General features: G+C 43.0%; 8 protein-coding genes and 2 long non-coding RNA genes across 36 annotated transcripts; 5 read left to right on the forward strand and 5 right to left on the reverse strand.

Moving 5' to 3' along the window:
- Positions 1 to 3906: 3906 nt before the first annotated feature.
- Positions 3907 to 49597, reverse strand: ESR2 (estrogen receptor 2). Of its 7 annotated transcripts, none has more exons than XM_065062974.1 (9): positions 49458 to 49597; positions 34956 to 35425; positions 28316 to 28491; positions 25492 to 25608; positions 18695 to 18994; positions 13036 to 13174; positions 10537 to 10670; positions 8087 to 8261; positions 3907 to 6099 (listed from the first exon to the last, which is right to left on the reverse strand). In XM_065062974.1, exons 2-9 carry the CDS (start codon positions 35384 to 35386, stop codon positions 5910 to 5912), a joined length of 1662 nt encoding a protein of 553 aa, XP_064919046.1. In that variant the 5' UTR covers positions 35387 to 35425; positions 49458 to 49597; the 3' UTR covers positions 3907 to 5909.
- A 40165-nt stretch (positions 49598 to 89762) lies between these two features.
- Positions 89763 to 134386, forward strand: MTHFD1 (methylenetetrahydrofolate dehydrogenase, cyclohydrolase and formyltetrahydrofolate synthetase 1). The gene is made up of 28 exons (XM_005506370.3): positions 89763 to 90153; positions 98842 to 98926; positions 101198 to 101257; positions 101777 to 101830; positions 102203 to 102339; positions 102459 to 102559; positions 102901 to 103037; positions 104454 to 104565; positions 108761 to 108888; positions 109521 to 109618; positions 110316 to 110489; positions 111019 to 111155; positions 111446 to 111492; positions 113536 to 113643; positions 113744 to 113818; positions 115545 to 115647; positions 116818 to 116894; positions 118324 to 118464; positions 121505 to 121573; positions 122152 to 122263; positions 122441 to 122580; positions 123013 to 123054; positions 124100 to 124200; positions 124893 to 125070; positions 126071 to 126178; positions 127376 to 127528; positions 133181 to 133289; positions 133465 to 134386. The coding sequence occupies exons 1-27, from the start codon at positions 90113 to 90115 to the stop codon at positions 133268 to 133270; spliced, it is 2808 nt and encodes a 935-aa protein (XP_005506427.2). The 5' UTR covers positions 89763 to 90112; the 3' UTR covers positions 133271 to 133289; positions 133465 to 134386.
- A 4047-nt stretch (positions 134387 to 138433) lies between these two features.
- On the forward strand, positions 138434 to 144578 carry AKAP5 (A-kinase anchoring protein 5). Its single transcript, XM_065063282.1, has 2 exons — positions 138434 to 138586; positions 139707 to 144578. Exon 2 carries the CDS (start codon positions 140369 to 140371, stop codon positions 141758 to 141760), a length of 1392 nt encoding a protein of 463 aa, XP_064919354.1. The 5' UTR covers positions 138434 to 138586; positions 139707 to 140368; the 3' UTR covers positions 141761 to 144578.
- Positions 144579 to 153138: 8560 nt separating this feature from the next.
- On the reverse strand, positions 153139 to 157063 carry ZBTB25 (zinc finger and BTB domain containing 25). Of its 3 annotated transcripts, none has more exons than XM_065063286.1 (3): positions 156819 to 157063; positions 155995 to 156174; positions 153139 to 154789 (listed from the first exon to the last, which is right to left on the reverse strand). In XM_065063286.1, the coding sequence occupies exons 2-3, from the start codon at positions 156165 to 156167 to the stop codon at positions 153652 to 153654; spliced, it is 1311 nt and encodes a 436-aa protein (XP_064919358.1). In that variant the 5' UTR covers positions 156168 to 156174; positions 156819 to 157063; the 3' UTR covers positions 153139 to 153651. The 3 variants fall into 3 exon arrangements, with proteins under 3 accessions (XP_064919358.1, XP_064919356.1, XP_064919357.1); XM_065063284.1 differs by lacking the exon at positions 156819 to 157063 and adding an exon at positions 156374 to 156782; XM_065063285.1 differs by lacking the exons at positions 155995 to 156174; positions 156819 to 157063 and adding exons at positions 155457 to 155625; positions 155729 to 155988.
- Positions 157064 to 157154: 91 nt separating this feature from the next.
- ZBTB1 (zinc finger and BTB domain containing 1) lies at positions 157155 to 222269 on the forward strand. Of its 17 annotated transcripts, none has more exons than XM_065063271.1 (11): positions 160676 to 160715; positions 170288 to 170646; positions 171095 to 173006; positions 208210 to 208331; positions 208450 to 208516; positions 209326 to 209424; positions 213261 to 213401; positions 218069 to 218108; positions 219387 to 219583; positions 219671 to 219859; positions 221089 to 222269. In XM_065063271.1, the coding sequence occupies exons 3-11, from the start codon at positions 171115 to 171117 to the stop codon at positions 221333 to 221335; spliced, it is 2994 nt and encodes a 997-aa protein (XP_064919343.1). In that variant the 5' UTR covers positions 160676 to 160715; positions 170288 to 170646; positions 171095 to 171114; the 3' UTR covers positions 221336 to 222269. The 17 variants fall into 17 exon arrangements, 16 of the variants coding, with proteins under 16 accessions (XP_064919347.1, XP_064919344.1, XP_064919346.1 ...); XM_065063270.1 differs by lacking the exon at positions 160676 to 160715 and adding an exon at positions 160819 to 161413; XM_013368308.3 differs by lacking the exons at positions 160676 to 160715; positions 170288 to 170646; positions 171095 to 173006 and adding exons at positions 194697 to 195552; positions 206113 to 206177; positions 207415 to 207495.
- LOC110361580 (uncharacterized) lies at positions 184369 to 191956 on the reverse strand. 2 transcript variants are annotated; one of them, XR_010472718.1, is made up of 3 exons: positions 190721 to 191956; positions 190519 to 190631; positions 184369 to 185956 (listed from the first exon to the last, which is right to left on the reverse strand). It is a non-coding gene; the product is annotated as an uncharacterized LOC110361580 (long non-coding RNA). The 2 variants fall into 2 exon arrangements; XR_010472717.1 differs by having other exon boundaries at positions 190519 to 191956.
- Positions 192024 to 194646, forward strand: HSPA2 (heat shock protein family A (Hsp70) member 2). The gene has a single exon (XM_005506375.2). The coding sequence runs from the start codon at positions 192356 to 192358 to the stop codon at positions 194258 to 194260; it is 1905 nt and encodes a 634-aa protein (XP_005506432.1). The 5' UTR covers positions 192024 to 192355; the 3' UTR covers positions 194261 to 194646.
- A 2116-nt stretch (positions 222270 to 224385) lies between the features above and the next one.
- Positions 224386 to 225829, reverse strand: LOC110361573 (uncharacterized). The gene is made up of 3 exons (XR_002418264.2): positions 225734 to 225829; positions 225145 to 225293; positions 224386 to 224940 (listed from the first exon to the last, which is right to left on the reverse strand). It is a non-coding gene; the product is annotated as an uncharacterized LOC110361573 (long non-coding RNA).
- A 16572-nt stretch (positions 225830 to 242401) lies between these two features.
- Positions 242402 to 423134, forward strand: BRF1 (BRF1 RNA polymerase III transcription initiation factor subunit). Its single transcript, XM_065063287.1, has 18 exons — positions 242402 to 242753; positions 256908 to 256988; positions 288350 to 288523; positions 314551 to 314582; positions 324705 to 324777; positions 333031 to 333180; positions 334849 to 334942; positions 345546 to 345672; positions 347645 to 347684; positions 347769 to 347861; positions 348561 to 348839; positions 374416 to 374477; positions 376889 to 376970; positions 377062 to 377117; positions 378989 to 379245; positions 414203 to 414263; positions 417342 to 417510; positions 419568 to 423134. Exons 1-18 carry the CDS (start codon positions 242567 to 242569, stop codon positions 419603 to 419605), a joined length of 2055 nt encoding a protein of 684 aa, XP_064919359.1. The 5' UTR covers positions 242402 to 242566; the 3' UTR covers positions 419606 to 423134.
- Positions 326670 to 330085, reverse strand: BTBD6 (BTB domain containing 6). 2 transcript variants are annotated; one of them, XM_065063288.1, is made up of 5 exons: positions 329536 to 330085; positions 328988 to 329282; positions 328681 to 328771; positions 328281 to 328399; positions 326670 to 328058 (listed from the first exon to the last, which is right to left on the reverse strand). In XM_065063288.1, exons 2-5 carry the CDS (start codon positions 329191 to 329193, stop codon positions 327026 to 327028), a joined length of 1449 nt encoding a protein of 482 aa, XP_064919360.1. In that variant the 5' UTR covers positions 329194 to 329282; positions 329536 to 330085; the 3' UTR covers positions 326670 to 327025. The 2 variants fall into 2 exon arrangements, with proteins under 2 accessions (XP_064919360.1, XP_005506433.1); XM_005506376.3 differs by having other exon boundaries at positions 328988 to 330085.
- Positions 423135 to 574514: the final 151380 nt, after the last annotated feature.

Consider the following 574514-nt stretch of genomic DNA (forward strand, 5'->3'; position numbering starts at 1 on the left):
GTAGAAAATAGGATTTGTGATCAGCCTGTGATAGTTCTCCCACCTTTTCTACAGTTGTCACCACTGCTGACTGTGTACACCCCATTCAGAACATGCCAGGCTGGACGGGGCTCTGAGCAACCCGGTCTGGGTGAAGATGTCCCTGCTCATGGCAGGGGTGGCACTGGATGGGCTTGGAAGGTCCCTTCCAACCCAATCTGTTCTGTGATTTATGATGATCTGGCAGGGGGATTTATGAGGTGAGTTGCTTCCCAACCTGGAGCCCTGGTAGCCCACACACCACGCCAGGTACCTCTGTCCCTGGAACCAAACTTGTGCTCCCCGTTGCACAGCTGCAGCTCTGCCAGCAGTGCTGGATCCAGAGATAAACGATGGATCCTCCTCGCCACACACAGACACACTCTCCTCTCTCCCTCTGCCATCATTTTGTATTTTGAAAGCAATTACTTTTAGATAGAGCTCATTTAACTATCTGTCTCTCGAGAAGTCAGCCAACTCTAACCATTATTTCATTGCCAAGTTGTCACAAATGCCCATGCAAACCTTTCTGCCAAGAACTAATAGTCAGTTGCTGACATGATATTCAGTTCTTCTGCTGTTAAAGAACCTATGCAGGGGAAAAAAAAATTGAACAATGTTAAAAGGTCTAAAGAAAATTTCATAGCCTGCAATTTCCTTGCATTATGTACAGTTATATCAAATTGTTGAGCTGATGTAATATATAAAAATGAGGAGCTTTCATGAAATTATCTCAAAATGTCACAAAAAAAAAAAGTCTGGGAAAATAGCTTAATTTTTTTTTCCCCCAAAACCCCTATTTTAAATAGTTTTACTTCCAATTGATTATAACCACTGCACTGTAGGCTGACACTGAAGGCTGCTTCAAACAAGTCATTATATATACTCACCAATTTCTTAGTGTCAGCCTCTGGGTTGGTAGCATTCAGTGAAGGAAAAAAAAAGGAGTAAGAGTGATAGTGAAAGCAAGTACACGTGTGCATGCTTTAGTGTGTGCAGTGTATGTAGGAGTGGAACCAGAGCAAAACCAGGTTTGAGTTAAAGTCTTATCTGTTTGGCAGAGAGATGAGGCCTCAATCTTTTTTCAGCTCTGCCTGCATCCACCCAACATAGTCAGCAGCGATTCCGAGAGCATGGGCAGCAGAGGACGGTTCGTTTATCATGCCTTGCTCCTCCTCTCCTTAAATTTGCCAGTCCCTGAAACAGCAAAGCACAACCTGCATCTTCTGCAGTCACTTCGTGCTGGAAAATGTCTGAAGAACTCAAGTACCTGATGAAGACAGTCAACCTACCGTTCGTGGAGTGGCTGCCGAGGTGGATGAGACACTCACAGCCACCCTGAGCATGCACATTAAATGCTCGTGAAACCAGGCTGAGCTCAGCTACAGGAAAGAAATAACTTAAAAAGCTTATTTTAGTTTTCACAATACCAGTTTATTCAGCCACAACAATCTACAGCTGAATGAAATGCACAACACTAGAGCAAAACTGAAAATCCACACAACTGAAGAGCAGCTGAGTAGAAGGGAGGCATTGGGCAGGTTTTGTGTTAATATAACATACATAAAGTACTTTAAAAGGCACCAACTTCAGTCCTAAACCCATTTCCATTACAAACTTGCACTGAGGAACTAAAACCACATACAAAGTAGGAGTCAGAACACAAAATTCTGGGGAAAACAGATATAGGAAATGTGTGGTAACCACTGTTAATGACTATGCCAGCTCCTTAGTAAGTGACATTGTGAGGAATGCAGGTTTTGCCTGTTGAGGTTCTACCAGCAGAAGTTGGCATTTTTAGGCCATAGCAATATTTTTTTCTTCATGTGCCTTCTGAAATTCAAATTGCTGACACTCAACAGTGCATGAGGAGTGCAGGTGACTCCTATGTATGAAGATGGAAAGAGTTTAAAAAACAAGTCCAGATCATAACTAAAATGAAGTCCTAGCTATGAAACAGTGTGCCATTTAACTCACCACACTTCAGTAGTAAAACACTGAAAAACTGAATGTAAATAACATTTCCATATTTTAGCAAACCACTTGCTTTGTATATTCCTGTTTCCAACACTCTTTTTAGTATTGGTTTGGGCACTGGGTCAGCACAACAGACAACCACATCCCTAACTGCTTTGCTGAATGTCGATCTCACAGGACATATTGTCGAAACAATTTTTTCTGAGATGCATGGTGATGATATCAAAGGCGTTTCCATGACTTCCAGCCCCGAATATATGGAGGGAGCACAGGACTGTGCACCTTTGTAAGAAATGGTGCAGAATTCAGCTGGGCTGAGACTAAAAGCAGCTGCCTTGGTGGTGACCGTCCTTGCTTACAGCGGCCAGGAACAGGGAGTGTAGCCTGCCATCCAAACAACTGGACAGAATATGTTGATATATATATATATTCAATACATATTCATCCCTATAAAACAGTAATTCCTCTGACAGCCTTAGGCTGTGCTCACCTCAGGACACCTCAGGCAAAGCCAGACAAATCCATGCTTTAAGTTCATCTCTCAAGGTAAGAGCAGCCTGTCTCCCACGGACACTTGTCTGGGTGGGGAAGGGCAGGAAGGCAGTGAGTGGCGTCTGTCTTTGCCGTGTGCTGGCTGGGCTGAGATCGATATAGACCACATTTTTGATACCTGTGGGTTAAAGCACATCCTAGCAAAGAGCAACTATTTCATCAGGGCACAACTATTTTCTATTATTCGGACAAAGGAACAGCCTTGGCTGCACAAAAGCAGGCTCTCTGGGCCAGCTTTGAAAAGTCATTTGGGTCCAGCTTAATGGGTAAAGCTCAGGCTTGTTTTCCATACAGTTAGGCTCCAAAGCCATCAGAGCAGACAATGTTCCAACACATCTTTTCCCAATATTCTCCTCTCTGACTGGCAACACAACAGCACTAAAACCAGGTAATTTACAAGAAGACAGAGGTGTGGAAAAGGTCTCATATTCCTGGAACCAAAGCATTTCACCCGCCTGTAGTGCTCCAAGATTCATCACGTTCCTTTGAAAACAAAAATCAATATTCTAGTTGCAGACTTGAGAGGATGTTTTAACAATACATGTAAGGAAAAGTTTGTTTCTTTTTCTCTTTTTGTTTTAAATCCATGGCAACTTCATGAACCACGTTCGCTCACCTCTGCGAATGTCCCATAGCTGCAGCACCATTTTCTCAAGCAGAAACAGCCGCCTCTGGGCAGGTCCCGGCTCGGCTGATGTTCAGGTGAGCGGTGAAGGGAAGCGATGACCAGTACACTCTCCTCCCCACCTCACAGCTCCTCAGCCCTCAGTTCTTTCATGCTGAAACTAGAAAAGCCCCCAAATAGCTCAACTGAACCACAGCATCCGCTCTGCTCAGCCTGGCAGGGACATGGACGTGCTCCACACCAGGTCTGCAGCCTCGGAGTCTGTGTGACACAGACGCAGGACAAACCCGACATCTCTCTGAAGAGACAAAGACACCTCGTGTTCATTTTATCACACAGCTCCCTATTTATAAACTGTGCTGTTTTAGACACGCACCTTCTCTTTATCCAAAGATGAACGCAGCTACACGAATCCAGAGAGTCGACAGCTATTGGCTTTTGCCCGGTTTAAAACACCAGTAATAACTTTTAATAAAATTACGTTCAACAAGACAAAAAGTATCTGTCAAAACCACACCATTTTCCTAGTTGCACTGTGCTAGTAACAGCATATATGAAACACAACACGTGGCACAAATCCGCAGCATTGCCCTTTTACAGAGTCAATCCAGAGCAAATTTCCATTTATAAGTTAATGTTAACGATTTACACCCATTCTTTCCCATTTTCGGAGAGGCTTGTTTCAACATTGCACATAAATTCATCACTTCTGAAGCAAAAACGAAACAAATCACTTTTAACCATTTCTTTGAAAAACTGTATTAAACAAAAAGATTACACAGGATAAGGAAAAATCAGAGAAAGAACAACACAACAGACACTGAGGCCGGAATGTGATCAAGCCCAAGAAACACTGAAAAACGTCTGTTTCACAGCAAAACTTCCCTCAAAATAAATGTACCAATGAATTCCAAACTGTACTCCCATTTTCCCCTTCTTTGTAGTACATATTACACTTATTTCAAAGGGCACTGCTATATTACAGTTTCTTAAAAACAATAAAAAGGTAGCTAGTAAAAATTTAGACCATCAGCAGCATCTGGTATAGTATAAGATCAAAACAGGACAATAGATTTGTGTAACTCACTGAAAACTCTTCATGTCCCTCCTATAAAAAATATTGTCCTTGGCTTTAAAAAAACATCAAGATCAAAAGTTTGACTAATATTCAAAATATGTAAGTGGCACACTAATCAAAGTCCCTAATCCAAAAGACTTACTGGCTCAAAATAGACTTTTGGTGTGATCCCAGTTAAATTTCACAGTAGCTGGAACGCCCAGCACGTGCATGTATCATATTTAAACATATCTATTTAGAGTAACTGCAGATCTAGCTGACACCAAAATGCAATATTGGCAGTTGCCAGAATGAATGGTGTCATCCTGCTCCTCACTGGGGTCATCAGCCAGAGTAATGCCTCTGGTTTTGTTGGGGATTTCTGTTGTTGGTTTTTTTCACTCCGTGCAGCTTAAACACATGCAGAGCTCAGCACAACATTGGGGTTTAAACCTGCATCTTCAGTGAAATTCAAACAAATCAGCCAACTTGCAAAGCAAAGGAAGTGCCGGAGCCATCACCCACCCTGCTCTTTGGGGGACCCTACGCAAGATTTGAGGACCACAGCAGAAGGTGCCATGCGCTTCGAAAACAAAACAGCAGCAAACCTGAGGGCAGCCGAGAAAAGCAGGTCCAGGCTCAGGTCCTCGTCCCCTGCAAGACGGCAGCAAGTGGTTTTGGGTGGACAGGATGTAATTCTACACTTGAGTCAAAAAGGGAGGGAAAGTGGTTTGTTTGTAGCTGATTTCACAAGCCCTGATTAGCAGATCATATACAAATGCAAACAGTTAATACTCACGGAGCAACCTCTTGTACCTAAATATGATAACAGATTTAACATCGTTAATAAATATATAAAACAACGTTGATCTCACAGACAAAAACACGTTTCAAAGGTCAGCATTGACTGAAATATCCAGGCAGTTTGGTCATTGTTTAAAGCACTGAAGAGTTATACACAGATAATTATGTGAGTGTTAAGAACAGACTCACAAAATACAAACTTTAAGCTCGATTTAACATTTCTGAAGAGGTTCTGAATGGTCCCTACAAGCTATTCTGAGTGGTCTCCAAATGGAGGCCCTTGCAGCCATTGCATATTTGAGAAAAGAACAAACTCCTTTACACTGTACATATCTCGGCACTTTATCTAGACCAGCTGCAGAGCGGGTGTTCCCCATGGACCAGCACACACAGGTTAGCAGATCAGTCCCAAATGATGCTGCTCTACCTTTTGAACAATCTCACTCTGAAAGAGGAGGTTGCTTAGTCGGGGCTTAAAAGCCTTGGTCCAGGAGAAGACGACCAAGGTGCTCACTCCTAGACCTGACACAGATGACTTTGTCACCTTAAACCAGGCCACTGATCTCTCCTTCTCAGTCCACCTGCCTCTAAACCAGGAGAGGCAGCAATTCCCGTCTCGCAGTACTGCTCTGAGGCTGAGTTTCATAAGGTGCTTTTGAAGAGTCTTGGAAAAGGCACTACGAAAGTGCAGCTGTTGTAACATCAGAAACACGGACTGAGACATGTGTCCCACCAGCCTTTCCCAAGATGCCCATGTGCAAATCAAGACAGGATGAGGCCTCGCACTCGGTCACACTTCAGCAGTCCCATCAGAGTAGCTTTGATTTTTCTCCCTGTAGCTTTGAACAAGTTTCACATTTCCAGGTCTCGGCAGAATTACTGAGCTGCCCCGGCTCGCAGGCTGTCTCCAGTCTCCATTTGTTCGAATGGGCCAAATTCGGGATGTGTGATCGGGGACTTCCTTTGCCCCCGCAGAGTGTGGGCGTTCAGCATCTCCAGCAGCAAGTCATACACTGGGACCACATTTTTACACTTCATGCTGAGGAGATGCTCCATTCCCTTGTTGCTGCAAAGAAGAACAGAAAATAAGTCAGCGATCTGGGTCTGACAATGCAGAGAAAGAAGACACGCTCGTGGCTTCAAGAGCATCCTTTGTTATTAGGAGTTAAGAGGATTTAGCTGCTGTAGTCCCTGAGATCACTTACCACTATCAACAGTAACGACATCCCAATACTTTAAAGCTGAGTGTTTTACTATTTAGAGAACCAAGGTTTGTTTTACACCACACAAACTGACTTCAGAAAATAAGTCAGATGTACTGACCCTATTGAAATAAAAGAGAAACAGGGATTTTTTTATGCCGAAAATGCAGGAGGTGGACACTTTATACAAAAGGGGAATATACAATGTGCAGCGCTAGTGGCCACCTGCCTCTCCTGCCTGGCGGAGTGGGAAGACCAAACTACCCTGGCTGACTTCAAGCAGTGTGTTTCCTCCCTGTATGTCCGGTGTCAGATCCTGCAGACGGCTACAGGCTTTAAAGGTGATTTTTTTTGTTATGCAAAGCACTCCATGGCTGTATTGTGATCTGCTATTGCCATTGCAGTTGCACATACAGATACTTCAGATACATTTAATGTTTTGGGGTTGAAATCAAAGTGTGGTTGCTCAACATCAAATTTATCACAGTGGAAATAGCAGCAGACAGACAGCACATAGATGACCTGCTGGATTGGGCTGGAAGGGAAGCAATGCTTCCATAAAAATGAGGTTCTGCTACAATTCAAGAGTTATAAATACATTAATGGCACAGAAGAAATGTCCCCCCTCCTACAGCCAGCTCTTGAGAGTCCTGCATCATTTGGTGATCAAAACTGAGAGCATCAATTATTTCCAGTACTAAGTATAATTGACTGACTAGTGCTAAGCAACGTAAAGGAGACAGCTCACAAGTAGCCTCCAGACTTAGGCTGACGCAGGCACAGCATAAAAGCTCTTGTTTTAATAAGAAAATACAAAAAATTTGCAAGTATCACAGTGTTTATTCATGCCATGCCAGAACAAGGTGTCCTGCAATGCTGTGATGTGGTGTCACACCATAGTGGGCAACCCAGGTGACAGCAGTGCTTCAGAGCCATGAGTTGGGTTCAGCTCTGGCTGGTGCTGTAGGGCCAGCTTTCAAACTCACCCCCAGTTCACAAGCTGGTTGTTAAAAGTTGCTTTTTGGCACAACTGGGTCCCTGCTGCTGCCACCTGCTCTCCCAGGAAACTCACTGCAAAGGTGGCCATCCCTCTTCCAGGGTCCCTACACAAAGTGAGATATGCCCATCTTTCCTTTGCCTGGTCCCAGGACCATCTTCCCGGGACACATACTCCACAGCCAAGACATAAAACAGCTTTATGAATAGCTGGTCTCTGGGTAATAATTTTAAATTGCAAGCAACCTGAAAATAAAACCACCTGTTCACAGGGCCTTGCATTTGAGTCTGATATACCACAAGCAAAGAGGAACAGCTCAAGTTGGTCCAGGAACTGTCCAGGAGCTGAGGAGCTGCTTCCCATGGGGAAAGAAGGAGCTGTAGCACAAGTCACTTGGCAAAAATGCTGTGGTTCCAAATAAAAGACCTACTAGTTGTTCCTGGGACACACAATAAATTTGTCCTGGTGCAAACATGGCACCCAAAGTACAATTTGCCCCACCAAAGCCCATACTGCAGATCGGTTTTGGAAGAGGTTTTACTTTGGACAGAAGAGTTGTGGTGGCTTGTGGTTTGTTGGTTTTGTTGTTGTTGTTTTTTGGGCATAATGAGCATATTTAATGTAATAACAGTTCAGACAGCTTTTTAACATCAACACAAGGTTTTTGAGTGCCAGCAAGCACTTGAGTCCATTGCTGATTTAGTTGTGCTAGGCAAGAAAGCCTCACAATGAACAGAGATGAGAAGCAGTACCAGGATTCCCTCAGGAGTGCTCCAGAGTTCAAGCCTTGCTTTGTTGCTATAATAAACAAACACTGAACACCTCACGCCTTACATACATTCTGTAAAATTTACCTTGCGTGTCTGATGTGAGAGAGGAGCATCAGCAAATTGGCCAGACGAGTTGTCTGCTGCTGCGAGGGGATTCCGCTCTTGGCAATGACCCACACCAGAGCATCGGTGACTATGTTCAGCAGGTGATGCAGTTTCCTGTTGCTTTCAGGTTCTTCTGCTGACAAGGGAAACATGCCTAGCCAGAGAAGAGAAATAAATACTCCCTGCTCATGTGGAAGATAAAAAAAAAGCAATGACTGGACTTTTTTCTGACATAATATTTTCAAGAGGATTAGAGAAGATGCCCACACCCCGAGATGGTACAAATGTGCCACACCAAGCTTCAACTTACATTCCTTTGTCAAAATTTGATGACCACATCATTTGCAAACTGAGTAATTCTCCCAGATTCTCTCAAGGCAACACACTGAACACTTCAGTTCAGAGAATGGACATGCTCTCCATTGTCCAAGTGTTTTTTTTCCTTTGAAAAACTCTCTACCTTGCAGTTTAGTGACTATTATGAATTATAGCGTTATGCTTGCTCTAATCCCTTCTTGCTGAAAAAAACCTTTTTTTCTCTCTGAGTATATCATATTGGGCACAGAGTGGCTGGAGAGCAGTCAGGCAGAAAGGGACCTGGGGGTACTAACTGACAGGAAGCTCAACATGAGCCAACAGTGTGCCCAGGTGGCCAAGAAGGCCAATGGTATCCTGTCCTGTACCAAAAATAGCATGGTCAGCAGGACAAGGGAAGTGATCCTTCCCCTGTACTCTGCATTGGTGAGGCCACAGCTGGAGTATTGTGTTCAGTTCTGGGCCCCTCAGTTCAGGAAAGACATTGAGGTGCTGGAGCGGGTCCAGAGAAGAGCAACAAGACTGGTGAAGGGACTTGAGCACAAGACCTATGTGGAGAGGCTGAGGGAGCTGGGGTTGTTTAGTCTGGAGAAGAGGAGGCTTAGAGGTGACCTCATCAGTCCCTGGAACTACCTGAAGGGAAGTTCTAGCCAGGTGGGGATTGGTCTCTTCTCCCAGGCAGTCAGCAATAGGACAAGGGGGCATGGGCTTAAACTCTGCCAGGGGAAATTTAGGCTGGATATTAGAAAGAAATGCTTTACAGAGAGAGTGGTCAGGCATTGGAATGGCTGCCCAGGGAGGTGGTGGACTCACCGTCCCTAGAGGTTTTTAAACTGATATTGGACATGGCACTTAGTGCCATGATCTAGTAAATGGACTGGAGTTGGACCAAGGGTTGGACTTGATGATCTCTGAGGTCTTTTCCAACCCAGTCGATTCTGTGGTTCTGTATGGAGGGAGGAGAACATGGTGAGAGACACCACTACTGGCAGTCCCAGCCTGCCATGGTCTCCTTGCAGCTCACTAAAGGTGTCATTATACAGCACTTGCCTACACTGAGAAACCTTAAAAGTCAGCAAAGGCAAAAAACATGAGGTTGGGAGTACGGAGAGGGAAGAGAAGAAATCACCACTAGGAAGGCCTGGAAACACACAATACCATTATTGATGGAGCAGAAGAGACACGGGGAAAAAAAATTATATCCTCCCAAAGATACTTATGGAAGGACAGAGCTCCAGAACACTGAAAATTAAAAGATTAACTTTGATACGAAAGGATAGCAGGGAGAAGTGAGAGATTTTTTGAGAGGCAAGGCATTGAAGAAAATATGACTGGTGAACATATTTTTTTGTTGGGTATTTTGGTTGGTTGGTTGTTCTTTTTTAAGAAAAAAAAAAACCAACAACTTTTGTAGTCTGTTGCAATAATTGTATCCACCTATAAACATGTAGGATAAGAGCTGGACACTCCCCTTCAGAACTGGGCTGAGAATTATGCAGCAGCTCCTTGCTGAAAGCACTAGATGTAAATGGTTCACTTATTTTGTTGCGGGATTTTTTTTATAACATTAATTACAAAATGTTCTGGGGAATAAAATTATTTTACCACAGACTATCCTGAAATTCATCGTGCAGAGCTGTTGAGTACTTTCAATAATTTCTACCAATTAACTACCGTTAAATAGGAACATTTAAGCCAAATCAATCATCACGCAGTAGAGTAACTAGTTTTACTAGAATTAAGATTTAAGGAAGGGTTTGTAAAGCTGTTCAGCAAGTTGACACATGACCAGTATCCACAGAGACAGGAGCAAAGGTTCTCACTGAAAAGGACATACCCACAGCCTGGGCCATGAGCCCCAACTTGTGAGAGGCTTTCAGACTTTGGGTCTTTCATGCAGTTCTTACAACAGGACATAGACCCTAAATCCAACAAATTATACAGCTCAGAAGTTTTTTTGAGCACAAATCCTCACAATCTGACAGTTAGGAGACTTTTTATATTCTTTTGTTTCAACGACATCATTGTCTCATTTGACATTGTGCCGTTTTTATAGGCTGATGTCCCAGCCACCCTCGAAATAAAAAGTGCAATTTGGTCGACTTCAGACTCACTGGAATTGAGGAGAATCATTGCCTTGACACACAGATACTCCTTGTGCTGCAGCTTCAGCTCTCGGAACCTCGAGGTCATGGCCAGGAGCATATCAAAGATCTCCAAAATTCCCTCTACGCATTTCCCCTCGTCCCTATGGAAACACATTTAAAATGTTACCAAAAAAGTAGAATTAAGGAACTCTGACTTAGCCAGATGGAAGTCAAGGCACAAAGGAGGCCGTAAAAGGCCTATCCTCTCATCTTTGGGAGAATTCAAAAGGTTCTATCATGAAATCTAAATTGAAAATTACACTGGTATAAAAGCAACTCTATGAAACTGATTTTCTCTTTAAAACGCATGCAGGATTGACCACGGGTAAGTAGGATCACATTTCTGTAAGAGGTTTTAACATCACAGCCAGTATAATTCTGGATAATCAGTTTGAAATTTTACTGCAGGACACAGTACCATCTTGAATCATTTTCCAGATTTGTTTCATAAGAAGTTAATACCACAACTGGTAGCATCACTATTTTTACCAGACATAGGACTTGTTAAATAAGATTGATCCCCTAAAGGAAGCTTATTGGAACAAAAAGACATTTTTAAAGAATAAAACCACTTCTACCCCAATCCCACAACCCTTTTTCTTTGATTTTAATGTAAAAATTTTTACATTTTAATGTGTTTTAATGCAAAAAAAAATTTGTTGTGGTTTTATGATATGATTCTTTTTATGTTTGCAAGTGTTAACTGAATGCAACTTCATCCATCTGGGATATTAGAAACGCTCCCATTTGATCTGAAGAAAAAGCCCAAGCAATCCTAAGCCATTTCAATGGGTTTAATATAAAGCAGCTGCAAACTTCAAACCACTGAAGTTATGATCCAGGGCTTTTTTGTTTGGTTGTTTTGGTTTTGTTATAGTTTTTGTTGTTGGGGGGGGTGAGGGGCCCTTGGCTGGTTATTTTTTGGTTGGTTGGTTGGGTTTTTTTTGATTGTACTGGACTAAAAACGCAATTAAGCTCTATGACACAATATCCAAAGGGATGCTTCTTATGCTAACTGTACTATGAGACTGTTTTCTCTGCAGTGTTTTTAAGATGAGACAGCCCTAAGCAGAGCAGTGCAGGAGGATTAAAGAACTTTGCTCCTCTACTGGATCCCAGGAGGAAGGTGCTGAGCCTTCAGGCTGCAAGGCAGGCACAGACAGACAACACTAACAATATTCAGCTGCTTGAATATTGCCTAGTTTCCCATGTTCCTCATAGCAAAGGAGAATTTTAAGCTTTGGAGGACAGGCAGCTGCCTGTTTCAAAACAAAGACACAAGTCTGCAAAGATTATGTAGGAAATGTATCTGAAGTTCAGCTAAGGTAAAAACAATCACGTTGCAGACCAGTTTCATATATGCATGTCTTAAATAAAATTACAGCATGCCCGGGTGTTTGCTGGCTCCCACTCTGCTGTGTCTCACAGAGATGAAGGCATCAAATAAGCTCACTCTATCCAGCACGTATCAGCTCCTGAGGAACTAAATGTATCATACAATTTCAGCAATTTTTTATCATTGCACTGAACAACACGGTGTGTCCTTGCATTGAATTTTAGATGGTCAAATAATTTTTTTCATATCTCTTATAAATTTAATTTATTTCTCTTACTAACTCATTTTGCTTTCCATATCTACGATGATGACTATTATTGAGCTCAAGCCACAGAACTGGTACAGATCTGAATTTCCCCAGGTCAAGAAGGTTAAGAGGCATTTTAAACCTACCCAAGTGAATAGATTGTTTCCCTGACTTTCTACCAATGTGAAGCCCAGGTCAAATTCTTCTAAGGTCCTATAGAAAAACACCATTACTAATCCATATTCTTCCCTGCTGGTACAAGATGTTACGGAGAAATAACTTTTAATCATGCAAACACTCTGCTGTAGCTTGAAAAAAATACTTTCAGTATTAAACAACAAGCTAGGGGGTTTTTAATCCCTTTTGCCCTAGGGCTGCAATATTCTTTATTATAGCTATTTAGGAAGTCTGCACTACGGGCAGGAAGAAAAACAGGTAGGAAAGCTACTTAGAATAATTAAAATACAACCTGATATTATGTCTGCTTTTTTTTGAGTGGTGAGGGGAAAAGAAAAATATCTATCAGCTGGAAGAAGCTGATTGACAATGTAGTGCATTATGTTGATGTATCTACAGTTTCAGCACCTAGAAACACAGACCAAAAGGAACAAAACCAACAAAAGATGTTGAAAAATACAGAGAAACTTCACACTGTCACATGCTACAGGAATTAAGGAACCGGCAAGTTCAACAACAGTGTTCATGCTTCGCATTCCTTAAACCCCTATGGAACCTCAAGACATCATTGTTACAAATACAAGTAAATGATATTGTTAGATAAACTATTAATAGCATTTCCTGTACTTAATCCTCGTCTTCTTACCATTCACCCACCTCCAAACACACTAATGTGAAGTGTTCTCAGGAAGGCTATTTCTCCTACCTGTCTAGTACAAGGTCTGGTGCAAATATTAATTTCCCGGGATGGTCGATTGATCTCCACATCAAACCAATCATTAAAACTTCCATCCAGCAGCTCTCCAAGAGTCTCACTTGGTCATAGAGGCTGAGATCAATGAAGCCTAAAATGATGAAAATATCACAAAATAAATCCATCTGTTTTTTTCCTCTGTTTTGGTAAAGAAGACTGAGTACATGGAAACAAAAAGAAGTAATTATGGGTTGTGAAGAAAGCCAGAAAAGGGAGCACTGCCCTCAGAAGGACTATGCAGCCATCTCAAATAGGAACATAAATATTTGTTATTATAGTTGCCAAATCTTCCACATAACATTTGAAATAAAGCAGAGTGATGTTGAAGTGCAATTACTCCCATACAGCTGGTGAAACTCAAGTGCATGCACTTATGCTTGGCCATCTCTTTCAATAATAGTCCCACAGCCTCTAAGAGGCACCAGGGAATCACTTGGGAAATTCACATTTCTTGGAGATTACTGTGTTTCACTGAAAAGGATTCCTAAGAAAATACCCTGTTCTTTGCCCAGAACGCATACGGTTGTTCCTTGCAGGGTTTTTTATCTCATAAGACAGGCACGTTTCTGGGTTTGTTGGGTAACTGCAAAAGAACCCACATCTTGATGCCTCCGTGTCATCATTCCCTTTGTAAATGACATGTTGACCCCAGCCCATCCTTTTTCTGCCAACCCCTACCCCAAAACTGAGATAAATCAGAAAAAGGACAATGGTAGTTGGTGAAGGTATTAGTGTCTCCATTGCCTACACTCACAGCATCCTAGAACCAAGACCAAAATTAATGTAATCATGCATAAACGTGACCCAGCATTTAATTGCCTCCAGAAGTTATAGCAAGGCATCAGATAGCATTGCAACACAGCCAGAAGAGAGAGAGAATCATTCTCTCCCCTTTCCCTTCCCCTGAAAAAGGGCTAGGGGAAAGACAGACACATAGAATCAAATTAAAAAAAGAAATAAAATTAACCCACATGCAAAAAAAAACCAAACCAACAATTAAAAATATAACAAACAAATAATAATGAAAGGCAAACAACAAAAACCCATACAACCATCAACAAACCCCACAAAACACAGAAAACAGCACGAATGTGAATTATCAAACTAGAAGTAGGAAAGCAGACTGCTCAGTCAAGGAGTAAAATGTGGATGATGACCAGTTCAGTGGTCAAACCACACCTGTGTGCAAAACCAAGATCAGCTCACAGTTTTCAAAGCTGAGCTGCTTTAGACCAGGCTCTTAGCAAAGGCGCTTTATTTTCAGATGGGCTGGCATCTACAGCTCTGCACAGTGGAAGGACATTACAGAGCCTGGCCATGGGAAACGAGGTTTCCCTACACTCTTGCCAGTTGTCTGAGGTCTTAAACTAGATACACTATGTTCATGCTGTCAGAGAGTCTTCTGTCAGTAATTTATACAAATGCTGCATGTATTTTAACCTTATTAAACTACTAGGCTGGGAGACAGTTGGTGACAGCCCTGGGTTCATATAAACTGGGTAAAGCGCATTCTCTCTCATCATGGCTAAAAGTGCTGCTTCTCAAATTCGCTAGCTTTGCTCCTCAGTTAGTAAGAAGGGTAAACAGGAGCCTGGGAGTGGTGCCTTCCCTCCTGGATTTCTCTGTCACTGAATTTACTACAGAATTTACAGCCAACAACAGATTACCTGCCACACACCCATAATTTTGAAAGTGCTTTTAGAAAAATAATCATGAAAGTGTGAATAGTATAAACTGACCATGGCAGTTTCCTGGGAAACAACAGCCCAAAGACATTCCAGAAGTTTATTTAAATAATCACGTACACCAAAGTGCACTGATTTCTCTAACATAAACAACCAGTTATTTGGTTTTAAAACTATCTCAGTTGAGCAAGATGTCAGACAAAGTCCCAGTGTTCAATGCATAGATCCAGATTTATCCCAGACATCATCTGCTAAACTCACATTATCAGTATGAGCAATATGAATTATGGCCATTGAGCACACTTATTAGGAGGACTATACTTCTCCTTTTCCTAACGATCTTACGCTTCAATGATTGAGGACAGCACAGCTTCCATTACAGTGTCACAAGTCCCATTTCATTTGTTGCAGACTACATCAAGCTGCTTATTTTTCTATGGCTGTACTACACATCCTTTAAATCTTATGCTCTATACCTAATCATTTAATTATAAGTTACTAAGAAAGACAAGAAAAAACTTGTGCTGGATGTGTAGTAACTTGCAAAAGACACACAGCCCTGGCCAGCAACACGCCAGGTTGCATAATAAATCCAAATTTCAATATTATGACATTCTATTGATTAGCATTACAGGTTAAGCTATGAACCACATTGAACTCTCTTAGACTAGGTCAACAAAGTAAAAAGCAATTATGGAAGTTACTTTCTAACGTCTGACAACTTAGAATTAAAATACTTGGGATTCAGAAGGAAAAATATCCAGCTGTCAGCTTCTATTTTACTGAGCAACATAAAAAATACAATCCATAAAGCTGAAAGTGCAGACAAAAATACAGTCACAGAGTAAAACCCATGAAAAAATGTCATTAAATATTAACTACGAAAAAATATATAAATATTTATATTTCCTATTTAGGCAAAAAGTTACTGCTAACATAAGCATCTATAAAGAAAAATAAAAATATTTTCTTTCACTTTTCATGTCAAAGTAATATCCAATAATAACTTAGAGGTGAAAACAGGCTTCTAACCCAGGCACACAAACGCAAATATTCAGCTTAATGAAAAGTAAAACTACCGGGGCTCTTTAGCTTGGAGGAGACTGAGGGGTGACCTCATTAATGTTTGTAAATATATAAAGGGTGGGTGAGCGTCATGAGGATGGAGCCAGGCTCTTCTCGGTGACAACCAATGATAGGACAAGGGGCAATGGGTGCAAACTGGAACACAAAAGGTTCTACTTAAACTTGAGAAGAAACTTCTTCTCAGTGCGGGTGACAGAGCACTGGAACAGGCTGCCCAGGGAGGTTGTGGAGTCTCATCTGGACACCTTCATGTGTAACCTCATCTGGGTGTTCCTGCTCCGGCAGGGGGATTGGACTGGATCATCTTTCGAGGTCCCTTCCAATCCCTGACATTCTGTGACTCTGTGATACTGTTCACTTGGTCAAGAACCCTGTATTTTTTTTCCTAAGACCCTACCTCCAGAAAGCAGGCATGGATCTAGATTATAAAATTCAGGCAAGAATTCTTGCAAACTGAAATTCTATATCTTGAGCTTTAGTTATCACAGTTAATTCAATGGAAAAAAAGTAAATAAATCCACATTGAAGTAAATGCTCTAGCTGCCATGTGATATGACAATATTACTGATAATTAGGTACATATTAAACATCACATCTATTTTTGGCATTCTTCTAAAATGGTGTTTGTTTCTGTTCTGGGTAACAGAAGTGAACAGAAAAAGTAAGAAACAAAACACAAAAACCAAACACACATGATAAAGTGTCAGCATTCCCAGGAACTGTTTGGAAGGGGTTTGATTGCTTCAGTGGGTTTTCTTCATATAGTTCTCTTATTACCAAGAAAAAGTCTTAATTTCTCACATATGTTAAAAGTAAACTAAAAGTTATCAATGTCAAAAGTGGGGTTGGTTCAGAAACCCCAATCAAATATTGCTCAAAATGAGGTTGTTTTCCAAGATTTCCCCGGTTTTCTTTCACAATTCACTTCCTACCAGAATAATATAACTATATGGAGTCCTCTGAAATGATACCTTTTAATCAAGTTTTTCTGATTAGACAAGAAATTATAGCAATAGACACTACTTAACCCTTTACAGTTCCTTACTTTACAGTTATTTTCAGAGTTTCTTAAATCAGAGAAAATAAGGATTAAGGATTTGGACTCTCTTTTTAAAAAGTGCCACATGAACAGCAAAAACACCATCACTTTGCAAAAGCCCAGCAAGGCTGGAGATGCTGATGCTGTGCAAGTGTCTCCTCCCCAGCAGCTCAGCAGCTGACCTGGAATTTTCACACCCTAAAACCATCACACCTGAACCCTCCAACATAGCGGCAGAGCTGTGGAGACCATAACCTGCAACTCGGAGATGTGGTCCAGCAGATGGAGCTGGGAACACCTTCAGCCCCTCCACCTAGTTCTGAAATAGGATACGCTTCCCTTCCTTAGCCTAAATTCTCACTTTAAGGATTGTACAAAATATTGTCCACCAACATTGTTTCCTGTACTGTCTCCACAGTTTATTTCTAGAGGTAAGGATTACAGTCCTGCCTTCCTCCGTGTGTATTCAAGCAGCAGCAATTGCTATTTATAGTGCAGAAGCATGTCAAGACCAGGACCTGCACCACCATGCTCTGGTTACCTTCAGCACAAAACCCAAGAGAGGAGCCGTGTGTGCTGGCTCCTTGGTCCTGATAGACCTGGGGTCAGGACTACCAGATTCAGTAGCCATGTGAGGTAAGCAGAGCATGATATATGAAGGACAAAGGATTAAGCCCCATGCTGCTAGACACAGAATCATAGAATCATTTCAATTGGAAGAGACTCTTCAGATCATCAAGTTCATTCTTAACCTAACTCTGGCACTATACCACATCCCTAAGAACATAATCTATACATCTTTTAAATACCTCCAGAGATGGTGACTCCACCACTTTCCTGGACATCCTGTTCCAGCCCTTCACAAGACTTTCCACGAATAAATTTTTCCTAATATCTGATCTGAACCTTCCCTCACACAACTATCTATCAAAACATTTATCAACGATTCAATACTTCTTTCAGCTCACTATTATTTGTTGGTCAACTTAAGCTCTCACTAAAAGGCCACAGTCTGAGGCTTAAGCTGTGCCAGACAGCAGGTTTTTCTGCACAACTTTGCCAACTATCTTCTCCACATGCTGGCTGCTTTTATTCTGTCTTAATTATGGGCACTTCATGGAGAAGGAGTTGCAAATGCTCACCGTTTCTAGTGTTCAAGAAGTGAAATGGTACATTAGCACAATACTGTCGTTGCACTTGAGACATTCAAGGCAATAATGCATGTAGTCATACTTCAGTGCACGTTCTTTGTGTTGCCAACAACCAAAAGCACCCTTATTGATTTTTGTTTTGAAGGAGAGCGCATGATTATTCCGGTGTCAATACTATGTGCCACTTGTGTAGTAACTATGTCAAATGAAGCAATTGCAGACACTCAACACTTGGACACACTTCAGTGTTCATCAATGTTATTGGAAACCTTCCATCAGGATTCAAGGGAAGAATTTGGTCTTAAACTCTTTTTATAGCTGCCTAGTTAATCCTCCTAAATCAGATTAGTCAGGTATTTATAGTAGATGAGGCAGAAATTACATGCAACACCAACTATGTTTTTTAGCAAAATGAGCAAGTATTTGAGTAACAACAGATAGCAAATTATAGGCTAGGTCATTGTCTAAATCAAAATACATCCAGGTGAATTACTGAGAGCAATAAATTGTCCATTACTTTATAGGATAAAAAGCTTAAGATGTTGATACCACACATTTACTGTGCTGTGCTATTATTTCAAAGTAGAGAACAATACATTGATGGTAAAACCATTGAATGAAATAAACAAAAACAAGATTGAAATTCTTACCAGGAATTTTTTTGGCCCAACCAATCATGTGAACCAGCTCTTTGTCTGCCAGTTTTGTCAAGGACATCATCATGGAGGCCTCCGTGAATGGTTTGCTGGGCCGACTCACCAACACATTGGGAGGCTCTGCTTCGAGTAGCATTAAAACAAACTGCTCTGGGCTGACTGTGCTGAGCAGGATCTCTTTTACGCGGGTTGCCGTCTCAATGTATTTCTTAGCTTTGCCAATGCAATGCACCTGATCTTCTGAATTACGGTGGCGACGCAGGATCCGATATCCACAACGTTCTCTTCTTGAGCCTGGCACAAGAGGCACATGATTGCATTGAAGTATTTTTCTCTCAGTGTTGCATTATGTAAATCCAAATGTCTGGGGATAAGGGCAAAAACCCTTTAATATTGGAGACATTCAAAACCTGCCTGGATACATTCCTGTGTGATCTGCTCTGGTGAACCTGCTTCAGCAGGTGGGTTGGACTGGATGATCTCCAGAGGTCCCTTCCAACCCCAACCATTCTGTGATCCTGTGATTGGATGCTCTAATGTTGAACATCAAGTTTCAGAATTTTTAGAGCCTTCACCATTAACTTCGTTCCCACTGACTTCAACTGAAGCTTTTGTTTATTCTACTAAACAAAAAATAACATTAAAAGTTTATTTGCTTTTGAAGTCCATGGGAAAAGACCCATTTACATAAAAAACAGATAAATTAGATTTTTTCAATGTAAATAAGGATAGCTATTTGTAAGTTTTAGCTGTGAACTGGGGGAAGAAAAGACTTCTGGAAGTCTGGGCCATGATACAGAGTAAAAAGCCCATCTGGGCCTCACTGCTGGGTGTTCAGCTCCTGACTTACTGGGATGCAACCCTTTCTGTCCTCACATCCCATTTAGTCAGCAGGAGTTTCCTCGAAGTGGATTCAGATATCTGCAACTAGAAGGAGCAAGTTCCCTGTTTGGAGTTCTGCATGCAGAAGAGCATGTCCTTTAAATCTCTGGAATTAATCTATTGTTTATCTGACAACTCTGAACATTCTCTAGTTCTCTGTCAGTGTTATTGATGAGACCCACTGTTATCTGTTCTCGTGTAGCTGCCATGAAAAGAGTCTAAACAGTGTGCTGAGCCTCTAGAACACAAGTACAACTGGAAACAGGTGAGGAAATGCCCAGATGTCAGGGTGGTCTACCCACGGAGAGATCCACGACTCTGATTTCCCTTTGAATGTGCGTGGTAGAGACCGTAAGCATCGGGAGATAACTGAACTGAAGCAAGAAGCAACATCTTGCATCACTTCCACTATTTAGAAAGCTGAAGCACATTGAGCATGGGCATCTTGAAGGACAGAATAAGAAAAATAGCACAGAGTAATCAAAAGCCATAGGGAGATGCAGGAGACGTATTCTTAGGCTAAAATATATATAGTTGGTGACAAAGAAAGATTAGGAAAAACATACAAACAAGACACCAAACCAACCAGATTCTGAATTATTGTTTGTATTTTTTTAATCACTATATTTTGCCAAAGCAGGTGAAGGCTGATTCACCGAGCAGTGTGCATAAAACACAGCTCGTCAGTGATTAAAAGAGATACCATTAATTTCTACACTAAAACTTATTCTGCTTATATTGAAAAAAATGTAAATAATAAATGAAAGAGCGCGTTGTAAGATCACACAATTAAGAAAACAACATTGAAGCTTTCTAGTCAATTGACACATCAGAAGTAGCAGCCTTTCCAATTAATACAACCTTTCAATACATAAAGGAACATACGTACTTTTTATTCAAATCCAAAGTTTAGGCAGGACTGAGAAATTTTACCTGCACATCTATTAGCATCCAACAGGAATCTGTAAGTGCTTATAAAATGATATAAATAATTATAGACCAATTTGATGTTTGGCTTAACTAGACACAGATATGTGGATCAATCTGTGTAAAGGGACAGCATTAAAATACTTACAGCTTCCCAGGTTAGGGACTATTTCCAACTTTACCACAAACTCCCTGACTGTACTTAATAGCTAATATTCATTCATATAAAGGTAATTTGGGCAACTGAAGAAGTGCACAAGATGATCAAATCCCTCATTTTTCATACAGCACTTTCCTTACTTAAAGCTATTCTTTGCAGAAGAAAATAGCTATGTTCAGCTGAAAATGCTGGACCGATGGCAGGACCCTACAGGTAAATGATCTCAAGAACATAAGAAATAAAACACATTGAAAAACTCATTAAAATGAGCCTGTTCACTCACCCATGAACCAGACACAACAGGTATTCTTGGAAGTGAGACCCTTCATTTTTAAAGCAACTCCTGCTTTATAAGTTCTTTGAAAATTGCAGATGAGTCTGCTGCCTGATATGGTGAGCAGTTATATGGCATATGGCTCTCAATATTGATTTTGGACCCCGGCAACTGCTTATGTAAGTAACCAGTTCAGCAGCAACTGCAGATTCTACCATTAAATATATTATAACCAGTTTTTGTAAGTGTTGGAGCTTAAAACTTGCTCAAGTATTCCTTAGTAAATTATTAGCACTCCAGTCACCTTTGAAAGTAAACGCAAATGTTCTGGCGAGTACTCCTGTATTCACAGAACAGACCTGCTGACAAAGAAGCTGCCGTCTGCCATACACACGAGAACATGAGCTGAAATTACAGTAATTTCTATAATAGCTAGAATACAATTAATACATCTGGTGTCCAAAGAATACCGTAAAACATTTTTCCCCACTTACTTTCTGTGCAAAAAGTAATTTTACAGTATTTCAAAGTGCTATCTAGAAACCTAACGCAGCAGCCAAGCACGGGGAAAGAAGAGAGACAAACCCTGAACCGTACCAGCCCCAGAGAACTCTGGTTTTCTTTCTGCAAACTTGCTGAATGATGCCAGTATTCAAGGGCAGTATCTCTCCATCACTTTTTAGTATGGCCCCGCAGCCTTCCCATTTGGGACTGGGAGGGGGTCTAAAGAAGATTTATCTCTGGAACATTTTCAGCATGTTGAGAACTGACACACGGGGAAAAAGATACAGGAGCAGCCCAGGGAGGGGGTGAAATAAAAGGTAAGTCTAACCCTACAGGGAAACTGAAAACTCCTTATGGGAGAAGGTCTATTTGAGCCTCAGGAAGCAAAACAGAAAAGATTGAGCATAGCTGCTCCCAGAGTGGCTATAGCTGAGTGATGGAGCAACTCCCCTCTTCTCCACTGCCTTTGGCAAATGGCACAGCCCCTTTCAGGCTCCCCAGGTAAACAAAGCTCCAAGAGAAGATCACTTTTATCCTGATCTGTTTAATTCAAGTTTGCTGGGTAGAGTTTACTGCAGTATTTCTGTTTTCCTTGTTCCCGGTGACAGCGCTTTGCAATTATTTTTCTGTCATTGCTGGTAGTTCCAGTGCCAAAATTTAGCAGCAGCTTTCTTGGTTGGAACAGGAGGCACTGCAGATTTCCTGCAGAGCAATTTGCAGACACTGTGTCTCAGACCCTCATTGTGCTTTTGGCAACGATGGTATATTTTGTAACAAAATCCATTGTCACCTTAATACTAAGCACCCCCAAGCTAGTCTCCACTGAAATACCTGTGGCTTGCTGGGTTGACTTCTCAACATTTATGAATGTAATGACATCCAAGAGGATTTCAGACCGGGAAACTACAAAGCAACACTTTCCTACTGCCTCCTACTCTTTTAAAGGTGGCATGTACTGCCCAGTCACATTTACATACAGAAATGAATGCTATAGATACACACACATATATATGTGTATTTTTTCTCAAGGTGTCAACTGATAATATACAAAATGAGGATTTAAAAATTTGGCACAAATAGTGCAGAGCTTTTGTGAGGAGCCTTCGTAAACTACAAAGTGGTAATCAAGGTTATTTTATTACTTCTGCTGGAAAACAACTCTCCAAGGAGCAAAAATGCACTTACAAACCATTCTATCCTATCCAGGGTTTTAGCAGATGCGAACCAATGCATTCACTACGTGACCTGGGAAAGGAGCAGAGATGGGGAAAACCTTACATTAAAAAGAAAACTTAGTCTTTTATGGTTTTCTACAGTAAAAAAATGGCATTAAAGCATCGCTCTAACAAGAAAACATTTGAAAGATAATCACTTTGGTCTGCAGGAAATGGCATTTGTGTTTCATGCAAGGAATAGTCTTAAAATCTGTCTGGTTTAAATGTCTGTCACTATGTGTCCATGAATCAGCTTTACTCACAGGTGCCTCAACTCAGACAATTCTGAGTAATTTTCATACTCCTTTTCCTCCAATTAAGTTGTTAAGATTCTGAAATTAAATTCTCAAGAGTCCTGAATTTCATTGTTGCTATGTAAAAAACTAATAAAATATAAACTAAAAAAAATACAAATTCTGTTATTTTACAGTTATAGTTTCAAAGTGTCATTTTTGTTCTGGCACAGTTGTTGTTGTCCTATAAACATTCATTATTGTTGAAAAATATATTTACGAATATGTGACAAGATTAAAAGGAACACAGGCTAAGACACAAGTACATATTATTGTTTATTATTTGTAATACCATAGTGCCTATGAGGTCTAATCACAAACCAGGACTTTCTGGACAATTAGAACACAAGGATTCATTTAAGTATTGTGGAATACCACCTTATAATCTCATAGTGGAAATAATCTTTACAAAAACTCTCCAACCCCAGAATGGGGGCTTGATAAAAACCACTGTTGGAAACACTTCGAGTAAAATTCTCAGTCATAAAGATGAGCAAAAGACAGTGACACCATTCAGAAAGTAAGGTTTAAAAGGATTCTCATTTGCAAGTGTAAGGTTTTCCTCTTCAGAGGCCAGGAGGTAGCCAAGACCATATTAATGAAAAACACTAATGAAGTTGAGATGTATCAGTAGTGCCGAAGAAGACAGGAGATTCATATAGAAAGAGCTAGCTGGTTTGAGCAACAGAAACCAAATGTACTTCAGGAGTACAAAAATAATAGAAGGAACAATTGAAATTGTAGCTCTAATCTGGGAGTTATCAGCTAGAAATGAACAGGGAGTCTGTAGTCGTAACAGATTTGGAATGACGATGAACTGCCTGCGTGAGGCAACTACAAAAGAGACAAATCGGACCCTTGGTTGTATGCAGAGAAAAGCTCCAGCAGAAAGAGAAATGTATTAGTGCTGCTATAGTGAGGAGAGTTCGTAGGAACAACCATCCATAATTCTGGTCACACAAGTACAAAACGGATTATTTCTACCTGGAGCAGATTGAGGGACAAGCTATGCTGATGGCTTCTAGATTCCATTTACTTTCCTGTTTTGTAAGAGGAGATTTTTTGGTTTATTTAGTCTAATAGAGCAAAGGTTGTGAGGGGATATGATGTCATCCATAAATACAAACAGACTGTTAACAATAAAGAGAAACCTCTAAGCTACAAGACAATGTTGCCACAAGAACAAATGGGCATTAATTGCCCAGCAATAAATGCAGGCTGGAATTCTAAAGAATATCCCTAATGAAAGAAATTATGTTCTGCAAACAGGCTTCAGATCAAAGAAGTGGGAGGACTAAAACACTGTCTAGCCTTGAAATAGAATAGAAATATGTATCTGCACTAAATGGGATGAACCAAAGTGCATGCCTGCAAATCACAGAGGACCAAGCACAGTGACCTGATTTCCACTCTAATGTTCCTTTGTGTTGTTTTCCGAGCCTCTTTCTGTCATGTACATTGGGGAATATATAAGAAGCAACAAGAAACCCTGACTGTGCAAGTACATTAGATATCAAAATACCTTTAAAGTTATTTTCTTCTTAAAAGTAGCCTTTAAAATACCATTTATAAATGTACAACTACAGTGAAGTCACATCACTGTAGGTATTATACAAAACAGGAATAAGTGAAAAGGCTGGATAATTCTGAGTGGCAAGGTGACAAACAGTGGTTGTTCACTACTTCTTCTGATGAAAAAGCTGGAGGGTACCATCTGAAAACAGCCTGTTCAATAAAAGAACAGCCCACCCACCACCTTCCCCACCAAAGCCCCACAAAAAAGCGTGGCAGCCAGAGAGCTGGTTCTTCCCATGGTAGGTGGTCAAGCTGCAGAACTCCTTGCTATGGGATGATGTAGATGCTAAGACTTTACAGGATTAAAAAGAGAAACAATGGAAAAGTTGCCCTTCTATTAATATATTAAGACCTATCAAATGGAAGAAACCTCTTCTAGACCAGAAGTCCCCAACTGCTAATTTCTGGAAGCTGAGAGCTGTCAGGAATAGTTTCATTTATGCGCTAGTCTCACTCTTAGGCTCCTCCTGAGGCATTCACTCTCGGCATTGCTGGAGGCAGGATACTGGGTTAATTAACTGTTTTGATGTGGCCCTGCTGGTCTTGCATTGCATCCCACCAGCAGAGCACAGCACAGGCTCATTTACCCTGTATTAGAGGGGATTTCAGTTTGGTTTGCCTCTCAGGCAGCAGCAGGTCTTGGGTTCCCATTCTGCAGAACACAGCATGTGAGTGAACTGCCTTCCTGGAGCTCTGTGGAGGTACCGTGGTTTTCACATGCTCAACACACACTTTACTCCTCCCCACAGGTTTTCATTTGAAAATGACAAGTTTCTTCTGCTTTAAAATTTGGTACATTCCTTCCTTTAAAACCAGCTTAAACCTTGCTAGAATTGCTTGATGTGCCTTTTTAGAATTAAGGGGCGGGGGGTGGGAGGTGGGAAAAAGCACTATACCGAATTGAGTTAAGAAAAAGAAAGTCACCAAAACCCAAGCAAACAGCACAGAGCTGTAAAACTCACCACATTTCATCATTCCCACTTCATAACATTTCCGTAGCCGGCATGCCTGGCAGCTTTTGCGCCTGTTTTTGTCTATCGTGCATTGATTGGTAGCTGGGCAGATGTAATCATTATGTCCTGCAGCAGAGTAAGAAGAGAATATTTAACATCTCCAACAGTCTCTCTTGGTCATTTCCCAAATCACGACCTTCTTATTTTAAGCAACTCAATTTTTTACTATGCGTATACCTAAGCTCCATTAATTTAACTGATGCAAAAATGCATATTTATCCTACACTGAAAACATCAACCCATGGCCTCAAAATGTAACCAGACAACACAGACCAGATTTTACTGATGACTGTTAGATAATCAACTCATTTTTGAAAATGGGACATATGCTCTTGTGGAAATTTGGTCCCAACCTCCAGCTTCTTACTGTACATTGGGAGTCTAGAGATGGCAGATAGTAGATTTTGGTTTTTCCTCAGCAGAGTGGGAAACAGCAATACACACACAGTCCTGAAATGTTTTAAGTAAATTACATCCCTGTTTACTGAACTCTCTGATGTGGTGAGTTCCAGGAATGAAGAAACCTTAGGAGGATTGACCCTGGACCAAAGTTAATAAAAAAAAACAGCCCAAGAGAGAAAGAAAACCTAGTATAAAATAACGCATACTGTAGAGTACAAAGAAAAGCACAAGCAGAAGGTATAACTCTTAGATATTGTGGACAAGTGGTTCTCTTATTTTCATCAGTTTCCACCATAGCCTCTTCTACTGTCTTCTCTTTCCCACTTCACCTCACCCAAGCCCATTTACATAATTGCATTTCATTAATCAACAATCTGGTCCAAAGGTTTATTACTATCAACTGGACTTGAGTATGCTCTTGGTGTAAATACAGTCAAACAATCTCCTGTTTAACACTCAAACTCTCTTGCAGTAGTTACCAATGGATGCAAAAAATATTCACTTGTTTACATTTCTTAATGTCTGTTCTCTCATGTTGTTTTTTAAGATATTTTTTCAAACTTTCAGAATAGGTCAGGTAAAGATACAGCTACTAGAGGTTTGTTTGGTTTCTTTTATACTTGGTGCAAGTCCAAGAGTTCATGTCCCCAAGAGTAATTATTTAACTGAACCATTGTGACTATTTCCTTGCAAAATTAAAATAATTTTAACCTTGAATTTTTGAACTGATGATTTTAAAAAGAAGAAATCAGGTTACAGTTTGTCCCATTTCCTACTGGCAGATATGACTGAAAAACAAATTACTGTTTATCACTCTTCACACAACATGGGGGGAAAGGAGGAGGAAGCTCTCTGCTGCACTATAACCCAAGCACACAGAAGTATAAAGTGGTTTAAAACTCCGGTGGCCTTGGGATAATTTAGCTTCCAGGCAGATGTTCAGCAATGTGGGAAGAATACTCCACATTACAAATTTGGACAAGCAGAGGAGACCACACACAGTTGCTCAGTCATACCATTTAATTTTAATTAGATATTAGCCCAACATTTTGGTCTATGTTAGGCCTAGCTTTCTATTTTTATAAATAATATCCTTCATAACAACAGTTGCAACTGAGTGCTTGATAAAGTTTTATTCCAAGAACTCACTTCCATTTATTTGAATTAGAAATGTTACCTGACAGGATACATTAAGGTGTACAAAAGCCCACAATGGGTAATTTGTTCATGGCCAAAGCACATGCGAGCAATGCAGAACAGACAATTTCCCTGACAGAAAACACTTTGAGATCAAATTCAGTCTCCATTTATGACAAATGTAAAGTTCTCTTCAGTTACTTTAGAAATCAAAAGACCTTGCACCAGTTTATAGAAATTGTTACTCGCCCATGAAGAACTTGCAAAATAAATTGAAAAGGCAAACAAGTTTTGAATTAAATTTGATTCTAACAGTGACACCAACTCTGCCATATTGATCCAAAAGAAAATATCTCAAGGTCGCTAAAGGCTTTGTGGGCAGAAGAGGAAGGGAACATTACAGACTGAAAGATGACAGGATTTTCTTTGTTAGTACCCACATGTAGTATCCAATGTCAATTCAATTGAGGCCAAAGAACATGATAACTAGAGCCAAGGTTAAAGAAATGAAGTGGTCCAACGCTGCAATATGATGTATAAGTCACTGCCCATAGGCTGTGATAACAAATATGGAGACCTACATTTACTTCACAATGCAGCCACTCAGCAAATTTGAACTAAATACCAAACATTTAAGAATTTAAAAACTGAAGTGGAAGTCTTAGATAGAGAGATCTGGCAGAGTAAAAAATACTGCAATATAGCCTCTGGGGGGTGGAGAGCTCAGAAATAACAATAAACAGGTTTGTATGTAATACTTGCTAAACACGTTTTTATATCATATAGACTGCATAGATATTATATGCGATGACTCCACAGCTCCAGGCAATATACTCTTGTCAAGAATAGCTCCTGGCAAGCAAAGTCTCCAGACAATTACCTACTCTGACTGTATTTATTCTAACGAATTCACAATTACTGTGTCTACTTTGGGACACAAACGGCAAGCAGATCCGCAGGTCGCAGTGCCACCCCACCGAGGCCTTTGCTGCAGGCCCTTGCCATACTATGTATTCCACTTCTTCTCTAAAGAAATCAATTGCTCAGTGGTAATGTTTCCAGATCTTGATAACATAAGAGCCAAAAGATAAAGCAGTCATGTTTTGCTTTGTTTTCAGCACACAGCACCATACACCAGGATTTTAAATCTACTCATCGCTAGATCAACCGCTGCAGCTGCTGACCATAGGTAACAACTTATTTGAGCAGAGTTATCAAAAGCTGATTCTCCTACCTTGAATGCTCCTTTTAAAGAACGCTTTGCAGCCTTCACACGACCAGACCCCATAGTGGTATCCTGAAGCATAGTCACTGCAGACTGCACAGAAGTGGGCATCCCTTTTTGAGCCAGGATTATTTGCAATGGGGCTTGTACAGTCGTTGCCGTGAGTTTTTCTTTTTAACGTTTCTCTGATAGAAAAGAAAAACATTTTTTATAAAAGCGGGAAAAAAAATATACATTGCAAAGAGTTTCATTATTTTCAATTGTCTTCTATTCTCTCTCTACGGAGTCTTCTTATTACTGAACACAGGATAGTGTGAAACACTGTTAAGCTTTTTTTCTGATAAGGTTTCTTAAAGCATATAATCTGATCACAGAGCTTCCAGTGATGACAGACTATGAAGTTTTACTCAAAGGCATAAACTGGACTGCTGATGTGTTATTCACACAAACTCCGGGAAAATCATGTGGATGCTGATAGACCTTGAAGAATTCTTGGCAATGTACAAGTCCATGAATTTGTGAACCAAGCGGACTTTGTCTTTGGGAGGTTTTGCGTGGAAAATGTGAACTCAGATAGCTCAGACTGACATGATAAACACCACCACAAACAGAGCTGCAGTTGCTTTGTGGTGTTTGCAAGGTAAAATTCCAGATGGAGCAATACACATCTAGTCTCAAGTGTTTCATCCTTTAAACAAGGCTTTATTCATTCAATGAGACACTGGAGACAAATATCTTGAGATGTGAATCTCAGCCTACATAACCAACTCACAATATTAGACAAAGTTTTCTGTTCAAGGTGACAATCCATGTTTATCACCCTAATGCTAAATAAAAGGAAGTCTGAATGCAAGAAGATATACACATCCCTGAAGTGCTGCAAATAGCTCCAGCTTGCTGAAACTAGTCTTAGTGACCGGATTAAAATGAAAATTACAACAGGATAAAACTATGAAATAGCGGCCAATTGCTGACACCAAGATCCTGTAAACAAACAGCAAGAGGAAAGGAACTTAGATTATCAGTAAAGTGGTTTTTAGGTATAGGAAGCACATCCATTGTGCACTTTTTCTCTGAACCTCATTTTCTTGGTGGTTTTAGCATGTGTTATCTTCCATGGTCAATACCATTTCTAGGCATAGAGAATATAGTGTCACATGCAAACTCCCAGCAGCAGTTTGACAAAAGGAAACCTGTACAGTCAGCTTATAGATATAAACTTAAGCACAGAGGCAGAAGTTAGAAACTGTAGAATGTTCCTCATTCCACCTTTCAGAAGGATTAGGGAAGAAAAGAAATATCGGTTGGGACAAGACAGCATGCAGCATGGTGTATGACTTCTAAAGAACAAGGGTACACTGCCAGGGCAGAAGAAACCTGTTCAGGAATGAGAGCAGGTTTAAACAGAACAGTAGAAACATGCTGAAATTGCTGTCAGAGAGGTTCTAACTAACATATTAAAGGTAGACTTTGTGCTGGTCTCATGACAGGAGGTAAGGACAAACACACCCACATGCCAACTAGAAATCATCAAGTTTTAAGTATTTGAGGAGAACGTGCTTCAATTTCCTAGTAGAAAATTTGGAAAGGAAAAAAGGTGGTTCTTTGAGCAAATTGCAAAACAGAAAGATTAAGCTATTTGTTGTACAATTAAGTTACTGCAAGCTTTAAAAAAAAAGTTAATTCATTCATATACCGCAGGGCATAAGGGTGTTTAGATGAGCCCAGTCTTTGACTACACACATACCCCCATTAATGCATTGCAGAATCACTAATTCCCCTTCTGACATGCTGGGAAGACCAGTGTGGGGAACTCTCCCTTAGAATGAAGGGACTGTATCATACACACCTAATATGCTGCTAACACAAGGAGGAGAAAGCAGTGGTGTTCCTTCCTGTTTCCCTGTATTTGGAAAAAAAAGTTAATTTGGTATTTCACATTAGTAGAAGAGGTATATTTTAAATCTCTGCTTGGGAGATCCAATTGTAAGAGTCAGAAGAGAATAAAAAAAATCAGCTAGAGAGTATCTCAGTGAGTGATTGATTTGCTGTAGAGAGTGATTTTATTGCCCTCATTAAAGCACCAAGGTGTTATGGACTAAAATAAAGGAAAAGCACACACTGTGACATCTCACTGAGTGTTGTTTTTTACCTTCCGGCCATGATGTGTGTTTTAAAAAACACTTCTTCTTTCCCTGCTTAAAAGTTTAACGACAGCTGCCCTGCCCGAATTCCGCAGGCTGTGGCGGACAACTCCCACACGGAGCCACAATCTGGAACAAATCCCTCCTGCGAGATCAACGGGCACCAAATCTGCTCATCTGCGATAGCTGCAGCAGTGCCGCAGGAGGTTTAAACAGTGTGATACTGTTGTCTTTAAGGACAACAGGACTGGGGAATAGTGAAGAGCTTTAAGGTGCACGTTCCTCACCCTGAGAGCCTCACCAGCAGACGGTGCATCTGCGCAAAGAGCAAACGGGAGCAGGCAGCCCCACGTGTGGTTAGAAACCACCTCCCAGGTCTCTGGTGCTCTCCAGCAGGCTTGGGAGATAAATGAGCTGCCAGGTGCTCCAGAAGAACTGGCTGGGTGCCCACAAAGCTCCCGCACTGAAGGATGCAGGAAAATGGGGGATGTTCTCTGGCTGCTGCCGAGAAACCACACAGACAAAGATTTATCGCTTTACAACATCTAATACTCCTCTATTTTTATGATCATGGTTTCTACACAGAGATATTATGTCTCCATAAAAAGAACAAAGATTTTTTTCAAAGTAACAAATCAGTGATTTCCTACTAGTCATCAACAGTGACAAGATGATTATCCTACAGGAGAAGGAATTAGCAAGACTATTTAAGTTATTCAACACCTATCGTGTCTCCCAATTACCTCTAGCTTTGCCATAGAGAGTGTTTGATGCATATGTCACGCCTGGAAAACTTGAATCCAAATTCAATTTTTTATTAAAAATGAAGGTGGCAAGGATTTGACCTAGAAACCAGTAAGATTTGCTCATGGCATTTGTTGTCTGACAGATGTTTTTAGAACCTAAACTATTGTACATTTTAAAAAGAAAGAGAGAGAAAGAAAAAAGGGGGAGCTGGGGAGGAGAATCCATTAAGTCGAAAATTAACTATCCAGATTTTATAATTTCTTATATTAATATCTCTTCCTCCCACAGGCCACTGTCTCATTCAGTGTCTGAAGATAATTCAATCCCATACAAGCCGAAGATGTAGGAAGAAGAAAACTCTTCTCTCCCAGAATGTGTTCTCTTCCATGACTTCTGGAATTGTTAATACCACACAACTGTCAAGGTTTATAATGCCAAAGCACAGGTTATGCTATGCTCCAAACATTGAATAATCTGCTGAAAACCATGTCACAGATATCTCAAAATTTAAAGACATATTTTTGCCTGATCTCTGTAACTATTCCATCATAAAATGGAGATGCCAACCCATTACCTCAAAAATATTTCAAGATATGCTAAAGTGCTCTACAGAATGAGCACAACGAAAAAGTGTAGGTGAATAATGCAAATAATTATGGCTTCAGAGCAGAGTTTCAGCAATGTATAAATATGATATTAGTGCAGAGTGAACAAGACAATGTTACTAAATAACTTCTAATCAAGCAAGCATTGCTAGCCTGTGCACCCAAAAACCTTTACGTACATATTGCACCTGCAATTAGTCAGAAGGACATGGAAAATAATAGAAAAAGATAATAAGTTAAGTTCCAGAAACATCACTCTGGCAACTTCATTAAAGTTTCATGGTGCTTTTTAAAAAGTAATATATCTGTTCATTTTGAAAATAAGCCTCTTGGGTTTTTTTAATTAAAATCCTTTTATTTAGAGGATGAAGATGGAAATCTATTTCAGATTACTTAAAAATATAACTACATGGTCACATTCCTTTTCTCTTCATGCCATTTTAATATAACTTGAGTGAACCTGCACCAACAACATTTATTGAGACTATTTCTGTTGTCTTCACGAGGTACAGGACTTATAATACAAATAGATATAGCAGAGTCTTTATCACCAAATTATTGTCATTTTTGTACCGAAAAATGGAACTCTAAAAATTCACATCTTTTTTACATAGAATACAATTAATTTTTGTTGAACTGCTGGTGCAAAGTAACACTATGCTGCATAACATTCGAATTTAACAAAGTTAAATTTCTTCTGTATTCATTTAACGAACGTATTTGTGAGGAAAAGTAATGCCAAGAATTCAGGCTCCTTATTTTAAGCTGATCTACAAGGAGATCCAAATTACAGCTTTATCAAAGTGGACCACATTAGTTTAGCTAATTTACACCCAGGGAAAATAAACTCTCGCTGTGAGACTCTAGCTTTATTTTGAAAGGTAAAATAAACTGTGCAACATGCCTAAATATGTACTAATTCTTTCTCACTCGTCTTTCAAACAAAATCCCTTTTATCAAACTACAATGGTGTTTAAAATTACTTGTACTTCACAACATTAGTCTCTCCCTTCCCCTAGATCTACTCCTTTAAGTTTAAATCCCAAGAACTCTTCCTTCAAGGTATAATCTGTGAAGCTGTAGTGTCACAGGCATTGTTCCCATGGCAATAAATATAATGTTCATGACATTAATTCAAGACCTCACCAAAGGATAAAGCAAAAGGAAACAACAAGGCTTTTTTTTTTTTCTTTACAGCTTTATTTCAGGACCGATATCCACAATAAGGAAATTACAGCTCTTTCCTTTTGTGTTTCTGTATCAAATTATTATTTTTTTCTTTTTTACAACTTGTGCACACAAAGGAGGGGTTGCAATGCATCACGCTGAGACAAATGAAACAGTGAGAAGGTCCAGCTACCAAGCAACCCAGTAGTTACTCATTGCTGAACAATAAAGATCATCCATAAATTTACACTCCAGATTTCATTTCTCCTCTTTAAGTTAGGTTGTAATCAACTACAAGAGCAATAGTCTGAATGAATCTATACAAACGGCAGAAGACTCATTTACTTAAACTCCAGTATCACAGGTTTGGCTTCCCTTTTGTATACGCAGAGAGCCCCCAGTAGAGCATCCAATGGAGGGGAGAAGGGGAGGCTTAGATTGGATATTAGGAAAATTTTCTTCATGGAAAGGATTATCAAGCACTGAAACAGGCTGCCCAGGGAAGTGGTTGAGTCACCATCCCTGGAGGTGTTTAAAAGACATATAGATGAAGTTCTTAGGGACATGATTTAGTGCCAGAGTTAGATTATGGTTGGACTTGATGATCTTGACAGTCTCTTCCAGCCAAAATGATTCTATGGGGTGCTCCTGCTCTTGGGTTATTCCAGCTGCTGTCCTATCACCTGGAGAGCTTCCAACACTGACCTACAGCAGCCTTCAGCATACATCAGGGCTGTCAAAGCCTTGAAACATTAACCAAAGCGGGAAGAGTTTGGATGTTAGCCCTATTCACATTAGACCTGCTTGACAAATTCTGTATGTAAGCGCTACCCAAACAGCCTCTCCCAATCCACATTCTTACACTTAAAGTAGATTTGTGCTCCAGGACTGCCTGCTACTCACTGCCACCTCCAAAAAGAGACCTGCCAGGTTGTGGGGTGAAGATCTGCACAGCCCACAAGCCAGAAGCAGATGTAGATCTCATGCCTTAGCCCTGCACAGTCAACATAAGGTGCACCCATTGCAGAAGGAGCGTGGGTAATCTCAAAAATAGCACAAATCCTTTATTAACAATTGAACTAAAACTGTTGCCAGGACACACTATTTTTCATACTGACAATGACTGCTGAAGTTAAATGAGGAGCCCTATGAATAAACATACAGCTGCTAAAACAGGAACAGCACCTGCAATGCCCTGAGCTTTTATCCATCCAACAGCTGTCATGCCCATGAATGGAGTAATTTCATCAGCTGACAATCTACACACTCACTGTGGTTTGCAATATGAGTAAACATACAGAATGGATACATGTTTTTGCACATACATTTTCTTTAAAGCTGAAAATTTAGCCCATGAACCTGCTGTTCACAATGCCTTTGTAAAGTCAGTTGAGAACAGCAACAGGAAACTGTATCAGACTTTTCAGTGGCAGCACCCTTTTGAACGTGATGTATGCTGTTAATATTAAAACCAAAGAAAATATTTCCCTTGAATTCTAAGTTCACAAAAAGCCTTCACAACTATCAGATGCAGTTAAAAAATACAGATAAAATGGAATTCAAACAACACTGGATGAAAAGGAAAAAGGAATGAACATTTAATTCTTTCACTCAAAGGACTTAATTAGCTAGCACAAAATGAATTTTGTTGCACAAAGTAATACCTAGGAGCCTCGAACTTTTATTTATACATAGTAAACATTTCCTACACTGAAGGCATTCATAGTGCTTTGTGTTGGTGTATAGCTCTTTAAGGAGCTATTAAAAAAAAAATCCTATTTCAGAAGTTCCATTTAAAAAAATACAAAACCCAGAGCTGGTTTGGTGGAGGTTTTTTAGGTTTGTTTTTGGGTTTTTTTTGTTTGTTTGTTTGTTTTCAGACACACCAACCAATAGAAGTCAAACGTAAAAAAAGAAGAAAAGACTTAGAAGAACCAAAGCAGCTGCAATTTTCAGCAAAGTTTTAAAGAAATGAGTAGTACTGACCTGGTGACAGGCAGCACGGGCTCCATGGGTCTTGCTTCGCACCACGGACTCTTTGGCTGCTCGGTGTACAGAAGCGACGACTGACAGTGCAGCGTCAGAGGGGAAAGGTGGCCAGGGGCAGACCAGATCACACTGGGGCTCGACGTTTGCCTCACGGACGCACTCTCCGAATCACCAAAATTGCTGGTAATGTTGTAATTCATCATAGCAGGGCTGCAGAAAGCCATTGCAGAATATTCATGTCTGTTCTCCATGTATGAGGAGGGGATATAGACTGGACTGTGTTCTGCTGTCAACGTGGGCTGATTACAACTGGGAACTGGAGAGACGATACTAGCAGGTGAGTTTTTGATTTCTGTTTTATTACATCCAATATCTTGAAGTGGCAGCAACTGAGAAAAGTCCTTGTGAGAAGATGCACACAGAGACATTTTGAAGCAAGACTGAAGATTGTTGTTCAAATATTCATCCTAAGATGGTAAGGTATAAAAAGGGTTGAATTAAAAAGAAAGTTCTGTACTAAGTCTTTTCTATTAAAGAAAAAATGAATTGGCTAAACAGAAAATTAAAGAACATATCCTGTTGAAACAGATTCCACACCAAATGCACTTAAAGTCAGTGTACAAATTTAAGAAAAAGAAAGCTCTGTAAATCTTCCTTAAAAATAAAGGCTAAGACATGTTGAGTTCAAACTCTCTTCAAAAATAATAACAAAAGAAAAAAAAAATCACTTGAAGTCTGAAACAAAGCTGCACGTGACAACATGGATCCTCGCAAAAGTAACTCATTACAAACAGGGTAAAACCGCTTTGTGTCAAAGGCAAAATGGGTCACAACTTCAGAATGAGTGCCCTGAAAAAATCAATTCTCTTTATAAAAACTCACCACCTCTCGCTCCTGCTGTAGTGTGCTACTCCAGCCTTCCCTCTAGCAACACAAACATGTATCAGCAGATATTTTGAACACACACACACACACCCCCACACACACACTCAGAGAGACATCTCCAAAGCCAGAACTCCACTGCACATCCCTCTCTCCAGACCAGGCAGATGTAACAAATGTCAGTAGCAGTGCAGCTTCATCACTGAGAGGCCACTGGATACAGCACCTCTGTAGAAGGTAGTCACAAAATGCAGAAGTCACAAAATGCAGATATTTGCAAAGCTGACATGACAGAACTTGAGCCATTTCATAAGGTCTGGAAGTTTTATAATTTCCTGCCTCTCTCCATCCCATTGCAACTATTCTTTGTTCTTCCTCCTATCTGAATCAACTATCAAAACAGAAAGCTTAATTTGCCCACAGTAAAAGCTCTTTGTTAGATTTTGGTATATCCAAATTATTTGAGAAAAAAAAATCTGAAAATAAAAGCCCACCGAAACCATTCTCCTAAGATGTAACCTCTGTCCTGGAAGCTTTACTTTTACAGTAGCATTTAAACCTATTTCTTTTTTATTCTTTACTGAGACTTTCATCTGCAATTAATTCCAGCTTTGAAGATAGACATGCAGCCCTCTTATAGCTTGCAATCCAAAACAATTAGGTTTCCAAAATAACAAGTTGCAGCCCCTAGAATGGATATCGTAGTGTACTTTTAGAGATTGTAATAAGATCTTCACATGAAAAATCACAGGACAATTAAAAACTCACCCACAGCTTCTCTGTTCCAGAAGTGGCCAAAGTATTGATGCTTAATATTCTTACCTTTTTTCACCTCACATGACCACAAAGCAAGATGAGGAAGATTCAAACACAGGTTTGCTAAAGTACCAGCAACCTCCCTGTCCCAAAAATTCTCAGCCAAACGGCATTTCTATTATGCCATCTTGGGGCACTGAGCCATTTTTTTTCCTCTAGGGCCAGAACTGAAAGTAGAAGCATTAATGAAAAATGTAAGAAATAGTTTTCTTGTATAAAATGGATAGTTTAAGGTCTGTCCTTCCTTCTCAGTTTGCATTCTGTTGATGAAACTGAAGATATCTGTAGAAATAACCAGGAACTCACTTAAATCATCTCGGGCATTTCAGTCCCAGCTGCTGTTTTTTCCTTTGTGGGAAACAGGAAAATGAGCTATCTCAGCAGCTGTTTATGTCCAGCAGTTCTTGTCCTGGAACTCTGATGCAGCCAAAGCAGGAGAATCTGACCTCCCTCCTCACACAAGCCACACGCTTCATTTGCCCCAGCCAGACACTTCGCTCTCCTCTATGAGAAACCCAGCATCTTTCAATTTATACTGCAAAAAACATTGAAAATCTCAAAGGTGTTTTCACTCCCAGATTATGGCGTATCCCAAATAAATTTTAAGCAGCGAATAATGGAACTAAAATTATTTTAACCCTGTTTTCACTGGTTACTGTGAATGGGCCAGGTGAGTACACTGAAATCGATGTGCATGTAAAGCTTCTGTGCAGGTAGATATAATAAAGCTGTATACCATTTGCCATCTCAGAGGCTGCAGGTATTCACGGTAAGTGTGAACACTCTGTAGGAGCACCTGGAATGTCCAGCAAGCACTGATGGCACTAACTGCATCCTTCTGCTTCCCTGCAAAGGGCACATGGTGCAGGGTAACCCCAAACCCTGCTGACCTGAAAGGCATTACAGTGATATTTCTGTTCTAGTCGGCTAGAGACATTTTGGTATGATACTTCTGTATTTTTTTTTCAGCAGGCAGCTGGTTGTGTAGTTTCCCTCAGACATTTGGAAAATATAGGCACGTATGCTATAGAGGCAGAGAGAACACTGAGCTGGTAATACACAATTTCACGAACTGAATTCAGCTGAGCTTAAAATCCCAGAATGTTAGGGACTGGTTTTTCTGGAGAGGTTATCATCTTCTAGAGTAGTATGCAGGAAAACTCTCTGTTTAGCAGAAGGACATATTATCTCCAAATGGCAGCACACAGTCTTTAGAAACATGCACAGAAGTCACGAGAAGCAAGAGTGAAGTTTGTTTTAGAAGGAGGAGTCCACAGAAGCATGAAAAGTCAGTACAGCCTTCCTCAAAAACAGACTGCTTATGACTTATTTACAAGAGAAGGGACTCTGGGTTCCAGAAGGTTAAAGAAAACTGTACTCACAGTCTTCAGAAGACTGCAATATAGTGAAAAAATAACAGCAGTGGCTTAAGATTATTAACTTGGGTCATAGAAACAGTTTAGGCACAGTAGACTATGGATCTACGTGAGATCACGTTGTTCACATTTTTGTATACCTAGAGAATTTTGAATGGGAAGCCCAGAGCTTCACAAATAAAGAGAAGCTGCTGAAATCATCCAGTATTCCTCAGAAGGCCGTAAAAGCTGACTGTGAAGTTCTCAGGGCTGTGAAGCTGAAGAAGGACTGCAGATTCAGGGAACCAGATCTTAAGATTTAAGGCTAGAGAAAACAAACTCTACTAACACCATTACCTCAGAAGGAAGCATGACCATACTTAAGCCAAGGATTCCAGTAAGTAGTGCAACAGGCTAATTAATTTGTTCCATCCTGGTATAATGTCCTCATACCTTAAGCACTATGCATTAAACAGCAAACTCCTATGTAAAGTGAACTCCCATTCCAACATCTCCTCATTCTCTGAAGAAAGATTTCAAAAGCGTGATTCAATATTAAAGTACCTTATTTAGATCTAATCTATCAGCACTGTACTAGATCTGTACCAAACACAGAAACAAAACAGGTATCTGTTATTTTTACCCTACAGTCTTCTAGGAGACTGAAAATGTTTCAGTCCGTCTAAGTCAGCAAAGCTTAGCAAGTTACCCAACAACTGAAATGATGTTATTAAGTAAATAGCCATTTTGTCCAGTTCCTTGAGTAACACTTACCATTCACAAATGTAAGTCACTAAGGGCAGGTTTCACATCTGGCATAAGAGAAAAAAGTTCCATTGGCTCAAGTACACGGAGAATGACACTGCCATCCATGGGGACGTAGAAAATAAATGTGATGTTATCAACGTCCTCCACAAAACAACAACAAAAAAGTATCTGGTCGTCAAACAGCTCTACATATTGAACACGATCTAACCTGAGAGTCACCATGCAAGACACGCCAGATCAGGCACAGAAATTGGTTTAGATGTCATAGTCAAACAGATACGTGGGTAAATAATTAAGCCATCTGACCTGTTTGAACAAACTCAAAAGCCAGTTATTGCACATTACTTATACCAAGTATATTTTTTAAGTCTTGTATGAAACATATATTTTTTTGTTTGTTTAGTTTTGGAAAGAGGAAAAATTAGGTAGAGAGGGCAGGATGCCACATTTTAGCCCCTTAGAAATATAATACAATACCTTTTCTTGGAAAAATGCAACAGTCTGCAAAAAGCAATAGAGTGATGGATGATCTCAGGCACCATTCCATCAACATACACTACAATATGCTTAGAATTTTATAGACAAGTCATATATTTGAGCAAAGGTTTTTTTTTGCAATAGAGAATTAAGGTAACCTTTTTCTCTGCTAGGCTTAAAGTGCAATCATTCTTCCTTTCATTTTAATAGAGATGAATCAGCAAGCATGCATTCCACTACCCCACAGCCTAAACCCCTCAGTCATCTCGCAAAGTGTTCTATTAATATTCTGCTAAGTTAAACTTTACACAGCTCACCACAACAATGAACTGAATCATTTTCTCAAAAACTGATCATTAAAGGAAAGTCATTCCTGATGCATAAAATGGCACTTGTGCTTCATGTTTTGTGAAAAACTGATTACCCATTAAACACAGCAGTGCCGGATACTGCCAACAGAAGACATGTAAGTAAACAAGTTTATTATTACCTGAGAAGAACTACATGCAACAAGTAGGTGACAGATATGGAAGCAAAATGAAAATAAAGCTATTTGTCCAAATCTCGGGTGTTGTACTCATTCCTACAAAATTAATAGCTTGTTCTCAACAAGATCACAACCTCTTCTGAAGAAAATATTTCAGATTAAAAGCACACAGGCAGGAATACTTCAAAACGCTTCAGCAAAATAAGCACTGTCTTTGGCATATCTTAGCCTTTCTGCTACTGAAGACACTAACAACTTCTAGGTTGTTCTAAACATTCATAAATACATTTCAGAGCTCAATGCATATTGACACTCATGGAGGCACCACAGGAAACAGGTTCGTTCCACCAGAGGAACACAAGGCTGCAGAAGGGTCTAACCGTGGTCTTCTACTCCGTGGAGTTACAAAGACAACAAAGCCAGATTCTTCTCTGAATAAGTGTACAAGCCAGGACAAGAGATTACAGTCACAAGTCAGTACAAGGGAAATTCCAGATGGACATGTGAAAAAATTCACCACAGCGAGAATTAAGTACAGGAGCAGGATATCCAGAAAGGCTGGGAAACCTCCAGCTTTGCAGATACATGAAAAAAAAGACTGAAATAGGTCCTAATCAACCTCACCTGACCTTGAGCATGATGCTGGATTAATTGCTTTTCAGATGCCCCTTCCCACCAGAACTTTTTTATGAGTATGTCCATCCCCTACTGGAGGCATTCATAGCAGAGGAAATTCCATTTTACCTGTGCTGGAAAGAGTGAAGCATATCAAAAGGAGCATTGACCATCCCAGACACTGGACACCGTGTCAGCTTTGTTCAAGAAGGTAAGAGCTGTGGGTCTTGTCCGAAGATGACCAGCATTAAACACTTCATGGCACATAAAAAACAGCTGTCTTGCATATATTTCAATAGGATTAATTCACTGCAATGTATGCAGACAATTGAACTGAGATCTGAAAATCTTTTCCAAAGTACAGTTAATATTGTCTACAGTAGTTTTTAGCCTTTCAATTTGTATAGCCTTTAAGTGCTACCAGACATCAGACTGGATTTAAGCTTTCTATGATTTGCATTTCTTACATATATTTCATTGACTTAAGCATCCAAGGCCAGAAATGGAAAGCCACTGTGCTGCTCAAGAATACAAATGCAAACAGAGAATCCAGCTCCTTTACTCTCCATGTCATTACTTCAAAGTACAGTGTGGACACTCAATACGCATTCCATCAAAAAGAACATTTGAATTTCAGTGTGAAAATTTCAGCATGTTCCATTAGAAAAGAAACATCAATTAAAACTATGACACAAGTAGCAATTACAAGGATCTATTAGAATATTTTGTAATCGCACTTCTATCCACAGCAGTATTGTGGCAGAAGCCAGTACACGGAATATCACTTTTGTCCAATAAGAACTTTATTATGAAAAGAAAGCATCTGCCTCTGATGCAAGGAAGAGCAGGGCAGAGGGGTACAGGCTGGTATACACCTGGGATTTAGATTTTCATGGAGCTGGAATGTGCATCTGCATCCAGCATCTCTGAAGCACACTTGGGTCTCTCAGCAAATGCTAATTAATTAAGCTAATTCTTAAGAAGTTAATTCTGAGAAGTTAATTCTTGGATTGATGAACAGAACACAGCTCCGTGCCAACAGCAGGGAATATACCAGTTCCTTGGATCCAGGAGGAATTAATTCCTTCAGCCACCGTTTCCTCACTTAATGACAGTGCCCTAGAATGAGCATATAGGAGCCTTCCTCCACCCCATTACTTTTTAGTCATTAGAAGAGCCTATATTGAGGGACATCTTCAATTTGTATGACTCTGCTGAGAAACAGAGTCCCACGCTCAATCATCTGGCATCAAAAATGGCAAATATAAATGGATAAATACCTCATTTTGCCCAGTAGGACTTTTACACAGCTTGGGGGGCTACTGAATAACTGTCTCTTAGCTACTGGCATGGTGTAGACATGAGCTGGCACAGGGGCTGCGATTCTTTGACTCAAGTCAACTTCTGTTTAGTGTTATAACAATTCAACATCTCCCGTATTAGAAATAAACAAACTTGGGACTGAAAACCCCACTGTTTATTTATGTGTATTTGTTCCCTGTTCCCACAGCAGCTCCCCCAGTCAAGTCTGTGAGGATATACAGCAGGCACACACAGAGCACTGCCAGCAGCAATGCACTCGTGTCAGACAGAAATTTAAGAGAGAAAAGGGAGCGGAAAAAAAGTCAATATTTTAAAAAATAAAAGGTAAATCAGGCAATAGGACTAGGGAAGGAACTGAAACTTCCTGTTTTCTCAGGTAGACTGTCTGTCTCACTTTCTGAAGAAACCAAAGATGAGAGATTCTTCCCTGGCAGCAGCTGTCCATCACTAGCCATAAAAACCTGTGATGAGACCGAGAGTCCTTTGGCCAACGGACAGTAAAGTCATAACTACCCCTAAAACCCAGACCCCCTGGAAAACTATAGGAAACAAGATTAGACAGGTGGGTAGACAAACAGGACACACCCCCAAATGACAAGAAGTAATTTATTTCCGCAACACATGCTATACCACCTGTGGAGCTGACCTGCCCACAGCTCCAAATCACAGAGAGGGAGTTTCTGTTTGACCTGTATGTCAGTGAATGCAGAGTTTAATTTCTCCTGGCTAAGCAGACATGATGCTTTAGTTGTGTGTTCCCCTGAGCACCCCATGCCTCAGGGTCCTCAGATGACCTCTTGCTTTATGAGGCTGAGAAGGAACAGTGATAACCATAGTTGCCTGTGGCATAAGAAAATCCTCCTTGAAAACACACTGTCAGGGAATCGTTTTTTCAGATCTAGATGACCTGAAGAGCGGAGAAAAAGCAGCAGATTTTCTCCTGTCAGGCCAATGTGCAATATCCCTTATTTCACTCTCTTCTCCCCCAAATAAAACTATCTTATTTACTGTGGTTTTTCCAGACAGACTCTTTACTATGCAAATTATTTATATTGTAGGATTAATTTACAAAATGAAAGAGGCTGTTTCACCAGCGGTCCTATTAAGTGATGAGCCCAAAGCATCTTCAACTAACAGCACTTGTCAGCATCGTTTTCAAGACAGCCCATTGTGCCTGACCAAGAAAAACACGCCACATGCAAGATGCCTTTTTCATCCCCACCACTCCGGCAGCCACTAAAGCCTCAGAGTTGGAGTGTGCTTTGGGAGACACAGAGAGACCGGCTTCGTTTGTGTGGCTGTAAGAGCACCGAGTGTCCAGTTTACATCTTGCTCTACTCACCATTCAAACAGTGCACTTTTTAAATATGTAGCTGCCTTCTCTAATACATGGGTGACTTAGGTTTACTGCACAAAGCAAATTTTTGTGGTTTTAGTCATAACACTTGAACAAACAACCTTCTCTATAATTGGATATAAAATAAAAATCTATGTACAGATATGTGGGAAACGACAGCTAGAACTGTACTGCAATGTTTTTTCCTTATTGGAATTTTGTAAACCACTATTTCACCTCTATTCATGTTGCTATGCATCTCCACATTAACAGAAAATTCAAGACAGAATATTTTTGCCCCTGCAATTTTATTCTAACATCTGTAAAAAAAAGAGGCTTTGCAATGTAGTTGTTTGATACCTGATTTTGATGAGTTACGAGTCTTACAACTGCCTGACAAATTTGTAATTATGCTGTAACTTTTCCCTTATTGTCAGTAATTGACTGAAATAACACAGAAAGCAAGGTATTGCTTATTCTTGCCTTTCACACTGTTCTTCACTGTCATAATGCTGCATGAAATCCCAGGTAAGAGATGTTTAACGTCATACACAGGTAACAAAAGTTTGTGTGTAAGTTTTAGCCCCATAAATAAAAAAAGCCATTCTAGATTTATCTCATCATTAACCTGATCATGGAAACCTGCCTTTTACTGTGGGGAAAATCCTGTCTCATCTGAGTTAGTTAGATTTTTGTTGTTGATTCACACAAGTGGAGATTTGTCTAATATATTAATCGAGACAAAATTTGAATGTCCTCCTCGTCTTATTAAAATGAAATCTGAGCAATTTTTCTGGGATGTCTGTTCTCTGAGCTTCATATTTCCTATCTCTGGAGGAATGGACCAGCAAACTCATCTGTGTGGATGTTTCTTGCTGCTAGCAAAAGCATGTTGCAGATAACTGAAGACGAGCACAATAACAGTGGATATAAAATCTATTCAGCTCCCTGGATCACTATCCCTTTTCACTCTAAGTTCTTTACTACTTGTACCTTTAGGTCAATATTCAAGAACAAGAACTAAAGCTAAGAGCATTTAAAGAGATCATATATTTACACGGCTTTGCAGTAGTTTTAATTAATACATTTTAATCCATTCATTATCAGAATATCATCACAGACAGTGACTTACTCTTACTGAAGGCAATTCTGCAATTGCAACATTTCAAGATCATTTCTAAAACTATGCATATTTTCTTCCTGTGATATTTTATGTTTATCAGGTTACCAACAAATTCACTGGGAAATAGAATAATCTTTGTGATTCCTTTTTCTCCAGCAATACTTGAAGCTCTGTTAACTGATTCTCATAATCTACAGCACTTAAGAGATCAACTGTAAAGAAGCGTCAGATTTAGTCCATCCCTTCAGGTCTAAGATTTATATTGTTATTTTTCCTTTGAAAGTCTGAGGAAGCTGAACTGTTCCCTCACACATACACAGTCACCAGGCTGAGAAAGGAGACACTACAGCCGTCTTTCCCTACCAGCGTGTTACAGTCACTGTGCCTGCAAAATGTAAGTTACATCTTATTTAAAAGATATAGGAAAGTTAAGAAAGGAAAGCAAAAATGAGGACAGATGCAGGGGTGACTCTATGTTTAAACTTTGTTCACAAACATGAAGAGGAATTTTGATCAAGTTATGAAATAGCAAATGAAAGTTCTAAAGCTTTAAATTAGAAATACAAAATGTATTTGTAGCTTCAGTAAAGGCACTACACTTTGGTCTTAGAATTCTGCCCCTCTTGGAGGGACAACACAGAGCAAGGAATTTCAAGGATACAGATGAGGAAACAGATTGCTGGTAATACTCAGCACAGTCAATCCTAAATGACTTTATGTTCAAAAGCAGTTTCTCATGCAACTCATAACCATATCAAAACTCTCGGCACATAAATAGTAATTGTGCATCATTCTCCATATGACAAAGCTGAACCCTTTCACAAAAAGAAATAGCACATTTGCCACCCATTCCAAGGTCTAAATTGCATAATTTGCTGTGCTCTCTCCAGATTGAAATTTATTTTCTCTAATAAAACCTCACTTATAAAACCTCTGAGATAAGAAGACTAGATCATTCTTGTCAATGCTAGCCAAAAATCTTTACTAGCATTCAGGCAGAGGTCCTGAGGCATTCGAGGAAGATTTATGCATATGCTGTCCAACCTTCAGTTATTGTTAAATATACCTTTTAGCATTGCCAAACACAGATTTAAGAAACAGGCTTGCATCTTCTTGTCTAATTAGGAAGAGCCTTTTCAAAACTAAAGTTCTCATTAAAAGAATGTAAACCTATATCACTGACTTGAATATGGGAAAACTACCTAGGTAGACACAGCAACTGCAAGAACAAAGCACCGAAACATTTATCAGCATGAGACCTGGAATTCGAAAAGACAGATCCAAAGTCCAGTCAAGTCAATGAGGAAACTTCCAGTAACTCCAATTTGCTTTCGATCGGGTCCTAAAAAAACACTATGTTGCTAAGATGTGGCTTTCACCTTTTATTAGCATATTCATTTATGCAGTTTTCAAAAAACCTTAAAAAAGCCAAACCCCTAATGTATGCCCAAAAACACCCCTTCTGCTTCTAGTGCAGCAATCCTGTTCTAATTAGATTCTTAAGCCAAAGTCCTAAAATATAGCAAACTTCCACAATTTTCTCTGAATCCTCAAAGACTTTTTAAAACACAAACCTGTTGAAAGATCATTCCATCTCCATAAACTGTTAGACTTTAAGAACAAATTTGCATTGGAACCAAAACAAAAACTCACAATAATTTAACTATCTCATTTCATTTATAGAGGTCATTGTTCGTAAATCCGGAGACTATCAATTGCAGAGCTCTGGCAACATTTAAAATAATAAATATTTCATTCAATACAGCACGTACCTGATTGACACTGAATAGGGTTTCTGTTCTTTATAAACGTTCTGACAGCATTACATGTCAGCAAGGTTTTCACATAGCAATTCTGGATTTGTTTTCCTTCTTTCCTTTATCTCTGATTCTAAAGCAGCTGTGCCCACCACCACTTAGTCATCAGATCTCAAATATGAATATTTTCAAAGCAACGTGATGCCCGCTCACCAGTGCAAGATTACACAGATACTATCAGTGTTTCCTTTCCCTGTGAAGGCAAGACCTAAACAGAAGTTCCTCCTCCTCCTTTCTGACATAACAAGCTTCTGAGTTAGTCGTTCACTGCAGTTAAAGCTCTTACATGATTGAATCATTTTATAAGCCAAGCATTCTCCTATTTAGCACAGAAATATGAATGACTAACTAACCAGCAATTCTGGAAAGCAAATACTGAGATTTTAAAAAGCTAAATCAAACTTTTGCTATCTTTGTCACAGGAAAACCTGAAACATAATTACCATTTGCTCTGAACCAGCAATGTACTCATTTTAGATATTTTGGGCAACATAATTAATAAACTACTTTGGCACTGTTTTTAAACACCAGATGCATAAACACAGGCAAGGAGGTTTTTGGTTTTTTTAATGTAACTACATGTTTTAAAAAACAAAGCAAATTAGTTGGAAGCCATTTAAGGTAATATCTTTATTTTACTGAGTTAATATTTATTTTTCAAAAAACGAAGACATGCAGCAAGGTCCAATCCTCAATTATACATTAGGATTGCTTTCAAACTGCTTGATTAGTTGCACAGCGTTAACCTAATTTACTCAGGGAAGCTGTCATGCTTGGGTAAAATCTCCTGTTATTCATTCTTGCATTTTAGACCCCAAAATACCTCCAAGTCTACACTTTCTCTGGAAATTTCTTGTCTGAATTAGGAGATATGACTGTTGTCAACCCATGCAGCTGAAGCAGTTCTGCCCCCTTTGCTACCAAAAGCTTCACTGCAAGCACAGCCAAGACCAAACCAAAGCACTATTACTATCCACCCATTCAGCCAGTCCTATCATTACTTGATGCTAATGCAATTTCGCTCAGCATCAGATCTGCCTTTCTACCTTGTTTCTATGTTTTTTTCCTCGAGCCTCCCCATCTCCTCTCATTACTGTTTTGTAGGTCCAAACACCACTGCTTTTTAAGCTGAAATTCCTTTTGTTTTAACAGACAGAGCCTTCTGCAAGTTACAGGGAATTAAGTCCCTACTGCCAGCACTTTTTGGTGGTTAGTTCTTAAATGGGGTTGAACCCGCATCTATCCAACCCTATTTATGCCTGTGGTAACCCTTAAACACTGTTTAAGGGCAAGGTCACATACCCTACCATCCTCAATAATAGTGGGATAAGAATGTAAAGATTTACTGCTACATATTACAGAAGTGCACCTTAGCTGTTTGCATATGTAAGGTTCCTTTCCCTTCACATCCTGGTATAGCCCTAAACCATCTGTACCAGCCCTTGATCCTGAAAGTACCGTTACTACAGGAAGGACAGAGGAGATAGTACCCATAGCCATCAGCAGAAGTTAGACTTGGGAGGACATCAGCGGGACCAAGAGATCCTTATGGTTGTCTTCTCTCCATGAAATCTGGGGGAAGTCAACTAGCAAAAGAGACACCTGCCATTTTGGGGGTAAATTAATCAGAAACTACAACAGCCCATGTCAACAGTCACATTACAGCACACTGGTTTCTACAGAAGAAAACTGTTCTTCATTTCATCTTCAATAAGTTCAAGATATTTGACCTTAAATAACTTCAAGATGTGTTGCCACAGGCATATCTGAGAGCTAATGTACATGTTCCTCCTGCGAGACTGCCCTGACTGAGATTAGAATAATACATGTGCGCCTTCTCAGAAGTGTCCACAAAATGCCGATCTAAGAGTGGAAGGGGGAACAAGGACAATACCAAACAAGCATTAGGAGCAGCAGTAAGTAGTTACCTGTGAATTGTATCTTTCCATTCAGATCTTCTCTCAGTTCAGAGGCACAGCTATTTTGGGTAATATAAGCAAAAACCTTCAATCAAGGCAAATTAAGATTGTATTAAAGATTTTATGTGCTAGATAGCCAGATGGAATAAACAGTAACCAGATAAACGATCAGGAACAGGTTGGCAGTAGACAAAGAAAAATAAGTCAAGTTCACTTCTCTTTCTTTTATGTGTGTGCATACACATATATATATAAAATACATAGTAATGTTTCCTAAAACAATATAAAATGAAGCAGCCTTTAATTAATTTATTTTCTTCATAGGTTTTTTTGAGGGGTGAGCATCAAGACAGGAGTTTCCGTGCATAGAAAAGGATGATTAGAGTCCAAGCTACAGCAGTTTGTAGCTGGAGCAGCACCTGTCTAACAGATATGGGAAACAGCTACAAGGAACCTTGAGACAATACACAAGACAAAAATAATCCAGATAAGATGTAGCTCAGTATTGTACACTCCCCTGTGTGTACAAGTGCATGAAGAAGAATATATTAGTGTCAATAGACTGAAAAAGCATTTCCTTCAGACAAAAGTGTTGGAGTGAATAAAATAAGTAAATTTACCTACTTGACAACCCAGGCCCATCACTGATGAACGGATAAATTTTGTCTTGTCCCAGAGACAAAGACTTATTTATATCCTTATTACCTAAAATTATTCAAGGCTGAGCAGCTCCTGGGACCACGGGATTCACCATGCCATTTGTATGGTGCATACTCTCTATATACCCCCTGAGTAAAGCACCAAGTTTTCTCCTCAGCATTCCCACTACATTTAGCACCCCAGGTCTCACAGTCATGACATGGCTTTCTAGCAGATACACACTATATAAGCAACTCAAAGAGTGGTTTAACTTGAGGATTCACCTAACAAATAACCTTTTTAACACCTCCCACAAAATTTAAAGGTGTTATAGTTAAAGGAGCACACTGAAGGAAGAATGAAGAAAAAGGGTCAGAACAGAACTGAAGAGGGAAACTTTTTGGACAATGTTCTTGAGTGGTTACATTATCTTGCAACCCTGTTATTAAATTGCTGTGAAATTACATAATTTCATCCCAGTATACCACATATCCATAAAAAGAACTAAACTTTAAGTGAAAGAATTTTATGCTTGAAAGAATAGGAAACTACCCATCCCTGTATTATCTTGGGCAAAGGCATATCCTCCTCATCACCTGTGAATATCCTGTGGGTGAATACCTTAATTTGTTACCACAGCTTCCACTCCAGCACCATACACTTTATTCCCTAGCTATTGCCAAAATAAAACATCAGTATCACAAAGGCAGGCTTATTCCCACTCCACACAGAAAAGCTTCTGTGAGAAATTACCAGCTTTAAATGTAGCCACCTGGTTCACAGCACCTCTAAATCTGATAAAGTTTTCAGCCACCACAGTACACCCTCTCCTTCACACTCATAGTTTCAAGCTGAGCATGGACACATCTGAATGCTGCAACAAATTTAGATTTCATGCAATGCTAAATGCAGGTCCTGCAGGTCCACCCTTTTGAAGCTCACCTGTAGTCATAAGCAGCTCTGCCACCGCAGGGAGAAAACAATAAACACATGGTATTCACACTGCTAAGGATTCATTCTTGCTTGCATTCCAAAGAGTTCCTATCTTTCCATTTTTATCCAGGTCTCTTGTCTGGCAGGCTGGAATTAAAGAAAACCATTTCTTTAAATGTTAAGTATTAAATTATTGCAGCTTACGTGAGGATTCAAGGTTACTGTAATATTTCATTCTGTTTTCAGTTAGTTGCAGTCTTGGCAGCAGGCAACTGAGGTCAAAGGCTGAAAGTCACTGGCTGAGCACGCGGAACTTGTGTCTCTTGATTCCGTGCAAGAGAGATTTCTTTCTTCTTCTAAGTTACCCCATCCAATACAGGTTCAACAAAAGCAATTTTGAATTTGATTTCACTTCTGAATGTAGGAAACCTGGGTTTCCAGATACTCAACATCGACCCAAGACTTTTATATAAATCATACATGAAAAAACAAGCATTCTCCACATTACACATACAGTGTAAGATATCACTATAATAAATAGGAGATTGGGTCTACTGAGTCTGAAGGATTCCCTCTGCTGCCACAGCTCAAACTCCCTTCTACCCTCGTTTAAGTCATTCCAGATAGAGCTCTCAGCCATGGCTCATAGTTTTGCAGCATGTTCTTGTATCTTCCCTCTGACCTCTTGATCTTGAATATGCTGCTATAGTAGAACATGTCCTTTAGCACTCATATGTCCTGAAGTAGCAATTAAGCTATTATAAATAAATATTATAAATACCAATTATTACCAACTTACTGTCTACTCCCCCAAATTCAAAAATAGAGCTTGTTTCTCAAGCCTTCCTGCTTCCAGAGAAGTTGGCCTCTAGAGATGACAGAAACAAAGTCCTTTCCATAGCCTGAGCTCTTCCTTCCCAATACACAACCACGCTCAGCTCACAGGGGAGGATTTTATTTCTTGCTGTCCTGAATGTAAATGTCTATTTCCCCCTTCTCCTTTTCATCCACCTCCTATGCTCTCCAGGGCCCCAACCTGCCACTTTTTCCCTAAAGGAATTCTTCCCTATGCACTGCAAGGCTAAAGGCAATGGATTCATTTTCCATCTACTCTACAGTTATACTAAAAATTATCTTTTGAGGAGGGTCTTAGCAATTCCTCTTCATTTAGTCTACTAGACAAGTTCAGAAAACAAACAAACAAACCAGCCAACAACAAAAACCAGACATACAATCATTATAGTGTGGGAACCCTCAGAGAAAGCTGCTTCTATGAAGCCAGAAAGAATCAGCATGGTTACCTACCTTACGTACAGTGAGCAGCTAATATAAAACATGAACCATGCAGTTACAGAATATAACAACTGCTATGAAGGGCATGACTGATGTCATACACCTGTTTATTAGTTCTACTCAACCTAAGCTTGCAAGTGATTGCTTCCTCCTTTTTTTTGCTACAATTTTCTGAGAAAGGAGGCAATGGGAGAGGGAAGAATAGATGGGCAAGATAGAGAAGGCCTGCCAGCTCCAATCAGTCGCTAATGAAGTGGCTTTGGTATGGAGATGACATGTAATTGGTCACACCCACTGCTCTTCAATAGTTTTTCAACAGACATCAAGAGCAGCTGATCTCAATTCGGAGTCTCTCTTACAATAGAACTAATATACTCAAACAAGCTGAAATATAGTTTCTTTCCTCAGCAGACAACCTGAATCTAACTAGCAAAGCAAAGTTCAAGATGCAGAAGATAATGCCAACAGAAGAACAAGAGAAGAGAGACAGTTACAAAGACACCTGAAGTGGCTGAAAGATTCCTAAAGTATTTACAACAATTGAAGCAACTGAGCTTTATTCTTTGATCTATGCAGACACTTAAAAACAACTTGCCCTTTAAGGAGCTTATTTAAAAAGAAATCAAACCACCACGAACACAACAGTGGTGAAAACTCCTGTTTCTCTTTTCAATGTCACCACAAAGAAGTAGATACAAAGAAAAAACCCAGTGACTCTTCCCACATAACTTTCTAATTCACAGCTTTGTGAATCAGACCTCATTTTGCAGCAAGTTTAGTTCAGCTTCCCCTTCAAAAGTAATCAGTCTCCAATGACAGCGGCTAAGGTCAAATTGGGTCTTCTCTGTCTGACTGCTCACTGCCATCACCAGCAGTGCTTCTCCAAGGACCCTGTGGTCCCTCCCTGTTCCTTGTGCTGGCTTTGGAGCTCACCTGACCCAGGAGAAGTCACCTCAGCCTGCAAAATTTGAAGAAAACTATTGCAGCAAAAGGAGAGAGGGAGTTTGGGTTCTTTTCTTTCCTTTTTACCTCACTGGTGGGCTAGTAAGGTGAATCTGCTCCTTGAGAGGTCAGACAACAGGGAAACCCAGAGAAAGGCAGGGCTGAGCAAGTTGGGATGGGGAGGAAAGACTGTTCCTTTGGCTGACTGCAAATTCTTAGACCAGATCATTTCTTTTCTTCCTGCAAGAAGGACTTCTACTTACAGCTGTGGCACTGACTAGATAAAATTAGAGGATAAAATTAGATTCAAGTCAGGCCACACGTCCTGTATGCACTCCTCTTACTCCATCCTTCCACACTGCGGAGGAGTCAGCGCCCCGTCCAAACTCAGCGAGAACCATCAGGTACCCCTCTTCCCCTTGCTCCCCAAGCAAACCTTCCTCTGCCTCCCGGAGAAGTAAAGCTACAAATAAGATCCAGCAAGCGAGCAGGATGACGGGTGACATCAACAGCCTGAGGTGTCACAAAACCACCATGAGGGTGTTCTCTGGAGGTTGGAAGGTCCTGTTGCCACACTGTGCTGGTGGGTTGTTCTCCCGCAGCATGGTCCTGTACTCACTTCAATTTCACTCTATACCAGCCTTCTCCCACTTCTCAGGCCACATCACTTTCCTACCTTTCTAGCCATCTGATCCATGACCTACATCTACCCTCCCACAAGAAGTGCCTGCATCCTTTTGTTCCCATCATCTCATAGCACAGAGAAGAAATCCAGATTAAAATTTACATGGTGGGACAAAATCAAACCAAATAAACCAGAAAAGCCACCACTTTCTCAACAAAACCAACAAATAGAAGAATTCTAACCTAAACCAATTCTCCATAATAGACACATAGTAACATATAAACACAATATTCAGTGGAATCTTGAAACAGCAGCATCTTATGCACATTGCTGTTTTACTGAGAAGCTTTAGAGCCGAGGTGCCCTGATACAGACACGGAACATTTTAGGGACATGACTTCTGCATTCTCCCAGGACAGCAGCTCCAGATTTTCAACCAGGACAACTCTTGAGGGATGGAGGACCTAGTATGTTCCAAAACTGCTCTTCATCCAGAATCACTAGGGATTTGGGCAACATCTCATATACAAATAGGCTTTAAATGTAAAAGAAGTTTAAAGAAAATCTACTGCCAGTATATTGGCACGGAATGTGTTATTTTCACCCATTACCTTGCTAAAGCAAATGTGGTGGGGGAAAGAGAAGTAGCAGAGTCTGATTTGCTTGAACTGCTGAAAAAATAAACCCTCAAAAAAATAAAAGCTATAATCTCAAAGCTGTCTGGCTATCCAGTTGAGAGGATCAACACAGATAATCAGCAGGGTGACTCGCTGGGGTTTCACGCTTGCTCTGTTGAACTCTGCCCTGTCTGTTGTCTGGTTTCTCAAAGCTCAAAGAACTGGACTTACATTCCCTACTAGAGCAGGGATAGCAATGTGGAAAAAGAGTAGCAGATAAGCAACTGGGCCACTCCATTTTTAAGAATTGCCTAGCACTACAAAATACTTTGGCAGAATGAAATCCAATCTTAGGAGTAATTTGTTTTAACTCTTATCCTTTTTTTTTTTCTCCTCTAGAAGTAGCCCGTTTCTTATGCTTCAGCCCATTAACTCAGTAAGGTGTGAGGCCAGACGTGCAAGGGAACTGCATCTTTCAGCTCTCCTCCTGTGTTCAGCCCTGGAGCACAGCTCAGAGAGAAGGCTGTGTGGCTCAGTACAGCATTAGGGAGTTAAATACAGAAAACACAGAGCACCTGAGTGAAGATTGTCATGGTGAGCTCAGCTGCAGGACTTCCAAACTACCACGTGCCTCATATTTTTAATCTAAATGCTAATTAAACTATTTTGTTGCGTTTGTGGTCAACCTCTCTTCTAAACCCATGCTTTCATACGTTGTGGGGTCTGCAGTCATTTCTCTTTGACTATTTTTTTTGCAGAATACGTATAAAACACTGCTTCTCCAATCGGGGGAGCCATCAAACAGAAGTTCTTTTTACTCTTCTTGAAATATTCTCCGCAAAAAGCTCCAAGCAATTTTTGTTTTTCTCACAAGTTTGTACTAGAAGCGTTTGTCATTTCAGTTGCTTCTTTCCTTGCTTACTTTTAAACACACCCACCCACGAGCAGATCAAAACCTCCCAGCTCATACTTGCATTCAGAATGGTCTCAGAAGTAGCTTCCCATGTTCCAATTATTGCTAAACAAAGCAGCATATCATTGTTCCCTCTTTCAGCCAGAATAGAAAATAACTAGCACACCCATGAGCTTCACAGAGATTTTTACCCAGCCTTGAAGGATGTGAAAAGCAAGAAGCAACAATGGTTAGTTTTCAAAGGGCAGTTTCCATCTAGAAGTCCAATAATGCAGAGTGCACTTGAAAGGGTCAGGGCCTGGACACATAAAATCAGCACCCAAAATTGAGAGAAACCTGACATTTTAACCTTAATCTCTCTTTGTCCATTTCCTCATCTACAAGATGAAGTACAGAGCACTGAGAGATCCTCACATGAAACCAGGAGGCAGGAAGAAAGACAGGAATGGACATTCACAAAATCCACAGGATTGTGAGCGCTGAGAACAGCAGAGACAGAAATAATTTACTTCTGCGTTCAGTTATGAATGTAATAAAGAGGGTGTTAGAGACTAGCAACAGTGACTGTAGTTGAGCGCAAACAGCATTTTTATTTCTCAAAGCTACATTATCTTGGATAGCCAAAAAATTCATGTACATTAGAGACATTTCACCGATCAATTTCCTATTTTATCAATCACTGCTTGGGCAGCATTATGAAGAATTGTTGTAATAGTGATAGTAGGAATTAGGAAAGAACAGAACAGGCCTCTCAATAGAGGTCCATGCCTGAACAAATTTAACACATAAAATAATGCCTATTCAATTATTGCATACAGGTGAAACCTTTGTAACATGCGAACATTTGGCTAGTTCATCTCTTCCCAGAAGTTTAGACAAGAAAGTCAGAAGTATTTGTATATACAAAGACATATCCAAAGGAAACAAGATACAAGATCCAGTCTAGGGCTAACAGGAAAATTGCCAAGAAGACAATACCAGAGTCCACTGCCCGAAGAAGAAAGAAAAACATCAGAAATGGATTAGGAAGAGAAATATAGGGATGAAAGGCACAGATATTCAGCAAGTTGCTTTTATTTATTTATTTGTTTGTGACTCGGTGCATGAACTAGAGAACAAAACTGTCTTTACTTCTCCTGTCTCCCTCCTTCCAACCTGCAGCGTCTTCAAATTTGTTCCAAAATCTCTAGTTATATATATGGATTTTGAATGGTTGCTGGCAACATTTCAATCTAGTGAGCACTGAACACACTCAAAAGAGCCCCACAACCATTAATTGTCCAAGTATATTTAGAATTTAGCACACAATCCAAGCTTGTTTTACATTAGAAAAGACCTTTAGGCTTCTGCTCAGGTCACCCAACTTCCTTATTCCACTGACAAAAAATGATTTCATGCAATTGCAGTCCCACTGGAGGAGAGCACACCACCAAGCAGATGAAAGCTTCAACCGTCCTCACAAGGATGGTCCATGTGAGATGGGAGCAAAGGAAAATTTTATCTTCCCAGCAAGAAGAAAAGGCACAGAAGGATCTGCATTTCACGATCTTTCCCCTCAGTTTCTCATCACATCTCTCATAGGATGACACTAGTGGGGCACCATTTAGCAAAGCTGAACAGGGATCAATATTTATAAGGGCTCATAAGTTTTTTTGAGAAGTTGAACTTGAATACAGTAGGTCTTTTAACTATTGGAAGTTCATATGCTAAACAGAGCTCCTAGTAGCTGTAAAGCTTTAAAAGTGACGACATTTAGGACAACTGAAGCAGATTTACAGAGAAGGAGACTGGAGGGAAACTATTCTCTCCTATGCTCTGCAGTACGTTTCATGGTATAGAACTCAAGAGCAGAGCAGCTACCTTTGTGTCTCTAAGTGACAGTCACCCGTCTCCTGGAACCACAAATAAAATCTAGAAATAACAGTAGTCTATGTCTTGCTGCATCTTTACCATGCTGGTTTCTATTTCAAGCAAACAGCATCTGCTGGAGGATCATGATGTTTAGCGAGTTGCTGAGGCGCGAACACAAGAGTGCTTTATTCCATCTCTGTTTTGCCTCTGTGTTCACTACTGAAAATTCAGCAGGTGCATGAACCAGGAGATCTTCCTGGGGCACTTGTTGAATTGCTGTTGTTGCTGGGTAATACACTAATCACAAATCCCAACATGAATCCACAGCAGGGCTGGCGTGCCTCAAGGAGACTCTCACAGGCCAAGGCAGCAGACCTGGCCTAGGATGCTTTGGAAGACATAAGCCTGTCTTTGTCAGCCACCCCTCCAGGTCGATGACTGTTGCAGAAGTACCAGGAGGAACTGACTGCATATTGCTGGTTTTTAAGTGTGTTCAGCACTAAAAGAAGAGCCCATAATTCTGAAGTAGACAGATTTCTGTACAACGTATTTGCGACATTCAAATTATTTCTACCAATGCCTTCTGCAGTCTTGGAAGAAAGAGAAAGCCAGCACAATGAAGGATGCTTTTGTATAATTTACATAGTTAGTTTCTGGTTGATATTTAAACTATTTCTTGCACATGCATTGTATGTTCTGCATTGCTGATCAGCAAATTGCATTCAGCATCTAATTTGTTAAATGGTTTCCTCTGTCAGGAGAATGTTCCCACTGTAATAGTGATATTTCATCCTGTCAAAAGAATGATTAGGCTAAAACATCTTAGTAAATACCATAAACTACCCAATAACATCAAAAATTGAAGGTGTACAAAGGCTATTCAATTACTCAAGAAACTTTTAAATTTCCAGGTAACAGAACTCATTTTCTGCTTGAATGAGTAATCAAGGAAATATAATTTTCTTTTATATTGATCATGGTACAAGGTACAGTCTAAGGACAGGAGCATAAAATTGTCTATTACATTTTCTTTATTAGTGTTAGAAAATCATTTTCAAAACTATTTCACCAATTTTTTTTCTGGGAAAGGAACCTCCTTTCTTGATATTTTTTTGCCTTGTCTCCAAATCCTTATCTGTATGAAACTGCCACTGGCAGAATGGCATGGTCTCTCTGAGCAGTTCCGTCCTTGCTGAAGTCAGTGGAAGTTCTGCCATTTAATTCACCAGGGCCAGGATCTGTACTTTCATATCAGATTAAACTGCAGGAATTATCTCCTGACTCTAAATTGCACTTATTTTGATTTTGACTTCAGTTTACTTCCTGTCAGTTCCTCATACTGTGAAAAGTAGATAGAGCTACTAATACAATTCATACAAACTCCATTGGAAAAACACACTGTAAATACTTTCCATGAGATGAAATGTTTAATCTAGATACAAGTTTGTTTAAACAACTTTCTAAACTGTAGTGTGTTGGCTTGCTTAATCCTAAAATATTCTACACAATTCGTAATCCCTAGGTTTCTCTCACGAGAAGCCAAAGGCATGTTACTTAATATAAATGCATTTCCAGTGGACAAGAAGGTAATAGGTGTCATAATGAGAATCTGCCCATAGTCTAATACTCCCGCTCACTCTTTCTTTCCTTCCTTCCTCTTTCTTTTTCTTTCTCTTCCTTCCTTCCTTCCTTCTTCCTCTCTTTCTCTTTCTCTTTCTCTTTCTCTTTCTCTTTCTCTTTCTCTTTCTTTCTCTTTCTCTTTCTCTTTCCTCTTTCTTTCTATTCTTTCTTTTCCTTCCTTCCTTCCTTCCTTCCTCCCTTCCTTCCTTCCTTCTTTTCTTTCTCTCTTTCTTTCTCTCTTTCTCTTTCTCTCTTTCTCTCTTTCTCTCTTTCTCTCTCTTTCTCTCTCTTTCTCTCTCTTTCTCCTTTCCTTCCTTCCTTCCTTCCTTCCTTCCTTCCTTCCTTCCTTCCTTCCTTCCTTCCTTCCTTCCTTCCTTCCTTCCTTCCTTCCTTCCTTCCTCCCTTCCCTCCTTCCTCCCTTCCTCCTTTCCTTCCTTTTTCTTCTACTAGTAATAAATTTGAAGTTCTTTGGTACATTTACAATTACAGTAACTGGATGTTTTTCATCCAACAGGTCAAGTTCCCAGAAGTAGCATGAAGATCAGTGAAGCAGAGATAACAAAGATGTTGAACATTTTATTTCTTATAATGAGAAAGAAAATATTGCTCCTGAACACTCATAACAACTTTGCATCTCTTACAATCATTATCCAGATGCACCTCAACATGCACCCAGCTTAACAATAACACTGCTTAAAGCATAAAACTAAACATACATATTATGCACAAATATATACATATATATATATACGTATTTTTTACTTTCTTCTACATACAGTTCAATATATAATTCTAAGTATAGTTCTGCAAAAACAAAAGACATCCACCCAGATGCTTCTCAGAGTTGTTGGATTGGCAACTGGCAGCTTTGTGATAATTTCTTCTTCCTTTACCTCCTGTTCAGACACAGTGGACTGGGAGTCATGAAAAGGTGCAGATAAATAGGCAAGAGGAGGAAAGCTTTTTTTCTGAATACTGCTTACTTTTTTAAACAACCAGCCTCCCAAAGGGAGGATGGTAGTGTAGGAACTCAATTAGGGGACAAAATGCAATGATCAAGTAAGTAAAAGGAGTGCACTTCAAAATAAATCTCTGAATCTACATCTAGATGACATTAGCTTTGCAATTGTAAAAGTGCTATCAGGCAAGCAACCATCCCTTTTACATGTTGTACTTCAAATGGCTTAAGGAAAATAAATATTCTGATTTTGTAATATGCTTTGAATTAGATATTTTTTAATTTGCACACATGGAAAGAATGCAAATATTAATGAATATTTTACATTAAGCCAGAGTACCGGACTAAGTCTATCAGGAACTGCTAAAAGTCCAAAGGTTATCCATTAATTAAATTCAAAGCATGAGAAAAATACATGTAGTTCTTCACCACTTATATGACGGAAAGCTTACCAAGCATGATGAAATTTGGTATTCACTTGTTTGTACTACCCTGGCTCAAAATAATTCAATCATAAAAATACACAAGAAGGACTAACAAATAGATCCTATAGTATGATTTATGTTAACCAGCATTGAAGATATTATTGGCATATACCCCGACACCTCAGAAATGCCTGATTTGGTCCAAGTACTTGAGCCAGAGACCAAAGAACTGAGTGCACCTAAAATATGTCTCTAAGATGGGCGTGCAGCAGAACTGTAGGATATCTTCAAGATAACTGCTCAGTGAAGGATAGTGTCAGAAAGTCAATTGAAATGTAATCAGAATTCAGAGTTCCTGATGTTAATTTCTCACTTTAGGGCTTACATACATTCTTCACCAGCTTTAAACAATAAGAACATATGGGATTAAATTAACCACTTTCAAAGATGTTCTGACATATACTCTTCTTTTTTTTCCCCTCTGTGAGGTATGCAGCTTCAACTGCAATAGTAATGAACCCCACTGACTCCCCAGCAATTTTAAAGAAAGCTGTTAGACTTTGAGAAGATGTTGATGGGGATCATAATATCACTGCTGGTGGTACCTGCGGCTTAAGGTCTTTCTCAAAAATTAGACCTCGTCATTCAGACAGAAGGAAAAGCGTAGCACAAAAAAAGGTGGCACAATTACTTCATTTCCTGGCTTTTCAGTTAGCTTCTCTGTTTTATTCCCTAGAACATTTCCTCTGACCAGATCCACAACTGCACCTATTTGTTTTATTGTATCTTTTTCTGTAGGTTTACTTTCTTGACCGTGTTCACAAGCTATTTTAATTCCCCTATATGTTGTGAGAAGGATGAATGTTAGAAATAGGTCATAGCAATAGGTGCTGGTATAAAAAAAATCATAAGACTGAAGTGGGGCAGAACAATGAGAATTAGAGAGTTGTTTAAGATAAAGAAACATCATTTATAGAGACATTCTAATAATCCTGCTCATAAGATCTACCTATTTAATGAACGTTTCGTCAGGCTTAATCTCTCCACACTCCATAGGAAAAGAACCTGTTTTCTCTTTAGCTTAAAATGTCCACAATATTTTGAACATCTGCAGTCTCAACATAAATAAATAGAAAGGCAACGAGAGAGCTGCTCTGTGTATTGCAAATAAGAGTAAGGTCAGATACAGAATCCAACCTCATCTTTTGATCACTCGAAACTAGTGCCCATATCACCCCACTTCTGATTTTACTGAACATATTTCCTGACATCCATGTTGCTCTGATGTTAAAACAAAAAGAACAACAAAACCAAACCAAAACCAAACCCAAACAAAAAAACTACAAACAAAAGGCCACAACCAACAGTTTCAACAGTTTGAAAGTTCTAATTCATTCTTTAAGTAACCTCAACAGTTACTCTACTTATCTAACATTTACATTTGATAAAACCAATGCATTTATATTAAAGCACATTATCTGCAAGACATATTCAGTGAAGCCAGCAAGCTGTAGTGAACCAGTGAATGTGATTACTTTCACAGCAATGTGCTTATATTGAAATGTATGAAAGCAATAAGACTGTTACTGGAATGATTTTTAGGAGAAAAGATCAAGATTGTTTTTAATTAGATGCCTAAAATTGTTCTTAGTTCATTTTTTAAAACTCTGGATAAACCAACTCCTGATTGCCTTTTAAAGGAAGAATGCAGTTCTTGTGGCTCCTTTCTTACAAACAATACTTTTCTTCTGCAATATGTTGTATCTCTCTTTGTGACAAAAACCATTTTTTCAGGTTGGTGAAGAAGTCTCTTAAAACCTCCTTAAGCTGCCATCACATGAACAGAGAGTCGACTTGTATTAGCTAGAGCACCCAAAACCCATTTAATAACATCTAAAGAGTCTCTTAAGAGACCTTAATGATTTGCTTTAATAGCAATCTTGCTATTTCTTCAAGTGCTCTTTTGGCTGAGTGCAGCTCATTAGTGACTACTTCCACCTTACACGGTCTTCATCTTTCTCTATTTCATAGTCTGTGGAAACTTGTTCTGTTTTCAAACTGACCACCTTTCCAGACACTTCTTTTTCTTTAGTCTTCTAAATTCCTTCCAAAACATTTGAAGTTCTGTTGTGATTTTTTTTCCCCCAGAATATATTCCATAAAGACAGGAAATAAATCAGAAATTGCACTCAAACATTCAAATTGTGAACAAGGAGCTGAATTCCCCAAACTAGCAGCTTTGTCAGACACATCTTTGGTGTAATTAATCCAATAAACAGTTTAAAGTGGGAAGAATAAGATGGGGCAAATCTTCAAATTGTTATCTATATTCTGAGAAATATGGAGCTGCTAGAAGAAACAGTCATTTGCATGAAGCACCTGTAGTCAAATGGAGACTTCTTGTTCCAGCAGATACAGACTTGGGTTGAAACATTAAAATTGCTTTTGCTCGCTGCTATAACTTGGGTAACATTGTGCTCACTCCTCTGACTTGAAAAGTGCTGCCTAAAATTGTCTGCCTTGGTCTTCTACCTGGTCGGTAAAATAGGATCACTGTACTTGATGTTCAGATTGCAAATTGAGCCTGTAGCTGTTGATTTGGCATCTTCCTTTCACTGAGCTATTCCTAAAGTTTCTCAGCACCATTGTGAGTTTTGTGGTTCTGAGAAACCTTCAGCATTCAAACAAACTTGTTGCTCCTTGTCTTTCTCAGAGTGCTTAAATCTCCTCTTGTATTTGTTTATCTGCTGTTCTGTGCAATGATTTCCCCTCCTTTAAAAACCATATCCGTATTAAAGGAATAAATTTTATACAGCATATGGTATGAAAAACTTGAATTCTTCCTGTTAACATTTCACATCTCTAAAACAAAGACAACCTGATGAAGAGGTTTAAATGAAAGGGCAGGATGAAACACTTGCTTCTCAACCTACTTATATTATTATTCCGAAGCATTTTCATGTATTTATGAATTTACTCTTTCAGTAACAGTTAATGGCTTATATGATATTTGGGAAGCAAACTAGAACTGTTTCTAAGCACTGAAATTGTCCTAGTGCTCCACCAGTCTCTGAGGGAGAAAAGCAGACTGTTCCTTTTGTAAAAGAGTAGGAAGACTCAACTTTCCTCCATGATGAGGCTCACCAGGAAAACCATTGCCAAAGGTGAGATTCATGTATCATGTGCTCCCTGTCTACTCTCAGATTAGCAAAGACAGAGTCTTTTTTCAGCCTTACCGATCAGATCTTTAATATGAAATTTGCTTCAAGAAAACTTACCTTAATCATAGAATGGTTTGGGTTGGAAGGACCTTCAAAGCTCATCCAGTCCAACCCCTGCCAAGAGCAGGGACATCTTCACCAGATCAGGTTGCTCAGAGCCCCGTCCAGCCTGGCCTGAGATGTCTCCAGAACATATTGTTTCCTTTTTAGTAGTCATTTGAAGTATTGCAGATTAAAGTTACAGTTTTCTATACCCTGTATGAAGGGTTTGTTGTTGAAAGGAAAATATATTTTTGTGGTTTTTATTTTAACTAAGGAGTATTCATTACATTCATAATCCAGTTCTCAATCTCATCCAGTTCCTACATGGTTTCCCATGGAATCACAGCAACAGACACAAGACTACTGCAGCCTGGCAATACTGATTCACCACCCTAACACAGGAGGCAGGAATCAGACTGGTCTTGTTCATTGAGCTGCTCCGCTTTTCCCAAGAATGCAATAGCAATCCAGATTTCTGTTAAACTAAACTCCTGTGTCTTCAGCATCCACCACCTTTCTTGGTAAGATGTCAGAGTGGCTATTGACAAAATTAGACAGTGGCTTTAATAAGGTCCACTATCCTTTTTTTGAATCTTGTTCTCTCTGTATGTAAACTTTCCTACTCAAGTTTTCTTTTCCAAGTGTTTTAAAATGTTAAAGTACATCTCTGTAAAAGTTTTCCTCAGAGCCTTGTGATAGGGATCTCACTGGTATTCTAAACAAAATGTTAGTGATGGAATTTTTTTTAGGATAACTGAATAATTCAGATCATCCTGTCCAACTCCACTGCTCAAAACAGTGTCCTCTGTACTTAAATTATGTTCCTCTGGGAAGTCAAATTCTGAGTATCTCCAAGGACTAAGGTTCCAGAACCCTTCTGTGCCACTTGTACCAGTACTGGTTCAGTCTCATAGTGAAGATTTTTTTCTCCTTGTATCTCACTGGGATTTTCCTTGCTGCAATTTGCTTCTATTGCTTCTTGTCCATGCATTATTCACATGAATGGAGAGTCTAGCTCTGTTTTCTAATGGGTGTTTATAGAGGTATTTGAATTAGAATAATTAGATCATCCCTTTCTCTTTTTCAAGCCACCTTCTCCTTGTGTGTCATTTGCTCCATCTCTCTAATAATCTTGGTGGCCATTTTCTGGGCTCAATGTAAGGTGGCTAAAAGGCTACCACAATTAACCTGTTCTTTCTGGTAATTAACACAATGCTTCCTTCTTGGCATCTCTCATTCAGGCTGTTCACCTCTAAGAGCACTGGCAGACCATCTTCTTTGAAACAAATCCATGCAGGAGGAGCAGAGGGCAGCAAGAGCTATCATGGCAGGTCTCTGACACCAGAGAAAATGTTCCAACAGGGTTGTGCAGTGTACAGTCTGCAGAAGGGTATGCCCATGTGTCTTACACAATTAGAGAGCTCAGTGACCAAGGAACTGCAACACTTGCCAGTTAATTAATCATTCCCCACTTGAGACAGTATCACATCATGGGTAGTCATTTGCTTCCAGGCTCTCAGTTAACAGCAAAGTCAGAATGCTGCCCTGCAAATACACTAGATAAAAGAGCTGTGCTCTGCCTTCATTAATCTGCATTTGCTGTGCTGGGAAGTAAATATCCAGAGTACTCCTATGTTGCTCCTGAAGTCAAGGAGCTCAGGAACAGTGGACTGCAGTAACCAGGGAAATCAATGACCCATTTTGTTACTTATTCTGACTCCTTTCAAAACACTCATCACTATCAAATAGTACGCCTGTACGGTAGAGATATTCACAAATAGCTTTATGAAGTGCAAGTGCTGGGAGCATCTAACTGTGACAATTTGGTGTTTCATATGGTCTTCATTTCTCTACCAAGAAGTTCTTACCTCTGATGCCATGGCTAGTTGACTTCCAGTAAGTCTACGTGAAGCTGTCATCTGCCATGTAGACAAACACTGAGGAAAATAAAAGCATTCAGAATGTTTCAGCCTAGGTGTCCAATATTCAAGAGTATGGCCAGTATCTTCCTGATTACCAGCAGCTTACATTGTGAATTCTGAACATTGCATCATTCTTTTTAATTAATTGACAGCAGATGCTATGTTAATTTGTGTAGGAGTGCATTTTGTTTTAAAATTTCACATAAAACTGGACATGAGTTTGTTTTTAATTTGAAATTTTTGAGGAGAGTAAATGTAATAGATTAAATGTCAAAAATACTGCTAAGTGTCTTACTAGCTCTAGTACAGTTCCACCAAAATTATATTACATAATTGCTCATCTCCTTCTTTTATAATAAAATGGAGAAGAGTAGGAAAAAAAAAACAACCTCCAAAAATCATTGAGAAAAATGTTATTTAAGTACTCTCAGGAACAATATACCTAATGAAGAGATCTTTTCACAATCTAATAGAACTAAAATAAAATCCATGATAGTTTAATATCGTTTAAAAAACACATTTGTAATTTAAAGCAAAGTGATCCCATTACATGCTTATGTCTATTGCTTCCCTTATGTAGGGAATTGGTTATTTTGAGAGCAAACATTGAAAACGTACTGACCCTATGATCACATCCCACAAACTGTTTGTAGTCCAAGAACTACAAGGAAAGGGGATAAGATTTTTTTTGGAGGATGCTACAGGAAAGGCTGATGGTGGGAAGGGAGAGAAAGGAAATTTCCTGACTTCCAGGAAGAAGTAGGAATATAAATTGGCTTCCTGTGCAGGAGCAAAGTGATGAAATTCAGAAGTTCGTGGGCAGGACCATGAAGAAATGTGTATTATGACTTGAGTTGGCGGTGTACCTTGCTACTACACCGGCCATAGTGATCAGCATTCTTTCTTGGGAAGCAGGCCTGTTGCAGGTGGTATAAGGGTGGGAAAAGGAATAAGCATCCTTCCAGCCAGAAAACCCGTAGTGCCCTGGCAACTAGGCAAGGGCAAAAGCTAGATTTTCAGCCCTTTAATTCCTCACTCCCTCCAGGAATGAGTGCCCCTGGGACTGGTCTTTGCCATCAGGATGAAGCTGGTTGCTCATACAGGCCTATCCATGCAAATGGTGTGCAAGACAGAAGGGCCTGGCAAGAAGTAGCGTTGTAACTGTGTGGGACAGCAGGCTTGTGGGACACAGTCCTGTCAAAGCACAGTGTGGGGACAACCAATGGTAAGACAAGGGGTAATAGGTACAAACTGGAAAACAAAAGGTTCCACTTAAACTTGAGAAGAAACTTCTTCTCAGTGAGGGTGACAGACACAGGAACAGGCTGCCCAAGGAGGTTGTGGAGTCTCCTTCCCTGGAGACATTCAAAACCCACCTGGACGCCTTCCTGTGTAACCTGATCTAGGTGTTCCTGCTCCGGCAGGGGGATTGGACTGGATGAGCTTTCAAGGTCACTTCCAATCACTGACATTCGTTGATTCTGCGATTCTGTGACCACAGGCAAGGAATAGAATGGACACAGCTGGGTGAACTATTTGTTTCTGTGAACCTGTAGCCAAGTTTGGGCTCAGTTACTGAAGACAGTAGAAAGGGATCCTACAGTTCTCCAGTGCAGATCAAAACCATACTTGGGCTCAGAAAAATACTCTCACTCCTCTGTCTGCTGGAAGCACCTACCAATGAAAAGAGAACATCTTTAAAACAAGACCTCTCCCCATAACACAGCTAACTTACACAAAAATAATAATTGGTAGAGGCCACACATGTCTGTGGACAATTTGTTTAACACTTTGCTATAAATTGCATTGGTTTGGGTTTTTTTGGCTATTTCTAAAATAGAGATAGTGGAGGTATATGTCCAAATAACACTGATTTATTGTAACAATTTTAGTAAGAGTTTTTCAGGGAAAATTCATCCCTGTTACCTTCTCTTCATAATCTGTGAAGTTTCACTATAGATGAATTTAGCCCATTGTCATTCTGGGTTATTCCAAAAACTAACAGAGCAGACATTTGGAGACCAAGCATTTTTCAACACAGTCATAGATCACACAGGATAATTGCTTTCACATTTATCAGAAAGGCTGAAAATCAGCAGGGATGTCTGCCACATCTATGCCAAGTCATTATGTTCAATCTGAATCTCACATGTGAAGAAAAAGTAAATAACAGAAGTGCTGTAGCAGGTATAAGGGAAGACTGAAAAGGAAGAAAGCTTCACTGAAATAAATCTCACATATCTATTCAAACCCTCCCTTTGGTTTTGCTGAAAAGCACAGGGCTATGAAACAGCCTCAATCTGCCCAAACTGTGGATTTCCGTGCTGAGGGAGTGAAGCAGAAAACAGAAACAAGGACTTTTTTTGAAAAATACGTGTGGTTCTCTATGCCATATTTTGCCAACTGATATAACTGCAGTATTTCAAATCCTTCTAGTGGAAATAATACGAACTGCAGAATTGCAGGAAAGTAATGTACCCACTGTTAAAATGGAAGATACAAAGCTCTGTATTTGAAGACCTACTACAAAGCCTAAAGAAAAAAGCTATTTAAATTAGATCTATCTTGCACATTTCTGGAGTCCTCATTGCCACAGATTTATGATATCATTCTTTGGCTGGTTTTGCCGCAGTTGGTCGTGCAGCTGTTGCTCAGGAGTGCAGCCAGCCGAGGTAGGCGCTGGGTAGTTTTGCTCTTGTCCTTGGAGGCAAACAGAGTTTGAACGTAGTGCTTTTTTTCCCTCTTTATGCGGAAGTTTGTGGAATTAGACCTTGGCAAGTATTTTAGCTGTCTTTATGAAAATATAATTGTTCTTTCTAGTATTTTGCATGGTCAGTATAGCCTCACCTCTCTCAACAGTACCAAATTACATCAAGGCATTTCTTCTCAGACTGTAAAGATGGTCACAATCAACTAACAACAACCTTGCTCAGAAAATCAGTAATCATTTTCTTCAGCCTATTAAACAGTGTATGTTACTGCTGTTTTCTAAGAGAAAAACTGTGATTTTGTTGCTGAGAGTCAACTGCATCCAGTGACACAGAAATATGCTCCACACATGCCAGAGTTTCTGAGCTGGACACAAAAGCTTCCTCACCACCTCCTATTAGATCAGTGCTGATGAATCTGACCAGAGACAAAAACAAAAGCAAGTGTCTCCTCCAGAGAGAGTTTGATAACGGACAAAAGATTCTTTCCTTTGGCAGCATGGAGGAGTGTAGCCATGAAATCTGTACCATGGCAAGTCACTGCGATGATTCTCCCCATAATCTCTGCAAATGAAGAGGGAGCTGAATACCCTCACCTTTATTAGAAGAAATCCCAGCAGATCCTCTTGCCATTGATGTCATATATGAGGACAACCTGTCTCTGGCCTCTCAGATTCTTCTCTAGGCTGTTGTTGCTCTTCTTTCTCACCCTTTATAGAGACATATGGAATAAAATATTAATGAGCTCTCTTCAGAACAAAATTGTCTGAAACTGGTATCTAGGGATAAGCAAATATCAAGCAAGTTAAGACTTTACATATCTCTTGGATGCTTCTTGGCTTCTCGGGGGTAAGAAAGCTGGTTTAAGTTAGGAAAACTTTTCAAAGAATAGTTACTTTTGTTTATAAGAAGCTGCAGTGTAGCCTATGTGTGAAAGCTGGACTATCTTTCCAGCTAGATTTTCAATAAGACAATGAATGCTCTTACATATGGGATACAGGACTACATAAGACAGTCCACAATAGTTTGTTTTTTAATTAAAATATTTGAAAATGCATTTTAAGACATAGCTTCAGCGTAGTGTCAGGATTTTAACATTGTTGTTCTAATTGCATCTCCTTAGAGGAAGCAGTAAATTACATCATTCACACACTGTCCTCACAGTCATTACTACTAGGGAGAGGTAATATAATATTTGGTAGCATCACACTTCTTAAATGCACATGATAGCAATCAATACCAAAAATTATGAGGTATCCATACATTGATGGTATTTGATGGAGTATTCATGTATACCACTTGTGCTGCCTTCCATTGCTTGGCCTGACTCTAGACACAGAATGACAGAATGAATCACAGAATGGCTGGGATTTGGAAGGGACCTCTGGAGATCATCCAGTTCAACCCACCTGCTAAAGCAGGTTCACCAGAGCAGATCACACAGGAATGTGTCCAGGTGGGTTCTGAATGTCTCCAGAGAAGGAGGCTCCACAGCCTCTCTGGGCAGCCTGTTCCAGGGCTCTGGCACCTCAAAGTAAAGAAGTTTCTCCTCATATTCAGATGGAACCTCCTTTGCTTCAGCCTGTGTCTGTTGCCCCTCATCCTGTCATTGGGCACCACTGAAAGGAGTCTGGTCCCATCCTCTTGACACCCATCCTTGAGATATTTATAAGCATTGATAAGATCCCTTCTCAGCTTCTCTTCTCCAGGCTGAACAGACCCAGTCAGTACTGCCCTGTCATACCGTCTCTTCATGTGTCCTGCTGTGCAGAGGATGCCAGCATTATTGGTGTTGACCCATCACTCCAGGATAGAGAAGTGAGAAGAGTGGCTGTGATCAGGTAAAGAATTCTGTACCATGAGGAGAATGGGAGAGTTAGAGTGCTCCTACCATGAGGTCCTACCTCATGGTGCAACCTCCAATGCAAAATGAAGTCCCCAAGAAGAGTCCCAGATTCCTACTGAAAAACACCCTCCAGCCCACCTTCATCTGCTCTGAAACCCAACTGAAACCTGCCTAGTGCCACTGTGACACTGTTGATCATGAAACAATAAAAACGTCACTGATTATAATTATTACTCATAGCATTCAAGTCAGTAATCACAGGAAAAGTCTGGATGATCCACATCTCCTGGGGTAACAATACTCCAAATCCCACCGCTCTGCACATCCCTTAGCCACACTGTGCAGTCCCGTAACAAATGCACTGCGGCTGAGTGATGCCTGAACTCTGTCCTAACTCCTGGCAGCAACACACCACGGGTGTGCTGGATTCAGACAGGCTATCACGATTCCCTTTCATTTACAGCATCACATGTCACCACTGTTACAGTCAAATTGTTAACGACTGTAATAGCTGTAAAACTGACAATTTTGAAAAGGATTTGGAATTCTGCTTCAGACACTTCTTCAATTCTCAGATTCTTTCACTTAGTTCTCCCTACTGAGTATATAAATACTGATATTTGACTGTGACTCTATAGTGGTTACAGAGGCAGCAATTTCTTTCAGCTACTTGACATGAGCTTTCAAGGATGAGCTCTCAAGGACTGAATGTGAGATGATTGCCAAGAATGATCTTTTTTTGTAGATTCCTAATTCTGACTTCATTCCTTGCAAAGGTGACTCTTTGGTTACCAGCTGGCTTTGGAGAAGCCACACCACAGAAACAAAGTGACAGAAAAAGAGAAGAAGGACCTGTACTTGCAAGAGGCAGAATCACAGAATGGTTGAGACTGGAAGGGACCTCTGGAGATCACCTAATCCAGCCCCCCTGCTCGAAGTAAGATCAGCTAGAGCAGGTTGCTCAGAGCAGTGGCCAGCTGGGTTTTGAGTATCTCCAGGGACAGTGACTCTACCAGCTCTCTGAGTGACCTTTTCCAGTGTTTGACCACCTTCACAGTGAAAAAGGTTTTTCTTATGTTTAAGTGGAATTGCCTGTATTTCAGGTTGCGCCCATTGTCTCTTGTCTTTCCACAGGGCACCACTGCGAAGTGTCTGGCTCTGCCATTACATCCTCCCATCTGGTATTTATATACATTGATAAGATTCCCCTTGAGCCTTTTCTTGACAATGCTAAACAGTCCCAGCTCTCTCATCCTTCCCTCGTGTGGCAGATGCTCCATTCCCCTACAGTGGACTCAGTCCATTATGTCCATGTCTCTCCAGTGCTAGGGTGCCCAGCACTGGCTCAAAACTCCAGATGTTGCCTCACCATTGCTGAGGGGAAGGGTCACCTTCCTTGACCTGCTGGCAGCAGACATCCTAAGGCAGGCCAGAGTGCTGTTGGCCTTCTTTGCTTCAGGAGCACATTTCTGACTCATGGTCAACTTATTGCCCACCAGGACCAGTGGGGCTTCTCCTGTAAAGCTGCTTTCCAGCCAGGTGGCCCCTGGATTGTACTGGTGTGTGGGTTTTATCTTCACCAGGTGCAGGACTTTGCATTGTCCTTTTTTGAATTTCATGAGGTTGCTGTTTGCCCATTTCTCCAGTCTGTTGAGATCCCTTTCAATGGTGGCACAACCACCTCCCAGTTTTTAACAACTGCAAATTTGCTGAGGATGCACTCTGTCCCATCATCCAGGTCATTAGCAAAGATGTTACACAGAACTAGGCCCAGTTATTGACTCTTGGAATACACCAGCAGTCACTGGTCCAGCTGGACTTTGTGTCATTGTTCACAATTTTTGAGACCAGAAGTTCAGTCCGCAATCTACTTTACAGTCTATTTATCTAACCTGTATTTCATCAGTTTGTCTATGAGGATCTTATGGAAGACAATGTCAAAAGCCTTGCTAAAGTCCAAATAAACAACATTCACTGCTCTCCTCTTATTCACCAAGCTTCTCATTTCACCATAGAAGGTTATCATGTTGGCCAGCCCTTTGCCGTACCTGTAGAAGTCCTTCTTGTTATCTTTCACTTCCCCAAACAAATTCAATTTCAGGTGGGCTTTCTTAACCCTATTTCTGTACTACTTGACAGTGTCACTATATTCCTCCCAGGTCACCCGTCTCTGCTTCCACCTCTTTATGTACCCTTTCTATGTCTGAGTTTACTCAGGAGCTCCTTGTTCAGCTGTGCTGGGCTCCTGCCACCTTTGTTTGATTCCCTGCACATGTGGATGGACCATTTTTGGCATTTTTGAAAATCAGCCAGTTCTTCTGGGTCCTTCTTCTTTCCAGGATCAAATGCTATGGGAGTCTTTCAAGCAAGTCCACTGAACAGGGCAAAATCTGCCTTTCTGAAGCCCAGGCTATGATCCCCCTATTTGCCTTGTTCACAGAATCACAGAATCACAGAATCGACTGGGTTGGAAAAGACCTCAGAGATCATCGAGTCCAACCCTTGGTCCAACTCTAGTCCGTTTACTAGATCATGGCACTAAGTGCCTTCAGAATGCTGAGCTCCATCATCTTATGGTCAACTCCACGCAATATCTGTAATCTGAAAAGGAAGCTCAAAAATGAGAAACTTATTATTTTGGATATTGCTGTGTTTGTATGATGCTAACTGAAAGAACGGCAGCAAAATTACACCCTGATTGTATGTGATAGCTACAAAACTCAGTAACTTTTTAATAACTTCTGTAGTGGCTAAAGTAAAGTGGTCTGAAAGAACTTGTAGACAAAACTTAGAAGTTCAGTTGCCTTCCAATGCTACAGCACTCTTAAAGTCCAATACTTCCCAAATCCTCAAATGTAAGTAGGAACTATTTTAGAACACAGTGCAAAAGTAAGTAAATCAATTGTTTAGTTCTCTGCATAATCATTGCCCAAGTTCTGGCTCAAGCCAAAGAATTTATGTTTGGAATAAAGCTGTTTTAGCTTGCTCACAGCCATCTGCTTCTTTTGGTGTGAGGAGTCCACAGGACACATGCCACAATCTAAGCAGAAAAGCAAGATCCTCTGATAAAACTTAATGTGTTGATCTCCCAGGTGGAAAGGAAGCACAGAGTAGGAATGACATCCCTCATGAGGCACTGTGTCTTTCTTCCTCCTCTCTCCTCTGACCTCTGCCCATTGCCAAGCTCTCTTCTACTGAAACTGAGGACTTGGTCCTTAGGGTTATATCTTGCAAAGCTGTGCTTTGCTTAACTGGAATCCCCAGGTGCAAATAACCAGAATAAAGTACTTAATTCTTGAAATTATGGTATCATTTCTTAACAGGATACTTAGTGTTCGTTGCGGGATATGCCTGGCAGTTAACACAAGGAATTAATGTGAACCATTTCCTATGTCCTTAGTTTGCAAAAATCTCCCTGCATCAAAACATTATGTTCTTCAATGATGTGTTGACAGGTCCCTTGCTCTCACACACATACATACATGTTCTAATTGCTCGTAAAGATGAAAAATACTGAAATAGGAAAATTCAGATAACTGTTTGGTGGCCATTAAGGTCTTCAAATCATTCAAATCATTCTGTACTAATCTACTTATTTTGAATTTCTTATTAAGCAGCCTAGTATATGACACCATCCTTGAGAACCAGTAGGAGAAAAATAGGAGCGATATTTCATTTTACTTGACATACTAAAAGTGCATTTGCTTTGTGATCAACAGAAGGGCAGGAACATTTTATTATTGCAAGAAATTGCATCAATTACAAGCTGTCCAACCTCTCCCTGCAAAAGCAACATGCACATGAGTTACCTGCAGCCTCCAGGCATTGTTCCTTGTTTTCTTATGGGTTTTTCCTTTGGGGGAAAAAAAAAAGATGCCTTTAGTAGGCTCAGCAGAGTTAACTAAATACTGTTGAACATGGAATGCAACAGCTTATTGAAGAAAGAGCTTAAGAAAACATTGCACAATTAAGTACCTGTATCCAGATTCAAGAAAAAGGGTTTTATACCTTCACACTTAGATTACTGATTGCCAGTAGTCATATCAAAGAAGGATCACTCCATACATGAGCCTTACCTTATACTTTTCCCTAGACATAATTACTGAGTATCAGAAACGAGATATTGTTCTAAGTAGAACTTTTTTCTAAACTATATATCAATAAATAGGTGTTACTAATCATCATTTATGTTTTTTAATACACTTTTTGGATGAAGGAACGGTCTTGCATTTCTTCAGAGAGAAAGTCAATTTGTGCAAGAAGTAGGAAGTTGTCATAACTTGGTCCAGGGCTGCTCACAGTTACATTTTTGCAAATATTTTGAGATTTTGCAGTTTATAATTGAAGTTGAAATCAGGTGAGTTTAATGGTTTGATGCAGTACCTATAGCTGTAGTCACTGAGGTTTCACCTGCCTCTTAGGTTTATGGTTTTTTCTGCCCATGAATAAAACAGTAGATTTTAAAAAAACGACTGCACAAATGGCCACACCTCCATTTTACATAAAAGACATCTGAACAACAGCTTCCCCAGAAGTATAAGACTCCATCATGCTTGTTATGTTCCTTTACAGATTTTTTACAGTATTGCCCAACTAAGTAGGAATTCATGCCTGAGTTTTTCATTGCAAAACAATTCTGGTCCAAGAAAATATTTAGGCAAATCACACGGAAAACTAAGACTGTTCTTTGTAACTCACTCCAAATAAATATGTGATTCAGCAACACATATAAAGACATTTTGTTAGCACATATTAAAATTAGATGTAATGGCATGCCATTGAGGAAAGGATGTGATAAAAGGCAAATAAGTGCTTATCAGACAGCTTTGCAGGCACAGAATAATACATTCATGTGGTTACACTTAGTTTCTCTTTTTCAAGCCTCATGTTATTAGCTGCTTAAGAAGTGCAGTTTTTCAAAGCAAAATTTACTTCTTACTAATCATTTTAGCTTTAAATTGAAAATAGCCTTTTTGTTTAAAAACAGCAGTAATACAAGCTGTAAGGAATTCCCAAAAGTATATTTAGGGATTTTAAAACACCATAAAACCTTCCTCTTCTGACAACACTATGCTGACTGGTCCTAATGCTTGTAAATGTGATATCTGCAGGTTCCTGCAACGCTACAACGAACAAGAACTCTGATGACGTGATTTCTAGCTGCTGCTCCTGTTCTCATGGAAACAGGTGTCAGAAGTAGGTACTTTAAACTAATCACAGTTTCATTTTTAAAAGTCCTTTGAGAAACTGTGATTAGGCATGAGTGTCCCCCTTTTTTTTTTTTAATATGATCTTTGATAGATGTTTTCCCTACCATCAATTATTTGCTGTTCTCTTAGTGCAGCCATTGGAGTGAGTGTTAACGAGTTCCAATCTGTGCATATTTGTGGTGCCTGGTGTAGTCTCCAGGTAACAAAGTACCAGTTGTTATCACATCTATTTTACAACTAATGTAGTATGAATCTGCTAGCACTACTGCAATTATTTTGAAATGTTAATCTATTTTAGCACATTGCTGAATCCAAAATCCAATCAGTCACTCCCAGTTATTTCCAGGCTGCTTTTTCGAATAAAGTTGACCAGTGTCATACCACAACAGAGTGGCTTTCATAATTTCCTAAGTATCCAAAAGTTATTACTATTTTTGTATCAGGTCTGGCTGAGTTGCACCGGCCTGGTAACATCCTTCAGGAAGCACTTGCCAGTGGAAAGAAGAGCAGCTGCAGATGATCCATGACCTTTTTCGTCTAGAAAGCAACATCGGTCTCTCAGCTTACAAAAGCTCTTAGTTTCAAAAAATAAACTGATCTGACAGAAGAGCCAACCAACTAGCCAGAAAGAAAACCAGTGACATTCTGACCTAAGCAATGATATACAGATTTCATCTGGGAGACTGGGGATTTTAGGTTGTCCATCTGACCTTAATGTATCTACGTACCTCTCAAGAGCATTATCAGATTGCAGAACAGCCAAAATCATAAGGTGAAACGAAGCATCTGACTTAGTAGACAGGGGCAATACATGTAACAGGAACAAACAATCATGGCTTAACATCAGAAACAAGAGGTGTGTTACTAGAAATGCAGGAGATCTAAAACAGAGAGGACACAAGCAACTTTATTCAAATGTAGAATCCTTCTTTGCCAGAAGAACTAACCAGGTTTTAATGCAGATACCACTGTCTCCCTACCTGCTACCACAATACCTGCCAGATCACAAAATTGGACCTGACAAATTGTGAGGATTTTCAGACCCACAGGAAAATGTCAGTGACGCATCTGTGATGAAGACAGTTCTAACCAAACAAGAAACCATCATGTCTTGTTGATTACAGGCTCTAGACTTGTCTTTCACAGACAAAACTCTTTGGTGACCCCAAAGATGGTGACACCCTTATACTGAGCAGCATCTTCCGAAACAACCTGGACAGTTAAAGAAGTGCCACTGGGCAAACTGGAGCACTGTAACATAGAAGATAACAGCAATTGTGTAAGTTCGCAGCCAAAATTGAAACTGGGATGATTATAAGATTTGGACAGAAAATGCAGAACAAGAAAAGTTGTTGGGATTTTTGGTTTGTTGTTGTTGTTTGAGTTTGTTTTGGGGCTGGTTGGTTTGTTTGTTTGTTTTTTCTCAAGCTCAAGCCAGTCCATGGTGCAAATGTATAGCACAGGAGCAGCCAACAAAAGATCTGTCATACCAAGAGGTAAAACAGATAATATCTTGCTCAGAAAAACTTCTCCAGGTGCTGGACAGTGCAAACGTATCATAAATAAAATAAACTGCCTTCTGTGAAAGAACTAAGTGCTCCTCTTTCAGAAAGTATATGAGTTTGTTTCTCCTTAATTGTGATGTTCAGGTTAAAAGCAAATAGGAAGTATTAAACAAACTATCTTTTGGGAAAGGCTGCAATGCAGGTTGTAGAGTTTTAAAAACCCTTGTTATGCCATGACAAAAATCCAGATGAGCCATGATTAATAATCAGAGTTTTCACTTACAGAAGTCCCAACTGATATTCTTTTCATCTACTTCATCATGTCTCTGAACAATCTATAATCCACAATGTAGCATAACAATATTTATTTTATATATCTCAGTATGAAGGCAGTATGTTTGCACCTGCAGGGCTGACTGTTCATTCCATGCTGTGTTAGTGGCTTTTCTGCAGTGAAGGCAGGACCCTGTCCCCATGGGGAAGCTGCTGTCAGTGCACTAAAGCCTTAACAGCCCTGACCATCAAATACTTCAGCCCCTGCCTCAGCTGTGTTGTATACAAATCTGTCTCCAGTCCTGCCTCAGGCCCTGCCTTGGGTTGCTGGTCTCCTGGATGGACCCAGCGGATGTACATTGTAGCGTGTCTCCAGCCTGTCTTTGTCCCTGTCTCCTGGATGGACTTCGGACCCATGTAGTAGCCCTGTCTATGGTCCTGTCTCCATTTGCTTCTGACTCCCTGTTTGGACCCTGGATCTGGTTCATCGCTTGTCTGGTCTGGGACTGTTGATAGCCCCTGTTACCACCATCCAGCTCTGGCCACCATGTTCAGATGGGTCACAGCCATCCACCAGTGAGGGCGCTGCCCAAGCTGGGGTCACTCTCAGCTCTTGGCTCATCTTCCCTTAGGGAGCGACCAGCCCTTGCTGCTCCCTGGCAATTATTTTACAACCCTCCCAAAATTTATGCTTAGTCTTAATTTCCTCTGCCTTTATCCTGCCCAGAAGAAAACAGAAAAGGATTAATAAAATAATAGAATTTTGTTTCCTTTGTTAATAATAGAACAGACTTTTTAGAAGGGTGTGTTGTGACAGGACAAGGGGTGATGGTTTTAAACTAAAGGAGCAGAGATTCAGGTTAGACATGAGGAAGAAATTTTTTACAATGTGGGTGGTGAAAACTTGGCCCAGGTTGCCCAGAGAGGTGGTGGATGCTCCGTCCCTGGAGACATCCCAGGCCAGGTTGGACGGGGCTCTGAGCAACCTGATCTGGGTGAAGATGTCCCTGCTCATGGCAGGGGTGGACTCGATGAGCTTTGAAAGTTCCTTCCAACCCAACCTATTCTATTAAAATATCGGGTGCAATACATATGAGATCATCTTACAACAGAAGATCTTTCTTTCAGATAAAGCATATAGCTATTTTTTTATACTAGGCACAAACCAAGGGGTCATATGGAATGAACTGATTTGTAGCCAGTAGAACTGTGGCTGAAACCTAAAAGATTAGAAAGGCAAAAGGAAAGCTTTTGTCTTCAGCCAGACAAGCAGGAGCTCAGTAACACAGCGGCACATGCAATTATATCACTGGCTGTATGAGCTGTAGCTGCCTGCATAAAAAGAGCCCAACGCTACAAGCAGCCTTACATCATCTTTTCCTGTTCAGTGTCCATAACACATGCTCGGCAAGTTTCTCTTCTCTGTTACAAGCGCTCCGCTTAGTGTCAAATTTTTGAATTACAGCTTCAGCTGCACAATGTATTTGCCCTCTATGTTGAGTCCGGTCTTCCAGATTCTGGAACCCAAGAGCCATATGGTCACTGAACTCAGTGTACAGTGGAGCGTATTTATTACATATTGGAATGAAAATGCAGTACCAAAATATTCAGCTGGAAATGTGTGTAACCTATTCCAGGAGGAGTTCCGAGGGGAAAACCAGGGGCAGGTCACTTTTAGCAAGAAAAAGCACTCTACTATCTGTTCTCACCCTACCGATCCCACACCAGGTGCTACAAAACTGCTTCGTCTTTTAGTATTTTCTATTTTAGCAGATTTATTCCAGGAATGGCTTTGGTACTAGGAAAAATGGCAGTATACACAACTAAATCCGCAAAGTTCTTGTTCAAGTTGATGATAACTGTGAACATTCACAAAACAGACCTGAGTGGTCAGTCTGTGCCTCATTCACAGGCTGCTGAGTTCAGAGGACTCTCCAACAAAGCCGTAGCATATCTGAGCTTTTCCAAGAGAGACTTCTGGCTATATCACCACTTGCAGGACACGGCACTGCCTATACATTTATTGAAAAGGCAGTGGTTTCCAGGGAAGAGACTGATCTAGGAGAACTCACATTGCTTTTCTATAAATAACTGGCTCCCTCCAACTAGAACTGGGAGCATGGAAAGGCCTTGGGCGAAATGCTGCCTGGCCCAGTCAGCTCTGCTCCTGAAGCTCAGGGGAACATGTGCTTCCCTGGGGACATTGCCACCCTCTGAATGGGTTCAGCATGTTCTGTCTCTGCTGCTCATCAGGAGAGGGTGGGGGAAATGTTCAGTTCATACCAAGTCCTTCAGGATTATTTGAACACAGCTCTTGGGGTTTTGTGCAGCTTAAAATGTCCCTTCTGCTCTGTGCAGTGTTTCATCTTGGCCTCTCCTCCACTGATAGAGGATGCAGTAGCTGCCATAGCTGGTACAGAGTAAGGGTCGTATCCAGAAAACCTAAAAACACATATGAAGTGATCGCTTTTGGTTGGCCCCTTGGCTTTCAGAGGGCTCAGCCCACAGGGAGCAGCATGTCTAAGGACATAGCTGACAGATAACCTAATCTAGACCTCACAAAGTAATATTAAAGAATTTCTTTGTGAAATCATATTTCTACAGCACTGAGGAAAGAAGAACTGATTTCTACTCTTGCTGTGTGAGGAGAACTTACTTTAAACTTCTGCTATAGCCACAATGTTTCTCATTGCTTAAGAAATGTTGACTAATTCTTCTTCAGAGCTAATGAACAACAAGAACAGAAATTTTGTGTGTATCCAGAACACTTTGTAAAAGTTAAAAAAAAACCACAAGAGCAACTCATCGTCCGCCAGTTCTTTATTTGCATTGGCTGGCTGCTACTGTTACTGTTTGTTTGCCTTTTTTGCCACAAGGCCGACATTGTGACGTTTGTATCATTGTACCACAGGTATTGCATCACCTGTGATAACAGAGGTCTGACGTTGTCAAGGAACCAATGGCAAGATTCCCACTGACTTTGGTGGGCTGGGATTGCAGTGTGGGCCACGGCAGCAGCACAGCAGGAACAGCACTGCACAAACGAGGGACTTTTTAGCCCATTATCTTGGGCAGATCCAGTTTGAATGGGTCTGCCCAAGTATGGATTTTAGTATGGGCACTCTTCATATCACTCAACTCTCTATTTGTTCGCTTCTTAATCCTGCTGTAAAGAAGTATTTGAGGTCTACCAATTCTGGTGTATGGGACATAATTTTGCGACTTCAGCACTCTAAGGAGTAGTGTTTTATGCCTGTTTCTTCAGGAAAATCCCTCTTCCTCCCATCGGAGATACTGGTTCCTGTTTGTATGCTCGTCCTTCCACCCTGGAGTATTCTGACTGATTAAGGAAGGGGCATGCAGAAGACAGCTGGAAGATCTGTTCCCATAAAAATCTGGGAAGTACTCCAGACAACAACGCTTTGAACACCTTAAATTTTAGATCAAAGAAAGCCCAATGCCAAAGGTGGCAGCTATTAGAGCAAATTGTTTTCACATCTTCTATTAACCCAGAATATACTCATCACTGAGTCAATGGAAGAACACGTCCTCCTCATCACTGTCACCTTTTGCAAGAACTAGCATTATGCAACCTAAAAGCTGAGGAAAAGTACCTTTTCCTTTTTTTCCCCTTTTCCGTTTGGTTCCATTTTAAAGTGTCACTTCACAAAGTGCTTTCCATAAATGTCTTCCACCTTGTATGAATTTTATTTTTCTTCCCCCATCATAACTTCCTTGGCTGCAAAGATGCAACAAAGCTTGGACACAAGAGTGGCCATTTGCACCCAGCCTTTGTGTTCTTCTGATATGAAAATTACAATAAAGAAACTTTAAATGTATTTGTTATGCCAGTTTTACAAAATTACTCGGAACTCAAGCAGTGGAGAGCTGAAATAAACTAGACAGAAATGACTATGTACATGGATAGGAAGGTGGGGTCTTCACCCTAATCCCTTAAACCCATGGCTCTAACACTGGCTCTGCCCATTGGGGATACTGATTCACCCACGAGGATGTCAGCAATTTGAGATTGCATGCATATATTTGACTGCATCCTATCACCCAAACATAAAATGCTGGAAATCTTGCTGCCATGAGCACAATAACGGACAGAGTAACATGAGGTACATTTTCTCTGTCTGCATGTGCTATATCTGCAGTAATGAGCAAAAGAGACCACAAGCTGGGAGGCTTGGGATGCACTTGTGTCCTGCTGTTGACTCACTCTAAATTGGCCCATTCAAAGCCCTAATTCATCTTGCAGTCAAGCTGCCTGCTTACAAGTCCAAGCTCTGAAGCACATGTTTATGTCATGGTGGGATTTGGGACAGTTAGAGGGAAAGCCTGAGCTCATCCAGACGCCCAGCACAGGCTCTGCCACATCTACCCTGCAGTGCGGTTTGGCAGAACACCAGCCGCCCACCAGGCTCCATCCCCTCCTTCCCAGGGCCTCCAAGGGACGTTCCATGGCCAACGGCAAGCAGGCAAATTGGCCAGGCTACTCCACAGAAGTTCTCTGTTATAACACGATATAAATCTTCCTAGTCTAAGCCTGCATAATCTGTAAGAAGGGTACTGTTGGGAAACAGCCAGGACAAAAGCCAAGCTCCATATCCCAACTGCTTTTCCTGCTCACTGAGCAGTGCTGAAGCAATTGGAAATGGCAAATCACAGAGACTAAAGCAAAGTGTGAGTGTATGTTTGTGCTTGTAAGCAATTTTAGGCAATAACATGAATGTTCTTCCTCTTGTAACAATCCCACTTAAATGAGATCTCATAAACATTATACTAAGAGCTACCAGCATCAGATGTTACATTTAAAAGGTAATTGTGAAACGCCTCACACAGGATGCAGTAAGGTGGGGAAGGAGTTGCTGCTGAGATCCGAGCCAAGGGCAAAGAAGATGCACATGCAGCTCCCCATGCCCAGACTCACATCTACAACCACACAGAGCTGTAACCTCTCAGGATTCACACCGCGTTCCACCCTACAGCTTTGCCGTGTGCACCAGGAGAATCTATATTACCTACCACATGGTGGTTTCATTTTGTCAGTCACACCAAGAGCTGCCCTCAGATCCCTCCGTTTGTCCCTTCCTCTCAGCAGTGGCCATGATACCTGCCTGTCCGCCTTGCCAGACCCCACTGTTTCACTTACAGACACCGTGTGCCTTACTTCATTTCAGTTTTCCTGTAAGGTCTGTCTGTGGAGAGACGTTGTTGTTAAACTAAAGAAAGCCCTGGCTTGTACAACTGGATCATGAGTGCTTCTGTCAGGGTGTTCTCCTGCAGGCAAAGAAAAGACCACTCATAAAATGTCGCCTGGAAGTAAAGTGGAAAGCTCCAACAAGGCATCCCTTGGCACCTACCTAACATCGACTGAAAAGGACTGCAGGAAGTGCAGAATTTGAAAGCACCCAATATATATCCTTTCCTGTGTTATTAGCATCTTAAATTATTGACAGATTAGTCAATTCTGTTCCAGCATAGAGTCACTTTAGGTTTGAATTTATCGTTCTTTTGCTGTGGCTGTGGGAGATACTGATGCCACCCCCTGCTCTGGGTAATCCTTTCCCCTACTCCAGGTAATCCAGCCCTGATGTACAGCAATAGCACAGTCACATATGCTGAGTTTAAAAAGCTTAACTCTTCGTTCTTGCCAATAAAAAGTTATCCATAGAAAATCAGGTAAAATATTTCTGTTAATAAGGTCATTGACAGCATCATTTTTTACAAAATCTAAAGTCTTGGCCTAGATGAGAATGGTGGTTTCTTTTTATAGGACAACAAATGTTTACCCTTTTTAGTCTTAATAATGCCATTAATGTTGCTAATGTTGGTAATGGTGAACAACGTCAGACCTGGAGACAAATCCACTGGCCATGGACTATTTCCTTGATACTCAGGATTCTCCTAGTTCCAGGAGCAAGTCCATGTGTACACTATATGTGTGGTACATGGAGTTCAGAGTCTTTTGATCAACACTACCAGGTAACAGACCAAAAGCATAATGCGAGGTGGGGAACCCCAGCAAACCATTGCTCCTCCTCTCCACCTGTGTGCAAGCAGGTGATATCTGAACCTCTCTTCTCCCTGGAACAGGCAAAAATGGTTGGATACTGATCAATATAAATGCTATAAAACCGTTACGCTCTTCTCTTTGAAAAATAAATTCACTTATTTACTTGCCTACTTGTCACCCTATTTCCCCAGCAGTGAATGCAATTTAAGACAACTCTTCAGGCTTTAGAAATCACCCCTCATGTGAAGCCATAGCACTTCTCTGTCATGAGCACTCATGCTGTGCCTGAGTGAAGGGCACCTTCCTGAGTGAAGGACATCATGTGTGCTGCACCAAAATCTGACTTGTTTAAAGAAAAAATCCAAATTGCCATGGAGTCCTGTGTGAAAATGTTCCTGCTTAAAATGTCAAGGCAGCCCTTTTCAGATCCCAGGACAGCTGGAAAAAGCAGCTTCTCACCATCCCTCTGAAAGACACACAGGCTGCCTGTCATGCAAAAGCTCCATTATCCTGTACCTTGTAAATATTATAGGAAACAAGAGGGACTGGGAATAAAAAAATGTCCACAAAGGGGAAAAATTCTTCAACCCATTCACCAGATCCTTTCACAAGCTCCAGGAACGCCACTGAATCCTCAAAGGAAAAGGGAAGGAAGACTCGAGCCCAAAATGTGTTCCTGTGGCAGCAACTCAGACCATATTAATTATCTTGTCCTATACAGACATCTCACCACGTACATCCATAGGGTCAACCTCTACACTAGTATCAATGTTGTATCAGGAAAGGCCTTAGGGCCAAATCTGCTCCCTGTCTCACTGACTCATTGCTACAGTATCTTCCTTGTTGATCCTGTATGGCCTCAGGTTGCACCAGGGAAGGCTCAGATTGGATATTAGGAAAAAATTCTTCACAGAAAGGGTTGTGAAGCATTGGAACAGGCTGCCCAGGGAAGTGGTTGAGTCACCATCCCTGGAGGGGTTTAAAAGATGTATAGATGAGGCTCTTAGGGACATGGTTTAGTGGTAGATTTAGGTTATGGTTGGACTCAATGATCTTGAGAGTCTCTTCCAATTGAAATGATTCTATGATTCTATGGATGACTCTCATACAGGGACTCAGTCTCCTTCAGAACCCACCTGCCAATCCTGTGCTGCTACGATGGGCACAAGAGACATAAATAACATCATAGCTCAGCACAGCTCCTCTTGGAAGGATTATTCATTTTCTTCTCCAGGTTCCTAGGCCATAAAAAGGAACCACAGGCCAAGCAGACTTCCTCCTACTGATCTCACCATATTCCTGTTCCACATCAATTCTGCAGGCTCTTAACCTTCCTGTGTCCCAGGCAAGCATCAATCACCGTCTCTTCCCTAGTCCCAGTTTGTAAGCTCAGAGTTTGCTCTGCAAAGCAGCAGGGCTCCAAAGCAGAGCTGCTCCACATGCAACCGCAGCAACTGCACCAAGGTGCGCAGGCTGGAGATGTCAAAATGCTTTGCTTCAAAATGATGGTTGGAAGGGACCAGAAGGGCCCTTAATGTACTTTTTGCCAGCTACAGCTGACACAGGCCATAGGACACAATATTATACTGTCCTGCTGAATTATTTAAAGCTGCCGCAGACAGCAGCAAAAGATGGGCCATCTCATGGCACAGACTTCCTAATCAGATCTCAATCTGCTTTATGACTAGAAAAGCTCAGAGAGAGCTCACAGTTGCAGACAAGAGCAAGCTTTGCTGTTCTTTCGAGAAATCTTTCTCCCAGAGATACATATGACAGACGATGGAGCTCTGCAGACTTGCAAGGTTAATTTACTGCTTTTCTTCTCTGATGTCACTGAGGGAACAGACACACTCCGCAGCTTCAGGGCAAACACCAGCAATGTGTCTCTGAATCCAGTGCCTCTGTCAGGCTCTGCCTCACTTATAAATGGAACATTTATTGCTTTAAATACCAGAAAAATCACAAAGGACAGGGCAGAAATGTGATAGCTCTGACTAGAAGCTGACCAAGTTTTGGGACACAAAGGTTTGTAGTATACGGCACATAAACTGGGAGAGATACATGCCCACAAATATAGGCTTGTACACAAATGAGTGTGGAACAAGCTTGCAGCGAGCTTGCTTATGTTCACACAGAGGGAAAAAGAATGAGATACTTGAATAGCTTGTGCACTCAACACTTTTTAACTCCTTTGAAGCTCTGTTCACAAGAAGCTGAAACTCAGTTCCAAATACCTAAGAGACCTCCAAGAAAAGGAAAACCTTTTTGTTTCATATATGTGTGTGCATGTGCTTGTTTAAACAGCACATCACACAAAGGTCTGCTTTTCCAGGGCAGGTAAATCAGGTCCCTTCCTTCTTCACTTTGCTGTTCCTTTCTAATTACAAACAGCAGTCATCAAACACGAGTAATGGGGGAGAAATATGTATTTTTATTTCTAATGCTAAGAAGTTAAAGTCTAATTATGAACAACCCCAACAGGGATCTAATGAAGCACAGTGGGTAAATATATCCATACTTCAGAGATAGAAAAAAAATATGTACATGTCAAATACAGAAAAAATCATTCACTAGAGCAAGCGTAAGTACCTTATAAATCCTGTTTCCACTAAAACTAACTAACTAGCAGACACACACGGTCAAGAAGTGTTATTCAAAAAGGGAAGCACACAAAGATCCCCTGTGTTAAGAAAAAATTGAGGCATTTTATATATTATATACCATAAGGGAGTTATCTGTGTGTCTCATGAACAACATAGGACAGGAGGTGTGGGACTTCAAACCGTTCTGCCTGTCGCTAACTTTACCCTATTTTCTCCCCCACTTCCATTATCCTGTTTGTCTTGCAAATTCTTTCAGCTGTAAATGGTTGGAGACCAGGAATATCATGTGTGCCCTGTTCTTATAGTCTTCCTTACATGTTTGCAGATAGGCACCATCAGAGCCATGACCCTGGGTGGGACAACCTTTTGTCTGACCTCATACAAAGTCCTGTGATCTAGAGGCAATCCCACAGAAAGAAGGACATGTATGGGAATCAGGAATGCTAGAAGTAAAAGTACATTGAAGGTAGAATTGGTATAATGAGTATTTCTATAGAAAATATTGGAAATTTATTTTTCATAATCTTCTAGTGAAATTTAACAGTTGGGAAAAAAGTGGGAAAGTCCTATGTAGCCACAAGCCATTAACTTAAAATTATTAACCCAAGAGAATAAGGAGGAGTTGGAAATTACAAGCTGGTTATCACAGCTCCATTGCTTATGTTTATATTTTGCTTCAGGCAATCTTTCTTTCTCAGTTACCTTATCTGGAAAATGTGGTAATATGTTACTCACAAGCGGACTGGGATAGTGAATTAGGCCATTGTTTATTAGAGGGAGCACCACGACATGCTGTAAAAGTATTAGGAATGGTTATTATGTGAGAGAGAGGACTACTTAGAAAATGGTTTCTTTGCTCTGAATTATCTCTTAATATCCAAGAGTCAGGACAACCCAGGGCCTATATTTTTCAACACTGGTACTGTTCTCAATGGAATCCAGTGTGACACAAAATTCTTCAAACTGTTAACAAGACATCTTGCTTCTGCAGGATGCCTAAGAGGTCAATGAGAAGTGCTGGAAGATTTCTGTGTGAAGGTAAGGTGGTGTTTCTGAAGGAAGTCAGCTAAAAGAGCAACAAGAAATGCAGCCAATGGAAAATGCACTCAAGTATGTACAAATCTGTGTCACTGGCATAGTGACGCAACTGGAAGTTCAGAGACAGTCCAACCTGGCTGTTCCTGTCTTAGAGTGACAGATAGAATCACAGAATAGAATCACTGAATCATTTCAGTTGGAAGAGACCCTCAAGATCATCGCATCCAACCACAACCTAACTCTAACACTAAACCATGTCCCTAAGAACCTCGTCTAAACACCTTTTAAACCCCTCCAGGGATGGTAACTCCACCACTTCCCTGGGCAGCCTGTTCGAATGCCTGACAACCCTTTCCATGGAGAAAATTTCCCTAATATCTGATCTGAACCTTCCCTGATGCAACTTGAGGCCATTCCTTCTTGTCCTATCAACTAAACTATGGCCAATACAAAACTCCTGCATGGTAGGTAAGTGAATGGCAAGCTTGAGACAGGGGTCAGAAAAGCACTTCAGAGGCCTGTTTTTACTGCCACTCTGTTGGACAGAACCAGCTTTACCTCCCTGCCACAAAAACCTATGATGAAAAGTACCCTTCACTTGCTTCATAGAAAATAACTTCCTTGCAGTCAAAATCGCTCTTGGAAGTGATTTGATTATTCCATCTGCCTTTGCACTGAAGGGGATGAGGAACACTCCAAGTCCCTGTTCTGCTAGTTCAGCCATCGGAACAGGAACCTTGAGGAGACGGCCAGAGAGCAAATACCACCTTAACCCAGGACAGCTGCTTTTGCAGTGACTGTCCAGCAGCTGGCTGTGTTGTCTCCATGACATGTCTAATATGGATGGGGCACATGAGACAGCTAAACAGATCAGGGGATAACTAGACTCAGGAAACACTTTATGATGGAACAAGTATTAGATCATGCTATCCAGTACTAAATTAACACAGCTTAGCTACAAAGGCAATTTCAAAGCATGTACATTGAGGTTAATCTCAAGCCTTACACCAAAGTTCTGCCATCTTCTGATCAAAGGGAGACTTGACCAGTAGCATGTATTTAAATGTGTCCCTGTTACCCCATTAGAAGTTGTGCTCTCTATTACAGTATATAAGTTACATTCTAGAGTAAGGTCATTTATTTAACCAGCCCTGCTTTGTTCAGTGCATGATCTTTAAGCAGGACATGTTCCCTGTAAGTATTTGAAAAATCAAAGTCTAATACTGTTTTTCTGGTGTGCTCCTGCAAACAGGCTTTTTAAAAATCTCTTTTCTGACCAAGGTTTATGATGCTAATCCAAGTTTTCTGTTCCTTCTCATTTCCTGGAGACAATGTCCTATCCTAACTGGTCCGCTTAATGGATGAAGCAAAGCCTAATGTTTTTCATTAGTTTGCTGATTTGGGGTCAGTTTCTCATAACAAATTGCAGCTTCTGGGGCCCTGTGCCATCAGAGGCACGGCTGCTAGCTCACCAGTAACACCAAAAGTCTTTCTTGTACGCACTTTGCAGCCTTTGTGGCTCTTTTAAAGAACAAGCTCCATGACTTCTGACATGTTGGGTAAGAGGGGGTGGATGCAAAGGTAACCAATCAAGCTGTGGGAGTTGCCAAATCAAACGCAGGGATGCCTGGCAGGGAGGTGAGCAGGGCAGAACAACTGGCTGCGGCAATACTCGGAACACAGAGATCCCTTTTCCTCTGTGGCTTCAGCCTGTCCTGAAATAATTGCTTTTATCCTCTTCAAGAAAAAAAAAAGGCCACTTTGGTACAAAACAGACTATGCTCAGAGCTAACTGTTATCATGGCATGAGCTTTTCTCCCCTTTTGCATCAATTGGGTCAGAAGAATTGTACTGAAAGCATAAAACATTGATCACTGCTGTCAACTTTGAAAACATTTTCACAGTGTTTGTCTCCTTTGCCACTGTGTTTCTTCTCTGAGATTTCCTATACACGAAGAGAAGCTTTTTTATTGCATTTCGGGGCTGGATTTTATTCTGATATGAACTGAGCAGAAGGGTCTGTTCAGCCATTTCTCATCACATCATAATCCCTTTCCTGTTTCTTTCCCAGCCCCTTTCCAGTATTTCAACCTCAGGGTGACAATCAAGAATAAATATGTTAAAGAACACATTCTTACACAAAGGCATAACACACACAACTTCTGAGTAACAATCTCAGCTTTAGTACTTGACCGCCACATGAGACAAGCCAGAAATACTAAAGAACTTCCTGCTAGGATAAAAGGAGGTTAGCTAGTCTGATTTTATGGCATAAACATTTAAAATTCATGAGTCTGTCCCTTCACAAAAATGAGAATCTGGCTCAAAAATAATGAAATAATAGATGAAGCTCTTGGGCATTATTTTTACTTCCTTTCCTATTTTTTAGACTCTACAACAAACTCAGGTAATTTTCAGAGTTTTACCTGCAATCATGAGACATAATTTATTTAGGAGCTGGGGCATTATGAAAAGCAGCACTTGATATTAATCACACATACAAATCATGCAAGTTACCAACTCTGGGTAGGAACCCACAGCTTTTTTGGGAAACACTGTTTCTGGGAGTTTACCGTGTCCTTAACTGAAGGAGTCCATCTTTTGCATTTTTTTAAAAAACACGGTTTTTGTTTTGTTTTTTTCCCCAAGAGTTCATTCAGGCCTCAGATAAAAGCAAGAGAGGAAACAAGCAAGGCACAGAATTTTAAGCAGCCTAGAAAAATCCCTTCTCTCATTTAATTGAATAATCTCAGTTTTGATTGTGTAAAACTGCAACTGCCTGTTGGAATGTTCCAGGAAATACAAGGAATACACAATGAAAAAGTAGTTATTTTTAGCTTTTTAAAACTTAGCATATAAAAATCTCGTAATGCAAAGTTTTCCCTCTTTTCCAAGGCACTTTTAAAGATAAATTTCTGACCTTCTGACCTACAATTACAACATGTTGTTAACTTAAAGTGGTTTAACTACTTGAGGTAAGAAGCTTTCCTCTGAACAGAAAAGAAAGCAGAAAAGACATCCCTTGTTAAGCTATGAAAGGAAACACAAAGAAAAGCATTATCCTCAGAGAAGTTTTGAATTGGTTATAATATATACTGCCCTCCTAGAACACTGAAGAAGCAACCCTAAGGCTTCTGAGCTTCTGAAACAGAAGGGCCCATATATTTCTGTCCTCACAGTTTGTGCCCTCAGCAGAAGCTACGAGGCCTACACTTCTGCCTTCTCAAAATCTGACAGTTCCCCAAATCCCTTTGTGAACTGATTACATTATGGAGGAGAAGGATTGAATTCTTTCTTAGCAAACTCTTTGGAACAGGCACTTCCAAACCTTTGCATTCTATGTCAAGCAAATATCTACATGAAAACACTTCACACAGGCCTTTTAAGTCTCAAATTCTCAGTGAGAGCACTGCTGTGGTAGCACCCAGCTCCTGTTCTCCATCACTTGTAGACTTGCAGTGGCGTTATCCTGTTTCTTTGCTGTACGGCATTTCTTTGCTGTACATCCCAGAACAGTAAGTAATGATTTATTACAGGCACAGGAACGTGCTGCTACTCCCCAATAACAACCTGATGCTGCAGGTCCACCCCATCATCAGCTTCCCAGTTCCCTGTCCCTAATCTTTGTATCACTGGTTTCTTGAATCATGGACCCGTTCTCTAGCCATGTGCTGGATAACAGGTAACACTGATGAGTTCCTTAACTTCGCTGGGTCGTGGCACTATCTTACCTGAGCAAGTCTGTCTCAGTGACATTTAACAGCTTTTCTCCAGCTCTGGCTGGACCCTAATCACTACTTTGCTGGATCTGTGAGAAAACCAATGAATGCTGACTCTCTAAGCAAGGTCCTAAAATGTCTGTGTTAGCCTGCAGAGTAAGGAAAAGCCTTGGTCATGAAAAAAAATGGGACATATGGAGGACTCAGTTGACCTGAGCAGCTTCCTGACAGGAATCCACACTTCATCATAGAATGTCCTCAGTCGGAAGGGAACTACAAGGATCATTGAGTCCAACTCCTGTCCCTGCATGGGACAACCCCACAGTTCACACCATGTGTCTGAGGGTGTTGTCCAGTCTCTTCCAGAACACTGTGAGGTTTGAGGCCACAACACCTCCCTGGGGAGACTGTTCCAGTGTCCAGCACCCTCTGGGTGAAAAGCCTTTTCTTAATGTCCAACCTAAACCTCCTCTGCACATCTTCCTGCCATTCCAATGCATGGCTGCATTCTCTCTGTCATTGGTCACTAAAGAGAAGAGTAAGTCCTAACTGGATTACCTACTTCTAGTAGATCCCTCCCAGGTGACTGTTAAGAACCTGTTTCTCACTCCTGACAACTTCTATGGACTTCAAGCCACAATCCCACCCTCTCCTTCACTGCCCTCATTCTACACTGACTATCCAGTGGTTGGGTGACTTTATATTGGACAAATGTGTTGAAACGTGGAAGAATTAATCTCTCAATGGCACTGCAGTGCTACCCCAGGACACAAAACACACAAATTATTCTTACACTGATTTGCAATTTTCATAAAGACACGGCCGGTAAGCGCCCCAGCAGCCGAGCACTGCCAGCCGCCCGCACCGGCGGCCAGCACACCCAGCTCCGCAGGCAACTTTCGCCCTGCCCTCCCCTCCCTCCGCCTGCAGCCAACCCTGCCCGCCCAGTCCCCTCCTCCGCAGAGCGGCGCGCCAGGAAAGCCCGGGGCTGCAGCCTATGAAGCGTTTCGGCGCCATTTCGCCGCTCCGCCGCTTTCCCCTCAGCAGGCGGGCGCCTCGGGGCGGCGGGAAGAACACGGGATGAAGCGCCGTACAGCCGCTGCCAAGCCGCTGCAGTGAGGGGAGCCCCTGCCCTCCCCTCCGTGCCCCTCTCCTCCCTCCTCCGGGGCGGGGGCAGCGCTTGCGCGGTGTGGCCGGCGCCCGCCGAAAGTTTGGGGCCACGTGTGGCGTGGAGCGGGCCAGCTGGGGGTCAGTCCGTCCCGCAGACGCGCCGGGAGCCCAGCTGTGCTCCGCTGCCTGCCCGCCCTCGCCATGGCCCCCGCCGAGATCCTCAGCGGCAAGATAGTCTCCGAGTACGTACCCCAGGGCCGGCCTTCCCGGCGGGGCTTTCCTCGGGCGGGGAAAGGCTGTGGGCAGCCGCGGGGCGGACGCGATCGGGAGGGAACCCGGTGCGGCTGGGGGGTGCCCCGGGGAGCCCCGTCCTGGCCGGGGCATGGGCCTGTGGTGGCCTTTGCTCTGGTTCGGTCGCCTTTATGAGGTGATTTGAAAACAGCCTAAAGCTTTTTCACTGCGTTGAGTTCGAAGTTCACCCCCTCCTGGCTGGAAACTGTGGGAGTTATTAAAGGTAGTTATTAGAGGTAGAATTAAAGACCTCCAGACAAAGTGCTGTCATGGCTGCATCGCTCCCCAGCAGCCCACGCAGTGTGTGTGCATCCAGCATCTGCCCCATAGAGTGGTTTGTGATCCTTCACCGTCGCTGTGCTAAGTGCCCAGGCAGGTGTGAAGAGGCTGCCTGGCTTAGAGTTTTGGCGTATTTGTGCCGTGCTCTGGGGATGCTTTACGAGCAGGAGTTGGGAACCTGTGCTTTAGGTATGGTCTGTGTGTTCATGCTGTACAGGCATTGGTCATTCCTTTTTAAAACAAGATAAATTAACCCACGTGCTGGGTAATGTCAAGATGAATGATCACAGCTGTCCTGCTGAGGGTATTTAAAAGATTTGGCAGACCTTAAAGGAAAAGATTTTCTTGTGCTTTTCAGTTTCTGTGTATCCGGCAAGCTCTGAGTGTAGGTGACCCTGCATTGTGTCTTTCAGTTTGCCGATTTTTCCTGCTGCTGTTATATATACATATCCTGAAGAAAGCTAGAAACCCTAGAAAAATGCAGTGTTTAGCAAAGAGTAACATTTCTGTTCTATTCAGTGCAAACAGGGTTTGCTTAGGTATGTTTGTTGGGTACCTCCTCTCTACAACCAGGGAATTTGGACAGCAAGTGTAAGTTTGAATTCATGTATGACATATGTACATCTGTTTATCAGTGGAGCAGTTTTAAAAAGCAGGCCTAATGCGTCTTGGATCTGAATAGCCATGATGAAAGGCTGCTTGCATGTTTTTTACCTGGTGATTTTTGCACCAGTACCACTTGAGTATTGCAGTCTCTCAGTCTTGTGTGCTTCCTTACACCTGCTTTTGGCAGTCTTGAAGCCAGCATGCTCGTCAATGCCTGTGTGTGGTGCTGGTGGTATTTACATGATTTGCCTCTTGCAGGTTTCCTTTTTTCTGGTATAAAAAGTGCCCCTCAAGTGTAGTAGTTCCTATCAAGCTACACGTTATTGCAATTTTAGAGTGACTAAAAATCTGGAAAGATGCTAGCTTGTCTACAGTGAGTGTGTTTTGGAGGTATTGTGAGCATTCACCTTAAAACTTCTAGCTACCTTGGCAGTGCATATTGCGTTACTTGCTTTCTATAAATTTATAGATACAGTAGTGATTTTTTAAAAAATTCTGTTTGTTTTCTGTGTTATAGTAGCCGTGGTTTTCAGAGATGAGGACCATCATGATGTGCAAATGCCTGTGAAGCTTTTCATAGGCACACACAGGAGAAAGAATTGCTTCATTTCCAGCACAGCTCCGAGGTGTTTGGCTGAAGCCTGTCTTCTAAAGGCATCAGGTGTTGACGTGAAGACAACACAAAATGGAAATATAATTGCAGCTGTACAGCTGTGCTCCTTCAGTTCCTTTATTTCTGCTGTATTAATGTCCGGTATAACAAAACCATTGTGTGCTCCACAAGAATGAGCCTTAAGGAATTCTGCTTTTTCCTAGTGGAATACTTGAAGGAGGCATGAGAAAATGGGGTATCCACCCTGCAGATACCCATCCCTTCCTTCCAGACCCTCTAGAGAAGTGCTGGTCCAGAGAATTCTCATTGTCCAGAGTTCATCTCGAGGCCAAGAGTCTGGTAGCAGCCAGTGAAGTGATAGGCATGTGGTTTTTCTAGGAATTTTCAACTGAATTACCTATTGTAGAGGGGGAGTGTTTCTGACTAAACATCAACTGCAAAATGTTTTCAGTTACTATCTTGTAGAGGGCATTTTTTGAGACTTTATCCTTTAAATAAGAGAAGTATTTTTAAGTCAGTCAAATATTAACAAATGAGGTGAATCAATCAAGTATTGTTCCAACTACATAATTCTGGGCTTCTGTGTGTTTTAAACCAGAACTCCTCAGTATTGTGAACTTGATTCTCCTGCCACCAAGCACCCCTTCCCCAAAGAGAGATGAAAAAAATACTTAATTCAGAGCTGTACCAGTTACTTAAACAAAAATCAGGTAGACAGTGGCATTCTTATTTTTGTGAAACGTGTAAAAACAATAAATATTTTCAGAGAGAGGAGAGAGCTTCCTTGTCTCTATAAATAAACTTGAGATAAAGCTAGTTCACACCTAGAAGGTCTTGGAAGGCTCAGAAAGGTACGAAGGAACATAGACATTTTTAGTGGCTTTGAATATTACCTGTGAGGATAGAAATGTGGTTATGTCGCGGATGGGAAGGAGAATATACAGGGCAGCAGGGATCATGATGCATGTTGGATTTTTGTGTTAACGCTTCTCTCGCTAAGGCTGCTTCTTTCTGTAGAAACGACCTGTTATACCTGGACAATCTGTGAAAGATACTGTTGGGTGGGTTATGCATCACCCTGAGCTGTCTGGTTATCTCTGAGTGCCTTTCCTCTGCTTCTCTGAGTGGCGGTTTAGTAATTCAGCCTTAGATCTTGCTGCAAATTAAATTTCCCTTATTGGCAAATGAGTTGCGAAAGGTGAGTTATTGTGTAATGGTACAATAAATGACTAATAAGAGGCACAGAAATAGCGGTTTATGTATGCAGAATATGGAGGGTTGGGGAGGAATCAAAATACAGTATTCTCAGCCCTTTTTTGTTACTATTATTCCCTTAAAATAAAAGTACTTTGTTTCTGTATCTGAAATAGATACTTGGGGCAAAACTTCTTAGTGGCTCTTCTTTACAGCTTATGTCTGCTGCAGTGACCAGTGTTATCACTTGAAGTGGCTCAGGTTTGGAAACCCTTGGCTTGGTTTGGATTGGTTGTTAGCACCAGGAATGGACCATCATTCCTGGTCTGGATGAGTTGGCTGATGAGTTGTGACGGCAGGGAGGACTCAACACCTCCCCGCCCCTAGGGATGGGCCAGGTAGTGCTTTGAGTTTAAAGTACCTCTGAAGTACTGGATATAGTGATGATGGGCCTAAACTTAAAACTGGAGTCAACAGTGCAGTAAAGACAACTCTTATGCTTTTTCAGACTGGGCCTCAAAAGTTTTTTGGAGTTCCTGTGGAAAGTGAACTTTAAAAATTCCCTGGTCCATGAGATGTCATTTACGGGGTCCTACCCGGAATGTTTCAGGCAGACGCTGAAGGTACCACACTGCAGCTGTGCAAAGTTAAAGTGTTCTGTGTGGTCCAGTACAGCTCAGTGCCACCAAGCAGCCCCAAATATAAGCAAGAACCCCCTGTGTCAGGTGCTGTACAGACACTGAATTTGAAAATGGAACCCTGCTCCAAAGAGGTTACAAGCTAGGAGAAAGCGTCTGATGGACAACAGGGCCACATTGCTGTGATCCAGCACCAGGTAACATGGAAATGGGGGGTCCAAAGGGAAAGAATGTGCAGGGGACTGCCATATCCCCTTTGTGGAAAGAAGGAATCTTGATATCACTCTTTGTGAAGACAGACCATTGCAGAGATGGACTAGAGTACTGTCTGGAGTGCCCCACAAACGTGGATCGAGTCCTTATCTATTTCTCTTGTATTGTCCTCTGATTAAATCCCCTGATAGCTGGGTGTGGTATCTGTTTTGAGATGCAGACCTGGTTGGTGTGATTGTTGTTGCAGCATGGGAAGCTGGTTGTGACAGTTTGTGGTATTGTAACTCATATTTGGGGCAAATTCTCCTATGGAAGTTTTGAAGACTCAGCTTTGTGTGAAACTTAAGCTCTGTTTTTCTGTTGGCAGCCTACCACATTTGAGAAGTTCCTAAAATGCTGCCTGTCCTGTCCCCTATGGATGATTGCTTCTTCAGCTCAACTGTTCTGTGGCCCTTATTGGACTAGTGTTCTGGACATCATGAAAAAGCCTATTAAAAAAAAAAAAAAGCATCTATCTGTCCTGAAGAGTGCTCAGATGAGTATTTGAGCTGAACCAACCAAGAGAGTGGTTAAAAATCATGGGAGTGTGGAAGTGATAGAAGGAAACAGGCAGTTCCACCATGAGGCAATGGTGGTGTGTCAGGATCATGCCGTGGTAGGGCAGGAGACTCATGAACAGATTCCAGCACTGTTCTCTAAACAGTGGCTTCCCTCAACTGGAACCATCCATTGAATGTCCAGCAGCATCCAGGCAGTCATTCCCAAGTCATTTCCCATGCCAGGGCCACTCCACTGGGACAGCCAACCCGTGACTCCCACCAGGAGAGATCCCTTTCTGTCTCTTATTTGGGGCGCCAGGAGAATGTTTTGTGGCACGTTTGCAGCTTCTTCACAGTCTGCTACCACAGACATGGTGCCATGGTGGTTTGGAGAAGGAGAAGCTTGTCTCTCCACACCGCAGCTGTTTGTCATGGGGACAACAGAAGGTGAGCAGTGGCAGAGCAGCAGGCTGCCAGGAGGAATGGCTGTAGGGACAACAGCTCTGACCAAGGTGGTGCAGGACCTGGGGAAGGTAACCAGACTTGTATGGCCATTTCTGTAGAGCTGCAGCAAGAGCATTTCTAATGCATGTTCCTGAGACCTTGGGGAAATTTGTGATCCAGGCAGTGACACTGAACCCTTGGAGACAGGCCTATTCTAGAGCATCCTTGTCACTGAAGAATGTATTTACCAGGTCATACATTTAGCAATATTTATGTACACCCTGAGCTCTGGTACTCACAGAAGGGACAGAAACACAGCTTGGGGTCATCTTCATTTGAGACCCCACCTGGAGTCCTGCATCCAGCTCTGGAGCCCTCAGCACAGGAGAGACATGGACCTGTTGGAGAGGGGCCAGAGGAGCCACAGAAATGATCAGAGGCTGGAACAGCTCTGCTGTGAAGACAGGCTGAGAGAGTTGGGGTGTTCAGCCTGGAGAAGAGAAGGCTCTGGGAAGACCTTATTGCAGCCTTTCAGTGCTTCAAAGGGGCCCATAAGGAAGATGGGGACAGAGATTTTAGAAGGGCCTGTTATGATAGGACAAGGCGTAATGGTTTTAAACTAGAAGAGATGCAAATTAGACCTGAGGAAGACATTTTTTGCAATGAGGGTAGTGAAACACTGGCCCAAGTTGCCCAGAGAGGTGGTCGATGCCCCATCCCTGGAAACACTCAAGGCCGGGCTGGAGTGGGCTCTGAGCAACCTGATCTGGGTGAAGATGTCCCTGCTCATGGCAGGAGGTTGGACTGGGTGAGCTTTGAGGGTCTCTTCCAGCCCAGACCATTCTATGATTCAGTATGGCGATGTGTCCTCTGTCCACCTGAGCCATTGCATGTTCAGAATCCCATAGGTGTGACACTGCCATGGGAGCCATGCTTCCCTTTCCTTTCACAGCAGAGCTGAAGGAGTGTGGTTTGTCCTTTGCTGTTCTGGGAAACTAACTTAATAAATTTAAATTTAGGTCACTGTTGCAGCCTAGAGAAAGAAAGGCTAATAGTTTTTTTTTATAATCTTTATAGCTGGCTTTTGGACTGTGTGCTTAGAGCCATGTGCTGTCCTTGACCTGTATGGACCCTGGGCTTCTGTTTGCAGTGTGAATTTGTGGAACAATGTAGGCTCAGGAGGGGTCTTAGCGTCAGAGGGAAGGCTTTTGGAGCAACAGCCATGTACAATTGCAAATTTACATTTGAAGGCATACAGCTAATAAAAAGTGGTGTTGGTTTATCAATGTGAACTTTTGTCACTGTGAAGAACTAAAGTCCACAATAGAAGTTTGCAAACTGTTGCTAAATAGTTGCTGGCTTGCAAAGTTTATTGAGTAATGTGTATGTAAGACTGAAGGGTTAAAGCAAGGGTTTAACTATTTTTTTTTCCTTAAGTTTTCTCTCAAACTGTGGCTTTTCTGGTAGCTAGAAAGCAGTGGTACTTAACACTAGGTGGCTGTCTAACAAGTGATTTCTTGATTCAAGTCTCTAAAGCAAATCAGCGCTGGCAGCACCACGACTTTGTGCATGTTACCTTTCTTCTGTAGCTGAAGGGGAAGTGAGCTAGTGCCTAATTACAGAAAATGACAGCAATATAATGTGTGGACAATCACGGCTGCTGGGGGTGAAAGTGCCACAGCCCTGCCTTGCAGAGGAGGGAGGGAAGCTGGACCCTTAGCTGGGCTGTTTTCTCCTCCACTGAGAAGACTGGATTATAAGTAAAACCCAGACATGAGACCTGTTCCAGTTGATTGTCCCTTATGAAGGGTTTTCTAGGTCATAACTTATGATACATTTCACATTTGCTTGCATGTCTTTTGTTTGCAGGCCACATACCAGTGCTGTGCCTTCCTTAATGGACCTGAGGAGGCTGATCTCAGAAATAGCTCCCTCGCAGAGCTGGCTTGCAGCACTGGCTCAGGCCACGTACAGCGGGTTTCTGACCCTCTCTGAGATTGCTGTGCTGTTGTTACAAGCTGCTTGTGAGCTCAGGCCCTGTTGTGTCTGCAGCTGCACATTTGGTGCCTTCCCTTGGGGCTTACAGCTGGAGCGTAAGGAGATGCAGTTGGTGATTTTGCTACATGGCAGATGAACTTGTCACTTGAGCATGAGGAATTGCTAGGACAAGGCTTGCTGTGACACTGTTTTCTGAACTCCTCAGCCAGTCTTAGTGTCAAGGCTTTTACAGAGGTGATAGCCAAAGGAAGCCTAGGAACTTTTTAGCCTAGGAGCTTTTTAAGTAAGGGTGAAAACAACCTCTTTTAGCAAAGCTTGTTAACAGACTTTGAACAGCTTGGCCAGACACAAACACCTCTAAATACTCTCAACCTGCTCTTCAAGTGCAGCATTTATCTGACCACATGGTTTGGGATCACAGAATCGACTGTATTGGAAGAGACCTCAGAGATCATCGAGTCCAACTCTTGGTCCAACTCTAGTCCGTTTACTAGATCATGGCACTAAGTGCCATGTCCAGTCTCAGTTTAAAAACCTCCAGGGACGGCGAGTCCAGCACCTCCCTGGGCAGCCATTCCAATGCCTGACCACTCTCTCTGTAAAGAATTTCTTTCTAATATCCAGCCTAAATTTCCCCTGGCAGAGTTGAAGACCATGCTCCCTTGTCCTGTTGCTGACTGCCTGGGAGAAGAGACCAATCCCCACCTGGCTAGAACTTCCCTTCAGGTAGTTATAGAGAATGATGAGGATGCAGCAGTACAGATGCAGGATTTGGGATGAAGCAGGAGTCGGTGTCATTCCCCCGAGATGGGACTTGGGACAGCCTCAGGGCTGCTTCTGGCTGGGCCAGTTGCAGTGTCCCCTGGGATCAGTGCTGCTGGGTTGCAGCAGAGCCATGTTCCCTTCTTGCCTCTGGCGTTTCTGATTTGGAGCTCATAGTCACAGGGCAGAGTTGGCTTCACTGTCATGCTGGAATTTCCCTGTATGGAAGGAATTGCAGCCTCCCAGCTGGCATCAGCTTCCTGCTCTGTCCCCGTACCCTTGGTGTTTGTGATTTTGATGAACTGGCACAAACAACATCTTCTCCAGTTTGGGAAGTCTGTTTCCACCTGAGAAGCAGCAGACCTTGTGATATTGATTTGAGGGTAAATGAGCACAAGGAGAACATCTGTGTTTTAAGTTATAGGGTGTTTGGAGCAGGGCAAATTTGCAAAGCATGATGGTAGCACCTTCTCTTCTCTTTGAGAATAGCGGGTGGGATGCGGGCTGGAAATCACGTGGAGGAGGACAGACCTGTCAAGCCTCTACTGTCCTGCAAGTTTTGCTTTCCTGGCTTTTGCCTCTGAGTATCTCTTGCATTTACAGTGAAGAGCCACAGTGTCCTTCCAGCATCATGAGCCCATGAGATGAGCACAACTGATCAATTCTTCTCTCTGAGTCCCGACTGCCTCTGGCGGGGAGACAGAGCAATTGGTGCTGGGTCTGCACCCAGCAGAGCTTCACATTCAAAAGAGAACACTGGGCCTGTCACAAGGACCTCTTCCCCACCGCCTTCCCTGATGAAAGATCATGCACATTGGGCCAGACGGTGGCTGAGAAATTGGAGAGGAGTGCAAGGCTGGGGAGGGAGGTGTCAGTGGCCTTTGAGCTGTATTTATCAGTGATGGGTACCTGTTATCTCTAAAACATGGCATAGTAAACTGGATATGAGTTGACATCTGAGCTAGATTAACTAATCAGTAAATCGTCTTGTGCTCCCATTTCAAAATTGTATTTTAGTAATTATATCCTTAAACTTGTCTTCACTGAAGACTTGACCTGAGTTTTGTACCATTGCTTAACTGAGACCATGGAGAGGAGGGTGAAGAAGCACAATGTGGACTCTAAAAAAAAGAAAAAAAAAAAGTTGGAATGAAACTTTCAAAGTGTCTTAGTGTTTTAGGGATGTTAATCTTATCTGGAGATTGCTGGGACTTGTGTACTCAAAGCATAAGCATGTGTTTGTCAGTCTTTTCATCTTTTCAATCCCTGAGTTATCAGTGTGTGAGAATTCAGCTCCTTGGTTAACTTCTACCTTTAATTTTTTTTTTTTAAATTTTTTTTTCCCCTCTTCAGGCAAGTGAGAGAGAGACTAAAGCAGCAAGTAGTTGAGATGAAACAGAAATTTCCAGGCTTCACACCAGGACTCGCGATTTTGCAGGTATTGTTTTCTTTAATGACAACTAGAGAAAAATCTGTGTTGCTTTGCAATGGTAAGCACAGCTGATGGTAACTTTTTATAAGGGACAGAAGAGCGGAGCCCAATATGGGATAGTAACACAGTTCTGTGATGTCTTTTCCCAAGTACTGGGGCGCAGAAGCATTTTGGGGTTGGTTGGTTTTGTTGGCTTGTTTGGGGTTTTTTTTGTTTGTTTCATTTCATCAGACCCTTGCAGTTCTCTGTTTGAACATCATGGTGAAAGCAGGCTTCTTGCCTTTTAAAAGGAAGCCAGTGCTTGTAGACTCTAGTCAAAGTCTCTGCGTTTATGTGAGCCCCAAATTCTGTCAGCTTTTGGAGATGTGTTTGTACCAGAAGCCTTGGGAATGAGGTGTTTATTACACAGAACATGGAGAGAGATGCAGGGCAGGAAAGGGGGGAAACCAAGCAAAACCACCTTGTGCCAAGAAGACTGTGAGTGGAGGGGATGGAACAAAATCCCATGGCTGAATTTGATGTCTGGCAGAAGTCTAAGTGCTGGAGTCTACACAGAAACATTTGTGAAGGGGAAAAAGCTCTCATCAGTACAGGGGTTTGGCCTGTGTTTGGCAGAATTAAGGTGATTTTTTTTTTTTCCTTGCAGCTGTAAAAAATGGAAACTCTTTGTGCTGAGATTAGAAGGTGACCATCAGTAGCAAGTGTCATGTAATGGGAAGGAACAGTGTGGCTGCAAAGGGTTGATGGACTGTAGGCAGCTGCTTAGAGAAGTGGATTCTATGTTTTGGGCTCCTGAAGAGCTCTTGATGCCTGTCTCTGTATTCCAGTTCTGAGACCACTATAGTACGCAAAGGCCACATTCCTCTTCAATGCCAAGAACAAATTTATTTGTGGTCTGGGTTGGGCTTTTTTTGCCTAGTTTTCTTTTCCATTAGCTTTAAAAAGATTATCTCTACAGAAGACTTGTCTTCGGGCATTTAGAAGGAAGGACGAAGGTCTTTTATTTAAATTTAGTAAGGGATGCTTTGATGGAAGTTGCTGAACTGCTGACCTTGTAAACTGTCTTCAAAAATTGCTGCCTTGTAGTGTAACTGGAGTTTTTTCTTGGTTGGCCTGTTTTCAGTCTTGGGTTGCCTTAGAGTCCTTACAACCTCCTTGCTCTTTGGCTCTCTTATGCTTTGGTGAGCTACCAAACACTCTGGGCTTGGAGCTCATCTCCCAATACTGATATTCTCAGCTGTCTGTTTTTCATTTAAGTCAGGACAATTAGCTGTTTCTGATACGTAGCACCCTGCACAACAGGTGCTGTTTTCTTGGGAGGTATCTGGTGTATTCTGAGCTCAAAGAATACATCATTAAATCCTTATTTTTTGTCCCGTAGTCAGGAATATCCTCTTCTGCACAATATATATGGTCTGTTTGCCGACATCTCCTGATGCCCACTCTCTTCTTTCTTTCCTGCCCTGTATAAGGCATACATTGTCCTAAACCCAGCAGACTTTAAAGGGGAGACAGTGCCTTTGTCTAACCCTAGAGAAGAAGAACCGGTGTGTGCTGGGTGATCAGGTAACACTGTCACACCTGCAGCTTTTCATCTGTGTGGGAACCAGGCGTAGCTCCCAAATATGGGGGAACAGGGTTTCAAGAATTTACTTATCAGCTTTTTCTTATTTGTCCCTCATTTTCTTATGGTTACTAGGAATATTACCTTTAACAAAACATTCTGGATGATGCAAGCAGCCTTCTGAAATGCCGTTGTACTGTAAGCACCCAACACCGTTCCACTTGCTGCTCTCTGTGCGTCACATTGTTCTTGTTTAGCTGGTTTTTGTTGTGCAGAAAAATTCTCAGGGTTCAAACCAGTAGTGGAAGAAATCTCTCCATCAAGGCACAAATATGTGCTTAAAATTAAGATTCCTGGGTATCAGAGGCCCAACTTTTCTGAAAGCCTTAATCAGATAATTGAATGTTATCAGCACCTGCTGATCATGGTAATTAGCTAGAGATTTAACTTCCTCAGATGAGATGGCAGGCAGTGTTTTCTGCTTTGGAGAGCACTGTGTTTCTAAGGTTTTCAACAGGTGTAAATAGTGCTTATGCAGCAGATCAGACAACTTGTCTTCTTGAAAGAACACTTTCCTGGTAGCTCCAGCTACTTATAGCCTCTGTCAGTGTGTTTTAAAATACCGCTGTCTCCTTGGTGTAGTGCCAAGGAAACTAAGGGTTAAACCCATCTCAGCCTGTGACTGGATCTCTATTCTGTCTTTTCATCCTTAGGTTGGAAATCGGGATGATTCGAACCTCTACATTAAAGTGAAGCTGAAAACTGCTGCTGAGGTGATGCCCAAACTCTATATATTTCTTTTTACCCTCCTACAGTAGGTTAAATCTGAATATGAAGAAACAGATGCAAATCGAGTAGGTCTGTCTAAGCTTTGCCCATATTGGAGAAACCAACATTGGCCTGAATTCTTTGTTGCAAGGAAACAGTAGAGGTGTATAACCTGGCACATAGCCAAGTGGGGTACCAAGGTAACACAGCGTGGTTGGTGCCACTTTTTGTGTCATCATCTCTTAGATTACTTGTGTCTGAAGTGCTGGTGCTCTGGCTTTCCTGTTATTGTTCAAGTCAAAAGGTGAATAGGACAGGTGAAGTATGGGCCAGTCTAAGTACGCAAAGCACCCTCTTTCATTTATGGTACTTCCAAATAACAGGACTGTAGCAACAGCAACAGGAGACAAGCCTAGGAAATATGACAGAGTGTAGATATTGCTGGGGTGGACTGAGAGAATAGCCAGATCAATCTCTGATGTCAATTCAGAAATTAGATAATTTGTTGGTATTCTCATTTGCAGATTGGGATCAGTGCCAATCACATAAAACTGCCCAACACAGCAACAGAAGCTGACGTAAGTAATGCAGCCAGTAAGGAAAAAATACATAATTTTGGTTTTGAGCTCAAGAGATGAATTTATATTTGCCCTCTTATTTTGTTAAAAAAGACTGCTTGCCCATAGATATTAACGAATGAAAAAAGAACTGAAACCTGCTGAGATTTTTTGGTTTTACTTTTAAAAGAAAGCTAGAATACTACAATGTAAAATATAGAGACTTTAACAGGTATTTTTCTGAAAATAAAAAATGTGAGTTGTTTATACTCTTGGGTGGAAAAACTAAACATATTGCGAGTGTCTGTTAATCCAGAGAGGATGGTGCCTTTTGCTTTGCATCGCTTATTTTGGTTTATCAGCCATTAGGTTTTCGGTCTTTATTTGTTGTAGGTCCTCAAGCACATTGATGCTTTGAATGGAGACCCGGCTGTTCATGGCTTTATAGTGCAGCTGCCTCTTGACTCTGATAAACCCATCAATACAGAAAAAATAACCAATGCTGTTGCACCTGAGAAGGATGTAGATGGGTAAACTGACCTCAGCCCTGGAGAGCATGACAGCTTCTCCAGAAAGAAACTTTTTTTTCTTTTGAATGGTGATCATGAGGCTGGGAATCTTACTTGGCCTTTATTCTTTCAAAATACAGTTTAAGTAGCATCAATGCTGGGAAACTCTCTAGAGGGGACCTTGGAGACTGCTTTATTCCCTGTACACCAAAAGGATGCATGGAACTTATCAGGCAGACAGGTAAGGAGGTTTCCATCCATTATTCATGAGTGCAGTAGTCTTCTATAAGAGGAGAAATTATGCACCTTGCAAGGCTATGTTTCATGTTGAAACTTCTGTTTCAATGTGAGATGCCACATTTCATCCCTGCCTTTCCAGGTGGGACAAGGACTCGTTTTAAAGCGGTCTTTCCTTCCTCCCTCCCAAATCTGGTTCCCCATCACACACAACCCAGAAGAAAAATAGTGTCCTGAAGGACCAGGGCCAGACTTAAACTGACCAAAAGACTCCAGAGTGGTCTGAGTTTGTGCTAAAATGCACAATGACCTGTTTTTACTTTCTCCTGACTTTCTGTGTTGCAGGCATCCAGGTTGCAGGGAAAAGAGCTGTCGTGGTTGGTCGCAGTAAGATTGTTGGTGCTCCCATGCATGACCTGCTGCTCTGGAATCATGCAACAGTAACCACTTGCCATTCAAAGACCTCGACGCTGGCTGAGGAGGTGAGGACAGGGTAGATGCATGAGGCCATAGTTATCTGCTGTAAGACAGTGCTGCCTGCTGCATGTTGCTACTCAGTGTATTGCTACTCTAAGTCATTAGGTCTGGGTTGTCTTTAATTTGAAATGGTTTCAAGTCCTGCTCATTGGATGGTTTTGTAAATACTTCTGCTGGAAAAAGATCCTGATTATTTTTGACCCTTGATTAGAGGCTTTTAATTATAACAACAAAATTACCATTTTTGTTTTCTTTAAGCATGTGCTGACAACTTAATCTTCCCTTCCTATCTCCAAGTAGTGGCCTGCAAGGCAGCATATATTTTTGTTTTTTCCCAAAAAGACCAAGTAGTCTTTTGCTTTAATGGCTGGGAAATGCTAGATCAAATGTTTTCTCCAGGTTGATTGGGTTGGGTTTTTTTTCAGCCTATTTTCTATGACTGGGAGTTTGTACCATTTTCCTCTTCAGCACTGAGAGTGACAGAAATAGTGTGTTACTGTGCTGCCACCTACTTGGATTTCGTAGAGCAATCAACACTGCCAGGCTCTGTAGGAAAGTATTACAGCTGAAGAGAGGGTAGGTGTATTTGAATATAGCTCACAAGGAAGATCAAACACACTGCAGTGCTTTGTGCCATTAAGTTGCTGTTCAATAAGACTGTCATTAGGTTGATTAACAATTGAAGTGCTAATTCTTAATGAAATATTAAAAATAGTTTATCTCCCTTGAAAATTAAAAGAAAAAATTTCAAGGGATAGCAGCTTCTTTAGCAAACATGAATGAAGCAGTGCAAGAAGTGACAGCAAGCTTTAGTTGGAGTCTTTAGCGCCAGCTTTGTGACCAGCCCTGTGACATGTACCGAGTACTGTCTGAACAAATATTAGTGTTGAATTGTAATCAGCTTTCCCTGGAGTCGCGTGCAGTCCTGGACTTAAAAACCACAAGGCAGCGCTGCCACAAGCGAGGTGCTGCTTTGAGTTCTGCGCAGGGGTTGTTCTTGGCTGCTGTCCGATGGGTGCTGGGTGTATTTCTAGCGTTGAAAAGAGCAGCTGAATATGCAGGGATATTCGAAGGGAGGAAGATAAGAATATGCAGAAGGCTTTAATTTAATCTAAAAGTAGTCTGTGTGATCCACTTAGGAATCACGGAGGAGTTCAAAGGAGTTTGTGAAGTGTTGACTAGCAACAGTTCAGGGTAGGAGTGTGAAAATAGGCCATAATTTCTGGCTGCAGGAATCAATGTGTTCCAAGGAACTGCTAGTTACCTTCAACTGCTGCTAATGCCCTTCCATCCCTCCTATGGCAATGGGTGAGCACACAGTTTCGCTGCCACTGAAGCTGATCTGAGTTGCTGCTGAAGCAGCTCTGTGTGTTTTCCAGTGCTGGTGTGATACAGAATTTTTTTATTGGCTTTTTTTATAGGTTGGTAAAGCTGATATCCTGGTGGTTGCAGCTGGTAAAGCTGAAATGGTAAAAGGTGAATGGATCAAACCTGGTGCAATCGTAATAGACTGCGGAATTAACCATGTGCCAGGTGCGTGGGTAATGTATAGAGTGGGGATATGTTTATTTGTATATAAATACAGTTGCTAAGTAAGCACATGGATACTGTTTCCTTGGTGTTTCTACTTAATGCAGGCTTCTATCTCTTTTAAGTCTGTCTTGGGTAATGATGGCAACCTCTGAAGATGCCAGAATGAAAAAAAAGGTTGATCTGAAGTGCTGTCCTAAGGCAGATCAGTGGCAGTTCTATTTTTGCCTTCAGTGAGACTGATGATCAGTAGAGAGGAGACTTAGAAACTATTACAACAGAATATCCATGTAATTTGCCACAACTACATAGTGAGGTCTTGCTGCTGTTGTCACTTGTGAGCGTGCAGCTTTGCTGTCATTACTTTGCAGTTACATCTGATTAAGCTGTTCTATTTGAAATATATAGATGGCAAGCAGTCTCTTCAAGTACTTCTCTTGAATGGCTGTTGTCTTGAAACAAAGCAGCTTCTGCAAGAATATTGGTGACAATGGCTCTGGCATAGAATAAAGTGCTTGAACATAATGGATTTTAGGATAAGCTTTCACTTAGCTGTTTCTTCCTTATAAAGGAGGAACAGACAGTCTGGCAATTTCTGTTTTCATCTCATTTTAAATCCAAATTACAGATATTGAATGATATGGAAAATTAGTCACCATCTAACTATCTCTGTGCTACACCCACAAGGCTTTTAAAAGGTAGTTTTCATAATTAATCAGTCGTTTTGTTGCCATTATTTAATGGAATGTAAAGAAATTTCTGTTCAGCAGTCTTGTTCCTCAAAGATGACCCTGAGTTGCGTTTAAAAACGTTAGCCCTCCGTTTAATTAAAATTAAAAAGTCATCTGCTGTTGCTCTTTGTTGCTTGATGTATTTGTGCTGAGCTTCCCAAACTTAGGCAGTTTGCCAAAACCCACAGGGTCACTGCCGATTTCCGTGAAGCACAATGGCTTGAAGTCTCCCCTACTTACATGTTGCAAGCAAAACTACCATTGTGTTTCTGCTGTATGATGGTATGACCATTTTTCAGGCTTGATGTGAACTGCATCTCTGAGGACGCATCCCTGTTTCTTTGCGATCAGTCCACCTGGGGCAGTGGACTGAGATCTGAGCTTCTTGTACACCCAGTTTTGCGTGCCAATACGCTTAATGGTGTTGTAGGACTTTATGGTAATAAGGGCTTGACAGAGGACCATGGAAATTGTGAGATTTCAAAATGATGGATGCCACAGGCTTTTCTGTAACTTTTCTGGAGCTGCTGACTTTTCCTGCCTCTTCCCTTTTGATAGGTTGCAAAAAAGTTTTCAGGTGAATCTTCTGGGAAATCAGTGCCAGAATTGTGGGAACTGCAGAAAGAACAGCAGCTAGTTTGCCAGCTTCTCTGGATACATCGCTGTACAGATAGAATATTGTTGGTAGCTGTGATGATGCTTTGAATGTAGCAGGGGAGAAGTAGCACAGTTGTCGTACATCTTGCCATAGCCGTAAGTGCATCCAGCTGGGTGGCTCCTAGGTGGAGGTGTGAGCTACAGTCAGAGGACCTGGCAGCCTCTGGATATGCTTGTACTTTGCAAGTCAGGGTGCGTTTGTCTTTTTCTGCAGCTGGAGGGCTAGTCCAGCAAATATTCCGAATGCCTTATTCCAGGCCTGTAGAAATTGCCTTCCTACAGGCAGCGAGAGCAGTGTGGGCAGGGGATATTCCCAGAGGTTGTGTGGTCTCTGGAGTTTCCCTGAGTCCTGGTGGAGGGAAGGACCCTGTACCAAGTCCTCCTCTGCTGGGGGGTTTTGCAGCTCTAGCCAGCAGGGAACCTTGAACAGTGGGTTATGAGAGTGGCAAAGGAGGATCAGCCTCTGCGGATCTTGGTGCCGTGCTCTTCAAACACCAGAGGAACTGGGAAGATATAGAGAGCCTTGACTTGATGCTGTGTTTATATCTGGAAATCAAGCTGGCATCACAGGCCTATAAGATCAGATTGTGTTGGATCCCTCTCGAAACACCTTTCCCAGTGGTGCCTGGAAAAAGAAGCAGACTGCAAGTAGATGAGGGTCATGTATGGTCTTGTGTGTTTGCAGTCAGATATCAACCAGAACGTGTTACAGTTACATGTACATTAGCACAAGTTTGCTTGGAAGTCATGGGGATAATCCCAGCCCTTGTCTGGCGAGAATAGGATTGAATTAGCTCTGCTCCAGAAGCTGCACTTGGGTTGTCTGTCAGGCAGCTGTCTCTGGAGATAGATGGAAATTGTTGTACCTGTTCATTCCGTATGTGTAGGCATGTCCTTTGCTTCTTTGATCTCAAAGTCCTTGGATGCTCTCCCTGATGAGTTCCAGCTGGCTAGAGAACCCACTGGACCAAAGAAGACACAGGCACTAGGAATGGTTATAGTGTCTCTGATACTCTTTGTAACTAGTATATATATTTTTAAAGAGTGGGATGATGAATATTGAGAAGTTGAAATGATGGGGAGAGGCGGAAAGTGTTGTGTGTGAGCTTTCTTTCTAAAGAATATTTTAAAGGTAATTGAATAGCTCTCAGGTTGTGCTCAGCGGTGCTTGGCGGGAGGGGCGAATGCAGAGGCAGGAACGGGCGTTTGTTTGGCTCCTGCTCATCGCTGTGTCTGTCTAACAGATTAGGCTGTTTGTCTTTGGATCGTCTAATTTAGTGCTTGTTTTCATCATTCTGGGGCCTGGAGTCTCCCTGGCCAGAGTGGCTGATAAGCCTGTTTGGCATCCTTGGAAGAAAATATGATTATGTTATTTGCCTTTTGCAAACTTAATTAAACTGGTCTCCAGCCTGGAAGGCCAGACTGGTCTGCAGTTCAGACAGCAAAGCTGACAGAGGCTGTAGAAACACTGTTTAACAGCTGTGGTGTTGTTCAAGCTTTGAACTCTAGCAAAAATAAGTGTTGCTTAAAACACAAACACAGCAAAATATCCAAGCTGCTAATTGTCAGTAACAATGCAACTAAAAATCAATGTTGGCAGAAGCTGCTTTTGTTCCCTCTTTGGTTTTTATACAATCAGCTGTTCGGGAGTTTGGTTTCTCTTCCACTCCTCCCCCTTACCAAATGTATGTTAAAGTTATTGACTGTATTCTGTTCACACATGTGCTTATATATTTCAATGTAGCAACATTAAAATCTGTCTTCAGGTTTTTCCACTGCTTAAAAGTTCCCTGGAGTCTTCATATCTGAAACACGGATCTGCTACTCCAAGGAAACTTAAATTTACTTTTTTTTTTTTTTTTTTAATATGTTATCTCTATGATCAGCGAATTCCTTAAGTGACTGTGCTAGTTTACTGATGCATTTTGTCTCTTTATGGCTAAACTTAGAAGTCACCACTGGAAAAAAGTGCTATATCTGCTTCTGAATTGTCAGGTCATGTGCAGCAGGATATAGCAATTTTTTTTTGCCAGAGAGACAGGTGATTATTCTACTGGAGCTCTCTTAAGCACCTGTGAGGTTTGTTTTGACAAGACTCTGATCTCTGGGAACTGCAGTATTTGCTTGTCCATCATTAGAATGGCAATGAGTAATTGAAAAGCTCAGCACTTTCTGTCTGCAGTTTCTGTAAAGGCAGGTGATTTTATTTAATAGTAAGGTCTAGATTTCCTCCAAAATGGAACAGAGCAAATGTAAAGCCTTTTTTTTTTTAAACAAGTCAACTGTGTTTCTTCTCTCACTTCTTCTAGACCATTGGCTTATTTCTCCTCCAAATTGGAAACTCTGCTAATCCTTCAGAGCAATACAGCTTGAGCTGTGAGAGATGGTTCAGGTGACATCTCTATTGAATGTCCCATTAGTGTTGTACTAGTGCAGATACAACACTTGGTGTGTGCTTTGGTCCCCATGCCTTTGTTTTGGAGTCAACCTCAGACTGCCCTGTGGGCCACGTGCCACCATGGAAATCGTTGGATCCTCAAGGAAGGGGAGATCGAGCTGGCTAAGGATAAATCACACTTAACGGGAAGATACGTTGCGTGAGCTGTTGACGCTCTCTGAGCAAAGTATGATGATAACATCTTATCTTGTGATGTTATTTTAACTTTTTATCTTTATTTACGGCTTCGTGGGTGCTCAGCTTTTGTTTTGTTTCCCCCAACAGGGGAAAAGACTTCAGCTTCAGTCAGTGCTGCCTCCTCTGTTGTTTTGGTGAAATGTGATGCCTAACTTAATTTTCCTTAAATCCCCAGACAGCACAAAGGCCAGTGGAAAAAGGGTTGTAGGAGATGTGGAGTACAGTACAGCAAAGGAAAAAGCTTCCTACATCACCCCAGTTCCTGGTGGTGTTGGGCCCATGACTGTGGCCATGTTAATGCAGGTACGTGGACACACTGAGGGGTTGCTACGTTTGCCGTCAGGTTATGTTGCTGCTGACCATCAGCAACCTACCAAAGCAATTGGTGCTTCCTTCTTGCTCTTACAGTGATCAGGTTAGGATTTCCAACCTCCAGTCCAAACAATTTGGATTCAGTTAACTGAGGAAGAAGATGAACCTTAAGGAAATGTTAGGACAGAGTTTTTTTGATTGTTTTTTGAGTGTGGTCTCTCAAAACAGTGATAAACAAGCTTGTCTTGCAATTCTCTGGCTGTCATTCTAAAATTATATGTAGGGTGATTGGATAAAAAAGAGGAGAGTAAGAGTATAAGACAGCTCCCTCTGCTTCCTGCTTTGCTTAAGAAACCTCGCTGGCACAGAACACCCCAAAAACTCCAGCACACTGGAAGATAGAGAGGTAGATGGATAGGTAGACATGGTGAATGTATCTTATTTTTAAGAAAACTATGAGCAGAATTCCATTCTGGATTGTTAGCGAATGCTTTAATCAAAACACTTTGTGTCAATCCCAAACTGAGACAGATGGGAGGGGAAAACCTTTCTGAGTCTCTTTGTTATCCAGCATGGTTCATACAGTGATCGTTGCTGTAATGCTTTTCTCATGCTCTTTTTAGAGCACAGTGGAGAGTGCACAGCGCTTTCTGGAGAAGTTCCAGCCTGGAAAATGGAACATCCAATATAACCAGCTTACCCTAAAGGTGCCTGTTCCAAGGTAATGCTTTCAAGTGAAGCCCCTGGCAGTCTTAATGCGGCAAAGTGTTCACTTCTATTTCCAAGCTTTGTGTAATACAGGGTGTACATGTATGTAGACTGTAGTTGGCATTGAAATTTGGAGAGAAGCAGAGTGAAAACACCGTGAGGCCTTCCTAAGGGAGCAGAGCTGACCTGCAGTGGTGCAGGGACATAGGTTGAAGGGTGGGCTTGGGTCATCCTGATAATATTGAGATGTAAACATGGATTTCCACAGTATTTTTAGACCAGGTAGATAGTTGCTGATTTAGCAAATAGCAAGACACTTGTATTTTGGGAAATTTTCAGTTTGACATGGCAATAATCTGCCATCTTGAAGTAGGAGCAGTTTGTGTCACGTCCCCAAGGAGCAGCTGAAAATATACAAATTCCTATAAGAGAGCATAACTTATTGCTTACAAAAAGGCATTCATGGGGTGGGAGGGGTGAGGGGAAGATTGGTGGGAGTGTTGTTTGGTTTGGGTTTTTTTAAAAACACAACTCTGGGGATGTGTCTATTCTAATGCAGCCGATATCGGTGGGATTGATTTGTTTAACTAGGAGGGGTTAAAGGTCCCTTTTAAAATATAGATTAGGTGTTTGTAGTTTATGCTGTCCAAAAATGGGGAATTTGTGAGAAGTCTTTGACTTATAAATTGACTTTGCTTTCTTTCTTTAAGTGATATTGAAATATCGCAGTCATGCATACCCAAGCCCATTGATCAAGTTGCAAGAGAAATTGGGCTGCTCCCTGATGAGGTGGAGCTCTATGGCCAAACTAAAGCCAAAGTTCTTCTTTCTGCTCTGAAACGGCTGAAGAATCAGCCAGATGGCAAATACGTTGTTGTTACGGGGTAGGTACTTCTTTAACTGAGGCATCACTTACATGATCTCAAGGTGAAAAGAAATTTTATTAGCATGGCTTGTCATTTTATTGCCTTCCGGTAAGGTGACTGTGTTGGGGTGTTCTGGGTTTTAGTAAATCACACTGTGAAAATCCAGGGGTTTGGGAAATAGATTTATCTCCTGTGGAAAATAGTGGGAACGTAGTTTCACATTTCCCTCCTGGAGTTGAATTGGTTTGGTCTGCAGGTCAGGGTTAGGAAGGGCAGACAGGATCACAGTCAAAATTCTCCTTGTCTAGCAGCCTTCTTTCAACAGTAACTAGTAAGTTGTTTCAGAGAAAAGTCTTTGGCAGTTATGTGATAATTTGCCACTCTCATTCCAGTTTCAAACTGATGAAGATTAGCTGAAGTCTGAGCCAATCCAGAATTTGAGTTGGCATTAGCTGCACTCACTGGGTGACTGTTTTATCCCTGAAAGTGTTTTGAGTCTCACCCACTACAAGGGTTTAATAATGTCTGTTCTGCTTTTCCACTGCAGGATAACTCCTACTCCCCTGGGAGAGGGGAAAAGCACCACCACTGTTGGTCTTGTTCAGGCCTTAGGAGCACACCTTCACCAGAATGTCTTTGCCTGTGTTCGGCAGCCTTCTCAGGGGCCAACCTTTGGTATAAAAGGTATGAGCTGTTTTGTTGCTTGCAGCTGGACTAAATGGGGAAAGATGGCATTCAGAGATTTTACTCTGCTTCATTGTAGCTTTAAATAATTCCCAGTTACTATTGCATTTCTTTGAAGAACTAACACAAGGTTTTTCTTTCTTAAGTGTTGTCTTCAAGTGCTGTGCTGGGATTTAAACTAAGCTGCTCGGCAGTAGCGACGTTCTTAAAGCCATTAAGCACACACATGTAATACCACTCTGGGCTAGAGAGACCTTTGTTTGCATAATTTGACTGTTGTCTCTCTGTAGGTGGAGCTGCAGGTGGTGGCTATTGTCAAGTTATCCCCATGGAAGAGGTAATTCTTTATACAAAGTCTCATTGCACATATAAGCTCATAGACCTTGAAGAGATACTCCAGTCAGACAACTTATAAAATCTTTTTTGTTTATGGCCTGATGTGGCACTCCCAGGAACTGGATACTTGATTTCAGCAAAGCTTTAAAAAACAAATAAAGAAAACAAATCTTTGGTTGTTTCGAAAGTGCCTGCATGGTCAGCGAACTGGGAATTCCCAGTTCCTCTGTTCCCTCCCGTTCTCTGCCTTGAATTGCTGCATGCCCTTGAGCAAAGTACATCCTGTACCTCTTTTTCCCAGCACTGAAATGAAGATGATAACGATTTAATAAGTTTTGGAAGCATATTAAGTAGTTCTGTCAGCAGTGGTGGTCACCAACTTTTTCTATTTTGGTGTACTTATGTTTTAGATTACTGACATGAAATGGGAAAAGGGAAGTTGGGAATCAGTAAATGCCAAGACCTCAGCCTGTGGGGCTCTGGCACCGCAGTGTATTTCTGCCGTGACTTGGCAACAAGTAAAATCCTGTGTCTGGTGGCAGAGAATTGAAAGGCACGTGTAGCACGTGCTTTCGTGCTTCTCTCAACTCTCAAAGTAATTGCCTGTGTAATTCTACCTTTGTCTTGTGCGCTATAGATTGATACGGGGTGATTTTTAGGAAGAAAAGAAGAAATTATCAAAAGGGCTGTTCATTCCAATTGATACAGCAAGTCCGTAAAAGATAAAAATGTTAAGGAGGCAGAATATTGATTTAGTCAGGTGCTAAGAACATGTGAATGATGGATGTGACAGGAAAAATAATCTCCTCCCGTTTGGGAGTGTTAATAAGATGAGCCAAAATCCTTGACTGTGTGCAGCAGTGGGAAACAGCCACATTTTTGGAACCAGACTGGATCAAAGGACTCCCTTGAAGTATGACCCACATAGTATAAATACATGTCATTTTGTGGGAGTGTTTTAATTGATGCATATCTCATAAAATCAACGCATCTGGAGTCACTGATTGCAGTAATGACCTTGATACATCATTGGATGCTTCTGTGTGCAGCTTTCATCCTAGGAAATGATTAGCAAGTGAAAAACTTTCGAGTTCATGTTGCAGAACCAAGGTGGCAATAATTGCTTCTTTTTACATGGTGGTAGAAGGAGACAACAATTACCATTTACTGATAAGGATTTATAGTCAGTGTGTGACTAGCTGTATTCTCCTTTTAGCTATCTGGTTTTATAGACCACGGTAGAACAGCTTCAGCAAAATGGTATTGGAAAGTCTTCTGCCATGTCACCTTGTATAATATCCCCTTTACATCTTCCTCCTTTGCTGCTACAGAGGAAAGGGATTGTTTTAACCACACCTTTTACTCCCCTGCCATAATGCAAGTTTGTCATGTAAGCTATATATCCCAAGCAATTTGTCAGTATAGCTACAGTGCAGCCAGATAACTCACGCAGACAAACCCACTCAAACTACCTTTTAATGAGGCAGAACCAAGAAAACTACGAGCACTGTCACTGTGTAGTATGTGGTCTACAAGTTCTGCCTACGATATGGTGTGTTTGAGCAGTTAGCTTGTGCAGAGCTCGGTGCAACCGCAGCTCTACTGCGTGCACTGCACAAGGCTGTTAGTTTCAATTTAGCTCAGATATATTTGTGGGAGCAGCAGCAGTTTCAGCTAATGGATGTGTGAAACCTCTTGTGCAAGTGATGAGAGTGGGTCAGAAGGAAGGTGAAGGAGCAAGGCAGATGTGCCACACCATGATCTTCTCAGGTGTCAAGGAGCTTGTGAAAACTGTTCTCATGGGGAAAAAAACCCAATCTTTTTATTTGGAAATTGCGTTCTGGAAGTTTGTAAAATGACATAAATGTGGGGGAGGCATTTTTCTTTCCTCTCTTCCACATACTGCACTGAGCAATCTCTCCCTCTCCACCCTCACCCACTTTAACATTGCTATTAATAATTCTCTTTCCATCTGTCTACAATGAATTGAAATAAATGAAAATTGCAGCAGGATGAGGTAACTTGTATGTTTTATGTCCTCTAGTTTAACCTTCACCTCACCGGTGACATCCATGCTATCACTGCAGCCAACAACCTCGTCGCTGCTGCTGTCGATGCGCGTATATTCCATGAGCTAACTCAGACTGACCAGGTATGATCCTTACTTCTGATGTATTTGGGCACAGCCCACTTTGCCAAGATGTGTTGGGTGTGCCAGCAGTGCTAACTCCCTACCTGTTCCGTTCTGCAAGGCTCTCTACAGCCGTCTGGTCCCTTCTGTCAATGGTGTCCGGAAATTCTCAAACATTCAGATTCGAAGACTACAGGTAAGTTGACTGGTTTCACATTGGCTTCCGGTTCTATTCCACTTACTCATCATTTATGTAGGCAGTGCCAGGTTACAGAAACCCTCGTGTTGTCCTGTAGGTCGTTCTCCTTGCATTTGTTTTTTACATAAAGTGTGTGAAAGTGTGGTAGCCCTTCTTACAGTCCAGAAAACAGAGATGCAGCCCCAAGGGGAAGAAGCGTTGAAGTAACTGTCTTTATACTGTGCTGTATGAGTAATACAGTGGAAAGAGGCAAAGGGATTAGTGCCCTTTATTAATAGCATCAATTCAGGGTCCTTAATGCAGTTTAAGAAAGGACCAGAATCAGTCTCTGTGCCTTACACCCAATTACGGACAGAGATTAATAGTTCCCATGTGACAGCTGTATAGATAATGCAGCACCAAAAAAAAAGCAATTTATAAAATTGAGCAAAAAGAGAACATAGGGAGTTTTTTATTGAGAAAACAGGGGAAAACTGAAAAAATACCTGTCCCCTACATTGCCCACTCTTCCTCTCCCTAAAAATGAATTTCCAGTTAGATGAGTAGCCCTGTCATTGAGTGGCAGTCCCTGAGCAGATCACAGCTCCTGATCTATAGAAATTAATGTGAACCAGCATGTGTCCCTGACTTGTACAAAAATGAGGATTAACAGAGGAATAGTTTTGCACTGGGCTGGGGCGTTCTGGCTAGGAGGACAGCTCAGGGCCTGCTAAGCTCATTCAAAGTACAAACATGTTTATACAATATTCGGGCTGGATCAGTCGCCCATTTGGAGGTCAGGAACTATAGTCAGACTACTTAGGAAGCTAAAACTCTGATTTATTAATTGGCTATAATGTCTCAAGCGTTAGAGAGTGTGTGGTTTGCTTCCACTGCTGAGCAAAGCAGCTATGTCATATTGCTTGATGTTCCTCACGGACTGCTGAGGGAACTCTACCGTAACCGTTCCTCTGGTTATTAAATGTCGAGATGTTAATAGCATGCTAATGTTCCAGAAAGTGGATTTTCTTTATTTTTATTATTTATTTACTTATTTATTTTTTCAAAATTATGTGCTTGAAAGGGAAGAGAACAGATTTTCTGCTTCCCTGCTGTTCTTCTGGAGAAAAATATGATTTAGCTGTCTAGTTAATTAAAAAAAGCTTGCTCGTTCATAAATCAACTCAATCGTTCTCCCCATTCCTCAGCTTGTGCTTGTATCAGGCTTCTCAAGATAATTCTTCTCTCAATTAAGCAACCTGGCAAACTGCCCATTCTCTCAGTATGTTCAAGACCAGCTTTCTGGGATGCCAACGGCCTTGTGACTGAATTCTTTAATTCCTCCTCCTTTGTGCTGCTGCTGAAAGCGGCGTCTCTAAATACAGATGGCTGTGTGCAGTGACCCTGGGCAGACTCAGGAGAAATGGATGTAAGCATGGGAGACTAACGATTAGAACAAGGAACTGCAGAGCTTTCTCTCTCTTTCTGTAGATGCTCTGCACAAAGTGTGGTGACAACCTGCCCTAACGAGCTCTGTTGTCTGCCTTGCCCTTTTCGAGCTGGCCAGCTGAGAATGGATCATCTTACGGTGTGGTGGGGTCTAGGAGAAGGGGCACCAAAAAGGCAGCCCTCCTTATTTCTGAATATGCAGGTGCTGCTGCTGGAGGCTCATTGCTCTAGTGAAAGGTTAATTTCAGTGAATCTTTTCATTAACCCTTTTTTTTCTTTTCCTTTCCTCCCGTAGAAACTGGGCATTAATAAAACTGATCCTACAGCTTTGACGAAGGAAGAAATAAACTTATTTGTGAGATTGGACATTGACCCAGACACCATAACATGGCAAAGAGGTACAAGAGCATTTAAAGGAAAGAATTATCAAGAAACAAAGTATGTGTCAAAACAGAGGTTTACAAGTGCAGCAGGAACTCTGTTTCCTGGGAAAATGGCAAAGAGTGCAGAGCTGCCTTCTCCCGAGTGTTTGGTGGGATAGAAGCCTGCAGGCAGGATGCCATTTCTAGAGGGTCTGACACAGGGGCTTCAATCTTAATCTTTCAAATGCAGAGCAAACTTCACTAATCGGTACAAGTCTGTGGTTTTGGATTTATCAGGCACTGAGAGAGTTGAGTTTGGCAGCTGGAGCCAACAGCTTTTTTACCTGAGTGAGAAGGCACTGTGAGCACGGAGAACGTTCTGCTCTGGGATAAAGCTTAGTTTTAATCTGCTCGCTGGCTCTGTTGGGGACTGACAGCAAATAAAAGCCAGATTTTTTTAAACATTTTTTTAAGATACCAGAAGGTAAGATAAATCTTGAGTCTGGCATATAACAGAAGAAATTTCAAATAAAGGCATTTTTTCTGAATTAGAGCCCAAGAGTATTGCTTTTTCTTCTTTTTATTAAAACATAGTGTGAATTGTATTCTCCAAAATTTGCTTCATAACCTGTAATGGGGCTAAAGTAGTCTGCCTCATGGGAAATATTTTATAAAGTACTTAGAATTTTTCAAGCAGGTAGTAAGAAACAGCAAATTTAAGCCAGTATTTGGTAGTTTGTGTTTCCCAGGTAATTTGAGGTAATGGGACTGCGTGAAATTATTCTCACTAAATGGCAAAATCTGACCATTTTATCACTTAACTTATAAAATGGTATTTTTTTTTTCTCTGTGGGTATAGTAATTTCCTGATTTCAAATTGACTAATGATGGGGGGAAGCAGCAATCAGAATGATACCAGCAGCTCTGCTCTTCAGAGAGGCTTTGGAGCTTGGGGTTAGTGCACACAAAGGGAAGTAGACTCAGTGTGGGGTTTGCATGGGACGGTGGGCATCTTCACTTTGTTGCAGTTTGGTTTTGGGGAGATCATGTGGAGTAGCACTTCTTATCCTTTAAGAGAGGATGGTATCTCAAACTGCCATCCTCTCTTCATAGGTGGTCCAGCTGAGTGTCTCTAATAGAACATAGATGTGACATAATTATGACTTGCAATGTGACTTCTCATCATTTTCTCTGCGTTCCTTGCAGTACTGGATACAAATGACAGGTTCCTCAGGAAAATCACTATTGGACAGTCTGTGACAGAAAAAGGCTTCTCACGAACGGTAATTGTTCCCTTGTCTTGCATGTTTTAAAAAGTACTTTGAAAATGTGGTCTTAAATGATCTATTAGATCCCATAAGGGAAAGATATAATTTTGAGAAAACATTAACTATTGTGTTTCCAATTCCTTGTAACACATAAAGAGCCAGAGCATTTGGAGAATGTGGAGTATTTGGAGAACCTACTAGTTAAAGTAACACGTCTTTTTTGAACCTAGGGATGACAGCTTAAAGGTGTCCATTTACAGGTAAAGAGCACTTTCTGTAGGTAAAGAGCACTACAAATTAAATGTGAAAGGCCAGCTAACATCTCTGTGCAGAGAAAATACAGAAGATTGTATTTTATTGCCCACTCTTTGCAAAGAGAATGTGGAGTTCCCATCGAGGGTGGAAATGGGCTGACTTCACTGACCTGTTTAACTTGGTGCTTAGAATTTTGTTTCCTCTTTAGTATGCTAAGCTTCACAAGACTTTTGTGTGTCAGCATTTCTTCCCCTGCTGGTAGAAGAGATGGGCATAGAGAAAGTGTGGAAATGTGCTTGGCTCTTCTCAAGAGCAACTTTCCGTTGCTCCTGATATTCCCGTCTTTTAGCAGTACCTTGTTAGAGAGGAAGCACAAAGTCCCTTCAGCCAAGCAGTTAAGTTTACTGCCAGTGCAGTGTTTAGTTTTGTTGTCTGTTCCCTCCTTCCCTGTTCTTTCCTGAACGTTGGCTTCCCAAACTGGGATAACCGTGGCATACAAACAGTGGTCCACAAATGGCCTCTGTAAATATGATGCGTGGCAATGGCTGATCTTCGCCACTGCACGTACTTCGGGTGGGATGTATCTGACCAAAACTAGACATGATGTCTGAGCTTGTTGTCTAGATTAATTATATAATCAATACAGTAAAATAGGCTCTGACTCCTCTCATCCCTTAAGTAACTGTCAAACTGATACTTCAGATGAATCGTGCTCAGAAAAGCCTCTTTCGATTGGCTTGAAATGTCCCTAGGGTGCTTAGCTTCCATGGAGGTGTCTGTTATGTCAGATGAATTCTACCCTTCATTTCCTATAGAATCTGATGTTTTTTTTCTGTCATTTACTGTACTATTTAGTGGTAGTCAGATGAGTTAGTAAGCTCAGTCTTCAAAAATATAATTTGTTAGTGTTAAGTGTTCTTACATGAATCACCAATGTATGTACTAGAAGAGAGTCATATAATAGCAATGGAATAAGTAGCTTTTACTTACTTTTGCAGGGAAAAAAATCTAGTTTAAAATGGCTGTTGTGTGTTCAGAGAGTAATGCTTTGATTTTCTTTTATATTTGTATATCTGTATTTTTTTAATTATTATTTTGATGGTGGTGATTGTCCTTGTTTGAATAACAGAGGTAAGGGTTGCTGCTGGGGAATCTTGACGAGTTCATGTTCTTTACTCATCTCTTGCAGGCTCAGTTTGACATCACGGTGAGCAGCGAAATCATGGCAGTTTTAGCACTCTCTGATGGGTTGGATGATATGAAAGAGCGACTGGGCAGGATGGTCGTAGCTTCCAGCAAGAAAGGAGAACCAGTTACAACAGATGACCTTGTAAGAGTGTCCTTCAGTTCTTAAATGCCAACTCTTTCCTATTACTTCTGAAAGTCCTTGGATTGAAAAGCACAGAGGCATTTCTGTACAGAGGAGACCTTAGCATATAGAAGATTAAAGATGAAATCTTAGCCCCTGGGGTTAGTGAAGGTTATTGACTTCAGTGTGGCTGTCTCCTTACCCAGAGACTGTGTGTGTGCGTGTGACCTGGGCAGGGACAGAGGGTCCTGTGTGGTGATGTGTGTGTCAGGCTGAAGCCAGCACATGTATTCCCCTGGGGATTAATGGGGAAATACATGGTGGCTTCTAGATAAAAAGTGTATTTACAACTCAGAAGAACTCAAAATGCATCCTGCTGGCTATCCTGTTTCTCAGGCTCCCTGGAGTGAAGAAAACATTGAGCAGGAACAAAGCCTCGTGCAAATTTAATTACAGGCAATGAAATATCATATTCTGGGAGACGGTGAATGCTGTAAAAGCCAAACCCTTTGCAACAAATGCAAGGTTTCCATAACCAGCCTTTGGTGGGGGACACAAATCCTTTATTTCCACTGCATGTAGTAGCACTGGTGATGTCTATTACCAGTATGTAAAGCAGTGCTAAGCAGCAGTTGCAAGCTGCAGTGGTGTCTTGTGGCTGTCCATACAATTAGTGCAGTTCTTGGCGTGTTTGTGGAGCACGTCAAACAGCACTCTTCCAAATGATGCTTCAGTGGGGTTTCAGGAGAATAGTCTGTGCCCCAGACAGTTCTTCCAATAAATGCTTTGAAGATGGCAGCCTTGTTTGGAGGAGGAAAGGGGAATTGAGTCCTGTATGTGCACTGTGCCCTGTGTGTGAACTGTGCCCTGCCGCTTGGCCTCAAAACAGAGAACAGGCTCAGAACCATTGCACTAGTTGACAGAAATATGATAGGGGTGCTTACTGCCATCCTGTATAGTGGGTTTTTCACAGCTTGCTTTGCAAAAGACAGGAGTATTAGAAATTCACATGATGTCATGTTAATGAGGTTTGTCTTGCATTTTCTGAATGAACCTTTTAGGTGGGATAGAAGAATGCACAGGGTGGGTATCGTGACCTGTGTTTCCAGGAAGGCAGGACACAGCACTAAGGCTTACCCAGCTATTGCTGTCATGCTGTGTTGTGGGGGGTTTTTTTGTTTATTTTCTTGTGCTTTGGGTGGGTTGTTTTTTTTTTGCTTTGTTTTGTTGCCTCCTGGGATAAACCTGAGAAACAGTAGGTTACCAATGTGGCCTGATTCTTGCCTTGCAGGAAAAGGGCTAGACTGGGAATCATTTATCTGTACATTTCCTTATGCAAAACATTTATTGGGATTGAGGAGAGGGCACGTGCCAAAGCTTTGAGACTTAAATTCCTACTGCTAGCAATGAATGCTGCCAGTTTAACCTTAAGCATCTGAGTTAACCCTTATTCTGGAAAACAGGAGTCTTTCCTGCTGCCCATCAGCAGTAGAAGCAGATGGTGCTTCGGTAGGGATTTGCTTTGAGTTTTATGCAGAGTCCAGGTGACAGAAGTCTTTCATCTGAAGACTTTTTTTTACTTTTTTCTTAATCTAATCATATTTAATTTTGTCCATTGCACCTGCAGAATGGTGGATGGTATCAGGCACGTCCAACAGCTTCTCTTGAACCTTATATGTTTGTGCTGATGGCGATCATTGGCTTGCAGTGCTAGGTCTGTGTTACCTACTCCTCGTGCAGGCAGAAATGTGGTGATTGCAGAGACCAGACTGGCACAATAGGAGTCTGGGTCCTTCTGCTGTGACATTACCAGTGTCATGGGTGGGCCACCAGGAAGCACAAAGAAGCTGGGAAAAAATGTGGAATCAAAAACTGGCAGCAGGTTTTTAGAGATGGGATGTATTGAAGTGGCACTGAGCGACACAGGCCTGAAATGTCGTCATGGAAATCTTGCTCTGTAGCTTTCATTATTCTGGAGATGACAGAAGTTTAAAGCTTATCCGTTAAATGTTAAATAAGCTTTCATGTGGCAAGATTGAAACTAATGAAACAAAGCAGTGAATGTCTTAAAAAAAAATCTTTCCTATAATTGAGTGCTGCAATCCGATTGAAATTAAAAGGGAAGAAAAAGAAATAATGATTCAAGGTTTTCATAACTGCTGTGAACATTTGGCCCAGTACCCAGGGAGAGCAATTCTAGTTACTTTTGCAAGTGCTGGGTAACAGCCGGTTTAGTTTCTACCGGACTGTGTCAGTCACAAGAATGACTGAACCCTCATTTTCTCTTCCCAAAGCAGATGTGGATGAAATTACAAGCTTTCACTTTGCAGGGAGCAGCATTGCAGCAGAGTATATTCTTATACCTCAGAGGAACCATGGACTTCAGTGTCTGCCTTTTGTGACATCGGCCTGGTCTTGCCCACAAGCACAAAAGTTCACTTTAAAAGTTATTTCTTCACAAGAGACTTGGCAGAGTTGTAGCAGCTTGTTATGACATTTTTAAGGCCAGTGTGTAGAGCCCAGCTGCTCAAATGAGGAAGGCAAAAGGTCCAAGACAAATCTGCCTGCAAAACCCAAGTACACTGACATGTGTGTAACTTTAAATTGCTTAGCGTGTTTAGATACTGCAAAGGAAAGACAGTAATGCTACAGTTGAGGTATCAGGGTGGTGAGAGTGGTCCAGTATTTCAACATGTGTAACAAGTGTCCTGAAAAACTCCCTCCTTTGTGCCAGTGAATGGGCTACAGTAACCCATACGTACCTAGGAGTTACTCTCTCACTGCTATTTTTTTATTAACATAACTATAGCATTGAAACAGCAATTGTTCTTCATGCCTTCATGACAAAGTGATGGCCAAGCAAGGCCCCAGCCAAGAGGCTGCACCCAGCAGAAGTCACAGATCCTCTTACAAGGATGTCAGGGTCCTCTTGTGCCTCATTAGCATGGGTCATCACTGGAGCAACTGCTGCTTCTGGCCCTGAAAGCTCCCAGGGACAAAAGCCGAGCGGTGACACTGCATAGGAACCGTCTCGAGGTCTTTTTGCTCTTTTTTCTTTCAGGGAGTGAGCGGTGCTCTGGCTGTCTTGATGAAAGATGCTATTAAGCCAAACCTCATGCAGACACTAGAGGTGAGCACAGATGATTTGCTACACGTGCGTTCTCACAGCCAAGAAGCCACCGGTCTAGTGGATTCATCACAATCAGCGTGGACTTAATCAGCTTAGAGTTGGAGACTTCTGGGGGTTTCCTACCCAGGGTTTGGGGCTCGAGGGCAAGAGTAGAGCTTTCTGGGTCTGCCATGGCATGTGGGGTGACCCCAAGGAAATGCACTAAACTTTGCTGTGTCTCTGTTCCGTTGTCTTTAATACTAGGAAGTGTTTTGGGAATCTAAATGGTGTGAGTGCAGGAGTTGCTGGTATTTAGCCATCCTTTTCCTAAGCGGATTAATATCTCCACTTGTTCAGATTATTATAATCTGGTTTGCCATGTAGTCCTTATTACTGGTAACAAGGGTTTGATCAGAGGGTTTTAAGATCTGTCTTCTTAAAGTGTAATTCTGTACCGTCACGTACAGTAGTTCTTAACTTAATTTCTTCTGAAATTAAGTTCTTCTGAATTAAGTTCTTCTTAATTTCTCCAGAAATGTGTGCAGATTTGCTAAATTTTACCCTCTGATTTTCTCTCTCCCACACCTCTTATTTTCTAGGGAACACCAGTGTTTGTTCATGCTGGACCTTTTGCCAATATTGCACACGGGAATTCTTCAGTGTTGGCAGACAAAATAGCACTGAAGCTTGTGGGTAAAGAGGGATTTGTTGGTAAGTGTGTGAGGTGTTTTTTTGCTTGTTTTGCAGGGAGGGATCTGCCTTTTTTTTTTTTGTGACCGTCTTAATTTGTTTTTGTCTAAGAAGCAGCTTCTGATTTATATTATCAGAGCATGATTTCTCCACCCAGCAGCTTCTCGCAAGCTTATTTTCTCTTAATTCCTACTCTAGTTACAGAAGCAGGATTTGGTGCAGACATAGGCATGGAGAAGTTCTTCAATATTAAGTGCCGCTACTCCGGTCTCCGACCTCATGTGGTGGTGTTGGTTGCTACTATCCGAGCTCTGAAAATGCACGGAGGAGGACCTGCAGTAAGTACTAGGCAAGGTTTTCTTTAAGCCTGAGGGGCTGTTACAGTTCTTCTGATCCAGTCACTTGAAGCCCTGTAGGATTTGATCTGCTTGTCATTGGCCTTGAGATTTGCAGTTGTAAAGGGAATCCATATGTCCTTGTTGCTTCTAAGCTACCTCATTGTAAGTGTGTTACAGGGACATACTTGCTTGTTTTATTGCCCTAAGGAAGTGCTTGTGTGCCGGGCACTTGTGATATTAGTGTAGTCAGTCATTTGTTGTATTGTGAGCCCATCTTGCAGTCTTTTTATTTTTCCTTTTATTTTTTTCTTAGAAAAAATATCAGCCTGCAGTAGATTGTTGTATCTTGGTGCCATTTAATAAGTGTCAAACACAATTTGCTGTTGTGGATAAAAATCTTATGGGGTTCTATCTTTTTCTTTTTTTTCCCAGGTCACTGCTGGGGTACCTTTACCAAAGGAGTACATGGAAGAGGTAACTTTCTATAGCTGTTGTGACACTTGACCAACTAACTGTGGTCATGACATGATATTTTCATGCAGTGCATGCCTGGATAGCTAGTGTGTGTCATTCCTTTAGCTGCCAAGGAAGTGCTTCCTCATAGAAGCTGTAATGTTGTTCTTTTTTTATTATTATTTTTAATGATGTTATTTTGGCTCTGCTCTTTCAAGCATTTATTGTACGTGACCTTGCCATTATTCAGAGCCTTTTCATTTCTTCTGAGCTCATGCAGTTGTCTGTGTGCTCAGTTTTTCATAGTAATTTCTACTCTGTGTCTCCTGACCCTCTCAGTATGGAGTAATTTCTTGCTGAAATATTGTCTTTGGAAATATTCAGAGTGCCTCTCTAATTATTCTCTTCTTAGCAGCAGTTTCTGTTTTCATTTCCCCCCTTCCTTTGCAAGCAGAAAGTGAACTGAAGTCTCAGCTTCTGTCCTTGTGCTTGGAATGGTTGTGTACACTTGGATAATTGGTCTGGCTCTCTATACACTGCGACAGCTTTTTCACTCGTGGAGCTTCTGTATGGATTATTCTTTGCTTAGGAAGGGATGAAATGTCTGGATTTCTGTGAATAGTCTCTGATGTTGCAAAATGTAAATATGTGTAAACTGAAAGCTGTTGCCACAGACTTCAAACAAGTGTCATGAAATTCACTGCTAATGATATTTAATACATAAAGAGGAATGTGTCAGAGAGGAAAAAGAGGCTTTGCTGTAGGAAGTTAATGAGCATGGTATTAACTTACTAAGAATAACAAAAAAATCCTGCAAAAAGTGATTTATCTTACCTTGATTGACAGCTGAAACCAGTGATCATAAGAAGCAGTCATTCCTTTTCCTGTCTTCCATCCAAACCCGTGCACTGGTCTGGACTGTTCAGAAAGCAGCACTGGGGATTTGTCTTTGTGGTTTCATTCCCGTTTTGACGTTTTTATCATTAGCTGTGGACGTAGTGGCTTTGGAACAAAAGTTTCACTGCCCCAAATAAAATGTGCTTCCTGCTTGCTGTCTTCTTAACAGAATCTTCAGCTGTTGGCAAAGGGCTGTAGTAACCTAAACAAGCAAATCCAAAATGCACGAATGTTTGGTGTCCCAGTAGTAGTGGCTGTCAATGCTTTCAAGTAAGTGGGCTGGGACATGGGAGTAATGCATGGGGATAAAATTGTGGCACTTTATGTGCTATGTCTAACACACATTCTTCTTTTCAGTACTGTTGATGTATTATTTGCAGCATTTTGCATTGTTGGAAGATGGTGAATAAATAAGAGAGCTCTGCTTAGTCATTTCTATTGCATTCCTTAGTTTAAATTAGCTTAGGATTTCATGATCCGTGACTATTATCTGCCATCACTTGCACCCTGAGTGGCCAAATTACTCTGGACAAAAGATGCCTGTGATGATGTGGAGTCTAAGCTCATAATAGATGGTGAGTTGCATGTGCTGTGGACCACGCTGTGTTCCGTGGTCTGCTGTATGCAGTAATTATGCCCCGCTAAGAACCATTTTGGGCTCTGCATGCTGTACTGCACAGGAAATCCAACCTCTGTGTGGTCTTTTTATGCAAGCAGGAAGGCTTTGACCTGATGCATTAAAGCTGATGCCAGTTGGAGTGGAGTAGCCAGCTAAGGATTCTTCGTCTGACGTAAATGCATATTGGCTGATTTAGAGAAATTATGTTTTTTTAGCTTGCTATGTGCATATGATTTGGCACCTCTAAATCAGCAATAATAAAGAGCGAAAAATGGTTAGAACAAAGGGTTAAATTTACCATATCTGCATTCTGGTACAAATGCGCAAACTTTTCTCCTTACAGAACAGACACAAAGGCTGAACTGGCCCTTGTAGTACAACAGGCAAAGGCAGCGGGAGCGTTCGATGCTGTGGAGTGCACGCACTGGGCAGAGGGAGGTAAAGGAGCACTCGCGCTGGCCCAGGCTGTTCAGAGAGCATCGCAGACACCCAGCAACTTCAAGTTCCTCTATAACGTGGAGGTAGGAACTTGCAGTGCTACAGGGTACTTTGTTTTCAAGGAGGAGATCGGTTGGTTTCACTGCCTTAAGCTGCTAAAGGCTGTCTGAAAGGCTGCTCTGAGAAACTGAGAAGAAACTTGGTTTTAGAACATAGCATTTATTCCACCAGTCCCAAAGACCTAGTTGATCAGTTCTTATTGTTTTGACCTTGAGATGTGCGTTCCTCTTAGAGCATGGACTGGAACAGGCCTGACCAAACCTGTTACCTGCAGAGATTCTGGGTGCAATTTTTGCTCATAATGGAAATCTATACAACAGGCTATGGCACAGAATTTGTCCTTTTTAACTTTTTTTTTTCTCTGCAAGTAAGGCTTATGGAGTCACACTACAGGTCAGGGTGGAAGAGAATGTGTATGTGTGTGTTTCTAATTACTTTGTACTTAAGCAAATTTGACAGATGACTTGAAGGTAATGAAGTCATCACAGTTAGTTCCCAGGTTATGGCCTGAATCCTCCTTTATTAGCAAGGACCTATTCAAGAACCTAATGAGGTACAGAGCTCCGTCATTATATCCATTTTAGCTCTTTAACAGATGCTTTCAGTTTCCTTCTTTAACCTGTTTCATTTGTGCTTTTATTTAACTATTAACTTGTGTTCCCTCAAATTATTTTTACTTGCTTTTTGACTTAGACTTGAGAAAGAATAAAGACATCTCTTTTGCAGCAAGGGTAATTAACACGCAGGCACAGCTTTTAAGAAATACTATTGCGTATAGTTTTGTTTCTGACTGTAGTAAACTAGTTTTGCCCTCTTACCAAGAGAAACAACCGCAACAAAGATAAATGAAACCTGTTCTGAAAACCCTCATGTTACCGTCTAGCTTTGTGCTACAGCAAATGGAAACAGCTCTGGTATCTGCAGGTGGACATTGCACAACATGTATGAAGGACTGTGAAGCTGCTGTGGTGTTACGGCTCTTTGTGGTTTGACCACACTGACTTGCCTGTCTTTTTTCTCTAGCTGCCTATTATAGAGAAGATCAGGCTTATTGCACAGCAGGTCTACGGGGCAAGTGACATCGAGCTACTTCCAGAAGCACAGGAGAAAGTCACTTTGTACACTAAGCAAGTGAGTTTTCCACGTCGCCTGATGCCAGTGGTGCTTTTCATTGAAAACTTCTGTATTGAACAGGGGTGTTCAAGTTGTGTGTGAAGGGAATCGTCACTCTAATCGTGTCCTTGTCCAGGACTCGCCAGATGCTGCTGTGGCAGAGGAGGACGAGGACGTGATATGGGCAGGGAGAAACTGGCCCTGGCTTCTAGTGAAGACAGAACTCATCTGGCCCAGTAGCACGTCTGTAACAGTGTGTGGGAAGAGAAGAGCAGGGGGATTCAGTGGTCCTTCTCTACTGTACTCTCCAGTCCTTCAGATATTTGGGACTTAGGGAACTACAAGTGGTCAGACTGGTGCTAAATAGTCTCTGGTGATTTTTTTAGACGTTGTTCCATTGAGCTATCTAATCAGTTTTTGAACCCATATGGATTTTTGGCAGTCACAACTATGTTGGGGAAAGAGTTCCACAGTATTTCCTGTGGAAAAAAAGTCTATTTTAAAAGTTTTGAACCTGGCATCTGGTTGTTGAATTAGATGCTTTCTGGTTGTTGTGTTACTTTTCTCTTGCATGGTGTTCTTGTGCTTCTGTATTAATGAAGGTCTATTGAGGGCTTTGAAGAGAAGAGCAATGGGAGAACTACCCATTCTTTCTATAGTGTGCTCAAATAATTTTGCTTTTACAGTCCATTTACTACAGCATATGTAGTTTCTTGCTTTCTTGTTTCTTGTATGTTTCTCTACAAGTCTATCAAAATACTGTAGGCATGTAACTGTCAATTCCTCTTGAGCTGAAATGATATTGATCAACATTTTTAATTAACTGACCTCAGCTGAACAAGAACTTTAGTTCTGAGCTGTTTAGATTAATGTTTTGTGAAGAGAGAGTAAAAAGTAAGTGGGCTATCAAGATTGTATATCTAACACTTCCATATCATTAATTTTTTTCCTCGGTTGGATGTGTTGGGGTCCGTGGTGGTTCATTCTTTAATATTTAGCAGGAAGCAAGGAGAGAGTTTGAGAGAGAAGGAATAGGGATGCAGAATGGTCAACAGATGTGACAAGCTGTGGATGGAGTAGTTGGTGAGGAGTAAAGCACACTGAGAAAATGGCTGCAGAGAACAGCAGAGCGGAGCAATTACTTTTGCATACAGGAAGAGTTACTGGTTTCGCACTTATTTCTCTCCTCTTTCTCTCTTTTCTTTGCCTTCCCAGGGATTTGGAAACCTGCCAATCTGCATGGCTAAAACTCACTTATCGTTGTCTCATGACCCTGAACAAAAAGGAGCACCTACGGGTTTTATTCTGCCAATCCGAGACATTCGGGCCAGTGTCGGTGCTGGATTCCTGTATCCACTAGTAGGAACGGTATGTGATTGAATGAAACCCTCTACTGCAGGGTGAGGAAAAGCTTCACGTGCGTTCTAGTAAGCACTTACAAGGTACCTTAAATTAGGAGAGTCCTTGTTGTTTACAGTTGGTGTTTTAATAGTCTAGTGTGTTAGATGCCCTTAATAGTTTTTATTCAGGGGGAAGAGGGAAGCTAAAATAGACCGTCTGACCATTGGATTACTTAGCAAGCCCCCAGCATACTCCTCAGGTCCCACATCTCTGTCTTGCTGGATTTTGAGGAAAGGGTGAGCTCTGTAGCTAACAAATTCTGGGCACTGCGGTCTGGTGGAGACGATGGGAGAAATCCTTGGCCCACCTAATCACCGTTGTGACTTTGCATTCCCAATGAAAGCACTTTGCAGGGTTGCAGGTGAAGTCTGTACACCTGCAGATCAAGGTAGAACCAGACAACTCCTCCAAAGCTTACGAAGCTTGGGTTGCAAACTGGCTTAAGGAGAGAAGCCAGAGAGTGGTAGTCAATGGTGCGGAGTCTAGTTGGAGGCCAGTATCTAGTGGAGTGCCTCAGGGGTCAGTACTGGGGCCAATATTATTCAATATATTCATTAACGATTTAGACGAGGGAATAGAGTGCACTATCAGCAAGTTTGCTGATGACACTAAGCTGGGAGGAGTGGCTGACACGCCAGAAGGCTGTGCTGCCATCCAGAGACCTGGACAGGCTGGAGAGTTGGGCGGGGAATAACCTGATGAAATTTAACAAGGGAAAGTGTAGAGTCCTGCATCTGGGCAGGAACAACCCCAGGTTCCAGTATAGGTTGGGAAATTACATATTAGAGAGCAGTGTAGGGGAAAGGGACCTGGGGGTCCTGGTGGACAACAGGATGACCATGAGCCAGCACTGTGCCCTTGTGGCCAGGAAGGCCAGTGGCATCCTGGGGTGGATTAGAAGGGGGGTGGCTAGTAGATCGAGAGAGGTCCTCCTTCCCCTCTACTCCGCCCTGGTGAGACCACATCTGGAATATTGTGTCCAGTTCTGGGCCCCTCAGTTCCAGAAGGACAGGGAACTGCTGGAGAGGGTCCAGCGTAGGGCAACGAAGATGATGAAGGGAGTGGAGCATCTCCCTTATGAAGAAAGGCTGAGGGAGCTGGGTCTCTTTAGTTTGGAGAAGAGGAGACTAAGGGGGGACCTCATTAATGTTTATAAATATATAAAGGGTGAGTGCCATGAAGATGGCGCCAGGCTCTTCTCGGTGGCAAACAATGATAGGACAAGGGGTAATGGGATCAAACTGGAACACAAGAGGTTCCGCTTAAATTTGAGAAAAAACTTCTTCTCGGTAAGGGTGACAGACACTGGAACAGGCTGCCCAGGGGGGTTGTGGAGTCTCCTTCTCTGGAGACATTCAAAACCCACCTGGACATGTTCCTGTGCGACCTCACCCAGGCATTCCTGCTCCAGCAGGGGGATTGGACTAGATGATCTTTTGAGGTCCCTTCCAATCCCAAACATACTGTGATCCTGTGATACTGTGAAAGCTTCTGATGAGATACCTCTGAAGTGAAGCTGACCTGTACTGTTAATCATTTGTCAGTCTCCCCTCCTGTTTGGTTCTCGTGGTTTTGCTGACCATCTGTTAGCTGTTCAGCCTACGTCCGTTCCAAGAATTCATTTTACTATGCCCTTGAGTTTTTAGTTTCTGTTCTTTGACATTATTGGCATAATGTCAGCTGAGAAATGAGAGAGAAGCTACAATGGAAACAGGATCCTGGAATAGCTTTGATACAAATTACCGGGCAGAAAGAGGAGCTACCTGCAAAATGGACTAATGTTCAGGTCTGCATCCAAAGCAAGAATGTTAGGGTGGAAGGTTCCACTGGAAATCTTACCTGGGGGATCTCTTCTGTCAAGTAACTTGTTAGATTATTTAAAGGGATGGAGCAGTTGGAGCATGCATCTCTGTCTTTTTCTTATTGTTTTGGATGGGAACCTTTTTCTGAAGTCTTCATGGCAACATATTTCTTTCAATAAGTCTTCAAAAGCATTAGGGGTGCATGGCTCCGATGATGAAATTTGCTGATTTAAGAGCTGGGTCCCTTCTTTCTTCAAATGCTAGCTAGAGCCAAATATTGGATATCTTTTTTTCTTTTAATTAAAGTAAGGGTTTCCAGATTACCCAGCATAAATAAAATAACCACAGTCTGGCTCATCCATCTTTTTAAAGAGTAATGCATGTTTTGGGGTAAATTGAAAGGCAGTATGCTTGTTTCTGTTATTAATGACATTTTTTTGCAAGCCAAGTTTTAGTCCAAACAATGTATTTTGGTCTTTTCATAAGCACTGGAGAAGGAAAGGGTACACAGCATTAATGAGCTACACGAGAGAAGGATGTTTTCAGACATTAAAACTAACATTTTGGCTCTTTTTCTGATGTCTTCATTTTCTGTGGAGTTGGGCTCTTTCCACTCCCTTCCCGGATTCCTAATGGTTTCTTGGACATGTAGTAAATCATGATGTTGCTTCTGCCAGAATTAACCGTTTTGCTTAGAGACACGAAGATCACTCTTCTGTGGTGTCTGCCCAGCCAGGGAAGGGATGTCCTTTTGAGAAGCAATCCAGGGCATTTTGAATCAGATCGCTATTTTAAACCCATTCAGCAGGAGCTGTATTAGCCTCAGAATAAATTTTTGGCAGCAGCCGTTGAACTGTGAGCTGAAAATGCAGTAAATATGTAGCTCTATGCACAAGCTTTTATGAGAAATTGGAGGTGAAATTAATCACCAGTGCATGCATATTGTTATTATCTGAAGTTAATCACAGAGGTATGACACACTTGATTTTTTTCTCAGCTTCTTAGCTTTTGCTTTTTCCCTTTCTGGCTCAGAGTTGAAGCTGTTGCACTTTAATGGAATACTTTGAGATTTTAAAGGAAATATAATTTCAATTATTATCTAGATTTAACTTTGAGCATGGAAGATAATGGATGTGAAATGAATCATTGGGCTGAAATTGGATGGGTTTATTTTCTAGTGCTGCTGATGAATTGAAAATAAATTATTTATTCAGCTCTGTATTTTTCGTTCCTAGATGGCAATTTTTGTAAGTTCCACAAGTGCAATAAATAATACATTCTTAGTTCGTATTTGGTTTCTTAGATTGATGATATCCATGTGGTCTAATTTTTTCATCCAAGTAAACAGTGAATTGCCCTGTGTTCTTTTTCAGCACATGCGGTATTGCAGGGGAGGAGGATAATGGAGGAAGAGTTCATTTCTTTGGCTCTGAAAATAATTGAGTGCGTTAAGCATTGTAGACACCTATACAGAAAATTAGTAGCCTGGTTGGAAATTATCCTGTACTACGTAGAAATTGAAGGTTTAAGCAGACTGCCTTTAAATAATGAATAGCAGAGTAGCCACTGTGGGTTGCCCTGTGGATGGGAAAGGGGGAAAATTGACCATTTATTTCAAAAGAGAAAGTGCAAGAAATAGTGAAGTCAGGCCAGTCTATGGCAGTTTGGGACCTTCTGCTCTGTTGTCACTGTCTCAGCTCCTGCTGTGACCATCTGAATCTGCAGGTGGAGGTCTGTAATTCTCTGTGATTGTTCAGTGTTACAGAAATAAATAGGAGGTTTCTTGCTCTCCATGACTGGAGACTGGGACTATGGTGAGAACAGGAAAACCCCTCCAGGCACTTTGGATCTCTTAATACCTTGGCTCTTTAGAGCAAAATATTCATACAGCTAAACACAAAGACAAGGGATGAGGGTCTTCTTTATAGTCCCCCTATTCTCGGTCTCAGAAACCAGGAGCTCTGACAAAGAATTCATTACAAAGAGCGGACTTGAAGTGATTTTTAGCTCCACATAAACCATGCAAGACCTGCAGTGGTATGATACATATGGGATTGGTGTTAGCACTTGTAAATGGCTCAGGAAAATGGGCTGGCACTCCAGGAGCTCCCCGAACAGTTTTGAGAACTGCAGAAAGCACCTAACCCATAGAGCTTTGCCTCTTTGCTGCTTAGCTTATTAGCAAAAAGGAAGATTGGGAGGTAATTTGATTAGAGTGCAGAATGCTTGATCAGGGAGAAAACAACGGGTTGCCAAAGAGATCTTTAATCTAATGGAGACAAGCATAACAATGCTGATTGTGAAAAGTGAGCCTAGATGATGCAGATAGAAAATGAGACCTTGAATTTTTTTATTAAAGGGGTTAATGACCAGTGGCGCAAACAAAGCGTGGTCACGAGTTGCCCCTGTCTGTAGGGCATCCGTGTTTAATCTACACGTGCTGCTGAGCTCAACGCTGAGTTAGGGAAGGGGAAATCCTGTCAGCTGCATTAGTAAATTAGGCCAAGTGTGGAGCCCGCCAGCCTTGTGTTCTGCAGCTCTGAAACTGGGAACTGAGCAGTGGGACAACTGGAGAGGACTGGCCTGAGGCAGGCGGAGCGCTGGCAGCTGTTTCGCTGGCCTCAGTTCTGCCACTGCTCAGCCCTTCCGACTTGAAGCACTGCGCCCTTGTTGAGCCAGCACTGTGCCCTTGTGGCCAGGAAGGCCCATGGCATCCTGGGGTGTATTAGAAGGGGGGTGGTCAGTAGGTCAGAGAGGTTCTCCTGCCCCTCTACTCTGCCCTGGGGAGACCACACCTGGAATATTGTGTCCAGTTCTGGGCCCCTCAGTTCCAGAAGGACAGGGAACTGCTGGAGAGAGTCCAGCGCGGGGCAACGAAGACGATGGAGGGAGTGGAGCATCTCCTGTGTGAGGAAAGGCTGAGGGAGCTGGGGCTCTTTAGCTTGGACAACAGGAGACTATGGGGTGACCTCATTAATGTTTATAAATATGTAAAGGGTGAGTGTCATGAGGATGGAGCCAGGCTCTTCTCGGTGACAACCAATGATAAGGGGCATTGAGTCCAAACTGGAACACAGGAGGTTCCGCTTAAATATGAGAAGAAACTTCTCAGTGAGAATAACAGAGCACTGGAACAGGCTGCCCAGGGAGCTTGTGGAGTCTCCTTCTCTGGAGACATTCAAACCTGCCTGGACACATTCCTGTATAACGTTATCTGGGTGTTCCTGCTCTGGCAGAGGATTGGACTGGATGAGCTTTTGAGGTCCCTTCCAACCCCTGACATTCTGTGATTCTGTAAATGCCTCAGAAATGTTCCAGTCAGGAGACCTGACCTCTCCGTTGCTATTTAAGTTTTATCCCAGTTTAAAAAAAATAAAATAGCCACAAACTGTTTAAACTTTCTTCTCAACAATAATTATTCCTAATTATTTAATACTTCTAGTTCTAGACTCTTAAAGAATGGTAATCAGCTGAGACTTTACAGTTGGCAAAGCTGTATTAAAACATGTATCCTCATTTTAATAACCAGGAAACTGCCACAAGTAATTGTTGTCTCACCACAGCAAAGTCCATGAACATTCCTCTAACAGTTAGCTGGTCAGCTGGATATCTAAATACTTTGCCAAAGCTTGGGTTCGGTCACTGACAGAGACAGAAGCCAAACTAAATCCTCATCGTAACGAAACAAAACCACTAACGAACAAAACAAAACAAAGATCTGCCTACTGAGCGGTAGTCTTCAGCAGTGATTTAGTGTTCTATCTTCTGCATGAACCTATGCTGCTTCCATTTTAACATCTTATCTCTTGTTGTCCAGATGAGCACTATGCCAGGACTTCCTACAAGACCCTGTTTCTATGATATAGACTTGGATCCAGTGTCAGGAGAAGTAACTGGGCTCTTCTGAAAGGAATTATTGGCCAAAGGTAGGTGCCTTCCTGAAGGCTTTCAATATTTGGGCTGCATTTCTCATGTTGAGATAATGGAGTTAAGCCAATCTCATATTAAGCCATACGTTTCCAAATGGCATTTGATTATAATTCAGCCTGAAAGTTGCCTTCAGTACTGTATAATAGTAATCAAATTTATTTTTCTTTCTAGCTCCCAGAAGAACACCTGATGAGTCATGTAAATGGAACTATGCCCTGATCTTTTCTTTTAAGTCAAAACAAGATATGACTGAGAATATAGAGCACGAAGTGACTGGAAAGAGAACTGCTAAAGAATCAACCACTTACTTTTAATCTGTAATAATTTCTAAATGACTCTGTGCCAGGTTAGTTGACACTGAGCATATCAAGCACGCTTCCTCTACAGCCCTCCTGCTTCATAATTATAGCTGAAGCGGAATACAGAACCTTGGGTTTAGTGACCTCTTTTGATTCAGTGACATGATTTTAATAATTAAAAATCCTAAAGCTGGAGCTGTTTGAAACAGTCTTGGGACTTAATTGTCTTAACCATAGGGTTTTTGTAGCGTACATTATCTTTGAAAGTCTTGTACGCTGCATATTCCTGTTTGCCATACTGAATTTTATATCCTGCTTTTCACACTATGGGAGAAATGGCTGTGCTGAGGAACTGCACCCATGTCATTTAAGAGAGGGAGCAAGGAGGAATCCCCTTTGCTTCTGGTCTCCCTCCAGCAGCGCTTACGCTGCCTTTTGCTGTGAACTATTCCTGCAGGCACCTGAGCCACATCAAATTTCCCTTCTACAAAACCCAGCTGTGCCTACCATGTTCTACTGCTGATGGAAATCCAACCTCTGGATATTCTGTAGGGTCTGGATCTCTGGCTTCTGCCACATGTCTTTTGAACCATTCTATGCTCAACAATAAGCACAGTTAAACTGTTGACGAGCCTTGTTTCCTAAGGTACCTTTTTGCTGAACACAGACAACATAAGTAGTGATCAAGTGACTTGTAGCAGGTTTTGTCCGCAGGCCAAAAAATCGTTTTGTAACATAAAAATATCATTGCTGCCAATTTTTTAACTAATACAAATAAACTGGTAAATACTCAACTGCTTTTGGGGTTTTAATGTATGCACTGAGATTATTGAAGTAGAACTTATTTCTGTGATTAGAGGTACACAGCAGCAATCCTTGTATTGACAAGTGCAAGTGATTATTGCGGTAATAAGTTCCCTGCAATGCACCACTGTGTGTGTGTTTAATCTTGTTTCCTTCCCTAGATGATGTGTGTCATCCATAGGAAATAAACTACCTGAATTATTCCGTGAATTTTAGATACTCACAGCTGACTGCAAAAGATCTGAGTTGAGACTTGCAGAGCCCATCTGCTTGCATCAGAACTGAATCTAAAAACATCCCGATTTGGGTGAGAACTGAGAGAATCAGGCTGTAGGTGTGCACCAATGTAAGGGCGCATCTGTAGTACACAGATCCTGTGTATATTTATGGAGAGATCTATATCGCTCAAGTTATTCAAGAGGGGAGAATAATTGTATAAAAACTACCTGGTTGTCACAGGAGCAGACAGAACAGCTTAAATCATCATAAGAGCATTTGAGATGCGTTCACAGCCTGTTAAAATTCTCTTTTCCGTGGTGTTCAGCTGAGGAGTTACTGGCAGCCGGCTTTGCCGGAGCACACAGAAGCCACTTAGAAGGGGTCAGGGTGCTCCCCAGTTGCTGCCTCAGACCCCGTGCCCAGCTGAAAGCACCTTGTCACCTGTGTCACCTCGTCTCAGCCTCCCCATGGAGCACATTGCCAGAGCTGCCGCTGCCAAGTCTGCTGTCAGCTCCTACGTTTCATCTTCCCTGCCACACTGCTTTCCTGCGAGCGCTCTGTGTTCCACCTTCATTTTATGCTTATGAAAGATGGGATAAGTGCAAATTTATGCTAAGATTAGCCTCCTTTTAGTTTAGCATGAGCTCATCGACATGTGCTTGAGAGAGATGGTTCAAGAGGTCGCTCGTCCACCTCCTGCAGCAAGGCAAAGCAGCGGCTCAGGCGTGTGGCTGTGCAGGGGTTTGCTACACACAGCGGGACTGGCGGTAACAAAGCGTAAGGGCCAAAAACCAGCCCCAAGGGTACTAGAGCTTAGTGGGGAAGCTTTCCTAACCTGCCCTTTCAACCTAGGGGGATGTGAGCTCTCCAGCAACCTTACTTTGGTCTTCTGATACATAAACAGGTTGTTTTTTTCTTAATTCTCTCCTTTGCAACTAAGTATGCTGGCTAGTTCTTGCCCTATCAAATAGGACACAAATGACACTTTGTTTCTTCTAACTAAATATAGGAAGGTTGTCTTCCTGTTGCCTAGAGAAAAAACTAATTATGCGCAAATTTGTTCTTTGTGGGCTGTTTGTGAGCCCAGAGATGTTACGGACATCCGTTCCCCCAGCTGTGCTGTAATGAGAGTCCTACATCACGTCATACAAGAAACAAATCTGTGTTTTCAACTAGTGATAGGGACAAAAGGAAAAGGAGAAATTGTTGCTTGGCTGGTTTGCTGGATGTCACCAGCACTTCAGTGTGGGCCCAGAAAGAAAACCAGAGCCTACGGCTGGGCCAGGGTGGGCCTACATTGAATCACAGAATCACAGAATGTCAGGGATTAGAAGGGAACTCAAAAGCTCATCCAGTCCAATCCCCCCATGGAGCAGGAACACCCAGATGAGGTTACACAGGAAGGTGTCCAGGTGGGTTTTGAATGTCTCCAGAGAAGGAGACTCCACAACCTCCCTGGGCAGCCTGGGCCAGTGTCTGTTACCCTCACTGAGAAGAAGTTTCTTCTCAAATTTAAGTGGAACCTCCTGTGTTCCAGTTTGAACCCATTACCCCTTGTCCTACCATTGGTTGTCACCGAGAAGAGCCTGGCTCCATCCTCCTGACACTCACCCTTTACACATTTATAAACATTAATGAGGTCACCCCTCAGTCTCCTCCAAGCTAGAGAGCCCCAGCTCCCTCAGCCTTTCCTCACACGGGAGATGCTCCACTCCCTTCATCATCTCCGTTGCTCTGTGCTGGACTCTCTCCAGCAGTTCCCTGTCCTTCTGGAACTGAGGGGCCCAGAACTGGACACAACATTCCAGGTGTGGTCTCACCAGGGCAGAGTAGAGGGGAAGGAGAACCTCTCTGACCTACTGACCACCCCCCTTCTAATACACCCCAGGTACCATTGGCCTTCCTGGCCACAAGGGCCCAGTGCTGGCTCATGGTCATCCTGCTGTCCACCAGGACCCCCAGGTCCCTTTCCCCTACACTGCTCTCTAATACGTCATTTCCCAACTTACACTGGAACCTGGGGTTGTTCCTACCCAGATGCAGGACTCTACACTTTCCCTCATTATATTTCATTAAATTTTTCCCTGCCCAACTCTCCAGCCTGTCCAGGTCTCTGGATGGCAGCACAGCCTTCTGGCGTGTCAGCCACTCCTCCCATCTTCTTTCAGGCTTATCCATCTTCCAAGCAGATCCTCTGCTTGCTACAGACCCTGCCATTTATTTCCCTTGCACCACAGCCTTCGGTGCTGCCATCTTCCCCTGGAGCAGCAGGAGTAATTGAATTCTGTGCGAGGTGTTTTGGAAGGGGGTTGATGGGGCCTGCCGCTGTCACGCTGCCCCCGAGGCAGCACGCTGCCCATCCTCGCATTCACCGTCCTCGTTAGCCATCCTCGTTACCGCTGCCCGCTTTCCTGCCTCCAGCTGCCATGAGGGACAATCTCCTCTTGCTGAGGGGCCTTGCTCAGCTTTAATGGAGAACCGGATCGTAATTATAACCACTGCCCACCCCGAGAGAGAAGCCATTTCTACATGAAGATTATTATCCTGAGTGAACACGAGCAGACACATAGAGGAGCTTTTTTAAAAAGTGATTCCTTATTGTTGCTTGATCCACATTTCAGCCCAACAAACCCATTTTGTACCTTTTTTTCCACGATGAAACTAGAGCGGGAGGCCATGTGTACATTTCTAAGGCTGGTGTGCACTGGAAAGCACTTGCAGGTTCGAGTGTGCTGCTTGCCTGATTTCTTACGTGCAAGCACGCTGTGAAGTAGTTAACGTCCTTAGAACGTTTGTGGGTGTCAGTCAGCTCCCTGTGGAGATGAATGGGGACATTCAGGCATCTCAGACTATAGCTCCATGTAGCTCAGCAGCTGCACTTGGTAGTCCTTTTTCCAGAGGCCCTCCCATCAATCATAACAGCTGGAGATGCAATTTTTTAAAGTCAGATCTCAGCTGCTATGGAGGAAAAAAAAAAGGCCTATATGAAAGTGGTACTTTCTCTGGTGTGTTGGACGAAGATTAGCTTAAACCCAAGAACAGGCTGTCCTTGCCATCAGCTCTGAAGGTGTAGCTCCTGTGGTGACCCAAACTGTGTGTGTTTAAAGCTACAAAGGTATCAGGTAGGACAAAACAAAAACAGCTGCCAAGAGTGAGACCCCTCGGTTCCCCCACAGCCAGGCAATCGCCGGATTCCCAAATGCCAGCAGTCCCTCTGGAGCGTGCATGGGGATCCAAAGTGAAAACCAGAGCTCAGTCCCTGGGAAGAACTTTTGCCTCATGTGTGGTTTTTGTGTGTGCTGCTGCTGTGCACAGCCTGAGAGGGGAGGAAAGGTTCTTCTGCGAGAGGGAGAGGGATCCTGCCCCACAAGCACAGAAAGATCATAGGATCATAGAATCATATTGGTTGGAAGAGACCCTCAGGATCATCGAGTCCAACCATCACCTACCTCTAGTACTAAACCATGTCCCTAAGAATCTCGTCTAAACACCTTTTAAACCCCTCCAGGGGTGGCGACACCACTGCTTCCCTGGTCAGCTGTTCAGTAATGCTGCCTTGCAAAGAGGGCTCCTGCCCCACAAGCAGAGAAAGACGCTGCCTTGCACAGAGGGGTGCTGCCCCGCCAGAAGTGGGAGTGCTGTCCCATACGAGGGCGAGACGCCACCTTGCACAAAGCACGGGATGCTGCCCTGCAAACGGGGAGAGACGCTTCCCTGCAGGAGGAGGGGGGATGCCCCCCATGCGGAGCCGGGGTCCCGGGCCGCCCTTCCTTCCCCAGCCCCGCTGCTCTCCGGAGCTGCGAGCAGCTTCCCGCAGCGCCGCCCGGTGCCGGGGGGCGGGCCGGGGGCTGGCGGCGGGGGGCGGGGGGCTGCCGGCAGCGCCCTCCCCGCCGGCCCGGGGGGCGCGGCTGCGGCGGGAGGCGGTGGCGGCGGTGCGGAGCGGTGCGGTGCGGTGCGGAGCGGAGCCGCAGGTGAGGACGCGGGGAAGGCGAGGGGCACGGCGGGGGCGGGCAGCGCCTCGGGATTCCGCGGGGGAGGCGACACGCGTGGGGTTCCCGGCCCGGCCCCTGCAGCCGCGGTCGCTGCCCGAAGAGCCCCCCTCCCCACTCACCAGCACCCCCCAGGAGGGGTTCGGCTCTCGGGGTTGCCCGTTGCCCGGGGCGGGGGGGACTCGTGGGGCGGCTCCCGCGGACGCCCCCGAAACTTCCCGGGCTGGGGTCTCCGCTCGGGGCAGCTCCGGCTTCTCTCCCTCACACCCGCCTCTGTCAGCTCATTTTCCCCCTGCTCCGCGGGGGAGCACGCCCCGCCAGAGCCCCCTTTTTAATCATCTTACTACTTAAAAGCAGAGTACAAAACCCTGGGTAAAGATTTGCCTGGAGTCACTGAGCCAGTCCCAGAGAAGTTGGACCGTTTGCAGTAACACGTTTTTGCATCTTTATACCAAAAAATGTTCCGATGATGTTTAAGGCAGCGCTTTTTAAATTTTTTTTAAAGGTGACATATATCTTACAATGTCATTTGTTTGATGAACACATGCAGTGTTAATTGAGGTTGCCATGGAAGGCATGCACGTAGTATCAATAAGCTCCCTTCTTGCCATGTGATTTCGCTTTTGTATTCCGCAAGCCTCCTTTCTGTATTCTGTGTTTTTGCATATTGTCATATGGTGCATTAAAGATAAAAATATCTGCTGTCTCAGGGTGTAATTTCCCTAGCTGGAACTATGAGTGCATATGGAGCAGTGGGGAAAAGATTGAGCTAACTGTACAAGAAAATATATGCGTGTGCGTGTGTAATATATGTTAGCCATAATATGGGCAGTTAAAAAAAAAAAGTCCCCTTTTACCACACAAAATAGCAAAATAGCATTTTTTTGCTGTGGAACATCACTGAGTTGACATCTTGGTGGCCTTATTTTGCCTTTGGATAATGATGCTAATTAGTGGAAAAAGCTGCCATGGTGCATCCAGGCGTAGAACTGCTTTTCCAGCCCTGGTCTGCCTCCCAAAATGAAATATTTTTAAAAAGAACTTGTTAATTCTTTAAAAAAAAATGCTCTGCAGGTCTTATCATTTGTTCGTTGTGTTACAGATAAGAGATGGAAGTGTTGGCCGCGCTTTGCAGCAAACCTCACACAACCTGCGAGGGGAACTGAAGCAGAAAGCAAAGCTGAGACAAAGCAGCGTCTGACCTTGTCACTGGGGGGCAGAAAACAGCCACTGGCTGCCGCTGGTTTTACTGGTGCTTCAATCAAACTCCCTGTGCAATGTGGAATTACAGAGAGCTGAGAAACTGCAAGTTCTTTCCAGGTCCGTGGGGTGAATAAAAACTGTTACTCTTGGCTTGATTTGTCATCCTTTGGGGAACAAAAAAAAACCCAACAATAATGTCAGACTGGCAATTAAATAGTTGTGTTGTTAGACCAAGCGCAACTTAAGTGGGTTGTCCTGGAGGTGAGAGTGACTCTGGCCAGCAAAGCCAAGGAGAAGCGGGTTCAGCTTCACGTCTACCCAGGATTCCTTGGAGAAGTGATAAAGTGAGTAATAAGACAAAGTGGGAGTTACAAAGCGGATGCAATAGCTTCAGCAGAACTTCTCTTCACTGCCACATCCGCTCGTTAAAAAGCAACTAACATTGTTTTGAAAACAATTTTGGGGAAACAAAATGCAGTTTGAGCGTCTCTGCAGTTCCTGTGTCTGATACATTAATCAAGAAAATTAGTGATATAACACAAACGAAGGAAAGGAGTGAGTATGGCGAAGGCAGCTAAGGAAATTCAAATGGAGAACCCAAGAGAGGTAGAGACTCACAGCACAGGGGCAACGTGTTCCCCGTCAGAGGAACGGGCAGAAAAACCCTCCATGCTCTGTTTTAAGAAGCGGAAGAAGTCCTGTAAGAAAGGGCAGAGCGTGAAGGATGCGTGTGAAGGAGCCTCGGAGGAGAAAAGCCAAAGTATCAGCACCGACCAAGGGGAGGCCAAAGTTTCTAATCAATCGCGATCCTCCAAAGGAGCCTGGGCAGCCATCAAAAACCTCGCAAGACCTCGGAGAAGGCAAAAATCCTCCTCGTGGAAGAAGGTGCCCTCTGATTCCCGAGTGCAGCTGGAGGTGGATGCTGAGGAGGGCCGTGCACAAGGCGTCCCAAAGAAACGGGTCAGCTCTGGGGTGAAGATGCCCTGTGTACGGTTCTCCAGAAGCAAGAAAAAGCTCAGCCCCTCTGAAGCCGTGGAGGATTCGGAGGGCAGCGTGCAAGCAAATGAGGTGATGGGCATTTCGAATAAAGCTAGTGAAGAGATGGAGGATTTGGCCCCACCGGATAAGTCTGAATCCTTCAGCCCAGTCTCTGCGGAGGAGGACCAGGAGACGGTGAAGGAAAGCGTCAACTCTGTTGGGAAGAGCGAGCCCTTAGAGCCCACACCTGATGCAGAGGAACATACAGAGTGCCCTGCTCAGTCGGAGGTAACTGAGTCAGAGACAGTTAATGAAACAGCCCGGGAGGCACCGCCGGAGGGGACCCTGCCCCAAAACACAGTCCATGCGGAATGTGGGGAAGCTGCTCCCGAAGCGCCTGTTTCCAAGGATCAACCCGACAGCACCCCTGAAACCACGGAGCTGCAGGAAATCCCTGATGCCTGCAGAGAGCTGCCTGAAGGGGATGAATCAGAAAAGAGTGTAAATCTTCCCGAGGAGTGCAAAGCCGAAGAAACTGTAATGGATTTCAGTCAGTCGGCATTTAAAGATGATGTGAGCGTGCAGGGCTGCTCCAGCCAGCAGGTGAGTTTAGCAGCAAGCATGGGCACTGGAGTTGGCATCGTCATCACTGTCACCGAAGCCGAGGACTCTGACAACACTGACTCTGACCAGGCCTACGAGCCATCCCCGGTTTTGCACCACAAGAAGCAAAGAGGGAATAAAAAATCAAGCGAGAGCTTTGATTTTGGTACAAAAGAGGGCCCCGAGGCCGGTGGTGGTCCCCAGGCAGAGGAGAAAGGTCCAGGTGACCATGGGCACAGAACTGGGGAGCAGTACGAATTGCTCCTCATTGAAACGGCATCTTCCCTCGTGAAGGCAGCCATTCAGTCATCCATCGAGCAGCTAGTCAGTGAAATGGCTCTGGAACAGAATAAACACAACAGTTTTCTGTGATGGCAGTGATGACCCCAAAAGAAAGAGTACAGGGAGTGATTTAAAACTCCATTTGGCCTGGGGGGGAGAAAGCTTGGAGGGCTTCCGGGGCCGAGGTGTAGTTAATTCTGCATGCCCATTCAGTTGTGTGTCTATGTGAAATGGATCCTGGGCTGTGGGACAGACCCTGCTACGCACAGCCTGTCCCCTGGGGCTGGGGCTTCAGGCAGTGCCATCAGCCGCAGCTGCGGGAAGATGAAGGTGTTGCAGCAACTGTGTTTTCATCTAGTGGCATTTTTACATTAAGGCCACGTCTCTGACACCGTCCATGCCAGGTATCCCTCTTGTTCATGCTGTAGATCTGTATGCACCACGTGTCTAGCGAAAGGTCCCGAGAGGTGCTGAGCACCCGACCTGCTGCTGGGCTGGATTCGGGGCACGTCGGACGGGGCTGGAGGTTTGCCCTGGGCTTCGGTGGAGACAAGGGAGGATGAAGTGACTGCAATGTTAACACAAAAACATCAATGCCTGACATGCTCAGGCCAGCGTTTAGTATTGCAAACAGGTACTTGCTATGTACAGATGCCAGAAGCTGCATCGCCCCTGCTGTCACGTCGCATGAAGCTGGATGGTTGCAGTGAGCGACGTTTTCCATTTGGCCTCTTCCCCTGTCACAAGCAGCCTGTGCATTTCCAGACACGTTAAGGCACAGCATCAGCCGCTCGCCTTGCTGACCCCAAGCTGCGCGAATGCCAAGAAAACGACATCGCTTCGTTTGCTGGGGGCTCGTTCTCGCACCATTAAACTCAATGGGCAGAATTCCCAGCGGCATTGGTGGCGCGGGCTGGGCAGGAACGTGCCTGCTGTGGCCAGCCCCTCTGCGTCCTTCGCCTCGCTCCACCCCAGTCACGATGTCGTGGTGAAGCTCTCCTCAGATGGAGCATATTTTTGATATAAGGCATGTGATATAAATAGCAGTGAGCTGCATGCATGTTAGCAGTCAGCTAGGCTGAGACATTGGGGTTGTTCAGTCTGAAGAAGAAAAGGCTCCAGGGAGACCTTATTGTGGCCTTTCCATACTTCAAAGGGGCTGATAAGAAAGATGGGGACAGACTTTTTAGCAGGGCCTGTTGCAATAGGACAATGGGTGATGGTTTTAAACTAAAATAGGGGAGAGTCAGGCTAAGCATAAGGAATAGATTTTTTACAAGAGGATGGTGAAACCCTGGCCCAGGTTGCCCAGAGAGGTGGTGGATGCCCCATCCCTGGAGACATCCCAGGCCAGGCTGGACAGGGCCCTGAGCAACCTGATCTGGTGAAGATGTCCCTGCTCATGGCAGGGAGGTTTGACTAGATGAGCTTTGAAGGTCCCTTCCAACCCAAACTGTTCTATGATTCTGTGATTCTATGATTCTCTTGCCTCCATCTTTACATAGTTTGGGCAGCTGTGATGTTCTGCTGGTGCTGGGATGGCTGTAAGTGGGGAGGAGAGTTGGTCTGAGCACTGCCAGTGTCCCTGGGTGCTGGGGGCAGCCTGTTCCGCAAGGTTCCCCCCGCACAGCAAAGCCCACTCGGCTTCAGTGAGTCTGGGCATCCCCTGGGAAACGTGCATTGCTCCAGCGGGCTCTGGCTGGCTCCAGCACGCCATGTAGCCTGCTCTGAAACACGCAGGGAAATGCCAGAGAGATCTTACCAAAGTCCTCAGGGAAAACATCTAGACGTGAGAGCCTGGGGACATGGCTGTAAAATGCCTGGACAGACCAATTGCCATCAAAACCCCACCAACTGCCCTTCTCTGATGGGGTTTGCACCAGCATAGTGTGTGTGTGTGTGTGTGAGCGTCGCCTCTAACTACCAGCTCTCCAAGAGAAAAGAGCCTTTTAATAATTTGGGATTGCATCTGAGCAGCTGGGATTTATGTACAGCTGCGGGCAAGTCAGCCTGTTCTGAGAAAATTCTCCTGTGTATTTCTCAGCCGATACAGAAATAGCAGCCTCGCTTGGCAATTGCTCACTGACCATAGGCGGTTCACTGAGATTTCCCTTCCCAGCCTAGGATTTGGATTTCTGTTCAAATATAAGGGCTGTAAACTTTCCTGGTACCTGGTGCGCAACCACATTTTAAAGTTTGATAAAGCCTCTCTGTTGTTACGAGAGGACTGCGAGCAGCGAGTGCCACGGCTTGTTTCTGTGCAAGTAAAACTTAAGGAAAAATCAGAGGATGTAAAAAAAGCAACAAAAAAGGTGTCTTTTTCTGTGAATTTATTTGATAAGTTATCAGATATTGATACTTCAGTGTGTACAATTTTCATGGCTCTGTACTTCACACTGGTTCTTCCAAGTATTTCGCCGTGGTTTTGAGAGGCACTCTTTGAAGAGTTTGGTATGTACTTTGGAGCTGCCGCAGCACTGTGGAGGAGCCGTGCTGGTGCTGGAGGCTGCTGACGGGATCGCACGGGATCACACCGGGCACCGCGGCCAGTTGGTGCCAAGCAAAGGGCTGCAGCATCTCTGTGGGACCCACTGGCGTCAGCTGCGGAGGACAATGTCTGGGGTTCTGGTGAAGAAACCCAAAATGACCCCACGGGGCCAGGCTGTCATCTTCTGTCAGCCCGCTAAGCAGTTTTGAGAAGATTTCTTGTATTTCAGTATTGCCTTTTAGGAGAAACATGTCTTCAAAAGTAGGAGAACGGCAGAAATGCTTTGGTCCAGCGTGGCCCCTGTACCTGTTGCTCCGCATCCAGGGTTGTGTTTGCACCCTTTCTGTAGCTCTTTTTTCCCCTCGGTTATAGCTGTACATATAACTGATGATTATTTCATTAAAGCTGAATGTACCTGTTGTTTTCTTGCCTTGTGATTGAGTGGGCAGCTTTGGAGAGATTTTATATATGAAAGGATAAACTTACAGTGGTGCTCTGATGTGCCCAGCTTTTCAGGCAGCCGTTCGGTGAGCAGAAAGAAATCTTAAAGCTGCTAGCAGACCTGAATTGTTTGGACACTTGCTCCTCCTGTGCTCCTTTTATAAGGTTTCCTTTTGTTTGCTGGTCAGTAATTTCCACCGCAGATTCCTGCCTGCCCAGGGACTGCTATAAGGTATTTGTGAAGGATCACAGATCTCCAGTGGCCAAGAAAAGCCGACCTGCTGCCCAACAGTTCAATGCCCTATTGCACACCCTGGAAAGTGTTGAGGCTCTGCAGACAGACCAGGATCAAACCCCACTGCTCATGAAGTGACACAGGTCTTGCCCATCCCATGGGGTTGGGTTGGGTTTTCTCCACAAGCTGCTGGTTCAGGCTTTCTGCTCCCAAGGCTCCAGGTTGCTATTTCCAGATGTGGTTTGGTGGTGACCGGGACCGCGGTGGGGCCAGCACCTCGGGATGGGGAGCAGCGAGTTCGGTGCTTTGGCACTTTCTGTTACAGCGCAAAAAGGTCCCACAACCTATTTATTTTTTCTTCATAACATCTTTCACTTTATAACATACAGAAAAAAAATATATACCTTTTTAGTAGTATTAATACTATTTATTCTTTCACTTTTACAGAACAAAATACAAACTCATAACAGCTGCTAATTACTTAATTAAGACTGTCTACTCCTTCATTATGATTAGAGAGTTGAGCATTAATAAAACATTTATTCTTTCAGAGGAGGAATGATAAATTTACTATCACAAGAGAGTATCAGGCCAGGAAACCTGTGAGAACACGAGTGATTGTGCCAGAGCACCAAAGGGTGACCTGGCTTTAGGACATTCCTCACCAACAGCTGAAAGAAACTGGAATAATACATAAACTTGGTTTCTTATAACCTCATTCAGATTGCTTTTGGGGCATCTGGCTCCTCGTCCAGGAGTTCTTTTCTTGCTGCCCCTCGGAATTATGGAAGTGGTTGCTTTGCAGCAGCATCTTAAATTATTTGGTTCTTCTGCTCACCCCGCAGCCTGTGCTGCTGCTTTTCTCCCAGATGTTTCCAGCACCCTCCTCGGCAGGGACAATCCGGCTTTATATTCAGCAAGTCCCTTATCCCTGCTTTGCCGTGTCATTCAATATTTTCATTTCCCACAGCTGTTTTATATTAATAGCAAAGAAAAGAGTGCTTAAATAGTATAACTTGTGCCCAGGGAGGCTTCCAGGGAGATAAAAAGCTTTCCTGTTATGTCAACACTGAGCCCAGCAGAAAACAAGTGTATCCCCTGAAAAGTTCCTTGTGGAAATTGCTGGCAGACAATGGTGGAATGAACAAATACTGCATTTTCTTTCCTGCCCTGGGACGCCAAAAATGCATTAAAAATGTGCAGACCGCTTAGGGCCAGATCTCCAGCTGCTGAAGGTCACGGCAGCTCCGTAGACTTCAAAGGACCAAATCCACAGCAGCCGGGAATCCGGCGTTCGAGTTGAATGTGCTGTCTCTGCATAAATGATGAGCATTTTCTTATGTGTGCTTCTGTATAAAAATTAAAATATAATATTTTGGTGGGGTTTTTTTGTTTGCTTGCTTTGTTTTGTCTTCACAAATGCATATAAGAAACTGAGTAGGTTTGTGAAATACACAGGAACCCCGTTCTGTGCTTGGGATGGGTGGATGGAAGCTGGTCCCTGCTGATTACCCCGTGTGTTAGGAGCAGCAAAGCCCTAACATTGCCTGTCTCATACATGAGGAGTTTCAACATGAATGACTCAAAATGAAGAAATGCTCCCAGAGAGCAGATTGATTTAAATAATTTGCTTTAATATTGTTCTACATCTACAGTTTTATTTGCCAGAGAAATGGTTCTCATTAGCTCTTGTTGGGTGGTATTAGAGTCATGAAATACTTTCATTTGCAACCAGATAAAATCTTTCTATAATATTAAATATGATTTTAAAAAACCCATATAATCAGAGGATGTTATTTCTTATACAGTTATTTCAGCAACAATATAGGTTAACTATTTTAGCAGGCACAACTTTCACGTTTCTTCTTCTTTGCAGAGAGTTGTGACGGGTGCAGTTCTGTGCTAAATGACGGGATTTTCTTGCAATGGGGTGAAAGTCCATTTAGCTGGAAAGTGGATTTCAGCAAGAATACCCAAACCCAGCATTTTAAAATAGGTTTTGTTACATAAAAACTGACAAACAGGCTGGATACAAAAGGGAGGGAGACATTAAGTAAACACGTTTTGCAATTCAGATTGCTGAGATGAAAGTATCATCTGTCGCTACAGCTGACTGGCAGTCACCCCATCAGCCCATGAGTTACATTTAGCTGAGATCATCCTTTCTAATCTCTTCATTCTGGAAGAGGAGACACCCCCTTGCTAAGGTGGGTGACCCAGCAGAGTCCCTTCTGCAGGTACCGGTGTCCTTTTGGGAGGTGCCCTCCCAGCTCCTAGGCCTTTCCAGTGCACGGACACCCCGAGAATCACTTTGCCATTGTCCCAGCGGGCAAATTTTAATCTTGAGAGGCATGTCATCTCCGCGAGCTAACGACAGTCATTCATGTCACGTTTGCTCTCACTGTTTGCCATTTTAACGAAGACACGAGACCGAGGTACCGATGCGTCAAGGCTCCGTGCCGTGACAGCTCTGCACGATGTGCGACTGGTGCGATGGCAGCTGGGTGGGAAGTGCAAGCACTCCGACTCCTACGGTGCTGCTGAGCATCCCCAGCGGGGAGGAGGAGCGATGCGTCCCCGTGCTCCTGCCAGCAGCCTCTCCGCCTGCCAAAACCTCCCCAGACTGCCGCTGCGCAAAGGCGCTGGGCGTTCTCCTTGAAGCGCGGGCGGGCGCTGAACAGCGCTTCATTGCAGCCCAGCCAGCCTGCAGCTGAATTTGCATTTAGTTTGCGAGCCCGAGCAAAGCAGGGAAGGCCAAAGTGCTGAAAGTCTCTCGTCCCGAGTCTCCCTGAAGTTTGTAGAGCAGCTGTGAGCCCGCGGGCACGACACCGCAGGCTGGGGGACCGGCTGGCTCAGCCGTGCGGGGCCGGCAGGCGTGTGCAACAGGCACAACAGGAATGCACACCTGCACCCTGCACATCAAAGCGATGAGTAAGCGGCTCACAACCGCACCGTCGGGGTAAACAGAGGCTGGTAAGGGATGCTTGGCCCCTAATGACAGGTTTGGTGCCTGCTCTGCTGGGTCTGGTGTTGCTGCGGGGTGGTGGAGGCGATGGTTGCCGGAGCGTGTCCCTCCTGGGATGGCTGCGGGGAAAGGGGGGGTGACACTGAGCATCAGCCTCCACCCCCGGCACAGCGGCACTTTCACCTGGAGCTTGGCAGGGCTGCACCCCCAGCGCTGGCACCATAGGGAGGCCTAGCTCAATGGGTGACACTGTGCTTGTCCCTGTCATAAAGTCTCTCCCCTGCATCACCCTGGTGGTTCGTGGCCCTGGTTTGCCTGGCACAGTGCCTATAGCCAGCTTTACAATGACAGAACCCGAGGGAATGGCAGGAAGATGTCCCAGGGGAGGTTTAGGTTGGACGTTAGGAAAGGTTGTTCACCCAGAGGGTGCTGGACACTGGAACAGGCTCCCCAGGGAGGTGTCATGGCCCCAAACCTGACAGTGTTCAAGAAGAGACTGGACAACACCCTCAAACACACAGTGTGAACTGTGGGGTTGTCCTGTGCAGGGACAGGAATTGGACTCAATGATGCTTGTGGTTCCCTTCCAACTCAGGACATTCCATGATTCTATGATTCTAAGCTCCTAGGGGTGAGTGGCAAATCCAGTGCCAGGAGGGACAGAGGGCTTTATACTACATTTTATGCTGTTTGTCCCAGTAACAGGTGGGTTAGCGTGGACTAGAATTCACCTGACTGCTGCTGGAAGCCTTTAGCAGCATTGGCCTCTGCATCCCAAGCTCTGCAAAGCTTCCCAGGGTGGCTTGGCTTGGGTCAAAACCAACCTAATTCAGCAGATGAGGTTTTGAGCGTTGCTCTGCCTTGGTTCTGAGGGTTCACTGTCTTATTTAGAATAGTTAGTGGAAATATTTCCTCTCTTAAGCTGCTTTTGAAGTCATGTCATTATTTTTTCTTAATGAAATATGCAAATCCAATAAATGCTGCAATTGCAATTCAAGGAATTCAGTCCTGACACAACCCTGGTTGTAAATATCTAACTGGCATGTAATTTAGGGCAGATCCATCCTCTTTACCTTTTTTCTCCCAGTTTCTTATTGCTCAGAATGTATTTGCTGGGGAGCCCACTCGGTAGCAGTCCTTGGCATACAAGAGGGGAAAGAAAAGGCTGGGTTTTGTGAAACAGCAAAGCTGAAGGTGATCGCAGCAGAATGGCACAACCTGCAGATTGCCGTGGGAGTGTTTTGATAAGCCAAGAAAAGAACCTCCCATCTTGGCCACTGATAGTTCGTGGTCCCATTCAATGATGCTGAGTCGCGTCTGCTGAGATCACTTGTCACCACACTCCCGAAGGCTTTGCTTACGTGGGATTTATACCTTTTGCCTCCAAAACAGTAGAAAACTATTCAGTATCAGAATTACACTCTTTCTGGAAAGGTTATGATAGTAGTATTTCATCACAGAATGTCAGGGATTGGAAGGGACCTCAAAAGCTCATCCAGTCCAATCCCCCCACCGGAACACGAACACCCAGATGAGGTTACACAGGAAGGTGTCCAGGCAGGTCTTGAATGCCTCCGGAGTAGGAGACTCCACAACCTCCCTGGGCAGCCCTTCATGGGTTTATTTTTAACTGCAATGCTCACTGCTTCAGGTTTACATCCTCTTAGCAAACTTATTTTCATTTTTTAACCTTGTATTGTGCAGAGCTGTCCCAGACCCCTCTGGTGAGGGGCACTGCACCCATGGATGGGCTGTGACAGCCCTTCTGCACCCCCCATGGTGCCACCACCCCATTTCACAGTGATATGGCAGATGTCATGCAAGCAAAGAGCCTGCTCGAGTGGCTGGTGTAGCCAGATGTCTGAAGACACGTGTGGTAACCACAGCCGGCGCAGAAGATAAAATGGGCTGAAAGGGGTTTTTTTACCCTGTGTAGAGATGGGGTGAGCACGGCCTGGCCCTCAGCATCACCTCCTGGGCAGCCAGCACTGCTTTCCCCCAGCTGCCCAAGAATTCAAGGTGGAAGAAGTAAGATCTATCAATTTGCAGGTGAACACTGATGGGACAGGTTACCCTTTAGGGACGACTTGTGCAAGTAACAGGGATTGAGGTTTCACTGCTATGGCACTGGTAATGCAGGAGAACTTCAGTCTAAGGCTTTCATTGCACAAGTGCTACCAAATGGCACTTCCAGCCAGCACTGCAGGTGGTTAAAAGCAAATTTCTCAGTAAAAATAGCCCCATGCTAGAAGGGGAGATAAATACCCTTCATTCTACACACTTTACTGCACCCTAAGCAGCCCAGGAACCGTGGCCCCTGTTAGCCCCAGACTGTTCAGCATCAGAGAACTAAAAATGTTTCAAAATGCCTATCTCAAAATTGTTTAGCGCGCTTCAGTTGAGAAGCCACCTAACCTACAGGTGGCACATTCAGGCCAGTACCCAGATACATATGAAAGTGATGGCAGCTGCTGTAGCACTTACTGGCATTTCAGAGGTTAACTTGAGCTGGCCCAGGAGTCTGCTCATGCTACAGGGCTTTGACAGGGGTCTGAGCCCCAAATCTTCCCGTGTTTTCACAAAACATGAGCTGCAGAGCCCACAGACAAGGCACTGCAATGCCTGTGGTTTGTCAGCTCCATGTCCTTAACGCCAGGACCGCTTTGCAGCACAAGGCAAAGCTCTGGGGGTCCCCCAGAGCTTTGAGAGACTTTCAGCCTTCAAGCAGCAGCACCCTGGGTCTTTCTTTCCCTACACCCATGTGCATTTATCAACCAATCGCAGATATCTGCAAGGAATTATCAGTATCAGTATTCTGCATGCTGTGATGTATTATTTTATATTTTCATTAAAAATAGACACAAGAAATTAATATTTGCCAAGCCCAGCTGTGCAAGTCAGGCAGACTTTCAAGCACGCACCAGCATAAAGGTGAAGCACGTAGTAATTCAAGTGTCTTCTACATACAGTAATAAAACTTCTTATGATGTATCCAGGAGCAGCTGCTGCCCTTGCTCAGCAAATGTAGCTGTCTTCTAAAATAGTTTTCTATTCACAAGACTTAAAGAGAATGATGATTTCGAGTTAACGTAACTCAGAGCTGATGACTTTGGTCTTGCAAGCTCTTTCTTGCTTTAATTATAACAGCACCTTAACGCTTGCAGTAGAAAACTGCTGAAAATGCGTTTATTTTATTGCAAATGGTGCAAAACCCGCCTTTGTCAGATGTTTGATGTCACAGGTGTTCAGTACTGCAAAGCTTAATCAAAGTACACCCTAAAAAGGAGTATAACAATAGGAAAAAATTGCTTATGCTTGTAAATTTTCGAAGACATACTAAACACGTCCATGAACACAGTGTTGATTGCAGTCTGATGTCAGCTTTACTGTTTGCAGTCAGTACAACACAGTCACTCCTACAACATATATATGCACATGTAGTTTATACGCATTTGGCTCATCTACCTGACTTCTGAGTTTTTATTAAAGCTCCCTTTTAATGGCCAAAAAGTGAAGAAAACAATCCCACAAACCCAAAGACAAGCAGTGTGTCCCAGCGGTGCCGTTGGGCACTGCTGCTTCTGTCCCCCCCGCTGTCCCCAACACTCTATTACCATTGCTCAGTTATCTCTGCAGAGACATGGAGGGTCGTTTGACTTTCGGTATCAATTAGTTCAGGCAAGTTAGACATCTAGATGAAGTTACCAAGATGCCCATCTCCCACTGAATAGTCTAAAAGCTCATTTTTAGCTCTTCGCTACAGCTATGCCCCAACCCAGCAGATGCTCTAGCAGGGCTTAAAATTAAATGCAGGAACCCGAGCAAAGCAAGCAGCACCCAGAGAAGCCAGCCTACTGGGTAAAGTGTCACACAGAAATAGGGAATGACTATAAAATACCTTTTTTCTTTAACCATCATGTAGAAATAGAGCTCAGTGGAAGCCAGAGGCCATTTGCTCCAGTTAAAAGCAGCCTGTGCTGGACGTGATTTAGCTGATGCTATCAGCCCAGGAGACCCAGAAGGCTCTCTTCTAGGAAATGCTCCGTGAGAATCGCTCTGTGCTCAGACACAGTATCTGCAGGCCTGGATATCCGCAGGGTTTTGTTTGTTTCCTTGTTTTAAAGAAAGGCTTTTTAAGCACAGTTAAAATGCCTTCACACCAGGGCAGCTTTAACGGGCACACACAGCGAGAGGAGCGCTCAGTCTAGCAGGCAAGCACACCCCAAACCGCAATGTGCGTTTCGTAACATCATCCAGGCAGGCTCAGAGGCTGCTTGTTTTTTCCCTTTGTCTTAAAACACAATTTGGCAGCCCTCAGTGGCCCATCCATCCCCTGGAGTGTGCAGCTCCCTGCCCAGGAGTAGCAGCAGCCACCCTTACAAAGACCTCAGATGGTCTTTTAATTCAGCAGCGATTTAATTGCAGCTCTTGCTCCAGGACAGTTTCAAAGAACAGCTCAAGGGTCCGGACTACAAAGAGCTTTGGAGCGGGCGTTTTGACAGTGAACTGTTCTCACCATTGTTCAGGCTCCCCTTTCCGAAGGCAATGACTCAACTCCACCGGGACTGGCAGGGAGCCTCCAGCTTCTCAAAAACTGGGTAATGAGATTACGGGAACAGCTTGCAAGGCTTCTGCTCTTCGCTGCAAAAGAAACCTCTGCGCTGTAGGAACGCTGTGTGGCTCTTCAGGGCCTTCTGGTCAAGAGCATCTCTCGAGGGATAGGCTGGAGCCTGTCTGGTAGGAAGCCTGGGGTATCTCAGCTGAAAAACTACATAGGGACAAAATATGACTCCAAGAGGAATACATACAGTTTTAAACCTCTCTTGGGTAAGTTATTATTCTTTGGATATTAAGTAATGACAAATGAAAGGCAAAAAGCTTACATTTTACCATTTTATGGTGGCTCTGCAAGCACAGAAGAAATAACACACTATATGCTTGTTCTTAGTAAATATACAGAATGTAATATTTAAGAATGTGCTTGCTTCAAGTACAGAGTCAGAAATCATTTTCACCAAGAAAATCCATGTGTGGTTTTTAATCTTGTAAAGACTTAGGTTAGGATGTGCCTCCTCTCCGAGAGGAGAGGACATCTCCTTCTTTGCAGCTCCTTGCAGAGAAGATGGACAGTAATGGGACATGTCCTAGAGGGGCATCAAAATTTGTCTCTGCTCATGCAGGAGCAGTTGATGAGCGAGGAATAGGAATGAGGAGAAAGTTTAAAAGTGAATTTAAAACATTGTACTGATGAGGACTCCAGGTCTTGTCAAAGTGAAGGCTTCCACCCTTACATCAACACCACCAGCGCCCTTGAAAAGACCAGCCTTATGGCTCCCACGTGTATTTTATGCAGAGATTTATTAACTGCAGTTATACAACACAAACATCAAGATTCATCTCCTTGAGATGTTTATTTTAATTAAAAACAAACTATTTGGGAAACACAATACATATTTCCCTCTACATTTCCCTCCATCTAGTTTCAGAGGGCAATTCTATGGGATACAAACAGTACTAGGCACCTCGCAGCTTATTAGACAATGTTTAAACCTCACACCCAGGAATACAGTCTTAACTCTGGTAAAGCAGAGCAGGAGTAAGTTCACATTTATGAAAAATGTAACTGAGTTACATGGAGCTTCCAAGGACTTAGATGGGAATTAACTTGAGTTTAATAGTTAGAGAAGTAAAAAAGCAAGTACACAAATCAAAGTAAGCAGTTCTTCACAGTTATCTTGGAGGTGATGGGAATGGTGGTTGAAGAAAATCAGCTGCAGGGAGGAGCTGCTGACTAGGTGGAAAATGCCAAAATATCCAGAGTTTCAGCATCTGAAGGCTACACAGGGGAAGAACTACTCTACCAGGATCGTATCGACGCTTTCTTGGATGAGATCCGACTCCAGTATACATTCATCTAAGTGTTCCTGGGATAAACTGGAGCTCTTCCCCACGCTCTCACTGTCACAGTAAGGATGAAACCTGGGCGTCGCGGGGCTCTCCAGCCGCTGGCAGCGGCTGTACTTGTGCTGCTTCCCTCTGTGCATGTACATGTGTTCCAGCAGCTGGCTCTTCCGGAAGAACGTGCGGCCGCAGACGGTGCAACTGATTTTTCTCTTCCTTGAGAAAGAAAAGTTACAGTTCAACTCCACCGGTTCGTGGTCCTTGGAGATGAGGGAGAGCTGGCCAATCTGCAGAGGCTCCAGGTCGCTGCAGCTCGGATGCTCCAGCTGAAGCTCATCCTCCTTGAGGAGGAAGGCCCCGAGCCGGGGGCCATCCCCAGCCTCCCTGTCCTCAGCCAGGGGCTGCACCTCGCCCAGGTCGCTGCTCTCCAGGATGGAGGCCGGCACGCCGAAGGGCAGCGAGCCCGACACGTGGGTGTGCAAGTGCTGCCGCAGCCCAACCCGGGAGTCAAAACGCTCCCCGCAGTAGTGACACAGGTGCACCTTGAGGCTGGCCTTAGCAAAAACGGGGCTTGCTACCTCCGGGGAAGGAGGGGTGCAGCTCTGGGACACCACCGGCTCCGAGTCACACCTCTCCTGCTTTATGGAGACCGACAGCTTCGGACGCTCTTCTGCCGGCTTGGCGAGAGCAGCGGGCTGAGCAGAGGGGCGAGCGCCCTGCTGGTCGAGGGAGCTGTCGTCCAGGCCGATGGCCAGAGAGAGCTGCAGCTGCGGGTGCTCGCCCTGGGCAGCGGCCCTGCCGCCCGCCTTGGGCAGGCTCTCCTTCGCTCCCACGCGTTCCTTCACTGGTTTGTGCGCGGTCGAGATCTGGATCCCATACAAGTTGGAAGACTGGACCGGCTCTGGGGAGAACACTTGGTTCATCTCGGTGGCGATATGGGAGAGGTGGTCTGCGTGGAGAAAGCGGATGCCCTCCTCCAGCCGGCTCTGGCTGACCATCTGCTTTGGCCCTTTCCCAGTGTACATGATATGCAACAAGTAACTAAATATGTCAGGCTGGATGTCTGCAGGCTGAATCTTTATGCATTCGCTGAAACAAGACAAATGATTAAATACATACAGGGCTACAAATCACAATCCTGATCCGTTACCTGCCCCTTCATTTGCTCTGTGTGCTGTCAGAGTGTGTGTGCTGCTGCCGGTCTGTGATTCACAACAAGTAGCGCTCCCTGCCAAGACCTGCAAACGTGCATGTGTCCCGTTTGCACAGCAAAGCGCCCCAGCGTGTATTTACCCCTGTGATTACAAAGGCTGTGAGCACAACTGCAGCCAGGGACAGCAAGTGGCCTGGTCACCCCATCACTCACAGGCACAATTGCCACCGCACAGCACCGCAGTGATGCCATGCGAGCTACACATCCCCCGTGTGTGCCGCTCCAGTAATACAAGGCAAGGAATATTTGTGTGTTTAAGTAATAAATTCAGCTGCTGATACTGTGTAATCTTTATGAGCTTTGCACTTAAGTGTCAGTAAACAATTTATATTGGAATGGAAGTACACTGATCTCCTCACTTCCAGCCGAAGGGTTACACAGCCCATGGCTAATGATGATCTTGCAAAAGTGCTGAGGGGCACGACCCTCAAAAAGGAAGGAGACTGGAGAAGGGTTTAACTAATTATGAGCAGCAAGCGCCAGCTCAGAGGTGAGATTAGACCTTGGCACCGCTGTTGTTATACCTGCAGAACCACTCCTGACCTGGCTGGGTGAAGCATCTGAACAACAGCTTGAAAGAAATCGATGATCTCAGTCTCGGCCCTTATCTTCAAGTGTCTGAAGCGCAGAACTGTGATAAGGCTTCTTGATTGCTTCAAGCCCATGGATCCTGACAGAAGGGACAGTCCGACCCAGCAAGCTTGCCTACACGCTAACGCAAAATAGTGGACACGCTGCGTATGGGCAGGAGGTACCCAAACATCCCTAGACTGTCAACTTGGGAAGTCTCACTGCAGGAGGACTGTGGTACTTACGTGTTTATTTTCTCTGATCATGCAAAAATCTCATCTTCAAAATGCAGGACCTGATGTTGGCATATGCTGACTAAGAGGGCGAGTTTAAAGGACAGCACATTCTGGACTGGGGATGTTTATAGAGTCGGGGTGTGTGCTGGGTTAGGAAAATAATCTCAGGCCATCTGACATCCCCACTTACACGTTTAGACGGTTACACCTTAAGGAAGGGGAAAAAGCAGAAAGCTGAACAGAGTGGTTAAAAGGTGAGAGCTGTGTGTCCTTACCTTGTCTGATGAATAAATATCATCTTAAAATAGTTCGAAAAAGCAGCGAGCACCGCTCTGTGGGCTTTGAAGTAAACATCTCCAATGGCAACTGTGCAGTCACACAAAAAGCCAAACTCCCGCTGCATGTTCAGCTGCTGGAGGAGGAGGACGCTGTGGCCGATGGTATCCATGGCGTGTCTGAGAGCAAGAGAGCAAGATGTTCACCCCTTAAAGAAATCACAGAGCTCCCAAAGCCTCAAGTGTGGGTTTCTCACCACCCTTAATGCAGAGAGCATGGCCTCGCAGAGCCCATTCCCTCCTCCAGATGGTCCCTACACCCTGATTTAATAACCTACGGATACCGGTGCCCAAACCGTTCAATGAGCTCAAAACCTACCCGGGACTTTTCGACGTGCCAGATACAAGCAGAGCTCGTTCTCCTACAAATTAACAACGCTCCGCGGTGCATCGGCACTAACTTTTGCTCTGAGCTCGGTCCGTGCTTTCCACCGCTCCGCTCCCCATCGCTCCCCGGCCCTGGAGCCGCCGCAGCAGAGGCGCGGGGAGCGGCGGGGACCGGGCGGCTGCCGCTCACAGCGGGAGCCCTGTGCCGCCCGACAAAGCCCCTATTGTGCCGGGCTGAGCCGCCCGCCCTCGCCAGCGGCCCCTTCGCAAATAAACGCTGATATTTGCTATTGTTTCCGCTGAAAATTATTGCGCGGGAGGGTGGGGGAACAGCGGGGGAGGCGCTCAGCCCAGCCTCCCCTGGGAGCGCAACCAGCGCCCTGTCCTCCCGCCCCCACCCCCTCCCGCGGCTCCTCCGCGCCCGCGCAGCCGCTTACCCGCGCGGAAGCGCAGCGCTGGCCCCGCTGCGGCGCCGCCCGCCCCCGCTGCCAGCCCGGCGGATGGGGTGGGCGCTGCCCCCCCGCGCTTCCTGCCGCCGCCCCCGCCGCGCCGCGCCGCTCTGCCTGGAAAAAGTGACCGCGGCCCTTTGCGCGGCTGCTGCGCGGCCCCGGCGGTGGGATGGGATGGGCGCGGCGCGCAGCGGGGGAGCGCGGGCTCCCCCGGGAGGGGTTTCTGCGGGGGGGGGTTTCTCTGGGCTGCGGAGGCGCTTCCAAGAGACCTCGCCCTGGGCTGGGGGACTTTGCTGCTTCAGTCGCCCCGTGACAGTATCATGTGCTGAGCTCCTTCACTCTTGGTATAAGTGTTTCTTTTTTTGTTTGTTTGGTTGGTTTTTTGTTTGTTTGTTTTTGTTTGTTTTTTGTTTTATGTTTTTTTGCTTTTTTGTTTTGTTTTTTTTTCTGACATAGAAAGCCCCTCTGTTACAGGCACCTCCCCGGGTTGCATGAAAATGGACGTGAAGATACGATCTGGCTTTTCACCCATGTCTGTGGCCCAAGTGCTTTGTTTAACCACCGGTGAGTCCCGTGGACGCACCATTTCTCTCTCAGGCCTCCTCCAATCTCTTATTAATGTATAAACCAGGGGTTATTTTGGCTGAGAGCAGCCGTGCTGGGTCTGGCCGCAGGCGGTTGCAGCAGCGCCTGGCACAGGGGGCTGCAGGCAGTGCCACCCCCACCCTGATCTCCAGCTACCCCCCAGCTCCTCCCGGAGCATCGCCCTGAGCCACAGCCCGCGCTTTGGTGTGCAACGCAATCTTGGAAGCATCTTTCCCATGAATTTTATCGTGCAACACAATCTTGGAGTCATCTTTCCCACGAATTTTATCAAATTGCTTTTTGAACCTGTTTAAACTTCCAGTCCTCGCGGCGTCCTGCTGCCACCAGGTTAATTGTCTTTTGGGTGGAAAAGGCAGTGAAAATCGCTGATTGTATGCCTTCCCCATGTTTTTGGTGCAGTTTCATAGATCTGGTAACACCTACCTGTTCAGTGGCTACCCTCTTGGCTTGGGCCCTCTGCAGAAGACGTTCGGTGCCTTGGATCGTCCTTCATGGTTTTCTCTCATCCTTTGCTACTTTGCGGCTCATGTTCCTATTGCATTCCTGTAATGGCCATTTTTTTAAATTGGGTTGTTCCCAAAACTTCAGGGCAAATAGTGCCCCCAGCTCCCCAAATCCAGCAGTTTATGGGGCTGTTTCCAGCAGTGCCTCAAGGCAAGATGAGAGATGGGCTGAGAAGATGAAGCGTAGGCTCCAAAGTGTTTTGTGCCATGCAGTTTTCTGCTTATCCCACTGGCCAGAACAGCTTTCTCTTTTCCATTGGTCTTTGTATTATTTATTCTGTTTTAAATAGAAAACTCACTGGGCTCAAGGACTGTTTTTCCCTCCTGTGTTTGTGCAGCAGCAGGATTGACAGTCAATGGCGCTATAATCCTGCTGCTCCTATAAATATCAGTAGCTGCATTTCTTCCCCAAAAAGGCTGGCATTAAGTGGCTCAAGGTTTTGTACTCCATTCCGAGTTATTTAATGTATCTATTAACCCATGTACAGAGTGAGTCACTATTTGTAGATAGCATGTTATTTATTTAAATGATTAATTATTTACATATTATTTTGTTGACTGTGGTCCAAAGAGGACATTGAAGAGCTTCAGCAAAACCGAAGCCAAAATGATGGAAGCAACAGTGAGAGATGAAATTCGATGTTTCACTGTAAAACACAGGTGATGATAACGTACGCCTCGGCAGATATCAACTGATACAGCCTACGCCGCTGGGTCAAATAAGAGAGCAGGACATAATCACAGCTCTCTTGATGAGCGCTTCTGCTCGCTCCTCCTCTGTGGTCAGAAAGTGATAATAAAATAAAGACATTAGAATGGCGAGTGTAGTAGGAGGGTGCTGGGAGAATGGGGACAGAGTGAAATACAGGGCCTGGCCTGTGCCCCATCTTGCAGGAGGTGGCAGAAGCTGCTGGTGACACTCAAGGGAGGGCCGGGATGGAGTGGGAGGCTGCATAAGCCCCACATGGATGGTTTTTGCTTGTGTTGCCCTGAGATAGATGAGGAACTGGAGAGAAAAAGCCCACTGAACCATGAAAAATACCCCTTTCAGTGTGATTTGAAACTCACAACCACGTCAGCATATGGAGGCCATTTATTTAACTTCCTATAAAACAGGAAAACCTACAAAGAAGAAGTTGTACGGTGGGGGTCCCTCCACCTTTTGTGGGGACTGGTGCCTTACAGCCACAGAGGTTTTCTCCTTCGGCGCTGCTACAGTCATCGCACCCCTGAGCCAAGGGCGTGAAAAGAGGGGATTTTTGAGACACATTTTGAAAGCTCCACTTTTATTCAGTAGCGGTCAGAAAATCCCCAGAATGATCCAGAAGGAAGGGGAGATGTCCCATTTAGAAACTAGAATTCTATTGATTGGGTTTGTCCCATTTGCTTTCACAATGGAGGGATGCCTAGGAAAACCTGGAGGGTCATTGAAGCGGGGATTGATGCTGGTACATTTAAACACCATGGCTTTTTTGTTGTTACTTTTGTAATTTTCAAATTTGTAAGAAAATATTTTAACTTTGGTACCATTAAATTTTTCCCTTCAGCTTGTCTGGAGCTAAGAGGGATCTTGGATTGTTGCGGGAAACAAAAATGACGGTATCTCTAGAATCTGCATCCAAATGAAGGAGCTGTGCAGATTAAACACTTTCGATGCTTGTGCTGAATGACGAATGTCACTTTGGGGTGGAAAAGTCAAGTGGTAAGACCGGGAGGAAAGCTGGACCTGGCAGATGTTTTCTCGCAGCCCCATGGCAGGTAGCAGAGGGGCTGCTTGCAGCTTCAGGAAATCCTATTTGCTCACATGGGCCAGTTCAAGAGGAGCTGGATGTTGTTAGACGTGAGAGGTCCAGAAAGTGATGGGAAGAGGGCCTGGGAAACCTCCTAGAAAAAAGAAGAGCTGTCCTCGGGATCTGTGATAAAGCACGGCAGCGGCTGCCCTGCATCATTGTCAAACTCCAAGAGGAAAGGTGGTGATATTAACGCGTGAAATTGCAGGAAAAGCCTTTCTCACGCAACTTGCGGTTGTTCTTTTCGCGACTGAAGTCACACGGAGGAGGCCGTGAGGCTGCGAGTGCAAACGGCACACGCTGGACACGCACACGGGTTAGCAAGACTCCCCCGTTACCGCCAGGCACGGCTGGTTTGAGGGAAAAGGAGAGGACGGTCTCCCCCTGCGCCCCGAGGGTTTGTTGCGGGGGGAGCGGAGCGGCGGCCGGGCTTGCGGCACATGGGGAGGGGGCGCCGGCAGCGCCCGAACGGGCGCTGCCGGCGCCCCCTCCCCATGTGCCGCAAGCCCGGCCGCCTCCCCGGCGGCATGGGAGGAGAGGGGAGCGCGGCAGGGAGCCGCCCGCCGGGCCCCGGCATTGGCGGCGGCGCAGCAGCGCTGGCAGCGGCGGGGCCGGGAGCCGCCGGCCGCCGAGGGGAGGGGTCCGGCTCCGTGCGGTCGCGGCGGAGCCGGCGCTGCGGCAGCAGCAGGCGCGGCGGGGCGGAAGTCCTTTGTTGCAGCCGCGGCAGCAGCAGCAGCGGCGCGGGCAGCTCCTCTTCGGCGGCCGCCGCTTCTCCCCGCGCCGCGGGTAAGCGGGGCCGTGCGCCCCTCCGTGCCCGTCCCCGGGGACCGCCGCCGGGCGCTGGGGAGGGGGGGAAGGCGGGAGGCGGTGCGCGGCGGCGCGGCGGCCGCAGCTCCGCCGGCGGCAGGAGGTGGGAAGTGCCGAGCGGCGCCGGCCGCGGCATGGCCCGGCCCGCCATGGTGGGGCGGGGGGAGCGGCGCTGCCAGGTAGGGGCTTTCCAGCCGTGGCCGTTCCCCGGCGAGCGGACGCCGGGGTGACCTTGCGCCCGGCGGCCTGGCACGGCGCGGCACGGCGCCGCCCGGGGTGCGCGGGGGCCGAGCGGCGGCGCCGCGGCGGCGGGTCCGGCGCGGTTCTCCCGGGGCGCTGCGCGGGGGCCGCGCTCCACCTGCGGGGCGGGCGGCGGAGACGGGGCCCGGCGGAAGCGGGCGCGGCGCGGGCGGGCGATGCTGCGCCGCTCGGCGGGGCTGAGGAGCGGGAAGCGGCCTAGAGAGGTGCAGCGGCGTGAGGCGGGGAAGGGCACCGCGCTGCCCTATTTACTCTGGCGCTTGGAGTCGCGTTAAACATCTCGAGTGCCGTTGTCGCCGCCCGGCCGTCTCCTTCCCGCCAGCAGGCCAGCGGATCCGAGCGCTGCCCTCTAGTTCTTTTTTTTCTTTAAAAAAAACCTACAAAAACTTCGAGTGAGTTGCGGTAGTTCAGCGAAAAACGGAGCGGAGCTGCAGCCCGGCGGGAATGCTCCACCCTGCCAGGCTGGAGACTTGGGTTTCACTGGGCTGGCAGCGCACAGATCGCCTCCGAGGCGGCTGGGAAAGAAGGGGAATCGTTTTGTCACATAAAAACAAGCCCTGTGTTGCTCTCTGAGCGGTGTTGAAAGTCTCGTTCCTCAAAGGACTCCTCGGATAGAAAGGTAGTAAAAAGAGTAGAGGAAAGGGGAATGAAAACACTGTGGGTTTGGGGCTGGGGTTTTATTCCATTGCTTTCATGTTTTTTCGTTGCGCGGAGTTTCAACTTTGGCATATTTGTTGGCCGATAGACTAGTGCTGGTTCCTTTTGACACGTAGGCATTGGTAAATGGAGAGCATAGGCTGGATGCTGTCTAATATTTGGATATTTACTGCCAGATCCTGTCACTTGCTTGCATTATTCCCCTTGCGCTAGAGTATCACAAGGTACAGCACATACTGCAAAACTGTCCTGGACTGCAACAGTGAGCGTGGTGTTCCTTAGGTATTTAATTACATTAAACAAACATTCCTTTAATTAAAGGTGTTTGTTTAACATTCCTCATTACAGCTCTTGGAAAAACCCACATAGCAGCCGTGAGCAGGGGGGATGCGGGCTTCTCATTTTTGCTGAATTACAACTTAAGGTTTCGTGGCGAGCGGGGGAGAGGCGTTGGGACCATATGGCCGTGGGGAAAACCGGCCAAACGCGAACGGTTGCAGCGCTGGCAGAGATTTTCCTAGTCAGCAGCGTAGCGAGTTGACAGGATTGTGGAGAGATTTTTGGATGACTGGCCAGAAAATCCGAGGGGTAACAAGCTGGTGTTCGTTGCGCTCTGTTGCTGTTTGAGGCAGCAGGGGACCAGCAGGCACCAGGGGATAAGCGGGGGCTGCAGGAGGATGTAGGGCATGAAGACGTGGGTTGGTGCAGCGTGGGAAGCTCAGAGGAGTAATAGAAGCCCCTTCTTCCTGGTAGCCGCAAAGTTTTGTGTGCAATAAGATCACAGACTTAACAGATGCTTCAGCTCTGCTTGCACAAGGCATCTCTTCGTGCCATGTCACTGGCACAGGAATTTGCAGCAATTATGTTGAGCGTGCTCAACCAGTGATTTGGGTTTTTAGATGCTTTCTTACTTGAAAGTATGAGGTTAAATTCTTCTTTCATAGATTTCCATTGCTGCTGACAGCAGAGAGCCCTGAAAGCTGGGGATTGACAAAGCCTTACTAGTTATTTATTCTGCTGTATGGAAACAGAATCACTGCTCAGAATTGGGATAATGGAAGTTTCCTGATAAAAATCATGGTGTCCTTTCTGGACCTCTCACTAGAGTCCTCCCGGACCTCACGCAGGTAGCGTGAGAAGCCCCATGTGCGTTTCTCAGTTTGACCAGTGGCTCCCCAGCGGTTGGGTTCTCCTGCCCTGCCTCTGCGTGGGCACGGTTAAACTGTCACCCAAGGAGTTCTGCTGCAGCCACAGCACGTGGGCACAGCAGCTGACATTATTTGCATGAAGACCATTTATATCCTCGAATTTGTCTGGTATTTCTTTTCTTTGTGCATGTTCTGCCATTGCAAAACTCTCTAGAATTAGCTGGCTGTTGCCTTTTTCCCCCCCATATTAAACCTGTTTCATTGGTTGGAGACCTTAGTGGCTTTATTTATTTATTTTTTTTAATGTGCTGCAAGTAAAATGTGAAGCGTTTAAGAGCAGAAAGAGTAAACAAAATCTGTAGTCTGATCTGTGTGTCACAAGTTTCATTTGTGTGCACCCAGCAAGTTGTTAAGCCAAAGTACGACTTGCATTTAGCCAAAGATGCTTTCAAGGAAGGCAAAGGTGCGTTCATTTGAGAGTCTCAAGAGATGGCTAAGCCACCAAGATGTCTCTTGAAGTTGAAAGTTAGGGTAACTGGGAGAGCGTAGATTAAAACATTCATCTTTCTGCTACAAGGCATAAATGGGCGTCATATTTTTTTTTCACCACTAATTGCTTCTCTTAAATTTATTATTTACCGTGTTGCCTGACACCTTTTTACAACTGTAAAGGTGTCAGATAAAAGATAACTGTGACTTGCTAGAGTAATCCTTTGTGGCTAGCAAGTTATTTTAAAGGACAGTGTAAGCTCCCTCTACTACTTTTACTCCATAGATCTGATCTAAAGTTGTTTGAAGTTGAGATCGGGCTTTACAGTAAACTCAGTTTTCTTAATGTATTCACTTACGCTTTTCTGACACCTTATTCCTTGTCTTCCAAGGAGTGGTCTTACCTAAGAACATGTAATACATCTGAACTAATTCTCAGGTAGCAGTTGAGAATCATAACTTGCTAAATTTTGATGCCTGTTCTTCATTTGTGGACATGGATGCTGCTCAGTGGAGAACTGCTGAGGAGGGATTGGGTGGCTCTGGCATCTCGTGGTTGGGGGCTTTGGAGCATCTTACCTTTCCCTGGTTCAGATCTTGCCCAGGTGTCAGCTGAAACCTCTTTCTATGTCTTAGCCACGAGTTTGTTTAAAATGAGTTGATTCAGCCATCAGGATGTGTCTGAAGATGAGTATCTACATCACTGGAAATGGCTTCACAGCTAGCACGCCTGAAGGCAGCTGATTGGAAGGCCTATGGGAGGAGGATAAATTATACCTTCGGTTCATTGTAGCCTGGGTAATGGAGCTTAATTAGATTTTACCTGGCAGTACATGGAATTCCCATAATTGTTTTCATTTATGATCAAGGCTACACTTGCAATGCAAACTGCATCTTATCCATACCTGCTGTTGAGGTGGATGGTGGTCACCTGGCCCCAAGTTCTTTGCTGTTTTCACTATGTTTGTGTAAACTGAGGCAACTTCGTGGACTCTATAGTACCAGAGGAGTCTTGGTGGCTTCCTCCTGAGTACGTCTAGATAAAAGCTGTATCCTGTCAGCAGCTCTGTGGTCAGTGCACCGGCTGAACGTGTAAGGTTCTTGGGCATCATGCGGAGAATTTAGACATATCATGTAGGATTTTCTCCTCAGCATCTAGATGTTGTCATTTGGGAAATCCAGATTCTTTGGTGGGTCTGACCTACAGATACAAAATAACTCTTCAGGGAGGAGAGCTCTTGGGAACCCATGCCAGGGTGGGATATGGTATCAGACTGTGATGGGGAATTTGCTTTCTGCTGCCCACGCGCTTGTTTCTTTGGATAGCTGGGCGTTGTTTTCTTGAGGTTTTCCAGCCTCATTTTCTATTAGCACCGAATTCTCCACTCTGTTATGCTTTTGTCCAGCCCGCTCTTGGTTTCCAAAGAAAAGCAGCCAGTAACTAAGCATGTAAGCACTCTGGTTTTGCCTGCTCAGCAGTGGAAATGCTGGGTTTTGAAAACCACCTACTAATTTTAGGAGCTGAAAGGCTCCTGAATTCTGAACCTTGTGGTACATCTTTTTTAAAAACAGACAAGTTAGCAAAAGAACTTTGGCAATTTCGTGCTTGAGGACTTTTTTTACGTCTTTAGTTGTTTTAAAACATTTCAGGAAATTTTAAATGTGAGGAAATGACAAAAAGCGTGTAGCTATAGTAAATATCTGTTCTTTCTTGTTAGCAGACTTACAAAAAACATATTTGATTAGTGTAATAGTGTAACTTACCTTGTTCATGGTAATGTCAGAATAGTAATAGTACCTGAGTGGTGACTTAAAAAAATCTGGTGGCAGACGAGCAGCTTGAATCAAAGCATGGCAGTGTAAAACCAAACATGTACTGGGGAAATAAGATGCATTTAGAGACTTTGAGTTTGCAAATTGGAGTGAAATTACCTGACTCAAGTATCTTCACTTTTCCTTTTCATGTCAGGTACTTTGTTAGCATATTTTTTTCAGAACACCACTGCATCATTCAGTATTGCTTATGGTGTGGCCTCTTGCTGTTTACTGCACAAATTGATCGTTGCTGGAGATGGAGTTACTTGTGTTCCTTGTGGACTCTCAAGCGATGGTTGTGACTACAGTATTTGTGTGCTGTACAAAGGCAGCGTGCTAGTCTGTCCAGAATATGCCTGGCTTTTCTCCTCTTTTTGAAATAGGAAAGAGTCAGAGGGCATCAGAAATACTGAAAAAATTTGGATTGACAAGGTTGCCTGCATAAAACTTTAATCTTCCCAAGATACTCGGGGATTAATACATACAGAAAATAGCTCCCATTGGCCTTAGATGCTGCTGATAGTGCCCCCCTGTGTGAAGAAATTGGACATCCAAAAAATGCAAGCCAGACTTAAAATAAAAAAGCTTGAACTGATGGCGAGGGAATGCAGATCTCCAAGGCAGTGTTTGTTGCTGTGACATTGTCCTTTTTGTCCGCTGGTCTCGTTCCCATCCCCTAAATGCTGTGCTGAATGGGCAGGGATCTTGTGTTGTTGCTGCTTAGATCCATCCCTGGGCAGATCCCAGGATGTGCTGAGTAAGGAAGGGAGGTAAGAGGGAGGCTGGAAGAATGTACTGCAATACATACAGAAATGGCAGCTGAATTAATCCTGCATTAATGATGGCATTTCTTGTGTATACACTTAACTTTGATACCTTGGGTTTTTTGTAAAAAGGACTCATTTTTATTCTATTGCCTGTTTTTGTTTTTCAAAACAAACTTCAAAAATAGTTTGCAGCACTGAGCCGCCCACATGGGTGATAAATTCAGATCTCTGCCATTTTAGCAATTAAAATCACAAAATAATGGTAAATTATCGTTTTCTGAGAGCTTGCTCTTCATGGGAAGGAGTTTTTCAGCAAGCCTGTGATATTTGGTGATGGGCAAAGGGATGGCAAAATTGGGAACTCAGGGTTCAGTTTCACCTGTTTTCCACCCATTCCCCAGCAAAAACATATGTGGCCCCTGAAATTTGGCTCTTTCCAGCCCCCTGCCCAAGAACCTTGCCTCCACCATTTAGACCCTCATTGCACCCATTTTTAATTCCTTCTGCTGCGTCCAAATCTAAGTCCCCTCCTCTCAGCTCAGCACTCCACTCCCAGCCTGTCTTTCCCTGCCCTCCCGATTTCCAGAGGTTTTCCCTCTTACAGTTCCCAATCTCCCCGTGTTTGCACTAAATCCTCTTCTGGATCTGGCTTTCATCAGCCAGCACCAGGCGTCTCCATCCAGCTACAAGGAGGGATGCTGAAACCCAGTGGTGAGTTGTGGTGTGGAGCCATCTCCTGCTGCTGGTTTGTGACTTTCTGGAGGTGGCACATAGAATTATAGCATAGTTTGGGTTGGAAGGGACCTCCTAAGCTCATCCAGTGCCACCCCTGCCATGAGCAGGGACATCTTCACCAGATCAGGTTGCTCAGAGCCCCGTCCAGCCTGGCCTGGGATGTCTCCAGGGATGGGGCATCCACCACCTCTCCGGGCAACCTGGGACAGTGCAAAGGAGCTGCAGGAGGATGAAGTGTTCTCAGCAAGGCTGTAATCTGAGATTTTGGGCTCAGGACAGTTCAAAAATTATTCCAAGAGTGAGATTAAGACACAAATGAGGTCAGATGCTGCTACACAATCTTATTTTTATGCCTAAAGACAGAATAAATATTTTTCATTTTCACACCTAAACCCAGAGCAACGAAGGAAAAGAGGGGGAGAAATTAGGAGGAAAATTAAGCAAGCATGCAAGAAGATAAGCAAGAGATATTCACTGCCAGGGATCCAAACGCCGTCTCCTGTTGGGCAGCTCACAGGCTTCAGGCCTTGGTAGCACTGGCAGGTTGCAGGGCAGGTCTCAGGTCCTGGTAACGCTTGTCAGTTTGCAGATCTCGGGTCCTGCTGGTATTGGGATCCAGGTCCCGGTATCAGAGTCCAGGTCTCAGCAGCGCTCAGGTCTTGGGTCCACTGGTCCCAGGTGACAGGTTTGGTCCCGGTGGTGAATGGCCACACTTGCAAGTCGTAACTTGGTCATTTGATGGCCGTTGGTGGCGGGTGTTCCCTGAGCACACTGCAGGCCTGGGCGCAGACGTTGGCGGCTGGTATCGCTGGAGCTTCAATGGAGTTTACACAAGCTTCAAGCATTCTTTGAGTTTTAGCGATTCACAGTGATCATGCATTTTGCACTTTCATTCACTGCATTTAGGCCTTTACAGCAGGCCCAATTCAGCAAGCAGCGTGAACAAGCATTTTTGTGTAACAAGCAGGCCTCAAGCATATTATTTTAGCAAGCAAGCTTTGAGACAAATAATTCACAATATCTCAGCCTTCCACACTTACGCCGTGTGTTAAGGACCACCGTCTTTCACACACACTCAAACGGTATGCTGAGAGCTATCGTCTCTCACACTAGCAAAAGTCTTTAAGTGTGAACAAACTGATAATTTTTATCTTCTTCTCCCTGTCAAGGTGATAGCTTGGCCAAATTCAGGCAGGTTTTTGTATTGTGACAACATATACAAGACATAGCACTTTCTCCCTTATGAAGTCTGTCTTCAAAGATTTTGGAAGATAAACTTTTTTTTTTTCTTTTTAAAAGAAAAAGTAGTAATCTATATATATGAAACCTTTTTTTAGCCTCATTTTTGGAACCATTTTGGCTGAAATTTTCTGTGGAGGGAAAAAAAAATCAATCCAAAGCAGACAATTCAGAAGAAAAGCTTTACCTTTGCAGGTTGAAATGTGTCAAAGTTTTAAATAGCCCAACATAGGCTTTCATTGTGAGAAGTTTTGGTAGCTGCAAATACATACATACAGCAGGACAATACAGATTCCAGAGGGAGGATGTCAATACTTTCATTAACTCTAAACGCTCTGTGTTTTAATGCCTACATACCACGACAGAGGCCAGGTTGGTACCTGAGCACCTCGCCATCCTGGTGAAGTGACCTCATATTGGGGCTTTTTTTCCCAGAGTGGTGGTAGGAGGTTGGCATTGCCAGTAGGTCATTGTTGTGTATCAGAACAGTGCTGGAAGCTCTGCAAGAGGATCCTGTCTACTGTCTCTGAGGAGACCTTATAGCAGCGTTCCAGTACCTAAATGAGACCTACAAGAAAGCTGGAAAGGGACTTTTTGCAAGGGCATGTAGTGATAGAACAAGGGCTGATGGCTTTAAACTGAAAGAGGGTAGATTTAGTTTAGATATAAGGAAGAAATTCTTCACCCTGAGGGTGGTGAGGCAGAGGAGCAGGCTGTCCGGAGGAGCTGTGGATGCCCCATCACTGGGAGTGTTCGGGGCCAGGCTGGACGGGGCTCTGAGCAGCCTGGTCTAGTGTAAGGTGTCGCTGCCCATGGCAGGGGGTTGGAACTAGATGATCTCTAAGGTCTCTTCCAACCCAAACCATTCTATCATTCTATGAGAAGGGGAAATATATTTCATCTTTTCAAAAAAAGGAGGAAGCTTAGAAACGATGACTTTGTGTGCTGCCACTCCAGTGGCTGCCAGGTCATTCCCACCGGGTGGAAATGCCCCCGTCTGTGGGTGTGTGCAGATGGTTTGTGATCTTCTTTTTCGGTACAGGCTTGCTGCTTGCACTGCTCTTCTGCTACAGGAAGATGCAATGGAGTACTTCTAGTGTACAAAAAAATTTAAATGAAAAAATTAAAACTTGCCACTTTATGAAGATGAGATTAAAACCAGCTGTCTTCAGCCTTTTCTTGTCTCGGTGGCAGTTCACACCAAGAGGCCAGTGGTGCCTTAGACTGAATCTTCTCACTTTCTTCTTGGTTTTCACTCTTGCAGTGAGGAAGTTAAGTTAATTCTTTGTCACCATACAGCTGCTGTTTTTAATACTTGATCCCAGTATACTGAATTATGTTTAAGTGTCTACTAAATTACCTCAAATCCAAAACACTTTAGCACTTGGAAGAAAATGAAGTGCCCTTTTATTATTATTTGATGTTGAGAGCTTTGCTGTTTTTCACAGAAACATCTGAATTCACCCAGTGACTTAGACAATAATCAGTCTTCTGCAGGAGAGACATTAAGTTGTTCCAGAGATTTTCCTACTTTCAAAACCACCCTTTTGCAAGTTAGTAAAAAATACTTCAATTTCATGTCATGAGTTGTATTTCTAAGTGGACATTGCTGGGCCAAACTAGCCAGAGAATTATTACAGCAGGGTGCTCTCCTTGAGTTTTGGGTTTGGAGGACTGGGTTGAGAGGGGAGGAGCATCTGCCATTGGGATGCTCTTCATCAGTGTAGTTCGACCCAAATCACAAGGTTCCTGTTGCCAGACAAGGTTTTGTGCTGGTGGGGATCCATAGGTACTGCTATAGCAGCTGGCAGTAGGAAATATTGCTGGGTGGGGTACACATGTTCTTGTCTCGAGAGTTTGTGTTTCACCCTGGCAGCCCTTCCTGAAATGAAGGAGGACTGTGACTAATGTTAGGTTTGCTTCTTAAGGGGCCAGGCAACACCTATGACTTGTGAATTCAATAGTAATTGTGGAATTCAATTTCTCTGCCCATTTCCCAGCCTCAGGGAGATGATGGGGAGGGAATGAGAATAAATCAGGGAGCATTCTTGTGTGTATTTTGTTTAGATATTGGACACTTGAAAGAATGGATGCAAATCAATCCATGCATTTCATCGAGTCATAAAATGCCTTTTAATATATGTTGTTCTCTAACCTGTACTTCTACAAATCTCTTAAGTTACTTGCGTTGTTTGCAATAACCTTTCAAAATGCTTGTTATTGCTTTAGGTTTTTCATTTCAGTTAGGGCGTTCTTTATACCTTATTTTGGTTTCTCACCATCCTCCCTGTTCAGTTGGTACAGGCAATGTGTATCAGTAACGGTTTTCCAAAGTGAGTAGTGACTAGCTGTTGGATCTGGCCGTATTTGGTTATCTTCTGTAAATCAAATGCATGCCTCCTATGTAAAATACTTTTTTTTTTAAATGTTTTTGTTAACATAAATCATTCTTTTCTTCCTCTTTGCTCTTTAAGACAAACTCATCCTTTCACTTACATCAACTTTCAGCGCTCTCAGACTTTTCTCTGTAGTCTTTGTCAAGTCTTTATTTCACCATGGCTCCAGTTCTGGCTTTTGCAGCTCTCTGTTGCTGAGTTTTTTCTTTGTCCAGTCTCCCATCTACATGTTTTGGTTGTGTTGCAGCGCTCTGAACGCGTGGTTTTGGAGCGGTTGGCGGCACGGCGTGCACCACTTCCTGCCTCACTGCAGCCTTAGCCTGGTCACCATCTGCAGCAGCGGGCTTGTACGTGGGACGTGCCATCGCAGCTGTCCTGTGCTTCTGAGAATGCACTTGAGTTTGCAGTTCCTGGTTCGCAAGATGCCTTGCAGATAAGGTTGAGACTCTCCCTGAGCTGCCCTGAAGAGTAAAAAGTGTGTGGATGTATGTTCCACTGATGTATCTTCTTGGTTTCCTTTAATGGGGAGCGAAAGACCAGTTTGAGCCTGGCCCGGTTGCCAGTATGTGTTGCATCATATGTCCGTTGGACTGACAGGTGAAGAAGGCAAGTTGAGACTGAAGAGTGGTTTCTTGCAGTCAGCTTACCTTGTATATAGATGTTATCCTGGGGCCATCTGACAGAAGTGTACCCTGTGAAGTTTTTGAAGTTCTGCATTCAGAATTCATATCTGAAAATCTTGCCTGTAGGACTTTGAGATGTATTTGCTAATTTATATTCTAGAAGCATTTCTCTGATTGACATGCGTGGTTGTTAAGTTTATTAGTTTACTGGTCTTGTAAGTCTAGTGGTGAGAACATGGAATTATGGATGTTTTCACTGGCGTCAATATTCGTAGCAGTTACCAGCAAAGATCTCCAGACGGGAAGCTGTACCACAAACAGTCTGAGAATAGAAAGATCTAGAGAAGAAAACAATGGCAGCTCCTCCCTACGTTTAAGTACGTTTTGCTTGTTGTGCTCGAGATTTAACAGATGTCTTCTTCTTTATGCAGGGCTGTAACTGAAGTACAAGATGGCAAGAACCAGCCACAGCAACTATGTCCTTCAGCAGCTAAACAACCAAAGAGAGTGGGGCTTTCTGTGCGACTGCTGTATCGCTATCGATGATATTTATTTCCAAGCACATAAAGCAGTTCTTGCTGCTTGCAGCTCTTATTTTAGGATGTTTTTTATGAACCATCAACACACTACAGCCCAGCTGAATCTAAGCAACATGAAGATAAGCGCTGAATGCTTTGATCTTATTTTACAGTTCATGTATTTAGGAAAAATTATGACAGCCCCTGCCAATTTTGAGCAATTTAAAGTGGCCATGAACTATTTACAGCTATACAATGTACCTGAATGTCTAGAAGATATACAGGATACAGACTCATCTAGTTTAAAATGTTCATCTTCTGCTTCTAGCACCCAGAATAGTAAAATGATATTTGGCGTGAGAATGTATGAAGACACACTTGCTAGAAATGGCAGTGAAGCAAACAGGTGGGGCATGGAGCCGCCAAGTTCAACAGTAAATACATCCCATAACAAAGAGCCTGACGAAGAAGCTTTGCAGCTGAACAGCTTCCCCGAACAACTGTTTGATGTCTGCAAAAAAACCACCACGTCCAAATTCTCTCACACAAAAGAGCGCGTGTCCCACTCGCGCCGCTTTGGAAGAAGCTTCACCTGCGACAGCTGTGGGTTTAGTTTTAGCTGTGAAAAGCTACTGGATGAGCACGTGTTAACGTGCACTAACAGGCATTCTTACCAAAGTGCCAGGTACTACAGCGCTGAAAAAATAGACTTTAATGAAAAGGACTCTATTTCTAAAATAATCTCCACGCAAACTGAAAAGTACAAGGGGGACTCGAGCCAAACTGCGGATGGTTCTTCCTCTCCCGCATCAAACGTCACAAGCAGAAAAAGCAGCACGGTTGCCTCCGAGACATCAGGTGAAGAAGGAAGTAGAGCCTCTGAGAGGAAGAGGATTATCATCAAGATGGAACCAGAGGACAATCCTGCAGATGAGCTGAAGGATTTTAATATTATTAAGGTGACAGATAAAGACTGCAATGAGTCTTCCGACAACGACGACCTAGATGATGAACAGGAAGAGCCGCTTTACAGGTACTATGTTGAAGAAGAGATCAGAGAGAAGAGAAATGGTCGGAAGGCTTTAAAACCCCGTTTATCCATGGATGAGGATGAAAGAAAATGTTTGAAAAGTCCGCGGCACCTTAACAGGAAGGCTCCTTCGGTGCAGGAAGATGTGGAGAATGCTCCCTGTGAACTTTGTGGGCTAACAATCACCGAGGAAGATTTGTCTTCTCATTATTTATCCAAACACATAGAAAATATATGTGCTTGTGGCAAGTGTGGTCAAATACTGGTCAAAGGCAAGCAGTTACAGGATCATGCGCAGACCTGTGGAGAGCCCCAGGATCTGACCATGAATGGTATCAGAAATGCTGAGGAGAAAATGGACTTAGAAGAGAACCCGGAGGAGCAGTCAGAAATAAGGGACATGATGTTTGCAGAGATGCTGGAGGACTTCAGGGACAGTCATTTCCAAATGAACAGCCTTCAAAAAAAACAATTATACAAGCATTCTGCCTGTCCTTTCCGATGCCCTAATTGCGGTCAGCGTTTTGAAACTGAAAACCTAGTGGTTGAACATATGTCAAACTGCCTGGAGCAAGATCTGTTCAAGAACTCCATGATGGAAGAGAACGAGAGGGATCACAGACGTAAGCATTTCTGCAATCTTTGTGGGAAAGGATTTTATCAGCGTTGCCACTTGCGGGAACACTATACTGTTCATACCAAGGAAAAACAGTTTGTTTGTCAGACATGTGGGAAGCAGTTCTTAAGAGAGCGCCAGTTGCGGCTCCACAATGATATGCACAAAGGCATGGCCAGGTATGTCTGTTCCATTTGTGATCAAGGAAACTTCCGAAAACATGACCATGTACGGCATATGATATCTCATTTATCAGCTGGAGAGACTATATGCCAGGTCTGCTTTCAGATATTCCCAAATAATGAGCAACTGGAGCAGCACATGGATGTTCACCTGTATACATGTGGAGTATGTGGAGCAAAATTTAATTTGAGGAAAGATATGAGATCTCACTATAATGCCAAGCATTTGAAAAGAACGTAAGCGTAAACATACTGTTAAAGCATTGAGTTGGCAGCAGAAAGAACACCAAAGCAAGGCATACAGTGTAGTAGACAAAAATTGAAAAGACAAAAAAAATTGAAATTAAGTCTCTTTTTTATTATTTTTTTTTAAGACCCTCCTAACTGTAGGTGTCTATTTAGGCTCATTAAGTATATAGCTTTGAAGAGCATCATGTGTTTATTATTACATTTTCACTGTTTCCTAATATCAGTTTCTGTTCTTAATTTTATTGTTTTACTAAGTAGATATACAAATCATTATTTTTAAACTGTAGATTAAAAGCACAATGTTACCCCTTCACTGACTGCTATTAAACAGTTCTCGGATCCACATCCGTAAGATGAGTGCTTTAATATTTCCATGTGTTGTTTCTTCATGTGAAAATTTTAGATCACAGTGATTAATGTGCAAGAGCATAATCCCCAAAATTAATTTTCAAAATGAAAAACAAAAAAAACAAAACAACCCCAAAACAAAGAAACAATGCCAAGAAATAATCCTGACTCTGCTGTAAGGGCAGAGCTGGCTGTCTTGGTCCTCTGCTTCTTGGCTTTGCTGGAACGTGCATCCCAGGGGTAAGAGCACGTAGGCTCAGTTAAACCCGGCAGCCTTGGACTGGTGTGCGCAAGAGAAAGGGAGTTAATTAATGACTCTTTGGAAAACCCAGCAGAGTGGTCATTTCCCAGACTTGAAGTCCTAGCAGAACTGTTCAACTGACGTTTATCTGTACCTGCGTGGGTATATATAACCTGCTTATCCTAATATACACGGGACGAGTGGCTGTGGTGGATTGCTAGGGACGCAGAATGGCGATGGGTGCTGAAGAGGGTGTGTTTCAGCTTAGCTGTAAATGGTGCCTTGCTGCTTGTGTTGGAAAGTTAGAAGCGGGATGGGTGTGCAGATATAGTCCTGTTGCTGGGGCGGGGAGGGGAAGGGGGAGTCTGGCTCATGTGAACCTCAGTTTGTTTCTTGTTTTCATGGTACTTTCTGAATGTTCTGTTTTTTTCAACAATATAACAAGAAAAGACTGCAGAGTTTGCTTAATAAATGTAAAGACATTTTATGCCTTAAGATTTCTTTCTGATTCTAGTATAGCCCTAATCTCTGTAGCTTGTCTCTTAATTTAATTGAATTTTAAAATCCTACTAAGTGTCAGCTGACATGATTTGGCCTTTGAGAGAACAACTGGCTTTGACTCTTAGGCACCAGCTGTCTAAATGTTTGTTAAGTGCATGATTTTTGATGGGGGGAGGAAAGGATCCTAATCTGTAATGGTGGAGGAAACTATTAAAAATAAAACCCAGCAGTACTTTCTCCCAGATTTCAGTTTTATCAATGCAATTTCCCACTGAGCTGTGGAGGGAGGAAGGCAATTTAGATCAGAAATTAAGGCAGTCGGAACTAGGTGATCACTGTAGGTCCCTTTTAACTAAAATACTCTTATCACCTCGCATGCCAGTGGTGGGGTTGAGGAATAGAAACCAGGAGCTGAGGGTCTAGCCCAGGGATTTCACATACATGTTGCTGTCGGAGTTTAGTTTTGATCCCTTGTTGTTTCTTGGTGATTACAAGGGGAATCGAGCTTTCATGTTAGATTCTTTAGAGAAATGAATACAGTTCAGGATTTCCACTATAACTACTAAAATTAGTAGGAGTTGCCTTGAATTTATTCAGTTTGAAATGTGCATTAGAATTTCTCTTGGTTGTTAGATGTGTGTGTTTCTTCAGTGATGGAGGACCCACCACCAGACTGCAGTCCTGAGCTGGCAGTTGGCTCCCTGGGCACTGGCTGATTTAAGTGCAGTTTGCGCCATTAGCGTTTTGCCATAACTGCTCAGTCCGACATTCTCCTGTGTGATGCTGAAGCCAACTAAGTCCTGAAGAACACTGGGGGCCAAAAAGCCCACAGACATGAATGCACTCCAGCATTTCAGTTAATTCGGAGTTTCCCCCTTCTTAGGATTTATTCCATGTTCCCCATCCCAACCCAGACTGAAGCTCAGTGTGTAAGCGTTCAACGAATAAGCAGGATGGGTATTTTAAACAGTTTTTAGTACAACGATAAGGCGATTATAAGACTCTTCAAATGATTGCCTCAGAGATGAAGTAGTCTAAGTGCTGTAGTGGAAGAGTTGCAGGGGTTAATACACTGCACAGCAATTCTCCAACATGCAGGTTAGTCCTTCCAGTGTTGGCTATGGCTGAACTGGGAAAAGCAGCCAGGGGAGGTGGGGGAGAACTGGAGGGCACTGGGGGAGTTGGCAGAAGAGTCTTGTGGTGCTGAGGAGGCAGGAAGGCTGAGTTGGAGAGGAGGCATGGATGAAGGTTGGGAGGGCAGGGTTAGAGCCGTGCAGTGAGAAGCAAATTCCAGAGGTGGCACAGAGGGGGAGGCTGGAGGAGTGGATAAAATGTCCTGTAGACGCCTGTGAGACCGGTGTGAGAATGACTCAGCTTGGCTGGGAGAGCTGCGGGGATGAGCTCACTGTGGCACAGCCCGGGAGCTGGGGCTGCGCACAGTACAGCCAGCCTGCGCTGGAAGGGCTGCAGGGCCACGGCAGAGCTTAGATTAAAGACCTCTTGAAAGGGAGGAGGTGACCTCTGCAAACCAGGAGACTCCTGCAAAGGGTCAGGAGCCCGTTTTTACAATGTGTTGGTCTGAACTTGACCCCAAAAAAAGTTTCACAAAAAAAGGTACGTCCTAGTGTAAGCAGACCTGCCAACTACAGAAGTTAAATGGAGGAACTGGGAATGAGGGGTTTTATGTGTACTATCTAACTTTATAAACACTCTGGAGTATCTTTGGTTTTCAATTACAAGCTGTATTGTAGTAGCCTCTGAAAGGAAAGTTTGTTAAACCTTTCCAACTGAACTTGAAATAATGTTTTTTCCTGTTCTTGCGAAACAAACCCTACTGTCTTGGAGTTCACGTGTGTGAATGTCCAGACTAAGGCTCAAAATGAGCACGAACTGCACTGCGGCGGAGATTAAGAGTGGATCTACTTGTATGTAGGCAGAGAAAACCAGAATGATTAAAGTAGCCTGAAAAGTGATCAGGGAGAGTATAGGAGAACAAATCGAAGGTACTAAGGCATGAACAAGACAGCCTGGCTTGAGAGTAGATGGCAAGAGTGTTTATGGTCACATGTAAAAGCGTGCAGGGAACAGCATGGGACTGTTGAAGAAAAGGCCTGGAGTGACAGGAGAGATTTGGCTGCTGTGAATGGGGAGAAGGGGGGTACTGAGGCAGCCTGGGGCTGGTCAGTCCTGGGGACAGGGCTGTTCTCCCCAGAATGGGACGACATCCACAGGAGAGTGAAATGATGCCGTTTCAGCCCTCCTACCATGATAAAATTATTTACTGTGGAGACAGAATGAAAGCAGGCCTGAAAAAAAAGCAATTGCAGTTATGATATCCTAGAAGTCTTGCTGTTACTTGAAAGATAGTCAAGGTGAAGCAAACATACTTCATTTAGAGTTCTCTTTCCTCTAACAAAGAGGAAAGACTTCTCAGTCATCATAACATAGTTCCTTTGCATCTCCTTCTTGCGCCACACAGACTGTTAGAGTGGAAAACCCTTAAAGCACTTAAGGATCCTTGAGAGAGGAGGTGTAATTGTGTTACATTGCACAGGGCGTAGCCAGAAAGAAAAAGATGAGCTGGATGCTCTGACTTATATTTTTAAACGATTTGCTATTCTTATTTTTGGAGGACCTCTCTCTTTTCTGTTGTTTTCCTCATTTTGGCGGTGGTGTGGGCTGCGACCCTGAAAATAATTTATAAGTAGGCAGCCTAGCTCTTAGCTTTTAGGATTTGCTGAAAGTTAAAAAGAGGGAATTCACGAGGACCCGGAATAAGCTTTAAAATGCCACAAAAACTGTCAAGCTTCTTTTTCAGTTTCAGAGGAGACGTTTCAAATATTAAAATATATATATACGCACTTGTAAATGCTTATTGGCAACTTGTCAATTCAAAGAGTATTTGCATATGTGTATAATGATATTTATAGCCAACGGGTCCATGGAGAAATCTGGATTTGAATAGATTAAATATAACAGAATTCTAAGAATTTATGCTTTTATTAGGGGACTTCTCCAATTTTTGCAGTTTATGGAGAAAATACAATTCAGCTTGCTTTTTTTTTTTTTCCAAAGTGTAATATAGAAAATATACTTCCCTGGAGAATATATTAAAAATATATTGTTATAAAAGTGAATACCTTGGCTACAGTGTTGTATTTGAACACACTAGTGCTAAATCATCAAGAGTATCTCAGCTATTGGTGAGGATGTAAGTTTGCTCCTTGAGGCAGTGCCACCTCCAGCCCTGGCAGCCCCTTCCCCCTCCCCACCAAGAGTCAGCTCGTATCCCACGCGTGCCACCCTCTCCACTGTCAAGCACATATTTATGTAGCTTTACAATGAACTGAATCAAACAACAGCCTTTTTTTTATTCCCCCTGTGGGGCTATTTTTTGGCTGGATCAGTTTCCCGCTGTGTTTCCCTCTCCAGCTCTATGTCAAATCTTGTGCTAGCACAATAGAAGGGGTGGCACGAGGGGAGAACTGAGTAGCTGGGGGGAGCTCCTTTGGTTACACAGGCTGTGCCAGGACTCAAGCAACTTAGTTCAATGTCCTGAGCTTCACTCACTCTCTGTCTTCCCCAAGTATCCTTGTGGAAGTTGAACTCTTATGTTCCACTCCTGTTTACTGATAAGAAGAAAAGGGAGCCCGGCCTCTTAGGTACAAATGAGACCTATCTATGCTATCTGTGCCCTTTGTGAGAACTGGAAACCTTCCTCTGTTCAGCTCCCCCCTCAAATATGCTCTGGAGCTTTCTTAGTCTTTCTTAAAATAGACTATGTAGCACCCCAGGCCACTGGCTTTGTGTGGTTGGCCTGGCCTGAGGCCAGGAATGAGCTGAGCCCCTTGCCTGACCAAACACCAGGAATGGCTCCCACCTTCTCCGGTCTTCATGCCCTCCAGCTGTGGGTCCAGCTGTGCTGCCCACATGCTCAACAGCTGGGCCCCGCTCCCCTGCTGCCCTCTGCCCCTTGCCACACACTAAGTGTGCTTGTTTGGGTGTTGTGACAATGGGAAACAGTCGTCTCATTTTTGATCTAACACCGAAAGCTTGGGATGATTCCTTGTGTAAGGGAAGGAGATGCTGGCGCTCTTTGTTAGTGTCCCCATGTGCCTGCTTCTGGCTTTTATGTGCTTCCTAATCTGAAAGGGTTAAAAGTCAAATATTCTCACTTCCCTAATTCTCAATTTGATGCTTGCCACAGACTTAAAGACCTACAAGATGAAGCATGACTAATTTAACTTTATAAAAGTCTGCTGAAGGCTAGAAATTAGGAACATGTTTTTAAAAGTTGACATTTCTGTAGTTCTCGGCTATAAATCACTTTTTTGTATTTTGTTCCAACTTCTAAAAAGCTTCTAAAATATTGCTGTGCAGGGTATTCTTGAGACATGTTAATAGGCTGAGATTTTGAAGGGGGAACATGGCAAAAAACAGGACACATTTTATAAATTAAGCGTCTTCTTCCACTGTTATAGTCACTTCTACAACTCTGGAATTAATTGTGATTTTATTTTATTTTTTCATGCAGAAAAACCTTAATTTGTTGCAGGGCAACAGAGCTCATGACTTGGGAGTCAGTTCATCATGACTATAAGTGTTCAGCCCTGAAACAAACAACCCATGTTCCTTTTCGTGTACTTTTATGACTAGTGCCAGCTTTAATAGAGAAATGCTTTCGGATCTTTTTTTGGGTCATTTTACCTCTACCTGTCTTGTAGGTTTTGTGCTTTTTTAATTGTTATTTAAGTCATAGGAAAACAATATTGTACATCATGCTTTCAGAGAAACTATTTCCAGCCATTTCTGCACATTCCATGTCTAAAAGTAGTTGAAAATATCTATTTAAGTTTCATATTCATGTATTCAAGGAAACGTAACAGAATTATGAAATTAGTAATCAGCAGATAGTCCAGGACCAGATTTTAACTGTCCATTGGTTTTGCATAGCTAGTGAGGCACACCTTACCCCAAGAACCTAGAATTTCAGGAGTGGTCAGTATCTTTGATTCTCTTGCAAGAAAACAAAAAGGTTTAATCCTTTCCTGTGCCTTCTGGAATACTAAAATTATAGTAAATCTTCTTGCAGCTGCAACCACAAAAACAATGCTGCATCTAGCATTTCCTATGGGAGAAAAAAAATATCCCTTTCAGAGCTGTTTAAGAATTACCCTCTCTGACAAAGTCCTGATGCTATTGTTTTTACTCAAACTCGGCTGTGATTTGCATCCATGAGATTTTGGGGTGTATTTTATTTTTGGTTGCAGAAAAGAGATGATCGCAGATAAGTATGTCTTGTGGTTCTCTAGACATCCCAAGACTCCTGACAATGAATGAGAAGAGGGCATTCCTTAAAGGCCTCTGAATCCTGGAAATCATGTGGATTGTGGGAAATCCACTGGAAATCAGGACTGTCTGCAGTTCCTTGGTTTCTCAACCTGTCAGGCAAATTGCCACCAGTGTCAGCAATTGCCAGGGTCTCTGCAGCAGCAGCGCTGCCAACATGAAAGATGCAAAAATCAGTCTTCCCCATCTCTTGTCCCGCATCTTCTCTTGTGACAAGGTTGCTATTTTAAAAATTCATCCTTTTGGCTCTCCTGTTTGCCTCTTGTTTTTTTGAAATGGGAAGATACACTTTCTTTCTGTTTTAGAGCAATGACAAGGGCTAAGAACATGCCTCTTTTAATACTTCTCACATGCTCAGCTGAACCTACACAACTTGGTAATACTAATTATCTCCTTTTTTAGGTAACCATCCCACTACATTGGGGGTGGTCACCAGAGGGACTTCTGCCTCTGACTCCCCAGAAAACAAATGGGAGAAATAATATTATGTTCTTCTCTCTGTGGCAAAAGCTCCGAAACTGTGAAAGTTTGTGGAAATGCAGATACTCTGGCTAAAAATAGAGTTTGCTGAACACCATAGATTACTTTTGGTTTTGCAAATAGATACCCCAGACTTCTGGTATAGGTTATTCCTCTTCCTTTTATACAAGTCATCGTTAGAGCATTTATTCAGGATTCTAAAGATGGTACCTGTTTCCTCCCTGCTTATGGGGTTCCTACTGGTACCTACTGGCAGAGAGTTCCAGTTACCAAACTACTGAGGTTCTGGTTTCTAGCCATTGATATTTTATTATTTATACAAAGTGGAAACATTTTAAGAGATGAAATCTAGAATATCCCTCCTTCAGGAAAAGGATAGGTACAGTAGTATTGCAGAAGGAGGAGATGCAGGGTAGGATCCCTTGGAACTGATACAGAAAATGTCTTAATATGTCCCACAGCCCAGGAGAGAGCTCATATCTCTGAGCTGCATTGTTATCAGATGGATTAAATATAATGTAATTTGTGTACACTTACATATGCTGTAAAACATGACACTGGCACAGTCGGCATGCCTGGAAGTGTTGAGGGTTAGCCCCACCTAGTCTGCTTTCAGACAGGGTTGTGTTTCTCTTAGATTTTACTGGCTGGTGCTAACATGGTTAGGTGTGCTAGAGAAGACACACGTCCTGGTGAACAGTAAGTTAAAAACTGAAAAATAAGTCAAGACACAAGGAATCTCACAGTAATTGTTACAGTTCTTTGAGCTTTAGTTTGCTGGGCAAATGAAGAGTTAAATAGTTCAAAGGCAGTTTCCTTTGGAGAATGTTTATTTGATCAAGCTCAGTGTGGCTTAGACCCCAAATAGAAATATTAACTTCAAACAGAGCATTACTATGAAAGTAGGAATAGTCTGTGGCCTTCCAGACCTCACAAGCTATGTGGGTTTGTTACTCAGAGTCAAAACAAAGACGTCCCTTAAAACACATACACATTAACTCAGTGTATTTCACACACCACGATGTTTTATCTCAGACCTGCTTTTCTTCCCAGTCACTGAGGCTGCTACAAAGTCACTGGGATCCTGAATGAACTGTGGACTTCTCAGTAAAAAACATATATGGTCTGCTTGGACCATCCAAGCTACTTAGATCATTAGAGAACAAGTTTTGAGCGTTACCGTTCCTATTTATTAAGCTTGAAGCACAAAATCCTTCAGATTTTGGAACAGTGCTTATCTTTGCTTCTGGAGTCCCCTTACATTGCAGAAAGCAGGGTGAGGAAGAACCCAGTGGGTGCTTCTCTTTTAAATGGACCCTGGAAGATCTTACTAGCTCGGGGGGGGTGTTGCTGTTTTGTTTTTGTTTTTTCAGGTCCTTAGCTGCATGAATCTTCAGACTTCTAATAAATGCTCTAAGCATTAAAAAAGCATTATTAATACTTGATGAGTTACACCGAGTTCAACCACTTAATCTAACAGTCAAACCCATGCAGATGCTATTAGTACAGGAACCTGATCTCATGCCAAATCTGGAGAATTATCTTTGATCTGTCTCCAGATCCTCCTTTCATTTGTAAACATCCAGCTAATCACAGACTTCCTCTGACTTTTATTAAGTGGAAAAAACCTGCATCCTTTCTAACATCTCTGAAGTGCTTTGACTCTGCAGATGTTCGTGGATGGATTTGTGTGCTGGGGGGGTATGAGCTCCATCTGGTGGCTAGCTGGAAAAAATATGTATTTCTATTTTAAAAGCTCCAACGTTTCTACAGTTGAGCAGAGTTTACTGTGTGAAGAGTGAAGCAGATCCCCTTGCAGCTGTGTATTCCAAAAACAACTTCTGGTTTTAGGGTAGCTAGGGGATTTTAGAGTCTGGGAGGAGGGCACAACATTTTTACCTCTTATCTGGCTTACTGTGGGCTAAAAGCTATTAGCAATGCTGGCAGTTCTCTAGTGTTCAGAGTTCTGCATGTACACGACACCACCACAGTTGGTACTGATGAACAGTATTTTTGCAGTCTCATCAGAAAAATCTGATTTAATATTCACAGGCAACCCACCTTCCCACACTCAGGTGGTCCCACGCAGCGTAGTCAGTGTATTTGAGGGAGGTGGTGTAAAGATGCTCAGTCATTCCACATAACCTGTGTATAATCTGCAAATAGCAGACATCTTTAACTGTAAAATGCAGGCTGGCATCTTAATAAACACCAACGTTAAACACTGATGTTGCCTGGGGAAAAATAATGTTCACATGTATACTGCAGTTAGAATACCTTTTTTTCTCCTTTTTTAGTTTACAAACAAAAAAGCCCTTTCCTGACCTTTGAGCTTGTCATATAAGAGCTGCTTTGAGATAACAGCATCAGTCCAATGAATTCTCCTCCAAGATTCACAGAGCATATTAAGTAGTTACATGGACCATGTGTGTACTTGCTGCCAAAACCAGCAGCACTTTGAAGCCAGCAGTTTGCCCAAGACCTTCTTCCCCATGTTCACATCACCCTTCTGGCATGAAACAAAAGCCATTTGTAATTTGTCCCAGATTGCTTTTTTTTTCATTTTTGCCCACCATCAAGTATGTGACTTGTGGCACAGAGGGCAGACACAACATGCAAACAATTCTGGGCCTGGCCTGTGCTGTGAGGGCCTGGCCGCGTGTCACATGGGGCGCCTTGTAATGCTCACTGGAGTGCGGAGCACGGCTCCCAAGGCTTTCTGCTCAAAGGTGTGCCAGGAAATTCAGCCCTGAGCTGAGCTTGAGGACGCTCTAGCAGGTAAGTAATGCAGACGGCTGATCAACCTGGCTTCACGTGCAGCCTTCAAACCTTTCCTGCTCTGCCATATAGACACAACCACTCGGTCCAGGGCTGCCTTGGTGTACATAGGAACTTCAAGTGTAGATTAGCCAGAATCAGGACAATCATATACTTTGCACAATGTGATTTACATATCCAGAGTAAGAAGTCAGCGTACTAAGTAAAAAAAAACCCTGAAGATTGTCTTTAAAAGTTACATCCACATATTTCCAGTTTTTTGACTGTCTGTATCAGATACAAAGCTGTTCATATTTGTCATAAATCAGTTTCATTGAAAGAGACTCACAGAAATTGTAAATACTTTTATACTTCATCTGCATTTAACCTAAAATAAGAATTTGGTGAGTGGGGTTAAGTAAATGTATAACAGTTACCTCTGAGTTAGGCAAGGAAAAAAAGAATTTTTTTAAAAAAAGAGGCAAATATGAAGCAGTAAGAAACAGTGTTCCAGGATGGGGGCTGTTCCAAACTGTGAGAAATCTAGGCTGAGGGAAAATAATACTCGTGCAATTTTTTGAGCATCCACTTAGCCAAGCTATAAACCTCTGCTGGAAAGTAACACATACTGTATAGAAAATAACTTGTGAGAGGCTTGGGAAGTGGAGGGTTTTTTTCAGCAAATCTTTAGCTGTTTTGAAAATGGAAGGCAAAGGAGAAACAAAAGTTTCTGAAACAAGATCAAAACATTGTTTAAGGTTGTGTGTTGGTGGGGTAGGGGTGGAAGGAAATGAACTGTATGGCTTTTAAACAGAGTTCCTGACTGTGGCGGGTGCTCTGAATATAACTGAAGGCTGGGTATTTAGAGCAAAACCACACCATAGTGAGGTGGGAGGGACCACATCATGCTAGCAAATATAGTACTGGACTGTGGGCTTCTGACTTTTAATATTTTTCTTGCATTTCTTTTCTGCATGGCAGTAGTGAAATAGGGACTTCTAAGCTTCTGAACAACTGAGAGAACCAGGTTTGAAGAAGACATGAGGAAGAACTGGTCGGCAAAAGATTTCATAAAAACTCAGAACCGCGTGTGCCAGATCTGAATTGGCACCACCTTTGCTTTTTTGACATACTGCAGCAGTCGCAAAAGGCACCAAAGCAGTCAAATTAGAACACGCAGTAAAAGTTCATTTTGGACTCTTCTCTGTATTATAAAACTTATTTCCTTGTGACTACTACTTACACCTGTTAAAAATAAATTTGAAGTCTTCATTCGCAGAGCAGACAGCCAAAAGAGGCAGATGCCAGGTGTTAAGGGCTGCACTGAAAGGAGTTTGCAGGATTTGCTATTCATGTGCTGGAGTGCTCTTCTGCAATGAGGCTTCTTAGAGCTTCTGTCAAAAGACTGTTTAGATTTTTTAGTTCAAACATTAGAAGTGTGTACTCATGAACTAAACCCATGTATTTTCAGACAGTTACAATGCTAAACTATGAAGAGCTTAAGAAAAAAAAATAAATAAAAAAAGAGTACAAGGTGAAAAAAAATCTTATAAAAACTGAGGACAGAGGGTCCCTGAGGAAGGACAGGAGGTGAGAAAGATCCAGCTGACCTGGTATTCCCTCTGCTGCCATGATCATCATTTGCAAACTGAAGAGGACCTTCCATGGAGCACAGTGCTTGTATGTGGCGAGTAAGGAAATGGTGCTCTGGTTTTATTACAAGAATGGTGAAAAATTTTGACCAACAAGGAGATGAGTAAATGCGAACTAATCTTCACAGGGCACAGCGTGCACCTTGTTCTGGATCTAAGCCTTGCAAAAGCTGGCTTGAAGAGGAGAATCAGGCATTCATGTTCAGATTTGAGCATTTTAGGAATCCTAAAGTTTCCAGCTGAAATAATGGGGAAAAGACCCTAATGAAAAACAAACAAAAACACAAAAAAACCCCCACAAAAACCCAAAACCAAACAAACAAACACAACAAAAAACCCAGAAACAAACAAACAAAGCAGTAAATGTTTCAAAATAGGACCAGCATAGGTTAAAACAATATTGATTTCTTTTGCTTCTCCCAGACAACAGTTGCTTAGATTGAGACATGTAAGCAGACTAAAAATGCTGATCTATATTCTGCTCTAGTTATGCATCTTACTAATTCTACTCATGACGATAAAAGGATGTTTCATTGTTCAGTATAACTGTTATCTCAAGAAGACTCTGTCTATAATTTTACTTATAATTGGCATAATTTTCATTACTGTTGTTATGAAGTGTGTAAAGTATTGTCTGTATTGCAGCTTGTATAGGGCATGTGTCTGTGCTTGCTTTACTCATTTTTTGAGTTTATAAAGTTGCTAAACAAATGCAAGAAAAGATGTTCAGGTATCTTTGAATGTGGTTGCTTAATCTAATTACATAGCTCCAAACATTTCAGCATATAGATGTTGAAGGTACCAGCTCTATTAACACATATAGGCATTCTAAAAGCCTTCTGTGCAACACCAGAATGCCAGCGCTTCTGTCCCAGTGGCTGTGCTGGAGCAAAGGGGAAGAGAGGGAATATCTGGACAAAGCCAAATACCGCTGGGGACTTCTCAGGGAGAAGGTACAATATAGCTGGGAAATCTAATAGAAAATGGGATGTGTTTTCTGTAGAGAACAGGTAGGACTGGCACGAAGCAGAGGAGAGAAGGGAAATATGTTTATAGCATCACCTATCTTTAAGCCTTCAACAGTATACTTGAGCGTAGGACATGTAGAACAGGCTGTCACTGTTCTGTAAGTTAGCAATTATTTGTAGCTTATGTAGAGTTATAAGTGAAGACATTCCAGGTTAGTTTTCATCATCTTTAAAGCTTATTCTGTGCTTTGATACAGTATCTTTAATAAAATATTCTTACAAATCTGCTTATTATTCTCATTTAATTCCATTTTATACCTGAATTAATGCCAGTCCCACCAACAGGGTGAAGTTCCAGTTATTACTTGCTTCATCTGCTCCTGCGTGTTTCCCATTCACCTGCTGAGAACGACAAGGAGGAAAACTGAGATGAGTAAAAATCAAATAATCATAGGAATGAGAAAATAAGCATTTAAGTGCATGTGAGAGATTAGTCAAATTATATTGATCTCTGAGTATGAAGTACTGGTCTTTCCCTGTGTTTACAGTACACCATTTCCCTTGTTTAAGACTCATAATTTTCCAGCTTTACAGTTACTGGCAATAATTACAGTGTGTTGTTTAACCCCATTCACAGCAGTTCTAAACAAAATGATCTGTTTTCATTTATTCACCCCTCTAATACCTTAAAACAAGACCAAGCACAGTTCGACTTCAAATATATTAGAAGGTAAGATTAGACTTCAAAATAATCCTGGCAAGGTGCAGACATGATGTGGAAACATATGATGTTATTTAACAGGAACAAGTGCAAGCAGGAATCATTAGCTGTGCAAGTAAAGGAACGGCTGCTGTCACGGAGGCACCCCAAAAGTCAGTTTAGGGAGGCAACAAGCTCCAAACAGACTTTATTATAGCCAGAACTGTTTAGCAAAGAAACCAACTAAAAATGGGGTTTATCCAAAATCATTCTGCACTCCAGCAGCATTATAAAACATGGGTTCAGATACCACTTGAGGATATTATTACTGTATGACCACACAAGAATAATGACCCACAGCGTGCATGCATTCACTCACAAAAACAAGAGGCCTCTTTCACTCAAGGTTACCCAGAAAAAAAAAACTGCTTGCCCAGGATGGACAAGCGCTCACTCAAAGATATATCCAGAAGAAAATCCCCCACCGAGGGGAAGGTGAGGGCTCTCAGTCCTGAGAATTCTCCTTTGACAGAGTCCCTGATCTCAGGGGAGGGCTCTGTTTACAGACCCGCTACTCCCAAAAGGCCACCCATAAAAGGTCTTTGATGGTACCCCGGTTTATAGCCTGGTCAGATCTGGTTGTGGTCATTACGAGCTGGTTCAGAAGCTTCCCAGCTTCTCTGGGCCTGGGCACCTCCTTGCTGAGGGTCCTGCCCCCTCCTGCCCCCCAGCCGAGGAGGGGGGTGAACGTGAGGAGTCACCGTGCCCCAGGGTGGGGGGACATGACTGTCACCGACCAAGGTGTGTGTGTGAGCACAGGGACAGTGGGGCACAGAAGGTGCTGAAGAGCCATCAACTGCCCTATTGCAAGCTCTGGATCTCATTTGGGCGAGGGGAGGAGGCAAGGGAAGAGGTGTGTGAATCCATGTGTTATTTTGGTTCAAATTCTGAAAATGAGTCTGCAACAACATGCTGTTGCAAATAAACGTAAAACCTGAAAGGTTTAAATTGGAGTATAATCTGCTCCCTCAGAACTGCTAAGGCGTGAGCTTGTAACGTCTCCAGTTTTGATCACAGCACTTGAAAAACAAGATAGAAGTTGCATGCAGAGAATCCAGGAGAAAGCAATGAGAATGCCTGGAAGCTGAGAAAACTTTGCCTTTGAGCACAGATCGAATTATTTTAGGTCATCTTCCAGAAGAGATGGTAGTGGGGAAGCACAATTTTCATATATATAAAAGCTGGTTGCAAAGAAAAATGGAACAAGGTATTTTTCTCATATCCACAATCGATGGGAATAGAAATAATTGCCTTAAATTGCAAGAAAGGAAATTTTGGTTAGACACAAAATGAGACTAAATGACCTATTGAGGTCTTTTTCTGATATGATTTTACGCTTGCTTGCAAACTATCTGCTTTAAAGTCCCTTACTTATTAGTGTCAGTAGAGCTGGCCCTGGCTGCAAGAAAAGGAAACTGCAGTTATAGGAAAGTAAAGAACTGACTGCCTAAAATACACAGCACACCAGTTTATCTAGTTAGCACTAGTGATACTAACCTCAGCTTTTAATCATGCCTCAGCAAACCGTCAGAAGTCTATGTAAATAAATGCACTTGAAATCCACTTAATTATTCCTCGAAATATCAAGCATTAGTTTAATCAGTGCTGACAACTTCCATGATTTTATTGAGTTTAATCAATCTGAGGCGGTCTGGTTTTAGTTGTGAGATGGTATAATCAGCTATTTTATTTATTAAAAAAAACAGCTCTGCAAATTACATGGAAAATCCTAAAAGTGTAATCTGAGCATATGCTAAAGATTAAAAAAGCCAGAAGGTGCACAAAACTGCATGCGTTGTTTAAGTTTATAATTTTAAGCTAGGTTTATAATTTAAAGAGATCTGACTTGTGATTTTTGAACTTCTGGTTTGGCAGTACCAAATTACTGTGCCCTATATTCTGCTACTCTGAACATTTCCATATTACTGATCATGCATTTGCATAATTTGCTGAAACACGTTATACTGATTTGCCGAACTTTATTTTGTCATTTGCAATAAAAAAGGAATGCTTATTTTAAAAAGATCAGGTATTATGGCTGCCTTTCAAATAACAAGGAGCGTCTAAGTGCAAAAAGTGGAAGTATATAAAAACAAAGTAACACCAAAAAGTTACATAGTTTCTCCCGCATACACTACAGTTGTTAACAGCACCTTGTCAAAAGATCTGTTGTCATTTCACAGACTGGCAGTTCTTGTCTGAATTCCAATTACTAGACATATATTCACAAATATAAATGAGATTAAGAATTTCAGTGATGAAAAGGTATTATTTGTTCTTAGAACAGTTGTTGCTTAGACTTTTCTAAACAGATTGCTCTATTATAAAATAATTAATTTACCCTCACCAATACAACCTGATTTATGCAATTTGCTGGATAGTTTTACTAGGGAAGTGGATATGGGGGAAATGGATCCCAGAATTTAAGGTCTCAGGTCTTCTGATCATCAAACCTGAACAGACCATTTCATTTCAACTTCATCATTATAATGATCCAAGTGGCTGATGTTTGACTGAACTGTAAACTTGTGTTCACTCCTATTTTTATACTACCTTGCCTTATGAAATATGTGGGGGAAGAAATCTTCCTTTTATCGAGATAAAGATAAGGGTTGAGTTCCCAGTTCTGCTCCAGATACTGAGCTCTTGCTTCACTAAAGAAATCTAAATATCATCTTCAGTTCTGGCTGGGTGGTGTAATGGAGAATAGCCTACAGCATATTACATAAGGCTGCCCAACAAGAGACGTGGGATCATCGATCCAAAACATGAATAAATAGATCAGAAAGAGGCCTGCTACTGTCAGAAGTACCAACTTGCTGTTCTGGAAGTTACTATGAAGTACGGCTTACAGATTCAGGATGACGGAATAAGAGCGAACGTCTTGTTAAAGGGAAAACCAGAGTTGTGCCAAGGCCCTCACCATAAAGCTCAGTCTTTAATTTCTGAACCAGTCTGTTTGGCTCACCTAGAACAGGACTGCGTATGAAGCAACATAAAAGAAAATCATGTGGCTCTTCCCATATGAGAGGATGACTGCATAGATGAGCTAGTTCAGAAATTGTGCTGCAAGTCTTAGAGAACTGCTGACAAAAAGCAGGCTCGTAATAGCTCTGCTGAGGAGAGAGAATAAGTCTAATGAGGTTTTAGAGGTGGCTCCCTCTAGTTAGACTGAACATTGGTAAAAGATGAGAGATTATGGCAGAAACATAATGTGAACTTCTGATTAGGAGCAAAAGCTTAAAAAGCAGCTCAGACCTATACATATTGCTGTGCAAGAAGAAAACAGCACTTGCATGCTCAACTGGAATGGAAATATTTCTGCAACACACTAAATATTTGGTAGCTTGAGTCTACAGACCTTTTGATTTTTCCTGAGAACGGCCACGAGTGTGTAATTTACACCATTACCATTAAAGTGGCATGCTCATACATTCCCCCAAGATCTTTTCCCAAAATTTACTACAGCAAAACAACAATTCAAATGATGAAATAAATACAACTGAGGGAGTAATATCAGGGTAAGCAGCAATCCAGTCAATGCAAACACCTCTTTAGCAGGTTATCAGCACATCTGGGTATCAGCACAACCGTACCAGGGCCTTACTAGTTATTGGGCCAAGGAAACCCCAAACAAGTTTTGTCTGGAGTTGTAAATATTTTGTTCCTGGGCTGATAAAAATATATGACTAAAAGCTCTGGGCCAAAGTAATGAAATGTTGCTTCTAAATTTGATAAAACCTGTTTGACTACAGATACACTTAGATGAGATATCAAATTAATTTTGCTGCAAACGCTTATTGTGTTAATGAATTTTGTTGTGCTATTTCTTAGTGTATTTGTTTTCTCCATCTCTTGTTTCTGTACATACATTTTTGACGAAGGAATCTTCTTTTTACTCTGAAATAACAGGGTCTGAGTTTGTACTGCAGCTACCAAAACAGGGTTCTTGTGCATGACTAGTGCTCCTAAGGGACAACCCTCCCAAGAATACAAATAATAAATAACATCAACTTTTCAGCTGAAACTGAATTTATCAACCAACTTTCTTTGTATTGCTTTGGCATTTCTCCCTGCTCTATATAACACAATCAACTGAATGAAGTAGTAGTGAATTACAGGAATAGCTAGTTCAGTGATGAATCAGTTACTGGTCTAACTACAAGAGAAACCGACACCCTTCCCATCAAAGAAATATGCATACGGCATATACAGAACAGCTCCTGGTGGCAGCGGGGAGAGCTGACGGTTTCCATTCTCCATTGACTTCTTTCCGATTTCTCCAAAGTCAGAGCCCATGTGAAAAAGTACCAGGATCTGTAAAAGAATAATAGTTATTTAAGCATGTACAATATTTATCATCAGAAATTGAAGCTCTTCCATCTCAAAACTACAGGCACACATACCACACAAAAGGGGTGGAATCCTCATGTCCTGTAAAAAGGCTTTGGAAAATATACTAATTGAAACAAGGGAGGTTTCGAATGGGAGTTAAGAGTATCTGTAATAACAGCATGAACACAAATCAGCCTGGGAAAAGCTGTAACACATTTTCTGTGAGGGCTGCTGTAGCACAATGCTGAAGGCTGGAGACAAAGCTAATGAAAGATGATTTAAATACACAGTGGTTTAAATCCCTCTCTCACATAACACGGATGGTCTAGGGGTAGCAGACTTTCAGCCACACTTTTGAAGTAGCTATCGAAAAGGAGCTACTCGCTAAGCCTCCAAGGGAAAAAAAATCTGAGTATTTTGCTGTCCTCACTACAACTGGAGTACTTTGAAGTATTTGTCTCAAAGTAAGGAGGAATAATTTGGAGGAACCGCAGCAGATTTTCATGTTTAATATATTTCCATCAAAGCGCTTGCCTAGCTCCGAGTCAATAGCTTCGTAGCTTTCGCTAAATTTAGGCGTGACGACATTTTACATTAGCACAACAGAGAAAAATTTTGGAGGCGTTTCAAGAATGGTCACCGGGCAGAAAACAGGCGGCACCAGAGCTCCCCAAACCCCGACTTTGAGAGGGGAACGCCGGGCGCCGTTCCCTGCCTTCCCACCCGGGCCGGGCTCCCTCACCGCGGGTTCCCGGCGCTCGGGGCGGCTGCTGAGGGCGGCCGGGCGAGGGGGGCTGTCAGCCCGCCACCTTCAGCCGAAATAAGGCTAAAAACGGCCTTCGCGGGCGCGGAACTCCCCCTCTGCCCTAGCGGGGCGGGGCGAAGTCGCCCCCGCTGCGGAGGGTTTTGCCTCACGGGGGTCGCGGCGGCGGGTTCGCCGTGACGAGACTGGGGGAGGCTGGAAGGAGAGGGGGCGGGAACGGGGGTTTGTGTGTGTGAGAGTTGAATTTCTGCCGCCTTGCGACCAAATAAGGGTAAATTCCCCGGCAGCTGGCGGCCGGCTGCGGGTTGACACGCAGCGCCGGGCTGAACTTTCAGGAATCACAAACACTTGAGCGGCCCCGCTCCCCCTCCCGCCTCAACCCCCGCGCCCCTCAGGGGGAGACGGAACCGGGGGAGGAGGAGGAAGGGGCGCGCGACCCAGCCCACCCCGCCGCGGCGAACCCCGCCCCGACCGGGGCTGCCCGATCGCCATTGGGTAACGCTGACGTCGATCCCCTAACGTCCACTGGAACTTTCCAGCAGCGTTTCGGGGAGGGGGCGGGGCGAATGCGAAACGCGAGCGCTGATTGGGCGGGGGTGGTGGCGCAGATTGCAAGCCGAGACGGCTCGAGAAAAAGCCAGGAAGAAGTACGGCCTGGCCGCCGTGCAGAGGGGAGGGTTGGGCTTGACGGGTGGGTGCCACGCTTCTGATTGGCTAGAAACCTGGGGGCGGGCACTGCTCCGTGACTCACGGTCGCGATTGGTCAGTGGTTGGTAGGCGGGCGTCTAGATTGGCCAGCAGGGTTCTGGCAGGTTCCAGAAGACGGCTGAGCGGGCTATAAAGCGGGCGGGAGCGACGGGGTCCCGGCACATCGCGCCGCGGCGGGAACGAGAGCGGGCGGCGGGACAGCGAGTGAGCAGCCGAGCATAGAGAACCCGTCACCATGTCTGGCAAAGGGCCGGCGATCGGCATCGACCTGGGCACCACGTACTCCTGCGTGGGCGTCTTCCAGCATGGCAAAGTGGAGATCATCGCCAACGACCAGGGCAACCGCACCACACCCAGCTATGTGGCCTTCACTGATACCGAGCGCCTCATCGGGGATGCTGCCAAGAACCAGGTGGCAATGAACCCCACCAACACCATCTTTGATGCCAAGCGTCTCATTGGCCGCAAGTATGACGACCCCACGGTGCAGGCTGACATGAAGCATTGGCCCTTCCGTGTGGTGAATGAGGGCGGCAAGCCCAAGGTGCAGGTGGAGTACAAGGGCGAGATGAAGACCTTCTTCCCGGAGGAGATCAGCTCCATGGTGCTTACCAAGATGAAGGAGATTGCGGAGGCCTATCTGGGGCGCAAGGTACAGAATGCTGTCATCACAGTGCCTGCTTACTTCAATGACTCCCAGCGCCAGGCCACCAAAGATGCTGGCACCATCACTGGCCTTAATGTGATGCGTATTATCAACGAGCCCACAGCAGCTGCTATAGCCTATGGCTTGGACAAGAAAGGTACCCGGGCTGGTGAGAAGAATGTGCTCATCTTTGACTTGGGAGGGGGCACTTTTGATGTGTCCATCCTTACCATTGAGGATGGCATCTTTGAGGTCAAGTCCACAGCTGGTGACACCCATCTGGGTGGGGAGGACTTTGACAACCGCATGGTGAACCATTTTGTGGAAGAATTCAAGCGTAAGCACAAGCGTGACATTGCTGGCAACAAGCGAGCGGTGAGGCGGCTGCGTACGGCTTGTGAGAGGGCGAAGCGCACCCTCAGCTCTTCCACACAAGCTAGCATTGAGATTGACTCCCTCTACGAGGGCATCGACTTCTACACCTCCATAACTCGTGCCCGCTTTGAGGAGCTCAATGCCGATCTCTTCCGTGGCACCCTGGAGCCGGTGGAGAAGGCCCTGCGTGATGCCAAGCTAGACAAGGGCCAGATCCAGGAGATCGTGCTGGTGGGTGGCTCCACTCGTATCCCAAAGATCCAAAAACTGCTACAGGACTTCTTCAATGGTAAAGAGCTCAACAAGAGCATCAATCCTGATGAGGCTGTTGCTTATGGCGCTGCTGTACAAGCTGCTATCCTTATGGGAGACAAGTCTGAGAATGTGCAGGATCTGCTCCTGTTGGATGTCACCCCTCTGTCCCTGGGCATCGAGACAGCTGGGGGAGTGATGACAGCTCTCATCAAGCGCAACACCACCATTCCCACCAAACAAACCCAGACCTTCACCACCTACTCAGACAACCAGAGCAGCGTCCTGGTCCAGGTATACGAGGGTGAGAGGGCTATGACAAAAGACAACAACTTGCTGGGCAAGTTTGACCTAACGGGCATCCCCCCAGCACCCCGTGGGGTTCCCCAGATCGAGGTCACTTTTGACATCGATGCCAATGGTATCCTGAATGTCAGCGCTGTGGACAAGAGCACGGGTAAGGAGAACAAGATCACCATCACCAATGACAAGGGTCGCCTTAGCAAGGATGACATCGACCGTATGGTGCAAGAAGCAGAGAAATACAAAGCAGAGGATGAAGCTAACAGAGATCGGGTGTCAGCCAAGAACTCCCTTGAGTCCTATACGTACAACATGAAGCAGACGGTGGAGGATGAAAAACTGAAGGGAAAGATCAGCGACCAGGACAAGCAGAAAGTGCTCGACAAGTGCCGGGAGGTGGTTTCTTGGCTTGATCGCAACCAGATGGCGGAGAAGGAAGAGTATGAGCACAAGCAGAAAGAGCTGGAGAAACTCTGCAACCCGATCGTCACAAAATTGTACCAGGGAGCTGGAGGGGCTGGAGCAGGTGGCTCCGGTGGCCCAACCATTGAAGAAGTAGATTAAAGAGGACTGAAGTATAGACTGGTTTATGGACAGTCACTCCATTCTTTGCTTTGTATTTTTTTTCTATTGTTTAAGGAAAACGTCCTTGCCGATAACAGAGTTTATTCTGTTGGGTGTGTATAAAGGCAGATCTGTCAGCTTGGTTTTGATAAAAGGGAAAGCACGTCCTGCTTTATAAGGTTAGTAATAGACAAGTTTTGTTAATTCAGATACAGCTGTTTGTATTCTGGATGTTTGTCTCTATTCAAGTGTCTCTTCTAAAGTAACCACTTGACTGTTGCAGTTGACAAGTTTCAATTTATGCATGAAAATCTTTACAGATTAAAAAAAATGCCACATTTGGCTTCTGGAAATTTTGGTAATAAATAAAACATTTAAAGCATAAACCTATCCTCCTCTCTGTGAAGGGGCAGTAGTGGGGGGGGGGGGGGGGGGGGGTGGGGAATGAGGGAAACCTTCCTTGCACTGTCTGTGGCCCCTGAGCTCTGGGTTCTTTTTCCCCCTGAGGTGGGTGCCTGTGGCCGGTGGGCACAACCCCTGGCACGCTTGCTGGGGAGAAGTTTTCTTGAGCTGGTGGTGTTTGTTTTTGGGCAGGACCTGCTTTTTGCCCAAAACTTGTGGCTTGGGCTGTGGTGCCCAGCTCAGCTGCTCCGGCAGTAGAAATGTGTGTGGGGGGTTTGTTGTGTTCACGTCACTGAAATAAAACAGTGAGGAAATGAGAACAACAAAAACAGTCCTTTCTGGCAGGCAGCTGGGCTTGATAAAATAGAGACTGGTTGTGGCCAGCTATATTAACTGCGGAGTTATTCTTGGGTTGCTAGTGCGCAAGCTGAGCTTTCAATATTTTACTGAATGTATTGGTTTCCCCTCCTAAGAGATCAAAAGTACAGCGGCCAAGCTCCCTGAGAGCCAGGAGTGCTGAACGCGGAGCTGGGATGCTGAACTTGATAGAACAGGCAAAATTTGTAGCAGTTAAACTTCTCTGGTTTTACTACATACAGTCTCCAGAGCTCTTAATTTGTTTTGGAGGGCAAAAAAGAGCAGAGTTGAGAGTCCGAGGAGCTGCAGATTAATTAGCTCTAATGGAGGAGGCTGATGACATGCACATTTTGGACTGGCTTGTCCTTTAAGGGAAAAAACCGCAGAGCAGTGGGCAGCTGAAGAAACCGTCCGCCGTGTTGTTGTTTGGTTGTTCGTTAGTGAGTGGGAGTGTTGATGAGCTGGAAACCGGGCAGGCGCTGCCCTCCTGCCTCTCCGTCCTGCAAAGAACTTCCATGACGTTCCTTAAGCTTGTAGGTGATGTATATTTAAAAAAAAAACCATTAAAATAATCTGTGATGAGAGGGCAGACAAAAAGAAACTTACTTAGTATTTAATGATCAGTGGAGATAAAGACTCTGGTTTACTACATGCGTTTCTTTCGGCTGGTTTGCCAGGGGAATGAGCGGCTTGTAAAAAGTCTGTTTGATCAGCTGTTGTCGCAAATGATTCAAAACCACTGCGAGTTTATTGAACGGTTCATCAGTAAGTGGTGGTGCCGTCACAGGGAGACTGGAGAAGTGAGTTACAGCAACTGTTAGGGGCTCCCCTGAAATCTGGGGTGCTGCAATCAGGCTGGGTATGGTTGGTGTTTATATACACATCATCTTCCTGGCTATCAGCTGCTTGATTTCTAGGCTGTAATGTATATAGGACCCCCTGAGAATGAGAAAATAACCGTGACTAATCTTTTTTTTTTTTTCCTTGGAGCTAATAGGTAAATATGTTTATGAATATCAGTAGATTATCTGTAAGTGAAAAGTTGTTGCTGCAAAGTGTAATATTTTGGCAGAAACACTCTTCCTAATCAAATTCCCACTGCTATGGGACGACCATAAGTATTAGGCAGCACCCTGCTCAAATGTTCTTTTATTAAGTGACTGGTAATTGCCCATGCCACATAGTTTCCTTTACGTTTCAGCCCTTTGTGTGCGTTCCTCAGCATCGCTTCCCAGTTATTAAACACATTTTTTTGTTGTTTTTGCCAAACGTCTGTTAAAGTGTATTGTAGAGCTAATGTAGCCAGATGTGTGCAGCAGTTTGTCACACACTTGTGCTGTCATCTGTCCTTTCCCCCACCTCAGCCACTGCTGCTCTGAGCCTGTTTCAGCAGTGGGGCAGAAGTGGGGTCCCCATTCCGATGGTTAAAATACCCCAGGGGCTGAGGACATGAACAGGTTAACACTGGAGTAATTGTATTTATCTTTTTCCTAGGAAAGGGTTATTTTTTTTTAGTATGGACACACACAGACTGTGTGTGGGATATGTAAAGAACAAGAAACTGCTGCTGACTTAGAGGACTGGAAAAATATTAGAAGTCTCAAGGTGCAGAGTAGCCTTTAAAATATGTGAACAATCCCCCAAAATGCAAGAGGCAGAAAACTTGAAGGGCTCAGAGCTAGATTCCTTGCATTCATTCACTTAGTTTATAAAACAAAGAATAACTTCACATTTTCAGTATTTTGTACTTACTTTAGAGCAAAACTCTGATCCTGTTTCAATTAGTGGAAACTTGCCACTGACTCCAGTGGGTCTACATATTTTCCCTTGGTTTCTTAAAGAAATAAAGTAAATGTCAGAGGGGAAAATGCTGCTTCTCGTTTGTAAATAGGTGTATTTGGTATGTGCATGTAGTTCTGCGAAGCAGTTGCACGTTTCAAATGAATTTGGCAAAGCCAGGGAAATAATCTTGTCTAAAATCTGCAGTTTTGTTGCTTCCCCAACTCAGCGTCTCTCCTCCTTTGCCCTGTCCTGACTCACAGGGAAAGCCATCTCCTTCTGTCAAAATCCTGGGCTCCTGAGCTTTGCTTATTCTTAAAACAGGGCTGCATGAAAGACCAAGCCCATAGGAAGGATATAAAGTGGTTATAGCTTTGTTGCACTTATATAACTACAGTGTTAGCTTTTGACAGCTCCTTGTATTTGCTGATTGAGTTTATATGAATGGTACTATTTTATATAGAGGAACACCCATGGCATTAATACTGGATAATTTAATCACCCAAATTAAAACCATTAAGCACCTTGGCACGTCACTCCTGGTGCAGCAACGCAAAGCAATCCCTCCCATGTGCAATGCAGGTCGCCTTGCAATTCTGACCATTGCTTTGCAGCAGAGAGGGAAGAGCCTAAAAAAGACAAAGCCGAAAACATGACTGAAATAACGTGACATGTGAGAGCCCTCGGAGGGAGCTGAGGACAAGAGAGCTGTTTGAGGGCAACCCACTCAGGAGCTGGAAAGCTGAGATGTGTTTGCACTGGTCGTGTCCACCCAGCCAGCCCCTGAACCTCCGGAGCGTCTGTTTGAAGTTCTGCACACAGGACTTAGCAGACAGGCTGCAGCCCTTGCGATACCATCTTAAAGGCAGGAATGAATATATCCTGGCAGCCTTCCTTTTATCTCTCAGCAGACAGTGCGTAGAGCCCTGCAGGCTGGGCAGCCTTTGTCCTGGGAGCTGCCTGTCATGTATTTGAAAGGTTCTCCTTGAAGGTTTGGGACACTGTGGGGTGCAGCCAAGGGCAGACGGCTCTGAGGGAGATGTGGCATTTCAGGACTGCACCATAAATTTTGTCTTCCCCATTGTGAGCCACTCCCGTGCGTGCCAGGAACAGGAAGAAAAGGGAAAAATCTTAAAGGAATTTACGTTTCCAGTCTTGGCAGTCACTTGGCGCTTGGTTAAATGCAAAGCATCGTGTTATAAAGCATGCATGCACTTACACCCAGCATGCATAAATAATTTTAAAGTTCCTTTTTTCAGTCTCGTCAGTGCACTGCAATGTAATAGCATTTCAAGCTCTACTTATTTAAAAGGTGTTTCCCATTTCTCCTCCTTTGCCCTGTGTCTACCATGTGTTTCCCTTACTGCGTCCCTTTAGAAAGCACGCAGTGGTCTAATCTCTACCAACCTCAGGGACACTGTACCTTGGCACATGGGAATCCTGTGATATTAAACCAACAAAGCATGTGGATGCTCTTACGGCAGCAAAATTATGTTCTGTAGTTGTTCATCACAGGAAAGTTATCACCCCTCCCTACCCCAAAGCGAAACGAGTTATGCTAGTAAAGCTTCTTTAGCACACCTATGTGGGTCAGGTATCACATCTCTCCACCACTCTCATCCGCGTATTTATGCAGGCAGAAGCCTGTAGCACAGACCTGCCTCTAAAGTAGATTTTGCTTGCAGCAGCGTGGTGATTATATAGTTGGGCAGGCCAGCATTTCCAGGTGCAACAACATATTTCACTTCCACACATGAAACAGCAGTATTAAAAACCCCTGATCCACCCTTGCATGACCCATTTGCTTTTACTCTCTCCTGCATCAGTAGGGTGGAGACATGGACAAGCCGGTTCCTCTTGCCATCCCAGTAACAGTACCAGACAGCAATTTTAGAGAGGGGATACATTTCCCTCTAAGAGCCAACTCTTCCCTAGTCTTTCTTTTAAGGAAAATCAAGAACAGTATAGGAAATTCTTGTTCCTTTTCCATTGCTGTAGACACTCTCTCCCACCATTCGGGAGCTGGTTTTGTGTGTTGACATGTGCAAAAGTTGATGGATCACTGTTGCATCCTGAAGCAAGAAGTGTGAGGTCATTGTTGCTTGTGCTTAGGTAGCAGTTAGCAACACCTGTACCCTGTCTCTTGGAGAAGTTCGAAATATCACTGCTCCAAATGATTGCAGCTCAGCAGTTAAAAATCTATTCTGAATAGCATTAGGAGATAAAACCACTTCCAGAAATGCCAATGCTATGTATTTAAGGCAGCACTCTATAAAAGACCCCATGGGTTTAGGGGTCTTGGTTGCCTTGCTGTTGGCTGGCAAGCATCATGAAATATTTTCTGTCAGTCCCCTGGTAAGAGCTGCTGCACGGTTGAACTGACAGTCTAGCAATCACATGTCATAGCTGAAAGCAGCATTTCTTTTTGCCAGGCTGTATCTAAAAACATAAACATTTCTTTCAAAACCACGTTTATTTCTCATTTGGCAGACTCCCTGTTTTTCTGCAGACCTCTTTCACAACATATTTGCAGATGTACTAACACAGCCTGGTTAAAGACAGCTGATGCTACCGAGTCCTTAGACCTGTCCTCAGCACTACAGATAACTAAACTAAAAATTCTAATAAGCTATAAAGTGTAATGAACTAAAAACTAAAAATAAATTATCTGCAGTAATTACCTTCAAAGCTCACACAGTTGAATAGAGATCTTGTCTATAGTACATCTATATTAAATTTTCATTTTTTTTTTCCTTCTAATTCTATAGCAGGAAGACAGTTGTTATATCCTACAGAAGAACTAGAAACTAGGCTATGACGTTTTTGTTAAGCCCCATAGATTTCTGAGCATCTCAGAATACAGAATCAAAGTAAAAAATTTGAAAATACCTATTGAGTGTGAGGGTTTCATTTAAATACTTCTTCCTTTCTGTTAGAGGCGCGTTAATAACAAAAGGTTGATTGTTAGGAGCACAAGGCAAATGCCTAGCTGCGTGAAAATAGCTGACAACTGCTGATGCTCAGTAATCTCATCTGATAAAACCAGGCAGAGGGAGTGATTGCAGGAGGATTTCAGTAAAAGAATGTGCAGCTGGTTTTTCTGGCTTTCCAAAAGCAGCCCAGGTTCCCGTAAGCAGCGCTGGGCAACCATCACCTCCTGATTTCCCTGAGACCTTCTGTCTGGACTCAGGAGCTAATTCTGCCTTTGCCTCTCAAACACTTATAGCTAGTTTGCCTCTGTGGATGTAGTTGCCACCAAACATGTCAGGTAGTCAGGCCACAGGGCTCTGAATCTGGGGCAAGACTGGTGCTGGTGTCCCAGGAAGGTGAGGATGTGAGGTGGACATCTCTCCAGTTACAATGCAGCTGTCATGGCAGGTGCACACCTCCATAATGAGATTCTGGAGCTTGCAATAGCCTGGCTCTTCAGCATCTTTGGTGCCTCACTGTCCCTGCCCTCACCCACACCCTTGGCTGGTGTCAAAACTCACATCCCCCCACCCTGGGGCACAGTGACTCCTCACATTCACCTTCCCCTGGCTGGGAGGGCAGGAGGGGCAGGGCCCTCAGTCAATACACAGGGTCTTCAGCCAAGGAGGTGCCCAGGCCCGGAGAAGCTGGGAAGCTTCTGGACCATCTCATAATGACCACAGCCAGATCTGACCAGGCTATAAAATGGGGTACCACCAAAGATCGCCTATGGGTGATCTTCTGGGAGCAGTGGGTCTGTAAACAGAGCCCTCCCCTGAGATCAGGGACACCATCTAAGGAGACTTCCCAGGTGTCCTCACCTTCTCCTCGATGAGGGATTTTCTTCTGGATATATCCTTGAGTGAGCCCTTGCCCATCCTGGGCAAGCGATTATTTTCTTCTGGATACCCTTGAGTGAAAGAGGCCTCTTGTTTTTGTGAGTGGATGCATGCACGCTGTGAATCCTCGTTCTCATGCAGTCGTATGGTTTCAATATCCCCAAGTGGTACACAGAACCTGCAGTTTATTAAATGTTGCCGGAGTGCTGAATAATTTTGGATAAACCCTGTTTCTAGTTGATTCTCCGTTAAACAGTTCTAGTTAGAATAAAGTCTGTTTGGAGCTTATGTCCTGCCTAAATTGATTTCAGGGGTGCCTCTGCCTCCGTGACACTATTTAACCACCCTTTGTTTTGGATGATCCCAGGAATGGGACTGAAATGCAGCAATGTTGGTATGTGAAAACAGTGTAAATTGCCAAAAACAAGGAATCAGAACCTTCAATTTTGCACAAATCTGGAGTGAAAACCCACACTAGTGTTCATAGTATTAGGCCTGAGGACAGTATTTATTCCATTCATATAGCACGATCCTGTTTATAATGAGCAGGCAGCAGCACTTGGCAGGTAAATGGTGTAGACATGGACTAAGTATTAGCTACTGTGAAACTGAATTCTGTACTTGTATGTCTAACACAAACAGTAGTGAGCACACACAGAGTCTAATATTCCCAGAGAAACCAGGGCTGACATTTAACTGCCCCTGGGAAGAGAGGAAATTAATATGGTGGGTATGGAAGACAGAGACTTCACATAGCAAGAAGAAACAAGAGGCAGCAAAGAGCTGAATGACTGGACGGTGAGTCAGTGATTTTTTTTTGTTGAGTTTATGCATGTGTTTATTTTTTGGGTGTGATATCCAAACTAAACATTAGATATGCTTAAAGAATGGATACATATACATACTGTTGAATGTTCTCAGCTACTGGGGTGCACATGGACACACAAATACCACAAGCAAAAACATTAAAAGAAGCCTATTAAGGCTGCAAGGTCAGTTGTTCAGAATTATGACCATCAGAGCAAGGTTATTTCTTCTGTCTTTATGCTTATACATCATAACCCAGTTTTAAATTACACAGTAGCAGAGTTTTTAAATTTTTGTTCTTGTGTAGGGCAGCTGCCTTAGTTACTCTAAGAAAGTAGTATTTCCCAGTTCAATGTCCAGCCCCAGATCTGGAAAAGAATTCCCACTTAGAACATTGCCTGTGGAACTCATCACCATCACATCTTGAGTGCTTCACAACATTAACCATTTAGTTTTCACCCCTGAGATGTGTATAATTCCCACAGAAAGAAGGTGATAAAAGAAATTAGGAGAAGCCAAATGCCGTCTGTCTATCATGAGGTCTTACACTGGGAATGCAAGAGAACTGTTTATTCAGACAGATTAGTATTATACACTTCTTGGACTGTTCAAAGTAGAGTTCCCATTGGCTTCAGTCACCGCTGTGGATACCGAGTCCTGCATTTTAGACTGCCATGAAGCCAGGCGGTTTGCTCAGAAAGCAAAAAGCATGCAAATCATGGTCATTAGGGTTGAATGTGGGCTGGAGTGATTTGCCTGGTATTCTGTGACTGAAGCCCATGTGGAAATTGATTTCCCACGTAACCTTCAACTGCTTCAACCATTACTCCTTAATTTCACTTCTTGTAATCTTCCGGCTCACTCATAGCTTCCAAGTCTTGCAATAGCTGAAGCAGGGATCCAATGGACAATAATCTCCTTTGCCACACAATGCCAAGCTTTTCTTTATTTGATTTTTTTTTCCAGACACCCATTTGTGCCATCAGCACGGGTAGGGTGTTTGGTGCTCACCTCTGCGCCCTTAGCTCATGGAATACCTGGGCTGAGCTGATCTCTTCCAGGAAGCACTTGGTTAAGAGTAGTATTGTGCTGCACCTGGGTACACTCAGTCCTCTGCCCTGGTAACTCGGACAGCCTCAGGGTTCCCTCTAACACTGTTGTCTGTCCTGGCCTCTGTGCTTGGCCAGAGCCAATTCTGTCTCACTCTCCACAAATCTCTTCCAGATTTGTCTTCATTTTCCCCTAGATCACCTGTCTGCACTTATTCCCAGGCCTTGCCTGCCTGCCCAGCCAGCTCTGTCTGCAGCTCTCAGTCCCAGTCTTCACATCCACAGTTGTTCTCCCTGTAGGTAGTTATCAGTCTTAGTTTCTCCCCATCTTTTTTTCTGGGCTTTTTGTGGCAGTTTGCTCCCAACTCTAGTACAGCTGAAGGTTTGTCTCCCCTGCCTCCTGCACCATGAACACTAACATAGGTAGCCCCAAGTATCTGCAACATGTCCTTTACTTTTGCCAGTTCTTTTGGCACAACTTTTCCTGGAGCCAAGATGGGCTGTTGGTCTCCTGAGACTGATGGCAGCCTCTATGAAATGAGTTGAACCATAGGTTCCATGCTTCCCGCTTGACCCTGATGGGGAGCCTATTTCTGTAGTGCTGCCTGGCTGCTGTGGGTGAGATCTGAAGTTGTTCCCAATCCTGCTTCTCTCATCCTCTTAAATATGTAACTTGGCTGCCAAGTCATAGATATGTACTTGGCAGCCTGCAATAGCAACTGGAAACACAACATACACAATATGATTGTCAGAAAAAAAAAGCTGGCTGTAGAGAACGGAGCCAGAGCTGAATTTTCAGGGTGATTTGAGATTCTTGCTTAGCTGTCCATGGACTGATTGTGTTTGCATGAATAAATCTTTAAAGAGTACCTACAGGAGAAAGGATGCAGTGCTTGGAAGGCTGTGGAAATGGGGAGAAGTTAGGGGCAGGTCATTATATGGAATTTTTCTTTTCCCATGTTGTGTTGTCTGTTTCTTCTTCCATGTGGTCATGAACATCTCAGTGTTGCTTTCAGGAGTATTTTCTCAAGGTAGAAACCACTGCAAAAATGAATGATGCCATCTTTAAGAGCTGAAAGCATAGGAAATATTCCTTCTGTCCTACCGAACTGACCTGTCTGAAAGTCTTCGGTCAGGTATTTCTCATCTTTTCAAAGTACATACTGGCCTAGGGCAGCTATACTGGCAAAATTTTTCCACGTTGTGGCTGTTTTTCACCTTATAGCTGACCTGGTCTCTTGAGAGGTGTGGTCCTCCCCCATCCCCGTCCTCTTATCTTTACCTGCATCTCTGCTGGCCCTTCTCTGACTGCACCATAAACTCATGTAAAATGGTAACTCAACAGAAAGCTTCTCATTTATTTTTGCTGGATTACTATTTTTGACAGTTTAGGGAGCTTGCTGTGGGGAACAGAGAAGATAAAGAATCAACACAGAGATAAATGATGGGACAACTTTGATGGGAGCAAGAATGCCTCTTCCATCAACAACTAGCTATTAGGCTGGCTTAGCTGTAACATGAAACCTCACCCTTCACGGGGGTTTGACTTGTGTCGGCAAAAAGTGCTTTTGTCGGTGTAATTTGTACCAATTTCAGGTGCAATCTAAGCAGTACCAGTTACACATGACACTGATCCACCATGAATGCCTAGTATGAGAGATTTCCTGCTTGCAAAAACAACACTTCATGGTATCTCAACGGTCAAAATCCCTCCCTCAAAATCAGGCCCTTAAGTGAATTATTTCCAGGAGCAACTTGCAAATCTTGAGCTGGCTGCTTGCATAGGGACCTATGCCTCGTCACTGGAGGCTTGTAACCTGGTAGGTGTACATTTAAACTTGCTAAGTGCCACGCTAAAGTATGTTCAACATTCAGAGCCCTGTACACGCATCAGTAAGAGAGGGACTGGAGCAGCTGCCTTCTCTGCTGCTGGTCCTGGGCCAGTAACCGGGAAAACTTCTGCAGCTCCTGACCGTCAGAGAACGCAGGAGGCTCAAATCAGTGTCTGCGGAGATGTTATTGCATGGAAGGCACTTAATTTCCCCATTTGGACTCAAACGTTACTCAGGGAAGCTGCTTAGCAGAGCTGGGAAGGAGCAGAGCGCACAGACTTTAGTCCCAGTCCACATGGCAGGCTGGAGGGGATTTGTGTGCTGGGATCTGCGGTTCCCAGGGGACATCGGGCTGTCACCAGGATACGGCTATAAACAGAGCCTGCCTCAGCCCCAGGGCTCCTGGCCGTGTCCCAAGCAGGCGCCATGCTCACCGTGAGTCTCCCCACCTTTCCCAGCTCCATCTTGTTGCTGCTGGTCACGTTTGCCTCCGCAGCAGCTCCCGGGGACCACGGGAGGGCCCGTGGGGTGGGCAGGGGTGGGACCTGTCCCTGTGCCCCAGCCAGGGAGCAGGGTGGCCAGGGACCATCATTCAGCCATTTGTGTTAGTGAGGAACAGCTGAGATGTATTTTGAAGATGCAGGAGAGGTGTTTCTCCTTCCTGTGATGCGTTGGTAGGCCTTGCTCTGCCACACTACCACCTTTTCTATTTTTTTTTCCACTTATTTTACTATTTTTCAATTTAATTTTTCAGTTTTTCTATTTTTCTTTCCTACTTCATAATCCCTTGTGTGTAACATAAAGGCATAGCATTTGCATGGCCTTTTTCTTCTGAGAGTTTTAAACCAGGATTAGAAAGCTGGAACTGAAGATTAGAACAGGCAAGTTGAAATAACCACTGTTTTGCCAAAGGGTTAGAGCCATGGTTTCCTAATATTCCTCTCTTTGGTATAACCATCTCATGGGCTGCTGGCTGCTGACTGAAATTCTTCACATGTTCTGTATCCAGCACTTTACTACCAGGTTTGATTGAGCAAGAATTTGTGAGAGCCTTGTGGCTGCCTGCCTGAGTGGTACCTGGCAAAAAGTCACAGAAAACCTGGACATTTCACTTGATTTAAATTTGTAGGCAGAAGGATTTCAGCAGTAAGAGTCATTTTGCTTTGAAGGTGACCTGCAAATAATAGTTCACAGTTTGCAAGTCTCCCTTCTTAATTAAGGACTAATAGATCTTTTTTTATTTCCAGGGGATTTTTTAAAAGGATTAAAAAAAAAAAAAATGTAGATACTGCAAAATGCTGTTACTAGAAGTTTTGTCCAGATTCCCCTGAAGGGTCTATCTGGTGTGTATTTAAAGTTGTCAGACTATCACGGAAGTGTATAACATACTCCATTTTTAAACAAAGGTTTCCTTTCTCCTGATACTTAGTCTCTACAATTACATAAATATTATTGAAAAAACAAAACAAATAAAAGTAATGTGTTGTTTAATACTTGGCTTCATTTGATTTCTCAGTCTGTTTATTCACAGACAATAAAAGAACTGATGCTCCTTAGCAGACTTTAAATTATTTATTCATAACCTGAATTACATTTAAAAGGACAGATACATTTTTTTCTTTCTTATGCTGGCAACCTTGAATCTCAGAGAACTTCTATTCAAATAGCTCACACACAAACAACATCTGGGTGAAGAGCAGACTGAAGAAAGATATAGAAAGTGGCCCATATGCAGAGTGCTTGCATTATAAATACTTTGTTTGGCTTAGATTGAACACAGATTTATGACATGTACTCTATATGCTGTTTTCTTGCAGACGATAAAGCTAACTCCGGGTGTGTGGTACTGGAAAGATGATACTAACACACTTGAATTTGCAAGGTAAAATGATGATAGTTAGTTGCAAATTAGGCAGGTTTAGGCCTTGATACAGTGGTTCCAATTAAGGTAAAGTTAGAGTCTAATGTTGTTTTGCCTGAACATGAAGAGCAGGACAATTTTATTATTATTATTATTATTATTATTATTATTATTATTTATTTTTGATTGAGGCTGGAGCTCCGTAACGGTTGCTCTGTGGCATTTATCCCATCCTGTTAATGGAGAAAATGAGAAATATGCACGGTTTCCACACTGCTCTCAAGCTGAACCCACTACAGAGGGACGGCTGGAAGAGAGTGTGGTGAGTCCTGCCCCGTGTCAGAGGCGTGTACCATGCACTGGAGCAGCAGTGCTGGACATCAAGGCCAAACGCCACCCAGGTGTCTCTTGGTGGCCATCCACTGAGTCCACGGACTGATGTTCCCTATTTCCAGTGTTACATATGACCCTGTACAATGGTGAGCGCTGGAGGACCGCAGACCTCTAGGGAAACTGCAGCTCTGCGGGAGACAAAGTGCACGTAACCGTGCTTTGAATTTCTGCAGAAGCTGTGGATTAAGGCTTTATCATTTAAACTATTGGGGCAAAAAAACCCGACACCCAAACTACATGTCCCCCACTGTCTTTTCAAGCGCGGGGCAGGGAGCGTGGTGGATCACGGTGGCGGTGGGTCGGTCACACGCTGCCCGCTGCTGCCTGCCCGCCCTGCCGGGCATTTTCCACGCCTTTGTCACCGTGGAGCTGCTGCTCACCTCTCCCCTGGTGACACGGCTACTGCAGGTGCCTTTCATGGTCCGTGTCTCAGCAGCTCCAGCCAGCTTCTGCCTTGGGCTTGGGAACGCTGCTGACTCTGCCCAGTAGCTCTTCAGGGGATGGAACCAGTTTCCCAATGACCTCTGCCTGTGTCTGCCCTCAGCCATCTCAAAGAAAAGCTCTGGAATGGAGCACTTTACATGCAAAATCCTCCTAAAGCCACTTAGACACCAATTGCTTGAAGGGTTTATATGGCTCAGTCTGTATTGTAGCAGGAGACAGAGCAGGAAGCCCCAGGGAAGCCCCTTTTTGCTTCTGCATTCTTGAAAGCAATGTCTCATGTGGACATCAACCACAACCCCAAAGTTTTCTTAGTGTCAGAGGCCAAAATAGATATGCCTTTGGATCATGGGATGTTGACCTCTTTGCACTGGTTCTAATAACTTAAATTCATGCTACTTCATGCTCATATTCTATATTTCAGCTCCAATACAGCAACTGAGGAAAACCTTAAGAACGGAAAAAATATTCACTTTCAGGAAATACATGTCAAGACATTAAAGAGGTATTGCAATTCGACTAGCCTAGCTCAAAAAGAAACAAGATGATTTGGGTGGGAATATTTTCCTCCATTGTCTGAGGATCATGTCTGAACAAAACACATGAATCAGGAAGCCAGCTGCCATTTCAACGGGGTGGATGAGTGGTCTGAACATAAAAACAGAGCCAGACATGCCTGCTGTTGAATGTTAGCTCCGGCACTAGCCTGGTATGACATGGTAAAGTCATTCAGCATCTTTGTTGCTGTTTCCAGATCGCTCAGAATGAGGTAATAATTCTCATCTACCCTAAAGAGTATTGTGAGGTAATTAATTCATCTGTGTAAGGCACTTCAAAGATTAAAGTATTATTATTGTTATTATTATTATTATTATTATTAGTTTTATAAATTCACAACACGGTATAGCTGACTTTCATCCATTACTGAAAACTTCTTTGATCTAAATAATATAGTCACAATTTATTATATTAACAACTAAAAGAGCAACTTCAGACGCAACCTTACAGGTGAAATGTCCTGTTTCTCTCAACATCCTCAGCCTGTTTTGTGCTTCTAATAGTTGAATGTTAGTTCAGGACACCTGCCAAACACATTTCACTGCCTGTCCCTTTGAAACTAACTGCAATGAAGTGACTTCATACCAGGTAGATAATCTTAATATTCTCAGACTGGAATTAACACTGTGTCCTTAAATGTTATGTGTTGGTCAACCACTAGCATCTTCCAAGATGACTGCAGTGCAACACTCCCTGAAAAAAGGCTGGCTGACAGAGAAGAAAAACTGTATATGCTGTCCAAGTGGGAACCACATGAGTATGTCACTTTGGATGATGTCAAATGTGAGTAATTGCTGGTGTTCCATATCAGCAAGGCGTCACCCATACGAGTGAGAAAGCTGTTCCTACTAACAGTAGCATTTTTGAGGAAACATTCTTTGTCTTCTTTGTATGTTTTCAGATGCTGCTTTGCTTTTGAATCAAGCAAATAAGTCACATCTCATGCTATCGTTTGCAGCGGTTATGAGGTATGTCATTTAGAGTTTATTTTGAGAATTATGTGTGTGTAGTTGGTAGTGGAGGGAATAGAGAAGAAGAATATGAAATATCAGAGGTTTAAAATCTCCTACGTGTGGGGTTTGGTGGGAAACAATACCAAATGCATTTCATCTTTGATATGTGTAGAGAAAAAATCCTATCACATGTTTGAAACCCTTCCACTCTGTTACCTAAAAGAAGCCCAGAACTTGGGCCTAAATATGAAAAGGTTGTTATCTGTCTTACCCTAAGTTAAATTCCATGTTAGCCAGTGTATCCACAACAACTGCGTGCACTGGGAGTGTTCACACACCTGGGAATCTGAGCTGCCTCCCTGTGCTGCCGCTGTTCCCCTCAGAGATACAGGGCTCATGATTTGCTGCTGTCACTCACCAGCATCACTTCTCTGTAGGCTAAAACCGAGGAGGCAGCAGGTGGAGCATTATATCTCAGAGGCGCAGCCCTGAGATCACCAGGGCCATTTACTGGCTGCGTTGCCTTTGATTTAGCAATGTATCTGTAGACATTGTTGAGCCTTACCCATACTGGCCTTTCAGAAGAGGAGTGGTGTCCGAGTTATCCGCCTTTTCATTTGAATGTGAATGACTCTGTTAGTAGTTCTCTAAAAGCCTTCCAAGTCTCGGTGTGGGGCAGAGTGCTTGCTATGAATAGGTCTCAGCCATAGAGCAAGTATTTGGTATAATGCAGGCCCCTGAGCAGAGACTTTGTTCTTTTTCGTAGTGGTGTCCATATCTGCAAATCTGTAGACTTCATAGTGACCTTTCTACCTTCCATTTAGGAATGAGAAACTGGATGAGTTCCTCATGGCCCTACTCCTCTACCTATCTTTCTACCTGGGAAAAATTGCCATGGAAAAGAAATGCAGATCCTTGACTTCGTGAGTACAAGACTTCAGGTGTCTAAGTACCCAGAGCTTGCCCCAGCAAATCTGGAATCACAGGGGAGTCTTTCATGTTGGAATAATTGTGCGTATGAGCAAGGACTGCTTGCTTAAGCAAAGATTGCATGTTGGCCCAGTACCTGCATGGAAGGCTAAGGAGAAAAAACCCTCGATCTCACTGTTTTTGTACCCCATACTCTTGCGCTCTGTGCTCTCCAGGGTATAGGCTCCTTCGACTATGTAGAGACAGATTTTCTGGGAGGGTTTGAACCCTGCTTTGCCTCAGCCTTGCCCTGAAAGGCGTGTATGTACTGCTGTTCATGTGGCATGGCATCACCACATCTCCCTTTGGTGGTGGTGGCTGGATCCAGTCCTGCTGCAATGGGGTCACCAAGTAATTTGGATCCTCAAGGTAATCCTGCAATTTGAATAAACCATTACTACTACAACCAACGTTAAATCTATGTGAGTGCCCTGGATTGAATTACCATCCCTTAATGCCATTTCCCAGTAATAACATTAGCAACCAGTCATTTCTGCATGCCATACAGAGCACCAAATAGCCACAACTGAATCTGCTGGGTGTGAATTTGTTCTGTGGGTCACATCGCTTTAAGACTCCATTTCTAAATACTTTGCCAAGCAGGTTCAGATGACTCTTAGGTGCTAGGAACATGTTACAACACGAGGAATATATGCTAGGAAAGCAGTTCTCAAGTAAGGGTGTGTGACCACACTTGCTACCTTGCAGAGTACAAGTGTCTATGCCAGGGGAATAGTTTAGGAGCTGCTGTGTTAGAGGGTTATATGCCTTGAGAGAAAGCATTGCAAAGTTAAAAACCATGATTGTAAGAAACTTCAGTGATTTTCTGGAGTCTATAATAGTCTCTGAGCATTGATTCACCATGTTCTTAAAACACCTACTTAACAATTAAACACTTGCTTCACAATTCATGAAGCCTCAATATAAAGAAGGGCTGATTTACCTGGATTGAAGAAAAGACTGTTGGAGGATTGCTGGTCTTAAGGAATTAATTTGTCCTACATCCACAGATTGCCAGAAGTTTCTCTCATTGTGCAAGGAATAATTCGTAAATAAATAAAACCATCAGTGTAGTTTCATACACAAAGGTCACAGAAGTAGTTGAGGTGCTCTGGGCTGCAAATTACAAAATGATCCCCTCGCTCTTGGCTGGTAAAGGAGGAGGAGGCCACTCCATGGGCCATGACATATCAAAATGGCTCACATCATCCACTGGTGTGGCAAATACAGAAACAGACTAAAACAAAGAGGAGTTAGGACCCATTGCAATATAGGGTTATGTTCCCTGCATCAAAGGTGCTCTAATTAGTAGGCATCAGCTATAAGCACTGGATAAACCCTGCCAGGAGAGACTTTTCAGTGTGTTCTGGCATGCTGTGCACCCAAAGTGACTCCTGCCTTTTGGTGAGAAACATGTACTCCACTTCTACAATACTGTTTTATTTAGATTCATTACCTCCTCACAAGGGAAGTGGCTTGCTTGTCAGAATTGCCTGCATGCAGTCTAACTTCAGAGAAGCTTAAAAAGGAGACACTTAACATGCAGAAGCAGGAATTCAGGATATAGATCTACTGAAGTATAAGGAAGGAAAATAAAACCACATTAGCTGACTTGGAGGAGAAGGGAGATATTAATCATAGTGTGAAGATCTTTCTGACATTGTGACTTCTTTCCCTCTTGAAGATCTCCCATTTCCTTTGTTATCCACCTGTCCTAACTCCCAACTTGATATGTGCTATACTTCAAATCAAATGTAGCAAGGACTGTCTTTTCCCTCCTGTTGAGTAAAGTTCTGGAATTGTCTTCCACTACAAAGTAGTGGAGACAGGCAAGAAAACTACATTTTTCTGAAGGTGGTGCTCCATGAGCTTGTGAAAGGGATTTTATAACTACATAATAGAGTCACAAAGACAAAATTACATTTGTGATAAGAACCCTTGGGTTTGTGATATGCTGATGTATTTGGGAGAATGTGAAAGAAGACTGCATAGCCATTTGTTTTCCTATATCTATCCCACATAAATCCCATGCTCAGGGCTGTTGCTAGTGCCCTGCTCAAGAAGAAAACTCGCTCCCCCTTCCTCCAAGATATAATTTAGTGTCAGATGGTTTTTGCTTTCCTGTGTAGTACTGGCTATGTGCCACAAGTAGAGACAGACTGGAGGCAAGACATGCCGGTACCACTTCATGTTTCTTGCTAGTGGCACCTATAATTTGCTCCCAGTTAAACGGGCAGACAGACTCCTTGGAGACAGGGCTTGGTGACCCGCCTAGTCCTTTATCAGCCTGATGTTCCTACATGACAGACACTTCCAATGGCTGTGCAGTCCTGAAGCTGCTCTTCTTGCAGACCCTGTGTGATAATGTAGTAACACAGAAAACAATGCTGGTTATTTCTGCTCTCAGTTGGCGTGTTTTGGGGTTCCTGCCATTTGGGCTGTCTGTGAGCGATGCCGAGCTCATCTGCTGGGAGTACTCTTGTTCAGAGGGAGACTGTCTTGAACCTAGACCATGTAGAATTATCAGTGTCCACAGTGCCTCAACAGAACATCTAAGACCATCCTGGCTTCAGAAGGCATTACTTCTCTGCATTTAACTTTCTTTGATGAAAAATAAAGTATTAAAAGGTTTGCCATGCAAGAAAGTCAGGATGAATCTGGACATCTTTGACTTCTTGTGACTTTATATTTTGTTGATGCTGTGCTGATTCTTTGTAAATCCAAGCCTGAGGCTTTCCTGGCTGCTTCTAAGTTCAGGAAGGTTTTATAACTAACTTCACAAACAACTGACCAGTTCTCCAAAGCAGTGGCCATGAGGCATTCTGTAACCAGAGACAGCTTGGGAGTATTCACCTCTGAAATATGTGATTCTAAGAACAAAAACTCAGCAGTGGTGGATGAGACATGACTGGAACAAGGGCTATTATTTCTGCCCTGCATTTTCTTTCCCCTTTAGTTTCTGTCTGTTTCTGCTTCGAACCCTTTCATGTCTTTTGACGAAAATCTGCTGAATTTTATTAGCCATTATCCTTGAGAAGCCTAGAGTAATTGTCCTAATTTATTAAAGTGGGTTGTGTAGGAAGCTTTAGAGCTGGAGGCCATCAGGGATAGGACAGATAAGAAAATACAACAGCTGTACTGAGTGTGGAAGGAGGCTGGTAACTTTCAGGCCGGCAGCGCTCCCAGGCACCGGCAGACAGTCGGGTGGATTACAGGGGAAGCAGAGGAAATAGAAAGCTCTTTGGTTCGGCATTTCCTTAGCGTTTGATCTGAAATGGTTTAAAATACATGCTTGTGGTGTCAGCCATTCCTGTTTAGTAGAGGCAGTCCCAAAAGCACTTCGTGTGCCTTTTTGAAGAGAAGTTAAGTGCTGTCTGTGAACGAGCCAGACCCGCCGCTCCAGGCTGCTGGTGACAGAGCCTGCACATGGAGGTACCTAAATGCACCCCCAGGACTTTTATGTAGGCTGCAAAAAGGGTTCATAAGCTACGCAGGATCAAAGACAGCAACCTGACGGGTTGTGGGCATGCAGCTTATAAGCTGTGTGGAGCAAGAGAGTCTGTCTGTGCCCAAGCCCCAGGCCCTGTGTTCCCAGCGGCATCCCCACACTGTGCTGGAAGCGTCGGAGCCCAGCCTTGCTGCAGAGGGGTCCCCTGGCAGTGGTGTCACACAGCCTTGGTTTATGTGTCTGAAAACCATGCTCACTTCTTGGGAACAGTCACTCTTTCTAGCACCCCTTCTGTCCAGAGAACCTTCCCTGAAAACTTTTTTCCCTTTTTGTTTTAAACAGGACTATGGTAATAGGAGGGAACAAAGAAATGAAGGATGTGTTGACGCAGTTGGCGGTGTCCAGGATTCACCTTGCTGAGGTGTACTGTAACTTTGTCCTCGGACGAGGCATGGCACAGCATCAGCACACGCCTGGTGGAAAGTAAGCCAAGGAAAGCTTTCCCTTCTGGGAACCCTCCCTATGTCAAGGACCACAGCAGCCCAGGGCCAAGGCCCCTGCTGAGTGACATAAGTGAATGTCCAGGGTAGCAAATGTCTTGTGAGCCAAGAGTCACAGAGGGCTAAAGGACCACGAGACACATAAGTGTCCTGATGTCCCTGCAGTGCCTGTTAACTAACTCCAAACGTGTTTCTGGTGAGCTGTTGCCAGCTGAACAGGCCACAACAAGTTGCAGCAGAGCGTTGGATACCAGTCTGGAAAGATGCAGCCCTGGTATGCGGAAACCTTGCTAGATATACAGAGCAGGAAACTTTGATGGGTTCAACATGAAAGCCAACAGGGCACAAATCAGTGCCAGCCCTGGATCTTACCCCTGCCACTTCCACTTACTAACTCTTGAAATCAAATGATTACGCACTTGCTGGTTGCCACTGATCCCTGCATAGATTTCCTCTTATGCCAAGTCTGAGATAGCATCCGACTAATTCAGCAAATGAAGGAGATCGTGTTCCTGAAGGGCAGCAAGTGAAGGGAGTAGAGACAAGAGGTTGTGCTTGAGCATGGAAAGTGCAGGACTCCTACCTTTGAGTGGGGAAGACAACACATGGCTTTTTCAGAGTGATGGAGATCAACTACTCTTTAGATGCAATGGTCCCAGCAATGAATGGAAAGGTATTTAGTTCCCATAGTGGGAATTGAAAAAGAAATTGAAAAAGGCAGGAGGGGATGGGAAGGTATTTGAAAAGGCAGATAAACTAAGGGAATTATGAGGACAAGAAAAGAGGAGTTTTAACAGGAGATGGAGGTGTTGTGGTTTAACCTGGCCTGGCAACTGAGCACCACAAAAAATGGTTGGTGGGAGGACAACGTAATGACAGAGACATCATACACTGCGCTAGTGTCAGGGACTCTTTCCTCATCTATGTATGTTCCCGCACAATGTTTTCTTTCTGCAGTAGAAAGGAGCTGGCAGTCCCCACCCAGCACCCCAGTCCCATGGGATCCTCTCAGAGCAGTTTCAGGCAAATTTTTTGTCAGGTGGTGTGAAACTGCTGCCAGTCTCCCAGAGGAGTCACAAACATTCACCTGCCTTCCTGCAATGCAGCTCCAGGCAACTTTGCTCCTGGCTGGGGTGGTGGAACCTTGCTTTCCTTCTAATCAAGAGAAGGAAACCTGTGAAATGATGGAGTCAAACGGGAGCTGAAATTGCTGTCCCAACAGAGCTTTCATTTCAGTGTGGCCCATCCCACAAAGTGCTGGACCCTAAGAATTAAGAAGGTGTTCCCTCTGCGTGCTGGCACATCGGTGTTTCACCGGGAACTCCTGGGAGCAGCCGTCTGCGCCAAATCCCTGTTCCCTCCCACGTTCCTGCTGAGCAAAGACATCCTCTTAACCTCCTCACTGTTTGGACAGGGAGGTTGGTGGCAGCATTTCATTATTTCTGTTGTATGGCCCTAATGTCTGCATTTATGAGACTCAGTTGGAGGAACTTGTCGCAGAAAATGACTTGGATCCCAGACCTGGAAGCAACTGGATAAAACAGCCTGTCATATAGCAGAGTAGTGAGCTCTGCTGCCTCTTCACTCACTTGTATTTTCTGGTGGATGGAAATGTGCAGGATTAGAGACAAGCAAGAGGTCCAGTGGCAAAAAAAACCAGCAACATGGGAGTGAGAGCAGAGAGCTGAAACAAGAAACTGTGTTTAATATTTCCGTCACAGTGGGGGTTAGAGGCTGGCAGTGGGTTGGGATGCTGGTGTCCAGGCTCTGAGAACACAAAGGCTGGAAAAGAGCTCTGTCTTAGAGCCTTTGTTGTGTAAGGTGCTGTATGGAGACCTCAGTGAGTTACTCATAGCAGGGTGGTGGTAGCTGACTACAGCTGACTTCAGAGTTGGGCTAATGCTGAGCATGTTATAATATATGGCACTTCCCATACCATACTGCAATTATATAAATATCTTCTTTTTCAGGCTGACACAGTTTTGCCTTAAATGTTATCTGGATCCTCCCAGACCATTATATGAACTGCCAAACCCAAGAGCTTAGGGACAGAACTGATTAACACTCTCAGTTATCAAAGATGGTTAGGAATTTTTTGAGCACATGTGCTCTTGGATGGAAAAGATCCTTTGTCAAAATAGAAACTGTGGGGAGGTATACTTTCGATGAATTTTTTTAACTTGAAAAATGTTTAGATTAAAAAGATGGGAAACTATTGATAGTGTACCACCTCCAGTTTTACTATATTTTTTTAGAACCCAGCTATGGGTTACTGATGGTGTTGAAGTTTTTGCTTTTCACTCCAATTCACCATAGCAACATTTTAATGAAAAGTTACACTATGTTGGTAAAGTGCTTTCTCTTCCAGATCTGCCAAATGTTTGTATGTGTTCATATGGAATTATTGATTCTTCATGTAAAGGTTTCCTCTGAAATTTTAAAAAGGGAGGCTTGGATAGAGAACATCTTCAACTTAACAATTTACATGATTTGTAAAATGCAGCATTAAAATCTAATCTTGATACTATCCCAGACTGGAATTTGAGAGAGTTCCTCCAGACCTGTTATTTGTGTATGTTAGCATTAGTCCTTTTGTGCCTCCAACGCTGAGGAAGGAATAGGTGTGTCTGGCTTTCTCCTTTTAAGTTGATGGGGGTTGTGCAACCTTTCTGTGGTGCCAGTTTCCTTATGGGCATTTGTCATAATGGGAAAAATACAGCATGTTCCCAAAGCTGCATGCATCAGTGGTGCAAATATAGTCGACCCAGCCTTACTGATCCTTGAAGCTGGCTTAATCCGTGGGCAACTAGAGTCACGGCTGCGGTGGAGGGAGCTGCTAAATGGCACAGGAGCCATTTCTCCCCCATGTACCCCTATGCATAACAGTAGTTCTTGTAGATGTTTGAAGCCACTCTCATTTTGCATCCAAGCCCCATACTTACTGCACTGTCTGCCCTTGGCTGTGTTCCCCTCTTTTATACATGAACTCATCCCCCGCTTGCCCCCCAGCTCTGAAAATCAATATGACTGTATTACTAGAAGACACGATGCTTTTTGCTCACTCTTTCATGTTTCTCACAAGTCCTGTCCTGAATCTTCTTGCAAGTTTGTTGTTTTCCTGGCCCTTTCCGTATTTTCCTAGGTAATTATCAGCTGTGCCCTAGACATGGGAGTTGCCTCCTCGTTTGACACTTATTTTAGGAAACCTTCTTTCAAGCAGGTCTCTTAGGTTAATACCTCACTAGAGGGAACAAAGCACTGGGAGAAAGAAGGGTGAAGACCTCTGGCCTTATTTCACTCTATTAGTGTTGTTTTCCTTTTCTGGCCTCCACATATGTTTCTCTGCACAAGCTGTATAATGTTAAAAGGTGGGGTTTAAGAGTTAGAAGTTGGTTTTCAATTTCAGTTGTTAAAAGTTGGGTTTCATATTTAGGTTTAAGAAGCTGGTGTCACTTTAGGCTTCTCTGCTCTAATATTCTGAAGACAGAATACTGCGCTTTACCAGAATTCATAAGGAATCAGAAACATCAGAGTCGTTCTGGGAGTTCTACTTTGGAAAACACAGCCATGCCATGCTTGCAGAGTCAAGCTTCTTTTTGCTTGCACAATGTGTGAAGTGCGAGTTGGATTATGGCTGGTGGGAGCCAGGTAGGGAGATACATGTTCTCCTTGATAGAAAAGAAAGCCAGAAGATGGTAAACAGAGCTATAGGGCTGAAAGGTGTTATCTTCATGGCCTGCCCTGCATTGATGTTTCTGGTGTGATGGCAGCTAGGGATACCCTAGATGTGTGTAACGATATTATCAGGAAGACAAGGGACATTTCAGGAGTTGGTGAGCTGATGCAGAGACAGGCTTTCCTGTGCATCTGTGAGAACCAAGCCAGATCTGTGGAGTTCTGTAGGCTAGCAGGGAAAATTTGCTTTCATTTCCACGAGGGTGAGTTGTACTGTCTCCAGGAGAAGTGAGTGGCTGCTGAGATGTGTGCATCACCCTCTGCTTTAATGGCCATTTCCATAATGGACAGTCATTTGGCTTTGCGTGAGAATCCCTGGGCTTAAGTGGGTGGCCAGAGCATCTCTCAGGCTTCCACTGGGCAAATTGCTTCTCCTATAACAAAGGCCCTTTGTTATTCTTGGGCATATTTTACGTTTCTTCTTGGAGATACATCAGGCATCTCCTTCCTGGTTTTCAAATTTATTGCCTCAGCATTGGCCTGGCTTTGTGCCCTTGGTAACTCTGCTTGCTGCTCTTCCAGTGATGTCAGGAAGAGTTTTTTGTTGACTTCAGTGGGAACTGGGTTAGGTCAGTGCTGACCACTTTTGCGAGGCCTGTTCAGGGAGCTCAGTCTAGATAGCATAGCAGGGGAGCCTCGCCTGCTCATCACTTCCAGCTTTGTTCTTTGTTAGATTTAATTAGCTCAGCCATACAATATTCTGCATTTTCTCCTTCTGAGGCAAAGCAGAAGTCCTGCTTTTCTCTTAGACAGTGGGTCTCCGCAAGCTAGTAATGAGGATCTACTAGCAACAACTTTATTGGGCTGGTGAAATGCCAGCTTGGCATAGCCCCATGAGTCATATTCAATGCTCTCTTCAGAGGACTGAAAGGGCAACTGCTGCTATTAATTTTGTGCTCTTGTTCACCGCCTTAGGAGAAAAACATCATGGAAGAAAGACCGGAGCTTCTTTGAGGTAAGAAAGACACAAAGATAAATGGAGAATGTGACTGAGTGTCAGCCCAGAGCATGTCCCTCCCTTGCACATCCAAATGCCCCTTTCCGTTTTGGTTCCTCCAGTAGTTTACTTGCAGGGAAGAGTACCTAGAATAAAATTTTCCCTCTAGGGCCTAGATGTCCCTATAAAATACCATCTCTTTGCCCTTCAGCCCAACCCTTTTCTGCTTAGAGCTGGGGAGTTTCAGTCCCTCTGTGGCTTTTGGACCCCAGGCAGTTCCCACCACAGCCTGAGGTCCCTCTGGGAAGTCTGGTCTATAGACTTCTTCTCATCATTGGGCTCATAGTTTCACCTCTGTAGGTAAGAAATTTTACAGCCTTATTTTATTTCCATTGCCCTCGGTGATGTTTCTAGATGCCAAAAAGATCTTCTGGCCTGCAACACACTGCTCCACCAGCCATTTATGAAACTCACTATGTAGCGGGGCTTCAGCAAATGAATACAAACCAGCTGGACCCAAATAATACTTTGTACTTCATAAACTGGGAAACCATTACTTGGAAAAGGGGAACTGTAGATTCAATTCCAAGGATACACAGAAGTCCAAGAGATGCTATATTTTCAAGAACAGACTTAGAGACTTGATTTATTTGGAGTTGATCCAGCTTATGCTAAGGATCACAAATGTTAAATACGAGTGAAAAGCTAGATTATTTTTTTAATCAGCAAGCAGACATGCAGAGGTGGGATGCGATGAGTTCATATTTGGTAGTAATATTTTCCGTGATCATAATGCCATCATCAAGGGTGGGGATCATCTTGTCTACCTGCAGCTGCCCAGACAACAGCTGTCCAGTCAGACCATGCCCCTGGGCTGCCTTGACAGCCATCGCAGAAAAGAGGAGCTCAGCCAGAGGGTGAATTGTTGCCTTTTGAGATAGACGTGTGTGATAGGAACCCCCACAGAATGACTCATCGCACCAGTCTATTTCCATTGATTATTGAGGGAAACTGGGTGGTGATCTGAGGTTGTCTCCTCAGTTTCCAGCAGTAAGACTAAGCCAAATTGGCCAGAGTTGAGCAAGATGAAAACCATCTGAGCTAACTCTGTTTCTAGCCTCATCTGTCTGCACACCTTTAAAAAAACAGTCCTTTCAAATCTTCACTGCTGCATGCTAAAGTTTGATACCAAATGGTTGCTGGCGTCTTAATGGAGTCACACCAGTCTGCACTCTGGGGCACAGTGGGCCTCTGGGCCTTTTCCTAGTGAAAAGGGGCTCTGTGTTTTCTATTTAGGGCTTCTACAACTTCTCCAGCTATGTGGCTTGGCTTGTGTTCAAACGGAAGCACTTCCAACTGATTCGGGAAGAAATCGGCAGGCTTCTTTTCTCTGACATGTTCAATCCCGCTTTAAAAGACCGGGACGATGTTGACTCGCAGAAAGCAGGAGATCGGACCACTGCTGAAAATACAGAGCAATTGCCATCTCCGAGGTACACATTTGACACACTGGTGAGTCCTTAGGGAACCTGCCCCGTTCTAATACACCGAGGTAACACCTTTATTTGTTTTCTTTCAAGAAAAGTCCGTGCCAAGCACCATTCCATAAGCACCATGATTAACGAGCGCTCACCGATGCTCCGCACAGTGCTGCCCTTGCCGAAGGATGGTGCTCAACACCTCTTCCAGAAACACGACTCTCAGGACAAAGACCCTCAACCTGGCACATATGATGGCCCATCAGACTTCTGCGAATTGTTCAATACCAAGTAAGAGGCTATTTCTCAGCAGAAATAGATTTGGTAGTGCTATGAGGAAGGATGTTGAACATCTAGCTCTTCCTCACTGGGAGAGGGAACACTGGACTGAGGATTTGGTCTACATGGGAGTTAGAGAGGAACAGGAGTGTAGGTCCTGGGACACCTGAGAGACTCTGAAACTTGCAGAGGTAACACTCTTGGTTAACTGATGGCAAAGCAGCTATGGTCCATCGTAGCACTTTGTTAAAACTCAAAAGTTTTCTGGGGAAAGAAAATACGCTTTAACACAAATTTGAACAGAAATTAATCAAAACCTCTCAAAAGCAAAATGAGGTTTTCCCTCTCATGATTCATTAAAATTTTTTATTTCTTCTTGACTTTTAGTTTGCAATAATGTTCTGGTCAGACATTACTGATGTACTTTATTCTGAAAAAGTAACTTTGTTGCTATATTGTACTTTTAAAATATATTTTCCATTGCAATATAAATAGAATATTTTCTTCTGATTGATGGTAAAAATAAAATCTTTCAAGCCTGGGTATGCCGTACAGAGGAATTCCATTTCCCCTCCAGCCATGATTAACAACAGTATCACTACAGTACTGCAATATTTCATAAAAAGGACCACTGTAAATCAGTTTCACTTTGTTGAAGTGCATGTAAGGTTCCCTGTATGATTTTCTCCCATTAGTCTTCTTTTTCAGCCTGGAAATTAAGTTTGATAATTGCCTTGATTTGTCTGGATCTTCCAGGGTTCTGAGAACCTAACGAATGCTACAGTACTGTACATGCAAAATGTTTGGACCTAGCTCCAACACATGACCAGTGAGTCCAGTATTTCTTGAGAATGTGAAATTTGCTACAAATGCACATGTAATTGTTTGGTGCATGCTGTGGAAGCTGGGCACATCCTGAGCATTTTGGCTTTGCAGCTTATGCAGAGAGTCACATAATTCACATGTAATAGGGCAAACATTTCCAGGGAGCGCTGAGGTTCACTTGGACATCTGCAATTTATGTTGTGTGCGTGCACACTGCAGACAGAAACATGACGTGATGTGCAAGGTGCTGAGGGTTTAAGCATGGTTATTTATTTTTCCCTAGGGGAGAGCCACTATTCTCTGCTAAAGGAGACAAGGTTCCTTGCTGGTTTACCTAGAAAACATTACAAATCTCCTTTCTGCTGTTTTCCTTTGCTTCATGGTGTCAAGCAGATTAACATGATGTTTCCTAACAGGGTGGGCATCATTGGAGCTCATGGTAGTGAGTTAAAATCATTAATGAGCAAGCCTGTTGGGATGACGGAGGAGGATGAGGAAGAGGAAGAGAAAGAACAAGAACAAGAAAGAAAAGACAGTGACTTCTCCAACCTGACAGGTGGCCTGAGTTTGCTGTCTCTGAGAAATCCCCGAAACAGGCTTCACAGCCGGAGCACTGTGGTGTCCAGACTGATGGCAGAAGCTGACTGTAATCAGAGCAACTAGGAGAAGTGGTATCTGTGTTGAGTGGCGTAGTTTCACATTGCTAAGTAAATCACTTTGAAATTGCAGCCTAAGAAGCCTAACTCATTTGTCCAAGTGGGGTATTTAGCACACAAGTGCCTCAACTGGGTGACTGGAGACCTGGGCTGTAATTCCTGTTTCTGTCACTAACAATTCCCCCTTCATCTTGATGCCTTTGTTGCACCATTTCTGAGAAGATTATTTTACTGACTTATTTTGGGAAGTGCTTTGACACCTGAAGATGAATATGATAATTGATTTTAATGTCAAACCTCTTTTTCCAAAGGATTAGCAAAGCAACAATGAGCCATGACTTACTCCAGTCTGAAAGTTGCAGAAATTTTGCTTTTGAAGGAAGTTATTCTGGAATCTTTAATATATTGTGTTTACTTTTTTGTTTGTTTTTTAATTTCCATCAGGTCTTATTTCATTCTTGGATATAGCTACTCTAAATTGTGACTCATTGTGAAATAAGTAGAGCAAAGAGAAATGCTATTATTTAAAATATCTATCAGTTCTTAATTTCATTTTGTCTTTTTATATATATTCATTTTTATCATTTCTTTAACATGATTGGGAAAGTAGTTCTTAGATGTGCAAACTTAAAATATTGGGATGTCAGTATCTTGAAACAAAATTAACTCATGGTAAAGAAGTGGTATCATTTTACCTATAGGACTATCTGTACATGCTAATCATTAGCATTGGGAGGAATATTTAGGATGAAATCCTGACCATATCAGAGTCAATAAGAATGAATGAAAAAGTAATGGATGATTAAAGAGTGGAAGAAAATCAAAGCATTAATATTTTCATCCTTGCTAAGAGAAGAAATCCCACATATTAGTGCTAGTTTGGAAGGTTTTCAGCAAAATATCTCTATGCTGGATAAAAATAATACAATTTTTCCTTGAAATGTGTGGTTCAGTTTTTAAAAGGATGAAATTTTGCAGCACAATTATGAGAAATTTCCTTCTTCTGTGGTAACCAGTAGTTGAGGGACTAGATTATTTACATGCGATGGCCCTGCACCGCCTTATTGAGACAGACACTTGAACTGCAGATTCATGGCTATTATTTAGTCTCTTCACTTAGACTGGCACGTGTTACATTAAAACCTTAGTAGCACTGTGGCCTAGGCTTGGTTTCCATGTGGATGAGTCTGTTTTGTCCTGCAGTTTCTCTCTCAAGTTTTTCATTAGGCATTAGTATAGAACAAAAAGATTTAAAAATAACCTCTCAGAAATGTTGTGGGATGGAAAACACATATTTTCTCCCAAAGGAGAAGAAATAGAAAAGATTTCTATTTAGAACAGTGTGAGAGACTCTTATGTCTTCCTCATATACACGATGTGTACACTCTTTATTCAAAATGAACATTTCTATGCTGTACATTTGCATTCATTTTGGGTGGGTGGTTTGAAAAATGGTGATGGGGCCTTGAAACAGTGCATGAGCTGCAGGTTTCCTGAGAGCCTGGCTGGGCCAAAGCACATTCAACTGTCTTTTCTGGCTGCATGGGCAACATCTGGATGGTGCCGCCTAGCTGAAGATGCAATAGGCAGTGGTGGTATCACTGCCTTGCAGCAGCGTGGTCTCCCTACCCAATGATGCAGCAAGATGTTCATAAAATCGTGGAATCATAGAATCATTTTGGTTGGAAGAGACGCTCAAGATCATCGAGCCTAACCATAACCTAACTCTAGCACTAAGCCATGTCCCTAAGAACCTCGTCTATGCGCCTCTCAAACCCCTCCAGGGATGGTGACTCCACCACTTCCTTGGGCAGCCTGTTCCAGTGCTTCACAACCCTTTCCGTGAAGAATTTTTTCCTAATATACAATCTGAACCTTCCCTGATGCTGCTTGAGTCCATTTCCTCTTGGTTGGCTAATACTTGGAGTTGAGGAAGGCTCCAGCCCAGCTTTGTCTCTTGGTTTTGGGAGAAACTTTTCAGTTCCTGCATTAGGAGACCTCTATATGCCAAAGGTTGGGTCCAGCTTTGTCTCTCTAGCTGTGACACCAGCCCCTCTCTGATCTATAGATTGACATCCCACTACATTACTCCTTGCAAAAACGCCTTGCTTTGTCATGGCAAGCAAACAGGCATTGTATGGGCCTTAGAAAGGGTATGAGGGAAAGGTGCAGGGCACCTGCAGGGCAATGTAGCCTGTGGCATTTGCTAATAACTGGGGTTTGGGATCAGTCCCTGCAGTGCCTAGGGCAGAGATTTCACAGAGTTGTACACTTGGCCTGTGGTGGGCCCAGGACAACAGGAGAAGACCAAAGGGTGGAGCACACACTCACATATGCAGCAAAGCTCCTGGATGTGGGCAAGCCTTTTGTGCCCTGTTACTTACCTGCAAGGTCTATGTCACTGCAGAGGAAGTGCTGAGCAGCTACTGATGTTGCTCAAAAGCAGTCAACGAGCTCCTCACACTGAGAGATGATGTTCAACATGTTATATTTGCCCCTCTCCAGATTCAAGGCAGGTTCCTCACAGTCTCCTTAAGTGGGGTGGCTCCATGGGGCTACTTTCTCACCATGAAACAGTGAGCAACAAGTGGCTGCTTTCAGCACACCATTTTCCTTGGACAAAAGGCAGCTCCGGACCAGGCATGGTCTCAGCTACTTCTGTCTTCACAGAGAACATGCGGTCTGGCTCACTCTGCAGGAGTTACCTGGGTAAAATCTGACGATCCTAGTGAGTCCTGGTCTAAAACCCTGTGATCATCAGCCAAGCTCTCAGCCATGGCTTTGGGTCTAAGTTTTCTGGGGTGATTTCACAACAACCTTGAACTTTCCAGAAAGGATTGAGAAATACCTTGAAGTTCGGATCCTTTAGTCAGCATAGTCTTTTCCAGGGTTGCTTTCTCAGTGTTAAGTGTCTGCTTCTTCTGAGGTAAAGTACATCTAACACAGACAACCCATGCTTGTTTAAGCATGTAAGCAAGACCTGGCAGCCTTTCACACATGACAGTGAGTCATCCTTCCAGTGGGAAAGAGTGAGTCAGAAAGGGCAGTGGACAAGCTTTATTTATCAGTCTCCTGTTATTTGGCCCAGGAGAATTTACCCTGGAAAACCCACCCCTGTTAATGACAGGCAGAGCTCAGACTTGTATCATACAACTACTGTTTGCTTTTTGTTTTGTTTTGTTTTGTTTTCCCCATAGGTTTGCACATAGTTTTGTATCAGGAAATCACAGCAGGTTGGCCACTTCCATGAATTTTTATTTTTCAAAGGGGTCCTGAACGTGCCAGCTCTATTGGCATAAGTCGCCCGCCCTAGGGTTACCATAAAGAGCACAAACTCAAATGCCTCTCAGCGATGCAAAGCGCCTGGGGGTTCCGTGCAACAAGGTTCATAGAGTTCCCATTTACTTTATTCTCTTAGGGCTGCTTTACTCAGAGCCTTAATTGAATGCTGCTAGCATGTCCTACCGTCTTGACTGGCTTTTGATTATGGTTCTGCCACTTGTAGGCTCCATATAGGGTGTGTCAGGCTTTCCAGTGTATCTATTTTCAGAAGTTATATTGCTCCGTTGTAGAAATTCACGCCAAGCAGAAAGTTGGCAAGAAACGTTGCAACTGGAAAAAGAGACAGTGAAAAAAAAATAAACCTGCCAGATAATTAATCAAGGAAGTTCTGCCCTTGGGGGTTTCAGGCATTGCAGCTGGGACAGACAGCAGTGTAGCAAGGGCAGCCGTCTAGAGGTGGGGTGACCATAATGAGTAGTTGAGTGTCTTGAGGTATGGAAAGAAGCAAAGTAAGCTCAAGCCCATTCTACTCACATTGCAGGTGGCTTTGTGTCGTTGCAGGGGTATAGGGCTCAGCAAGTTCTCTGTGAGCTGGCATGGTAGGACCTGGAGGTCTTGCAGGTTCCTTGTCTCTGGTCTGTCTGGCTCAGTCCTGTTCTTCTTGTCCTCTTAAGGGCCAGTACCTGATTACAGAGAAAAACGAGGCAGTCTGAGCCCACCCAGCTTTCTGTGAGGCAGTCCAAAAGCAGCATTTCACCAACAAATGACAAGTTTTGTCCATTTTTGCTTGGATTTATAGAGGCATTTTAATAGCCTTAGGCTGCAGTGAGATCAGGGGACTAACATTCCAGTATGCATTCAGGAATGTGGCTGTTTTTTACCACTAGCCAAGTGGCTGGGTGCTGCAGTGGTGAAAGTTGCCACTGTGTTTCCTGACCCTGCCAGTGTCCCCTCTCTGCCTGGGGCATGGGGGAATATTTTTCAGTCCACCTTCTTTCCCCTCTCAGAGAGACAAAACACTCCATGAATCCCTGACAGATCTCTGAAGATGCTTCTTAATGCTGCTGTTTGTTCTGTGGCTCGTCTCCCTTGCCCTCTCAAAGCCAAAACTGCACCTACTGACCAGCCATCCTTCCAGCCAAGGAGGACCAGCTCCTTGGTACAGACACAGGGCACCACCACCTCACTTGCTTCTCTCCTGGGGACAGGTGTGTTGCTTGTGATGCCTTTTTACCTGCAGGTGTGCTGGGGGACAGAGCAGCAGCCAAACTGGAAGTTGCACCAGGTGGTGATTTGCAGTAGGAGGAGAGATTGTCAGTCTGAATTTCCTTAAGCAAAGGTTCCAAATATTGGTGGTCATGTGTTCCTGCTCTGATTGGGACTAAGAACTTCATCCTGCAAACAAACTGCATTGGAAGCACCATATACGAGTTACCATTCCTATGGCTTAGGCTAATTGTAAATGTTTGCAGTGAGATTTTTACAACTTGCAGCAAAGAAACCAAACCACAATTCACAGAATGTGAAGATGTTCTTACTCTAGTTGTTCTTCCATGTGAGAGAGAGCATTTAAAGGTTCAAAGAACAGGCTGTAAGTATACTGTCACCTGTTATAGCCTTTCTATTTGTAACAGACTGATAACGTAAATGTAGTGTATTTCTCCAGGTGTTCTTATTTATTTACAGAAGGATAAACAGTCTTTTTTCCCCTTTCCTTGAATACAGCAGAAACAAACACAAACAAGTAGTTCTGGACACACATTCTCAAGTCTGCTGATCCTGACAAGGTCTGATCTTAAAAGTGTCCTCATCTATGTATATGTATTTATAACCCAACACAAGCACATCAGCTGTGACCATGACTGGGTAAGCAGGGAAGTCTTTGACTTTTTAAAGTCCTGCCATGGCAACTAGATCCTTGAGAGAGGGCTTTCACAGTTCATCAGTCTTTACTACATTAAAAAGGAATAGTTATTTTTTCTGCTGAACCTGGAAGAGTATGTCTGACATATTTCTGACTCTAATGGGATGCGTGGGGATTGTGGATTAAAGACTTTCCCTAAGGCTGTTATTAGAATTTTTTTCAGCATAATAATAATGAGATGAAGGTGCAACATCTAATTTAGGTCTTCATAGAAAGTCACCTTCAGACAGTGCCCAGATCTTTTATTGGTTGGATTGGGAGACACTGTATTGCAGACCTGGATAGGCAGGGGACTGACCCACCCATTGCTCCTTTGAACTGAGAAGCTGTGAGAGCTTTAAGAGCTCAAGTGCTGTGATGGATGGATATGTGCTTTTCAGAAGGAGGGAGGTGAGATGTGAGAGAGCGTTATGCTCTGCACAGAGAGCAGCAGCTCAGACTCACAGAATTCTGCTATGGACTGTGTGATGGGCTGATCAGGAGCTTATGGGCTGTGTGATGGGCTGGTCAGGAGCTTATGGGCCAGGATCAAAGGGAAAGCCAACACAGGTAACATTGTGGTAGGCATCTGCTACAGATCGCCTGGTCAAGAAGGCGAAACAGATGAAGCCTGCTCTGGACAGATAGAAGACGCATCACTGTTTCAAGCCCCGGCTTTTGTAGGACATACTAACTGACCTGACATCCACTGGGCAGGAGACTCAGTGGGGCACAAGCAATCCAGATTTCTGGAGTGAGTCAGGGACAATTTATTGACACAGGTGCTGGACAGGCTGAATAGAGAGAAGTTTGGATTGACTTCCTGCTCACAAACAAGGAAAAAGTGATGGGGGTTGTGATGGTTAATTGCAATCTTGGAGAGACCAAGAGGTGGTAGAATTTAAAATAATGAGAAAAGAGAAAGGTGAGTAGTAGGAGGAGAGTGTAATAGTGGTGGTACAGGGACTGCAGCTGCCAGGAAGGTCTCTAACCTCTGGTCGCAAAGATTAGCAGGGTTTAAACAGCGCTCTCTTGCTGCTCCACTCTAGTCTGTCACCCTTTAGGTGTGCTGTAGGTACTTCAGGACTTCCTGTCCTGAACCTCCTAGTGCTCAAGGTGTTGGTGTCTCCAAAGACTTCATCAGACCCTAGAAGATCTTTCTCCAAGAGTCTTGAGTAGGCTGATAACTCTCTGAGACTGTGTTACCACAAATGTGAGCAGCTGTGGCAGCTGACAGCAGATCTGTTCTTGTTCTACTGAGCTGGCAGATGTTACGACAGCAGTAGAGTACAGTGCAGGTCTTGCCAGGGGTTAGTCACCAGCAGACAAGCCCTCTGAGATCCCTGGGCATATATTCAGGTTGCTAGGGTGAGCTGGCACCTCTGCCACTGGATCCTCACAACTCCTGGTACCTACGCTGGGAGCTTGCGCCACGCACACCTCCAGTGCACAGTGCAAACATACCCCAGGAAGACCTTGGTTTTCTTGTTATGCTTTTACCTCATCCCCGAACAGCTGCCGCGTCAGATGATGTTGCACAGCTGCTGGTTCAGCAGGTTCACACCCTCAGAAAGGCTACCATAAGTATTTCAGGTTTAATTTAGGTTTAATCAGTGTTTTGGACATGTTAACATTCTTTATTTCAACACTATTTCAGAAGGGCTGCCTTGGAGGTTACTTAATCCTCTGGAGACTTCTGGTTGGAAGCACGAGCAGATTTTCCAGGCCCGTAGCATCAGAATGTGTATCTCTACAAATGAGACACTCTGTCCCTTGCTGACTGACCAGATGCAGCCATGAATGTCCTGGAGCAAAAGTCAGAGATTTTCTGGAGCCCTTCTGTGGATGACGAAACCTTGAGGAGCAAAACCTTAAAATAACTGAGCTTAACTTTGCAGTAAGGATGTAACTTTAAACAGGACAAAGCTGCATGTACCTCTTTGCAATTAAGTAGACATTTCATATTATCTCTTTGAACAGTCTTTCCCTTTGATGTTGAGTCTGAGCTGTTGGCTGAAGAAAGTCCAAATGTCAGTCCCATGTGTAATCTTTCAGCAGAAGTTGCGTGACTATGGACATGTGAGAAACCTTGCTGAGAGCATACGTGCATTAAAATAGGTTTCTGTGCAATTCTAAGTGCTCCTTTCCAAACAGGGCTTGATTGCTGTATGAGTGTCCACTTGGTATGAGTAGAATTATATTATTTATTTAGCTTTAGACCTTCTCTCCACAGTCAGGAACACCTTACTGTTGTGACTAGAATACCACTCAAGAGGGGACATTCACTTCAAAGAAGAGAAAACTGATTTATGACGTTGAGCAGAAGGTTGATAGCAAAGTAGGGAAGTTAGGTAAAAATCCAGAAATCTAGCTTTAATATCAAGAGAAATTTACTGCTTAGATGGGCTTACATGCAATACAATAAGCATTGCAGGATAAGAATTGTCTCTGGATTTTTTTTTAATAAAAAAGAATTGAAAGATTCCTTTCAAAATAAACATCACTGTACCCAGGAGAGTAAAAGAGTTATCAAGTGAGAACAGACAAATTAGATCTAGGTTTTTAATTTCTCCATAATGTTCTAATTTAAAACAGAATAGGCAAAGAAAAAAGAAAGCAGTGGAAGCATATAAGAACAGAATTCAACTGTTAAGAGGACATTTACAAACACTGTTACTACTACCAGAACATTGTTTTACCTTTCCAGTGAAGATTAGAAACTTATCTGTATACTGTATTTTGACAGAATACTTTTCCATGGTTTCACATTCTCATCTGAGGTATCATCCAAGACAAGCTCGACCCTGATGAATTAATATAGAGTCACACAGCAGGAGTGTGGCTCATTCGGTACCATTAGTCTAGGACCAAACTGGTATTTAATTGGTCTGGCCTGCAGAACTAACCTCTGGCTCTCACTCAAGCCACCCAGTGCAACAAAACATGGGCATTTTGAACCTGCCACATCCTTCTCTCCCCTCCCTTTCCCAAGCACCCACTATTTTTCACCCAAATTGGTGAGATACATTCAGGCAAAACATGCAGCTCAACTTAGCCCAGATCTTTCTGCCATGCTTCTGATTCTTGTTGAGATCACCCATTTGTATGTTTTAGTTATTTTGTGTTGTCCATAAGCCTCTTCTGCTTCTACAGAGCCTAGCACGTAGCATGGCTGAAACTCCCCAAAGTGGACCTGCGAGCTGCTGAAGAGACCTCACAGCTGCAAGGAAGGACTAGAGAGAGAGAGGAGTCCATGTGGCTGATCGTATTTTGCTCTTCCTAGCTGTGAGAGGGTCGACAGATTTTGGAGACAGAGTACTGTTACACACAGTGTACTTAAAAGTGGGTCCCAGCTTCTCAGAGTCTCGGAGACGAGCCCCGTAGCTTTTGAAGTCACAAAGGCATTTTGCGTTTTGGGGGAAAACAAGGACCCTGGCTGGTCACAGCAGGTACACGGCAGCCAGCGGAAGGTACTTTCAGTGCACAGCACAGGGTTATTTTGGTCCCACAAAGTGCAGTACCTTTGCTATTTATCCTTGAGTGTCTTTTACTAGCACTGCGTTTATTTATACTCACACAACTATAGCACCCTCGGTAACAACATCAATAATTCTCAGTGCAATGGCATTTGTAGTGGTGAGCAAAACGCAGGAGCTGGCCCCGGGCAGTGGCAGGCTGTCCAGTGACAATGGCAATTTGTGACAGAGAACTCGGGAATTCTTGGCTTGCTCTCACCTGGAAAAGGAATGGAAAGAGGGGGATGGAGTTCAGAAGGGCAAGTCGCAAAGGCATCCCCATAAAGGCTTAGCAGTTTTGCCAAGTCAATTAAAAATGTTTTATGAGGAACCCGGTAGGTTTATAGGAAACCTGGAGATCTATGAATGTCAAGAGCTTCTCATACCTACAAGGCAAAGCTGTTAGCACTGTGCTTCGTATAGTTAGTTCCTGAGGTACCCCATGCTTAGAAAATTCCTCAGCTCACTCAATTCATGCTTCAGTGATGATATTCTAGTTTGGCAAAAGGGAAATTAATTGTGTCCAATAACACGCCATTTTACTCTCTTCAGGAAACGAGTGATACAAGGGATAGAGAGCAGATCCAACATACTCATTACTTACTATTTACATCAAAGAAATGAGCTGCTCTTTTGGCTGACCTCTGAAAAAGAAAGCTTAATTTGTTGGAGCAGGGCATTTTAAGTGTTTTTAAAAATCCTGTTTGATAACACTATGCAATAATCGAGGCACACATTGTATCTGGACCTGCGTGCTCTGTTGGTAAACGTGCCTGCCTGTTCAGAGGGACACAAATTTCCTGGCACTGACAACAGTGATACCTCAGGGCTTTTTGAGGATTAAGCCTCGGTTCCCTGTGCTGACATTCTCCATAAAGGTCAGTTAGCCTTTCCTGTGTCCCCTGACAAACTCACTGACACTGAGCCCCTTTCCTTTGCTAAGGATGATTCAAGCCTTGGAATATGCCCTTGACTAATGAGCTATTTTGGTTTCCAAGCCAGCTGTTCCTCTGGTGCAAATCAGTGTAGCTCTGATTTGCAGTAAAAGGAGACAGCTTTGGCTTTGACAGCTTTAGCTGCTTTGCCAGTATATCTGTTTTGGCAAACCCTCCAAGTAGAAACACAGCTGGTATCCACAAGAGAGTGCTTTGAGCAGTAGGTTGGATTCCAGCCACCAGCATGAAGGGAGCAGCAGAGGCTGCTTGGTTGAGGCAATGGCGTTTGTACAAGGTTTAGCTCTCATCGCAATGAATGTTATTCTTTTGCAATTGTAATAGAAAAAGCTAGTGTGACAAATCCCTTGAGTGTGGGCCAGGGTTGAGGACCTGGCTGTATATTTGGATGCCCCTTACAGTCATTTTCAGTTTCTTTGCTGGAAGCTCTGTGAGCTTCTTTGTTCATCAGTATCTTCTTGATGTGAGGTCTCTTAAAAACTTGTCCGTTCTCTCCAAATGTGCCAGCCACAGTGTCACATCATTAGCCGTGGCTTTGCCTGGTACAACTTGTGCCTTCCTCCCAGGCAAGACTTTCCTCCCCACAGCGCTAATGCTCCTGACATCTCAACAACGATCCTTGTCCCACCAGCTCATCACTATGTCATCTGTGTGGATGAAGCCTCTCCTTTGGCTCCGAGCTTGCCAAACCTGTGCTTTGCTTGTTTCTTGGACCAGGTCCACATTAATCTTTGAGTGGATTCTTCCACCTCATCCTTCCCTTCTTTCATGGTCCAAGAAATCTCTCTCTTCGTCTCTGTCTGTATATAACACTCTAGAGGAGCCAAACAAAGAATAAAGGGCTTTAAGTATCCATAACTCCATTTCATAGCTACATAACTTGGAGCCAGCGATATCTGGTGGGTAGTCCAAGGTCAGAAAGAAAGTCTGTGTCAGAGTCTGCAATCGTGTCCAGTTTTTCTGAATCCGAGGCCCTTATCCTGGTCATTAGAGCACCCATAACAGCTCTCTTCTACACTTCTCCTTGCATGTACTAATGAGTGTTTTTCCTTCCACATTTAACCATGTCTGTCATGAACTTGTTACCATGTACTCAGACACAGTCCGACAAAACCATGCTTTCCCTTTACTACAGCGATGGAAGCATATACTTCTGATGAGATTTGGTTTTTTCAGCTAATAGACCAGCAAAGTTTTTTTCTGATGCTGAATTTTCCTTAATTCTTGAACTCAGTGTTGAGACAAGTCCACTCGCATGACATTTTTCTGCTGATAAATTGTGAGATCCTGAATGTGAAATCCAGACTTCTTACATCAGTCCAAACATACCAGACATTCTCTAGGCCAGTATTTGAAAAAAGCTATCATGGGCAGCTTATGGGGCAACAGTGGATTTTATACGTATGACCTATACTCTAGTTTTAGCATAGGAATATCTGAAGCATGTATCAGTGACTCATTTGTTAAAATATTGAATCTTGAAGCAAGGAAATCATCTTGCTGATTGTGTTTCTCTGCTTTCTAGTATGTGTCATGGAAAAAATTGGCTGTCATGCCAGACTTTGCCTCTAAGGCAGGTCATATTCCTTTAGCACCTGTTGATTAACACAATACCTGAAACTGCTTTCCCTACTTTTAATTATTAAGCGTGATTGAAACCTCTGTGGCTATTTCTAATAGTTGCTGGAATGCTGAGATAGTAGATATTTACCTGTTCTGGCCTGCTGGGCTGGAAGAACCCAGAAGTAGTCATTTGTTTATATTAAGATTCCTGATCTGATGAAGTTTTCCCCAGAAGACTCCACAGCTGGAGGGTGCTATATCTGCTAATGTCATGACACGTCCTGTGCTGCTCTTCCAAATGTCCTTCAGAGCTGGCTAGATGTCATCATTTGGGTCTCTCAGGTACCTTTTCTAGTACAGAGGTAACACAAAGCCTCTTGCACCCTGGAGGAAATGTCACCTAGGTGGGATTATGTGACAGTGAAGGCGTAATATGGCAGCGTTGTGGACAGTGGGAAGCTCTGATGGGTCATGGTCCTGTGGCAGACACTGAAAACAATGCATGAGCTACTCAGTAGAATTGCATGGAGTTAGATGGCACGTCCCTAGTCTTGCTTTCTCTCTGAGACCTGGTAGGGTCACGGTGCAGGAGAACAACCATGCAGAAGGAAAGTGGCCATGGTGTGGTATCATGGGTATGTGCACTGTGAGCTTGGCTGCAGAGGAGTTTGGTCTCACCTTCAAGTCATGGCATTTGATGGAATGGATTGGGCTGATGAAGACGTGAAAGGGTCCTTGGGTAAGGTGGACCATGGTATCCCAGCCTTGCCTTTTGACTCATCTTGTGTCTGCTGCCTGTCAGCATCCCCCCATGTCAGTAATGGAAAGCAAGAGCTCTGTTGACGTGGCAAATACATATCTGAAGCCAGTTACATCAGCCCTGTCCCAGCTGCCAGGCGTGTTGTAGCAGAAACACTGGATTTCAGCAATGCTGTTCAAGGTTCACGGGCTTTTCAAAAGAACTGTCAACCCAGGCCAGTGCTGGCTGCATCCCAACTGAGTGAAAAATGGTGTGGAGGGAACCTAAATCGGCAGGTTAGGATTTTATTTCTGGACTGGAAAAAGAACATTTTCTTGTGGTTTCCCAGCTCAAACTCTCAATGTGGACGTCCCTCATTTTTTTTTCATTATTCCTATAATTTAATTGCGGGATTTACTCTTTGGAGAATAAAAAACAAGCAAAAAGACAAACCAACAAACCCAAACAAAACCAAAATACTGCAACAACCTTTCAGGTCTGTTATTCATACAAAAATTCATTATCAGGATACAGGCACTGATTAAATTAGGATGTTTATTGGTTGCTCATTTATTCCTTAAACTATGAGAGGAAGTTTTCTCTTTCTCATCTTTCCCAACCTGGTTCTGTCTGGGAAATCTGATAAAATCTCACTTTGTAACTGCCATTTCTCATCCTGTTTTTAGCAAACATAATGGTTGCAAATGAAGGTGACCGCAGAGGGAGTGACTAAATTGTCATTGTTATACATTGTTGTATGGGCTGGTGATTATTAGTCACGGTGTGTATTGGGAAAGGCTCTTTATAATTTTATATGCCACAAAAAATAGTTTGTTTTTGCTCTGAGCCTGCTAAATTGCTGTTTCAGCTGGATCTTTGTTGTAGCTTGTTTGATTACAAAATCTTTGGTCATCTGGATAGCATTTCTGTAGCACGGGTGAGAAGTCACGGTAGTAGCTCTAAAGCTTTATGAGGAAGAAAGTTCTACTCCTACTGTTTTGGCATGGGATCGACTATGAAGGGAAGATAGGATACTTGTTAGAAATGCCAACACTATCATTTTATTATTTTCTGGCCATCCTTTCTACTCACATCATATATAATTCCCCTTTCAGTAGGAGCTCTACATACGTAAAATATCACATACAAAAATGTATGGGAGCATCCTCTTCTAGCTTTCCCTTCCAAAAGAAATCATATAGTAGTTAAGCTTAACATTTTCTGAGATGCTGCATGCGTATGGGTGTGGAATTGAATATGCTCAGAGCTCCCTGAAACGCTTGTCATGCTGCCATTAAGATACATACTTCACTAACAACATGAATTATTGAGAACATTGTTGGCTACTGTACTAATTGCAGAAATAATGGTTTTGTGTAATTCTCAGCAATATGATACAAACATAACTCACATAATAAAAATGGTTCAAAAAGGGACTGAAGACCTCATGGTTCAGTGAAATACATAATCTGCTGACTGCTCTGTTCAGTTTGGACTTCAGGCTGTAAACTCCTGGGTCAGGTTTTTTATAATGTTGGTGTGCGTGGCTGATGGAAGGGCAAGCCAAAGGCTCCAGATCTTACTGGCATATTACTATATCAGATTCCCTATTTGAATTTATTGAAAAAATATCTGTTTACCCCATGAGATGGGGAAGAAGAACTCAAAGTGGTGCAAGTGGTGCCTTGAAAGAGAGATCAAAGAGATGTGAACCAACTGCTCCTCCCAAGGTAGTGATGATTTCCAGACCTGTCCCTCTGTCACACCATCAGTCCCACAGCTCCTTGTTCCCATCTAAGAGGGTGCACTGTAAAATGCATAAAAAAGAGACGATCTCAGCCCTCTTTGAGTAAAGCAGAGATCATCACAGCCATGGTTACAGCATTTCTCCTTTGCACTACTGCTGTGGCCACCTTTTCTGAAGAAATTGCAAGATTTACTGCTTTGGGGATGGATCCTGTTTTGCTTATGGAGGTGTAAAAGAGATTTGCTACCTTTGGGTAAGAATGGGGAAGGAAACACGTAGCTTGCACAGCACTAGAATTTTTCTCTTAAACTATTTTTAGTTAAGAAAAATGGATGCACTGAGACATTAACTAATTATAAATATCTCCTTTTGAAAATTGTGGCAGATTTTACCCTTTTGATAATTTCACATTTAAAGAAAACATTTAAATGATTAAAGTGATTTTTTTTTCTCAAATTATGAGTATGAAATATTTTGATTTACTTCACGTATTTTTATGGCTGCCCTCTGAAAAATGTTAGTCATCTGATTTATTCAACTAATTCAAGCGAGGAGACCTGCCAAATTCTCGAAAATCCTCCAGAGACAGGAAAGGATTATACCGTGGCTTGTCTCAAGTCTAGTGTTGTTTTTGTTTAGCGTGGTCACAGCTTTAGATAGTGGACAACAACTTGTATTGACTGATGATTTCTTTAGCACTGGGCTAACTTTGGTGTATTTCAGATAGTGGGACTCTCTCTACAGAAAAGTGGGCAATGACACAAAACGCATTGAAAGGGTAATTACTTGATGTCTCTTATGACCCAAACTGGAGAAAACTGGCCTTGCCCACAGGTCAACCAGTACTTATCCATGCTGCTTGCTCCTTTGTACCTTTTCCTGGTGCTAACGGGCTGTGTGAAGGAGAGCACTGTGCTCCTCACCCTGGGTCAAGCCTTCCGTCCACACTGGCAAAGGCAAAGGCTTGTGTGTGACCACAGCAATGTTCTGTCTTCTCCCTGCAGGTTTCAGTCTTGAAGGGGTCTTTGATGGCCAAAGGAGCTGTGACATTATCATACAGAAATACACACTTTTAACTCTGTGTTGACACACAGACGTTTCATGGCCTTAAATAACACTTGACTGGCATATCCTTATTCGATGCTAGCACAGGCATTCTGATTATGGCAGACTTCTGCCTATGAAATGCCAATAAAGAGAGTTTGGATTATTGATATCACCTGGTGGCAGCAGGATTTTTAATATCCTGCTCTAATGTAGATAGTGAACTCCTGTTTAAGAGGTTATCTTTTCTCCTAATCCTATTTATGACTTGTTAGGTATAATTTGTAAATGCCCAACACTATCTTAGGTACTTCACAGACATAGTTTATAGCATTATTTTTTAACTGCACTGGATTTACCTTGATGTTAAGCGGATGATCCACTATGGTGCAACTACTTTTCCAAACTTATTCTTCAAAACTAAAGGAGACTCATATTTACTTTTGATGTACTTCTACAGCTTCCCACTCACTGGTCTGCATTTCTGGCTTGTATTTCCAAATTTGGAAATAAAATGGGAACTATCAGTAAGATGTATGGTTTGTTTCTGCGTCCAAGTGTGCAGATCCATCTAGTCTATTGTCATTGCTTTTTTTCCCTTGTACACGGATATTAACATAGTGAAAGCCTCATTTTCTGTCTATATAGAAAATGTATTGGCACCAAAGTGTCCACTTATCAAGTGTGCACACAAAAATGGCAGTTATAACAAGGCATCTCCTCATTTCAGTTCAATTTCTAGGTACGTGGCCAGTTGCTTAAATAGGCAATTAGCTGACTCGAATGGTTCTCCGATGGTGAGTGATAAATTCATTAATGTTTGACTGAACAAGCCTCGGCACACGAGAGCTGCAGACAAGTGCAGTTGTGTTTTCACAGGAATATGTGCTGTGCTTACATCCCCAAGTGATGGAGGCCTGTAGTTATTTAGTGCAGAATATAACAAATGCTTCCTTAAAAACAGTTTCCTCTTAAATGACTTCCCTAAACAGATTATTTTGTGTTCAGGTTGTGGCTGATTAGCATTGCACTACTTATCTGGAGGAAGAGTTGCTCTTGTAGAGTGATCCTGACTGAGAGAAGCTGTAACACAGGTGTAAAAAATCCCAGTTGATATCAAAGAGATGTGATGGGGACATCTACTCACCACACATTATAGCACTAGAACTCAGGATTACCATTTGAAATGTTTAGGCCATTTAAAAACTTTTTCACCCAACTAAACTGTGATACACACCAAACCACCGGATGTTGTGGATCTTGAAAGCACACACAGATCAAAAACTGATGAAAAGCCTGCTAGTGTGTTATGCGCCTTCAGGTGATAAAATCCTTAAGTTGCAGATGGCTAGAAACTAGGAGGGTGTATCTATCTATTTTTACCTTGCTTACGTCCTTCCTAAAAGCACTCGCTGATCAGCCGTGTGTCTTCAAGTAGCGATTTGCTGATGAGAGGCTTCCTCAGCTGGTGGTTGCTTCTGCATCTTTGTACTCAATATCCTTGAACTCCCCCTCTGCTAATTTTATGGTGGATTTTCTAAGCCGCGGTATTTGTGCTTTCTGCTGTACTTAGAAGTGTATAATGGCACCAGGCACAGATCCTGGGAAGATAAGTGGGAAAGCCATGGGATCTCTGCTGCTTGCTGAGGGATGAAGGCGCAGTGTCAAAGTGCTGCCTCTGCACAGCAGCGATGAGATTGCACAGAGATAAGTTCAAGGGTTTGCTAAGCTAATTTACTACTTGATTTAACAGACGCCAAAAACGTTTATTCTCAGATATTTTTTTTTTCCCAAAAGCTTTAAAAATGGTCGTGTATTGATGAACGTCATGAAAACAATGTCTGGAAATAATTAGAAATAATAATAATAAATAATAATAAAAAGAAATCAGATGGAAAACCCGTCTAACCTGTGGCAGCATTGCTGCTTCTTGACCATTTCATTTTCCTCGGGTGCCCCCTCGTGTTCATCACTAGTGCAGCCAAATGCATTTAGACTGGCACGGACAAAAACCCCAAGTATCCACTTGCTATCACCTTATAAGGTCAATCCATTTCGAAATCCTTTGTTCCCCCCTCTACCTAGTACCCGTACGACTTCATCGCCAAGGAATCCATGTGCAAATTTGCAGGTCGAATGCATAGTTTATGGCTTATCTTGGACAGTCCAAAACCAAAGAAGGTATCTTCTTCTGCCTGTGTTTTGTCCCGAGTTACACGCATCATTCAAACTTCTTGAGAGACTTTGGCAACACTCTTAGGCCTGATTTTAAGAGGAGCGATTCCAGCTGAAATTCCAGGGAGCCGAGGATGCTCACAGCAGCTGATCAAATCAAGGGATTAAACTCTCTGCCTCTAGCTGAAAATATTTCGTACACAGGCTGGTCAGTACCCAGAACGGTGAGCCACGACCAAAAAGCCAGAGAGTCTCAGGGTTTTCTATCACACAACACTTAAGCATCTGCTTCAAATAATTATATTCATAGAAGAGGATCCATCTATTGTGGAAGTACAGTAGTGTGTCATAGGCTTGCTCTAGCTTATTCCCTGCTGCGCTGCTCAGCATTTGCAGGAGCAGAATGGGATTCCCTCGCCCTCCAGTCTGGATTTGCACAGCCCATTCACGTTCTCCCTGCTATTGTATGAACAGTAGGAAAAAAATATTCCAATTTTCAAGCAAATGAGAACAGCTCCTCTCTTTGAAACCTCAACGACTGAACGTCAAACACGCACACCCACAGGTGGGTTATATTCGGGGTTCCTGCAGACACAGCAGGAAGGAAATTGGTTGGTCTGGGCTAACAGACATCCTGATCACCGCTTTTTGTCACACTTAGGAGAGAAAATAGGTGAGAAATACGACGGTAGATGAAATGGAAAACATGTCCTTCCCTCCTCCTAACTAAAAGGGCAAAATATTGCAGGGAATGGAGTTTGGTCAATACATTTTTTTTTTTAATTGATCAATTCTTGCTGTGGTTCAGGCTTCAGATAATTTACTGAATGGTTATTATTTTGTTAGCCTAAGTGAACTGAGCTATGGGTTACTCATTCGGCAGGGTGAACATTATTAGTCAAAAACATTTTGGTCAACCCTCTTGCAAGAAGAACTGACAAAGATCTTACAGAGGTGAAAAACTACTTGGGTAGAAAACGGTCCTAGAAAAACGCCTGAAATATTTAAGGAGTATTGTATAAGAAAGCTTTCATGAGGCAAAGGACTTCAGCCTTCAGGGCTGGGAACCATTTTCCTTCATCAGCATTAACCTCACCTTATAAGAAGATAACAATTAAACCACACATTCTTCTTCACTATGGCATTAAGTGGGTTTTTTTTTGCACAGCAGCTGTATATTACACTCTCACTAGGGCCCTCTGCTGCTCACGTTCAAAGTGAAAAACTCCAAACTTGTTTGGGAGTCCCAGAAAAGGCTTATAACAAAACAATTGAAAGGGACGTAAACCCCAAGCCCTCATGGATCACGACTACATTAGTCTCTGTCTAAGTAAGTTAAGAAGAAACTGTTTAATGAAAAGGAATTTCGTAACTGCTTTTTGCAGGATTTATTGTGTGCATGCTGGCCTCTCTCAGAGGCACAGTATACGACAAATAAGCTGATCGACTTTGACAGCTGTTAATTAAAATATTCTGATATTCAAGGGGCTTTGCTGAGAGAAGAAAATAATGTATTTCATGTTTTTTTCTCTTCCTATTATTGCTAAAAATATGTGTCTGTCAGGGATGTCATTTTCCCCTGGCATGATGTATAGAGTGCATAATTTTGTGAGATTGAGCTTGGCCGCTGTGGCACTTGCTACCTCACCAGCAGCAGGAGGAACTTTGGGAAGGAAACAAGCTCCAGAAGCAGAAGGAATCTGAAGAAATCAAAAGTTCTTATTTTCACAAATACATCTCCAAATACAGATTAAGAGGACAATAAAAAAGAAGCCAAGCTGTGTATATAGTGGCAAAAGCCCAGACCTGCACATTTTTAGGCATATGACACAATCTCATGCCTATGAGATGCTCAGCTTTTTGGATGGAACCGTACAGCTTTAGCATGTGCCTCTGAATGTCCTGAAGCAGGTAATTTTGTACCATCTACCCAGTGAGTCCATAGAGATCGGTATCCGATACTTGGCTGTCTCTGTGTCATTTGGTGGAACAGAGATATTGACAGCAGTGAGTTGGTGAGAAAGTCAAAGTTTCTACTTCTGCACTAACTGACTTGTGTATTTCAAAGCCAACAGATGAAAGTCAATACAAACATCCAGCTGCAATGTCTATTCTGCTCAGTTTCTTTCCCATCTGTGTCACACCACAGCCTTTTACTACATGTGAGTTGGGTGTTAAAGTGAGCAATAACTTCCTTGGATGCGAACTGAGTTCTTTGATTTGGGAACTAACAATCAAAGAGCACCGAATGTTAACATTATGGCACCTTTGTTACACGGAGTTCAAAGTGTTTGAGTGAAACGGATTCATTATGTCTCACAAAACTTTTCTCTCTGTATGACAGAATGATCAAATCAGATTTTATTGATTAATTTATCAGTCTTTGAAGCATCATCAATACTTTTGAAATGCAAACATTGTAGTCTCAGTTTTATTTTCAAGGAGCATGGAACTGGCATATGGAAGATAAGAACACAAGGCTCACATTTCTCACTGCGTGCAACACATTTTTGTACAACTTTTAATTATTTCAGGCTTTTTGGGGTGTCAAAAGAAAAAAAAAAAAGTACCACTCATCAGCTGCAGTGCAAATTTTGTTTGTTAGTGATACTGTTTTCCTGCAAATCAAACCACCTGAACTGGGAGGAAGGAAAAAGACTGGCAAAAAGAAAGTGTTATCACCCTTGTTTTATTGTACAGAAACCACTGCATGAAGCTATTAACAATTTATGTATAGTTAGGTAATAAGTCTATGGTGAAATGAATGAATCCTGGTGAATTTTTAGGGGCCCTCATGTTCTGCCTGAAGCACAAGACGCATCACATCTGAACCACCACGGGCCCTGTTCTGCAGAGCTGCAAATCACAGAATGTCAGGGATTGGAAGTGACCTCGAAAGATCATCCAGTCCAGTCCAGTCCCCCTGCCAGAGCAGGAACACCTAGATGAGGTTACACAGGTTTTCAATGTCTCCAGAGAAGGAGACTCCACAACCCCCCCGGGCAGCCTGGGCCAGTGTTCTGTCATCCTCACCATGAAGAAGTTTCTTCTTGTATTTAAGTGGAACCTCCTGTGTTCCAGTTTGAACCCACTGCCCCTTGTCCTATCATTGGTTGTCACCAAGAAGAGCCTGGCTCCATCCTCCTGACACTCACCCTTTACATATTTATAAACATTAATGAGGTCACCCCTCAGTCTCCTCTCCTCCAAGCTAAAGAGCCTCAGCTCCCTCAGCCTTTCCTCACACGGGAGATGCTCCACTCCCTTTATCATCTTTGTGGCTCTGCGCTGGACTCTCTCCAGCAGTTCCCTGTCCTTCTGGAACTGAGGGGCCACAACTGGACACAGCATTCCAGATGTGGTCTTGTTCCCTGCTACTGGCAGGTCCTCACTGCTGGCAGCAGATAATTAAAAACTTACCTACGTGGAAGGCGGTTGTAACATGGAGGGTATTGGTCTCTTCTAAGTAGCAAGTGACAGGACAAGAGGAAATGGCCTCAAGTTGTGTCAAGGGAGGTTTAGATTGGATATCAGGAACAAGTTCTTAACTGAAAGGATTGTCAAGCATTGGAACAGGCTGCCCAGGGCAGTCACCATGCCTGGAGGGGTTTAAAAGGCGTTTAGATTAGGTTCTTAGGGACATGGTTTAGTGCTAGAGTTCGGTTATGGTTGGAGTCGATGTTCCTGAGGTTCTCTTCCAACTGAAATGATTTTATGAATCTAAAAACAGAGGAACACAAATACAATGCCCCTTTGGAGTGCAGGGCCCACAGTCGCTCCTCAAGAAGCGCCTCCAGAACCACCCCTGGTTTCCCCAGGATCGGCCTCGCATAGCGCGTTCCCTCCAGTCCAGCGAGACCTCGGGGATTCAGCGCTGCGCTGACGGGCTCCAAGAGGCGGCTCGGTAACGGCCGTACCCGCTCCGGAGCTCCCGTGGGACCTTCAGGCCTCGCTCCGGCGCCGGCTCTGGCCAGGCGTGGTTCGCGGATGGAGAAGGGGAGGCCCGAAGTGCAGTGAGGGGACTCCGGAGCCGCGGCCGGGCGACCCACCGCAACACCAACACCCGCCGGTGCCGTAACCGTCGGCCGAGGCGCTGCAGCCGGCCGGCGCTGAGGGAGGGGCCGCAGCGGAGCGGCACACGAAACCTCGCGAGAGCGCTCGGGGGCGGCCGCCGCGCTCCTCCCCGTGCCGGTCCCGGCGAGCGAGGCCTGTGCCCAGGCCGGGTTGTGCCGGGCGGGCAGCGGTATCGGCGAGGAGGAGGAGGAGGCGGCGGTACCGGCGAGTCGGGGCCCGGCCCGGCCCAGGGCGCTGGGCAAGATGCCGGGCGGGCGAGTATGCGCTGCCTGCGGCTGCTCGGAGATCGAGGTGGACGCGGCGCGGGGGGACGCGGTGTGCACGGGCTGCGGCTCGGTGCTGGAGGACAACATCATCGTGTCCGAGGTGCAGTTCGTGGAGAACAGCGGCGGCGGCTCCTCCGCCGTGGGGCAGTTCGTGTCTCTGGACGGTGAGTGTCGCCGGGCCGGGGCTGTGCTGGGCTGGGGGGGGGGACAGGGACAATGTGTGGGGAGAGGGTGTTGGGGGGACGGGCGACAGTACTGGGGAGGTGGTATGGGGGGAACAGGGCGTGGGGAGAGGGTCTTGGGGGACAGTGTGTGGGGAGGGAGTGCTGGGGAACAGGGACAGTGTGGGGGCAGAGGGTCCCGGGGGACTGTGTGGGATGAGGGTGCTGGGGGAATAAGGGGCAATGTATGGAGAGAGGATGTTGGGGGAACAGGGGAGAGAGTTGGGGGGGGGACAGGGACATTGCATGGGGGTGAGGGTGCTGGGGGACGGGCAACAGTGTTGAGGAGATAGTACAGGGGGGAGAGGGTTGTGGGGAGAAGGTCCTGGGGAACAGGGGACTGTGTGGGGTGAGGGTGCAGGGAGACAGAGTGTGCTGGGGGGAATAAGGGGCAATGTATGGAGAAAGGATGTTGGGGGAACAAGGGAGAGAGTGGCAGGGGAACCATGGACATTGTGTGGGGGTGAGGGTGCTATGAGGGGTGTGGAGGACAAGAAGGGCAGGGGGGTGAGGGTGCTGTGCCAGGGATGGGGTTATGGGGATGGTGGATGGGGGACTGGGGATACCGGGGGGTGAGTACAATGTATAGGGAAAAGGGTGCTGTGCAAAGGGGGTACAGGGTCTGTGCATGGGGGACAGCGTGCTGTGCAGAGGGGTGTGGGGGACAGAGAACATGTAAAAGAGTGTTTTGCAAAGGAGGGACAGGGATGGTGCGTGTGGGAGCTTGTGCTGCCCAAAGGGGAAATGGGAGATGGTCAGTGATGTGCCAGGTGAGACAGAAATGGGGTGCGGGGAGGCTGGGATGAGTGGGAAAAACGAGCTGTGCGTGATGGGAGTAAGTGCTCGAGGGACTGGAGCTCTGTGTGGGGTGGTGTGGGTGCATGAGATAAGGTTTGGGGCTCTGTGTGGAAGGACTGGGTGCATGGGGAATCGTGAGGTATATGACATTCTTTGAGGCAGAGAACAGGAGAGTTGGGTGTTTGATGGGCAGAGAGAGTGCATGGAGGCACAGGAGCAGCGTGAAAGAGGCTGGAAGTGAAGGGTCAAGAGTCTCCTGTAAATAGGTGAGTTGGGGTGTTTGTGTGAATGCACTGGAGGGTAAGGCCTGTGTGCCCAGAAAAGGGCCGTGTTAGGAGGACCTAGTAATTGAAAAAGGAGAGAAGGAATTATGTATAAGAGAAACAAACATAAGTAAGAAGCATGGGAAGGAGCTTAGCAGTGAAACAAGTGGGACTGCTGGATTTTATGGCTCCAAGGAAGAAAAAGGGAGTGGTGGTGGAGAGGGCAGTGCTGCATGCTGAAGTTTGGGAGTTTACTGCAGACTAGGATTTATCTGATGCCATTACTGTCTTCCAACTCAGGGTGCTGGCATTACTTCTTTTTTTTTTATGGCTTATGAGCAGCTCTTGTATCCTTTACTTTTTCCTGTAGTGATGTGGAGACTACATTTTTAGGGGCTTGTACTGCTTTTTCACTCCCACCCAAAATTATACAGGACAGATGGCATGCAAGCAAGAGCTCATTTTGGGATGCCTTTATCCTACAAAAAAAAAGATACACAAGGGAAAAAGAGAAGTGCACCATACTTAGGCTTTTTCTTTTGAATGAACAAACTGCACAGTATTAAGTTTCCTAAGTTCCTTTAAGGAGCTTTTTTCATTTTGTGCAAGTCCTGAGATGCTGTGGTTGGCCGATCTTTTTTGATGGCTGGTACGTTAATTCCTCGATCTTGTTACTCTCAAAAATAATTCTAGCACCCATGAAGACAGATAAGCACTGTGATGATTGGTGGGTGTGTAATAGTGAAAATGCAATTGGAGCACATTCTATCTTGCTTATTGTGGCTTTATCTGGCTGACACGAGATATGGTTGCAGGGGCTCCACTGTGTGTTTATACTGTGATCTTGTAGCAGGTCCTCGTGTATGTTAATGTGTGTATTTTGGTGAAGTGTTGTTTGTGGAAACAATAGTACAGGACTTTCAAAACAATGCTGTTTGTAAATTTGCTAAGTTACTGCAAGCATGACTGCAGGCCCTGTTTCACACAGTAAATCTTTTAGTGAAATTTGGATGTGGATAGTTTATCTTAGTACAATTCTTTATGTTCCAAAACAGATGCACCTGTTGTGAATAATTTTCTTTTTGCTTGACTTAAACTGAGTGATGCAAACTAATCTAAAAAGATACATTGTGCAACACTGTCTTCATGATGTGTGCTTGTCTATTATGCTTGTATGACACTGGTATAAATAAATCCTTGGGAACAGGGAGAAAAACCCTTTCCTGTGTGAGCAAGACAGAATTTGTATCTCTGAGTGTTGTGCTGAGTGGAGAATTTCCAATGGAATGTGTATTTCTTTTAAGTCAGAAAACATGTACTAGCTAAAAGCAGCATATTCTAGTAAGCTATAGTTTTCAGTGACTTCTGGTTGCTTAAGCAGGTTTCCATCAAAGTTACCTGTTTTTAACACCTTTTCCTGTTGTCTTCGTAGGCTCTTTAAGTCTGTGGCTCAGAGGGATGCTCTGTATATGAAGTGCATAGGGCTGATTCTCCTCAGGCTCTGCAGCCTGTTGGTCATGGCCAGCTCTAATGTGTTTGCAGTGTCAGAGGTGCCGGGGCTACTGTTTTTGAGACCCTTGGTCAGTAGGGCTGGGTGACTCGGACACTCTTGTCTTGTTTTTACAAAGTACAAGAGGTCTGTCTCGTTCTCTGTTGCAGAGCTGGGAGTGGAATGGGGCTTTCAGTGTCTATGGAGTTCAGAGATCCTGGTTGAGCAACAAGATTCCCCAAACCCTTCCCAGATCCACAAGGGCTTCTGTTTGTGTGCTAATATATGGCAAACAGTTATAGATGTGTTTACTCATAATTTATTTTCATCTTCATCACAAAGAAGCAAAAGGGAATGGAAAGGACTGATACTGTCACTGACTTCTCTTTCGTACTTCCAGCAAAACCTTTTGTTTTGCCAAGCTGTGTGTTAAAAATTCAGAATCTTGCATTTTTGCTGAAGGAGGAAGAGAGTCTTGCCCTTCTTTATATTAATACAAAGTGTCCTGTCCAGATCATGCCAAGTCCTTGCTAATATGCCCAGCAACCTCACTATAAAACCTAGGAAATCCCTTTTGTTCCCTCGGGGTTGGAAGAAGGTGTGAGATCACGGTTAAGTTTTCCCAGGCAGTATTTACATTCAGCTATCCGTGTGCTTAGTGTAGGAAGCCACAGCCTCAACACAGAAGTTTGCTACAGCCAGTGTTTTCCAAGGCAGGTGTGTGAGTCTGTTTCTTTAAATTGTTTTGAGCGTTTTAACAACTGAACACTGCTGAGAAAGTGGGGGCTTTTGCTTGGGTATGAAGGAGATTTTGCTTTGCTACTGCATGAAGGTTTAGGGAAATGCAGACATGTAAGTCTGGGCAAAAGGACAGAAACAGCGAAGGACAGAATAGGTGGCTTTACAGGTAAATGTGAGGGAAGGATGTATTTTTGGCCAAGTGGCATGCTTTGCAGATCTTTAGGTAGGAGCTTTCTAAAGAAGTCAGTAAGTGGACAAAGCAGATTGTTGGATTTGCAAAGGGAGGTCAGTGAGATCCTTCAGCAGAAGCTTTTAAAGAATCTGAGCTGTCTTGGGTATGGGAAAGTCCTTACAGAGCAGAGTAGCTGCTCAAATGATAAGAAACGTAGACTAGAAATAAATAACCCAAAGGAGGTGCCAGTGAAGTTCCACAGATTGCAGGCTGATGATATTGGAAACAGGTGAATGGTGACTTAATGAGGCTTGCTGGCAGCATTGAATTATTTGGGGTAGTAAAGACTGTGGAAGGATCCATTGCTTTTAGTAGCTGGGTAGTAGGCTAGCAGGTGGGATCGAGAGTTGCAGTGAGAGGGAGGATTGTTCCTTTCTTCCACCTGTGGCATGGTAGCATTTGGACTGTCTAGTATAACTTAAGAAGTAGATCCCTAGGTCTTAGTGGGTAGCTTTGTGAAAATAGTTAGCTCAATGTCCATTTGCAGTACAAAAAAAAAAATAGATTGGGATGGGGAATGTTAGATGTTATCAGGAAAAGAATATGATCACATATACAGACACTGTTACATAACCACAGCACTACACGCAACTTAAATACTGTGTGCAGTTCTGGTGTGTTTCTCTCTTTTCTTCCACATCCTCAAGAAAACCTCTAAAAGAACTAGAAAAGATACAGAGAGGTGGATGGGGTGATGGAGAGGAGGGCTTCTTGAAGAGCTTCTCGGTTAGAATGACTGAATAGACTCAGCCTCTTCAGACTGGAAAAGAGAAGATTGGGGACACAGCAGAGATCTGTAGATACAGTAGCATAACACAGCAAGGATGAGCAGTTGTTCAGTATCACAAAATGCAAAAACCAGGGAGTTCTAAGAGATCTAGCAATGAGCTTATTTTAGAGGTGGCAAGTAGAAGGTTCAGAAGCACTAGGAGTTTGTTTTTTGTTTGTTTTCATTTTTTATCAGAAAAAAAATAATTACGTTGTGAATCTAAAGTTGTGGATTTTGAAAGTTTACATGAGTTAAAAAATTATTGGGCAAACAGATAAAAAAGTGTCGTAGCCGTTAAAAAAGATACTATTTCTGGCTCAGGAAATCATTGAGTCACAGATCTCTAGACTCTGCCAGTTTATATGAGAGAAGTATCTCAACAAGCTTTCCTCCCATGTTTTGTTTCCACTTGCAGGCATGTGTGTTAGTGGACTTTACCATTCAGAGGTGGGATACTGAAGTAGTTAGTCCTTAAATATGACTTGGCACAGCCGTTCTTTTGAGTCGTCAGTGAAAGACCATGTTCTTTGGGCTCTGCAAAGATGGTTTTGAGCGTTTTGACCATTCTTTTAAAACTTGTCCTATAGCTGGTGGGTTTTGCAGCGTAAAATGTCCCTAGGGGTTACTGTTTTTTTTCAGCTTGTGTTTTGGGAAGTGGTGAGCACAAAGCTCCCCTGACTCTCACACTTTATATAGATATGTTATCTCTTGAAATTCTTAGCTAATTCTTCTGATCTCTTTACGAGAAGTCAATAGCAGAGACATTTACAATTGTGAGAGTCTGTGATAATGTCCAGAAATCCAGACTGCAAGGCGGAGATTTATTTAAGGTTTATGAAGTTGCATATGCAGGACTTTGTAACAAGGATCATGAAATCTTCCCTGGTGCATATAAAAGGAGATAGCATGCTTATATAAATACACAAAGAAAGAACTAGGCCGTCCCAGTCCTGATGCCCTTTGGAGATGGGCATGACCTTTCCGTCTCAGAATAATAACACCAATGCTCTTCATTGCCATGATCTTGATGGAAATGGAGGATATGATTGCAGGTTAGCCTAATTCCACAATTCTTATTAATGCTGTCTGTCTCGGGAGTGGCCAGTCATCTCTTCTTGTGAGGGACTCCTCGCTTGCTGGGTCATGAGCTGCTAAGTTCTTTCACTAGCAAGGGGATGCCCTCTTCAAGCTCTACAAGGCGGCTACTGTGTATCTTTCTATTGATCTTAGAGGAATGTCCTCACAAAGCACAACCTAGTGAAAGTTTTGGCAGGTCCTGTACTGGTCTGATTAGTTACAATTCTTAATTCTGTTGCAGGTGGTCACAGTCAGATAAGAGTCCAGCCTCCACACCTAGCCCTGGCTATGTTGTTGTCTTGAAGCTGTGAAGGCCATGCGTTGAAATTGAGTTTCTGAGCTAGACTGGTTTGACCCTGGATAAGTCCGATACTAGTGGTAAAGGGTTGTCATGCATGTTTGACCTCCAGCAAACTCTGTTAATTGCACAGAAAATGTTTGCGGAATGTGCTTTTCCTATCTGAATCTAGTTTTGAAGAATAACTATCCACTTTATTGATGACCAGTTCAGACTATCTCAGACTAGCCAAAAGAGGTTCTCTGTGGCTTCTTGTCAAATTTGGGGAGCATTTGAATTAGAATTCCTCATTTGGCTGATCAGAATGAATGCTCCTCCTTGCCTCCTTTCCCGTTTTCTCTTCATACCTAAGTTCGTAACAGACTCCTATTGGTCATAACAATTGCACATATCTCAGCATGAAGTACAGCAATACAGAGTCTGAGTGAGCTATGTTTTTCCTTCTCCATTATACTGTAATTGCACCCTGGAAAACAATGTTCCACTGAGCTCTTTGCCAGTCTGCATCAATTTTATGGCAGCTGCTTTTGCAAAAAGGCAAGTTACGAGTTGTGTGCTGCGTTTGAAGGCAACAAATTCTCTGATCACTCTCACTGTGTCTGGGTTGGGAGTCCCTTGTCTTGTAGCAGTTGTTGGGAGAAACTGTTTTCACAAGTATTTTCCCTGAGGATGACAGGAGAAAAAAAACAACTATGAAGCTGAAGAGAATGAGAGGAGGAAAGCTGAATGTGGTGCAAAAACTGATAGTCCAGATCTCTCATCAGGTTTTTGTTTAAAGAAGCTGAGAAAGTGGAAGTCTAGGGCTTCAATCTGGCACTAATCAAAGGAGAAGAAAACAGTCCCACCTGAGAAAGCTGATGTGCTGTCAGCGCAGCACCTAGCTGGGAGACACAACTGAGAAAATGCAGCATGAGAAAAGGGCAAGGCAAGGTGTAGTGTGCTTGTGATAATAAAACATACTATGTCTGGAGAAGCTCAGCTGCTTTTGTTCCAGAAATCACCTTTAAATGCTTGGTAGTAAGTTGAGAAAAATAGCATCGGATAAGCTTCTTGGGCACAAACCATAAGGCGGTCTGGAAACTTGCTCTTTAGAAGTGTTGGGGGTCTGTGTGTGTGTGTGGTCCGGTGGCAGGAGAGCCCGCTGCTTCACCTGGCACTGCTGGCTCTTGCTGTCCCAAACCATCTCCTCCCTCTAGCTCTGCCCGTGGGCCCCATGTCAGACCCCTGGGGATGTCAGCCTCTGCCCTGGCGATGCCACATCAGGGTCAGTCTCCAGTTCCCCACAGTCCTGCCAAGCCACGAGCCCCACTGAGCCAGCCCATGTCCCTATGTCCTCAGTCTGTCCCTGTGGCCATCCCGGGGCTGTGCTTGACCTGGTTCCCCTCGCTGGGCCCCATCCTGACCCCATATGCAGAGTGATGTCCCACCTGGCTCAGCCCATCCCTGGATCTACGGAAGTGTCCAATGCCCTGGGCTGTGACTGCCTCTGGCCTGCTATAGAGTCTGGGGTCACATCTCTTGTAAAAATTTAAATCAGAATTATTTTACAGAAGCTTTTAGTTATCTCTTACGTAGCATGTGTCTTCAACCAGCTGCCTATTTTTACAAAACTGAGAGAAACCTTGTCGTTTGGAGACCTCTGTCCCCATCTCAGATTTGTCTGAAGCTGAGCAGAGAGAGGAGGGGAATGGTCAGTGTTGCTGTGTGTGCTGTTTTCCCCAGGGAAACGAGGATAAAAAATGGAGGTTAGCGTAATGAAATGCAGCCTCCATAGTCTGAGGTGACACAGCTGTGGGATGGAGAAGGTGGTGGAGCTAGGGGCACTTACCAAGTCCAGATACAGGATACTACTTCAGAGGAGGGTTATGGAGTGGTTGTAGGCCAGCAAAGTGGGTTCTTACCCCACAGGACTTACCCTGCTGTTGGGGTCTGAGGTGAATGTACTTCACCCATACGTCTGTGTGAGGCTGAACAGAGTGACTGTCTTCAGTCAGCTTTACTATTTGATGGTTGATTGCTTGGAATTTCTGTCTGTTTTAGTGGTTTTTGATTAAAAATACATAACAAATGAACGTGTATATTCTCTTATTTAAATGATAGGTTGGAATTTGTTATTTGATATTTACAATAATTGGTTTGAGTGAAAGTCATTTAACTTACGCTAATGTAGTGACATGGACCTGTTTGGAGAGGGTCCAGAGGAGGTCGCCAAGATGATCAGAGGCTGGAACAGCTCTGCTGTGAGGACAGGCTGAGAGAGTTGGGGTTGTTCAGCCTGGAGGAGAGAAGGCTCCGGAAAGACCTTATTGTGGCCTTTCCGTACTTAAAAGGGGCCTAAAAGAACGATGGGGACAGACTTGTTAGAAGGGGGTTTTGCGATAGGACAAGGGGTGATGGTTTTAAACTAAAGGAGGGGAGATTCAGGCTGGACATGAGGAGGAAATTTTTTACACTGAGGCTGGTGAAACACTGGCCCAGGTGGCCCAGAGAGACGGTGGATGAACTGTCCCTGGAGACATCCCAGGCCAGGCTGGACAAGGCTCTGAGCAACCTGATCTGGGTGAAGATGTCCTTGCTCATGGCAGGGGTTGGACTAGATGACCTTGAAAGTCCCTTCCAACCCAAACTATCATGATTCTATGGCTAGGCCAGGTTTTAGAATGGTGATAACTACACTGACATAGTCATAGAAATGTGAGGCTGCAAGGGGCATTGGCAGCATTAGTCCAGTGTCAGCACTGAGGCGGGATCACGTCAGGCTCATGGCTCTCGTACAGCAAGTGTGCGTTAGGACTCTTCATCATCAAATGTACACGAGTTTGCAGGATTCTAATTTGAGTCTGGTGGAAAGAATGTTGCTTGTGGAAAGATATCTGCTCACTTTTGCTCATAGGGAGAAAGGAAATTTGTGAACCAGTAGCCTTTAACAAACCAACAAGTGTTTGTTAAAACTTCTAGTGTAGGAGGCTCCACAACATTTGTAAGTGGGCTGTTTCAAATATTAGGATATCAAGTAAAAGTTAATTCCTGATAATACTTTTTTTTGTTGTTGTTGCAAGTAAATTATAAGCAGCTTACTACAGTGACCCATTTGCACTGCCAGAGATGCTGAATGTGTACTCTTACTCCGCAGCGTCCCTTGACCAACTGCATGTATCTTTCTCTCTAGTAAAGCTGTGGTATGCTCCATGTTTCAGCTATGCCTGTGGAAGCTTACTGATATGTTTTGTAAATACTACTTTATCCTTAAAAACTTGTTTATGTTTTTTACATTGAGGTGTGTCAGCTATATTGACCTCAAGTGCAGAGCTTTACTGGGGTTTGCCTTGATCGAAGTATTTCAGTCTGTTGGGGTTTGTGGAAATGGAGAGCTGTCAATCTGTCAAGAAGAGAGGGACTAGATACAGGGAGGAAAAAGCTTTCATAAAATTTGAGTTAAGCTTACTAACCATTCGTCTTCTATGCCTTTTTTTCCTCTAGAACTTTGTAAGATGGACAATTACTGTTGCAATAAGTGCTACTGAGACAGTTGGTAAAGCGGATGAACTCTGTGTTTGTATCACATTCTGTGTTTTTGTCTGGCCAGTTGTTATGTACAATAAAGGAGTCTTCTGTATTTTGCAATCTTACAAAAGTAGAAGGAGCAAGGGTTTTGTTTTTAATTGCTAGTTGTTAATTAGTTTCCATGTAGGATATATTGTTAGACTAAATCCTGGCATAAGATATTTTTGTACTGCAGCTTTGAACAGTCCCCAAGTAGGTCCACCAGTAATACACACACTAAACTTGAAATTAAACCCCTGGATACTGAAAAGTGAAAATAATATTAATATCAGCAAAATTCCTCTTACTTGTTGTCGAGATTTCTAGAGATTAGGCTAATTCACAGTTAATTTTAAATTATCTAGAGAGGTCATGATGTAATTTGCAACACAGAAGAAAGCGTGGATATGCTGAGTTTGCAGACCTTTTTGGGAAATCCTGAAGAGTATTTAGGTGTTTTATTTTGTGTGAGGTTTTCTCATTACAAAACTAATTCATGAGCATGTTGGGAAGGAAGAGGGGAAACTTGCATCTACTTTATGTAAAAAATAATTATTTGCTATACATTTTAAGTGAGAAGAACTGAATCAGTTTTTGCTTCTCTTCTGAAGTCCTCCAGGTGGCAATCTTGCACCAGGGATAAGTGTATAGTGTTTTTTCTGGCGTTAAGTCTTTTATATGCTGTCCTTGTGATGGCAACAAACACTTGTTTGAAGCGCTGCGGCATCGGTTGTGAAAATGCTGAATCTTGCATGTAACTTGGACACAGGCTGGTTTCATAGACTTGTGCAGCCCTAAAGTTGGGTGTGGTGGATGCAACGGTATATTTATCTCTTTGCTTGGAAATTATGAAAATAAGCCCATAGATAGCTGGTTATGATGGACTAGATTAAAAGCTTTTCTACGTAGCTTTATTCAGGAGTAGCATTTTGTAAGGGTATGGTGTGCACAGATCTGTTAACTTGCCTGTAAAAGTGAGAAAACAGTTATTTTGGCAACAGACTTTAGTAGTTGTATGTGTTCAGAAAACTTTAATCTCATAATTTTGCTATTGTAGGCATGAATTGTAATGGGACACTGACTCTGCTTTTGACTTTCACGGTCTAACTTAAGTAGGAAGCTCATTGATTTTTGTTAGATTATCGAGTCTACCCTGATTATGAAACTGTTGGTGTGATGCCATCTGTACTCTTTGCCAGACCCAGATTTTATGCGTGGGTTGTAAACGGAAAGTTTTTCTCCAACCTTGTACTGCAGAAAGGGCTGGTGTTTTTTCAGTTTAAATTTCACAGGGAAGGATTTTGGTAGGACTGCTCCTATCAAATGTCAGATACACTTCAGTTCAAGTTGCAGGCAGCTTCATTCCCTGTCTTCACATGCTCATTTATGCAGAGGAAACACAATCTATAACACTGAGGCTGAAGCTGTTTCTTCTCTGGGTGTTGAATCTGAAACTCAGCATGTCGCAAGCTCTGAAAAATGCCCTTTAAGCTGCAGATGCTCGAGTGGCTGCTCTTGGCCTCCTCCATGCAGAGGGATGTGATAAGTGCTGTTCCTGCTTTCTGTCATCTTCCTGTTGCTGTTACCACAGGTTCCAACCTTTGCTTGCTTCTTTTACTGCTTGGGGAACATCTTTGTAGAGAAGCTGAGCGATGTGCCATAATTTGTGAGTTGGTGGAGCAAAACCAGACATGGCCGGAGTGCTGGGGTCTGACCGTGCACACAGCAGCCGAGCAGCAGATGTGGGGACGGCTGCTCTTGGCTGCTTCAGGGACAGTCACTGTGGTTCAGCGCTTGAGTAACATGGGGACAAGGGTTGTGTAAGCTTTGGCTGAGTATCATCAAGTTCCCAGGTAGATCTTCTCCTGCATCTTCAGTTCTCTTCTTTTGGTGTCTTGGTGCACTGTAGTCCACTGAGAGGACCACGAAAAAATTGAGTAGTTGTACTTTTGAGCTGGCTAACATCTCTCTCTGCACCTTGTTGTCCAAAATTTCATTTAAGTGTCCAAAGCTAACTTGAAGAGGAGAGGAGGCTTCAGTTGAGCAAAGCCGAGAGTCTGAGTTAGTTTCTAAAAATGATCAGTAGATGACAACGTACCTTGGGAGGTGCTGCCTCACGAAGGAGGGTATTTGAGTTGGCTTGGGGAAACGTTAGTGTTAATGTTGAAGATTTGGCAGGCAGTACTTGCAGACACCAAATACTTCTCAGATATATTTTTGTACATCTTGAAAGCTGCATGTGAAAAGCCAGAAGCCTGTTTAATGCACTTTTGAAGTTGTAAAGGGAAAATGGAAAAGGTCAAGAAATGTAAAAGTTTCAGCTAAGCTGGGATGTTAATTTGGTTGTGCCTAGCAATTGCTGTTCCTTTTCTTTGTACTTTTTAAATTGCTAGCTTTGTAGGGATTTTTGTCTTTAAAAGAATTTGATGATTTCACAGTTCTCTTTTTTAAGAGTTTATCATTTTATTACCCAGCCGAACAGTTGCGGTAATGAGTTTGTTTGCGTTCTGCTTGTAAAGATTAAAGCTGATGGTGAAACTTCATAGTCAATGACAACATTAGTTTGCAGTTCTGAGAGTCTAAGTGCTCAGCGGACTAGTTTTCTGTTAGTTTTCAAAGCCAAATGCTAATTAGAACTGTACCGTGTCTCCAGTTAACTCACTGAGAAATGGGCACATAAATTCTGATAGCAGAATTTGTCTTTCAGATAGCTCTGTTAGTATTTGCCACAGACTCTATAGCTTGGAAGGAAATGACTTTTATGTACAATGTTATATCTTGATGTCTGATGGAAAAGAATCTTAAAGAACAAAACCGCTGAAATTTCAGCTTAATCTTATTTTGTTTGTATTCTTTCTGGAATTTAGTTTCTGGGTAAGCTAATTTATGTTGTTAATAGCATTGTTTATCACCTCTCTAAGATTGTTTTTGCGTAAGCTTTTTGGTGGCAACAGGGAAACCTGTGAAAGAGTAACGAAGCTGTTTCGACAGTGACAGCCCAATAGAGTTCAGTATTTTCGTGTGTTCAGAGATAGAGGGGACTGAAAAGTGGAGCCTTTGTGCACAGGAGGGGGCAATGATGCCTTTGCTGGAACCTGTCCCCGTTTGCTCCTGCTCTTGCCCTGCAGTTTGTTGTCCCCTCCACTCCACTGACGCAGAGGCAGAATTCCTCAAATTAGATTTGCTACTGAAGAAAAAGAACGCAGACATATTGCCACTATTCATGTATTTTTTTGCCAGGTAAACCAGACTTATTAAACGTACATCAAAAATGTGATGTGTGCTAGGGTAGTTTGGGAACCTCTCTATTTTGCCTCATTGGTTTGTTTTGGAGCACTTGTGGCAGTATGAGACTGTACCCGTAAGAATAGCAAGGACACACTGCTGTCTGCAATAGTCAGGAGCAAATACAGAGTTGGGAGAGTTACCTCTATGTCCAGTGAAGAGGTCACTATTGAATATTTTTCATTTCTAATGAGGATGTTGAACTGAAGTACTTAAGTTGTGGGGCGTTCACGTGAGAGCTTCTGATTGTTGTTTGTTGAAAGGATCTGTTAATGAAGTGAAAGTGAAGTTGGTTTCTGTTGTGGATAGCACTGGAAACCTAATTTAAAGGTTGTATGGAAAATTAATCTTTGAAGGCTTATAGACAATAATTCTGCAGGAATATTAGCTTTTCTGTGTGTGTGGTTGTTTTCCCTCCCCCCAACATAGATGTATATTAAATGCAGCTGAGACTAGCTAAGAAGGTCTAGTAAGACTGAACAATTTAGGTCACAGTTTCTTGAATCACTTGTACCTGCTACAGAAGGAGCTTATTCAAGTGTGTAAGAGAAATGTCCTGAACTGCTTTCAAGTGACACTTCACTCCTCTGTGTGCTTCTATGCCAAAGCCATTCTAGTTTGTTCTAGAGAACTGGTGCAAGATGAAAAAACATAGCTACCATAACTTGAGGAAATACTGTAGGCAACATAGAGAACAAGGTGACTTTTTTCCCTATTCTAAAGAGCGGACTACTGGAATTAAATTGAAGTCCAATTACTAACAAATTACTCATTTTCAGTCCTGTGCAATTTAGCTTTTTGGTCTCACTTGCTGTTAAGCTGATAGATTCAAATATCCTGCTTGAAGTAGCCTGATTGTGTTTTTTTTTTTAAAATCCTGCTTTAGCGGGAGACTATTTCTGTCCTTGGTAGTTTAATTCCCTGTTCTGCATGATTGGTTTGTGTGAGTAGTTCCACTGACTCCCAGAGGACTCTGCGTTCAAGCTCCTCAGCATTGGCACAGATGCATAAACCAGCCTCTAGTTTATGCTAATTTACAGCTCTGGCTTATTTTTGTCTCCAACCTTTCAGGGTGTAAATGTAGCAGTTCCAGACTTGCAGTTTTTGTAGCCCAAGCGTCACTGTGTGTGCCTAATGTTAAACTGAAGTTATTTTAAAGTAAGTGTTATGTCTGTAGTAGCCAACACAGTCATTACTGAATGCTAAAAGCATTTTATAATCTGCAGTGCCGGTAATTACCTATTAAAATTCTGTATTGAATATTCTTTAGACAAAAAAATTAACTGAGCAATTGTTTAGTCATTTACTTTGAGAAATATTTTACAATATTGATTTTCATGTTCTGCCTAAAATAGGGGTTTTTTGGAGCTGAGACTGGAGGGACTTTTGGAGCCATGTATTCCTTATGATATCCCAAGGAAGAATTAAATTGCGCCGGGTTTTTACTTGATGTCTTAAGCCCTTCAAGCACTTCTGTTGGCCTTCTTGATGTAATTTGGCATATTGTAAATTATACAGTCACTGGATATAATGGCAGAATAGGTTTTAAAACGTTTTAATCCAGTTATTGCATTTGACATGTCTGTTTGTTTTTCCTAATAGGTGCAGGCAAAACACCGACTTTAGGAGGAGGATTCCACGCCAATTTGGGAAAGGAGTCACGAGCACAGACTCTACAGAATGGTACTTGCAAGCTGTGATCTTGTTGATATGACCTTTTTTTTTTTAATTAATGTGGTTGATTACAATTAATTTTGAGTTTTGAATGTGACCTCAAAACCTTGGCAGGCCACTCATTAGTCAGTAGATAAGCGTACCTAGTGCTGATTTTACATTGTGCTCTCATTTGGTCGTTACACCTGATTTATGAGGTTGGGTAGCTGACCGAACAAAGGGTAATGGCACCTGACAATACTATCGTAGTTTAAAAGGGCTTTTTCAAGGTTGAAATGCCCATTGCACCTTTTTATTATCTGTTAACCTGTTGTGGCTTTTTATTTTATAGTTTTTCAGGGTTTTTCAAAATGCTCGATGCATGTTGAAATATTAATTATTCAAATGTTTTTACTTTTATGCATTGTGTAAGATAATGCATATATTTACGCATTCTCCGTAGTAATCATGTGCTTAATATGTGACTGTGAACAGAGAGAGGAGAAATGGAAAAAAAAATAATGTCCAGAGAATATTTAAATAAATGTTCTCATTACATGCTATACATTTTAGTTGATATGTACGTAATCTATGCTCCTAAAAGAGAATGAATAATAACAGTGTCAATTCCAGAAACAGAATGGTCTTCCAGTTTCAATTGCTGTTACTCATATCGATGGACAGGAGTTGTCATTTTTTGGATAATTAATACTCTCGTCTCATGACTCTTGGAGATGACAGCTGATGGACTGTCATATCAAAGACTGAGAAGCTGACATTTAATTAACCAGGGGATGTTGATGGGTTTTGCTCCTTTTGGGGGATGTTTTAAATAAAGATATTTTACTCAGTTAAAGTCTTACACTTATGACTCAAGCACAGAAAATCTTGACTGATAATATTTCTGCATGGGTATACAAAGGATAAGATTGATCTGATATTATACCTGCATAGGTATAGAAAGGGTAAGATTGATCTGTTATTGAAATATAGCCAGATTGCTTTACTTGGTATTATTCAGCTGACTTGTATACGGATTGTTTTATATACAGAACATTTCATTCAGCTGTTTGTACTGAACAGCATCGAGCCCTGCTTGTTTGGCAGAGTAAAGCTTGCACTTCATGTGGGCGAGTTACTATCTTACAAGTTTTTAAAAATGCCTATATAAAGTGTAACCTGTATGAGGAGTGGAATAAAACCATTAGAACACCTTTTATAGTTACTGAAGTTTGTCTTTAGATGAAGGCACTTTAATCAGAACTGTAATTTTGCACAGGTATTTTAAAAATAAATTGGCTTGTTGTGCATAAGCTCTGCCTGGTTCCTTGTCTTTTAGTTGTAGAGGAGTGACATGCTGAGGGGAGAAAATGTTATCGTCTTGCTTTTTGGAGTGTTTTTATCCTTCAAAAGCCCTTTTGGTTATATTCAACAGTAATCACAATTAAAGACAGTGTAGGCGTTTTTCTGGAGTATAAATACGGTTTCTTTCTTGGATGAGTGTTTCCTGGGGAATATGCCTGAGCATCCTCCTTCCCCACAGCTTTTGTGTGTACTGGACTCATGGGACCCCCTAATCATACACAACAGTTCTGACTTTGCTTAAAGTCTATCAGCATCATATAAAATAAATTATAGTTGCTTGAAATGAAATTATCCTCCCAAACAGTTCTGAAACAGGCAAATAATTTGTCTTTGTACCTATACCTGTCTGAGGCTCTTTATGGGTTTTCTTCTCCTTTTTGTGGCTATCCTTTATATGGAAAAGACTGTTTGGTCTTTGATTTCTGTAGCCAACCTGCATTTGTCATGCTGCCAATCTGTCTCTGGGAAAGTTCTTTTCAAGGAGCTAAGTGATGTTCTTGCTCAGTCCCAGGCATGACAACAGCAGCTGATATTTCAGGTAGAGCAATGTTTGAAAGGCTTTTCTTTCTGCTGCTGTATAATGAACTAGTTGTCTGCTGCATTTAATCACTCTTTCAGCTTCACGTAGTTTTTAATTGCAAATTGAGCTATGGCAGTGAACTTACGAGATCTCGCATTGTCACTGTGTGCCCATGATCGTGGCGCTTTTTTTTTGTGAAACTATGTTAATATCCATTGTGTTTGGACTTGAAAATGTAGCAAAGTAAATGAAATTACTGTATGTATTTTAAAGAAAATTATGAGGTTGTTCATTGAGTGAAACTGAAGGGCACTGCTAGTTGACTGTATGAAAAATGAACAGTTATTCTTGGAGCGCTATGCTGTCTGATCAGAAAAAATCCTGGGCTACTTATTTATTTGCTTGGACTACTCAGTTTCCATTTCTGTAGCTCACGGAGCTGCAGATGATGTGCTGGGATGAGTTTCCTCCAGGATGCTGGTGCAGTGCAGCTCCTGAGGCCCGTGCTGTGCCTCCCCCTCGGCTCTTACGTCAAGGCTTCCCGCAGCCTTCGGTAGCACCAACACGCGATTTTCTCCCGCGTGATGCTCTGTACGGGCTCTTGCCGAAAGGAACAACCAGGCTGTGGGAAGCGGGGATGCGCGGCGGAGCCCGGATTGCTCTGGAGATGGTCCCCGGGTGCCGGGGGAGCGGGTGTGTGTGTGGTCTGGGTGCGCTGGCCGCCTTCGCACAGCGCTTGCCAGCAACCTGCTGGCTTGATGTGATGCGGGGAAAAGTCCAGCCATGGAGCAGGGACTTGCTGCTGTTTGAAAAACAACCACGTCCCCCTGCTTTCCCTTCCTTCCCCCTCGTAGTTTGGGCCAAATTCTTCCTCGCTGTAATGTCTGGCTGTTCAGGGAGGTGAGAGGGAGGTGATCTGGTCTCACTGGCTCTGGTTTAATCACTAGCAAAGCAGCCAGGGCTGGCTGAATGTAAGATGCTTTTTGCTGCTTTTTGAGGCTTGTAATGAAAGGATGTTTAGAGTTCGATGAAAAACAGTTTTTCATTAGAATACCTAAGATAATACTTTTACAATATTTTTTCCCCATCCATTCTAAAGTGAAGAAATACAGAAGTAAAATATTCCATCTGCTCAGCAATCTGGACTCTTCTACAAAATCATTATTTTATGCATTGGTGTTTATCTATCTATCTATCTGATCTAAACAAAGCCGTGGGCAAACCTTGAAGGTTTCTGTAAGAATATCTAACACACAGAACTACTTTCTGTTATCTCATATGCTTTTGCTGTACATTTCCTTGCTATTTATAATGGGGTGGTGCTTGGCAGACTCTGCCTTTCTTTGCTGAACTTCATGTTTGTGGGTGTTTGTTTGGGAACTGGTTGCTTATAAAACCCGGGGTCTTGTTTACACTTCTTAAAATATTTATGCAGGAAAGACCTAATACTGTTGTATTTGTCCATAATCAGTTTGATTTTTGGTGTGCAGCGCTGTGCTAAGTGAGCATGCTAAGCTCCACAAGTTCAGCGAGCTCAGGACCACAAAATGCTTTGTCTCTGTTTATATAGAGCTCATATTTGTAGTAAAAACCTGCACATCTGTGAGATGATGTGAAGAGATGGTTCAACTTTGTTTTAAAGGATTTGACAAAATAGCCAAACAGTACCGTTTTTTCAAGAAACAAGAATTGTGGATAACCTACTAGTTCAAAGAAGGGACCCTTTGACAAGACTTCTGCTGTTGTCTGAGCCTCTTCAGATTGGTACAGTGTTGCCCAACTTTAATGGTTGCTTGCAAGGCTGAAATACAGAGTTCTGTGTCTTTAAATCTCATTTTACAGCTCTGTGCTGCATTACACACTCTCTCTAAATAGCTGGTTTATTCTTGTTTCCTTGCAGGCAATCTGCTCTCACTGTATCCGTGTCATACTTACAAGGGAGTTGTTCTTGACTTGGAGCTGTGACACTTTCAATAGTCTTCAGTGGCCAAAAAGAAAGGGGAGAGGGGAAGGAAGGTCAATGGCATGATTATAAATTTAAAGCTTCAGTTGCAGATATTCAAATGTGGTTTAAACTAAGTTTGAAGATTGCAGCTGCATCTAGCTTAATCCAATTTCTGAACGGTTGTACTGTGTTTTTAATAATTTCTTAAAATGAATGTGTGTTTTTCCCTCCGTCCTTTTAAATACCCAAACATTTTAATTCTAAAAGGCCAGGCATTTCTGAAGATGTTCTCTAATGTATTTTTGACTGTTTACATTTAAACTATTTGCTTAATTCTTTGACCTTTGTTGTCATTACTAATTTCATAGCTGGTTTATTACAAGGGATTGTGGAGGATTCTACTTCCTGCCAGAATTGTACAGTGTGAATTAGACCAGGACAATATATGATACATGTGAACAATCGAAGTATCGAAAGAATAGGAACAGAAAACACACCTTTATTAACAAAACTAAAATGACAAGGGAGGAGAATATAGTGGAATCCTAGAATAACTGAGATTGGAGGGGACCTCCGAAGGTCCACAGTCAAAGTGGTGGCTTTAAATTGCGTTTAAGCTGCTCAGGGCCTAGTGCAGCTGAGCTTTGGGTATCCCTGAGGAAGGATCTGATACGGTCTCTTTGGACAGCCTGTTCTCTAATGCTCGATCAACCTCACTGTGAAGACTTTTTTCCTTGTATCTAGTCAGAACTTATTTTGAAGAAATGTGACTCTTGCCTCTTGTTTTTATGCTGTATGTCTCTGTCCGTTCTGCCTCCATCTTCTTTATAACCTCCCACTGAGTAGCTGAAGACACCAATGAGACCTCCCCCTCAGCTTCCACTTCTTAAAACTGAGCAGCCTCATGCCATGTGCGTGCTCCAATATGTCAATGCCTTTTCTTGTGCAGTGGAGTCCTGAACTGGACAAAATACTTTAAACAGAATCTTGCAACTGCTGATCAGAGGATAATAATCACTTCCCTTGACATGCTGGCTGCAGTCTGAATCACGCAGCTCTGGATGCAGTTAAGCCGTCATCACTGCAGTTAGGTGCTGCTGAGTCATGTTCATCTTTTTGTTCATGAGGAATCTGGATCCTTTTCTGCAAAGCCAGTCCCTAGCCAGACAGTCCCCAGCCTGTATTGTCCTGCAGTTCTTCCATCCCAGGCATGAAAAAAAATGCATTTAGACTAGAATAGAATAAATTCAGTTGTAAGAGACCCTCAGGATCATAGAGTCCAACTGTAACCTAACCTAACTCTGGCACTAAACCATGTCCCTAAGATCCTCATCTACATGTCTTTTAAACCCCTCCAGGGATGGTGACTCCACCAGTTCCCTGGGCAGCCTGTTCCAAAGAAGTGGTGGATTTGCCTTGTTGAACTTCACGAGGTTTCTGTAAGCTCATTTCTACAGCATTCTAAGATTGCTCTGAATAGCAGCTCTGGCTGTCAGTGTATGGACCACTGTCCCAATGTGGTGATGTCTGCAGGTTGGCGAAGGGTCCTTCCTGTCCCATTGTACATGTCAATGAAGGTGTTAAACCATATTGACCTCAGTATCAATTCCACTCACAACTCTGATGGTTGGAGTGCTGGCCACCTTTGAATCCGACCCGTTTTTCACAGAGCCTGCAGTGCAGCTGTCTAACATGTATCTCCTCAGTTTGGCTGCTGAGGGTACTGAGGGAGAATGATGAATTGGGCTGAAGGAAGAGCGGTGGTTACTGTTTACCCTGACTGCAGCGTGGCTTTTACTGCATTCAGGCACCATTTGCCCTCATTAAATGTGTGCTGGCAGTTCCTGGTCACTGTCTTACCTTTTGTGTGTATGGAAATGATTTCCAGGTAGATTTGTTCCATAGCCTTCCAAGGGGCTGAGGGGAGGCTGACTCACCTCTTGTGTCCTACTTCCTCCTCTGGAAGAAAAGTCTGACACTTTCTCACTTCTAATCATAGAGAACCAACCCTGATTCCTACAGCTTTTTAAAGATGGCAAAAATGCCTCTTTTCCAAGTTCCCTTAGCATCTGCAGATGCATTCATCCGGTCCAGTTGAATTGTGTATGTAGATTTTGCAAAGTAAGCCCTTGTTTAGTCTTTCTGCGCCATGGGTAATTCTTCATTTCTTCCAAACTCATGTAAAGAGACTTGTGAGACCTAAAAACTGACCTTACCATGGAAGACCAAGGAGGCTCATGAGCTGCCACACACCCCACTTACTCAGTTTATGTGCACATCCCTATGGAATGTCACTGTGCTTTGGGGAGATCGTACCTGAAGACTGACCAATCCCCCTGGCTCCTTTGTCCTTCATGGCAGCACCTCAAGGGGTCCTGCTTACCACTTCTCTGAAACAAACTGACGCCTGCCCTCTGAAATCTGAGGTTGTCACTGTGCTACCCATCTTTCTCACACCTATCGCGATCTTAAACTTTATCATTTCAGGGCTGCTGTACTTCACGTTCTCCATGACTGCTTCCTTTCTAGATAATGGTGGGTGTATCACAGTGCTTCTCCTGCTCTGTTCCTAAAATGCTATAGAAGTCCACTGTATTGCTCATGCCCCGTGATAGTTCCCTTCCAGCAGATGTTGGAGTGGTTACAGTTCACCATGAGAACCAGGACATCTTCCTGTTGTCTAAAGAAGGCTTTATCTTCAAGATCAAGTGATCTGTAGCAGGTGTTCATGACAGTGTTTCCCTTGGCCTTGCCTCTCATCCAGATCCAGTAACTCTTTATTGGCTTGTCACTTGTGTTTCAGCAGACCTTCACACATTCAGGCTGTTTCTTTGTGTAAATTGAGTCCCCTGTCACCTGCCCTGTCTGTCTTGTGGAGCTTGTAACCATCCATCTCATGACTCCAGTCATGTGAGCTGCTCCACCATGGATCTGTCACCCCCTGGTGAATTTGTAGTTTTGCAGCTTTGCATAGACTTTGAATTCTTCCAGATTGTTTCCTTTGCTGGATAAAACCTTTTACTTGACTCCTTCCCCTGTATCAACTCCTGTCTCTGTCTTCAATTTCCATAATGAAACTTCTAGTCTAGTCCCTCCGCTATTTTCTGTTCCTTGGTTCTGTTTCTGTTGGGATAGAAGCTAATCCTAATCCTCCCATCTCCACCTTCAGTTAGTACCCCATCATGTTTTCTCTTGTAGTCTTTTAAACTAACCATTGCTTGTAGTTCTCCTTTTCTGGGTTTGTCTTGTATCCTCCTGATTTTTGTTACTCACTAAAGATTTGAAAGACTTTCTCTAACCCCCCAGACCATTGCTTCAGTTTTACCCTCCTTGATCTGTTTACTGCCTTGTCCTTTGTGAGTCCTTTGTATCATTAACAACTTTGTCTCATTCATTTCCTTCATCTTTGCATTTGAATTGATTTTCACCATCTCTCCTTGAAGGAGGGTAAGGGACATCTTCCCCTTTTGGGATGATCTGATGATCTTACATGTTTTTTGTGAGTGGGTGGTTTGGGTTTTTTTTGTGTGTGTGTGTGGTTTCTTATTATTTTATTTTTTTGTTATTGTCTCAAGTGTAGCCTTTTCCTTTGGTAAACTTCTTCATTCTCAACATACCTCTTCCATCTAGTCCCATGTTATGACTTGAGCTAGGGTGGGATTGAGCTGGCAAAGTTTAGATGTCTGTGAGCTCATCCTGAGCTCTTTTCAAGGTCTCAGCATAGAGGCAGACAGATTTAGCGTGTGATTAATTTAATCTGAGAGGAAGTCAAATGACTCATTCTCTGAAGTGTCTGTTTCTCTTCACTCACTGAAAGGAAGTCTAGATTGACTAAACTCAGATGCTCATCTGTGAAGATAAGGTTGATGAATCCTACCAGTTTGTGTCTGCGTTTGTGTGTCTCCTTGTTGACACAGACTTAACATGGCCAAAACTGAACCTACTGAATTGCATCGTACTGCTCTACCCTTTTACATGTTAACAACTTCAAGCTTCCTCCCTTTGAGGCCACTCACAGCTTTGCCTCCCCCTCTCTTGTAGATCCATCCTTTCCAGTGTCTGCTAAAACAGTATCTGCTTGAGTCTCAGTATGTATAAGCTTTCCTGGTCCTCTGCTGTGATGCAGGCTCTGGTGAGTCACAGGAGCACAGGCTGCAGCTCAGATGCTGCAGTCCTTGGTGACTGACCTTCAGGGCATCTCAATAACTTACACATCTTTCTTGGAAATTCAGTTTTCAGGGTTTGCAGGCAACTTCATTAATCGGCAAAGATGAGACAGAAAAGCCGCTTAAAGAAAAACACACAAAAATACCTCAGAGGCAGAAAACTCACTCTTTAGCCAGCATAAGTTATTCCAGGAATTTGGATAAAAACATCAGACAAAATGTATTTCCCTGCCTGTTTCCTTATTACTCTTGTGGACCCATGGAGTTTGATTCAGAGGCATCTAAGGAAGCCGAAATCCTTCTGGTGCTTTGGTTTCTCCTCCAGCACATGGAGAATCTCTTTTCTCAGATGGCTGATGAGACCCTCTGCTTCATGATCTCCAGTCACCTTTGTAAAAAGACCAGTTAAGTTCATCAGCTGATCTGGGACAACCTCTTGATTATTCATTGATTCACTAGTTCCTACTTGAGTTCAGATTTGAAAATTTTTATTGTCTTAAGCCTTGGCCATCCTTGTGTTTTGATAGGGAATGATGAATAAAGGACATGTCTGAGAGATACTTTTGATGCATTGCTTGTCCTTACAGTGACAGTATCAGAGGAGAAGCTGCTTTGTCTCCTTTAATGAGATCTGGTATGTTTCTAATGAAGAGGGTCTGGGATCCTGTAAGTAAAGAGCAGAGGATCTGCTGGAGGAAATATAACAGTAGGATTTTGCCAGGAGGCTTTTGGACAACTTAAAACTTTGAGCACAGTGTCCCACCTGGTTCAAGTATGTAAGTCAAACTTTGCTAGTCTTTTATATTCTGTTCCTGTGTTTTCTTAACCAAAAGAGGGAAAAAAATAGAAAAGGGCTTTCTGATATTCCTTGGAGGCGTTGGTTCAATTGTGGACTCAGGACGATCTCTGTTATTACTTTTAATATTGAAGATTCTCCCTGAAGTTGAAAAAATAAAGGAAAAAATTGAAGTCTTAATCAAATAAGTTAACAGATGACTTATGTTGTCTTAACTAACAACAAAAAATATTTGCGTGTTCAGCTGCTTTGAATTGCCCTGTTTGTGACTCCGGAGTTAAAAGAGTCTTTCATGACTCCTTTGCTCTGTCTCCTCTGGTGTCTGTGCTCTGTCTCTTGGTTTATTAGTTGGCTGTGGGCAGGAAAACTGTTGTGCCAGGGAAACACAAATCTCTGCTTCGTTCTGACAAACAGAAGAAGAAATGCCTTCTAAAATCCTGCATGCTTGTGAAATTTCTTGCTTAGATATAAAAGTTTTGGCCTCTTGTATCTTAAAATTTCTCACTGTTAACTGTGAGAATTTCTGTGCGACATAGAGTAGGACAATATATATCACATTTGTGGAATTCACTGACAAAGATTTATCTCCCTACAGCCTTGTGTAGGTAATTGGAACCTGTCATTTCTCTTGAGAACAATCCTTTACTTAAAGACAGTTTACCTAGCGGGCTAATGTTTTTAAAAGCATTAGCTTTTTATAGTACCATTCACAAGGAGATGAACTTGGATATTAATAGGTCTTCTCGTACAGTGTGGCAGAAAAAAGGCAACTGCCTCTCTCCTCCTTCCTCCCCCTCTAGTAGTGTCTAAAATTCTGTGCTACTAGTCTGCCTCTTTGAACAAACTACTGAATTAAACTATTTTAGCTCTGGAAGGTTGTTATACAAGCTTAAAATATACTTCAGGTAACACAGCCTGAGTTTAAGTTTCATGTAACTGCTGCTCCTCTCTGTTTTGATAATGAAAAATAACTATGCCACTTCTATGGTATAGGACTGTCTTTTAAACATTCAAATGTGGGTTTTGAAGGGCTTGTGTCATTTTACAGGCACTATGGTTCAAAACCTGAGAGGGAGAGTGTTGTTAATTTCTAATGCTGTGTTCTCTGATAGCACCTTGTTTCCCTTTTCATGTGTTGAAGGTGCCTTTTTGTTTTGCTCTATGAAATACATGGTGATGCGACAGTGCAGGGAAGCATTTCCTAAGCCTGAGGGTCTGCAAGTGTGATTTACTGGTGGAGCTATTGCATTTTTCTTGGAAGATGGCTTTTCTCCAATAATGGCCATGGCATTAAACTTCTGGGCCCTCTATAGCAGGGCTGTCAAACTCATTTTCATTGTGGGCCATGTCAGCCTCACAGTTGCCTTCAAAGGGCCGAATGTAATTTTAGGACTGTATAAATGTAGGAGTGGTTAAATTTATATGGTCCTAAAATTACATTTGCAGAGATGTTTGTACTCGTTTCACCTGCACTTTGCAGCTGGATACAGGTGTGATCCCAAGCTGCTTCCATCTCTCTGTGGCTTTTGGTCTTGGAGGAACCAGCATCCCTCTGGTGCTGTGGGATGCAGGTGGCACCAGCTCAAGTGTCCCTGTGAAGGGATTTGCAGGCACGTTGTATTCCTGTTGTAGGGCTGTGACAGCACCTGCCCAAGCACATCTGGCACGGTATCTCGCAGGCATCAGCGGTGGCTGAGGGAGCCGTGTTAGCGCAGTGCACGCCATGATGCTTCTCCACAATGTTATCACCTCGTTCCTTGTGCAGAAAGTCATCTGTGGCTTTGATCATCCTCGTTGCCTTCCCAGTTGTGCAATGGGCAAGCACTGCTGTTGTGTACACTATTGGAAAGTCACTCAGGCAAAGACTTTGGCTCCTGTTCAATGCCATTGCTATGTAAGACTTCCTCAGGTAAATAACATACACCGGTGGAAGACCCAAACGTAACTGTAGGGCTTAGATACAAATGAATAGAAACTAGAGGGCTCTGTACCAGCTACAAAATGAGTGTTTAAGTGGGAAGGTCCTATGTCCAAGACAGTCCCACTGGTACATGCATCAGCAGACTGACCTATGTCAACCTCCTGTTTAAAAAAGAAAAAAGACATTAACAAAAAACTCAGAAAAGCAAACCATGGTTCCAGCTTCAACCAAAACAACTCTGCACACATGTCCCAGTTATTTTTGACCTGGATGATTTGCTGTGCTCCCAGTAGGTACTTGTGTCAACCCAGCGAGCTGCCGTGCTGTGCTGCGCTGTGCTGTGTGCGGGTGGGAGCGGGGTGTTGTCTAAAGGGTGAGGAAATTCCCCAAGTTATGTTGCCATCAGAAGCCTTTATCTTGCAGAACAGCAGCTCTGGAGTCCGGTTCTACAATCAGCATCTCTAACAGCCAACCCAGTTTGATCCCTGACTGTCCCATCCCTCAGCTGCCCTCTCCCACTCGCCTCTTCCAAACGTGCTGAGCCTTAGCTTGGGCAATGCATCTGTTTACTGGGGCAGCGAAAAGACTTGGGTTTCACAAGCAAAATTAAAAAAGAACCAACCCTGTTTTTTATTTTCATATTTCCCTTTGATCATTTCACTCCTCCGCACGCCACCACAGAGTAGAGGAGGCAACGGGTGCCGTAGAGATGAGCGGGAGCCTCCTAAACCCGCTTTGCAGCAGGAGGGGCTCACGTTGTGAGCTTATCTCTCAAGTTTTATGGTTATTTTTTAAAATATATGTTTATAACCCACTGTCCTGTTATGTTCAGTCCTGCACAGTCAGAGCGAAGGAAGGTGTTTTCTGTTCTTTTGGCTTGACTTAGTACGAGTGGGAAGCTTTTTAGCGATGTTGTGTTCATTGACTGCTGCCGGCAGATGGATGCTCTCTCTGCTTGAAGTGCCTCAGGCCTTTATATCTTCCGCTTGCTCCCCCTCCCTCCGCCCAGCACACACCCCAGAGTGCGCAGGCTGTGCTAATTTAGTCGCAACTTAAAAAGGAATGATGAAGAAGAAATGCTCCACTCTAATAGAATTCTTGTCGCCTGTGATGTCTTTAGGGAGTACTTTTTCATTTCAGGATCCCTGAGGATTTTTCCAGCGATGTGTATTAGATGTTTTGTGATGCTTCATTGGAACAGCAGTAAAATTCTTAATTCATTAGGACCAAAAGGCTAATTGTGTTTATATATTAATCAATTCAGAATATACAGCATGCATGATATCTAGGTTGATTTTTCAAGTGATTTTAATAACCTAGGCTTGACTGTTTCTAATTCTGAGGTGGCCTCTCCATTTATATGAACTATAAACCAAACCTTTAAACAAACAGTTCATTAACTTAGTGTGTTGAAACATTTGAACCAATTCATGAATTTTTCTGAGCTGGCTGTTGCTATGTCAAGAGGTTTCCCCACTCACTGGTAGAAGTTGACTGATGTTAGTGCTGAGGAGTTTGATTTATTTATTATTATTTGTTTTTTAACAGATTCAGAAAATGTTATTGTTTACTGCTACAAATTGCATGTATTTTTAACTGAAAAAATTAAAAACTGTATACAACCAGAATTAAAACCTGTTCTGTGCTATGCCTTAACTTAGTGAATGTCTAAAATATACTGTACAGCTAAGATCACCAGGTGGTGCTGTTACACACTGCATAAAACACTTTTTGAAAATAAGTTTAAAATCTGCCATTGTCATAGTTACTCAACTGTAATTTCATGGGAGGAGTGGTGAGAAAGAGAATTTCTTTCTTTAAAGTAGAGCTTTTCCTGAAAATTTTGGGTTTGCTCTTCTGCTGTGATACCTGCTCGGAGTGGGATTTCCCACACATAGTTTATGACCATCTCTGCTGTAAAAATGGTATATGGGCTAATTCAGGAGGTTGGATGCTGTAGCCCTTGTGATTCCTCCTTGGGTGATGGGTTCGTGGAATCTTGCAGTGAGTAATGAGGGAGGATAACATGTGGGTACTGCACGTTTTAATCAAAGGTAGAAGGATGAAGAGTGATGTCTCCTTGTAATCTGAACATGACCTGTTTGCTGAATGACATTTGATTTAACCTTGTGAGTTTTGAAGGGCAAAATTCCAGGCTGCTGTGGGAGGATGCTCCTTACAAAAATAATCCAGGCTCCTAATACATGGCTTTTTTAATGTCTTCATTAAATGCAATGCTCTTCTTCTCACTTAAAATCACACATATAATATAAATTAATTTTCCCCCTCTATAGTTGTACAGTAATTAGAGTGGTAAAGAAAGTTGTTTTTTTGCTAAGGCTTTGCAGAGCTGGCTGTTTATGGATAAACCATTGAATGGAAAATTATGAATTTAAAGTTGCAGACTATTCCTTTAGATGAAGGTTTTTTTCTCTTTGTATGCAAATACTTGAATAATTTTGGATAATAAAGACAACTAAGTACTTGTCTTAGACTAAACTTAAGCACTGTCAATGATGTAGATAGAAATGAAGGAAGTTTGATTGCGGGAGGGTGGAAGAGTTATCAAATGCACAGCTCTTCTGAAGGCAATAATATTGCCATCATTTTAGACTTCCAACATTGAGAATGTAACACTTGAAAAGTGAGTTGAATTGTTTCCTACATAGTAATTTTTTAACTTTGTTTTCTAATAGAAATTATAAGCAAATGATTAAGTAGAGGCAGAAGTACGGTGTGGTCCCCTCCAACCCAGGCTCCAGCTTGGGTAAGGAGTTGGGTTCAGCATGTTTAAACCTGGTTTTGAGCTGTGCTGTTCAGATCTACTCTGCACATCAGCAGGAGCTGTGTTTGCTTGGCATTACCATTTGGGATCCCAAATGTGTACCTAGAAATCTAGCTTTAATCACCTAGATTTAAAGCCTTTATGCTCTTAGAACAAAACTGTCCCAAACAAACACAGCATAAAATAACTGAAAAGGTAATTGATTGCTTAGCTGTTTTAAGTCAGTTCAGAGGATTCCTGCGTTTTCAACCCGAAGAGGCTTATCTTAAGTATGAACAATAGTAAAAGCAAACATGGATCTTCAAAGAAAGGTCATTAGCACTGAATGCAGCCAAACAAGTGGCTAATTATATTCAAATATGTGATTCCCTAAAAAATTGTATTATGCTAATGAGCATATACATTATTTTTTAATAAAATCAATTAGGAATGGCACTTTTATAAGAAAGCCAAATATTCTTCATTTATGTGCTGTAAGACCACACAGTTGATTAGTAGTGCTTTTTGCCAATACATTATGAAATGCATAATATGAAGAAAGCAGTTTAGGATCATAGTTCCAGTTTCTGGGGGTGTACACAGAGTTGGACTCATGTGCAAGAATTAGACACACATGTTTTTTCTATATGATTGTCATTCATTAGAGAGAGTGTATATAATAGTATTTACATTGTACCTTAGATATGCTGTTCGATTGCTTTTATAAAACAATATTGAGGGAAAGCATTCCATGTACTTTTTCAGTAGGGATCATGAACTTAGTATGACTACAGAGGGAGGTGTATAAAGTTCAGTAGTTTGCACTTTGCTTTGTAGTCCATTTAGGATGAATTTCTGCAAAGGGCTTGTTCTCCAGATACTGGTCGTTAGATCTGTTCTGAGGGGGGTTTTGGTAGCAGTATAGAACATACTGAACCTGAAGGTTGCTTATTTCCTATCCTTGCAAGGTTAATATATAAGATGCAGCCATGTTTGATTTTCTTCCTTTTTAGAAAGCATCACATTATCGTGCCTTGAAGTGTGATATAAACACTTCAGAGTCTCCAGGCTCGCTCTCATGGGTAGCTCGGGTGCTAGAACACAGGTGTTCATCCGTAGCAGTCATCCTGGGACTCATTTTCAGGGTTTTGCAGGACCACTTGCTGCAGAAAGCCATTTCTAGCCCCTTGGGGCATGTCTGCACGTACATGCAAGTTTATACAGATGCACAGGAATCCTTTTACATGGGAAAAGACACTTTTGTGTATCAGGTTGGGAGCTTGGTGTCATTGCTCATGGAATATGCATATACTGCATATATGCAATATACTGCATGTTGTGATGGAGTACATGGACAGATGTGAACTTCTTCCCAACTCTTTGTAGCATCTTCAGTGAATCAGAGGAGTTGCATGCTACTGATGAATTGCTCTCAAGGCTGCTGCTGTATTTCTTGCCAATGCCAGTCTCCCGTCTCTCCCTTGCTCTGGCTGATGCCTGCAGAAAACTGGCTGCTTTTTGGGTTTTTTTCCCTTGGTTTGTGGCTCAGCGCAAAACCTGAAGAGCCCTGGGAGCTGGTGCATGGGGTGGTGGTGGGATGGATGGGGGATGTCGGATTCCCCCTTTCAACTGTGTCTGGCAACTTCATCCTCTGATATTTTACCTAATTTGTTATAAAAGAAGAAAGCAGATTTCTTCTAATCACTAAAAGATTAGGAAAATGCTCTTACAAAATTAAAATGATAAGAAGTACAGCCCCTGCTGCTCCAGTTGTACCTAATCTTCAGGCTGAGGTTTTTGTGCGTTCTCTCCTGTTCCTTACCCTAGGTTTGCTGTGGAGAGAGGAAAGCAAACTTTATATGGAAAAGCAGTAAATCAGTAATAGCTCTTAGTTTATCATTCACTCATTTCGAACTACCAACCTCCATTTTAAATGTGAGATGAATCTTCAGTATTTGCTAATCCAAATTCATCCCCATTTCCGAAGGTGAGCGCAGCTATCTTCCTATTGTCAGCAAATTGGCCTCTGTAAATGAGGGAGATTATAGAAGGGTTGCATTATTATTCTGAGCCTCATGCGGCTTGCCAAATCCAAGCAGGTGTATGTTTGGTTACTTTCCTGGCTGTGAAAGCTCCAGGAGCTCAGGGAAATAGCTAGAAATAAAACTATTGAATGTCAGCTGAAATCTTGTAAGTGATTTCATGGCAGTAATAATGTGGGTAAATAGCTTTGCAAATACAGTCCCTTTCCACCTGAAAACAATATATATTTCTATATCCTAAAGCTACTTTTTTGGGGGGTGGGTGGGAGGTGGGGAAATAATCAGAAATTTTTAGCTGCATGAGATCTTTGTTTTTAAGCTTAAATACATGGAAAACAATTTACAAGCTTGCTTAGTGATACTGTGGGAAAATGTGTATCTCGAGACAATTCAAAATCATCTCAAAGTAGATTTAGAAACTATGGTTCCTAACATGCACTAGAAAAAAAAATACTGCTTTTGATGCAAGCTGAATCAGTCCTTGAGCGTGTCAAGAAAGAACACCACTTTTCAAGTGATTTTTGGAACAAATCCAGGGTGCTTGTGAGGTGACGTTTGTTGTCTGAGTGGTCTGTGTTGTTCCAGCTGGCCCTATACCCACAGTTAACTCTTGCTTGCTGCCAGCTTCTTTCTTGAGAGCAAACGGGTGTCTGGAGCTCTGGTGAAAATAAAATTGGTCGACATCCTGTGGATCATAAACATACTTCTGTCTCTTTCCATTCTTGGTCTGTGGTGAGTCTACTGTATATTGATGGCTGATGGTCCCTTCAAGGATAGTTTGTAGCTTAATTTCAGATCCTGAAGAACCAGGAACAGGCATGACGTTATTTCTGAAGGATTACAGTGGTGCTCACATATTCTTTTTGCCATTGACTAGACAGTTTTCCTACTGTAGGTGTGGGTAGTTTTGTTTTCCCCCTCTGCTCTTTACTTTTTACCTGACATAGCCAATGAATTTCATTCTGAGATCATTGCAGTGATTGATACCAGCTTTAATAAGAAAAAGTAACTTGATGTTGATCGAGGTCTTTGACACAGAGAAATGAAGCTTTGAGGTTATTTTGGATTTCTGACAAACGCTGGTTTGCTGTGCCGGGAAAGTCAAGTTATGGGCTTACAGTGACACCAAGTATTAAATACCAAATATAATCCTAAGAAAACATCAGGAGGAGATAAAGATGAGCATGAGGGAGTTCAAGCGGTGGCATGGAAACAAAAATGAAGTTCTTCAAAGAGTATGTTTGGAGTGATTCGACTGCGAGGGCCACCTGCCTCCGTGGTTCAACGTGGAGAATTGCGGGCGGTTTTCTGTCTCCGCTCGCTATTAAGCTAAGGAGAAGGATCCTGATGTCAGATATCTGTTCCTGATTTAGCCCATGGAAAGCATAAAAGGGAGACAACACAGTAACAGCCACTTGGAACAAAATACTGTTGAAGTTTGAGTGCTGTGATTTCAAAATGATAAGAGGCACAGTTACCAGAAGCTAAAACCACAATTGATTTGGGGCTCTCAGAAACGTTGGATTGTGCCGAGAGCAGCTTCCCATCTATAGGAGCATGGCTTTCTATAGGAGTTGAATACTGGGGATAATTAAAACTGGATTAAACGAAGTGGCACCTATATTTCTTGTTACATGATAATGTAGTAGGACGGTGCTTGACCATACAGAAATGTTAAGTGTGTCCTGAAGCTGTAGCTGCCATGGATATGTGCATGTAAGTTCATCTTGCATAAAGCCAAGCAGTATTTCATCTGCCTGTCTGCTTTTCCTAACACTCCAGAGTAAAATACAAGAGGTAAGGAGGAGGATGGGCCAGATTATAATTGTTTTGTGGAGGAAAAGCGTGGTCCTTGAGGTTGATTGATGTAGCAGCAGAACTTCTGAGACCTTCCGTGAGGAGCAGCTTCTAGCATAAACAGGTCTGAAGCAGGCGGGTGATTGAAGTGTTTGTTTGTTCTCGTGGTTCTTAAGAGGCCAGTAAATAGAATTTACTCTGTGGACTCTACCAAAGCAATATGTATGTTAGGTTCAAGAGGATGCTGATGTTAAGCGGTTTCTTAGGGTGGCTTCCTTGATTGCAGCTCCACAAAGAGGAAAACAGTAAAAACACATTTTGGCATTCATGGCATCTGCCTAATTGCAACTCTGACGCAGGTATGTTTTATAGCAAATTTATTTTAAAAAAGAGATTTTTCCAAACACTGTCACTTATCAGAAAACTGCTATAAAGTTGAGACCTATCTGTAGTCAGACTTAGATGTTATTAAATTCAGACAGATCATTTTCACAGCTGGTGTAAGAACCATTTCTGGGGTAGGTTGCAATCAGCTTTCTTGCCTGTGTTGAACATCGGCATCTACTGTGTAGCAGCAGTGACAGTATCAGGGGAGAAGAATCCACATCTCCTGTAATGAGATCCGTTAGGTTGCTGCATAGCAATCATCACATAAATCCACTGATTTCTGTTTAAGTCTTTAGTCAGTATGTTCTCTGGTAGCGATTTTTCACCATGCCATATTACCTAGGGGAAAATGAATTAATAATGCATCTCGTCTTGGATATGTATGTTTAATGGATGATCTCACATCCTATCTTGGAGTCATACTGCACAGAAAGAACCCTGTTGTAATTGATCTTTGAGGTTTAGCGGATAAAGAACAGAAAAATGTAATTGTGCTTACCTGAAAGTTTCTTGAGCTGCTGAGGACTGGCACAGTAGAGATGAGTGGATTTTCTAGAAGAACAGAGGAAGTCGCTATCTAAACATTTGGTTACGGACAAAATTTCCAGACTTTGTTGCTTGTTCATGAACAAGTTGAGGTGCGCGTTGGTGCTTTGTTTGTGGTTTTTTTTTTTTTTTCTTGCCCTCCTTCCCAAAGTGTTGTTAATACAATATTTAATTTAGGAAAACTCAAATGCAGTGGTGACTGGGAACTTGAGTAGGTGGATCTTTGCTGCTTGGGAAGGAAAGGGTGGGGGGATTTTTCCCCCTGTTTTGTACATTCAGAATGATTCTGTCATGCAGAGCAGTCTCCCTTAAGCTTTACAGTTTTGAAATAGTGTAAGAACTTACTTTAACCTAGTGAGTCATCTTATCCCATTTTTCTTACACATGTTCATTCCATATCATGCCTTTTTTCTTGTGTTTTGCCCTTGCTGGGTTCATGTGTTCCGAGCAGTGGGAGTTTCCATCAGTTCCCTTGGGAAACTATTAGGAGGTACAATGAGTTTTGTTCTAAGTTCCTGTTAACATAGTGCTAACATTTTCCTTCAGTTTCACATTATTAGTTCTTAGGCATGAAACCACGCTTATATCTATTTATGGCTTAAACTTCCATAGTCTTCCAGAAATCTAGTGATCGTCTGCCCTTCTCTTTACAAATCATGTTCGGTAATTTGCTGAAGGCTGTAAGTTCAATGTCTAGGTCTTTAAGCACCCATCCTGTATCCTCTCGCCGTGCTCTCCATCTTTAATTATAGGGTGATTTGGGTTCCTGAGGAGGGGAGCAAAGTCTAGTGAGAATTCCCGCTTCCCAGAAAAGTTGCTGATGACATCCGCTATGTAAAGAGTAGCTTCATATAGATGGAAGAGATCACATACATATGGATAGATACTATTCAGATGCGCCGAATACTTTCTAAGAGGGTCACATTGGCTCTGTAGAAATACATAGATGGCATTTTAATTTTAATTCTTTACTGGAACGGCCTGTACATCTGACTTATATAAATGTTATTGTTTAAAGAAATATGATGCTGTTCCTGAAACATGTGCATTTTCTCTTTAAACATAAATTTCCTTTCAACTCCAAGCTGAAGCAGATAGCACAAGAGACGGGCTTGATAAATAGCATCCCTGATTCGCCACATTGTTTAGCTGAGATTTGTGGCAACCTTCACTTATTTTTAGTTTATAAAGGAAGGAAATGCAAAGTTGAGGCTGAAGGGCTGTCTGTAACTTCTTCCATCATTTGTGGGAAGAATAGAGATAAAATCATCAGGAGCAGTTGTAGCTCTGGTCTAAATAGGCATTTTGTCGTGGTGAAGGAGAGGAGCCCCCTCAGACTCACCCTCCTTGCTTGTTATCTGTAGCTGATGGACTCAGCTGCCAGGGACAAACTAAGGGCAGAATTTCATTCTTTAGCTGCAGCCCGAATAAAGATTGATGCTCTCCTACCTAACTGCCAGGTTTCTTATCCCTTCCATATAAAGGAAGAAGTATTTGACCGTTCTTGTCAGCTTCATATAAAAACACCTTAAATAAGTATTAACCTAATACATTCTTTCTTGCTTTTGTAATGACTGTGCCTTTCCCAGCTTGATTTTGCTTCTTCTCTCTTTCTGCTTCCATTTTTAGATCATGTTTTATCTCTTATCCCTTTGATATCTTTAATAACTGCTTCTCTTTCTTCACCCCCCCTCAGCTACTTCTCTCTGCATCCTTTTTCCCTTGAAGCATTCTCACCGTATTGCATTTCTTTGGAGATTATTTAAGAAATTTGCCTATTGGTTGATTTTAATGAAATTTTTCTTTTTGGAATTATTGTGTCCTGCATCTTCTTTTGACTGTCATTGGATAAGGTTTGGATGGTGACAAAGTGATTTTTGTTAGTTTTGCATGTCGAATTAGAGGGGAAAGGAAAGAAAGAGGAAAGAACAAAACACCAAACCAAAAACCCACCCAAAACTAGGACCAAAAAGTAGCTTTGGGCTTACAGACCTTTTGCAATCCTGGAGAAGAAGCATCCACTGTAAGTCAAGTACAAGTCAGAGCGGGCATTTGTCTCTGTCAGGAAGGTCTTTCTTGCCTGCACAGTCAGATGATGGAGACTGGAATAATTTAGCACTAGCAGTTGTATTTTGACAGAACAACTGGCGTGCAGAGGAGCAGGGCTGAGCTCTAGGGGAGGAAAATTGTTGTGCGCGTGTCTGAGGACAAGTAAATTCTCAGCCATGTTATGAAAGGTGAGCGTTAAACGTGGACAAGGAAAGTGGGGAAGGTTCAGAGAAATCCGGAGAAGCCTCTTGGCAGGAAAAGGGAGAGGCTGGACTGGCTTTTTTAGCAGGGAAGGTGGAATAAACAATCTTAGTATGCATGACCTTAGCTAATAGTTGCTGCAGTGCAGCTGAGAAGCGACAATTGTTCAGCTGCGGTAGCTCAATCACTTCTGCTCCTGGCCCTGTCCCCTTGGTCTCAGGGGTGGACACCTTCAGTCCTGCCATCTCCTCGTCCACGCGAAACGTCTCGGCTCCTGGGGCTCCTGCCGCTTCCATGGCGTCTGCGAGATGCTGAAAAATGGCTCCTGTCAGTTTTCACTCTTCTTTGCCTTGCAAAAGCTCTGATCTGCAGGGAAAGCGCTAGAACTTGCTGTCAGCAACCAGATAACATTGCACTGATTTATATGCTGTTCGCATCTGTAAAGTTTTCCATTGCAGCAATGGATCCTTTTGTGTTGAGTCTTCATTTTTGTTTTGTTTTAAAGATTCTGATAACTTTTACCAATAGGTAACAGATTATTTTTTTTCCTATATTGTGCTGTATTCTTGAGTTTTTGTAGCTGTGTAGATTGGTGACAGCTGCTTTTCAGTTAAACATTTTTTGCATTGTAGGTATGAAACAGGTTCTGATCTCTCCAATAATGCCAGCATTATGGGTTTTAAAAAAAAATTTTACGGAGTGATCTTTTCAAAACTGTCAGATTATGTCATGAGTATTTTTTTTTTCCTTTGTTTTCCCTTTTTCTTGTGATTTAGAAGAGATTTTGGATGGCTGAAGGTGGTGCTTGGATCCGCAGTAATGCTGTGTGACAGCAGAAATGTTTCATTTCTTGTTGTGACAAGAGTAACAATTGGTAATTGATAAGTGTGGGGAAAAAGCTTTGCATGTATATACATATAGAAAAATCTCCAGGAATAACTGTCATTTAAAATGTAATTTTAAAAAAATAAATCACTGTCCAAACAAAACAGAGGAAGATTAAAGCACAGCCTAACTGATGGTGCTTTCAGAAGGAAGCCTTGCATGCTCGAAAGCTACCACTGCCTAAAAGTTCTTGATATCTTACATTTTTCTTTCAGATTCCCTTGATGTCAGATAGGTAAGGACTATGCTACATTAATCATACATGTGCTCACAGTTCTTGCCAGCTATGCGGCCTTCCAGCTGTTCCAGCTTTGAAACAGCTGCAAATCTTACGCGAGTAAAAAATGCGGTTGACAAAACTTCTGGAATTAAAAAAAGTCCATATTTGCTTGCTTCCAAAATTAATCTGAAATGACCTGAAGCATTCCACTATACAACTAATAAACATGTTAGTGTTTGTCTAAACTGTGATAAGTCAGACTTTTGTGTAAGCACACTTGTGTCAGAAGGGCAGTGAGGACTGGGCAATAGCAGGGAAGTGGGAAGAGGCACCAGGATAGTTTGGGCTTTTCTTTTTGACCCGTTTAGGCTGCAGTCTCGCATTTGGTTTGAGTTGATCCCCGTGTACGCTGCTGCTGACAGCATTTCTCCTCACCCCAGCCACATTCTGCTGCCATTAGGGCTTGAGGGGCTGCTTGTTGAATTCTCTGGGGGAGCTGATCCAAATTAAAATTTAGCTTTTTGTTGTTGGGGCTAATTTTCAGCAGAGCAAGTTTCCTCATCTGTATCAGCATTCAGCCATGTAGATGTGATGTTGGAGGTGGGAACACTGTTTGCAGCAAGAGCTTGGGCTTTAGCTTGTCTTAAAACAGTCCTAATCCCATGCCTTCAGATTCTAGACTGTGGTGTTGTGTTGTTTTTTTAATGCCAGCATCGGCTGTGGTTTTCTAACTTGACACCAGAAGTGGACTTAATTAAGGACTTTATGAGTTCTTATAAGAAGTTATAAGAACTTATAAGTTCTTATATAACTTTATAAGTTCTTTAGCTATGCTAAAAAACCAAAATTAACCAGGGGTAAGAAGCAAGCTAGCTGCTGTCTAAGGACGATGGGACAAGTTTAGCAATAGGTTGAAGGGGGGGTAGCAGTTATAGATGGGTAATGGGAGTGGGAATGAAGTGGCAGCAGTGGAAATGGCACCTGCGAGGGAAGCTGAATTCCAGGCACTGAATGCAAAAAGTCAGTGGAACCGCTTACAATGCCAATTTTTTCAGAGTGGGTAAGGCAAATAGATTCAAATGGCCAGTTGTTGTATATGCAAAAGAAGCTGACCACGTGGGATCAGTATCATATAATCAGGGAATGGAAAAAGTGCTTGAGAAGGGGGGGTGGGAGAAGTTACGTGGGTGCTTTGCAGGCCTGCATTGGCATTAATGGAATACAAGGACCGATTTTGAGGGGATGAATACTAGAAGTACAGATAAGTGCTGGGAAGTGATGGTAACAGCAGATTGTCGAGGTGAAAGAAAAGTAGCTCAGTATCAAATATTTAAGAAGTGGTTGGAGTAGTGACCACTATCTGGATTTTTAAGCCATTAATCTTAAAGATGCATGCTAGTTCTTGTTAGCTGAGTGGATGAATGAGTATTTGACATGCAGTGGAAGGGCTTTACCAGGAGAGAGGGGGAGCTCTACCTGGTAGTTGGGGTGCTCTCATGGGAGGCAAAATGGATGGGTTGGATCGTTGTCAGCTGGCAGAGAAATTGAATACAGGTCTCTCTGCTCTGAGATAGTCTCGTTCTGGCCCTAAGAAGATAAAGTGGAGGCATCAGTTCTTCAGTAAACAGGTCTGGATTAAGTCTTTTTATTTCACAAGGTTATTTTTAACAAGGATCAGTTTACTTGTTTGGTTTTCTGGGCATCCCCACGAACAGTTGTGCTGGTGCAGCTGGTGGAATATCACAGGGAAAGGGCTGGGAACTGCTTTATTGTGCTGGGATAACAGGAGCAAAGTGTTCCCATGGGCGGCTCTGCCGGGGGACACGGGGACGCATCGGTCAGACAGGATCCCCAGCGTGCAGGGACTCCAGGTTGCTCAGCCCTGGGACTGACATGTCCCGTGGAGGAGCTGGGGAGTTCTGGTGTGGAAGAGCATGGACCCGGGGATATGGGGTGTACCCACAATCAGATGGTGGCAAAGTGGGGATCGGGGGCCAGGCTGAGGTTAGGCAGAGCGGGGGAACGAGGCCAGCATGTTCATCACTTTCCTCACAGGCAATTAAGTGTTACTGGGAATAACTCTTGGCTTTAATAACATTATTGTGCTGCGTCAGCACTGCTGTAATGCCTGACTGTGCTGCTACTTTTACTGTTCGTTGGCCTTTTTCATTACAGGCTGGTGGAGATAAAGCTCCTTCTCGCTCCTGGGGTTGTATGTGTTGCTGGAAAAGCTCCGTGTGGTTGCTGCAGCCATCGCCTCCATTTCCTCCTGGCCTCCCCCCCATTGTTTGGGCTTGAAATGTTTTCTTGGCTTTGATCTTGGGACTCTACCCTTGATTAGACTTCTGGGACCAGCCTTCATAAGAGTAGCCCTAGTTCCTGGACTTTCCCTGTTGTGGCTTTGTTTGTTTATTTTACTTATGTGTAATACAAATAACATAGAAGCCTGGCATGGAGCAAAGAGCAGGAAATTCATTCAGGCTCTGGGCTGGAACTTGCCGAAGTTGAAAGATATGACAAAGCATGCAGGGATGCCCACACATAAAAACTGCTCTTTTGCCTTTTTGGGTGCTCTTTTGGGGAGCTTTTTTCAAATAAAGAAAATAAAAGGAGTGAAAAACCAAATGCAGAATAAAATCTGCACATAAAATTCAATCAGTAAAGTAATTCAAAATTTGGATATGAAAACTCAAGCAAAAACCATCCAAAATGTTTCCTTGAATAGAATCTTGTGGCTGTTACCATAACAATCCTTTTTGCAGAAAAAGGATTAGCGCTGTTAACATGACTCCATTGCCTAATTCAGGTACTGCTGGTTTCCAGGGCCCCTCGAGCAAATTGCAGAAAGGGGGAGAAAATCTGTACGCCTGGATTTTGATGGTGCAGTTTAGTGTCGTTATAACAATTCATTTAAGCTCTGGCTGTGTACTGCTTGTTATTTCCCTGGAAACTTATGCTTCGTACTGAAAAGTACCACTTTGAAATAGCGGCGTTACCATCAGTCTGCGGGGAAGGTTGCAGATGAGCAGGCAGAAACCAGATGAGAGCAATATATAGCTGTAGCTGCTTGACATTACTGACTTTTAAGGGATCCAAAAAAAGGTATGATTCCTCTTGAATAGGGGAAGAGAACAAGATGTTTCTGTCCTAACGAGATCATAAAAGAAAGAAAATTGCTTCTAAAGAATGGGTTTGATTTTCCCCCTTTTTCTATGTTTCTCCTATTATAACTTAAGCTGCAGTTTTACTATCAACTGCCTCTCGTGTGAGCATTTAATATTACCAAGGTTTTCTGCGAATATATATTTTTTGTAACAGCAATTTCTAGCCTACACACGTTGTTTTGTAATAACCACTCTTTCCTCCAGCGAAAGAATAGAAATTTTCTGAGATAAAAGGACAAGAGCATTCAGTGGTCCTATCTCAACTTGTTAACTCAGGTCTTATGTGCCTGTTCAAAGCGTTGAGGTTGGCATCGGTTGAGAAGATGATGGTGTTTCTTTCAGCATGCTGGGAGTAAATGGGTAGAAACACTTTTTTTAGCAGGCTTGGGACTTAAAAAATGAAAAGGGTCTTTTGTTTTTAGGTGCAGATTCAGGAGCGTGATAAACTTTACTGCTTGGTAGCCTGGGAACTTGATGTTGTGTGTTGCTTACAGAAGTGCCAGCTTTTATCTCTCTCTCTCTTTTCGCCTCCCCCGATGGCATGATGAGCCTTTGAGAAATAAATGGGGGCTGCCTGATATGTGTCTTATGTGTCACAAAAATTCTGTAGTTTCTAGACTGTTTTTTTCTTTTGCTCTTTAAAGCAGAATAATTTTACTGTTTTACTGATGAGGGAAGGGGGAGGATTTTTGTAACCTTGCTGATGAGCTTGTCCTGCCTATAAAAAGACACTGTTCCTTGTCCTTTTCTCAAGGATACTTAGACACCACTTTAATTCCCTCACTAAATTGCAAGGGCAGCATGAAGTGTAAGCTTTGACCTTAAAAGCTCTGTTTAATTTGATTTAAACAAAAAAAAGCCAGGATCTGTCAAAAAACTGTAAGGCCCCAAAGAGGCAACTCTTACTGCAAGTTACTAATAAGAGAGGCACATATTAGATGGCTCGTTTTACCTCTGTATATTTTGTCTTATATATTGTACTCTCACCCAGCAATTTAGAAAAAATGCAGTACATATTTCTGACTGTTCCACATGATGATATTCCTGTATAAAATTCAGACAGTAGTCACGAGTTTTTATAATGTTCCACTCTAAAAAAATATTGTTCTACTGGATAAAATGGATAAGAAAGCCAGGAGGCTGTTGTCTCGAGTTTTGTTTTATAACCCAGAGCACGGCAGGCTTTAAAGGTGTTGCAGTTCTTTTCTTTTCCATCCAGTAGAGCAGTTCAGTTTATTTGATGAGTTTCTAATGCCGCAGTGTAATCTGGTGAATACCGAGTTGAGCAGATTGCTAATAAATTGCATTGTAATGTTGGACATTCCCACTGTTTTGGCTGAGGTGATGAGGCTTATTGCATTCTTGCAGATAGCTGGACCAGCTCACCACACACTGGGACCATATGTGGAAAGGGCATTAACCAGCCTTTAGGGCTGATTGCAGCCATGCTGGTAGTCTAGAGCAAACCATAGAGACAACGAGGAGATAAAACAGCAAATGGAAGGTTATAAAATGCCACCCAGATAGCAAGGAGCAGTGGGAACGGGAGCACGTTCCAGGGCTGATAGACATTGACGCAGTGTGGTTGGTTTGCTGGAGGGAATTGCTTGTCTTCCCAGACTTGGAGAAGCTCCTCCCGGCACTGACCGTGTTGCTGGGGAGCAGTCACTTGCGTCAGGAGGGATCTCAGTGCTTAGCAGAGGCTTGCAGCTGCCATCGCACAGGTACAAGGCGTTTTCATGTTGGGGACTGCGTCCAGTTCTGGGCTCCCCAGTTTAAGAAGGTCAAGAAATTATTGGAGGGAGTCCAGCAGCGGGCTACGAAGATGATGGGCGTCTAGAACATTTTCTTATGAGGAGACACTGAGAGAGCTGGGGCTGTTGAGCCTGGAGAAGAGAAGCTGAGAGGGCATCTCATCAGTGTTTATAAATATCTTAAGGGTGTGTGTCAAGAGGATGGACCAGACTCCTTTCAGTGGTGCCCAACAACAGGATGAGGGACAATGGGCACAGACTGAACCACAGAAGGTTCCATCAGGAGAAACTTCTTTACTTTGAGGTGCCAGAGCCCTGGACCAGGCTGCCCAGAGAGGCTGTGGAGTCTCCTTCTCTGGAGACATTCAAACCCACCTGGACACCTTCCTGTGAGATCTGCTCTGGTGAACCTGCTTTAGCAGGTGGGTTGGACTAAATGATCTCCAGAGGTCCCTTCCAACCCCAGCCATTCTGTGATTCTGTATGAATGGGTATTTGTTCATGTTTACCAACAGTAACTGGAGCATTGGATACAGAATTTATTTTGATGGGTTATTTTCTTGTGCCCAGTTTCTCTAAGTATTATTGATAATATCTTCTCCTCAGATACCAAGAGGTTAAATCACTGTATTTATAGTTAAGTAAAATATTAGAGAGACACTTTTTTCAGCTCTGGAAATGTCATATTGGTGAGATTGACAGGACAGGTTGTAAATCACAAAATTACATACTTTTGGTTGTCAGCTGACTGGGATGAGGGCACAGGACAACAGTTTGGTGCTGCACTGCAGGACTGGGGCAATAGCCTTTTAGCTGATACCTGCCTTTTCTTAGAGTTACCTTTTGAACCAAGATGAGAATAACCTGATGAAATATAACAAGGGAAAGTGTAGAGTCCTGCATCTGGGCAGGAACAACCCCAGGTTCCAGTATAGGTTGGGAAATTACATATTAGAGAGCAGTGTAGGGGAAAGGGACCTGGGGGTCCTGGTGGACAACAGGATGACCATGAGCCAGCACTGTGCCCTTGTGGCCAGGAAGGCCAATGGTACCTGGGGTGTATTAGAAGGGGGGTGGTTAGTAGGTCAGAGAGGTTCTCCTTCCCCTCTACTTTGCCCTGGTGAGACCACATCTGGAATATTGTGTCCAGTTCTGGGCCCCTCAGTTCCAGAAGGACAGGGAACTGCTGGAGAGAGTCCAGCGTAGGGCAACGAAGATGATGAAGGGAGTGGAGCATCTCCCTTATGAGGAAAGGCTGAGGGAGCTGGGGCTCTTTAGTTTGGAGGAGACTGAGGGGTGGCCTCATTAATGTTTATAAATATATAAAGTGTGAGTGCCACGAGGATGGCGCCAGGCTCTTCTCAGTGGCAAACAATGATAGGACAAGAGGTAATGGGATCAAGCTGGAACACAAGAGGTTCCACTTAAATTTGAGAAAGAAACTTCTCAGTGAGGGTGACAGAACACTGGAACAGGCTGCCCAGGGAGGTTGTGGAGTCTTCTTCTCTGGAGACATTCAAAACCCACCTGGACATGTTCCTGTGCGACCTCACCTAGGCGTTCCTGCTCCAGCAGGGGGATTGGACTGGATGATCTTTTGAGGTCCCTTCCAATCCCAAACATACTGCGATACTGTGATGCTTCTTGGTTCTGTGAAGGACCGGAAGGAGCACAAGGGATCTTATGTTCCCTGTGGAGAAATCTAGCAGCATGATTGCCAGTGCTAACTTTTCCAGCTTTTTTTTTTTCTTTTTTTCTTTGTTAGTGTTACATAAGATGCCAGAAAAATAGAGTTTTGTTGTCATGTTACATTCAAGGGGCTGGGGTGGTGAGGGAGCTTTTGATCTTTCTTTAGTAAATAGGAGACTGGTCACAGAATGTAAATATCTTAGATGATGCTATAAGCAGTAGCATTTTTTCTCTTTCATAGCAGATAAGGACAAAACCAAGTTAGGCATCAAGATGCATGTAATTACAGAGATGCTGCTTGGCCTGTGTTAAGTTGTTCATTTTAGGGATCAATGGCAGTGCAACAGTTGTCTTATTTTTTCTACAAAGCAGCTTGAGGGAATAATAGCACACAGAATTAAAGCTTTCACTGGTGTAAAACATTACATGAAATAGCATTTCTGAATTGGACAAATACCTTTCTGTGCTCTTAGATCTCTTTGGTATTTGTCGGTAGACAATGACTGGTGACCCCTAAAGTAATTGCGTTGTAAAACATTGATGCTGGATGAAGAGCTCAGCTAAAAAAGTCTTTATTACTCAAACAAGCATACTGTTTACCTAGAACGGATTATGCTGATTTATATTTCAGCTTTTGAAATGAAGAAAAGGTTAAATACTCAATATTAGTGGTAACCTGGGGATGGGACAAAATAGCTTGTGAAATAAATGAATTTCAAATATATTCCCCAATGTTGTTGTTGTTTTGTTTGTTTGTTTTTTCCTTCCATTCTGGTATGTTCTTTGTTACTGAAGTGCCCTCTGAGGTGTGGAGTCCCGGATGAGGGTGGTGGTGTTGGGAGAAGGATCTTGATGGGGATGGGCCGGTCAGGTGCTGGGGGAGAAGTCTCATGGAGGCTTGTCCTGTTCTTACTCTGCATCTTCAGCCCATTTGGGTTGTTTTCTGGTGTGTGCCTATGAAAACACCAGCTGCTGCCATGCTGGTGGCATGAGAAGCTTCCTCATCACCTCTTGTGTGGTGGCCTGCACCGTCCTGGTCCTTGTGGAGCCCTGATAGTTCCACCATCAGCCCAAGGAGCATTCAGGAGTGCATATACCTCTTCCTCGGTGTAGGAGCCACTGTTCTCTTTATGTTTTTACAAAAGCTTTACCTAAACGCAAAATTCACACAACACTTAAAATGGCTGAAACTGTTTCTTGTTATCAGCTGCCTTTGTGACTTAGAGGAGATTGAACTGGACAATCTTACTTAAAGGGAATGCAGCGCACTTGCTGCTGCAGTGATCCCCGTCCCTGCAGCCGAGGGAGATGCACATGGGCATGAGCATGTCTGGGTTCTTTTTAATGGTTGTACATCTGCATGTCATGCCTAAGATCTCTAAAGATTACTGTTCTTTGTGCCTTCATGTCGGCAGCCATGCATGGCAAAACACCACCAGATAAAACAGGGAGTTCAGGTGACAGGACGAGGCGGCTTTCTGTAGCCTCGATGATCCACGCTGGCCTCTGGGGTGGACGTTCAGGGAGCGGCTGATCCAGGGCAGCTGCTTTGCTGCCACTGCGAACATGAGTGGCATGAAAGTCTTGTTCCTGCTTCAGCATGTAGACTGTAGACCCTGTAATAAAATTGGGGGGCAAGTGCTAGTTAGTATCTTAGTTTTGGGAAGATGTAATATTTGTATTTGAGTCTGGTGAGTGTCAGTCCAGGGCCTGCTGATGGCAGTGGAAAAACTGTTCAGTTAATGGGCTTTGGATTACTCTTGAGTAGCTTATTGTACCCACAGCTCCTGCGGAAGGTGACATATCCTTCCTCTGCCTTTACTTCGTCATCCAAATGTGTTACACCTGGTTGACCAACGTGCCTTAAAGGAGATGTTGTTGGTGAGGGCATTAATTGCCACCTGTGCAGGAAGGAGAAGCTGTTGCTTTGTGGCAGCTCCTGTTTGGCTGGAGTCTTGCTGACCCAGGCTGTGCTTCTGGAGTCACTTTTTATTAAAGCTGAATTGAAGCAGCGTATTTGGCAGAAAGTTGTTTGGAGGTTAAGCATTTTTACCACATTATTAATGATGATGGTGCAAGGATTTGCATAAAATTGAGGTGTGCAGTCTGTGCGGGTGCTGGTGCTGTTCTGGTGAGCACTGAGTGGTCATCATTGCATTCTGTGAACGGTGGTGGCCAAGGTACATGCTGGGCATCGTGCCCCCCTCAGCAAAGCTGCTCATGACATCTCTGAAGGGAACAGATGAGCGTTTCCTGTAAATACACGTACTGGAAACATCTGCCCGGCACATTGAATTAAAGGATTTTTCTTGATGTGCCGTCTGATGCCGTATGCTGAGGAACTCCAGTGCTCTGTTTTCCTCGTGACTTCCCCCATCTTTCTCTTAAGCTGTCTTCTCGGTGCACTCTTCCGCCGCTGGAGCTGCAAGGACGGACCAGACCTCACTTCCCGCATCTGTTCCAGCAGCTGTGCCACTTCCTGCCATGAATCATCCAAAACACACTTTAAAAAAAAAATGCATTTAAGAGTAAAGGCACATTTTGTTCTCCTCTAGCCACAAACTAACCTCGGTAATCTGGCAGCCAAGCCTTAGATGAAGGCTCTGGTGCGAAAGTGTTGGGAGGAAGGAAGTGCCTCCCATCGGTGGTGGAGACGGGCAAGGCCGGAGCTCAGCTCCTTTCCTCATGGGCTTTGGTTGTGGTCAGAGGAACTGCAAACTTCATCACTTCTTGGAGAGCTGCAGCAAAACGTCTGTTCTGTTTGCACGTCAATGTCAAACGTGCCATGATCTCTGATATTCAGAAATTAATCGCTGCAGTTAACAGAGTGCTAATTGTCAGATGATGTTTGGAGCAGGGGGACGTAATCTTTTGGCCTGGGAAGTCTTGGCTATGTTTTGTCCCTGGGTGTTGATGTTTGCAGCTTCATTTTCCAGGGCTAATTGATTGCATGTATTTCAATTCTAGCAATCCAAAACAAAGCTTTTTTTTTTTTATTATTTGTTCTGAGAAGCTGAGGATATACAGTTCCCAAAACTTCAGAGGTTATTGTATTTCGCTCACAGATGTAATCCAAAGTCCGCACCCTCAGTTTTGTCTTTGAAAAAAAGCCCAACCCAAAAGCCCATTAATTACAAAGTTGTTAAGCATTTGCCTTTTTTCCTTGTTATTTTTTGATAGGGAAACGTCAGATTCACCACTTGGGAAACCAGCTTCAACTCAATCAACATTGTCTGGATACTGCCTTTAATTTTTTCAAGATGGCTGTGAGCAAGCACCTTACCCGCGGGAGGAAGATGACCCACGTGATTGCTGCGTGTCTCTACCTGGTGTGTAGGACAGAAGGAACTCCTCGTATCCTTTCACATCTGAAAAACCAAATAAATAAAAGGCATACTTCTAGCAAGTCAGCTATCTCAGATAGATAGACCTTGTTTCCAAATTTGCAAAGGTAAGTGGTTAGGACCTGACTTTGTCACTGTTGGTTTTAGATAATGAAGTAAATGGGAGTTTTTCCTGCAGTTCAAGTAAAATTTTTCCCTTTCTAAATGTACAATACTCAGTATTTACAAGGAGCTATGAATGTTACTCCCTCTCCCATCAATAACTCTACATTTCTTCTTTCTCAACATTTTATTCTAGTATAAGATTGCATTTTCCTGTGATTTCACAGAATTACAGAATGTCAGGGACTGGAAGGGACCTCAAAAGATCATCCAGTCCAATCCCCCTGCCGGAGCAGGAGATTTGCTAGGGATTACTTGTTTATGAGGTAGTGGTTTTTGTTATTGTTTTGGTTTTACTTTTGAAAACAAATAAAACTTAACCCCAAACGTCCTGTAATGTCAGCATTAAAGAACAGATTAGAGTTCCAGTGGGTTTTCTGTAAGATATTTGAATTTCCTTCTTTTAATGCTTATGGGAAGGACAGCACATCACTTCCATTTTAGTTTTGGGGAAAAAGGCATTTGATAAATTCTGTAATTTTCTCAAGGATCATATGGGAAATCAGTGACCAGAGGTGGGACTGCACACAGGCCAGAGTTGCAAGTGAGTACTCTGTGCCTCTCGACCATCCCGATTTTTGTCTTATAGAACTTCATTAAAGTTCATGTAATCTTTAAATACTGATGGCCATCTAAATTTGTTTGTTTGCTATATTCTTTACTATGGTCTGTTTCAGTTGCTGGAATTTGGAGTTGAGTATCAAACAATCTCTTCTGTGTTATCTTAGTTCTTTTCTAACTTAAAGAAGTATATGGATATAATCAGTATTCTATTAGCTTTTTCTAGATTGCTGTTTTCATTCTATATTTTAGAAGTTGAACAGTGTAGCTGTCCTTTTAAGACTGAGATTTTTTTTGGGTTTCAGAAACTACATTCGTGAGTCTAAAATTAGTGCTTTCTGATAGTGTTGTGATCATTGCATTTGCATGTTTAAAAAGAAGTGGGTTTGCAGGAATAATGGAATTGAAAGGAAGGCTTCCTATTACACTGCTCTCTTCTAATGAAAAATCTCTGTGAACTTTGAACTGTACAACCCCATCATTGCCATAAAGACAGTGATGATTTAAAAGCATTGCCAGTATTTTTTATGCCCATGTCACATTTTAAAAGTAATTTATTTACAGTCATTATTTGGTACTAGTGAATGATAGCCTAACCATAATATGCAAATCCATTTTTCCCCGCTGGTAGTGATAAAAAAGCATTTGAAGAGCTCTGATAGGCAAGTAGGTACATTGTAATGTAGCAGCCATCTGTGCAGCAAGTGTGGGTAACTCTTCTAGAAAAGGAAAACCACCATCCTTTTCTTGGTTGACATAGCCTTCTTTAAAATATTTCAGCATGTGCAAGATGTACTGGTGTGGTTGACACTTTATAAATACCTAAATTAATTTTCTCACTTTATTAATTAAATTGAGAGAATATCCTGTGTGATATTTCACCTGAAATCCTAGGACCCCAGGGTATGCAAAGATGGGCTTTGTCTTTCTGTATCAGTATCACAAAATATTCCACCTTCATTGCATGGTTACTGTGCCACCTGGGAATCAAGAAGTGGATGCTCATGACTGTAAGGCTCAATTTTGTTAGTGCTGATCTTTTTAAAAATCCATTAGATAATTTTGTAGTTAATAGTGAGAATTTAACTGTGTTACTTTGGGAGAGCGAGTTCAGCTTGTGTTCTGCTGTTTGGGTTTTTGTTTTGGTTTGGTTTTTTAATATTTAAAATCCAGTTTAGTTTGAAAAACGAACCCCAAATAAGTTATGGATTCTGAACGTTGAACTGTAAGTTCCTTTTTTGGTATCTTATCCTTTCGTTAAAACCTTGAAAACCTGCAGCCCACAGGTGCATATTGCTGACCTTTGAAAATAAAATACGTTCAAGCCTACATAGATTAATTATGATGATAATTATCAGCATGTTATATTTGTTTCCAGCCTAGATCTGGCAATACAGAAATATGGTAAGGGAGCCTTTGGTCGAGAGAGACCAAGAACAGGTGTAGGGGATGGTCTGGTGATGAGATGCTTTACCAAAGTTGAAGATGCTGTTTAGGTTAATAACCTTGCACTTGGGTTTGGTCTTCTGGAGAAGCCAGCAGAGGTTGGCAAGCAAAGAGGAAAATATGCTGTGTAATATACTATACAAAGGACATACAGTATTTGTAACACTTGGAGGTTTATATACGCTGCTGAGTAGATTTACTGAGTTTGAAGTGTTCATTCTCATTATGGTGGTTACAGAACTTTTAGGAAGTAATTTGGGAGAAATTTAGAAAAGGAAGTTAAAGGCTGAGGGTTGCTGAATTGATGTATTTTAGAGGAAAGAGAGAACATGGAAGAATTAGTGATGGGCAGCAGCATCCTCAGAGCTCAGAGACAGCACCCTAGTTTTGAGTGGCCCAAATGAATCAGTGGAATGATTTGGGAGTTGTAGAGGCAAGAGAGATTAGCTGGGAACAGATTAGTCTCTAGAATAGAAGACAGTATATTTCTTTAAAAAATATGGTAGAAGGAACCAAGCAAGTGTGTGGCCTGGGGAGGTACAGCGGGATGCAGTCGGGGGCTGAAGTGACCAGAAATGTTGTGTCCTCTCCAGTGGCAGAACCAAAGGAGTGGGAAGTGTTTGGAGAGGGAAAACAGGGTTTAATTGTGTCTGCATTGAGTTCAGTTTGAGGGAGTGGAATGTATTTATCTGACATGGATATCTGCTTGTTCTTCTTTTTTTTCATAATGTACATGTCACCAGCCAGCCTCCGTGAAAATGGGAGCAAAACTGTAGCCAAGTCTACTGGTGCAGTCTGAATTATGCCTGAATAAACCTCAGCCTGAAACAGGGAAACATAAGCTCTCCTTGTTTTTTATGCTTTCTTTAATTAATACAAAACCACAAAATACTCCAGTAACACATTTTTTTAATCTGAAGAAATAGTTCTAGAAATTAAAGTGATCATAAAAGTTTATCTGAAGTGCAGCTTTTATTTACAGTTCTTTAAAAAGTTGAATATGTAATTTGAGATCTGAATGGCTTTTACATAATTTACTATTTTTTATTAGCTTATTTGACACAAAAGCCCACAATGCAGCAACTTTGGCACAGCTTTTCAGTCACCTTGCTTATATTACTTGTCAGCGTTAATGTTTTAAAGGGAAGATGGCTTACAAGCTATTAGCTGAATTTGGGAGGTGTTTCATCCTTTTGATGAAAAGCTTTAATTTATTATTCTCTTTATGAGATGCGTCTGTCTCATAATTATCGGAATGAGAGGTATAATGCTAAAAATACATCTGGTGCAGATAGCGGTTCTTAAATCCTCGAGTTTGATGGAACGGGTTGTCCCCCTCGCAGGGGCTGAGCGATGCCGAGCGTTTCCAGCCACATCTGACTTTGGCCGGCACTGCCAGCGCTCCGGGCATTTCAGAATCTGGCTCTGAATTTGTTTCTTGGAATAGTAACAGCCCTCAGTTGTTTCTCTTTAATGTTTTGAACAGCTTTTCCACCCCTACAATATGTCTGAATGGAAACAAAGGTTTTTTTTAGCTGGTCCTGCCATTCCCAAGAGAGGGAACTCGGGAAGAGCCGGGCAGGGTGTCTGAGTGACTTACGGGCTGGCCTGTAACCCGGGGCTGCCGGGGGTCACTCAGAACAATGAGAGCCTGGCCAGGATTTTCCAGGTGGGATATCAGTTTGTTTTAATCAAGGAATGTTTGTAATGCTTTTTACTGTACGCAACTGTTAGAAAAATGTACAACTGTCCACTATTTTGTTTGTAATATTTTTCCAACGCTACCAGCTGGGTTTTTTTTACAGCAACGTGGTAAATGTCTTTTGTCCCACACACATGCACCTTTTAAATTGGACTTATTTATTCTTTTCCTTTGAAGCTCTCTCCCGTAGTTGTAAACCAAATCCTGTCTTGTTACAGCATAGTAAATAAAACCTTTTTCACATGAGAAGAGTCCTTGCAAAGTTCGCTCACTGGCTATCTTGTGTAAATATCCCACTGTTTGCCTCTGGAGGTAAATTCGGAGCAGGTTTTCCCCTCCCAGTAAATCTGGATGCTGGGGGGCTTGCCAAGCCCTTCCCAGCGCCCGGGGCTGGGGAAGCCTCCTGAGATTGAGGTTGCCCAAGTTATTCAGGTGGTCTTCAGTGGCTTGGTGTGGTCAGAGGAAAGAGATGGGTCCTCCTGGGGTCAGCCCAAGGCAGCCAAGTGAGGCTTCTCTTCTGAGTTGTTTGCAGAAGAATCTTTCTGCTAAATGTCTAAGAAAAATAACCTCTTAAATAGAAGCGTTTGGAGCAGAAGGCTGACAGGAGAAAGTTTGTTACCTTCATGTCTTATTCTGGGTGGGGAAGCGTAAGGCGCTTTTCTTTCCCTGGTTCCTCTGCGCCATGAACCCCCCCTTTTGTTTGAGGGAAGATCGTGAAGGCTTTGCAGGAGGCAAGAAGGATTTGGGAAAAAAATGGGCATCTCCTCCCCGAATGGGGCAGTACTTTGTTATTTCCTATTTGTCTGCAGTACTTGTACTTTATTGCCAAGCTGCTTGAATGCCTCCTGGTTTAATGTGTTTATTTTCATGTCACAGTAAGGGAAGTCAGGAGTATTTATCTTCATTTCCAGGTGCAGAACTGAGGCTAAGTGACACATTCAAAGTTACCCAGAAAATCTGTGGTGGAGTGAGGAACTGGTCTCTTTAATCCTAGATTAGGCAGCAGCTACTGAGCCTTTCTGCCTTGTTGGTCTTTGCAAGAGAAATTCAGCTAATTTCCTTTGAGCATTAGCAGGCTCCGTCAGCTTCCATACTGTCTTGGGAAGCTTTGTATAACCTCGCCATGAGAGCCTTTGATGGATATATTCTTTGTTTCCCTACTAACACGTCAAGGTCTATCTTTGCAAGGAAAAGGGCAAGACTTCCTTTTTTATTAGAAATGAAAAATTAGATCTCCAGCAATCTTTTGACCTCTACTAAAACTTCCTGGAGCCAGCAGGCCCTAGTGTTCCCAATTAAAAAGTTAACTTTCGAAATTAGACTTTCATCAACAAAATTTTAGAGCTGTAGTTAGGGAGGTTAATAAAACCGGTTTCTATTTCTCGTTGGTTAAGGACTTTCTTTTTAGCAACTGACCTTTTACTTTTGATTAAATACAGTTGCATTCAAAATGTGTTTTGTTTAAGTGTTGAGTGTGACAAGAACATAAGAGATTAAAAATGTATTTTAAATTTCACAGTTAAAAATACGTATAATATTGACAAAAGCACATTATTTCATTTCACTAGTTCTTTTTGTGTGTGTGTGGTAAAGGACACCAAGATCTTTATTCACAGAAAGTTGAATAGGATAGAATATTTTCAGTTGGAAGGGACCTCCAACCTACTAGTCCAAGTGCTAGACCACTTCAGGGCTGACCAAAAGTTAAAACATGTTATTAAGGGCATTGTCCAAATGTCTCTTAAACACTGACAGGCTTGGGGCATCAACCACCTCTCAAGGAAGCCTGGTCCAGGGTTTGACCGCCCTCTTGTTAAAGAAATCCTTCCCAATTAAGCATTTGTTTGGACTTGAAGTCTTGGAAAAGCCTTGTCCATTGCAAAATGCAGTTTTAAAATTAGGATGCTTTTGAGTGGGTGGATTTTAGCTGGGAGAGTTTCACCCTATTAATGAAAAATTGCCACCTGAAATAGGGTGTGGCTTTTGTTACCCCATGTTATTCGAATCTGTTTCCAAATAGTTCATGTGTTTGGTAATGCTTGGCTTGTGTGATCATTCCTGTTTGGTACCACAGGAGAAAATGCTGGAGATGTAGGGAATAGAGCAGCCAGGGACAGCAATAGAAATTTAATTTCTGGACCTTGATTTCTCCCCGTCACCTCCAGGCAGGGCTGGGACTGCTGAATTTCAACAGCAGGGCTCATGACCTGCAGTCATGTATGGACTCTCCTTTTCCACCGAGTGGAGGAGAATCATATGATTTTTCTTTCCCTCGCAGTACTGCCTCACACTTTTTTTGCCGTATAAAGTGAGGATGTTGCTGAGAGAATGAGATGTTTCATGTTTCCTGTTGGTGGGAAAGTAAAATTCTCCTCTCCATACGCTCGCTGACGTTGTGTGCTCTGGTGTGTGGTCTGTTCTCTTCCCCGCTGCGTCCCGTCACTGCAGGGGCTGCTTCTGGACGGGGCAGGGGACAGGAGGAGCTGAGGCTCTGTCACTCTGGGGTGTCTTTCCTGCCCTCCAGCTGTGTTTCACTGGGTCCTGTGTCATATCTGTCAGTCCCCTATAGACGTCTGTGTAGTATCTGAAGTGATGCTGGGTACTTGAATTGTTCTACTTGCGTCTGGTGATTTGCAGTGTCTTGCTGGTTTTTTTTTTAAAGATAATTCTCTCTTGAGGAGAAGATAACATGAAGCCTTTCAAACTGGTTGTATGGCCCCGCACCTGGTGGGGACGGGGCTGGGGAGATGGTAAGTGGCTCTAGAGTTATAGAATGTCCTGAGTTGGAAGGGACCCACAAGGATCATCGAGTCCAACTCCTGCCCTTGCACAGGACAACCCCACAGTTCACACCGTGTGTCTGAGGCTATCGTCCAGTCTCTTCTTGAACACTGTCAGGTTTGAGGCCACAACACCTCCCTGGGGAGCCTGTTCCAGTGTCCAGCACCCTCTGGGTGAAGAACCTTTTCCTGATGTCCAACCTGAACCTCCCCTGGCACATCTTCCTGCCATTCCCTCGGGTCCTGTCACTGGTCACCGGAGAGAAGAGTTCAGTACCTTCCCTTCCTCCTCCCCTTGTGATGAAGCTGTAACCGCCATGAGGGTCTCCCCTCAGTCTCCTCTTCTCCAGCCTGAACAAACCAAGTGACTTTAGCCACTCCTTGTATGGCTTCCCCTCCAAACCCTTCACCAGCCTTGTGGCCTCCTCTGGACACCCTCCCTCGTGTTTTCCTTTTGTCCCTTGTTGGGGGAAAGCCATAAACCTGACTTGTGCATGACTCGGATGTGGGAGGAAAGTCGTGTGATTGCTGACTGGCATTATGTTGCGGGGTGCCCTGTCTCTGAAGAGTCATCAAAGCTTTCTGCAGGGAGACTGTAATTTTAATATGGAGATTCTGTACTTGGGTGATTTTTTTCCTTTGTTCCTTTAAGATTTTCAAAGTACAAAAGGGGAAGGGAACTTAACGTTGTGGTGTATGTCAACTCAACATCTTACTGTTTAAATCCTTGTGCTAAATGCCCATTGTGGATGCTGCAGGGAGGGAGGGGAAAAGCAGCTGTAAGTGCAGTAGTGATAATTGACCCACTTAAGAGAGCTGCTCTAATTTTGCATGTTACAGCATCCTGGAAATTCAGATAAGAATGTTGATCTCTCCAGCTAATAGGATTTCTAAATATATCATCCAAAAGAAGCAGGAGGACTGTAATTTTGCGCATGTGTATGTATGTTCAGGCTAATATTTTGTTTAAGAATTGCACGCTATGAAAATCTGCTTTTCTGTTAACTTGTTACTATACTAACTCAGGATAAAATAGTATTTGACCTCTGGTGCTGGCAAGGGGGGGCTGATCTTGCCACATGGAATTTGCTGACGAAATTCTCACCAGCGTTTGTGTAGAGGAGTGACCACCTTTTGTCCCCTCAGGATGCTGGTACCCAGCAGGTGGCTCAAATTGTCAACTTTTCCACAATGCAGCATTGAACACAGTATCTGCAGAAATAGAGGGGGACGGGGTCACAAGGTGGCCTATCAGGATTACAGATTTTGGCTGGTTTTGATAGCTTTGTTTGTTTTCCTCATTTAAGGGAAATTTTGAACAGTGAAGGTCAAAATAATGCTCTTCTCGAATTTGACCACAGAAATCATTTCGGTTGGAACAGACCTTCAGGATCATCGAGTCCAACCAAAACCTAACTGTAGCACTAAACCGTGTCCCTAAGAACCTTGTCTAAACACCTTTTAAACTTTACAGAGCACAGTGTTTTGAGTCTCTCTCTAGGCAGTTCTTTCTCAAAGCACATTGATGGGTATGACTGCTGCAAACCATGGGGTTTGCATCAGTAGAGCTGTTGTACCTCGATTGTTTTAATTTTGGAGATCCTTTGCCCTTACCCGTCATACTTTTCTGTGTTGGAACAAAACCAGGCATCACAGTCCCTCTTTGAAAGGAAGGGACAGGCTTTACTCTGTAGGATTAGGTCCACTGAAGCCTTTGTTGCTGAGGGCTTGAATTACGTTACAGGCAGGTAAGAGAAGTATTTATTGTTTGGTGATCCTGTGCTCTGTCACTGTGCCAGGCCTTGTGTAACACAGAAATATTACAGCAGAAGCATCTGAGCCAGATTTTTAATGCATGTAATAGTGGTCTGTTGTTGCGTACATAAAAATAATAATTAATAAAATTCATTGCATGGCCTCTTAGCAATTAGGTTGCATTTTGGGGTTTCTGAACTGATGAGACATTTTTGTGGTAAAGGTGAAGTAAGGAAAGAAACAGAAGCAAGAAGCAGCAGAGCTACGAAGGTGTCAGTAAAACTGGGGTAAGAATATGAGGGACACCCCTCACTTTGCAGCAGCAGAGAGAGGGAGCGATGCTTTGAAACGTGGTGGTGGAGACATGGGAAATAACGAGGGGACCGAGGGCAGGACGAGTTGTGGGTGATGGATGAGGGGAGGGAAATGTGATGGCAGAGATGCCTCCCTCCGGTGAAATAAATACAAAGGAGGGACGATAAGGAAGGGGATCACACCTCTGATGTCTTTGACCTTCAGCGATCCTTGCATACTTGTGAAAATAAATATTTAACAATCTTCTTAAAGCTTGTTTAAAAGAGGAAACGATTAGGTCGGCTCTCTGCTGAATTCAGAAGTTTATCTCTGCATTTGAGTTTTGGTGCTTATGTCAGCAAAACCAGCCTTATAACTGGGTGGTGTTTTGACCCGATGGGAGCTAATATGTTACAAACACCAGTGAAACAGAAAACAGCGCGGTACCGCCGCTCATTGTGTAGCACATTCTTGTTTTTGTCAGAGGATGTGCTGGAGGTGGCGTGGGATGTGGAGGAGCCGCTTCCCCTTCCTTCCCTGCACGCCCACCCCCCTTAAAAACAGAGAAAAAAGAGGAGAAAGAGGAAAGTGTTACCTGATGCTTTGTTTAAATAAATGCTGGTACCAAACACGCTCAAATACGGTCAGTGTTTCTGATCCGGTCACATATTCATGGCTGTAGCCATCACTAATGTTTTCTGCGTTTTAATACTTTAGAAGTCCATTAGAAAATTAAATGCTCTCCTTCATTAAAATCATTTTGAAGATTGTGTATTTGCATGTTAATGCTGTAAGAATGATGCCTTAGAAGATGAATTCATATTATTAAATAGTTTAATTAAGATCAGTAATGCAAAATCGGGTGAATAAAAGCCAGTGCGTTGAGACCTGTAAGCAATTTTTGCTTGCTATCTGCAAATATTAGTTTAGCTTGAAGTCTTCTAAAACTGTGTCCACTTTCATCATATTTTTAAGTCTTATGCAGCTTTTTTGTCTCGTGCTTTTTGATGTTATAAGAACAAAGGGAAGGTATATCAGAGAAAAAATATTACCTTTCAAATTTCTCTTTATAAAACAGGATTCATTCTCATATCTGGCCTGGCCTCGTATCCTGAAAGTGGTCTTGATGATGATTTCTTACATCGTAATAAAATATATAAGCCTGCTAAAAACTGGTGAAAGTACTTCTCGAGAGCTGTCTTATTTCTTCAGAAGTTCATCACTGGGATTTTATTAGCATGACATAGTCTTCGTACGTAAACTTCATGCTGGAAATGCTTCTCAGTGAAAGATTTTTAGCATTTTGTAGTCTCATGCCAAGCAAAATTGTGAGCTGAGCCTTTTCTAACCTTTTCACTGTTAGGCTGCCTTTGTGGCAAGTCCGTGTCCTTCCTCGAAGGCAAAAGAAAATGTCTTTTAAGTTTAACTGCCAGACTGGCTCAGTATTGTTGTAGATACAAATGATGTAATACTCAGTCACGTGGTGGTATGTCTGCTATTTTCCCCCCGTTGAGAGAGAGAATAATCTTTCCATCTTACCCAGTTTCAGCAGTTCGGGGAAATAGCAGCCTTAAATGAGACCCGAAACAACCAAAATCTTTATTTCTTCCAGGACTCTGCTTTTGAAGCCAAATGTTCTTCTTTATTTTGACTTGCTAATTGGAAATAAGATGTTGAAGATAATGTGTGCTTTGAAGCTTGTGTATTGTGCATTTTATTTAGATTCAATCCTTTAAACATTTGACAATAAAACATAAATTGTGGAGCTCTCATCTTTAGATCAGTTGTAAGTGAATCATTTAAGTTTTCAACAACCTTCCAGATTGGGAGAAACACAGTAGTCTGACTGATGTTTTGACTGTTTGTGTTGGTAAAGTGCTATGAGATTTGCTAATCAGTATTTTTAAAAGGAGATATAGAACTGTTTCTTCAATGGAGGAGCAGCTTGTCTGCCAAAAATAAAGTCTTAGCTTATGCCTCAACAGGGAGTAGAAATCAGAGTGCTCTTCAGATTCCTTTTGTATCGGTAAGCAGAGAGGAATGGTAAATGATATATTTTATGTTATCATATGTATGTACTATTCATGATGGAAAGCCAATTTTGAATGATGGGAAATATATAGACTGAAAAAAAAATCCTTTTGGTGTGGACTAAAACTGTATCTAACTTATAATGTGCTAGAATCTTTTTAATATGAAGAGAACAATGTACAGTAAAAATGTGTATTCAGCAACATGACATGTACTAACTGAAATGTGAAAGTCTTTATTACGTGAAAACCAGCACTCCAAACATCGCCTGTGTCCCATCGTCAACATTTCTCACCTTATCTATTCTACAGTATTTTTCCTTCTATAATTGGTCCTTTAAACTGTTTATTGTGCTTGTAGAGGGCCTTTTGGCCTTGCAGTTTCCAAGGAGAGACAAAGTTGTTATTGTCATCTCAGGTACTGTAACGTGTGGCACAATTCTAGGACAAAGAGCTGGTGTTTCAACTTAGACTGCAGAAAATTTGAGAGGTTACCTGAACTTTCCCATTTCAGAGAAAGCACCACAGTGTACTTACTTTACAAGGATTTTATCCCCTTCTAGCTAACTTGCATTAAAAATACACCTATTTTTCCCTCTGCCTAATGAAACCATGGCTTGAGAGTAATGAATTTCTGCCTATTCAGCTCCAAAGGTTGTCAGATTATAGATGCTTTTCTGTGACTTTTCCTCTTGGGCAAAAGAACTGGGCTGTCTGAATTGAGAATATTTCTTTTGAAATTTGCCATGGAAATCACCAGCAGACCATCCTTGATCTCCAGGGAAATGAGGAAAGAAATGTGAAATAATTCTAAGTCATTACTGAAGAAGCCTTCTTTTAAAGAAACATCTGGAGGTTTCAGCTGCTGTGTCTCAGTTGGTACCTGAATTCAGAGAACACTTTATTCCTTACTTATCTGGAGTTGAAAGTTTGCTTTTCCCACATGAGTGCTGTTAACTTCTGCAGAATCCGGGTTGAATTTTCTATGTGAAGATTTCTGGTCCTTAAAGGATCAGTCTTCTAGAGAATGCAACAGATGGACTGCATCTGTGCTGCTGCCTCTGAGGGACTCCCAAATCACTGCATTCTTCTCGCATCTGGAGGACCCAGTTCATTGCCAATAATTATTTCCAGCTCATATTCAGATTATAGTTTTTCAGTTGAAAAAGATTTTTGTCAATGTTTGGTTTAATATTTATCATCTTCCACTGAGGCTTTAAGCTCTTACTGTGGCAGAGGAAAGCAACCCATGTATTGGTTGCTGCTGTACTCTTTCCTCAGTCTTCGAACTGGTGACTTCAGTGTCTCAGCTCTTTCTTATTCAATGATGAAACAAGAGAATGCTCCAGCCCTTGTTTTTTGCTGATAATATTGGCGGCCCTCCCAGCAGAGCTGTGAACTGGTCACTTTCCTCCTGTTGCAACTGGAGCAGCTGGGAGAACGATCAGGAGCCAAGAAGGTTGGCTGAGGTACTATCCAGAACATGAGGACTGCATCAAACAAAGAAGCTGCAAAAAAAGTAGCTTGACAGAAGCTACACACAACAGCCCTTCCTGCTGACAGGTTCTAGGATGGGAGGAGAGGGAATACAGAGCATTTCCACCAGCTCTCCAGCAGTCAGTGGAGGTGGGGTATGTGTAGGGCAATGTTTATATAGGCCATGGATCTGAAGGTGCTGAAATATGGAGGAGACAATCCAGGAGGCCTGCACCCTATGTAGGATTGTAGAATAATTTAGATTGGAAGTGGCCTCTGGAAGTCAGCTCTCCAGTCTCTGCTCATGTCCTCAGTAGATTGCTGAAGTCCTTCTCTGGTTGAGTGGTGGTTGTCTCTAGCAATGGACACATCATACTCTCTCTAGGCATCTGGGCAGTGCTTTAGTACCTTTATGGCATTTTTTTTTTTCTCCTAATATCTAATCAGATTTTCTCTTGCTGCAACTTGTGTTGGTTGTCTTTCACTCTATGTGTGTCTGAGAAGAATTTGGCTGTGTTCTCTTTGCCTCCTGATGAGGTAAAGACAGCATTAGATCTCCCCTAAAGCCTTCTCTGGGCTGAACAAGCCCAGCGCTCTTGGCTTTTCTCCATATATCACATATTCCAGCCCCTCAACCATCTTGGTGGCCATCCGCTGTAGTCACTGCAAAGTACTGATGTTGTGCTTGAGACCTGAATGTGGCTCTCCAGATGCAGCCTTGTAGCTACTGAACAAAGGGGAATCACCACTTCCCGTGACTGCTGGCTGCACTTTTGCTAATACAACTCAGCACGTGTTTGGCCTTTCTTGATGCAAGATGCAGGTGTTGGAACAGGCTGCCCAGGGAAGTGGTGGAGTCACCATCCCTGGAGGTGTTTAAAAGAGGTTTAGACAAGGTTCTTAGGGACATGCTTTAGTGCTAGAGTTAGGTTAGGTTATGGTTGGACCTGATGATCCTGAGGGTCTTTTCCAACTAAAATGATTCTATGAGAGCATACTGCTGATTTCTGTTCAATTTGCCCATGGGGACCTCCAGCTCCTTTTGTGCAAGCTGTTCCTTAGCTGGTCGCTCCCAGCCTGTACTGAAGGAGTTATTCTGTCTCTGGTGTGAGACTTGTCAAGAAGTTCAAAGACAGATGTAGCTCCTGTCAGCCTGGTTCTCCAGCCTGCTCAGATCCCTCAGAATGGCAGCCCCGTCTTCTGATGTGTTGACTGCTCCCCAGCTTGGTGTCATCTTTGGACTTGCCTGGGTTGCCTTCTGCCTTGCTGGCTCATTGCTAATGAAGGCAGCGTTGCCCCTGACGGATCCCTGTAGTACCTGTCTGCTACCTGTGTCTTTGTACTGTTAATCACAGCCCTTCAAACTTGCCCAGTCCAGCCAATTTCACGCTTACCTTCTAGACCAGCTAGCCAAACCGTGATGTCTCAACAGTTTGGCGTTAAGAACCCATGGCTGACCGTGTCTTCAGCTGTGCTGAAGTCAAGGTAAAGAGCATCCACCGCAGGGCCAGTTTCCCCAAGCCTGTGTTCTTTAGGCTGCCATGTAAAATGGACGGGTAAGTGACACGTTGCTCAGGAGTGCAGATGAATGTCCTTCCAGTTGGTGGTTTAGGTGTTTGCCTAGTGCTCTGTACAGAGAATTTTTCTTTGCTCAGAGTCCAGAGCAATCCGTCTTCTGCTGGGTGACACAACAACAGGTGCTCAGTGATTACTTTTTTTCCTAATTTAAATTTTATTTTTTAAAATATTATTTTTAGGGCTGCTGACTAAAGCCCCTTCCTGAATTGCTGAAAACCCAGATTTGCTTCTGTGAGCGGAGTTAAAAGCCAAGAGGGCAGTGAGGGCCGAACCCTACCTGTTCTCCTATTGAAGCTGCTATTGCTGTGCAATCTGAAATGCAGGAATTGTGGGGCCAGGAGAAGAGCAAACAAGTGGAAGCTTTTGTAGGTGAATGACCAGGGTTCGAGCGGGTGTACACCTAGCTTGGCTTCTTTCTCTCAGGTTATTTTTATGTGTTTCTTTATATTTTTTAATATGTAAACAGTTCTGGCAGCAGGACTGTGACTCCAGTTTATTCCCTCCTAGCTGAGGGTCCTGGTGATGAAGGTGTAGAGTTTATAGCATTTTATGGAGGTCGGTATTACCATCCCCATCTTCTGGTTGGAGAAACTGAGGCACAGAAGGGAAGCAAACTGCCTTTGCTCATCAGGGCAGTAATATGATGTAGATATGTTTGCGTCCCATGTGCATCTATACCTCATAGAGTAGTATGTTGCCTCTTACAGTTTTAGAAGCCCTGTTCTGCATATTGCTCTCCTATTAGGTTTTGTTAAGATGCTGGAATATACCATTCCAAGTATATCGGCTAAAACACTTGGAATTTTTAGCCAAAATTGTGAAGAGGAACAAGGTCTGCAGGCTCACTAGCTCTGGTGTTCTATTGAGTTTGTTATCAGAATCCCAGGCTGAATTTGTAAGTCTCAGCAGCGGGGAAAAAAAACACCCAAACTTATCATTTTTCTTGAAAGCTTTGCAAATATGACACAATCAGCGAGCAGCTGTAAACACGAGACCCACAATAGCATTCTCGGTTGTTGTTCGAAGCAGAGCTGTATTTTTAGGAGCTTGCCTTCAGCGCGCTGTAGATTATTATTTGAAATTACATTGCTTGGTTACAATAAAGCTACTGCAAGACTGTGTGAAAGGAGTCTCAAGGAGATCTTTCCCAGCATATCACTGGCAGTTTTTATTTTCCCAGAGGCAGATGATATGTACATCATTACTGTGGGGTTTTTTTCCTCTTGTGAAGAACTCCAGCAGCTGAGATAAGTTTACAGCTTCTTAAAAACTGATAATGAAAGAGCAGTCTCTGTGCTGTAAAAGAGACATGAGATAAGTGCTTGCCATTGCTACAGCATGCAGAATAAAAGATAATACAGGGATAAAAGTTTAAAATGCCACTTCAGGAAAATATTTCTCGTTTTCCATCTTGATTAAAACCATTTAATGAAGGTTGTTAACTTTTAAGAACGTGAGAAATGCCATTTGCAAGTAAATGAACTTCAGTGTGTTCACTAAGTGATGCTGTGCGATGTTGTCTTGCGATGCTTTGGGAGTTCCTGCTTAAGTGAAGTAAATATTGACAGTAATGCCAACAGAATTGCAGTACCCGTGACAAGCGGAGAATCGCAGCAGATTGTGTACTGACAACCTGAGCTTTCGGTAGAACATTGGTACGTGTGTTCTGGTCCCTTCCTACCATTCTTGCCCCCGCTTTCCCCCCAGTAAAGGGTTTTTCTTTTGCTCCTTAAGGATTCCTTCGTAAAGATGAGTAACCATTAAGCAAGGAGCTGACACTTGCTTTATATTTTTTAACACTGAGAACTGGTATGTGTATTTACAAAGTGATTTTAGAGCAAATTGGTGCAAAATCAAATCTTAAACTGAATAAAGGAACGCAAAGTTATTATAGGAGCTTCTTAGCTTTGTGTTTTGGGTAATAAGGCATGAAAATTCAGACTGGTGTACTTGAAAGGAGGGGTTGAATCTCTGATATGCATCACATCTATTTTCATTGTAAGGCGCTCAGGATGACACTTAGTTCTTAAGCCGTTTTTGCACATTTTGGACAGGTGGACACACTTCTATGCTGACTTGCATATCATAAACCCACTAATTATATCAGGACGTTGAATTAAGACATGATGTTTCTTGGGTCTTACAAAGGCGAGGACATGGTCCGAAAACTAATTGTTCACCGTAAAGTTAGTTAATGATGGGGAGATTATAGCAGAAGCACATTTGAAAGCTTGTTTCTCTGGTCCTTTGGATAGACTTGGTAACCCTAGAGTTAAAAGGTGTATTATAATAGGAAGATAATCAGAAGATTTCAGAGCATTTTACAAAGGAAGGGGAATCTGTTGTCTTCATTACAAAAACATGATGAAGAAGGATTAAATGTTTGGTTGTGGTTTTTTTTCAGGGAAAAAATGGAAACCCAGTGTCCTGAGGCACAGCCCAGTGTTCATTTTCTTGGGGAAAACTGATTCCAAAGGAGAGGCACTTATTTCCCACCCTTTCAGGCAGATAAAATATAAAGGGTATCAAATGCCTGCGACTGTATTTTCACTATTCAGTAGATCATCTCAAAGATTTGTTCTTGTAATTGAACTCTGAAAATTTAGCTACCTTAAAATCTCAGATACGTCATCCTTCTTCCCTGCCATGTGAACTCTTCCCTCTACCTGCTGTATTCTACTTGTTCAAGGACCAAATTTAATCTAGGGACAACTTTTCAAGACGTTTTTTTAAAATGTAATATTCAGTGTATTATGTCCTTGAAGGGGAATGTGTCATGTTGAGAACTGTATCCATTTCAAAGCATGATGCATCACTTGTCTTTAGCGCTGAAAGGTATTTAAAATTGGTATTTGATATTTTTAAAGTTAGGGAAGCTATTGCAGTTCTTTTTCTTTCTTTAGTTCTTCCTGAGCACTGGTCAGTTGGGCTCTTGGGAACTGAAGGTGTCTTCTCACCCTGCCAGTAACAGCTAAAGGTGAATTCTACTTTGTGCATTGGCGTGAAGTAGAAACAAAGACATGTTTGCATATTGTATCTTGTCCACAGGTTGGTGAATTCCTTCATGCTAACTCAGTTGCTTGTGTTTGTTCTTGTATCCCAAGATACCTCGCTAACCGTCCATGGACGTAATGTGAGTTTTCTACTCCTGTACTGCTAAATAAACCTCCCTTGAATACTCTTACAGTGGTACTCCAAAGCGTTGCCTTTGCAAGATGCGTTATTTTATATTTGGTAAAATGCTTTATTAGTAACTCATTTGGGATAAGCTGCTATTTGTGAACCATAAGGCAAGCCCAGTTTAGAAAATGTACTCTCTTTACTAAAAATCAGATTCCATATAGCTCTGTGCTGTTATGAAGGTTTCTGCTGCAGTGATTTTATATATATATATATATATATATATATATACACGTGTATATATATATATATATATATATATATATATGTATTTAGTGTGGGCATTTCTTAAAGTGAAAGCATGAGCTGAGGATTATTCAACTCACCAATGCCGTGCATCAGTTTAGCTCCATGTTTTCATATTTATTTTATTGGAAATGACTAAACCAGCCAGTTTTGAGAAGATCAGCCAGTGCAGAAGTGGCGTGTTGTCCTGACTTCCAAGCACCGCTGATAAACTAGTTCTAAGCACCCAGTTTTCAGCTCGACGCTGCGTTTAAGTTCTGTAACAAAAACAGGTCATTGGGGAAGTTATTGTGAGTTACTGTAATGCCTTTAATCAGACTCGCTTTGATTACCGCAAGACCAGTAATTAACAGTGTGGCAGCATTTGTGGAAGTGTCTGTGAAGCCATCACGTCTGGCATTTTCCGAGGGAGCGTGGGGATGCAGAGAGCTCTCCTGCCTGCCCAGGTGAGGTTTTTCTGATCAACAGGCACACACACCATTAGGGAGAAAGGCATTTTTGTACTGCCTGCTTGCTGAATACAAGGGCTCCCTTTGCTGCACGGCAGCAGGTATCCAGTTCAAATAACCAAAAGAGATCTTTACAGGTATGTGCCCACGGGCATCTGATACAGAAGGGCTTATTCTCTCATTGTGTTACATGACATATGCTGATACGATTCTCTTCAAGGCTTTTGAGAATGGGAAATTTAACACATTCGATGGTTGGATTTCCCACCAAAGGCCATTACGGAGTCAGCAGCCTCAGAATGGCAGGGATGCAGTTCATTTTTTTGAAGTTACACTTTTTCTTAAAACAAAGGCTCTAGTATCACAGATTTTCTGCTGAGTGGCACTGTTGTACATGTAAGATTTAAATGCTGCCTATGCACGGTTAAGTCAATTTCACTGATACTGTCAGGAAAGCAGCATCTGAGTGTCTGTGCAAACTGTGCCGTGTCCCCGTGCCGGGTACAGCAGCTGCCGCGCTCCCACCCCAGCGAAGCTCTGCTGAGATAATTCTCCAAGGAGCACTTAATACCAGTGCATTAGACTCAGTATGGGCATGAAAGCAAAGATGTAACGCTTGGCTTCTAGCATGGAAAATATAAAACATTCTGTATCTGCAGAATTTGGTTTTGTTCTGGTTTAATTGAGCACCGTGAGGCTACTTTTCAAAAAGCGTAACAGGTTTTACGGTGGGTAAACCAGAGCAGTTCTGCGATGAACTTTCACACAAGAACTGTATGTGTACTTAAAACAAGGAAGGTGTTATCACTTTTATAAGATTTTTGGTTTACTATAAAGCAGCTATTCTGCAGGCTTTTGCTCCTTATTTGTTCTAAGGTTTCTCTTTCAGATAAGGCAGGTCTTTGTTTTGGAGCAAGCCTGGGAGAGCTCTGCAAACAGTGTGACTTTAAAGAGAAATTTGAGAAGGTGGGATGGGTGAGTGACAGGCTGTCTCAGGCTCTAGTTTTGATGAAGGCTTTAAGCCAGCGTGAGCTGGCGCAGCTTCAGAAAGAACTCAACTGGCTCTGCCCTTGCCTGCTCGGTCCTCCCCCGGTCCATCCCCTGCCTTCTATCAGCCCAGGTGTTTGTGCAGCTACGTGTGAACTGGGGAGTTAATCCAGCTGAAAACAGGAGGGGAAAAAGAAAATAAAAGGGGAAAAAAATAATTCACACAGTTCCCGAGGCTGGTTTGCTACATTGCTGCGCAAATAGCAGCCCAGGGAAGGGGGTGGTGATGGGCCGGAATGAAGCCAGTTTGGGGCAGGCTGAGATTATTCCGTTCATTCATGTTGGTGTAAATTGCCAGGCAAACCATAGCTCTATCTCTTTTTGTTTTCTTTTGTTTTATTTTTTGCATCTTTCCAAACTCTTCCATGTGGAGTCTTCTGCAAAGCAGGCTATCGGGCTCACAGCGGTGCTGGTTTTCCTTTGCCGCCTCTGAGCAGGCAGTGATTTTTCTCTGCTCCCAGTTTTTGCCATTTCTCTCTTTGCCCCCTGCTTTGCATTTCCAAATGCACATGGTGCTGCTGTGGTGAATACCTGATCGTCACCTCAGAATAGTTCTCCAAAATCTGCACCTCTTTTGTGAAACTTCGCTTTCACTGTCAGTACAGGAGTCATAACCCTTACAGAATTTGCATACAGGGAAAAGCGAGAACTCCTTTACATTTACCTAAATCTTTACTGTTGGTGTCCTCCTTCCCAGCTGCTTTTTTCGTGCCCACTTTATCATCAAATGCTCACCCTGTACAGATTTTTGGACTGTGCAATTTCATATCTGCTTATGTTTTTGACCTCTTTTCAGATGCAGGATGTTTTCTGCAGCGATTTCACTATTTACTCTTGTTTCTTTTTCCCTTACAGCTTAAGCTTTGCTCCCATTCTTGTCTGCCAGCCCCACACTTCTTTTAAGTTCTTCCTTAAACCTCACTTCTCCTAGCAACCTCTCTTGTTTTCCCTCACCAGCACTTGCTCGATTTACTATTCAGGGGACGGGGTCTCTCTTTCTTGTTTGGTGACTTTTTGTTGTTTGAATATAGCCAACTGTTATTTATACATCATCCAGCTTAAAGATTAACCTCATGCCTCTCAAAACTTGTAAATTAATATTTACATTTTCATTCTGTGCCTAAATTTTCTTTTCCCAAACTAAATACACTAACTAGATTACCTTTCAGTAGCTTAGTATGGATATTCTTTGCATATTTTATCCATCTGGTATTTTGAATAATTGAGAGTTTACTGTATTTTGTGACAAGAAATGTATTTGTTGGTGTTTTTGTTGTTGTTGTGTTGGACTGTGTTATAAATTTACATACGACTATGTAAATACTTTGCAATATCCCACAAAGCAGGTTTTTCACTTAAAGTCAGTGACACTAGGAATACAGCCTGACCCGAATCCTTTGAAGACGGAATTCTCTATGGGCAACGTTTGCAAAAGTGCTGAATATTCAGCTAGGCTGACATGGTTTTGCAAATGTTCCTCTGAATGGAGATGGCTCTGAAGCCAATTATTAAGAAAAGCTACGGCACTAGTTTAGTAAAGCCGGAGCTGTGTGCGTGTTGGGAGTCAGCGCAGCAGGCGCTGCGTCCATCCCGTCCAGCCCAGCTGCCCTGGGTTTTGTCTGCAGCCGCTGGAGATAGAGGAGGGAGAGAACTGGTGTCGGGGGCTAATTCAGGACTAGGGTGAGCCAGAAAGTGACACTTGTAACCCTTTCAGTGACACCCTGAAGTGCAGCCTGAAATGCCTGTTTCCTTTCTAATCACCTGCCCTGGTGGTTGTACCGGGATGAATTACTGCCCAGACATTTGGTTTAACCGTGAAGATGGAGCATATGCTAAAAGGGAACTGTGAAAGAAGCATCCCTATTTACCTGTGGAAGGAGTGCGAAACTGCTTTTTGTCCTTAAGTTGGGGATTTGAGAATACACGATATAGAAAAATACAGTTCTGTAAGGTACAGATGTGCAGCTGTGTGCAAAGAAGGAAAAAAACCCACAGATCAAAATGGGTTTTTTTTCATTAATCTACACATAAATAAAGACAGCACTTTATGATAATGGCATTTCTGCTTGCCGGTTTGATTTGTTAAATGCTGTTTTCTTTCTATACTCGAGTGCAGCCTGTGCGGTGTGGACTTATTTGCACAGGTAGAATGGCAAACTTAAGAAACTTTGGAAAGTGGCTCTGTAAGATTTCAGCCTCAATGCAAAGCTTTTATTAGAGCTATCAGGAATGAGTTTTCTACAAAAGAATTGGTTTTGGTTATTATTTTCTAATCACTTCAGTTCAGTGTTATTGGGAAGAGAAGTGTTTACTTTAAACAATTAGTGCTGCCAGTCAGATTTAATTAATTGCTAATTAAAATGGTGAACGTTTGTAAAGCAGCAGAGATAAAGTCGTGATAAGTCGTAATCAGAAATCACTTTGTGTATGAAAGTATGGAAAGGGAAGTTTGTGAATTGGGTGTTGAACTGAAAGGTGGAAAACTGGGTTCAGGGCCAGCCGAATGCTGTCACTGGTTTTTCACCCTGGTATCACGCTCCCTTTTGTTTGATCTCCATGTATTTGTTATTGTAAGTGCTTCTGGGAAGTTCCCATCTCATATGTAGCTTATACAGAACCGTAACACTGAAACTGCAAGTATTTAATTTCATTTAGAACTTGAGAAAAAATAGTTTTAATATTCAGAAATGTTGTTGCTCTTCAGTCAGATTTCCTGTTAAGCTTTGCCTTTTTGTTTGCAGCCAGCTGAATTGCTCTTGTTGAGTACAAGGATAGACTTTATGTTTAAATATGATATATATTTAATGGATCTGGTTTTAGTTCTTGCTAGAAAGAGCATTTTAGCTTCAACCCAAAAAAAGGTAACGCTTCATTAGTGGACAGAACGGCTCTTATGGATGTGGAATTTCTGCTGAGTGGCTTGCAGTCACGATTCCTTGGCATTAGTTGTCTTGCTGTGGTATGGCCGATTTTGTAGTAAGCTTGTCAAAATAAGTAAAAAAAGTCTTGAGGATAACTTATGAAAACTAACTAACTGAATAAAATAAATATTAAGACTATTTGTCGTCTCTTCTCTGTGCTGCTCATATGTGCCGCTGTCTCCCACATATGACATGCTATGATGTAGTAGAAGAATTTTGAGACAATAGCATGAAATAATCTGTTTGAAGGTTTCCTGGTTATTGCAGATTGTCAGACACGAAAGTCAGGATTTTCATTTATTTATTTGTTTTTAGGAGGGGGGACAACTATTGTAAGTTATAGCTGTTACTTTAAAAGCATCTTCCACAATTTGTTCTTGCATCTCTGTATGTAACTTTGGCAAATGGCAGTTTTGCCTCCTGCTAAATGTTAGTATTGAAAACCACAGGGATTTTGCTGCATGTAAGTGCTTCATGATAGCTGGAATATGCAAAATGTGGGTCTGTCTGAAGGACAAATGCATGCTTGTTTTGCTTTTTTGGGTTTTAGGTTTCCGGTACTATTCATTTCATCACGAACTTTTGTTTGCTCTGCTGTTGAGAATGAGGTCATTGCTGCTGTGATTCATGGTGCTCTCACGTTATCCACAGATTACCGGATTATAAAAGCAGAAAGGGAGAGTTCTGGCTGCTCGATCTGACCTCTTGTATCACGTTGGTCAAAGGATTCCCTTGAATTAAATCTTTTGAAGTAAAGCCTTTAGACTCATCTCATGTTGATTTAAAAGTCTCTAGTGATGGGCAGTCCATTGCATACCTTGGTGAAATGAATAGCAAAGGAAAGGCAGCTGAGACTGTTAATGCTTTTAGCTTTTTCTTTTCCCCTTTTTTTAAAGTGGGTGCATTTGTAACCTAAGTCTCCTTGTGTTTATGTCCTGTTATTTTGTATGTATATATCTCCAATACCAGTAGCCTTCTGTCCCTTTGAGAACCTTCCCATGTGCTAGCAGTCTCTGTGTGTAAAATTATCGTTGTTTTCTTTGGCTTCAAAAAAAACATTTATCTTATGATTGTATAATTTTTGAATACATATTATGTATTATCTGCTGTTTTCAGCTGCTGTTGTACGTTCTCTTGAACTGTTCCAGCTCTGAAAAGAAGTTTGAAAACAACAGCCTGTTTTTACAACTACTTCCTGCTGATAATTGTGCTCACAATATTCACAGTAAAGGCCACCCCTTTGCTGCTGCATGACTCAGATTTCCCCTTTGCTTTTGCTTGGTTGTAGCAGCTACACATCTAATCAGGGAACAAGATTGCTGGAGGCTACCTTAAATGAAATCCAGAAATGCTGCTTTTTGACTGTGACCTTTGCTTACGATTTCAGTGGACACTTGAACTAACTTCTCTCGGGAGCAAAGCTACTGTATGTTAAAGCATCTATAGTGTAGCTCTGAATTGCTCCAGATGTGCCTGAACCCTGCAAGTGAATTTTCCTGTATCTTAGCTCTGCTTTTTTGTCATTATGAATGCATGCGATGCTCTTTATTTCTTCTTCCTTGGACCAAAGGTTTTGTTTTGTTTTCTTACAGTAATAAGGCCTGAGCACTTGTCGTGTGTTACTAAGCCTGGGTCTTCCACCAAAGTGGTTTTAACAGTTTGAGGAAGATGAAAAATACTTGGGTACACAGGTTTCATGGCTGTTACTGAAACGCCTGGCTTAGAAAAGTGTCTGTGTGGCTCACCTGGGATGCGAAAGAGCCTCGGGCACTGATGTTCTCTTTCTGTCCCCTCCGTTTTGTCCCTTCTGCTCTCACCACTGCCAGCCGACTATGGGACCACTGTGTTGCTCACTTTGGTGCCTTTTTAATTTAATTTAATTTTATTTTATTTCTAAATTGCAACAAAATCTATCAGGTATGAGTGATAACTTTAGTTTATCTCAGTGGTGAAGATATCTCAGGTGGGCATGGAATAACCAGACACTTCAAGTCAGTAACACTCTAGGACCATTTTCAGACCTAGAATGTTTCTCAAGCATAGAACTGATGTAGCGATTTCTTCCTAGATCTGAGTTACTATTACATTGCTAAAGACTTTCCTTTTTTTTCCTTTCTCATTACGTCAACCAAAAAGTTGTGTTGAATTCAGTATTGCTCTGCGTAAATTTCTGAGCTCTATAATTTACAAATTTCTTTTTGTTAGCAATTTCCATAACTGTGTTAAAATTCAAGATTACTTTAATGTCTTGCATAATATTATCTATACGGGATTTTGGATTTTTTGAGAGCCATACTGAGTTTTCAGCTAATTAAATATCCAGCTATGCTGTGTTCTTTTCGATGCTAAAATTAACTTTCACCAAATAATATTACCATAATGTATTGAATTCTGTTACAGATTTAGAGCACTAAATTAATATAATTTTAAATGCAAACCAAGGATAGAAATGCTCAAGGATAAAAATTCTTAGCAAGACAAATGTTTATGTATAAACTGATTACATTTTCTGAATTATTCTCCTTCCACAGCTGATAATATTTAGGATAAACGTGCTCTATATTACTCAGGCATACTTGAAGAAAAACATGCACTAATACTTGCGTTACCATGATGTACCAAACTATACTGACGTCCCTGTATTTTTTTTAATACCGCATTTCTTAACACATTGCTGTATACGCACACGTACATACACCTCCGCATACATGTTTCCTTTGCCTCTCTCCCTTTCCTTCTCTCACACTTTACTTTGAGACTCCTTTTAATGGTAAAACCGGAACCCTTTTACGACGTGTAAGCCACACCTGAGTAGCTGATAGGAAATCCAGCATGTGTTCCTGCTCTGATAGCAGCAAGAACCTTTGCATCTTACACTTAATCTTACACTTTTGTTTATTGTTAGGACAATATATTTATAAGTGTGCTCGCTTTCAGTAAAATCTAATGGAAACTTGTAGTGGGTTTGGCTTGTTTTTAGCTATTATGAGTTCCACGTGTACCCATAATGAACTGTAGACAGTGACCTGGTATTTTTTTGGCAGCACAGGGCATGAGGGAGGCAGTAAGAGCTCAAAGGTAACAGCTGGTTTTCTTGGTCAGAGGAGAGAGAGTAGCCAAAGTGGCTTTCTCTTCCCAGCTCTTTGACAGGTCCTCATAGAACAGGACAAAATAAACTTATTGCAGTTTTCTTAGTTTGCTGTTCCATGTGTTTTTCTGGGATCCTGGGCTCCTAAGCTGGCACAGGAGACTGACGATGCTTTACCTTCTGATGTTATTTTTATTATCACTGGGTCTTTCTTAGGCTGCAATATATGGTGAGTATCGTAAGTCACACAGTGTGTTGGCTGGTTCTTTCAGACCATCACTCCATGTGGACGATTTACACAGTAAATGCCATGGGTGTTGAGACAGGCCAGAGAGTTGGGCAGGGAAAAATATAATGAAATATAACAAGGGCAAATGTAGAGTATTGCATCTGGGCAGGAACAACCCCAGGTTCCGGTATAAGTTGGGGAATGACCTATTAGAGAGCAGTGTAGGGGAAAGGGACCTGGGGGTCCTGGTGGACAACAGGATGACCATGAGCCAGCACTGTGCCCTTGTGGCCAGGAAGGCCCATGGCATCCTGGGGTGTATTAGAAGGGGGGTGGTTAGTAGGTCGAGAGAGGTTCTCCTGCCCCTCTACTCTGCCCTGGTGAGACCACATCTGGAATATTGTGTCCAGTTCTGGGCCCCTCAGTTCCAGAAGGACAGGGAACTGCTGGGGAGAGTCCAGTGTAGGGCAACAAAGGTGATTAAGGGAGTGAAGCATCTTCTGTGTGAGGAAAGGCTGAGGGAGCTGGGGCTCTTTATCTTGGAGAAGACTGAAGAGTAACCTCAGTCATGTTTGTAAGTATGTAAAGGGTGAGTGTCAGGATGGAGCCAGGCTCTTCTCGGTGACAACCAATGATAGGACAAGGGGCAATGAGTACAAACTGGAACACAGGAGATTCCACTTAAATATGAGAAGGAACTTCTTCATGGTGAGGGTATCAGAACACTGGACCAGGCTGCCCAGAGGAGGCTGTGGAGTCTCCTTCTCTGCAGACATTCAAACCCGCCTGGACACCTTCCTGTGTAACCTCATCTGGGTGTTCCTGCTCCTGCGGGGGGATTGGACTGGATGAGCTTTCCAGGTCCCTTCCAGTCCCCAACATTCTGTGATTCTGCTGGCAGGATTTCTGGGGGGCTGAGCTCTCAGCTGGATGCTGGCTGGGGACAGAAGTGGTGCAGCCAAGTACCCAGTCATTATTTAGTTTCTTTGACAGTTAAACCTGGGTTTATTTTTTCCTTTTGTTGGGGTTGTTAATGAAATTAAGAAACACTGTCACATTCAACAAACATGTATATTCCTTGACTTCTTCGCAGACATGTTACTTGACCTCAGTGACCTTCTTCAGGTATTGTATCTCTTTTTTTATTTGAAGCTTCTGTTGAATTGTTAAAGTTTAAGATTAATTGCAAGCAAAGAACTGTCAGTGGGGCATTTGGAATGTTTTAATTTCTGTCTAAAAATTCTAAATTGAAGATCACTGGCTTTGTAAATCTGAGTAACTGTTCAGTAAATTTAAATGTCAAACAAATATATTTTGCTTTTACTGCTGCAAATAATGTATCAAGAGTTGTTAGTACGATCCTTTTGTCAGGATTCAGAGTCGCTGCAGTGGCACAGGGTCAGATGTTACACGTTTTTAAAAGAACAGTTGTTAAAGACAGAAATAACTTTTTTGGTAGGTAATACTGTGTAAATGGATTAGTGCACTACAGAGATGTGTTTTATAAAATGCATTTTGAGAGAAATACATTCTTGCTCTGTATGTGGAAACAGAAAGCTCTGCTGGCATATGCTGTCTTACCCTCATTCTCCATGTTACAACTGTTTTACATACAATGTGAGTAGGTTAGTTGCATCTATTTTTGTCCTCCCAGCTGTCTTGGTAAATGGCATCCCTCTGAAGACTATTTATTGCTTGAAGCAATCTGCTGGAATTGCAATAGTCCAATGAATATTAGTTCTTCAAATTAGTAACTTTTTTTCCCTCTTTACTAACCTCTTATTGAATTATTTTGATTACTTATAATGTGTAGAATGGGAGGTTTATTTTCTTCTAACAGGTGATTTTTCATGGTGATTGTTATGAAATGGAATGATCACAGTAATATGAAGAATAGTCACACAATGTAAAGAAGAAGAGGTATTGTATTTGTAAATGAAAAAAAAAGTATTGTCTGCAGGAACAGACAAGAAAGATTGAATGATTTGTCTTTTCCCCTCTGTACATGCCAGCCAGAAAAGGTGTCGAGATGGGGCATACGAGGACCAAAAGGTTAAAGAGGGGTAACTGAAGAGATGGGAGAGACAGAAACGGGCTAGTAGTAGGGAAATAATCAGTCCTGGAAAGATGAAAATGCAAAATTTCAGTATCTTGATACATATTTAGCTGTGTGAAGACTTCTGATGTGCTCCACTTTATAGCTTCTTTAAGGTGGATCTGAGCAAACAGGAGTCTTAAATGTTCTTGTTAACTGTAGCTATCCAGAAAGTTGCGTTTCAGAACATATAAATGAGTTTTTCAGGTCCTAGCTTGATTTCTCCTCCACCCTAAGTTTTTGTTTTGTTTTGTTTATTTTAAAAAACAACAACCAACCAAAAAAACACAAATAAACCCCAAACCAAACAAACTTGATGGCAAAACATGTGTGGCCCAGGCAGAAAGCTTCAGTATATTCTGCTTTACATGAGCCTTTGCCCACAGATCGTGAGCCTAAAAGAGAAAAGCAATTAGTTAATTAGATTGTACCATATTACCTTGAAGTGTCTCTTTTTATCAAGGACAGCTCTGCCATCCTGAAGTTGGGATGTGAATATCATTAAAGAAAAGGAAAGGTTGTTAGCACTGGTAGTGATAGCAGTGGTATTATCTTTCCAAAATATTTGATTTGTTCAGACTCATCTACAAAATATGTCATACTGCTCCAAGTAATTGATCTTCTTGGTAAAATGAGAAAGATGTCAGTCTTGTGTCAGAAAAAAATCGCATCTGAAAACCTAAAAACCGAGCTACTGTTGACCATCACCAACTCATGCTTCAATGCTAGTAGCCAATTTAGAGATTTTTGGTCAGAATTCTGTCCTTGATGCTGCAGGAGGTGAAGTGACCTGCAGGGCTGCTGGTCATCCAGCCTCAGAAGTATCTGAAGAAAGTAACCAAGTGAAACATCCTTATGGAGTGTCTTCATGGAGCCTACTGACTGAATTATCAAACCACCTTGAAATAGGTTTCAGTGCATTTGAGTGGGGAAAAAAAGCATAACAGCCTTTTGGGTGTTGCTTCACAGAATCACAGAATGTCAGTGATTGGAAGGGACCTCGAAAGCTCATCCAGTCCAATCCCCCTGCCGGAGCAGGAACACCCAGATGAGGCTACACAGGAATGTGTCCAGGCAGGTTTTGAATGTCTCCAGAGAAGGAGACTCCACAACCTCCCTGAGCAGCCTGGGCCAGTGTTCTGTCACCCTCACTGAGAAGAAGTTTCTTCTCAAATTTAAGTTGAACCTTTTGTGTTCTGGTTTGTACCCATTGCCCCTTGTCCTATCCTTGGTTGTCACCAAGAAGAGCCTGGCTCCATCCTCCTGACACTCACCCTTTATATATTTATGAACATTAATGAGGTCACCCCTCAGTCTCCTCTTCTCCAAGCTAAAGAGCCCCAGCTCCCTCAGCCTTTCCTCACACAGGAGATGCTCCACTCCATCATCTTTGCGGCTCTGCACTGGACTCTCTCCAGCAGTTCCCTGTCCTTCTGGAACTGAGGGGCCCAGAACTGGACACAACATTCCAGGTGTGGTCTCACCAGGGCAGAGTAGAGGGGCAGGAGAACCTCTCTGACCTACTAACCACCCCCCTTCTAATACACCCCAGGTACCATTGGCCTTCCTGGCCACAAGGGCCCAGTCCTGGCTCATGGTCATCCTGCTGTCCCCCAGGACACCCAGGTCCCTTTCCCCTACACTGCTCTCTAATAGGTCATTCCCCAACTTATACTGGAACCTGGGGTTGTTCCTACCCAGATGCAAGACTCTACATTTGCCTTTGTTATATTTCATTAAATTTTTCCTGCCCAACTCTCCAGCCTGTCCAGGTCTCACTGGATGGCAGCACAGCCTTCTGGCATGTCAGCCGCTCCTCCCAGTTTGGTGTTATTAGCAAACTTGGTGATCGTGCACTCTATTCCCTCATCCAAATAATTGATGAAAATATTGAATAATACCGGCCCCAGTACTGACCCCTGAGGCACTGCACTAGACACAGGCCTCCAGCTGGACTCCGCCCCACTGACCACAACTCTCTGGCTTCTTCCCTTCAGCCAGTTCACAGTCCACCTCACTACCTGATCGTCCAGATCACACTCCCTCAGTTTATCTGTGAGGATGCTGTGGGAGACTGTGTCAAATGCCTTACTCAAGTCAAGGTAGACCACGTCCACCGCTCTGCCATCATCCATCCATCTTGTTATGTCCTCATGCTTCATCTAAAATCAAACCAAAAAGTAAGCTTGAACTCCAGCTGCCAGAAAAAAAGATAACTGAAAGCCTGTGAAAAAGGTCATCCGTGCTTCATTTAGCCGTTTTGCAGCTGGAAACAACATCAGGTATTTCATTCTGTGTCCAGTTTACGTCCACATCTGTGACCTTCAACTGGTGTCTTGCAAGCACTGGGAGTCAACACCTTCTGTAGCTCACAACATAACGTGGGAGATAAAAGTAATATGAAGCATTTGAATCTGCTTTTACCTGCAGCTCCTTATTTGTTTAATGACTTATGATATTTGTGTTCTTGCTTGTTCTGTTTAGCTTATTCTTAAAAAAAAAAAAAGCAAGGGGAAACCATACGCACGACTTCTTAGACTCTGGTTTGTACTTGTCTTCATTGAGTTGCTTTGGGATTAGGTCCCCCATTTTCCATTAAAAAAAAAAAGCTGTCCCTTATAGTGTAATATGCTTTTAGAAGAGTGTTATGCTGCTAAAACTTAGCAATACAGGAGACTGATTTTCACTGTTAATGGCAATCTATTCAAGAAGTCATAGCAGTTTTCATCTTATGCTGATGACTGAGATGTGGGAGTTTGTCTTGTTCTACTGGAGAACTGCTCCATTGCACAATAGCTCTTGGAGCTTCAAAATTGCTGTCATCTTGGCAAAAGCCAAAATGTTGTCTTTTTTTTTTTTAATTGGAAAAGCCAGTTTTTGTTTTTTCTCCCATTTTATCTTTAGGTGAAATACGTCCCAAGTCTTGCAAACCTCCTCTATAAAGTGCTGTCATATTCAGTATGCTCTGGTACATTTAGACTTTAAAGCGTTATCTGGAATTAACTGCAAATGTCCAGACCATGGCTGCAAACCCAGGCAGAGCCACGATGAATGTTGATTGAGTTGGAAGGACGATCAGTCATCATCAGTCTCTGACAGGGAAAGCACTTGCTCATATTTTCAGATACGGCATTTTACTTGCAAATACAATCTTTAGAGAGGTCTGTAATCAGGCCTTTTGTTTGCTTTTTTTGTTAGTACAATCTAAGCGACAGGCCTTGCTTGTTTAGGAGAGTTGCAGAGCTTGTCTAGCCTTGGCCCAACTTTTGAGCAGTTCAGCTTTGCTCATCTGTTTCAGGGCACCTTGTTCCTTGCACCTGGAGAACTATTTGGCTGAAGTTTTGATCTCAGGATGGGGAAATGCCACTTTTCGCATCCTGCAAAATGGCAATTTCTTTTTTAGCCTCTTGTAATCTCCAGTGTCAGGGTCTCTGCAGTGTGGCCATAAAAGATTTTGGGAAGAGGTGTTGGCAGTGCTTTGATCTCCAATTTCAGCCTAGTAAAATATGATTTTTAGTGTGCCCTGTGGAGTGTCCTGCTGTTAAATAAGGCTAATGTGTACTGAAAAGATGTTAGACAGAGCCAGGCTCTTCATAGGAGTGAGCAGCAGGATGATTAGCAGCAGTGGACATAATTAATTAAAACGTTTTCTCTTGATAACAAAAAAAAAAAGGTTTTTCACCATGAGGACAGCCAAGGGTTGAAACAGGTTGCTCAGAGCAGTTTTGAAGTCTCTGTCCGTCAAGGATTTCAAGATCATGAGCAAGCTGGTCTGTTGTTGTAGCTGACCTGGCTTTGAGCAGGAGGTTGGGCTGGAGACCTGTTGAAGGTGCGTTCCGACCTGAACTGTACCACGGTTCTAGATGAGGGAAGAGGGCGCACAAGAAGTGAAAATCAGTAACTAGTACTTGCTTGCTCTCATCCTCCTTTGGTCTCTTTGCCACTTCAAAACACAACTCTTACCCCTGTTTCTTTATCTTCCATTTGTCTAGTCAAGTAAGCATGCTCTTATCCAGAAGGATTTCTATTGTGAGTTATTTTTGAACGCTTGTTTTTATTTATCTGTTCTAAAGGCAGCATTGGCCTCCCTGATTCCTCTGTGCTTGTCACAAATTATTCATTGACTTTCTTGCATAGATGGTATGGTAGTGGTTTATTGTACGGCTGTGGTGTCAGAGGAAGAATTCCGGGACTAATGCATATGTGATTAGCAAAAGCAGACTCTCCCGTCCGAGTCCCCAGACTGACGGCAACGCTTTAAAGAATAGCATGAGAGGAAGCTGCTTAATTTTGATTTGTGTCTCTCTTTGAACTGCAGTCTGACAAGCTGGGTTTGGTACATATTTATAGTTTTGTGTGTTGTCTTTTGAGGTTAAATGTAATGTTCTGGTTGTAATATGGATCTAAAAAACAAGATTCAGTTTACTGTGTAGAAAAGGGTAAAACAGGGTATTTTTTTTAAAGACTATACTTGCTTAGGTTTTTAATACCCTTTGTTCATTTAAAGTTATTAACATGTTGACTGCATTTGCCTTTATAGCCCCTATGCAAATTGCTATGTTGATTGAGTTAATTTAAACAACCTGGTTGGGACCTTCAGGCATTACTATACTAGAAATGTTAATAATGAATCAAATAACCACAGGTGCCTCTTTCCCCAGCAACAAACACTCTCCTTAAAAACTCATTTGCTTTTCATGCTTGCTTAATTATTTAGGCAAGCAGCCATGGATGTTTCACAGTGTGAATTCTCATTGCGTTCCAACTGCCCGGTCTTTGTCTTTCTGAACGGCAGAAGACCCTGAACCACTGTCACCACTTGGAATATTTGTCCAGAATGCCCCATTATAGTCTTGAAAAACCTTTTTGGAAATTGCTTGTAGTGAAAGAGTTTTGATTCATAAATTTATGGAACAAGCACAACGGTCAAGCAAAAACTTCCATTCAGTGATTGCAGCTTTATTTTTTGCTACTGTTGGGAAGTTAAAGTGACGTGGTAACTGTATGAATAGGAGATTCCCTGCTTCCCAAAGAGAGTTAAAAATGATGGAAGGTGTTAGACTGATGAACAGCTGAATTCCCATGTCACTGGAAAGCAGGTATTTGTTGTTATTTCTGAAAGTGCAAGTATATTGGTATTTGTGAACACATCGGGCATGATGTGAAGGCAAGGGGAAATTATGAAAGGATTGGAGTCCCTATGGAAGTGTCCCTTTGAAATCAGCATCTCATGACTGACAGATGTGAAATGAAAACGCTGTGTCTCCAAAAAATACTGTGAAGGGCGAAGAGTATAACAAGTAGAAAGATCTTTCTATAAGATGTAGCTGAATAATTGAAAGCCATTCCTTCTCCAAATGCCCCTTTTAACTAATATAAAGTATTCTGCAGCAAGAGAAGAAATTAACTGTTGGTAAAGGACATCTTACAGAATCTTTAGTTCTGTAATAACTTAGGGGTATTTTTTTTTCAGTGCCTTGGTGAGCACATACTTTTTGTCTGAAAGATGTCTTCTTGCTGAATAATTTAAAAAAAAGGTTGTCCCCCCCCAAAAAAAAAACCTCAGTGGCTGGTCCAAATGTTCATAAATGTATTTCTTTAAATGTGAACTGAATGTAAAATAACGTGGTAAAAACTATCAGGGTGTGCAGGTCTTTTAAAATATCTCCTCTGTTAGAGGTTGACACCACTCTCTGTATTAGGTGTTGATGTTCAAGCCTGGTAATTGTATTGAGTTTAGGAAATGTTAATATCTGATCAAAATACACAAAGAGACAGCATGAGTCTTATGAAAGTCTATAAAACAGTTGTTACACTTTGACAATTTTGATTGGGGAAATACTGGTTTTCAGTATTATCCTTTCAAATGAAGGGGGAAAAGAGGCCAGAGTTGCTGTGTTAAGCTTCATTGCTGCACCAATTTGAGTCTAAGCCAGAGACATCCTTTCAGAAGGGCATTTTTGTTTATTCACCATTTTAAGGACTTGCATGAAATTAGGTTTTATGCCTGCAAATGTCATATGGTTCTAAATTCAGAGCATTAAGCTTTTGATGGATTGGAGTATATGAATTTTTATAAGAAGTTCTTAATGAAGAAAGAACTAGGAATTGAAGTAGGCCTCCAAATTAATTTTCTTAATTTTCTAAGCTTAATAGAGTGCAAGAAAACATTAATGATAAGAGTCACGAAAGACTCTTATCTATATGCCTATTATATATCCATCATATCTGCCACAGGATGTGTGTGCATGAGTAATAGTTGAAATTAGTGACAGTGATATAAAATTTTAGTGAAAGGGCCTTCTTCCACTAAAAACACGAGTTCTTGAATATCGTGTTTCAGCAGTTCAATGCCATTACAGGTTTCTGGCTGAGCTTTATGCTATCTTGAATTTCCCACTAATGAGAAATGTCCCAGAACCTGTGAATATCTGGTAACTTTTAAAGATGTGAAGCATATTGCTTGAGAGGGCCTGAGGTCTGTTTTCCTACTGATTTGCCAGGAAAACTGGAAGCAATTAAGTATTCCTGATTATTTTTGTGACTTTACCCTGGCATTAAAAACGTGTGAGCTTCATGAGGAAAACAATATAGAGCACGTAATGCACTGTATATTACGCTTTCTTTGTAAATTGGTAGTAACCAGAAACTGCAAAGAAATGCACTTGTGATCAAAAGAAAGAAATTCCCTGATGTACCATTTCTATTTGAATTTATTATTTTGTGTAAATACGGTGCCTACACCTTGAAGTTGGTCATTAAAACACTGATGATGTGGATGAAGTGGAAAAGCAGGTTAGTTTAAAGTACATTCTTTCTCAAGGAGACCATGGATGCAGAGGCTTTTAGTTAGGCCAAGGAGAAGAAGATAAACAATCATCGAGCAATTTTATTATGCATTTGTCTTTGCTTTAGGTTTAATTTGGCACCCACTTTGATGGTGAAAACCTTGCTTCTTTATGCCTCTTCACATTTATTTGTTCTTCGATTGCATTTATGGAAAGTTTACACAGCAGGGGTTTCTTAGACAGTGACATGGTTTGATGGGGACAAACATCAAGTATTTGGATGTTGTGACAAAAAAAGACAAAGGGAGAAATACTTGTCTGAATTTTGGGTGGTTGTTTTTTTTTTTCTAGACTAAAATGAAAGAACTAGATGAGTTTGTGAAGCCTCTGATGGAAACATCATATGTACTCGGCCCCGTTGATTTGTGCTGTGAAATCATCCTTGCAGAACAAGATCTAAGTGATGAAGTTTAAGATTTATAGTAACTTGGGCAGCCAACTTAGAAGGCTGAAGAGACAGCCAAACCCCCAGTCTTTATGTTAATATTTCATGGACAAAAGGTCAAGACAAGCCATGCCAAACTTGCAGTGAATCTAGAGCATCTCAAGCCAACTGAAACACTGCAGATATTTTGCTGGAGTAATGTCTGTTCCATCTCTGTGGCTCATGGAAAGTCACACGCTCTCGAACTCATATGAATTGCCAGATTCCATAGATGCTTATTTTTCTGTATAAAATTCAGTGACGTGTTTCCTAAAAAATATACTTCTTATTAAAAGGGTATATTCACTTCCTTCCCATAGAATAGTATCTCTAAGTTGTCTGGGATTTCAGGAAAAAAAGGACAGTAAAATTTAAGACTATACTTTTGCATCCTCTAGGCCAGTCCAACCACTGCTCAGACAAAGCACGGAAGATACTCAACTCTTTCCACAAAATATAGAATGAATTAATTATCATAATATCATATACGCTTGCATGGGCAGTCACTTTCAGGATATGTGATCATTCTGAGGATTTCTTTCAAGTTCTTATTTTTAAAATGTTTTAAATTTGTGAAATCTGCATGTTGAGAATGTATTTACATACAGGAAAATTTCGACATGCACGGCTAGGTGAAAATATGTCCATACTTGTTTTTGTTAAATGTATTTATCTACGCTCGCTCGGTAGAAGTATCTACACACTTGGGAGAAAAGCTCGCTTTTAAACTAATGTTGGTAAAGCTCTGCTGAGAAACTGAAAGACAATATACTTAGTAACACGATTTTTTTGTATTTCTGTAGGCTTCTACCACAATCAACATCTCGGTTGTGTAATTGACTGCTTAGCAAACACCTTCATTATCCTGGTGTAGGAAATGAGAGGGGCGGTTCTGTTACATAAAAGCAATAGAGCATATACTATCCTAAAAATAATAATAATTAAAAAAAACTATTTGTTTGCAGCGTAGGAGGATAAAGTATATCTTTCCACTAACTTTGACCATTATACGTGCCTTGGGGGGATCAAGGTGTTGGTGGAGCTTCATGGGAACGTTTGGGGCTGATTGGGAACTGAAGTATATCCTGCCTTTCTTGCTGACCACAAAAACACATCTTAAGATAGCGAAAGAAAACTTCCTCAGACGTTAAAAATACAAATGTAGTACCTGTGCTATAAATTGCAAGTCAGAGTATGAGGAGTAACTCCTCCCCTCAGTTTACGTGAAGGGGGTGAGGAGCAGAGCTCTACCCCTGGTTTGCTGTGATTTAGGGTTTTCCTGAATTTATTTATCTTTTTTTAAAGTGGGGTGCTGTGGGGCAATGTCCGTATGTAAGAAATGACAAATAACCCTTGGGGTGTGAAGCACCACCACTCCTTGCTTTGATGGAAGAGTTTGGTGTGCGCTTGTGCAATACTTAATTATCCCACTTCACATGACCACGCAGAGCTGAAATTTGCACTAACTTGTGAGTATTTGCCAAGGTTTTATTACGTTACAGGATAACTGGCACTTTATATATACTGATATTGTATTAAAGTCTACTTAATGCTTTAAGATGCTAAGTGACAACTGAAAATTGTCCAAGTACTATAGAGCAGCCCTGAGCCCACTGAAGAGCATGATTAACAATGTTTTGTAATTTTTTCAGTATAAACTTATGCTTTAATTTACAATGCTAATTCACGCAGCTTTTGTCAAGCACCAAGTATTACTCTATACCTATGGATATTGCTTGTATTACTTCAATTTAATTTTTTTCAAAGCAGGTTCTTTAAGATTTCAAAAGTGTTTGTTTTTTCCCCTTTCTATATAAATGTTCTATGAAAAACATTTGTGATTAAGATTTAAATAATGGAATTTTTTTATCTTTTAATAGGTGAATGTCTATGTGCTGGGAAAAACTTTCCTTCTGTTGGCCAGAGAACTCTGCATAAATGCTCCAGCCATAGGTATTTTTTTATGAGTTGACTTTTTGAGTATTTGTGTGGTAGTTTTTGCATGGTTAGTTGACAAGAATACATATGTATATGTGTGTATATATACATAGTATTGCATGCTGAATACCAAAGTGGTAACTTAAAAATGAGGCTGGAATCGATCTGTGCAGAAGAGCATTGGTGACTATGAGAGCCTGTTCTCCGTTATTTAAGAGGGTTTTGGGAGCTAGATGCTAGTTTTTGTACAAATAATTGTGTTGCTTTTCCTGAGGGTAGTTTAGGCTATACCAAGACAATGAGCTGATGTATAATAAATCTGTGTGCCTACAAGCTCGCACAGGCCTATCACACTTCAGTTCCACAGAGATGCAACATTTGATAAATATTTGCCAAATTTACTATCTGTCCATCACGCTGAGGTGTTCAGGACTTGAAATACAAGTGGCTTGATGGAAAATGAGGAGCAACTTTTTCCAAGCATGCAAATGACTTTTTAATTAGTAAGTCATCACTGAAATGGTAACCCAGTGATGGGAAGGTGGGTTTTAACCTGTTAAAGGGTTAAAAAAAAGCTATTGTCTATGCCGTAGCTTTTAAGGCAAGGGAATTCATGACAATTCTAGTTAACATAGAGAGGTCTTGTGACTGTTACCCACCTCTGTGATGGAATTTTCTTCCTGTGTCTTTACCCACTCTCACACCCACTCTCCTTAATCTGGACTGATGGAATGAGATGCCTTTGTGTTCAAGAACACGACACACAACCCCTTTCCTGTGTCCTCAGCTGGGCATGGAGTGCAGGAGACCCAGCAGCTCGCACATAGAGCATCAGCAGAACAGCCTCCAGATAGTGTGCTGGCTTCGTTAGCATAGCTGGGTACCTGGTAAATAGTTCTTGTTTTCAATAATTCAGTTGCCTTCTTATTTTTCATTAATGTTTTTTTTAAGAGAGAACAGGCAGAATTTGTGTTGCATTTTTCAAGGTGAAAATTAATGCAGCTTAGGAAAAGGCAAATGGAAACCCTTCTACATTAAATGTAAAGGTACTTGTTAAACATGAAGAAATATTGGTTTAGACTGCTCTTTGAGTATTGTTTCTAAGGTCATTATGAGAAGATGGATTTATAAAAACCAAGTTTTTCTAATTGGCTTATTTGTAATGGTTGTCAGACACTTAAGGAAAACACCTACTTTTATCACTCTTTGAGAAGAGTGAAGGCTACAGCTATAAAATGACTGCTGATGGTACATGGAAAGGATTATGGTTAAAAAAAAATAAAGGGGGGGAAAGAAAAGATCCAGCAGCTTTTGTTTAAGGTGGCTTATTTCTAATTAGTAATTTTGAGTGAACTTAAATACCATATTGCAAGTATTTCTCCCATGTCTGTTCCAAAATGGGAGGATCAGATATATATATATATATATTTAGGTAGTAGCTGCCAGTATTACAGCTCTGGACTAAACCTGTGATAAAGCCTGTCACTGCGTTAAGCTTCATCCGTATGGCTTGATTCTGGCCATTTAGGAGAGGGATAGTTTGACAGGTGCAAGTGTCAGTGTTGCTGGAGGTTAATGCAGCTGATATGTGTGAAAGGGGTATTAGAAGCTTTCAACTATAACCACAGGATGATTTTGAACAACTTTGATTACACTTGGGGTTTGTCCCTCTTCAGCTTAGGCAACACACAAAAACCCCTGAGCTTCCACATGTGTCAGTGCCCCTTTTCCATGAAGGGAAATAAAGATTGTTGCTGGATAGTCACAGTTCCCAGGCAAGGAACGCTCTAGTTGTGGTGATAAGTGATGCGCTGTGCACATGCACACAGGGGACAGACCACTATCACCCCCCCCCATTTACTGTATGTGAATTAACAGACACAAGCCATAAGATCAAGTACACAGGATTTAGGGCAAGTAAAAACATTTTATATTTCACAGATCTGTAAACTGCTCTAGTTTAGAACATTCTGTTTAAGTCAGCTGCAGTCTGCAAGTTAGTTATCTATATACAAAATAAATGCACAGTACGTGCAAAATTTAACATTTTTCTGCTTGTTGCAGTCTTAATAATTAGGTCAAATAGCTTATGAATAAATAAAATAAGATTAAATTCAAGAGCATTCCTTCACTTATTTGTATAGCCTGATGTAGCAGATAGGTAAGTAGCATAACATTCCATACTGCTGCAGTTTGTAGTAAAATTGAAAAATCCCTTAATGTGCAGCGTTGCAGTACTGGAATACAATCAAGGTGAAATGCATCATGCATAGAAAATGAGCTCAGGTATTTGTCCTCCTTGTACTCCGGTTCCATTAGTACTGTCCGAGGAGCACTGGAACTGGAACGTCACTTTCCCGCACTGCACCTCAGTCATTCCCTCTTGCCCAAAGTAGCTGAGTTCATTACCATCGAGAATAGCACTTACATTGTAAAAAGTGTCTTGCTCAACCTGCACAGGGTGTTCAAACCACACAGAGAAAGTGTTACTGGAACCGTCGGAGGTAAACTTTGTCAGATTTTGAGCAAGGACAACTCCTAAGCGTTTCAGTTCAATTTTGACGCTGTATTCAGCTTTGCCGCAGCTTGACCCATACAATCCCAGTCCTGCTATAAATATCCGTTTATCTACGGCAAACTGAATACTGTCACACCGCCCTCGGTACCTCCACTGATTGCTGCGGTACGCAGACGACTGAAACCGGTGGCATCGCTGAGGTACGAGTCCTTTCCTTTTTGTCAGTGGAAACTCTAGTTTGGGTTTATTTGCGGCCGTGTACCATAGGAATATGTTGTGAGTTTCCTCGAGGGTGAGGATGTCGGACTGGGCAGCTCCGTTGGCAAACTCTTCCAAAGTCATGGTGGGAATCCGCACCAAGTACAAAGCTTTTCCTAACACAGTCCTCTTGTTGCGCGGCGTAACCGGTAGCCCTTGCCTTTTGCATTCAGCCTCTGCCCAGTTGAGAACAGCCTCGAAAACTACCACTTCCTTGGTGTTGAGTGCCTCCCGGGTTACAATGATCTCTAGTGTTTGTTGATCTATCTCGCAGAAGCCCTCTGACTTCAGTGCCATTTCTGCTTGAGCATCAATCACTTCCCAGCAGCGCTGCGTCAGCTCTGGCTCCTCGAAGAGCCTGCTCTGAGACAGAAGGACACAGGCGTTCTTCGCTTCTAAACTGGTCTCCAGAAAATTGACGCAAGCCTTTGCTAGGGCCGGCACGATGTACTTCTTGGCAGCATACAGCGTAGCCAAAACTGTGTCAGCTTCCAGGTCTATTTCATCACTATACATGTATCTAGACAGGGAAAAATAAAATAGCTTCTTAGGGAAAAAAATACAGGCCATGAAAGATTGATCTATGATCATCATCACTGGCAGTGAATCTGACACTCTATCTTTCAGCACATTAAGTAAACAGTAATAAGTGCATATTGCGCAATGCCAATTAGGAGATGTATATTTTATAAGCTACTTTGATTTTGTCCACGTAATTAGTAGACTTGTAGTGGCCACTTACTTTAATAGGATTAGAAAGGCTGCAGGTTCCACATCTGGTATATGGATTTCAGATTTGACCTCTGCAAGATCGCCATAAAACATAGCATAGAAGACAGAGCTACCAACTGCCAAAACATACTGGAAAATAAAGAGAGAGAAGCCTCAGTAATACGCATCGGTAAGAGCTGAGCGTGCTGGCGTTCGATAAGAGCTACACTTAGGGAAAGTTAAAAGCAGCAGTGGAGGCAGAAGACTGCCTTAGACTGTTCCCTTTAATTGCAGTGTTATGTGAATTACTTTTGGGATTAGACAAGAGCTGTAATTAGGAAAAAAAAAAAAAAAAAAAATCTAGTTGTAAGGCGGGGGGAGAAGGCGAGAGACGCAGCGGCATTAAAAAGCCAAAAATTATCTGCACAAACCTTATGGGCAGGAACTTTCTTGGATGCCCCCGGCGGGCCCACGATGAAGTGAACGTCGGCCATGAGTTCGTTATTGAACATCAGCGCGTTCCTGCAAGCGAGGGAAGGGGGGAGAAGCCCCGTTAGCCGCGGGCAGCCCCTCGCCGGCGGCCCCAGCCCCGGGCCTCCCGCCGGCGGCCCCCGCGGCTCCATCCCGGCCCGGGCCGCCCGGCGCTCCGGCCTCGCCCTCGGCTGCAGGTGCAGGGCGGGGGGGGCCGGGGCACCCCTCCCGCCCGCCAGGGAGGGTCCGGCGGGGCCTGGCCCTTACCTCTCCCGCAGGGTGGGGTGGAAGGATTGCCAGTTGGCGCTCTCCAAGTTGTTGTTGTTGAGGTTTTGGAGCTGGGGCGGCGGGGGCGGCTGGGCGCTCTGCTGCAGCTGCAGGGCGTTCTTCTTGCTGTTGGCAGCGGTGGCGACGGCGGAGTTACTGTTTGCAATATTGGTGTTGGTGCTGGCAGGGTAAAGTTCTGCAGCCATCTTCTTCTTCAGGGACAGGGGTACTATCTCATAGCATCCTGGCACCTTGCCGTTTGACCTCACACTCTTTTTGGACTTCTTTAAGGTCTCTGGAAGCAGAAGAAAAAAAGTCAAACACTTCATGATCCTGCCATTGAGGCAACCATGGGGCAGTGGCATGAGCAAGAGAACTAACAAATCCCAAATGCGAGTCCCTCTATCTGGATATTTTGTATGCTTCTAGATGCAGGGTGGCTTTTGGTTTTTTTTTTTTTGGAGTGTACGCGCTCTTTGGTTACAAGCCCGACGCACCTTTCCGGGGGGAAAGGGATGATGCTGTATCGGATCGGTGCCAGCGCTCACCTTGGCTCGAAGAGGGGGGTCCCAGCCTCCACAGCACTGCCACGACTGCAGTGGGGAATCCAAGCGGGGCTGGCAGGCAGTTCCTTCCCCCGAAGAACGACGAGACAAAAATAAAACAGAAAAAAACCAGCCAAAATCCAGCAATGAAACCCCACAAATCCAGCCGAGGCGGTGGGTCAGGACCGAGAGTCAATCCACAGATCCTCCGAGTGCAGCAGCCCAGCGAGGGTGAAGCGCAGCCAGCCGCCCGATCCCCGCCGCCAGCGACCGGGCTCCGCTCCGTCTTTCCCCTCCCGGCGGGGGCACATCCGCGGCGGCCGGGCCGAGGCGGCGGCTCTCCGCAGTCCCGCTCCCGGGCGGCCCCGTCGCCGCTGCTGCTCCCACCAACTTTCCTCCTCTCCCCGCGGCGGCCGCCGCCACACGGCGCTGCTCCTCCGCGCTGCTCCCGCCCGCGTCGGGGGCGTTGCTGGCCGTGGGGCGCCGGGCTCCTCGGCGGCGGGCGGGCGGCGCTGCCCCGGGCACTGGGCTGACGGCGGCGGGATGCGGCTCTGTCGGGCCTGCCTCCGCCTCCCGCTCTAATAGGCAGCGGCCGCGCCGCGCGTCACCGCGGCCCTGGCCAATGGGGAGCGCCGGGGCGCGGCGGGGGAACCGCCCCCCGCCCAGCCGGGTGTCAGTCTTCCGCGCGCGCGCGCCGCTGCGCCCTCTCCCGCGCCCGCCCGGGGGCGCTCGGCGCTGGGCACCGTGTCCGTGCGCGCTCCCGAGCGCTGCCCGGGCCGGCAACGGGAGGAGCCCCCGGGGCCGCTTTAACGGCAGCGGGGGGCACACGCGGGGGAACGGGCCGGGGGCTCCCGTGGTGGAGCGGGGCTGGCGGCCCCGGGCGCGCACCGCCCTTCCCGGCCGGCCCGGGCGGGGGCGCCGCAGCGCCGCGCAGCTCGGCGGGGGGAGCAGGGCCGCCGCGCTGCCCCGCCGAGACCGGCGGCTGCGGAGCTCGGGGCACGGCCGGGGCGGAATTACTGAATTCAAGGCAAGCTGCGGGGCTTGTTCCTGCCCATTTTTTTTCGCAGTCCCGCAGCCGCCGTGCCCCGGTTGTGGGGCTCCTCCCGGCCGGGGTCCCCGGCCAGCGCCCGGCGTGTGTCGGCGGGTACCGGCCCCTCTCGGCCGCGCTCCCGTGGGCCGGGCTGGCGGCGGGGCCGGTTACCCGTGCTGCTGCTGGGAAAGTCACTTTTTTCAACAGTTTCCGAGGAATTTTTGTATATTTCTGTGAATGACGATGTACCATCTAGGTACTTCCAGAAGTCCCAAGTCCTGAATAGGATAAGGAAAGAAGGGAAAGTCTTAAAACCAAATTCTCCTTTATTAAAAAATAAATTATTTCCTATGCCATCTCCCTCACGATCCCTCTACCCCTGTTAAGGAAAACCAACAAGTTTTGCCTCACTTGAACTTGCTCACTTGTGTGCAGGGGTTGCAGACCCAGGGGTCTCCCCGAAGACAAAGGGGACTTGCTGGGGAGCAGGACACCCTCCGTGCATCACTGGTTGTTTAGTACACTGGAAAGGATTGAAGATGCTTGGGTTTTGCAACTTTATTTATTATTTATTTTTAATGTTTGCATCCATGCGGGACATGTTTATTTTAACCTTGACCCTGCATTTAATTTAGATACCGGTAGTATTACTTCGTAGCCATTTATGGCCACTTTCACTTCAAACTGATCTGTGTGTTCATTTTCTGACTGTTTGGTAGCTTCAGGATTTAAATTAACGATGTGTAGCGCTTTGTCAAACGACCTGTGGGCATGAATGCTGGCAGAAGTGTCTGAACCGCTACGGTGCGAATGTGTAAGTGCTCCCGAAACTCAGCTGGGCAGGGAAAGCTGTGAACTGCCTCGCTCGCTCCGGCGGCCCCGGGAGCTGAAGTTGGGCCCTGTCGGGATAAGAAGAGATGGGGGAGCAAACCGGGCATTGCTTTTAATTTCTGGTGCATTCCTTTAGTGCGAAGCTGTAAGTTTAAATGTCTGATGAACCAGCGCATCACTTCTGAAAGGGTATTTTTTGTTGTTGTATTTTGGAATCGGTCGTTTCTCTTGAGTATGGTTTTACAGAATCATGCTTTTCCAAAAACTGCAGTTGTATTTATACGTTGTTTTTTTTACAAGCAAGTGTTTTGAAGGTGCGTTTTCCTAAACATTCTAGATAAGACAAATGATTTGTCACAGGCACCTTAACCTGTGTCTGCCAGGTGGGACATAGATAATTGCAGACAACTACCCTTAAGAATCATGTGGATTGGTTAATCCTTCCTAAACCTTTGGTCTTTAGGGTTGAGTTTAGGAGGTGACAGCACTCTGATGTTTCTTAGGTCTGGAGGGAGATGTGTTTGGAAGTTCTTGCTTGATAAATGCTTTCATTTAAATGCTTCTGCAGGGTTGACAGCCGTAATCACATACGGCGTGATCTTGATAATTATGGATAGCAACAGGGCGTCATTGTTAGAACTTGGTGCTAAATGAAACTGCTTTGATTAATTTTCAATCCCTAAGATTGTTCCAGTGTTTTGAGTTGAATTTTCATCTTTATCAGTTTAAGTGCCTACATAGGGGATCAGCTAAGGAAATTGAGTTGAGACTAATAGTTAACAATTTACCGTACATCATGGATTTTCGGTCAAGTGATAAAAGGCTGGCAGGAAATGAGAAATTGATACCTCAGAAAAGAGTAAACATGTGTTAAGCGTAGCTTTTACAAGATTGTTTGATAAATTATAAATTGGTTTAGGCAAAGCACAATCCGTGCTGACATATTTCGGATAGTTTGAAGCTGATAGCACCAACACTTGAAATAAGTTTATACATCTGGAGGCAGATCCGTGGCCGATGTAAATTGTCATAGTGCTGTTGACGTTAATTGTGTTCCGGCAGTTTATGCTGGTGGAGACTGTGTCTCAGCATCTGTAACAAACAGTGTTTTGTGCTGTTGGAACGTGAGTCTGAGAGGGAGCTGGATTTGGCTTTGAAGGTGTAAGCAGACTTTCGTTAGGGACATGGCATTTTAAGCAAATGAATTTTTTTCAAAGCTTAGTTTGTGGTTAGGTGTGAGATGAGACATGCAAGTTACCTTATTTGTTACTTTGCAGGAGATGTTAAACATTTGTGTCTAAGTCATGCCCTCATTCTGCAAAACGCTTTTGCAAATGCTTCGCTTTGTGCATAACGTCGCTGATACCAGCAACAGTGCTCACGTGTCTGAGGCAGCATGTGCAGCCTTGGACCCTGAAAAGCATGTCAGAAAAACTTTGTGCAGTGCTTTAAAGGTCTCTCATTTATAAAGCGAGAAAGGATTTTGTCTTAGCTTAACTAAAAAGGTGCTTCTAAAGCTTAGTGATCAGAAAATGTGGCCAAGCAGCACAGTCCGTGTTGTTTGCTGAGACGCGAAGCACCGCATTTCCAGAATTAAAGGTGAGGATGAGAACTAATTGTTTCGCTTTCTCTTGCAGATCCATGTTTGTATATTCCTCGCTTTGCACACATGCTGGAGTTCGGGGATAAGAACCACGAGGTGTCCATGACGGCTCTCAGGCTGCTGCAGAGGATGAAGCGGGACTGGATGCACACCGGCCGCCGGCCCTCGGGGCTCTGCGGAGCAGGTTCGTCGGGCAGTGGGGGTGTCGCTTCCCCCGTAGCGGGTTGGACGGGAGAGTCTGGGAGTCAGGAACAGATGAAGACTTTCCCATTTCCTTGGTGATGCCGTATTCTCTGGGGTTTGCGCTGTCGGGCACCTACAGGTTATTTAGGTCTTCATCGAAATAGTTTCTGAAGCTCCAACTTTATTTTCGCCCTTGCTTCTACATTGCTCGCTCATATCATTTGTATCTTACATTTTGGATTTTTTTAACCTACTTCCTGGCACTCCTCTTGCCCCTACTCTGCTCAAGCTCTGGATACTCAAAGGTTTTTTTGTCAGCTAAAATGACACCGTTAGTGCAAGCACTTTGATTTGTGTCTTTACGCAGAGTGTTATGCAAGAAATGCCCTCTTTGACCTGTTCTGTGAAATTATTTTTCTCTTCTTCTTCATCTTTTTTCCATGATCCATTGCTCTCACAATGCTCACAAAAGATCTGCCGGTTTGGGAGGGCTAGGTTAAAAGGTAGTCGGTACCAGCCAGTGAGGTCAGAGTAACGAAGACTGTAGATAGTCACAGAGTTCACAAATGCACTTTATTTTATGTGAAAGGTCTTATATTTGCATACTGGAATGAGAAATAGTGCTCAAACCTTAGAGAACCCAGGACCATACAATCTTCTTGAAGTTTCTAGCCTCTTTTTGTTATTACTTGCTTATTGCACATTGCTAAAAAATTGAATATAAACTATATGGGAGAACAGCTTGGTCTTTGATTCACTACATTGGCTATATCCACGTGAGCAAGTAATTCAATTCAGCAGACACGGATCAATAGAATGAAGCAGGTGATGCTGAGTCCCCATCCACACAATATGCAGTTCATGTGGTTTGCTGTGGACTGGATTTAGTCTGGTTCCCTGGCCCACGTGTCTAGACATGCCACACATTGTCTGAGGGACTGCTTGTTAGTTCAGCCCCTGGTGTTCCCACAGAACAATGGAATAGTTTGGGTTGCAAGGGACCTTCAAAAGCCATCTAGTCCAACCCCCTGCAATGAGCAGGGACGTCTTCAACCAGATCAAGTTGCTCAGACCCATTTACACGCTTAAAATTGGTTTTGAGTGCTGAGCTGCTGCATGGTAAGTGGGGGTGATGCTTCAAAATGGAGTTAATGCGCTGAATCAACACACTAATGTAAACACAGCCAGTGCTTGTTATCTGGCTATGTGGAGGGTCTTGCACGAGGGCCCTTGGGCACTTGGGACGTTGATAGTGGTGACAGCAATGAGGATAACAGCTGAAGTGGATTCAGTTCTGGCTTCTGGAAGAGTTCACTAGAGATCTTTAATTCAGGACTAGTAAATTCTGCTAAAAAAGAGTTGAGAACTTTGAAAATATGTGACCAATGAGATGTTCTTGTGCTGTATTCAGGCAGCTGACCTTGGTTTCCCCAATGCTAAAGCGTGGAACCTTTCAGGGTGCAGTTTGCAATTAGCTTAATTTTATTGGGTAGGAAGCAAAGATTGTAAAGTGAAGTCAATCACTTGGATTCAGGGACACAGCTGAACATAAGCACTTAGAGTTCCTTAGCTGAAGGCTGGGCAAAGAGAGGGTGTAGTTATCTGTTTTCTGCTTTTCTTCAGTAATTTTTCCTCTTTCTGACATTGACTTTCCCTGCTTATTCTCCAGCTCTGCTAGTGGCAGCAAGAATGCATGATTTCCGACGTACTGTTAAAGAGGTCATCAGGGTGGTCAAGGTTTGTGAGTCTACATTAAGGAAAAGGTCAGTGCGGTTTTATTGCTTTTATCTTTCGTTTATAGTGCTGAAAAGTGTAGTCTAAAATGAATGTATATCAGAGAAAACCAGGTTCTTTTTATTGTCAGAAGTGCCAAGAATAAAATAAGTACAACATGTTTTAGCTGGTCATTTTTAAGTACTAACACCTGCCTCTTATGTAAGGCCTCAAATGCTCAGCAAAGATGGTAAAGAGCATTGTGCCCATTTAACAGGTGAAGAGTTGAAGGCGAAAAACATTGGGTCAGAATTGTTAACAGTTGTCATGTCCTCTGAAGAAATAATTGATTGACTCTCAGAGCTGAGGATGTACTGGGGTTTTTTTTTTCATTAATCCAGAATACAGTGCCTAAAAGTCTTGTCCTTTAGCTGATATTGAACAGAACTTTTCAAAATATTTTGCTCATTTTTGATACAGTTGCACTGCTAATAAATAGAAGACAGCGCAGTGAGTCTAATAGTAAGTTCACTGAAAGGGTCCGAAGTGGAATTATCAACAGAATGTGAGGCTGAAAATAGGAAATTCCCAAGTAACTTTGCATTTGTTTATTTTTTTTTCAGCATCTAGTCGTGTTTTCCATATTTTGATGAATTAAGCAGTCACCCAGTTTCCCTCATTTTAGTTTTGAAAAGTTGTAGCATTTCCTTTCCTGTGGGTTCAGTAAAAAATGACCAGCGCTTTCTGTTGCCCCAGTTGGAAATTGTGCCACCACTATATTCTGAAGTTTGTTCTGCTAAGGTTTCTTTTTAGAAAGCTCCCTTGGTGTCTCTCTTTTCTTTCTACCTCAATCAGACCAGCTTAAGCACACCCAGCTGGGTCCACTACTCGTTAATCATATTCACTTCTTAATTACGAAAAATGTTTTTGCCCCAGATCTTAATTTGTGGAACAGGAATGATACTATTTCCCTACAATGCATGGGTGATATAGGGATAAATTTAAAGTGTTTGAAGTGCTTTAAGGTACTACAACAATAAGGATGGAGCAGTACAAATGCCACTTTTTTTCACCTGGTCGATAGGTCATGTTTTATAATGTGCATTTTGTATGATTAATGATTTATGCATCCACAATCTACTTCAAGATGCCTTGGTTAAATAGTTAAAGAGGTCGCTCTTACTAAGAAAATAAGCATAATAAATTAGAGTTGGAAGGAAAATTAATTTGAGCAATTGTTTCAAGCGGAGAAATCTTACTTCAAAATTCATGCTTTGAAATGTTTACTCAAGTCACACACATCAACTAAAATGACAGCGTTATTTACTCTGACAGGGTAAATGTGACAGCTGAATTATTTTCAGGCAGCTATAATTACAACTGTATTTATCACGAATCTATAAATTTGATTGATGTTTTTCAAATAAGAGCATGTTATATAGCATTTAATGAAGGCAAATAAAAAAAATACCTTCGAATAACTCTTTCTGCACTCCATTCTTTTTCCCTCTTCTTTCAAGAATTCCAATCAAAAAGCCATCGGGTAGAAGTTGTCTAAATTAATAAGCACTTGTTCCACATTCTTCAAAATTTCTTTGCTTCTCAGTTTGGTGTACAGTTTTATTTCCTTTTAATTATTGCTATAGTTACCGAGGTTTGTAAAGAGCTACTGCTGCTTTGTGCGTTGTGAAGGTGTTGAGCGTCGCTGGGTGAGCGCTTGGCAACGGGCATTGGATGCTGCAACTACTGTGGATGTGTTTGCTCTTGAAGGCAAACCAAACCAAACCAAACCAAACCAAACCAAACCAAACCAAACCAAACCAGGGTTCAGATAATGCTGAAACGTCCAACCTGCAGGTTCTGCTGGGTGGTTTGATTTAGCTCCCAGTTGGCTTACATGGCTCTTGGGGAGCCGTGTAGCTGGATTTGCTTTTGGTGCTGAAGGATTTGTGCGGCAGAAATCTGTAAGGCTGTGTTGGCCCTTGGCTTGGCTGAGGATATGGGAGTGATGCTTTTTAAGAAAGCCTGCTTGGCTGCTTCTTTTGGGAAGAATCTCAACAAGAGCCACAAAGATGATGAAGGCAGTGGAGCATCTCCCTTATGAGGAAAGGCTGAGGGAGCTGGGGCTCTTTAGCTTGGAGAAGAGGAGGCTGAAGAATGACCTCATTCATGTTTATGAATATGTAAAGGGTGAGTGTCAGGAGGATGGAGCCGGGCTCTTCTCGGTGACAACCAATGATAGGACAAGGGGCAATGGATGCAAACTGGAACGCAGGAGGTTCCACTTAAATATGAGAAGAAACTTCTTCTCAATGAGGGTGACAGACACTGGACCAGGCTGCCCAGGGAGGTTGTGGAGTCTCCTACTCTGGAGACATTCAAAACCCGTCTGGACACCTTCCTGTGTAACCTCATCTGGGTGTTCCTGCTCCGGCGGGGAGATTGGACTGGATGAGCTTTTGAGGTCCCTTCCAATCCCTGACATTCTGTGATTCCCCGAGAAGGGCGCTATTTCTAATCCCAGGCAATGCAGCTGATGCGACCATTTAAAAAGGGGATTAGTTCACCCTGTTGTCCACCCAGCCCTACATGCCCGTAGTTGATCGCCTCTTTCACTGCCGTGTACCAGAGGAGCGGCTCTTGGGAGGAGGTTCACAAAAATGTGACATGCCTTCAGGTCATAAAAATCACAGAATCGTAGAATCATTTTGTTTGGAAGAGACCCTCAAGATCATCAAGTCAAACCATTAACCTAACTCTGGCACTAAACCATGTTCATAAGAGCCTCATCTGCGCATGAATGATGTGATTATAAAGGGACAATTTTAGAAAGTAAAAACAACAAACCATGGACCCTGTCACCCATCTTTGAATCAAGAGTTCACAATTTCACCATCTGGCTAAAAACCAGTGTGTGTTTATTTTTTATGTGTATGTTTTTTTGGTAGGATCTTGGTAAGAAAACTTGGTAGTTACTTCACAGGGCATTCTAGCTTTATGTTCTGAAGCACACAATTAAAATGTAAAGCTTGTTGCTGTTGTCGAAAGTGAACATATTAAATATTAATAAATGCACTGATAAGTCTATCTTATTTCCAGTCTAATTGAAATGATATTAACTTATATATCACTTTATATATTCAAAGTACCGTACAAATATTAACTAATTAGTCAAATTGTTATTTTCTGTGTAATCATCTGTGGAGACAGCAGAAATTAACTTTTAATAACCGCAACCCTTTTGTTTCGTTTAATCTGCACATTTGTGCCTGTGTTCAATGCACCTGTCTTCACTGCTGCCTTTTTAACCTTTACATACTCTGCCCCTTCATCTATTTATTCACCTATTACATAACTTCTCAGCATATTAAATTCTGTCTTATCTGCATTGAGAATAATTTTTGTGATATTTGTCCATTATCTAACACTGTGTGGCCCATTTGAAGATCTTAGGCACTTCTTCAATAGAAATTTAAAAAAAAATCAGCTTATCTTTGTTAACACTTGCATTTTACTTCTTTGGCTTGCTCTCTATCTTTAAATTGAGCTGCTTTTTATGTAAAAAGTATTTCTTCTCAGTTCCATTAAATACTATCTGTTAAAAAACCTATTTGTGATGAACTTAGAAGTAAAGCTTCATTTTAGAAGGAATTGGAATGAAAGGGTACAATGGGTTTAAAGGGCTCGGTTTTGAGGTGAATGTTTTTTCTTACAACAAAATAGCATTTTTGGGGAAGGAAGATGGGACTTCTTACAAAGGAATGGCATTAGCCAGGCTGGGTGGAGATACTGCAGGTCCTTTGCTCACATCCTGGCGACTCAGCTACGGCTCTTTCAATCACTGCATTGGTAATTTTCTGGAAAAAAATTAAATATTCATGCATAGAGATAAATGTATCGCCTGCAGCTTTTCTTATTTTCGTTGCTGCAATATGTAGCTCACATAAACTTCATGCCCAAGCTCCCAACGCGCTCTCAAGCCACGCAGGCGCTGTGACGAGCAGGTCTGTGTGCGCATCCGGAGTCGGGACGGGAGGAGAAGGTGATGGGGACCTGTGTAGCTCCAACCTGGCTGCAAGGTGACATTTTCCGAAACACCAAAGCTGTATCGAGGGCAGGACCGAAGGGAAAGGCACGAAGAAGTCTGTGTTCAGCTGCGATCCAAGCCGTGCTAAACCCTGTGTCCGATGGGTTGGGTGAGAGCTGTTTCCTGGAGGTGTTTGAGCACAGAGAGGGGTAGAGGATGCTCGGAGCGTCGGAGGTGCCAAAGCGCTCTTGGTTGAAGTGCGGTGTGGAGAGGAACTCTCGGAAAACTGGGCAAGTGCCTTCACGTGAAGGAGCTTGTGGTGGTGTCTGGTCTCGGGTCAGCAGCCCTGGAGCTCCTTCGCTGGCTGCGGTTGTGACAAGCTGGGAAAGTAAATTAAGTCATTTCAAGTGACTTACAGGTGATTGCTGGAAATCTTTCCAGTATGGTGAGTAAAACGCAGCTTGATCCATGCAGCTTGGTGTTGCATACCTTTGTAAGTTGGATTGTCTGTTCTAATGAAAAAAGGTTTTATTTTTGTGGAATCCAGTCTTACAGGCAGCATTCCTCTTTATAAATCTGGCTTCTGTACAGCTAGTAAACTAATACATTAATTAGATTCCTAATATATTTTAGTACTTCATACTTATTTAAAAAATGTAATTTCAAAATTATTTGGTGTGTGTTACTTTTGATACTATAATTAACTTGTTAGCACTAACTCAGATTTTGTAAACAGTTTTCTCCATGTCTGACTTTCCTCATCTGAGTGGCTGGTAAGAAATGAAGCAGCACGCTATTTTTCTTTTCCAGGAGATCATAGAGGGTTTTTGACAGACCATGGCGGAGGAACCACGCTAATGAAACAAAATATGAAGGAATGCTAAAGCATTTTGTTCTGTTAGCATGGTGTGAACACGTGTATCGGGGGAAAAAACTAAACAAGACATAAACAAGAACAAAAAATTGCAGGTTGTTTGTGCTGACAGACGCTGGGATGCCCAGGGAGACCTGTCGGTGGGATTATTGGTGGGCCAGCCGCGTGTGCACAGGTTAACCTGAGTTAACTGCATGTGTGAGTGTTTGTAGAATCAGGGCTTTAAAATTTATGCTAACAAATTAGTGATAATTTTAAATCTCTGTTTTAGTGTGAGCAACTAAAAGCAGCTAATTCTAAAGGGTGCTTTTATTTAGCACAATAAATCTTTCAAGGTACCTGTTCTTTAATACTTAGAAAAACGACAGAGCAAATGAGCACCATAAATTATCAGACACCAATTAATTAGCAGTTAATGACTCTGTGTGTGTATGCTCTTACTCATTTGCAAAAAGAGGTGAAATGTATTAATGTAGTAACGTAGCAGAAGTTGTTTAAGTGAAAATGTTTCTCTTTACAGTTGCATTGGGCTGGAAACATAGACAGACTAATATAGCACAGCTCAGGTGATAAGTTGTAAGTTGAAAAACCACAGTGGCTGGATCGCTTCTAATTTTGTCCCTAACTTCATTAATGAGATACTCATTCCTATATGCTTTAAAAATACCTTATTTTATATGGCTGCAAGTATATGTAAAATTATATATATGTACAATGATTACATATAAGGAGATTACACTTCTGTTTGTTTGCATACTGATGAATACTGGGAAACTTTTTATGTAAGTATCACTGTATTAACTATCACTTTTAGGGTATGTGTTTACATGCTTCCATAAATAGTTCGTGCATAAACATTGTATGGCTTGGAAATAAACGGCGGAGAGAAGGATGATGCAACAGAATGTTGACTTTGTAGTGTAAAAACTAGCGATGGTTTTCCACATCAGTGCGAATTTTGAACTCTTTCCTATGAGTGAGTGCGCAGGTTTAGTGTGGTAGGCAGCACTGATGAATGTTAAATTAAAACAGTGGGGGCATGCTGCAATATTTTGGTCCTTCACTAAGATACAAAAGTAAATCATTTTTCAGGAGTTTGCAAATGTTGTCAAATCAGTTGATCTATTACTAGAATATTTGTAATTGATATGACAGTTAGGATTATGTAGATAGCATGTAGGTTATTACTTAGGGGTTTAATTATATTGTTAGTTTGGGAAAAAACAGGGGAATTTAATTACCACCACTAGCTTATCTTGCAATAAAGTTTGTTTGTTTGGTTGGTTGGTTTGGGTTTTTTTGTTTGTTTGTTTTGTATTTCTGCTGACAATATGCCAGTATTCTGCTTAGTACTTTTAAAAATCCGTTAATAAAGTATTTCAAGTACTTTTAAAAGGCTCATCACTACTTGAAGGCTGACCGCTCGGGCTACATTTCACGTTCACTCTTTTCAAAAACCAATTGTCTCTGAAGTTATAGTGAGTTTGCCCTTCTGTACAGAGGTCCAGCACAAGAGACCTCTGCTCGGTGCTGCCTGTTTCTAGAGGCAGGTGCTGGCTGTGCACACGTAGGACGATGCCGGGGCTTTTCCTAAGTCATCTCTGCTAAGAAGTCCCTCTTGGACTTTGAACTTGGACTCCTGAAGCATTTATGAGTTGCACTCCAGAAAACCGTGTTCTTTTACGTGCTTTGTCACACCCCATTGCTGCAGAATTTCAATTAAACATTAAAACCGAGCAGCTAGCTGCACACAGGAGCTTTTATTTCTTGCCTTAGCTGTCGACTGGTTTCATAAGTCTTCACTGGATGGGATCCCTGAAACAAAACGAAGTGAAAAAAACACGTTGCTCATAACTTCAAAATGACTGACCCATTTTCCCCTATTGGGAGCTAAATTAAGTGTGAACAGAATTGGTTTGCTGTTTAGTGCACGAAAGTGCTTCATCAGAAGACGAGGTGTGGTTATGTCTACAAACAGATGAAACAAAAGCCGTGGAAATTTTTCTTTGGAAAAAAGGGCTGGGGTTAGGGGCAGATGACACCAAGCTCTGGAAAAACTTTCCTCCCAAGGGACTTTGCTTGAAAGAGTTTGCTGTGAGAAACTGGAAGAGGAGGGTTTATACTGGAAGTTGAATCTTAGCCTGAGCTGTAGTGGTTGCCTCTGCTTTGACTATAAATAGAAAATACTTATCTGCCCAATTGCAATTTTTAGAGCCCTTTTGAATTCATGCCAATGAAATAATGTCTTAATTTGTATATCTGTTTATTTTCCTCCTTCTGTGCATAACTTGAAATGGCAACTCTTATTAATTTGTTTCTTTTTTTTTATATTAGCAAAAGTGCAAAATGAACGTGGATATCATATTTATGTGGAAGGTAAAAAATAGCCTGTAGCTATTTTTTTTTCATGAGGGCACTCCCTTGCCCCTGAAATTATTGTGCTTATAATTAGGGTTGCATCAGTTTTTCTTAGCTGCCAAACTCATGTTACCTTGTTTCACACGGTGCAGACTGCTGCGTGCATCAGTTTGTTGCCTTGGTGGCATGTGTCCAAACACTGGATAAAATTAAAGAAATGTTTAAAAATATGTAGACAGGATATCAGCCAATGTAAAATGTTGAGGCAGGCAAGTGGTTGGCAAACACAGGTATTTATTTATATCAAGTTAAAGGAGAAAGTGTTGAGCGAGCAGCTCGCTCTCCCACAGAGGTGATGCTCAAGCTGTGATCCCGACCTTCAGGGATGGTTCTTCATTTCAGGAGGAAGGCTGGAGCCTCGTGCTTAAGGACGGCAAGAAGTGACGAAATAATGTGCTGGTCTAAATTTGGGGTTGCCGTGGGGCTGTGCCGACACCGCCAGGTGCTGAGCCCTTGCCCTGTCTGGCTTTGGTCAGGGCTGAGAAAGAGGAGGGCATAGGTGCTGGTTGGATGGCAAACTGTGCTCTGGGATTGAGCTCCTTGGTAGCACCACCACAGGGTAGCTCAGCCCTGTCCTAGCCAGATGTACTGAAGGGCTTAGGAGAGGCCCATGCTGGTGTGTCATAGAATCATTTTGGTTGGAAGAGACCCTCAGGATCATTGAGTCTGTCCATAACGTAACTCCAGCACTGAGGGCTGAAGTCGGCACTGGTGCTAAAGCTGGTGCCACAGCTGCCAGCATGTCTGCTCCTTCATGGGGGACGATGTGAGTACGTGATGTGAGTCACACAACACTGTGGGCAAGGTGAGGGACAGATGGAACCTCAGGTGTCCACAGAGAGATGTGCATGGGGTTAAGTGTTGAAACCCAAGCATGGTCATCTTATCCCCAATCTTGCTTCACGAGTGACTGGTTTTGCTGCTGGTGTTTTCTGTGTTGCTTTGCATGCCTGGAGGTGTTGCTGTTTTGGCTCAGGGTCTGCCTGCTCATCTCAAACTCGGAGCAAGTGTGGGGTAAACAAACCAGGAGCCTTTGCCAAAGTGCATGTTGGTTTTTTACAGTGGGAAGAGAATCACATTTTAATGAGGCAAGGCTGTTTGGGAGGGAAAGTCTTGCTGAAGTGGGGCTCCCTGTGACTGCATGATTCATATGTGGAGAGGTGGATGATGATAATTTAATGATGGTGGCTGGGAAGATCCTTGCTCCTAAAGTGATGCATGAATTTGACATTAAATGAATCCTGAATTAAAATAACAATAACAATGCCTGGCCAGGTTTTTCCTCTAGCCTGGTGATGAGGCTCCCTCCTGGAAGGTGGGTAGTGCATGCTGGAAGCCTGGTAACACTGAGCAAGATTTCTAGTCTGTTAATTAAAAGCTGGGTGCTGCTGCTGCTGCCAACAGCATCCTCCTCGCCTTTCCAATTTGATCTGAAAGGGAGGAGGAGGGAGCTGGTCCCTGGTACTCCGAGCTATGGTTTTGGGTTGTCAGTCACTCTCAAATACACGGCTAATTTGGGGCTTCGTGGAGATGCCTGCACTCCAAAAGCAAGACTAAGTTTCAGAGGCTTTCTTCTCGCTGACAGCACTAATTGTGGCGGGTAGAGCTGTGCCTGGGCTCAGCGTGCTCCTTGCTGTTGGTTTTACATGGAGGTGCCCTGTTCTCCCTGCACATTTCATGGCATGAGATGCTGCTCGCGGCGTGTGGACTCTGCTCTGGGACCAGAGTATCTATAGGCAAAATGTCCTCAGGTTACATCCCTGTGTATGGGCTGTCTTGTCTTCCTCCTCAGTTTATAAAAAGAATAAATACAGGTACTGATAAGGATATTGAGGGGGAGTGTGGCCCTGTGCTCTTGGCTTTGACCCTGGAGTTGGTTGGAAACATGGAGTTGGTTGCAGCATGGAGGGTGTTGGTCTCTTGTCCCAAGCAGCAAGTGACAGGATGAGAGGAAATGGCCTCAAGTTGTGCCAGGGAAGGTTTAGATTGGATATTAGGAAGCATTTATTCATGGAAAGGCTTAGCAAGCACAGCAACAGGCTGCCCAGGGCAGTGGTGGAGTCACCATCCCTGGAGCGGTTTAAAAGGTGTTTAGAAGAGGTTCTTAGGGACATGGTTCAGTGCTAGAGTTAGGTTATGGTCGGACATAATGATCTTGAGGGTCTCTTCCAACCAAAATGATTCTATGATTCTATGAAACTGGATTTCTGTCCTAGAGAAAACTCCCTCTTTGGAAGGAGTTCTATTGCAGTCGGAGGCAAAAGAGAAAACCACGACTGCATTTTGAGGGGGAAAAATGCTGAAGGGTCCTGTGCTGGGAGTACGGAATCACTGTTTTTAGTTTCCTAGCTTTGCAGATGGAAGCTGTTGTCAGCTGTGCTTCCTCTGGAAGATGGGAATATTCCAGTGAAGCAGCTGCAGACCCATCATTGCCGTTTTCCCATGGAAAATGTTGATATTATTAAAAGGGCACTTTCTGTCAGAAGAGCATTCTGCCAGACATTTCCTGACCTGGCTTTGTACTTAACCTTTTGTCTCACTTTCTCCATCTGTGAAATGGATGTGCTCATTCTCAACCACCTGTATAAAATGCTGAAATTCGTGGATAAAGTTATGACAACGTGGTCTCATTTTAGATTCAGTTGCTTTGAAAGATTCAGCTGCTTTCGTGGCAGTTCCCCATGGATCTAGTCCTACCTCTCACATAGGTCGGAGCTTTTAAAATGTGAACATTACACAGATACAAGGTATATTATTGTGAAATTACACGCATTCATCTACTCCATCTGTGCATTGTGCGGACAAGCTCTTTATTTTACTACTGCTTCTGTGCGTCCTGAGGAGATTACTTCTTGTCCTTCTTCCAGTCTCCTGAAGACACGTTACTTTAACATTTGCTTTGTATAAATTAATCATGCTGACTGTCAGGAATATTTTTTATCGTACCCCTAAACATTGTAGTTTGGGAATCTGTTTTATTGCTGTTGTTGATGACAAAAGTGATGAGACAGGAGGAATGGGCTGCGTTTCTCATCTCAGTTTTCTCAGTCTATATTTAATTGACCTTAGTGGCTGTGGTGTTTCTGTTCAGACTTTGTTCATCAAAGAAAGTGTGTGTTACATAGTCTAATAAACCAAACGCTAATTTGCGATATGAAAATATACTTTCTTTGCAGCAGATGAAACAATTAGTATCAGTTCTAATGTATTCTGCATCGGAGCCAAATTTTCTAAGGATGGTATGTTTATTCTGTAACATAGCAGTTTGATAAGTTTTGTTACTGTTAAAGAAGTTCTCACAGTTGTTATGGCAATGTGCTGTGTGCTTTGGTAGGTTGACAGAGTTTGAAGATACACCAACAAGTCAGCTAACCATAGATGAGTTTATGAAGATTGACTTGGAAGAAGAATGTGACCCTCCTTCATTTACAGCTGGTCAAAGAAAACTGAAGATACAGCAGGTGAATTCTGAATCAAATGTTCTCTGTATTTCTCTCCTCCCTCTGGATATTCCTTTTTTAATTGGTTAATAGTTAGTCCTAAATCCAAACTGACCAGCCTTTGATAAGGTTTAGTTACATTTCTTTTGAGGTTCCTAAGAAAAGGGTGAGCATTAGTGCTTATGATACCTGTTAACTAAAGGATATTTTCTTATTTTACTGTCAAAGGGATAGCTTCCCAATTAAAGAAAAATATATACAAGTTTTTCTCCTATAGAATATTTGCTCCCTGCACTTTCAGATATTTAGCTTCTAATGTAACTTTAAACATCCCCTGATGAGGGATCGAAGGATGTCAACTGGCTTAGCCACCCGCTATGGGACGTACAGACTCGCTGCTCCCATTAGCACAGATCAGGACATCTGGGTGGCCAAGCACAGAATCACAGAATGTCAGGGATTGGAAGGGACCTCAAAAGCTCTTCCAGTCCAATCTCACCGCTGGAGCAGGAACACCCAGATGAGGTTACACAGGAAGGTGTCCAGGCGGGTTTGAATGTCTCCAGAGGAGGAGACTCCACAACCTCCCTGGGCAGCCTGGGCCAGTGTTCTGTCACCCTCAGTGAGAAGAAGTTTCTTCTCAAATTTAAGTGGAACCTATTGTGTTCCAGTTTGAACCCATTACCCCTTGTCCTACCATTGGCTGTCACCAAGAAGAGCCTGGCTCCATCCTCCTGACAGTCACTCTTTATATCTTTATAAACATTAATGAGGTCACCCCTCAGTCTCATCTTCTCCAAACTAAAGAGCCCCAGCTCCCTCAGCCTTTCCTCAGACAGGAGATGCTCCACTCCATCATCTTCATTGCCCTGTGCTGGACTCTCCCTAGCAGTTCCCTGTCCTGCAAACAAGCACCAGCTGAGCTTCTGTGTTTTGCAGGCAACTGGTGTTTGGTGCTCAGCCCACAATAGCTGTATCGTCAGTGGGGGCTCAGCACACTCTGCCTGGGTGCCCCCCCCATTTACAAGCTGCTGCATTTACACTCAGCACTGTTATCTCCTTTACGCTTGCTTTCCTGCTGCGTGTGCCTTTCCCTTCTTGCACCCTGACCTTTTACCAAAGCATCAAATCTTTTTTGTCCTTACAAAATGGGAGGCTCTCATGTGGCAAGTTAAGCTGAGCTTGTGACATGGAGGTCTTGAGCAGCTGTCCTAAAGTCTGTACTTCTCTTTTCTGTACTGTATGTGCTCTTCCAGCCTGGTCAGCAAGGATCAGGGGTGCAAAGGTGTTTTTAAGGTGATACCTGTGGTCAGGGGAAGTGCCATGACATATAACTTTTTAAAAAACACATATGAAAACAATAACCCAATTACTTTAATGAGACTGCTGGGGGTTTTTTTGAGTGGTACAACACCTGCTTCCACAGAGATGAGTTCTCATGTGGCTTAATTTCTTAACAAACCATGAACTAAAGCTGGCACCAGAGGAGAAGATTTGACTTTGTCGTAGCCAATTCTGACATTATTAGTTTTTTGGGGCTTTTATTTTTTTACTGTTCTAAATGTGGTATCATTTAAAGGTCTGTAGGCGTGTTTGTGATGTTCTCAAGAGCCTGCCGGGTGTTTAAGTCAGTCCTTCTCTTTGCCATCGCTCTGTCTGGCCCGGGCACTGCCATCTCAGCACTGTCCTTGCACTTTCTCCCATCTACAGTCACCGAGTCTGGCTGCTGAAGGATGGGGCCTTTTATTTACAGCTTGTCAGAGTGAAGGTTCCTTTTGAAGTACAGAGATGGGTGAGATAACATTTGAAATGAGTCAGTATTTTGGGACTTGTCTGTCTTACCTGTCTGGCACTACAGGGTAGTTTGAGTTGGGATTCAAAACCTGCTTATTGCTTTTAAAATACCCTACGATTCTGTGTCTCTCTCACAAACAGTACAAAGTTGGGGTTTTTTTTAGTAATTTCATGTTTATTTTGTTTCTTTTTATTTCAGCTTGAGAAGGCGCTATCAAAAAAGCTGGAGGATTTTGAAGGTATAAGTTTAGTGTATCGTAGCACTCATTTGTTCAAAATTACATCAATGATTGCTGAGTTTTATTTTTATTTCAACACTACAGGTGAAATATCGAGCTATCAAGATGAAATAGAGATTGAATTAGAAAACAGTAGACCAAAAGCAAAAGGTGTATTTGCAAATTTCACTAAAGATGGTAAGTGTGTAAAGTCTTGCGTCTACTGAAATAATAATGGGTTCAGATCTTGCAGGCAGTCTGAAGTGTGTGAACTTTATTGTGATAAATGTGATGATATATATGTTTTTGTAGCATAAGATATATATTGCGTTGGGGTTCTCCTTGCCAATTAGTTGGTTCAAGTATCAATCTTCAAAACAACTACACTGTTCATTACAATGACAGTTCATTAATGACTTCAGTTATTTTTCATTCCTGTTCAGTATAAGCTCGGCACTGGCACCTGAGAATGTTCCTTTTCATCACTGAAAACACAGTGGACAGATATGTAGACGCTTTTGTCAACTAATCTCCCAGTTGACTAATTGATAAGGAAGGGCTTTGTATAGGTTGAACTGGCTATTTTTAATTTGTAATTATACCAGTAAGTAGCTGACTTCTCTTGCAAAGCCCTTTTGCCTGCCATAATTTGATAACACAATACTTTTGTTTTAAATGGTGACTGTATTCACAAAAATACATTTTAATAGCCAAGGTAATGAATCTGAAGAGCAGCTGCAGACTCCATGTATTCATACATTGTGCTAAAATACTATGTATTTTTTTCTACAGATTTTCTCTAAAGATTTTTATTCTTTAAGTGAATGCCTCTCTATTTATTTCATTTCTGCAACAGATGGTATGCAATGATCTGTTGGGGTTTCCTTTCCTTTACAGATTCTATAGAAGATAATACCTCTAGCGTACTTGGAGAGGAGGAGGCGGAGGATGAAGAACTGGAAGCAGCTGCTAATCACTTAAACAAGGACTTTTGTAATGAACTTCATGAGAAGGATGGAGTTAAAAGAAATGAAGACGGGGGATGCAAAAATGGAAATCAAGCTTTTGTAAGACCTCCTGCCCTGGAATCCTTGCTTGGCCCGCTCCCCACCGCAGCTAGTCTTGGCATAACAGAATCCATAAAGGAATGTATCTCCACTAAGGACCAGGAGCCTGGTGAGTAGATCAGTTCAGCTCAGAATGGAAACTGGACACATGCAGCCAGTTGTGGGTTTATTGTGTCATTTCCATGTATCTTGATGGTTCCTGTGGTAGCGGTTCCATGAATTGCTGTAACGTTGAGGTGCAGGAGCTGTGGGGCTGGATGGGACCAGTGGTCGTGGTCACTGGTGTTGGTTGTTGGCATCTGCTCCTCAGGAGGCTGCAGGAAAATCTGGACTGCCAAATTATTTTCTGAAGCCTGAGAATGTGTTTCTCTTAGTTGAGTAGATTTGCAGTCATATGAGAGCTGATGGGCATATTTCAAGCCATGCAGTCTCAATTAGGAAACTGGGGGAAGCAGATTCCTGTAAATATGACAGGGAATTAAAACCCAAGTGTGAGAATTTTAGATCAATGCAGACGTTCTCAGGAGACATGTTACCGCATGATGCAGGCTGTCTCTCTGATTGAGGATCTTTGCAAATAGTTAATAATTTTGTATGAGGAAATAACTGGTCATATGCTTTTTAATCTGATACCAACTTTGGTGTGTGTTTTGGTGGTTTTGCTCCGTTTTTCTTAAAACTCCCAGGTCTATCTGTAACATATGGCTCTGTATAGTACAGTGGGAGCAGGACAGATCAGCTAAGGCAGGCAATTTTGCCAGAGCCCTTAAAGCAGATAACACTGCAAACAGCCTATCATCCAGGCAGGTTTGTTTGCTTTTCCTTATGTGTGCTTGAGCTTTCTGGAGATGGCATTTTTAAAAATTCCTTTTGCATCTTAATGACACTGAGAATGGCACCTATCTAAAGGGCATTTTATTCTTTTATTTGTCGCGGTTGATTTTTCCATCATCAGACACAACTGTCCAAATCTCTTTTGTCAGCTTACCTGGGGGCTGATGTGGCAGAACATTTTGTTATCCAAACTGTTCTGATGCTAATTTCTGTTCAACAGCACCTACTTACAATAAGTTCATACAATGAACTGAATGCGTTCAGTTTCTTATTATGCTAGTGTTCGCATCCCAGAAACATAGCAGGGTGATTGCACATTTGTATTTTGTACAGACGAAATCATATAGAAACAGCTGAGTGGTTTTGGGTTTGTTTTAATTACAATTAAGAAAATGGATGGCTCGTGGCTTGTCTTTCTCCTGGAAATCAGCAGTTCGTGTCGACGAGAGGTCAGCAATGGCTAGGAGCTGTTGTTGTCTGGCTAACCGGTGACCTGTAAAAATGAGTTGCCAGCGCTGGACGTTTCTCAGCTGGCGTTGCTATTGACCGTTTTAATGGCCAGGCCGAGGACTGAGGTTAGAGATGAAATGAAGCTGCTGTAGCCAGGTGTGTTCCTCTGAATCGACCTTCAGGCGGGTGGGCAGGAGAAGGCACGGCTGCTCATGCCACGGCTTGTCTGCATTTGCTGTTTGTTTTCTTTCAAAAGTGGAGCGTTGTGCCAAATGAACTGAGTTTCAAAACCAAAGAGGTTTCAGTATGTTCATTCTCTTAATGTATCTGAGAAATCACTGCGGGTGTTCGAACAAGTACTTATTTTCTTAATGTTCTGCGAAGCTCATATGCTGAATTAATGTTTTGGTTGTATTTTGATTGCACATCCTGCTCCAAACTTTTTATTTTTTTTTCAGTGACTGCTAATTTATTTTAATAATTTAAAAGTTTCACGTTAAGTCAGACTAACTTTGTGTCTGTACTGCGGGATAGTCATGCTGGGGTGCAGTTCCCAGGCTCCAAGCCCTTGCCATGTGATGCCAACATACTGTGGGTGCATCACAGTGTGTGTGTGTGTCAACCCCTTGAGGACCTGGTTTCCTCCAAGTCATCTGGGTTCAGGAGTAGCAGCAGAACCTCCACGTGTTTTGGATGATTGGGAGCTGGCAGACAGACTGGGAGGTACACCTGGCTTGCAGTTGTCATGTTATTGTGTAGAATAAAGAAAACATCTTGTTAAGTTGCCTCCCAGTTGGTCACCTGTGCGTCTTAGCTCTGAGCCCCAGTGAACATGTTTCTGTCACCCCAAGCAATGATGTCTTGAGTTCTGGGAAATCTAGGAAAGATTTGTATCTGGAGGTAGTACTTTCTATCAGGCCAACTGGTATAGTTGTAAAAAATCAGACAATTTCCAGGTTTTCAGGCCCTTCTTTAAGTCTGAAAAGGAAGCAGTAGTTTTTAAATCAAAAATAGGATGAGAGCAGTTGCTGAGAGTTTAATTTGAGATGGCACAAGTATAGATCATCTCAAAACAAAAGTAGTTGGTACATGTGGAGGGAGAAAGAAAAGATCAAAAATCTTCCTCTGTTTATCCTGTGTATTTGAATTTAGTTTAGTGTAATTTATACAGTGACTCTCAGCTGGCTGTAGGTTTGCCGTGATATTTCATGTTCCAACACCGAAGTCCATTTGAGAGGGGAGAGAGTCATCATAATATTGCATCTTTAAGGTGATATTTTGGTCCTTTTCCACAGCTGTGTAAGTCATAACCCAGGAGCCTTTCCCTCCCCTCATCCATCTCCAGCCTGAGTCACCTTCCACTACCTGGACCATCTGGGTCAGGTTGGGCTGGAGACCTCAGCTGGGATGAATTTGTGTCTCCTGCTGGGCTCCACGTGTTGTTGGATGGGTGTACCGTGTCTGGTCAGTGCAGTGGTCGGGAATGTCATGTCTGGTGCTGCGTGGGGAGGATAATACGCGGTGAATACGCTGCGTGCTTGGGCAAGCGGCTGCTAAACAGGAGCTCGGCAAGCAGGTGCAGTGTGTGCAATGTTTGGCCCCCTTAAATGCAGGGTATCTCCTCTCTGTAATGAGCGCTCTTCCTCAAAATAAACCCCTGCTGTAGGTACCTTCTACAAAGTCTTTTCTTTGGCTTGTGCATGTGATAATTCAGTTTATAATTGCCTACATCAGCTGCTTTGGGAAATCTTCCACCTTTGTGCTACGATGGCTGCAGCAACAGCAGAAGGTTTCTTACAAACTGCTTATGCAGATAAGACTTGGGTGCAGAGCGCAAGTATTAAGAAGAAACTACTGTATTTTTGCTCTACTTAATATTGGTATTTGAGCAGTGTAAGCTTGTCTATATGAATGTTTTATGGAAAGCATAGTATTTTAGCAAATTTGCATTACAAAGAGAGCATGTAAGGTACCGGGTTAATGAGTCTGAGGCAGTAAAGTGCTTAGAATAAACACTATATTTGACTGTTGTTTTTTTTTTTTTCTACAAAGTATATTCATTTTCAGGGACATGTAAGCTGGAATCTTTTTGAGTCTTTGCAAAGAACTTCTTTCTTATTCTTCATTATGGAAGTGCTTTATTGCGAGAACTCAAAGTTGGAGATGAGGCGGATCAGTCTGTCCGTGTTTCTGGCTGTGCATCATCCCCTCCATGTTCTATGGGTTCTTTCTGGTTCCTCAGTTCCTCCAAACAGGGCACTGTTTCCTTTAGGAGGCTGCCACAGTCAAGTGCCATGGACTCTGTTCTCAACAAATACACTCTTTGGTGTAAAATTTCCCATTGCAATTTATTTTTATGTCCCATTTATACCACTTCAAAGAATTTATTGTCTTTCTTGCTGTTTCTGTCCTTCTGATGTTTGCTGGCTGTCACCCTGTCCTTCCCATGTCACGCTGCTGGCTGTGCACCAGCAGTTCATCTCCTCTTGCCACATAAATCAAAAGCCATAAACTTAATTTTGTCCAGGGCTAAAAGTGAGGAAGGTCTGACAAAAACAGAAACAAAGGTAAAATACATAGTATAAGTTACCAATTGACTTTATATACCTTCTCCTTCATAATCTAGGTAGCGTTTGAGACCTGATTTAATTTTTGTTTTGAATTAAAATTCACACGCAGTCATTTAGGGCAGTAGTTTTATATAATGTATGTGAAGTGGGTGGGAACGTGCTCCTGCACGTCCTCATGAAAGTAAGCGGCTTTTGCAGTGAGAAATCACCATGCATGTACCATCTTGTGCTTGGTTAGGCACCTGGCTAACCACATTTGCTGCTAATTTCACAAAGAATACATGAGAAAGATTTTGTACTTGTTCGTAATTAATAGTTTGTTCATTTATTGCTCCTTGTATTTATGCCTCCATTAGTGCTGCAGGCATAATCTGACACGGGCTGAGGTCGAAAGATGTTGCCATTGATTTCTGCGGGTGTTAAAGACCCCATGCAGACAGCGTTCATTGATCGAATAGTTGTCCCTGTGTACCAGTGTGTTCCAACTTCTTACTCAAAGGAGAACGTGAAAAGTGACTAAAGATGAAGTTATATGAGACAAGGATGGGCTCATCCTCCAGGAATGGAATGAATTTATAGCATTCCTATCCTTTAACGAAATGCTAAGATCTAATGCTAATTGTGTTACATATGCAAAGTACACTTGATCATCAGCACAAGCTCTTGCTCTTGTCCTCTGGATTTCATCCCCCCCAGCTGCCAGCTCCCACTTTTTACTTTGTTTTGGTCCTGGTGCTTCCTGGATCCCTCCATGAGCAGGCTCAGCTCTCTCACACAGTGAGGAAAATACATGTGTGCATGAGGAGACTGAGGGGTGACCTCATTAATGTTCACAAATATTTAAAGGGTGAGTGTCATGAGGATGGAGCCAGGCTCTTCTCGGTGACAACCAATGATAAGACAAGGGGCAATGGGTGCAAACTGGAACACAGGAGGTTTCATTTAAATTTGAGAAGAAACTTCTTCTCAGTAAGGGTGACAGAACACTGGAACAGGCTGCCTGGGGGGGTTGTGGAGTCTCCTTCTCTGGAGACATTCAAACCTGCCTCGACACCTTCCTGTGTAACCTCATCTGGGTGTTCCTACTCCAGCAGGGGGATTGGACTGGATGAGCTTTCAAGGTCCCTTCCAATCCCTGATATCCTGTGATTCTGTGAGCCCCCTTTGGCAGCAGCAGACGACCAGTGCCAGCAGCACTGCGGGCAGGGAAGTTTGCATAAACGTGACATTTCCAGCAGGGTCTGAGCTGGTGTGGAAGGATGCTTAAGGGCCTGCAGGCTGCAAATGGCTGGAGAATGGTGGCCACGGCTGCCAAGGAGGGTTGCTCGTCCCATCCAGATCCCAGCTCGGATTCCTGCATGGCGGGGACAGGCCCACTGCTCTTGCCATTGCTGCTCTGTCAGCGGGTGGTGTTGACCCCCTCGCTGTCCTGGTTTCTTCCTCCAGCATCCTCCTTTCTTCCTCAGATTTTGTCTGCGTACATCAGCGCCAACTGTTTGAAAATTTATAAATGTATATGTGCATATAAAAGTATATGAAAGTATATAATCAGTAATTAGGGAGAACATTATGAAGCCCTATTAAATCATAATTACTGCATACACCAGAAATAAAGCTGCTGAGTTTAGTACTAATTGTGTTACATATGCAAAGTACACTTGGTCATCAGCACAAGCATGCGTGTCCCCATCCTGATTGCTCTTCTTCTGGCTCTGGCTTCAATGCTGCAGTTGCTTTTCTGGTTTTAAGCCACACCTGTGGCAATGAGCAGCATGTGTGACCTGCTCGGTGCCAGCTTCCCCGTGCGATGCTTTGGGAGCACTTTGAGGGTTTGCTCTTTGTCTCTGTGTACCACTCGCTCATTGGAAAATATTTTCCGTGGCAAGACCAGCTCTTTCCCAATTTTGAGATCTAAGCAATAAAAACCTTGGTACAAGCTCATCTTTCTAATCTAGCCTCTATATGCCCATGTTTGGCAGTCCTTATAGACTGTATCCCTGATTGAGCCTTCATTATGCTGTTAATGAGATGTGAAGAGCTTGCTACAGCCAGCATGGTAATAGGAGACCACCAGCTGCTTTGACTGCAGTTTTTTGATACCTGAAGCCTTGAGTATGAATTACAGATGGCATGATTTTCTTACTTGACTGTGTATGTCACTCACACAGAAGTATTGCATGTGCATGTGTTACTCCAATATCTCTGTACACATTTCTCCATGCATGATCATATCATTTTGTTAAAGGATAGGAATGCTATAAATTCATTCCATATTCATGCTGCGAGTAACTAGGAAGGTTAAGGGATGAAAACTAATCATATAGTTTGGCTGAAAGATTTCCAAACAAATCTAGAGAGGAGTTTTGGAGAGAAACCTGCAGTTTGTTAGAGCCATCATGGAGATAAATTTGAGTGAAAGCGTAAGCTGAAGCATGTTAATACATTTTTAGAACATTTGTGGATGTTTTAGGAGTTTTCCAAAGGATTGATTTGTGAATACAGACACTCTTTATAGGAAAATGTGTGTCATGTTTGTCAGAAGGCTTGGTTAGGAAGAACTACCCCAGGGTAATGGATGTTGTGGCCAGGAGAAGGGGATGGAGAGTGGGGTTCAGGTTCCTGAGATGAACAGACCAAACCCATCTCCTAAACCTTAACTGGCCACATCCCACGTGAATGAATTCTCTGACCAGCCTGGCTGTCCTGTTAGCCTGATTGTTGTTTGTTTTTGGTGTTTTTTGAGGTGTGGGGAGTGTGTTTTTATCCTTCCTCTCTCCTTCCTTCCTCTCTCCTTCCTCTCTCATAAAATTCTGGTCTGGAATTGGAAATGTTTCATAATCTTTAAAAGCTTTTCCGTGTTTGGATTTTATTTTGCCTGACTCCTGCCTCGTCTTAACTGCTGAGTGGGCAGGGGGCAACACGTCCTTTCTGTCTGGAATTCCTCTGATAAAAGCGTGATGGAAAAATTAGCTTCATTTTCAATTTGAGTAGCATAAAAGCCTTACGTTGGCCTTTGATGAGGCTAACCAGCCATGTAAGGCCTCATCTTCCCTTGCTTGAGGAAAAAAAAAGGCAAAAAAGCTGTTTTCCCTCACCATAAGGGAAAGCCCAGGTCTGCTGTTGTCTGCTCTACCTGGGCTGAGCCTTGAGGAGGTGGAAATGTCCAGGAGCAGAGAGCTGGGCAAGCAGGGAGAAGAGCAGAAGCTCAGCTGGGGCTTTAGAAAAATGTTCCTTTTCCCATACCTAAATAAGAGAATTACTAAAACAAATGTTCCCCAAATGCTAAGGGAGGATTGTGTTTCATGGTTGACTTAGATGCCTCAGCATTTGTAGGTGCCCATCTAAGGTTTTCATTTTGTTGGGGCTTCTTTTCAAGGTTTTCTTCTACCAGCACTTCTTGTCACCCAAAAAGATGCTGGTTCTCAGTGTGGGAAATACTTTCAGGGGCATTTATAATTGCTCCTGTCCTTCCGTGCACCGATTCTCAAGGAACCTGTGGAAACGTAACCATCTCAGGGATCACTGTCCCGCTCCTAAATCTTGGTTGAAATAGGTTGCAGATTAAAACAAGACGGGGGGACGTGGTGTTGTGGGGTGATGACACAGATGCCTACAGGCACACAGGAAACCTGGCTGGAATAACTCCCTGCTAGAATGTGAATTTTATTATATTTCCTTTTTCTGCACCTGTCAGAACGTGAGCCCGTTAATGCTCACAGGTATTTGGTTAGGTGGCCAGTTTGAAGAAGAAACGGACATTCCTACCCCGCCCCTTCTGCCAAAAAGGAAGAAAAGGCTTTCACCAAAAAACTCAACTGAAAGCTGAGATTGTTCCTAAGAGAGCTGCGGAGAGTGAAATGCATGGAGTCTACGGAGAGGACGTTAAATTTGCACAGAAAGCTGCCTGTTCAGGAGGATGTTATTTGAGCAATTCATCACGCTATCTGAAATGTCAGGAGTGGAGGCCTGGGTTCAGTTCAGGGAGGCTTCCTGGTCTCAGTTGTTATTGAGAATAAAGACTTATTAACTGAGGTCAAGGAGCCACAAAACGTGCCCTTGGAAGGAGGAGGTACAGCGCAGAGAGATTTGCAAGGCTTAGCTACCTTGGGTTTAATATGATGAGTAATAAATCCATGTGCAGTGCTGTGGTGGATCCTGACCACTTCACATTTGTCTTGCATCTTCTGAAAAAGCGAAAATAATCCTCCATTTCGTACTTTATTTTCTTGTGGTACAGGTTCAGCTGGTAAAGGCAATACCTGCCAACTGAAAATCCACCCCAGTGAAGCCTTCAAATGGAGTTCTGTTTCTGCGAGGCTTTAATATTTTTGTGTAGCGGTTTGTTGTTTTGCTTTTGTTTGGTAGCTTTGAGTTTAGTTTGAAAAATTAATTCCTATATCCTCTTAAGGTTTGACTTCATCACACCCCTACACACTTGAGCTGGTTTTTTTGTTGGTCTGAAATCCACAGGACTGTCATAGTAGTCAAGATAAATATGTGTATGCGTGGGTTGGGCCGCGACTTACGTAGATGACCCTTGTAATTAGGGATTTCAGATATGGCCCTACAGACTGCTGATCAACACAGTCAGGAGTTCAGCCTTGTATAATTGTAGTTTGACATTTTTGGTTTGCTAAATGCTTTCGTAACTAAAATGGATGTATTATCCAATAGAGGAATAATATTAGTGTTGACACTGTTGGCAATTAAAAACCATTTTGGAAACTGAATTTGACTACTCCTGATTGCTTTTGAAATAATTTGTTTTTCAATGTTACTTTAGGATTGGTTCATTTATTAGGTCTTTTTTTTCCTGTGTGACAATGAGATAATTGCTATTTATTTTTTATCCTGTAAGCTATTATAATCTAATCAGCCAAATATAGACTCTGCTTTGACCTGGAACCAGACTGACCTGTCAACATGAGGCTACTGTACTTTTCAGCTTTTCAATTTAATTTTATTTTCATATGGACTCACCCAAATGCGTTCAGTAGGGCTGAAAAAATTGCGTTTAGAGTTTTTGGTGTTCGTTAATTACAGTGGTGCGAAGCCATAGAAGACCAGCTTTGGATTGGTTATTAATAACAAAAATAATGAGCTTTTATCTAGGATGGCGTGGGCTGTGTTGGGTCAGGAGTGCCTGGAGTGGTCGGATGAGAAGATGCTGATGGGCTGCATGGGGAGGGGAGTTGCAAATTCAGGGGAAAATTGCAAAGACTTGACTCCGGGGATTTCTCACATCCAAGTTTTGCTAAAAGGAAGTAGAAAATACTTTCTTTTACTTTTAAAGTCAGCAGTTTAAGGTAAAGCTGAGTTTTCATATGGAAACATGCACACTTAAGATTGTTGTTTTCTGTGACGCAAGAACCAGACCTTTACAACGGTGTAGCAGAAATAAGGGAATAAATATGAAATGAGAGAGTAAATAATCACAGAATCACAGAATGTTAGGGGTTGGAAGGGACCTCAAAAGATCATCTAGTCCAATTCCCCTGCTGGAGCAGGAACACCCAGATGAGGCTACACGAGAATCACAGAATTGACTGGGTTGGAAAAGATCTCAGAGATCATCAAGTCCAACCCTTGGTCCAACTCCAGTCCGTTTACTAGATCATGGCACTAAGTGCCATGTCCAATCTCAGTTTAAAAACCTCCAGGGACGGTGAGTCCACCACCTCCCTGGGCAGCCATTCCAATGCCTGACCACTCTCTCCGTAAAGAATTTCTTTCTAATATCCAGCCTAAATTTCCCCTGGCAGAGTTGAAGCCCGTGCCCCCTTGTCCTATTGCTGACTGCCTGGGAGAAGAGACCAATCCCCACCTGGCTAGAACTTCCCTTCAGGTAGTTATAGAGAGTGATGAGCTCACCTCTAAGCCTCCTCTTCTCCAGACTAAACAACCCCACCTCCCTCATCCTCTCCCCATAGGGCTTGTGTTCAAGTCCCTTCACCAGTCGTGTTGCTCTTCTCTGGACCTGCTCCAGCACTTCAATGTCTTTCCTGAACTGAGGGGCCCAGAACTGAACACAACACAGGTGTGGCCTCCCCAATGCAGAGTACAGGGGAAGGATCACTTCCCTTGTCCCGCTGGCCACGCTATTTTTGATACAGGACAGGATACCATTGGCCTTCTTGGCCACCTGAGCACACTGTTGGCTCTTGTTGAGCTTCCTGTCAATTAGCACCCCCAGGTCCCTTTCTGTCTGACTGCTCTCCAGCCACTCTGCGCCGTAGTACCAGGGAAGGAATTCAGAGTAAGAAACAAGGTTCTTGCGATGAGTAGTATCACAGAATCATTTCAGTTGGAAGAGACCCTCAGGATCATTGAGTCCAACCAGTATGAATGCAGCAGACAGAAGTAAACAGCTGTGCAGTGGGTGGAAGGATACAATTTTTCACAAAATTCACTGCTTAAATGTCGTGTTTAGTTGCAGTGGGGAAGCCGCCGTGTGCTCACAGATGGGAAGAAAGCAAAACAGTGCTCTGTGACCAAGTCGTTAACACTTACACAGGAACAAGGCAAATGACTGATTTTTGGAAGTTATGCTTAATGGTCCTTACTAATTTCCTGCTAAGGGTAAAAAATGCAACTCCACATGACCATAGAAGTCACGTATTGAAATGCAGCAACATCCATATCAACATGAAATTGTGTTGCCGGTGGTCTTATAGTATTCTGGCAGTGGTTTCCGTTAAATAAAACATACTACAGTGAGAAGCTGCTTTTCTGTAAAGTCTCTCTTTGCACATCGAGCCAGGGTGTTTGGTGGGGGCACTGCTTTCCATGCTGCCCCCATGTCCCATGGCTCAGCAGCTGCTGCAGAACCCACATGGTGCTCCTGTGCTAAGTTATTCCCCAGGAGCAAAGATAAAATCCCTGTTTTATGCTGCACTGTTTGAATTTGTATCAGGAATGGTGTGGCCAGCAGGACTAGAAAAGTGATTGTGCTGCTGTATTTGGTGCTGGTGAGGCCACACCTTGAATCCTGTGTTGTTTTGGGCTCCTCACTATGGGAAAGACACTGAGGTGCTGGAGAGAGTTCAGAGGAGGGTGATGAAGCTGGTGAGGGGCCTGGAGCACAAGTCTGATGAGGAGCAGCTGAGGGAACTGGGGCTGTTCAGGAGAAAAGGAGGCTGAGGGTACACCTTATCGCTGTCTACAACTACCTGAAAGGAGGTTGTAGCATGGAGGGGGTTGGTCTCTTCTCCCAAGCAGCAAGTGATAAGACAAGAGGAAATGGCCTCAAGTTGTGCCAGGTGAGGTTTAAATTGGATATAAGGAAAAAATTCTTCACAGAAAGGGTTGTCAGGCATTGGAACAGGCTGCCCAGGGCAGTGGTGGAGTCACCATCCCTGGAGGGGTTTGAAACGTGTTTAGATGAGGTTCTTAGGGACACAGTTTAGTGCTAGAGTTAGGTTATGGTTGGACTTGGTATTCCTGGGGGTCTCTTCCAATTGAAATGATTCTATGATTCTAATTTGACATCCAGTTTAATGCGGAGCGGGTGTGTGGGATGTGGTGTGGGATGTGATGTGGGTGTTGCTAGTTAAAAAGTGTCTTACTGGCTCATCCTCCTCATCTCTGAGGGAGTTTGTAAACATACAGCTGCCTCACTCACCTGGGTCTGTCAAAAATGTCATGGGCTCGTGCAGATGTTTTTAAGAATAGGGTTATTTTGAGAGATGTGTGTCAGGGCATGATGCCTTGGCCACGACAGCAGCAGGTGGGCTGGAGCTGGTACCTGCTGCAGAGGGATGGGGCACGGGGCTGAAACCAGCTCCCCCAGTTTATCTTTGGACCATGTCTTTGTAGCAGCAAAGAACATGTGTTTTGGAGACTGAGAGTGGCATTTGGTGCTGGAGAGATTTTACAATCCGTCAGTGAATGGGAACGGGCAGTTTCAGATGTGCTGTTGCCCAAGAGCATTATATATGCGGGGTCTTTGTACAGGGAGTTAGGTTGATGCTTGAAGTTTAGCTCCAGAAATGCAACACTTCAGAAATCTGGGAGCAGTGAAGAAGTTTGGTTTAACAAGGTGGGGAGGGAATTCAAAAATGGTATGCTGAATTCTCTCCTGAAAAAAGCCTTCTTTTAAATTTAAAGTTCATTGCTTTATCTTGACTTTTAGAAAGCTCGCTTGAAACTTTCTTGCCTTTGAAAGCGTGATAAAAACTCTCAAAGTACTTTGACTGAAACAGAAAATTTAATAGTCAGGCATTTTGAACATGGAACGATGTTTGTGGGCGAGTAATTTAAACAGGTACTAATATGAAACGGTGTTGTACTTGAAAGGCCACAATCAGTGTACATGCACAAACAGGGTAGAATATCACTGGGAGCAATAAAGTGTAGGAATTCTTCATACTGCTTTCATTGCAAACATTTATGATACGGTCTCTGAAGCGATTGAAATGCAGAGAGCTGGCACATCACTAGATTGATAATTCCTCCTGCTACTTAACAACTTATTCTTGGTACAGATGTCCCCAATTCTTTCTTTCTATCACATTACAGTTTCCTGTCTGCTTCAATTTCATGCCTGCATCAAACAATTTCTGAAATTGTCCATTTTTTTTTTCTCTTTAAAAGTTTCTGTCAGATGAAATCTAACCACTGGTTTTTATCCTAAGGTTTACACTTAAACTTTTAACAAGCTTGTTTTTGAGAACAGTCTTCCTTGAGAGGGCACTTGGCTGATCCATCAATAATTATGTAGTAATAAAGCAACTGTGGAAAAATGGTACCTGTGTGCCAAACAGATTGGTTTGCAGAGCCACTGACAAAGATGGATGTTTATTACATTTTACTACTTTTGGTTCTGCAGATGCAATACAGCTATTTTCTTTTTGGCATCATGAAAAGTAATTTCCACTTGCGGAATGCTTATGATAATAAGGATGTATAACTAGGGAGAACCCAGACTAACTTTCAAATATGACCATGAGTTTGCTATGCTGGTAATTTAGGAAAAATATATCAAAGAATATTTTTTATTTTATTTCTTTGCTTAACAAATTTTTTAAACAATCACTGGGACAGAACAGACAGGGAACCCTGCTGTGTCATGTAGCTACTCTTCTGAATTAATTGCTACTATATTAATTGTTGATTACCCAAAATTTGGCAAGCTTCCTCATTCTCTTTGCTGCACCCGAAGATTTCTACCTTTAATTTTACTGCAATATTGAGAAAAATGTATTTTCTAAAAATAACATGAAAGCCTGAAATTGTTGATCTTGTGTCCTTTATTTTTTTAAATGCCAGTATAATTAAGGCTGTGATTTAGATCACTTTGTATTGCTCAAATATATCCTCTTCTTTTGGGCAAAATATGGAATAACATAGCCTGTAAGTTTTTATGTCTAGGAGATACACAGTCAGTTCGGTCAGCCAAGCTGACTGACTGCGGTGTCACCGCAGAGATGAAATCACCTCTTGGTAGCGGTCGAGAAACACCTTGAGAATTAAACTTTTGTGGATGCAGATGTTGGGATTTCTCCCTCGGCACGGCCTGCTGGTGCTTCTTCGCTGGCTGTCTCCGTGGTGATGCCGGTGGGCACGAGTGCCTCAACACGGCCGCTCTGGCTGCCTGGCCGCGGTGTCCCCGCTATAAGGTGCTTCCATCTACTTGCAAATCTCTTCTGAGTGAAGGCCAAAATCACAGGTTCTCTGCTGTCGCTGCCTGATATAGTGACTTGACCTTATCTTGAGTTTGTTATGCCTGGTTTAGAGTGAAGGGTGCAGTTGGTCCTGCTCCCAGAAGGCCCTCAGTCCTTGCGGTGGTGGCAGGGTTGAGCTCCACATGCCTGGTTCTTCTCGGCAGGAGCTGAGGAGCTGTTCCTGGGGGTGGTGGAAGGGTTGAGGTCCATATGCCTGGTTCATCTCAGCAGGAGCTGATTCCACAGGCCAGTTTGCTTCCACAGCCCTGGAGTCCTTGTGGTGACTTGTAGCTACGTCAGCAAACACTTTCAACCCAGGTCATTCATTTCAGTTGGCAGTCGCTGACGATAATGTTCCTTTGCTTGGCTTTAATTTAGCACTTGAAGATTTTTATGTTGATTTTGATGGCATGGGAGTGTTTTGTCTGGACTTTAGTATTCTCAGCTTTATCTTGCTTGTAAGATTCAAAATCTTGCACTTTCAGGAGATGGAGCTTTTGCCCGTGCACCTTGCTGTCGCTTCCCTCATCCATCCCGTCTGTCAGCCCATTATCCTGGGCTTATTTCACTGCACAGTTAATGATGCTGAAGTCTGCTGTGGAAAGAGTTTACCTAGTTAAAACTAACATAAAGAACAATCGATCCTAGTCTTACCTAAAGAAGTAAAAGAAATAAAAGATGAAAAAACCATCTATTCCATAGAAGAGGATAGTGGATCTGGATTTGAAATGGTGACCTGGCGATTTGGGTTTCATTTTTTAATGAAATAGTAGAAAGTTATCCAAAGCTTATTTTCAGAAGATGACTTTGTTTTAGTTAATTCAAAATAAACTTTGCTCATTTCAAAGAAATCAATATTGCATTTTAATGCTGAATGTGTTTAAATGAATCTGGACATAAAATGCGCATCACTCTCTCCAAATGGGCTGTGGACACGTAGTTGTGTTTCTGAGAATTGGTTCCATAATACAATATGTTATAGTGAACTTAGATTAAGCCTCATGGGAAAGCATCGTTATTCAGTTAATTAAAGAACAACAACTTTGATACTGTGCCATATGCTGTAAAATAAAATGAGTGCATGGCAGAAGAACCATGAATCCTTTTAGTGTATGTGAGACTGAGCCATGATTTGTGACTTTCTTCTTGCCTCTGCAATACCATGTTAAGAAGAGGCCTAATATATTGAAATGCAGAATTACTTACATGTGGTGGGATGTGGGACCTTATCTTTTCCAGTGCTCTCTTTTCAATGTGTTACCAGTCTACCTGGTTTTTGAGACTTACTAAAATCTTTCCAAACTCATTACTTTGCTCTGCATCTAATCAACATTTAAACAGGGTCTTTGGGGTGTCTGTACCCTGGAGAATGGCAGATTGGTGAGAAACTGTAAAATCAGCAATATGTAACCTAGCGAAAATGACATATTAAACAGAGTTCTGTTTCTATATAAGTTTTATATACAAAGTCAGATGTTGAGATTAATCAGAGTGACAGGTTGTACAAGCATATGGCTGGCCTTTCTGATAGCCATTAGCTTGAAAGGCTGGCTCTGAAACCGGCTCCATTATTTATAGGTGAATCATGCTGCTGGGCTTTGTTGGGAAAAGGTTATTTCACCAGCTCCACTGAAACCCCCTGTGCACTAAAGTGCCTTTTTCCACCATTCCTGGAGAATAAGGCAAATTGTTCTCCGGGAACTTCTCCACAACTTTCTTCTTTTGGAAAGTTGTGGTGTCGGAGGGCATTCCAGCACTGTAATGATGGATCTCAAGCATATGGAGTACACATGCTAATTACGCTGTGCTGATGGTTCAGCCTCTCCAAATGCCAAGGCATCGGGACCTCAGAGCTGCTGCAGGCAAAATGTTAAAATTCTTCACCACTGTCTACTGCGCATCTGGGAGAATGTTTGCTGCAGTCCCCAAAACATCTGGGGAGAGGAGGAGGAACAAATGCACGTCCTCTGGAGGAATTTGCTGCACTATGTGTGCTGTCTGCAGCAGGACCGTGCTGCAGTTTGGCTGCATGACCAAGTGAGCTTTCCATGCTCCACGCATACCTGGAGCCACTCACGCAATGTGGAGGTCCTTATATGCTTCATAGACTGGCCCAAATGGATGCAAAAATGCCTTGGTCCTTGGGGCAGGGCTCCTGTGCAAGCTTCGGGTTCAGAGCAAGACTGAGAAGTACTGTACCACCTACTTCTCAGCCTTAGGCATGACCAGAGACAAAACGATAGAGCTTCATGTAGCATGAAATGGCACAACCTCCATGATTTTTATTTTAAAGCATGTTCTATGCTGGCTGCAGCCATCTGTTGCATAATGAACTGATGCTCTTAACAGAGTCACAGAGTGTTTGGGGTTGGAAGGGACCTCTGGGGATCATCTAGTCCAACCCACTTGCTAAAGCAGGTTCACCAGAGCAGATCACACAGGAATGTGTCCAAGCAGGTCTTGAATGTCTCCAGAGATGGAGACTCCACAACCTCTCTGGGCAGCCTGGTCCAGGGCTCTGGCACCCTCAAAATAAAGAAGTTTCTCCTTATATTCAAATGGAACCTCCTGTGCTTCATTTTGTACCCCTTAGCCCCGTTAACGCAGATCTTCATTTCTGCAGCTGTCACCTTTTAAGAATTCAAAACCATCTCTCCTGCAGGTTTGTAAATCCCGACTGGTGGTCCTGGTCACTGAAGCAGAGTCAGGATCTTATGTGTAGTCTCTCTCTGCTCCATGTCCCCAGGAGTCCTGGTGGCACAAACCACTGCCTGGTAGCTGCTCTGAGCCCCATCGCCATCCACCACAGAGCCTTTCTCCTTTGGGCCAGGTTCCCACCTAACTGCTTCGTTTACAAAGCTTTTGCTTTTTCTGCAGGGGAGTTTCTGTTCTTGTTATTCTACAGTAGTAATAATAAATAATATGAATAATAAACAACCTTTACCTTCTCTTTCCTCTCCCCTTCTCTGTAATTCCCTGCTTGCTATTTCTCATTAGCAATGAAGGAAGAAGCTGGGTAACAAAATGAGAAATTTCTTACGTGATAATTTTCTTTCAGTTAACAGCTTCTCACCATTCAGCCTGACTGGATAGTGCAGTAAATAGCCAGGATACAAATTGATTTTTTTTCTCTAAATAAAGACTCAGGTATATAATTTTGCACACTATATTGTGGTGTTGTCTTAATACTAATAATTACCTGCTGAAGTATTTCTGTCGTCTGGGTGGCTACTGGTGGCTGGCACTGAACTTCTCACCAGATCTACCATAGATCTAAACCTCAAAGGACAGGGTAGAAATTAGCCCACCTTTGCTGATGGAAGGTAAGAGTGATTAGAAGAAAATTATAAGTGGAAAGTTCAACTCCGGTCTTCTATCTCTCTCATCTGGGCTATTTTTAACCTGGAGCAGTTCTTTGGTCCAGACCACAGTGCTGGGAGCAAGAAGAAGGCTGCGCCTTCAGTGGGAGAGCTGACACAGGCCAGGTTGGCATAGATGTGAGTCCTTGGCCTTTGGATGCCCAGCACTGGCCCGTGTTCCTGTCCCGGGGAGCTGTGAGGTGGGAGTGTGAGGGTAAGTTTGGGCTCTCTGACGTGCAAGAGATGTGTTTGGGTCAGGCTGGGTGCTGGTTTTCACCTCCTCGTGACAATTCAACCTTTTCTACTTCTACTAAAAGAAAAACCACTCTGATTTTTGGGCGATCATCTGAGCCAACTGTGACTTTTCTGTGATGTCGTAGGAAGATGTTAGCTTTGCTCTGGAGTTCAAGTCAGTCAGATTAGCCTGTAAAATATTTTGAGCGTCCTCACATTTTTCCTGTGTCTTTGTAGCTTGAAAACTGTGTGTATATATGGCTGTATACATTTAAAATTTCTCCCTGCTGGAACAGAAATTGATTGATGATTAAAAAAAATATAGTCAAAAATAATCCAAGCAAAATTCCAGGGTTTGTTTTCAAGTTTTCTATAATGCAGAGCTCCCCATCTCGTTTTATTTGGTGTGGGGAGCGCAGCACGTTAGACGAGTAGATTTATTTCTCCATAAAACATATGTCCTTCTGCTGGGGAGGCCAAGTACTGGCCGGGAAAGGATCCTGGGCTTGTTGGGGGGGACAGCTGAGCATTTAGCACCCACGGCAAGACCTGGCCGCTTCACCGGCGAGCTGCAGTTGCCCAAACGATGCTTCAGCACTTAACCATTAAACCAGCTGTTCCCTTTACGGCCGGCTCGGGTGTAAAGCGCCCTTGGTGATTTTTACACAGTGGTCTGGCAGCACAGAGAAGTGGAGCTGGAGGCTGATCTGTCGGCTCTCCGGGGCGTTGTACGGCCCTCGCCCTCCACAAGAGATACGGTGACGCTTTGCACTCGCGGGGTTTGGAGAAGGGAACTGATTAAGATGCCGGTCAGTTCTTCTCCCTGGCCTCTCCCTTTATATAAACTGTTAATGTTGGATACCCCTGCAGAGATTAAAAAAAAAAAAAAATAAATGCAGAAAATACAGGCCAGAAGGCACCAAATAGAAGGAAGGGTGGGGGAAGGGAAAGGAGAGAAAAGATGCCAAGAACAGCATAAAAGGCAAAAGAGGAAAATACAGGGGGGAATTGGTGATCGGGTGGAAAACAGCAATAAGTAGGGGAAATCTGTCTTTATAGTCTCTCTTTATAACTACTGAGGCAGGAGAGAGCAAATGTGTGGAGAAACGCTGAGATGCGACTATTGTACGTTCAGCAGGAATGCTGTGATCAACCTTGACGTCGTTAGACACAGAAATCACGAGCTGGAGAAGACTTGTGTCTTTGCATGGGTGCTTGTACCATTTCTGGGCTTTGGGGCTGAAAAATATCATTTGTGGTAGCTAATTTTTATGTTTCCAGGTGAATTATTTGTCAAGTTGATCATTGATGGTTATTGGTTTCATCAGCAAAAAATAGCTTTTGCCATAATGTTGAGAAGAGCCGTCCTTTGAGCACTTGGTCATGGAGACAGGGTTGGGAGCTTGAAAAAGGACGACAAGTTGCATCAAGTAGGTTCATAAAGGATGGTCTTTTTCACTATTTTTTAAATGTGTTCTGGGGGACACAAATGTTATTCCAGCAGAGGAACATCTGCTTCTGGTTTTGAGGACAGTGTCAAGATGTTCTTCGGTTCAAAAGCTTAGCTTTCTGCTGTATTTATTTTGGGAGGTTGAAAGAATTTTTTCTTAAGGGCTTTTTATATTGCTCTGTAGTTCAATAAGCACAAGCTTACCTTTTCACAGAAAAATCTTCAGAATCAGAATGGCATTGCTTATTACTGGACTATTTTTGTACTACCTGCTTTAAAAAAACGTATATTGCAGGGGGATTTCTGGAAGCAATGGAGTGATTAACTGTTTTTCTGATGAATTAATGTTTAAGATAACAACTTCCCATGCCTGTTAGACTAGTGGCATAGCCTTTAACTGCATAAAAATGCATGGTTGAGGTTTGGTTAGATTCTCCATGGACTGTGAGGTGAAACAATAGCATTTGTTTCAGTTCAGATGTGCTGCCAGAAAAGCAGCAGGGTTGGTGGATTGGTTTGGGGTACTTTTTGTCTTTTTTTTTTTTTTGAAAGTGAAATTTAATTTATAAAAAATGTGTTCAGTATCTAAGAAAAATTCTGTGAAAAATGACTGATGTAGGAAAAGCTTTTCTTATAATTCATTCCCATATATCATTGAGCACACAAGTTTGGAACTCTGTACCTGCCATGGGGTAATGGTTCTGTGCCCGCTGTAGGAAGGCGGCTGAGGCTGTCAGGTGTCAGTCAGATGCTGCAGGACAGACCTGACACCCACAGCTCAAGTCTTGGTGAGAGGACATAGAGATGCAGGCGCTTAGTAAAGATGGGTTTGGAGTTCTGTGCCAGGTTAAGGTGGAATCTTGTAGGGAAACCTCCTTCTGCCTCCAACAACGTGGGGGACCAGTGACTGCAAGCCAGCCGGGGCTGATCCTGGCTCCTGTCCCACTTTGCTCTCTGAGAGGGTCTTATTTTCAGGAGAGGGGAGTAGGGAAGGAGCTAAAGCGCTTGTACCTCTCTGCTTTTGGACAGGCTTACCTTGCACAGCTGCTCACTCACACTTGCCATAGCAGGGTATGGAACAGACATGTGGAATTGCTTTGGTTTTATTCAAGTCTTTTCATAGAATCGTAGAACAGTTTGGGTTGGAAGTGACCTTCAAAACTCATCCAGTGCCACCCCTGCCATGAGCAGGGACATCGTCACCAGATCAGGTTGCTCAGAGCCCCATCCAGCCTGGCCTGGGATGTCTCCAGGGATGGTTCATCCACCACCTCTCTGGGCAACCTGGGACAGTGTTTCTTCCTCATGTCTGGCCTGAATCTCCCCTCTTCTAATTTAAAACCATCACCCCTTGCCGTCTTTTTGCTTTTCATTTGCACCTCTTTGGGCTTTGCCCAAGCAGAGGGCCCGGCCGGCAGGCACCGCGCGGTGCCAGGGCTGCGTGTCCCGGTGCTGCCGGGCAGGCCGGCGCCGGCCGCCATCGCCGGGAGCCAAAGTCTCTGGGAAGAAGGGGCCTGGCTCTGCATGGTGCTGCGTGTTGGCTTCCTCTGAAGGAGTTCGCAGGCTGGAAACTTGGCTTCGGCTGAGGAGGACCCCGTAACCTTGCCTTGGCAGAAGGAAATAATAAAGTGACAGACTTCGTTTATCTTTGTGCTGTATGCATGGCCTCCTGTGCTCCGTATGCCGTCAGACTGAAATCCTGGTGTCGAACTGGCACTTTGAAGGAGTAGGCTGTAATTTTCAAGGTGGCTTCAGGTACAGTAAAATAAAACAAACCACATTTTCAGTTAAATATGAAGATATATATCATGCTTTTTTATGACCTTATTTTGTCAGTAAGTGCAATTAATTTTGCTCCGTCCTTATGTCTTGTTTTTTTGGCGTACTTCTGTTATAACAGCACACGATGACGTTGCCAAAGGTGACTGGGGGTACTCGAGCCCTTGGCAGCCGTGGGGTGCATGCGGTGGGATGGGGACACAGCGGGTCCGGCTGGAATTGCACAGAGGTGCTTTATTAATGAGATGGGCAACAAGCTTAAAAGTGCTGAGATAAACTCCCAGCCTGCTCCGGGGGCTCCTAGAATCATAGAATCATAGTCCCATAGTAATAAAACTCACAGCCTACTCCACTCATGGACCCTTAGCACACCTGGATGTGCAACGGGTTCATGTGCACACCCGTTGATCCTCGTGCACCATGTTTCATCCCGTGCTGCTGTTGCTGCAGCATTTTCACACCCGTTTCTCTTCCCTACCTGGTTGTACGGCACTTTATATCTGCCCTGCACCGCTGCCGCTCCCCTCCCCTTTCCCAGGCTTAATGACTATTCTCTTCATGCCCTTCGGTAAATCAGTTATCTTCCCCTCCAGAAGGGTTCTTGTCCCCTCTGATCAGCTAATCAATTAGATTCTGGCGCGGTTGTGAGGTGCCTTTTTTGACGCTAAGCTGCCGCCTTCCCTTCGCGCTCCTTGCAGCTCCTGAAGTGGCACCAGCCCCACTCATCAGATTGAGCTGCAAAAGCGTTTCTGCTCCATCAGGTTCCTCCGACGATCTGCAGGAGCTTTCTGTGGCCCCCGTTGGTTTTAATCCCTCCCTGGAGAGCAGCAATCAATCCTGCTCAGGTCATTTTTTTCTTAAGGATTTTTGTTAGTGGAAAAGCCTCTGCCAACTATTTTCAGACTTTGTTGTGCACTAGCCCCAAAGTGTTTCTTAAATGCTGGGGGTGCTTAGCATCTGGTGCTGTGCTGAATAGGTGGAAGGGTTCTTTGTTTAAACTCTTTCGGCTCTTTGGCTTCTGTGAAATGGTGTGACAGAGGATATATTTGCTGCATGGGACCAGAGCACCGAGCGCCTTCTGTTCTATCTGCTCCGGAGGATTTCCTGGGAAGTGTTCAGCCTCCATTTCTGTCTGTGAGGAAATCCTCTTATCTGGGCAGAGCAATAAATAGTGCTGCCTCCTGTAATAGAAACAGAAAAACACATTCTTCACATGGCTCTTTTTAAAAATGCAGGGTTTAAAATATATCAGTTGGAATGATTCTTCTGTAATAAATCCCCATAATAGTGTGCTATGTGTACATTTAACTAGCTGCACAGAGGCAGGGAGAGGGGGAGATGGCGTGTTAAAAGAGGGCTTAGCGTGCATTTAGTAATGACAAGAACAGTAAATAATCCTACAGGTTTACAAACCTAATCCCCTGTGTCTGATTGTAGCCCTCGCGTCTACTAGAGCTGGTTGCAAAGATGTTAAAAGGCTGTAAAGAAAAGGCTTTTTGGGGTTTTTATTTTTAAATGTTGGGGGAGCTAGCTGGTGATTTTAAGTGCCATGAAGGTAGCTGATTCGGGGCCTTGATGGAAAGTTCTAGATGTGCCCGTCCTCCTCCGCTTGCTACAGAAATGTTAGATGAGGATGAAGGAGGCTGCTCCTTGCTGCCTCACTCTATGCTCTTCCCAACAGTACTTTAAGAACTGGATTGGGGACAGGGGGGGATGTTTTTAATGCCCAACTTATTTTTCGCCTGTGCTCTGCAGTAAAGTGGTTGTTTTTCCTAAGAGGAGAAATCCACAATGTCTAAGAGCCGTGCCACGTGATGCCATTGCTTTTAAATAAGCTTTTAAGAGGTTGGACCAGATGTTGGCCACATCTGTGTTTTTATTTTGTCGAATGTTTCATTTCGACCCTTTTATTACAGGAGAAAATGATCATTTGGAAATTGTTTTGAAAAGTTTAGCAGCTGCGAAGATCTTTCTGGTATACAAAAAAGCAAGGGGTTTCCTTTCTCTGTGGTGGAGTGAGCGTATAAGATCGAGCAGACGGATATTTATGGCTGGTAGGGTCTACTCATGTTGGAAATGGTTGCCATGAAAATCTTCAGATCAAAAAGGTTGTATTCTGTTTTGAACTGGCATTCTGTAACAAAACAGTGAAAGCATTAAACTAGGGATGTGAAGGCACCTTCTCTTGTGAAAAGCCCCTCGTGTTTAATGATCGCTTATTGCCCTGGCAGGAAAAAGGACGACTTGCCCGCAGAGGGATATCCTGCAATTACATCTTTTGCTGCTGTTATGGGGTCTAAGAAATGCTTATTATGTATAGCTTGCTTCTGGATTCTTCTCTGCAATTTACCAGTTGGAGAATGAGTTTTCTGTCCCCGTTACTAATTGATCTAGTGAGAAAAACTGGCACCTAATCCAGTAACAAGTTGTATTTAAAATGACATGTGAAATCGTTCATGGTGCCCGAAATTACATCATTTTCAGTCTGGCTTATTAGGGCTGTGTAAAGGAACAGACACCTACTGTACTGTGGCATATTAAATTTTAAACCTCCGATCCAAAAATACAGCAAGGTATAGGAGGAGCGAGGTGTTTAATGATGAATAAAAGCAATGGCAGCTTGATTTCAGTGGGGTATTTTTATTGTTCTTAAGGTACTGTCGCAGTTTTTACAACAAATAATTTTAGGATGCAGTTTTATGTAAAGTTGAGCGGTGACTCAAGTAGTTACGTCACCACTTCCAAATTTTTATTTTCTAGCCTGCAACTTTCAAAACTTACCAGTGATTTTTGAAGTTGGCTCCGTTTATCCCAAATTTGAAGTCTGTGTGGATAGTTGACCTTTTAGTTTACCTAGTGCAATGAATATTGGGAAAAAAAAATCCTTTATTTATTTAGATAAACCAAGTTGAAAGTTGCCTTTTTTTGTTGCCCCCAAACCCTTGAGGAAACAAAATCTAGATAACACAAAGACAGGGGAGGCTACCTCCCTTTTGTCCTACAACATGGTGGTTGAAGCTTTTACCCAGAATATGGCAGACCCAGTTTGATTCTTATTTTTGCACAAACTCCTTCTGAGCCAGGACACAGGTTATTCTGACCCGGGCACACTCTTACACTCTGTTGTCCAGCTATTTTATTTTGTGTAATGAAACATTTTTTGGACCCCTGTGGACAGTCTCCTGGGAAGATGTCTCAGACACTAGACTACAGTATTTACTCTTTTTCTTGGCGAATCTGGCATTTGGCACTAAAGTACAGTTCATTTCTAAATGCAATGACAGTGAAAAATGTTCCTTAAGGCCTTTTCAGTCACATTAGCATCAAATTATCTGAATTGGTAAATTCAATCTTACATTTACAAGGCAATCTCAGAAAAAAATTAGAGCGCAGTGTTATGTCATTCCTTGTGGCAAGGCGTTTTTGTCAGGTTGAAACCTGTTTTGTGTATGACTTGATAGGGAAGGAGTTTAGAACTTTCTGCTGGTTGTTTAAGGTGGATTTTGAAAAGGCATTTGTAAGTGCTCCGTGTCTGATACCGATAAATGTCTGTTGAGCCGAGCAGCCAGACCCTTTACACCACCTCAAGAAGTGCAGCCTTTATTCCTAACCAGGTGTTAGGATTGAATTCCCAACCCTGTGATTTCACATACTTCAGGCAACGGGTTTAAATGCCTGAGTTTTGCCAAGCAGAGCATCATTTGCATCTTTTGGGAATGCTTATAATTCCTACCTTTGCTTGTCTTCACCATTTGGTGCTCCTCAAGCCTTGAGACTCCACGTTGGCTCAAAGAGCTGCAGCTGCCTCCCCCATCACTAGTCCAGCGCTGTGATGCTCAGGACCTCTGCTCCAAGAGAATCATAGAATAGTTTGGGTTGGAAGGGACCTTCAAAGCTCATCCAGTCCAACCCCTGCCATGAGCAGGGACATCTTCACCAGATCAGGTTGCTCAGAGCCCCATCCAGCCTGGCCTGGGATGTCTCCAGGGATGGTTCATCCACCACCTCTCTGGGCAGCCTGGGACTCTGTGTTTCACCACCCTCATTGTAAAACATTTCTTCCTCATGTCCAGCCTGAATCTCCCTCCTTTAGTTCAAAACCTTCACCCCTTGTCCTACTGCAACAGGCCCTGCTAAAAAGTCTGTCCCCATCCTTCTTATGGGCCCCTTTTAAGTACGGAAAGGCCACAATAAGGTCTCTCTGGAGCCTTCTCTTCTCCAGGCTGAACAACCCCAGAAAGCACCAGGCTGGGAAATCCAACCATTCAAAGTTCTTGGTTTGTGGGGAGACACATCCCCAGGACTGGGGAGCGGGAACCATGAAGATGCCAGGCTGTTCTGCAGCATTTCACTTTTAATTTGTTATTGCGGATTGTTGAAACTTCATTTGTTTATTTTTTCTGCAAGTAAACTGGTTAGGTCATCTCTTGTCTGGTCTTGGTTAGATCTAATGGAGATGACCAAAAAGATTCCTTCATTCCCCTGCGTAAGTCTTTGTTGAATAATTTGTTTTCTTCTCTACCTGAGCTGTGATGTGGAAAATCAGGTTTTGCTGCTGTACACTGTGCCAATCCCAAATTAGGCCTCAGTTCTGTGCTGCTATGCTTTTTAATGGATAGAATATTAAAAAAAAAAAAGTTTTCAGAAGAAATTTAATAAATACAACATTAGAAAAATTACAGCGAAACTGTAATTACAGAAACTCATTTTTATTTAACATTTATCTAGACCCCTCCATCACCTGTTAAAGTTACTTTAAAATTTGGAAATGTTTTAATAACTCCCATTTTACAGATAGAAAAACTAATACACGTCATTTTACAGAACTGGTATGAGGTGTTTCAAATAATGATAGATCAGAATCAAGAATAAAGCCGTGGTGTGACTGTCAGCGTGATGTGGTCCCTGCTGCTTCCCTGAAAACAGAAAATATTAGCTATGTCATAACTATGGATGAATCGGCTTTGACAGGGAAATTCATGTTATGATGAAAGAAAAATGGTCATCTTCCTAAAATGGATTCCCTAGCTTCCTGCTGAATGTTCGTAGCTCTAAATTAAAATGGAGAAAGAAAGGCAACTGGAAGTGTCCCACAGATTTTTAATACTGTAGAAGATTCCTGAATTTTAAATGAATTCAATACGGTAAATTTGTGCATGTGTGTACCCCCGTATTGAAAATACTCAGCAACATGTTAAATCTCCTGGAGGAACGCGAAAGGATGCAAATCTCTGAAGGACAATCGTTAAGTGTTACTGTGCTGTAGAACTTAAATTGCGATTGATTTTGAACAAATATCTGCCTAATTAAAATGTGTTTGGGTTTGTTGTTGGTTTTTTTCCTACAGATGAAAATACAGGAGATGGTGAATTAGATCTGAGTGGGATCGACGACAATGAAATCGATCGGGTAAGGTGCCCTCGTATCCCAGCCCTCTCTGCATTTGGTTATCTGGGAAAGAAAAATGGTTCTTATCTGGTTTCTGCTCTCCCCTCGAAACCTCTTCACTCTGATCTATAGAGAGGGTCAAGTGATGTCAGTAATCTGAAATCAAAACTTAGGTTCACGCACGCCCGTAAATTTGTTTTTTCTTGCCCATTTTATCACAGAATCACAGAATCGACTGGGTTGGAAAAGACCTCAGAGATCATCGAGTCCAACCCTTGGTCCAACTCCAGTCCATTGACTAGATCATGGCACTAAGTGCCATGTCCAATCTCAGTTTAAAAACCCCCAGGGCCGGTGAGTCCACCACCTCCCTGGGCAGCCATTCCAATGCCTGACCACTCTCTCCGTAAAGAATTTCTTGTGTGTCTATGGAAATGCTGCTGTTGCTCACTCTCACCATGCTGGAGTAATTATGTTTTAGAATGTCTTTTATTCTGAAGAAGGACTTTTTAAAGTTTGGTGGAGCTCTAAATTCATTATTTAATTAAGATACATTCAACATAGGAGGCTGCCATGGAAACCAAACTGTAAAACCAGCATGTACAACTTCTGCGTTCTTTCAAATATTTCTGTAATGTTTTCTGGATTTATTATTATTTGTGTGACAACAAAAGATACCCTTTACCATATAGCCTGGGTATGATAGACAGCTGTGCGAATGGCTTGTTGAAGGCCACAGAGAAGGTCAGCGCTTGAGCATGCAACAGAGTCCGGCTCACCTGACTGAGCCTAATGCCCTCTGCAGCCACCACGCTGGTTTAAACTGTAATTTGAACACATAATACCAGTGCTAAAAACTCCCTTTGGGATACAAAATCATTGAGAGTGATGAGATTGCATAGGGGTTACTGTTCTGCAGAACATTGTTGGTGATGGATGAAGGAGCAGGAAAATGCTCAGCTTGACTTTGGCTGTAAAGCCGGGTTTTGCTAGACTGCATGTTAGGAGGAGTCTTGTGAATCAAGCAGATGTGATATGGAGGGAGCGGGGAGGCTGAAGGTTTCCAATATAGCAATTCCATAATTTAAACAATCGCAAGGGAAGAACAGGCACATTTTCTCCTCCTCCAAGGCTCTGTGATGAGCTCATAACTCTGCTTTTATGACCTCATGTTCATTTCCGTCGCAATAGCTTGTAATATTGTAAGCCCAAGATTATGAACACCCTGAAAGCATAAGAAGGATGAATAAGTGAGCTGGGAGGGAGTTTTACTATTACGGCTCACCTTTAATAGAAGCAGATGAAAGAGTGAAAATACTGGTCTGATAAACCAGCACTTGCACAGCCGTCTGCGAGCCTCGTTTGCCCTGAGAGGAGAAGCTCCTCCCTACATTAGTTTCATTTAACTCAAGTTATTTTTCTCACAAAATCCTGTATGTACATTTTACTTTAGAGAAAAATCTGCAGTTCTCAAACCTCTGAGATGGAGAAATCTCAGCTTGTTTTTCTTGCACTTAAGCTTCGCTTTACAAGTCTTGGTTCCGCTACTTAAAAATAAAGTGTCTTGTTCGTGAAGGATGCCCCAATTTGTCTTCTCTGTTCTGCTGAAGTTCTTCACTCCCAAACAGCATCGACTGTAGAGAACTTCTATTTCACGGACAGTTGTGCTAAATACTGGGTTTACTTTTACATTTAAGTAGTAGAAGAGATCTATCTACCAACCTGCCAGCCTGCCTGCTACCTACCTGTTTATTTCTGTAATTCATATTGATAGTTCTAGGTGTGTTTTACAGCTCCACACCTAGTTATGATGTTACCGAGACTACATGGAGTTAACTGAAAGAAGCTTGTGTGTGGTTACTGAAACTATCTCTCTAAAATCTAGAGGACTAAAACTCCGGCATCCTAAGTTGGTATCATTCACACAGATGTGGCCAATGAACTAATAATCTCAGTAACTGCGCCCAAACCTCCACAGAAACCTACCCAGAAGGCACATGTTTCTGTTTTGGTGGCACAGGGCAATGGTTCCCAAACTGTTCTGAATTACAGACCACCATCAACATGCAGAATTACTTGCAGACGACCGTGTTGTCATGATAGGGTCTCACATCATCTGAAAAAGATCATAAACCCAGGATCATTTCAGGTTAATTACAGAGCATGTACAATGAGTCCTGGATGGGTTTTGGTCACCCCATCATAGTCTGGAAACCAAGCACTGTTTTTTGAAAACATGGTGTTTTTTGCCAGCTTTAGAAGTTACTAGAAATGCTCTCTGGTTGTCACATCTTAGTCATGTTTTCTTTTTATTAACATATTTTTTTAAAAAGAGAATGTGAATTGACCTTGCCAGTGGTTTTTCAATTCAGTTTTGCTCTATGGTTTTCAAGTTGATTTCTGAAAGTAGATAAACTTGTTTTGTCTTTTAGTATATACTTAACGAAACAGAAGCTCAGATAAAAGCAGAGCTGTGGATGAAAGAAAATGCAGATTATTTGAAGGAACAGAAAGGTAAGCGGCTGGGATTCTCCTTTTGGCTGGTGTTTCTGAAATCTGCAGTCTGTGTAATCTTCATGCTGGTTACCCTTTTGTCATCTTTCAGAAAAGGAAGCAAGAATAGCAAAAGAGAAAGAACTTGGGATTTATAAGGAACACAAGGTATTAAACTGTGTGCTAATTGTGTCTGTTTGAATATGTCCTGGAAATTCATTACATTTGCTGATCAGCTCCATGATGTATGGGCATAATCGTACAGGTCATCACTAAACAAGCAAAAGCTTTTGTATCTCTACCTGTTACTGAATTACAAGGCTATAATTTTTCAGGTGGTGAGTAAAACGCTTTCTTGCCCAAACTTTTCTTTTAAATTGCTATTATGAGAAAACTCTGTGCATGGCAAAGTCAGAGCTAGCTTTTTGCATTTATGATTGCTGTCCTAATTGCTTGCTTATTTAAATACAGGTCTTAAGACATGCCTAATATTTTTTTTAACATGTGCATGGGTAATTTGTTTGTACTTGCCATAACTTCAGTAGCTTTCTTTGCTCTTACAATAATGATTTCTTTATGAAGAACTGAACAGATCCTTGTTACAGTCACTTGAAAGAATATTTTGTTCTACCTTTCATAAAGAATGCAACAGTTATGTTAACAAATGGCATGTCCTGTCTCCATCTTGAGCAGTTTAAAGCAGCCTAATTGGCTGTACATTCCCGATTTATGGCATAAGTATTTTGTGTAATTGAGCAAGTGACAAGTCAAGTCTTCCACATGCAACTAAAATCCATGTTAGTTTTTAGTACTTATATCCTCTATCTTTTTTTTCTGGTTAATGCGAAAGACAGAGTTTCCTACTTCCCCTAGGTATTTCAATAATAAAAACAAAACCAGACAATGAAACACTGTTTCATGCATCAGAGTTTCTCATTCATCCTGCACTTACACAGACATGGCAGTCTACCAGCAATTTTTAAAATTGTATAACTTTCTGGCACCGCCAAGTAACCCAAACACCCACCTTTTTGTTCGAACAACACAGGAGTTTTTCTCTGACTCCGTATTGTTTCTGACAGCTCGAGTAGAACTTGATTAATATAGTGCTTTCCAATTTCAAGGTAGCACTTGACCCATGTAGGTAAACAGAGGGCCTATTATCCATTAAAAATAAATCTCCTGCAGAGCTTGGTGTTAAAACCTTCCTTTGAAAAGGAAAATGCTGAGTGAGAAGCAGAGGTTCTTGGTTTTTTTTCTGTATGTAGCCAGGCCTGGGGCACGGCTGGAAACGTTCTCGGGTGTCGTTTCTCTTTGGCTCTGCACAGCATCAGCCTCGCTGTGTGACGCCGGGCTTGGGCTGGGCACCTGCAGGTGACGTTGTCGCTGCCGGTGACATTGCTGCTGCAGGTGACATTGTCACTGCTCTTGTGTATCTGCAGCCTCCTGCTTCCCATCATCGGCACTGAGGCCAGTCCACTCTTAGAAAGCTGCTGTGATTTAAATATTGTTGGCCTTTCACAGTGTGGAGGAGTTGGGTAGATGCTCTCCCACGCCGCATTTGGACTTGACAAAAAATACCATTGCAGTTTCGTTATGGAGTTGTCGGTGCTTAGGAGAGTCGTGGCCCAGCTCGACTCTTACTTTAAAGGCAATTTTAGCAGGAGAATTTCTTTATTTACATGCTGGGTGATGCTATCAGGGTCCCTGTTCCTGTAGCAGGAGTTCACTCCATTATTTTTTTTTCATGCGTGAGAAATGGCCCACGTTCCTTCTCTGGCAGCATTACAAATACTAAGTAAAGAATTGGTAATAAACTGCGTGGGCATTTTGCAGAAAGCAAACACTTATCTCTTGGAGAAAACAGACCTCTCGGTCCCAGTGAGTGGCAGGAGAGGGAGCGCTGGCTTAGCCCCACCGCGTCGCCCGCATCCCCGCATCAGCAGCACCTGAGCCGGGGCTGCTGACCCGCAGCTCGCCCTTCTGCTTCACGGAAACTTTGTTTGTATCTACAGCACTAATTTTATATTTTAATTAAGCCAAAGAAATCTGCAAAGAAGCGGGAGCCAATTCAAGCCAGCACAGCAGGAGAGGCAATTGAAAAGATGTTAGAACAGAAGAAAATCTCGAGTAAAATTAATTATAATGTGCTAAGGGACCTGAACAGCAAAGGAAGTAACACACCAAAGAAAGAGGATGACAGCACTGATGACAGCACCAACACCAAGAAGCTGTCAAGAAGAAAATCTATTGCCAGTAGGAGTATAGCCAACCCTGTAAACAGTGTGGGAAAAAGGTACTGCAATTGTTCATTTATATTTCTGTCTGTGAGACTGTCTATGTATCTTTCTGAGCCAGACAATGTAGGGACTGAAACATTTGTTTGAGGCTAAAATAATGTCGGGGCTCTGTTTTTTATTTATTTTGCCTGCAGTGTCACAGCAGCACCTTATTTATAGTTCACATATCAGAAGGCTGCTTTGGTGTGAGTTAATCATCTTGAAGCCAAAAAAAAAAGTCAATGGAAATTCATAAATGTGAATCTTTCAGCTGGGGACACCTTTTCTTCATATACTCCTGCTGTCCTTCCTTTCTAAATTGTCTGTATCAGCTGACTTGACACTAAATGTTCAAAAGCTTTGTTTTCTTGCTTGATTTGAAAAATATAGTTCCCATCTGTTTTGACAGCTATTTGGTTTGATTCGCTTTTATTTTAGTTTTATTCCAAACTTTTGTTGTTAATTGATGACACAAATGTAAAGCTTTACAGTAAATACGCATGTTGGTTTTCTGGTCTGCATTTGCAAATGTTTTATAGTGTGATGAAAGCTACTATTTTAATGAGTAAAATATTCGACTCGCCAAGCAGATTTGTAGCTGTAAAGTGTCTAAGGAGGTTGATGTGTCCTATCTGAAATAGTCAAGTATTTTTGTCATCTCCAGTTGATGAAATCATGTTGGCTGATCGTTTGCATCATGCCTATGTGTAGTAATTTCTTACTTAGATGTTATTTATTTATTTGTTTGTTTAGTTGCTGCCTAAAATACACAGCTATAGGTATTTAATTCTGAAATGTAAAATGATGTCTTTGCACTGTAGTTCAGATTTAGATGTGTATTGCAACCAAATGAAGGACCAGGGAGGGTGGGAGCCCCAAAATGTGAGAAATCATCTGTTTGTACAAGAAGGGGGAGGCGTAGGATACCTGAAAATGTGAAGCTGGGAGGGACAGTCAGTGGACGTCTGTAAGAAACTGAGCAAAATACGAATGACTAGATGCAAACCTCTTATTTTGACTTCATTTGACAGTGAGGCCGGCAGCACGGTCTTCGATTTTGGGCTGAGAAGCCGAGTGCCGACGCCAAAGCTTAGCTTTGGCGTCGGCACTCGGCTTCTCAGCCCAAAATCAAAGGCCGCCCCACTGTCACCTGAATACAGGTTTTTGCAATGCACCAAGCATTTTTTCCTTCTTTATTCTGTATTTTTACCAAGATGGTTTCATCCTCCTTCAGCTTCTCAACCTTAGTATCAACAGCTTTGCTTTCCAATTCTGCACTCCCTGTGGGTTTTAGTCTCTTGTGTAAGTTACTACTTAAGATCATGACCCAAGCACAGACATTTTCCACTAGTGAAAGCGAAGATGCATTGCGGATTACCTAACAGCGCTTAGCCTATGCTTTATTTGGATTTAATAGTTATTAATGAGCCGTGTTTCTGGTATTTCTAGTAAACACGGCTGATTCGGTTGTCTGAAATGAAATGCTGCGGTGGGACGAAGGGGCAGGTCAGGATCCCAGTTGCATTTCAGGGCTCAGCAATAACATCCACACTCGAGCTGCTTCACCACGGCCAAACCTTATCACTTCTGATGTTTGCAGAAATGCTGGGCACTCGAAGCCCCCGTTGAAGTCAGTGTGTTAAACTCTTTAGCAGGTGTTAAACTCTTTGGAAAATCACGCCATAAATATTTAATTTAACAGTGGTGCAACTTGAAAAGGTTTCTAAATAAATACGAATCACTATTTTCCAAAAGCAGCTAATAAAACATGTTTATTTTTCCTCTTGAGAGCATAAAGTACGTCCTTAAGATGCATAACAGAGTTTCCTGATGATGATTAGCAGATCTCAGTTACAATGAATTTTGCAGCAGAGCACTTCATATGAGGTTGGGAATGCAAACAGATACATGAGTTCAGGAGATTTTGCACAGGCAGCGTTCTTGCTTAAATAATATCAAGGACTTGGCAAAACATTAGTTGGACTTTTTTTTCTTTCTCACAATTAAAGATTTATGACATACTTGTGATTTTTTTGCTGGTAGTCTAAATGCCATGCCTTTTAAATGGCATGCATAAATTTCTGTGCTCTGCATTGTTCTTATATGCCATGCATTCACTGCCTGTGTTCAGCTTTGTTCCTCTGAGAGGTGAATGGCTAAATACTTTCACAGTGATACAAAAATCATGGTAATTTATATGCAATTAATAATAATAAAAACCCTGAACATTGCTCATTAGAAAATGAATGAAGCACGTAATGTATCTTTATCCAGGAGGTGTTTGCAGAGATCTGGGTAACCGTTTTGATTTGTAGTGATTTAGAGTCCTGCGTGTTTGTCTTCCTATGTCTTAAATATTTAGTAAGCTGTATTTGACTGCAATAGCACTTTGCATAACCGTGCTTTGATCCAGTCCTTTAGTTCTTCTGAGTTATAGTCAGATTTTAAAGAGCTCTTGATTTAGCCCTGATCTCAACTAGAAAGCAGGAAAGTAGTGGGTTTTGTTTCATTGTTTTGCTTCCTTTTTTTTTAGTTAAAAAAAAAATCTTTATTGCTTTCCTTTTGCAAGCCAAGATTTTACATACTTCACCAGGCTTGGACTGATGATGGAACCAAGTTTGTCATGTGTCTAAGGAATCATCTTAATATACAGCATGTAGCACCCTGGAAATAGGAAGCTGATCTTCATCTCCATCTCTCTAATTGTCACTTGCTATAATATACTCTGCACTGTTATTTCTGCATCGAGAGCTTCAGATTATCTCAAAAAAAATGGTTACCCCAGCCGGACATGGTACAATACAACAAGACTGGTGAAGGGACTTGAATACAAGACCTATGGGGAGAGGCTGAGGGAGCTGGGGTTGTTTAGTCTGGAGAAGAGGAGGCTTAGAGGTGAGCTCAGCACTCTCTAGAACTACCTGAAGGGAAGTTATAGCCAGGTGGGGATCGGTCTCTTCTCCCAGGCAGTTAGCAATAGGACAAGGGGGCACGGGCTTCAACTCTGCCAGGGGAAATTTAGGCTGGATATTAGAAAGAAATTCTTTCCAGAGAGAGTGGTCAGGCATTGGAATGGCTGCCCAGGGAGGTGCTGGACTCACCGTCCCTGGAGGTTTTTAAACTGAGGTTGGACATGGCACTTAGTGCCATGATCTAGTAAACGGACTAGAGTTGGACCAAGGGTTGGACTTGATGATCTCTGAGGGCTTTTCTAACCCAGTCGATTCTGTGATTCTGTAATCTCTGGGTGGTTTTTATTTTTTTAATATGGTGTAAAATAACAGCTATAATGTTAATCCTTTAAAATATCGGGAAAGCTTTTGTTTACTGATGTGATAATGATAAGCAAATTTTACAGTCTTGTAAAAAAGTTGTTGATTTACAAGAAATTTAGAAAGAGCTGGAATGCTCAGCATGGTCCCAGGAGCATACTTAAACTGGATATTCTTTCAGTTGGTGGCTCTTTTAATATGGCTTTATTGACATTATATTCACTCTTAATAGTTATTTGGATTCCAAAGATGATACAGTTTATCTACATGTTGTTTCATTTACAAAATCCTGATTTTGAAGTCTCAGAAATGCTTCGTATTTCTGAAATTTTGTTAGGAAGGTACTTTGAAATAATTCTTCCAAAGATCATGCAGATTGCTCCTGTGGAGAGGAATAGGCATTATATACATCAATATGTTGAGAAGCAACCTGGATTTTTGAACAGGTTTCTTTACCGTGAGTGCTATTCAAGTTTTTCAGTTTTAGAAAAAAGCGTACTTTTCTCAGACACATCTCCCAGAATTATACTGGGGTTTTACTTGTATCTGTCAAGATGGTGGAGGATTGGTAATGACAATGTGAGCAATTTTAGGAATGTTATGTTGCGTAGATATATTTCATTGTATTTCTTAATGCATTTTTGTTCCAGTGGGTATCATGATTGTTGCTTCATACACAAAAGCCATTTCGTTCTCTGTGTGTTAGAGATGTGGCACAGTGGATGTTACCGTAATAGATGCGGCAACTTTAAATTCAATTACCAGTTGCACTGTTTATTTTCACTAATGTCTTCAGTGCATATGAAGCGTAAGAATAATATGTTGAACTCTTAGAAAAAAACAATTGCCACTTTGAGCTACTTGAAACCTGAACTCCAGTTAGAGCTGTGCTGTGCTCTGCAGCTCTTAAAGTCCAGTAAACAGGGTTTTTAGGGCTAGAAGCTTTTGCTTAGAAGCTTAATAATTTATTTTATATTTACTGGAGCTGAATCTTACAACATTACTTGTGAAGTGAAATGTGTTGTACCAAGAAAATGCGGGAACAAGAAAGCTTTCAAGTCACTACTTTTCGAAAAATTTAAGCCTATTTATTGCTGTGTGCTTGAAATTGGTAATGATATCAGAAAAGACAGGATATATTATCAGGGGAATAAATGTGTCAGGTTAATCTCCTGAAGAATTTGCCTTGGAAGAAATGAAGCAGGACTACGAAGCACAGCTGAATCCGTTGTATTGAAACAACGTTGTTCTGAATGGAAGCGTATGAATATATAATAGAAAACCAAATCATGCCTACTCTGAAATTACAAAAGCCCTTGGTAGAGATCTCAGATTTTATTAGCTTTGGAAATTCGCTTCCAAATTCTATCCATGGTGTGACTCGTATTTACCAACTATCCATTTTACTGGTACACATTGGCACATGGCTCCACCTGTGCTTCGGAGCCATGGGACCTGGGTATTATCTGCTCTGGTTACATTTTTGGTTGGCTCATCATTGGCGTCATGATTCCAGAAAAATCCCCCTTATTATGTCTATAATGCTTTTCCACAGCCTAGGTTTTGGCATCTCATTTAACCTGATAAATTACATGGTACTTTCTTGGCTCTGGTCCAAATCACATTCCCTCAGGGGGTAAAATGGGTAGAAGCCTCATTTAGGTGCTTTGGAGGAGGGAGCCTGGGGAGCACAGCCCCAGCTCCCCCCAGCTCCCACCTCTGTTGCAGTTGGCCCCGGCTGGTGTCCCGGATGGGAATGTTAACCTATAAAGTAGAAGTTTGTTTCCATCTCATTGGCTTTACCAGATTATTTTGGATAACTTTATGGAAGAGAGAGGGACGGGGCGCTGTTTATCACACCCAGCCTGAAAACTTCCTCTTCACTTGTTGAAACTGCCCCTGTCCAGCAGAATCCGTGTTTCTTTCTCTTGGGAATAAGGAGGGAAGATGCCCCAAACCAGCCATTTCTCTCATATCCAGGATCACTGATAACCATAAGCACATTATTGGTAGTTTTACTCTTGAGGCGGGTGGAGATGATGTGCTTAGTGCCCTGAGACGTCCTGGTTGGGTGCTCCTAACTAAGGTCCTGAATGCTTATTCCACATTGGCCATGCCTTATAGTTTATTTTTATAAACCCAAAGCAAATCGGTTTTCTAATGTACAATATTTTTAGTTTATTTTACATTATGAGACTGGTATTTGTGGTGGGGAGGAGCATCAGCTCATGTTTTCCAGATGACTTAGATTGATCCAAACCATCTTGAAACAAAGCTCAGCTTGAACAACCCAAGGGATTCCTGGGTGTCTGAAAAACCTTTATATCTGTTAGACCGAGGTGATTATAAAGGTTAAAGAACTCCTGATTCACTGTGTCAAGAAGAGAGTTGTTATTTCAGAACCTTTTTCATTAGGAAAAATGACATTGCAGTAATGGCTTAAAAATTTGGGAATGGGTATTTTAGACGGTCATTGACTTCAGCTGATGCAGTGGAGCCTGGTGGGCTGATGGGCACCTACAGGGAGCGATTGTTATAGCAGTTTAGCAATGGGTGATGGAGCAGAGCTTCTGAAAAGGGACAAGTCTCCATGATAGGAAGCTTTTGAGAGAGAGTCTTTCCCGTGCTGACTCCGGTGGCATGCATTCCCTGTACAAATTGGTCCTTTGAGGTGGGATCTTAATGGGGTTTTTATGCACTTTAATTTTTCCACCATATGCTTTTATTTTTCAGAATTGCCTTCAGTTCTTTGTCTAATTTACCTTTGATATCTTGTTTTTTTCTCTCTGCTTTGAAGTCTATTACATGACTTGGAATTCATGTGTATTTACTCAAAGTGGGAAATTTTATTTCTTGTCTTGTGCTTCAGGCCTTGTTTTTATATGTGACTAGTGCACTAGCACCAATTTCCCACCTGGAATAAAATTCCTTACAGAAGACGCTGGTACTACTTGTGGAGATGGCACTTAGGAGTTTCTTCTATAGCTTAATTATAATTTGCTTGGTATTTTTGGCCTTTCCTGTGGAAGCAGTCTCCTGTTGGCTACAGGTTTAACCAGACTGTGATTTCTGGGTATGAATGTACATATGGGAGCCTTCCCATTGAGAGTGTGGAGTCAGCTTTTGGTTTGAATTTTATGTACGTGGTGAATAAATTCTCTAACCACTTTGACATAACTGTTTTCTTACGTGATCCGTGCTTTGAGAGTTTCTTTGGAGTGTAATTTTATGTGTGTTTGTGCTTTGCTGTGGTATATAATCATTTAAATCAAAGGTTAATCAAAATGATTAGTCATTTTGAACAGGAAAACGGTGACATTTGGTAAGTACCTCCACTTAAAATAAATCTTACCAGTATTTTCCAGTCTTGTAGTTTTTCAAGGGACAAGCTTGCACAAATTATGTTTAGTATTTTATTTACAAAAAGCAAAGCCAAGAAAAAGAATGAATTCAGGACTTCCAAGGTTCTGCTTTTCAAGCCATGCATCTGCCTTATTAAAGTTAGCTGTGCGGGGGAGAGCTTTCCAAGTGACCTTGAAAGGAGCTGACACGTGCATTTACTTGTTCACAGTTGATTTGAGGAGTTGATCTAGTAAAGCCTGTAGCAATGTTGTAACCTGGCTAATGCTGCAGGTTACTGCTGTTCACGTGAGCTAAGCAGCCTTTGGTAATAAGGAGATAAATCGGAGACAAGAACTGGGAAGAAACATATCTGACCCAACATGTTTTAAAATGAGTGTGTGTTTTTAACTCCCGAAGGCTAAAATGTGACGACCGGTAGCCTTTCCCTCTTTATTAGGTTAGGACACAGGAGGAAAAATGCATTTCTTCTGTGTGTAGCACCACGGTCCTGAGCGGACACGGAGTGAGGCGGATGCCACCGCGAGACCAGGGAGGCGAGAACCAGCAGACTGGCTGGGGAATGGTGCTGCAGGTGATCCCGTTACCCTCAAATTCATTTCTCTTGACACTGAGATAAGACAGAAGGATGGAGAATTTTTCTTTTTTTTCCCCAGTAAAAAGGGAAAAAAATAAAACCAGTTCCCCAAACCCATCCTTCCAGAAGCTGGCTCATGTTTGTCAGGATTTGATTCTTATTCTCATTACTCAGGCTACTTTGAAGACTGATTCCCCTGATACCAATGATAGCGTTTTTCTTTCTTGTCTGACGAGCCTGATACCCCTAAAACTACAGTTGTATTAAACTCTGAAGCACGTATGGATGGTGTTTCGCGTGGCTGCGCTCCGTACCACTGAGAAAAGAGCTCTTTTCCAGCTGTCATCTGGCCCCACTTGTGTCCCCAGCCCACAGGGTCTGGCTGTATTTGGGCTCCTGCTGCAGGAACCGCTTCGGCCACCGACTCCCAGCTCATCTCAGCAGTTTCTCCTGCAACTCTGCACTTTTCTGCCGTGCGGCATCGGTTCGTTAGGGTGAGATTACCAAAAAGCTCATTCCTTCATCCTTCATTCCTCAGTCCTTTCCGTCCTCCTGCAGGAGGTGAGTTACAGAATCGTTTTGCTCTTTCACGCCTGTTCTGCCAGTGAGCTAAGAGAAATGAAGTTAAAGGATTTCTAGCTCGTTATATTATTAAAATAGAGTGTTTTTCCTGAGAGCCTCACTTTTGGAGTCATTCAGTTTTGAGCACTGGAATAAAATACCAATATTTCAGCAGGGCAACAAACCCACCTGTATTATCACTCTGTAACATATAATTGGAGAGAAATGTCCCTGGAACAGCTTAATAATATGAGAAATAATGTAAAAAGAAAAAAAAAGGCACTTTCTCGATGTGAACTGTACCAATTTCTGTAAGTTCAGTGATGCTGCAAATCTAGTTGTACATCATTCATTAAGAGCATTCAAATTTTATAGTAAAGACGTTTAATGTTGTCAAGATTCAGTTTAGTGTAAGGATAAGGGATATGGTCTGCTGGGACTGCAGAGGAGTGTTCCTGAGCTGTCACTTATTTGGACTTACCAGAACCTTTCATAAATATAAATCTAAATAAACCCGTCAAGATTGGGTGAGGACACATCAAGGCTTGTGCGAGTGTTTCAGCAATAACAAGCGTCTGCCAAATCCAGTGCTCAGTTCCATTTACCCCTAATGATTAGAATGCCTTCAATTTAAAATTAAAAAGGCATTGATCTGGTTCGACCTCATGGCCCAGACCTGGGTCAAGACTCCTTATTTTTACAGCAGCCTTCTTGTTTGTTTAATATAAATTGGATATTGCTTTTCCGCCTCCCACTCAAGAGAATCGTCTCCTTGCCGGATTCCCGGGGAGGCCGGCTGGGCAGTGCAAAAATGCAGAGGGGATTTTTGCGACTGTCTGAAATAATTTTGCCTTGCGTTTTAAGACCAAATAGTAGCAATTTTAGCCCAGAAGATAATTTTGTGTGACAGTTGGATTGCGAACGCCTTGTTTTTCTATGTTCTCATTTTCAGGTTGGTCATAAGAAAATGCTCTGCGAGCTTTTTTCTTCTTCCAAATTACACTCAGTAGGTCTAATGGGAGACTTAGTATAAATATGTATGCTCAGTCTCTTGAACTTTAATAGTGTGTTAACAAAAATAGTTATATGTGCTGTGGGGGGTGAGGAGAGTGGGGAGAAACAAAGAAATAGAGAGTGTTATAGTTCTTGGTATCAAACCCTGGAGGTGCATGTCCTGCTGTCACGGCTGAGAGCGCCTCAGTGCTGTGAAATGCTCCTTCTCAGGCTGTAGATTTTTCCAATTTATTTCTTTGTATTTTCACGGGTGGCAAATGGTTGGTTTCTGAATTGATTTTCCTTTGACCCTGGTCCAGCAGAGTCTGCTTGTTGATCTTTATAGTATATATATATATGCTCATTTTTATAGTATAAACCAAGGGGTGTGTATGTCTGCTACATTTTAGATTTGCAAATGAAGTTGAGTCTTCAGCGAATATTTCTAAATGTTGAAGGAAATGGAACAAAACACAGACAAAATGAACTGTTTCTCACTATAGTGTGGCATACGTTATTTTACGAAGACTAATACCCAGACTAGGAGAGCCGTCACATGGAGCATTTTGTTTCCTGGTGTTTGCACTCATTGCCAGACCGTGTAGCTGGCAATCATTATGTGGTTGTGACTGCAGTTCTTTCACCATGGCTGGGTAAAGTATTGGAAAGTTATAGCAGTTTGTTGCAGAACTTGAAGTACTATTTGTTCACATAATATTCAACAGCATCTACATAATTAGTTCTAAATTGGCCAATGTACTGTAACTTAGCCATTTATGTAAGTGCTGTTCCATTACCCAGGGATGTTTCTGGTGTGCTGGCTGATTTCAGTTTTACCTTGCTGCAGTTGTTACTAAATATAGGATGAAACATACTGAGATAACTTCTAAATGTCGTCTTGGAAGATCCATGCAGCAAATTTAACATTTTCTTCTGTTGTTGAATTTCCAATTTATTGAGAGTGAGAGATTTCTGCTCAGCGTTTTCCCCTTCCTCCCATGCAACACAACGATAGACTGAACGAACCCATCGCCGTGCTCAGGACAGGCAGGAACCAAACGGCTCTAGAGCCACCCATCTCCTCCTCTTCTCTCATACAGGCCCCGTCCTTGTAACCCAGAAAGAAATAAGGGAGGAAACCACAGATTTGACATATATTTTCATATATAGATTTGAAATCTGTATTGATACTTGGAGTAGGGTGCAACCTTGCTGAATTGGAGCACTGAAAGACGCTTGGACAGCGAGAGTGCTTAGGTCCCATACAGAAGTGTTGGGCATCTATAATATTTAATAATCTGTCGTCTCTTTATTCAGAAACAATTTTAGATGTGGTATTTATGTGAAAGAAATATATGCTACATTGCAGCATAACATTCTTTTAAGAAGTTATCAACATATTTAATCTGAGTGTTTTGAGGTCTGAAGTATGAAGGACACGCATACAATTTTGGAAGTGGAATAAACTGGCATATTTATTTTGTAGGGTTATCTTTGCCTGTCTAGAGTGGTGACATGGTAGTTTTAATAGAAAAATGGCTTTATATGCTTCTGCATGGATTTTATCATGCAGTAATAAAAAAACAAAATAATTTGGAATCCAGACTAAAACTATCATTGCTGAAGTTGAGTGAGACTGCCATCAGGTTAAAGCTGTAGTTGAATCAATCAGTCATCTGATGAAGTAGTAATGGAGGTTAAAGTCAACAGTGAATCAAATGATTAGATGAAGAGAAGCAAGACAGAAATCAGGGTGGTTTAAATCATACAACTGGTTATTACAAGGCAGAAATCCCAGATACACAGTGAGCATCACCTGCTGCCCGGCTCTGGGTGGCAGAGACAGATCCTTCCAGTTTGTGTTATAGTAAGTCAATTTAAGGGTTAATTCCAGGCCTGAATGTGCTACTTAGATGAAGGTGCTTTAGAGACTCGCTCCTTTTCCATTCCTGCCAAACGAACTGTGTGCAAGCAATATTGGCTTAAAATACTGATATGCAAATATAGCACTAAAATATAGCATTAAACATGTTTGCATGTTATTCAGACCTTTTCGAATATTAAAGAACAAAATTGATGAATTGATGGGAACAGAGTAGAAGAAAGGTGAACCCCTCTGTGCCAGTTGTTTGTGGAACAAGGTGGGTGGGAGAGCAGTTGGGGTTACTCTGTTGCTGATGGGTGATGCCTCCTGTGGGGATTCCTCTGGGTATTCCTACATCAGGCTGCACCTTCTGTGGCCTCTCCTCTTCCTCCTCCTCCTCTTCTTCCTCCTCTGGGCAGTGTGCAGGAGATTAGAATCACTAATGGCTCTCAGTGATGTGGCGGTGCAAAAAACCTACCTTTTGCTGACATGTTCATTTGTGATATCGCCTCTGCCGCACCTTTCAAATCTGCTGAATGCGTTGCTGAAATAAGAGCTTGTTTTGCATACAGCCTCATCTGGTCCAAATGGGATTTTGACCTTTGGGCAATCTGGGATATAAAAAATTGTTGGGCCTTACTGTCAGATTTTATATAATTCATTTTTATTTTTCAAGTTAGAACATACATACTCCAAAAGTACAAGACAGGAGCTTGCTGGAAAAGCTTCAGTCTCATCATGGAAAAAGTTCAGAGTATATAAACCTTAAATTTCCTTAAATCCCTGTAGGAATAGAACTACTTTTAATCCACGCATCCATATTTTCATTTTCCTATTATTTCTTAAAATATTCTTGTTGCTTTTCACCAGCAAAGCATTTGGGGTAATGAAATAATTTGAATTAATTGTATTATGTACATTGATCTTATATGGCTCAGATAGACTGTCTTTTCTTCAAGATAAACCTAAATACCAATTTCATCAACTCTAAAAGCATGAAATGATGATACTTAGTTTCGTTGTCTTGAAAAAAAACACGGAGGGGATGCATGAAGGGAAGACAAAGAAAGGACTAATTAAGGATTTAAAACCACTGGGGTTTGGGGTTTTTTGCAACTAGTGAACTGAGTCCAATGTGAAGTGTGGTGTGTGTAAGCCATAAGAAATCATAAATTCTGTATAATGCGAAGTAACTTAGTAACAACTGACTGACTAGCTAGAGAGGCCTTGCTTGGAAGGGGAAGGTTTCTGTAAAAATTAACCTCATCTTGCTGACCTTTTCTGCCCCCGGCTGCCTGTTTTTTAATCTGACCTGAAGAGATTAGAAAAACCCTTCACATCAAAAAGAACCACGGTCACTTGTCTCCCAGAGCCCCATTGTGTTCAGCAGTGATTTATCGGAGGCAGCCGCCCCCTTGCTCCAGACACTGCGCCCGCTGGCACCAGCCCTGCAGCCCCAACTGGCCAGCAAAGTCCTGCTTTGGGCAAACAACCTGATGGATGGGAAACCCGGGCCCGGGATTCGCTTGCCCAAGCTTGTTTGTAAGGTTTGCTGGTTTTACTAAATCAATATTTTTTCAGGTGCTTCTTGTATTGTATTCGGGAGTGGAGAGTTAACTTATATTTTGTTCAGCTACACAAAATACAAATATTAATTAAATCACATCAAAAGTTCATCTTTCAGCACATGTTAATCTTGAGGTTCTCTATTTTTTATTTATATATATATATATATATATATATATATATATATATATCCATCCCTGGAGGTGTTTAAAAGACACGTAAATGAAGTTCTTAGAGACGTGGTTTAGAGGTGGACTTGATGGTGTTAAATTAATGATTGGACTCTATGGTCTTAAAGGTCTTTTCCAACCACAATGATTCTATGATTCTATGTATGTGCCCATATGTGTCTGTATATAAACCCACAAGTTTTAAAGAAAAACTTCTTTAAATAGCTGTTGGAGGAAAATGCAGGTTTTATGCATTTTTTTCTATCTCATTGGGAGGATTTGTGACAGAGAACATTTCTAAGATCCGATGATTACTAGGCTGCGGTTTCCTGTTAGCTTTGGGTTGCAATCTAAAATTTCTCCTTAAAACATAAGGAGGTCTTAAATTACAAAGCAGTAGGAAATCCTGAGATCCAAGGCCTTGAGTGGGCTTGCAGTATAGTATATATTCATTATTTTGTTGCTACTTCAGTAGCTCACAGGTATTAAGCATAGCATTATAGTAACTTTTGGGTGAAAACCAGACACTAGAAAACTCAAGTTTATGGTTCAGCATTTGCTGATAGGATTTGCAACTCAGGGAAGTCCAGATTTAAGATGGGTTTTGCAGAGTAGCCAGCCACAGTAACAGATTCATTTTTGTCTAAATTACTTTCCCTCTCTTTTCAGTTTCAATATCTGCTCTTTTCGTTTTAAATCCCATTTTAAAGCAAATGAAATAGCCAAGACTTTTTTCAAGCTCAGTAATCAAGACCCTTAATACCCTCCCTCTCTCCAGGCCAGTTCTAAGAGCAGATGTTTGTGGTGCTGTTGCCTGTGCTGGGCATACACTGAGGGACACATAGCGGAGCTGAGGGCATCCATATTAGGATCTAATTCTGAAGTAATTTTAAATCTTGATTTTCAGGCTTTTATTGGACGACTTATCTCTTAGTAAAGCACTCTCAACAGCAGAGCTTCTCTCGCCCGTGTGCCATGCTCCACGTGGCAGCTCCAGAGATATCTGGCCATCATCCAGTTTAAATTCACTTAACAGGGTAATCTGAAATGATTTAAACACTCTCAGTTTATCACCATAACCAGAGGGTCAAAGCCAGGAGCTGTGCAAGCACTAATGTTCAAGAGGGTTTTTAAAGAGGAATTTAGATGTAGCTGCTTTAAAAATGTCATTAAGATGAGATGGGGAGTGCTTTAGGTATGTGATTTCAGTCACCCAAGTCTTCTATTAATGACTCGCCTCAAGACTTTTTGTACTGTAACATACCTAGAGCTGGAATTTTGTCCTACTGACCTTGGTGGACATTTGTTCATGCTGTTAAATGGTGGAGAAATGTGTATTTTGGTTCATATGCAGCATGCGAAGAATTGAGACTTGGTTCCGACCAAGGCAGGTCATAGACTGAATGGGTGTTCTCAGGCTTTGTGCAAGGTTTTGGAAGTAAATGGTAAAACAATCTACTTAAAAACATCTAAATTTTTGCTAATTTGTGCTACAGCTTTCACTGATATTACCAAACATGCTGTCTATCGCTATTGCTGCAAAGGTTTTCCTTCCTTTTGTGTGATATTTTTTAGGATGGGCATCACACTTGTGTTTAATGATCTTGCTTTTCTTTGGCTCTTATCAAGTGTATCTCAGTGTTATTTACTGTCTTTCTGTCTAACTTAGGCTCTTAGGTAGTTTTGACTGCAGTCTTTCTCCAAATCTAGAAAAAGAATGTTTCATTTTAAAAGAAAAGCAAAAAAATAGCTGTGTTTTTCTTTTCCTTTGAACTTCAAAAGCACAAAAAAAGGATTAAATAGGAAAAAGGAGAAAAAATAGTTTAGAAACACTGAAAAGTGCTCACTGATTAAACTGTAGGGAACATTCACATATCTGCCATTTGGTCTCCTGAAGATCAATACTGTAAGACTAATCTATGATGCTGGAGCAGTCTATAATAACTCTAACGTATTATCTTTCAGAGTATTATTATTGGAATAAAAATTGCTGGGTTTAAATTTTGAAGATATTGGGATACTCATCCTGGCATTCATTATTTCATAAAATGGATCAACAGTGTTCTCTGTATGCACACACACAGTTCAATATTCTTTCAAAATGATATTGGAAGGCGATCGTGCTGTTCCAGTGATCCTGTCCAGAACAGTTACACTTGGATGCTAAAAATAACAAGCAAAAAGGCAGGGAAAAAAACCCAAGCAAAATGTGGCTGCTTTGTATGTGATGCTCAGTGTTACAAAGGTGTCATCCCATTCGGCTGATGAAGGGAAGGCAAAGGAGTGTCCACATCAGCATGATTTTGCCCAACGAGAGTTGCAAAACCAGCTTGAAAGTTTTTTGTATTGACTTTCAGCCTTTATAAGTTAGGTACTGGGAGTCTCTAATTTGGCGAGGATGGAGAAGCATCTTTAGTAATGTATTTATTGCTGGACCGATAGACAAGTTATGAAGTTTGGGCTAATTATGATTTCCTGTGTCTCCATAAGTGGATTCAAAATGACTCGTTTGCTCTTGTGCTGTACTAACTTTTGTCATTTGCTGTTTTTTCTTTCAAGCAACTGAATGCCATATTGCCTCTAAATTGGGAAAATATTAGATTTCCTTAGCCTAATCGTAGAGCCTTGTTTTTGCAATTATGTTTTGAAACACAGATGGGCAATAGTCAGTGAAAGCAAAAAGGCAGAATTCTTACTGAGACCAGATTTGGAAGCCTCTGTTAAAAATATGGTTATAAAGCAGCCTGTGCCATGAGCAGTGGAAACAGTGAAGTGTCGTTTTCTACCAATTGTCCTCTTCTTTCATTTGGTCATTCCCTTCCTCCCCCAGAGCAAGAGACTCGGCTCTTGGGTGTTCTGGTGCAAGGCACGTTGGTGTTGGCCAGCTGGTACCTGCATGGGATGCAGTCACACAGAAACACAGAATGTCAGGGATTGGAAGGGACCTCGAAAGATCATCCAGTCCAATCCTCCTGCTGGAGCAGGTCAACTCTTTCCCCTTGGTAGGGGAACTCTTGGGTCTCCTCTTCCTACTTTAGATTTTCAGAAAGGATGCAGGAACTTGGTTATTTTTGTGACTTTTACCTCAGATTTTTTGGCCCCTGGGTGTTTGAAGGGGTTGGAGTAGAGTGAAAGAGAGATGGATGGGCTGTCAGCCTGTCACATAGTTATGCTTTTATAATTATATTTTCCATACAGTGGAGGGTGCACCTTGTGGGTGTAGGCAAACTTGAAAATAAGGAGTAGCTGATTTAATAGTACTTTTGGAGCTTTTAGTGGTGAGATTTTTGGTTCGGATTTTTTTTCCCCTCAACTGAGCTGCTATCTAAATATCTTCTAACATTTAGTAACTTGTTCTTTGGAGAAATTTTCAGGGTGAATCAAAAATCACAGCATTGCTAGCGAAAGAATAATCTTTCACCGGCAAAAATGCCCATGTTAAAGTTGCCCAGTATCGGCAGTAAATACGTAGGTGTGATGCATTTTATCAACTTTGCTTGTAGCGAACCAAAGGGAGTTTGTCATAACATGAGTCGCTTATTGATGACACTGTTGTCTGTGATTGATTAAAAGTGGCAGATTTATTTCAGCTTCAACTCTTTCCATTAGCATTCCTATCGACCATCTGGCAGTAGAAAACCTCACTTGTGAGATAGACTGGGATCTTGTTAAAAAAATTACAAGATTTCTTGGGGCCTTTTTATTTGCCAGTGTCCTGATGAGCCAGAAATTTGTCACTTTTAGTGACAGTTCTTATTGCCTCAAAGGGTTGAGACTGATGCTAGGTCAGCCTGTAACTTGTTTTTAATGGTTTTTAATTATTGGCTCGATCGCAGCGAACATTTAGTTAATGGTTATGCAAGTATCATTTTGTGGGCTTTGTAGCTCTTTCATAGCATTCAGTTGTTGGTTAGAATGAGAAGGAACATGTTGCTGTTTAAGTGGGAGGAACAGAGCAAAGAACTTTTCAAAATGGTAACTACTGAAAACTATAACTTTCCCTGAATTACTCGATTATGAAAATGTCATATCATAATCAAAATCATTTGGCTGTGCTTAAGATGCCCTAATCAAAGTCATTTGAAGATCATGTACCAAGCAGGGATACTTAAGGAGCAAAAACCAAATTCTAAATGCATTGTGATGTTCCAAAATGTGGAGCTGCCTGTATGTCCATTAAATGGTAGATCCATGCATTGATAGGAGAGAAATATGGAGCTGTCGTGTGATGGGTGATGAAACCTCAGGACATTTAGTGGAGCTCCTGCAACAGTACATTGAATTACATCACGATCTGAAGTGCAGCAGCTGCTCTGGCCCTCCCGTCCCCTGATGAGTAATGGTGCATCAGGGCTATCGTGGGTAAACAGCTTTATGGAGCCTTTGTGCTGCAGTGTTTGGCACTTGGAATTGTAATGCTGTCTCTGGCTTCCCACCTGCAGCATCCCCTGCTCCCTAGAAATACAGTAATTCAAAACAAAGGCATGAAATCTTGTGGTTAGGACCCCTTACATCTAGTTTTTATAGGGGACATTGTGAAGATTTATGTTATCTGTATGTTGCGGAGAGGTGAGTTATGGACAGAGAAAACATATTCTGTATAAGTTTCCTGTATCTGCAGGGTTTGCTTAAAACAATGCTTTGAAGTCTTTGTTAAACATACTTTTTTGAAAGAAATATTTCCATTTCTCAGAGCGTGACGGATTTCTGTCCGGAATCTCCAGGGCTTGACCTTGGTGGCCATAAATATTTTAAACAGTTCCATGGATATTTCAAGCTTGTGGCTTCTTCAGGCGTAATGCACAAGGGACTTCTTCCTAAACGGGCTCCTCATTGCACTTAGACTCACACAAAAGTTGCAGCAACGGAAGGTGTTTAAAAGAAAATGCATGAAGGTCAAAGTGACAGGTCCTATTAGGAGATTACTGGCAATAGTTCTCTTGAAGAGTAATCTCCTAACAATTTATTTTCAATTTTGTATTTGATTTTGGTAATTGTGTTGAGGCAGCATCAAGATTACATAGATGGTAGTTACTTGTGCAGTATTTAGCATTAGAAAAGAGATGAATCCTTTCTGGTCTTATTTTGCATCATTAGTAATGTTTATGCTGGAGGAGTAGCAATTTCTGAAAATGAAATGTTTTTGGACAGTTAGCAGGGATTATCCGAAACACATACATAATGTATAGTGTAATTCATTTGAAGGTCTCCTCTGTTATCCTTTTCGGTCTTAAGTAGGATGATATTGGAGTAAAATTTGGAGGAAATTTATTCAGCCACTTGAAGGCATTTTGTGGAGGATTAAGATTTGTTTGTTTTTCAGTGTTTCACAAAAAGTGCTTCTATGCTTCCCTTGTCCGCTATTTCAGTTGTGCCATCACATCCGTGAAAGATCATTATCATATGCTTTTGTACGGGCATTGCTTCCTTCCAGCCATCCGTAGACTGCTTGATACAAATGCCTCAAAAATGGAGCTAATAGCCAAGGCACCATCCTTGTGTCAGAAAGTTACTTGAATTTCCTCACCTACAGGTTTATTTGTCCTACTTACTGCATTTTCTTTCAGAAGCAATGCCTTTTGGCAGCTCCTGTTGTATTCATACTGGTTTTTGGATAACTGGCCAGACTTACGCACACCAGCATCTCAGTGCACTCTTCGAGATCCCTTGCCAGTTGTCTGCTTGAACTCCATCTGTTCCTGGCAGGAGTTACCTTCAAATACCTAACAAAACAGGTCATGGGAGAAACCAAAAATCTTCCAGGAGCTAATGGTGTTAACATTCCCTGTTTCTCTAATGCCATCAGTGTTTTCCTCATAGCCCTTCAGGAAACTTGGTCTTTTTAGGCAGATTTTCTTACCCTAAGATCCTTCATTTTGAGGAGCACCACGTCTGCCCTAGCAAACAGTGAGGACAGTGCTAACTTGCGAGAAGATGTTTTGTGGAAAGCTCGAACAATGTGTGAAATCCAGTCCTACTTCGTAATGAGATGGAGAACTGTGCTAATGAAATCTGCAGGAGACAATCAAGTGAGTCATACAGCAAAGACAACTGAAAACGGCCGTGCAGAGCAGTGCCACTAAGAAAAAAACTATAACTGAGCGCAGGAAATAAAAAAGAGCATCTTGGAAAATATCCAGGCTAGTGCATCCAAAGAAATATAATCTGAAATGCAGACATACATGGGAGCAGAAGCTTTAAAAGCCATAAGGCTGAAAGAGATAGAGAGATAGTGGGCTGCAAATTAGATATGAGGCTCTACAAAAGGACCAATTTGGGCCACGCATTGGAGAAGCAGCACATGACAGATTAGGGAAGGCATTAGGCCTGTCTTGGAGAACCGTTCTCTTCTGTGGATGAGAGAATTGGAGTCATTATGGTGATTTTAGCAAGAAACAAAAATGGTGGTGGTCTGGAGGAAACGCTATCACTGGTGTGATGAGAGGAGCCTACACGTGTGTGAGTGTGCGAGGGTTGAGAGCGTAGGTGAGGGAAACAGCAACGTGTGGCATGGCAGAACTAGACTGCAGTGAGGAAAAAGCTGCTTTCAGAGGGATGGCAGAAGGAAAGTCTCGGTGATGGTAAGGTTGAAGACAGCCTAGTCAAAATACAGGTTGAGGGCCAAATACTGAAGTGACATAAGAAGATCCTTGTCTCTTTTTGGAGCTGTATCTGATTAGATTAAGTCTGTAGTTGTTCCTTAAGTCACTCATAGGCTTGAACAAAGAGATAAATGGTGATGGTGAAGTATTTGCTCTCTCCCATGGATCCACTGTAGCTGAAGGTGAACTTGTACCACATCAACGCAGAGGGTACCGCATGTCCCCATCACTAATGGGTGCAAGAGGAGGACACTGAGCTGGCCCTGTGTCATCTCCCTGCCCGGGAATCAGCACCCTAAGGCTTTTTTTCAGCTAATCACCCAAGGAAAAGTGTGGAAAGGCTTGAAAGCATCTTAAAAGAAGTTTGTAAATCCCTGGGGCCAGTTTGTTTCTCCTGTGGAAGTTCAGCTGTCGCAGGCTCCTTGTGATGGGGGCATCTGAAAGCTCCTGCCTGTGACCGAGGTGAAATGACTGGGAACAGCAGCAGCCACCTGGTATGAAGGGGACGTGTCTTGACCTCTCTGCACCGTTGCTTCTGTTGACCCAGTTAAAGTGGGTTTAGTCTTAAAGAAACAAACCTTCAGCTGATTTTTTCCCCAGTCCAGTTGCCATTGTCACAGACATTCTGCCATTTTAGGTCAGAACAGTTACTTCGACAGAAGGGGAGACTAAAATCAGATTTACTGTGATCCTGGATGCAGGTCAGTTGTTCGTGTCAAAAAGGTTATATGAAAACAGGTTACTTGGTAATTTTGAAGGTGGTCCAGCTTGCTGCTTAGTAGGACTGCATTTTGCAGAGCCTGATTATTCAAACTCCTTTTTCTAATATTAGCATTAATTTTCTTATAGCGGTTTTATCAAGTTGCTTATTTCTCAGTCCTTTTCGGTGTGGGAGCCTGTCTGTAAGCACAGCAGAAAGCTTATCAGCTCAGCAGCCGCTGGTTCGTGCCAATACTGTATGTTTGGTAAATGCTTCCAGTCAACCTTGAGAGTTTACGGACATTGGCTTGTGTCTTTCTCTCCGTATTTCTGTTTAAATCAAGAGTACTAAAAATCCTGCTAAATTTAGAGAGAAGAAGGAATCTGTGAATATACCAGCCCTCCCACAAAAAATGCATCTCCTGGCCAGCAAGAGCTGGAGGCAGCCGGGGGGCTCGGGGACTTAGGGGGCTCTGCAGACCCGCCCCCAACAGCAGTTTGGGGGATGCAAGGCAAGCTTGAAGGGTAATTTGTGGCTTTGTCAGAGGAATGAAGAGAGACTAAAAGAGCCTCCCAAACAGCCCTTTTAGTAGCTCAGAGTATTTTTTTTCTCCTTTCAAATGTTTTTGTTTTATTATATCTGACACCAGTCAAGGAGAGAGGGAGCTCTTTAACCTTAATGCAAATAAAACAGTAGTGCTTTAGAAAAAAAACGTGTTCACTTTATACCTCTAGGCCGATACTTCTGACAGATCGGAGAATTTAAAAATAAGATTACTTGTTAGTTGTTTTTCGTTCTTTTTTTCTTAATCTGTTTAGCTGTATCTGTCCATTTGAAGCCTGATTTTTGCTTAAGAGGAGCAAAAAATTACCTATAGCAATAAATCCATCTGTCTGTCATGCTGTTTATCTGTCTATCTATCTGTCCCCTAAAGACTTTAGAATGTTGTTTTTTATTTCTGTACCGGTACTGAAAATCAATTGTGACATTTTCTGTTTAGCCTGCTAAAGGTTTTGGCAGATAGAACATGGATTTTGTCTTTTGATGGTGAATTCAATTCAGCATTTATTGCAAAGTCCTCAAGTGTTTAAATGTGTGGTGATAGACAACTGAAACTCCCGCTATGTTAAATTCCCCCAGGTCTCTTCAGTAGTTCTGCTATTCAAAAATAATTGGGACTTGTTTCATCTGTTTTTAATAAATGTGAGGCTTGCACACTGTTTATATCAGAAATGAAGCCAGCTTTGCGTTGCAGTTTGACATGTAGAGTCTTAACTTTTTAGCTCTTGCTCCTGAAGATACCTGCTCAACTTATGATTTTGTTACCCTGTTAAAAATGTGAGGGGCTTGCGCATCATCTTATCTAAACTGCGATGTTGAAGTGTGTACATGAAAGGAAAGCAAAAGCTGGGCTGTAAAAATGCTGGTTGTGTAAGAGAGTACAGACCTCTAAGTGCTTTCCTGCAGAGGTGAAAACCAGTGTTTGGGAGCAATCGACTTTGGTTGTGTCTCTCATGCTGTTGCTAAAGCTGGGGAGAGTCCAGTGGAGTCCTGTCTTGAAAACTGGAAAATGAGAGGAGGACAGACCCTGGTTCGGTGGTCTGGGCATCAGCCTGGCTGCTCCTGCATCATCTTGGACAAACTGTTTAGGTCAGGGCTGTCAAACTCATTTTCACGGGGGGGCTACATCAGCCTCGTGGTTACCTTCAAAAGGCCGACTGTGATTTTAGGACTGTAACTGTAACTACATTTATACAGTCCTAAAATTACATCTGGCCCTTTGAAGGCAACTACGAGGCTGATGTAGCCCCCCATGAAAATGAGTTTGACACCCTTGGTTTAGGTGATGCTGACAGAAAGGGTTTGGTGATCCCCAGCTTGAGCTTCTTGGGATCTGTAACACCCTGTAGGCATATTTTTATGTCTGAGCTCGTGTGCATTAATTGCTGACAGCTGTTAATAGGGGCATCGAGGTTTTGCAGGGGTCGACGTATGGTGGATGAGGAAGGGCTGTTCTAAAGTGGTTTTGCCAAACGCGTTTGCTGTGCCGCTGCGACCGCTGGGACAGTGCTCTCTCAAGGGCTTCCCCACGTTTCATTTGTCAAGAGATGAGAGAAATCTGCTCCAGGGATCTCTGCATGGTGCTGCCATTTGGTAAAAATACCACATCACTCGTATGCTGTTTCTGAAGTGTATTTTTTTGCTTTTGTTCTATGAGATGGATGGGGAATTTGCATGTCTGGATTACTTGCACAGACGTCATAATTCAGTGGGAAGACACAGAGACAGTAAATAAGTTCAGTATTGGATGGATAAACTTTCACCATCATTGGCAATTCTTTTTACCACCTTTGTGTAAAGCAGATTCATGGTAGAAGCATGTGTTTTGTTTATGAGTTTTATGCTGCTTCCTTGTTAATCTTTTAAGATTTTCAAATAAGTTATTAATACTCAGAAATGTAGAGGTAACAAGAACCTGAGAGGAGCTTCACCTCTGATTTCCCCATTGAGGCCACGCAAAACATAACACTTCTGAACTAATACTTTCTTGCTCTGAGAATGACTGTGAAAGTTCCCTTCAAAGTGTCGCTAATTGCTACCAAACGAACTTCCAAATGGAAGTCTATCGTGCATGTGTTTAAATTTTTTTCAGTTCCTTTAAAACTGTTTACTCTGAAAAGCTTTTTCCATAAAAATATGCACAGTGAAAAGTGTTTACATTACAATATGGTACTTACATTGCATTAAAAAAAACCCCAAACTTTATACATCTGTTTATTTGTTGTAACATTTTACTAACCAACTGAGCAAAGTAACATGGGGATCTGTGGTGTCATGTTAAAAACCTAACTGTTAGGTTGCCAAGTATTGATGTTCCCACGATACTTTGTGGACACAAAAAAACTAAAGCAAACTGGAATGATGCTGTAGTGCTGATAAAGGAAATACAGTGTATGGAGATTAAACAGCTGAAAGGCAGACATGTATTACGAGTGAGTCTGTGCAGTGCTGTCTCGCTGGGGCCAAGCACTTCTTAGGCATTTACTGCATGTTTTGACCAAGTACAGAATGTAGGAAATCTAAACTTCATGCATTCGAGGCTAATGTTTCTTAAAAAAAGGAGGAGGGTGTCCCTGTTTGTTTTTTTTGTTCTATTAGAGGAGGTTTTTTTCACTGATTTTCAGAAGTACCTTTAGAGTATGGCGATGAAAAAGAACAGCAGCAAACTTGCTCATCAGGCTTCGTTAAAGCTAAGTTGATCTTCAATACAAATTTGCATTATTTTCCCGGCGTGGCATTCTGTACCAACTTTCCTCGGTGTGCTTTTGTTTCTGTTGACATTTGCGCACATGGCCAAGCGAGCTGGCAAATTTTGTGCTACTGGGCTTTGAAGTTGTGACTTCAGCCCCAACAGCCCCTCTTTGTGTGCGGCGGGAGCCCCTTCCCTGTGCCAAGGGGTGCGTGCAGCACAAAGCCTCCGAAGGGTCCGTATATACCACATCTCACAATGCTTCTCAGCGCTTAACTTTAAGTAGCTCGGGTCTTGCAGTTATATTGGCTTACTTTCTGTGAATTTTTAATGCAAGGAGTTAAAGGTTTTTCTTTTTTTTTTTTTTTTTGGAAAAGGTAGAAGATTAACCTGAAAGTACGTTTTTTATTGATCTTCAAACATAGGTTAGTATTTAGAAGGGTTTAAACTACAGTGGGAATTTACTGTCTTCTCTGCTCAATACAATTGTTATTTCACGATGCGGTTTGAGGGCAAGCTCTCCTCAGTACAAAGAAAGAAGTAGGGATTTTGTTGAGGTGGATGGTGTTTGTTTCATTTTTTACTCATTCTCACTTGAGCTGTACTAAAATCTGCTGTATGTCAAAAATTGTCTGAAAAGCTTGACAGAATACAGTGACGAAAGAAGAATGATAGAATGGGAAGGAGGAATTTTATATAAATAAGACAGTGTGTAAGTATCTATTTATTGTAGTATTTGCACATTTCATGGTCAGTTGAACTCCTTTTACTGTTCACAGCCCATATCTTAATAATTGTGGTAGGAATGTAGCTTGCACAGCGTGTCTGTGACTCTTCAGATGGCCTGGTGTCATCCGTGGCTGTACATGTCCCAGGGAGCAGCGCTGGGCTGAAAGGCGACCACAGCATCAGAGCTTTTCATATTGCCGTGTACACAAAATTGAGGATGCGCATGAGCAGTTTTCGGATAGAGCCTTGTAGCTGCAGTAATTTTCTTTTTAATGCATCTTCTGTAGCTATGGTGAAGCAGAGGAAAGGATGTTGTTCAGCAACAGGAGTCGCTTGCCTGGCTTTTACTCTGACCTTTCTCAGAAGGTGGATATTTGATAACTGTAGAACTAAGCACCAGGGACCACAGTTTCTTGGAAGGGATGGGTAAAACAATGAGGTGGAGTAAGGTTTTTTTTAAGCAGATCTTTGTCACATGCATTCTGCTGTGTTTTGCTTTGACGAGGAGTGACTAATTCCCAGTTACAGAACTTTCAGCCATCTGAATGTTTAAGAGTGGGGTCAGCCTTCCACCTATCCCGGTGAGGGCTCGGTGGGGAGGAGACGTTGGGAGCCAGCTGGGTGGGCTGGAAGCCAAGGTCAGGGAAACATCTTCCCAGCTGAACTCAGCTGCTTCTTCCCGTCGCTCAGATCTGCCGGCTGACCTGCTTTTGCAAGCGCCCTTTCACCGATTTCGTAAACTCCAGCAATTTCAAAGGGTAATACTTAGCAAAGGTCTCCTTAGGCTGACCTGGTTTGTTTTGACTGAGCCAAATTAGGGACTGGTGGCCTGAGCAGAGCTGCCCCGCTCACCGACCCCATGCAGCCAACTGCGGGCAGCGTGGGTTTCGCCTGGAGAGGTTTTCTAATTGATCCAGTTAAACCAGCACTAGAGGCTGTGAGAGGCATCTCCCCTACAGCTTGAATGAGGTTTCTGTTGGTTAATTTGTATTTGTTAACACTAGTACTAAGCTGTATTAAAGCAAACCACTATTAAATATGTCTGCTTTACATGTAGGAGCCCCTACAATAGCTAACCTCACTTAATTACAGGCATGCAACGTGGAACTTACACAAGACATCAGAGAAGATGGTGCTGGGTGCTGTCTGCTCCCCGTATCACAAGCAGTGTCCTCTTTTCTTGAAAGGAGTTCTACATATTGTACACAGATTTTAAACCACCAATTAATTTTGTTTTCCTTCCTAACATTTCCATTTGGAATTTTCTTTCCATAAGAAAATGTGGCTGTATTTTTACACTCATCTATTTATCTGTACCAAATGGATTGCAAAGGAGACAGGACTTCTATAACATTCAGAGCTTGTGTGACTTGGTTCAGTGATTTATTGGTATGTATCAGTACGTGTGAGCAAGCGCCCATAGTGTGCAGCAATGCATCTTTTAAACTTGTGATGTATTCGATGGTAAATAGCCGTTTTCCCAGTGATTTGTACTGTTTTTGCACTTCATTATCCTTGCATGCTTATGCCACAGTAGAGATTGCCATGAAAGCAGCTTCCAAGGTTGGAATAAAAGGGTACAGTTCACTTTCTGGACCTTTCTTATGTCAGTAGAGGTTGGATCCAAAGTTGTGAGAGACCTTAGTGAACTCGCAGTTTTACAGGAACTTTGGCTTGGAAGGACATTCTTCTAGCCAAGCATCCTTTTGGCTTTTTGTGATGCGATGTGGGATCAGCCTGATTTTAACTTTGAAAAAGGCTGTACAGATTCATGTGTGCACACTGACATCTGAGCAATGCATGCAGTGGATGCAGCCTGATCCTGCCTGTTGCTGAAATGGTGCCATTTTGACTTTCTCTGTCAGGTTCCCCAGTCCCTTTGGTACAGCATCTCCTGGTGAGGTGAGAACAGGTGTCCCACAGTGTACTCGTGAGGAGCGGGGAAGCCAGATGCAGGCACACGGGACATGGCTGTGTCTGTGGCAGCGAGGCCTGGCCTGCCCTGCTTGGCAGGCCTGGGAGGAACACCTGACAGACCGGTCCTACAGGCCTCATTAGGGAGCCCGGTTTACACAAGACAGAAAGTACCCAGGTGGTTAATACAGCAATCACATGCCAGCCTGACTTCAGCCGTCAACAGAGCATCACTATGGTTATTAGCTAAGTATTTCCATAATGTGTGTCTCCACAAGTTATAATTAGAGCCAAGCCTGCCCGTAGCTAATTACAAGCTTGCTTAGAAGTATAGTTTATATAAAACTCTTAAAACTTTATATGGGGAAGATCTACATCCACAGGCATCATAGGAGTGACGCCTTATTTTCAAAATGAAATTTATAGGCTTTAGTGTGTGTTTCTCTCTCTCTTTACAGTTTTGTATGGGCTTTTTTGTTGCATCCTCATCCAAAGTCTATGCCAGAAATATTACCCAAGTTTCACCAACACTAAGCCAGTGATTTTTTAATTTTCTTCTGAGTGTTTCATTCTCACTGCTGAGAGAGTAAAACAGATGTTAAGATGTCTTTGAGCTTTGTGTTTGGAGAAGATTAATAAATAATACTTAGACCTCTCATAGAAAGAACATGACACTTGAAAGTGGCAAAACTTTTTGTTGAACATATCAGCACAAGGTCTATATAATAACGATCCATCTGTGGAGAGTTGCTGTGTGTTTGTGTAGATGGTGCTGCACCCGCATGTCTTTAGTTCAGTCTCTTAGGAATAAAGCGAAGCTGCTGCATCACCCCATTAGACCCCAAAGCAGAAGTACAGGCAAGCCTTGGTGACGAGACGGGTCGTGAGTAGGACACATGGTTGTGAGGTGGGTTCCATAGCTGTGGATCTACCACCCCGGTAGTCACTCTCTGGCATGACTTTGGATAACTACAGCACAGGCAAGGCCAGATGGTGCAGACATGGTCGCTGCTCTCCTTCCATGATGTTCTCTTTGAATTTGCTCTTTTACTTGCTATCTTCCATTCCATGCCTCCAAGTGCTGCTCTCTCAGCAATGAATGGTGTCCAAAAAGGAAAGGGGAATACAGGGGAGCCTGCAACACTTGTGCACTTGGCTTTTGACACCTTTGGTACAAGCGGATGCTCACATAACTTCCATCACCACTGCTCTTGGGGAAGAAAAGCAGAGCGGGGTGCCTAACCCTCATGTGTGGCTGAGGAAGCGAAACTCATGAGATAACTCCTGCAGCTGATGAATTCCCTCTCCTTGCTTCTGTCTAGCCATTTTTGAATTTGGAATTAGTTTGATTATTCAGGTCAGATCAAATTTAGGTCAGTTGTGATGGACTTTTTCCAAATCCAGTTCCCTTGATTCCTACTGTAAACGCTTACCAGATGACACGATGTGGAGCTGGAACAGACTTGAGCTGTGTGATGACTGAATAAAATCTCAGTGGGAACCACTTCCACGTTCCTGAGATCAGTTTCTCATGTAATAAATTCTGTATCCAAAATTGTATCAAATACTTTTCTGACAAGAGAGAGTTTTTTTCCCTCCTAACGGACAAATCCCAGCAGAGATATTTATAAGAAGCCTCTCTCTCTTGTGTTTGCACTCACATGCCTGTTACTCAGACCTACAATGAAGAACAAACATAAGTAAAAAACTTTTCCATGTGCTTTTAGACCCACCCTGTTTGGTCTCTTCTTACATTTTCCCCTACATTTCTTTGATATTATTCTGTTGGTAATAGTTGCTATAGGAAACCACTGCTAAAGACTTCTCCCCAAAGGAATAAGCTGGATATATTTGGTGACACCTTTTCTTTGCAGATGGTTTCACCGCTTTGTTCTGCCTAATCCTCTCCTGGCCATGAGGGATGGGGAGGAGCGATGCCAGGGAGTGCCGTGCTGGTGCCAAGCACCACGGTGTAGGTCAATACCTGCAAAACCTCGCACGACAGAGCAGCCGAGAGCGAGAGCGCCGGGGCGGTGCGAGGTGGTGTCCTTTGGCGTGGGAGGAGGAGGACGGTCCATTTCTCAAATGCAAATCAATGCGCGGGAAAAGCGGCTTGAGTTATTTTTTTTATTATGTTTTAAATTTAGAGCTGCATTCTTTCACCGTTAGCTCCTAAAACGAAATTAGAAAACATCAAGAATGGCTTACCAGACCAACCTACAGCTACTTCTCCTGTTTCAGCCTCTTTATTCATTTCCTGTTGCGGTAAAGGGAAGCCTTGACACCAGACCTCCCTGAGTTGTGTCCTGGCTCACGTATACCTACCTGTCAATCTCTTCTGCATTAAATCAGACAGATGAGACCTGTGCCTTCAGCTTTGAAAAGTCCTGGTGTACCTGGGCACAGGGGAGAGCGGGTTCTTCCACGTCTGTCTCCTCGGTGCTTGCAAAAGGCACGTTAAATCATCGTTCTGCCATTCAGCTGCTTGATTAGGTGTTCTGTGCATACCTCAAAATATGTGATGTTTTAAAGCTAGATTTGCTATTCAAATGAGAGGCTTGCCTTAATTGGCTGTTATAAATTACAAGCAAGAAGGAATGATTTATTGCTTATAATTAGAAATGAGTTACGAAGGGGAATGTTGGTAATCATAAAATAAAGCTTGGAATACATTGATTTCCAGATGGCTGGCAGTGAAATTGCTCTTTAATATATAATAGGCCAGACAGAAGGAAAAAAAAAATCTGTCATCCATCTTTATTCCTTGATGGATTACTTGTATCAATCTATAGTTACCTGAATTTTGATATATTAGTTTTGTCTGCATAATCGGATAAGAGAAACTTAATTTGTACAGTGGTATATGCTATCAGAGGTGGTGGAAAAGGTGAGTTAGTATTATGCCTAGCATGATTTTTGTCCTTGCAAAGTCAGTGGGGAAGATCTAACAAAAAATCTGGCATCACCTTTGGGTATAACAATCTCAGTGGATTGTTCTCAGAGACTGCAGGTTACGGAGATGTTTTTCTTTTCATCTTTTGCCTCATTAGCTGTTTTTATGAGGTTGAGATTGATCAAAACACCTGTCCAAAAGCAAATATCTCTAATCCTCTTTGTTTGAGTGTAGAAAAATGTATTTGCACCAGAAACAGAGACGGCAGTGCTACTGCTGAGAACTTTTCAATAGCATAATACTTCTGTTTAGAGGATAATGTGTTCATTTAACTTTTTAAATTTCATTTGTATTACTGTAGTTCCAAGTGTGATTTAAAAATGATTTATATTTGCCTTGTCTGCTAATAGTAGTGCTTTCTGCCATAACAGATGCATTCTGCACTGTTGGCATTTGAAAGACGGTGATACAAGATAGTTAGACCTATTTGGATTGGCACCACATGAGTTATCTCACACTCATGTTTTACAAGTGACACTGTCATTAGACTTACTTAACTGAGACCATCATGATTACTCATTTACCTTCATTAAAATGCTTCATAGCTTCCTTATTTTGAGTAGCTTTTCCCAGCAAGGTGCAGATTTGCCTTGCTGCCATCATTTCATCTGGAAAAATTTCCATGGTGAAAGGAATAGCATATTTTCAACTAATATTTTCCTGACCTGTGGAGAGATGAGCTCATCACTGTCTTTATTGACAAACCCAGGAAGAAGGTGTGTCGACCAGAAATACTACATCAGTCAACCTTTCTTGTCCTGAAGCAATTGTAATTTCCCATGGTCTGCAGCAATTTCCTTTAGAAGCAGATATGTGCGGAGATTGTTTTGAATCCGCTGCAGTAGCATAATTCATTTGGGCCCAATAAAGTGGCCTTAGATTTCATTCTTTTCATTTTTGCTATTGAAATTCTTTTGCTTTAGTCAGTGGAAAGAACAGCAAGTTGCCATTTTGCAGCATCTAATTGAGGAAAGAGTGTTGCACCTATGCAGAAAAATATTGCCCGCTGTGAGTTGGGTTATTGAAGACATTTCATGGCCTCTGCCTCTCTCTGAAAAACCTGAAAGAGGTGTATAGTTCGTGATACATTAGCAAAGTTTCTGCCTTTAAATAGTGTATTGGTGACTGGTGTAGATGCTTGGTTCCTCACTGATAAATATATCCTTTAGTGAATGATACAGATTCTTATTTTTTGCCAGTTTACTCCTGTGCATTTTGGTGCCCAGATACTTAAGCCTGGGCATTTGCTAGAAGAGGCCAGTCTCATTAGCGCTGAAGATGTTCTCAGCCCTGTACTGTCTGATGGTGCCCTGATGAAAGCAAAGCTCCAGCATGAAAGATGACTGAGTGGGAATCAGAAGTGGGAACAATTTCTCGTTTCACTCTAGTTTTTGTTGCCACTTCAACTTTGCTTTTTTTTTCTATTTGAAATGGCACTTTCTGCTGCATTGCCTGCTTGGAAACGGGAGGAGGAGGTTGGCTGTGTGGGTGTAGTTGTTGGAGTTAACTCAGGTGTGCTGGAGCAGCCTCAGGTGCTGCTCAGCGCATCCTGATCTCGCTGCCCATGTATCTGGTAATGTCTGTCAGGGCTCAGACCCTGTTTGCTGCTCCAGCAGTCACATTTGTGGAGCTGGCAGCACCGGTGTTAGCCAGCTCCAAGGGACCTCACTGTGCATGAGCTGAGCTCATTGCAATGTGGACGTGCCCTTCAGCTGGTGTCTTTTGGTCACTGGTTGGAGTCTCTGCAACCCTATCACTGGGGAGAGTTATTCAGAGAAACCCCCAGGGGCTTTCACACCGATGGTGAGGGTGAAGGGCTGGTCTTCTCCGTTGTTGTATCTGGACTTCTGGCATGCCGTGGTGCACCCTGACACCTCAGCCCCCTCCTCAAGGCATCAGGCAGCCATTCGTTGGTGTGACAACCAGCTGGGGCCTTGACTTCAGTTTCCTCTATAGGGATGGGAATGGCTCCTGTGAGCACCCAGCTGTGAGCCAGAACCAGATGTAGAAGGCGGTGGTGTCCAGAGCTGGATGTGCAAACCTCAAAGTGCTCTGGGGTTGCGGTTGTGATTGCGGTCTCTGTTTCTCCCTCTGGAAAAGTGCAGTGGTCCAAGTCTGGGAGGTCACTCCTTTGTCCTGACCTGATGGCAGAACAGTGGGTCAGTATCTCCTGATGCTGTCGTGTTTCCAACAAGAGCATTAAATCCTCACAGAGACGTAAATCCCAGCTTTCCGGTAAGGATAACATTGACGGTACCTAATTAAAGGGCACTTTTAGCTGGGTAAACATTTATATTGATTTCCTTCTCACGCAGATGTCTGGTAAACTGACCTCCTGAGGCACAACCATCTGGCCTCAGGTGGGAGGAGGATCTCAGCCCGTGGAGAACCTCACCAGACTCTTGCCAAATTGTTGCTCAATAGCTTTTTTCTGTCACCGAGGTGGCATACCTCTCAAAGGCCTGTGGTATGGATATATAGGTTTTATGGGCTTTTGTCTTAGCTGACCTGCATAATTATACTGCGGGCTCGTGGCTGCGGGCTCTGTTGTATCTCTGCTTTCCATCATATGTTCTGGGATCATCCACGTATAAAATTAGCGTGGGCGGTAAACAGCAATAAGATGTTCCCTACTTGGATGGATTAAATTAAAATTCAGTAAGAAACAGAGCTTTGGGTGAGTTTCCAAATTACTTGCAGGGTTGAACTGAGGAGATTGTTATGGTATTGTAAACCTTTTGGGTGGGTGAACAGCCTGATGCCAGTTAGGTGGCTTTATTGCCTTGCAGTGTTCTTTCAATTTTATGTACTGTGCTGTGTAATCTTTTGTTATTAAATAATAAGCAAAATAAAAACAGTTGTTTGTCACAGCCAGCTTGTTTTTCAGAGAATTTGCTCACTTTGAAAGTTCAGTCTGTGTGATCTCCAGCCCTGTCAGGAGCTATTATATTGAATCTTCTTTTAAATTGTTAAGCTGGAGGACAAACCTAGATGTTATCATGCACATCTCAGCTGAGAGCGGAGCAGATTCGGCAGGGAGCAGCTTCTGATGCCATGTACTGTGCCGTTACTTTTTGTCACAAACATGTCAAGATTATCTGCTTCCACTGTTACGTGTATTGGCTGACATGAGCATTTGTAGGTCTGCATAATTTCTGAAGTTGTTTGAAATGTGGATATAACACTTGGGCTTTGTGAAATGTGTTTTTTTTTCTCTTTTACGGATCACATTGCTGTTCAGAAAGTTGCTTGTTTTGTTATTCCCTCCCACAAGGTACTGTATTAATTTGTAAAGTTCATAACATAAGTGCCCCAAACTAGAAATCATCGTAAGTAGTGAAAAACTTCTGAAACACTTGGGAAGACCAAGAGCCCCATTACTTTCCCCTTGCAGCATAAACAGAGGCTGTTGTTGCTTTGTCATATATAAGATCGTATCTTAATGCAAGATATTATTGCTATTTATGGAACTTGGCAACCCTGAGTTCAGTCTAGACTTCGATGGATAGGATTCTTCGCCTGTAGTGTATATGTACATGTGTGTACCTTGGTAGCCTTTACAGATGAGGTTGAGTCATGCACGTTAAAAGTTGGGTAAGGTACTTCAGCTACTTGCTTTTTCCAAGCTGCTTTTTGATCATCAACACACAAACCTATCCCAGCCTTGAAAGCGGTCGTGCTCTTCCACGAAGACACTTTTTTCCACCCTCTGTGGTGCAGCCAGACAGCAGAAGGAGCCCGTATCTGTAACCATGGCAGCCAGTAATTTATTGCTCCATATGGCTGGTGTGGCAGCAGCTGCTCTGGTTTAAGGAGGTCAGGGCATCAGGGCATTTAAGAAACAAAACCAAACCCCAGTTTAAAACCTTCCTAAATGGTTTTGTACAGTAATAGTAGAGTTCCCCATAGAGAGCCAAGGGGATAAAATAACTTTTATTTTTATACATTTATGACTTTTATAACTTCTGTATGATTTTAATCAAATATGTTATTTCAGGGGGGTAATAAGTTTTTGTCTCGTTTTGCGATGGTTTTAGCTTTTTTTCAGAGTGACCCCTTCAGGTCTGCACACCAGCCAGAGCAGGAGCAGGATCCGACCCGCTGCTTTGGGATGCATTAGATACTGTGCCAAGAGGGAAACTATTGCCCAAATTGAACAGCATCCCTATATTTCTAGTAATGAAGTGAAGATGTATGCTCTGTGAGCAGTTATCAGGGAAAGGAAATACAGGTCTAATTTTGGTTGGGGTGTGAGAATCACTTGCTGCCGAAGAATAGTATAGAAGGGCTCTTGGATTTAGCACTAGTTTGCAAATACGCTTTTCATAAGCGTGAATCTTTTTATTTTCATTAAGGGACCATTCTAATTAAAGTGAAACTGAAATGTTTACTCTTTGCTTCCTATAGCTGTGATTGTTATTTTCACTGTATGAGCACATGTATAATTTGCTCTAAAAGAAATGTCAGCAGTTTCTGATTACCTTGCAAGTCTTACTCAACAGCTTGATTTTAATTGGGGAGAAGAAAGATTTCAGGGTGCTCCAGGGAGGTCTGATGTCTTTTGGTAGCAGGAGGAAATAGGTGCTATCTTTGGTACAATGTTAATTGCAATAATCACTAGTACTGGTTTAAAATAAAGGTCCTTCATTTCTTACCCTTGTTGGTTTTTTCCAGTCATGTGAATGAAATACAACCTGTTTGGTAATTAGCATCCTTCAGCTACATAACCTTTTCACATTGCTGCATTTGTGTGTTTGTAAGCATCTAAGCAGGGTAACTTTTGGAAAACAGTGATTGACACTAAGTAGATAGTCTCAAATTTTAGGAAATAAGGAATTTTTTTATGATGAGGGTGATGAAACACTGGCCCATGTTGCCTAGAGAGGTGGTATATGCCCCATCCCTGGAGATGCTCTGAGCAACCTGATCTGGTTGTGATTGTACGTGCTCATTGCAGGGGGGATGGACCAAACCATTCTATGAGTCGGTGAAAACTCCACAATTCAGGTTAAATAAAGAAAAGAGAAAGCCAGTCACATGAGGAGGAATGTGTCCATACCTTCTCTCTAAGCCTAGAAGTCCATCAGGATTTTTAAGTAATACATAGTTTATGTGGGTCAAAAATATCTCTTTCCTGATTTTGTTTATAATTATGAAATACGACAAGAAGTATCAGTAACAGAATAATGTGTTCTAGATTCTTCAGTGGTACAAGCCCTGAAGCATTCCCATGGCTTCTTTCTGTTTAGATCTACTGTAAGGAGGTACCTTAGACTACTTTGGTTGCTGAGATGCCTTCAGGGTCTTGCAAAGCATTTCAGAGATGACCAGTTTCTGAACCTTTTTGGAACTTAGCCAATATAATGTATTTTAATATTGTCTTCTCCATCAGAGATAGCGATCTGTGTCTCCTCTGCTCATTCTCTGGGGTTTTGTTCCCTCCTGCTGATTATTTGAAATATATAAATAAGCAGGAAAACAACCAGTATCTGTGTGTTAACAGGGAGGAATGACTAATAGAAAAATGAGAAGAAAGATACTGCTTATCATAAAAGACTGTATCTCTGGAGACATAAATTGGTATTCATTAAGTTGTTTGCCCAGACTTAGTTAAAAGACAAACTTGAGGAGCTGTCTGAGCAGTGTTTCAGTAGGAAGCAAGTCATCGTCTTCGTGACTAGATACATCTAGATGAGGAGGAAAGACCAAAAAGCAGCAGTAAATGATGGATTGAGAACAGCCTTCATGGCAGTGAGGAGACAACAGGCTATGAAATGCTCTTCAGAAAGAACAATATTTAACACTTAGCTGTGGAGTAATACTAATCCATCTTTTCTCCCCAAATATGCAGATCTTTTTTTTGTATCTGATGCAGAATTATTAGAAACATTTATGTTCCATTTCTGTCACTTTTCATGCAAGGTACGCAGGGTCCTTTTGTTTTTGATGACGATTTCTGTAGCTGGAGATTGGAATTTCACCTGTAATGATTATGATATACTGTGCGTATAATCCTACTAGTCTCTTCAGTATATCATCAGATACAGGGAAGTGGTTGCAGAGCGATGCTGGCTAATTCAGAGTGTGGCTCATTTTTTGCCATGTCTGCGTTCTTCAAAAAAAAACAGCGGAGGCTTTTGGCTTTTGTAATATGTGACAAAACCACCTGAATCAAAGACCTTTGGGCTGAGCTGGGGCTGCAGATTGAGATGAGGTTTTGTCATTGTGCATGTTGACAGACGTCTTTTCTTGTTATCCCGAACCGGGGCAGACGCTTACAAGAGAATGTGTATATTAATTATTGTGGAGTCTGTGGCTCTCCACTCTTTATCTTACATCTTTAAAAAAGTAATTGCACAATATAACACTAACAAAGTGCTTTCACTGTTTGGAGAGTGAATACTCTGTGTCAAACTCTCATGCGTGGTGTAACTTTTCTGATGCTCACCATTCCTTCTTGCAGATTAAGACCCTTGATTTCAACACAGCTCGCCAAAAAGGCTAAAAAGGCTGCCACTGAAGAGGTATGTAAAGTCCAGCACTTCTCCTCATGCAACAATTTGAGTTTGGAAATTCCCATAAGCCTTTCTCAGCCTAGTCCTGGTTATGTGGTAGATATGGGCAAAAGAAATGAGATGTCTATCTGATCAGACCAGGTTGCTGCAAACACTGCAAAGCCGAGGTTGCCTGTTTTCTAATCAAGACTTGCCCTTACTTATCTGTCGGAAACATTGGCACAGCCTCATAGCGCCTGGTTAGACAGCCAAAAAGAGAAAACCCTGAAAGCATCTATTATAAAAAGGTACATACCAAACAAGTGGGTAGGGCGAGTAGGAGCGGGCAGAGCTCGAGCCTGTTTCTCAGCACTTGGACTGTCCCCATGGGGAAGGGGGAAATGCAGAACACCATATCTATGCAGCCAGGACCGGCCCAAGGGACGGCTGGACTTTGCCTGAGATGAGTGACGGAACACAAGCCAACGGCTTACCCTGTAGAGCATGGCTTACTTTGGGGCTGGTTGGCTGGTTGATTGGTTTGAAAACATAATAGGACCATGGAAAAGTTAGCGCTAGTAACCGCCCGCCACCAGAAACCCTCCGTGGGTGGCTTTGTGCACCTTCATTTTCTACTGAAGGGATCATGATTATTATCATAGAGCAATAACTGCTTTCTTTCACTATTATTTTCATGCTATACAGTGTAGATGTATGCATTTTGTGTACAATAAAATAACTGTCTACTGTGTGTCGAAAAATTCGCTTCCTAATATACCAAAGGTACTTGTCCTTCTTCATTTTCCCATGAACGTGTGACACTGGCACCCTTTTGAAAGTGAACCAGTTAATTGGGTAGTTTAACATGCTTTGCCAATTGCCCATCCATACATAAAGCTATGTGCCGAAATAAAGTCCAGGATATCTGGAAGTGGATTCAGGAATTTCTATTTAAAGGTGTTGTTTGACTGCCTTATTTTTAAAATTAGTAAAACCCATTGATTTTCAGAAACAGTTTGATATCCTGCCTGGGGAAATACATTTTCACTTCTTATGCTATGCTCATTAGAAAACTCTGCACATTTTTAGAAGTATAGCAGTCTGGAAGTGGACATGGTAATTAGAAAAAGGTCACATTTTAATTAGCATGGTGCAATTTTAAAAAATAATGACTCAATTGTAGCTCCTTTATATTCACCCACTTTTCAGAGCAGATGGATACTTTTAAGCATATAAATTGATATATATTATGGTGCTGATTCTTCTCAAACTGTTGTGTCTATTTCTGCTTATACCAAAACTCTAAATGGACTCAATTTGATCAGTCTAGAGCCAAAAGCAGTAGTAGAAAATATAAAATAAACTGGAGGGAAATTCCTCTAAATAATATGATTAATTTGAGCATTAAAAAATCATGAAAACCTGTCTTTGAGAGATCCGAATACCTAAATACTTGATTTTCGATTAAAATTAATGGGCGTCTTTTGCCCTATTAATGAGCTATTGGAGCAAACCCTTAGGTGACTTTGAAAAATCTCAGGCAGATTCTTTAGGTTGACTGGCACGGTATATGACAAGTTAAGGAATAGCTTTGATGTTTGAATAATTAGATCATCAACTTTCTGGTACAGGGACTTTCTCTTATGGTGTGTCTCTCAAGTGCCTGGAGTTACAGTGATTCTGGGAGTTACTGCATCATAAGTAAATACATTTATAAATAAATAAAAATAAATTACAATTCTGAATCAGAACTTACTAACAATGGAGTTGGAGAAGATGCAGCAGAACATATTTCTGTGCTGTGATTTAAAACATAAAGCACTGTAGGAGTTTTCTTCTAGTAGGCCCAGAGGATTTGGGGTTTGATGGTCTTCTTTGGACCATCTATTGTTAGGAGCACCTTAGCACTGTCCTTCCAAAGGAAGCGCTCCCCGTCTTTTCCAGTCTCTCTTAGCAGAGGAGATGATGACTCAGTGCTGATAACTGCTGACTAGTGGCAGGCACTGCTCAGTGTCCCCATTTCTCACCACTGCTTACATGACAAAGCAGCATTAATGGTTAATGTTCTTCAAGTTTCCACTAGTGGGATGCGTTTTTGAGTCACAGGCTCTAGTGTACAGTCCCCAAATAGTCCAAATACAGAACACAGGTGAAAAGTGCCCTGTTGCAAAACTGGTGGAGATGAAGCCCCTGTGATGGTTCTTCCCTGGATGAGGGAGGGAATTGGAGCCCTACACTGAGCAAACCATGGAAATGGGAGCTCCAGAGAGACCAGAGCCCAGGCTGTGGTGGGACAGACCACCTTGCTGGTTCCTGCCTCATTCCTGGATCAGTCATTAGTGAACTGAAGACAGTATTACCTTTCCCTCCAAATTCACCTGTCCCAGTGGTGTTGCCCTTTCTCTCCCTCCCTGCTGTGTCCTGCCTAACCTTGGAGCAGCTGGGGAGGTGCACGTGTGGAACGGGTCCTATCAGTGATCCAATTCCCAAGTTAGTGTTCAGGGATCATTATTTTGATGAATTTCATAGGTAATGTTACAGGTGCTGGGGTATATTATCAACCTAGTGCTCTGCCATCACATTAAGTGCTGTCTTAAGAGTGCTATTTGTTCCACAGCTCGTTGTGCCTCCAAATAAATCCAACCAGAGCTGTCAAAACTAATACATGTTGAGTTTTCTTCTGATTTGAAGGGTACATTTTTGCTATTATTGAAGTGTCAATAACATTGTTAATGTGTAATAGGCCTGATGTGAGTTAAACACGAGGAGGAAAAGGTGGTAAGTGTTCCCACAGAGCACTGCTGAAGAGCCTTCACCCCCAAATTTCTCATTATCTTGTGCTTGTGAGAAGGTCTTGTTACCGTCTCTGGATATTTCAGTTACCTTGCTCTGCATTATGTTAAAACTGTGGATATTTGTTGCTGACTTTCATTTAGGCAGGGTTTAACTGGGCATCTAAGAGCTAAGCCTGGAAGAGCTAAGCCTCTAGCACTGCGTGTGCACTTTCCCGCTCCCCTGTCCCTCTCATTTGGAAGCTGCTAACGTTTTGTACAGATATTGAACAAAAGGAATGGGATGCTTTACTGTCCCTTCATCCTTTTTTTGCAGATGACCTTCCCAAATGCACAGGCAGAAGCCCCTGACGTAGAAAAAACAGCAGCTGTGCTAGTGGAGAGTGGCCCAGTAGCTTACAACGCTGATGAAGAGGTGGAAGAGGAAGAAATAGAAGAGGATGATGATCACTGCATGAGCGCCTTGCAGTTAATGGGAGGAAATGGTAAGTGCAATGCTGTCTGAATTACCGTCTCATAGTGCTGTGGGGCTCCTGGCCTGGAGTCACCCTTGGCCAAAACCTGACCTTCTTAGAGACTCCTCCTGAGAAAACTTCACATCTCTGGCTTTAGGCTAAGAGGGCTTCTCAGAAATAAACTGAAGTTATGTCTTCTCTACAATTAGGTTTATTAATGTGCATCTGAGGAATTACAGGGTCTGTAACCCCTCCATTAGCAGAGCTTGGGGCTCATTGCTCCAGCAACATCCAGGTTGTCCATGAGCCTGTGGACGTGGTGGTGCAGCTCAAAACAAAACAAATTTCATGCTGCATTTCTGGGGAAAGTGTTAGGAGGAAAGAGTTCTTCACAAACTACAGAAATTGCATTGAATGCATATGGTGTGCTGTATGGTACACAGATGTGGGGCTAATTTCTTTGGGTTACCCAGCAAAGCCACTCAATTAATTAGGCTTCTTTGCTGGCAGGAAAAGGCAGTATCCTTTCCGCTGCGGTTTTTCCTAGCTGGACACATCCACATTTATCCTTTATTAAAAACTTCCCCATAGAAGTTAAGCTTTGAAAATACACCAAAACATTTTTTAAATGAGAGCTGCTAATTATGGGAAGCAAGATGGGAATAAGTTTCCTACTGGAATGTTATTTACTGCAAAAATCTTTCCACTACTATTAATCCAGCTTTCGTGGACAATATGTATACATTTCACAAAAATGTGTGTTGCTTTTAAATTGATTTCTCCACTGGAAAATGATTGCTGAACCGTAGGAAAAACAGTTTGTTGCCTGCATTTATTATTAGAATAATGTTCCCAAGAAAAGGCACCCATGTGGGGGAGGGTGGGTCTATGTTTATTAATAACCCCCCCCCAAAAATAGAATAAAGGTCACTGAGATTTTTTTCTTTGTTAATGTTACTATTTTTAAACCATTCTGAGAACATTCTGCTACTCCCTGTCTGGTCTGGACGACAGCTGAAAAATCAGAGTTAAAAAAAAAAGAGAAGGAAAAGAGTATTCCCAAAATTCAAATGCAGGTGTGCAGAGCTGCTCAGCAAAACAAATAACTCCTTGCGAGCTGCTCTCTTCATGGGTTTTAGACCTGTCTGCCTGGAATAACTGCAGGTATTACAGATGGTGAACTTCACCCATTCTGAACAAATTATTATTGATTACACTTAATTCTGCTTCTGAGCATTTGCTTGACTCCTTGGATGAAATGTTGCACTGTATTGAATTTGGAATATAAAGGTTAATTTTGCTGAATGCTCATTTGTAACAGTTATCCTTAGGTTCAACTTTGCAACAGAAAATATCTTCCACTGCATTCAGAAGCACGCAAGAGAAATGGGTGCATTAGAAACACACAGATGTACCTTCTGACACACACATCGCACAGTCTTTGCACTTGGTGTTGTTTCAGAAAACAAAACTGAGTGAATAAACGGAGCAAAATTTGAAGTTGTTCCTCTAGGAGAAAGTAGACACGGGAGATCTGAGTCAGATGCGTTGGTCAGGACTCGCTGCACCGACTCCTTTGATGTTGATGGGAACCCTGAGCTATCTCCGAACCCTTGCAGTTGCAGCTTATAAATCCACAAATAACATAAACAAGGCAGCTGTTTTCGTGGTGGCTCTGTCTAGTGAGAACTGTGCCTACTTGTAAACGTGTGCTGCTGCTTATCAGCCACCTTGTTCCAAATTGCTTGTGACAATCAGGCTTGATCACCCTAACCTCTAAATTAAACCAAGTATTTCACATATCCACGTGCCAAGTATTTCTAAATGAGGGGCCAGTGACAAGTGAGAAGAGACAGCTACACACACATGCTTACAGATAATTTTATTTCATTGAGGAAAGTACCTGCAAGAACTTTTTGCTTAGCCCTAAGAAAATATATGATTTTTTTTAAATGGTTGCTTAAGGCAAAGCTTTCCATCTAGTTATACAGCAGGAAAACAACCTGAAAGTAGCAATACTTGTGTTGTATCTTCCACCTGCCTGGAATATTTGCATTTTTATATGCCTTTGTCTTTGTTTGTTTCAGATTATGGCTGTGATATGGAGGATGATGATGGCTACTAGTTCCATTTACTTCCAAAGGACATGGACTATGTCTTTTTCCCAGCAAATCTTCAGTCTTCAAACTGTATGAATAGTGAAAGAAGCTGTCTATGGTCAGCAAATGTAATTGAACAATCGTTACTTTTGTAAAGCGAATTTTAGGTTGGTATTGACTCTGGTCAGTTTACATTGACCCATAACCCAGCAATAAAGTTTGGGTTTGTACTTGAATTTTTTTTTTCATTTTGGTGGGTCATAGTTTGAGGATGAAATTAATGGGAGTGATGCTTCCAGAGAACTAAAGAAAAGAGACAAAATAGGCTTGTGTCTGTGTGGCTGAAAGCAACATGTCTTATTTATGTGACTCTGCTTTTAGGCATGCTGTTGAAAGGGAGCAGATAGAAGGACAGGTAGAAGGACAGGGAAAAATGAGAAGTGTGCCTGTTGATTATTTGAATATAGTAGCATTAGTTGTCCCATGATGCTACAACCGAAAGAAAGAAAACATTTCCAACCTGTATTGTAAACATGACCCAGTTATTGTATACAGGCTACTTTACCCAAGGCTATCAAAAATTAATGACAAGTTATGTATTTTCAGGGCAGTATCTATTTCTCTGAAATGAAATAGTTCTTTATGTTAATCAATTCATAGATTTCTTAAAAGGTATGACAATAGAAGGCCACGTTAGCAGTGAAGAATCATCTTCCACTGCCAGTCTGGTGCGGTTTACATGGAAGGAGGGAGAACACCTGGGTGAGGCAAGAAGTATAGAGAGCAAGGAGGTGATGATGCTGAGCTCCTGTGCCTTTGCCGGGTGTCCCCAGGGACAGCCAGGTCTTGCTTTGGCTGGTGTTGCTGCAGGAGGGTCCCTCCGGCCATGGCCACGGCGCTGCTCTTGTCCGGCTGAGTCACAGTGCAGGTCTGCTCCCGAGAGCTGCCCTTCCAAAGCAGTCGGAAGGGAAAGCTGAGCTTTTAAATAAATAAGCTAGCATCTGCTTTGGCTGAATTTAATTGAATGTAACTTATTTAACTTTCAAATCCCACCCTCCAACAGTCACTGCTATGTGGATAATGGTGGAGCTCCAGCCCTGTGCGCCCCGCAAAGCCAATAAATGGATCCTTCTCATCCAGTTCCATCAGTTCTCGCAGTGCCGTGGGAGTCAGGGTCAGGGATGGAGCCCCCTTTGCCATATTCCAGTGCCAGTTGCCATCCCCTGTTGCCTTGACCTGCCTTTCCCTGGCTCCAAGGCGCTCGGCTCACCGGGAAATGCACTGCGCTCCAGATCATGGTCTGGCTGACCGCAGCTGCAGGAGATAAGATGTTTTCAGCTCTCTCCCATGCCTGGTGACAATCATGAAAGCTGTATCCCTGCAGGCTTGTCTTACACCAGGGAAAGACGGGTGTTTTTCTTACCAGCCAGTGATGATGCTGCTCATGCCTGTGGTCATCACCAAAGAGGAGAAGGGCCAGGTGACCTTCCATATCTCTTCTTTCCCTGTGAAAGATGGATCATGTAAAGAGGACAAGAGCGAGTGCTTTTTTTCAGGAGCAGACTTGATATTATTTGGCTGGTAAATGTAGTTTGCTGGGTAGATTGTATCTGCTGGATATTTTTGAGCCCTGTGCAAGGGTATTTCTGCAATGAATTCTTGAAAGCAGAACTTAGTAACAAAAATGAAGTAGCGAGGCTAATGGGAAGAAGAGCTCTTCTGAACCAGATTTCAGTTACTTAGCTTGCAGCATGTCAGTGGAAAGGTTCCATATAATTCATAGGGGAAAAGCTGGCGTTTTCGCTGAAAATCCCTAGATTGTTATCTGATACTTTCTAAATACTGCACAGAAAATGATACTGAGGAGATAAACCTTTCTACCTCTCTTTTATCTACACCATAAATTCAAAATCATGCTATAAGCAGACAAATTTTTAAAAAGTAGTTTGTTTTATCGAAGTTCATGCTCTGCAAGTCTTTGAGACAGTTGAGTTTGAGCTTTGGGGTTTGAATTAATCTGCCAATAGGGTTTGAATTAATCTGCCAATAGCACTATCACAAATACCCATAATACTCTCAGTATATTCTCAAACCTCGGGTTTTATTTCAAGGTACACATTATTCTCTATGCAGGAAATAAACAGGCGTAAATAAACATCTGTATGACTCACGTAGGTCGAGTGCTTTTCTCAAATGCATGATGTTGGCTCTTAAAGAAACTGCTAAGATGAATTATTTATTGCTGAGGGTCTTTCCTCCAGTCTTCGTGTAGATTTTCATTGGTTTGTTCCTCCGAAGGATACTAAACCTACTGCCATGTACTGATGTTATGAGCAGGAGCTGAGAATCCACCCAAATAACTACTGCTAGTAAATTCGAATTTCAGTAGCATGTTGGGTTTCTGAGAACATTGTTTCCTGCGCTGGAAGCAGAGGATTGCAGTTTTTGAATGCTCTCATGTGATTTGGTTAGGAAAGGCTATCGCATAGTCTGCTAGAAGGGCACTTGGAGAGCGAAAAAATAAAGACCTCCAATTCCATAGCATCTCAGTATTGCTGGTGAAGTTAATGACGTGGTTTCTGTACAGGAGTCCTAAAGGACAGGCCATGGTAGGGGATAGTCAGACTTCACTCGGAGTGTTGTGAGGTTTCTTAAGCTATAGTGGTTATGTGCATTTTTAATTTATTGGTGGCTTACCGGGATTTTTATAATGTTCATTCCTTCTTGATTTAACTAAGCTCAGGAAATGTAAACAGATTAGAACATGCTAGTTTCTGTTTTTATAGCTAGTCATTAAAACGTAAAAAGATTAACACTGCATTAACTCTGTTTACTGCTGTTGATGTATCTGGACGATTTTGTTGTATATAAGTGAGCCTAAATTCACTTGGAGTAATTTGGACCCTGCTTTTCTCAGGATTCTGATTATAATAAAGAGAGCTCGTAAGGCCTCAACATTTGTTGTTCTTAGCTCTTCGTATTTGAACCCACACAAGCTGTGTATCATCGGTTTTGTTGCATAAAGCATGTCTCTTGCTGCAAGTCACTTTGCTTGACAGGCAAAACCCTCCAGCTGTCGCATCCAGCTTGTCTGCCATGCAGCCTTTTAACACTTTTATATTGTGGGAGTAAAAAATGAAAGAAATAAGGAAAATAATGTGATTCTTCACTAATGTGAGTGCATTTTCAGTGTCTTAATCATCTATGACATTTCTTTAAAATCACTGTGTTCAGCAACTTTTAAATGGTGCCAGACAGCCTTGTCTTGAGGCTTGAACATGTTTGTCGAAAAAGTTCTTGCCATCCTGATGGCTTGTTTGTATTCTTTGGATTGCATTGAAACTCCAGTCACAGATGTGTACAGTCAATGTAGAGTTTGCCTAATAAACATTCTGTTTCTTATTTTTGTGTTTAGTTCAGCTAGTGCCAAGGAAATGAAACCTGTTTGATGTAAGCATAGGTATCATCCTTACACAACCACAATATGAGCCATGTTAAGCTTTTTTACTGTAATATATTTGCTGTAAATAAAAAGTAAAACCCTTGCAAAGCCCATCTTTTATGGTGCTGCCCTGCTAATTTCTCATTTCTCTGTCTTCTTCTTTTGAACATTCATTTTTGATTGCTGCATGATTGGTTGGTAGTGGCCAAAATCTGTAATTCAGAGCTTTCTTTCATCTCTAAATGGGACGATACATCTAATCAGAGAAGTGTTTTTACAAGGTATTGTTCCAGTGACAAATGTAGATATTTTCTATAAACTGCTTAACCTTAATGAGGTTTTTCCGCTAAGCTGTATAATTAACTGACTCTGGGAACAATATAGAATGTGTGTGTTTGGTGGAATTGTTCCAGTGCTTGTTTCTGAAAGTTGTATCTTGATAAATAAGGTGTGTGCTGAGTAAAAAATCATATTATTTTTTCAACATCCGATTGCCACAGTTTGGAAGCCAGAATCCACATCTACCCTTTGTACACACGAGTATTTACTACTTTTATTTTTTTTCTGGAAGTGGAGCTACTACTGGATCCTGAGGAAAGTTTACTGCCAAGTTCTAGCATATCGTTGGACAATTAACAGGAGTTTTGCTGAGGCGGTAAGTGGGTGTCATTCCAGCCTTTCCCTGGCTCCCCATCCTCTCATGTAGGTGTGCTTCTGCTCTCATGGACATCGGGATGCTTCTAACTTTGTCATTTTTCAGCCGTTCCAACCCCTTCCACTAGCAGTTGGGAACTTCTCCAGTGATGCCCATCACTGATTCTCTCACTCATAACATCTACTCCAGGGGTGGCAAACTCATTTTCACCGGGGACCCCATCAGCCTTGCAGTCGCCTTCAAAGGGCTGAATGTAATTTTAGGACTGTATAAAGTACATTTTATAGTGTAAAGTTACATTTCAGCTAAGCTGATCTAAGCTGTTAAAAAGTACTGGCCACCTTGGCCTTGTATTTTCTATTGTACAGTTATTGGCTTTATCCTATATTTTTTCTCTTCCTTACTATACAAGGCTTTCATAACCAAAACCATTTAGTTCGCCCAGCTGTCTTCATCAAATGCGCCTCCCTTAAGGGCCTGAGGAGTTAAATAATGTTAATAAAGCTGAAATCTTGCAAAGCTTTATATTAGCTTCATTTGTCACCAGTGGATCGTAGCACGCTTGTTCTTAGGTTCATGTTTTGTAATGCAGAAGAGGCTGTTGTAGTTTTTACTCATATCACATGTGTAGGAAGAGTTACAGCATATTATTGAGTATTTCTTATGATCACCCTGGTACCTGGCAGTGGTCTTGGTGAGCGATGTTTTTTTAAAGGAGTTAAGCACACAAGAAAGGAGTCTGGGTAAAAATTCATGACTTACAGTATAACAAATTTACTTGGCGTGATTTACTTAATCGTAATTTTTTTTTTCTTATGGGACTGTTGTGCATTTTCATGGAAATGAGGGAGGCACACACATTTCATAAAAATGCAAAATGAAATTCCTATCCTGCCATGTGACTCTAGGAGCACAGGATTTAATGACCTTTAGCATGAAACTTACATTTGTTGTTGTATGGGTTGTCAGTAAGTGACATTGCACTGGACATTGGGATGGCAGTCATTGTATTAGGCGTCTCTACTGCAAAATTGCAACAAGAATGTCTTCTTATGGCTCTGAGTGTTCTTAGTAAAGTTCCTCAGTTCTTCCAAACCAGAAGAATACAGCGAATTAAAGGAATTTGAACAATACAATGAAAAGAAACAGCACCAACACGTGCTTACCAGGTAATTTTTCTACAGTGCTCTTCTGTGGGAAAGGTAAAAGGTATTTACACACAGAGACTTGGAGAGGAAAAAGCTGAATATTGGCAGGAGCAGAGGTGAGGCAGCATTGCCTTTTTTCCCCACAAGAATTCCTGGCTCCTCCCGTTTATACCCAGCACCATCTTCATCATTTGTAGACCGGTCAGTCCACCGGAGCATATTAAAAGGATTAGTACACATAGCCAGGTAAGGAAGAGGAGATGGCAGCGTGTCTTTGTTTCACTTGAGTAAAAACAAAGGAGCTTAATTATTTAGGGTGGTTTTAAGGGCTGAAGTTTGATGTTAAGGACAAAGCTGTGTTTAAAAGCATCAGAAAGAGGAGGAGATATTTCACTGCGATGAGGTAGCCACAGCAGGAAGCATAGGAACGGACTGTGGACAATATTCATGTCTATGGAAACCCAACTGGTCTCACTCCTACATTAAAACAATAGAAGTTTTTGACCGTGCCGCTGTTGCTGACATGCGTCAGCTGTTGTCAGGTGTGTTTCCTAACTGCCTCCATGCTGGTTAATGGACGGACATGTTCCCCACCCATGGCCACTCAGTCCTAAAGAAGAATCTGTGAGGTTTTGGGAAGGAAAAAAAAACCACGCATGCTCATTTCTCAATTCTGCTTTTTTGTCACCGTGACAAAAACCAGGCTAAACTGATGACTGCACAGCCCAAGCTGGACTTGTGTCCCACCTTGCCGTGGAGCAGCAGTGCATGTTGGAGGCCAGCTCATGGCTGGTAGGGCTCTATGTCCTCGAGTGGCTTGGCTGGTGGTGTGACTGGCAAGTGCTCCCCAATTCCTGCCCTTTTTGATGAGGGTCTCCTAAGTCTGCTGTTCTTGCAGAAGTGCTAATCCTGGGCTTTGTTAAATACGCCTGGACATGTAAAGATTTTGGAGTCTAAAACCATTTTAGAGTAGAAGTCCCATGCGAAGAGCGTGATTTTTGCCCTAAGCAGATGTCTGTTCGCAGTGAGGGATTTCCAGTTCATAAAAATGCAAATGCCTGATTGGAAAGTGTTGTGAAATCATCCATGATAGATGCAGTTGCTGTAAATTGGTGCAGTCCCTGCAACATCAGGTAATCAGAACTTTTCCGGTTGATGTTGGTTGAGGATCTGTGCCACTAGCAACAGTCCCTAGAGGTGGTGGCAGTAGTGAAGGAAGAGAGCGAAGTGCTCTGGGGTGAAAACAGTTTGTGATATTGTGGCATGTTGCCCAAAGCCACTTCTTACTCCATTTGTCAAGCACAACCTACTGCTTTGCCTAATTAACCAGTGAAGGCAAGTTACCTATTCTGCTGATTTTTAAATAAATGAGAAAATGGAACTTCAGCAATGATAGTAGGGCAGGGCAGGTAGTGCATCCCTCTTCAGCTCTGCCTGGGAATGGCTGTGGCTGTCAAAGCTTTCTCTCTCCAGGTGATCATAGACTACTCTGACGTGGATCTTTAATGGAATAATGATTCTTCAGAGCAGCATCATGTCTGGGAAACAGGCTGAATCCTTGTATCTGCTTTGATTCCTGCCCATACTCTGAGAGTTCACCAAAGGAGCGTCCACACACACCTACCAGCACAATTCAAGTGAGATTCGTGGCTTGACACAGGCTAAAATATGGCTAAAGCAAATGGTTTCAAAACTAGTCACTGTTTTCAAGCAAACTCTTACACAAGGCCACTGGGAAATTATTTGATAGTGCTGCAGGATGCATTAAATCAGTAGGACCTACCATAAGGTCTAGGGTCTCCAACAGCAAATCAGTGTCCTGTGAATCATCATGTTTTCTTTCTGGACCATCAGGCACCGCAAGGAAGAGTCTGAGTGGATTTTGCTGCCTCCGGTGAGATGAAGGATCTTTCATCTTGTTGATCTTCCCTGTATATTTTATATTGCTTCAGAGGAGCTGGCTGCACTGCATTAATAAAATGCCATCTCAGACACTGTTGGTCAGCGTTCTTGGCACACTTGCAAGTGTAGACTGCCTGATCTCCTCTTCCACTTGTTTAGCAAAAGGTCTCTATCAACAGGGGTATTGCAAACCATTGTAAAGCTGCCCAGAATAGACCTCAAGTATTGTTGCTGCTTGTGGGATAATACCAGTGTGAAAGGAGCTGCATCTCAGGTGAGAGACAATGGTACATCTGTTAGGAGATCATGTTTGTCCCAGTCTGCTGCATACGTGAGCAAGGAGAAGCAGTTGTACTAATACTACTGTGCAGAGATGTGGTTTGTGGGCCCTAAGGGCTGTGCTCAGCCCACAGATCAGTCCCATCCATTAATCCACCTTGAGAACTGCAGCACGTGTGATGCTCAGGAGGAGATAAGCAATTGAGGCACACATGGCACCTCCAGTGAAGAACAGCGGTAGGCAGGATGAAGACACAGCTATTAGTTGAGGTTTGGTAGGAAGGCTGTGGCTCTTCCAGTGTAATTTCAAGCCTACTTTTCCAGCCAAGCTTAACTATAATTAAATTCTTAGGTAGATCTTATGTTGATTGGGGCATAAGGTGGCTTGCCATCCAAGAAAGTGCTTTTGTGAGGTGCGTCTGTGTGTTAAAGTTACTCCCTCTATTGCCATACGTTGCAATGACCTTGCTGGGGATTGTAGCTTTCCTTCACAGACTGAGGCATACGAGGTTCCATCTGAATATGAGGAGAGACTACTTTGAGGTGCCAGAGCCCTGGAACAGGCTGCCCAGAGAGGTTGTGGAGTCTCCTTCTCTGGAGACAATCAAAACCCACCTGGACACCTTCCTGTGTGATCTGCTCTGGTGAACCTGCTTTAGCAGGTGGGTTGGACTGGATGATCTCCAGAGGTCCCTTCCAACACCAACCATTCTCTGATTCTGTGATCCTAAGCAGAATCTTCAGTGCCCAGCACGAGTAAGCAATCACTACTGAAGATCGTCTATGTTAAATTATACAAAAAAGGGGGGAAAAGCGGAATTGTGGTGAAATTGGAGCATGAAAACATCAGTTCCTCAGATGTTGGAGCCAGGGATGTCCCACATCGGAGGTGGAGGAGTGCTGCAAGAACAGTGGAGGTAATCTAGTCTGGTAAGCTGTGACCTGAAATTCCTCCTCAATCCATCTCTGAGACATGCTCTGTGTTTCCTAATTTTGCAAAGGGGGGTGGTGAAACTATCTCAGATGGCTCCCTATAACATCCCTTGTTCTTCACCATTAACTGCTCACATGGGCATGGTGCCCAACTCAGTCTCCTCTGAGCAGTGATTGTCACACGCTCACTGCCAAATCCCGCCCAGATCCACATCTCAGCAGGTGAAGACTCTGGGGCATCACAGCAACAGCTCCTTTTCCTGGAAGGGGAGCAGGGCTGTCACTCAGGGCTCTCACCCAGCTCTGAGTCTGGCTGCTTTTCTGTTTGGTGTATTTTACCTAGACAATATCTTGGGGTTTTGTATCATTTCTTGTGGGTAGCTTAAGGAAATGAATGTGAGAGCTGAGGGAATCTAAAACCACCAAGGGCTTTTGACAAATTGTCACAGGACTGCTAAGTCATTTTTACACATAGACCCTTAGCCCCTGTGTTATCTGCTCTTCTTTGTAACATACCAATTGCTGGTATTTCTAGAAGAGGATATAAAATAATTTCTGGAGGTGGTGCTTTCATTTGCTGTGTTAGGCAGTGTGGCAAATAGTGTGAGATCAGTGCAGCAGCAGCAACATCCCAGGCACAGCACCATCCAGAAGTGCCAAAACAAAGAGCCGTGAAGAAGAAAACAGTCCTTGTGTCTGAGGGTGCAACATGGGAGAAAGGGCTGAGCTGGGAGCATGGCACAGACAGTCTGGTTTAACTGGAAATCAAGAGTGACAGCTGCTTCCCAACTGATGCTAGAGGAAGCTTTAGGGATAGGAGTGGGTTCTGCTTCTGGATGGCAGCTCATCAAAGCCTTGGGCTGCATCCTCGGCTGGTGCAGCCACTGGTGCAATTCCTACCTCATGGTCACCCCATCTACCAGCAAAAAGGGAAGATGTCTCTAGAGGAAGCAAAATTACCCACTGGAATCCCTGCAATCCGTAATAACTATTTGAGGTGTAAAATGCTAACAAAACAGAATGGAGTCAGACATGAAAGTGAAATCTGCATTTTTGAACTTGAAAACACTGTGATATCAGCAATGCTGCAGTGTCTGGGAGCAGTCTGAGTGAAAATGTGGATGCATTTAGGAATTATGGTATTTGTACAAGAAATGTTCAAAGGGCTGAAGTCTTCAGTCTCTTTAATTAGTCATGGGAGCCAACAACATTGGCTTTCTGTGAAAGAACAGCAGATTGTTGCTGTTCTGTCTTTCTAAATACATGTCCTGTTTCCCCCTTAGTATATTTCATTATAAAATACAATATTAAAGCTTTAAAAAGTCTTTATTAGCTAGCAGATGGTTTTGCAAGTCATTTTAATGAGACGAAGAAAACTTTAATGGCAGACATTTAAAATTGTGCTTAGACAGACTATTGCCTTTGAAAAAATCTCGGGAATGTTTTCTCCTTGTTTTTGGCAGAGCTTGACACCAGATTATGTACAAGGAAATAGAAGGGGAAGATTTATGCTGACTGATTCCCTCCCAAGAGTGGTTTTATATCAGTGTGACATTGTTGAGTTCCACAGTCACACCATGATTTAGAGGTGCAAAGGGAGAGGGAAACGCCATTAACTCGATGTGGTTCAAGAGAAATATTACATTTCTCATATACTTACCTCATTCCATCGCCACGGTCAAGAGATTTTTTTGGGAAGCTCATAGACAGCACCCTTGCAGGCAGTGCAGCAGTGTGCCAACCGCTTCTGCCATCTCTTTCTGGATATCAGCATTGGCTGCATGTGGGGGGTAAAAAAGAGGAGGTAGAGCACCGAGACCCTGCCCATGTGGGCCAGCCTTGAGAGCCTTGGCTTTCTTCTTCCACCCATGCTAAATTTCCTGAGATGTTTGTGTTGAAAGCAGGTAGGAACATGGTTGTTATCTAAGAAACCTTTCAAGGACTTGGTGGTTATTCCAGGCCTGTATTTTTTGCTTGAGCAACCAATGCCATGTTCTTTGGAGGTGCAAGCTGTCTCATAATCTGGACTCACATCTGGAACAGCCAGTTCACAAGGATGGTCTACATACATTTAAATATGCAAGTTCTCCTCTCCCTCTCCCTCTCCCTCTCCCTCTCCCTCTCCCTCTCCCTCTCCCTCTCCCTCTCTCTCTCCTTTTTTTTTTTCTTTAAAGTGAACGGTTGCTGACTTTCGGACCTGCTTCCTCCAAGGATTTGTTTTGGCTATGCAGGGTCTTGGCCTCATGGGAGCAGGGAATAGGGAGCGTGTGGTGATTCATTTGCACAGTCAGAGGATTCACTGTCCCTGCACATATTAAGAGATGATTCATGCTTCACAAAAGCAATAAAAAATGCCTGCTAAATGAGTAATTGCCTGGCTGCCTTCTTAGTCTGCCCAATCCTTTGTTCCTCCCCTGGACTGCTGACCCTGTTACACCTGGCCAAGCTTCACCGTCAGCTTTTTACACTGTTGGAGACCTTTGTTCTTCTAGTTTTTCTAGATCTGGCTCATCTAATCTCAAAAGCCATTTTTCAGATTTGGAAGAGCCTTGCAGCTTGCAGGTCACTAAGGAAAGCCTTGTCCTTTTTCTCCAGATAGAGAGTGTAGGATCGCCTACACACCGGGAAGAAATAACATGCTGTGATGTATCTAGTAACTATAGTGATGGACTTGTTAGAAATGTATAGAAGGGAAAACAAGAAAGTTTGTTGGGACATCAACACTCAGCAGAGGATAATTTCTCTCCTTGTGAACCCCAAGGACCCTAAGAGTTGCTCTGAAGAGCCCTGTGATCTCCAAAGATTTGGTGTGAAGAAGGTTCCTTCCTCTAACAGCGATGTGTTTCCCTGCCCCGCTGCTCTGGAGTTGTTCGGAAAGGAGGTTGGGGTGAACTGCCCTTTGAGATCTAAATATCACAGGTGCTTCTGTATCAAGGGATGAACCAGCTCTTCATCTTCTTCCATTTTGCAATACTAATATTAATCAGCAAATAGGGGGAATCTGTTGTCATTTTGTCGCCATCCCTACAGTTATCTCCATTAGCTCCAGGGCTACTCTTTGGTAATAAAGACCCTTGCCAGTCTGCTGTTTTCTCTGTCCAACAGTGGGTATTTCTGTGGAAGCCTGTCCTGAAAGAATGAGTGCTTGCCAAGAGAAAAACGATTCATCTGTTTGCCAGGGATGGATGAGAAGCATCAGTGCCCCCAGTGGCAGATGAACTGTAGGATGGGAACATCTCCTCAGCACTGGCACATGCCTTTCTTGTGGTCACAGGGCTGTTGAGCAGCAAATTGCCATCCACACTGTTGTGACTCTTGCAGAACAAAAGTCAGACCACTCCTGCTGGCTCTGCTTCTCTCAAATTACAGCGTTGACTTGCGTGGTGGCCAAGGCAGCAAATGAGCAATACAGTCCTCTGCCCTTTCAGGTGGGTGAAGAAAGACCATTGCAGTTGGGCATGTTTCCAAGTCAGGTCATTCTGGGAACAAACAGACCCACCTTTCCACAGTCATGCAAAAATATACAGGGTCTCACCTTCTTGCTCTGTTTTGACAACACACCTTTCCCGTGGCCTATTTATCCCACTGACTCCCAGATTCACCATTCTGGGCTCTGAGGTGCAGCAGTGCCAGGCATGCCTGTATAAATACATGTGGATATCTACTCTGTAGAGCTCTGAACTCTCTAGGAACATTTCACTGCATTTAAAGCCATCATCTTTGCTTGATGACTCCCTGGGCTGCCTGTTTCTCTCCACTGACTATAAAGGAGCTGCTGGTGAGTTGTTGGGACAGAGCCGTTTGCCTTGTAGGCACCAGGAGTGACGTGGGGTGCCGAAATCCCATTCCCACCTCTCTCAGCCTTTGTTTAAAGTCATAATTGTTCTAAAGAGCAATAGGCTTGAGTTCCTCCCTTCTGCTATTAACTAGACATAATGTGCCACAAAACAAAAGAGCTTTTAATATATAGCTAGGCTGACTAGGCATTGTAAAATGTTGCACCATAAATATCTTAGATTAATAATTTGTTTATTTGCCACTGCACAATAGGCAGCGGGAGCATTTGTGAGGCTGCTAAGCGATGCTCATTGCAGCTAAATTTGGCATTTAAAATATGCTCATGCGACAGACATCACAAAAAGTTTGTGAGGAATGCAGGCAATTTAAAATGTCTGAAGAACATGCAGAATAAACTGCAGCTGGCCTATTTGCCCCACGCGCTAATTACTGCTGCTAGCTTCTTTCTGTGGCATTTCCCACACTGCAGATCTATTACTGAAGTTGTGTCATGTCTTGCTGTGTGTGCGTGGTTAATTTGGGCTCCATCAATGAAATCTGAAGCTCACATGAGCTGAGTTAAGCCACATCCTGAATGCTGCGAATCTCCTGTTCCTGGCTCATGGCTGCAGTGCCTGCGTCCTTGTGCTGTGACTTAGACTCATCAGAAACCCTCCAAGAACAATTCCAGTGTGCTCTGATCCTTCCAAAAGCATATTTTCTAACCGCTTCTTGAGCTCTCTTGACCCAGAGTCACAGTGACCATGAACTTTCTCCACTCTCTAAAACTAAAGTATGTTTTGGATCAAGTTGCTTCCCAAGAGAGCACATGGGTTACACTGTCATATGGAGCTGGAGATGAAACTCCTGCCCACTACTGTCCCTGAAAGCTGCCTGTGCTGCACAGCACTGACATCCATCATGAGGCATCCCCAGCAGCAGAGGCGCCTGGTGTGTCACCAAGGATGGGGACCTGAAGGGTGGAGATGGGAAGGCAAGAGCTCGTTAGGGCCCAGCACCAGGTGCCTCACATCTGGGCTCAGTAGCTACACATATACATCCATGTAGAGCAGTAGATCACTGTGTAAATGCCTCGTGGTTGCCTTCAAAGGGCTGAACGTAATTTTAGGACTGTGTAGATGTAGGAGTAGTTACATTTATACAGTCCTAAAATTATGTTTGTCCCTTTGAAGGCAACCGCGAGGCTGATGTGGCCCCTGGTAAAAGGAGTTTGACACCCCTGATGTAGAGGTTTGTGCCAACCATATGTTGGTGAAATGATGCATGGTGGAGGTTGTGTAAATGAAGTTTCATCTGAATGATCTTCTTGTTTTCAGGCATGCCAGTATGCTGGAGATTGGAAAGGGGAATTATTGTCCTCCCCTGAGGCAGGGAGTCATTAAGGAGCCTGGCAGATCTGTGAGGCTCTAGGGGACTCATCCCACAGACGGCAGGCTCCTGTTGTTTTAGTTGAGCAAAACTGGCAGGCCATCTCCTATACAGTAGGAATGGGCTGAGTTTCTGGGAAAATGATACAATTTGCCAGGTCTCCTGGAAGGCTTCAAAGGTGGGCTGTGGGCACAGGTGGTCCTTCTTGCCAGTGAGGTGTGCCACGGGGCCAGCTGGCAGGGCTGGCTCGAGGCTCAGGGCAGCTGCGTGGCTGGGACGAGGGATGTGCTTCCCATGCCACCCTAGGGACACTAGATGCAAATATTTTTTAATTTAATTTCTCCCTGGCTTTTACAAACAGTTGTGATTGTTATACCTGTTTCACAGGGGCTGAGTAAATAAGTGCTGCTATTGACATTTTACCTTCACCTGGCTTGTGTCAGCCAAATGTGATTTAAAGCACCTGTTTAGCCCTGTTGCTGTTCTCTATCAGGGGCTGGGCAAGCTTGTGAGCAGGATACTGGGACATAAATCCCAGCGTAATATGTTCCCAGTGCCTTGTGCTGGGGTCAGTGAGAGACCCTGTGGGTCAGGTCAGAGCTCTCACTGCAGGCTTGGGAGAGGCCATTGGCACAGCCAAGAAAACCAAATGAAAAGAGCTCGATTCCTCCCCAAACAACTGTTTGGAAGGGCTTTATGTGTGACGGTGAGTTTGATCTGCTGCGTGTCCATCGATTGCAGAGCTGGGTGTGAGCTGCCCTGGAATGCAGAGGTGGGTGCACCTGGGGAGCTGCAACCATGGCTGGATGGGCAGCATCCAGATTAACTAAGGGCAGTGTCCCTGCCCTGCTAGACCATCATGGAAATCTGGGGGGTGGGGGGACATCTCAGACCTTTGAGTCACATGGGAGGTATCATCATCTTGTGCTTTGTTTTTCACATGTCTGTTGGGGTTTGAGATGTTTCGTTGTTGTTTATGACTGCACAGTAATGCTCATTTTTGCAAGGGGCAAGCAGGATTCTATTCTCTCAGGAAAGAGAAGCAGCCCCATCCAAGTTGTAGAGCATGTTAATAGTTCATTTAAAATTCATGTGTGCATTTGTTTATGAAGTGAAGCGAACGTGTTAGAGCCTTGTCAAGACTGTCATCTGGGTCTCCCTTGATATGCAGCCCTGTATTTTGCCCCTGCAACCAATGACCATCTTTCCAATATCCTCTCTCCTCCCCACCCCTCCACATGGGGACCATTTCTGCCTTTGTTTCCCTCTGGTTGTTTAAAATCCAATACGCAGCGTGCCAGGATTGACTCTGGCGCTCATCACTGATGTCGCAAACCTGGGGCTGCGGTTGTGCCACCGTGGGAGAAGACCCCAATTTACCAATGCAGCTCCTGCCCCCGGAGACCCGGGCTGGGGAGAGGTGCAGAATTGTGAGGACGCTGCCTGCTGCTGGGTATGAGGCTGTGCAGAAATGCAGCTGGTGTGTTTGCTGCTTCCCAGCTAAACTTGTTTGGATAGATATGGGCTGCGTTTCTAAACGGGCGGTTTTAATCAACGCTAAACTCAGGCCCAGGGTGAAGCTGTGGTACAAATTCCCATGGGAATTAGTGCAGAGCCAGAATGGGAGAGTCTTAAAGCTCTTTTCACTGTTTTTCCAGAGCAGCACTAGAAGAAGATGGTATGTCAGCATTAAACTGGAATTTCCTGTAATTTGTCAGTTTTCACAATTTTACAATTATTAAAATGAGATTTTTTTTTTTATTTTAAATTTGCATTTGCTGGATGCCATGAATCAGAAAGTGGCTGGAACAGTTATCTTGCTCCAATGTAATTTGATTCTCTCTCCCCTCTCTTAGTATTTGATGAGAAACCTTTGTATTTTCATGCTCTAATACAATCTGGCACATAATTACAAATGACTCATAGATAATCTTGGTCATGGAGCTCTCTGAAATTAGATGATAATTTAGCCTGGAATTTCTGTAGAAAGAACGAAGGAAAAGACAATTATAATTATTCTAATCAAGATATCTTTTTCTTTGCCTGGGGTATTGCTCTGTGAGCTGCCAGAGGCCTGAAGGTATTTAGACCGTTTCTGCCGCTCGCTGTTTCCCAGGCAAACACCACTGATCACCGTGTAGCTTCAGCACCGTGAAATTCCCCTAAGTGTTGCTGACAGAGAGGAGAAGATGAAAGGCACGGGGGCAGAACGGTGGAGCTGCGGGCTGGTGGGGTGGGAGCAGAGCAGCCACCAAAAAGCAATGGGTCCAGGAGCTTTGTGCAAACCTTGAGGCTTCACACCTTGAGGCACCAAATCCTGCACCAATTGCCACACAGCAGATTGACGCATTGCAGCTGGCAGAAAGGAGGGCTGTGTGCTCCCATTCACATCACGGGACCTTGAGCATTTTCCCTTCTTCGGCTTTGATGTTGTTTTAGGTGCTTCCAGTCAAGTGTTGGGCTGCGGGGACAGAAATCATGTCCTCGTCCTCATTGTCAGACCTGGTGCTTGGGGCCCATTTTCAGAAGACGTGTCTGGCCCATGGGACACTGAGCAAGAGAGAAGTTACTATGAGATGTGGCCCAAAAGGAGAAGTTGGTTGTGTGAGGCTGTCCCTGGCCTGGTGCGTGTGGCTACTACACCTCATATCTTGGTCACTCCTATAACATGGATGGGCATACAAACAGATTGGTAGGAAAAGAGACTCAGAAATGTGTGGCTTGGCTCACCCAGCAAAGAGGGGATCTGAGTTCAATCTATAAATACTTCAAAGGGGCAAGCACTAGGGATGGGAAAAAGCAAAGAAAACAAGGTTGCATAAGAATAAATAAGAGTAAATTAACCGTGAAGTAATCTAGGCTGAAAACTGGAAGATTTGTTGGTATTCTGGGGAGTCTGTCCTCGTTTTATGTTCTGTTTATTTGGGGGAGGAAGATAAAGGTTGTTCCCTTCATCCTAGAGAATGAATCTGAAACGTAATGACTGACGAGGTCCATGACAACATCACTGACCATCCTGCTGCTGATTGCTTCTGGCAGCAGCATAAAATTAATATGCTTATGAATGATCCAGAGCTCTGCCCTGCACCCGCTTGTGGGCAGCACCCTCCTTCCTGTCCCCCCTGCTCCTGGCGGTGTCTCAGACAGGGTCAAGCACTGGTGATGTAAAACCTCTGGTTAGAAACCAAGAGATGTTAGGCCAATAGAAAAGTCAAACTGAACAGAAAGATGTCACGGGAAGAGAGGAGGGATGAGATCATGCTGATTTGCGTGATCACTTTTGGCATTTAATGAAATAAACTACAGTTTTCGATCTGTGATGTGTGCAGGTTTCTCGGTCAGCTGCCCCCGCATGCAGCAGTGTCCGTACTTCACAGGACACAGCTCACCAGGTGAGTGGGACCTAAGATTGCTCCAGCACTCTGGAAGATGAAGGTTTCTGGCACACAGGACCTTTGCAGCGGCCCTCCTGTGGGTTATACGTGAGCGTTACCTTGGTTGCCTGCCTGATGGAGTGGCAAGGGCTGGTGAGGTGACCTGCAAACGCAACAAGGACAGCTCCTTCCCCTCGCGTGGTGGGTGACAAGTGTCGCTTGTCAGATGAAGCTGTGTGTTAACAGCTGAAATCTCACCTCAGGGTTGTTTTTTTTCTCCTGCACCTTTATAGCTCCTGGCTTTTCCCTTGCCAGCTGTTTCCCCCATTCCTATTACTTCCTGGCACACATCATATTGCAGCGTCACACCAGTCACTTGGTGAACAGACCCACTGACAGGGGTGTTGTGCAAAGCTCTCCTTAAAACAAATTTGAGCAGTTTTGCCTTTATTTCTTTCCTAAGTAAAAACTCTCCCTTGCTTCCCAAGCCATGGCTGCATTTCCAGTGCGGTGCATGCCGGGATGTCATCTCAGTTGAGCTGGCAAACAAAGGCAAAGTGAAATGTTGTGGCCAGGTAAGGATAAAAGTCAGGAGTGCTAATGTGCTGCGAAAGGCACTCTAAGGCTGAGGAAGGTGACAACATTTAGTTAATTCTGTTTACCAAGCCACCACTCGGTTTTGCAGATGTGCCCTCAGCTTCAGTTCAAACCCTGCTGACAGCTACATCCCGGCCAGTGCTCCGTCCCTGCACTGCCACAGGCTCTCAAGGGATGAGGGTAGAGGGGGTTTTGCTACAATGAGTGAAACTGGAGTTTCCCAACTTGTGTTAAAGGCCTTCATCCAAAACTGTGTTATCTGCCTTTCCCAGGAGTTCACGTCTGCAGGTTCTTGGGGATGACCTTCCCATCCCCAGTCTTGCTGCACCGGGGTAGCATCTTACCACTGTGCTGGCTAAATTCATGCTTTCAAAACAGTTAAGCATGAATTGCATGTTGCTGCAGGATTATGCAGGCAGCACTGTTATCCTGATGGAGCTCATCCCTTCACCCGCAGGAAAGCAGCCAGCAGAAGCTCAGATGGCTGAGGATTTGTTTTATCCTTATTTTGCTGTGATGCTGTGCTGCCAGCAAGTGGGACGTGCTGGCCTCAGGCCAGGCCAGCACAGAGGCTGAAGTAAGCTAAAAAAGTGGCAGGTTTCATGTTTCCCTCTTGTATTTATTAATAGCACATGCAGTGCAGGCTGTGAGGATGGAGGGAGGTTGTCTCCACCACATGAATGAGCTGCAGCCCTGGGGCTGTGAATGAGCTGGGCTTCTCGTAGGATGCTGCTCTGCTGTGGGGTGGTTTGTAGCGCACCTGAGAGCACAGAGAGGCAGGGTGCTGACAGGGCTGCCAGGCAATGCTGCCATGTAATGCTGCCACGTACACAATGCAAAATAAACACCTTTTCCATCTGTGATGCAAAATAAACACCTTCTTGTAGGAGGAGCAAAATGCAACCATGCTGGGGGACTCCTTGGGGCTGTAGATCCAGGTTCATAGGATCACAGAATAGTTTGGGTTGGAAGGGACCTTCAAAGGTCACCTAGTGCAACCCCTTTGCAATGAGCAGGAACATCTTCAACTAGATCAGGTTGCTCAGAGCTCCATCCAGCCTGGCCTGGGATGTCTCCAGGGATGGGGCATCCACCACCTCTCTGGGCAACCTGGGACAGTGTTTCACCACCCTTGTTGTAGAAAATTTCTTCCTCATGTCCAGCCTGAATCTCTCTTCTTTTAGTTTAAAACCATCACCCCTTGTCCTATCACAACAAGCCCTGCTAAAAAGCCTGTCCTCATATCTTTTGAGTACGGAAAGGCTGCAATAAGGTCTCCCCGGAACCTTTTCTTCTCCAGGCTGAACAATTCCAACTCTCTCAGCCTGTGTATATAGGAGAGCTGTTCCAGCCTCTGATCATTTCTGTGGCTCCTCTGGCCCCTCTCCAACAGGTCCACGTCTGTCCTGTGCTGAGGGCTCCAGAGCTGGGTGCAGAACTCCAGGTGGGGTCTCACCAGAGCAGAGCAGAGGGGCAGAATCACCTCCCTTGACCTGGCATCCATGCTGCTTTTGATGCAACCCAGGATACGATTGGCTTCTGGCCTGTGAGGTTCCCATCCTGTAGCCCCACAAAGCACAAGGAACTGGGTTTTTTTTGGTGCAGTTTTCAACAGAAACAGATGAGACCACCCTGTTTCCCCATTGCCCGAGCCCTAGACAGCAGTATAGCTGGGGTGCCGCTGCTGCCACGTCAGTTTTAGAGCCTCAGGTGTGCATGGAGGGCTGCTGACCCTGTGCAGGACAGGCAGGGCTGGAAACCTTGGTCTCTGTCTTACCCACCTGAACTGTGCTGGAGCAGATATGTTAGCAAACCCTGGTGGTTCCTGCTTTCAGAGAGATGTTGTACCTTTTTTTACGTGCCTGCAAACCCTCATTATCTCAGCAACAGCACAATCTGCTTTGCTGGAAAGCGGCTTGTGAGAGGAGGGCCTGCTCTGCTAGAGGTTTCCAGGGGCTGCCCTGCTTCCCAAAGCCTGTCAGAGTTGGTTTTTAAGATGCTGTAGAAGTAGCAGGAGAGTAAAGTCTCTGATAGATGCAAAAATAGCAAGATCAGAGAGAAATGAGATTCGATTCAGAGCAGCTGCTGGGAAACAGGCTCTTTGTAATAAACTGAAATGCTTTTAGCACTTGGTGTTTGTGCACTACAATGAAAACATCTCTGGTACAGTACGTTTATTTTAACTACAGAGGACAGAACCTGTCAAATGAATGCCCAGCCCCTGATTTGATCTAGTTCATTTTAATGTGTGTGTTTTTTCTGCTCTTTGGCAGCTATTGTAGGACTTGTTGAGGCTGATTTACTTGTGCTGTTTGGAAGGTGGGCTTTATGGGAAGCCACTGCCTCTGATCCTCATGTGGAGATGCATTATCCGTGAGCTCAGACCAGACGGAAGAATTAGCAGGATGATGACGGATGCTTAGATTTGCTAGCTGAGCCAAAACACTGAAGGGAGAAAACCCACCGTTCTAAACATTTTGCTTGATCTAAATCCAGATCTCTTATTTCACTTCAGATAAACTTTGTATTTTGTAGTATTTATTCCCCCTACACACTTAAATGTAAGTTACATCTAGACGTACGTTTGCTCTAACATTTATAGTAAGGGGCGGTATGTAAACTTTTGGAACACTACTTCAAAAGACAAGATGATTTAAATAAAAAGCCACATTGTAGTAAAACTTTCCTGCTAGACAATCCTTTAGGCTCCCTTTTGCTTTAACCAGTCTGAGACAGATCTGTGAGCTCTTTGCGTCCACCTGAATCTACATTTCAATTGCAAAAGCTCTGAACAAAGATGTTTCCTCATTGCTTTGGAGAAAGCTGCTCTGTTTCCTCTGCCCCCAATGCATTCACCTGCCCCTGCTCCTCTCCTGCCTTTTGTTCTCGGCTGGGAAGAGTTCACTTTGCTCCTTTGCTACAACAGCAATTTCAGGTCTTAAAATAGGAAAGTGATGTTCTGTATTGACACACTTGGCATTTTCAGGGGGCCTCATCATGCTCCCCTGTCCTGGTCGTGCTCTTGTCTCTGTGGGGATAGTTTCTGTCTGTCCTCCTGCTGATTTCTGAAGGAGAAAATTAATAGGCAGGGAACCAACAGCTTTTCAGAGGCGAATCTTCACGACAGAGAGGGACTTCGGTGGTGCTGTGAAAGGAAAATTATTTCTATACAATTTAACATGAATGAATGTCTCTTGAAGATCAAAAAAAAAAAAAAACCCAAAACACCACCTGAGGAACAAAAAAGAAAACACGTTCGCTTTTAGCACCACGATGGTTGTGCTGCTCGGTACTAGATGCTGGAGAATGGTGTCTTCTTTGCCCAGGCAGCACGGACAGCAGGGTTGGAAGCAACTCTCATCTTGGCTGGTGGGGTCTCAGCAGGAACAAGGCTGGCAGGACTTCTGGAGACATGGCTGAGGTAGGTGTAAGGCCCACTTGGCCCCAGAGTTGCTGCCCCGTACTTGTGTCATTTGTTTTGAGATTCTTTCTAGAGCACTAATTGCCACAGAGGTGTGGAAAAGGGGGGTAGGCAGTCATCTGCTTCCTCTTTGTGTGAAGGCAGCACCAGGTCTTCCTCAGATGCCCCGAGAAACCTTGTCCCATGTGTAACTCTTCCCACTGTGGCACCTCAGAGAAAAGTAGAGATGTGCATCTAGTCAGCTCACCACACGGCATGGATTTGGGAGTGACCTTCAGAAGCTTGTTGGCAGGGAAAAAGTTTTGCAGTGCTGTGGACCCACATCTATAACGTGCAGCAGGCAAATCCACCAGGTGTCCATCTTGCTTCCTGACATTACCCTCAGATTCTTGTAATTAATCAGCTTTTCTTATGAAAAACCTACCCATAACATTGCAAGCCAGCAACGAGAAAGTGATTGCTCATAGATATGTATCTAAATTGCTGAACTGGTACCAAACAAATAACAAATGTGATTTTGACAAATGTTCCTACCACAGGCAGAAGCTACAACACTTTGAGGCACAGAATAACTCAGCCAGCAGGTACTTGACTGCAAAATTAATGTTTGATTCTGGATTCTATATTTATTTTGAGGCATCACCTTCATTTTACTTTCCCCTGTACCCACCTGCGTAGGGATGATTGAGCGCGGAGGAGCTGATTTACACTCAGTGCACAAATCCGTAACAGCCCCTTGCAGCATCACCCATGGACCTCAGGAAACATCATGGTGGTACACGGTCCTTGGACCCCAGGACCAGCTACTGAGGGATGAATTTCAGAGGGAAGAGATGACTGCTGGGCAGATACAGTATGTTCATAGACGAGAAAGGTTTTATATTTGATTTATGATAAGTGGAGTAAGGACGGGACTTCCCAAAGCAGCTAAGGGAATTAGGTGCCTGATTCCCATTGATTTCCCTCTGACAGAGATTAATGTACTGTTTTCCACTTTGCGATGTGCCCAGATGCGTTGGCAGGGAGGATAATATATCAATCAGTGAGTAATATGTCTGCTTGCTAACTTCAATGAACAGTAGAAGGATATTTTACATTAGGCTCTGAATCAGGATTTTGGCTGCTTATCATATTTTGTGTTGCGTTACAGTGGTTTTTTGGGTTTTTGGTTTGTTTTTTTTTCTTTTTTTGGTGATTGCAAGATGCATTTGCAGGGGTTTATGGGATAATGCACCAACTGTGGGTAAGGCTGAACCATGGAGGGTTTTTTTCCATGGGGTGAGGCAGCAGCAGGTTTTAGAGAGGGGAAAAACTCTGGCTCGTTTTCATTTCCCCAAATTCACAAACAAACACAGGAAGAATAATTTGACTAAATGATATTTTCCAACCACCTTAGGCGTTCTGCTGAGGCTGCATTTGCATGACAGAGCTTTTTATTTTCCACCTTCTGATACTCAGCAGGAGAGAGACATTATTGTCACTAGAATATTCCCGATTCAGTGAAATTTGAGTGGGCTAATTAAATAATGTAAAAACCTTGCCAAAGCCCAACAGTTCTGTGTGAAAGGAAATGGCACGCCATCCCCTCTTTATTTAAATGGGAGGAGAGGAAATATGTGAGTCTAATGAACTCTATAAGTTCCTGTGGCTTATTCTGAGCAAAGCAACCTTTTGCACTATTTGAATTATTAATACCCCAGATGGGCAAACTGGCTGACACTTGACACCAAATAAAAATCACATGGAAAAACTATTAACTTCTTCCTGCTGTCTTCTTGGGATTCCTCCTCCATCTCCGGGAGCGAAGGCCACTTCTTGGAAATGTGCGGGAAATCATGAGCCCTTTCTGTCTGCTCTCTGTATTCATTTCATATACTGTTTATTTAAGGACTGTAAGTTTCCACCTTGGAAATCAACACCAGGCTCCCATTTGTGACAGCTAACTTTAGATGAGGCATGTGTTGCTCCAGGTTTTTTCAAGAGGGATGTGATCTTCCATCTTGGCAGAAGGAAGCAGCCAGGCCACTAGAGAGCCATGCAATTTTGGTTTTAGGGAAATTCAAAGCATTTCCACGCTCCTCAATATCTCTATCACTCTGCAAACCCTTAGAATTATAGAATCATTTCAGTTAGAAGAGACCCTCAGGATCATCAAGTCCAACCATAACCTAACTCTAGCACTAAACCCTGTCCCTAAGAACCTCGTCTGAATGCCTTTTAAACCCCTCCAGGGATGATGACTCCACCACTGCCCTGGGCAGCCTGTCCCAATGCCTGACAACCTTTTCTGTGAAAAAATTTTTCCTAATATCCAATCTAAACTTCCCCTGGCACAACTTAGAGGCCGTTTCCTTTTGTCCTATCACTTGCTCCAGTGCCATGTTGGGAATGATGGTCTCACCAAAGTTCCTGGGGGCTCAGAGTCACTGCTGGGGTCACATCTAGATGTGACAGGAACACAGATGTGTCAATGAGAGACCACTATACCCTTCCTTGCCCTGATGATAGCTGAGGGCTTTTTTGAATCCCTGAATATCAAACCTCTGAAATTATCCAGGTTAAAGAGACCCTTCTTTAATACATGGCCTCAGCTAAAGACCAAACCAAACCCAGGATGATTTCAATGTCCATTTGCAATGGCGGCTGCATAGTCAACTGTGGAGGAGGAACTTCAGAAACAGGATTTACCACCAAACCTGGGGGCTTCTGAATCGTCACCCCCCCCAGCTGTAGCAGAGCTGCCTCCTTGGTAGAGCAAGCAGGGGAGGCCAGAAACGCGCCTTGTTCAGGAGCTACACTTCAGTCTGTAGCCTGAGGATGCTGCTGTTCCCATTGACCATCCTTCATCTCTCCAAGTGACCAAGATGGTAAATCCAGGAGATCAGGCAGCATTTTTGGTCTGTTGTACCACGTGAGGTGCCTACAGACTTGTGTGGAGCACCTAGGAACACTGTGTTGTGGCCAGGCAGGAACTGTAGGAGAAACCTCAAGCAAAAACTTGCAAATATTAATAGCTAAAAGGGATCCCAGACATTTCAGGAGGGGCAGTGTGGGAGGATCCCACCTCCTTATGTGTCAGGTAAGTCTATGGAGAAATTATGTCTCTTGCTCTCCAGAGCTTTGGATTAGGAGCCTGGTAGTTTAGATTTACACTAGGAAGATGTCTCATGGTTGCTTTTCCCCCCCTTCATATAACATCTGGGATATAGTGAGAAGAAATGCTCAAATTGTTTTGTGCCCAGATTTCTGTTACAAGTGAGAGCCTAAGGCTAAACGTTTCTGAATGATTTCACTCTCCAGTCAGGGCTGTTGACTCTGCTCGATCAGGAGCAATGTGTTAAGAATTGCTGGGCTTTTAAAAGGCCTTTAATGTATAGCCTACCTTTGTCAGTGCTCTGAGAAACTTTGCAAGGTTCCCAAAAGGTCAAGCAGACCTTGGAAATGTCTCAAAATACTTGTCACAAAATGTTTGCTGGAATAAGAGCTGCTCTTCTGGTTTCACTGTCCTGTATGAGCAGGCAATGCACCCACCTGCCAGCCCCTCTAGAAACTGCAAAGTGCGCGAGTGTGGGCTTGCTTTTCAACAAATGAATATAATTGTTAAAGCAAATAAGGCCATTCATGGGCCTGGTATTTGGTTTGCGTTACACACTGCTGTCAGTTAGGGTTTGATGTTTTATCATCCTCCCTTGTGCATTTGCAATCTCGCCCCTGCTCTTGTGTATGCTTTGAGCCCCTGTCCTCTGCATGGCTGTCCCCTGGCCAGCTGTACGTCCCTCCATGTGTCACTCCCTCACTCTGGCACTGACATGGTCCCTGTCCACTTGTCTTGCCTCAGGATTATTTTATCCCTATTGCTGCCCAGCTCCAGCCAGTGGTCACATAATTCAGAGGCCAAAGAATGGATGGTTCTGCAAGCACAATTGGTCAGGAGGCTGTGAACTGAAGAAAAGCGTTATCAAAACTGCAGCAGCTGCAGGTTGAGCTGCGCATAAAAGTTTGCTGCGGTTTCCAGCCTCCTCCTGAAATGGGTAACAGCTCTGTGGCTTGTGTGCGAATGAACAGCGGATGATACTTGGTCATTGTCATCATTGTTGTCCCCTCCTTGGTGCCCACCAGGGAATTCGGAAGGACCTTTTCTGCTCTGTGGTTGGGCCAGGAGTGGTGTGAAACCACATCGGTATTTCTTCTACCTAAAAGGCCTGTCTGCTTGTGTGTTGGTTCAAAGACCTACTGAGACACAGCTCTGCTGTGCCTCCTCTTCTGGGAGGAAGAAGAGCACGTGGCCTGTGCTGTGTGTCCCTGGGGTTGTGCTCGTGCATTGCTGTCTCTATCCCAGGCTCTCTGCCCAATCTGAAATCTGCAGACCTTGAGAGCCCCTGATGCTTTTGCAGGACATAAACCAGTGCTATGGGATGGGGTGGGAAGAGGTCCCCATATTGGGCTGCATGGGGATGTGTGTCCCTGGGCAAGTGCAGAGCAGCAGCTCCTTGTGCACTGAGGCTGTCCGTCAGCCTCAGAGCGGGGCATGTGAGCCAGCCGTGAGCATTTCATGCTGGAAGGATGAGACTTTGCAGGGCTGAGTCTGGTTCTTGGGCACCACCAAGTCATACCAAGGCATGTGGGGTGCCAGAGACCACCATGACTCTGGAGATGAGCTCCTGCGGTCATGAATGAGAGGTGTTTATAAATATCTCAAGGGTGGGTGTCAAGAGGATGGACCAGACTCCTTTCAGTGGTGCCCAATGTTAGGATGAGGGGCAATGGGCACAGACTGAAACATACGAGGAGAAACTTCTTTACTTGGAGGTGCCAGAGCCCTGGAACAGGCTGCCCAGATAGGTTGTGGAGTCTCCTTCTCTGGAGACATTCAAACCCACCTGAACACATTCCTGTGTGATCTGCTCTGGTGAACCTACTTTAGCAGGTGGGATGGACTGGATGATCTCCAGAGGTCCATGACAACCCAAACCATTCTGTGATTCTATGATACTGTCATGTTGAGGAGGAGTCATGTAATGTCCCTCCATAGGTTACAGATGCTTTTTGGCATCCTGTAGCACCCCAGACATTTTTTCCTTTTCCTTTTTCTCCTAAGAAAAAAAAAAAAAAAAGAACAAATTTCAGCACAAAGGGTGCAGAAGAGGCTGAGAGATCAGCAATGCCTAAATCTCTGCAAGGACAGTTTCTTGCATAACTGCCCCAGGAATCTCCCGTGCTACAGAGGGTACAAATAAGTCCTCGCAGTCCTTGCCAGTCTGATCACTTGACTGGTGACAGGTTTAACTCCAACATACTTAGAGGGTGAAAGAGAAGTTTGTGTCCTTAAGCTGTTTTCTCTGCTGGGCCAGTTCTTGTCCTCTCATTTTATGTGCTTTCTGCTTTCTAATTTTATCCAGTGCACAGGTATGCTGAACAGAGTGCCCTCAGTCATTCCTAATCAGCTGCCTCCCCAATCACATCTGGATAAAGAGAAGTGTAACATATGCTCCAAATGGCAGAAGAACTGAAAAACTTCAGTGACTAATCACTGTGAAAGGGTGCATCACAGCCGCCAGAGCCTTTCTGCTAAGCTCAGGCTAAAAAGTCCCAGGGCAGATACTATTTGTGTTGCACGGCACTTCAGAGGCAGCACTGCAAGAAAGCAGATAGACAGAAATGAAGGTCAGTCCGGGCCTTTCAAACACTACATTACTTAAATGGCTTTTCCTGCCTCAGCTGTCTTGCCCTGAGATTAGCCCAACTCCAAATGAGGAGGGGTTTTTCCCTGCTGCAGTAAATCACATGCATATTTCTGTACTAGTTCTGAGGCTGGAACATACAGAGAAATCCTACACATTTGCAAACCATTGCTCAAACTGAATGCCTGGCTGGGAGATCCCTTCTAAAGTAGCTAAGAACTACCACATATCCCCAGATTGCATGAAACCTTTGATCTGCTGGGTGTTTAAAAACCCCAGCAACTAATTTTCTAAATTGCTGTCGAATCTTTTATTTTTTAGATACATAAAGCGGACATGTGAACACATCCATGTCTATAGCATAACCTTAGCTCCTCTGAATTTATAAGAAGCTTGGCAAAATCTAAATTATTAAGTTACTAAAATAACTTTCAATGTAATTAACATGCATTGCCTTTTCAGGTACCAGGGAAATTGGATAATTGAAGTTCAGGTGACAGAGGTTGCGGGGCTCTTTGTAAAAGTGCAGAGTGTCCGCTGTAGCTCTTTGAAGCAACCTCATTAGCATCAGTAGAGCAGCATACTAAAACACTGAGCAGATTATGTTTTGGGAATAGTTTCTGCTACTCTATCATCATATTTTTTTCTCTGATAGACTGGCTGGAAAACTGTCTGGGTGCTCATGACAGAGGGTTGGGTCTTGGAAGATGCTGCATTCAGGGAGGTCCAGAGATGCTGCAATGACTGAAGGGTTTGCACGTTCTGACACTTCTTAGGGGCAAAACCCAGACTCTGCATTTTCAGAGCAAGTGTAAATCCAGATTTAGCACCCTATGGGTTAGAGATTTAATCCCGTATAACAGAGAGCAGCATGTGGCTCATACTTCAGGGCTATCAGTGGTTCTCGAGTAATAAAGCAGTGACACAGATCTGAATGCCTCAGAAACCATCTTTCCTGACCATGACCCCACCCTGACAACTGTGTGCTGCAGGAATGCCTGTGCCCTGGCTTAAAATCACATTTACCAGCATAGAAGTTAACTGAGCACTTCTGTACTGTTTGTAATTTGAGTGGCTTGTAAAGGCCCCTGTGTACCAAAATGAGTATGCCCTTGATCTATTGCTATTTAGGTAGATTGCCAGATTATAAGTTTAGGGTTTTTTTTGCTATGTTGCCTTGAACACCTGTAAACCAGCACAGATGCCCTGCAAGTCATCTCTCGATCAGCTGAGCCAAGCACCCTGGAGACCTTTGTTCCAGGCTCTCAGTAAACTCAGGAAAATCTCTCTACATCAGCTGCATTTCTTCTGCACTTTGTAACTTTTCTTTGGAAATAGAATTTCTAGCACTTTTAGAGACACCTGAGACACTTGTCTGTGCCCAGCTTCCATATCCTGAGAGGAACTGGGCAAGGTGGGAGGTACCCAGTAAAGTTCCCCCTTACTGGGTATCAGAGGAGCGAAAGACCTTTTTAGGATCATAACAAAACAACATCCACTTGAACACAAGGGAATTTTGCAAATGCTGCATTTCTCTTTTTGTTCATTGACCAAACTGAAAACGAAGCTTAAGTTGAATCAGTTAAAACTAGGTTGTTTTAAAAGTATTTTTGCAAGGTGAAATATTAAGCAAGACATCTTATTTTACTGAGAACATAAAATTTAACTGTTCGGATACTTAAATTTGTTATTTTTTCATTATGAAATTTGAAACAAAGCCATGTGTTTCATGCCTGAATTTTCAAGAATTCCACTCTCCTTTTTTTTTTTTCTTTTCTGTTTGGAACATACCCAAGAAGTTCAGCCCAAGCTAACAAAATCTGACCATCTAGAAAACTTCATTTTTTAGTGAATTCTTGTTTCACCTTAGTACTTCTGGCTGACTTTTCTACATGGAGCACCCAATCTGATGCCCTCAAGTCTTGCCTCTGGCATCATGCCACATGTGAAAGCTCTGGATGAACTGACATTTGTGTTGTCAAGTGGGACTTTGGCTTGAAGAGCTGCCGGTCCTTCAGGATGGTCTCTAGTGACAACTCAGGGCAGCTTCCCAGAGACCAGAAGTTTTCTGAGCAGCAGAAGGACTAAAAAATGTTAGGAGAGACAAACTTTTAGGCTCTGTTCTATGCAACCATCACAGTGAAAAGTCTGCCTGTCGCATGGCATCAACACTGTGCATCTTATTTTGGTAACTGAGTGTGATATCATGTCCAATTTACAATAAAAGAAATAAAAATAAAAGAGCTTAAGCCCCGACTTAGAAAATAGCTATGAAGGACAGCAATTAAATGCATTCCCAGCCTTAAGTTTTTACGTAAACTTGCTTAAATTGGACCTAAGAATGCACCTGAAGGTGCCCATGTGCTTTCCAGAGCTCAGTTAGCTCATTGCTGTCCAAAAGGTTCCTGTGGAAGCTGTTGCCTCCTTGGGTAAAGAGGATGTGCCTAGTGTACAGTTTCCAGAAGTCTAGAAACTGTAATTAAGTGAAGTGGCAATAATTGGATTTATCTCATCTAAATATTTCTTAGTGTGAAATCTCCCATCTGTATGTGGATAAAAGGATTTCTTTCATCTTTGCATAAAACCCAAGAAGTTAAAAAAGTGAGAAGGTATAAACATATTCTTCAGCTGCAAGTGTTGTATGTCTTGGAAATTCTTCTGCAGCTGAAGTGAAAAGATGTTGAATATTACTATATTGTAGTGTACACATTAGTAGAATATTATACAAAAACAATGTTCACTGTTCTCCATTAAGTAGAGGTATATATGCATTTAAATAGGCACATTATGACTTGGGTTTATTGCACTAATATTTTATTTATTTATCGCAAGCTTATTTTTACTGCTGACAAATATTTTCTGTGTAGTTTGAAATTCAAAAGAAATAGTCACAAACAGTCATTAATGTTTAAAGTCACAGGTTATTATTTAGTGTAGTGCTAGTTATATTATACATTATGCATTAAATACTTTTCGGTGGTATGCTTATTAAATACAAATTGAGGCAAACCAATCCCTCAGTGGGAACAGACCTGCCAAATAACTATTTTCTTTTTACTTTCAGTCTGACATACAAACGGAGATCTTCTGGATTTCAAAGCTGCTGCTGTTTCCCCCCCGCCTCTGCTTTCAGTGTGGATTTCCAGGGCTATGGGGACTTGTTAAGGAAAGATCAAACATCATATATATATGTATTAATGCATGAAACAGATATATTTACCTCACAGGGGCATTGAGAATTAATTAGTCGCTGATTAGAAAGTGGTGGAAAATGAAAACCACTATCTAAGCACTCAATACTATTTTTCCTTTGAATCCGCAGCTGAAAATGAAGCGGGTCGGAGATGGTGTTGTGGGACGTGTCTGCAGCGCTGATGGTCTGGGCTCAGCTGGGGCGCAGCCTTGGCACAGGTTGCCTGCGTGGGCATGCTCCGTGCAGCTTATCTGAGTGAATTTGTGAAATAGCTTGTTTGGACTGCTTAGGTGTGAATGTTTTTAATGAAGTCGGTCTGTGCTTTGACCCTCTTGTTGTGTGGCAGGTGTCCCCAGATGAGCTTGCTGGTGGAGTGGCTTCTCCAGGTTATGTCTGTGGGGTTGCTGGGTCTGGCTGAGCACAGGGACAGCCCAGGGACCCCAAAGGCTGCTGGTGTTCCAGGATCCCGGCCATACAGGGGAGAAGGTAAGAGCAGAACAAACATGAGCTAAAGGTTCCCCTCAACAACCCGCAGCCCCTACCAGTGTTTGGCTCAGGGACTTCCCAAGCCTGATGTGGTGTCTGTATGCTTAACCACCCCCAACAAGATTTATTTTCTGTGGACGTGTTCATTTTCCCATAGAAGACAGGTAAACCCTGAACATCCCTGGGGCAATGCTGCAAGCATCTTTGTTTGTTTTTAACCTGCTATCTGGTAGTTTGATCCCACCTTATTCTTGTGTCGTGGAAGGCAGTGAGACACCATTCCCTACTCCCTCTGTATTACTCCTCAGTTTGTAGACCTTTACCACTTATCCCCTCAGTCATTTCTCTCCCAGTGTGAGAAGCAAGCCAAAGCCTGTTTCTTTGTTTCTTGTGTAGGTTAATTTTCCTGAACCCTTCTCTAAGGACGAGGCCCATTAAGCCAGTGCTGAGGGATGGAGAGCTTGGTAAAAATGAAGTTTCAAACCATGTGTCTTCCAGCAACACCTTTGGGAAGAGGAGAGCTCTCATCACACTGGGAGGGGAAGGGGTAGCACCAGGAGATGGGCTTAGAAAGGAGATTTTTGTGTCTAGATCAGTGTGTTGAATTACTGCTCCTGTGTGAATTTTTGGTTCTGAATGCTATAGCAGTTAGCAGGATATTTGGATTGCCTTTCGTTATTTAAATCCTCTACACACAGTCAAAGCAAGGTCCTGAACTCTCTGGCTGTCCAGCTCACACCTAACCCAGTGAAACCCATTTAAATCATGGAGACTAGCCAGATGTCCCTGCTGTCACAGCTCCCTGCTAAAACAGGGGAGCATAAAAAGTCTCTCTCCCACCTCTAGGACTGGGTTCAGTGAACATAGTTTGGGTTTTCATGTGGGTCAGAGGACGGGGCGTGATGGGTGGAGGGCCATGGTGTTCAGCGCAGCCCCCACACATGCAAACAGCGTGTCTCAGACCATCTCTGGAGAGCACGGAATACCGCAAAAGCTGAAAAAAATCAAAGAAATGAAGAAAAATACTTAGAAAAATAATGGACTGTGATGGTTTAGTGGGATTAGAAACACACTTTTTAGACAGCCTTTAACCCTTTAATTCACTGTCAGTGCCCTTAGACATTACAAGAGCCAAAAGCAGGGCTTTAGGGGGCACAGCATGAGGGGGTGTGTTGTGATCCCCTCCTGCCCACAGGACTTGAGCTGAAACACAGGGGTGTTGCACCATTCATTAGCCCCTCGGCCCAGCAGTAGCTGAACACAGTTTTTGTCCTGTGCAGAAGCAGCCGTGCACTGTAGTGGTGGCCAGCGCTGGCCACAGCCTGGTTTCTTCTTGCCTGTGTGCTGAAAACACAAAACACTAAAAAGAAATTTTACAGAGCTGTGTTGAGGCTCTGGACTCCACTGGAGTTCCTGGACATGACATTTTTCCTTCCGTTGGGGATGCATAGAAGCATCCATTCTCTCCTGCCGTGTGGGGTGAGGATCACCGTGGGACAGCGGGTACATGCGTGTGCAGCTCCAGGCCCGGGCTGTCAGGGTACTCGCAGGCCGTCATTTGCATGGGACTTGACAAATTTTAGCCAGGACTCTTTGGGTACATATCTTGCAACATCTCCCAGTATTGGTCTCTCTGCTTTGGCATTAGATGGATTGAGAAGCGACTAATTTTTTTTCCTGAAAGCAGACCAAGTTGCTGCACCTGAATCCCTCGTTAAACAAGCAGAACTACTGCCTTCTACTTTCTTATAGATTTGGCTTTATCCTATTATCCACTGCACCTTCCACCCAGTCCAGCTCCATATTTGAGTGACAAATAGCACTGTGATTTATTGGGCACGATGCCTGCTGCTTGCCAGGCCAGCACACTCGTGTGCCACTTGTCACCGACCACTGCCTTTGACAATAAGTATGGGACCAAGTCATAGCAACCTTTTTCTCACTGCAAAGACATACTTTTATGTCTTAGGCTTGTTTTACCCACATCTTTTGGGGACTTAATGTCTTTGTCTGCATCTAATTAAAAAGCCATGAGAGAGGATAGGCAAGTAAGTGGATAGGCAGCAGCAGAGACCAACAGGGAGACTGCTGAGACAACTGAGATGAAAATAGCAAAAATAGGAAACAATGCTAAAAATAGCTCTGATTTTTTGGTCCACTGGTTCCTCTGCAGGCTCTGGAGAAACTGAAGGACATTATATCCCTGCAGGGTGGGGTGTAAATCCATTCCAAGTACTTCCATCTGTATGGAAGCAGGGGCAAAAAGGCATTATAACGCTTTTACCCAACATGTCAGGTCCCTTTCAAGAGGAAATGGGTAGGATGGTGAACGGCATTTGCCACACACAGTGGGATGAGGTGCTGAAAGGGAGCTTGGGAGAGGTGGGTTTGCTGGATGGGGTCCCAAATAAAACATTGCTGCTGATCACTCCAGCACCATTAGGAGCAGCAGCACACCCGGCTGCCCGCGACGAACTGGGTGGTGGGACAGCCAAGGCAGCGAGGGCTGGTGCTGGCTTCTGTCCCAGGAGAGGTCTTGGCAGGGTATGGATGGGGTGGTGGCTCCTCCTTGCTGGCCTGGCTGCTGCCTCCTCTGCCTGTGGCCCCGTTTGACCCAGCTGGGAGAGCCGAAATCCAGTCTGGCTGTCCGTCGGGAAGAAACCATGAGAAAACAGCGATGTCATGAGTCAGAAAAGAGCCTGTTTACTTCTTTGGTAGAGTGGAAGAAAACATCCAACCGCCCCTGCTTATTTTAGCAAAATCGTCAGGAATTTTCATTAAAGGCTTATTTTAAATTTTTTTTCTCATCCTTCTGAGTCAGGGGAGAGTGCAAAGCCAAGGAAATCCTCCCAAGACATAGTGTGGAGTGCCTGACAGAGTAATTAATTGATGTTCTCTAAGAAACTCTCCTTCAAGTCTCACAACTTCAAAGAATAAACCCACAGTAGCTCTGGCTGCAGGGTGTCTGTGTCTTGCTGTCTGACATTTGATGCAAAGGGGATTCATTCTCCCACATCGAAGCCAAAATTCCCCAGGTACTAATCAGCAATTTCACATTTTCAGCTTGAAACAATTTGTGCGAAAGCCATTAGATGCTGGGAAGCGGGATGTATGAGAGGGGCTCTCGCTCAGTGTTTGCAAAGAGGAAGTCATTTTTTATTTGCGTTCCTTGACTGGTGACATTTAAAATGTTTGCCCCCAAATTTTAAGCTGTAGAAGGAATAGGACCACCTTGTGCCTCGGCATATTGAGGGGAACAAAACCTGGGTGTTGAGTATTTGTGTGTTGTCTTAAACCTGAGCTTCCTTGCTGCAGTATCTTCTTTAGTGGAAATTAAATAACATACAGTTGCCCCTGTCTACAAGGCTCATTACTGTCTGTCAGTTCTGACCATTATATCCACTTAAAATACCACAGGGAGAGCTTATTGGGATTCTTCTGATATACTATTCCTCCAAAAGTCAATCAAAAACCAATCTAGTGCACTTAAGGCTTTTACTGCTTTGCTGAAGACAATCTCCCAGTATCGGCTAATCTGCACAGCCTCCTCCGATAGCACAATGATTTTTAAGGGCATGCGAGAAGAGATTACCTACTTGTTTGTAAATGAGAATAATGGCTCACTTTCAGTGGGTTGTGGGTGTATGATCAGAGGTGACAAATGCAATTACTCCTCCTTCTCCAACTAGACGGGGAAAAAAACCCAAGCACAACATGCTTGTTTGGACTGTGTCATAAAATCAGTGGAGAATTGCTTGGTGGGAGGAAATCATCAGTGGGATTGTTGGTCAGGGAGGTGAATGGCAGGCAATGGAGCTGAGTTATTTCCCCAAGGTGCTGGTATGTGAAGCAGACTCCAGCGTGGGAGGGGAAAAGGTTTGTTTTCAGAGCAGCTAATAGTCCCAAAGGGTCCCAAGGCCCTGTGTATCACTTTGCTCTGTGGTATAGACAGGGCAGTGGGGAAGCAGAGGCACAGCTGTGCTGCAGGGTTTATGGAGAGTTACAGCCTGCAAGAGCCAGGAGGCAGGGATAAGATCCCTGAGTAGACTGTGTGCAATGCTTCCTGCAGATGGAGGGATGGATGGACAGACAGACAGGCACAGTACTGTCCAGTTAGAGTGCCAGAGGTGTTAAGAAAAAATTGTGTCCGTAGCGAGGGCCTGTGTACTCTTAAAATACTTCTCAGAGGTGGACCAGCAACCTCCCCATCAAAAAGAAGGGGAAACTGAGGCACATTTCAGCAATTAGCACAGATAGTTCACAGTAAACCAAAGAACAGAGGAGAGGTAACCTTGCTCCCTGTCCTGCTTTCAGGTAAATGGTGTCTCTTTGCTCCCTCAATTTAGTTTCATTTCTACATTTTTTAACACCTGCAGTGTCTCTTAGGGTTGTTGTACTAGAAGTTAGTGTCAGTCTGGCTTCCAGATGACACATGAAGCCTCCACGTCTCCTCGCACCATCCATAACCCAGGTACTCACTGCATGGCTGGTGTTCACTTGCCCTGATGGGTCTTTTGACTTTGAGAAAAGGCAGTTCATGCTCTGTGCCCTTTCCCTTCTTACCCTCTTGTAAAGCCGGGGCCTTCCTTCTGTGCCAAAACTCCCAAATCAAGCGTCAATTAATGCATATTTCATGCATAATTGAGGTATCTTCTGCTCAGTTGTACTGAGCATTTGAACAGAAGGCGGATTTCCCCAAGTACAGCTGATCGTGAGACAGAGAAGTGCTGTGGTGGGGCATAGGACAACCTAAACATTGGTCTTCTATGGGTGCAGCAGTAGTGTGTTGCCTTTTGGCATTAGAAATGGCCAGTGGCCTTCACAAACTCCCTGGGGCTCCTTCATGTTCAGATGTGCTCCTCTCTGCTGTACTCCATGTCAGACAATTTTCCAGATCAGGATGGACAATGAGAGACCCTTCTTCCTTTCCTGAACCTCGTTACAGCGATTTTCATGCCATGTTGTGCATTTACTGTGTTAGCACATTGGTGCTATTTGAATGGCCTAGGGGTTGTGTGTTAGGGAGCTGGACACTTGCTGTGATGTCCAGGACCCCATTTTTAATATCCAGGGCTTAATCTCCCAGTTTTTGTTTCAGTTTCCCTTAGGTGAATTTGGAATCTGTTAACTCAAGCTGGAGTTTCCTTGCCTGAAGGGTTTACCTAGGGGAGAGGAAGGTACAGAACAAATGCAATCCCATCTGAAGTTAAAATGCTCCAGACCTTCCAGACCTGCCTGTGCTCCCCTTCAGAGTCCTTTGTTGGATACTCTGGGACCAGAGAGGGATGGACTCACCTTACCTGCTCCTTGCTTTCCCCAGAGGTTTGTTGAGTAATACTTCTTTTTGATGCTTTAACTATCAGTCTGAACATTAGGCTACTTGTTTCTTTAATTCAGTTCTCAACATAGTCTTGTAAAACCTCATACATCGTATTATGAAGATATTAAATGCACAGTCTTTTGTGATATTTACATGTAATATTATTCTGGAAGCACACCAAAGAGGTCATTGTCTCACAGATGGTTAAATGAGAGCTGTGGTTACTAATTTGAATAACATCTCTCAGCCCTTGTAGAGGTTTGCACTTACAAGCGTGTGCACGGGGATGCACCATCACAGCAGTCCTGCCAGATGCAGATGCAGCCCAGTTTGCACTTGCAGTTAGTTCATCGCTGGGGCTCTATTGCCTTCAGTGGAGAAAACAGAGCAATGGTGGTTCCTCCCTCCCTCCCCAGCCTGGAGGAAAGAGTTTGTTTCTGAAGCTAGCACAGGGGGAGACAGAATCCCTCCTGTCCTGCTGATTACTCAAAAGCAGAGGATGACTTTCTAAGCTTGTGATTTTGCATGTCCCTGCACAGACACAGCATCTGACAGCGTGGCAGAGCTTGACGTGTTTATTCTCGGCTCCCTGGGATTAAGAAGAGTGTGTTCCCCTCTTCTCCTTCTGTTTTATGGATGAGGAGTGGAGCAGAGACGCTAAAGCTCAGCTTGACTGTCTTGCCCACAGTCATCAAAGAAATCCACAGCAGAGAAAGGAGCCTGTCACCAGGTATTTCTCCTGCTTGAAGAGGAAGTCAGTGGCATTGGCCAACAGGTCCACTGCAAGCACCAGAGAGGCCCATCTGGGTCTGGGCAGCATCTCCCAGCCCCGCACTCCGGAGGTGGGTGGGCCCCCCAGCCCAAGCCTGGTCCACATCCATGCTCTCAGGTCACCTGTCTGTGGTTCATGTCCCCATCACTCCCATCCTCATCCTTCCATCTGAGACAGATAATTACCTCATTACCTCCTTTCCACTGTCCTAAGCACATCCTGCAGAGGAAAGCAATCTCACTGCTCTGTGCATGATGTAGCCAAGCCCAGATTCTGTAAATGCTTAACTAGGCTTAACTGGGTGGTTACATGTCAAGTTTGAACTGCTGAAGCCTGCATTTGCAGTTAAAATCTCAAATAGTGTAAAAATTGTAAAGTGACTTATAAAATGACTAACGTGACATCTATATAGACTCCAGGAGACATTTTCTAGCCTTTTCATACCAAATCACAGATTAATTCATCAGTTTGATAAAATAAAAAGTAATTAATATATTTCTGTCATGTATCTTCTTGCAGTCAGAATGATAAAATATTCACAGGAGAGGTGTCTTGGAAACATGAATTTGATGAAGATGATTTAAAAAGAAAGAAACTTTAATTAAAGTCTAGAAAGGTCGTTGAGTCCTACCATCAGATAATGGTGAAATTATAAAGCAGATGGCAAATGTCCCAAAGAAGAAGAGAAGCAGTGGTCTGGAAAAAAGAAAGAGATACTGTTGACAAAGTAAAACTCCACTTAGCACAGGCATAGCTCTAACAGCCAGGCAGAAGTGGTCAGACAATTTGGACTTGCATAACTAGACATTTTGGCTGCTATTAAAAAAAAACAAAAACCAAACCAAAACAACACCTTAAGGAGAGGAACATTGTATTTATGTTTGTGTTAGTCATTTCACTGATTTATCTTTTCAGGTGTATTGTGGTAGAAGAAGAACCTGTGGTGTCTCCAGAGGGAATAAACCTGAGTTGATTTGAAACCTTGTTCCTGCAGCAAGCTAAAGGTGAGGGCCAACTGACCCTGCTATTCCTGGATAACTGTTCAGAGCTGAAAGTTGGAGTCAAAAGGTCCTGCTGGCAAGAGGCATCCATGTGTCTTAATCCCACTGGCTGAACGAGCTGTGTGCACTTGGGAAGGGCTGTGAACTGCTTTGTGGTACGATCATCCCAGTGTCATCCTCATTCTATTGGAAGTTGTAAACACACATAGAACACTTCTGCACTCCTGCTATGGCCATTTAATCTGACTACAGCTGGAAATGCAAACAGTAGAGATGCAGTGGCAGAAGTTTTAAATCACGCTGACAATCTGGCTGTGTATTTTGTTGGACCTGCACTGTTTCCAGGCCCAGTCTGCCATATCATTGCCAATAGGAAAGATAAAAACCAGCAGCATCCTTCTGCAATGGTATCAATGCATGCAGCTATGACTGGACCCACCTCAAAATACAGATCTAGAAGCACTGCAGAGATGAGGAGAGGTTTGGAGTGGCTTCCTCGTGATGTGTCCCTGGCTAGAGAGAGGTCTTCAGCTTGCATGAGGGTCTGGAAGACAGCGGCCATCAGCTGTCCTCCAAGGATGGGAAAGAGTACTTACAACATCAGGAGCAGATGAATAAGGAATAACCCATCATTCAGCCACTTTTTTCTCTCTAATTCTGTAGAAAATACTGTGGGACTTCACTAGATCGGTGCAGGTTCAAAGTAAACCACAGGAGGTGGTTTGTCACATGGCTCATAGCTTCATTGGAACTCATCACTAGGTATTTCTAAAAGGGGTGGAGAAACAGTTGGAAGAGAGTCCATTGCAGTTTGTTAACATCAAAGTCACTGGTTTTGACTCAGGAAGTTTTCAAATTGTGAACTTTGGGAGCTAGGAGAGCTTTCTGAGGAGGTATTACTATACACTTGCCCCATCCTCCTGCTCCTCCCTAGGTGTCTGCTGTTGGATGACTGATTTTGAAGATAGGACATCAGGTGAGATACACTCATGGAATAAACCAATCAGGCTACTCTTATCATCTTATTGTTGTGTTTCAGCAAGGTTAAAGCTACCCTTGTCCTCACTTCTGCGAATCCTCTCTGACCACAAGGCCTTAATTGTGGCCACAAATCACAGGAACAAAGGCTACAAGGAGTGTCAGGAGCTCATCTGTCCACTCTCTTGCCCTTGGCAGGCTCACCTCAGCCTGACTTGTTCCTGCAGGTGTATTTGTCTATCCTGAGAAATCAGGACCATATCTCCAAGGGTTCTCATTAGTGCTTTGTTGTCCTGAGCATTAGTAAGTGTTTCATACTGTCAGGTCTAAACTCATCATACTACAGGCTTAGTCTATTCTCTTTATTCTGTCCTCAGGGAGCATGAAGACCAGTGCATGACACTTCCAAACAAACTTCACCTATAACCAGAAACGATTACTTTCTTGGGAGACCATGATCAGAGAGAAGAATAGGAAAATCAACAGATGAGGAAGCCATGAGACCATAGGGAATGTACAATTTTTGGTCCAAGAAGTAGAGATGTCCAGCTTGCCCCATGGCTTAGCTGTTATCTTCCATGTTGTAGGACTATGTGACTTGTTGTCATGCAATATTTGTGGGGAGGAATTGTGTAGCATTTGTGGGAACACGGTGCTCTGAAGGTCCTATATCCTTTCTGTCTCTTTTTTGAGGAAAACAAGGTTTCAAAAAACATCTGAAAACCTGGAATATTTTTAGTTGCCTTATCCACATCACTGTGATTACTGCCCTGTTCAGTGTGGGCTGTTACATGCTGCTTCCCCAGAAATCCCACTGCTGCTTGCAGAGCGTTGTTCAGGTCTCAGTGTTAGGGAAGGCCAGGCTCAGGGTTGCTCATGCAACCCTAATTCACCATGATCTCATCTTCACTTACCCTGCCACAGACTATTTTTTCCACTGAAGCCTGTCTCAGGAATGCAGTGAAGTGTTGGTGCTCACTTACCGAGCAGCTATTGGAGACGCTTTGCTCCTTATTGTTCGATGCACAGCCCCAGGCATGAGCTATTGTCCTGGCTTTAAGCTCTCCTGGGTTTTTCTTGCGCCTAATGCTACTGGGTGAGTGAGTGGAAGGCTGAAGAGATATTAAGAGCAAGGGTTTGCAAGGAGGCTGAGTACCTGCCTGCAGTGTACCTGATCAGTTAGGGGTTGACCTGCTGGAAAGCAGCATTGTGGAAAAAGACTTGGGAGTTCCGGTGGACAGCAGGTTGACCATGAGTCAACAATGAGCCCTTGTGGCCAAGAAGGCCAATGGTATCCTGGAGTGCATTAAGAAGAGTGTGACCAGCAAGTCGAGGGCGGTTGTTCCTCCCCCTCTGCTCTGCCCTGCTGAGGCCGCATCTGGAGTATCTGTGCCCAGTTCTGGGCTCCCCAGTTTAAGAAGGACAAGGAACTACTAGATGAAGTCCAGTGGCAGGCTACAAAGATAATTAGGGGTCTGGAACATCTTTCTTACGAGGAAAGACTGAGAGAGCTGGGTCTGTTTATCCTGGAGAAGAGAAGCTGAGAGGGGATCTCATCAATGTTTATAAATATGTCAAGGGTGGACGTCAAGAGGGTGGACCAGACCCTTTGCAGCAGTGCCCAATGACAGAATGAGGGGTAACAGGCACAGACTGAAGCACAGAAGGTTCCATCTGAATACGAGGAGAAACTTCTTTACTTGGAGGTTCCATAGCCCTGGAACAGGCTGCCCAGAGAAGCTGTGGAGTCTCCTTCTCTGGAGACATTCAAACCCACCTGAACACATTACTGTGCGATCTGCTCTGGTGAACCTGCTTTAGCAGGTGGGTTGGACTGGATGATCTCCAGAGGTCACTTACAACCCCAACCATTCTGTGATTCTGTATTTTGTCAGAGTACCTCACCTACTGGAGCACCAACATATCCTGTGGCACCCAGGAGGGCCCACCCCTCATCACCAGCAGAACTCTGGGGACTGAGCCATGCATCATAAGTGGCAGGAGAGGGAAGTGGGGATCACACTGTGATTTCCGTCTCAAACAAATGGATTTATCTTCTCTTCCCAGCCTTTATGCACCTTTCTAACCTTGCAGAAGAGAAGGCAGTAAATGATCTTTTTTGCTGCCCGGCATTGAATCATACCTCAAGCACATTCATTATGGTAAGGAGTGACATAATGGAAGAAATGTCAAGTGGCTACGTCATTAAACTGGCCAACAAGACATATATATACTAAATGACTTTCCAGGGTCTCATGGTTCACAAACCAAACAGTGGGGCACTTTGCAAAGGAATCTCACTGATTTCAGCAGAGGACAGGTTTCTCTCATAATGTGAATCAGCCTTGATGTTGCTGACTATCAGACAACATCCTTGGCATCTGTCTCAGGCTCCCAGCAGGGATATGTGTGATTTGAAGTGACGGTCTCAGACATTTAAATCACAGATCCTTGCCCCACGTTGTGGATAAAAGCAGATGAAGACAGGCAAAACTAAGCTGTGACACATGCTGCTGTCAGGGTGGGCTGAGGGAGACAAACCAGGTTCTGTTCAGTTATTCACACTGTTCTTCTGCCCTGTGTGACCCCTCCTGGAGCAGGGATGGCTGAATAGGCTGCCAGTCCCTGAGCAAATGTATTTCTCAGGGTTTACTTTAATACTGAAAAGCATTGACAAAGATAACCAGCAATTTTCAAGGATATAATGGACCATAAATCGGCACATAAGCCCTACACCCCATGCAAGAGTCCTGCTAACCGCGGCTGGGTGGGCAGCATGAGTTGGTGGGTGTTCCTCCAACACCATGGTGAAGTTGGTCTGTGAACCTCAGCTGGGGTCTGCTTCATAAAATGGTCTTCAAATGTCACTAGTTGAGCTCTGCATCCTCTGACCCAGCACCCACTCTCCTTTTCCATCATCTTCATGCTTCAACAGGGCCTCTTTATCCTTGTAAGCTCAAAGACCAAACCAATTTTCATGAGCAATGTTTTATTTGTATAGCTTGCTTATGAAAGATCAAAGGTGGGCTATCAGGGCTGCTCTTTTCCCTAACAGCTTCAGCATCCCTTTGGCTAACGGAGATATTAAAGACAGATGACAGCACAGAACAAACTCTCTTGGTTATCTTTTGGACACATGTTGAGTGGACTAAGGCAGACAGAAACCAGATCTACATTCTGAAGGAAAATCCAGCACCCAGGGAAAAGAGATCTAACACACCACACTTTTGACTATTTTCTTTGTTTTCTACAGCAATTAGCTGAGTTTCTTTGGTTTGTCTTTTATGTGCTATTGCACATCTACTATGCTTTCTGGAAAGTTTCTTTGATTTACAGTGCATTATAGATTCTAAAGGAAAAAACTCTCCTTAATGTTGCCTATTGTAATTGGTTAATGTGTTTAAACATTTTCTCCTCCCGCCAAAGGCAGTATAGAAGGGCTTTTGCAGTGGCATCCTTGGGGCAACTTACTGCTTTCATGCATATATCCAAGTTTACACAGTTTCACTCCATCACTTATAATAGTCCATCATCAGAAATGGGGTGATTCAGGTATACATCCTTGCAAAAAGAAAATTTGAAGGCCGTTGCCCAAGGGATCTTTTTGTCATTTTAACCCATGGTTAATGCTCTGAAAATGAAATTAAACAAAACGAAGCAAACCAAAACTTACTGTTATATTATTGAAATCTGAAATCAAACTCTTATTTCAGAATTAGACCTAAGGAGGATGTGCCAGAAGTTTTGAGATTTTGAGGAGGAAAAAATTGAAAAAAATTGAAAATTATTTCAAATTGAGCCCCTTCAGGAGTGCAAACATTAAAATTTTATTATTTCAGAACACTCCAGGTGGGCTTTATCTTGTAAAAATTTTAAAACAATTTTTTCACTGTAAATGAACGACAAATGCTATTTATGATAGATACCCAAAGGAAATATAGGGGGACACCCTCCTGTAGGTGTTCACACGTGCAGCACGTTTCTCAGTGATGTTTCAGGTGCTTCATCTCCAGCAGAGCTGGAGAATGTGACAGTATTTCTTCCAGAAGTGTGGGGGGTCAGTTCCTCCAAAGGCCATTTGCATCCTAAAGTGACTGTTTTCAGTTGGGTCTCAAGAAGCATTTGTGAGCACCATGGATTAGCATATGTGCATGCTTGGAGACAGAGTTGAGCCAGTAATTTGCATGTCCATGAGGCAAAGTATGCAGAAAGGCTTCATACTGAAGGCTGAGAAGCACCTGCCCAGGTAGGAAAGATCAGCTTTTCCTTCAGTAGTTGAATGACTTGCTAATGGCCTTCAAGCACAGGAGATGACTGCACCTGGCCACCCAATTGTACATTTGCATTTCCAAAGAGGAATGCTCTCCCTGGCCCAGAGGGAAAATTGGTTCAAATTGCCTCCTGTTGGAGGGGGGTCAGTGCATCCTTGATGCAATGATTACAGGGAGCTTTGATTTTAAGGAGGAGAAATGGATTGCACCAACCCTATTGGTTTTTTTTTCCTGTGAATGCAAACTGAGAATGCAGAAAGAGCATCCTAAGAGCAAGGCCCCTGTGAGTTAAGTGTCTCCAGACTGTTGATTCATAACAGTGGAGGAAGTTTCTTGTTTTTTTGCCTTGCAACAACCATATGAAATACCCTCTTCTTTCCTTGCTGTCTTTACAAACATTTGACATCTTATTGTCCAGTTTGGAATTTTTCTTGTTAAGCCTTAGCTTAACCTGGTTTGTGTTAAGTGTGATTTCGAAGCAATGGCCTAAAACCAGATTATTCACTTCTGTGGTGTGGTGTTCCCTCTCACTTTGCACCACTCCAGTTTGGCAGTGCTCTGAACCCAATGTATTTGGAGAAACATGCAGGTGAGCTTTTAAGCAGCAGGAGCAGGGTATGTTTGAATAAGTCTGTAAGAGGGGTACAAACACATGTGTACAAACACACATGTTCGAGAGAAAAGTGGATTAAATGTAATCACAGTCACACACACACATAGTGTATGTCAAATAAATAACATGTAAATACACTTGTGTCCAGAAACAGGACAGTGTATTGCCAAAAGAAACAATGCATTTACATCTGGAAATACATGGGATGTATAGCTGTGTCATTACAATGTACTTATTGCCAGCTGGATGTGATAGATAGCCATATAAGCACATCTTGTTTATTAACTCATACTTATGGTATAAGGCCACATAAACACAATGTATTCATAGCCACATAAAATCTCTCCTACTTATCAGCTCATCATCTCACTTCTATCTCAGCAGAAAATGTCTTCTCTCTCTGTGAATCTTCTTGGCTCTCGCTTCTTATTTAGATGAATGATTCTGCCCTTTAGCTTCGCAGAAGCAATGTGGGGATAGAGCTTGTACGAAAATTCTTGGTGTAAAACAGATCACAGAAAACAAGGCCAGGATAGTCTTTTTGAAGTTACGATGTTGATTCCCTGGCCATGAGCAAGGACTGGCAACATTTGTGTCATACTTCTGGGAATTTCTTTACTACCCTGACCACTGCCCCACAACAGCAGAGCAGAGGTAGCCCAGCTCCATCCCACCACCCGCAGTGAGGGACCAGGGCAGGCTGGGGGAGCAACCCCAAACCCAGGGCATCATGCACCTCTGTGCCCACACCTGCAAGACAAGAGTGGTAAAGTGTGGACAGCAGCCTATTTTTTTCTCTTTATTTTGATCTCTCCTTGATTCTGGTAACGTCTAAAGGACAGCTTGTCTACACCTGTGTGTGGAGATGTACTGAAGTGTTACTTTTTTATTGCAATGGCAAGTCGAGAAAGCGCTAATGCTGAAGGCTATGTGACAGCAGGAGATTTTATGTAGTTTACAGTAACCTTTTAATATCCGTTTCTGTTTTGAGGTCCTTTCTGGAGGGTTTAGGCTAATGTCCCTATTTTGTAGAGGGGAAACTGAGGCATGAGACCTCGTTAAGGTCTCAGACCAGGTCCAATAACAGAATTAGAATTAAGTTTTCTGAGTCACTGTACTACCAGCATCAGATTAGCTGATTCAGATGGAAGATGCTTGCCTGTTTTATTGATTTACGTAATTATCTGTGACCCTGGTGCTGTAGGACAGATGATGCTATTACTACCTCATAGTAAGGAGATATTACAAAGGCTTTGTCAAGCTCATTTTCATTTGATCCCTTACTCAGTAGCATCCAAGCCAGAAGTAATTTATAACTTGTTCCTCTTAGGCAAATTACCATTAAAATCTTTTCATCTTGTTCTTTCCCATGAGGAGTTGTGGATATGCAGTATATTTCTCAGAAAAGCTGTTCTGAAGTATTTTCAGAGAATTTAATCCCTTCCAGCTCATATTTAACCTCCTTTCCTAAAAGAACAAGGCACATACAAACGAAGGAGTGACCTGGCAGTCTCTCCACCTTCTTCTTGACCTTTAATAAGGGTGAGCCCCTCAGATGATTCCAACTATAGCTGACAGAGGGACAGAGATCTCAAAGATACTCCATTCTGGGGGGTTTTGTGAAACCGGCAGCAGGAGGAAGCCCTGGGGCAGCCACCACCAGAGACTCCAGCATGACCTTCCCAGGTATGGGCAGATTTGGGTGGTAGATAGGGCAGCACCTGAAGTATGGTGGGTGTGGAGGGGAATGTGCACTGTTCAAAAGGATACACCAAAATCCAGGGCATACAAGAAAATAACCAGCAGTAGCTCTCCTCTCTTGGACTATCATAGAATGTCCTGAGTTGGAAGGGACCCACAAGGATAACAGAGTCCAACATATATCCCTGCATAGGATAACCCCACAGTTCACACCATGTGTCTGAGAGCATTGTTTAGTCTCTTCTTGAGCACTGCCAGGCTTGGAGCCGTGACACCTCCCTGGGGAGCCTGTTCCAGTGCTTCACCACCCTTTGGGAATTTATTGTGGTACCTCTCTGGGAATCATGAAATCCAGTTGTCTGAGGAAAGGGATGGGGAATGCCAGACAAACCAGGAACCTGCTCTAAGTTGCTTGACATCCTGTTGAGACTTTGCTGTGCCACATTAGCGGGGCATGAATCAAAAACTGCATGCTCTGGGGACTCAGGATTTTCCTTCCTGGTGATGTCATGTCTCTTTCATGATGGAAGTTATTGGGACTTTGTTGGGTTCAACAGAGCCATGCCAGCTCCCTCTGGGTGAAGAAGCCTTCCATCTTCAGCCCAGAGGGCTGGTGTGGTACTGGCTATTAATTCTCTGGTCCAGGACTGATTTCAGCTCCTGGGAAGGGGCCACTTGGAGAAGTGAGATACCATGATATACACCCTAGCTACAGAGAGGCATGGTCCCAAACAAAATACTTTGGTATGCAAATATCTGTCTTGTCCCACTTTATGTTCATCACCATGTTTTCCCGTGAGATGCTGAAGTGCAGCTAACCCTTGACACATGCAGTTTATACACTCCTGGATGGAAGTTGTTGGTTGCTTGGAGGTCACACAGTCACTTGGTTTTGTTTTAAAAACAGGAGCAGCAGCAAGAAAAGAGGCTTGGTCAAATACTCAGTCCTATGCTGTTCCTCAAGCAGTGTAAGAAGGCAGATGCCTTTTACTAATGAAAGCCCTAGTTAAATCTGGAAAGAGCGCAGTGCAACTGAGATGACCTGGGCTTATAAGAAAAGGTGGTGGGGCTTTCAACTGACCCCGTGATCACTACAGCATGTGTGGGGTGCATTACTCAGGGTTGAGAAGATAATGCCCTAGGGAGAAGCTGATACGTCTGCTGAGCAAACTACAGTGCTCTTAGGTGACTGGTAAAGCAGTGAGGTGTCGCTTGAATTACACTGGCTTGGCCTCCCAATTTTGCCATTTTCTCTTATTTTTTTTCTTCCGCCCAGTGCACTTCCATGACATGAAAGCCCAGTAAGTGACACTCAGCTGCTATCAACTCTGTTTTAACATGGACTTTTGTGGGAGAACAAAAAAAAAAGAAAAAAGAGCTTCTTCCAAGGTCATTAGCTGACAATTGCAGCCTGTTTGAAAATTGCTTGCACTCTCTGCTAATTGGTCTACCAGACCTGTTCATTTGTTAATTTGATGCCATTAGGTAACCGGCACATCTCTGCTGCAGACAGAATAAGGCAAGGACTGAGGATGCTGTTCTGGTCTTTTTCTTTGGATGCTTTGAGAGGACCTGACACAGAGTAAGGCTGCTCTGTGCCTGCCAGCGGGGACTGTCTTCAGGGGTGGTAGGGCACTGTACAGACACCCTGGGCTGGGTGTTACCCCTGCTGGGTGGTAAAAAACCTGGGCTCTTGGGTGAAGGGGGTAGGCTGAATGAAGAAATTGCTTAAGGTTGATTGAATAGCTCAAACTAAAAGCAATTTTTGCAATTATTTAGATTGACCCCAAATTAACTGCTTTTGCATTTGCAAAGTGAAAAGAAAAGAGATGTTCCAGGGTTAAATGAATGCTTTATTTGACCAAAAATGAGCCCTATAACTAAGAATGAAAGGTTGCACCCACAGAACAGGTACCAATACCTGCCATGACCCTACTCTCCTCTCTTACGGCCCTCCAGGAGGCTGCCTTGGGCATGGACAACCACCCATCTCCACTGCTGTTTGTGTGAAACACGAGTGGGCAGAGGGGAGAAGAGGCAGATCGACTGGCTCCGCTCTCAGCTTTGTGAGGCCAAGCTCAGGATGGAAACACAGATCCTGGTATGTGGGGATACCCTGCTGTGCCCACCCCTCGATGTGCCTTGCACTTGGATGCTTGGGATGATTTTGGAGTAGAAAGACCTTGAATTCAACAGGGATGGGATTTGAACTGAGATTAATGCCTGAGGTGTTGCAACAGAAGAGACATCAGCTGTGTCTTTCAATCTGTGAAAGGTGCTAAATACCCTGAAACTATTTATACATTGAAGAGTGCTCAGTGAGTGCAACCCAAACTGTTTGAGGTTGGCCAAAACAGGATCTTTTAGCAGCTTCACTGCATGCATTAAAAAATTGCTCTTCCCTGTATCAGGTTTTCCTCCTCCAGCCTGTTGCTCCACTGTGCCAAGCAGAAATGCAGCCCATCTGCAAACTGGTGTTACTGGTTGGTGGTATCTCTGTGTTAAGGCCCTGCTGGTTTTAGCAAATGGCAGCCCTAATTTCATCAGCACGGAGAAGGAAAATGAATTAGCTCATCCGGTGTACAGCTGTTGGGTCCTGCCAGGAAAGAGCTCAACTTCAGCTCCTCGTGCTGTCCTGAGCGTAGCAGAAACTTCTGTCATGGTCAGGCAGGACTTTGTTCCCCGGTGTCCAGTGACTCTGCCTCACTCCGATACTGACCCCTTACCTCTGTGCCTTAAAACCAGCCCTAGGACTAAGCCCCATGTTGCTCACTCCATGGGGACACCCACCAGCCACCTTCTATGCTGTGCTTGTATCCTTCATCTTCCCTTGTGTCCTTCGTCCCAAAGAGACCAGGAACATCTCAGACTCAAAGCCGATTGCCTTAAAAGAACCTCCTGTTTTCCAAAGAGAGTGTTTGAACCCTGCAGTTTACCACCAAACACGTGAATTGTTGCTGCCTGTGCCCCATTGCAATGACAACACAGTATGAGATGAAAGGTTGCATCCAAATATGGGAGTGCAAACCTCTCCTCCTTCATTGCCATGAAGGACCTTAGTGACGGCAGCATAAGCAGAAAAGGGTGTCTTGTCAGCAAAAGCAATGGTAACAACTCAAAAATCCAACTTCAGAGCACTTTTACTGTTTTAAATTAAGTAGAAAAATTATCCCTGTTGTTACAGGTCATTCTCAGTTCCTGGCTATTTGTGGCTGAACTTTGCTACCTAACATTGGTGCTTTTTTTACCCCACGCACCTAAGAAAACACTATTTTTGTGTGCGACTTAGGTGTTGGGCACAGTGATTGAAGCAGATCCCAGGAGCACCATGCCAGGGTGGGAACTGAAAGGGACAGTTGATTCTACATCAGATGTTCCCTTGTGTCAGGGCTAAGTCCATGTTCAGAAACGTGGCAGTGGGAAACTGGTCAAGCACACCTGGGGAGCACCTGGCTTTGAGTGGGTAACCTGTGTTTTAGTGATGTTGGAGGAAAACAAGGAAAAGCCCATGCAGTTCTCCCTGAACTAGGGCTTTTTCCAGCTCAGCTACATTAGTCACAAATCACACCTCATCACACCTGACAGTCACAGCTAGGCTGGAAAAAGCTTGTCATCTTGACGGGCGTCAGGAGCTGGACGATTTAGAGGGCTCTTCCTTGCTGTGTTTTGAGAATTTCTTAAGAAAACACTTTCCTTCCATGGGTGATTTCACAAGTTGGGGGAAAAGCAGCTGCTGGTGGTTCACAGCTCAGATTTCCCTGAGAAGTGTAAAGTCTCAGCTGGACACCACGATGATAGATTTTATAGATTTCCCCCCTCCCCTCCACATCCACCAGGCAGCTAAATCCAACAGTAAGCTACAGTGCATTTCTCTGTGTTTAACTTCTCCTTGAGATAATCCATTTGCCTCTGTTCTTTGAAAACTTACTGAATAAGCCACTTGTTTCACACTGGTGGGGAAATAACACTTTGGGGGCCCCTTTTGTGCCTGTCTTATGTCTAACAGAAGCGCAGAGTTTTATAAAGTCTAATAAATACCCAGCTCTGCCAGATGTTAGCTTTCCTTTTTTATTTTTTTCTTCATTTTCCCTACTAGAAAGGAGGTCAGAATTTGAGTTCCAGGCTTTAGCTGACTGGAAATAAAATGGGACTGCTTCTAAGAGACATGTTGTGACAGTGTAAATTATCACATTTTAGACGGTGTTAAATATAGAAACGCCACTTAAGAGGGGATGCATTTTTTTCGGCATCTCGTATTTGTCTCGTCAAAACATCTTTGTGAGATGGTGTCTGTTTATTATCTTCCCATCTTTTTACTCTATTATTCCGCTCTGTCTGCTGACAACGGTTAATGAAGAAGTTACAGCCTTTTCTGTGTTTCATGGTGCTTGAGAGACGGGGGTAGGTAATTGCATTGCCCGTGGGGGCTCACTCCAAATTAGAGTTCGATGGAGAAATTCCCCACTTGCAAGATCTGCCCTTTCCTTCCCAGGGGAAACCTCTGGGTTAAACACAGGGAACGGAGGCAGGTGACAGATGCCAAAAGGCTGTGTTACTACACAGCCCCATGGCTACAAGCAAGGCAGAGGGACTGGAGGGTCTGCAGGAAGCAGGTGGAGGGGCTGGAGAGATGGACTCAGCCAGGAGATGTGATACAGCCCAAGTCAGGGTGAAGAAGAAAGACATTTCCCTTATGCTTGAATAGGCAAAATTCACTGGAGTGGATGGTTTTGAAGTTTGTTCAGTTATTTTGGCTAAACCTAGCTCATTGCTTACTCTATTTCCTTCTCTCGTTGGAAAAGCATGTGTCTGGTCTCATTTAAAAAATTAAAAAGTGCCATTTTTTTACAGTTTATGCTCTCTCCTGCTTCTCAAGAGTGGTAATTGCATGGAAACTTGCATGGTTTATACCTAAAGGAATCTTAATTTTAATACATACAAAATTACACCTATTTGAGCCTCATTTAGTTAGAAGAAGTGCAGTTTTCCATCAAACACCTCTCCAAACAGGAGCTGGTTTTGCACTTAGAGTGGTTTCTCGATTGTAACTTTATCTTCCCCACATTTGTCTCAGCTCCATTAAACTTAATCACCATCATATACTATTACCTGTTCAGTTAATGAAAAATAGTTTTCTCCAAAGGTAAAGTGTTATAATTAAGGGCGCTGTATAGCCACAATAGCTTCAGTGACTTCAACCTTTTTTAATTTTTAAAATTGGCTCATTTTGTGCAGAGCAAAAGGCCAGAAATGCTTACGAGACAAAATTCTGCTCAGACAATGAGAAAAATAATCATGGAGGATTACATGGCCGCAGATAAAATTTTGCAACAGATTCTTGTCCCTGCCATGGATCACCAGACAGATCTGATAAAGCTCATAAGTAGGCCAGTGTTGCCCAATAACTTAATAGTAGCTTTGTTTTTATTCAGAATTATACCAGGTTGCTTCTAAAGCAGTAATGAGACTTATGCATGATGGGGCATGTGGTCTGGCCAGGGAGCCCAGCTTGTGGAGGAGAACAGGTCCATCCATCCACAGCACCCATAGGCATGCCAGCGGTTCAAAGAGGTGATGGTTCAGGCCCAACTGAGCTAAAGTGAAATAATTTGTTTGAATATTCATATTATCAAATTGTTTTGTCAATGTTACTTTTTTTTTTGTGTGTGTGTGTGTGTGTGTGTGTGTCTATGCACCGAATTAATTTTGTATTCTCTTCCTCACCCTCTAAACTGAAAAAATCCTGCATGGGAAATTCCTGATCTGTGCTACTAAAAATATGTTTTGTGTATGTTCTTATGATGCACATCCAGCTATATAAATATAGATGATTTGTAGCTATACACAAATAAAGCGGGATTTTCAAAAGCAGTCTAACTACTCCCAGCCTAAACTACTTGGAGTAAAAGCAGGGAGATTTTATAATTAAATTCACTGGGAGCTGTGCTAGTCCCCTGCTGAGTGCTTTTAAACATTCCTATCCTTAGACTCTACCGAGAGAGAAATATACTGTATTTATAGCCATCTTGTTTCAATATAAACATGTCAAACTGTAAATCTTAGACACAGAGACGGGCTCAAGCTGAAGAATTCAAATCCAGATTTCTGATGTTCTCTATTTCAGATTAGCTCTGTTGAGGGTTCAGGTTTGAAGATCTGGGACTGGTTTATCATTTAGGTTGAGCTGCTTCCCTCGCATTTGGAGACGGTTGGTTCTCGGACCCCGTGTCCCACTGAGCTCCAGTTATACTACGTGTTCTGAATTAGTTCCTGCTTTCTCTGACTCCAAGGTGCTTTCCCAGAGCAAAATACCCTTTGTGTTTCAGCACGTATGTCCCCGATAACCTTGCTCCTGCTCAGAAGATGATTACGCATTCCCTCTATAATGGGAGCAATGTGTACCTGTCTTTAGTTTCACATTTTTGTTCCACGTGTCCCTGTGTCTTTCCTTCCACGCCCTGTGCTGTAAAGAGCCTAATAATACAACAGCAACAACAAAAATAGCATCGTGGTTATTATTAGTGTCGAACAGGTTCCTTGCTGGGAACTCATCAGTCTGTGCAGTGGTCCATGTGCTGCAGAACAGGGCACTTCTGCATCCTCGGGCTCCTCCGCTGGGAGGTGGAGGTTGGAGAAACACAAAGCAAAAACCCAGTGAACTTTGGCAAATTTGGGAAATGACAGCAGCGATGGGCGTGTGATAATCCCAAGCTTAGTTTAAGAAGGAGATCCGAGGGAGAAAAGGGGGGAAAAGAAAATGTTTCCATAACAACTGACACGTGAATGTTGTTAACATTCTTGTGAAGGTGCTGGTGTGTTTTCATGGCACACGTGTCTCCTGAAAAGGTGTGCATGCTCTGCAGATGTTTTCTTGGAGCGGGAGATGTCCTAATAAGCAGGTACATTGTTTCACATGTTTAATCATGAATGGCAGTGAATAGCTGCTTCAATTCTCCTGACCCTTTTTTCTTCCCTCTTGACCTTTTCCTTTCTTAGACTGTCAAATGAAGAATGATTTTTAACAGAAATAATAATAATAAAAAAGAATCTTACTTTCTTTTTATGTTTTTCTTTTTTTTTTTTTTTGTTTGTTTGTTTGGGTTTTTTTTACGCTTGAGAGAGAAGGGGGACTTGGGAACATAAAGGAGAGTGGAAGTGTGTTATGTAGCATTTGTTTTCTCTGCTGCCATTTTATTGCTTTTCTGGGATCCCTGCCAGAAAAATGGCGAGTAGCACTTTAATTAAAGAAGGCTCTGTGTGCACTCCAGCTGTTCCTCATGTGACTGGCCTGTCTACGGGTACAGCTAAGGATGCTCCCGCCCAAATCAATGCTAACCTAATTCCCGACCACACACTGTTGAGCGTTCGTGCAAACCTGCACCGTTTCGGGCACTGCCTGCGAGCCAGATGTTCTGCGCCCCGTCTTGTTCCTGGTATCCTCACGTATCTGACGGCAGAATCTGGCAGCCAGATCGCTGGGGGATGCGCGAGCACGTGGAGAGAGGTGGGGGTTCACTTAAAACATTTTCTCTGCCCATGGCAATATTTGTTACCCATAAACAGACCACGCTGCCTGGAAGGTAGAGAATTTTGGGGTTGTTGGTGGAAGACTGGGCCCACACTGAAGTTTCTGGGAAAGCTGAATTTGGCTCTGAATGAGTATGGCTAATTTTTCAATAGTAACCTAGATCTGAAATGCCCTAGGCTCAGGGAAGATAATTTTTTATTCCTGGCTGTGAAGAACAACAAATTCAGGTGGAAAAAAAGAATGCCGATACACCTGCGCTGAAAATCCAGCTGTGCATCAGGAAAGTGCTGTATGGACTCATCATCAATATTAAGAAAATACTAATAAAGCTGTATAACAGAATATACATTTTTGTGATGACCCTATGAGAAAACTTGATATAGGGTCTTATAGCTTATACACATTAAAATTGTGTTTCTTGTGAAACTGTCACCTGAACCTAGTTTTTTGTAGCAGAGATGTTTACTGTGCTGATGTAGACAATATAGTCCCTTAAAACAATAGGTTGGACCAAGTTCTTGTTTATGCTACAGGTCCCCTCTGCAGCCCTCTGCCAGGGTGAAGGGCACAAAGATGAACGGGATCTTGTTTGTACCCACTGGAAGGTCATTCTCCAGTGCCAGACAGATGTAAAGGGGCCTCTCTGTAAGTGAGAGTGTCATTAATAAAACCCTGTGCTGTTGTTGCAGCAGCTCAGTGGCATTACTGCCACCGCCAATGTAACTTGTGACATACTAATTCAAGTGCCACGTGAAACGTCTAAGTGTAACCTAAAGTGTCCCACAGCTGAAGCATTTTATTGTACTTTCATGCACCTCGCTCAACAGTAACATGAAGCCGCTTCCTCCCACAGTGGCACACAGCCGAGCCTCCTGTGTTCACCTGTGTGAGACCTTCTTTGGGAGCTTTCCAACCCTTTTCCTTTCATAACCTCAGAATTGTTCCTTCTGTGTTTGTCTGTTTCCCTGCACACCTAGATCTATTCACACAGTTTACGGCAGTGAGGATGAAATGATGTAATACAGTAAGGAGATTCAAGACTGAGCTTCTGTATTTCTGACAGTCAGCTTTAGAGTAGTGGGGACAAGCTGGAATTCCTCCCCTTTCCTGCAAAAAGTAGAAACAGAGGCAAAATCTGATAAAGGGGAGATATTATCTGGATGTGGCAGGAGCTCAGAGGTTTGGATGGGGTCTTGGTGTGAAGGCGGGAGCTGTGGATAGTTTCTGAGCAGTAGTTTGAGGCTTTTGTGTGATGTTTCCATTGTGCATTTACTGTGAAACCCAAGTGAGGCTCTGGGCTCTGTCTCTGCATACCCGTCAAGTTGTCATTGTCACATTTTGGGTTCTATCAAATATAGAAATGTGTTTTCCTCAGATATGGAAATAAGTGTGCATTCTGCCTGTGTGCAGGCCCTGTTGTCAGTGGCAGAGTGTGGCCAGGGTCATCTCTGCTTGTGAGCTGGATGCACCCTCTCTTCTCTGCTGGAAATCCGAGGACTGCAGGGCCTTTTTCTTTTCCGCTTAAATGCTGATCTCCTTTCAGTGACACCATCTGTCAATTTGCACCCCAGCTCTTTCCTCTGACATGATTTATATGTTTTCTACAGTCTAGTTTCTCTTGGGGTGACACCATTATGGGAGTTTTTATTTTTGCTGGTGCTGCTTTTCAGCTCAATACTGGATTGCTTCCTCCATCCATGCAAGTTTCTTTTGCACGAAAACTCATAAATTATTTTCCTTTCTTTAGACTTTATTTTTTTACTAGATAGGCAGTTTACCTTCTCTTCACGTACATCTGAGTGATCTTTCTTTGTCCTGGGTGCTTTGAAGTACAGGCTCAGAAGTGGCAACAACTTCATGAACTAAAAATGATCTGGGCAGAGTTGGTGCTTACATAGGAGTCCCTTTGCTGTTCTGTGCATCAGTTGCTGGGGGATTAGAAAAAGACTTTCTTCTTGTACAATGACAGAGGTTCCTTATTAGCAGAATTATTTCCCAAATATACCTGGAGATGGCATTTCTACTACCCTGGCTTACTTCTGATGCTTCTCAGAAGTTATTTTTTTTTCCCTTCTACAGCTTGAATGTCTCTCTTCTGGTTACAGGCACGCTACCACGTCTTTTGGTAACATGTATTTATTTAATTATTTTTCATGCAAGTGTTTATTGATTTGCTGGAACCACTGGTTGCCATTATGCTGGCCACCCTAATGTCACAGCTTTTACTGTCATTCTGTCATGGCCTAGCCGGGGTCTTTTGTCCCCCAGGGGTGCTGGGCTTTGAACTAGTGTTGTGGCATCTTTGTATAATCGATACTGGCAGGGATCTGCCTCGGGTGTCTGACTGCCTCTGTTGGGTTAGGTTGTCTCTTGATGGTCTTCCTTGGCCACTTCTTCATAGGGCATTTGATGACCAGATGCAGATGTGACCATCTAAGCACAGCAGTCTCTGGCCTGTGGCATTTATTGTAGCTGGCTGTTTGGCTTATGCTCAACTCTTTGTCCTTAATCTTCTGTTGGACTAAGGCAAACTACACTGCATAGGAAACAGAAACAAACTTGTTTTTCAGACTTATAAATCATTTTTCCATGCAGGATGTTTTTATGGTGGAAACATGGGTGTTGTAGGAAGTTGGATAAATAAGTTTCATTCCCACACAAGGTCAGGATTTAGCCAAGGTACGAACCCAGCCTGTCAGCTCCGGGAGTCTCTGTCCTGCTCAAAGAACTGTTGTTTCTCTACTTTGTGTCTCTACAGGGTGACTGTGGCCACCATGTTTCATGTGCCTTATGAAGAATGACAGTGTGAAAGTCTCTAGGTCTGTAAACCTAGATTAGTTCAGTATTGACGAACCTAGAAATGCTGCAGCCTAAGATGATGTTCCAGTAGTGTGCAAACAAACCTGGAGCTGAAACAGTCTCTGTCCTTGGCAAGGATACCAAGGGAAAGGCTAGTGTGAGAATAAGTAGTCTACAGTACAGTCAGACATCTTGGAGGCATCAGGCTGGGACACAGAGGACCTCTCATGGATGGGTAGAAGGGTGATATGTGGTGAACTACACGTCACAGGCAGAGGGAGAGGGACAGTCTTTGGGGTTGAGAGAGGGCATTTGGGGTGGGGAAAAAAAACAAGTAGTCAGAGGTGACCCAAATTCAACTCTGCTTGTCTGGCTGATGCCATTAAAGCCCTTCCAGGCAGGATCATGGCTGTAGCTGGCCAAGGGCTTGTCATCATATGAACAGAGCTCACCAGGTGCCTCTGAGCAGGATGGCATGGCTGTTCAGCACAGGGCTGTACAGCAACACTAGCCTGGTCCTAGAATGGGATAGCTGGGTCACTCTGAGTGCCAGGACCTGGTCAGCAGGGAAAATGTTCTGCCCAAGGCAGCTCTAGCTCTGCATTGCTGCTCCTGCTGGCTTGTTCCCCCAGTGAGAGGGTATCTCAGAATGGGGCTGTGCTCCACAGCACAGCGTAGCCCTAGCACCCACCCCACCGATCCTCCAGAGTAGTTCCTACCACTGTGGGCCTACCACTACAGAGACCAAACTGGAAATGTCTGATCATGAGTGTATGGAGCAGGAACCAGCTGGGCTGATGATGTAAAACAGAATGAGCAGCTACATCTGGTCTTTCTGGGTCCAAAATGAGATACAGTCACTGGCCAACCATAGGCTTGAACAGCTTGGCAAAATCAAAAAGGGATCTAGTGCCAGCACTAAACAAGATCAGTTTAGAGCTTGGTCTCTGCTCGATTCTGTGCTCATAGAAACAAACCTGATGTTATGGTACTAATGCACCATGCATCATAAATATTAGTAGCCCTGTTTTGGACACAGCCTGAAGTAGCTGCTGAATTATTTCCTGCTCAAGAATGGTGCTGGTATAAGCATGGTGAAGTGGCTTATAAAACCCCATGCACAGCACACTCCCTCAAAGCCTGTAAAACGTTACTTCAGCTCTAGGACATTAATACCTTTCTCAAGCAGGATAAGGCTGCTGGCTGGGTTCCTGTGTAGAAACCATCTTGGATGCTCGGGAAGTGCTAATGGGATACAGGATCTTTGCCTCTCAGTGCTCTGAGCTCAGTGCAAGTGGATATGACCACAGTTTTTGCTGTGGTGTCAATGCTGGTGGACTTGCAGAAGCTGCACTTGGGCAAAAGCAATGGAGAACAGTGGCATATTCAGGCTGAAGTGCTTTAAGAAGTGAATGGAGCTGATAAAATATGAGATACCTTAAAGCTTTTTCAAAAACTTAATTAAGTCCACTAGTCTGGATAGATGTATTATGATTATTACCATCACCAGTTGTTTTACTTAATGTAGTCGGGACTTAGGGGTGCCAGGTGCTGTACTAACAAAGAGCAAAACCCAAGCCCTGCCCTGAAGAGTGTGCAGTCTAAATATAAGATTCACAACAGTAGGCAGGTACAGAGAGATGGGGCTGCACAAGGAAGTTATGCTGTGATGCCAGCCAGCAGAGTAGGCTGTGGTGGCACTTTAGCAGAAGCTTACGAAGGGTCCAAGTTTTTGGAGGTGTCGTGGCAAAGGAGAATCTGAAGTATCAGCTCGGCTCGCAGAGCAAGACGTGGAACATATCAGGTGGCTATCTGGAAGCGTGGCTGTGGAAAATTGCATCTTAGGCTGGGCTTATTGAGGTGTCCTCTTGGCCCAGAGATAATAAGTAGTGAGAAGAGAGGGTGGAAAAGAAAAAGAAGTGGCCTGTGCTGGAGTCAGTGCAAACTGTGAGTGGTGGGTCTCTGCAGCAGCAGTCAGAGCAGCTCTGAAGGGGAGAGGATTGTATTTGTGAGTGGCAGGAGAGATGATGCTGCTGTAACTGAGAAGCTGAGAACTTGGCCAGGCTTTTGTTTGCGCAGAATGACAGGAAAGGCCATTTCTGAGTGGTGGTATTTGGACTGAACCTGGAAGGTTTAGCTTGGTGGTGCTGTTCCTGGGGAAGAGTATAGCTGGAAATGGTCCCTGGAAAGGTGATCTTGCTGGGTTCTGGCACAGAAAGAAAAGGGAGGGCAGAGTCTGTCTCAGAGACTTGGTCTAGGCTGACAATTGAGGGACAGTGCAAGGCTTTGTTTGGGCAGGTCTGGAGTCAGGATTGAACCAGGAGCCACCCACATGGAAAGGATGGCTGAACTTGTGTCTGGGATGCGGGTGGTCTTGCAGGCAGTGGGAGAAGTAAGCACTGAGGGCAGAACACAGCAGGGTCCTCTTATCATGGGAAAAGGGGGGTGAGAAGGATATCCAGAGAGATGGTGAAATAGGTGTGTGTAGAAACAGGACAGCAGGGTATTGTGGAAGCCAAAGTAAAATAAATCCTCAGGAAGGTGAGATGACTAGCTGAAGGCTGGGGTGAGTGCAGGGAGGCTGGAGGTGGAAAGCTGGATCTGAGATCGTGAAGACAGTTGTCTGGAAACCAGTCAGTCTATTTGGCCAGAAATTTTGAGTTCTGCATGTCTGCTTTCGATCTCACTATGAACTTAAGTAAAATATTTCCAGTTTTCTGGCAAAGTAGATGTCCCTGGATCATGCAGCTGCTAGGTGAAAGCAGCTTTGTTATCAGGATGGTGGCCAGCATTGCAATGACATTATACAGCTGTTTGGGGCCCTGTGGTCTTGCCTGCATTCATCACCTGCCTTCGAACTGGTCCCAGCTCTCGTTGCTGACCCACTGGAAACCCCTGCCTTACACCGAGCTAATGTTTATCAAACTTGAGAGGCTTTGAATAAAACAATTCCTGCTCCAGGGGACTTGGATGTTTTGACAAAACTTTAGTCTCATCACGAAATCTCCAAGCAGTTCAAGCCATTGATGACTTTGACATCTGTGATCTGAGCTGAGCACAAGGAGAAGATGCAATATTTCTTTAGTTGGTGCCAGGTTATTGTGATGGCTGATGCAATGTTTTGGCAGCTAAGCTGTAGCTATGAAGGTTTATGTTGTAGGACCCTGTTCTAACAGGAGTTTTAAGACCTTAATCTTAAGAAAAAAAAAAAAAAAGCCTCACTGAATTGGCAAACAGCCAAACCATAGTACATAACCTCTGAGCACTCCAAGACTTTTTCCATAGCAGCTGGATGAGGAATGAGTTGATAGAGCAGGGGGAGTTCAAAGCACAGCCCTTCTGGTGATTTTTCACTGTGCTGGATTGTCCCTACAGTCCCTTGGCAAGAAACCCAAACTGTGCTGCATCCCCTTTCCTTGGGCACCTCCACGGTGGAGCTGCCAGTCTCCATGTGCCAGGGTGCAGCATGCAAGGGAGAGATGATTGTGCTTTTCATCCAGCGAGGAAGCAGTGAGAGAGAGCACAGACACTTCAGGCTGTAATATGGTTACGGGTTTGTCCCCGTCACTCACTTCTACTGCTACTAATAGAGCAAGAGATGGAAATTCCTCAGGCATATGGGATCTCTCAGCTGTAGAAGAAACCACAGTCCTGGTCTTCCCCACTTCTTTGTCCAAGTCAGTGGCTGAACTGCTGCTTCTAATACAGACTAATACCATGAAGCTAACATAGAAAACAGGGAGGTTACACTGAATATGTCATATCCAGGTTTCCCAGAGAGGCTAAAAAGGGAGGGCTGCAAAGTCTCACCCCTCCATTAACACTGCCTAGTGTGGCTCCATGACCTGGGATAGGAGGGCAACAGGGAGCAAAATTGTTGTCCCCAGCAGAGTCACATCTCCCCAGTGTCAGGGAAATAACCTCCTAAATGCAAGGTGCATAGGCCATAGTGGGTGAGTCTACTGGCCTCCTACTTTCCTGTAAGTCAAGAAGCTTAAATTGATGGTTTTCAGATCTGGCTTTGGGAAGACAGGTGGTGTTACTGTGGTTTGGCAGAAGATGGGCTGTGTGATGGGGCTGGATGACATGATTGTGTGGTACCTTCCTCCTCACTGAACCCACTGGGAGATGGATTTCCCCAACAAGTAAATTGATGTGAGCACTCGTCCTTACAAGTGGCACAATTGTTTTTTTGTTCCAGTGAGGCCTGAAGGCCCTACCTGAGGTCAGGCCCAGCTTCCAGCAAGGCACTGTACTCACACAGCCCTTCTACATCATGCTGGGTTGGAGGAGGTTGGAAAAAGGGGTGACTTTTCACAAGTCGTTTGGTACATCAGTGGTGGAGTCATGGCAGGATGCAGTTGTCCCCAGGTGCCTCTGTGTCTTCTGTTTGCCCATGCTGCCTCCTGTACCTGACTTTGACAGATGCAGATGTTCTAGCTATGTTCCAGTTTGTCATCCAAAAGCTTTGAGATTTTCTTGCTCCTCTGATGTCAGCAGACACGGATGGCAGTCAAAGGCTATCCTTTCCCTGCCCATTTTGGACACATGAAGTTACTCGGGAGGGCGTCTTGTTGCTGTTGAAACATCACGATTTCCCCTTGTCCTTTGCTAGGCTTTTGATCTCATTGACACATCCAAAGGACCACTTTAGTGGGCTAGGGTGATGTTACTGTGCTGGGGAAGTGAAGCAGGAGACGTGGTCCGACATGGAGAGACAGCTCCTTTTGGTGAGCCCTACTTTCCTGTGTGCTTGGGGGTCCACGAGGCTCCCCAAACCGGCCTATTTGAGTGGAGGGGACACACTGGGAGGGGGAAGGCAGCACCTCAAGGAGCAATGCTGAATAAACGTGCATGTCTGCATGTGCATCTACTGTAATCACTTTGAAAATATGCATCTCCCTTACTTTCCAGAACAGCATTGCAAGAGGGTGCTCCCAATACCCCCTCTCTGTAGGCTCCTGAGAAACTGGCTCATAACCCTCCCTTGTGCCTGAGAAACTACTGCAGGAGAGTCTTCCCTTCTCTCACTCCGTTTTTCACTTTGTAATGAGAAGAACAATCTCTCATTGTTGGATTTTTAAATAACCCGTTTCTGTCAGAGGCCAACTCCTACATCTAGCAGGGTTGGCTGGGCTGTACCAGAAAACTGTGTTAAGGAGGTGATGCGTGTCCGACCGCCTATTGCCTTTCCTCTCAGTTTCCCAGGAACTTCTGTAGGGCCGTTCTCTACCGCTGTGGTCAGCAGGGTGATGTAAAGGAAGGGGCTGGCTCCAAGGTCGCCGAATGGTGTGCAGTCCCCGAAGTATGGAGAGTTTTGGACAAAGTATTAAAGGAAAAGACTCAGGAGGGGTTTTTAAGGAAGAGTCTGCTGCCAAGGGGAGCGGCAGCAGCCCGAAGCCGGGGCTGTCCCCCAGCCCTTTGTTCATCTGGGTGGTCGGCTTCCTCTGCCCGATGCGGCACAAAGAGGCTTTTGGAGCTGGCCCAAAACTGAGGAGTGGCAAAACGCAGTTTAGTTCCCCTGCTTTTGTGCGAGGCATGTCTGGCTGCCAAGGGAAGTTTCCGTATCCTGCTGCCTTCTGTTCTGTGGGGCTCGGTTGGGACCCGCTGTGCTCCTGAGTCCTCGGGCTGTGACCAGAGTCTGGGAGCTTTGCTCCTTCCTTTGTACACGGGTGGAGAAAAGAGTCAAGTGTTTTCAGCTTTTCTGACTGATTCGTGCTTATTACAAAGCCTTATTACTAGCCTGGGCTGGTTTCCTGACGTGGGTTTGGTGTCCTGGAGACATTTGCTTTGCTTCTGCTGGGGCTGAGCTTGTTCTGAGGATACAGGGCCTGGTTGGGAACTTGGGAAAGATGCTGAAAAGATGGATATGGGCTTGAGGGTGCCCTCCAAAAAAGACTCAGCCCTGGGCAGGGGGTGTGTGAGCTGCCTTGCTCAGAAAGCAAATGTAGTGAGGGGAAACCACCAACTCCTAAAGATGCCTGTAACAACTGTCTCTCTCTGTGCAGTCCAGCTTGAATAAATAGTGAAGGTCAGGTGAGATGGGTTCTTGTGGTTAATCTTGTTGTGAAGAGGGAGTTTTGCCAACATGCAAGGCACAGTATTGGGACAAACTATAGGCTTGGTAAAAGTGAAGTAAAGAAAAAGACTTGAGACACATGAGACCAAATGACAGTGTTTGTTGGGAATTACTGTCATATGGAGAATATTTGCACTGATTGGTGGAGTTAGCTGATATCAAGATGGTGTTTAAGCTCTAAAAAGCATCCATAATGGTGCAATGGGCAGAGGATTGTGAGGATGGAAGCAAGCTGCCGTTAAAATGAAGATACAATTACAGGAGCTCTTTTAATTTGAGTTTATACAGTATGACAATTTGGAGAGAAAAGGTTTCCTACTTTGGGAAAATCTGGGGCTTTTGCTTTTGTTACTTTTCTGACAAGAGAGGGTTTCTGGTGTGAGTACATGTACTGGAGCACTATAGCCTCAGGGCTGTCTTGTACAAACACACCTTTCAGGCCATACAGATGGGGCTTGGGTCCATTAGACTGGAGCAGTTGTAGGTAGCTATCAGGCTGCATAAGCCAAAGATAGCACAAGCATACTTAATCTTGCATGCATGCATAATATGAAAATAGGAATAAGTGAAAATCTGCCATTTGTTTGACAAGAGCATCCCCCAGCCTGGGGAGCTCAACAGCCACGTTTCCTGCAGAAGACGAGCCAGCGCACACAGAGAAACTCTGAAATGTGTTATGTGTTTGATATGAAAAACATGCAAGACTTTTTTTCCATTTTCTGGGGGGAATTAATATAATAGAGCTGTCACCTTTCATCAGTCAAATTTGGTGGCAGCTGAGCTCAGGGATGGTAGCAGAGAGGAGGGCACGTGAAAGGTGCGGATAGAGCTGGAATTTGCATCGTGGAGAAGAAGGGATTTTTCTGTGCATCCTGAGGAGAAGTGAAGGGCTGTTCTTTGGGGTTTCCTTCTAGCGAAGATCCTGACAGATTTTGGACTGGGCTGAGCCTGCTGGGGTGCGCACAGAAAGCATCTGGGTATGAAGTATAAGTTGCTGCCAAAGGAAACCTCTTTTTGGAGAGACTGTCAGGGTTATTTAGAGGTATGTTTACAATGTGCTACTCTTTTCCCTGCAGTGAGGAATACCTCTCTCTGAACTCTTCCCGGAGGACAGGCAACACTGCTGAGTAGGGAGGGAAATATCCCTGCCTGAGCTCCCATTTGAGTATGTCCAAAATGCAGTGGAGCTGACACAATTTAGAAATCTAAGGGGCACTCTAGTGCGGAATTTGGTATTCTATATATTTCACGACCTATATAAAATTTTACAACCTATATATCCAGAATTTTGTATTAAATACATAGGTGTACAGTGTCTAGCATGCTAACATTTGCTCTTTCTAGATTGTATCTTTCTAGATACAGTGTGTTCATGTTCCTCCTAGCACAAGTCTTGACCTTACCACTATATGAGCACCTCCTGGGCAGAGATGAATATCATGAAGTCTCACATACAGGTAAGAGACTCTCAGCATCTCACCAGAGATTACGTGTTACCAGGGCCTGGCCATGGCACTGCTTGGCAGTCCCGGTGGAGCATTTGGAGGGGTCATGCAGGGGATTTTGGACTTGACCCTGCCGTACTTGCCCCTGTGGAACTCATAGTAATGGAGCTACTGCCCTGAGATAGGCTTCTCTTGGGCAGATTTTACAATGGCTCCATCTTGGCATCTCTGAGGCTCCTGGGGTGGAACTGCCACAGCTTGCCACAGGTGTAAACCTGTAGTTCTTCTACTCACTGCCCTCAAGGTTTTCAGCTGTGCTTGGCAGTGTGGAAACTGCCTGCAGTTCTCAGGATATGTCAAGAATTTTTTTGTCCCTTTACAAGAGCCTCTCCTACCCATGCAGCAGCAGAGCTGAGCAACCTCAGAAGAGCCTGTAACTGATTTGAATTAACAAGAAGGCGGAGAAAGCAAGTGTGCTGTTCTCTCCTTGAAATTTTTTTGGAGACACCTGAAGCATTGGGATATTCTTCCAGTGAATGATATAACTAACAAAAGGTGAGCTCAGCTCCTGTTATCGGTGTTTACCTTGAGAAGAAAGAGCTGTGAACAATAATATTAAGGCTGTACAACTGCAGGTAGGACTTAATGCAGAGAACTGGATCTGCTCATCTGTAGGTGCCACAGGTTTCTATAATCGGACACATCCTGAGATCTCTGTGTGTTTGTTTATTTGTTTGTTTTTCTTCTAGGAATCATTTTCTTAGGTCAAGTCTTGAGTGTTTTCCAAAGGAAATTATGCAGGGAGAATCAGACTGAAATTTGGGTGCAGACCTGGGAATCTTTTTTTTTTCTCTCCCAAGCACTTTGAGTGATGTGATATGATGGGAGAGAGTCTCTGTGTCAGCCTTAGGCAGCTTAACTGCTTTTACCCAGCCCATGGGGCTGAAAAAGGGAGAGAGGTAGAAGATAAAGGTGTTGTTGTGGGGGTGGCTGAATGGGGTGGACCTACTCCAGAGGAAACCTGAAGATACTGACCTGTCTTTGTTCTTTCCCCTTCTTGCTTTACTTAGTGATAGTATCTTAAACACTATAAGTTGCTTGGGCCATGGACCGGTTTTATGTGTGTGATGTGTATATACAACCGCACAGTGCCCCGCACAGAAAGGCTCTGATCTCAGCTGAAGCCCTTGGCCCCAAGGATGGATATCTGACATGTCCACATTTGGTGCATGGACTGTCATAGCAGCATGAACTGCTTGTACCAGACAGAAAGCGCTACCTATTTTGTTGCTCTTGAAACCCTTGGCCCTGCATTTTTGGTTGCTCACTTGCTTGGAAAGTATAAAACAAGAAGAGGCTCCTGTTCCCCCCTTCCTGCAGCAAGGCATCTTCTGCAAAGCAGAGAGCACTGCAACAACCTAACTTCACACCTCTAAAACCACCACTTTTGACTATTTGCTTGGCACTTACACACTGAGCAAGAAAATGCCGTGGTTTGGAAGCTGCTTGTTTGAGTAAACCACCTTGTAAGCGAGGAGCAGACGCTGGCTCTGAGACTGCATCTTGGAATTCTCCTGGTAGAAAAGCTCCTTGGTTTAGTGAAAACCATAAAATATGGGGATCTTCTTATTTGAAACATATCACCATCTCATCCTTCCACTCCCTGCAATCTTCAGCTAAGATAACTACAGTCTCTGGAGTGTATTGTGTTCAGAGTGACCTTCAGTAAACTCACATTGTAACCTTAGTGCCGTACCCAAAACAGATCTCTCTGCGCCTGCCAATATAACCAGGAGTCTGTTGTGCAGAGCAGAAGGTGTTTGTTCTTGATGGACCTGACAATTGGCTTGAAACCTCCTGTTCGGTTTGAATTTCAATCTGGCATTGAATGTGGGGCTTTTTTGTGTGGTTTCTGAATGGATAATGTGCTTCAGTTTCTTATTTTGTCTGGTAGGCATTTTTATACAGCATACATTTGTGAACTGTCTTTCTGATAGATTTGCCTTATCCTGCTATCTCATCACCACAGTTACTGCTGGGCTAGTTGGTATTTTTTCTTGGTGATTAAATAAAAAAATGTATGTTTCTCAGGATAGGACACTGGCAGAACTTGTGACGTGATTTGTAAGGTTAAGGCAAAGCATTTGATGATCTAGTTATTTAACCTGAAGAAGGTGTCAAGCCTGTCCTCCCACCACTGCATATGACGTCAATGAAAAATTGGGGAAAAAACAGCTATAGATCCACTCTTCTGCAGATGGCTAATGTACATAAAAATGATTTTGTATTATGTATTTGCATAAATAAAGACAGCATCACTGGTAGGTAGTACCTGGCTGGCATTTACATCTGTCAAGCCTAAATGAGAGCAGGGTGTTTATGAAGTGGAACGATTTAACATGCCAGTCTTCTCTCAGCTGTCATCTATTTCAGGAATTTAAAATCTTTCTAAATTAAGCTTATTTCTCCTTCTTGCCTGGCTCTAGAGTGTGGAAAACTTTACTGGAATAAACAAATAATTCATTTTAGCTAAATCACACTGGTGGCGGGGGGAAAGGTGAAGGCAGAGAAGAGTAACTACTTTAACTCAATAAAATATTTACATGGATAAGTGAAAGAGGAAATAAAATGGAAGGAGAACATGTCATTATCCAACAGCCCAAATGTGCAGTGTAAAGAAAAGTTTTGTGGTGAGGGATGGCTAGCGATCAGCTCGGCATATCAGGATGAAGAGCAACTACTCAGCCTGCTGGGAAGCCTCATTGCTCAGGTGATGGAGTGAGTATTCTGTATTTATTCAACAACCTTGCTGTGAGCCAGGGAAATTGGGTCCTGGTGTCAGGCTTGGACAGGGAAGCTGGCAAGTTATCCCTCCTAATCTTGAAAGAGAGTTTCTTTTAGCAGGTGATCCTGCATGGTGGGAGCCAGGGTGAGAGCTGCCCTTACACACAGTTACTTTATCATATGCTCCTCAGGAGGGAATTGCAACTCCCAGCCAGTTGGAAGAATAATTTTGTGACTATTCCAGGTTTTTCCCTCTCACATCTAGCTCTCATCTGTTCCCGCTACTCCTCACTTGTTTGCTCTTTGCCTTCCTTCTCTTTACCGCCTTGTCCAGGATTAAATCTTCCTCCATGTCACACCTGACTGGTGCTGGCACAGGTTCTTTCTCCAGGGAAGCTGGATGCACCTGGTAAGATAAATCCTGCTGCTAAAAGCTGTGGACACTGAACATTAAGCAGCAATTAGTGTGACCTGAGCTCTTCGCGGTGGCGTGATACCAGGAAACTGGATAGTGTGTAATTCCCATCGGTGTATTTACTGCAATCACTTGGTGTGGGCGAAATGAGGATGAGAGCGAGCTGCTGGTGAATAATATTACTTTCTCAAGGGCTGGAACTTTTCTTGGAGGTCTTTCTCAATGCTAGACTTCTCCAAGGAACTCCTGATAGTTTCTTATCTGCTCACCTGTCTGTTTTCTTATCAGCCTGCTGAGCCATGAATCCCAGATGGGCACTTAAGCACCCCAGGGACCCAATAAGGGCTGGCCGACTGCACCAAAGTTTGTGATTCACACTTGCAGATTGTGATGTGCTTTTTGGTGGTGGAGGCCTTTGGAACAGCAGCAACAATTGATTTTAAACTTATTTCAAGCAATAGGTGAGAGAGAAACCGTGCCAGTTTTAATCTGAAGCAGCTATGGTTTTGTTACTGTGTGCCAGACTAGCAGCTGGAGAATGCTGGGGAGCACGTTGTGCTTTGATGTTTCCAAAATGGGGTCCCAGGGATTTCATTGTAACCAAAAAATGTTTGAAGTGCTGGCCTCTTGCCACAGTTTGGGATGAAGAATGTTTCTGAAAACCTTTGCAGTTCTGTAAGGAACTGGAGCGTGTTTTTTCCATGCAGCCTCAGGGAGGACTGAGATGGATATACTGTGGAATTGTCTTACTGTCTTATGGCACCTCTAATTCATAACCCCAGGGCAACAGCAAAATGCTAAGGACCAGATTTTCAGGGCTTAACTCTAACTGAAGATCTCATTCTTACTATATTGGAAAAAAGGAATGCCCAGTAGTTCACATTCCTTGAGCGCAATGTGTTTTCTGATCCCTAGATTTTTATAAAATGGAAGAGTGAAGAGTGTAAGCTTGGTTTGTGCATATACATCTCCACTTAAATACGTGCAAAAAGCCCTGTGAAAAGCAGTGCAATTGCATTTTTTTCCGCCCTGTGTTTGTTTTTTGTTTGTTTGGTTGGTTTTTTTTGTTTGGCTTTTGTTTTTATTTGCTTGTTTTAATAAGGCAGTAATGTGTCTCCTCAGTTGATGTGGGTGTAAAAGGTAAGACACAGAAGCCATTAGATTAATTGTATTTAGCATGTTACTAATTCTGGCCTGAAATGAATTAGTGTCACAGCCAAGGGGAAAATAACTGTGGTGTTTTGTTATTCTTCAGTGAAGATTCAAATATAAATTACCTATCCATTAGAAAAATGGATATTAGCAGAGAAGAGACTTTGTCATCCACTGATTGGTATTAGTGTGTCTTTAATTGGCAAGCCTCAGTGGGACCTTGTCCATGTGCTTTATAAAGAAGTTCTATGAATGTAGGGCTTTTTTTCTCTCTCTCTTCACAGCCCCTTACTGTGTTTTTCCTCTCACCTTCCTTCTAGATCTATGCATGCATTTGGCTTGCTGACCTCTCACACAAGCCACTGAGAAGCTTTCGGCCAAGAAACTAGTTAAAGAGTCATCCTTGCAATAGAAAATGAGCCTCTCCTGGCAATATCCTAATTAATCCTATTATTTAGCTTTGCCACTAATTGCTATAGGTGGGGTCCAATCTTAATAAAAACCACCTCCTTTGGCGTGTTGCCTCCACCATGCCATGACCAGGGTGACAGAGCGGCAGATGCTCTGGATGGAGTTATGTGTGCAGGAATTCGCCTTTGCACCACTTGAGCAGCCACCGCCGCAGATGGAGCCTGCAAGGAGTAATGTAGCATGAAGTCTCCTTCCTGGATGTCTGGGCAATTTGATTCAGGGGCTGATACCGCGTTTGTCCGGTGGGGCATCCCAGTCTTGAGGTGCACAATGTGCCACCGCAGTCTGCTATTGATGGAAGGCTTTAGATAAAAAGCCTTGATCACCTCCTGTTAATGCTTCACACCAATGGTGCTTTTAAAAGATTGTCTCAGTGATAAAATGGGTGACCTTCACATCCAAGAGTTTCAAAAGTGCCAACTATGCCCTCCCATTAGATTATTATTACCAGTTATAATGTCATGCTATAAATTGTAATAAGACTAGAGGCAGCACTGAGAGAGAGCTATCCCTTCTCCCCAGTCTCCATCTCCGTGGGAACATGTTTCTCTTTGTGCTCATTCAACAGCAGTTCACACCTTCACAGTTTCCTGCACTTCACCCTGAATTTTGCTCCTCAGCGTTTTTTAAGCTGTCTAGAGTGCTTCATCCTCCAAAGCAGCTTCAATTTTCATGACAAAAGCAACTGCTAGCCTGATGTAGGTGGTGTCAGGTGCTTCTGGCCCATCAGCCAGATGTCGAGTGTTTTCCCTGATGCTGCAAAATATGGGAGAGAATTCACTGAACAAGGGTGGGTGAAGGGAAGAGGACAAACTCGAAATAAGTGACTGTAACAGCGCTTTTGTATTTCAAAGGGCCCTTGCATGCCAAACAGGAACCTCTTGTTTTTCAGGCACTGCATACGCTTGAATTGGCTGATGCTTGTGTCTTTTGCTGAGTTCTTAAAGCTGCTTCCTGCTGAATCACGCATCCTCATCTCGCTGTACCTGTGTACATAACGCAGCAAGGACAGACAGTGCTGGGTTCAAGAGAGGCTCTGAAACTTCTATGAACTAAGCAGGGTTTGTGTACCAGGCATGTTAAGCCCATTTGTTGCTTACGTTATGGTTTGAAAGAACCACCAGTATTTCTGTCCTGGGTGGTTATTAATTCTTCTTTCCCTGGCTGTTCTCTACAGTCTTTGGACTATTTTTGCTGCCATCTGCCAGAGCCTGCTACTGCAGCCCTTCCTTGGATACGTATGTCTGACTCGGTGAGTGCTGCAACAAGCAATGGTGACCGCTGGCAGCGGTTGTGTTCAGGTTACTCATCTGAATCACTATGCATGAAGCCCTTCATGATTTTTTGGGGTCCATATGTCAGACTCTGCTTTGCTGGGTGGCTTTGAAGCAATCACAAGCTGTAGGTTTTCAGCAGACTCGGAGGGTGCTCAGTATCTCTCCAAAAGGTCTCTGTACCATGCAGTGCTGGGCTATCTCTTTAATCCTCTTCTGCCCCCAGTGTTAGATTGAAATCAGTAAGGCTTCCCCCTTACATTCAGGAACAGCATTCCTAATGGCTGTAGCAGGAATAAAACCCTGTGCTAGGTCCATTTGGCAGTTTATATCCCAGGATTTGCCTTGGACGTGGTATTTTCAGCAGAGGCTTAATCCTGTGGTCTTTATTCCATGCCAATTGAACCATTGGGTGTGATACAAAATAACAGAAACCTACAAGTCATCTTCTTACCTCTCCAGAAATGTGTTTCTTCACACACAAGTGAGGACACTACAATAATTGATACACAGAGGGTGAAAATCCTCCCAGAAATGGCTTTTCTTTCCAACCACCTTACTTTTCCACTCCTGCTCACTGGATTAACAGCATGTTTGTCGGGGATGCTACAGACCAGGGGAGAGGAACCTGCTGTGGGATTATGCATGGGATAAGGCTGACAGGGTTCGTTCCAGCTTCTGTATCACATCTCTCCACTGGCCTTTGCAAGCTCACCTTTCTGGGCACGTTTATGACTCAGCTTTATGGGTTTTCAGAATGACTTCTGAAGCTCTTCCTGATCAATACGCAGTAGCGGTCTCTCTCTGGAGGGCATGTTCTGACATGATATTACGCTGCCATCCATACTCTTCTCAGTTTATAGGTCTCCTTAATATTTAAATGGGTTTCTTGCTGCAGTGCTTGTGCCCCGTTTACCCAAATAATCTATATCTCAATGACTTCTAAATCCACTTCACAAGTTGTTATATTCATTATAAATGAGTTGTAGTGCAACCTGCATCACAAGTAGATATTCTCATCTGGAGGTCTGTGCTGAGATCCAGCATGAACAGAGAATATATTAAACCCATAAAACCCTGAAGACATACCATACCATACAAAATGAGCTCTAACTACATGCTTTATTCCTCCTTATCACTTATATTCACCAGCCATTCAGTGAAAATGTACTACACATGCACCAGGCAGCTGTTCACGCAGCCACAGCACCTCATGCAGCTCCTCCAGAGGTTTTGCAAGCATCTGGCACTTGTAGCAAGGCTGTTTGGAGGTGGCTGGGACAACCAGGTCTCTGTCATTACCTTGCTTATGCAGGAAGGACTCAATCCAGCAGTGTCCTGTGCCCTGCAGCACAAAGAGGAACCAACATCCCGTGCTGGGTTTCCAGCCTGTGACTGGTCTCACTGGTTTCAGTGGCACCAGACTTGCTGGCTGCTTTTTTGAACTCAAAGATGCAGCTTGGTGTTAAATGGCCAAAGATTCAGACAGGGGTCTGTGTCTTTGGGGGCTTTATTACTGGTGCAGTCTGCTTCATCTGCCCAAGGGCTTTGTCTGATAGGATTTTAGCTACTTTTTAATCTCAAATCCTGGCTGATTACTGTGTTAAAGCCAGATTCACAACCGCTTCACTCCCCAAACACTTTGTATCTGAGAATCTTGTAGAGATGTTGCTCTTGAGATTTAAGTTCCTTTTATTTTATTTTTTATTTTGTTTTTCTTTCCCCAGTCACCATGGAGTAGTAGCTTTAAAAGAGATTCAAATAAAGGAAATCTGGAATTTGGAAGAGACTCCCCCATTCTGTCAATGAGACAATGAATGCAGGAGAAATATTAGAACTTGGCAATATTCCTTTGCTTGTAAATTTTGATAGACTTAGATTTGACTGGTTTGCCTTGGATTTAGTAGGAATGTTATTAGTGCATGAAATTCAATGAGCTCTAATGCTATTTAAAAAGCCCTAATGAGAAGGGTGCTTTTGTGTCAAATTCTATTGTTTTTTTTCTTCCTTTTCTGCTTTCCATATTTGAAGAGCTCTAAAAATATTTTTAACAGCTAGGGAGGGAAATAGACTTTTGTCTGAAGGATCTGGGGGAGGAGAGGAGTCTGGGGGAAGGAGAGTGAATTGATTTGGTTGGTAGCTTTTACTGTATGTATGTGTTCTCCTGTGAACCATTAAATTGGGGAGTTCACTCGGGTTACAGCTGGTGCTAATTGTGATCTGAGTTTACTGACTGGCCTCCTTGTCCTTCCAATCAAGATTCATTGTCTTTCCTGTCTGTTGAGATTTTTTGTGTGACTTACTGGAAAGTATCAGCTTAAAGGACAAAGAACTGAGATGATCAGTTTTTGCAGTTGTGCTGGTTTTGGTTAGGATGGAGTAAATTTTCTTCATAGTAGCTAGCATAAGGTTATGTTTTGGATTTATGCTGGAAACAGTGTTGGTTAGATAGGGATGTTTTTGTTATTGCTGAGCAGCTCTCACACACAGTCAAGGCCTTTTCAGCTTCTCACACCAGTGAGTGGGTTGGGGATGGACGAGAGGTTGGGAGATGACACAGCTGGGACAGCAGACCCCAAAGGGATAGTCCATACCCCAAAGGGATGTTACATGCCATAATGACAGCATGCTCAGCATGTAAAGCTGGGGTAAGAAGAAGGAAGGGGGGACATTTGGAGTGATGGCTTTTGCCTTCCCAAACAACTGTTACATGTTATAGAGCATTGCTGTCCTGGAGATGGCTGAGCACCTGTCTGCCCATGGGAAGTGATGAGTGAATTCCTTGTTTAGCTTTGCTTGTGTGCATGGCTTTTGCTTTACCTATTAAACTGCCTTCATCTCAACCCACAAATGTTTTCATTTTTGCCCTTCTGATTCTCTCCCTCACCCCAGTTGGAGGGGGAATAAGTGAGCAGCTGTGTGGTGCTTAGTTGCTATCTGGGCTTAAACCACAAAAATAGTGATTTTTTTTTTTTAACCATCTTTATATTATATGAAATATTCCTGTCCATCAGGCCTGATAAGGAATTGTGCACTTTGTTTATTTTTGGTGGGGACAGTTTCTACAAAGTTGGCATTTAGTATAAGGAAATAGTTCACTTATTTAAAAAGAATTCAAAGGTAAAAAAAAATCTAACCCAATGTATTTTGATGTGAATAAAAACATTTCGTTTGTTGAACCAAACAAAAGCATCTTATTTTGGACGAACTCATTGTTAAATTAGGTCTGTGCATGTCTTGGAAGTGCTGCCTACTGCACAGCCCCAGCCCCTTGGCTTATTTCTGCTTTGACTGGGCTTTGTGGTGCGTTATGGGAGTTGTTCCTACAGAGGCATCGTAGGAGATATATTCTGGCTATGAAGCCCAACCCACAAAAAGAATAAGAGTAATGCACTCACAAACACACGCTTGCAGTAGGCATGAAGGGCTGTAAGCTGATGCAGTTACCGCCAAATACCCTTGAAGCAAGCTGTGTCTAACAACAGGTTAAAATAAGATCTTTCATGGTTTAAATAATATTTGAATTTAAATTTTGAAAAGGACTTTGATACTTTAGCCTTTTCTCCAGCTTGGAGAGAAAAACAAACAAAAAATGATGAGAATTTACTGTGGAATATGAAATCTGTTTTGGTTTCTGTTTTTGTTCGGTTTGATTTTTCTTATTTTCCATTTTAAAACGTTTCAGCTCAAAAAGCTTGATAGGTCCCTGCGCAGAAAGCCCTAGGACAAGGAACCCCAAACACGCAGTTTCCTTCTGTTCCACTAGCCTTTTAAAACAAAGTCTGTATTTTTTATCAACAGACAGAACAGCCTTTTTTCTAACTGCAGTAAATCTGGTGACAATTTACTTTACATGAATTTTTATGTAATGCAGAGTTTATCTCCTGGGTAGAATTTATTTTTGACTTCCGACTTAGCTGGAAGAACGAACATGACTCCTGCAGCCTGGAAAGCTGCCCCTCCTGCAAGTGCTTCCACCCCCATGTTGCATGTCTGACGTCTGCTGCACTGCATGGATAGGAGATAACACTAGTGTGCAAAAACTCCGAAGTCAGCCAAAAACTGGGTTTTAAGGTGGATTTTTCGTAGCAGATTTGGTGTGCAGATCCAGCTGTACCATGCAGAAGCCTGGGAGCTGTGGAATACTTCCAGTCTGCAGCTTCACAAAGGCTGCCTGTGCTGTGTCCCACGGCGAGGAGATGAGCTGCTCCCATGTGCAGCTGAAAACTGTTTGCACATTGTGACCCTGGAGTTGTTTGCTCAGCTAAAACTTTCCTAGAACAAAGCAAAAAAATGGTTCGGAGTCATCAGGTCTGACTTCTGCAGAACCCAGTCAGGTCACTGGTGGGGCTGGTCTGGCAAAGTGCTGGCAATAGTCCTCTCCTGTTGTCTCCAGAAGTGGTGAAGGAAGCTCAGCATCTTGCAAGATGCAGCCATTATAAAACCTCCTGTGGCGCTGATCATGGCATCCTGCAAAGAATCAGAGATCAGCATACAATTATTACTAATTATGTTCAATAGTAGTTTCAAATCTGTTGCTTATTTTCTGTTTTCAGATGTTTCGCTCTGGTTGCCCAAAGCAAAGGTCCTAAAATGCCTTGCAAAAGGCAGGTCTTGCAGTACAGAGTCTCCTCCTCTTTGAAAAGGATCAAGTCCCATAAATCATGCACAGGAGCCTGGTCTTTGCAATCATCTAATCCAGGCTACAGACCTAAGAGAGAAAAAAAAAAATAATCAGCTCAGAATTAATTGTTCAGCTTTTCATCATTATCTCTTGGCTCTTTTGCAGACATTTTTTTCCAAGTTAATTTAAGAGAAAGCTAAAAAAGAAACTTTCATTGCAGTGTCAAACATCTTTCTGTATACATTAAAAAAATACCTCTCTGTATAGTTCGAGGATCTATTAGTGTTCTAGTGACTGTGTGACATCCGCATATTGGCACAGGGCTCACGCCCTGGTTGTTCTCGCAGGACTATGTCATTGTTATATTGCTGGCATGGTGATTTTTCTGGGGTAACTGGTGCACAAGAGCAGTGCTATATTAAGTGTAACATATGCTAGAAATCAGAAATGGAAATGCCTCATCATTGCAGTAAGAGCACTAAGCCAAGGCTTAGTTAGCAGCTGGGACACAATGTAAAAATAGTAAACCTGAGTGAGAAGGGCTCATAGGAGAAAAATGCAATAAAAGAAGCACGAACTTCTAATTTTCATTTTCAAAACTGACTGGGGAAAACACTCTTGCACAGATTTTTCATCAACATAGAAACAATGGACCTCCAAAATGAGTATGAAATAGTCAGTGAAAAATCTCAAGGGTTTTGGCTGAATAGTCTTGTTCTTTTCTGAAGTGGTTGTTCTTTTGCAGTTAAAAATGGAAAATTTCAAGGAAAGAAGATGCTTCTTTTTAAAGTCTGCCTTTCATCAAAACCTCAAGTACAAGCAGAAAAAGGAAACCTTCTGAGATAAAACTTGTACACATTTTCAATTTATTATTATATTTTTTTTAAAACACAGTTATTTGTAGAGCATGTTACTAATACTTTAGGCTTTTTTTGGCTGGGTGAAAAGGGTAAATATATTGCAGAATAATATCGTGTCATAAATCTCAGTGTCACATCACAAAAGAAAACATCCTCACTGGCCCTGAAATTACTGCAGATACTCAGAGAACCTGGAGAAAGGGACCAAACCACACTGCCACTAGACTGGATATGAACCAGGACATGGGGGACTTGTGCCTCAGGAGGGCTCTGGGACAGTGCGAGTGTGACATTAGTCTCCTTTGCTCTGTAGGGGTGTACTCAGCTTCATAACAGTTGGACTTGATGATCTCAAAGGTCTTTTTCCAACCTAAATGATTCTATAATTCCCAAATGGTTCTATAACCAGGATTCCATGTGTTGTGCTGCTCTATCTGTGGGCCCTTTCTATGGTTGGGATGGGTGCTTTGATACTTATGGTGTATGCCAAAAATAATCTAGATCAGGAAATACTTATAGGCTAAATGCAGACAGTAGTGGTGTGGCTCTGTGGTTTGCAGTAGCCGGTGGGGCAGACTGGATGAGCTTCTGACCTTAAATCCTTGAAAAAGCAATGATGAGCCTTTGGGACTGCACGGAGCAGCCTGCAAACTGGCAAGGCTGAAGGCGTCTAGAAGGCAGTAGCCTGTGGGGCACATGGAAGAGGAAGGACCTGGCAATCACAGAGCCTGGGAAAAGAAAGTCATTGGGTTGGGAAAAGATTTTTCTGTCCGAGTGGCTTGTGGTCAGGGAGAGCACAACAACCATCTCAGCAGTTGAGCTATCTGCCAGTTGTATGACTGTGTTGACCCCAGTGAGAGTTTCTGCAACCCCATGTGAGATCAGTGTGCAGCACCTGGGCTTTGGCACAATGAGCACTGGTTCAGGCTCTCAGGATTCAGCTAATCAGAAGTTTGTTGTTGAACCGTTACATTCAATTTAATACATTGACATATATCTCCCCAGGATGCACCATGCCTCATTGGCTTTTGTAGCACCTTACACCAAGGTGCTGCTTACACGGGGTTCCCCAAGCACTTCCTTACAGCCAGCTCCTGCTTAGAGAGCAAGCACCCAGCCCTACACCACAGCTGGGTGGTAAACTGGATCCGTGAACTGTTCCTAGTTAAAAATCCTCTCTCTCCTTCTCTTTCTTGGCAGGGTTGTTTGTAAGCATGATCACTCCTTGACCACTGCAGGGCTCTCGTTATGTGGGCACAACTGGAGAGGTGATCTGTGGTGGAGGGCAGCAGAGTCTGTGTAGCTGCTGTGCTGCTCGTACTAAAATATATTTAGATTATTCCCTCTGAAGTGCTGTGAGTGACAAGAACTCATACAATAACTGTGCCTCTTGCTTCTATCCAGCACTTCACCCTGAAATGCTGTGGACTACCCAGAAACAGGGTCAGTATGGCCAACTTCTCTTAAGGCTACCAGGCATCTTTCTTTGGAAATTGGTTATCTGAGTGGCTCAGCAAAAAAATGTTCTTGAAACAGCTGTTAACAGGCATTGTTAAGTCTTTAATAAGCATTTTTAAAAAGCCTTTTGTAGAAAATTGTGGAATCTGTTAAACTGTTTGGTTGAAGAACTAAACCAGGATGGTTGTTCTTTGTGTGAGTTTCAGGTGTTCCTTGTGCCCCATTCTTTTGTGCTCCTCAGCTGTGCCCCCTCCTCTTCAATAGCACTTCATGCCTGTCACCACTTCCCAGAGATTTGATGCTTTATGGGAAATATAGCACATTTGAGGATCTGGCATTGTGGATGGAAAGGAACTACAGTTCCTATGAGGGCTTAGAGCCTCTGGTTTTGGCCAAAATATTATTTTTCTTTAAAGTTCTTAGGAGAAAGAAAAAAGACACTCACAGTGAAAATTTAATGAGTAGTAGGGTGGTAACTGCTGCTAACAGTTTCCACTTGAAATTTTGTTTGTTTCTGCCAGTGTAGTAGTTCTTTGTTGCATTGCTGGTGTGCAAACTCAGAAACCTGACTAGGGCTGGCTAGTGTCTGAAGACAATGTATTGTTTTGTTTGGTTGTGATATTCAGCTCCTTGCTCATTCTAAAGTCCCCAAGTCTCATCAGTGGGTGCAGTTTGGAAGTGATGTTTCGCTATGGCATCAGTTTGTAGTCAGAGACTTTATTGTTATTGGTGATCTTGTGCAAACTGAATGGGCTGATGAGATTGTTTAGTTTATTTTGTTTGTTTTTGTCTCCAGAATTCAACCTCTTTTCACAGGTTCACAGTAATACTGACTCTTCTAATATATATTTCACACAAAAAAAATAATGAAAAAAAGAATCCATAGACTTGCTGGATCTGAGTCAAGTGGGCAGTGTTGACCTTGCCCTCACCAGCCCTGTCAGCGTCACCATAAGAAACCTGGTGTTTGCAGAGGGTAAGCAGGAAAATCTTCCCCATGCAAGCTGGAAAAGCTGCCTTGACATATTTCTTGTCAGTAGTGCTGCAGGGAACATTGATGTAATGTTCTAGATGGTACGTGCAGCCCACACACCTGACCTGAAACCTCGTCATCCGGGTCTGTCCTAAGTGTCACCCATGGCCAGTAACCTGAGGAAGGCTGAAAGCACAAGCTCTCCCGTGTATAGGCTATGTGAGCCTCCTCCTGGTCTCCAAAAGAGACACGCTGGTGCAGCACTGACTTCTGCTAATGGTGGATCTGTCATAGGTACACGCTGGTCATGACAGCTTCATCTTTTTAATATGGTGCATTGCTGCAGGTATAGTAGAAAATTATGCCTCAAGGAAGCGCTTAAAGCAGAAGTGAATAGTAACTGTGTGAATTAGTTCAAGGATGTCCTAAAAAACTTCTGTCAATAGCATCATCCTACTGTGTGGTATCAGCACAAAGACCAGTCAGTGCTCTGTCTTGCTCCACGCTGAATTTGCACACAACTATGTTTCATCGGGCTGGTTCTGCCGTCCTTTGAAAACACCGATGTGCAAGATAGGAAATGAGGCACACGGAGACAGTGCTATTGTAGTAAAGTCATGACCTTACTAACCTCTGGCCCTGTATTCATACAAACAGTACTGTGACCAGATAAGACTGCAGCCCTCAACAGATGGAGAGTCACTGCAATGTTGCTGAAGGATAATACATTAATTTCATTTACGTAGATAAGAAAATCCGGAATACACCAGTTATAGTGAACATGTTCTGCCCTCTAAGTTGACCTCTTAAAAAATTTTAACAGGGCTATATAAAAAGTGAGAGAGAAATAGAAGATGCTCATCAAATTAGGAGGAGAAATTGCCTGAGAATGACATTTGGGAGACCAAGCTAGACAATTTTTAGATAATAGAGTTGGAAACACAATGAAAATAGCCCTATCAGAATAGAATATATATGACAGAGTTTTTATAAAGCTTCACAAGGCTTCTGCAAATATAATATGCAAGCTGGGAATATTGGATTCAAAATCATAAAAAGCTCCCAGTCAAGCTCCTTCTCATTGCAAAGAGCTCTGGTGGCTTTAGGCAGATGCTAAGAGGTTGCAAGCAAGTTCTTAAGCAGTCTTACATAAGAGATAAATATGATGGATCCACATGTAGTAGAAGCACTTCTTAGGATAAAGAGAATCTCCCAAAAATCATAGCAGAGGCAAAGCTGGAAGCTGTGATGGATTCATCTGAGGCGACTGTATGAACTACAGTACAAGAGGCTAATTAATTCTCAGGCTATACAGTGAGTAGATTATGGGATCAAGGACTTTTTGCATTTGGAAACCAAATGCAAGGTTAGAACTGAAAAGACTGGGAAGCAAGGAAGATTCTTGCCTGTGCTGAAGATGTAGTTGCAGATGCAGTTCCACCAAAAGCTGAGATAACACTGTACAGAGTGGGCCTGATTCTCCTCTTATGCATGTATAGTTTGCATCATATGGCTGTACATCTGAAGTAAGGTCTGGATCACTACTCTGGGCACAGTTTACTGCAAAGAGGGCTTAATGCAGTGAGTGGCTCTAAAAATAGCTCTGTAATGGTCCTGCCTGGAGTGTGCATGCATACGCGCACACACATTTGCACACCCCTGTGATGAACAGAGATGTATGCAGGCTGCCTCGCCCAGCCCCAAGTCTGACTGCATAGCTACACATTCCAAGACCAACACAACATGTGATGCATCTTACTTTTTCATAGAATACTTCCCAAAAATAAAATGGAAATTTTAATCCTCCCCCCTCAACCTGTTCTTTTTTAAACCTTCTCAAATGATGTTTCTTTGTGCTGTAATTTAGGATCTGTATAAATACATCCTGCTGCAAAGGGTGATAATTACCACGCCTACACAATTTTATAATACACACATCTAATTGTAGTACAGTTATTTGTGGCAGCCAAGCACTGAAAATATACTTTTATTGTATGCCTCTAAGCGGCGATAAAAAAGTCTTTTTATTGCTACCTGAATGTATACTTTCAGGGCATTTTTATTTCACCTAACTAATCTGCTTTTAGATTTTTCTCTTTGTGTGGCTTTCAAAATTTCCTTTCTGCAATTAAAAATATAGGTAATTAGTAGGGACACAAAAAGACTCTCTGGGAACGTCTTGTCAGTGCGTCACAGTGTCCCGTGGTGATGTTTAAGCTGGATCCAAAAATGGTGAAAGACCTTCCCATTGACACAGCAGAAGGAAATTCAGATATTGCCATTTCTTGTGGGTCAGCCTGGTCAGAGCAGGACCTTGACCGAGGCAGGAGGGATAGTCAAGGTCTATTTATCATGCTTTCAGATATGTCTTGCCAAATAGAAAGCTAGGTCCTCCAGTCCCTTTCTGTCTCAGGAAGAAAATAGACTTTTCCACAAGTAACCACTATTCAGAGGTTTTACCTGCCACTGTCCAACAAACCCGTGCCGTTGTTTGCTCCTGCATCCTGGCCCCTTGATTGCCAGCACTCCACTGCTGTCTCTCTGTCTCGAAAAGGGCCCTCAGAGGCAATTAGCTATTTCCCTTTGAATTTAAATCCCGCATTGTTCTGGGAATGGTTCGCCCCAGGAGGTGTCCCCTACAGGCAGTGCCTATAGTTTCCCTATAGGCTCTTCTTTTGTCTACTCTGAGCTCAAGGCTTGATTCATTCAACCTTTCCCTGACTGTGCCTACCTGGGGCACTTAATTTCTAAATCTCTTTCCAAGCTCGTATTTATCAGAAATTGTTTCAGGATTTGCTGGAGAGTGAAGCCTGAGCCTGAGACTCTCACTCCCTCATGTAGTCTTAGCTGCCAAGATTTAGGATGTCTGAACAGATTATACGCTGTTCTGTAAGCCTTAACCATTCAAACAGACTGCAAATTGCTTGCTGCTTACCTTTTGTGAGGGGGAAAAGTACATCCACTAAATCGGAGAGAGCTTTGGGTCAGGTCACTAAGGTTCCTGCCTCTGACCAAGTGGCCGTTTTTAACTCTAGGCAAAAAACATAATTTAACAGCATCTTCACTGAGTCAGGGAGAGATTTTGCCTCTCTGCTCACTGGAAGGTGACAGAAAGAAATGACTGTGACACCACAGAGAGAGACGTCCCTTGGACGTGTCCTCCTGTGTAGTGCATCAGGAGATGCTGCTGGATGAGTCACACTGGTTTTCAGCAGGCACTGCAGAGCAATCCCTCCACTCTTTTTTGAGACATTTCCCTTTTTGAGGTTAAGATGCTGCAATTTTGACTGCAGAGGGGGAAAAAAAAACAAAATTCAAAGGATGAGTTTCAAAGTCAGGCTCATATGTGGGATTATGTCAGCAAGATTAGTGCTGAGGGAGAAGTAAGGAGAAGGGGGCATGGAGAGGGCTGGCACTGAAATTTTGCAGGACAGCTTGCTTGGCAGCTGGCAGTGACACAGATCCTGCATGGTGTCACTCACTGCAGCACGCCTGGTGCCAGGACATCAAAGCATGCTCCGAGTCTTATCTGGGGATCTCCACATTTCAGCTTCGTGGCTTGGAGCAGGCCTTTGCCAGTCTTCAGCTCCTTCTGTCCTTGGGGTGTTTCCCTTCGCTCTGTTGAAAGACCTCTCCTTAAAAAGAATGCACAAGCAAAGCCTTTAGCTCTTAAAGCCAGCGAGTAGTTTGGAACACACCCTTTGGAAGGACATACATATTTACAGCCCCTGGCAGTGCAGAAACCCTCTGTCCTGCTGCTGCTGTGGGACCTGCAGGAGCCCTGGAAGTTTCCAGGATGGTGGCAGTGTCAGGACCCTGCCATCCCCATGCCACCATGCTGTCCCCTGAAGGACACCCTGCACCTCTCCTGTGGCTAAAGTGGGGGCAGGACCAGGTTGCCAAGTCTCTAAGGGCACAGCTGCAGTCCAAATGCCTCCTGTCAGAGATTGGTGGCCAGGAGACAACTAATTTAATTGTCTAATTTGAGGGACCAGGTGGAGAAGATCTTTGGAACTTGCTCCCCCTCCTCTGGCTCTGGCCTTCTCTGATCAGTCTAGGGTTCACCCTGGATTGTCCATGTTCTCCTGTCCCAGTTTCTCATCTTCCTTACTTCTCTCTCCCTGAGCTTCCAGCACAAATCCCAGTATCAGCCTCTCTAGTCTCTTCACCTCCCCTTTCTTCCAGCACTTCCTGAAAAGAGTTTTTAAACCAGCTCTAACTGTGGATTTTTTCTGGGGATTCTGCTGTCTGCAATACTTTTTCCATGACTGTCATCATTGCAAGTTCATGAAGGTGCCAGCCTCAAGGAATTTTGCTGCAGAGTCACAGAGTAAACTTGAAAAACATCAGCCTGACCCAGCATTCCCCTCTGCCTTTCTAATATGATGTCAGTAATAACTTTGTTGGCAGTCCAGCTGTCTTCATTTATTAATTTAGATTATTTTTGAATAAACTTGCTCAGCACCTTTTAAATGTCCTGTCTAATATTGATTAGAAAAATTCTGAAAACATTAGTTCATTGGAGGTAAACAAACATGATAGTAGTATTGAAGAGAGATATGTCAGGCATGCCACCAAAAGATAGGTCAACTATCAATTTTCATCTGTCTCCAAACCAAGGTGAGCCAAGCCACACTGAATGAACAGCTGAAGGCATGAGGAGACTGCAGAAAGTTCTGCTTTAGGGGCTGTTACACTTGACCCATCTGGAAGCAATGCTGTAGCCCCTACATCAGCAGCACGGTGCAAGGTCCAGGACACTGCAGTCACTGCTCAGAGAGAAAGGTGGCACGTCCCTTGGGAAATACAGCTAGGTGTCTACTAGAGCCCTGTTCCACAGCGCTTAACTGGAGTTTTCTTTTTGAGAAGAAAATGGTGTTGCTCCTTCTTCGGTGTGTGGGTCTGACCTGAGTACTGAGCTTGGGGAGTGCCAGTTACCTTTATAGGCAAAACAGGTGGCAAGTACCACAGACCTTGGTGTGGTGCAGGCACAGAGCTGTCAGGTTTTAACCTCAGCAGAGGTAAGTCTGAAGCAGGCTGGGAAACCTTCCCAGGACAGATATGCAGTATATTCACTCAAGTTGTATTGCTCTGTTTGTGCCCCAAGACACAGGACCCAGGTGTCCTGGCTTTCATGTCTGCTCTGCATCACTTATAAGTTATTGAGTGACTGGGAATTGAGAATATCCCTGTGAATATTCTGATTTGACAAGTACATGCACAGATAATAACAGAAAGCTTTTATTATGGAAATATAGATCAAGTTAAAAAAAACAAGAGCCCTGTTTATTAGAGCTTCAGTTGCACTGTAGTATGTTACATTTGGTGACTCACCCTGAGAGTCATCAGGACATGCATGCTAATGCTGTGATGCAGCAGGCTGGGTAATGAAAAGTGAAAGATCATTCCAGCTAGGAAGATGACTGAAACTGCTCTGCTCATCCGCTACCTGCATCCCTGTCATGGCTAATGTGCAGAGCACCTTATCTGTATCCCTAATCTGCTTAAATGCATGACTCACACAACAGTCCCTTGCCAGAAAGATGACAGTGAGAGATCTGAATGCTGGGGCTGACAAACCCCCTCTGAGCCGGGGTATTGGTGGGCAGCGGACTGAGCGAACCGTGTCCCTTGGTCCTGGGGCTGAAACTCTGAGCCAGCAATGATGTTGCAGTCCAAGAGCTCTGGGCATCTCTGCTGAAATGGCAGGGCAGGACTGCAGATGAGATCACTGTCTCGTGCTGCTGCTCTGGTCCTGGCTCGTCGTTGGTGTCCAGGGGACTTGGAGTGGGGAGGGAGCATTTCAGCTGGCAGCTAGAGCGTGCTTTGAAAACGCAACTATATTAAAAGCGTGTAATAGGCTGACAGGTCCCCTCTCTTCTCAAGGTGAAGCTTTGTTTATTTGAAGGAGCTGGTGCTACCACCTGATAGGCAACCAGTAAATGCAATCTATATTTTGCTATTTATGTGTCTATGGCCTAAACTGGCTCATGCCTGCCTATTGCAAGGTGTAAGGATTTGCTCATCATCATCTTCAGGAGAGGGGTATTGCTGAAAGCTGAATCCTTTTCAAATACTTCAATCCTGCCAAAGCACTAGGAAAGGCCAGAACTGCTGATCTCTTTTAAGAAATAAAATGAAAACACACTGCTGAAATGACAAACATCCAAAGTTAGCACTAGCTGGGGGTTGTGGGGATCCTTCACTCAGACAGCTGCACTGGAAAGATCGAGTGTCAGTGGTAACAGGAACAAGAGGTGAGTGGATTCATGGACTGGTATCTGCTGTTGAAGTGCCACATGGCCACAGGTGCTCCAGGCTCACTGTGGAATATCTTGACTTCTTCCCTTGCTGCTGCTGCGGCTTTTAACTCTGAAGTTTGCCAGGCTGAGGGATGTCTGTGTGATGCTGATGGAGTGTTGCAATATCTTTCCTGTGAAGTGACAGGCAGCATATAAATCATCAGCTGGTACTGACGGAGGGGCTACCATCTCCATCACTCGTTTCCCCTTTGACAGGGCTCCCCAGGGCTTGTCACACACGAGGCTTGTATTGTCAAGGCCTTACTCTTGGTTTTATCCTGGGAACAGTAATTGAGTAATTGTCTAGATGGGATGGGGAGAAAAACATCTTGATGGCTCTTAGGAAAAGATCCAAAGAAGACTGAGCTCCTAAAAGCCAGGTATCACAGTACATAAGTATGAGGAGCCTGGCCTCCATGCTGCAATAGAACATTTAGTGCGAGCAGCCTGGGGGGCCAGAGGAGGGTCAGCCCCAAAGGAGCACCGAAGTGCTCAGCAGGGAGATGTCTCCTGCCTGCTGGCAGAGCCTGCAGCTCCGACAGCGAGGAATGAGAGAAATACTGAGGGCTTTGGTGTCTAAGTAGTTTTCTGGATCAGCCTCTTGGCAAAACCCCTGCTTATTTTAGAACAGTTGGGAGTTCAGCTGCATGGGTATTTTGTCTGAGCTCTTCATTCGTTTCCATTTTGGGATCCTGCCTTGACCCTGCAATTGGCAGAGGCAGCCAGGTGAAACGGCTGAACTGTATCCACCTGGACCAGGATTTTGCAGGAGTCTCTCGGTAAACAAGTTGCTTATTACATGCTGTTCAGACCTTCCGGCAGTGCTGTCCTAAAGACACCTTCAGATGCAGAGATTCTTACAGGGGCCTTGTGCCCCTGGTGTAGATATTCCCCAGGAGCTGTCATAGCCCTGGCAGCTTCGGCTAAAGCTGTGGCATGAGAGCAAAGAGCTTGACTGCTATTGCCTGTGCAGCAGTGTTAAATAACCAGCCCTTTCCCACTTTTCTTCAGTGACTGATCTTCTCCCCCCACTCTGCAAGGGGTGGGCAGAGTGGGGTTGAAAGTCCTACTACTGAAAGGCTTGTCCCTTGTTTGTTCTTCAAATAAACCCTTTCATTACTCAGCTGACATTTTGGCCAGGCTGCCTTTCCCCGGGGCTTGGCAGGAACTGGGCTAGAAATGTGTTCAGCTCGGTGGAAGGGCTCTGCAGTAAGCAAGAGGGGCCTGGTGATGCTGAAGGGTGCTGGGGGTTGTCAGGTCCCTTTTGCAGGCAAGCCAAAACCTCACAACACATCAGCCTGATTCTAAGAGTTTGTTACCTCCTGATGTTCATCTACTTAGACTTCAGCCTCTTCACTGGGCAAATGGGAGTAATTTAGTCATTATTTCTAGCAGCAAATTGACTCCATTAGAGTTCAGCCGCCCGATGCTCCAGCTGCTAAAGGGGTGGGAGTGGTGCTGTCTGACTGCTACAAATTAGACATCTTTTCGGTTCCTTGTTTGCCTTTACCACTCCACTTTCCCTCTCTGCATCCCTTCCATCTCAGTCCTTGGTCTGATGTTTTTTTTTAACCTTTTCTCAAAGCTTTGGTCTCCTTTTCATTCCCACACACAATGGAACATTGGCAGGTTTGTCAGCTTTGCCATGTTGTCCTGTGCCCCTGAGACCTCTCTATCTGAAAAGTTCTTTCAAACAGTGTGTAACCTGATTGCTGCTGATGTCTGTCATTAGCTGGGCCCCCTTTGACTTGTACCATGCAACTCCCCATTCCCACCCTCTACCTTTGGTTCACAACAAGTGGGGAGCCTGAGGGAGGGGGCAAAACCTGCCCTCCCTTTGTGGCAAATTCATGCTTGAACAGGAACTCTAGTGACACTTTGGTGTTACAGTAACCATTTGTCGAATCTTTAGAGTCCATCTGTTTAGGCTGAAATATTTTTAATGACTGGATATGAACAATTTAGTGTTGGCTTTTCAGGAGACAACTGGTTCAGTTTGAACTTAGGGGTCCATTGATCCAGCTGGTAAAACGCGAACACTGGTTTAGTGACATGAACACAGCTTTGCCAGATCGTTAAGGGCTGGTGAGCAGCCACATCAGGGGAGCACAGCAGATGTGATTTTCTTGTCTCTGGCACCTCAAGGCTCTCCCTCCCCATGGTTCCTCTCTGTGCCCGGAGAGATGCTGTTTGTTCTGCTGAGTATTTCATCAGGAGGCCACAATTCTGTTGTTAAACACTGGTATTTTTCCATTCTCCCTTTTGAAGCTGATGTTCATACATGTTTATTTTTCTGGCTCTGGGAAGTTTTTTCCTGCCTTTTGTGTCTAAACTGCTGCTTCTCTATAACATATGTTGATGCCCCAAAGGGTCAGTCACAGGGAACTGCATCTTTGAGATGAAACGTTTCAAATTAAACCGCTCTCGAATGCCTTGGCTCTGAGTGAGTTCTGAACAATGTGTGGGTCCAGAAGTAAAAGAAAAAACACCCAGAGAAAAAGAAATCATACTGAATGAAAGACCAAAACAACTGAAAGTCCTGCTGTAGCTAAACATTTTTATGAATGCTATTTGAGGGGAAAAAGCCCCCAACATTTTACTCTGTATGTGCAGGGTACAAGTGCCAGCAAATAGATATGTGGCAGAAGGTGACCTGATTTTGATAATAGCTTTTTCTCAAGCAGTTGATGTTTTCACTAGGTGTATTTTTTCTTTTTTTCCCCCCCTTGTAACCGAGGAGGGCAAAGCTGAAGCAGTATACAGAAATCCGAGACCTGGGGTTTATGGCAGATCTGGTACTGATCCGGGACTGAACTGGTTTAATGGAAAGATTAGGTCTCTCAGATCCTCACTGTATTTATGACTAGGAAATGGGGCAAAAATAACCCAAAAGGAATGGAATGGTGAAAATTGGCATTTGAAAAGCAAAGGAAGTTATCAAGCCTAAACTGAAATATATAAAGCACACAAAACCCCAGAACACTGTAGGAAAGGGGATCTAGAAAAAAAAAAGGGATATTCAAAGTGAGGTACCACAAAAAGTGACACACTAAGCTGAAGATGCTGTGGATTGATAGCACTGTCCTGCTAGAAGATCAGCAAAGCCTGAGATGGTACCTGTCATATCCATTTTCAGAGGGCATATTAAGTCTGACAAGCGATCCAGAGTTTTGTGGCATAAATTTAGGCAGTTTGCAGTGAGCACATATTGCCGCTAATTCCAATTATCTGTAATTCGATGGACTGAAGGGAACCAATGTCAGTGCTGTAAATTATCTGCTAAGCATAATTACAGGATGAGACTCTGGCCTGGTTGTAGCCTGATGAAGCACCACTGGTGCAGCTAGAGCTGTTGCCTGCTGAAAACAGGAATGTTAGACACTGCATGTCAGTGGCAACTCACATCTATATAAAGTGCCAGATAAAGCAAAGGAGATGAAGCTCCACATTAATTAATGGACTTAGATCCATTTGGTGGCCAGTCACAAGTAGTGTCCTCCAGGGCTCAGTATTTGGTCCAATTCTCTTTAATATCCTAATCAATGGCCTGTACAAGGGGATCAAGTGCCCTCTCAGTAAGTTTGCAGATGACACCAAGTTGGGTGGGAGTGTTGATCTGAGGGTAGGAGGGCTCTACAGAGGGATCTGGACTGGCTTGGCTGATGGGCTGAAGCCAATTGTATGAGATTGACAGTGACTGAATATGAGCCAGCAGTGTGCCCAGGTGGCTAAGAAGGCCAACAGCGTCCTGGCTTGTACCAGCCAGCAGGACAAGGCAAGTGATCAACTCCCTGTACTTTGCACTGGTGAGGTTGCATCTAAAACATTGTGTTCACTACAGGAAAGACACTGAGGTGCCAGAGTGTGTCCAAAGAAGAGCAGAGAAGTTGGTGAAGGGTTTGGAGAACAAGTCTTCCAAGGAGTGGCTGGGGGATCTAGGTTTGTTGAGCCTGGAGAAATGGAGGCTGAGGGGAGACCTTATCATTCTTGACAGCTACCTGAAAGGAGGTTGTAGTGAGAAGTACTTTGGTTTCTTTTCTTAAGTAACAAGTGATAGGAGAAGAGGAAATGAACACAAGTTCTGCTAGGGCAGGTTTAGATTGGATATTAGGAAAAATTTATTCCCAGAATGAGTTGTTAGGCATTGGAACAGGCTACCCAGGGAAGTGGTGGAGTCACCATCCCTGGAGGTGTTTAAAAGATGTGTAGATGAGTTTTTTGGGGACATGGTTGAGAGTTGGACTTGGCAGTTCTAGGTAACAGTTGTACTCGATGATCTTAAAGATCTTTTTCAACCCAAATGAGACCCAGGGACATGGCCACCACTTTGTGAGAAAGATGCTTTGAGTGTCTGAAATTAGAAACAATAGCTGAAAACAGCAGCAGTGTTATGAAAGCTGTCCCCATAGCTGGATGGTATTGTCATTTAGAGAGACACGGATTCAGAATAATGGGAAACATCTCCAAATCCCAGGAAGAGTGGTGAAAAAGGGCACTGAGAAGGTGTCAAATATAACAGCCATAGCAGGCTGAAATGGCTGAAGCTCAGGCATGATATGGGCAGAACTGATGGATTTACTACTGCTGGGAAACACTTGTGCTGATATTTCAGGGTGATCCATGGGTACGCGCTAGAGGTGCCAGAGAGACTGATTTAATGCTGGCTGTGGAAGGCAGCATTAGAGGTGTATTTCTGAGAGTCCCTCTGCCCTCCAGAGCTATTTACAAGCCTGTGTTGTGCTCAGCCTTTTGCTATGCAGAGCTGGTGGGTCTGTGACACTGAGGATGCCATGGTCACAGGGTGGCACAGCTTTGGGTGATACCATCTTCTGCTCCTGTGCTGGATCACTTCTCACCAGTGGTACAGACACCACTATTTGAGAAATTGTCACAGAAATAGTATTTTGTGAAAGAGTTTGGACTTCAAATTATTGCTGATCTGCCGTGTTGCTGGTAGGTCAGTTACTTTTATAACAAAGAGCAGCAACAAAGGACTAATCAGTGTTCAATTTCCAGAAGAATTTGTCTATCCCCAGCTCCTCTCCACTGGATTGTGTTATGGTCCAGTGAGCTGGATGAAAAGAGGTCTCTATATCACATGGAGAGGTTAAGGTCTTTGAAAGCATTCTTCATTTGGGTATTGTATGCTGCTGTTAGCCATCCTCACTGCGACAGTGTCGTGGCAATTTGGGATGGGATGGGTTTTTTCCTGAGTTTGGTTTAAAGGAAGTAGTTCAGGTTTTAGCCTCCGGAAAACTCAGTTCAGGTGCCATCTCTGCTTTGAATGCAACCTCAGGAAGAAAATGGCAGCTCTATTTCTCCTTTATAGTCAGCCTCAGCTCTTTTGGGCTCTGAACTGTTGACATAGAAGAGGTAACATGTGGATTTGCAGGTTGTTATGCATTTCAGCAGGCCTTTGACACGTATTTTAAAAGAGTTTATGCCAACCAGGGTGCTGGGAAGGGGGTTCCCTGAGGAAGGAGGGGCTGGGTCACCCTGAAATGGAAACCACCATGAATCAGAGAGCCTTGTCTGTGGTAGAAATTGGTTAGCTGCTGCCCAGTAATTCCTGATGTTCACAGCATGGGTTTCATGCCATGAAAGAAGGGCAGTCTGCTATGAACCGAGCATTCCCTACACCTTTTTACTGTATTTCCTCAGCCATCATTAAGCTTCATTAGGAAACCAAACATCCAACATTTATATGAACTGACACCTTTTCATTATTGTTGAAGAGGACAAAATGCAATTATTTGCTGCAATTCACACTTCCATTGTAACACAAATGCAAAAAAAGGGCTCAGAGCGCTTACCACCTTCTGCTTAGCAGCCCTACCACCCCAGGTGTTAATGGAGAAACACCTGGGCTCTGGCTCTTCTCATCCTTAGGATCTTGTTCCTCTCCCTGTGTGCACACTTACACACATGCACACAGATGCTCCCCATGGCTTAAGCAGTTGCTAACAAATAATTTGGCTATGCACATGGAAAAACCCTCTAATTTGGAAATGTTTGTATATATGCGATTTAGGTGAGGATCTTTTTTTTTTTTTAATTTCAAATCAGGGCAGCTTCTGTATTCAGCTCTCTTCTTTTTCAGCCCTGAGCACCAACTAAACAATGAATGGACCATCACAACACCTAATCCTTAGGTCTGGGTTGCTCAGACCTCAAGTTCCAGTGCCTGCACATATTCACTTAACTGGTCACTAAACTTTGGCAATGAATAATGTGTGGCTGAAGGGAGAACAGGAGGAAATGAATAGCGGGATTCTGGGTCTGTGGAAGGAATTGGGATATGGGGTCAGGGTTAAGGTGGACCAATGATGTTATTTTTAAAGTAGGACCTTATTAACAAAGACTAGATTGAGGAATGCTAACAGCTCAGGAAAGAGTTCAGTTTCATTTTTTTTCTTCTAGTTCCTCAGTGACATTAATCATTTGTCTTGGCTAATAAGCCAATAACCTGATGGGGGCCACTTTGCAAACTTCCTTTTTTTTTTTTTTTTTAATATATGTATAATTATATATACACAAGCCCAGCAGGGAAGATGCTTGTTGAGAAAGGTAAAAGAGGACTGTAGAAGAATATCCTTTTCCTTCCTTCCCCCCTGTATGCCATACATTCTCATGCTTCTTTTGAGCATCTCAGCATCCTCTGTTCAGCCACGTCCACATCCCTCAAACTCAGGTCCCCTCTTTCCTCCTGTAAACATGACTGTCACCTTGCAGTTGCTACTCCAGAGTCCAGAAGGAAAGAGTTTACCCCTGACTTGTCTCTGCTCCTGGCCTTTGGCTGCTCTTCCTCACTTTACTTTCAGGATTTGATCTCATGTTTCAAGTGACAGACCTGTGCTTTTTCCAGTGTGAAGGCACTGGCAAAGCTGAACCCATCAATCCTCAGTTTATTCACAGGTCAGGTATAGGACAGGCAACACCAATCTGAGATTTCCCATGCTGCTTTACACAGCACCAGCCTCTGCTATGACCCAGACTTTTACAGAGGGTAAGAGGTAGTTCCAACTCTGCGCCAGCTCAGCCCTCAGCCCAAAGAATATCATGAGGGGTGGCTCAAATATGCCAAATTGTGTGTTGTGATTAAGTGGAATGGTCCATGATCTATTAAGATCTGAGCAAATTACAACCACGTTAATTAAACATAGGCTCTCTGGTTGAGCTTAAGCCACAGATGGCATCCCACAGATGGAATGCCACTCTTGATATTCACAGAGCCACTCAGCCCTTTAACTTCAGCTTGTGCTGATTAGCAGAGCAATTTATTTTAGGTGCAGCTATTGGCCTCTGCTGAGGGGAACGCTCTTAAATGGATATCACTGACAAGGGTCCAGTGTACAGAAAGAGGCGCAATGGGGAGTAGGGATAATGGAAGCTCCAGAAGTTATCGGCTGTTCTTCCATCCCAGCCTTTCAAAGCAGCAGGAAGGGAATTGGGCACTGAGTTCCCACTGATGTTCAGCAGCATTTGGCTGTTTTACTACTTTAGGTGCTGTTTTTTGACTGATTGTAGTTGTGGTCTGTTGAGGGATGTTATGATTAGATCTTCTAATACTGAAAGTGGAGCTCTTTTATAATGGAAACACTTACCCTTTGAAGCTGAGTCCTAAAATCATCCTTGTCTCTCTCTCCAGAAGGCTCAGGTTATGGCTCATTGGATTTTGTGTTGTCTTTTTGGCAGTGCTTGTGGGAAAGATGCACAGTAGCATAGCAGCGTTTATTTAGCAGGAATGGCTACTGGTGATAACCTAGAGCAGGGCCTCATTCTGTTAAACACTATGCATCCTCTGTGCCAAAGAGGAGAAGGATTATACAAAATAAGATTTCTTACATCTGGCCACGTGGAAACTGATGCATAGATATGAAATGACTTTTCCAAGGTCATACAAAAAATCTGTGGCAAAGCTAAGACCTAGCACAAGACAGTGTGAGTTCTAGGCCAGCACAATAATGTCAATTATAATTATTAATGTCAAAGGGAGAGAAGGGAAGAATAAAGAAATGACATTTCTGCAAGGAAGAGGATGGCAGGGAATTATTTAACACTTTAACAGGCCTCCTGACATTGTGTGCGAAGATAAGTGTGGGATTCTAAAATCAGAATAGATTTCTTTTAAAATACACCATCTCATTTCTAACAGTAATTTTTAGCTGGAGAAGTGGGAGGGAATTTGCTGTTACTGTCTTTTGAAAGAACGCAGCCTGTTACATCAGTAATTAAGAGCGGTGCTGGAAAGGGCTTGCATGCTTTTCTTTCATTGGCTTCAGGGCGTCTCTTTTAACTGTAAGTGGCCAGGCTTGCCTGATTGTGCAGTGGTTGCCCGATAAAGGTTCATCCTCAGAAATAAGTTGAAGGAAGTTTGGAAGTTCTGGTGCATGTTCTGGTCAGCTGGCTCCTGGATCAAAGCTGGCTTGTGTCTTCCAGCCCCTGTTGCTATCGGTAGTACTAGTCAACATTTACCATGTAATGATGCAGCTCCTGGAAGACTGGGGAGCATGTTACTGTGAAGCCCTGCAAAATCTGGAAGTTCACTTTTTGGATGAAGAATGAGAAGAGCAACCCAATGCTCTGGATGTAAATGTCTTCCCATAGTCAGCAGTGAGGCATGAAGTACCTGGGGACAGCTTGCCCACATCTCATGAAAGAGGCATGATCTAAATGTTTGGGGCAAGGTATGCGCTGCAAAGGTTGGAGGGCAGGGCACTGGAAAGACGATATTTCCTGCTGGTCCCTTCTCTCCACTGATATCTCTAGGGGACCATCTGCATCCTGTAATAGAAAGTTAAGACCCACCAGTTTAGAGCTATGACAAACCAAGGGCAATTAGCTTTGGACCTTCATCCTCTTCAGCTGAAGCTTATTTAAGCTCTTTCATGTGGGCTGTGGTTGTTCTGGGAGTGCTTTCTTCTGTAAACAGCTGTGGGGAGCACTAGCTTTCTTTAGTGCAGCATCTGCAGTTGCTCCTCACTAGGTCAGTAATAGAAGGCTGTGGCTGTGTTTCTGTTTGTCATCATGTGTACTGGCTCCAAGCCTAGACCTCTGACCAGGACTGCTGACACTTTGCTCCTCAGCAGTAAAGTTTGTGCATTTGAATCCTTGTGTCGAATCCCTTGTGTTTAAATAACTCCTCGTACGTAAGGAAAATAAAGTTTTGATGGAACGTCCAGGTACTGTAATCAAGTTTTCTAAGATTCTAGGCAGGGGGACATGCTGTAGTAGCATGATATTCATGACTTTTGGGGCACTTTTCTAATTTTTTATGAGAAATGCAGGGTTTAGTGAAACTTCTATTGTCCTGATAACCCTGTTGTCCATTTCATGCTTCCGTGTACTTGATTGAAACATAGAGGAAGTTGTCTTGGCCATGTGCTTCACATGTAGCCTAGTGGGAGGTTTCTCTAGAGAATTCGCATTAATAGCAACAGTACTAGTGTACAGAGGTGCCTTGGGGCCAGTGGCTGGAGATCTGGACTTAGAGTTGGAACAGAGTCTCCAGTTTCATGATGGGAGTTGTCTTGATAGCAGGGGACAGTTTAATTCTCCTTCAGTTTTGTGGCTGCTTGGAGAATTTCTTAGAGTCAGGGCTACAAACTTCAGCAGCTTGTTTGGAAAAATAGGAAAAATCTGTTTCAGAAAAAAATAATTAAAATATTTTTTTCCTATAGGAAACAGAGATTTCAAGTTTTCGTACATACTCTGAACAAAAACTGTGAAAAGTCTGAATTCCCAATAGTGGAGAAATACTAAGATACGACCAGTTCCAAGTGGAACTATATTTTTCTTTTCCACTTTGGCCTTGTCTCCTAGTTAATTCTCATTTTCATCTGGAATTTTTTAGATCAGAGCTAGTGAGTGCGACCAGGTAATTTTCTCTGCTCTTTTGGATGTTTTCAGGCTTCTGGGTATCCATTAATTCCATGTCTGTTGAAAGATCTGTTCTCTGTCAGTATGTTTCTTTGCTCTTGGAAGATGTTGGGGTGCTCTGCTGGGTTTAATACTCTTAGATAGTGAGTCCTTGATCTAGGTCAACCAGAAGTTCTACTAGTAAAGACAAGTTATCCAGGTTCTGTTTGTTAGCTACCCAAGTTTTGTTCTGAGACAGACTGAAATCTTTGGAAGGCTGCTCCTGATTTTTATTTGTTATAGAATAAGTAATAACTTCATTATTTTCAAAATACAGAATAGCATTGGATTCTACCCTCCCTTCACTTCTGAATATACAGCTTTCAATGAAAACATCAGCAAAATTTACTTGTAATTGTATTAGTTTTATTATGAGGAGTGTTTTAAATAAATTCTTATAATATAGATTCCAATGTAAGATTTAGCTATCTTTTTCTTTAGAAAGCATTTTTCTGGGCTTTCTCTCCCAGCTTTATAGTGTTGGGTGATCTGTCCCCTCCCAGAAGTGTGCTGTTGGTAACGCTGGCTGTTACTGGTAATTATGGCCTTTCACACATTAACAATCCTTTGGGTTGTGCTCTACCGTGACTGGTTCTGTGAGTAAAGAGCAGTGAAATGGAGAATACTGGAAATTTTTCTTCAAAAATACAGTTGCGTTTGAAAGTTTTCACTATCTTACCTTGATATGATGAGGACCAATAGAAGGACAACGGAAAAATTAACCCAAAACAGTTTATTCAGAACTCTTGAAAACTGGGGAAAGCAAAGCTACCTCCTTTTCACTCTGAAGTAATCATTTTCATAAAAAAAAATCCAGTCTTGTCCCTGTTCTGTTGAGAGTAAAACTTATTGATTATTTCCCCATATTCATGGTGCCCTTCCTGACCCTATTTAATTTGGCTCCTGTGTGGACACTTATCTTTGTGAACACTGTGGTTTAAAGTTAGTGATTGAAAAATGAGATGCAGCTCCTGGAGTCTTCTTCACAGGCTTGCAGCCTCAGAGGCCATTAGGCCCTGTCACTTTTGGTTGCCATCACTTCTGTCCTATCTCCAGACTGATAAGCTTCCTGTTGATATGATGATATCCAACAGTATATCATTATTTGTTGGAAACAGACTTTCTGTCATTTCTCAACCAGGTATTTAAACTGTTATGCCAATGCATGTAATGAAACGCAGGGGACCTTCATCACCTCAAGGCCAATTTCTAAGGGTTTTTTTCTCGTCTTCCAGCATACCACAGCCCTGTTTACTTTGTAGGACCATAGCGAATCAGCTTGGCTCCATGCACAAACAGCCAGCTCTTGGCTGGAGGTGGATAAAGCCTCAAATTGTGCTATCCATACTCAAAAGTGCTGGAGCGGAGCTAGGAGTTCAGCGGAGCCAAGGATTTGTTTAACGGTGGTGGATTTGGCCAGCGTGCCGGCAGGAAGGGAGCCCGAGGCATGGGCTCCCCTGGGTGGGATGTGGTGCAGAGGAGAACAAGGAGGCCGTTGTTAAAGCAGGGTCTGATGGGGCAAAGGTATTGCTGAAAGGCTTCAGAGAGGAGGTTGTTTCGCTGGAGAGGCTGGCCTGCGGCAATGAGGCCCTGGAGGCTGAATGCACCATCAGAGAAGAAGGAATGAAGAAAGCTACTGAATGAAGTGCCTTTGAGGCCAGGCGGTTGTTGGTTTGGAAGTATCCCCTACAACGCAGTTCTCACGAGGAATGTGTGTGTGCAGAGGGCTACACAGCCCTCAGCCATACCTTGGCTGGATGCTCTTAAATAAAGTTTTAAGAATCAGAAGACAAAGCATTATAGACTGGAGGGGTTGGGGCTGCAAGCTCTCTGCAGCAAAGGGCTCTTTCTTCCCCTGTCTGCAGGCTGCCTGGCACAGCGGGGGCCCCAGTCTGTCATTATAGCTCACTCAGCACTAGCTCAGTCCTAATCACCAATATGATGGTTGACTGGCAGGAGCTTTGGAGGGGGAAAACAGCAATTACAAACTAAATGGAAGGGGAGAAATAATGGAAAAATGGAAGCTGTAGAACAGAACTGACCGCAGAATGGAAGGGACTTTCTGGAAACTTAATAAAGCATCATTACCTTTGCTAGAAGTACGTGGAGAACTGCAGCGGTAGAATATGAATCAGAAAAAAGTGATGCTTGCCCAATGCCAGTCATAGCTCTTGGATCATTTGCTTCTGCCCTTTTCTATCCACATTCTATCTGCATTTTCACAAAAAAAGTGGTAGCATTTAGGGGAACATGCCACTGAGCTTATATTCTACCAGTTTTCCTTCTTCTACTTGGTAGCAGCAGCATGCAAATACGTCTAATTCAATTTTTATACCATTTCCTGAAAAAAGGTAGTCTCCATCAACTCAAAATCCCCTGGGGTGTCAGAGGGGATTGGGGAGAGGGGATGAAGTTAATACATTTCAGTTCTCTCTAGATAGTCTTAAATTTCATTTTTTCTTTAGGAATATGTATTCAGCAACTCTCCTTGCTTTTCCACCAGAGATCTGATTACCTTGTAGCAGTTCAACATAGTGTTCTATTGGTGTTTACCAAGCCATAATAACCAGATCTTGAAACAAATGTACTTTATACTGCTTCAGGTGTAAGAATGTATAGAAGACTTTATTTACCGTGAAATTAAACAAGTATAGATACTTGTTTATAATTTCTGGAGTGAAGCCAAGAAACACATTTCATTACTATGGTTAGAAAAAAATTCATCTTCTATAAAAATTTTTTTGACCAAAGTAACAGAATTTAAAGTACTAGGATGACTTTTGTCCTTGTATCAGATTAACAATTCAAAGACAGGCAAAATAGGATGATTTGGTTGAAAGAAGGATCTTGGATTATGTTCACAAAAAAAACCCTCAACAAACCAGTAACTTGTTCCGTTTACCTACATTTTTACTGAATATTTAAGAAGAAAAGCTTGAGATATCAACGATTATCCCTTTAAAAAAAAAGGGATAGGAAAAAAAAAGAAGCCATTAGCTAACTGCTGTGTGTCAGTTGGTGAGTTTGATCAGCAGTGCATTTTGTAAGGTTGTACACTGTCACTATAATAGTTGATTGTCCCACAGAAATAAAATATTAGCATGCATTTGATTGCAGAGGTTCAGTAATAATAGCGGATAGTGGTAATACACTGCAACCAAGGACAATGGGGGAGCAGTCAGCAGTAGTAGCAAAGTACTATATAATTGTTTGAGTCTCATCTTGTCTCTCTTAATTTAACCAGCTGCCAAGAACTGCTTTTATATCCTATTTCAGGTATCTGGATTCAAATAGGTCCTTTGAATTCTGCCACTCTGCCCATGTCTTCCCTGGCAAGGATGATTGTGACTTTGAACTCTGCCCATGGAAGTGTTGCTGAATTTACAAACTCTGTGTGTTCAAAAGCAACTGGTAAGCCAAGGATCTTGCTTTTTACATGGGCATGGTCTAAAATAAACTAAAAAAACAAAACAAAAAAAAATCACATTTTTAATCTAGGATACTGCTACTGGAATGGCCCTTTCCATGGCCCTAAGTGTCTGATGCACAGCTATGCTGTGAACTCAACAGAGACTGTTTTTCGGTTGTGTGTTTGTGTATGCTGGGATGTGGGATTCCTATACGGGAACAAATCCAGATGAGTAGTGATGATGCAGAGAGGGTGAGTAAATGATTAGTGTCCTGAAATGTGAACTCTACCTTTCTGATTGGCATCCTGCTTACCTTTCCTTCTACCTGCCCATGCAGCCTTGGCCTCCCCAGCCTCTGGCCCTATAATTTTCTTGTTCGGTCTTTTGAGGGTTGGCAGCACAGCACTTTGAGCCAGACAGGCATCAGCTCGCTCCTGTTCAAAAACCCTGGAATAGGGTGAGCCCTGCTGAGAAAGAGGACTCATTAGCACAGGCTCAGTGTGTGCTAATGAGTCTAAATAGGAAGCTCATGGCTTTCCAGCGCACAGGGTGGGTGGAGCGCTGCACCTCATGGTATCAGCATCTCCCTCACCCGGTCTGGTGTGCTGAAGCGCAGGTTTCAGTGGTAAAGGAAAGAAAAACAGATAGATTTCTAATTTTTTGCTTATTCCTTCCACAAACAACCTTTCCCTAGAGCCTGAAGATTTATCACAGCTGAGAGGGAATTCTGTGGCAGCTTCTTATTAAAATATTGGCAGCCTATTACTATTCCTTACAAATGATGCAGATGGATCACCGATTGAAACAGTGCTGAAAGGCAGCTCTGTCTGAGGTGAAATGCTCTTTGTCCATAACTGCTACCTGCACTTTCCCTCACTGGAAAGAAGATTATTATTTTTTTTTTTAATTTTGCCTACCTCAGCAAATCAAGATCCTGAAAGTTATTTTGGAGGATCTCTTATCTTTTAACAAATATCTATGGTCTGTATCTATCCTGACCTTGAATTGGTTACCCGTGCATTTCTCACATCAAGATTAGATTATTGCAACTCCCACCTGACAGCCTGGCCTGATAAGACCCTGCACAATTTCCAGCTGGTGCTGAATGCTGCTGCCAGGCTCTCATAACAGAGAGATGATCTCCACATTTCACCTCTGTCCAAAGTGCTGTGTTATTTGCCAGTTAAGCAATATATCGACTTGAAGAGTTCCTTGATAAAAGATGAACTGCACTTCTTATCCATGCTCATGGGTGCATGTGCTTTGAGAAGTGAGAGGAAAGCACAGGTAGGTGCTGAGTGCCCCATGTAACAATGATAAGAAGGGCACGTGCATCCAGCCTCACATCACCTGTATTACTGACAGATCATTTGCAGCTCAACTCTAAACAGGATGGCATGAATCACAGAATCACAGAATGTCAGGGATTGGAAGGGACCTCAAAAGCTCATCCAGTTCAATCTCCTCGCTGGAGCAGGAACACCCAGATGAGGTTACACAGGAAGGTGCCCAGGCAGGTTTTGAATGTCTACAGAGAAGAAGACTCCACAACCCCCCTGGGCAGCCTGTTCCAGTGTCTGTCACCCTCACTGTGAAGAAGTTTCTTCTCAAATTTAAGTGGAACCTCTTGTGTTCCAGTTTGTACCCATTGCCCCTTGTCCTGTCATTGGTTGTCACCGAGAAGAGCCTGGCTCCATCCTCCTGACACTCACCCTTTATATATTTGCAGACATTAATAAGGTCACCCCTCAGTCTCATCTTCTCCAAGCTCCAGAGCCCCAGCTCCTTCAGCCTTTCCTCACCCGGGAGATGCTCCACTCCCTTCAGCATCTTCGTGGTGCTGCACTGGATTTTCTCCAGCAGCTCCCTGTCCTTCTTGAACTGAGGGGGCAAATCTGGTCTGTTTTTCCCTGTATCTTTTAAATTTCTTCAGCTATCAGTAAAAAACTGAATAGAACCCAGCTGTGTCTGTGAGGTTCTCGCTGCTCTGTCCCACTGTCTGGTAACTCCTGTGTTTCACAAAATCAGATGCAGGACACTGCTGCTGTCAGGGATGGAACCAGGAGAACCTTGGTGGCTAAATGCGGCAGTTTCTGTACCCCACGCTACAGAGCTAAGCTTGCACACAGCCTGCTTGGGCAGTTGTGTCTAGATCAGGATTCATTATATGCCATACACCACGGTGTGTTGCTACAAACACCGTGAGGCTGCAGGAAACTACAAAGTGCCAATTGAAAAATAAGTAGCAGGGGGGCTTTACAGGAGAAAGAGGCACAGGGAACAGTTGAAATGTGATATTGTGCATGATCTAATAAAAGCCAAGGTGGGTGAAGGACTTCTTTACTTCCTAGCATTTAGATATTCCTTTTTTTTTTTTTTTTTCCTGTATTTAAAAATATTTTCAACTTCTGTGATTGGTGGGAAATGGGAGACTATGTTTTGGTAAGGAAGCTGTTGATGTTCTTGCTTGATTCCTTTTTTTTTTCTCTTTAGAACATTAATTTTTACATCTTCGATATTTGGGGCATATTGAGGAAGAAAAAAATTATCCTCCTTGCCTTCCCCAGACTGACCTGTTTCCTTCCTGCTCCAGATAGGCTAAAGGCTCTCCCCCAAATGGAGGGATTAACCCCTCTCCAGTCTGTCAAGGGGTTGGTGGATTTTCCATCACCAGATACTTTCAAATCTTTTATTGAAATACATGTTCTAGTTTATTTAAATAAATGTTTGCTTTTCTTTTTCTCTTCTTTTTTTTTTTTTTTTTTTTAATTTTCCTTCCAAACAGTAGTCACACCCTCCAGGCTTTTAAGTGTTTGACAGGTCTGTAAAACACCGGTGATGAAGACAAAGTGACTGCTTCCCTCCTTTGCCTCACTAGCTGCAAAGGAAACCCAGCCGTGACAGCGCTGAGCTAGAGGTTATGTTAGATTCACTTTGCTACTTTGTGATCGTACAAATGCAGGTAGAATGAGTCTTCATAGCAACTGAATTTTGCTGTCATATCCAAGAGGTGTTTTATGTTGTTACCTAACTTCATCTTAACTGGGAACTTTTAAACCTGCAGCTAGCTACAAAAGTGAAATACCACAGAGCTTTGTGGAGTCACGTCTCCCTCTTCAAGGTCACAATTCCACAAGGGAGGAGAGATTTTGTGTTGCTTTTGTTGTTTGAACTTTGGAGAGGGTGGTCAGTGTAAACAGACTTTTGTCATTGGTGAGACCCTCCATCCCTTGGGATTACATCAAAGAGCAACAATGTGTAGGGAGACATTAGTGAAAATTCCATGGAGGTGTTTTACATCAACTTCCTTAGTCTATCTTTTGCCAGTTTTTGTTGCTTTCACAATCCAAAGGCTTCTCCTAAATATTAAAAAAAAGCTAAAAAAAGGAACGCTTCTAAGCAGATGAGCTCAATCTGTTTCAAGAAATCTCATGCTTGCAAAGCATATGCACAGTATTCAAAATAGCTAATTTCTTTTTAGTGATGATAGCTCTAGAATGCCCTTGACCTTCCAAAAGGAGAGACTTGTACTACTGCACTATATAAGATTTTAATATTAAAAGAGGTTAAATAGCAGAAAGTGAAAAGCTTCATCTTTGGTAAGAAGTGAGCTAATGCCAGCCATTTCCATGGCAACTGCAAACAGACCGTCCTGTTCACTTCCATGTTATAAATAAAACAAAAATATTCTCTAAATTACATGCTGTGCCTCTGTGTATTTGCTATCACCATGTTCAGCAGACACTGGGAAATATTTCTCTGTGTGATTTGTTAGGAAAGATTACAAGGTTTATGCAAACTAAATAGTCTTGCTGGGCTATGTTCCTTTGAGGAAATAATAAAAATAACCTCAAAACAATGCCATCCTTTTCACTGCTGATATTCTCTGAGTTTTCCAAATAATTACAACTCCAAAACTGATAAATTACCAGCAGCTGGTACAAATAATAATAAACTTGCAGTCGCATAATTTTAAACAGGAACAAAAATAATATTAATAAGAGTAGGTTATGACTGGGACTTTTGCCTTCTATTTCTGATGGGACATACACAATGACTGGAAGGACAGTTGTTTTATGTTTTATTTTTACACAGACTGCATTGTGCATTAGACCAGACCTACTTGGTGTGCTTTCACTGCAGCTCATATTCTGTTCTGTTTTCTAAGTCTAAAATATAAGGTGTTTCATTCACAGCAATTGTTTAGGCACGGGAAGGTTTTCATCCTGCCCTTCTTTAGGTCCGCGATGTCTTTCCAATGTGTACAGCTGCAGGGCTCAAATGAGGCTTTGGAGCAAGGGGTGAAGGAAAGAACTTCTTGTGCAAAAGCAGCTCAAGAACTTTTCTTCGAATTCCTCAGCCCCAGCTCGCATTCAGTCGGAGGGCAGTGCCTACAGAGGCATCTGGGGTGCTGCTTACTAGCTGAGCTGCTCCAGAAACAGAGATCTATTTTTTGAGTGTGGGGTGACCATTCCATTTGCTGCTCCCCAGCCATAAGAGAAGGGTTGGGAGATGTGAGAAGAGTTTTCTGGGACAGCTGCTTCCATTAACTGCTCCTGGAGGCTGAGGTGACCTTGAAGGAATAACCAATACTGCTAAAAGCAGAAAGATGCATTAGGCTGAACCTCTGTAGGGTTTTTGCTGGGACTGCCCTGTCCATTTGCAGCTTGTTCAGAATTTGGCAGAGCAATTGCTCACTAGCCAGAACTGTCACCATCCTATTGTGCTTACTCAGCATTCTGTCTGCTGGCTGAGCATGAATGACCAGATCACTTGACATTATTGGGTTTTTAAAGCACTTATGAGTACTGGCCTTGCCTCTTTCCACACCCAGGTTCTCAGGATGTAATATATCAGCAAGTATGTGAGCCCACATCTACATGTTAGCATGAGATGTAAATGTTGCAAAGGAGACTCTTGTTTCCACTAGTGCTATCGAATTATTTATCTCCCAACTTAAACCAGAAAATTATATTGTCTGTCCTGTTGCTTTCAGACAGAAATCTCTAAAGGTATATTGTACTTTCTGTGTATGTGAATGTTTCTCAGTTTTTCAGTCTTGTTGTTACAAGAAGATGTTAAGTAAAGTTTGGTTGCTGAGGTCAGTTGCATTTTACTGTGCTTGTGTACTTGTAAAGAAGGGCACAGGTACATACAGATTTAATTTTGTATCACATATTTTCATTTCTGTTAAAACTTCCAAAGGCTGAACAGAAACTTATAAGTACAGCAGAATAAACATCTCAGCACAGCAGTGAGGACTTAACAGATTCTGTTTATTAGACATTAATCTCTTTTTTTTTTTTTTTTTCAATTAAAATTGCAGGAAAGGTTTCTAATTACAGTACAAATTACTTTGTGTGTATTTTGCTCCATTTAAAATCTGTGTAGCGGACAGTGCTGCACTTGAATCAGAGCTGGGAATCCAGCCAGAAATATGACCCACTTGATCCCACCATTCTGAGATTTTTAAAAACACAATTGAGGATGAGGTGGAGGAGGAAATGTCTCCATTTTCTGTTATTGAGTGTTGAATCCTGTCTCATCCCAGGCTTGGCTCAGCCACCCCATGTTCCACCTTCCCCTTGTTTACACTGGAGATCCCTGCTATTTACACTAAAGATCTCTGCAATGTTCTTGAAATTATGCTGACAATTTTAACTGCTTTTGTAGTGTCAGACATACCTTATGCTAGTCTATGAGTTTACAACGGTTTTTAACTTTAAAGGAACGGGGATATAGCTGAGGAGCTCTGTTAGTGATGTACCTTTAGTAAGGAAGGACCTTTCCATGTTTCTTACCTGTGCATCATGGAGGTACCGTGGTAGGCATGCTCACTATTCGGCCAAAATGTGGCCACTTTGGGGATTCCAGTCCTTATCCTCTGTGCAGAAGATGCTCTGTCACACCAGTCTCAGTGGTTCATGCAAGGTCAGTGCTCTCCTGATGCTCCAGCCTGTAAAGGGGTGGGAGAGAAGACAACGATGTGGGGTGCTACCTAATACAGCCACAGGTAGGCATAGGACAAGATGTTTCAAATATAGCTCATACCCCATTCCACTGCTTCCAGACCCACTGTCGGGGCCCTGAGAGAAATAATAGGCCTTAATGGCACTAACCAGCCTCACCTGGGACACACAGCCCTGCCAGGGACTCCACTTAAGCTCAAAACTGTGCCTTCAGTCTTTTCATGAGCTATGCTGTTGGTGAACCTGCCTCCTGTGTGGGCCTTGGTGCTATGCTGTAGGTGTCTGCTCTCATGGATGGACATCCTGAGTGTACACCATGGATTGTTTCTAAGCCTGTATTTGGCCCTGTCTTCTGGATGGACTTTTGACCCATATTGCAGCCTTGTCTCCATTTTTGTCTACATCACTGTGTCCATTTGTTCTTAACTAGATTCTCTAGTTGGCCTCTGGATCTCATGCACCACTTGCCTGGTCTTGAACTATTGATGGGCTCTTTTACCACCACCTGGCTCTTCCCACTGTGTTCGGACTCTGTGGGACAGCGTTCCATTGATGAGGGTATGATCTGGGCTAGGGTCACCCTTCCCTCTGGGCTGTCTCTGCTCCCTGATGCTGGCTGTACAGAAAAGTCTCTGATCCCATCATCTCTCACCCATTGCTCCCCAGTGTCCATGTCCTTACCAAAGCACTGTCCCTCCCAACCTTGAGTTATACTTCCTGAGGGATGTCTACCATAAACCAGGACCTCTGTGTCTAACTTCTCAGACCATTTCCACCACAGTCAGAAGAGATAAGAGTCTCAGATCTCAGCACACGGTTTCTTTCTTCCCTCCTGGCATTGCAGATTCTTCTTACAAGACCAGGCACCAGTATGTGTCTCTTGCCCTGGAGTCGGTGCCACTGGACAGGAGGACACAGCAGCTTGCCTGGCTCTTCCTCTTTTGCCAGGTAACAGTGTTTTGTTATCCTCTACATGGAGTTTTCCTCTTTGCAATATGCAGTTAGGGTGGGGGGGCTGGGTGTGGAGGGGATTTCTTGTCCTTTATCTTGATTTGGGGAGATGTCAGTAACTGACATGTCTCAGTGGATATCAGGGGAAAGAACAAAAAAAGATCCTTCAAGCCTCTCCAGTTGCTAAGAGACAGATGCTTCAACTTTGAAAGCCTCCATGCACGCTGGGGATATTATCCTGGTAAATTGGACTTTCAAATCTGGCAGCAAGGGAAAAAAGGTGATGCCCAAAAAATAGAGGGCATTTAGGTGATTTGATTTCAGAGACATCTGTTCTTCTTTGCTAAGAGGGCAGGGGGCTGCTCTAGTTAGTGAACATATGTGACCACATTATGTGTAATAAGTTTGCTTGTGAGTGTTTTGCTCCTGTGCTCACAGCTTGGCCAGGTGACCCCCTTTCTCTCCTTCTTTCCAGCCTGGTTAATTTTTAACTCAGCTTTTGTGTACAAAGCTTGATTGTATAGTCAGACCATGTGTAGCACTTGCTTTGAAGCCCGGAACAGGTTTGCATGCAGATGGAGTACATGATCGAGTAGCAGTTTAAAGTTTTATACCCACGGGACCTGCGAGCCTCCCTTGCAAGAGCCTTGCATTGACTGGCACAGATGATGGCCTGCTCATCTGTAGCATTCACGTCTGGAATAGCAGCTGCCTCTCTTGGTTGCTTTGCTGTGGCTTCTCTGACTATGTAACTTTCTTTGAACCACTGCAGTTGATTGCCTGCCAGCTGAAGCTTTAGCAAGGATACTATAAAGGCTGGGACCCCCTCTCTTGTCTATGTTCAGAGTCTTTGCATCACATGATGGCAGGGGAGTAAATGCTAACACTAATGCATTGCTCCTGTCACCAGCCTGGGGATGTGCATGGCACAGTTTGCAAAGGGGTGCAAGCAACCTTGTGAGCTCCTTGTGCTCTCCGCAGTCTGTAAAATGAGCTGGGAGGTTGGTGTGAGCTCCAGACTGACACAGAGAAGCCATAGTGCTCCCATTGCCATTTCTATGTGGCGAGATGTCCTACCTTCACAGTGCTCTTCTCTTGTGCCTTGGGCCATGGCTGACCAGGCAGTGCTCGCATGACCTTGTTGCACTAGTTGTAAGGTTTGTGTTTGCAGGGCAGTGAAGAGGAGGATCCAGATCTGGGGCTTTTCAGTCCTGCATTCTCCTGGGGGCAAGGTTTTCATCACCCTGGGGCTTTTGTGTGCTCTGACAAACAATGCTCTTACAGAAACTCCTAGAGCTGTAGTGCTAGTGCTTGTACACAAAGCGTTGGCAGCACCAGCTGTTTAGTGGTCAAATGATGGTTTCAGTTTCAGCCCTGTTTCAGTGAGAGGTGCACCTGAGTGTGATGTGCTTCGTTTGAAAGCATGGAAAGGACCCAGAGTCTCAGAGGTGTCAATGTGAATTCTGCCACTTGTGCAATAATAAACACCTACATCAGGTACAGGCTTTGAGTGTAAAGACTTCACCTCCTTGAGTTCTGGCTCAAAGAGCCACCTTCAGTCTTTTTCTTAAAGGCACAGGAAAAGACAAAAAAAAATATCTTTGCAATATAACATATAAAGAATACTAGTATATGATATTTAGACAGTACCTGTTCCTTGTGATTGCAGATAATTATTTAAGAAGACCCACCTTCTTGCTTGCTGGCTGTTTTGAAGGCATTAAAGAAGGTAACAATGGTGTTTTGGAGGTTAGCTGAGATGGACTAGGACTGCTCATGCTCTGCGACCCTGATCCTGGTTCCTTCTAGACTAACATGCCAAAAGGAGAGAAGGGAAAAGAGCAACCTGTGAGGAGATTGTCACTTCCATTTCTTTTACTGACTGCTACTGACCCTCATTTGTAGGTCTGCCTGGCATCAGTAGTCAAGCCTCTATCTGCTTACTGTCCATTTTGCTTTTGGGCTAGCATAAGTCAGATCCAGGCTGGGCATTGCACCAGAGAGCTCTTGAGGCCAAGAGCTTATGAAACGGAGTGCAGGCCTTCTCTCAGGCTGGTGTTTCAACCAGTGGCAGAGAGATTGATAATTTTATCAGTACTAAATTTTTGAGATGTTGCTTTTACACATCTCAGAAGCTTATAGTACCTTTGGAGAATAAGCAGTATTTGCCATCTAAACTAGAGGTTTTCTATTTTATTTGCTAAACATAAGATAAAATACAGGTAGAAAATGCACTAGAAAAGGAATAGGAAATGGTGTTTTGATATTTAGCCAGTGTTTGTGCTTAAAGCTGAAGCTGAGACCTAATGTCAGAGGCCTTTCTCAAGCCAGTTTCCTTTCAAGATCAGGACAAAGGGTCAGCCATGTTGTGGTGGACCAGAGACTGAAGGAGGCGATGAGCATCATAGGCCATGTGGTAGAGTTCATGCTTTTCAGGTCACCTGTCCTCCTGGGACCAGTGTCAGATAAGGCAGTCCACAAAGTGGTGACAGACCCATCCTGTTGCTATTTTGCACGCTAATTTCCAGAATACCCAGTCTGGGCTTGTCACTCTGGTGCCTGCCCTTCCTGTTTACCAGGTGTGATCTAAACTCAGCCTTCTCCCAGCAAAGTCTCTGAGCTTCCTGTTTAGATGAACGAAACCAGCCAATAAATTTCACTGTATTTTCTGTGCAAAATCACACAAGATGCTGATTTTCATGTCTGTTTGACAATAGCGCATGGCCACATGTTCGGTCTCACTCTTGGTGCTGTCCTTACTATGCAAAGAGCTCTGCATTTTCACCCGGAGAAGAACCAGCCCAAAGCATTCTAGTTCTCCAGGAAATAATGACTCACAGCCAAACTTGTTAATGCAGTCTCTTTTCCAGCTTCTTTTTTTTTTCTTTCCTCTGCTGCCTAATTGGAATTGCCTGTCAGTGTGCATTCCTAATAGACTTTTCTGAACACAGCTCCTGAACCCTACATGGTAATATAAAACCATTGCTTTGTGCTGCCTATAACAGACGGGAAATGTAATCTTCTGGGTCCTGTGACAGGGTCTGCTCATTATTATAGGAACAATGAGACAAGAAATGTAAAAGGTGCAACGTATATTTATCTCCTGATACCCTGTTTAAAAGGCAATGGGCCTGATTCTTACTCACTGTGAGAGCTGCTGGGAGCATTTTGGTGTAAGAAACCTCCAACAAGAAGAATTGCTGTTATGACTTTTTATTTTTTTTAAATACTCTCTAAATTTCTCTCACCTTAGGCCTTTTAATCTAGCTTGTCATTCAGGCGGCTTTGTGTGCTGGCATGCATTAATCAGAGAGTGGGTGACAAGGTGGTTCCCACAATTAAGTGATATATTCCCACAATTAAGTGGGATATTTGTTCTCAGAATCTCTTTAGCCTGAAGTTTTTACTTCTGTCTCAGACCCGAGGAAGAGCTGCAGGACCTTCTCCAGCTGCATGTGGACCTTCTCTCTGTGCGTATTAGATTTATTTTATTTTATTTTATTTTATTTTATTTTATTTTATTTTATTTTATTTTATTTTATTTTATTTTATTTATCTCAAAGACAACTATTTCTGCAAAACTGCCTCATTCTCACACATCTGAAGCTGTACCAGGAGAAGACCTATAAAAGACACTTTTACTAGGGGTAAGTCTTCAGTCTTCATCTTCTGACTGACAGTCTGGAATCTGCTGGGATGCAAAAAATCCTCTGATTGAAAGCGGATGGTTTATTACTTCCTTGAGACAGTTTGTGTATCATTATCAGGTCTATGTTGTTAAAGGCACTCAGTGGTGATTCAGACTAGCAAGGCTTACTAAATATCAAGCAAAGGAGCCTTAACTAGAGCTAAACAGACCAGGCAACTAAAACACTGGCAGCACATTTATTTTTTTTTCATTCTGCACGTACTGAAGTAGATTTAATGACAAGCTTCCACGAACTGAAAGAAGCAAGTAACGCATGTCCCTGTTGGATAATGCCTTCCCTCTTCTCCTTCACTGTGTCCTTTTCTGCCTCTGACCCATCTGCTGGCAGCAGGCCAGGTATAAAGTCCCTGCTATTCAATCTTCTGCTATCCTCTTACCCGCCCTGCCCCTGGTATGCAGATCACTGTGCTATCTGACCCTGTTTGAAGTTCCAGTGTGATGGTCTCCATTTCCCTATCAGGCCTGTCAGTCTAGCTGGTTTCAGCATTTCAGCAATCTTCGGTGTGGGTTGGTGCATTACCCGTAAGGAGTGGAGTTTCATGCTGGAGCTATTATGCCCTACTTATTTTTAATCCCTCTCCACCATCAGCACCTTTGCCAGGAACCGGAGTCAAGCTTTGCAAACACTGCTTTAATCTTGCTTGCACCTTAGGTAACATCTGTTTCAGCATTTGCATATGGATTCCTGGTGGAGGGGTTTGCAAGCCAGACTTCATTTAAAACACGAGAACTATTTTCCAGTAATAATTTGTCTACACTTTTACACACACACACACACACACACACATACACACTTGGGTTTTGGACATGCTTAAAGCAGTTCTCTCCAATCCTGCTGTGTGTCCTTGTCTTATGGGACAATGAATGAACCTGGTTTCTGATCAGGACAAGGGAATTAATCCCAGTTTTGCTTGAAGATCTTTTAAAACCAAACATGGCTAATTGGAAAGCCAAGCATTTCAGTCACCAAAAGTGTTTGACTCATCGTATTTCTTAGTCTCAGCCAAAGACCACATGATAGAGTTGCTGTGTACATATTAGCCTTTCCCTTTGCAACTTGTTATTTTGCCCAGGATGAACACATAAACACTGTTCCTTTGACTCCTGTTTCCAGAGGGAGGCAACGTCTATTGTGAAAACTCTTCTTTTAGGGTGTTGCTGGCTGGAGCCAGATATGCCACCACAGTCACATCACGTACTGGTAATTAAAGAGTGGGCTGATGGATACCTTGGATACCTTGGTACCCTGAGCCACTTAGGGAGTTTTCCCTGAGAGGATTTGGTAGCTATCAGCCCCTCCGTACAGAAATTAGTGGATCATTTTTAAAGCCTTCCCCCATTTCCTCATGTTGCTGAGTGGTTATTTCTTGTTACTAATGTAGGAGTGTTGGGGAGGAAGGGAGGGAGAGGCAGAACAGCATAAACCCCTCGCTGTTTGTATTTCATAGATCTAATTACTGTATCTTGACATGGAAATGTATACAGGCACGTGAATGTACATGAGAATTAGGCAAATACAGAACAAATATATTTGTGTATGTCCTCCCAAATGAGCTAAAAAAACTGAAGTTTCAATGATTGATTTTCCAGTGTATGCAACTGCAGCCTGGCTTATTGGTTTATTTGTGAACAGATGAGCGACTGAAGTTTTATCTCTCCATAATTTCTGCAGAAAGCAGAAATTGTAGCCAATATACAGTAAATAATTACCCATGAGAGTGTTTTTGCAATAAATGATGCTATGGCCTTTCTGAAATTTACTTGTAATGTAGAGAGTTTGGAAAGGAAGAGTGAGAGCATGGATCTACCCATGCATAGTGACAAACTGAGGAACATGCACTGTCCCTCATCTTTGACAGTGTATTATTTCTATGATTCTGGCAGAAAAACAATATCCTTTTCCATTCAAGAGTCTGAAATATTTCCTAAAACCTTTTTAGGCCTTATCTGTTCCCATCCCCTTAGGGGGGGCATGTTTTTAAATGCAACATGAAGCGAAGCTGAGGAACTCCTTGCTGCAGGATGATCTAGTTTCTGGAAGTTCATATGAGTTTATGGAGAGACTGTACCAGTTCATGGAAAAGAAATCCATGCGGAATTATCAAACACCAGTGAAGAACCTCTGCCTCTGAACATCTGAGGCTCGGGCTGCTGATGAGAAAAGTATTTCTGAAGTGTCGTAGTGCCCTGTGTTTTAATTCTTCCCTATATATCTGCTGTAGGCCACTGACGGAGACAGTTTACCACTGTTCCTAGTACAGGCTTTGCACCCTTGGAGCCCGTGAGGGAACCACAAGGTCTGTTTGTGAAGCTGGGACAAGTGAGTTGATGTGTCCAGCCAGCATGCACAGGTCACTATGCAAAGAAATATTTTAAATCTTGCATAGCCCTTTCTGGACACAGGTTTAAGTTCTCTCTTGGATCAAGGCAGATGTGAACAGACTATTTGCAAGTGAGTTACAAAATACAGCTTCCACTCATAAACTGATTCATTACATATTTAAGAAAAATAGAATAAAATTGATGAAAATCACTGCCTTGGCTAGTAATTTGTGATCAGATAAAAGGGTTAAGATCTTGGAGTGATGACTTGTTCATCCAGCTGCAGTGCATATGCAGACACACATAAAACATGTCGATGAATATTTTATTCATATTGAGATATCAACAAACCCCATGTGTTGCACAGAAAACAGTTGGGACCAATGTGCCGAGCAGAGATGCCCTGCTGTCACTCTTTAGGTTTGATTCTGCCTCATTTAAATGAGTAAGAATTTTACTACTGACTTTGGAAGAATCAGGATTTTTACCCCAAAGTATCAAACTGCAGGAATAGAAGCACCTTTATTCAGATGGTCCAGATTGGAAACAAAGTGTTTCTTTTAGTGATGTACAGAGGTCATGCATTTCTAATGGCTCATCAGCTTAAATTTCCTCTTATGTATTCTAACAGCAGGAAAAAAAAAAGAACAATGGAACTAAAGTAGTATATTGAATTAATAATACAATTTATACACTTAAAGGAATTTTTAAAATATCTTTCCATAGAAATTACTTCAGAAATACATCAGAAGCACAAATTAGGCCCTCTGAGGTCTGAGTAAATGTGAGGATGTAACACATGATAATCGAATCGTGTCATTTCACAGGCATGGAGGTGATCAAAGCATTAACAAGAAATTCCAAGGTCACCTTGAACTGAGGTTTCTGTTTCGAGTATTAAATGCTTCTTTCAAACACTTGTCTTTGGCTTGTCAGACTTGCAGTGACTTGAGAAAATTTTGTCCCTGTTCATGAATCACAATTCAGAGCAATATACGTGCCTATACATCCCACTTGATGGAGCTAACCCAGCCAACTTGGGGCTCTGAGCAACTGCAGGCGAAAGGGTGGCAAGGATCAGTGAAGGGATGGGCCAGGCTCATCCTGCAGGAATCTTGGCCCAATTCTTTTCCTGTGTCAGACATGGAGACAGCTAAACCCCCAGGATTTTCAGATGGAGAAAACTGTGTGTATGTGTACGGTGCCTTTTTCTTTTTTTCAATTTTCTCTCAATCTAAAACAAGCCTTCCTCAGTACTTCACATGAACCAGAAAAATCTAAGAAAAGTCTGTTTCAGACACATCAATACACAGTGTTTCTGAAATGAAATATGTTACCCAGATGCTGCAGCTTCTCAGAGAAACTGATGATCTTGTCAGTTCTGCCACTGGTAGCAGCTGCTCATGTCTCAGGATTTGTGCCTGGGCTGGAGCCAGTGCTGCTCTGGCTTCCACGGTCAGCTCTCCATCAGAGACCGGTCCATTTGAGCTGCTGGTCGAGCCCACAGCTGCAGGCTCTGGTGTCCCAGGACCACCAGCTTTGGGGCAACCTGCAGTTGGGATCTAGCCCAGGGCTGGGCCAGCAGCCAGTGAGACTGTTTAAAACCTCTGACTCCAAAGGCTCCAAGTCCCATCCCATGGCCATGACATGGAGAGGAAGGCTCTCCTGCCCTTGAGTGATGTGCTTTATGCCATGCCCCAGAGCTGGAACCTCAGGAAACCCCATCTCCTTAACCCTGACACACCAATCTCATGGGTCATTCTCAAATCTGGAACTGCACACTGGGTGCAGCCCCCAAACTCAGGTGGACTTCCCCAGTTCTGGGACCATGGGGTTTCCATAGCATCAAGTTCATTGGTTTCTGCAATGGGTTGTTGATTCAAGGATGTTTTTTGACAAAATGTGAAGGTCTCCATCAGATGTAATTACAGCCTCTTGGCTATTATGTTGTTCCTGTTTTACATGGGGAAGAATGAGACAAACCAAGACCTTGTGATGGCCTGAAAATGCTTGATTAGAACTAGTTAGGAAATACTTTGATTTCTTGTTGCAAAATTTGAGGAAAGTAATAAATACTTCTAATTTCTATGTACAAATGAACTTTTCCTGGGAAATCATGAGGACTTTTTTTTGTTTTGTTTTTGAAGCTTTGTTGTTTTTGAGGAGAACCCCATGAAAATGTTGAACCAAAGTCTGCTCTGGGAAAACTGGTTTAAAATCGGAAGACTTTCTGAAGTAATATATTTTCCTTGACGAGATTTTAAGCTTAGCAGAAAATTCAATTTTCTGTTGAGAGAAAAATATTGTCAATTTTTCTGGATTTTGGGGCAGCACCTCAGTTCCTCTGGGGTGGAATAGGACAAGGTAATCTTAATGGCTATCTGAAAAATGAACAGAGAATTTCCCCAGGACCAGAAGGTCACCTGGCAAAGAATTCAAGGAGAGAAGTCTGGAGTGGGAGACTCTGCTGATTCCTGGCTGGGAAGATGATGTCTCAGAGCCTGTTTTTGTAGCTTGTTGCTACGTTCTGTGTGGCAAAACTCCACTCTGATGAATTGCAACTTAAATATGCCCCCAGTGGATAATTACTAAGTGTGGAAACATTATTTATATTTTCCTAATAATTTCGAAAAAAACAACCCCTGGCTAATGAAAAAGAAAAATTCATCACCAAATCCCCTCAGTCCTGTTAAGTGTTCCTGCTTGAGAAATATCATGATCTGCACAAGGACATGGTCCTTACAAGAAACAGAATGAAGTGCCTGCGTGCTGCTAGTGACCTCAGTGGGAATTCCTGGTTGCTGGAGAAATATTGGTCTGTGCCTATGGGGGAGGCTGTTATGTACCCAGCCTGCTCTCCTGACATAATACTAATGGTTGTTTGTAAACACTTCCAGCCTTGGTGGCATAGAGGATGCAGAATCATGTCAGATATTAATTACACTGTGAATAAATACAGAGATAGAAACTCTATTTTTATCACCGGCTAGGTAGTGGATATTTACTCTGCTTTTCTCAGTACTGCTTTTCATCTTGGTTTCACTTCATCACTAAGTGCATTCATTAAGCGATCTTGCAGACTCCTCGCAATCTGAATTCTCTTAAGATGCAGTAACTAATGTAGCTTATAAAGTAAGCATATAAAATAGATTATTCTCCATAAAAGAATATTTGAGGCATTTCTACATTTTGAAAGCCTTTCCAGGACTCATCTTCTCCCTCACACAGACTATGTGCGTGGATGAAACACCATTATATACTGTTGCATGTACAGCATGCATATTCACACCTACTTTATGCCATAGATTTTTATAGCTGTTAAATTTCCTTTTCATTATGTTTGATTTGCTAAGATGAAGGCTTGTTTTATCAAAACTAATTACATGGTATGTATTTAATGTTCTGTCCCTAAGGTTTTCATAGTAATAAAATTGATTGTTACTGATTAAAATGGTTCTATTACATCAGCTTAATGTCACTTGAGGTGAATGCGGTATTAGAAAAATGGCCATTAAAAATGTTGAATAAGAAACACAGAGGCAAAGATTAAACAAAGGGAAAAGATTTTTTTTGTAATGGACACTTAAAAAAAATATTATAATCAAGAATTTTTAAACATTTGACCTGGCAGGGAAAGGCATCTGAGATATATACAAGATCTTATTGTTGTTATTGCTTTTAAGCGATACATTCGATTACCATTCTCCAGCTCCTAGATAAATGTTCAATATGTACCTTAAAAACAGACTTTGTCTTAACTTCTTGTGTCACTGTGATGTATAGAAAAACACAGGCAAACATGAACAGTCTGACCATGCAAAGGTGAAACTGTACATAGGCTGGCAGAAATGAAGCTGATATCTGAAAAAAATCTCACTAATGATAAGGATCTTTTATTCTCCATCAGAATGAACACAGAAGGTAATTAAGGTTTATTATGGGGTGAGGGAGGGTAAGGGTATAGCCATGGTTGTTGGGACCCCGGGCTGGGACAGAGGGCAGTGCACATGAAGAGGGTGGGCTCAGGGAAAGCATCATCTTTGAATTTGGAGAGACACCACTGAGAAAGAAACAAAGAAATTAAGAAAGGAGAATCAAAAGATGGAGATATAACACTGAGAAAAAGAGGAGACGTTAAAGAGCAAGTCAATATAAACCGAGCATTTTTAAGGGAAGAAGTCAAGCTCTGGGTCTTCTTCCACTTCTTTTTATGTGAGAAAATACGGAGACTATAACAATTCTCCTTTCTTCGCTGCTATTATAGTGCAGCTCTTCCAGAGCTGTGTTTGGCTTTCAGTGAGTCAGTACCCTCATGATTTGTCAAAATATTTAGTATTTTTTCTTGAATCCCAACTTCCTGGAATCATGTGACCAGCTGAGAGTCTGATTTCTCTCCCTCTCCCAAAACCTGGAGATGTGATTAGTATTTAGCTACTCAAAAGACAAGTAAGAAGAACTAGAAGGGTGTCACTCCATACAATTTGCGTGATTTTTAAACTGCTCCTGTAGGTTAGTGTCTCAGTTCAGAGCAGCTACCCATAACTTTCTCCATCCTCTCCTGTGTTGGAATTTTTACCAAATTGAGAATTATCTGACCATCAGCCATGTCTCCTCTCTTCCTCGTCTGTGAGAATTTTATTGATGATTCCACTTTTTTTTTTTCCTGAGGCTGAATGTTGGTACTTGATTTCATTTCCAGCTGACCATCTTTTGCAAGAAGGCCAAAGTGTCCCACTTCACTTTGCCTTAAACTAAAACACCTTCAGAAGAGCCGAATTCAGTTCTATGATTAAAACTGCATTTTCCAGAAGGAGAAACAATTTTTCCTTAATTTGAGGCTTAGAAACACAGTGGATTTGGAATGAGTTCTGGAAACTATGGTTGGGAAGTGGCACAATGCAGCACCAGAGGGAAAATCTGGGAGGTCTGTGGGAAGAGGAGAGGAGAAGGAAAAGCCCTGAAAACTGGAAGCTTACAGAGGAAATCCATAAATATATAGCAAAAATGAAACAATAACAACCTAAGTGGGCAGTGCATCTTTGAGATTTCAGTGACATTTTCCTAGGAATAGTAAATTCATTAATCCCTCAACTATTCAGGAAACACCCAAGAAAAAAAGTTATTCTTGACATAAGAATGCATTTTCTTGGGCTCTGTAATTCTATAGGAGATGATGACCAAAGATCGGGGAGTGAGAGTCTTAACACCAATATTTTGATATGCCACCTGCTGTACAATGTACACAAGGAAGGAATAAACTTCATCCAAGGGAATATGAGTATTTTCCTGTAGAGATATGCTTTCCCAAACTTTTAAATGCTGCTTGCACTTTTAATTCCTTCCACAGTCAGTTTTAATCCATCCTTGACATTCCATTAAGTTGACAATATTGTTTAATTAGTAGAAAGAAGAGTTTCATGTCCATGGAGAGAATGTTTCTTGTTATTTGCCGAGAAAGAGTGATCGGGTATTAGACCCTTGAGGGTAGGAAGATAGAAGACGAAACAAGGAAACAGGAGAATCTGAGGCATCCTAGCTTGTAAAGTGTGTGTTCAAAGAGGAATTATTGCATCTTTCCTGCAGCCAAATCATAGCCAGTCCCAGTAAAATAGGTATTTTTATTCTACAGCTTACATATGACTTTCTGTTATGTACTTAGATCAGTCAAGAATATAGAAAGGCTATAAGATGGTGATAGAATAGGATTTTTGGTATTCTATGTGTTAAACCAACCTTTCTTCTGAAGGTTATTTGTCTGAGTCCTAGAGGAACTTTGTTCTTCAAAATAGTCTTTAGAAGGACAGGAGTTGGTAGGAAATCTGCCACGTTTGTCCACAGCTACAGGACATTGTTTTGGGGCAGGTATGTGTGTGCTTTTCACTGATACTCAAACTAGAATGAGGTATTTTTCAGTTAAACATCCTCTTTATTTACTGAAAAGTGAAATTTCAAGGAAAATATAAGTGTCTGTCAATCAAGACTGGATTTGGTCTCTTACACTTTCAGATTAAAAAGGAACCAGAAGAGAACTCTTTCTAAGTTAAATGTTTCATTTTTAAGTTAAACCTTTGAACACTGTGATTGACAGTGGTATCTTGTGGTAAACTGTAAAAACCCTCAAATTTAAAATAACATTTGAAAGAAATCCTTTGTTTCAGGCTGAAAGAAATATTTTAAACAACCTATTTCACCAAGACATTCAAACGCTTTTATTTCAGATCAGTCTGAAACTGCTGCAATTTGACCAGGAAAGTCAGTCATTTACATAATTCCACCCAAAACACAGCTTTGGTACTGGGAAGCATGACTTGATGCTCAACAGCTGTATAAATCTCAAGGTCTTAACATTTTAAGAGAAACCTGGACCAGGCAAACTTGTGCTCTTCATCTGATTTATGTTGTAAGATGATAAAAGGGTTTTGGGGGAAATGGGACATACAGGTATTTTGAGAATATTCATACCATCTTTAAGCTTCTAATAAAGGTACCTAGTTTATGAGCCTAGAGAGGTTATGTTTTCCATGGGGAGAGATAAACTTCTAGTTTAGCTCTTAAATCATCTCCGAAGTCTCCATGGGCTGCAAAGAGCCTAAGCAAGGCACTCAGATTGGGTACCTAGAAGTAGGAGGTATGGATGCCTACCATGGATTCCTCAAAAGCCTATTTGTGGGAGTTTCAGATAATATTTTTGATATTTAACAGTCAGTGGCTCAGCTAGAATCCAGGAGGGACCAGCATGTTGTTTTCTGGCAATGCAACCTGTGGGAGAATTGCAGTGTCTCTTTGCACGTTTCACAGTATACTGAATTCAAGTGTTCAAACCTGGGATACACGTGTAACATCCAGTGAAATGACATCTATTCTTGTGTTTAGAGTTAGGGAAAACAGACAGGAAGAAAGAGCTGGGAAGTGGGAAGGCTGGCTGCTAGCAGTAATTTCCAGCTGTGTGTGCGTAAGAAAGGGCAAGAACCTTGAGCCTTTATGAAAACCTGCGTTTAGAGCTGTTAAATAAGGGGGAAAGGCAGGAAGTGGAAGGAGTGGCTCCAGCAATTCTTAGCTGGATGTTTATAGCAAGGAAAGGGTAATTTTAACCAGATTTAACTGCAGCGAAATGGAACTAATTATAGTTGGCTGCCAGTCTATCTCTTGCATTTACAGTATACCCATTACAATAGGTAGCTGAAACCATAAGAGCAGAGTATAGCTCCTTTTCTTTTCTTTACAGAGAATTTCCACTAATGAAGATGCTGCAGAAGTCTACTTAAAAGTGAAATGTTAACTACTCAGCTGATGTAAATTACTGTAATCCCATTGAAGTCAACACTGAAGATTTAACATCATGCTAATTGAAGTCAATGGAGCTAGGCTGATATATACCAGCTGAGGTAAATCCCCCAGTGTATTCTTTCTAGCTCTTTGGAGTATTTGGAGCCTGTGCTCTGGTTTGAGTTACAGAGAGACCCCAGCTGTGCAGTTCAAACCAGGCTCTTTATTTAGAGCTGACCTTTCCTAAATTTCAGTTATGGTGTTGAGACCAGTGGTTTCAATCCAGGTTCATCCCTACACTTAATTTGCAGGGATTTTTAAATTATTATTATCTTCCTGGTCCTTATGGTAGCATTCCCTTGTGCTTGCTGATTTTTGCTTTCTGGCCTGTGCTATCTAATTAGGTCTGATATATTTAGCTGTCACAGGGTACAACAATCTGTAGCTAGGCTTCTGTTATTATTGATGGTAATTTTGTATGGAAAGATTCCCCAGATGGTGTTAAACATAGTCTTATGAGTTCCTTTACTGGTGTGTAAGCAAATGCTCAGTCTATGGAAGACCTGCTGTCTGATTCGGTCTCTCTTTGCATTACTCAGTGATCTTTGAGCAAAAGCTGTATCAAACTGTGAATGCTCTCTTCTCATTCTTTATAGCTGATGCCAATTCATATGACATAGTATTTTTTGAGGAAACAGAATTCGAGTTGAAGGTGGGATTTCTGGAGGAGAAACTTTGCTTGAGGGTACTCGTGGTGGTCTCCCTTCCAAGAGAGTGTTATATGTCTAGATAATTCAAAGTATTTAGCCTTCTGGTTTTTCTAACAATGAGATGCCAATGTCAGAGACCCTTATCCTCCTGTTTATTGGGGAGAATGCTGGTACCAGCAGGTGACGTGAAAGGCAGATCACATATATTTTCTTCAATGGAGCCACTAGAGTGGGTGGAGTTGTACAGACAAATTGCTTTATAACCACAACAAAGCCAGCTTCTAGTGATGCACATGTATAATCTGAGCATCAAACAATCTCATTGCACATGGTGCGAATGATGTCAGGGATGGCAGGACCTCTTTGTGACAGCTCTGTGCTGGCTGTAGGTTGGTCCTGTTTAGTGTTCCTGTGATTTCTGGAAAAATAGCTAAGATGTACCTAACTCCACCAGGATAAGACACTAACCTAGTGAAAAGGAACCTCCTTTAGGATAAAGCAGGGAATTGAATGTGTACTCTCAGGCTATAGAGAATCTCAAACATAGATGCCCTCTTCTGGAGTGAATATTTTAACAAGTAGGCTTTTACTTGAAAAACATGTGAATTCGAATGACTGTATCCAAATGTGGCCCTCTTTTAAGAAGCCCACATCAATAAAGCCACTCCAATGAAACATTTAACTTAGATAAGAAGGTGTCTAGTGAATTCTGGGGTAGGTGGAAAAGACACACAAATCACAGTTTTAGACAGACAAAGAATTTAGGAATTTTAGTCACCATTTAGACATCTGAGGCCTGTGTAATATTTAGCTTTTAATGTCTGGAAGTTGTGGAAGTAATTGAACTCCCAACATCCCATGCAGTGGTGTGTGCATTAAGAACAGCTTTAAGAGTTGCATTAAATGCTTTCACAAACACGTAGAAATGTGTTTGGCCATATGATAGATCTAGGTTTCTGCCTTCTTGTGCAATAGGTGAGAAAATTACTGTGGATTTTAGTGCCACATGCAGGAACTGTTCTCTGTCACCATTGCCTGTATTTTTAGCCTTTCTTTCAGGACATAAATGCTAAGGACGTCACAGCAGTGGTTCAAAGCAGCCCTGCTGTGGAGTGCCTTGCACTGCTAATGAGGCCCTATGTGATCTTCTGTTGCTGGAGGGGCTGCCAGTTGCCACTAGGAAGAGGCCTAGAGAACTGGTGAGGAACATAAGGCTTGCAAGAAGCATTTTGCTGAGAACAGTAGCTCCACAAGAAACACTGGGTTTAACAGGAACTGTTTTCCAGATGGACAATACTGCTGTGAGCAGCTGCAGATGAAATCTTCAAAGCGAATATGGGAGGTGGAGATGAGGGGAAGGGAGGAGAAAATCCTGCAAACTTCTAAGACAATGACAGAAGCCAGTTATTAAAGTCATATAATGGTTGAAAGAATGTTGAGAGTGCTCCTCCCTAAATATATGACAAATGTTTTCTTCCTTGCTGCTTGGGGGAATTCCTGCTCTGCTGCATCCTGACATTTCTTCTCTCCTCAGGGCATGGTAGGAGTCCTGCAGAGACATTCTGTTTTGTTGCTGCTTTCAGTACTACCAGAAGGCCTGATTCTGTCTCCTGAAATTCTTGAGAAAGCTCCAATGGCCTCCCATAAGTGCAGGATCAATGCCTGGAAATGGTATTCTGAAGTATAAATCTGGTTGGCATCTTCCTAACCAGCTAAGAATTGAGTTTTGTTAGGGTGAACACCAGTTAGCTGGAAGCCAAAGGATTTACATGGGCTGTTTTTCCTTATGTTAAATGTTTTTTTAGATATTTCATTTTATGTTGGAGAATTTTACTAGCAGTAAAGGCTGTCTCCGCTGTTCTCGTCCCTACAGAAAAAGGGGCCAGCCAGCCATGGGTGCATAGAAGCGACCTGCATTACATAGAACTCTCTGTGAAACTGAAGGGGAGACCATATTCACATTTAGAATCATAGTCAGTTTTGCCCCTGACAGGGTAAAATGCAGGAGCAAATAGCAGATGGCTGCTCTATGGACTCAAGGCACTTAGAAGCTGTCAGGGTACATCTTTGTGGCAGGGCACAGCACTGGGCAGATACCAACCCCATCCGTGAATCAGTGAGGACAGCACAGCACAGCTCTAGGGATGCCATCATGTCCATTTATGGGGCCATGTTAATCAGCTTGACCAACAACTCGTTGATGCAAATAGGTGTTGATAAATAGTATGCAACTGATCACTAATTTTACAAAATACTTTACTCTGGAGTCTTCTCTGTTTCATGCTGGTTTATGACTTTTTGAATCCTGCTACACAGTGCTGTTGGCCAGCAGCACATGTCCATATGGGCAGATTTGCAGATATCTCAGGATCTTGAGGTGAGTAGGTACCAGCTGGAGAAGAGTCTGGGCCTCTGTCACTTGGGCTGGCAGGTAACACCTCCCAAGAAGGGGATGTGCCTATGTTTTATATGCTCTTACCCTTGAGTGTATAAAACCTCTCATAGGGGTTATACAGCTCTCAAAGTCTAGAGTGAGAGGGACAACCAGTTCTGAGGCTGACCCAGCAGGAACAAGAGAGTCCGATACTGTTGGAAAAAGACTTTGTCTCAATGGCACAGCTGGTGCCTGAGAAAATTCCAGTTATCAGCTCTAGCATGTTATGGTATGAAAGTTTACTATGTGTTGGCCTGTTTGGGGAAGTTCTGGGAAGAGGGTCAGCATTATATCTCTCTTCCTTCATATCTATGTATATTGTGGACAAAAGGGAAGTGCCTACAAAGTCTGCTCTGTTTCTTTTGTCATGGGTTTGTCCTCTCACCGTCTTGTGAAACAGTCTCCTGGTTTGGAGATTGATTCTGGCTTTATTGTGAAGGGTCTGGAGTTTTCTTTAAGAGACTGCAGTATGGTTCTGTATTGAAGCAATTCAAATCTGCCAGCTGGAAGAAATATGTCCAAGGCAGTGGGTTGCTATAGCCCTTTCTGCCTCTGTCCCTGTCCTTACAGTCTAGAAATGCAGATGGGTAAGCAAGTTATGTCTGTGGTCTAACTGGGGAACTGTCTGAAATGGCCACCTTTGTTCTCAGCAGAAACAAAATAAAATATGTGAATGTCTACTGCCTTGTTGTAAAATTTTCACATCAACTGCTTTTGCTCTAAGCTTTCTCTGATACACTCAGTGCTAAGAATAGTGGCTAGTTACAAAACACCTGAGTAAGTGAATGTCAAGTGCCCATTACCCACCAAATCTGAACACTTCTCTCCATATCTTCTTTAGTTGATTTGAAAATTGAAGGAGGGACTTGATATAAGCCTGTCTGGTTTCTGGAGCAGTTGTTAGCAAAAATGAAGACTGAAAAGCCCAGCTCTCTGCTGTGGAGTAGGCTTCCATGCTCTTGTCCAGCCTCATGTGGCAAAGCATGGGTTTCCTTGAGTTGCTGAACCACTCAGGTGAACAGAGGAAGGCAGTATTTAACCCAACATGGGCCTTGCTTTCAGAAGAGATTTATGTTGTTGATGGGGCTCTACTAACTTTTATCATTAGAGAAGCCTCCAGCATTTGGGATCACTTAGCTTTGCTGAATGTTCTTGCTACTCTCTTGTTGCTCAGGCTCTGGCAGAGCCTGTCTGGTTCATGGCTCCAGCAGTGGTGGACCATGGCTAACATCCTCTTCAGCAGAGCCAAAATGTGGCTAAGATCATAAGTTTCTACTAGAGGTGAGCTCACCCAGGTGAGCATGTTCATCCTCTGAAAACACTTCTAAGAAGAGAGGGTAAAAACATCTCCTGTCTCCATCTTTGCTGGTCCTGAGAGGCTGCCATGTTTCCCTAGAGATGAAACCACCTCAAAGTCTCTGCTTCTGTTTTCCATGCCTACTGGATATGGTGGAGTAGATACAGGTGAGAAATGCTCTCGATTCCCTCTTGTGCATTCAGTCTCATGCTCAGACACAACTAAAATCTGTGCCAAGAGGCAATTCAGGTTAGGAAAGGGATATGCCATTTTTCTCTACCTCTGCTTCTTGTCACATTTTGTTAAACGCGGTCATGTAGCATGTAATGAAGACATCTGTTCGTTTTGTAGGAAACTGTGAAAAAGTGCATGCGTTTGCCTTGCGCCATCTGTTGCTGTTCTGATAAACAGTTGAAAGCTCTGGCAAACATAAACAAAAACAGTGCGCTTTGGTGATAACTGCACCATTTTCTTTCTTGGTGCTCTGTATTTCAGCCTTTCCTTGTGATGCATTAAATATTTGGGGCTCTGGTATGCCATGAGGAGACCTGACGTTCAGCAAACACTGCAGCTCTTTCTTCTGCTTCTGTCCGTGTCCCTCCCCTGAACTCTCTCTGTCAGAGACAACAGTGAGATGGTGAAGGAGAGGCAGGAGCTCCCGAGCTGCTGGAATAGTGTGAAATACTGTCTGTGCCACCTGGACGGCTCAGTTTTCCCCATCTAAAGTTTATGACTCGGAGTGGAAACTTGGCTTAATCAAGGAAATGATTTGGGAATATACTAACAACCAGGAGGGATTTAGATGTATTATACAGGATTATTATTTTTCCAGAAGTCTGTCTCGTGAGCAAAGATACCCTGTTACAGAATGTGTGGAAAATAAGTAGCTTATAATGGATTTTTGGAGATTCAGTGAAGATGAAGCACTATTGTAAAGAAAGAAAAAATAAAAGGGCACTTTTGCGAGGCTCATGCTCTCACAGGAACACAAATAAGATAATGCTGGAGAGGATGGTATGATGGCCAGTTAAAAGCAGACAGTGAAGAAAGAACATGTGCAAACTCTTGAGTGTGGCTTTAAATGCAAGAGCATATAGCAGATCTCAAATATTACTGTATAAACATTTTTTTTTTAAAGAGCAGAGGTACTGGCACAGAAGTCTTTAGCATGTGTTGCTTTGCATACACCAGACTGAATCTACAGAAATAGTTTCTGTGGAGGGTAAAAAGACCTCCATTAACTCCTTATGCTAAATGCTTGCTAAATATAGTGTTTTCTAGTGACAGTGCATTTTTGCTGGCACATATAGCCTGTGCCAGTTAACAGCTAGATTACCTTTTGTAGCTTTCTGCCTGAGTTGCATATAAAGTGGGCTATGCTGCAGGTTAAGAACAAAATGTACTGTTCTAATGATTATTAAAATTCATGTCTTACAATATAGCTTTTTGCAAAGAAGTTTCATGCAAAATGTCTAAGCTTGCATCACAGTCTTCCTGGGGCTGTTCTGACAAGGAAAAGAGTGTAAGTACACAGTGGCAAAAATATAAAGAAGCTAGGAAAAGATCATAGGAGAAATAACAGATTTTCTTTTGAGACAGGCCATGGAAATGTGAAATTAAAAAGTACTCTAATGCATACTGACAGGGAGTAGAGATACAACTCACATTGCAACTATAGCCGTTCATAAGCTGAACGGTTATTTTTAGTCTGGTTTCCATAGGAAGCCAGGCTTATGAGCAAGGGGAATATGTTTGTGTGTGAATACATGTCTGCCTGTGCACTGTTTTTATGACTTTTAAATCAACTGGTCTCTTCCAGCTGGGTTTGACAGAGAGATGGTAGTTTCCCTCTGCATAGTTTTCCCAAGAGTGGGTGGGGAGGGGCAGTAGTTTGACTCCATCCTTTGTTAGATATGAAGGAATCCACACAGGTAGAGACTAGAATAACACCCCAGCTACAGGAAAACCTTGAGAAGGAAGGTCTAGCACCTTGTTAGAGACAGGAGAATCTAGCTGCAAGGCAACAAATCATAGGAGAACAGGTTTCAACAGTGCCACAGCTTATGGAACAACTTTTTGAGGAGGTGGCACTTCTGGCAAAAGCTTCTTTTTGGCAACTTCTGCAGAATCTCCTCTCCTGGGGACCAGGTGGGGAAGAGAACATGAAGCACAGACAGTGGGTTGCACCAGCTCTTGGGAGCAGACCTGCCAGGGGCTGGAGTTTCTATTTCTGAGAAGGTATTGCAGCTTTTGAGGGGGAGGGGTGACAAACTACACAAGTGCGAGTAATGTCCTTTCTCGATATGTATTAATCTACCTTAATTTTTATTTTAACTTCACAGTGGCTTTTAAGTATATGAAAAAATGATGAACTTTCATTCTGACAAACATTTTGAGAATCAAAATGCTTTTGAAATTTTCTTCAGAAAAATTGTCAGTGGTATGCTCCTGCAAAAGGTTAATTTTTATGAAACAACCTTTTTTATTAAAAAAAAGAACCTTGTCAGAGTTTATCACTTGGAGTCTGACCAATTTCAGTATCAAATGATAAATCAATCTGTACAATTACAGCTCTAATGGGGATTAGGTCACAGTAAAGCTTATGAGTACTCAAGACTTAATTAGCTCACTACAATCGGTGTAACTCTATATTGACTCAGTAAGTCCTGAATCAAGCTCTGAAGGTTTGATGAGCAGCAGGACATGGTGCTGTGGTGTCTAAATTTCAATGACATCTCCCCAGCTGGGGATCACTGTCATGACTGTCTCCTGGAGGCTGGGAAGGGTCAGCTGCTGTTCTCACAGTCATCAGACAATATGACATTTCCTTCTTTTTCTTTTTTTTTTTCCTTCCCCCACCCCCTGTTTGGTAACATTCTTAGGGCCTGGATCTGAGATATGATTTAAAACATCATTATACTTGGAACATGGGAAACCCTTATTTCCCACTTGAATCACTGGGTTTGGAGATTCTTCTTGGCTCCTTCTCTTAGAGCTCTTCTGTTCTGCATGGGGATAATTAAATTGACATAATTGCCCTAGAGGGTCACTCTGGAGACTTATGGTAGGGGCACTTGTTGGACTATAACCTCTCTTTTAGATGCCTTGATAAACTAAGTAGCAGTATCTTTAACTGAGTCAGGAGCTCCTGGCTTTGGCTGAACCCCAGCTTTGCCCCCTTTCTTCTATCATGGTCCTGTTTGAGGGACCAAGTAAAGGTATATGAAGTTTTCATGCTCCCAGCTGGGTCAAAGAGGTTTTATTCTTTCTTGTTGTTTGACCTGGTCCATGGACAGATGGTCCTGCTGCATGTCTGCACGTTTAGATAAAGGAGATATGAGTTGCAAGCTGTGTTGCCGTATTTCTGTAACTGAGCCTTGACAAGAGACTCCAGAAGAAGCCTAGCCTCCGGGAAAGGAGGGAGAAATTGAATCCTGTCCTCCTGCATTCCAGACAGACACACTCATCACTAGGCTAGGCTTAAAACTGGAGAGTATGGACCTTCCATGTTTTGGCCAGGACCTGGTGGAGGTCTGTTCTTTGTTTTACTTCTCAAATATTTTCTTAATTGAAGTATTCATTTATATAATTCGAAAGAAATATCACAAGTTGTTTTCTACCCTGCTGCCTAACTGGGTTTTTGTTTGGCCCCATTTTGCTGGTGTCCCTGCTCATGTGTGTGGGAATATCTGCTTTTGTTCAGTGAGTTTTGAAGTCTTCCCCCGAAATGTTATGTGCTGCCATCAATCTGTGTCTCTCTGGATGAGAAACACAGCTGCAGGGGTATTGGGCTCTACAGGTGCAAGTTAGGCTGGGAAACATCTGGTTTGTGAATCGCAGTAGGGCAAATGAGATGGTGTCAGTCTACTCAAAAACATAAAGACTTGGACAGTTCTAAAAATGCCCCAAAGTGCTAATTTTATGTCCCTAAAGTTAAGCTAATTTTGTTAGCAAAAATACAGGCACCTTGGGACTTGAGGTGCCCAAGGACTAGGTTGCAACACTCTGGGAGTTCTTAAACTAAACTGATTTTTTTTTTTTTTTTTTTTTGGTATAAAAATGACAAATAGTGGCTTTAAAGAAGAACAAGGCTCCCAATCACGTTTGCAGTGAGAAAGAGTCCCTACCCTGAAGAGATGACTGTCTTGCTAGGCAGCAAATGAAAAAAGAATGAGCACAGGGAGTGTGGGGAAGTAATTAGTGTGTCACATCAGCAGAGATGGGATTCTTTAAGCCTCTGCCTTGTGCTTTTGCCCATGCTCCTTAAGTGCCCTTTTACATCTGGACCAACTTCCAGATGTGCTGGTTGCTGCTGTTTGTCTTTGAGATCAAATGTGAGTCTCAGATCAGTCTAATCCATTTATAACTTGTTATTCACATAGCAGCTGCAGAGGAGTGGTCAGTATTTGAGTGGCCATGAACACAGGATGGTTCTTCACCTCAGCTGTTTCTTATGTCTTACAGTGTTGGTGAGGAGATATTTATCTTCTAGTATCTGCCTTATGTATGAGAGGACAAGTCTGTAGAAATAGCAATCTGTCCCCTTATTAAAGACCTTGAGGCACATACTGCTTTTGAGAAGAAGAGCTGGAAGCATGACAAGGTCATAATCTAAGATAGTGGGATCCCTTATGGTCTCCAATCCAGTCAATATTCAGACAAATAGTTCGCAGGTGATTGCAGCTGACTCTTTGGACTTATGAATTATCTTCTGGGCATTCCATTCTTCTTTCTTCCATCTATATTCTTATTTCCTTCTTTTGCCCATACAATTAGTGGAGCCTCGGAGTATTTTCATCCTTGATGAGGTATGTATATTTATTCTAGAATGTTACTTCTTGTACATTCTGTGCAGAAGTATATCATACTCTACACATGGGAAAACAAATAGGCCATTTCATAGTCTATTGCTTCTGGCTAAGGTGGCCACATGTCAGGTTAGAAAAGCAAAACTGGACAGGAAGATTGGCTGTTTTATAGGGCTTGTTTCCTCTTTCACGGCTGGACAGAAACCTGCTGGGTGTCACCCACTAATTTAGCCCTCCTGTTAAGAGAGTAGTGGATGCTGTAACCAGGCTACCCTGCTGAGGGACTTCTGGATTCCAGTTGATGTTTAGTGTGTGTCACTCCTCTACCTTCCAGAATAATTTCTGAGTCATCCACTGCCCATCTGTACTCCCTGTTTTTGTTCTGTGGGATCTCTATTGGACAACAAGAGCAGAGTTGGTGTACTGTATCTCCAGCTACTTTTACAAACAAGGATGAAGATACCAAGCAAAATTTCAAGTAAACTCTGTGTGTTTGAGCGAAATAAGGACTCAGCAAAACAAGTCGATTCAATGTGAATCACGCTAAAGCCATTTATTACAGAAACCAGCCTCCTTATATATGTAACTATATTCTAATCACGCGTCCACGCTCCAAGCATGGATTCGCTAAATGAGTATCGTGGGCTGTCCATGCACTGGAGTCTCACTGATGATACGTCCGATGATTCACGCCACGCCAGGACCCCGGTGATTGAGGAACGCCCCTCTCTCTCACAGCAGATTCTGTTCTCAGCTTCTTGAAGAGGCCTTGAGATTCCTTTGAGCCTGACTAATTCAGCAACAAATCTTTATCTATCAAAACCCCTCCACATCTGTGAATATGTAAAATATCGAGCATAAAATTAAATAGCACCTCTGTGTGGAAAATTCACATTGGCCACATTAACGGCTTTCTTGGAATTAAAGGGGGCACGGTGTGTGTGATCTCTGCTGTATCTGAAAGTGAAAGCTATTTGCAGTGGTGGTAGTGGAGAGCAGGAGATCACAATGCTGAGGCCAGCAGCTCAGGCAGTTTTCAGTCTACCTCACAGTCCATTTATCTAGTCTGTACTTCCTTGGCTTGCCTATGAGGTTGTTGTGGGAGTGTCAAAAGCCCTAGTAAAGACAGAATAAACAACATCCACTGCTCTTCCCTCATCTGCCAAACCTGTCTTCTCATCATAAAAGTCTATCAGGTTGATCAGGCATGATTTACCCTTCTTAAATCCATACTGATAATTTCAATCGCCTTCTTGTCTTTTACATGCTTAGAAATGGTTTCCAGGAGGATTTGCTCCATCACGATGAGGCCCATGGGTCTGTAGTTGCCTGGACTTTCTTCCTTGCCTTTCCTGAAGACATGAGTGACATTTACTTTCATCCAGTCCATGGGAACCTCCCATCTCCCCATGATTATTGAAAGTGGCCTCATAGTGACATCGGTTACCTCCCCCAGCATTCATGGATGCATCCCATTAGGTCCAATGGACTTTTTTTTGTCCAGTCAGTTTAAATGTTCCCTAAATTGGTCATCTGCTATAGAGAGTAATTCTTCCTTGCTCCAGACATTCCTACTGGCCTTATGGACTACGTCTTTTCCGTAAAGACGGAAGGCATCAAGTTTCTCAGGCTGGGATCCCTTGTTCCCACCTACACAAGATCTGTGTCTTTGCTACTGACAGGGAATAGAATGGAGGTTGGTTCTGCATCTTAAAATAAGGTGTTTAACTGATGGAAAATAGGTCATGATCTTTTGATCATTTTTTTAGGAAACGAGAACTCTTTTATGTTGTATTGCTGACAGTTTTGAGTGTAAGTGACAGAAGACCAAAATGTTTGTTAGCCTAGTTATGTCTTACATCCAGAAAAGCAGCTATTAACACAAAAGAGAAACAGGACCCCCCGCAATCTGTCGTTTGCATTCATTTATTCATTCCAGTAAACAATATGGAAAAGTTCGACCAGGTAACTTTGTTTCTGAGGCAACAAACCACAGCAAGCAGATTGATCATGAGTAAGTGAATAGGGAGAGACTCGGGGGGGCGGAAAACAACACCCTTCAGCTATAATGTTTCCTAAAGTTAACACGTCACATTGGAGGTGTGAATGATATGAGGTCTGAGGGCTGCTGAATTTCCAAATGCTTTGCTGCAATATCTTGGGCTGGCAATTAATCAATTTTTTGTGCCTTTCAGAGTTTTCCTCTGAACAATGTTCTTCCTCTGAAGCTCATTAGCCATCAAAACCTGTCATGTCTACACATGTTTTTCTTGCACCTCATTAAGAGATTATTGATTGTTGGTTTCTTCCCCTTTCAGAATTTGCTTCAGAAAATTAATTTCAACCACGAATGCAATTTAACTGAATGCTTTTGCCAATGCTTGATAATGACTTGCTTTGTTAAACCATTTAAAAGTTTTCATTGTGTCTATTTTGTTTCCTGCAAAACACAAATCATCTTCAGCTGAAGCAAAAAAAATGGGAAAACCTTCCCCTTGATAAAAATGTATAATATCTTAAGATAGGTTGAAGCCTGAAGCACTTTCAGAAATGCAAGAAAACTTCATAATTGCCATTGATCGATTTGTAACAAGTGTATCTTGTGGCCACCAGTTTTCTCTTGCTATATGAGATTTGTCAATATAGTCATTCCATTGAGGGAGGAACATAGGCCAAGCAATTAACATTAGCTTTTCAGGATTGCTTTGGTAATTAGGGCCAATTTTTCACTGGTAGGTTATTAATTATTCAGGTCTCATGGGTTCCTTTTGATAGGAAACCTCGGCAAGTTCTTTCTGCAGTCATGAACAAACTTCTGATTCATCAGGCGGAGAAGTCAGTCAGATCCTGTTTTGCTCAGGAAGGAGAAAAAAGGCTATTTACATTTAGCCGTTCCTTGATGTTACATCCTTTTTGGTTAGTGCATATAGTGAAGGGTGGGCTTTGAAAGCTGCTGTGGCAGGTAATGCAGCAGTACGCATTCTACAGGGAAACAACTGAAGTAGAAAGAGATGAAAGACCAGATTTGTCCGAGGTTTCTAACTGTTCACGGAGGTTGCTAATTACCTAATGAGAGTCTCTGAAGTGCCCTCATAACATGAGGCAAGATTCTACTGTTTCCATCCTGAAATCAAGTAGAAGTGGAGTATCAAGCCTTTTTGTGTTCTTTTGACATTGCAGTGAGATGACCGCAGCACATCATCCTGGAAGATGTAGCACTAGAGGGTCTTCTTCCCAGGTGACCCTCTCTTGACTGACAAAACTGTGTTAAGAGGTTTTCCTTGTTTATCCAGCCTCATTGCTGCTTGTTCCTGTCTCCTGCCTTTATCACACAGGTTTTATAGACCCCTCAGTCACATCCAAATTGTCTTTTGTGAAAACAGTGGAAAATGGAGAGATAAACCTGTATGAGTCAACCCTCAAGAACCATACTGTATGGGTGGAGGGCAGTGGTTTCTGGAAGAGAAACGTAGCATCACTGAGGCTGGAAGGGACCTCTGGAGATTGTCTAGTTCAAGCCTCTTGCAAAAACAGGGTCAACTAGAGAAGTTTTCTCAGTGCCATGTCAGATTTTAATACCTTCAAGAATGGAGACTCCATAGCTTCTCTGGGCAACCAGTTCCAGCATTTAACTAACCTTTTTTACTAATGTTTTTTGTAGAGTTTCTTGTAGTTTGTGCCTGTTCCCTTTTGCCAGGCACCACTGAGATTTGTCTGGCTCTATCACCTTTATTCCTCCCTGTCTGATATTTATACACATTGATAAGATTCTCCTGAGTATTTTTTGTGTCTAGGCTGGGCAGTCTAGGATTTCTTAACCTCACATGTAGGTGAGGGGTAGTGACATTTGAATCTGTGTTCCCTGTCAAGAGTAAGCTTGTGAAAAGTCACTCTAAGGTTATCTGATAACTGGAGCTTAGGCTTCTGGTTTCCCAGAGCTCTCTGTTCAAGCCATGTTTATGTTGTTTTTTGTTGTTGGTTGTTGCTGGTTTGTTTTGTTTGGTTGTTGTTGTTGTTTGTTTGTTTGTTTGATCTTTCATCTCTCTAGGTAGAAAGACTACTAGTGGACCTGACTAGATGGGCCTTTCTGATCTCCAAAGCCCCCAGATAGACAAGCTTGCCCCTCCATGATGCTGGTCGAGATATACTTTATGCTTCATGTGGTTTCCTTCTGCCAGCCTCCCACAGTTAATGATACCTCTCCACTGCCTTGGCAAGAATGGCTGGGCTGACCCATCTGTCTCACTTAATTAATTAGGGATTGATTGGGTGAGATTCAGACTTTCAATTTATTTTAAACAAGGCAGGTTATCCTTCAATCTGTGGTCTCCCATAGTATACTGAAAAACAACATTTTAAACTCCAAGTAAACAATACAAATCCATTCAATCCCCAATAATAAGAAAACAAAATCTACAGATGCATTTGCTGTGGTAATTGTTCTGCATAGCACTGGAGGAGAAACATTTAAATGGTTTTCAATTAGGGAAGATGTTATTTGTATAGTTTTAAAGGCATTTAAAATGAAAATAAACCTTTTAAAAAAACAAAACAAAAACCAAGAAAACCAAAAAGCAAAAAACACCAGGTGGGCAAATATTTTGTTTGATGGAACAGATGGGCCAATTAGTCACCTGATTTTTGTATTCTAACCTATTGTGCAATGAACTTGTCCCACTAATTCCTGCACACAAGTCTCTTGCCTTGTGGCTGGATACTCAGAGATTCACAACCCATTGCCTAATCCTTGGTACGTTTGCCTGAGGATAACTAATCGTCTGTTCTAGTCCCAAAATGGTTTTTGACTTGACAGAGTAGTCTTCAAGCAAGATCAGTAGCCACTAGCTGCTCCCTCCTGTTAGTTCTGTTCTGGTTATGCTGTCTTCTGTTCAGCTCATACCAATGTGCTTAATCAAATTACCACCTGTTGCTTCTCTGTTTCTGGGCTGTGTAACCCAGCCTGAGACAGCCAAATTCAATCCAAGTCTTGCTGCAACCAGTGGTGAAGCTATCATCAACCTTGGGGTGGCATCAGCCTTAGGGAGATAACATTTTCCCTTGGTGTTTGATGAGGTACTATATGATTATGGAGATACCTATCTATAACCTGTTGTTTTTCTGGTATTAGAAACTGGGAGCTGCCAGATAGGCAGTACACTGTGCCATATGGAAAGTCAGTCTGGTCTCTCTCTGGCCTTTGGCAGTTTCACATGCTCTAGTGAGAAGCTCAGGGGCCTTGCTGGATGATAATGACTGGAGTTTTAATGCTAATGTATTAAGTGAAATATATGGATGAGGACTGTGGGTGAAATCTCACCTCCTTGTACAAGTGCCAGGCTTACAAAAGCATTCAGGGTGTGTACTTCTTACTGCAGTTGGTGGGATTCTGGTATCTTAAAATGCCTTTATGGATCAAGGCTACTGCTAAGGATCTTCTTCAGCAGAGTAAAAGAGTATGCTCAGGTCCTGTGGGCCATTTGGATGTAAAGCACCTACTGTTATGACCATGAATAGCTACAGACCAATGTGCTCTGCCTTGAAGTGTTTTCATGCACAAGGCTGCTACGTTCCCAAGTCCCAGGCACAGCTCTCCATACACTTCATAAAGGTGCTGAGTTCTGTCTTAAATGCAGGTGAACTTGTTTTGCTCTACTGTTCCCATTGACAGGTTGATTCAGACCCTGATTGTTGTAGTGGTTAGGAACCCTCTTTAAATTTCCAACCTAAATGTATTCATGGCCAATTTATATTCATTTGTTCTTTTGCCAGTATTGGCCATTAACTCAAATAGTTCTTTTGTCTTCTGGTGTTTATCCTCAGGATAGATTTATAGAGAGTTGTCTTCACCCTTTCACCAGCTATTTTGCTAGTCTAAACAAGCTGAACTCCTTTGGTCTCCTCTTGTAAAACTGGTTCTTCATCTTGACTGATCTTCATCACTTATCCAGTTTGAAGTCAGCTGTACTCACACAGACACAAAACCAGAACTGTTTCATACCTCTAGTGGCTCTATCATCTTCCTGACATAAGTGTGTGCATTTAGCCTGTGGATCTATTGGCTAAGCATTACCGTTCTCCTCATGCATCCCTCTTCTTCCTATTTATCTATGCAGAGGACAGCTGAATAACACAGTTCTAGTGTTAGAAAGATTTGTGAAGGACAGCAGCCATATGTCCTGCTGTAGCAAAACTGCTTTATTTCATTTGTGTTCAACTATGGCTAATGCAGAGACTTTGCTTTAGGCTGATTTCTCTCATGTGGTGTTCTTGATCTTTCCCTCCTGTCTCCTCTCCTATTTTTTTTGGCAGGGGGAAGCCCTTAAGAGGGTAGTCAGTGGGATGGTGTGTAAGAGCAAGCCATGCTTTCTTCCTGACTTTTCCTCCTGTATGCCAGCACAGTTGTATTCAGCTGGAGGATTATATTGAATATTTCCAGCTGCTGTGACATCTCTTAACTTTTCAGAAGTCTGAATTTCCTCTTTGCTGGCACAGATTTAAATGCTTTTCATTAGGCCTTGGTCGTCATCACACAAAGTATCTGTGGTACATCCAGTTTTCATGATGAAGAGTGATCCTACTGGGAGGACATCAGTGAACTTCTGAGCTAAAACTGGTAAGCTTTGAAGGTTTTGTTCACTGGTGTTGGCAAGACTCTGGAACAGTTCCCTGCAGGTCTAATTATTTTTACTAGACAAACTCCCATTGCAATGAATGGGAAGTTTGGACTGTACCAAGATTTCAATAGACTTTATGTTGTAAGACTGTCATGTTGGAATAATTCACAATGTACCATGAAAAGGGACTGCACTGTGAGAAGAACATGCTTGCTGACGTGTCTGTACGACCAGGGCTATGCTCTAGCAATAGTTCAGTATCACATTTTGACTGTGTATATTGTTTTAATTTGCAGTGTCTTGGCAGTGAAAGCACTCACATTTGCTAGTGTTTGAAAAGAACAAGGGAAATAAAATATGAAATGCATTAGAGTACATTTCGGCATTTGACATTAAACCACAAAATTAAGGTATTCCAGACATATGCCCGATTCTTTGCCTTTTGTTTGCATCAATATGCCCCTCAGCTTCAGCTCTATGATATCTACCACTTTGAAGGGACAGTTCTATGAGTTTGTGACAACTAAGAGTAATTTTAAAGTGATTTAAAGGTAAACTGCAGTGGCAGTGCTATGCTCCAAACCTGGTTCTTTTATATTTTCCTTTTTTTTCCTTTAAAAAATCTTCCCAAGCATCAGAGCAGTGGGTAGGACTGGCCTTACTCACAGAGCCTGACTTACAGAAGGTCCATGTGTCTGAGTGGATCAGAGTTAATATGGTAGAGATTGAGAGAGAGCTTATTCCTGGTTCTGATAGTGTTTTTTCTTGGTTAGACTTGAATCACAGAATGTCAGGGATTGGAAGAGACCTCAAAAGATCATCCAGTTCAATCCCCCTGCTGGAGCAGGAACACCCAGATGAGGTTACACAGGAAGGCATCCAGGCAGGTTTTGAATGTCTCCAGAGAAGGAGACTCCACAACCCCCCTGGGCAGCTTGTTCCAGTGTTCTGTCACCCTCATTGTGAAGAAGTTTCTTCTCATATTTAAGTGGAACCTCTTGTGTTTCAGTTTGAAACCATTACCCCTTGCCCTATCATTGGTTGTCACCAAGAAGAGCCTGGCTCCATCCTCCTGACACTCACCCTTTATATATCTGTAAACATTAATGAGGTCACCCCTCAGTCTCCTCTTCTCCAAGCTAAAGAGACCCAGCTCCCTCAGCCTTTCCTCACAGGGCAGATGCTCCACTCCCTTCATCATCTTTGTTGCCCTGTGCTGGACTCTCTCCAGCAGTTCCCTGTCCTTCTGGAACTGAGGGGCCCAGAACTGGACACAATATTCCAGGTGTGGTCTCACCAGGGCAGCAAGTTATTTGTACTCCTTATGCTTCTTTCTGTCTCCCACTTTCTTTGTTTCAGTGCTTTGAGATCTGGTAGGGATGTGCAGGAGTAGGATGTTTCCAGAATATTGCCTGCCATTTGGTAACCCATGCAACAGTTTATATGTTTGCATCACAGGCACTGTTGCTTTCTTACTTATTCCTGGACCTCATCTTTAGAAAGGTCTTTTTTCTCATCCTGCAAAAATGTAGCATAGAAAGAGTTATGGTTGTTTATATTTTTGAGAGGGAAGGAGATATTTTTCAGAGAACTAGTAGACAAAAGAAGTTCAATTTCTCTGCTGTTAAGTTTCCATTGAAGCCTTCTAAATTTCTGTGTTCATAAAGAAGTTATTTCTGGAATTGTTCAGGTCAAAATGTTTTTAATCTCAAAAACTTCTGTAAGAAGATGTTTAACCAGATCTCCAATATAGTCTTGTTGGAGCTTGTACAAGATAAAGGCAAGGTTCGAAAGACGTTCAGAACTACTTCATGTTCCTTATCAGTGTTCCTGGAGGTGGTACGTTCCCTCCTCATGGGTGAGTCCTGAAGTGTGTGATAGCAGCATTGTGCTCTCCTGCTGCACATGCCACACCTGGGCTGTGGGGCAGGGATGGCATTTGATCTTCAGAGCTGTGTCTCATCTGCTGTTCATGATGGCAGAGGTACCTAGGAGCTGAGACTTGAGAAAGATAAGGGATCACTTTGAAACATTGTGAGTCAAAGCTGATCACAACATTGTTTTCTGCCTTAAATTCTCTATTTAGAAAATTGGGCAGAATAATGTTCCTTTTCTTGCAGCCTGAGTCTATCCTGTCTTCATGCAGACTCTTTGTAACTCCTGTTATTCTTTCAAAGGGACTCACATTAGGGGACCATAACAGATGCAGGGGGACCCAGGTGTGATGCCAGTAAAATATTAAATCATGATAGTAGGGAGATGGTTTGTAAAACTCAGAAACCTTGGCACAGCTTTTAGACTCATGTTTGATCCAGCCAGTAAAGATGCAACTGCCCACTATCCTTTAGATACAGAGCTGGTAGTCCAAGCACTACATATCCCAATTCTGCTGATTGATGAAAGCTTTGTAAACAGAATAACAAAATGCAAGACCCCAGAGGTTGTATCAGGGGAGTACTTTAGAGGAATAAAAAGTTGCTCTTTGCTTTTGTTTGCATGGGCACCCTCCAGTTACTGTTATGAAGCAGGGATTATTGGCTGAATAATTAAATAATTGATTTACAAATTAAGGGTGTAACGCATCAGGGTGCACTTTTTATGTGAGAAAATGCTACATTATAGCTTTCAGATTACTTACTTGTTAAATGTACAAAGTTAAGGTGTTTTCATTTTGGTGTGTCAGTCAATAATTTCAATGAGTGGAGGACATAGGGAGGCGAAAGAAAACAAAACTTCCTACTGTCTGATCTTCTGCATATGAGTTGCACTTGTAAAAGCCAAAGGAGAATACTCTTCTAACAGAAAGAGCATCTAACAGGGTTGCTGACAACCAGGATCGTGAGAAAATAGCAACAGGTTGTTTTAATCAATACAGAAGGAGAGGTAATTGATTCTTAGGGATAGCAAGGGGTTACTCAGCCAATAATTAGCCACCTTATCAAAGATATCTGGTAAAACCATGGATTATGCTGGACTCAGAGTCCTGGCTCTTTGAGGAGAGTTCAGATCTGGATTTTCCTCTTCCCCAGCGCTCTTTGCTGCTGACATGCTGCCACTGTCAGTGCCCTTTGTTCTTTTCCACAGGCAAAAGGATTCTCTTCTGCTACAGCATCAGTGCAGAGGCTCTGGGAAGAGCTGCTGTGTCAGTGCCTGACAGGAGGCAGAGCCAGAGCTGTTCAGGAGATCTTTGTGCTAAGTTTCTTTTATGATAAGTTTCTCTACATTAAAAGGAGGCAAAGGGATTATAAGGTGAGTGTAGGAAGATTATCCAGCAGTTTTACATTTTGCACTCCTCCCCATCTCTGACTGTCCTCCAAAGTCTCCAGTCCTTCAAGAATATTTAAAGGGCCCTTGTTAAAGGAGGTGGTACTCAGAAATACTCAGTGGTGCAGCTGTTACTGAGATGGCTGAAATAAATGAGTGAAATAAAGCAGGTGGAAAACCTGTTGCTGTAGTTCAAGGAGTTCTGGAACACTGCTCTTATTCTTGTGACTATCTTGAGCCTTTTCTTCAAACACTTGATCAACCAGCTCAGAGTGCAAAACAATAGTTTATTTTTAATGCCACTGCTATTTCTGACTCATTACTGTGTCTAAACATGGGACTGAATTTAGAAATAATATTTTGTGTTTTGGTGTAATGACCACATTCAACTGATGCTCTGAATGAGATTATTCTCTACTGGGATTACGGTTTGTTTGTGCTACAGTATGGTGCAGACCCCTCAAAAAAGAACAAGAACCCTTCAGACTTGGATAATCCCAGATAATGAGAAAATTCATTCCCTGTTTAGGGCTGACCAAACTTTTTTGATCAGTCTTTTTTTTCAGTAAATGTATTTTTGCCAAACTGAATACGTATGTGGAAAATTCCACTAAGGAGACAGAACAATGCTTTGCATTTGCAAGAAATAAAATGTATTTAATCTAATTTTACAGCAGGTGACCTCAAATGTGATAGGACTAAATGAACCATTCAGTATGTTTTAGTAAGTGTGACAGATCTACAGTCTCAGTTTTGCTACTCCAATCCCTAATTCTGGAGTCTTAAATACAGAATCATCTTGTTCCTCCTTTATGCCTTTAAACTGGCTTGGGCCCTAAGATTTCCATGGGCTCTATGGTAGTGTAATGGGAAAGACTGTGGGTGAATAGTCACAAGAACGTCAATTGTATTCCCAGCTTTCCTGTTACTGATGTCACTCAAACTTTGTGCCTTAGTTTCTTCAACTATAATGTAAAGAAAATGCTGCCACCTCGGTTTTGCATCGTTCCAAAAGTGCTATCTGGTGTTTTTTTGGTTGCTGAACACTCAGAGCCCAGACCTGCACTTGTTACTTGGCACTGTTAAACTCAATGTATTATTTGGATGTTAATGCATTACATTTGCAGGGCTTAAGGCAGTGCCATCTGTGAAAACCTACAGGAGCTGTGGCAAGGTCCTGCCCTAACACACTTCTTACACGCTTTCCCTGTTGTCTTCAGAGAAGTTACTCTTTTGTGCAGAATTTGGCATGTGCTAAAATATCTAGATGAATTGGAAGGTAAGGACAGTGGATGTGACGCCAATTTTTTCTTGTGTGCCTTGCAATACTCCCTTTGAGGGTTGCACAAGAAATCATGGGCAACTGCATGAAGATACAGGGAAGATGTGTTTGGAATTCTAATTTTGTTGTTTATGCTCAGATAACTCAAACTGTTCTCAAGGTATTTCAGTATAAAAATTAAAAATTTCTAATTAAACTTATAAATCAAGAACACATGTACTGAAGTATTTCCTACTGCTGGATGCAACAGTATTTATCTGACGTGTCAACAAGCAAAAGGTGCTGTAGAAGCTGCAAGTAGTTGTTGCAGATCGCACATTGAAATACACATGGTGTACAGGGCAATAGATAAAAATGATCATGTCCATATTGAGAAGCCTGGTCACAGACACATATTTATTTTTACTTACAACTTTAGTGTGTACATGCATAAGCATGTCTTTGCATAATATAAGGAACAGCATTCTCCATATCAGATATCTCTCCTCAATTATTAGATATTCTTCTACTGGAAAAGAAGTTTCAATCACGCTGAAATTGGAAAGTCACCATTTACAGTTGAAAAACAAGGAAGGGAATAATCCAACTAACTTGGCTCAATGTGTTTGTAATGTCCAGCTGCCTTCCTTGATTCAGTTTGAAATACAGATTTTCAGGTATTGTTATACTGTATTAAAACATTTTATTGGAAATCAGACTAGAATTAGAGCATGGACTGAGAGGTACCAGGCAGATGGAACATAAACCTGTTATTCTCTGTTGCTGTTCTTCATTTTCTGCATTTGAAAGAGAAACAGTATAGCAACAAAATAATCTGGCTGAATATCCCTGTGTGTTTCCTTATAGGACTAATTAATGTCCCTGGAGCTAATGTCCAACGCGCCCAGAAGAATCAGACTGGTGGTGTGTGTTCATTTATTTTTTTTTTTTTAATTATATAGATATATATATATATATATTTTCAAATCTGAAGGATGGCATTTGACCTGCTGGTTAGTGGATCCTGTTGCAGGGAGTAAATCTGACCTGCAATAATTACGGCTGGAGAACTGCTTTTGGCCCCCAGCTCTGGGATGAGAGGTTAAGGTGCTGTGGTGCTGTTCAAAATCCATTAACCAAACAGAGTCTTAAGGAGCCTTTGGATTTCCTGACCTTTTCCAATCTCTAACAAACAAATTCTCTAACCTAATCAGTGAAACAGAACAACTTTGAGGTCTTTACATCTGCCTATTATTTAGTGTTTTTCATCCAACAGTATGAGGGGAATGATTTTCTTTTATTATTAACATAAAGGCTGGTCACCCTCTGAGCTGTGTTTCGTGCATCTTGCTAGGATGCCGTTCTCCCAGACATTATTTTTAAGACTACAATAATACGCGGTTCTGCTAGTAGGCACTGCTAGACCTGACAAACACATTCAGTCATTTGGAGCCTAAAAGTACTTGACTAGCCCCAGCAGTAGGTGAGATTTTCACATGCACAGCTGTAACAATATGAAAACTCTTTGTGAACAGCATGCGCCATCTTCCTGTGAATGCATAAGCAAAAGGGACAGGGATTACGTGTAAACACTGATAGGTTTGAAGCCCAAGAGAAGGGATGACTAAGTCATCTCTCTGCTATAGATGCAGACATAATGAAAAATCTCAGGTTTCTTGGGGACACGCAGAAGATCCCAGTGGTCTTGGCATTACGAGGAGGCCCATCAAACAGCATTAGCAGACTAATTAAGTGTGCAGCTTAAACTTAATTTTCCTGGTAGCATTAAGACGGATTAAACGTTATTCATTTTGTGATGTCCTTGGTTCTCGGTTAGTGTTTTTCACTCCTCTTCCCACCTTGTCATTTTGTTTCAATCAGTAATATTACTGTTTTTAGTTTAGGAAATGTGCCTGAGCAAGATTTAAAAATAGGATTTTCTGAGCAAATCTTCATAACATACAGCACCTGGGTTCCTATTTCTCTCTTTTAATGAAATAGGTTAATTATGCAAAGCGTGAACATGGTGGCTAAGTGGGGAAAATTTGCTAATCTGTAAATGAGGAGGAGGATCTGTTTTATAAGGCGCACTTTCTGTATCGCTCTGTTTCTTTTTCTGCCATATAAACTACGTGAGGCTGTGTATTGGCACCAGTATAAAACTGTAGGATACCAAGTATGCTGATTTGTGTTTCTGCTTTGTTTTCTGATACATACTTCCAATTGCAGTGTAAATATACAGTACAGTCTTACACAGAATGGGAGCTGCAGCCTTGTGCCCTGGTTCTTAATACTTTTCTTTATGACTTTACTGAAATCTGGAAATAAGTGAGTCAGGTACTTGAGGGTAAAGAGTTTATTTTTCATGCTTATTTTTTTCTTTCTGGGAAGACATTTTGATTTTTGAAATTATTTATGTTGTCTTGAAGTGCTAAGCCTTGCTCTGCAGGTAAACGCAGATCCTGAAAATAGATGTCCAGATGCTGATTGCACATGTGGTGGGAGTTTGACTGACATATCTATTAATAGGCTTTATGGGGTCTGTTCTTTTGGACTTGAATACTGGCATTCTGTCCCAATGATTTGATGGTCTCTTCAGTCTATCAGGAGGTAAATTACATTACATCTTTAATTACGTTATCATGTACTGCCTTTCCATCTGAGTGTCTAGGTAGATTAGCAGCTATAAAATCTCTGAAAGAGAGGAACTTACAGGATGACCTGAAAAAAGATAGTTGTGATTTATTTCTTTTTGTAAAATGAATGGTCTGATACAGGGTGGGGTATGGGGCACCTCCATGCTAAAGTAATCAGCTACCTTTTAGTTCCTGTTATGTGTCCTTGAATCTGCCATTAGTCTTTCCTGCACCAGGAACCCCCAAACATGTAATTCTTTGACATAATGAACACAACCAGCAAAATCATCTGGAACATGATGTGTCCCAGGATATGTGGGAGGACCTTTTTCATTGATTGTCTTTTGCATGTCTATTGTCTACCTATTTTTCCAAGTGGATGCTTATGTTATTTTCTGTATGCTACTGGGTTTATTGGACCTGAAAGCTTGCTCTCCGGCTTTTTCAACTTCTTCATTGCTGTAATCACACTGTAATAACAAAGAGAGAATTGGTCAAGAGAAGCATCAGACAATTTCTGTGATTACTACTTTTGCCTTGTTTGCATTGAATTACTCTGTGTTAGTGGGAACACTCAGTAGTGCTTTCTGCCTTCTAGTTGCAGAAGGGACAATTCCTCCTTGAAGAAACACATAGCCTGTTAGCTGAGCCAGGAAAAAGGAACAAACAGGAGTATTTTTCTGTATGAATTATCAAAATCCATAAAGATCGTCAGAACAAGAGTGGTCTACTAAGAGATGCTTCAGCATGGAGGAGGTGCAGGCTCTCAGATGAGGTCATGCAGGAAGGATGGATTGAATTAGAGGTGGTTACTAAAGGCCTCCTCTTTCAGTCTGGTTACAACAGCCTCTCTCCAGTCACCCTGTTCAGTGCATTCATTTGATATTTTGGTTTCTGACTCAAGGGACCATGAACTGGGAAGAGATGAATGCTTGCAAACAGGCAGTGATTGATGCTAGAGCGTGGCTGGGCTTGCACCAGTCATGTGAAGCCCATGGACTGTTTTTACCTTGAAAACCTTGCTCCTGTAGTGACAGTGTGAAAAATGAAAACATTCCTAGTACCTCTGCCTTTTAATGTTCACAAATGCTATTCACAAGCCTGAAAGTACTAAGGTAATATGTCTGATTTTGAAGAGATGGACAACTTAATTGGTGTATAAATTTAGAGCTAATAATGCATACTCTTTTTTTTTTTTAATATATTCTTTATACTTTGTGTGTTAGCTGGGTAATTTGTTTCTGCCTTCTGCCTTTGGAAGCAGTGGGATGGTACTATTTATCTTATTTCTTATGGGAGACTTTTGTAAAGCATATGCTGGGCTGCTGATAGAGTGTATAACAAAACAGCCATCACAATTTTTACTAATCTGAAGCCATTTTCTTTAAGAAACATGGGATGCAGAATGTAGCTTAAGCAGGCAAAGTACATTTAGTTTGGGTTAAGTGCATGAATTTACCAAAGAGAATAGCTAATCAAAGATAGAAGTTTATGGAATAATAACGTGATTGTAACTGTCTGCTTTATTTACTGACACAAGTCATGTTGAAAACAGGATTTTGAGAAGCAAATTGTCTGCAGGTGAAATTCCCCCTCCACACTGCTGAAGTATAACTTGTGTACTGGATATTGTAAGGGCTCTGAAGGGGCTCAGTAGGTAAAAACCTACTGGGTGGCCCATTAGATGGAGAAGATTGTGATCCCAACCACACTCTGTGCTACAATAGGAGATAACAGAGAATATGTGGGAGCTGCTGTGAGGTTGTGGTTTGAATCCCTCTCCATCTCCTGGAAACAAAGGGACCACTATGAAATTCGTCTTTCCCTCCCCGAGTGCCAAGCATGTTTCTTTGGTTTGCCTCCTCATACATACACATGTACTTGCATATGTTTATGTGTAAATACAAACAAAATGCTAATCACTAGGAGACTCTCTGCTCTGCCTGCTGAGAGAGCAGATTATCTGCTTGACAGCTACAAGTCATGTCATTTGAAGTACTGTTGGAACATGCTTGTTCCCTTCAACATGGAGAAAGGTACAAAAAATGTAAATATTAGAATGTAACATCAGCTTCATGCTTTGCCACATGGATGACTTTTAATTTTAAATTGTTCTTTAAGTTATGAAGTATCCAGACCTTGCCTCCCTTGTTCAGCATAGGACCACAGGCTCCTGTTGGAGGGCAGGTTTGTGCCTGACACGGCTCTACTTTACTGCAGTGTATTTTCTAAATTGTTGAACAAACAAAAATTTGTGGTATTATTATTACTACTACTACTGTTACCTCTTAAATGCATTTAATGAATTCCCAGTATCTTCCTCTGTGCAATGGAGCCTGTGTCAGCACTTTAAATTATTGAAGTTGTTTGTTATATATTATGTGCTAAATGCTGACAATGTGACGTGCAAAGGATGTAGGCTGAAAAAGAGGCATTTATGCAGATGTGATTTATGTTTCTTGCAAGCTGCCTTGGTAAGAATTCTGAGCTTTCATATTTGCAAATCTCAGGTTGGTGGGCTTTACAGGCTATTCAACTGATTCAGTCCCATCTTTCAAACATCTGTCGCCTCTGAAAAGTTCTCAGTGTAAAGAGGAAACTGTTATTTATAAGAAGAAGCTGTCAAAGATCAGCTATGTTCAACAATCTAAAGCATCGCTTACGTACATCAGCACTAAACTATGCTCATTTGGATAGCATGAATGGCTAATTTTAGCTTAAAATTGGAAGCAATTATGGGTTCAGGAAGAAAAGTAGGGCTGTATGTCATTAGTAATTGATTTCTTTTGTGGAAGAGCTTGAAATGAGCAGTTAAGACAAAAAATATTGTTAAGTGATGCAACCTGTCGCATGCAACATGCAGGTGGTTCCCAGATTTGTGTGTATGTGTCTCAGGTGGATGGATACTTCAGTTGACATTCCCCCTCCTCTCTCTGCCTCTGATTTCCTCTCCTGCATCTTTTAGCTTCTCCTGTGAAACTGTCTAGCTGATGATAGCTCACACTGGGAGCACTGTGCAACTAGTGTATGAAGCTGAGAGTGCTATGCCATGGCGTAGGAAGCTGGAAGATACTTGGTAAGATGTTGTTGCTTGCTTTAAATATCATAAGCTGTTATAAGTAAATAATTGTCCCACCTGTGCATCTTACACTAAACCGCAGTAGGCCAGTCCAACAGAAAAATGATGTTCTGTACACCAATGGGAAAAGCTCCTGCTCCTTCTTTCCTTCTCTGCTTCTTGGAACAGTTTGAGATCTTTCAAGGGAGTGGTCCTTGGTAACCGAGGGAAGAGCTACTGGGTCAGAACCCTGACCTCTCTCAAATGAGTCAAGTTGAAGAAATTGCCTTACACTCATTTTTCACTGACCCTCATCTTCTCATCTGCAAGGAGCCACCAGAACAATCAGACCAGATGCTGGGTCTGAGTCATCATCTTTTCTGCTGCCAGTGCTATACTGTCCTTAGGGTATTTAAGGGCCAGAAAAAGCATAGAGAGTGCTGCCCACAGGGCTGATGGTATAAAGGATCACTTCACTGATCACCAGCTCTAGGAATGCTTTGGGCTGGTAAAATAAATCACATTTGCCTCAGTGGAGCCAGCAAGTTGCGAGAGGAATGATGAAATGATTGCTGTGTCTGGAGAACAGAATTTCAAGGGACTCTGTTTGAGAATTTAAGACACTATTGGATCTCTTTTCTGGGAAGGGATATGTTTACATGGTCTTTTGAAAACAGATGTGAACAGCGAGTCTGAGTTGATTAGTTTAAACTCCGTGCTGTGCTAATGTGATGATGTGGCTTTTGTATTAGAGCTAGATTGTGTCCGGTTATTTTGGTGTGTGGACAAGGTGAGTGTGTATCTGTATGCACAAGATCTGTCTGTATGCACATAAACCTACTGGGTGGGATCCAGTTCTACAACCATTATATAATTTGAGGCCTTTTGAGATGTGTGAGGGTATCAGAGACACCCAGTAAGGGGCTGACGTCTATAACACAGGACCTACATCTGACCCATATTGGTCTGGTGGGGTAGCCAGAAACCAAACAGGATTCTCACGGGCATCACAGAAGGGCTGAACACCAGTGTGATTCACATGCCTGATTCGCCATCCAGAGGGTTAAGGAGTAGACCTGTGACAAGTGACCATTTTTTCATATGGCTGCCTGGGATAAATGGCCTGTCCTCCAAGGGGCTAGGCTGAAACAGGATTTGCCGTCCTTTTTTCTAAGAGAAGTCCATCTAGAAAATGGCAGGTTTGCTTAAATGGTCAGGAAGCTTAAAGCCAGAGGTGTTCTGTGGAGTTCTGGTTTAGAAAGACAAATACATGCATGCAAGTTGGCTGAAAAAAAAGGATTTCCAGTTTGCTGAATACTCTTTTATTTGATTTGGGCTCAAAGCTGACAGGATGGCTAATTTCATGAGCAGCTGAGGGGTGAAAAGTCCTGTATTTCAAGTCTTGGAGGATATCTGCCAAGTACATCTGCTTTGGGACTAGCACACCTTGCTAGCCAAGACAGCAGAACTGCAAGGAGTCCATGGTTCACTCAAGAGTCTTTTGTGGATTAGGTCAACATTTGTCAAGACATTTTTTTAAAAACAAAATTTTTCAACTCAACAAACAATTTTTGATGACCCTGTTTCAGCCAGAAATTTTCAAGAATCTCTACTTGCAGAGTCTGAACTGCACATAGGAGACTTTTGGCATGACTGTTTTCTTTCCTTAAGACTCCTTACGGCATGAAAAATTACACAAAGTTTCCATTTATCTGATTTTTGAAATTCATATGTAAGATTTATGTATGCCTCTGACATGTTGTAGGCTGGTCTCCAATCACTAATCCCCACTTTTCTAAGGACAGAAAAGGTCTGTGCAAAATTCTTATGGAAGAACAAAATACATACTTGTGTTTAGGCACTCAATAGCTTTCCCTGACTATGTTAAAACTAAGTCTCAACACTCAGTTAAATCAAACTTACCCAGTTTAGTGTCTCAGTCTCTCATGACTTTGTGTCTAGCTGCATAGTACTTGGTGTATTTCTGTAGTGTATAGCTTCTGACCATGTCTATTCAGGTCAATATGTAGACCTAGTTTAAAAAAATAATATTTTCATATATTAAAAATTATACTGCAAAATGCTAAATGTATGATAAAGTAAAAAAAAAATCTAAAAAATAACTTCACTTACAACTGATCTTTTTCTCCTGGAACCTCTTGACTCTGGAGGCCTCATACCTGAATTGTAGTCATTTCTTGTTTTCAGCAGTGCTGGGTTAAAAAAAACCAAAACCCCTCCAATCTCTTTTATTTTGGTTTCCTAAGGGAATGACACTTATGATCTTTTTTTCTGCCTGCCTGTCAGTCAGTCTCTTAATAACTTTTGAATCCATTGGCTGGTTTCAGCCACCTTTGACACAGGACAGCCACCTCTCAGATATTACATTCCTACACGTTTCGTGCAAATCAACAGCTAGGGCAAAGAGAAAGACTTTATTAGAAACCCCTCCAAGGTAATGACAGGGATGCCTGTTATCCCTCCCACAGGGTTGCAGCCACCCAACCAGTCAGTAAGTTGGTGTGGACCAGGTTGGCTGTCACACCTGGGTTGTGACACTGGGGGACATGGAAATGTGAATCCAGAGTGGAAGTGGGAAAGTCTGGAGCATCTTTCTTAGGAGGCGAGACTGAGAGAGCTGGGCCTGTCCAGCCTGGAGAAGAGAAACTGAGAGGGGATCTCATAATTGTTTATAAATATCTCAAGGGTGGGTGTCAAGAGGATGGACCAGACTCCTTTCAGTGGTGCCCAGTGACAGGATGAGGGGCAATGGGCACAGACTGAACCACAGGAGGTTCCATCAGGAGAAACTTCTTTACTTTGAGGTGCCAGAGCCCTGGAACAGGCTGCCCAGAGAGGCTGTGGAGTCTCCTTCTCTGGAGACATTTAGAACCCACCTGGACACATTCCTGTGTGATCTGCTCTGGTGAACCTGCTTTAGCAGGTGGGTTGGACTGGATGATCTCCAGAGGGCCCTTCCAACCCCAACCATTCTGTGATTCTGTGGGAAGGGGACAGAGTTAGAAATGTGGGGGTTAGAAGACATGTGGGACACTGAGATGATGGGGCGCATGTGATGAAGGGGCACTGAGAAAGGTCAGCTTGTGGTAGGAGTGTGCCTGAGATAGGGATGTTAAAGCCAAATCAATAAGGATAGTTTACTCAATATAAATAAGGAACTAGGCTTAGACTAAGGAACAGAAAGGAAGATGAATGATACATTTACAATTCTGTTTGTGTGGTTTGCATCCCAGCTACTTGGTGGGTGACAACGAGTAGTTAGACAACTGATTACTGAGTGCTTGATGATGATATGTCTAATCTTAGTCCAGAGTAAATGTATCTAACCTCTTGTTTTTTTCTGTTGAATAATATTGCAGCTTTTGTTGCATGCAGTACTTTCTAACATCCTGTGAACTAAACAAAATCACAGAGTACTTTTAACATTAAGTGGTTTGTTTGGCTGCATTAATATCTGTTCAAACTTTTTATTGTCACTGTACACATATGAACCATCTCTTCTCTAAAACCAGATTTATTATTTTTGTGAGGAAAATCTTAATAGGAACTCCCACTACCCAGCATACTCTTTTACTTGAGAGAATTTCCAAATTTCAGTAAGTTTTTCAGTAAATAAGTGCATCTCTTGGAAAATTTCATAGTGTGTTATGGAGCTCACTTGCCAAGTTTTCAAACCCTCTGCAACAATTCAAAGAAATGATTCAATGTTTTGCTAAAGTTCTTAGTACTTCTGGAAAGGAATATTTGCAAGGATTTACTGAAAGACAGCACCAAACTGGGTTTCAATTTGTTTTGGAAAATGCTGCTATTATTATGCTCTGTTTATTTATCTGTTTTGTGGCATGATGTGTTTTGATCAAGAGGACTCTGTAGGCAAAATAAAATGTGGAGTATAAAACAGATTGCCCAGCACCTGCTTTGACACACTGTGTCCACTAGCATAGCTTATTAAACCTGGAGTGAAACAACTAAAGCACTAGTGATGAATATGTCTTAGTTTTCCATAAAATGAGCCCCTGGGTTTTGCTGGTAGTGGCTGTTGTTTTTCATATGAAACTGGTAGAGTACCTAATTAAAAAAAAGACAATTATATGTATTAGCAATAATGATAGAATCATTCTAAAAAAAAAAAAATACCCCCTATGGATGTAATTTTAGAAACTTATTATGCAAGGGGTTAATTTGAGAGCTTTTTTTTTTCTGCGTTTTGAAAGCTTTGCTGTAATTTCGTATGAAATTTGAGATCAGTGAGTCTATAATATCTTATGAATAATTTACAACACCAACAGTCTTTCTGTGGAAGAATACTAAATTAATTAAGGCCTGGAGGAATTTCCATGTGTTTAAGCCACATTATATCTTCAAGGTTTTACTGCTTCAAAGTCACTGAGATGAACTCCTGGCTTTTCAGGTGCTAATAGTCACAGGAAAACAAGATGTTTGCCCTTGCTTTAGCCTAGAAAAACTAAAGGGCTTCAGCGGGTGTGTTTTGTGTGAATCTATTAAAATCATAGTACCTTACACTCACTTTGTTCCCTCACTTTTCTGGGATGTTGTATTCAAAGGAACTGCTTTACTATCTCCCACACCCACAAGTATTTTGCTGGGTTGGATGGCACTTTGCAACCCCTGAGCCAGTTTCTTAGTGTGGCTCATTTTTTTGGGCTGAAGGAGATGGAAACAAACTCCTGACAACAGGAACAACCTGTAACTGAGCTTACCCCTGGTCTGAAAAGCACAAAGCGTACTTCTAACCACACCAACCTGTGCAGAAAGGGATTTCTTCAAACCTCATGGTCGACCTTCAGAGAATCAGTCAGAAACATCTTATTTTTGCAAGTCTCAAGCTGTAAGCATTTTGTGCAGTTGATACTACAGCGAAGGCTGAATATGGTGAGAACGCCAACCTGCCACACACACATTATTTATTTAAACAGGACAAAATAACTGCTTTCCAGCTGCTCTCAATGTCCTTGAGTTGAAATGCAAACACAGAGAAAACGTGTGCCACTATAACCAGCTGACAGCCGTTCCCCTTCCCTGAAAACCAGTCAAGCAGAGTAAGGAGGAAATAAGTCCCTCTCTCCCATGGCTAACCACGCTCAGCATCGTCTTCTTGCTTCCAGCTGCTGAATATCCACCTCGAGCAGAGCAATTTCATTTTCTTTGAGAATCCTTTCAAAGATCCCTCATTTAGGATCCCATCCAGTACACCGTTTATTGAACCAGCCTAGTATTTGCACGTTTCCAGGCCTGTGAGCCGCAGAGTTATTATGTTCTTCTTCTTACAACACTTCTGTGCTATCACTGCTTCAGGGATAACAAACTGGAGCACAGAGAGCACAGAGGTTACTTTGCCAAAGGTTCGTAAGGGCATTGGTGACACATTAAGGCATTGAATTTATACGGTCATATTGGCATATTCACCATTTCATATCCAAGTCCTGCCCCTCTTATTTTTCAAACTGTGTACACATTGCTTTGTGACTGCAGTGGGGCAAACTAAACAGTTTTCTGACTGGGAAAACCTGGGTGTGGAGTCCTGGGTTCCTCTGCCTGTGTATGGTATACAATTATTCACATGAAAACATCCTCCTATCTTGCTGCAGTAACTGTCACTTTGACCAGTTTCTCTGCACTTTATCTCGCTATGTTTGGGGAGGGAGGTGAGGACTGGACTCCACCTTGTCTATTCTATAGGTACAGATAGTTCAGGTACAGTCCTTTGTGGTTTGTTCCTGAAGTTTCTAGAAGAGCAGGAGCATGGAGAAGCAGAAGATGGAAAGGGGATGCTGCTATGCTGGGCCATCATGAGGATCCAGCTTTTGGAGCTTTACAGTGCATATGGGAATGAAGGTTTGGATATGATAGCATTGGCAGGACCTGTCATGGGATACTCTGGCTCAGATGCTCTAACACACAATGTGTCTGTCCCAAGAGTTAGAGCACAGTGGCACTGGAAGTGAGAAATATCCCTAGCAAAGGCAGCAGCAGCTCAGCTGCATTCTCTCGGGAAAGCATAGATCTCAGCTCACTTCAAGACCAGACTTGTCCATTATCCTTCTTGCAAACATGTTTGCTTGTATGGAGGAAACCATGGAGTTGGTATCTCTGAGAGTGCCCAGCTTCTGCCCATGTGGTTTGGCTGAATTAGGCACCGTCCATGTGAGTGGGCTATGGACTCATCCACGTCTTAAACTTTGCGCTTTCCAAACACTGAGTGGACTGTTTGAACCTGGCGTGCTGCTGCTGCAAAGCCTGTGAAGAGTGTTGTGTCTAAGCCTTCTCCTAGCTGCACAGTGTACTTTGGGGAGTCTGGTCCCTCCTCAGCACAGAGCTCTGCTTCTTCCTTACAGGCATGTGTTGAAACACTTTGCTGAATCAGGACCTCTCCGGCACCACAACCAATTTGTACATGCATCAAATCAAGAAGGAACCGGGGCAAAGACTCAGGATACAGAAAGCTGCAGTGTTTGATTATACGTGGTCAAATTACTGACTGTGTATGTTCAGGCTACTTGAACAAATTAAAAGTGGGGGAATGGAGGGAAGATAGTCAATGAAGCCTGTATGATTGTAGAAGGTGGGGGGAAGTCACGCCAGGGGCCCTCAGCAATACCCAAATTGTCCTGTTTGCCAATATCCAGGGATAATTTACACATCAAAAGGAGAGAGCGGAAATGGACATGAAAAGTGACAGCAGTTGCCAAGTTAAATAAAAGCCCCTCAGTGAACATGAAGAGCAATAAGAGCCGTTTGGAAAGTTGGCTGCAGAAGAAGAGGTTATGTGAGAGCTTATACCGACCGCCTTCTTGGCCCCTTGGGAACCAATACAGACATGGAATTCACTTGACCTGCAGGGTTGAGCAAAATATGGCCACACATCAGTAAAGCCTGATGCTTAAGTCATAGGAAACAAAAGCAGGACTGTGCCAGATGCCAGACGAGTGGGATCAGGTAGCAGGAACCACAGCCTGACTTCAAAACGCCTGAGTAAATCTAGGCTGCTAAATTTCCACTGGGCTGAACCTGAAGAAAATAAAGTGGAAGAAAAATGCTGGGTTTTTTTTTTTCCTTTTCTAGCAGGATACTAGCACATGAATATAGGTTGAGTTTGAATAAGCAAGAGGCAGTATTTCTAAGACAGGATGTTTTTTAAAATACGAGACTTCATAGCTTTGGCATTAAAGCATTTTGTATCCTTGTCATGAATCACTGAAGGACAGACACTCTGTTTAGGTGGGATATGAACACCTAAATCTTTCCTTGCCTCTTTGCCCTGAGCTTTATTTTTTTTTCTCCTTTGCTTGGAGCAAATTCAGAAATTGTCTTGATTTTCTCTATCACATCCCAGTCTCACTTTCTGTTGCTGAATAGCTGCTTAAATACGTTGTCAAACATTGTCATCCTGGCTCGACTTCGATAAGAGATGGCGTGAATGATCCGGAGTTTCCGATGCAAGCATTAGAAGAGCAAAACTAATTGTTGCCCCAAGCAAGAATCCTCTGATGAGAAGCTGATCTGTTTTACACAAGTCCAAACCTGAAATAACTCCACAGACGTCAGTGCAATCAGTCTAGATGTGCAAGTGAGGTGAATCTGCCCTCAAGTCCTCCATCTCCTTCCCTGGGGAGGGCAGCCTGGCTCAGGAGTTGGGGAGGGGGGAGAGTGCCTGCAAGAATTGCTGCCTTTTTTATACAATATGCATCAGCTTCATGATCAAAGGCTAAAAGTGACCAGAATAGGCAGAGTCCTGGGTTTTCCCATTCACACAGTGCAGGCAGGCTTAACTCTGCCCGCTCAATGCCGGGGCTTTGGGCTTTGATGTGGGGAGTCACGTGCGTCTGCACCGCTGCGGTTCTTTGTTCCAGGCAGTGGTGTGCCTTTGGGGTGGTGCTGAGTGTTAGCAGCAGGGCTTTAAAGCCTCAGACATTTTGGATACGTTAGGGATGGAGCCAGTCCAGAGTTCTGGGGGTCTACACCCATACCCCAGCGCTGATCTGTCTGGCTTCCCCTGTGCACCGCTCAATGAAGCCAGCAGCTGCTGGGGGCTCTGCTGTCTAGAGATGAGCCAAATACCTCACAGGGTGGCTCTATCTTTGGCTGCCGTACGGTGGGGATTGGATTACAAGCAGATTCATGCTGACATGGCTTTGGAGGAGTATTAATATCTTGAATATTATGGAATTTGAGGAATAATAATATTGGGAGGATAATAACACCCTCTAGGGAATGAGGCTGTCGCTCTCTTTTGTATGACCCTGGTGCAGACAGGCTGTAGCTTCTTGTATCTAGGGGGAATTAGCAGTTTCTTCAAGGCCTATGTGCCAGTTCCAGTTGAAATGTTCCCAGCATGTGCTCTGGCACTACAGATGTGTTGGGGATCTCCTTGCAAAACGAAAGAACTGGGACTTCCAGATCTGCTTGAAGTTCCTCAGCTTCCTCTGCCTGGGAAGCAATAGCACTCAGAGATTTCCTCTGTACCTGCTCTTCCTTTCTCCTTCCAGTCACTTAAGGACCAGGTAGGGTTTTGCTCTATTATATTCTCTTTAAGACCCAGATTCCCATTTACTGTGTTTGTGCACAGTTCCATCATTTCAAAAGTATAATGCGAGTATAATCAAGCTGAGCATGTAATATATCAAAAAGATGGTTTGGGATACTGAAATCTGAATTCAGGATAATGATGCTGAAAATAAATAACCTGACTTGTTTTTCCTTGCTAAAGTGTAGCCCATTTCTGATGTAACTGATTTGCACTGTCTTCACAAAACCTCTCTGTTAGCACCAGATTCCATACCTGAGGCTAAATGAAAAAAGTTAGTTTTAACAGTGAAAATGACATTGCAGCAACTTGTCTGGAGGATGCAGGTTTCTAAGGCTTCCGCACAAGATGAGGAAAGTCCCCCGGATGAAAACCCTGCCCTGTACAGGAGAAGCATGTCTGTATTTCAGCATCGTGTTCTGGCTGGCGAGCCCTCCTGGGCTGGGAGAGGTGAGCAGTTTTCTAGCCCTCGGCTGGTATGGGAATAGCAATTGCATGTGTGCTGTGAGGCCAAAGAGCTACACCCCCTGGGAGGTGTGAGCCCTGCGACGGTGTGTCTGCCATCACACGCTGTCACCAATCTGCTCTACATTCACAGCCTGTCCACCTTTCCTGCCAGCCCCAGCCAGGGAGATGCCACCAAGTCAAGAGGGAGGAAAACCAGGCAAAGCATAATACAGCTCTTTCCTGCCTGGCCCTACAGAGCAGCAGGGGGATTTGCTGCATAATCTAGAGGGATCAACAGACTCAGAGAGCTCCCAAGCCTAGGAGTAGTGCAAGGGAAGAGCAGAAAAGACTAGCGTAGGCACGTCTGAGCTCTCAGCCGCAGCATACAGCCCACATTGTAGCTTCAGTACTGCCTGCTGGCACCTTCCTCCATTGGCGCCGGCAGTGTCTCTGAAACAGCTGGTTGCCTTCCTTCTCCGACACCCAGCAAGGTGCAGTGATGGCAGCTGTTCCGTACGGAGAGCTGCTGAGGAATGGCAGCTGGATCCGGGGGGACTTTCTCTGGGAAGGGCAGCCCTGGGCTGTGCACATGCCAGTCTGCACAGCAAAGCACCATCTGCTGAGAGGTGACTGGTGCAGAGGAGGGAGCAAGGACAGGGATTGCTTCTCAGAGATGCAGACTGGCATGTATTTTATTTTATTATTTTTTTAAATTTCATCCGGCTTGCTAGGAAAAAAAAAAAAAGAGGGCTCGGTACGAAATCACATCTCTGTCAACTACGGATGTGCACACCTAATCCGTAAAGCAAATGGGGAACTGTGGCCAAACTAATTTGAAAATCCTCTGAGCTGCAGAAAAAGAGACAACCCTTAAAGTGAGATACCAAGGTGCACTGCCCAGATCTCTTTGCCACAGGGCTCAGAAGAGGGGAGAGAAATAAAATCAAACTCAGTGGGCTTTTAGCTGCCTTTGGAAGAAGTTTCTGCCTGACATGAAAGCCACAGCCATGGCAGACGCTCGGAGGTGCCTTTCAGATGATTGAATTGCCATGGCTCCAGGTGTCCAAGGGAGACAGCTGACAATTACACCTTTTGTTTTCCTTTTCATGTTTGACAGCCAGATGCCTTTTTGATCTGCAGTGTATGCTTGTCTGTGTGTGCATGTGTGTATGCATGTATATTTATATATAATCTCAGATCTATCACTCTGGTAGAGTTGCAAACGGCTTATCTGAGAGTTTAAACAAATACAGGGCTGATTTACACATTGCAGTATCAAATGGAGGGGTTCCCTTTCAGCACTCATGGTCCCCTGCAGTTTTACAAAACATGTTCTTCGTCGTGGCACTGTGAAATTATAAGGTTGTTGTGCAGATTTCACTGAAGAAAAGCTGCAGCTGGTTTTCCAAATATTGAACCGCTATATGGTGAAACTTCTCAGCTAGACTGTGGGGTTCAGCATCTCACAACAAAGCCTTGGGTGACTGGATGCATGTTATACATGATAACTATTCAGAAAGCAGAGTTCATTCAGGAGCTGAGGGGCGTCAGTGATGGAAAGGCAAAAGATCTAACAAATTAATAGAGCTGGAGTTCTTTCTGTGGCTCTGGAAGTCAAACAAACCAGGTAAATCCTACTGACTGCCAGAAATTGAAAAATAAAGAAAAATTTTGTATTAGGTCAGATATTGAGAATGACTTTTCCTGCCAATGAAGAGTTAAAAATCAAAAATCCCAAGGCCCTGTCTTCTCTTCTTGTTTGCTACTGGTCACTGCAGGAGTCTGAGTATTGGCTTGGGAGGCCTCTTATTGACCTCATTACGTTCTTATAAAAAGCAAGTTGTTTTCTGGTTTACAGCGGAGATTTTTTTGCTCAGAGAAAAAAATCTTTGCTGGTTATTTCTGTCTCTGGAGCCTGCCCCTCTGCAGGAGCTCTGAGGCCTCACAGGTAATGGTACAGTCTGCGGGAGACCATTAAGTGGCATTCTGAGAGATGAAGTGGGCACTTCCAGGCTTGAGTTACGTTAGAGTAGTTTAAAACTGTGGTACTCACCACGGTATTTACAGCCTGCCATCAGAATTGCTTGAGAATAAGGAGTGAAAATCATCTGAGCTACCAGTTGTTGTAAACAAGAGAAACTCTGGTCGAAGAGGGGGACTGAACTAATGAATGTGTGACCTTATGGCTCAAGCCAAAACCAAGACATGCACAGACTGCAAGATTGTGGACTATCACTATATAAAAGAAGACTTGTTCCAGCAGTTTCTTCTCTTTCCAGGTACTACTGGCTGGGGAATGAAAAGCATGGGGTGAAAAATTTAGTTCCTTCTTGGACTAATATGTGTGGGGATGATGGGTGTTGCAAAAAAGATTTTTTTTGTTTTTTTTCTACTGGGTGAATTGATGTGTTGGAGGGGAAAAAAATAATATAATTAATGATAAAGTGCTGTCCCTGACAACGGTGGGTAAGTCCTAGATGCCTTAGAAAAATAGGTGGTATGGACCTCTTCTGGTAGCAAAACATCTGAGGATACCTCTACAGAAGAGCCAAAGCGAAAGGCATGGACTTGCATTTCATGATGCTCTGAGAGCTGAGCTACCCTCAGAAGAAAGTAAGGATGATAGTGCTCTGAGTTCTCTCAAAGGACATCCCAGGGTGCTATAAATCCGTGCACCCATTCATGAATCAGCCTCTGCCCATGCCTTACATTAAAAGAATAAGATGGGAGAGAGTTGTGTGTGTAGGACATGCAGATTCTCCATCGAAGAGCCACCTAAAGCTCCTGCACTGCTGTATTGTGATTGCTGTAGCTCCTCATTTAATATTTATTACATTCAGAATTAATACAAAATCACTGCAAATTGTAGTTTTAATAGAAATTAACCCTGTAAAACAATTGATCGACTCTTGGGTCAAGATGACATGACATATGCAAATCATATGCAAAGCTCAGGCACAGCTGCATGTACAAAGATCACGCTCTACCCCAAGCAAACCTCCACTGACTTCAATTAAAGTTTTGCCCGAGTCAGCTTGAGCTTTGTACATATAGCTCTGTGTGTGCTCTTTGCACACGATTTGCATATGTCATGTAATGTACAATATAGTATTGTGTACTAGCTGTCTCACCCTAATTAATACATGATAAAAAAAACTCTTGGAGAATAATGATTAAGAAAAATTTGTGCATAAGGAA

This window comes from Columba livia, chromosome 5 (assembly GCF_036013475.1).
Source record: "Columba livia isolate bColLiv1 breed racing homer chromosome 5, bColLiv1.pat.W.v2, whole genome shotgun sequence".
Lineage (NCBI taxonomy): Eukaryota > Metazoa > Chordata > Aves > Columbiformes > Columbidae > Columba > Columba livia.

What these genes read in the sequence shown, in the direction of transcription:
- ZBTB1 (XM_065063275.1), top strand. Translation starts at nt 171,115, where the DNA reads ATGGCAAGAACCAGCCACAGCAACTATGTCCTTCAGCAGCTAAACAAC. An exon ending in TCGTTTGCAGCGGTTATGAG is followed by an intron (nt 208,517 to 209,325) that starts GTATGTCATTTA and finishes CCTTCCATTTAG; the next exon opens with GAATGAGAAACTGGATGAGT. An exon ending in CAGCACACGCCTGGTGGAAA is followed by an intron (nt 213,402 to 218,068) that starts GTAAGCCAAGGA and finishes TCACCGCCTTAG; the next exon opens with GAGAAAAACATCATGGAAGA.
- BTBD6 (XM_005506376.3), bottom strand. Translation starts at nt 329,352, where the DNA reads ATGCCACTGCCCCATGGTTGCCTCAATGGCAGGATCATGAAGTGTTTG. An exon ending in CACCCCACCCTGCGGGAGAG is followed by an intron (nt 328,772 to 328,987) that starts GTAAGGGCCAGG and finishes CCTCGCTTGCAG; the next exon opens with GAACGCGCTGATGTTCAATA. An exon ending in GCCTTTCTAATCCTATTAAA is followed by an intron (nt 328,059 to 328,280) that starts GTAAGTGGCCAC and finishes TTCCCTGTCTAG; the next exon opens with ATACATGTATAGTGATGAAA.
- HSPA2 (XM_005506375.2), top strand. Translation starts at nt 192,356, where the DNA reads ATGTCTGGCAAAGGGCCGGCGATCGGCATCGACCTGGGCACCACGTAC.
- AKAP5 (XM_065063282.1), top strand. Translation starts at nt 140,369, where the DNA reads ATGGCGAAGGCAGCTAAGGAAATTCAAATGGAGAACCCAAGAGAGGTA.
- MTHFD1 (XM_005506370.3), top strand. Translation starts at nt 90,113, where the DNA reads ATGGCCCCCGCCGAGATCCTCAGCGGCAAGATAGTCTCCGA. An exon ending in GGGTAAAGAGGGATTTGTTG is followed by an intron (nt 122,264 to 122,440) that starts GTAAGTGTGTGA and finishes TTCCTACTCTAG; the next exon opens with TTACAGAAGCAGGATTTGGT. An exon ending in CAAAGGAGTACATGGAAGAG is followed by an intron (nt 123,055 to 124,099) that starts GTAACTTTCTAT and finishes TCTTCTTAACAG; the next exon opens with AATCTTCAGCTGTTGGCAAA.
- ESR2 (XM_065062972.1), bottom strand. An exon ending in CCCGTGCTGCCTGTCACCAG is followed by an intron (nt 28,492 to 34,955) that starts GTCAGTACTACT and finishes CTTTTCTATCAG; the next exon opens with AGAAACGTTAAAAAGAAAAA. An exon ending in TTGGGCCAAAAAAATTCCTG is followed by an intron (nt 13,175 to 18,694) that starts GTAAGAATTTCA and finishes TCATCATTTTAG; the next exon opens with GCTTCATTGATCTCAGCCTC.
- BRF1 (XM_065063287.1), top strand. Translation starts at nt 242,567, where the DNA reads ATGCCGGGCGGGCGAGTATGCGCTGCCTGCGGCTGCTCGGAGATCGAG. An exon ending in TGCAAATTTCACTAAAGATG is followed by an intron (nt 347,862 to 348,560) that starts GTAAGTGTGTAA and finishes TTTCCTTTACAG; the next exon opens with ATTCTATAGAAGATAATACC. An exon ending in TTATTTGAAGGAACAGAAAG is followed by an intron (nt 376,971 to 377,061) that starts GTAAGCGGCTGG and finishes GTCATCTTTCAG; the next exon opens with AAAAGGAAGCAAGAATAGCA.
- ZBTB25 (XM_065063286.1), bottom strand. Translation starts at nt 156,167, where the DNA reads ATGGATACCATCGGCCACAGCGTCCTCCTCCTCCAGCAGCTGAACATG. An exon ending in ATATTTATTCATCAGACAAG is followed by an intron (nt 154,790 to 155,994) that starts GTAAGGACACAC and finishes GTCTTGTTTCAG; the next exon opens with CGAATGCATAAAGATTCAGC.